Source organism: Diceros bicornis, chromosome 19 (assembly GCF_020826845.1).
Source record: "Diceros bicornis minor isolate mBicDic1 chromosome 19, mDicBic1.mat.cur, whole genome shotgun sequence".
NCBI classification, from domain to species: domain Eukaryota; kingdom Metazoa; phylum Chordata; class Mammalia; order Perissodactyla; family Rhinocerotidae; genus Diceros; species Diceros bicornis.
This window is the reverse complement of record NC_080758.1, coordinates 40,417,125-40,973,483: the sequence shown is the minus strand read 5'-3', so window position 1 is coordinate 40,973,483 and position 556,359 is coordinate 40,417,125. Positions and strand designations below refer to the sequence as shown.

The 556,359-nt window shown below is 39.2% G+C and overlaps 4 protein-coding genes and 2 long non-coding RNA genes across 23 annotated transcripts; 4 read left to right on the top strand and 2 right to left on the bottom strand.

Annotated features, from left to right (window-relative positions):
- Positions 1 to 24,555: 24,555 nt before the first annotated feature.
- On the bottom strand, positions 24,556 to 58,406 carry NDUFAF5 (NADH:ubiquinone oxidoreductase complex assembly factor 5). 4 transcript variants are annotated; one of them, XM_058563245.1, is made up of 11 exons: positions 58,162 to 58,405; positions 55,902 to 55,942; positions 52,876 to 52,939; positions 48,585 to 48,632; positions 47,300 to 47,403; positions 43,759 to 43,798; positions 40,601 to 40,798; positions 33,424 to 33,484; positions 25,264 to 25,347; positions 24,831 to 24,913; positions 24,556 to 24,671 (listed from the first exon to the last, which is right to left on the bottom strand). In XM_058563245.1, the coding sequence occupies exons 1-11, from the start codon at positions 58,381 to 58,383 to the stop codon at positions 24,579 to 24,581; spliced, it is 1,038 nt and encodes a 345-aa protein (XP_058419228.1). In that variant the 5' UTR covers positions 58,384 to 58,405; the 3' UTR covers positions 24,556 to 24,578. The 4 variants fall into 4 exon arrangements, 3 of the variants coding, with proteins under 3 accessions (XP_058419228.1, XP_058419230.1, XP_058419229.1); XR_009222959.1 differs by lacking the exons at positions 24,556 to 24,671; positions 24,831 to 24,913 and adding an exon at positions 27,981 to 28,077 and having other exon boundaries at positions 25,285 to 25,347; positions 58,162 to 58,406; XM_058563246.1 differs by lacking the exons at positions 24,556 to 24,671; positions 24,831 to 24,913 and having other exon boundaries at positions 25,322 to 25,358; positions 58,162 to 58,406.
- A 37-nt stretch (positions 58,407 to 58,443) lies between these two features.
- On the top strand, positions 58,444 to 120,322 carry ESF1 (ESF1 nucleolar pre-rRNA processing protein homolog). Its single transcript, XM_058563243.1, has 14 exons — positions 58,444 to 58,643; positions 59,960 to 60,644; positions 64,458 to 64,864; positions 65,465 to 65,578; positions 67,400 to 67,500; positions 68,508 to 68,660; positions 70,821 to 70,935; positions 72,836 to 72,983; positions 77,937 to 78,095; positions 102,301 to 102,422; positions 110,997 to 111,084; positions 115,207 to 115,283; positions 117,163 to 117,309; positions 119,478 to 120,322. Exons 2-14 carry the CDS (start codon positions 60,002 to 60,004, stop codon positions 119,769 to 119,771), a joined length of 2,568 nt encoding a protein of 855 aa, XP_058419226.1. The 5' UTR covers positions 58,444 to 58,643; positions 59,960 to 60,001; the 3' UTR covers positions 119,772 to 120,322.
- Positions 120,323 to 152,368: 32,046 nt separating this feature from the next.
- LOC131418683 (uncharacterized) lies at positions 152,369 to 182,217 on the top strand. Its single transcript, XR_009222958.1, has 3 exons — positions 152,369 to 152,795; positions 176,322 to 176,485; positions 182,132 to 182,217. It is a non-coding gene; the product is annotated as an uncharacterized LOC131418683 (long non-coding RNA).
- A 6,102-nt stretch (positions 182,218 to 188,319) lies between these two features.
- On the top strand, positions 188,320 to 443,792 carry TASP1 (taspase 1). 15 transcript variants are annotated; one of them, XM_058563229.1, is made up of 15 exons: positions 188,320 to 188,369; positions 198,098 to 198,316; positions 201,680 to 201,747; positions 203,486 to 203,554; positions 225,553 to 225,673; positions 232,913 to 232,997; positions 239,207 to 239,286; positions 248,515 to 248,621; positions 271,600 to 271,719; positions 277,354 to 277,432; positions 310,587 to 310,697; positions 348,266 to 348,376; positions 365,614 to 365,687; positions 395,045 to 395,102; positions 398,874 to 399,113. In XM_058563229.1, the coding sequence occupies exons 2-15, from the start codon at positions 198,172 to 198,174 to the stop codon at positions 399,107 to 399,109; spliced, it is 1,464 nt and encodes a 487-aa protein (XP_058419212.1). In that variant the 5' UTR covers positions 188,320 to 188,369; positions 198,098 to 198,171; the 3' UTR covers positions 399,110 to 399,113. The 15 variants fall into 15 exon arrangements, with proteins under 15 accessions (XP_058419212.1, XP_058419213.1, XP_058419210.1 ...); XM_058563227.1 differs by lacking the exon at positions 188,320 to 188,369 and adding an exon at positions 188,405 to 188,981; XM_058563237.1 differs by lacking the exons at positions 188,320 to 188,369; positions 395,045 to 395,102; positions 398,874 to 399,113 and adding exons at positions 188,410 to 188,981; positions 415,534 to 415,619; positions 415,939 to 416,109.
- Positions 443,793 to 469,005: 25,213 nt separating this feature from the next.
- Positions 469,006 to 544,493, bottom strand: ISM1 (isthmin 1). The gene is made up of 6 exons (XM_058563226.1): positions 544,322 to 544,493; positions 496,660 to 496,899; positions 487,509 to 487,773; positions 479,621 to 479,764; positions 476,819 to 476,908; positions 469,006 to 471,437 (listed from the first exon to the last, which is right to left on the bottom strand). The coding sequence occupies exons 1-6, from the start codon at positions 544,457 to 544,459 to the stop codon at positions 470,920 to 470,922; spliced, it is 1,395 nt and encodes a 464-aa protein (XP_058419209.1). The 5' UTR covers positions 544,460 to 544,493; the 3' UTR covers positions 469,006 to 470,919.
- A 3,391-nt stretch (positions 544,494 to 547,884) lies between these two features.
- LOC131418159 (uncharacterized) lies at positions 547,885 to 552,597 on the top strand. Its single transcript, XR_009222862.1, has 3 exons — positions 547,885 to 548,210; positions 551,298 to 551,402; positions 552,098 to 552,597. It is a non-coding gene; the product is annotated as an uncharacterized LOC131418159 (long non-coding RNA).
- Positions 552,598 to 556,359: the final 3,762 nt, after the last annotated feature.

Genomic DNA, 556,359 nt, shown 5'->3' with positions numbered 1-556,359 from the left:
AATAATGTGATCCCATAATAATAGATAATGAAGCCAGAATTTGAGTCCAGATCTGACTCCAGAATATGTTCTTTCCTCTAAATTGCTGCTCCAGTTATCTCTTGTTGCTTAACAAACTAGTCCAAACCTTAGTGGCTTAAAACAATCATTTTATTATATCTCAGGAATTTGGGCAGGGTGTGGCTATGTGATTCTTCTGTTCCACATGGCATCGACAGAGGTCACTCGTTGGTGTTCAGCTGGTGGACGGGCTGTTCTAGAGAGTCCAAGACAGTTATATTCACATCCTGCCACCTTGGCAGGGATGGCTGAAAGGCTGGGCTCTGCTGTGAGTGTTGATCAGAATGCCTACATGTCACATGTGACTTCTTTAACACAGCAGACAGAGTAAAGGGACTTTTTACACAGCAGCTCAGGATTCCCAGAAAGAGTGTTCACAGAGACCCAGACAGAAGCCACAGGTTTCCTAAGACCTAGCCTAGAAAGTTCTAGAATATTACTTCTGCCACATTCTATTGGTCAAGCATAGTCTCCACCTCTCATGGGAGGAGTAGCAAAGAATCTGAAGCCATATTTAACCAACTACAAATACACTATTTAAAAATCTACCAAGGGTTACATAATTTCCAGTACAGAAATTGGCAGGAGAAAAATGCAGCCCAGACATTGAGCTGCTTATTTTGGAAGACAAGGACTGGGCAGACTAGGTCTCTTTGTCTTGGCTTTCTTTGTCCTTACTCTCTTTGTCTTCCCATCTTTCAGACTGAGGAAATCTAGAGGTGTCTAATGGTAATTGGAGGGAGGAAAAGATGTCCTCTCTTTCTCAGCCAAGCACACTCATGCACACACACAGCTGAAGAATGCTCAATCCTTTCTCTGCTCTGAGCTCAAGTGACATGCGCGAAGAAGTGCAGAGTCCCAAGATGATCGGGACTGTCTCCTGGAGCATCCTAGGTGCAGGCTCCACCCTGTGTCTCAGGACTCACACCTGACATGCACTCATCAGGCAAGAGACATAACCCAGACCCTCTCTGCTCCTGCTCACCCTTATTCATTTTCCCTTCTCAAGCCCGAGTCCCTGTAAGCCCATCTCCTCTGCCTCACCTTCTGGAACTAGTCCTCTTGTTGAGACATGGCCTTCAGCATGGGTTGTTGTCAGCACCTTCTGTCCTACAGTTCTGCTGCTAGATGGGAGGAAACAGAAAACTTCACAGCCTTGGATAGGGACTGGGGAAAGCAGCCCTCATTGTGGACTGGCCTCTAGATTGGAATGTATTAACAAGTCAGACATCTCTTTTGCACTATGACGGTCATTCTTCTGCTAATGTTATCTCCTAAACCTTATTATGCAAAAAGTGTATCTGCTCCTTCCCAGCTCTAATATCAAAGTCACCCTCCTATTACTTTAGCATTGGGAGGTGCCAGGCTCCAGTAATGAAGTGTGGGGAAAACCCTTACAAACCATCCTACTATTCAGGTCAGGCTCCAAGAGTTACTTATCGGAGACTTCTGTCTAGAAAACTAATGGTTTTTAATTTAATTTTACATTATATTTTATCCTATTTTAAAACATATGATTACAAAACCCAGAAGTCCCATTTTTCCACACATCTTCACAAATACTGGCCATGAAAACTATCTTTACTTTGTTCCATGTTCAGCAACCTCAATGAGCTTTACCTGAAAATTCCTCCAAGTTCTTCCAGGTTCTCCCAGGTTCTCCCTGCACTTTGTACTGTTTCCCATATCATTTAGCAAAGAGAATACATTGACCCACAGCAAATGCACCGAGAGTCTCCAAAGAGATTTACTCCTAATAGAACCAAAGAGAAAGGTAAGGGAAAGCAGAGATGGGCTGTAACAGTATTCCGTCCTCATCTTCACAATAACAGGCAATTTGGACCAGGACAATGGCTCCTAAGCAATCTGAGGTCATTGTCATGTTAAGAAAATAGGAAGACTTGTGTTCCTGCAACTGCTGCGGGGCCACTGTGAGGTCTGGCCTCAGCAAACCTGCCAACTGAATTAGATGACTGCCCCAGCCAGCGCAGAGGTGGCTCTGACTTGGCAAGCATACGGGTCACAGGATGGATCTGAGTTAGGCCAAGTAATTTACACATTATACAAAGACCTGAAACCAAGCAGAAAGGGGATCGATGCTATGGGAAGGAAAGGGCCCAGCTTCACGAAGCCCCACATAGGTTTCAAGTCTAAGTGATGTGATTGTCTCAGTTTAGGTTCCCTCAGAAGTGGTCCATGAGACAAAGATTTGAGTGTAAGTAGTTTATTTGGTAGGGATCTCAGGAAACATATTTAGGGAGTGAGGAAGTGAGATAGGGCAGGGAAGGAAGCCAGTGCACGGTGGTTATCAAGCCTCTGGAGCTCAGTCCCACTGGGGAGCTAAGCAGCCTGTGGAGAGCATGCAACTCATAGTTCCACCCAAGGGACAAGGGAGCTGGGTATTTATTCACAACTCCCAGCAGTACCTGGTTGAGGGGTGCTTTAAGGGGGGCATTAACTCTCTGCACTTCCAACCCTCCATGGAGGCAGGTGGAGCCCGCAGAGAGAGCCAGGGGCAAACAGGTGTGGGTGCTGGCAGTTGGCAGCCTTGCCTGACAACAATGGCAAGGCCTGCAGGGAGGGAGCAGGGCACCAACAGCACCTGCCGCGGTGATTAGGAGCTGCTTTCTGGACCCTCCCACCCTTCCGTTCTATAAGGTACTGAGCACTTACAATGTCCCAAGCACTCTGCCAAGAAACTGAGACATAAAAAGGAGAGCTACGTGGTCCCTGCCCTCAGGAAGCTTGCAACGTGTAGTGTAGAGGAGAGAAGACCCCATCATTAGGGCACCCACCATGGGCCAGGCATTTTCCTACAGTTATCTCACTTCATCCTCCCAGACAATGTGAGATGGGATTCTTCTTCCATTTTATAGACACACTGTGCAATGACCTGATTACTTCATCAGAACAGTATAACCATTAGCAGAGGATATTTAAAAGTAGAATCAGAGGCCGGCCCCATGGCATAGCAGTTAAGTGCACGCACTCCGCTGCTGGCAGCCCGGCTTCAGATCCCGGGCACGCACCAACGCATCGCTTGTCAGGCCATGCTGTGGGGGTGTCCCACATAAAGTGGAGGAAGATGGGCACGGATGTTAACTCAGGGCCAGTCTTCCTCAGCAAAAATAAGGAGGATTGGCATGGATGTTAGCTCAGGGCTGATCTTCCTCACAAAAACAAAAATAAATAAAAATAAAAGTAGAATTATAGTGTTATGATTCTAGCTGATGAACAGCTTTTGTCTCTAAAAGAAATGCAGATGCTAGCAGAGTAAATGGATTGAAGCAGTACGTTGAAAGAACTGAATGCAGTAAGTAGGCTGTGGTTCACCTGCCTGCTTCAGCCTGGGACCCCTGAGTGAAGGGGAAGAGAGTGTGGGAAATGGTCAGCTTCTGCTGTTTCTTCTCCTTCCACCATTCTACCTGCCGTTAGATCCTCCAAGGTCGGGGCGTAGGGTGGCGAGAGGTATAGCTTAAGGAATAGGAAAGGTTTTACTAAACCAGCACAGAAGTAATCCTGCACAGACGCCCGCTGAGCATGGAAGTTTACCACATCGACTGCCATGGAGCACTTTTGTGGCTTTCTTGGGGATTCCCTTGCTGGGAACCTTCTGTCTTTCTTTGGGGTCTCCTGAAAGCAGAGCCTAAGAGAAGGATTTGGGTATAGGTAGTTCATTTGGTAGGTGATCCCAGGACTCAGAAGTGAGGGAGTGGGAAGGATGAAAAGGCATAAAAAATGTGCATTGTTGAGGTGACTACTATAGGCAAAGGGGGCTCTATTCTACCAAGATCTGAAAAGTTTACAAAATACCTCCCAGAATTGTCTTTCTGAAAGACGAGAGGCTAGGGCACTTGCCCATCAGCTAACTTTCTCCATTATTTGAGAATTGCCCCAGGGTGCATTAACTATCCCTTCACCCTTTCTAGGCTGCTTCTCAGAGGCTTTGGGGAAGTCTCTGGAGATGAAAAAAGACCTGGGCCTTGCCTTAATGTTGGGCACGGTTAGCAGGAGTCTGAGGTTGCAGGGAGGGACCCTTCACACAGCTGCAGCTGAAATCAGAAGTGAGCAGTAAAACCATCTGCTTCATGAGTGAGGCCTCCTGAGCCCCAAGGCCCTGGTCATCCATCAGTCTACCCAACAGACTCTCTGGTGGGACTCCCTACCTGTGGCAGGCTGAATAATGGCCCCCAAAAGATGTCCATGTCCTAATCCCTGGAACATGTGAATGTTACCTTATATGTCAAAAGAAGACTTTGCAGAAGTGATTCAGTTAAGGATCTTGAGATGAGGAGAGTGTCTTGAATTATCAAGGTGGGCCTTAAGTGCAATCACAAGTGTCCTTATAGGAGAGAGGCAGAAGGAGATTTGACACAGACCAAAGAGGAGGAGGCAATGTGACCATAGAGGCAGAGATTGGCGTGATATGGCCACAAGCCAAAGAATGCCTGCAGCCACCAGGAGCTGGAAGAGGCAAGGGACAGATTCTCCCCAGAGGCCATGGAGGGAGTGTGGTCCAGCCAACACCTTGATGTCAGACTTCTGGCCTCCCGAACTGTGAGGGAATAAATACCTGGTGTTTTAAGTCATCAATTTTGGGTATTTTTTACAGTGGTCCTAGGAAACTAACACAGTACCCTCTCTCTAGGTAGCTCTAGGCTGGCTCCTTTCCTGGTGTCCTTTATCTGGTCCATAAGAAACACACATTCTTGCCCCTGCTCTTGGTGGAAGTGCAGCCAGCTAGGAGGGTAGCCCAGTTTCTCTCGCTCTCTCTTTGTTATCAGCCACATACACAGGTTCTTTACCCACCACACAAGAGGGGCCAAATAAAACCGGAACGCCAGGCTTATGGCAAGGAAAGGGTTTTTATTTCCAGTGATGTCAGCCAGGAAACAAGAGTCAGCCCTCAAACTCATCTGGTCTCCCCAACAGATGGGAGGCAAGGGGTTTTAAAGGTTGCAAGGAATGTGGCTGCTTGTAGGGAGGGGGAGCCTGTGGCCTTGCTGGTGGGCGCTTTCCCACCAGCCTGCGTTTGGCCTTGCGAGGCAGCTTGCAGGGAGGAGGAGGGCGAGATGAGGGAATCTGCAGGTGCGTGTCCATGGTTGTCTGCCTCCGTGGTGGAGGGTGGATTCTGGGGCCAGGAAGCCGAGGAGTTGGGGTCTAGGAAGCTTAACTTCTGGATATTCTCTGGACATCAGTTTCCCTGTAATAAAACTTCAAAGGACCCGGAACTAGCCAAAACTTCACTGTGAGCCCACCTGGGCTTTTAACAATTTGCAACTTCTATTTGCCTTGTGAAGCTCAGGGATACAAAGGTTTAAAAAAAAAGCCTATATTTACATATGAATCTAACTTAGAGAAGCAGGGAAAGGGGCTGAGTGCTTTTGGTTTTAACACCATATATGCTGGGTTTAATGTAGGGGAAGTGAGATCAGGGCCTGCATCGTCCTGCTCTCATTCTCTCTCTCTCCTCAGGCAGGTAGCTGAAGCCTCTCCCCATTTGGCATGTGTCACAAGTTCTCCAAGAGGCTCCCTTAGAGCCCCTCTCCTTTGGTTGAAGTTGAGGAGAGAGAGCTTCCTCTTTCCCTCCCCCACAGGAAATGCAACAGCAATCAGAAAACTCTGTGCAAGAAAATTTTGCCTCCACCTTTCTACTTCAACCCTTAAATACCCCAGCCCCCGCACTCATCCCTTCGCAAGTCCAACTCAGGACATCCAGCCCTTCGGTTTAAAAATCTGGCTCCTTTTGTTAATTCTCAGCCTTTGAGCCTCAGCACAAGTCTAGGCACAAAGAGTACTGTTTTATCACCCAGAAATCCCTGACAATTTCATTACTGAGAAGTATGCTCTTGGCTGGGAAGAAGTGAACGGCTCCAGCCCTAGATGTGCTAGGAACTAGCACAGCCTCTGTCAAGTTACTTCACCTTTCCAGCTTTGCCAGTTTCCTTCTTAGGAAAATGAGAGGGTTGGACCAGTCTACAATTCCAAAGCCACCAAACTGTCAGTGGTGTCAGTGGTGTGTACAGGTGCAACTTCAGAGCTACAGTGGGACCCCTACCTGTGGTAAATTAGACAGAAAGGCTCCTTCAGCCAGAAACTGATGTTTGTGCCCTGCCTAAAGGTCTATAGTGTACGTTTGTAATGGGTTCATAAAAATAGCGTTTGCCAGCTCTACACCCCAGCCACAAAAAAACACCTAAGGCATCAGAAAGGGAACTTAATCTTTTAAAAATTTAGAACCATTAGCAAAAAAAAAAGAGAAGTGGGGGAGAGGTGGAGACATGAGTCTTGGATTTCACATTAAACTTTGCTCCACGTGGGGCTACAGGTTTTCCCACCATTTCTGTCTTCCCTTCATTCCTTACTCTGCCAGAACTAATTCCTTCTCCCATGGAGTATCTTGCTTGTATATGATTAATATAGAAAAACTATTCATCTCCTTTAAGACACATCCTTTTTATAAGAAAAGGTACCAACCTATAGCAAAAATAAATATGTCATTCTAACAATAGCTTGTTATTAACAAGAAAAAAATCATAAAACTAAAAATAGTGATTCCACTAGAGCTAACTTAAGAGAAAATAGTCATGTACTGAATATGCATTTCCAGAGGTAGAATATACCTGAAGCTTTAAAGTTCCCCCAAACTCTTGAGTTTCAAAAGCTTCTCTTCTCAGGGTCTGCTTCTGGGGAAACAAACTAAAACAATCCGACAAAGGTATTGTCACATTTCCCAGATAAGGACATCCTGGCTCAGAGAGCAGATAAGCAACTTGCCCAAGGTCACACTGCCAGTTAGGCGAAAGATTTAGGATTCAAACTTAGAGCCAACCCCAAAGCAAGTGCTCTTTCTTCTATTCTATCCTCCCTCTCATGTTATCTTATTGTCAAATATAGCTTTCAATGTGATACCTATTATTTTTCATTTTTCCCATTGAAAATATTAAAGTAGACAAAAGTTAAAATCTATATAAGCTTCTTTTGAAAAATCCTTTTTTCTATCATGTTTCAAAAGCATCATGAGGAAAACTTTGCCAACATACAATAATCCAAAAGGCATCATCAATCTTGCCATGTGATTCATTGACAACTCAAAATGGAAGATGAAATCTTGATTGTGATCAATTAATACCATTGACCAATACTATTGTGATTGTTCTCTGAGCTACACCAACTTTCCACACTGATTTTCTCTCCCGTTATCTCCCCCTTCCCCACTCTATGTGAATATGCTTTCCAAAGATTGCTCCCTTTTCCAGATGGACAGGGTCTATAGTAGATACCATCAGTGCCTCACCCATGTCCCCTCAGCCCAGTTCTGAGATCACCTGCATCTTCCACAGGCAGTCCCCTGCCATCTATGGCTTCCTTCCTTAAACATCTGCATTCCTCTGCCTGAGAAGGCCCTCTGGCTGCAGGAGCACACAGGGCAGGCCAGAAGCGCCAGGGAGTTAATGTTCCCAGGAGCAACCCTCAACCAATGAGGAACAGAAGTCCTCTAGTTTCCTTGCCCCTTAGTGGGCTGATTTGGAGTATTTGCTATAGAGTCTCTCAGAAGGTATCCAGCAGGATTGAGCCCCACTTGTCTACTGTAGTGCCTGCTCATTAACATATTTTGTATTGGCTTTCCTCCCTTCCACTTTTCTACTCCCTTACCTTCCCACTCCCTCTCCAAATAAACTACTTGCACTCAAATATTTGTCTTAGGGTGTGCTTTTGGGGGAATCCAAACCAAGAAAGAGTCTAAGGAAAGATCACGTTAAAAATTTCAGAAGACACAGAAATAGTAACCAAGCTGGGAATAAAATCAATATCTATTCATAAACTCACTACATTTTACACTCTGCGGGAGCAGGGACCATTTTTTTTATTTGTTTACCATTGTATCTTTAGCACCTAGCACCATGCCTACACACAGCTGGTCTCAAATACTTTTTGAATGAATGAATGAATGAATGAACAAATGGATGAGAATTCCTAGCTCTCTCCTAAGGTTCTTCAAACTTTAAGATGACAAGTTACCCTAATTAATGCCAAAGAAAGGACTGGGATTATAAAAGAGGACTCTAAACTGATATAATAATTAAACAATCATCTATAAGATTTGAATAAATGGAAACATATATCTTGTGTTTGAATAGGAAGATGCCAAAATATAGAAATGTTAATTTTCCCTAAATTAATCTTTAAATATAATACATTCTTAATAAAAATACCAACAGAATGCTTTTTAAACTAGGCAAGTTACTTCCAAAGTTCATAAGGAGAAGTAAACACAGATGAATAGCAAGGACAACTCTGGAAAAGGAGAGAAAATGAAGGAGAAGTAGCTATACTAGCCACTAAAATATAAAGCTATGATCATTAAGCCATTTGAATCAGACAGAACAGAACAGAGCATCCTGAAATGACTCAAATACATAAAGTTAAATTGGCGATTCAAATCAATGTAGAAATGACAGATTATTCAGAATTGTATGTAATACAGGGTAGCCCATGGGAAAAAATAAATCCAAATCCCTACCTCATAACTTATGTGAAAATAAATCCCAGATAGGCAAAGGTTTAAATGTAGTAAATGAACCTGTAAAAGTATTAGAAGATAACATGTGGGCTTTTGTTCGTTTTTTGCTTTTACAGTCTAGGATGGGAAGTCCCATTTTGATATGGTTGGACAAGTACTCACATACAATTCATCTAGGTTCTGCTAAAGGTCTCTTCCTTTGGAACTATGGATTCCTTAGCTCTAGGAGAGAGCAGACTGTGGCCAACCCATCTTCCTGATATGCTGTACATCAGGACTCAGAGGAAATGGGCACAGTGCTGAGAATTTCAGCACTTGCTAGGGAACTAGAGTCCTCAAAAAATGAAGGAAGCAAAAGCAAAGGTTTATCTGTACTTGAGCATGTAGACTTAATTAGCCCAGGAAAGGTGTTTCCTGGAAGAGCTATTAACATAAGATCTAAAAGTTTCTCAAAAGAGCAGTGACAACTTTCTGGCGCTGTTTCTGGCTTCTCCCCTTAATGGCCTTTTCACTATTTTAGTCCATAAAGGATGCCATTAAATTGAAACTTCATTAAATTGACTAAGAAAGGAGGAGGCTAAATTATTAGGCCACCAGGTACTGACCATCCTGATCATCATGGTAAGCATTCCCCCTCAGTCAAGTCTGCATCATTACATTTGCATTATTTAAAAATGATCAGATAAAAATAACCAAAGTGTGGGAAAACACTCTCGTATGCTGAAGCTGGAGTGGGTGGTTTGGGAATTTATATTAATTCTACCTTTTGACATTTATACAAAATAATAACTAAATATATGCATAAAATTAGTTATAAGGATGCTTTTTCCATAGTGTTACTAATAATGACAAAGACTCAAGTAATGGACTGGTTAAATAAATTGTCATGCATCTAGGCAAGACAACATAGAGTGATTTCAAATGATGCCATATATGAATATTTATTCACATGGAAATATCATGTTCTGTTGTGATGTGGAAAAAAATATTTCAAAATAGTTTGTAAAGTTTGGGCCCATTTTGTAAGAAATTTGAAGTATGTATTTACATAATGTAACATATTAGCAAAATCTGCAAGAACACACATGAAAATGGATGTTAACAGTGATTATCTCTGTGAAGGGACTGGGAGAATGGATTTTTTAAAAATGTGATCCAACTATATGCTGTCTACAAGAAACACACTTTAGATTCAAAGATACAAATAGGTTTAAGGTAAAAGGTTGGAAGAAGATATATCATGCAAACAGTGACCGAAAGGGAGCAAGAGTGGCCATACTAATACCAGACAAAATAAACTTTAAGACAAAAATTGTTGTTAGAGAGAAATAAGGACATTTTATAATGAAAAAAGGGCCAATTTACCAGGAAGACAATCGTAAAAATACATGCGCCTAGCAACAGAATCCCAAAATACATGAAGCAAAAACTGACAAAATTGAAGGGAGAAATAGAAAATTCAACAATAAAAGTTGTTCAATAGTGGATAGAATAACTAGGTAGAAGATCACAAGGAAATAGAAGATGTGAACAATAGTATAAACCAACTAGACATAACAGATATCCATAGAACATTTCACCCAGCAACATCAGAATTCATTGTGTGGAAAACAGTCTGGCAGTTTCTCAAAAAGTTCAACATAGTTACTATGTGACCTAGCAATTCCACTTAGTATACACCAAAGGGAACTGAAAACATATGTTTCCACAAATACCTGTACACGAATTGTTCATAGCAGCATTATCCTTAATAGCCAAAAAATGGAAACAACACAAATGTCCATCAACTATGACTGGATTAAAAAAATATGGTATATTCATACGGTGGAACATTATTCAGCAGTAAAAAGGAACAAAGTACTAAGATCTGCACAACATACCTGAAGCTTAAACGTAGTACGCTAAGCGAAAGAAGGCAGTCACAAATGGCCATATATTGTATGATTCCACATATATGAAATACCCAGAATAGGAAAATTCATAGAGACAGAAAGTAGATTAGTTATTGCCAGGCCTGAGGAAAGGGAGGGACTGGAGAGTGACTGCTGATGAGTACAGTGTTTCTTTTGGAGATGATGAAAATGTTCTAACATTAGATATTGGTAATGGTTATACAACTCTGTGAAAATACTAAAAACCACTGAATTGCTCACTTTAAAAGGGCAAATTTTATGAATAACTCAATAAAGCTGTTATAAAAATAAATAAATGGACACAAATATGATGAAATCTTAACAGTTGTTAAGGTGAGGTTTGGGGATATGAATGTTATTTTATTCTTTAAACTTTATTGTAACTTATAAATATCCCAAAATTAAAAGAAAAGACATGCTGGAACAATTCACTATTTAGAAAAAAAATTAGGTTATTCCCTCCCCTCCTCTAGCATAGGCAGTTGGTGCTCATCAATAAATGTTTCATGTGCTCTTCTAACTTTCCCAGCTGCCCTGGTGGCTATGTTGAGCCCATGTGACAAGTTCTGGCCAATGAACTGTGAACAGATATAATGTCTGTCACTTCTAGGCTGAGGCAATCAAAAGCACAGATGGTGGGAGCATGGATCCCTGAGTCACTGATAGAGATTCTCTTCCCCAATCCAACAGATTTGGCCTGAAAGAGAAATAAACTTTTGTTGTGCAAGCCAGTGGTAGTTCAGAGTTTATCTGTAACTGCTGCCTAGCCTAGACTAGTCTAACTAAATAAATAACAGACAGATTAAACCATTTGTATAAAACTACTAAAAAATAGCCTAAAAAAATAAAAACAATCTAAAAAAATAATGTTTAAGATTCCAGCATGAGGAAGTAATTTTTAAGGACCAGAGTAATGCGAGTTATCACAAAGGAAAAGCTGTACAGATATGAGTAGAAAATAAAATTCTGATACATTAAGAAAGCCACACTATACAAAATGATAGAAATATGGAAAAATGTCTAATAAATGTGACAGATAGTTAAGGTCCTTAATGTTTAAAATAAACTACGAAATAGAAAAAATGGGCAAAGGATGTGAAAATGCAAATAATAAATTTAAAATATAACCAATATCTATTTCTGCTACTATTTGCAGGGACTATATGTTATACATTATATCATTCATCCTCACAGTGATTCTATAAAGGAGGTACTATTATCACGTCCATTTAAAAAAGAGGTAACTCAGGCTAGTGAAGCATTTTTCAAGACTCAAAATCACACAGGTAGTAAGTGTATGTGAACCTGGATTGTATCAAATGCCAAAGCTAGCCACTGTCCTTCCACAGGAAACCATGCGAGCTCACACTTAATTATCAAAGCAACATTAAGGAACACAACGATGATATATTATTATTCGCTTATCAAATTGGCAAGGATCTAAAAAATAATTACAACCAATATAGAGAGAGTGTGATAAGACATTCATTCACTCACTCTTCATTCATTTGTAATTTTTGAACATTCAGTAGTTACTGAACACCTACTAGGAGTCATGTACTTTCCAGGTTCTGGGGATATAACAACGAGCAAAACAGACCAAAATTCCTCCCTCCTGGAGCTATCCTACCAAGCTAGAGTATGTACATCGGTACAACTTTTCTAGGGTGCAATTTTGCAATAATTAGCAAGAACCCTAAATACGTTCATGCATTTAAATCTAGTAATTCCATTCCCAGTAATTTAGTCTTTCATCATATAGTTCTTTATGATGGGGAAAAGAAGAAGGAAAAGACAGTCCTACAAATAGAGATCTTCGAAAAATGTACATTCACATGATGAAATATTATGTTGCCCTTAAAAATTATGCATTTTTAAAGAATGACAAGAGAATGTTCACAGTATATTATGTGAAAAAGGCAGGATGCCAAATTATATACAGTATCATTTCATTTTTATTACCGAGGTAGATAGCAATTAGTAAAATACTGTAGAGATATATATTGAGATTTTAACGGTGATTGATAGGATTACAGGGTTTTAAGAATTATTTCCCCAAATTTCCACATTGAACATGTATAACCTTTATAATGATGGTGGGGGCTAATTAGGAAAAATGTTTTTTAAAAAGTCTTAGCCATCTTTCAAGGGCCAGCTCAAATGGGAAGGAAGAATTTGTGCTACTCTCCCTGTACACTATTTTCTTCTCACTCTTTACATTCTCCCTGAGCAATTTCATCTAGCACTCCCCATCCTCTCCCCAACCACCAAGCCAGTCAATCAATCATGAAGTCCTATTGATTACCACCTCTTAGATCTCTCTCATCCTTCCATTTCAATCCACACCCATTGCCCACATCCCTGTCCCCAATGCCTCCACCTATCACCTGGACTCACCAGCTCTTACCATTAGCACAGCATCCTTCTGCAGTCAACAACCTGCCTAACCAGAAACGGCAGCCCTGCACACTCCCCATTCCACATTCTAGGCTCCAAAATGATTTGCAGGTCCTGGAAAGTCCTACGCTCTCATTTGTCACCTGGGCTTTTGCATATGCTGTGCCTTCTGCCAAGTACACTTTCCCATGCCCCCCCACCCCCCATCTAATACAACTTGATTTCCAGTCCTCAGCTTCCAAGTCCAGGAAGACCTCTCTAACTTCCAGGCCTGGATTAGACGCCTCTCCTATGAGTACCGCCTGGGATTCCCAGACAGACTCTTCCACAGGACACTGCCAGAGGGGTTATGAAAAATGTGGGCCAGTCACCCTTCTCTTTGCTGTCCTGCCTGGGAGTCTCCACAGCATCACTGCTAATGATGCTGTACTGTACTAAAGAGCAGGAGTAAGTAAAAGGGAACTAGAACATAGGAAATAAATCTGTGCACTAAATATGATACAATGGAAAGCACCCAAGTGAAATCCTTCCCAAGGATGAGGAGGGTCCCGTCGTGGACACAGCCTGGTTCCTAGCCCTATCCACATGTCTGCCCTCCTCCAGAAAAGAGCCTCTTTAAGCTGCCATGTGTCACACTGGGCCCATGGAGCCCTTTAGAGGCTGCAGCTGCTTCCTACAGAGACTAGCCTTTCTCGGGATCCACAAGCCAACAAGACATTTCTCCCAATTCAAGTCCAACCCACAGGCCACTCCAGAGTGGCTTTCTGCACACCACACTCAGCAAAGCAGTTTGGGCAGGTCTTTGGCCATCAAACCCCAGACCCCATTTAGGTCTCTTCACTAGTGTCTATGGCAAATATGCCTCTTTATTTTCAGAGATGAAGTCTAAAGCAGTGATTCTCAAATTTTAATTTGCTTAAGAATCACCTGGAGAGCTGTTTTTCAAAAAAGAATTCCTGGGTCCCACCACAAGAATTCCAGTTGTCTAGATCTGCAGACCCTATTTTCAAACTCTATATGCAACGCATGGATCCTATTTTCCTAAGGTATTCATAATTTGCAACTCTAACCACCTTCAAAATGAACTTAGCACTCTGGGTAATAATTTAAAAGGGTAATAGTTCTTTTGTATCTTCTCTCCTCACTTCCCGCCCCCACACCCTCACCCCCACCTTTAAAATTCTGCCTCTTTGGACTATTAGAAATAAGAAATGGGACCATTACTGAGCCATCTATCTCTTAGTGACCATTTCCTTGATAACACTCAAGTTTTGAAATTACCATTTGTAAAGATCTAAGTTCTTAGCCAAGGAACTCTCTTTCCCAGATGATCTAAGGGTGGAGGGCAGAAGGTTTACCCTTCTGCTATCACCCAAAAGCGGGGTTCATCTGCCCGCCACAAGACATGCCAATAGTCAAGAGGCAAGGTGGCAGAGAGAAAGGACTTTTTATTACAGCTTGCTAGCAAGAGGAAAGATGGGCAACTATTGTCTGAAAAAAAACCATCTTACAGAACAAAGATTACAGGCCAGTTACATAGGGGGCTGGTCTCCAGGTGAGGGAGGCATCTGATCTCCAGGTGGGGGCAGACATCTGGTCTTATTTCCTGACAGTCTTTTGTTTAACTGGATATGCATCAGAGAACAGAGCAACGCCCTATACCCAGATCTTTCAGTTGTCACTGATGATGGCTATCAGCATAGACTCTCTGCCCAGGAGTCATCACATTCCTAAGGAACTCAAGAGAACAAAGTTATCAACTTATAGCAGCTGGGAGGGGCCATAAAATCTACAGAGTATGTCTGGGCTAGTTAGTCAGGGGTCATTCAAAGTTACAATAAGGTTTCTTTTCTACAATATGGCTTCCCTCATGTCAACCTTGCGTTGAGCTGGTATCACTTCTAGCACTCATTCATTCATTTATTCATTTATTCATTTATTCACCATACGTTTCCCAAGAGCTTACTCAGTGCAAGCCACTTGTCACTGCATATAATTGCCCTTTATTAAATAAGTAAAAATTTCGATGTGTAAGCACTTAGGACAGTGCCTGGTCCAGGGTAAGCACTCTGGGTTATCTATTACTATCTTACTTCATTAATTCTAAAATACATCCTTTTCCAAATTTTAACATTTCCAAAATCAGGATACAACTCACAACAAACGGCACTTAGAATTGAAGAAATCTCATATTATTTGTTGTTGTTCCACTCCACTGGACTGGAGTCCCCTTAATGGCTGGGGCTCCTTCATCATCACACTCTAGCACCTGGCCTGCTGCCTGGGACCTAGTAGGGGCTCAATGAATTGGTGGAATGAATGAAAAAATGAACAAAGCCTTCCCTGATCTTCACCTACCCCCACCCCAACTGCCCACCACACACGGACTGCATCATCTGTCTCCTGAAATCCCAAGGTGCTGTGGTAAGATCTCTTTTCTGGCATTTCTCATATTCTACCTTGAACTATAGTTGAGTGCCTATGTTACTCTACACCACTGAAATGAAGGCAGGGTCCCTGCCTTATTTATCTGAGGATCACCATAGACTATTTTGTACAGTGCCTTCACAAAAGTGTCTCAAAGTGCTTTCAGTTGCAAGAAAATACACAATGTCAGCTTCACTGTGGTCTCCAGTCAGCCCAGCTGTGAGCTCTGTGAGGGCAGTGATTAGGTCCTTCTCATCTCTAGGTATCCAGTGCATTGTATATAGTAGGTGCTCAATAAGTCCTGAATGATGAACTTGGCCACACCCACCTTTCTTCACCCCCAATCCAGTGACACACTCTCCCTCTCCAACACAAGCACATCATGAAGTGCATTACAATTCATATGTTTTTATAACCAACACAGCTGCAGAAGTCCTTCAAAATTACTGACAGAAGGGAGGTTAAAATGGGGACCTGTCTGTGATTCACAGTTTTCTCTCCTCAGGAAAGCTGGTGCTCTGGAGCAGGATCTACAGATGTTTAAAACTCCTGATGCCAAATTAAATCAGAATCTCTAGGGGTGGGAGCCAAACAGTAGTATTTTTTTCAGTTCTCACCGTGCAGCCCAGGTTGAGGTCAACTGATCTTGCAACACAGAAATTTGTTCCAAACAAATTCAATGTAAGAGGTGACTGTGGGTATTGCAAAGGACTCAATACCGAAGGCCCTTGGAAAGGAGAGGTGCACCCAGGGTCCTCGACAACACTGACTTGCCACACCTTTCACGACTCTACCTCCTATGTAGGGGAGGTGCGGCTAGCAGGCCTCGGCTCTGCTGGGGCTGCGCAAATGACGTCAAACCTGCCATAGGTCACTGGACAAGACTCTGGAACATCTACGTTCCAAGCCTGTCTCTCCATGACTAGCTAATGACCTCAGGCATATCAGTCCCTCTGTGGGACTCAGTTTCCTCAACTGAAAAACAAGAAAGATTTCTCTAATGTCTTATAGCTCAAAAGTTTTTTAATTACAATCTAGCCTGTCAGGTGAAAAATTAGGGTCTATAACAGAAAAATAGTTTTAAATCTTTCCATGTGTGGCAAGAATAGAATTATTTTTTAGGCTGTGAGATTTATTTTAATTCTTAGCTCTTTTTTTTTTTTTGACAGCCGATTATTTCACCCAGCATTTGTGCCTGTGTTTCGATACGGAAACACTTTTTGTGGTTTGTGCTTGTGTAAAGTGAGTTAACCTAGCTTGTATTTCATTAATCAAAAAATAATTTCTAGGTAGAGATAACATGCCTCTAAAAAAAGAAATGTACAATCTTCACCTAATAGAGCATTAGAACAAATCTCTTATATTTGAGATTTGGATTTTGCCATAGAAGCAAAACAGCTGTCTGAGGTCATGTGATTTATTCTTTTTAAAAAAGAGACAGTGACTTTAAGCAGTATCTGCTTATTAATAAATCTTCTTGTGTGAGCAAGAGGGAATTTTATGTAGGACAAATGGTAAGCTAGCATCACAACAGCAGTCAATAATTTATTCTTGAAATCGTCTCTAAATTCATTCTGTCTAGAATAACAATAGTTAACATTATCAAGCTTATTATATGACAGGTACTGTTCTAACCAGATGCATTGTTAACTCATTTGATCTTCATAACTACCTTCCTGGGAGGATACTGTATAATCATCCCTCTTTTACAGAAAAGGAAACTGACGTCAAGTAACCTATCCAAGGCCACACAGCCAGGACGACCAGGTCCAGAGTCCATGCTCTTAATCTCTGCACTGGACTGCCTTGAGAAAGTTCATAAATAATTTTGCAGGTGAGTAGATTCTGATAACTGAATGTAGGTTTTCCTGGAACTATTCAAAGTATTTAACAAGGTTCTACAATGCCTAGCATTGTGCTGGGCTAATGTTTCCCAAAACAAGTTCAAGGTCTTGCAAGGTTCTCCTTGATAAAAGGGTTATTGGGTCATTGAGCCTGGAAGACACCATAAAATATAGTGTCCTCTGGGAGATTCACAATCACATGAGCATATTAAAGGTTCTGAGAAGTTTTACAGGAAAGATAGCCACTTAATTTTGTCTGACCCAGCTTTCCCAACCATATTTACCTCTGGAAACTCTTCCTCTCCCCCTGCTCCAACTGCTACCTTCTTTTGCAACACCTATTAACATTCTTTATGTTAAGAGCCGTTGCACCAGACATGTAAAGCATCTTACGAGCTTAGCTTTCCAAGCCTAAGAAATAATAAGTGTGATGCTTATTCTCTGCTAGGCATTGAACTAATGCTTCTAAGAATGGCTCATTCCACAGCAGTTGAGTAACTTACAAAAGCTCGTTAGTGATGGAAAGGGGATTCAAGGGCAGGTCTGATTTCAGAACTCATGCTAATCACTCTACCAGGCCACCCTGGTATCTAAGTGACAGCTGGACATCTTGCCTGGACTTGAGACCTACCATTCCACAGTGTAACATCCAGTCAGCTCTGCTGCAGGCTCTGCTTTGACCTCACATCATGGTTTAGTCTTATTCTCTAGGACAAAGCTCTTCCCTGTCTCTCAGTCCTAGCAATTGTATTCCCGCCTCCTGTTATCCACGTCCAATTGTTTTGCTTGATACCTAGATTCCACTAGAACAAGAATCTAGCCTTGAATCCCAATCAAGTGGCTGATCTTTGGAATTCTAAGCTGAATGTGCCCAATGCCAAGTGCCTGTCTTTCCAGTCTCCTGCAGTTTGTCATGCTCACAGGGATCCCCTCATTGTCTGTCTGGCAGTGACTCCATCTGGGCCTTCCCTGTGGCTGATGGAACCCTGGTTATAGCAGTGCCAATTCTCGAGCAGCTGAACATTTAGCTGAACAGGCAGAACTCATGGACAGAAAACAATGTATAAAGTGCTAAAGGAAATGGAACTGACAAAAGTTCAAGATGGCCTGGGACAAGAAAGCAGGATGAACTTGAGCTGGATTTAAAGGATGACTGAGCTTTGAGTGGAAGGGATCCAGAAGAGTTTGGAGGGCAGGCAGCTCCACAGGGACAGATTAAAGCACAGGGCTGACCATGTGTTGGAGATAGTGGATGGAATCACGTGCCTGGTTCCAATATGCTAGTTGGGGCGTACAATGGTTATTCTGGGGGGGACATGGAGGGAAAGAGTGGTAGCTCACAAAAGGCTTTGATCTCCAAAAGGCGGCAGCATAATAAAATTGTTAATTGTACTAGCTTTGTCACATATGAGACTGAAGTCACATACTGGCTCTGCCATTTATGTAACCTTGGAGAAGTCACAACCTCCCTAAGCCTGTTTCTTCATCTGAAAAATGGGAACAATACTACCAGTATCTACCTCTTAGGGAGCTGGGAGGATGAAATGAGAATTAAGAATCCATATCAAAGGCTTAGCACACTGTCTGCCAAGAACGAAAATATACACTGAGCTTTAAAGGAGGGTTTCACCAACCCATGAAACCTTAGCACAGGTTAAATGAAGCTGCCTTTGTTGAGAAGTTCAGCTGGCTTCTCAAGAAATGATGCAGACAATCTGACCTAGAGTTTGTAAATGATCTATTTCATATCTATTCCTTCACTTGGTCCTCCACAGTGCTACCACTTGAAACCTGAGTATTTCCTGTTCTGGTGTGACTTGTACTCAGGATCTTGTCAGCTGGATAAATAACTGGCAACTTTCTGCAAGATTTGGGAAAACTTCCCAAATGCTGACTGCTTGACGACTATGAGAAAATGTCATCTTCCATGGAAAATGTAGAAGGTAGTCCATGTTGAATACGTAAAGGTCTGGAGCCCTTCTCTGTGGCCCAGGAACTTACAGCAATAATGCATTCTGGACCACTTTTAAGACTAGAGAACTCAAGGTAAATCCCCCTGTGTGTGCCTTCTCAAACCCTATCCTCAAATGAAATGCAAGTTAACTTTGAAAAAAAAATAGAAGTTCCAAAATATCAACATGGAGTCTGAGAAATTGTAAAGACAGGAGGGCAATTCTGTACACTTCTGTCTTGGGACCCAGGTCCTAGGATGAGGCTGAAGGCTCCTAAGATCCTCCTGCCCAATGCTCACAGCTGTTTTCCCACCATAAGATGGTGGAGGGATGTCCCATGCTCCTCTCAGTGACAGGGGCTCCCTATGGCCATGATTCTCAACCAATGGGAAAAAGCCCCTCAGAAACTTGGAAGACAGGCCTGTGGCCCCCTTTAGACTCACTGAGTACCAAATCTGTAATGTTACAGATGAAAATCCTGAGATCAGAGACATGGAGTTTTCCCGAGTGTTAGGAACCAGCAGGGCCAGGACTGAACCCAGACCACCTGACTCCCAGTCCCTGCCCTTCCCTCCACTTCATTTCCTTTTGGCAAGGACTGGCAAGTCCTCCTTTGGAATTCTCCTCCCCCAGTCTCCGATTCCTAATCTAAGTACAGACTCCAAACATTTAGACCTGGAACTGCTCCTTATTATTCTTTCACAGGGCTGGCTCTGACAGAGCTAGCAATGGGCATCCTAGGCACATGCATAAGGTTCTCGTACAAAGAGTTCGGTGGCCGGACTCCACCCGCCACTTTGAAAGTGTAGGCAGTTGACCTTTGCCCCCTTTCAGCATAGCAAGACAGGATTAACTCTGGCTTTTAAAAAGCCCTTAACTATTTCCACAGCATTGTGCTCATCTGAGAGCCTAGGAACAAGCACCCAGTGTCAACAGTCCATCCTGATAACAAGCTGTCTGCAACTTAACAGCTAAGGCAGAAGGGAACTGACCAAGGAAACCATATGCAGCTGTTTAGCTCAGTGAATTCTCAAGGTCAGAGTCTTCTCAAATTCTCTGGTTTCATTTTGTACTAGCTCCAGTCAGGCTTCCAGAAAATGGATCCTACTATTCCTAGGAAATGAAATTTAAGGACTACTAAATGTACCTTGAGAGGTTAGTTCTATTTCAAGATACCACGGACTCAAACCTCACGGAAGGGTATCTCAGGTCCAGTTTTCCCTGAGAAAAAATGTAATATGGTAGTTTATGTTGATTTTACATAATTTCAAATAAGCAGGCTATGTTCTAGACCTAAAGTAACAACTCAGCACACCCTGGGCACCAATTTTTCCCAAAGAGAGCATATTAGTTATCTATTGCTATGTTAAGAAATCACTCCAAACATGGTATCTTCAATGACAAACATTTATTATCTCACAGTTTCTGTGTGTCAGAAATTTGGCAGTGGCTTAGCTGGGTGGTTCTGGCTCAGGGTCTCTCATGAGGTTGCTGTCAAGGTGTCAGCTGGAACCACATTCATCTGAAAGCTAGACTGGGGTTGGAGGATCTGCTTCCAGGATGGCTCCCTCACACAGCTGCTAGCAGCTCCTCCCTCAGGATAGGGCAGCTAGCTTTCCCAGAGCAAGGGATCCCAGAAAGAGCAAGGAGGAAGCAATGCCTTTTATTATCTTCTCTCAGAAGTGACACACCGTCACTTCTATATTCTATTTGTTGGAAGGAAATCACTAAATTCAGCCCAAACTCAAAAGGAGGGGAATGATGCTCCACCTATTAGAAAGAAGTACATCAAAGAATTTGTGGATAGGTTTTAAAACCACCACAGATATGAAAGCATTATTTCCTTATTTGTTAACAACAACTTACCAGTGCTCACTGTACCTTTCATTATTTTCAAATTAATTTTTTTCAATCAGCAAGATAAATATCTATCAAGTACCTAGGTAGAGAATTAAAGTAGCCCAATTTCTAGAAGGGTAGGTCCAACTATAAGTCTCCTGAAGAAAAACTTCACATTATTAATGACAACAAAAATAACGAAACACCCCTCCAACCTCCTGCCAAAAAAAAAGCTCAAAACGTTTCTTCTTAGGGAAGAGAGGCTGAAACAATAACTTATGAAGGAATAAAATAATAATTACTCCACCAAGCACCCTTCTTTTTCCCAAATATCTATTAATATTCATTCTTTCCCACACAGAAGCCAATCTATGGTAAATACTTTTATTCCATCCTTACTTAAGGGATATATACTGAGTATAAAAACTGTACGTCTTCAATACAGGCCATACTGTAATTGTTTCCACCTAGTGGATAAAAATGGTACTAAAAGGGTTTGAAAAACAAAACTTGCTTCACAGATACTTCATGAGTTACATATTCTCTAAGTGTAACTTTGCACAATCATATCACATACTTGATGTCTATGGGTAGCTTCCATCTCAACAAATCCTGCAGAAATTCTTTCCATAAAGCAAATAATCTTTGTTGTATAAATATAAATTTTCATGTATACTGCTACCTCTGGAATTCTCCAGGCCAACAACCTAGAATACTGCTAAGAAACAGAAAATAATCCAAAAAGTCTTCCAGCAGCCAACAGATGTCCCAGCGTCTACACACTGAAGCTCTGTTAGACTGACAAGGAAGAGCAGAGAAGAACTGGAAGCCTGGCACATGGACCTCAATGAGGATTTGTTAAGGGAACCAGTAAAGCCCACGCATTTCACTCCAAAGGAGAGTCCTTCTCCCAGAACTTCATTCCTCTTTCCTACCTTATACACTAGTCCTGGAAAGCTTCCAATCTGAATTCTAATCTTACAGCAGATCACAAGGGGCAAGAAGAACTGACTCAAGGAAGTTCATTTTTGTCAAGCCGTTGAGACTGACAACTGACAGCAAATAAGAAAGTGTTGGAAAACAGATATAAAACAAACCATATCACTCTTGGGGCCAGTCAGTGTAGGAACAACCAGTGTAGTACCACTTGAGTTTATGACAATAACTGTGGGGTTATAAAGAAATGGTTATGTTCCATACACTGTTTAAGAATGTAACATATTTTAAGAATATTTTTGATAAGAAATTTTTTAAAGTTTTGTTGCTTAAAAGAATGAGATCTTAATCATTTGGAAAACACGGTTATTCAAAAAAATGAATTTCCTGAGGGTTCCAAACAATTAAAGCTTGATAGATATTTTAAGCAGATATTAACTAAAAAAATAATTTTATTATTGTCACTCACATTAAAATAAATAATTTTACTAATGTCATCAGTTAAACAATAAGTGACCTCAATTAGTTGTGTTAATTTTTCTAGCCTTATTTTTTTAAACCAATGGAGCTTATTTTTGAGATAGCCCAGGGTAGATTCCTCCCCAGCCCCACCAAATCATCCATATATTCACTGTTGGCATGAAATAAACAAAAGTAATATCCTTGGTAAGAAACTTCCAAATTTACAGAAAGATAAAAAATGAAAAGTACAAGTCTCCCTTCTAGTTTCTGCCCACCTCCTGCACCCGAGAGACATTCAAACACCATGACAGATGCAGATACGCCCAGTTCCTCAGTCCCTTTCCTGAGCAATAACCACTTAACAATTTTGTATACATTCTTCAAAAACAAATATTAATGCACATAAACACGTGTACTTTAAGAAATATAAACATCAAGGAATTTATCCGTTCCTCAGTCACCAGTTTGTACTTTAACACATACGTTTTTTTGGTGTCGTTCTCTTCTCCCTTCAAATTCTGAAAATTAAGTTAAAAAAAACTTCCCCAAATTCTATTTCCTAAGTATTCTTTTCCTTTGTGTTAAAAACAAAGACAAAACAAAACAAAAAGCTACCAAGAGTATCCCAATTTCTAATACTGATGAATTTCCTAACTGAAGAGAGCGAGAGTAGTAATTTCTTTTTCTCCTATAAAACTTTGTTTTTTCACTGTAACTTAGTCTTTCAAAGGGTATGTTTTTTACATAATTTAATTCAATTCAAAATGTAATTGAATATCTACTATGTGCAAAGTACGATGCTATGTACAGGGTAGACACAGCCCCTACCCAGGAAGAGCTTGGTGCTCGTAGGGTAGAGGGAGGGAAGGTAGGCGGGAGAGAGAGAAGCAAATATGATAATAACTTACTTAAGGCTGAAGAGGAGGCTGGGGCCCTTCCAGGTTAAATGAAAAGGGCAGCAAATAGCCAGCCACTGACTGGTGAAACAGACCTGGCACTCACTCTTGTGTGCTTCCCGGCTTCCTCCCTGCTTCCTCACCACCACCTTCTTCCCACCTGCTCTAAGCTGTCTGACCGTAACTGCTTCCAAATAACTTTGATCACTACTAGATGATAATGGGACAGTGGACTTGGATTAGAATAACAGTGCCAAAGGCCTGAAATGACAAAGAAAAGCCAAACAAACAGCACTTTTCATCATTGTGAGATTACCTTTACACATGATTTTGCCTCTGTAATTCTTTAAAACGTTTTCTTCCTAAGGCAGGGTGTGGGTGTAAAACCATGGGAGTCCCACTCAGACCATGGAGGTAAAAAAGAAATAGGATTAGGGGCTGGCCTGGTGGCATAGTGGTTAAGTTTGCATGCTCCACTCTGGCAGCCCAGGGTTCGCAGGTTCGGATCCCAGGTGCGGACCTATACACCGCTCATCAAGCCAAGCTGTGGTGGTGTCCCCAATACAAAATAGAAGAAGATGGGCACAGATGTGAGCTCAGGGCCAATCTTCCTCCAGCAAAAAGAAGATTGGCAACAAATGTTAGCTCATGGCTAATCTCCCTCACCAAAAAAAAAAAGAAATAAGATTAGAATTCAGATGCTTTAAAAAAAAAAGGTGAGGAAAGATTCAATAAAGAGGCACTCTTCTAAAGTACAAAACTACATAATAGCTCTGGGGAGGTACATCATCCTCTGTCTCTTCATGACAAAGACGACAGTGTGACAAATAATTTTGGCTTAAGTATCTTAAAGTAATCATTATAACAAGTCTATGTTTTTATTCTAAATGAGCCAGAACTCTAGAGAATCTACCAATTTGTCCTCATCTCCATGGCTATGGTCCTGTCACAGAAATAACAAAAGATTAGAAGGAGAAAAAGGTACAAAATGTTAGCATGAGTAATGTTTTTCCATCCACTCAAGCATTTATATATGTGAACATATTCGTGGATTTTTCAGAGAAATATCTTCTTGCTTTTGGGCTGAATCTGCAAATAAGGCACTCAAATCACTAGATAACAGTATCCATATGAAAATAGAAACCAAACCACATGACACTGAAATGGTTACTAAATATAGATGTAGTACTAGGTTATTCTAATTATTAGAAACGTCTGCTGGTAAATAGCTTATATAAGCTTCTTGCTTCAAAATATAATAATTTTAGATGTGAGAGTCACCCATCTCTGATGAAAATTCTGGACTACATTAACACTGAATAAAATATTTATTGTGATTTTTTCTCCTGTGACATAAGATTGCTTATTTTTCCTAGCTCTCCAAATGACACAGTTGCCGAACCTCTTTCAGCTGGTCTTGCCTGAAAATGATAAAGATTAAAGATATTAGAAATAAGTAAATATACAGCTCTAATTAAACCCCTTAATGATGTCATATTAACAAAAAATCCCCCACCCTGAGTAAATAAACAATAAAAAGTAAATGGAAACATGAGAGAAAACTGACTTAATAATGTTACCTGTGAATCATGGTATTTCCAGCCTATCATGTAATAGATCTGGTATGTGGCAGGTACTGAACCATCCTCATTTTTGTACATTTCTATAAAGACAAATAATAGTTAAAGTCTGAAAAAATCCAAGTAGGAAAAAAAATCTGCTCAATAAAAGTCACCTTCTTCAAAGAGAATTGGGTATTAGGATACTTGTAGGATCCTGAGAATGCCTCACATGACAAATCCTCAACACTTAGAAGATGACAGTCAGGAAATAGTAAGAGCTGTTTGGGAAAAGGATATGGAGCTACAGGATCTGTGTTTTGAAAGGAAAGACAAGAAATATGATGGTGCCTTAATAGAAAAGTAAAAAGCTCTAGCAGTTTGAAGGGATAAACATGACGGGGCACAAGGTCCTGAGTGACGCTGAGGTGGAGAGAACGGGCAGCTCCCTTACCTCTGTACACTGCTGCGGCCGCCAGCATCGTGTCTCGGTGCAGCAGGGCTTTCCTATTCCAAGCACAGTTACTCTCCCCCATACCTAAAAATACACTACAGGCAGTTTCAGATAATTCAGCAAATACCCTGAGCAGCTCAATAGCACAGATTTAACTCATCTCATCCAACAGTATACCCGTCTTCATGCTCTAATAGTCATGTAAAATAACCTAAATAATCTCATTTTGCTCTCAGATTGTAGCTAGGCTTCTTAGTGATTCTAAGGCAAAACTGCTTGAAGCTTCTGGATATTAAGGCAAGTGAAGAAGTCAAATTTCAGGAGGCAAGCCCCATGAGTACACTTTACTTGCCAACAAGGGTCTAAATTAGGAAGTCAACTGAGCAAAAGCAAGGCAACTCACCCTCCAGGGGAGTCATCGGGAGATGGCAAGTTACTTTCCAAGGATGCCACATTTCATGCCTTTTTTAGCCGCTCTTTGAAGGAAGACAGGACGCTGCTACAATGTCTCACTCCTTCTAAGCCATAAATGTAAGCATGATTGTGAAACTTGAAACAGGGCTTTGAGACTCATTAGATAGTACCAAAACTACGATGTGTGTCAGATTTTACAATATTTTACTTATCCCAGATTAGGAAAGAATTATGTGCATTCTTTTCAGGGGCACTTTTCTTTTTTTTTTTTTTGTGAGGAAGATCAGCCCTGAGCTAACATCCATGCCAATCCTCCTCTTTTTCCTGAGGAAGACCGGCTGTGAGCTAACATCTATTGCCAGTCCTCTTCCTCTTTTTTTCCTTTTTCTCCCCAAAGCCCCAGTAGATAGTTGTATGTCATAGCTGCACATCCTTCTAGTTGCTGTATGTGGGACGCCGCCTCAGCATGGCCGGACAAGCGGTGCGTGGGTGCGTGCCCGGGATCTGAACCCTGGCCGCCAGTAGTGGAGCTCACGCACTTAACTGCTAAGCCACGGGGCCGGCCCCACAGGGGCACTTTTCTTAATGTTTGAAAATTTATTTTTAGATTTCTTTCCTTCAAGCTGATAGCTAAAAGCTAGGTTAACTTTATTTTATTGTTCATTAAAAATTAATGTTGTATATTTGATTTTTCTTTATGCACATATTTAAAATTACTTTGAAAGGCCACACTTTAAGCTAGTCTGCGAAATTAAAAGAATTTCTAAAGTAAAATCTTTTATATTTATTCTCTATATACTATATGATCAAAAATCAGTTTCTTAGTTTTGTTTTTCTACTTTCACAAAATAAACAAATAAACTTCCAATATCAGTGTTCTTCAGTAGTTTAAAAATAATAATCTCCCAAGTTTTTAATGGCCTTATTAGAAACAATCAACAAATTAGCTGCAATAAGTAAACCTTGTGTTTTTTTCTTTTTCGTGAGGAAGATTAGCCCTGAGCTAATATCCGTTGCCAATCTCCCTCTTTTTGCTGAGGAAGATTGGCCCTGGGCTAACATCCATGCCCATCTTTCTCTGCCACATATGTAGGACGCCTGCCACAGCACGGCTTGATGAGTGGTGTATAGGTCCACGCCTGGGATCGGAACCTGAGAAGCCCAGGCCACCGAAGCAGAGCATGCGAACTTAACCACTATGCCACCAGGCCAGCCCTAAGTAAATCTTTTTCTTCTCTCCAATCCCAAAAGGTTCCTACTATTCCCTAAAATAATGCATCTCTGATACTAAAAGTAATGTCTTGCATCCTGTGAGTATAACAGCCCCAATTCAAGAAGAACAATAGACATACAAACTAGTAGATTAATCATCATGAAGAAAAAGGAGGATCTCATTCTTGCTGTCATGAGCAGCTAGACGATCTTAGACTAATCACTCTAGGTCTGCAAGGTGGCCAGGCTAGATGATCTCTAAAGGCTTCTAATGCTAACATTTTAGACCCACTACGTAATCTAATTTAAAAACATTCTCCTACATAGTATCAACTATATGAAGAGACCAGAGGTAAACTGGGACTCATATTAGAAGAGTTTATTGCTGATGATGGCTGTGGTGTTTTCATTTCCTAACTTAACTTCCCTTGCTGCGACTTGCACATTTAGATAGAGGCAACACCAGTGGAAAACAGGTTTAATTTTTTAAATGTAAATACTTAATGCACTAGAAATTTTAAAATGCCTTCTAAATAACTAGTATTAGGATTCACCAATTAAGATTATTAGGCATAATGCTCTTACTGAAGGTCTGACCGAGGCATAATGCTCTTTCTGATACAGAAATTCAATAGTACCACTGTATAGCACAGTTAGTAACTCTGCTGCTAGGGAGAGCAAGAGAAGCACACAGCATACGGAACTTCCCTTCTCCTTGCAGAAGGAAGCAGTGTAATGTGGTGCAAAGAGTCTAGACTTTGGGATCATAATCCCAGTTCTGATCCTTACGTAACCTGGGGCAAAGTCGTTCAACCTCTATTAAACTCAGTTTTATCATCTTCAAAACAGAATGATAATACTTCGTAATGTAACATGGTAGAGCTTTCCTGAAGACCACGTGGGAAACACATTCAGGGACTTCTGACCAGCTCTGGGCTTTGGGATAACACAAAAATCTGGGAAGCAGCTAATTATTTAAGACTCTCACAGTGTTTTTAAGGTTAAGTTCAACTGCTTATAAAAAAGTCTAATTTATTATGGTTTACTAGGAACAATACTGAGTATTGTCTAAAAAAAATAACTGAACTTACCTTAAAACTACTGTGAAAGCCTTGAAAACTTTTCATGCATTCGTCGGCTGATATGCAACTTGTTTTGTAAAATTAGGTCAACATTCTGGACTTTTTTCTGTGAATTAATAATAATGGCAGCTTAAATGAGAAACACCACAACCATCATGAAAAAAATGTAACACAATGTGAAATACCAAAACCAAGTTGAAGGTAGCATCATCTTCTATCTGCAAAGCACCACACCTGGAAGTCTCCCAAGCTCCTCCCCTCCTCCATTCATCCCCGACCACTCTTCTTCCCATCTCAGCTGCCTCAGACCTTTTCACAGGAGAATGGCTGAGATTTCAGGACCTGAGTCAGGCTGCTACAGTAGGCTTAAATCTTGGCTCTACCACTTTCTAAATACATCACCTTGAGCAAGTTACTTCTCTCTGTGCCTCAATTTCCTCATGCATAACAAGAGAGGTTAACTACGCTGGCTCTAGTCTTCCCTTCCTCATAAAATATGCCTCATAAACAATCCTGGAGGATGAACTCTCTAATACAGTAATCTGATAGTCTCTTCTCTGTGCAAAATTCTTCCAACACCCTGCAAGGCTCACCTGATAAAATCTAGAAGCCTCTGATGGACTATCCTGCATCATCTTCCATCAGCTCCCCAATCTACATGTTCAAGCAACACTGAATTACTGTACAGTCCTTAATTAGGAAAGCGAAGGAAGTGTGTATCCTCTTACATCTCTATCATTTTACACAGGCCGTTTCCTCAGCCTGGAATGCAACATCCCACCCCCCCAAACTCGCACCCACCCCTTCAATCTCCTGGCAAACTCATTTTAGCTTAGGTGCTGCCTCTTCTGCAAAAGCATCCCTGACCCTCTAAGCAGATTTAGAGGCTTTTTCTCTTGTGTATCTCCCTGTGCTTATAAAACAATGATCTCATTTTACAGTTAAATGTGTATGCCTGTCTATCTCTGTGTGTGTCTTTTTCTCTACTAGAGCATAAGCTCCCTGAGATCAGGAACTATGTATTTCCATCACTGGCTCAGTGGTTGGCACATGGTAGATGCTCAATAAATGGTAAGTGAATGAATATAAAATCAACCAGTTAAGGTTTATGTTTACTTAGTTAAATATTACTTTTACAAATTAACTTTAGATAATTCCTCTTAATCCTCCTAAGGATAAGAAACATCAAAGACTAAAATGCATGGTTTGAGTAAAAGGTTTTACAGTAAAAATTTAAGAGAAGCACTGGCAAAGCATCTTAAAGGTAAATATTAGGCAACTGTTCCTCAAAATAATGACCTATTTAAAACCTTTAGGGGAAGAGGAGGTTATCAACTGGGAAGGGGCATGAGGCACCCTTCTGGGGGCTGGAACTGTTCTATACCTCAGTTTGGATAGTGGTTAAAAATGCAAGCAGCTGTACACTTAAGATTAGTGCATTCTCCTGCACAGCTATGCCAATTTCACTGTAAAAAACACACACAGATCAAGTACGCAGTATAAGACTCTGGATTCAAATCATAACTCCAGATCTAGTGTGACCATGGACTAGATACTTAACATCTCGATGTTACAATTTGCTAATCTATAAAATTAGGATATTAGAAAACCTCACAGAATCGCACCTAGCACAGAGTAAGTACTATACTTTTAAATTAGTGGGCAGTAACCCTTTCCAAATATAGGTCTAATTTCTAGTCTCTTTCTCTCTTCTTTCTTGAAATGAATCATGAGCACAGCATTTATTTTACAGCAGAACAAATAAATGCTGTATTTGAAAAACATTTTTATCACTAGAGTCTGACAAATCACCAGCCCACGACCATGTCTCAAGCCTTCGGGTGAAGGGGCTCCATGATTCTATCAGGGGGAGCCAAGAGCTCGGGGCAGTGCTGGGGAGGGAGAATGTGGTTTATTATTGGTCCCCTGTCATCTTGGGCATGCAGGCTAAGGCTCCCAATCCCTGTATTAAATTATAATGAATGAAGAGTAACTACAATAGTAAGTTTTCAGCTACACATCTCTCCCCTTGCAAAGGTGACAGAAGCACTGTACTCAGAGGAGGCTGGATGACGGGTAAAATGGACCTGTTACAAATGAGTAGCTACAAGAAACAGCAGAGTCAGTTAAGAAAGTGCCAGAGGAGGAGTCAAGAAGGCAAGAGTTTAGCATCTAATTCTTCCACTAACAGACAAGTGTTCTCTTTGGGCCTAATTTTTCTCACTTGTAATACAGAGATAAAGTAGTTACTAGAGGGCTATTGAGAGAAGCAAGTGCAACAATGCTCAGGAAAAACTATAAATCCGTAAATAAATACAAAGTATTTACTTTTATAATCCTCTTGCTTTAAACCATCTTATAATTTTTCAGGATCCAGATTAAGGCTCCCCTAGGTAAGCGCAGTTCTGGCTTCATAGAACATACCTTTTATCCGTTCAGCTTCCCCCATTCATCAAAATTGTCTACACCATTTGTGTAATAAAAAAATACACCTCACAAATTCTCATGAGGCAAGTTGTGGCTCTCCTTTGAGAAAAATCACTTCTCCAGTAGCCCTCTCAGTGGTAGATGCTTATTTTTGCATATGTCACCTCTTTTGGGGATGGGAGGTAGGGTTTGTGTCCTTGTTGCTCCTCAAAGCCTTTTCCAGGCCATTACTTCTCACTCTACTAAAAACCCTTGCCCTGCTGGGACCCATACCATTTGGCCAGAACCCCCTCTCTCTCCTGCTTGCTACAGACATCAGGCTCCCAGTCCCTCCCCTCATTCATCAAAGGGTTTGGCACCTGGCTCAGTTTCCCTGTGTACCCCAAGTCCTGCCACCACCCTGGATAACTTCAATGTTAATAACCATCAAGTACCACAGCCTCTAATATTTTTTAGTCTTCTCACCACTAATGGACTTCTCCATCACTCCACCTCTGCTATCACACCGGTAACATGTCCTGGACCAAGTTATCACTTGTTAACTGCTTTACTTCCAAAATCATCAATTCAAACGTCCCACTTTCTGACCATATCCTCCTGTCCTTCGAGCATGTTCAGGCATTTTAACCATGATCATTCTCTGACCACCTTGGGATCGCTTGTGCACATCGCCTCTACTTTCTCCCAAGCCATTAGCTCATTCTTTTTTTTTTTTTCTATTTCCCTTTTCTTCCAGCTTAGATTCTTTGGGCTATTATTTCAATTACACTCTTGGAATTATCTTTTGCCTTTGTCTTTTTGTCACTTTCAACTAGCAAAGCCCCAACCCAAACTAACCCAACTATCTGTTCTGTGCCTGGTCCTGAGGTGCCAACTATTGTTGGAGAAAGTCACACATGTGTCTGACCAACTTCAAAGGCACCCTTCAAATTTTATAACTTTCCCTGATTAATTCACCTTTCTATTCTCTACAATGACTATTTCAAATCATCTCCACTCCATTCGTTAACCTCTGACCTTTTCATTCTCAGTATATGATACTACTTTCTGTTTGACAAAGAAAATAGATCCATTAGATGGGAACTTCCTGCTATCAAATATAAACACCTATGTCCACTGGCACTATTCCTCCTTCCTTCCTTCTATAAGTCTGCCCTCCCTTTATCTAAGGTCAATGCCTCCCCCAGGTCTTTCTGTCTCATCTCCTTCCACCTTCTCAGGTAACTGACACCATCAAGTATCTCTTCTCTCCTTTCTAGAGTCAATTCTATGGAAGCACTTAGATTCTTCCAATCAGCAGGTAAATAAGTCTTAAGACAAAACAAAATAAAAACTTCACCCCATCTCCTATTCCTCTCCTCCCCTCTGACACCTGCAACCTTTCTGTCTCTCACCTCTTCACAAGTCAAACTTCTTGAGAGAATAATACATATTTGCTGTCTCCAGCCCCTCACCTTCTACTTAATCTTCATCCTACTCCCATTACTTCTACTCCCATAACTCCAACAAAAGAGCTCTCACCACAGTCACCAACAATCTTCTTGTTCCTCAATCTAATGGACTTTCTTCTCAGTACGTATCTCGCTTCTCAGCAGCATTTGATGCTTGTTTTGAACTTTTTAGGTTCCCTTTGTTTTGAACTCTATCTCTTAGTTTAGGCAATTCTATACTTTTTGTTTGTTTCTGCCTAATACCTTGCTGTCTATTCTTTCTCATACTCTTTGCAGGCTCATCCTTCTTTTATGCAGTCACTATATGTTAGGTTCCTAAAGGCTCAATACCAGGCCGCTTTCTCTTCTCACTCCATGCTCTCTCTCTAGGCAATTGCTTCAAATACTACCTATTCACAAGTGAATCACAATTTATTAACCAGGCCAGTCGCCTCCTCTAAGCTACATATCCACACGCCCAACCATCTACTTGACATCTTCCTCTTAGATATTACAAAAGCACTTCAAACCCAACATACCCAAATATGAACTCAAGAGCTATTCCTCGTCTTCTTCTACTGTTTCCTCATCAATGAAGGGCACCATCTATCTGGTTATGTGACCTAGAAACTCAGCAGTTATGTTTGAAATGTCTTTCTCTTACATCAGCCCACATGTAATCTATCAGCAAGAACTATCAAATTTACCTTCTAAATATCCCTAGAATGCATTCACTTCTCTCCATCTCCTCTGCCACCACCTTAGTCCAAACCACCATCATTTCTCACAGAGCTTTACTGCAATAAGTCTTCCTACTAATCTGCCAATCCATTCTTTTCAAAATACAAATCTGATATCTGAACCCCCTTCTGTCTCCCCACTAAAATATCTCAAAGGGCATTTTAAGATAAAGACAAACAGTCTTAACAAGGTCTATACAACTCTACTGCATGATCTCTGGTCCCCATTTACCTAACAATTTAATCACTTAACTCTTCTTTTTACTCCTTTGTAGTCTAGCCAAAATGCCCTTCTTTCAGTTTCTGCCATGCTCTTTCTTGCAACAGCGCCTTTGCACATGCTCCTCTCCTTGCCTGGGACTCACTTCCCTCCCCTCTTCTCCTAGTTACCTCATCTTCATTTTCTTAGAGCACAATCATCACTTCCTCGGACAAGACATCGTTGACTCTCTCAGACCAGGACCTATCCCCTTGACAAACCTCAATCCTAAACTAACCCAACTACCTGCTTTCTTGTGCCTGGACCTGAGCTGCCAACTGTTCCTGGAGGAAGTCACTGATGAGTTCGACCATCTTCAAATGCACCCTTCAAGAGAATCCTGCCATCCTTTTATAGGCAGTCATAGCACCAGGTACCTCTACTTTACAGCACTTATCACAATTCTAATTTAACATTTATCTTTGTGGCAGCTGCCTGATGTCTGCCTCACCCATTTTATATTAGAAGCTCTATGAAGACAGTCTGCTTTCTCCTTACCCAGTGTATCCCTAGTGCTTAGCCCCAGTGCCTGCGAGAGTCAGCTCTCAAATTTATGACTCTCAAATGGAGTCTAAAAGTCCTTTAAAGTGCCTTACCTTGTAAATCTTCCATCAATTCAAACATTCCAGGATAGTTAACTTGAATTTCATCAGTGTCCTATTTACAAAGAAAAAGGAATATTCATTTCATAATCATCACAAAAAATCCAAATTTGAAAAGAGGCCATAGAGATTACTAGACCAGTCTCTCATGATAAAGGAATCTTCTTTACAATATTCTTCACAGATGTCATCTGGCTTATGCTTGATTTGATTATGATTATTTGATTTGATTATGAAGATTTCAAACTGCAGAATAAATATTTGCCATTCTAAGAGAAATCTTCCTAAAACTCCATCAACTGGTTCTAGTTTCTCCTTGGGAACAGCATAGACTAAGTCTATTCTGTACCCTGCAAACCACTACCCTCTTCGTCAAGTCTTTGAAAACTCTTCCAGAACACCATAATTTTTCTAGGGAGAGGGGTTAATTTCTGCACAAAATTTATAGATCCTTACACGTTCTGACTACATTTCTCTGTACCTTGTCAATATCAATCTCTCTTAAAATGTGGCACCCAGAATCAAGCCAAATAGCGTCATCTCCCAAGATGTTTTCATTCTACTTCTAGTAATGCAGCAATATTGCATTGGCTCATTTAGGAGGTGGGCACATTGCTGGCACATACATAGTTTATTTCTCAAATGAACTATTGGGCAATGATGTCCCATCTCTTTTGAAGTTTGATACAGGAGTTTACTGTGGGTAGAGTGGCAGAGACCAGTGATGTTCCCCAAATATCCAGGTGCTCCTCGACACTTCCCAGCCCCAAACAGACATTACTTCTGGCCAAAAAAAGGGGGTGGGGGGAGCAAGGTAGTAAACAGCTAATGAGCCTTTTCCAGGCTGTCTCTTCTGCTGTGGTGACCTTAGAGGATGCAAAGGCCAGATGGCACAACTACAAGATGGAGATGGGCTGCCCAACCAGCGTGGAGCTGGGATATGATAAAATTTTGTGTTAAGCACTAAGATATAGGAATTTGTTTATATTGGAAACTAGCCCTAAATGCAGGACACCTACTTTTTTTTCAAGTTTGCTATCAAAAAGCTGCATGTATCTCAAACTTCATCTTCTCTGCACTAACCACTTTTGAAGTGTCTAGATCTTTTTATGTTCTGTAACTTTATCTAATGTATTAACTATTCCTCCCAATTTTACACTTTAATGTTGCACAGAATCAAGCACAAAGCCCAAAAGACAACTTATGAAAAACACCAATTCTAATTCCCAAAGAAATGCAAAACAAAATTACCAGTTACCTTCTTTTTTTTTTCAACCTTAATGATACAAAACAAAAGTATAAGCAGGAACTCTCATACATTGTTGATGGGGCATGTAAATTGATGTTACCTTTTGGAGAGTAATTTGACTTTATTATCATCAAAATTTGAAATGCATAGATTCTTTAACCCAGCAATTCCATTGCTAGAAATTGGCCTGACAGATGCGCCAAAATTATGTGAAAGGAAATTCATTGCAGCATTGTTTGAAAGAGTAAAAAGAAACCAAAAAACAGACTGGAAACAATCTAAATGTCTATTAATAGAAACTGGTTAAAGTGTATCTATTCAATGAAATACTATACAGTTGTTAAAAAAGAATGTGCTATGAGGCCAGCCCCGTGGTGTAGTGGTTAAGTTCGCGTGCTCTGTCTGCTTCAGCAGCCCGGGGTTCGCCGGTACGGATCCTGGGCATGAATCTACGCATTGCTCATCAAGCCATGCTGAGGCAGCGTCCCACACAGAGCAACTAGAAGGATGTACAACTATGACATACAACTATCTACTGGGGCTTTGGGGAGAAAAAAGGAAAAAAGGAGGAAGATTGGCAACAAATGTTAGCTCAGGGCCAATCTTCCCCCCCCCCCAAAAAAAATAAAGAATGTGGTAGATAAAAGTTTGTAGGGGAAGATTTCCAAGATATATATTGACTAAAAAAACCCAAAAGAGTGCATACAGAAAAGCAAAAGAGTGCATATATTATTGCATATGTTGGTTTAAATGATATAACTGTATTCTGGTCAATGAGGAAAAATTGTTCTGAAAAGATGTACAAGACAGCTAACAAAGGTCATCTTTGGGGAGAGGGAAGGGGTGTCAGAAGTCAGGAGGAGGAGACTTCTTTCACTTTACCTGCTCTATTTATCTCATTCTATCCTTTTTTTTTCACTTTTTTTTTTTAAATATATACATGGATCAGGTTGTGTGTGCACTTTCTAATAAGATCATCTCTGGGCAGTACATTTCTTCTATATATTTTTCTACATTAAAAAACTATTTTTAAAAAGGGGTCCTAAGATTAAAAACAATCAGTCATTCATTGGTCTTAGCAACATATTGTCAAGCACCATGTCTGACTGGGCAAAAGAAATAATAGAAAAAATAACAAATGGGACTACATCAAACTAAAAAGCCTCTGCACAGCAAAGCAAACCATCAACAAAACTAAAAGACAACCTAACAATTGGGAGAAGATATTTGCAAACCAAACATCTGATAAGGGGTTAATATCCAAAATATATAAAGAACTCATACATCTCAACAACAGAAAAACTAAAAACTCAATTAAAAAATGGGCAAAAGACCTGAACAGACATTTCTCCAAAGAAGATACATAGATGGCCAATAGGCACATGAAAAGATGTTCAACATCATTAACTATCAGGGAAATGCAAATCAAAACTACAATGAGATATCACCTTTCACCTGTCAGAATGGCTATAATTAACAAGACAGGAAACAACAAGTGCTGGAGAGGATGTGGAGAGAAGGGAACTCTCATACACTGCTGGTGGGAGTGCAAACTGGTGCAGCCACTATGGAAAATAGTATGGAGAGTCCTCAAAAAATTAAGGATAGAACTACCATACGATCCAGCTATTCCATTGCTGGGTATTTATCCAAAGAACATGAAAACACCAATGTGTAAAGATACATGTACCCCTGTGTCCACTACAGCATTATTCACAATGGCGTAGACTTGGAAGCAACCTAAGTGCCCATCAAGGGATGAGTGGATAAAGAAGATGTGGTATGTATACACAGTGGAATACTACTGAGTGGAATACCACTCAGCCATAAGAAATGATGAAATCCAGCCATTTGTGAGAACATGGATGGACATTGAGGGTTATGCTTATTATGCTAAGCAAAATAAGTCAGAGGGAGAAGGTCAAATACCATATGATCACTCATAAGTAGAAGATAAAAACAATAACAAACAAACACATAAAGACAGAGATTGGATTGGTGGTTGCCAGAGGGGACGAGGGGAGGGAGGAGGGTGAAAGGGATGATTAGGCACATGTGTGTGGTGATGGATTGTAAGTAATATTTGGGCGGTGAACATGATGTAATCTATGCAAAAAGAGAAGTATAATGATGTACACCTGAAATTTATACAATGTTATAAACCAATGTGATAGCAATAAAATAAAAAAACAACAAAAAAAGTCATTAAAAACAATAAGTCATTGCTTAATCAGTCATTAAGCAATATCCTTTGAAAAAAATTCTTCAATGAAACCAACTAAAAGCACATCTCAATCAAAAGAGTACCACAATAGCTTTGTCAAAAGCCTTATTCAAATTAAGATGAACTATATCTGCCATTTTCTCCTAAAATACTATACTGGCAGCTCTATTCTACAAGAAATGAGCTTCATTTAGAATGCCAACTAACTGAAAATAATTCACTAAGAGGGTCATATAAATGTAAATATATGATATTAATTTGACTTGATTTGACTTTAAAAATAAAAATCCATTGCAGTATAATGTACGCAACATAAACCTGTATAATTGATTATATAAAAGCTTTTTTGGATGGGGTTTTTAGAAAATGAATTAGGATACAATATTAATACAGCACTTTAGAGACAGCATATATGTCTCAAGGAACAAATTTGTACAGCTTTATTATTAAATCAGTAACTCTCTAATTTCATACACTATAAAGAAGATTCTACATCAATATTTTTGTATTATATTAATGTTTGAGTCATTCAGTTCATTTTTGGAGAAGAATATGGAAGGTATCCTGAATTAATAGATTTCCCAATTAACACAAATGTAGGCTTTTAAATACTATAATGTCAGGTTAAACATTTTAGTAGAAATGTTTTCAGAACACACAACCCACTTTACAAGCTTAAAAAACCACATGTGGCTAACATAATTTAACTTTCTTTTGATGACTCAGGATAGAAGTCCCATCTTTTTCCTAATGGGCAATATTTTGAGTCCCCTAATACTGTTGACTAACCTGTATGACCTGGCACAAATTCTTTAACATCACCCCATGAACATCTGCACTACACTTCTCTGTGTCACTCGTGACCCCTACATCCCTCCTACACTTTTTAGCAGCTTTTTAGCGACATTCTCAATCAGAAATTCTTTCTTTTTCACTTCGGTTTGTAACATAGCAACATGGGAGACAGGTCTTAAGAGGGCGGACTGTAAAGATAATCTTTTCCTTATTATGAGTAAAATAAATATTAGAGATTAATGCTTTAAACCAATGGTTTCTGGTCTATTTTCAGTCATAGTCCTCTCTCAAGATCTAATGAAAACTATGGGTCCTTTCCTCCACATACAAAAAACAAAAACCAAGTTTGCATACAACGTCCCAGTGTCATTGGACTCTCTACAGTCTAGTGACAGGTCCTCTATAAATCCAAGAACATCAGGCAAGGACTTCTATCTGTCTGTTCACTGTTATATCCCAAATATCTAGAAGGCAGATATTTGGAAGGTACTGGATAAATGTTTCTTATAAGATTGAATAAATAAATGAAAACAGAACAGAAGGATATTTGTTTCAGTATTGTTTCTATTGGCAAAAAAAACTGGAACAAACCTAAATGTTCTTCATGAAGGAAATAGTTAAATAAAACCATGGTACTTTCATACTAGGGAATAATATGCATAAAGTAAGAAGAAAGGCAACTATATCCACATTGATTTAGACAACTCTCTCAATACTGTTAAGAATGAAAAATAAATTTTTGAAATACATACATATGTATGTGTGTCCATATATGGTATGGTAAAGTATTTCTTGTTTTAAAAAATCTGGAACATTACACACCAAAGTGATAACAGTAGCTACCTCCAGGGCAGCAGTTCTCAAAAGTGTGGTTTGGAGAGTCCTGGGGTCCCCGGGACCATTTTGGGGATCCACAAAGTCAAAACTATCTCTTTTGAGTTTTTTACCTCTCATTCTCTCATGAGTATACAACGGGATTTTTCAGAAGTTATGTGATGTGGGATATTGCAATAGATGTGAGCGCAGAAGCAGACATGAGAATCTTGCTCTCTTATTACGCCATACACTAAAGAAATTTGTAAAAATGTAAAGCAATGACATTCTTCTCTCTCAATTTCTTTTTTTGAAAATACAGTTTTCACAAAAAATAGGTTATTTATGTTAACATGTAATAGGTGTATTATTGTTAGTTTTAAATGAATAAATACTACAATTCAGTTTTAATTTCTAATATGGTTAATATTGATAGATACAAAGCACATAAGCAAAAGCCCTTTAAGATCTTCAATAATTTTAAATGTGTAGAGGGCTTCTGAGACCAAAGTTTTGAGAACTGTTGCTCTCAGGAGGGAGCTAAGACTTTTGGGATTATGGGGGAATGACAAACTTTCACTTTACCTGTATAATTTAATGTTTACAACCAAAATATATTTGTGTAATTACTTATATAATTAAAATACATTAAAAAAATACAGTGACTCCTCAACATACAATTGTCTGTGTTAACAGTGTTTATTTAATTACAAAGTAGAACACTCATGTGAAACAGAGTTCTCCCATTTCTAGCTGCCCAACATCTCAGAATGCCGTTTCTATTGACTCAGGCCATTTAAAAGTTTACAAAAGGTCAACCCCAGACACATTTGTGAAATCTTAAGAGTTGTCATCAGTTCCTAGCCCACTGTCTCTCTTCCCTTCCCTGGAAGCCCCTTTCCAACATTAAAGGCCCTAGGGGTCTATGCCCTTTGCTTTCTATCAAAACATGGAAGGATATGACAATCCATCTTTGGTCAGTTGATTTTATGAAGTATATTCACACTAAATCACCTTAAACAGTTATTTTCATTTAAAGCCTATCATCTCTAATTATGCAATGAGAAGCTTTCTTCATCACGAAATTTCTATTTCCGCTAATCAGGTTTAGAAATGTTTCTAGGCTTGAGGGGTTTGGAAAATCATAGCAAGTCTACTCAACCAATCTCTGAAGGCAGTAATGACATCTCTCAGAACGACTCTGCTACTGAAGGGAGTTGGAAGGGGGCAATCATTGTCTCTCCAGATAACTCCCTGTTGGAAGCCTTGGCCTGCAAAGTGCTAAGACAGAGGGAGAGGGAGAGGAAGGCAGAAGCTAATATTCATCAAGCATCTATCATGGTCCAGGCACTTCACACCCTTTATCTTATTTAATATTAATAGACACCTGAGGTGAGTGACATTTGCATTTTTGTTTAAATGAATGCTCAGAGACGTAAAGTATATTCCCCCAAGTCCCCTAGCTATCAAAAGGGCAAGGTAAGGATCCAAATTATACCTGTCAGACACCAATGTCCTGTACTATCACTGTACCATGCTGACTCCATGTTTCCTCTGCCCCGCTGCCCTGATGGCCTATGGGTCCTCTTTCCAGCTCTCTCTAGCCATAACAGAGTGTGGCCCCCTGTTCTACCTTTTCTAACTTTGATCTAACCCTAGGCCTCGCAAATACATATTCTCTCATTTCTGTCTCATATGGCACTATTTCAATTGAGGGCTGGAGGCAAAGATAGTGCTGTTAATGCTCCTGCACATCCCCTTTTCCCTATCATCTGGAATGCTCTAACTCTCATATTACACCTAACTCTGGATTTGAAGATTCTGATGGAGTAGTATGTCTTAGAAAATAGCCTCCTTTTTAACTGTCCATTTTTGGGGGGGCTACTTATTCAGGTAACAACTAAAAATTTTACATGCCTACTTTGTGTGAGTCAAGATGTGTTTATACAAACTAAATTAAAAAAGAGAGAGAGAGAAAGTGCCCAAACCTTTCCATAACACCATCAATACCCCGAGTTTTCTATCTTTCAAATGAGAAGTTGTTTCTGAACTGTGTAATTAATGGGTTACTTGATTCTCTTGATAATTACCACAGTCAGTGTATTAAAGCCAGCTCTCCCGAGCAAATGTCCCAGGTCATTGACAGCAGTGAAAGGAGAAACGTGTGGAGAAAATCCTCCTTCTCTTTCCGTTTCTGCTAACTGTAATGAACACCGAAGTTCATAGAGTGTGTCACCTCCAAACATTGCACCAATAAACACTCCATCTGGTTTTAAAACATAATGAATCTGTAATAAATACAAGACAACAAAACTATTCAAAATTTTATATATAAAAATGTTAAAAGGATAAATACATGGTGTCTCAATCAATATTTTAGGATTACCATTCTTATTTTGTCAAATAAATAATCAGATAATTTAATAAATAACATCTAAGGCAACAAACTGTCAGAAAGTTGATGCAGGATAATATTATTGTAAAGATACAATACATTCATTGATACGGTTAGTATATATAAAATATGTTTTATGTTTTCAAATTTTCTAATAATAGACAACTTTTATAATCAGAAAAATACTGCAAGAAAAAATTTTAAAGTATGGGAGACTGCAAAAATCATAATCTCTGTATCTGTGCCCTTTGAAATGTCACTTTGTAACAATTCCCATCAAGAGATGGAGTCTAGGGCCGGCCCTGTGGCTTGGTGGTTAAGTGCGTGCGCTGCAATGCTGGTGGCCTGGGTTCGGATCCCGGGTGCGCATCGAGGCACCGCTTCTCCGTCCATCCTGGGGCCGAGTCCCACATGCAGCGGCTGGAATGATGTGCAGCTATGACATACAACTATCTACTGGGGCTTTGGGGGGAAAAATAAAATAAATAAAAAAAAAAAAAAAAAAAAAAAAGAGATGGAGTCTACTTCCCCTCTCTTTGAATCTGGGCTAGACTTGTGCCTTGCTTTGGCCAAAGAATGCGGTGCAAGTGACAGCGTGTCAGTGTCAAGCCAAGGTCTCAAACAGCCTTGCATGCTTCCACCTGCTCTCTTGGAGCCCTGTCAGGCCACCATGTTGTGAACAAGCCTGAGCTAGCCTGGTGAAGGATGAGGGACACAAGGAGCAGAGATCAGCCAGGCATCCCAGCTGAGGCCATCCTTGACCAGCCAGCTCCAAGACAATCTAGCAGCGGATCACAGCACATGGGTGAGCCAAGCCAGGCCCAGAAGAATTTCCTAAGTCTTGTGCAAATTCCCAACTCACAAAATCGTGAGCTAAGTAAATTGACATTTTAAACCACTAAGTTGGGGTGGCTTATGATGCAGAAAAAGCTAATTTATAGAGAAACCATTATAATTCATAACATTAACCTAGTAACACATTAGTTTTCTTCAAGGAGAACTTATTTTCCAGCTTTAAAACAAAAAAAAATTTTAATTGATAACTTTAGCAAAATAGTGGCCAGAGTGAATTCCAGAACCACAAATGTTTGTTCACTGACTCTCTTAGACTACAATCTGTAACTAGTTTGACTCTGACTGTTCTCGACAATGAGGAAAGTTACAGGAAAAAGTGGATTCTAAAGTAAACCAGAACCCAAATCACAGCAGGCTCTTCTAATCAAAGTATCCAGCTTGAATTTATACTTAATATATTATGAAGCAATTACAAAACAGCATATATGCAAACCAGCTGTAAAATCTTTCGTTTCTTCCCTTCTGCCCCTCTAGTGTTACTTCCTTCTCTTGTCATCAAACTCTAATATAATAGGTACCTAAGATTTAGTCCTCAACTCTCTGCAGCTTCTCTCTACCTCAGAGAGCTTATCGATTCCCCTGGATTTCGCAAGGATGACTTTCCAATCTCTATCTTTAGCCTGGACATCTTCCCAGAATTCTAAACTCCTCTTCAATTGCCTACGTCATGGACATTTGTCTCTTGGCAAATTCAGCCCCCAACACATCCAACCCACACACAACACTTATTCTCAAACCAACTCCTCTTTCCAAGTTCTATATTTGTAAACTACTATTTTCTATTCTCTTTACCTTTTCTATTCCCTTTACCATTCTTTCTTCAACTTTTACTAATTATTCTCCCAGGCATCCAGACTCAAAACTTTAAGGTGAGCTCTGACTCCTCCCTTTCTTTGATCTTCAGATCTAACCAGCCACCAAACTGCTGATTCTTCCTTTGCAGAGTCCTAACTACCTCTCTCTTCCCTTTAACTCCTACCATTGCCACCTAGGTTTAGTTTATCTCATGCCTGGACCACTGAAAACAGTCTCTCTTCAATTTAACTAACTTTTCCCAGAATCAGTTTTCCAAGCAGCAAAATGAAGATATCTTGCAGGGTTATTTAACACATATATAAAACAGAGCACAGTGATTGGCAAGTAGTACATGCTTAAGATATGATAGTTATTACCCTGCCCACTAGCTTTTTAATCATGTCACTTCCCTCTTCAAAATTCTCTAGTGGCTCTGAATTGCATCAAGAATAAACTCCCAATTCCTTAATCTGTAACCCAAGTCCTCCTAAATCTGGTCCTGGCATACCTCACCTCCCAGCACTATGCTAATTCTCCAACAGGCTTCCTCTTTGTCCTTTCATGCTCCTGAGGCTCCTGTACCACCCCACCTAGCCTGTGACTCTGCCTTCCTGGGATGCCTTCCCACTCCAAACCCAACCTGCCTTCTAAGGCCCCAAACTTCCTCTTGAAGCTTTCCTAGACCATTCCAAGCCACGGTGATCTACTCCCCTCCTCTGAACACAATGCTTTTTACCCCCCCTCACCTGTCTTATCACCTGATAAAAGTCAACCAATGAACATTTACCTAGCACTAAGTATAAGGCATGGGGAAGATACAAATATAAACAAATAAATTCTTACCCACAAAAAATTTATAGGCAATTAAGGAAGGAAAAAAACATATAGAAAATGTCACGATATCAATATTATTTTGTACGGGTTACTAAAGTTTTCATAAATATTTAAAACATCTCCATTATTAGATTTCTTGAATTCCCAGGAAGGGGGGAGTCACTCATTGTACTTCGTAATATGCCAAAGGGCACCAAGTGTACCTAGCCCTCAGAAGATAATAAATACTTCATTTGCTTCCATTTTCTATTGTCAGAACTATAAAACAGAAACACCTGTAACTTTCTGTGTAAAAACTGAAACAAATTCTAATAAGTTTCTAATAAATAAAATAACACAGGCTATTAGAATCAACATTAAGTTTCTTACCTGTTCAAGCGCTCTAGGAAGGTCATTCACCCAGTGCAAACTAAAATATGAAAACACATGTTTGTTTTAGCTTAATGTGTTTAATTAATTACTATAATTACCACTAGCATAATGATAAGCTACAAAAAAGGTGTTAATTTTGAAGCCTGAAATTACATATCAAAATTCACTGACTGTTTTCATACAAATTTTAAAATAAAAAATATTCCTAAGGGAAAACCTTCCTTCTGTCACACTAGAAAATGTGACAGTATAGGGGCAGGCCCAGTGGCATAGCAGTTAAGTTCGTGCGTTCTGCTTCGGCAGGCCGTGGTTCGCCGGTTCGGATCCTGGGTGTGGACCTGCTCAGTGCTCATCACGCCATGCTGAGGCGGCATCCCTTATAGAAGAGCTACAACTCTACAACTATGATACACAACTATGTACTGGGGTTTTGGAGAGAAAAAAGGAAAAAAGAGGAAGATTGGCAACAGATGTTAGCACAGGGTAAACCTTCCTCAAAAAAAAAAAAAATGTGACCGTATATCACTTTGCTGATATAATTATCTGTCCAATTATTCTTCATTGAACAACTTAAAAGTCAATTTTTCCAAAGAAGACATACAAATGGCCAACAGGTACATGAAAAGATGTTCAACATCACTAATCATTAGGGAAATGCAAATCAAAACCACAACGCGATATCACCTTATACCTATTAGGATATCTATTATCAAAAAGACAGGAGATAACAAATGCTGGTGAGGATGTGGAGAAAAGGGATCCCTTATGCACTGCTGATGGGCATATAAACTGTTATAGCCACTATGGAAAACTGTATAGAGGTTCCTCAAAAAATTGAAAATTGAACTACCACTTGATCCAGCAATCCCACTTCTGGGTATATATCCAATGGAAATGAAAACACTATCTCAAAGAGATATCTGCATCCTCATGTTCACTGTAGCATTATTCACAATAGCCAAGACATGGAAACAACCTAGGTGTCTATCAATGGATGAATGGATAAAGAAGATGTGGTATATATCTACAATGGAATATTATTCGGCCATAAAAAAGGAAGGAAATCCTGCCTTTTGTGACAACATGGATCAACCCTGAGGACATTATGTTACATGAAATAAGTCAGACAAAGAAAGACAAATAATTGCATGTTCTCACTTATATGCAAAATCTAAAAAAGCTGAATTCATAGAAAGAGAGAGCAGAATGGTGGTTGCCAGGGGCTGGGAGTGGGGGAAATGGTGAGATGTTGGTCAAAGGATAAAATTCTCGGCTATAAGATAAATAAGATTTGGGGATCTAATGCACAGCATGATGATTATAATTAACAATACTGTATCATATACTTGAAAGTTTTTAAAAGAGTAGATATTAAATGTTATCACCACACACATATACAAAAAATCGTAATTAGTGAAGGGATGGAGATGTTAACTAACCTTACTGTGGTGATCATTTTGCAATATATACATGAGTATAATCATTACATTGTACACCTTAAACTTACATATGCTATGTATCAATAATATCTCAACAAAGCTGAGAAAAAAAATAAAGTAAAAGTCATTCCTATCTGATATCTCAGGTAAACAGTGCTATTCTGAGACTTTATTCAAAGAAAGTAGTAAAAATAGGCACCTGATGACATGTTCAAAGGAGCTCATTAATTAAATCAAACAATTAAGCTAGAGATATACACTAGTATTCTAACTCCTACTTTCCTGGAAAAAAATAAAATCCATCAGCACACCTATAACTTTCCTAACACAAATAGTATTATTCATCAAAAAATTAACTCGATGAGTTTTTTGACAAATAACATTCCATATTTTTTAAGATCATAAAAAAACACAAAAACCATGGGGCCAGCCCCATGGCCTAGTGGTTAAGCTCGTTGCACTCCACTTCAGCTGCCTGGGTTCGGTTCCTGGGTGCAGACCTACACCACTCACTGGCAGCCATGCTGTGGCGGCGACCCACATATAAAATAGAGGAAGACTGGCACAGACATTAGTTCAGGGCGAATCTTACTCAAGCAAAAAGAGGAAGATTGGCAACGGATGTTAGCTCATGGCGAATCTTCCTCAGTAAAAAACAAAAAACAAAAAGCAGAGCTCCATATACTTAAAATTTAATTTAAGGAACTGCTTGCATTGTCTTTTGACCTTATTGACCCTGTCCCAGTGCATGGTGATACACAAGAATATGATGGCAAGAATCATAGTCTCAGTCTCTATAGAGTCTGCTTACACCTTCCTGGTAGAGTTGGCATCCTCTAATGCTGACTTCCAAGGCAGCACTGAATACCCATTTCAAACCATATTGTGTTAAGTTCAAATTTATCTTTAATAATGCTTTCTAACAATTATTAGATACTTTAAAATTAAGGAGGTCATATTATAAGCTCTATCATACTTATGGAGGAACTGAAGGCAACAGAATTAGTTACTTGCAAATAGCAAGCAGATGAGCTAAACTGAAAACTCAGGTTTTGACTCCCTGCCCAGAGCTCTTTCCCTTAGACCAAGGCTCTGTAATGTTTTCCATTTCATGAGAGAATCTGAATACTTTTCTTATTTTGTTTAGCACACCTCAAACAGCAGGGAAGAAATTACAAACTCACTAAAGAAAGCAGCAAGGGTGACTAACTCTCCCAGTTTGCCTGGGACTGAGGGGTTTCCTGGGACACAGGCCTTTCAGTGCTAATGCTGATAAAGACTTGAGCAAACCGTTATGACTGGTCACCCTAAAAACAGCTATGGAAAGGGCTGTACTGACATGGAGAGCACGTTAAATCTTTGAAAGAAAATTTATCTGACTATAACAATAAGATAGAAGAAATAAGGTACAACATAGAATATTTATTTTCTCTATTAGAATATTTATTTTCTCTATTAGATGCTGAGTTCTTTGAGGACAGGATCCCTGTCTGAATTCATTTTTGTACTCCCCTAAAGCACCTAGCTCAGTGCCTTGCATATTATAATCTATCCAATATTTATTCCACTTGTAACGCATGCTTGTATGACAAATGTGGAGGGACATGGTAGGAAGCACAAAGGGAAAAAAGTAACTTTGAGGACTACATTTCTCTGTAGAAAAAGAATTAAAGCTGAAAGAAATACTAGCTTTTCCTTATTTGGCAGAATGAGTTTATAAGGGTGCTCTAACATTTGAATATTAGAGCCAGTATACTCTTTCAAACTCCTGCCCCCATCAATATCAATTCCAGGATACTAAGCTACACTGGAGAGGAAAACCCTTCTATCACAGATGAGCTTTAGCAAATTGAGGAAAGTCAGGGAAAAAAAAGTTGAGGTACTATATCATATTATCTCCACTAGGGAGCATATAATCCAAAATTCTCTAGCAGAGAAATCTTAAAGCTTACACACCAAGATAACTGGGTTTGTGACTTATAAAAAAAAAGTTAAGAATTTACTCCATTACCTATTTTCTTTACCTTATAATATCAAAACTTTATAGCATAAATTATCTATTTATAACATATGTTTTAAAGTAGAAATAGATTACCAACCTTAAACTGCTAACCACCAGGTCAAACGTATTTTCTCGGAAGGGAAGGAATTCTTCATCAGCTAAAACACGGACAGTAGGAATTTCTGTTTCTAAGGTATTTTTCTAATGGTTAAAAAATAAAAGTTCAAAAATACATTTATACAGAATCTCAATTACTAATGCAATCATTGTTAAATTTAAGTCAATGTTATGTTTACTTGGCAGTTTCTAACCCTTCAAAAAAAAGGAGCCACATAGAACCTCAAAAAATATTTCTGAAATGATACTAAAGACCAGCCAGAAAAATTGGCTAGCTGGTTGGAAAAACATAAACAGGATACCTATCTCACACCAAAACACATCTCAAAAGGCTGAAAGTTTCAGTGGAAATAATTGAAGCCATAAAAGTACTAGATGAAAATATGGGTGAACATTTTTATATTCTTAAATAAAAACACCTAAGTAAACATGACTTAAAAGCGAGAAACTGTAATGGAAAAGATTGATATACTTGACAAAAAACTAATCAAAAACTTCTAAAAAGCAATAAACAATATAAACAACACACTGGGGAAAATATTTATAACATATATGATGAAAGATTAATATCCCTAACAAACAAGCTCTTACAAACCAAAGAGCCAAAGAGAAGGAGAAAAAGGTGCTTTCATGTAATATTGTTGTTCAATCTTTCTAAGGGCAGTCTGGAGATGCATGTCAAAAATTAAAGATGAACATCAATGAATCCATAAATTCCACAACTAGGAGTTTATTCGCAGGGAGAAAAATAAATCAAACATACAGAGTTTCTTTATATAAGGATGTTCATCACAGTGTTGGTTATTGAGAAACTAGAAATATAACTGTTCTTCGATAGAAATTCAGCTAAATAAACCATGGAATATTCATATATTAAAATATTATATAGCCCTTTAAAAAGATGGTATGCGTGTGTATACGTTATCATTCATTGATATAAAAGAATGATATTCTGTGAAAAACGTGGCACGTTAGCATAATACCATTTGTATAAAATTGTGTGTTGGGGAGATAGCTATACATCTGCAAAGGTGGAGACCAAAATGTCACCAGTAGTTGCCTCTGAGTGGTGGGACTAAGGGTGATATTTTCTTTCTCCTTTGTATTTCCTATATTGTCTAATTCTTCTTTATATATATTATATTTATAATCAGGGAAAAACACAAACAATAAAGCTATTTCCATTTTGAAGGAAATCAAAATAAAGAAGAACTAAAAATTAAACCAGGAGATCAGAAACCAAAAGTGTTAAAAAAGCTACCTACCAAAGCATTTTCTGCAATGTCTGCTTGGAAAAACTTTCCAACAGTTTCCTGCAATGAAATACAGTTGATCAGACAATACAAAAACCCACTAATAAGTAAAACAAAACAACTGTTGAAACTGCTAAAGGAGAAAGTGATAATTATAAATTAATTTTCAGCTTTGTAAGGGTATTTTTCTGCATAAAATCAGTATGGTATGCAATTACTTTTAATAACACATATTAAGTTACACAGATTTAAATATATGCAACTAATCCTATATGTAATATATTTATATTTAATAAAATAGAGAACACAGGTGTGAATAATCAGCATTCTTAATTTACTTCAGGGTTAAGGCTTACATGTTAACTTTTCCATGGTATAATATGCTGAGAGCCAGTCCGCACTCTTGTGCCACAAAAGACCTGGAAAGGTTTTCCCACCTTTTAGTTGTTCCTTCAAAGAGTTTACAAAGAATAAAGACAGATTTAATAAACACAGTTACTTACCCGGGGCCTAACTGGTTTCATCTTCCCTGTTTCACCTATTCTCTCTTCCTTCCAAGAGGAAAGAGTGCTGCGCTATTTCTTTCCCAGGTTAACACCTTCCAGCATGCTCTCTATTATCCAGGATCCTGCTCCATCACCATCTCTACCTGTGTTCCATCTCTGTCTTCTATGTCTCTTTCCCTCTCACCTTAAAATAGGAATAAGCCCTCCAATCTTGAAAAATCTCCTCACCTGTAACCATCTTCTAGTTGTTTTGTTTGCAGCAGACAACTCTACTTCTCACTAATGTTTTTCTCCCCAATTCTTGGTAATCTATTTCCACTTTCACTGCTTTACTAAAACTATTTATAAAGATTACTAATAAAGTCATCACAAACCACAACAGTCTAACTTCACTTGACCTCTTTGAAGCACAGCACTATTGAGTTGACGGTCGGCTAGAAACTTTTTCAGTATTTTCTTTCAATACCTTCCCTGTTAGAGAAACCAACCCTTTCCACTTCACTTACACCTCCTTCTTAAAGAACTTCCCTGCTCACAACTCGGAAAGGGTACTGTACCATTTCCTGAGTACCCTACCATTGCCTGGACACCGCTGATTACCTGAGGGCAACTGGTGTGCAGGTAAATGTTTAACTAGAGGCTCTCAAAAAAAAAGGTGCCCTGAGTTGTAGTGTTTGCCAATTTCCGTGGTGTAACCACTACAGCAATGGCGGATTTCACGCCACCAATATGATGTTGCTAAACGTAGAGTTGGGAAGAGATGTGCACAATTGGCTCTCATGAGCCAGCTCCAGCATGCCAGCAGGAGGGGTGAAAAATAGGCCAATCCAAACTATCTATCCCTGTCTTTCACCTGAAAATTTAAATAAGAGATTGAGCGACAGGGGCAGAGGTTCCTGGAGTTGGAAGAGCACGGAGACTCTGGGGTGTAGGCAGTGGTGTGCTGGTAAATGTTAAATAGCTGGTTCTTGGTGGGGGACTGCTTTGAAGCATTTGTCAACTTTCATGGAGTAAATACTCTGCCATGGCTGATTTCAAGTTATCAACACTACATCACTGAACACAGAGTTGGGAAGAGACACTAACAATCAGCTTTCATGGGCTGATATAAGGTAGCCTTAGCACACCACTGGGTGTAGGGTACTCATATTGGGGCCACATGCATTGGTGAATACCAGGGATAGTCTGCAGAGAGAAAAAAGAAAAGAAGGCAACCATGCAGGATCTATGTAATCCCAGAGAGCATGTGAACAGGAGGGCCTTCATTCTGATGTTTCAAAGTCCCCATCCCTTGTGAGGCCTGGCTGTACTTCCAGATCCTTGAGTGACATAAGAGCCTCTAAGTAATAAATGTCCTTGTATTTAAACTGGCTTCAGGGGACTTCTGCTTCTTACAATCAAAAGATACTATATTAAAGCATTTTCCATCCTGCTTTCTATTCCCAGCATCTTTGTTGGCTCCTCCTCATTTTTCCACCCCTAAATACAATTGTGGAAGGTTCTTTTCTATATTCTTGCCCCAGACAGCTTACCTATTCCCATAGCTTCAGCTGCCACCTCTGATAGAGGCTTCCCAATAAGAACAATAGCTTCCACTTTGCCAGACCTATCTTGTCTTAATCCTTTTGCCAACCTTTGGAGATAGGTATTACTGCTCGCATTTTACAGAAACTGAGGTCTGAAGAAGTTGGGCAACTGGTCCAAGGGTATAGAGACAGCAAGTGACTGAGCTGAATTTTGAATCCCTATCCATCCAACTTCAGTCAATGCTCTTAACCTCAACATTCCAATTCCATTTCCGTATTTCCAATGACCTGCCAGACATTAACGGTCATATATTCCACTGTCACCTCAAACTCAACATATCTAAAATATGAATACCCCTTGCTCCTTGCCACACCACATCCCCTTTTTCCAGTCACTGAAGTAATAACTTCAAAGTTATCATGCATTTATTCATGCAATATTCATTTAATAAATCTTCATTGTGTGTTCTAGGTACTGGGAACTTAGTGGTGAACAAAAATAAGCAAGTCTATGGAGCTTATATTCCAGTAAGAGAAGACAGACACCAAATAAACAAACATACAGCAGGTACAAATGAGTGCTATGGAAACAAATAAAGCAACTAGCCAGTCGAGAGTGGGAGCCCTATTTTATAGAATAGTCCGGGAAGGGATCTTTGATGATGGGTCATTTAAGCAAAAATCTGCGAGGTGAGGCAGTAAGCCACACACAGATCTTGGGGAAGAGCATACAGAACAAATGCAATGCAAAGCTCCAGCCAGTATGAGAGTCAGCAAGGACCCGGGGCTGCTGAAAAGCAGGGAATGAGGGGAAGGAGATAAGGTCAGAGACATCATGGGGAGCCAGATCACTGAGGGCCTTACGGATTAGGACTCTGGATTATTATTGAATTAGATGAGAAGCCAATAGTTCTGAGCAGAGGACTGATGTGTCAATGAACTGATGTGTTTTAAAAGGATTCCTTCGCTGTGAGAATGAACTGTCGGGGCAAGAATAGAACTAGGGAGGCCAATAAGGAGGCTACTGCAATATGGACCAATATGGTAATAGTGAAAGTAGTAAGAAGTGGTAGAATTATGGATATATTTTGAAATCCAAATAAGATTTGCTGATGGATTTGATCTGGGAGGGGAAGACACAAGAGGAATCAATGAATAAGTTTTTTGGCCTAAGCAACCAGAAGAACGGATTTACTCTGACCACCATATCTGATCAGTCATCAAGTTCTATGGATTCTTCTACGTCTCTTTCATACATCCCTTCCTTTATATGTTGCTGCCTCCACATGGGTGGCAGGCCTTTATCTCTCATGCCTGCACCACCTTTAACAAAGCCTCCTAATTGGTCTGTATCTTTATCCTCTCTCTTTTTCAACTCTTCTTGCATACTATCCCCAAATTAATCTTCCTTAAACATCACTATGTCACACCCTACAGCATTCAGCAAGCAACTCTGTGCCTTTCCTCCTGCCATCCCCTTATTTCCAATGTCTATGAAACACCAATCCAGTTTCTTTCAAATCTCAGGTCAGATTCTGCACCCTTTCAGAAGCCTTTGACCACATGAACCCCTACCGATTTTTCCTTTCCCTTAACTCCTGTTGCAGTTTAATGACTGTACCATTTCTGTGGCATTTACTGTGATCAATAACAGTGTTTTAGGAGACTCACACACCCCTCTCCTCCTGCCCTGGCCCAAGTGTATGTTTTTTCTAAGAAGATTTTAAATAGAAAGCCCACTTTAATCTGTGTCCATCACAATGTAGTATATATAGAGACTAAAACAATAAATGGTTTTCATCGTCTGAACTAGAAAATGCAAAATAAAATGGTATAAGCATTAACAAAGGCTACTTATTTTTAATCAAACAGAAAGATTTCTAACTAACTGATGCAATTAATATTTTTCCTAGCTAAAAAATTAGCTTAATCACATTTTTCAAATGAATGTCAATCTGATTTTATTGTGAATCATCAAAAACATGTGAACAAAGTGAGAACTAAGAGCACTGTATCTTATATAGATTTAAAGAAACTATCAGTAGGAATCACTGTATAATATGGATTCAAAGGAAAGAAAAATCACTTTAAGAAAAAAATACTTAAGAAGGGACACAAAACAGCCACTGGTTCAACCACTCAAAAAAAGCTTAGCAATTCTCATATAATCAAAACCTAAATATGATACAAACTTAATTGATTAAGAAAGTCTTTCCTTAAAGTTAGTCAATTTTATTTCTCAAAGTAGGTTAAGTCATCAAATAAATATACCTTATTCAAATGTTGTGCTATGTAACCTCTTCCAGAACCAACATCCAAAGCAAGGGGGAAATCTCTAAAAAATACACACAGAAGTTATGTTTTGTCTTTAATAATACAGTCCATAATATAATTATTAAGAACTATTTTTTTAAGTAAAAACATTTTAGTGAACACAACTTGCAAAAAGTTATATCATCTGCTTTTTCTGCCTTGTCTTACAGCTGTATCTACCAGACAGAGCAAGTCTGCCTCGTGTCTATTCATTCACAAGACCTCACAGTCAAGCAGCTTTCCATAAGATTGCTCTATGACATGAATTCAAAGAACAGATTTAGTGGGGGTATTTTAATTTGATAATATATCCAGATAAAGAACAAAAAGAAGCTAATGTCAATTAACATGAAAATATTCATCACATTCAGGAACTTACTAATTATCTCTATTTCTCATATTTATTGAGGCAGCAGATGATTTAGAAATCATCATGTGAAATATCATGAAATATTAATATGTTAAACTAAAAACAAAACAAAACATCAACTAAATAACAGCTAACTTTCCCGAAATCTTACCAGGTTCAAAGCAGTGTGCTAAGCGTTCAGAGTAAAGTAGGTCAACCCAATGTCACTCAACCAATAACTGGCAGTCAGAACTTGAATTTAGTCAGTTTGAATCCTAAACAAGGACTATTGTCCCCTATGCTATGCTGTCTCCTCTAAATATACCATGTCACACTAAATCAGTACACACATCTAATTATAGGCTATAGGTTTAAGAAAAATTTGTAACAAGAAAATTTTAAATTTTATCCACTAATAACATTTTTCCTATTGAAACCGAGTCCTTTTTCAATTTTTTTTTTCTTGAGGAAGATTGGCCCTGAGCTAACATCTGTTGTCAGTCTTCCTTTTTTTTCCTTCTTTTTCCTCCCCAAAGCCCCCAGTACATAGCTGTATATCCCAGTTGTAGGTCCTTCTACTTCTATGTGGGATGCCACCTCAGCATGGCTTGATGAGTGGCGAGTAGGTATGCGCCCAGGATGGGAACCGGCGAACCCAGGCCGCGAAAGCAGAACACGCAAACTTAACCGCTGTGCCACCAGGCCCGCCTCCCTATTTCAATTTCTGTTAAAACCTTTGTCAAAAGTATACGACACCAGTACACAGTTGGAGAACTGCCGGTGAGAAACAACCACTTATTTACCTGCCCTCTATCTTGATTGTGAACACAGGCAGTGTGACATGGTGAAGTACACAGGCTTTGGAATCAGAAAAACATGAGTTAGAATTCTGCGGCTACAATTTATTGGCTCTGACCATACATGGTGATTTAATCTTACTGGATCTCAGTTTCCCCAACTATAAAATGGAAAAGTTACTACCTCCCTCAGGGTTGTTGAGAGAATTTTATGAAATAATGCATGTAAAGTATTTAGCACAGTATAAACACTCAGCAAAAGTTAGTTATGAGTTATTATTATCACTGATTGTAACAGTATTAAGTGAGTCTCAGACATCACAAATATGACATTTAATAATCTGTGGGATTAGTTTTAAAAAATCAACAAAAGATCAGTGTTGACAACATAAACTACTCTGTCTAAGGAAAGAACATTAGTGCAAGAACACTTAGACTGGTTTTTTTAATAATTTAATTCTAAAGAGTTAATGTTAGTTTAGGACGTGCTTTTAGCCATAATCACAGGTCTCTCTATAGACCTGTGTTTTGCTTAGTACTATGACATAAAAAGACTATGAAATCCAAACTGATTTGGAAAATTTAATGTTTCATTTATTAAATCGAAAATGGCCTAAAATCCAAGCAAATGAATGACTATAGTATAGAGAATTAGCTATTTTTCAGATCTTTAAAATAATGAAACTAATAAAACAGATGGAATGGGGTGATTATTTGCAACACTGAAGGGTTTTTTTTACCTTATGAAATTAATTCATCCCAAGACTCTTTAAGTGGCAAGGATATATCTAAAATATGACTGAGTTTGTGATTTTACAAAATTCCCTTTTTTATAGACAAATGTAAAAAAGTCATCCTACGTTGGTCTAATTTAATGGATGTTTTTCAGACAAAAGAGCACAAAAAGTGATTTGCTAACAAAATAGAGCAATTCTATGGCAAACTCATTATTTAACTGTGGTTCCTGCCATGTAGCTACAAACTGAATCTGTAAAGCTTTTGTTATGTTTAATATAGAGCAACAAATCCATCAAGGTTTTAATAATACTCGATGAAAGTGTTCTTTTCTCAAATCTGCCTCTATATAATTGTCAGAGAACTCTCATTGCTGTTAACAATATTTAAGATAATATGGCCAAAGTCTCACATAACCTGATTGGGGAAGAAATCTAGGTAGACTCTCTCCCTCATTTAGATGGTAAAAGATTCTGTTAATTTTAGTTAAACTTTTAAAGCTAGGTTTAATAATTCTTAAAAATTCATATGTAGTCAATTCTTTATTTCCATTTTTGGAGCAATCTTTCCATTACTGGCTTTTGGTCAAATCAAGTGGATCAGTCATTCAGGCTCAGAGAGAAACTATGAGTTGTGTTTCCATTCATTCTTTTTTTAGGCAACAATAAAGAAAAGATCACTTGCTCTCCCACCCATAAAAAAGTAGAGAGTGATTAAAATCACTAATCCTGGGGCCGGCCTGGTGGCGCAAGCGGTTAAGTGCGCGCACTCCGCTGCGGCGGCCTGGGGTTGACCGGTTCGGATCCCGGGCGCACACCTACACACTGCTTGACAAGCCATGCTGTGGTGGCGTCCCACATAAAGTGGAGGAAGATGGGCACGGATGTTAGTCCAGGGCCAGTCTTCCTCAGCAGAAAAAGAGGAGGATTGGCAGATCTTAGCATAGGGCTGATCTCCTCACCAAAACAAAACAAAAAAATCCCTAATCCTGATAATAAATTCCTCCAGATTCTGCCATTCCAGATTATCAAGCTTTCAGCACCCAATCTCTTGAGTCTGCAGTCAAAAGTTAATTTTATTTTATTATGATAATCATCACTTACCTGGCTACGTCATATACACGGTCGGCAATCCGACTTCCAACCTGAAGGATCACAGGAGGCCATGATGGATAGAAGTTAAGAGGAGTAGGTTTACCAGAGAAGTAACACTCTTCCCAGTATTCAACAATCCATAGGTTACTTATGTTTTAACATGTTGATAAGTACTTCCCTTTATCCCCGTTTCAGTTTGACCACAGCAACTTTCTTTACAAATTGTGAATAGAAACATAATAAATTTAAAATATCCCAGGAAACAAATTGAGGCAAATTACTTCAGAAGTCAGTTTAATGAATTCAAGACTAAACATTCTTTATACACACATATTTTTTGGCCTTTACATTCCATGTGCTATAAGATCGCAAGGATGAAAAGCAACAGGAGCATAACAGGCACATTATTGCCCACAGATATTAGGGTGAGGTATATGAGACTGAAAAATTATTTAGTTAGCTGGGGTTTATTACAGATGAATGTATAAGTTGTCACAATAAAAATTCTATTATTTGATGACTACTAACAAATTTTGTGGAACTCCTAAATGAGTAAACAATTTTTCTGAGCAACATTTGCAAATTAGAAAAAGTCAGCCAAATCTGAAGAAACCGCACTTCCCACCTCCCCTCCCCAATCCCATCCCAATCTAAAAGATATCATAAGGTAGTTGCCTCTTTTTGCTGGGCTAGCTTCATTTGGCAGGAATAAATATGTAGGAGCCAAATATTCCCCACATTCCACTTATTCCCTCATAAACACCCCAGAGTTTCCATTAGGACTTGAAAGTTTAGAACATATGTGTATTTGCTTTTTGGGGGAGGGAGCAAAGGGAAGAGGTACAGCAGAAGTCTTTTCCCAGAGAAGTCCACTTTGTACATCGTTCCTAATATGAATCTTTTTTTAATTATAAAAAGAACTCTCAAATACTGTATCTCATTTATTCCAGTCCTGCACACTGGCAAGGCCTCAGTCAAGTTGTAATCTAGGAGCGTTTCTTGGAGAAGGGTGGCTAGGAACACACATCTTCTAAGTACATGCCATTAGGAACCTTGAGGACAAACACTGTCAATCATCTGATCAGGTCAGGGCTTGCAAAGAGCTCTGCCCAGAAAAGGAGCTCAATGAACGTCTGTTGCATTGGCTTGAAAGAGCTCATTATACTCGACTTCGATATTGCTCCATCCCTGAAGAAACATTTACTTAGGCCTGAGCTCCGTGCTGCATGTCCAAAGAGTAGATACTCTCAGTCTCTAGTCCACCTGGGCAGAAAGGAAGAGGTCTTTCAAACCAGCACAAATCAGAGATCTTAATTTCTCTTAATTAATCTTCCTAAAATATAAACCAGATCCTATCACTCCACTGTTTAAAACCATTCCACAGCCTCACATTCCTCTAGAGCAGTGCTGGCCAATAGAAAAACAATGAGAGCCATTCGAGTAATTCTAAATTTTCTAATAGCCACTTTAAAAAAGTGAAAAGAAACAGGAGAAATTAATTTTAACATATTTTATTTAACCCAATATATCAAAAATATAATTTCAACATGTAATCAAGATAAAAATTAGTGAAATATTTTACATCCTTTTTTCATACTAAGTCACTGAAATACAGTGTATTTTACATTTACAGCACATCTCAATTAGACTACCCACACTTCAAGTACTGACAAGCCATATGTGGCCAGAGATTACCGTACTCAATGGACAACGCAGATAGAGAAGAAAATCCAAAGTCCTTACTCTCTAAGGCCCTAATAACCTGGGCCCTCCCTGACCTCTCTCCCACTCTTTCCTTCACTGGAGGCCTCAGGGACTCTGCACTTGTCCTTCCCTTTGCCTATAAGGCTTTCCCCCCGAGATCTCAGCTTGGCCAATTCCTCAACACGTCGTCTGCCGGAGCGCCCTTCCCTGATCATCGCAGTCACTACACGACTTCACTTCACTACCTCACTTTCTTTCTTTAGCTGAAATTACATTTCTTGTTCACTGTCTTGCCTCCCGCAAGAATGAAACTTCATGAGGGCAACGGTCTTAATGTTGCTCTGGACATACCCGTAACTCAAGCAATATCTGCCGAGTGAGTGAATGAATGAATAGAACCTTACAATATCCGAGCCCAGCCCTTCAGTGATTACAGTAGAGGCCCAGACAGCCAGGGTGCCTGCTCAAGGTCACACAGCGAGATGGGGTCGGTCGGGGCCCGGCCGGAGCTGCTGGACCCGAAGCCAAGGCGGCGCCGCCCTCCCCCGCTGCCCCGCAGACTCACCTCCTCCTTCAGGTAGTCAAACTTCATTGGCTCGGGCTGCCGGGCCGCCCAGTTCTTCTGTTTCCTCTTCAAAACGCGGTCAAAGATATTTAGGGCTCTGAGCGAGGCACTGCCCGGCGGAGAGACACCAGTGGCGACCTCCCTGAGGCCGAGGTTCTTGGCCGGGACCCCCGCCGCCGGAGGTCGCCGCCACAGGAGCCAGAGCCGGGTCAGCCTCAGCATCTCCACCGGCTACCCCACTCGCCGGCGCGCTTATCGTGCGCATGCGTGGCCGCGGCTCTGGCGACTACTCTAGAGCTCTTCTCAGAGAGAAAGGGGAAGTAGTTTGGCCTAGTTCACTTGCCATTACGGCGGAGCGTCACGCGGAGGATTGTGGGTGTGGATCTCACATGAGGCTCTGAGAGGGCTCCCGGGAGGTGACTGGTCTTGCTGTCAGGAAGGACTGTGGAGCGGACAGAACAGACTTCTTGGGATTCGAGAGGGTGCGCCTTTTCTGCTTGCCTTTTCCGCCTTCATTCTTCAGACTTCCTTGGTCCTCCTAGTGTTCTGTCGAGGGACCTCAGCCCGATAGCCGCGCCCTGAGGTTTGGGAATTGGAAAGGAGACCTTCGTTCCGGGGGCTACCCTAGCGTGCCCCGCGTTAGGGGTGGGTAGAAGGGGAGGGTGGGCTCCGGAGATCAGCGCGGACGTTGGAGATGGGGTCAGGTCGCCTTCTGTTCTCCGAGTATCTGACGTTTGTCCAGTGCTTTCGTTCTAAACATTTATTTGCGTTACCTCTAATAGTTGGATGAGATGCTTCCTATTTCGTAAGACTGGTCAGAGGGTTAAATGCTTTAATACATCTAAAACTCATAGCGCTGTACCCAGCACGTAGTAAAAGCTCGCCGTTATTAATACTAATATTATTTTTGAGTGTGTAAGTGGATTATTGAAACCTTTGATTTTCTTGGTGTTTTTTTCAAATTTAAGGAAAAAAAATATAGCTTTATAGGCAAGCCTTTCTTTTGAGACAAAGCACCACTACCCTGTTTGATCAGTTCCTTTTTGCTCTTAATAATCAGTGACTTTTGGTTCTTTGCAAAAATCAAATCTAGAGATGCCAAACCATTAGTGACTGTTTTCAAGGAAACAACACTAATTATACACACACACACACACATTCTAATATGTTTTGGGGGGAATCAGCCCATTTGGGCCTTAGTCACTGGTAGAATAAGAAATTATAGAAAGAAGTGACATTTGTTAAAAAGAGTGAGACTTTACTTGGTTCTTAAAGGATGGTCGGATTTAGAGAGGGAACTTTGTGACCTAAACCTGAATTGATTTTGGTCTCTTTAGTTAGGAAACTAACCTTGTAGAACTAAAGGCTGTTTAAAGTAGCATAAGGTAAGATTAACAGAGAGAATGGGGCCAGAATGTGAAGAAACAAATGAGACCAACTGAGGCCTGGGAATCTTTTGATTACATCAGCTTTTAACTTGTATACAAATAGAAATATAGAAATTTTAAGTGAGTGCAATTGGCTAGTAAGCGTTTGCCCCCCTCCATAAAGCCCTGGAATTCTGCTTGGTTTCCTCTTAAGTTTATTTCTCCAAATGGTCTGTAATCAAAAGAGGAGATTCTGATAGTTTTTGGTTTTCTGCATGTGACTCAGAATAAGTTTGGAAAATGAAATTAGCCTTGTTACCTTTATTTAATTTACATTTAATTTAGAATATGTTGTGAATTAATATTTTTTCCTGAAGCATCTTATTGTATTACTAACCCTTCATTATTGTAACATTTGTTCTGTTTTTTAGTATTTGATTTCTTCAAGCATTTGTCCCGTCAGACATTTAAAAATGGCATCCAAACAAGAAATAATGAGTGACCAGCGGTTTAGGCGGGTTACAAAGGACCCAAGATTTTGGGAAATGCCAGAAAAGGATCGAAAAGTCAAAATTGACAAGAGATTTCGAGCAATGTTTCATGACAAAAAGTTCAAGTTGAATTATGCTGTGGATAAAAGAGGACGCCCCATCAACCACAGCACTACAGAGGACTTGAAACGTTTTTATGACCTTTCGGATTCTGATTCAGATCTGTCTGATGAAGATAACAAAGTGTTGAACCAAAAGAAAATGAAGAAGAAAAAACCCCAAATTAAAACCAAAATAGAATCAAAAAATCTAGTTGAAGAGAAAAAGAAAGAAACCAAAAAAATTAATCAAGAGGATTCTGGAAATGAAAATAATTTAGATAACTCTGACAGAATTCAGAAAATGAAACACTCATGCAAATCTAAGAAGGTAGATTCAAAAATAAGTCCCAAGAAAGATAACGAAGAATTTACACAAAAAAGTACAAAAGGGAAAAAAGACGTTGTTCAACATAGTACAGATTCGTGTCCCAAGGGAAAAGTAAGGACAGTAGACTCGGGCACCTCCAAAATTGTGAAATCTCTCAAGGGCAAGTATGCTGAAACAGGAAGAGAAACGCAGTCAGGTTGGTTGGAAAGAATTAGGGATTCTTTGGCATTTCATTATTTTTATACTGATCTTTTAAAAAAGTAAACATATATAATAAATATTTTCAGAGGATAATAGGAATGGTCAAATGTTTATTTGGAAGTAAAGAGGTATTAAAGAAAAAATACCATATAATAATTATTAATTTGGTGCTATAATGATCAGAACAGAAACAAATAAAACCTTGAGTCTTGAGGCTAAACAATGATTTTGATTTGTGTGGGCACTAATGAGAGTTATATTCTCTAACCAGATAAAGTGTTATATGTTCTCATATGATAAGAAGATATATATCTGAAGAAGGTAAGTAGAGTTGGGTACCCATTCATTCCTTCATTCATTCAACTACTTTTAGTGACTGATATGTGGCAGATAGAACATAAGTAAGACATGGTCGCCCATGTCAGAGCTACTGCTTGCTTATATGATGCCTCAGCAAATTAGAAAGAGATATGCCCCTCTGGACACACACAGCTCCCAGAGCTCACAGTTTGGTGAGGGATAGCACCTTTGAGTGAAGCAACATGTTCTTTTCCCCTGAGCAGACACAGCGCCCCTGCACGATACATGGCTTGGTGAGTGGAGTTTGACCTTCATTTCAACTCTTCTTGCCCCTCTTGCATATCCTCTTTTGCAGGTAAAAGTCTGCTAAACTCTATGCAGTGGCACTGGTCTAAAGCGGCACTGTCCAATAGAAATATATAATTTTGAATTTTCTGATAGAGACATTAAAATTAAAAAGAAACATGAAATTAATTTTATTAATTCATTTTATTTAACCCAATATATCAAAAAATATTTCAATATGTAATCAACATAAAAAATTCAATGGGATATTTTACATTCTACTTTCATACTAATCTCAGGTTGGAGGAGCCACATGTAGCTGCTGGCTAGCATATTGGACAGTGCAGATCAAAAGTGGAAGAAATTAGTCAGAACCATAATACCAAGTAGAATAATAGTAAGTAAGATAAAAGTTGTTTAGCAAAGGGCTATGTAAATTCGGAGGAAGAGGTCACTTGGGATATAGTAATTAGAGAAAAATTCATAGGTGACACTGTTTTGGTTGGGGTTTGGAAAAATTAAATTTGGGGACCTGAGCATTCTATGTGGAAAGAACTTTTTGAGCAAAAATATGGTTAGGTATGTTCAGAAGAGATCAGTATTCCCGTTTGATTAGATAATAAGGTCTCTGAAGGGGTGAGTGGATAATACAGCTAGAAATGATTATTTGGAACTAAGTAAGAAACATCTGATACTAGTTCATGTTTACTAAGCTTATTAAAATTTTGTTTTACCTCTAGCTGCAGGAAATTTTGAGTGTTGGTGTTGCTGATCATTAATGTTGTAACTGAAAATTGGTGTTGTTCAGATAAGCCAGACAAAGGCTGACTCTGATTACAGGACCCAGTGAGGGTAGGCATCAGGAAAAGGCAGAGAGAGGTCTTGACAGGCCAAGATCACATTGAGAAGGTAGAAAGTATCAGGCAGTGGACAGAATTCTAGATAGCAGGCACTAGGGGGTCAGGGGTGGGGTCCGATTTCATTTGTAGTGGAACCAGACAGCAAACTAAGGTATAAGGAGAAGGGATAGGAGTCTGGTTACTGAAATTGAGGAATAAGATCAGAATGGGAACAGCGGCAAGGTTGGTTTGATGCTGAGTTTGTGAGGTAAGTTAGTCTAGCATCTTTTAAATTTCACTTGATTTAGGGCACTACATTAATATATCCATGTAATCCTTTGGATTGATTTTACAGAACCTTTTTACATATCCTTTTTCATTTGATTTTCTCAACAACCTCAAGAAATTAGGATGTATTAGTCAGGGATCAAGGTTAAAGTGATTTATGTGGGGATACACAGAGCTGTGCCTGTAGCTTGAGTCTTTGAATCTTTCTGTCCCACCATGTTTCTTGCAGTAATGTACATCGGTTTCATAGTCTAGAAAAGGCATCATCTGTAGGTAGGGATTAAGTGACTCCATATACAACCATCTTTTGTTCACTATTCATTCATCAGTTATCATTCCATCAACTACTGTGTACAAAGGGCTTTTTGAGTGCTGTAAAGTAAAGGTAATGTGAGGAGTTGCCGTTTGGTATTGTGTCATTTTTAAATGTTGATGCCCGGCACTTGGACTCCTAAGAGGTTATTTTAAGTAATTGGACATGTGTGCAAAAGATGTGCATTGTAGCATTGTTTTTAAAAGTTGAAAAAAGGCAACATAAATCATTAGACGATTGATTAAGTTATGATGTATCCATACATGTCTATGATATATGAAGTTTTAAAAATAGGTTGCAAAATAGCGTAAATGGTATGACTAGCCGCTTAAAAAAATTAGTAGATAATTTGCACCAACATGGATGGACCTGGAGGGTATTATGTTAAGTGAAATATGCCAGAAAGAGAAAGACAAACAGTGCCTGAGTTCACTCATATGTGGAAGGTAAACCAACACACAGACAGATAGAACTGTTTGGTGGTTACCAGGGGCTGTGGGGGTGGGGGGTGGGCACAGGGGGTGGAGGGATGCACTTATATGGTGACTGACAAACAATAATGTACAACAAAAATTTCACAATAAAAAAAAATTAGTAGGTATATCATAGAAAACAGATTTAGGTAGTTAACGTACCAAAATAACCATCCAGTTATCTCAGAATAAAAAATTACTAGTCATCTTTATTTTCTTCACTAAACCATATTTTCTTAATTTTTTGCAATGAACATTCGTTACTTTTGTAATTAGGGGGAAAATGATAAAGCATTTTTTTTAAGTAGTTGGATAAGTAGTAGGTTTTACAGTCACTACTAGAGCAGTACCATCTTGGACATGGAGGTAACCCAAATTATCTAGCATATGGCTTTGTGCATGGTGGGTTCTGAGCAAATATTTACTGAATGAATAAATACGCTAATATTTACTCAATGATGTCAAAAATATTAAAATACTAGATCTCTTTAAATCTCCCATGTATCAATTTATTATACAACTCAAAGTGTGATATGTGTACCATTGTCATATGTGAAGTGATACTCAAACTTTGTTATATTAGTAGTTATGTATTTATTTCAACATCTTAGGAAAATATGTAACCACTGCATCACATCTGTGACCTCAGGGCTACTATTTAGAATAAAGCTAATTTCTTTAATTAAAAAAAAATTCAATTTAATGAAAAACATCAGTCATATGCAAAAATCATGAAAATGGTATGATAATGACTGATGCATGGGAAACATTGCAATACTTGATAAAGCTTAGTCTCCAAGGTGTTATTTCTGAGCATGTTGCTTAAAAGTAAAATCTGATGCTTACCTCATAGTAACTTTCTTTCACTGTTGCAATGGTGTTTTTCTGATCCCATACACAGAACTTACGGTAATGCCTTTTTTTTTGGCTTTTTCACATCTACTGGCTAGTTATTTTGTGTTACTCCCCACTCTCTTGTGGTACTAAAGTAAAAGTCCATTTCCTTCTTTTACTTCTAACAAAACTCCTTTTCATTTAGTTTTAGGTCAAATGGCATCTTTGTGAAGCCTCCCTTATTGTAAATCTCTCTCTATAGGCAAATTTAGATGTTTCTCTCTCTGGTGCTTTAGAACATAGCTTCATAAGTCAGTAAACAATTTTTTTTGTTTTTGAACCCACCAAGAACATGGAATCATGTTACAAATCATCTCCTTTTCCCTTTCCCTAGCTCAATGCTTTGTACATAGTAGATACTCGATAAATATTTGGTCAGTGAATGACTGTTTCTCCCTTCTTTAACCTTTTTGCAGTGGTTCCACTCATAATGGCAAGAGACAGTTATGAAAACTCAACGGGTGGTAAGATGTTTGACAAAGATGCTCTGGAGGAAGATTCAGAAAGTGCTAGTGAAATAGGAGATGATGAAGAATCTGAAGATGGAATTACAGGCATTGACATAGCTTCAGCTGATGATGATGATGATGACGACGATGATGATGATGACGACGATGATGATGGCAATGAAAACGATGAGGAGGAGGATGAAGATAGTGAGGATGATGATGAAAGTGATAGTGGCCCTGATCTTGCGAGGGGCAAAGGAAATATAGAAACTAGTTCTGAAGATGAAGAAGATATGGCAGATTTACTTCCAGAGGAATCTGGTTTTGTGCATGCTTGGAGAGAATTAGATAAAGATGCTCCTCGGGCTAATGAGGTGGTCTTTTGAATAAATAAGATTATTTGTGAAGAGCATGGTACAAGTAGCTTTTATGGATGGGAGGATTGATGTTATTAAGTGGGAAAAGCTTTATTGGTGAATAGTATTCTTGATGATTATTCTGGTTAAAACTTCTTGATACGGAATATATCTGTATAAATTAGATGTTTGTCTAAGCAGATAAGGAATAATTAAATAATTAAAAGTCACATGAAATTTTTGGAAAATGTTTGCTTTAGCTAGTAGTTTATATTTCAGTTCCTATTGCACCTATTAGAAGTGCTACAGGGTAACATACTCAACTTCCATGTTCATGTATGGGTGACAGTAGCTTAACAAACTTGGTAATTAAAAAATCAGCTCATCGTCTTGTTCTGTTTTAGGAACTAAGAACCTAGGAGAAAGTGCTTATCTGTAGACAGTTTTACTATTGTGTGACTCATCTGAAGTTCTCTTTTACATGTTGAAACTAGATAAATACTATATTGATTATTTCAGAATTTAGGGGAAAGAAGGCATTACATTTTTGGTATCTTTATTTTGCAGGCATTGGGAATGATATAGATCATGTAATATTTAATTTTTCTCATTTCTTAGATTACACGTCGATTAGCAGTTTGCAACATGGACTGGGATAGATTAAAGGCAAAAGATTTGCTGGCTCTGTTCAATTCATTTAAACCTAAAGGAGGTGTTATATTTTCTGTAAAGGTAAGAGTTGGTTTCATTTTGAAGTTAATCTTTCTAAGCATTTTCAGTTAAATCTCATTTTTTTTAAGTCATAGTTTTCCTTTTAAGGAAAATATTATTCTGGAAGTTGTCCGATACAGTAAGTACAAAACTGATATAACCGGTATGAAATAAAGGAAGAGGTAAAATTATTATTATTAATGTGTTATATGATTGTGTATAATTTAAAAACCCAAGGCAATCAATTGAACAGCTATTATAATATAAGCTCAGTAAAGGATTGGGGTATAGATAAACATTTCTTTTAAAATTGCATTCTTCATTACCAATATTAAAAATTAAGGAAAAAATCCTATTTTTATTAGCAGCAGAAACATATAAAATCCTTGGAAATTACCTTAAGTACATGTAACCTATATGAAGTAAACTATAACACTTAATAGTTTGAAAAACTTAAATACATTTTGAGATACCTTATTTCTAGAGAGCCAGCATAGTGATTAAGAATCTAGGCTTTACAGTATGACAGACCTACATTCAGATCTTGATTCTGATACATGCTGTGTGATCTTGGGCATTTTATTAATCTCTCAAGTGTGTTTTCTCATCTGACAAGTGGATATAACAATAGTATTTCCTAGGGTAGTTGTAAGGATTAAATGAAAAGGAGCTCACACTTAATATTGAGTGCAATGCCTGAAACAGCTCTAAATTATTATTTTTCTGTTTAAGTGTTGAAAGATGTCATTCTGCAGTTTTAGTGTAGTTTCAATCAAAATCTCAGTTCAAGGGAAAGTTAAGAAAAAGGATACCAGTAATCATCTAAACGAATAAACAAATGAGAATGACTAATAAATTTTTGAGAAATCGTACCACTTTAAATCATACCAGTTACAATGTCTAAACATTTTATAATGCTGCTAGAGTTAACAGGTTTGGCTAAAAATAGGGAGACAAATTAATGGAATGGAATAGGTAAATAGAAGAGTTTATATGATAATTTAGATCAAGGTAAGCTTGATCTAAATTATCCATGCATATAATAGGTTATGCAAGTCAATAATAATAGGTTTGGATAACCTATTATATGCAAGTCAAATTAGTAACGAAAACTCGGATCCACTAGTTGATAGATTGCATATTTTGAACAACTCAAAAAATCATGTGTTACTTAACAAATGTGTATTAAGCCCAGTAGTATCAAAACAATGCAGATTAATGGAGTTATATTTTTTGACTCTCAAAAGTAGCCAAGATACAAAAATACCAAATCCTGGTGAGGGTGAATCCTTTTTCTTATACCAAGACTGTATCCAATCTATGTGATAATGTTATCATCAGTTCTTTTTTGTTTAAAGAATTTCTTTAGAAGAAAGCATTGGATAAAGGATATGCTTTAGAGATAAGTTGGGTATTACAAAATTGTTTTTCTTGATTACTTATGTTTTATGATTTCTGTAATCATTTTTGTGTACTTCATGTAAACTATTTAATCCAGTCATTTTTCAAGTGTGATTACATTGAGTTCCTTGAGTTTAGGATCTTGTTTCACTTTTCTTAATTTTTCCCTTGGATCCCAGAACCGTCTTGTCCCAGATGATGTATAGAGGAAATGTTCTACTTTTGTTCCCAAGTTCCACATCTGTTACTTGCCAGCAAAATGGCTATTTTTAAGGAGATTCCTCAGGATGCTTTAGCTTCCTATAGTAGGTTTGGAAGTGAGTCATCTTTGCTGTTTTCATTGAGTCCACTTGTAACTCTTAGAATTCTGACTTTGACAGGTCTGGATATTGTAAGAAAAGGAAAGTATAAATTATGTTGATCTTATTTTTTTGTGTTTAGATATATCCTTCGGAGTTTGGAAAGGAGAGGATGAAGGAAGAGCAAGTTCAAGGACCAGTAGAGTTATTAAGCATTCCTGAGGATGCCCCTGAAAAGGACTGGTATTAAGTCACTACAGAAAATAAAACTAAACCTCCTAAGTTCATGTCACTAATTCAGGGTTCCGGTCACTTTAATAGTTAGGACTAAAGTTTATACTGTGTCATTTATGGTTAAAGCAGGTTGTAAAGCAGATTAAAGTCTGTCAGAAGTGGCACACTATTCCAACAACATGTTGTGTGTATATTTCTACATTCGTGAAAATAATTATTGCAGTTTTGAAAAACATTTCATGATTAAACTGATTTACAGTTCTCAGTCTCATTGTTCTGAATTAGTAAGTTTTACTTTTTTTCTGAGATGTTGCTTTCCGTATAAGTGGCATTGAAACTCTATTTGCCTTCAAATTATGTAATTTTTCTTATTTGAGGATTAAATAGAAAAAAGAATGATAAAAAGTTCTTTATCATCATAATGTAGTATAGAAAAAAATCAAAGTGGTTTTTAAGCCACTAGATGGAGCTGTGTGTGCACTTAATAAAAATGATGGTTAAATAGATGGGTGGCAGAAGAGAGCCGATGAAGACTCTCAAAGAATATGTATGTAAGTGAAATTAAACTTACAACCATTTAGACTTGACAACACATAAATTTGGAATAAACGTTTTACAAGATCAGGAATTTCTTTGTAATTAGAGCTAATGCTTTGCTATCTTATTTTACAATACAGTGATCCTCTGTGGGGGTTTTACTTGAGAAGGCTGTATATGGTAGCAATCAAATAAAAAATTCTAAGAATTAACATCATAGGCAAGCACATGTAATTCTTACACTCTCCTTTTCTAGATACCAAATTCCAATCAAAATACCTGGTCTGTACCTTGTCAAAATAATAAATTGAGCTTAAGTATTTAATGTTCATAAAGGCAAAGTCATGAAGGAAAGATGGATTAGAATGAAGGCCAGGTTGTAATATATTTTTCTTAAAACAATTACCTTTGTTTTTTAAAGGGAGATAGGTATTTATGTTCCCGTATAAGTAAGCTTAGTGGGTTTTTTTCCCTTTCAGGACCTCTAGAGAAAAATTGAGAGATTATCAATTCAAACGACTGAAGTACTATTATGCGGTAGTGGACTGTGATTCTCTTGAAACAGCCAGTAAAATTTATGAGGATTGTGACGGCCTGGAATTTGAAAGTAGTTGTTCGTTCATAGATTTAAGGTAATCCAGCGTGTGTCTTACCAATTTAATCTTGTAGCATAACATGATTATAAGAAGTAAAATATTTGAACTGGTAGTGTTTTCTGTTGTTTCACATTGTAAAAGAAGATTCTTTGCTTTTGGGTGAGCTTTGTCCTGTGGAACATCACTCTTAAGAAAGAAAACTGGAATGAGAAAATGCTAAAGTATTGTGTGTGAATCACCCACATTTATTTCCCTTCAAACGTATCGGCTGTGTTCTTAGGATGATGGGTTATATGTAATGATATTTCTTTGCAACTCTCTTTTAGAACTAGGAACCAGGTGAAGTAACTTTAAAAAAAGCATTGAGATGGTGGCAAAGGAATTTGCTGTTAAACTGGTACCTCTAGATCTGTGCTGTCCAGTATGGTAGCCATTAGTCATATCGGGCTATTTAAATTCATTCAGTTAAAAATTTTTAAAATTTAATATTCATTTGCTTGGTCACGTTAGACACATATCAGATACTTAATGGCCACATGTTGGACAGAGCAGATACAGAACATTGCCATCATCACAGAAAGTTCTGTTGGACAACTGCTCTCAGTGCTGCTCAGTGAATGGATGGTGTTGCTGGTATTGTCTTTAGACTTGGGCATTGTTTTCACCACATGCTCAGGCTTCACTGACCCAGAGCTGAAAAACCGTAGATGGTTGTGAATGTCCGTTCTAAGGAAATGGGAAGGTGAACTACTTTATGTTTTTATCATTAGCCTAGTACTTTTGAACCCAGTAAACCATTCTACTGTGACACTTTCGATTGATACCACTTCTTTGTATCCAGGGTTTTTAGAGACTTTGTTCCCAAAATGAAATATTTCAGAAAAAAAAAATGCATCATTTCATAATCACTATGGCTTTCATACTTCAAAGGCATTCTGACTGGTGGAAAAATACAAATAAAAATTTTTGAATTGATAATTTGGAGTAAGATTTTAGCCTGCTTAAGTATATAGCAAGAAGGGCATATCTCATCAGACAAGCTATTTTCTTTTCTGTTAACAACTTCAATAGGAGGTGCATGTTTTGAGTATTTAAATAGTGGTTTGCAAACATTTGTTAGAAGGTCAGACTCTTTGGGTATCATGAATTCATGTTAACGTGTTCTCTTCAGGATCATTTTGTTCTTTCTGTTTCCTTTTTGTGACATTGCCATGTGATGATAGAATAAGCTCTGGCAGTGCCTAGAAAATAACATCAATGACCATGGAAAAAATTTACATTCCCTGTTTTATTGTGTCATACACAACATCAAAAAAGAAAATTGAGTTTTCTGCTGCCACCCAATTATCTAGGGAAAACTTTTTTCATCTGCCCCAAGATGTAAAAGTATACATATTAATAGCATTTAAAAATATTGATCTCAGATATTTATTTTTCTTCTACTAAGTCTGTGCAAAAGTGTGGCTGGAGGACGATATTATGTAGACCTAATGAACCTTAATTATCCATTCCTCCCCCCCAAAACTCATTTTTGATAGAATATACAGCATATGCTTTTTGTGTGTGTGGAAATAAAATCTTTTATATGAATTACAAACCTAAATATGGAAAAAATCATGAATTATTTAACTCTTTACCTCCCTCCCCCATTCCTTAGCTTGCTGCCTAAGAATTGTCGGACAATTACAGTGGCAAATTTACATTTAATAGCTATTTGTGAAAAAAAATTGTAAGATAATATTAAGATTTTTTTAGTCTTGAAAAATCAACCTTAAGCTTTTCCTTATTTTCAGTGACACCTCATGTGTATGATACTGTATGTTCAGAACACTTACCCATTAATAATTCTGTTTGATCTTCAGAATATCCTGTAGCAAGGCAATGACTGTGCTATCAGGAGTCTAGGTCTTTTTGAAACATGAGGGACCCATGTTTGTTTGCACCTGACTTATATTAACTGACTCCTAATGCAGGGTTCACTCATATTTAATGGAATTACAGATTTGTAGCTTATGAATTTCAGAAATTTTGTTCCAAGATTATTTCTAACATTGTTTACTTCATCTACATGTGTGTTCTGTAGGAACTTTCATGTTCTATATGTATAAACTACAACTAATTAGAAGAGAATCTAAGCTCTAGTTGTTTATCACTATGGCATATGTTTAAATAAATTTATTTTTTTTTGTTTCTTAGGTTTATACCAGATGATCTTACTTTTGATGATGAGCCCAAGGACGTAGCCTCAGAAGTGGATTTAACAGCATATAAACCAAAATATTTCACATCTGCCGCAATGGGAACATCAACGGTATGTCTTAACTTTTAAAAATGTGTGGCTGGACTCTATTGCTTTAAGAAAAGCCTTTGTGTATTATTTACTTATAGCATCTTTACAAATGGAAAGTATTCAAAGTTTTAATGCACAGGTACAAATAGAAACGAGACACAAGTGTATTTGCATTTTATCTACCACATCTGTTTGAACCTATTTTCTGTTTTTTGTTATGCCTTTAAGCCTGGGTCAGTTACCTGCGAATATTTTTTTTCTCTTTTCTTTTTTTCATACATTTGTATTCGAGTAGATTCTTTAATAAGTAATGTGTCAGTTATTAACATCCTAGGGAGTAGGGGGAAGTAGGTAACATTACCTCAAATCACAGTTAAAACAAAACCAGTGGAAGTTTAAAATAGGAACACATTTTTTCTGCAGATGTAATCCAAAATTGTAAAAACAATTGAAGTAGAATAATCCAGGACTACCAGATGTCACATTAATGCTTAATAAAAACCGAAAGATTTCTATTGAATTATTTTGTTACTTAGCTGCCTACCTTCTTTCTTCTCTTCCCTCCCGTAAACTTTCTCCCACAGCTGGACTCTGCAGCAGCCATACAGGCTTCCCACTGCCTTTCCTGTGACAAACCCCTGTGCTCTTCTGAGGACGGGCTGGTGGCAGAGAGAGCTGCTTTATCTGTCAGCTGCATGCTGTGGTGGGCACTGTGGCCTTGATTAGTTACTGTGTATAGTAAAACCCCACCATTATACAATAAGTGAAATCTAAAAGATTCAGTCACATAAAATGTAGTAGGATCATGTTATTTTTAAGACTGAAAATGACCAGGGCAAGCCTGTCCAGCAAGCCAGTCTGAAGTTCCTAGGATCTGACTGTATCATCCACATCTGTCGCAGTTCCAGCAGTGGTTTTGTGGTCATCAGCTCAGGCTTAATTATCAGAATAAGGAGAGTTCTGAATCCTGTGACTAGCTGGAACTTCTAAGACAATGGCAGCTATTTTAAGGATCCCATGGTTAATTGGTGCCCATTTTGTTGTCCTGGTCTGGGAAGATTAGCCTGAGGAAAAAAAACAAGGATGTGAGACCCACCCTGTGATGAAGATAAAACCTCTCACAGGACCATCTGAGAATGGGGGCTGCATAGATGGCAGGAGCCAATCACCAGACCCATCATGTTATAGATGAATTCCTGTATCATGGGGTTTACTGTACTTCCCAACCAATAGATGCCTTTCTCATCACTGGCTCTTAATCTTTTTTGGAAAATAGACCCCACTGAAATTGTGTTGAAAGCTTTATCGAGAGATTTCACATACTTTGTAGACCTTCTGAAATACCTAGAACTCCAGGTGAAAAACGTGTTTTCATTGATTCATCATAATGTTAGCTTTGTCACTAGTACATTTTCTTTATTTCTTTTCACCACAATTAATTCACACACTGATGAATTTTTACTCCCAGTAATAGAGTGTGTTACATATAGCAGAGAGTTAGGAGGAGGAAAGTACAGGTTAATAGAAATGGTTCCCTTTCCACAAATAGAATACTTTTTTGTTTTTGGTGAGGAAGATTGGCCCTGAGCTAACGTTTGTGTCCAGCTTCCTCTATTTTGTATGTGGGATGCCACCACAGCATGGCTTGATGAGCAGTGTGTAGGTCCACCCCCAGGATCCAGACCCGTGAACCCTGGGCCACCGAAGCAGAGCACATGAACTTAACCACTATACCACCCGGCCAGCCCCCACAAATAGAATACTTTTTATTAAGTATGTCATTTATTATTTGTGTTAGCATGTCTTAACTTTTTTAGCTTACTGTTAAATATCCAAGTTAACAATAAATATTCTTTAACAAGTTTGGGTTGCTGACATTTCCATTTTTATTTGTGGTTTTTTTGTTATTCATTGGTGAAAGGTGGAGATCACTTGGGATGAAACTGATCATGAAAGAATTACTACACTCAATAGGAAGTTTAAAAAGGAAGAGCTTTTGGACATGGATTTTCAAGCCTACTTAGCTTCCTCTAGTGAAGATGAAGAGGAGATAGAAGAGGAGCTACAAGGTACTTGTTAATCTTTGGTGTTCTACATTTGTAAGCATTCACATACCTAAACTAGACTTGTTATTGGAAATATGTCTTTAGCAGTAGCTTAAAAGGAAATATCAAACTAAAGCTTAAACTGTCTGCAGGGCGTATTCACATGTACGGTATGATGTACACCTGTAGATAGTAATTAAAATTTTTTTATTTAAAAGTATTTTCTTAGCCTGAATTTCTTTAACCGTAAACATTTTCTTTAAAACCCTGACCTACCAAAAGAAGCCTGGCCTTTTAGACTTGTCATGATTTACATAGTTATGCAATCTTTTAATAAACTAGTAAAATGCTTTATTGCCCCTCTTTTTTAAACTAAGAGCTTCTTTTGGATTGATTGAATATTTTTTACATTCCATTTTTCTCCTTGACTAGTTTAGAAAGTAGACTCTGTTTCTGTTCATTTAATGATTATCCTAGAAATTATGACTTGTGTCCTTAACTTATTATAGTCTAATAGTAATAAATATTTTTACCTTCCTGAAAGACAGTACAAGGAATCTTAAGACAACTTTATGCTTTCCTGTGTATTGTAATTCTATTTTTTTTTAAATCCCACAGGATGTTACTATTACTGTTTTATACTGCTTTTGTTTAAATTTACTCACATTTTCCCCACTTCTTTTCCTCCTTATTCTTTTCTATACCTCATAACTTCTGTCTGGGATCATTTTCCTTCTGCCTTAAGTATAGCCTTGATAATTTCCGATATATCTACTGGTGTCAAATTCTCTTGGGTTTTAGTTTAGTCTAAAAATGTCCTTAGTTTGTCTTCATTTGTGAAGATATTTTCACTGGTAAAAAATTCTAGGTGGACAGTCCTCCCCACTCCCACAAACGTGAAAATATTCTGCTGTCTTCTGGCTTCATTGTTGTTTTTGAGAAGTCAGCTGTCTCTAGCTTTTCTCAGTCTTTTGAAGGTTGTCTGGATTTTTTTCTTTGACTAATTTTAAAGCGTTCTCCTTCTTTTTGTCTTTCTGCAATTTTACTATGAACTAAGAGTAGATTTCTTTTTATTTACTGTGTTTGGAGTTTGTTGGGTTTCTTGAATTTGTGGCATGGTATCTTTCATCAGTTTGGGAATATTCTCAACCAATGTCTATTCAGATATTTCTTCTCCCCTCTCCTTCTGGGTCTCCAATTAAATATATGTTAGATTTTTTTACTGTACCTTCCATGTTACTATTCTATATTTTTAATCTAGTCTCTCTATGCTGCATTCTGGATATTTTTTTCTGACCTATCTTCCGGTCACTAATTCTCTTTGACGTATTGAATCTACTGATAGACCTATCCATTGAGTTTTTATTTTGGTTATTGTATTTTTTACTTCTAAAAGTCCCATTTGGCTATTTTTCAAATCAGCAATATCACTTTTTATAGTTTTCTGCTCATTGCAGATATTTTCAATGCTTTCTTTTATTTCTATAAATAGAGTAAGCATGTTTTTGTGGTCTGTGTTTGATAATTTCAGTATATCATTTTTTTTCAGGTTGATTTCTATTACTTTACAAGATATTTCTCTTTTGTTTCTGTGCCTGGTTAACTGTGTGTGCTGGTTTGATATTTGAGGTGAGAATATCTTATCAGAGAGAACTTTCATTTACTCTGGCTGTTCTGGGACCACATTACTTTAAGTTTTAAGGCTTGAGGTTCCCTGGACTGTGTGGGTGATGCAAGTCTGTGTGAGGGTTGGTTCACTTCTGGTTGACCCTTGCCCTGAGACTACATCCTTCTGGGTCCCTGCTTAATGTGGGGGTACTAGTTGAAATCTCCCCTCTATGGTTCTTTAACTTTTGTCCTCTTGGCCCTGCCAGGCTGCCAAAACAATAGTTTAGTCTCACAGCTCTTTTTTTTTGGATCAGTAAGTGCTCTGAACGCAAAATAGGTCATGAATGCTGGAGTCATCTCTCTGGTGCTTTCCTTTTGATTTTGACTTGGTAATTCTTCACTAATTTGTCAGTTCTTTAAAGTTTCCGTTTCTTTTTTCTTTTTAAAACTCCTTTGAAGCTTTTTAAAAGATTTTTAAAATATTTCATCCAATTTAATGTCCTCAGTGAAAGGACATTATTGGTCTGAAGTACCTAGGTTGCCAGTAATGGAAGCCAGAAGTTCTCAGATTATCTTTGTTTAAGAAAAAAATTTTTTTGATGATTTTAACAATCGGTGTATTTTAAAATTGTATATGCTTTTGCTTAAAATAACTCATTTTTTAAAAAGAGAGCCAAAACACCCCTTTTCCCCTATACTGGATCTGGCTCTATTTGGAAATTTTGTTGATTGTAATTTCTTATCAGTTTTTGGTTGATGCTGTCTCCCTGATATCTTCACATCTTCGTTCTTCTTATCTAATAGAAGAATTCCCAATTATGCAAAATTGTAAGAGGTTTAGTGCTGACAGCAAATGAAAAACCATAAATGTGAAACATAGGTATAAGTATTTTAAATTAGCAGGAATGAATATTCTTACTTTTATTTATAGCTTAACATTTTTTATACCTGGCGTTTTGGTTTTCCTTTTGCATGTATATTGTTTCTATAACCTAAATGTCAAATTAAATAAATCCTTAAATGCTTCTTCAGTGTTATCAATGACCATTAAACCTTAACTCCCTTAGATCCTATGGTTGGCCTATCACCATTTCTTTTAGACTACTGAAAATATTGCTTCATTTTTCTAAGTGTTTCATAAACTACTCTTGAACTGTGTTCCATGCATGGAACAGAAAATCACGTTTAATCATTCCAGTTTATTTGTTCAGACATCTAATATTAATAAAACCACATAATTTCTTAGGTATTCAGTAGTCTTTGAAAAAAGTATATAATTTGCAATGCTAGTTATGTTGGACACAAAAGCCTTCACATTTTTTTAAGGCCCCAGTGGCTGTTGCTTGTTAATTTTGGCATTCCAGACAATTGAGTGACCATTTTATTTCTAGTGTACACAGAACAGTCAAGTCCTTTCTCAAATAGCCTTTACATCTTTTCCTCCCATAGATATACTAATTTATCTACATTTTCTTTTTATTTATATGCCTATATGGTGATGTAGCACCTTTCTAAAAAATCTAATTAGTTTTTCTACACTAGCAGCTCTAAGATAAAGGAAAAAAGAGAACATTCCATGTACACTTGTGAAGATTGGGTACAAGTTTTTCAAGTGAGTTTCTTTGATTAGTTTGGGAGAACTAAACTAGATTTAAAAGTGACATTATTGACATCTGGGCAGCTAATATTGTGAAAAAAGAAGTATTAATTTATCAGCGTATTCTTGTTAAGGTCTTGGGCTCTCCTAGTTTCAAATCCTGATTTTACCACATAGTGAAGTTACATAGGTTAAGTTCCCTTAGCCCCCATGCCTTTCTTTCCATAGCTATAAAATGAGGATCGTAATAGTACCTGGCTCATGGTTGCAAAGATTAATTTCATAAAATGCTTAACATACTACCTCATATTATATATTTTTACTTCTAAAACTTTAAGAATTAGTGGCTTTTGTTTGAAATATACTACTCGTTAAGTTTAAAAGCATGCATTTTTCTTCAATATTTTGATTAGTTGCAGGCTTACTTTAATCTGTAATTTAATACCTCTGATAGATACATAGTATATTTGAGTGCCTTAGACTTACTAGATGTTCCTAGTGTCGTTTTTAAAAGATCATAGCAGGGCTTCTTACTGTTAGGATTACTTTTTTTCATTCCTTATATAGTATTAAAGCCTTCACAAAGTATTGCCCTTGAATTGGGAAAAAACAGGCCTACATGAGTTATCCCACACTTAAGAGCTTTGCAAAGTAAAATTTTAGTACTGGAAAAAATCAATTTAAAGTAGTCCATCAGAGACTTACCACTAAAATTTCAACCTGGAAGGGGCTTGCTTCTAATTATGTTTTCAGAAGTAAGCTTTTAATAGAAAGAAATATATTACCATTTTGTTAATGTGTTCCTGATGTTTTATCTATTGAATTACAGGATACATGACAGAATTCCATCCAATATTATTATTGTGGCACAAAGCACAAACAGGAAAAAAATGAATTTCAGCTGTTTGAATGAAAATGTAAAAGTATGATAGGATGGAAAGAATGTCCTGGACTGTTTTTCATTCATTAAAAAAAAAACACTATAAAAACATTTACTTAACCATTTTTTTTCCATCTCACCTTTTTTAGGATGTAAGGACAGTCTGTTAACATTGATGTTTCACAGCTAAATGCTTAATAATGTTAGACATTTTTAGTGACCAGTTAGCCATAGCTCATAGAAGAGAGGGTCTTCATTATGCTGCTTCTAAATTTTCCTTTACTCGGGACATTTAGTCAATTCAATAAGTTTGTATGTTTTGCATTAAAACCCAGGTTCTTAATTTATGTTTTTGCTTTGGAGAACTATAGTGGAAATATAAAGCAAACAAACTTTTAACATATTAGTTTTCTTTGGTATTTGTTGCCCATGAATTTTATTCTGTTCCTTTGTATTTTAATTATTTTTATAAGATTAGGAAATGGAAATGTGAATATTTTTCCACACGGGGAAATTAGTTGCATTAATTTCTAATTTATTCATTTTTATTCTTAGTGTGTTAATGAGATCCTGAGGGTAAGTGTGTATGCCCACCATCAAATGGAAAAGATTCATTATTCTTCATTTCAGATTACAAGTAACTTTCTTTATCTGTCTCTTCAGCGTGAACAGCTAAATCCATGTACCAAATGCATCTCAACAACAGAATTATTTTGAAATGTGAATTAAAATAAGAAGAGAAATTAAGAAGTTTAATTCTGATTTTGATATTCTATTGTTGCATTATGTCTGACAGCATCTTTTAGAAGGGTGCTGTAGTGACTGTGAGATTTAAATACTAGAGTTAGACGTGAATTATTTCTGTGTTAAATAAAATTGATTTTTTTGTTAGATGATGGAGTCAATGTAGAAGAAGATGGGAAAACAAAGAAAAGTCAGAGGGATGATGAAGAACAAATTGCTAAATACAGGCAGCTCTTGCAAGTTATTCAAGAAAAGGAAACGAAAGGCAAAGAAAATGATATGGAAATGGAAATTAAGTGGGTTCCAGGTAAGAATTAGATACTAACTAAATGTTTGCTTGTTTTTCTTCATTTCAGGATATCGAATGCGTTTTAGATATGAAGGAAAAGAATATTAACTCTTTTTTGGAAACATAAACTTAAAAAATCTTATTTTCCAGAAATGTTTGGTGAGGAAGTTAGCCTGGCATTTGCGTACATCATTTAATACACTTACGGACTAGTGTTGTAGACTCTTGCCAGCTTGTTCTTGATTGGTTTCTTTGATTTACTAACTGCAAATTATTCCTGTCCGTTTATGAAAGTAGACCTTTCCCTAAGTTTGAGTCTAGAATTTTCAGGATATAGAAACTTGAATCTTGATGTGTTCTAAAATCATTAAACGTTTCAAAATATATACTTCATAAGTGGACTTTGCTCCTGTAACTCCTCCTAGACCTTAATTAGTGAGGTTTGACTAACTCAAAATATGTAATACATAGTTGTCCATCTCAATTTTGCTGTGAATAGTCAAAGTAGAGACTAAGGTTCCACAATTTTTTTAGAGTAGTACAATACTAATTAAAACCCTATCAAAGCTAAACAGATAAAAGCTAGGATAAATGCAGATTGTTTTCTAGCATATACATTTTTCCAACAATCCTAGGCAGATCAGCATGTATGTTTTCAACCAATATTGTTTTTGCATGTACGTTTTCAACTATATTGTTAGAATTGTTCAGCAAAAGAGCACAAAGCCTGCTTTAAGTTGAGCCTCTTTGTCAGTATGTTTTACAATAAGGCGATATAACCATACCACTCAGGGATGTTTGTGAAGAAATTTTTTACTTAAGGTCCTTGCCTTTATGATTCCAAGGAATGTTGAATTCTATTTATAAAGTCAAATATGTTGTGATTGTAGCTTAATTCTAATCTTAGAATGAGCTTATTGAGTGAAGATATTTTAAATGAACATATTTAAACTGAGGTATTCAGTTGACTGTTTGAGAAAGCAGATTTAAAACAAACTTGATTGAGAAGTTTTATGGCAGATACTTCAGAGTTATGTTGAGTGGACTAGGTCTAACCTTTGTCTTGATTAAATACAGTTATGTAGAGCAAATACCAAAAAGTGATATTTACACTTATGTCTATAAGTGGGAGATTTAAGCAGTTTTCCTGGAGTAAACCTCACTTGGTCATGGTGTATTATCCTTTTCATATATTTGTAGGCTCAATTTAGTAATGTTTTTTAAAGATTTTTACACCTGTATTAGGAATATTTGTCTATAGTTGTTGTTTATTGCATTATCTTTAGTTTTTGGTATCAGAGTAATGCTAACCTCATGAAGTGAATTGGGAACTCTTCCCTCTTCTATTTAGCAGTACATTTTTTTTTTTTTTTGTGAGGAAGATCAGCCCTGAGCTAACATCCATGCCAATCCTCCTCTTTTTTGCTGAGGAAGACTGGCCCTGGGCTAACATCTGTGCCCATCTTCCTCCACTTTATATGGGACGCTGCCACAGCATGGCCTGACAGTTGGTGCATCAGTGTGTGCCCGGGATCCGCTCCCAGGCTGCCAGCAGCAGAGCACGTGCACTTAACTGCTACGCCACGGGGCTGGCCCCTAGCAGTACATTTGTATCTTGGCTTTTTAATTTGTTGATGTAATATTAATGTAACATAAAATCTTTTAGAAATGTAAAATGAAAAATTATCATCTGTAACTCCACTACCCTAATTCAGCCACTGAGTGATTAGGTAGATAGTGGTTTATCATTTCTCTATTGTTGAATATTTAATCATATTTCTAATCTTTCACTACAGTAGACCTATGGCATTGGAAAGAAATGTGACCTAAGGCCGTTAACAATCCCAAACCCATAAATATCAGTACTTTCTTTTTTTTTAATTAATTAATTAATTTAATTTTTTTGGTGAGGAAGATTAGCCCTGAGCTAACATCCGTTGCCAGTCCTCCTCTTTTTGCTGAAGAACACTGGCCCTGGACTGACATCTGTGCCCATCTTCCTCTGCTTTATATGTGGGACACCTGCCACAGCATGGCTTGATAAGCGGTGCATAGGTCTGTGCCTGGGATCCGAACTGGCAAACCCGGGCCGCCAAGGCAGAGTGTATGAACTTAACCACTATGCCACTGGGCTGGCCCCTCCGTACTTTCTTATATCTCTTCACTTTCATCACCAGCCAAGTAATTGTCTTGCTATTTTAGGACCTTTTACTTTTAAAAACAATTTTTAACAAAGAGCCCCCCACCCACCCACCCCCATTTTAGAAATGTGTCTCTGCATGTAAGAACTAGTAGAGAGCAGTCAGACCACAAAGAGAAGCTTATACTGGCAGTCAGCCTCATTCACTAGTCAGTTATGTGACTTGCTCATTCACATAGCAACTTTACATGTGCTGTGGATCAACCTGTGGTTCTCTTACAAGCTGTTAAAACTACCATTGTCAAAACCTCAAATGTTAAAAATCTCAGATGCCAAGCATCTAGGATGTTATAAATAATCTATAGCTTTTTCCATATTTTAAATTATTTTTATAGGATAACTTTCCAGAAATGGAATTACTAGGAAAGGGCACGAACAGTTTTTGTGTCTTGAGATTATTGCCAAATTGCTTTCCAAAACGGTTGTACCCACTTATAATCCCTTCAACAGTGAGCAAAAGTAGCAGTTTTATGGAATTATCCTCAACATTGGGATATATTTTTTATTGTTAATTGAATGGAGGAAAATTGGTATCTAATATATAATGCATTTTTACAAAGGTCTTTAACCCTAGTGTTTTTGAAGGCCTCGATGGGATATTGGTTACCTGTGAATCCTTGGTGTGTATGTGCATGCTAGTGCACACGTGTGTGTGTATGTATAAATGTATAGGGTCTTTTACATGCTAGATATGTTAAATGAAATAAATGAGCTAATCTTCCAGGACCTCAGTTAGTTGTTCGGAAAGTAGGACTAATAATACCTTTTTTGCTGAATTTGAGATATTTATAAAGGTACCTTATAAGCTAGATTACTATTCATGTCGTATTTGTATTTAGGTGGATTTGTGTCTTAAGAAATGTGTGTTCCCAGTAAAAATTACCCTAAATCTCGGGACTCTTGTGATGTTATACTTCAGTAAACCACAGAGGGTCAGTATGAGATTATTTTGTATCATTAGTCAGTTTTTCTGTGGCTTGAATTTCCAGAATATTAAGCTCTTCAGAAAAATAAGTACTCTTCATCACTAACACTTGTTGGAGTATGGTTTGGTTTAGTTTTGTTTTTAAAGGAATTTTAGTTTAGACTATTTAAACTTCCTATCGTTTTACATTGAATTATACAGTACAGTAACATCAAGATTTTAATTCCTTAAGGGTAAAGTGTTAAGGGAGACAGATAACAGATACATGGGTGTAACAACTAGAATGAACTACTTTTTCTATTTATTTTCTAGTTCCTCATGGAATGTGATAATACAGCCTTATTAATTAGGATTATAAATAAGTAAAAATGTTGAATTGTAAGATTTTTAAAGAAAATTGTAATTCATTATTTTCGTGTATGTGGAGTAATATTTCCTTTCTCAATGTGTTGCTAAAAAAGTATCCTGCCTGACTCACTTTGAAGAGTAGATAAGGTGATGCATATAAATAGCATGTTGGGCCTTCATCAATGAATGTACCTTATTAGGGAATTTTTTAATATACATATAAATGAAGCATAATCAGTTTTATCTCTTACATGTTAAATAACCTCCCATATATTAATAATTTATCTATGTAATAATTTTTTGTTGTAGATAATGTAAGCTGTATGTAAATAATATCTTTGAAATTCCATCCAGAATATGAACAAAAAATGACATGTTTCTTTGTTTATAATCTTAAGAGAGATTAGATATGATAAAAGTCCTCTGGTTTAATAGATGCTAGTAAGAAGGATATCTGGTCTTTTTTCTACTCACCATCCTGCGGTACCCCAGCTTTCCTTCAAATACTTATTGAGCATTGACTATATGCCAGGAACTATTCTAGACACCGTGTGAACAAAACATACAAATCCTTGACCTCATAAATCTTATATTCTGGTGAAGGGGAGACAAATGAGTCTCTAGTAAGAAAAATATTTGAGCCAAGACCGGTAGAGGTCAGGGAGTGAGCCATGCAGATAAGAGTGTGAGAGCAGAGGAAATAGCAAATGAGTGGCCTTGAAACTGTAGCTTATCTATTGTGTTTGAAGAATAGCAAAGAGAACAGTGTGACTGGAGTGAGTGAGTGGAAGAAATAAAATAGATGAGCTCAGAGAGGTAACATTGGGCCAGATCATGAAGGTCTTGTTGGCCGTTTTAGGGACTTGAACTTCTTCTCTAAGTGAGATGAGAAGCCAGTGGAGAATTTGAGCAGAAGAGAAACAAGATTGACTTATTTTTCAACAGGATCACTCTAGCTGCTGCCTTGAGAGTAGATTAAAGTGGGAGGCAAGGACAAAATTGGGGAGATCAGTCAAGAGGCTATTGCAGTAATCCTGAGATAATGAAGATTGTGGGTGAAACAGGTTTGCAAGGGAACCTCAAGAATTCTCTTTTGTTCACATAAGTTTAAGATGCCTATTAGGTATCAAAATAGACATGCCAAGGAAACATTTGTTTAAACAATTTAAAGTTCAGGGATGAGATCAGGTCTGGAGAGAGAAATTTGGGCATCTTCATTGCGTAGATCTCTGAAAGTGAAGAACACCAATGGAGTGACTATAGATAGAGAAGAAAAGAGGTTCAAAAACTGATCCCTGGAGCACTCCAGCATTTAGAGGTTGAGGAGGTGAGCAAGGACCATCCAAAAGTAGCTGGGAAGAAACTCTGAGAAACACAGGAAGAATTTCAGGGTTGCGGGATATCCAGACAGCCGAGTGAAGAAAGCATTTCAATGAGAAGATGGGTCGATAAAATACAAACTAAGAATGACTGTTAGATTTGGCAACAGGGAGATCATCAGTGATATTGAACAGTTTTGATGGAACAGGGAATATGAGATAAAAGTGGGTTCAAGAGAGAATGAGGAGTGGAATTGGAAACAGCAAATACAAACAACTCCTTTTTCTAAAATATTTGACGTAGAAAGTTGCAGGCATCATGACACTTCATCCCTAAAAATACTTCAGTATGTAATTTTCAAAAACATAGACGTCTTCTACATATGCACAATGCCATTATCACACTAAGGGATCTTAATATTGACACCATAATAGTCAAATTTTTCACTTGTTCCGGTAACATTCTTTATAGTTTTTTCTTGGTCCAGGATCAGTCAGTTTTAAAGTGTCTAGAATAGTTGGCTTATAGAATACCCACAGTCTGGATTGTCTGATTATTTCCTCACAATTAATTCAGGTAAAAAGTTTTTGGCAAGATTTCTCCATGAATGATGTTGTATACTTCCCATTGCTTCACATCAGGAGGCACGTAGTGTCAGGATGTCCTATTATTTGTGCTGTTAACTTTGCTCACTCAGTTTAGGTGGTGTCCAACTCATTTTTCCATTGTAAAGGCACATTTTTTGCTTTGTAATTGGTAAGTAATTTGTGAGATGTGTGAATATCCTATTCCCTAACATTTTACCTGGTGGTGTTAGCATTCATTGATGATCCTTGCTTGAGTCACTTATTATACTGTTGGATGCAAAATGCTGATTTTCTATTTCTGTCATTCCTTCTACATTTATTAGTTAGCATTCTGACTAATGCTAGTAGAGCTCCCTCCCCACCCCTTTTTAAAGTTACTGTGGACTCATGGATTGACAGATCTTGAGGAGTTTTCATATAATGGGTCACAGAGGAATGGGAAAGAAACTGGAGGGGAAGTGAGATCAAGAGAGCATTTTTCTTTCACATGGGAAAACAGCATGCCATATGCTTCTGGGAATGATCCACCAGAGACAAGAAAAAATGATGATGCAGAGAACTATGTTCTAAAGTAGGCAGAAGGCGTTGGAACATTTTTGCACAAGTGGAGGATTTGGTCTTTGGTAGATGTACATGGACATTTCATCCATTGTAACAGGAGAGAAGAAGGCAAGGAATATGGTCACAGAGGCTAATGGGTAGAAATGGTGCTGGGAGCTTGTGGTAGTCTTCTGTTTTCTTTTATTTCTTAGTGAAGTAGGAAGTAAGGTCATCAGCTGAGAGTAGGAATAAGGGAGGAGGCAGAGGTTTGAAAAAAGAGAAGATATAAAATAGTTGTCTAAGAGATTGGCGAAGAGGGAAATTTAAGAGTATTCCTGAGCAACAATAGGGGTGCAGTTCAAGTTCATGATCATGTAAAGTAAGATGAGTCAACATAATTATGTTTTTCTTTAGCTGCATTTAATGGTATGGTACAAGCATGGAGTAAGGAGACAGTTGGATTAAACCAGACTAGAAGATTTGTCAACCAAGTATGACCAGGCAAGAGAGGGGCAAGGGGATTGAGGTTATATGCAAGGGAGTGATTGTAATGATGGGCCATGGTATCTATGTTGGATTAGAAGGGAAATGAGAGTATGTTGGGGGTAAGGGATGGGGAAAAGGTGAGAATATTGGTGAATTGTAGGTCCCTATGAGACAGAAGAATTATTAGCCTTGGGGTACTAGAGAGAATAAAATGGAAAGATTGGAGCTAGCAGTTGAAGAGTAGGATACTTGAAATTAAGATTATGGTGCAATTGCAATTTTTGGTAATGACATGATCGAGTTATGATCCTGGGAGTGAGGTGGAGTGTAGAATGGGTGGAGAAAAGGAGGTTAGTGAACTGTGGGGCCCAGGATGTTGGAAGGGTCATATGTGTTACTATTGAAATCACCAAGAATAATAACAGGGCTAGTATTGGAGTGAGTGTCAGTGAGCCAAGAGCTTAGCTCTTCAAGAAATGAGAAGAGAGACTGCAGTCATTAGATATCTGCAATAAGGAGGGCTAGTAGGTGGTGTATTCTGATAACATGATATTCAAAGTTGGGGGCCTTGGGGAGGAGGGCCAGCCAGTGGACTGGAGTTGGCAGTGAGTAGCAAGAGGGACAGACTATGGGAGAGAAAAATTCACCACCTAAAAGGCATACAGGGGAAACAGTGTCCCCAGAGGAGAACCAGGTTTCAGTGAGACTCAAATTAGCAGGTGAATGGATAAAGAGGATTTTGTTAATGATTATTAATGACTGATTATTACTGACTAATGTGTAGAAAGGCTTCACTGTTGAGGAAGGGTGGGAAATGGGAATGTTCAGCACCTTTCTAGGAAAGGGAATGATTTGGAAGTTGTAGACTTCTTGTGACAGATTTGCGTAGAGACAAAGGGCATAGTAAGGTTAGTACTGACACATTTAAAGCTGTAATAGTGGTGAAATTGTGACTGTCTTGGGGGAGATTTTGTTAGGAGCACCCGGTGCTGTAGAATACTTACTCTTTTGAAGGAGGCATGGAAGCCAGAGGAGAAGAAGCAAGGACTCTTCTTGCTGTCTCATGCTGAAAAAGGAGTCCTTTCTTGACTCCCACTGTCAGGCAGGAGGTGGGTGTGCAGCTCTTCCTTACTCTGCTTACTCTTTCCTTTACTCTTTACAGTTGTATTCTACTTTTTTTCTGGTGTCTGCTCTTTATCTTTTGTCCTTCCGTTTTCCCCACCTTTATTTGATCTCCATTCCTCTAAGTGTCCCACTGTTCAGAAGCTTAAACACAGAGACATCAATGACACGTATCCATGGCCGTTGTATTATTCATTCTTTATTCAGAATTAAATGTTTTTGAATCAGTTGGGCATTCATTTTTCTAGGCAGCCGTGTTTCAAACATTTTAATTTTCAGACATTCTCAAAACCTGTTCACTATTTACTTTTGGCTATATCTCTTTTTCCTTTTTTTTTTTTTTTTGTGAGGAAGATCAGCCCTGAGCTAACATCCTCCTCTTTTTTTTTTTTTTTGGTGAGGAAGACCGGCTCTGAGCTAACATCTATTGCCAATCCTCCTCCTTTTTTTTTTTTCCCCAAAGCCCCAGTAGGTAGTTGTATGTCATAGTTGCACATCCTTCTAGTTGCTGTATGTGGGACACGGCCTCAGCATGGCCAGAGAAGTGGTGTGTTGGTGCACACCCAGGATCCGAACCGGAGCGGCCAGTAGCGGAGCGCGCACCCTTAACCGCTAAGCCACGGGGCCGGCCCCTCTTTTTCCATTTTTTGCCAAAGTATCTATTGTTTGAAATATATTCACAAAAATGTTTTTTTGGTCAGAACTTTGAAAATAACCGGATGTTTAAAATTTTGAGTTGAGTGTAGAAGAGAGTATTAAATGGAAAGCCTGAACTTAAAATAAGCTAAAAGAATTTGCATTTTGCTTCATATTTTCCTGACAGAGAGGAAACAGCTCACAATGCCCTCTCGTAACTTGTACACAGCTAGTAAGTGGCTAGAATTTTAAAAACTTAACGTGTGCGCTCCTTTCTTGAATCATCTAGTTAACAGGGTGACTGCAAGAGCTTTTGTAAGGTAATAAGCTGAAGCTTTACCGTGCAAAAAAAAAATTTGAATCATTTGTGGAATGTGTAATAAAAATGTGAAGCAGCTAGGGTTATCTAAAAATGTTACCAGCACATTTTCTCCATACAGTTACCAGTAAATTTCTCGGAACTTCCTGGATTATTTTAAAGATTATTTTCTTTCTTAATAGTATTAAGATTTAATTTAAAAAAAAGTTATTCCAAGAAGCTTTACAAAAAGATCTAAAGCAAATACTGAGGAGGTTTTTATACCAGTAGTAGTTTCAGAAAGTGTTAAAATTCTATACTTTATGAAGTTTCAGGTTAATTGGTCTGCTGTTTTAGGATCCCACTTAAATATGTAAATCGATAAGGGCCTCTGGTTGCAAGCATCTAGGATGATTCTGTTAATGTGGTTCTTCCCTCTCTGCACATGTTATCACGTCACTTGTACTGTTTGCATCTGTAGCCACTATTTCCAGACAGTAGTCCTTTTTTTTACTTTGCCTAAGATTTACAATCTGCCTGAAGTCAGTTCAAGAAGAGAGAGCTTGTTTCATGTATTGTTTTCCCACAGCCCACAGCTATGCTGATTTGTTTGAAGTTGGGAGTTCTTTGGTCTTTAAAGCAGAACTTTTGCCATTCTATTTGAGGGTGTCCCGCGTCATCATTCTACATACTAACTGCCTGACTAGCAAACTATCATTTTTCTCACACGTGTTCCACATGTTATTTTGAGAGTATTCACTCAGACTGCTTACTTTCAACAGTTTCATTATTGCTGTTCTTTGTTTTTTCTAAAGCTGAAAAGTCATATAACCTTAAGTTTACTACTTTAATACATTCATTATTTTCCCAATTTTTTTGTGTGATAAAATACACATAACATACAATTTACCATCTTAACCATTTTTAAGTGAACAGTTCAGTGATATTACATACATTCATATTTTGTACAACCATCAACACTATCCATCTCAACAACCCTTTTCATCTTTGCAAAACTGAGCCTCTATATCCATTAAACAATAACTTTTCATTCTCCGTCCCCCCTACCCCTGGCAACCACCATTCTACTTTCTGCCTCTATGACTTTGACTACTCTAAGTACTTCATATGAGTGGAATCATACAGTATTTGTCTTTTTGTGACTGGCTTATTTCAGTTAGCATTATATCCTCAAGGTTCATCTATGTTGTAGCATATATCAGAATCTGCTCCTTTTTTAAGGCTGAATAGCATTCCATTGTGTGTGTGTGTGTGTGTGTGTACCACATTTTGCTTATCCACTTATCCATTGGTGGACACTTGGTTGCTTCCGTGTTTTAGCTATAACACATTCATTTTTACACATTATCTTCTACAAGTACACGTAGTTGAATATATTATATCCCCATTTTGCGTTCTTTTTGGTTTTATTTCTCATACTTATTTTTATATGTTTCTAAATAATCTTTATAATCATAATGCCTACATCAGATTCCATTGTGTTTCCGATTTTTAAGTTATGAATTACTTCCCTGATGTTATGTTTTAGGCTCTTTCTAATGTTTTGCTATTGTAGATAACATAATAACTTTATGTTGAATTTTCTTAGGGATGAATTCCTAAAAGTGGAATATCTTCATGTCTCTTGTCATATATCTTAAATGGTTCTATTAATTCATGGTGCTAACTGGGGAACACTTTATTTTTTAATTTATGAAGGTTCCTCAGAAATGCTTATAAAATGATACGTAAAATCAGATCTAGTTTCTGCAATAGGTTCAAGTTTTGAAGCCACGTAAAGTATGGGGTCATAAGTACTTTCTGTAGATCTTTGGCTTTGTGCAAAACTTATCCCATTGTGGGACCATATGCCATATGTCTGTGCTCTGAAAGATTTACCAGCCTTTCTCAGTGCCTTTTTCGTTAGACCATTGTAGACAATTGCTTACTGACTATAATGCACTGATAATTTTCAGCTTCGAGGTCCAAGGTAAAACCATTAAAAATGTCTGTGTGTTGAGTTCGTGGCTAGGCAGGCTGAATCTGCTGGTTTCAGGTGGGAAGGACTCGGTGTTATTCATTACACATTGACACGTTTGCCTGATTTAATCTTCTAGGGGAAGAGAGTGTAAGGGTACTTTTCTTCCTTATGATAATCTTCACTAAGGATGGGTGGGATAGCTTTCATCAAATGAGCTATCAAGAGATATCCTTAGCTTAATCTAATCTACAGTGACATGGAAAACTTTTATCTGTAAAATTATTTGGCATAAACTTGAAAATCTGATCTTGCATGTACCAATAATTGGACTCGGGTGAGTTCCCTTTGGTGTTTGGAATAATGTGCCTTAGTGGTAAATTGAAGCATATAACTTTAAAGGCATATGAATTGCTAAGAATTGGCTTGCATGAATTAGGGAAGTCTGTCTGCATAGGACTTAACCAGCTTTTCCTAAACATTGTCAGTTCGGGTTGTCATAAAATATATTTCATTTTAGATTCCCATTACTCCTTCTTTTTGTAGAAGCATAGAGAGGTTTTAAAATATTTTTGAAAGTAATTTATTTGGATGCATAATTTTAACCCAAAAGAATTATATCCTTTAGAGGAAGAAGGGGAAATTTACACCTACTGAAGGCCTATGGTGTATCAGGAACTGTGCTAGGTACTTCACAGACAATATTACATTAAATTCTTCCAGTGATTCTTTAAAGTGGTTGTTACCCCCATTTTGTAGAAGAGAAAACTGAGGCACAGACTTGCTCAAGATCACAAAGCTAGGAATAGAAGAACTGTAATTCAAACCTTGATCTGTCTGACTTCACGACCCATTAAAATTTTTGAAGAGTATCCCCTGGGTTGCTAAGTAAATATGGGGCCCAACCTGTTCATTTAGTGCTCTTCTCAATCTGCTTGTGTTTACTATTGTGTGCACAAAGATACCCAAGACCCTCAGTGAATTTTATTTGAGAATTGGAGGACGTTTTATTTAAAGGGTAATAATAATAAATGCTTACCTAGGATGACCCAATGTATGTTGTCATAGACTTGTCAGGGTGTGGGAACATTGTGTTCTGCAGCAAGGGTCACATGTGTGACAACATCTGAGAAAACTGTCTTCTGATGAATAAGCTGTTCTGAAAGTTTAAAAAAAAAGGCAAAGCAAGGCTTTTGAGTATTTGCTGTTGAACATTGCAGGCTTCTAGATGTGCATGTTATTAGTTGGTATTCCAAGAATCTGGTTATCTTCTTGGACCCAAAGAGTGCTTGACCTGTCATAGATTTCCTTAATAGGTTTTGTTTTCAGAGAATCCCTAAAAATAGAAACAGTGCTTGCTTATGAGACAAGCCATGGAAATACTGAAGTCCTAGATTTTCATGTTACTTTCATTCTTTATTACTCTTATTCTATAATTTTTTTAAATGTTGCAATAGAGGACGTTGCCAATGAAATAAACTCTGAGTTAATTACAAATACTAGAAAAGTTGAAAGAGTAAACCTTAAATGATAACTCTGTTTTAGAGATTCTCAACCAATATACCGCCAGTGGATTACAGATTTGCCAAAGTGTTGATCCCTTTAGCCCCTAGGCCAACCAGAGCCCCCAGGTTGGTATCCTTCTCTGGTTTCTTCCTCCATTTGCTCCAGTGTACTGTGCAAATATTATCATTTTTAATGTCTACCATTTTATGAAAAAGGCCGGGAAGGCACTGCTTTCCTAATAGTTATTTTGGAAGTCTTTTTAGAAATAGTCAGAATATATAGTTTACTGATCTATAAATCCACCCCAGTAAATGGGGAAGAAAATGCTTAGATTGCAGCAAGAAAAATCTAGTTTGAAAAGTTCTTAAATATTGAAATGCTAGGGAGTTGAAGTGTTTTTCGTTTCCTTTCATTTTTATAAAATTTTTTTCTTTAATTGACTTAGAAATGCCATTGGTTGTACCCTAGCCTCAAAATATCCTTGCATAGTAATAGCTTAAGTAGTCAAAAACTCTCCCAGCGAGGAAAACAATTAGGCACCCCTGAGTTTCAAGCCACCAATTTACAGGTTGATTTTCAAATACAGTCTGTAGATTGGGACCTGCTTATAATGAGATTTGAGATTGTATTAGTAGTTTACTGTGATCATGGAAAGAGCGTAGAGGGCTTGCATCAGAAAATGGGATAAGTACCTATTGTTTTGATGGAGATTAACTGACAAAAGGCAGGTGAAAGTGAGTTTAGCATACAGTTGTCGAAGAGTAAACATTCACTACCCTTTTTTTCCCCTATGTTTCATTGTGGGGAGATAAAGATAGATACAAAAGGTAAACACAATATATATATGCAGTTTAAAGAACAATAATAAAATGAACACCTGTGTACCCAGCTTAAGAAAGAACGTTACTAATGTCTGCAGTCCTCTATGAGACTCCCCACTTCCACCCGCTTCCTTCCACTACCAGAGCAAACTATGACACTACATTTCTTATTAATCATTCCCTTTTTCTACTGTAATGGTTTTACCATATATGCATGCCTAAACAGTCTGTATCTAGTTTTTTTAAATTGGAACTTTATAAAAGCATCCTCTGTGTATTCTTCTGTCACTTGCTTTTTGCTGTTAACATTCTATTTTTGAGAGTTATCCATATCCATATGTGAAGATGTAGTCCATTAATTTTCACTGCTACGTGGAATTCCATTAGAGATATATCACAATGTATCTATTCTGTTGCCAGTTATTGTAGTTTATTGCTGTTATAAACCATGCCTTTGTGAATATTCTTGGACTTGTCACCTGGGTATATATAGAATTTCTTGGATATATGTAGAATTCCTTGGTTGTGGAGCATGCTCACGGAAACTATGACTAGGTCATGCTGAATTGTTTTCCCAGGTTCTTGTACTATTTTCCTCTAACAGTAGTGTGCGTTTCCATAGCTCTTTATCCTCACTGTTAATTAATATTGTCAGGCTTTTCAGTTTTTGCCAGTTGAGTATCTAAATAAAGGTTTCTCATTTTGGTTTTAATTTGTGTGTTATTCTCAAATATTTGTTGAGTTCCTGCCATGTGTGCCAGACTGTTCTTTTCTCTGGAGATTTAGCACTGAACAAAATGGACAAAGGTCCAGGCCTTCATGGGCCCTACATTTTAGTATGTGGGTTGGGGAAGGGGAGAGAAAGGGAGTTAGTAAACAAATGGGTAAAATAATCAAGTGGTGATTAAGGGCTATGCAAACAAAAGGATAAAGCCTGGATGGGGAATAGGAAGTTCAAGGGTAGGATTGGGTAGCAATTTAAATAGAACAGTCAAAGAAGGCTTCATCGAGAAAGTGACATTTGCACAAAGACCTAATGAAAAGGACTGTGCACCCTACATGTTATCTTGGGAAAGAGCATTTCAAGTAGAGGAAACAATAAAGGCAAAAGTCCTGAGGGGGAAGCATGTCTGATTTGTCCAGGAATAATAAGGAGGCGGATGTGGCTGGAGCAGAATGAGCCAGGGAATGGAGAGTAGTAGAAGATGAGGGCAGAGAGGTGGCCAGATCACAAAGGGTTTTGTAGACCTCTGGATGGACTTTAGCTTTTACTCTAAATTAAATGGGAAATGAAAGTGATATGACCTAACTTAAGTTTTCAAAGGGCTGCTCAGGCGTTAGCCTAATTACTAGTGATGAAAAACATTTCTTCATGTTTTCTCATCTGTGAAATGCCTATTCGTGTCTTTTGACCATTTTTATGTAGTGTTCTTTGTCTTTGTTTTACTGATTCATAGGAGTTCTTCAGAATATTCTGGGCTGGGTCTTTTATCAGTCATATGTTTTGCAGATATCTTCTAGTTTGTGAGTTGTCTTTTTACTCTATAGTGTCTCTTGAATGCAAACGGTATAGTCAAATTTATTAAACTTGTCTTTTTATTCTTGTCTACCTCTGGTTCACGTAATTAGATTAATTATAATCCTTGGATTGGGACACTCTCATCATTGGTCCAGCATGACCCCTTTCATTTATTTATTTTTAATAACTAAAAAGTGAACCCACTACAAAAGCTAGAACTGTGCAATAACTTACATTTATCCATTTGGTCTCCCCTGCTTCTCTATACCTGAGATAACCATCATCCAGATTTCGGTATTCACTCTTTTGCTTTCCATTGTATATATTTTCATCTCATTTATAATTCCAAATGTAATTCATTATATTCCTAGAAAGTGTGGGTGCATAAAAAGGAATGAAGTATTGATATATGCTACAAAGTGGATGAACCTTGAAAATATTATGCTAAGTGAAAGAGGCCAGTCACAAAAGACCACATATTTTATATGAAATATCCAGAACAGGGAAATCTAAAGAAACAGGAGGTAGTTGCAGTGGGGGTGGGGGGTGTTTTGGAGTGTCCTGTGTGGGGGAGAGAGAGAGGATTTCTTTTTGAGGAGACAAAAATATTGTAAAATTGACTGTGGTGATGGTTGCCTACATCTGTAAATATACTAAAAACCATTGAATTGTATACTTTAAATGAGTGAGTTGTATGGTGTATGAACTGTATCTCATTAAAGCTGTTAATTTTGTTAACATTGTGGGTGGGTGGGTTTGTTTTAGATATTTTTAAATCTTTTGGGACTTTTTTTTTCCCTCAACATTATATTGCTAAGATTTATCCGTATTTTGTGTGGCTGTAGCTGATTCATTTGACTGCTATATACCACAATTTATATACCCATTCTCCTGTTGGATACACATTTGGGTTGTTCTTAGGTGTTTGCTATGGTGAATCATGCTGTTACGAACATTTCTTTATGTCTCCTGGTATGTGTTTAGGTTTTTCTGGGTATTTATCAAAGAGTGTAATTACTAGGTCATAGGGTATGTGAATGTTTACCTTTACAAGATGAAATACTAAATTCTTTTCCAATATGATGGTAGTAGTTTACATTCCCCCAGCAGTGCTTGATTTGCATTTCTCTTATCACTAATGAGATTGAACATCTCATCATATATTTATTGGCCATATATGTTTCCTCCTCAGTAATAATACTCATAGATGTCTTTTGGCCATTTTTGTGTTTTATTGTTTGTGCTTTTTCTGCTGACTTTTAGGAGTTCTTTATTTATCTTTGATACTACTCCTTTATCTTTTATAGGATAGCAAATTTCTTCTTCTACTCTCCCCCCCGCCCCCAAACACCCCCACACACTTTCTTGGAGGTCTTGTCTAATGAACAAATTTTTTGATTTTAATATTTTCAGATTAATCTTTTCTTTTGTAAGTTAGTGCTTTCTGTGTTTTATCTAAGAAATCCTTTTCTGTACAGATGAGACCGATGTTCACCTTTATTTTCTACTAAAGGTAGAAAGGTTTAAGATTTTTGACATTTAAATCTTTGATCCATCAGGAGTTGATTTTTTAATATGATATAAGGTAGAGATCCAGTTTCATCTTCTTCTACATGGAAAATCTTTTTTATCCTGTTCCATTTATTGAATAATCTCTCCTTTGCCCCAGTAATCTGACATGTCACCTCTGTCATGTACCAGAGTTTCAGAACTGCATGGATCTGTTGCTTTGCTCTCTGTTTTATTGCTTGGTTAGTCCGCCTGTCCTTGTACCAGTATCACACTTCTTTTTTTTTTTTTTTTTTGTGAGGAAGATCAGCCCTGAGCTAACATCCATGCTAATCCTCCTCTTTTTTGCTGAGAAAGACTGGCTCTGAGCTAACATCTATTGCCAATCCTCCTCCTTTTTCCCCCAAAGCCCCAGTAGATAGTTGTATGTCATAGTTGCACATCCTTCTAGTTGCTGTATGTGGGACGCGGCCTCAGCATGGCTGGAGAAGCGGTGCCTCCGTGTGCGCTTGGGATCCGAACCCGGGCCGCCGGTAGCGGAGCGCGCGCACTTAACCGCTAAGCCACGGGGCCGGCCCAGTATCACACTTCTTAAAACTGGATGAAGAGCACTAATGACTCCACACACACGCCTGCCGCCCGCCAGGCCATTTGATATGAGAGTTCTGTGAAGAAAACAAACACCACCCCACCAACAACAAACCACCTGAAAGGGCTGCGGTGTGCAGTATCCTCAGGGGAGAGCCAGGTTTCAATCAGAGCAAGAAGATGAAGAAAATGTTCAGAGATAGAATAATTGAGTTTTTACTGATGATGTACTGTACATTCCAGAGGATTTAGTGGTAGAGAGTTGGAGGGATAGGGAGATAGTGGTAAAGAGTGGATATACAGTTAACTTCTGAGGATAAGAACATGGGAGACTAGGGGGAACCTGATTAGGAGCATTTTGGTGGTGACTAGAATGAATAGGGATAAAAGACACAAAGAGATTATTCCTGGTAGGTTTGAGGCAGATTTTGGCCGTGAGGCAGTGAGTGTTGAGGATTAGGAAGGGAAGGTATCTGCTGTTGGCATGGATGCACCAAGCCAGTCCCCCTCTTAACCCGTTTCTGAGGAGAGGCAAATTTGCTATGAGCTCACAAGTCTTCCCATTGACTCCTGTTGATAGAGTTACATGTGAGGAAGCCAGTGTAACTAAAGAACGCACTATGGTAATCCCAGGGCTCCGGGGCCCATTTTTGAACCCTGTCAGGAAAGAATTGGCCTTACTCCACAGTGTTGTCTTTTGTCCCTGGTTTTTTAAATACTTTAGTGTTCTAGAATTTCACTATGATGTATCTAGGTCATTTTTTGCTCGTTAGCTTTAATCTTGCTTAGTAGTCATTGGATATCCAGAATCCTGGAGATTAGTGTCTTTCGTCAGTTCTGAAAACTTCTCAGCCATTTTGTCTTAAAATGTTACCTTTTCTTCATCTTCTCTGTTTTCTCCTTCTGGAAGTCCTGTTTGATATGTGTGGTACCTTCTCATTCTGTATCTAATAACTGATATTTTCCATACTTTTGAATCTATGCAGCGTGCTGGGTAACTTCTTCAGTTCTGTCTTTCAGTTCGTTCATTTTTTCTTTACCTCTGTGTATTCTGCTGTTTAACTTGTTCATTGACTTTTTTCATTTCAGTGATGTTTTTTATTTCAGAAAATTTTTCTTTTCCAAATCTGTCTCATACTTTTGATAATCTTATCTTTTAATTTCCTCTTTTGTTTTTTTAAATGTGTTGGTTTTATATTCTGTATCTGACAATTCCAAAATATATAGTCTTTATATAACCTATATAGTCTGACTTGTATTATTTTGTCTGTGCCTACTCTGGTTCATATTGCATTTTGATTGTAATCTCATTGTTCTTGGATATTCTTTTTACCTATGGAATTCTCAGAGGCCTGGGTCAAAAGTGCCCTTTTTAGAGAGTATTTCCCAGGTGCCTAAAGGCACTTCTAATCCAAGACCAATTGTAACCAAATTTTTGGATTGCAGCGTTTGGGGCCACAATGATAATGTGAATTCCAGCCACAAACCCATGGAGTTGTGGGCTTGTGATTATAAATTCTCTGGATAAATGTATTTTTACTTCCCTTGTTCTGCCCGTAGCCAAAACCCAAACAGGCATGTATTCCCTCTGAGTTTTCGGAGGAGGAGCAGTACCCACTGACAGCACCCTTAAGGATCCTGGCTTCATGGTAGTAGTCTCTGATGGGACTTCCCATCATGATCAGGTTACAGACTTTATCCCCTTTCTCCTTGGCTAGCAGCCTCTTAAAATCCTAGGTCCGTACTAGACCGTAGGAGATTAGTATCTATCCCCAAGCTCCCTGCTTCTGAGCTAGTTAACATTTCTATTTGAACTTTCTTGTTGTGACTGGACTCTGAAAAATTCACTTGGTTTTCTTACGTCTTAGCCATTCATTTAAAAGTTTTCATTTGGGGCCGGCCCCGTGGCGCAAGCGGTTAAGTGCGCGCGCTCCGCTGCGGTGGCCCAGGGTTCGCCAGTTCGGATCCCAGGCGCGCACCAATGTGCTGCTTGGCAAGCCATGCTGTGGCAGCATCCCATATAAAAAAAGTGGAGGAATATGGGCATGGATGTTAACCCAGGGCCAGTCTTCCTCAACAAAAAAAAGAGGAGGATTGGCAGATGTTAGCTCAGGGCTGGTCTTCCTCACAAAAATAAATAAATAAATAAAAGTTTTCATTTATTTTCTACCTTGTCTGTAAACATTATTTGTAAAAAATAACAATAGAACAAGTAGTTCTTCAGTTTCTTTACCATAAATTAAATAGCAGAATGGCTTCACCAGACTTGGCCAGAATTTTAGTCTGTCATGTTAAGATAGCTTGATATTATGTACATTGTTATTACAAAGCACGTGAAAGGCAAAGAAAACATACAAATAAAATACAGACAAATATAGGAAACAATAGCTCCCTAATGAGGCCCAAATGTCTTATATTGAAGTCAGCTTTTTAAGAACATTTGATTCTAAGAAGCTTGATTCACGGTAGACTGAGTATACTTGAAAATGGAAGGCATCATTTTAAGGGATAGTAAGAGGAGATTTAGAAGAGGTTTAGAATATGATAAGCTCAAATTCAAGACAAATGTAAGACAGTTGCTACCCACTGAAATAGCTTTTAGACAATCAACAACAACAAAAACCATTAACAGTTATTCATTCAACACATACTTGGGGATATCTTCTGTGACTACCTCATTGAATGTTTTGGGAGATACAGAATTAAATGCTATATGAGAAGCAGTTCCCAATCTAAGTAGCTTACCCAAACCCCTTTATCCTTATTATCTTTATTATAGCTGTCTGTGTTGTTTCCATATAGTAGATATAACAGTATTCTAACAGTATTAAGTGCATACAAAGAGTATTTGTTGTTTCTGGCTGATTAGTAATTTTTGCTGTTTACTATTGTTCCCAAAGGCTAGCTGTTATTTTACTTGTTAATTTCATGCACTGTTGCTCCCTATTCATAAGATTGGGAACAAATTTGACTCATTTATCTCTTCCTTTGCACTTTCATTCAACAGACATTTACTAGGTAAGCACTATATGCCAGGCCCTCCACTAGCCACTAGGGTTACCTTGTGGGAAAAAAAAGAAAAAAACAAGCTATGGCCTCTACCCTCATGGAGCTTGCAACCTAGTGAAGGATATAGCCGTTACTAATAATTAAAAAAAAAAAAATCACAAATAAATACAAAGTTCCAACTCTGATATATGATGCAGAATAAAAGAGTATAGTACTTTAAGGGTTTACAAGACAGGGATTTACAGAAGCTCAAATAAGAAATTATGAACCAAATTCTGAACACTGTTCTAAACAAGTTCTTACTCTGAACAAGTCTTGAACCAAGTTCAAAACACTTCAAATCTTCATCTTTCTCATTGCAAAGATTGATAGTTTGGCTTATCATATGCTTTAAGGATACCCTGTATATGTACTCACTTGGTTACCATGGAGAAAAAAATGCCACTGGTAAAGATTCCCATAGCTTATATGGACCAAATATTCCTGTGACCTCTATTATATAAGTAAATGTGACCTTCCCTCTCCCCACACCCTTGGGGATAACTAGCCAGTTTGAAGTGGTGCCTTTGATGTCAGTGTTCCTCGGGACGTGGTTGGTGGTTTTCCTCTAAAAACCTTTATACCCAGAATGAATTCCAAGTTGGGAGTTTGGCTAGTGGTGGTGGTTAGTTTATATTTTAAAAGCTACCTTTGGAATTGAGTGTTGCACAGTCTGATTTAAACATACAACCATAAATAAAGATTGAGCTGTAAGTGTTCATAAATATTCTCAGTGAATCTTAAGTCCTCATTTAAATAAAAAGTGCCAGTTTCAGCCTATATCAGAAATCTTGAAACGTGCATTTTGTTTTTATAAACAAAACCAATACCTAGTTATTTTAAGTTATTCATGTCCTGTCTCTTGAAGACTTTTCAATTATTTCAAATGAGTAAGGTCAGGAGGAATGTATATTCTTGTTTTAGTGGATTTTGAAAGGATATTTAAAAATATTTTCGTATGTATGCAAACTGCCAAAATAATTCTGAGTGGATTGCGCTTAAATTATTATTGTCATAATTGAGTCGTCTGTGTTCATGGCTGGCTTTAAAAGAATTTTTTACCTCTTATTTGTGGGATTATTCATGTTATTTTTAACTAATTTGGCAGTCCTTGACTATATGCTTAAAACCTTTTAAAACAAATTCGTGCAAAACTGAAAACAGTTATAATGCAGTCGTTTTTTAGTCACATAGTGGCTGCTCTCAAATAAGGCTAAAACTGTCTGAAGAATGTTCTTGTACGTATGCCAAGAGGCTTCTGGGATGGGCATATTTTTAAGAACTTAGAACATAACTATGATCCATGGCAAGAGGTTTAAATGACCTCATGATGACAAGGAGAACAAAGCATTTTTAAGTTATCATGGTGGTGTGTTAATTCATTGCAATATGTTTGTCGTTCTACTATTTTGGTGTATTAAGTGAGAGAGCCAGGCAAAAAATTACAGACTGTATTTAACTGAATATATAATTTCTTTATTGTTATAAACAAACTAAATACCAGAAAAATATAAAATATTTCCTGAGAATAAATATTTCATGAATTATTCTAGAGCTGTAGGTCCTTTAAAAAAATACACATGAACCACTTGGGGATAAGGCCGTTTATTTAGATCCTAAAGTTTTGATTCATTTTCTGTTGGAGAGAATATGTTCCAGACATGAAAGATGAAACAGTTGGCTTGAAATAAGAATCCCTCCTTCAAGATAGATCAATTAAGTGTTTATTAAGTACTTGCTATGTGTCTGACACTATGCTAAATATTATAAAATACAAAAGAAGGTGACTTTAGCTGCCTTTGGTCTAGCTGGAAGAAAAGGCATACTCAGATGAAACTTTTAAAGTGGAAAAGACATATAATCAGGTATCAAATAAAATAACATCATTTATATGATACAAATAATGAAATAGCCCTTCTTTTCAGAAATGTCTTCTAATTGTTGTCTAGAACAGCAACTCTCAACTAGGGATGATTTTGCTCCCCAAGATGACATTTGGCAATGTCTGGAGACATTTTTGATTTTCATTACTGGGGCTACTAGCTTCTAGTGGATAGGCCAGAGTTATTGCCAAACATCCTACAATGCACAGGATAGTCCTTCACAACAAAGAATTATCCAGTCCAAAATGACAGTAATGCTGAAATGAGAAACTCTGATGTAGAACCTACAAATGTCAATGCTGATCAGTTTTGAAGTTTGGGGAGATGGACTTCTGTGTTCCACTCGACCTCTACAGCCTCTGTAAATGTTCTTTGGTAGAGATGAACATTGGCTATCCATAAACTCTCTGAACATTGTATGCAAGATTTTCCAGTACAGTGTTTCAGGGAGAGATTCCATAGTTTTTATCAATTCTCAAGGTATCCAAGTTCCCAAAAAAGATTGACTCAATCACATGTGGAGTAGACATTCATAGAGACTGAGACACATCAAACCAATATTCTAGTCACCTGAAAGAGACAACAACACAGAACCTTTCTTAGCATAGTGCTAGGCTAGAAGTAGAGTTTAAGTTTCAAGGATCAAAATTAGAGAATATTTGTTGGTAAAAAATATATATATATATTAATTTAATATTTTGAAGTCTTAATAAAATCTTTCTTAATGCATGAGGAAATTATAGTAGAATACCTTAAATATTATTATTTAAACTTCATACCTAATAATACAATACTGTGCATTTAGAATTTGAGACTGGACTGATTGTGTGCCAACCCACAGGCATCATATATAAATTGTTTTCTTTTGTTATTTGAAATCAAGTTGTTTTGTCAAGATTTGCTGCTTTCTCCCAAATGAAGATCCCAGTTTATATTTCCTAGGTGCTGTGTATCTGTTGATGCAGTCAGAGATCTGGACATGGTTTTATACAGTTCACATTTCTCCTGAAAACTGTTTAATAAAGTGAATTGTGTTTTTCTTAAAAGAAGGATTTTTAAATTGAGAATTGTGTTTCTGATTTGGCATCCAATAAATCAGAGATCCTACCCTGTCATAAAAACAAATCTATATAACCTTGAGTATGCATATAATTTAATACTTTTCTAAGTCACAGAAATTTAGAGATTAAGTCTTGGCTTAAAAACCAAGGAAGGGACCTTAGAGATCATCTATTCCAGCTGTTTCATACTTGTCTTTGGGGCTCAAAACCCAAAACACTACTTTTAGTTGTTTTGTGTATTTGGACTTCTACCAAATATTTTCTTTGAGGGAAAAGTGTATGTGGGAGGGAGGAGTTGCATGCTTCTGATCTAGACCAACCTTATTTCTTAGATGAGGAACCTGAGGCCCAAAGCTTTTGATTTTATTCATGAGCTATACATTTCTTTATTCTAGGTCAATCCAGCATTTTAGATATATCTGATAATAGTATAGAGGATACCCAGGAGTTCACATTCCAGCTGTGCAGCTTCCTAGCTGCATGTTCTTAGGCAAGTTATTGAATATTTTCAGTCTCAGTATACTCATCAGGGAGAAGGGGAATTATTACATTCTTAGGATTGTTTTCACTTTCTTAGAATTGAGAATGTATCTGGGGAGATGATGTGGACCAACCATCATGTCTCTCTTAAAAAGTATTTTAGACTGTTCCGTTAATTATTGTTTGTTTTAAATGGATTTTGTGTCATCTAAATAGTGAGACCCTGGGGCTGGCCCGGTGGCGCAAGGGGTTAAGTATGCGCACTGCTTCGCTGCAGCGACCCGGGGTTCACGGGTTCAGATCCCGGGCACACAACGACACACCGCTTGTCAAGCCATGCTGTGGCGGCGTCCCATATAAAGTGGAGGAAGATGGGCACGGATGTTAGCCCAGGGCCAGTCTTCCTCAGCAAAAACAAAAGGAGGATTGGCATCGAATGTTAGCTTAGGGCTGATCTTCCTCACAAAAATAAATAAATAGTGAGGCCCCCTCCTCCCTAAACCCATCTATGACCTCCAAAAAATAAAACAAACGTCTTTATTATCAAAAGGGACAGCATAGTAGTCACATTTCCTTTCCTTTGGCAGTAAAAAGGGTCTTCATGGACTGATAGATCAGCCTTGGGGCTTTATCTTTCCCCTTCTCACCCTACTCCAGTTATTGCATAAGCCACATTAGAAACATGAATCAGAAACTGCAAAATATGTGGAACAAGGACCTTTTGAGATAAAGTACAAGAGCAAATAACAGCTGAAAGAGCTAAACCATAGAAAGTGGAATCTGAACTTGGTGGTCCTTTTGATCTTAAAGATGTGGCCTCACAGAGTGCTTGAGGAGAGATTATGAGAATTCATTCCTTCTGGTATATTTCAACAGGGATTGCCTTGCTAATCAGTTTTTGTTAGTCGCCTATAGTTTCCAGGAAATAAAGGCTTGGGCGACAGAAGCAAGTAGAGATAATTATGTTACAGACTACTTACCTTTTGCTACCAAAAATTAATTAATAGTTCTATTCTGAGAAGATTTTGTTCCAGAATTTTTCTTAGAGGCTCAAAGCCATTAAATTAAGTATATAGAAATGAAGCTTGAGTCTAAATAAAGGATTTTTCTTTAGTGGCTTGACTGTATAACAAGTTGCTGGATTTGTTTGTTTATTTTGGTTTGGTTTGTTGTTGTTGTTTGTTATTAGGAAATAGCTTTGATGTAAGTTGATTCTGCGTTACTTTGTGATCTTGGAGTATTACAAAATTCAGTGTTACATTTTATCTTGTTATGCTATTAAATACGTGTAAATTACTTTTTTTTGGTAAATTACATTTTTAAGTTAATAAAGATATAACATTTAAAATTATTTGTGTTTTTCCTCAGGTCTTAAAGAAAGTGCAGAAGAAATGGTCAAAAACAAATTGGAAGGAAAGGATAAACTGACCCCTTGGGAACAATTTTTAGAGAAGAAGAAAGAGAAAAAAAGACTGAAAAAGAAACAGAAGGTCTCATTGATCATTATGACCAAGTATTTATTGAACAACAACCATGTATCAGAAGGTTCCAAGTGCTTGCCATGCATTATCTCATAATGTAACCAATCACTGGAGTAAGCCTTGTTATCATCGCAGTTTTAAGAAAGGGGAAAGGGAGAACCTAATAGGTTAAGTGTTTTCTGCAAGACTACATAATGATGTACAAAGCCTGGTATAACCCCAGAGCCACTTTAACCACTGTTCTCTAATATTTTACATGCTGTGTAAATAAAATACATAGTTTAGTTGATATCTAGATAGTTTGATTCTGTTCTGTGTTTTGAGGAAGAGAGGTACACACAGACTTTTCTACTTGAGGATATATACATGTGGAAGTTTGTTTTTTTTTTTGTGAGGAAGACCGGCTCTGAGCTAACATCTATTGCCAATCCTCCTCCTTTTTTTCCCCCAAAGCCCCAGTAGATAGTTGTATGTCATAGCTGCACATCCTTCTAGTTGCTGTATGTGGGACGCAGCCTCAGCATGGCCAGAGAAGCAGTGCGTCGGTGCCCGCCCGGGATCCGAACCCGGGCCGCCGGTAGTGGAGCGCGTGCACTTAACTGCTAAGCCACGGGGCTGGCCCCATATGAAAGTTTTTTAAATGAATGAAATTTTTCTGTACATTCCTATTTATCAACTTGCATTTTTCATTTTTCAATATTATCATGTGGATGTTTTAACATCTTATTGTCATTAAATCCCTTTATTAAGAATATTTCCTCTGTGCTGATATGTTGTCTGTGAAAAATCTGGTTTGACTCCCATCATTCAGGGATAACGTCTTTTCCAGAGTTAGAGTCCTTAGTAATAGCTGAGACTACGTACAGTTTTTGCCACTAAAAACACTCTGTCTTGTCACTGAAATGCAGCATTCTGGCAGTATAGTCATTGCCTTAAGATGATATCACTAATCACAGAATCTTACAACTTGAGAAATCCTAAATGATTATTTCTAGTCCCACCCTGGTGTTTTATAGTTGTAGAAAAGTAAGTGATTTGTCTGAGAATACACAGTTTGTTAATGTGTTCTTTCTACTGTGCTATATTATTTCTGTCTCTACTGTGCAAGCTTGTGCTTTTGGTATAGCTGTGACTTTCAGTGTTAGTAAAGATAGAGGGCTACAAAGTTGAATGATGCGATGGAATGATTTTTGTATTCCTATTATAGTGAGTATTTCTGGAAATGGTTAGTAAAATGAGGGAATGGAGTAAGAGTCCTGTCCCCATTGATATGCTACCTCTCTTATTCCCTAAAATATAAAACTAAGTAGGCAGCAAAATATCTTTTAAATGGAATAATTCTACAAGTGATTAAGCCATCAGTTTATTGGAAGACTTACAAGTGGGTCTTTATGGGGTCAATAAAGTAGTTGCTCGTTTCTGAGACCATAGCAGCTATTCTCTTTGATTTTCATTTGCTAGACGCTTTGAGCTTTTCTTGTGCTTTTACTTTTTCCCTTCATTAGGCTAAGACTGGACTCGTTTTATCAGTAACATTAAAAATGCATCTGTTGACTGCTCAGTTTGTTCTAGATTCAGTGCTCTGAGTCTAGTTCTTAACAGGATACTAATATCAAAATAAGTATTCTTTAGGGCTTGATGGGTCTTCTTCAGCACGCAGTGTGATGTTTAGCAGTATGCATTCTAAATGTTTTTCTTGAAGTGATTTAGAAATGTTTTAGATTCTTGGGGATAAACTCAATCTGTGTAGTCTAACCTTAGTTCATATATCTACTATTTTATTGATTTTAATTTTTTTATTGATGTTTTAATAGTTTATAACATTGTGAAATTTTGGGTTGTACATTTTTGTTTGTCCATCACCATATATATGTCTCCCTTCATCCATTGTGCCCACCCCTCACCCCCATTGCCCCTGGTAACCACAATCCAGTTTTCTCTGTCCATGTATTGGTTTACATTCCACATATGAGTGAGATCATACGGTGTTTGTTTTTCTTTTTCTGGCTTACTTAACATAATACCCTCCAGGCCCATCCATGTTGTTGCAAATGGGACGATTTTATCTGTTTTTATGGCTGAGTAGTAGTCCATTGTACGTATATACCACATCTTCTTGATCCAGTTGTCAGTCAAGGGACACTTGGGTTGCTTCCACTTCTTGGCTATAATGAATAATGCTGCAATGAACATAGGGGTGCATAAGCCTCTTTGGATTGTTGATTTCAGGTTCGTTGGATAGATTCCCAGTAGTGGGATAGCTGGATCATAGGGCATCTCTATTTTTAATTCTTTGAGGAATCTCCGTACCATTTTCCATAGAGGCTGCACCAGTTTGCAGTCCCATCAGCTGTGTATGAGGGTTCTATTTCTCCACATTCTCTCCAACATTTGTTGTTTTTTTGTCTTGCATATTATAGCCATTCTAATGGGCATGAGGCGATATCTTAGTGTTGTTTTGATTTGCATTTCCCTGATGATTAGTAACGTTGAACATCTTTTCATGTGCCTATTGGCCATCTGTATATCTTCTTTGGAGAAGTGTCTGTTCATTTCCTCTGCCCATTTTTTGATCGGGTTGTTTGTTTTTTTGTTATTCAGTTGTGTGAGTTCTTTATATATTATGGAGATCAACCCCTTGTCAGATGTATGTTTTGCAAATATTCTCTCCCAGCTGGTGGGTTGTCTGTTCATCTTGATTCTGGTTTCGTTTGTCTTGTAGAAGCTCTTTAATCTGAAAATTAAAATTAAAATTAAAGTCCCACTTGCTTATTTTTTCTTTAGTTTCCCTAGTCTGGGTAGGCATGGCATCCAAAAAGATTCCTTTATGACCAATGTCAAATAGTGTGTTTCCTATATTTTCTTCTATGAGTTTTATAGTTTCAGGTCTCACCTTCAGGTCTTTGATCCATTTTGAGTTAATTTTTGTGAATAGCGATAGCAGATGGTCCACTTTCATTCTTTTGCATGTGGCTGTCCAGTTTTCCCAACACCATTTATTGAAGAGACTTTCCTTTCTCCATTGTATGTTCTTAGCTCCTTTGTCGAAAATTAGCTATCCGTGTATGTGTGGTTTTATTTCTGGGCTTTCAGTTCTTTTCCATTGATCTGTGTGTCTGTTTTTGTACCAGTACTATTCTGTTTTGATTACTGTTGCTTTGTAGTATGTTTTGAAGTCAGGGATTGTGATGCCTCCAGCTTTGTTCTTTTTTCTTAGGATTGCTTTAGCTATTCGGGGTCTTTTGTTGCCGCATATGAATTTTAGTATTCTTTTTTCTATTTCCGTGAAGAATGTCATTGGGATTCTGATTGGGATTGCATTGAATCTGTAGATTGCTTTAGGTAATATAGACATTTTAACTATGTTTATTCTTCCAATCCGTGTGCATGGGTTATCTTTCCATTTCTTTATGTCATCATCGATTTCTTTCAATAATGTCTTGTAGTTTTCATTGTATAGGTCTTTCACCTCCTTGGTAAGATTTATTCCTAGATATTATATTCTTTTTGATGCAATTGTAAATGGTATTAGCGTTTTGAGCTCTCTTTCTCTTAGTTCGTTATTAGCATACAGAAATGCAGCTGAGTTTTGTAGATTGATTTTGTACCCTGCGAATTTGCTGTAGTTGATTATTTCTAATAGTTTTCCAACGGATTCTTTAGGGTTTTCTATATATAAAATCATGTCATCTGCAAATAGTGAGAGTTTCACTTCTTCGTTGCCTACTTGGATTCCTTTTATTCCTTTTTCTTGCCTAATTGCTCTGGCCAAAACCTCCAGTACTATGTTGAACAGGAGTGGTGAGAGTGGGCAGCCCTGCCTTATTCCTGTTCTCAAAGGAGTGGCTTTCAGTCTTTCCCCGTTAAGTATGACGTTGGCTGTGGGTTTGTCATAAATAGCCTTTATTATGTTGAGGTACTTTCCTTCTATACCCATTTTGTTGAGAGTTTTTATCATAAATGGATGTTGTATCTTGTCAAATGCCTTCTCTGTGTCTATTGAGATGACCATGTGGTTTTAATTCTTTGTTTTGTTGATGTGGTATATCACGTTGATTGATTTGCGGATGTTGAACCATCCCTGCATCCCTGGTATAAATTCCACTTGATCATGGTGTATGATCTTTTTAATGTATTGCTGCATTCGGTTTGCCAATATTTTGTTGAGGATTTTTGCATCTATGCTCATCAGCGATATTGGCCTGTAATTTTCCTTCTTTGTATTGTCTTTGTCTGGTTTTGGTATTAGAGCGATGTAGGCCTCGTAGAATGATTTAGGAAGTATTCCATCTTCCTCTATTTTTTGGAATAGTTCGAGAAGGATGGGTATTAAATCTTCTTTGAATGTTTGGTAAAATTCACCAGGGAAGCCATCTGGTCCTGGACTTTTATTTTTTGGGAGGTTTTTGATTACTATTTCAATCTCTTTACTTGTGATTGGTCTATTCAGATTCTCCATTTCTTCTTGGTTCAGTTTTGGGAGGTTGTATGAGTCTAAGAATTTATCCATTTCTTCTAGATTGTCCAATTTGTTGACATATAATTTCTCATAGTATTCTCTTATAATCCTCTGTATTTCCGTGGTATCCATTGTAATTTCTCCTCTTTGATTTCTAATTTTATTTACTTGAGCCTTTTCTCTCTTTTTCTTAGTAAGTCTGGCTAAGGGGTTGTCAATTTTGTTTATCTTCTCAAGGAACCAACTCTTTGTTTCATTAATCCTTTCTAGTGTTTTTTTGGTCTCAATTTCATTTATTTCTGCTCTGATTTTTATTATTTCTCACCTTCTGCTGACTTTGGGCTTCGTTTGTTCTTCTTTTTCTAGTTCTGTTAGGTGTAATTTAAGGTTGCTTATTTGGGCTTTTTCTTGTTGGTTAAGGTGGGCTTGTATTGCTATGAGTTTCCCTCTCAGGACCGCTTTTGCTGCATCCCATGTGGTTTGGTATGGCATATTTTCATTTTCGTTTGTTTCCAGATAGTGTTTGATTTCTCCTTTAATTTCATCAATGATCCATTGGTTGTTCAGTAGCATGTTGTTTAATCTCCACATTTTTGTCACTTTGCCAATTTTTTTTTGTGGTTGATTTCCAGTTTCATAGCATTATGGTCTGAAAAGATGCTTGTTATGATTTCAATCTTGTTAAATTTATTGAGGCTTGCTTTGTTTCCCAACATACGGTCTATCCTTGAGAATGTTCCATGCGTGCTTGACAAGAATGTGTAGTCAGCAGTTTTTGGATGGAGTGCTCTGTATATGTCTACTAGGTCCATCTCTTCCAGTTTTTCATTCAAGTCTACTATTTCTTTATTGACTTTTTGTCTGGATGATCTATCCATTGATGTAAGTGGGGTATTATGATCCCCTACTATTATTGTGTTGTTGTTAATGTCTCCTTTTAGGTTTGTTAATAGTTGCTTTATGTACATTGGTGCTCCTATGTTGGGTGCGTATATATTTATAAGTGATATGTCTTCTTGGTGGAGTGTCCCTTTTATCATTATATATTTCCCTTCTTTGTCTCTCTTAACCTATTTTATCTTGAAGTCTACTTTGTCTGATATGAGTATGGCAGCACCTGTTTTTTTTTGTTTGCCATTAGCTTGGAATATTCTCTTCCATCCTTTCACTCTGAGCTTGTGCTTGTCTTTAGAGCTAAGATGTGTTTCCTGGAGGCAGCATATTGTTGGGTCTTGCTTTTTAATCCATCCTGCCACTCTGTATGTTTTGATTGGAGAGTTCAGTCCATTTACATTTAGGGTAATTATTGATATATGAGGGCTTAATGTTGCTGTTTTGTCACTTATTTTCCGGTTCTTTTGCGGTTCCTTTGTTTCTTGTCCCATTTGTTTTGGACTGCCAATTCAGTTTGGTGGTTCTGTCTTATGACTCTTCTGGTTTTCTCTTTGTTTATCATATGTGATTTTGTTTTGATTATTTGTTTAGTGGTTACCTTGAGGTTTGTATAAAAAATCTTGTGTATGAGATAGTCCACTATCTGACGGCCTCCTATTTCCTTATACTAAGTCAATTCAATCACTTTCCTCTTCCCCTTCTAAGTCGTTCTTGTTATACCTTATTCTATCTTGTGTTGTGGGTGTGTGTTTACAGTGATGAGGTTAAATTTATTTTTGGTGAATTCCTTCCTTTGATCTTTGATTTTGGTATTTAAGTGGTTGCTAACCTATACCGGTAAAGATCTACTATTTTTCTGAGTTTGTCTACGTATTTTTCTCCTTGCTCCAAGCTTTGTATTCCTTTTCTCTTCTTTTTTTCAGGCCTGAGGGCCTTCTTGAGTATTTCTTGTAGTGGGGGTCTCGTGGCCATGAACTCCCTTAGCTTTTGTTTATCTGGGAAAGTTAATATTTCTCCATCATATTTGAAGGATATTTTTGCTGGATAGAGTATTCTTGGCTGAAAGTTTTTGTCTTTCAGAATTTTGAATATATCATTCCAGTCTCTCCTAGCCTGTAAAGCTTCTGTTGAGAAATCCGCTGAGAGCCTGATGGGAGTTCCTTTGTACATTATTTTTTGTTTTTGTCTAGCTGCCCTTAATATTGTTTCTTTGTCATTGACTTTGGCTAGCCTTACCACTACATGTTATGGAGTGGGCCTTTGCCTGTTAATGTATTTAGGTGGCCTATTGGCTTCACTTACTGGTATTTCCTGCTCCTTCCCCAGATTTGGGAAGTTCTCAGCTATTATTTCCTTGAATAGGCTCTCTGTTCCTCTTTCCCTCTCTTCTCCCTCAGGAATACCTATAATTCTTATGTTACATTTCCTAATAGAGTCAGATATTTCTTGGAGACTTTCTTCATTTCTTTTTAGTCTTAGTTTTCTCTCCTCTTCCATCTGGAGCATATCTGTATTCCTGTCCTCTATAATGCTAATTCTTTCCTCCATATTGTCAGCTCTGTTCTTTAAAGATTCCAGATTCTCCTTTATCTCCTCCATTGTGTTCTTCATCTCCATCAGCACTGATTGGTTTTTCTTTATGATTTCAATCTCTTTTGTGAAGAAACTCCTAATGTCATTGAATTGTTTGTCTGTGTTGTCTCGTATTTCGTTGAGTTTTTTTATGATAGCTATTTTGAAATCTCTGTCATTTAGGTTATGGATTTGTCTGTCTTCAGGGTTGGTTTCTGGGTGCTTGTCATTTTGTTTCTGGTCTGGTGATTTCATGTACATTTGCATTGTGGTTCCTGTATTGGCTTTGTTTTTCCTCATCCTGGAAATATCTGGTTGCAATTTCCACCCGCTGCCACTGTGTGGGGGTAAAAGGCTGTGTAATCTGAGCCCTCTGCGCTCTCTGCCTTGGCTGTTACCTGCGATCTGCTGGCAGCTTGGTCTGGTCTGGTCACCAGAGCTGCAGTGTCCGGCTTGTGGGGAAGGGGGCCTCTCTCTTTTGCCCGCTGGGTCCCTGGCGTGGGGGGCTTCTTGCTCACCCCTCGTTATCCGCTCTCCTGGGGTGCTCAGATGTTGATGGTACCCCGTAGCAGTTCTGAGTCCTCTGTGTTGGAATTTCCCACTGGCTGAGAGAGCTAGAAGAGCTACGGTTTCCCTGCAGAGGGCCGCCCCTCCCCCTTCTTTGGGAGCCACGTGTACCAGGATCGCTGATCTGATGGTGAGGGAGAGGAGTTCTCCTTACCTCTCCCCACTTCCTCTGGGGGCCCAGCACATTCCACTCTCAGATGTGTGGCAGTATGGATCTTTCCCACCTTGCTTTTCACTGTCTAGGATTCCATTGTTGGTCTATGACTGTTCCTTTTGTTGTATCTTATCGGGGGAAGAGTTTATGGGAAAGCTCACTCCGCCATGACGCTGACGTCACTCTTGATTTGATTTTTTAATTTAAATATACTAAGTTAGTAGACAGTCCCTTCAAATTTGATTAGGGAACATTTAACTAACAGATTTGCTTAAAAACAGCCCAAGAATTTTCAGGGGTGGATTATACATAAAACAAGATAATTGTTGCAATTGGGTGATAAGACCAGGGGGTTCATAGTGCTGTCCTTACTGCTTTTGTATATGTTTGAATTTTCATTAAAAAATAATTTTCTTTAATTAACCAGCAAATAAATTATTTTAAATAATAATTTAAAATATAGTCCACAATGCACTACTTTAAGCTAGGGATAGTCACTGCCATTTTTCAATTTTGTGAGGGATAAGGCCACCTCTCTTGGCTGATCACCTATCTAAAAGTATTCTCCTTTGAATGTCTGTATCACTTTATGTCTCTTCCAGCACTTTGTTTGTTGAATTATTATTACTCTTGTATATGTTTATATGTCTAACTTCCTTTAATAGACTAAAATTTTTGAAGACAGAAACCTTGTATATTAACTTTCATTTCTCCCAAAAGCTCTACATACTTTTCTGGATTTATTAAGTATTCCATAAATATTTGTTGAACAAAAGAATAACTCAGATGGAAGTTGTTTTATAAACAGATCCATTTAAAAAACTGGTTTAATTTTAGATTGAACTACATGATTTAAAAGAAATCATATGATTTTCCTTCACATACATCTATTATGGTCCTTGTAATAAACTGTATGTATTTTATATTTAATTTTAAGGCTCTTGCTGAAGAGGCCAGTGAAGAGGAACTTCCCTCTGATGTTGATTTGAATGACCCATACTTTGCTGAAGAAGTTAAAAAAATAGGTAAGCCAGCCCATATTTGTAGTTTTCAATGGAATATAAAGAAAAAAGGTGACGTGAGTAGAAACAATATGAACTACTCATTTTTTAAAAATTCCTAGAATTTGTATAGCTCCCTTAGTGGCTTATGAGCAGGTCTGTCATATGGGGCATAACTGTTGATCAGATTAAGAAGGGTCAGCATACCCCCCATTCATACAGGGAGTAATTTCATTGTATGAGGCTTTTGGTAACATGATTAATTTAACAGTTTGCTGTGGATTCTTTTCCAGAAAATATCCTTATAGACAGATTTACTATAAAGGGATGAGAGAAAAAGGAATAGTCATCTTCTTGTGTGCTTTCACTGCTTTTTCATAACACATCCCCTCTAGGTCTCTCTCTGCAAAGCCTATGAAAAAATGAAAGAGTGAAATAAATTTGTTTATGTTTGTCTGCATATGTGTATATACATTTTTAAAAATTTTTTACATGGTGTTATAGTATAAAAGCTTTTCTGCTCAAATATAGAAAAGCATCTGTGTTTCATTTTATCCCTTTTGCATTTATCCTGGTTCATTATAGCTGAAAGCCAGGTTCCTCCCTTTTTTCTTTGAATCTCTCAACTCTCTGGTACCTGATTTCCTATATCCAGGGACCCTTGTTTCCATTGCATATGCACCACTCATTCTTTCCTGAATGCTTTCGTTCTGACCTTTCTGTTATGTATAAATGTGTGTGGTAAGGTTCAGGCCATACTTGGACAAGTCAGTGCAGAGACGACTGTAAGCATTTTCCATTTGTTCTCATGCGTTTTGTCTTCCTCTGATCTGAATACCACACACATGAACCCCAAAAGACTTGCTCTTGGAGCAACTCCAAGCTGGCATTGTAAAGAGAAGGATTTTATAAAGTTTCCGTGCTTCTTGTCCCTCGTGACTAGTGGGCCAGAATAGTTCTCAACAGGAAAGTCAAAATTGCTCAAAATTATTTCCTGATTGTTTCAGCCTTTTAGCACTGACATTTTATTGATGAAAAGGAGATCAAGATGAATAAAATCTATTATAGGATGTGAGATTCTTAGGAATTGGAAAGGGAAGTGGAAACTTACTATATTCTGCTTTTTATCATACCTGAGCAGTCATTTCTAGAAGATGATGGATTTTAGCCTTATCCTCTGATTTCAGGAAACCAAGTTTATAGTGGAGAAATGCAAAGCATTATAGTTTCCTTGTTCTCATTCCAAAGTGCTTCATTTGGCATGTAAAATCTGGTCAGATTGTGGAATTATGGGTAGGATTCAAAGAATAAGTTAAATGATTTGATGGCTTGGGGTAGCTTGTTTCTTGGAATCAGCACTTTGCAATTGTGAATAAGCTTTCTCTAAAGTTAGTATCAGAAGCTCCAAGGGAAACTATAAATAAAATTTGCTTTCTTTGAATATACTTTTGGTTTCAGAATACTTCCTAGGAGTAACTATTTATATCTGGGCTTAAGTTGTTTTTTTTTTTTAAGGAAAAATAGAAACAGAAAGGCTGAGAATTTTTTTACATAAAATTTAGGACCAAAAAGTGGTGTCTTGCCATGTTTGTTTATTCATTCTATCAATAAATATTTTTGAGTGCCTACAGGTACTGTATACTCTGCTAGGCTAGAGGTACAACAGTAATAATGCATGCAAAGTTACATCCCTTGAACAAGAGTCTATGGTTTTAGGAAAGACATGTTAAATAGGTAAACAAATAAAAATATTAGGAGAATATGGTCAGTGTTTTAAAGGAAATAAATAGAGTAATATAAGGGATATAACTGGGAGGAAGAAGAATAGCTTACTTTACATAGGGTAAGCAAAGAAGACTTCTCTGAGGTGGTGACATTTGAGCTGAGACCTGAAGAATGAGAATGAATCAGCATAAAGAGCTGGGGAAAGAGCACTGCAAACGAGGGAAAAGTGGTTAGAAAGGCTATGAGGTGAGAAAGAACTAATCCTATTGGAGAAATTGAAAGACACTAATGTGGCTGGAGAATGGTCAGAGAGGGAGTTTGGTATGAGACACAGGACCAATCCTACAGGGCTTTGTTGTCATGGAAACAAATTTGGATTTTACTCTACTGACAGTGGGAAGGCACGTAGGGTCTTTAAGCAAGCATGTGACATGATATGGTATATATTTTAACATATTACTCTGGTGTCCATGAAGGGAACAAAGTGAAGAAAAGCATTGATGAGAGATGGGAGACCAGGCTTTGCAGAGATCTAGACAAAAGATGGTGGTTGGTTTAGATGGCATGCCAGTAATGGAATTAGAAAGAGAAAAGTGAATGGGATTCAAGATATATTTTGGAGATAGACTTGCTGATTTATTTGAATGAGGAAGAAATTCAGCCTGACTCCTAGATTTTTCGTTTGAGTCTCTGGATGAATGCCCTTCCATTTACTAAGTTAGCGAGGAATGTAGAAATGATAGGTTTGGGTGAGATGTAAGGTCAATAAGTCCATTTTGGGTATAATCACTTTGAGATGTCAGTTAGATATCCCAATGGAAATATTAGTCCAGGAGATCAGCTGAGAAGTCAGAGTGCAAGTATAGACTTAGGAATCAGTAGCATATAAGTAGTATTTCAAACCATGGGACTAGAGGTAGAAAGCATTGTTAAGAGAGGATTGGGCTCTGAGGTCAGTTAAAGCCTATATAAGGTACTATTACTCTGTCATACTGGAGAAGGTACTACCTGGAAGGTAGGGGGAAAGCTTAAGAAACTGAGAAGGAGCAGCTGTGCAAAAAGAGGTAAAGCATTAGTGTTTGGAAGGGTGTATAGTTCAAGTCCCATAGTTGAGCAGGACAGAGACATTTTAAGCCAGATGGACTTGGGTACATTTATAACACCTTTACCCTAGGCAATCCCATGGAGCTAAACTTACACACTCTTCAAAATATGGAGGATTTGGGTTCATTGATTGATGCCAGACCTGGTGTTTGGCTCGGATTAGGAGCCAAATGAGTACTAGAAATCTTTTCTAATTTTTCCTTCTGTTTTTTCCCCCTACACTATAAATTTGCTATAATTTTTCTTTCTATTTTTTTCTAAATTACAAACTTGGTATCAAATGAGAGTTTCAAAAATATAATCTACTTCTAGAATAAATTATTTTTTTCCTTTTAGAAGCCATGTTTACCATGACTAGTATTCCCTTATAATAGAGCTCGAAAGTTAACTGAAGATTAGATTTGTCTTCAGAGAAGGAAAGAGGGTTTTGTTAAACTTGTACTTACAGGTAATTACTGTTAAATTGTTAATTGTAAAGATGAATTTTTCATTTTGCTGATGCGTTTTTTATATACAGAGTTTTAAGAGTTTACATTTGGGGTTTCTTTTCTTTGTGATTTCTTCTATTGTTCTTATGCTAACAAAATATTTGTTCTAGTTAAGATCAGGTAGCTATTCCCCTGTATTCTCTCATAGGGTTTTTTTTTTCTTAATGTTTAACTCTTTAATCCATCTGCATTTTATTTTATTGTACATTATGAGGTAAGGCTATAACTTGATTTTATTTTCTACAGTAAAACAAATTGCCCAGCACCAGTTATTGAATAATCCCTTCTTTTACCAGTGATGTCTGATGCTACAATTTATTGTATATACCAAGCCACACCTACTTTTCTCATTGTATAGTACAGTATTTTTTGGTTATTTTCACTTTGTAGTACATTTGACTACACTGTGTCACTAGTATATCAAATATATCTTGTAAATCTCTGTAAAAATTTCCTTGAATGGACTTTTATTTAGAATTTCATTAAATGTATATATTTTTTCATGAATGGATGTTGAATTTTATCAAGTGCTTATTCTATATCTATTGAAATGATCTTATAGTTTTTGTTTTTTAGTTGATGATGTAATTATACATTACTTGCAAAAGAAATTCCTTCTTTACAATATTCAGTCCCCCATCCACATGTTTTGTATTTATTCCATTCATAACCATAGTCATCTCTCAGTAAAATTTTTTTTACTTCTTTAGTTTCTGTACATTTATTGATAAGATTATTCCTAGATATCTTGCATTTTTGTCCTAGTGTAAGCAGATTGTTGCGATAGTGTTGTAATTTTTAACCCACCTATGTTGGTTTGTTGCACCAGGAGTAAAGAAAAGATCAATGAAGTCTGCAAAAGATGGCACATCTCCTGAGGAAGAAACTGAAATAGAAAGACAAAGGGTAAAACACAATAATTGATATGTACAATTTAAATTAAGTTGCCCACGTGAGTTTCTAGTGTCCTTAGTAAAAAGATAACTGATATTTGCAATGAAATTTATAAACTGTAAAACACATAATTAAATATTTTAGCAGCGTAGTTTTTATTTTTTCATTTTTTATTTATTTATTTATTTTTTTGTGTGTGAGGAAGATCGGCCCTGCGCTAACATCTGCCAATCCTCCTCTTTTTTTGCTGAGGAAGACTGGCCCTGGGCTAACATCCATGCCCATCTTCCTCTACTTTATATGGGACACCACCACAGCATGCCTTGCCAAGCAGTGCGTCGGTGCGCGCCCGGGATCTGAACCAGCAAACCCCGGGGCCGCCGCAGTGGAGTGCGCACACGTAACCACTTGCGCCACCGGGCCGGCCCCCATAGTTTTTAAATATCATCTTTTTACCAAACATTTCTCCAACTAGTACAAAGTTAAAATTTACCACAAATCCAAGACTTGTCCCTTTGTGATTAAGAGCAAAATGTGTCGTTATTAAAAACCCTTACTGAATAACTGAGACAAAAAATACTACTATTCAAACCTCAAAATAATATTTCCGTAGTTTGAATTCAATTTGAATCTGTCCTGTGATACAGACTTTGCTTTTATGGCTTATCAAATGCTAATTTCTCCCTTTTTATTATTGCTAACAACATAAATTTAATGTACAAAATTAAAGTCTTTCTTGGAAATGCAGTGAACTTTATGCTTCAGTGGCTCCAAAGATCCGTGGCACAGAGTAATATGTATTTTTGCTGAGTCAGGAATTGGAGTCAACAACATCCCTATGGCTGATGTTCACATACATGACTGAGTGGTCACCTAAACTGTGCATCTTAGTGTACCTTTTCTATTCTCCATTTATTGCATATGCAGTAATACTCATAGAGTTAAGGAGTACAAAGAAAATCTTTCAGTTGTGGAAAATGGCTCTGAAAAGAAAACCAATTGCAGGTGCCAGTGATAGAAATGAAAGGAAATAAAGCAGTCTAGAGTGGGTAATACAGGAAGGCTCACACAAGTCTAGCAGCATGCTCTATGTTTTCTCTAGTATATATGGTTGCTTACTGATTCTTGAGGGTTCACGTTTAATCCCATGGTCAGTAGAAAATATCTGTTTAGTGGAAACAGGCATTATATTAGATTTCATAAGCAAATATTAAGATCCTGCCTTCATAGAAGTATATCAATATTGGAAAAATAAAGGCAGAAAAAGAAAAAAGATATTCCCTGTTGTTAAAGTACATGTTTTGAAAGTCTAGTTTGTATCACAAAATACATGTTTATTAGATTCAGTGTCATTGCTCAAAAAGACCAAATTGAAATTGAGAAATTTTTATTTGGGGGATTTGAAGACTTATTCCTACAGCCTACTAACCAGTTATACTAAGTGAAATGTGGTCTGGTTTTTAAATACAGTCACGTGTTGCTAAGGCAATTTCGTCATTGTGGAAACATCATAGAGTGTACTTATACAAACTTAGATGGTATAGCCTACTACACACCTAGGCTCTATGGTACTAATCTTATGGAACCACCATCATATATGTGGTCCATGTTGACCAAAATGTTGTTATACAGTGTATGACTGTGTAAGCTTTCATCCCTCTCCTGCTCTCAGTGACGTAGCTTCTAAAAATTTTACGTTATTGCCGTATGAAGCTCTCTGGGTTTCTTTATGAGTTTCGGTAATCCACAGTCAGTTTACGGATGACAGATGTTATCCCGGAGCATTAGTGACTAGGTTTTCCTTTCCTAGAGGGGTTATCTGTGCCCCCCATACTCCTGTTTGGGGGGGAAAAACACTGTTGTATATTTGACCTTTTTTTCCTCTCCGCAGGCTGAAATGACTTTGCTCATGATGGATGAGGAGGACGAGAGCAAGAAACACTTCAATTACAACAAGATTGTGGAGCACCAGAATCTGAGCAAAAAGAAGAAAAAACAGCTTATGAAGAAGAAGGAATTATTAGAGGATGACTTTGAGGTAACCAGGGACAAAAGTCATTAGCTTCTTAAAGCTGGTCTTGACACTAAAGTCAACTCTGGAGATAAAAAGTGAGCATAGTTGTGGTCAGCCTGGTGACATAGTGGTTAAGTTCAGACGCTCCACTTCAACAGCCCGGGGTTCACAGGTTCAGGTTCCAGGCGTGGACTTACGCACCGCTTATCAAGCCATGCTGTGGCAGGCGTCCCACTTATAATGTAGGGGGAGGTGGGCATGGATGTTAGCCCAGGGCCGATCTTCCTCAGCAAAAAGAGGATTGGCAACAGATGTTAGCTCAGGGCTAATCTTCCTCACCCAAAAAAAAAAAAAAAAATGAACATAGTCAAAGTTAGCCTTGAAATGTCTCAGGAAAGGACCCACAGTGGAGACAAAGCTACCATCTTTTAACCTAACACAGCCACTTCATCCCCCATGATGGATCAAATTACTGTTTCTTTGGTTAAGGACCAGGTGAAGTAGTTGGCTTGTATTTTGGTAGCTGTGTTGCACCAAAAATATGTAGCTTTTTATGTTAGAATCACATCCAGTGTGATGCTCACACTGAAAAAGATATATACATAATTAAGCCTGACTGAGAGATAGCAGGTTCACGTCACATCGTGTGACACTCTCACTGTCTACAGTGGGCGGTACAGTAGGATGTGCTTTTTTATTTACTGTGTTCCTCATTTCCGTTGCTTCCTCTTTTCCCTCTTCTTGCTGAATGCTTATTTCTGATGGCCACAAAATCCCTCTGCATGAGTTTGAGTCCTCTATAGGAAACCTACAAACAGCTGTCAAGAGCTGCTTAATTACTCCCAACTGTTAGCATGAAAGAATAGACCCAGAAAAACATGGGGGAAATTTTGAATTTGTTTAAAGAGTGGAGAGGAGAGCTGGCCCCCTGGCATAGTGGTTAAGTGCGCACGCTCTGCTGCTGGCGGCACATGTTCGGATCCCGGACGCGCACCGATGCACCGCTTGTCAAGCCGTGCTGTGGCAGCGTCCCATATGAAAAAAACTGGAGGAAGATGGGTACGGATGTTAGCCCAGGGCCACTCTTCCTCAGCAAAAAGAGGAGGGTTGGCATGGATGTTTGCTCAGGGCTGATCTTCCTCACAAAAAAAAAGATTGGAGAAGAATATACAGATAACTTCTAAATAGGACATAGAGGGATGTTGAGACCACTCTCTAATTGCAGTTTCTGTAAGTAGTTCTGTGTATGTTGCTGTTCCAATGAAGTTTTTGGTGTATTGGTTTTCTTATGAAAAGTTAAAAGCAAAGAATAATTTGTAGTCAAATCTTCTATTATGAGAACTGTCTTCACACATTAATAATCATGCATGAAAACAATTTTCATCAGTGTTTTGGTGGTGGTGGTGGTAGTATCACATCTGTTGCCTTACTATAACTAAGTAACTCTACAGGTGATCTCCAGGTGGACTCATCTTTCCCATGGGAATGCTGGGTGGCAATGAGTCATGCTCCTTTTCTTGCCGGTCTCTTTTGTGCCTGGCAACACTCAAAAGCCTGGCTGGAGTTAAGGGTACACTCTTAAGTGTGGAACCACAATGTTTTTGTCGAAAGATAGAAGATAAGTTTGGAGCTTGTGTCTGATCAGGTCTTGGTGTCAGGGGTGCCATCTTTCCCATAGTGGTCTTTAAATCTTTTCATCTATGAATCACCCTCGGTAGCTACTCATTTTGGCACCAAGGTTGAAAAATTTTTTAAGGTATTTAGAATGCGGTGAGTTTGCATAAAACTCCAGCGGGAGATAGCATCACTGGCTTAATTATCCCAGCCAGAAACAGACTTCACACTGGAAGGATGGGGAAGCCTGCCTTGGGAACCACTCCTGCGGTTACTCAATCTAACTGGCCAGCGTAGTTACAGGTGACTGTATATATAGACCACTGTAGTTCCTTTATGAGGAGATTGTCATTGTGTGATAAGAACAGTGTGCCCTGCACATTGTGATCCAAGAGTAGGCCTTAAAACTTCATTGAAGATCTGTGGGAAAACAGTTTTCTAATGAATCAATGCAGAATGCTCACATTTGTATTTTATATAATCAACAACTCACTGACTTTAATAATTTGGCCCCATTTCTGGGCCTTTGTGTTTACTAATTTATTTTATTTATTTATGTTTTCCTTTTGGATTTGCAGGTAAACGTTAAGGATACACGGTTTCAAGCAATGTATACTTCCCACTTGTTCAATTTGGATCCTTCAGATCCTAATTTCAAGAAAACAAAAGCTATGGAAAAAATCCTTGAGGAGAAAGCCCGGCAGAGAGAGCAAAAAGAACAAGAACTCACTCAGGCAATAAAGAAAAAAGAGAGTGAAATTCAAAAGGAATCACAAAAGAAGTCCATTGATCCTGCCTTGTCAATGTTGATTAAATCTGTAAAAAACAAAACAGAGCAGTTTCAAGCAAGAAAAAAACAAAAAGTCAAATAGCTGTATGTTTCTTTTTGGATTGAGAATGTGATCTCCTAAAATATACAGAACTGGTAAAAGTGATATTTAGTGGGAACAAAGCTACCTTTCAAGAATATGAGTAAAATCTTACTCTGACTATTGTAAAATTTCTCTCCATGTATAACAGATCTAATTGGGGGTGATTGACAGATTTGTACTGTATATTTCCACAGATTAATTGTAATTAATTCAATTAATCCAAATTATAGGATTTATAAAATTTTTATATTTTATGAAATTCAGTTCATAATAGTAGAATATTACTCTGTTTGCTTTTTTTAAAGACTCTTTACAATTCTATGTAAAAAAATAGAGCATGCCCAGTCTTAAGTCTGAAAAAGATTTAGAAAATATGTATATGCAATACATTAATTTCTCTGGAAGCAGGAGGCAGATTTAGATATCTATTTAAATAATTTATTTTTCTAGCTGTAATGGATGGAAGCCAATAACTTTGTTTGTTGTTTGGTCATGTTTATTATAGTTTATGAAGTTAATTTGTAAATAAAAGTGCAAAATATTTTTATCATTTTGTATAGCACTGATTTCCTTTTATGCACCTCAAACTACTCTCTGGAAAAATATCTGAAAAATTGACTAACTATTTAAGAGGACGACTCCATGAAGAGGCAGTTTCAGGTTTGCACTGCTCATAATTGTGTTTGAAATGTTCATGAGCTCTGCAATGATTTTTCAACTTGTGGTAACAAATTCTTCTGCCTGCCCTTCAGATTTTTGGAATACTTAGAAGGGTGGACATGCTGCTTTAGAATTTAAGGAACCTTAATTCTTTCTAAAATTCAATTAAACCGCACCTTTGAGGCCTTAATACTCCTAGATCTCATCTAGATGGTCTAGGTTTTATAAAGTATTAACTGACCACTTAGAGAAGAGAATTAGGTGTGCTGTATAAATAAATGAAAATAAAAACCAAAATGGTCACTTGGAACAAATGATAAATGTGGTAGCTTCTGAAAGGCAGTAGAAGTTTGGCCAAGTTTGTGGTTAATAGTAAACTTGACATTTTTGGTACAAAAATTCAAGTCTACCAAAGTAGTATATTTTTTTAATAATAAAAGGATGTGAAACTCGATATCAGGGTAATGAGGCTGTATCAACAGTCTCTGAAAAGGGAAGGAAAAAAGAGGACATTTAAATTGTTCATTATAACAGAGAAAAGTGCAGGGAATTGTGTTTTTATCATAAAGCACTGACACTGTTGCAGTGTCCTGTTGATCCATCTATGAACTTCCCAGTATTTATCTGCTCATCACTGAAAGATCATGAATCTTAATATGTTTATGAATATAGTCTATAAACAGTTGTATAATTATATTTCATTTATGCAAGGAAAAAACTTGTCTCCTTTAAACTGTTTAATTATAGTGTAGAGATTACTCACTTTGTTTTAAGATGTCTGTGAAATTTAGCACATTTGGTTTATGGTTGGTTTTGTTTGGGTTTTTGTTTTTGAGCCCTTTGTTTTTAAGTCACTATTTAATTGTAAATCTCATTTTATAGTCAGGCACATAATTGATTATAGCAGATAAATTGAGCATGTAAGTGACGTACAGCCCTGGCACGTTTTCTCAAACAGTTGATATTTTTTAGGTAGGAAAAAAAATGAGAATGGCATTATCAGATACTGCATTAAATAAACATTCTACACCAAGAATGTTAGACCCTCAATAAATAATTGCTGGTAGTAAAACTCAGGATAAAAAAATGGCCACTGTCACAATTCAGCAAACAATGTGACGATAGTTTGAGTGACTAAGTTTACTTTTTTTTTTGTTAGTGAGGTCATAATAAGTTTATAACATTCTGAAATTTCAGTTTTACATTATCATTTGTCAGTCACCACATATCTGTGCCCCTTTACCCGTTATGTCCACCCCTCAACCCCCTGCCCCTCTGGTAACCACTAATCTGTTCTCTTTGTCCATGTATTTGTTTATCTTCCTCATATGGGTGAAATCATACAGTGTTTGTCATTCTCTGTCTGGCTTATTTCGCTTAACATGATACTATCAAGGTCTATCCATGTTGTCGCAAATGGGACAATTTTGTCTTTTTTTATGGCTAATAGTCTATTGTGTATATATATATATATACCACATCTTCTTTATCCAATCATCAGTCAATGGGCACTTGGGTTGCTTCCACTTCTTGGCTATTGTGAATAATGCTGCAATGAACATAGGGATGCATAGATCTCTTTGTATTGTTGATTTCATGTTCTTTGGGTAAATACCCAGTAGTGGGATAGCTGGATCGTATGGTATTACTATTTTTAATTTTTAGAGAAATCTCCATACTGTTTTACATAGTGGCTGCATCAGTTTGCATTCCCACCATCAGTGTATAAGGATGCCTTTTTCTCCACATCCTCTCCAACATTTGTTATTTTTTGTCTTGGTAATTATAGCCATCCTGACAGGTGTAAGGTGATATCTCATTATAATTTTGATTTGCATTTCCCTGATGATTAGTGATATTGATTTCCCGTTTACAGTCGCAACATGTGCCTGTTGGCCATCTGTATATCTTCTTTGGAAAAATGTTCATATCCTCTGCCCATTTTTTGATCGAGGTGTTTTTTTGTTGTTGAGTTGTATGAGTTCTTTATATATTTTGGAGATGAACCCCTTGTCGGATATATGATTTGCAAATATTTTCTCCCAGTTGCTGGGTTGTCCTTTTGTTTGTTCCTCTTGGTTTCCTTTACCTAGCAGAAGCTCTTTACTCTGATGAAGTCCCATTTGTTTATTTTTTTCTTTTGTTTCCCTTGCCTGAGTACACATGGTCTTCAAAAAGATGCTTCTCAGACCAGTGTCAAAGTGTGTACTGCCTATATTTTCTTTCAGGAGTTTTGTGGTTTCATGTCTTACCTTCAAGTCTTTAATCCATTTTGAGTTAATTTTTGTGTATGATGAAGGATAATGGTCTACTTTCATTCTTTTGCATGTGGCTGTCCAATTTTCCCAACACCATTTATTGAAGAGCCTTTCCTTTCTCCATTGCATGTTCTTGGCTCCTTTGTCAAAGATTAGCTGTCCATAGATGTGTGGTTTTGCTTCTTGGCTTTCATTTCTGTTCCATTGATCTGTGTGTCTGTTTTTGTACCAGTACCGTGCTGTTTTGATTGCTATAGCTTTGTAGTATATTTTAAAGTCCAGGGTTGTGATGCCTCCAGCTTTGTTCTTTTTTCTCGGGATTGCTTTAGCTATTCAGGGTCTTTTGTTGCCCCATATGAATTTTAGGATTCTTTGTTCTATTTCAGTGAAGAATGTCATTGGGATTCTGACTAGAATTGCATTGAATCTGTAGATTGCTTTAGGTAGTATGGACATTTTAACTATGTTTATTCTTCCAATCCATAAGCATGGAATATCTTTCCATTTCTTTATGTTGTCTTTGATTTCTTTCAGTAATGTCTTATGGTTTTCATTGTATAGGTCTTTCACCTCCTTGGTTAAATTTATTCTTAGATATTTTATTCTTTTTGTTGTGACTGTAAATGGGATTATATTCTTGAGTCCTCTTTCTGTTAGTTAAAATACAACTGATTTTTATAAGTTGATTTTGTACCCTGCAACTTTTCTGTAGCTGTTGATTATTTCTAATAGTTTTCTGATGGATTCTTTAGGGCTTTCTATATAGAGAACCATGTCGTCTGTAAAAAGCAAGAGTTTCACTTCTTCCTTGCCAGTTTGGATACCTTTTATTTCTTTTTCTTGCCTAATTGCTATGGCCCAAACATCCAGTACTATGTTGAATAACAGTGGGGAGAGTGGGCACCTTTGTCTTGTTCCTGTTATCAGAGGGATGACTCAGTTTTTTCCCCATTGAGTATGATGTTGGCTGTGGGTTTGTCTTATATGGCCTTTATTATGTTGAGGTACTTTCAGTTTTTATTGAGAGTTTTTAGCATAAATGGATGTTGGATCTTGTCCAGTGCTTTCTGTGCATCTATTAAGATGATCATGTGGTATTTATTCCTCATTTTGTTAATGCGGTGTATCACATTGATTGATTTGCAGATGTTGAACCATCCCTGTGTCGCTGGTATAAATCCCACTTGATCATGTTATATGATCCTCTTGATGCATTGCTGTATTCAGTTTGCCAATATTTTGTTGAGGATTTTTGCGTCTATGTTCATCAACGATATTGGCCTGTGATTTCTTCTAGATTGCCCAATTCATTGGCATATAGTTTTTCATAGTATTCTCTAATAATCCTTTGTATTTCTGTGGTATCCATTGCAATTTCTCCTCTTCCATTTCTAATTTTATTTATTTGAGGCTTCTCTCCTTTTTTCTTAGTGGGTCTGGCTAAGGGTTTGTCAATTTTGTTTATCTTCTCAAAGAACTAGCTCTTAGTTTCATTGATCCTTTCTACTGGTTTTTGTTTTTTGTGTTTTTTTTGGTTTCAATTTCATTTATTTCTGCTCTAATTTTTATTATTTCCCTCCTTCTGCTGACTTTGGGCTTTGTTCTTTTCTAGTTCTGTTAGGAGTAGTTTAAGATGACTTGAGATTTTTCTTGTTTGTGAAGGTGAGCCTGTATTGCTATGAATTTCCTTCTTAGGACCGCTTTTGCTGCGTGCCATGTGAGTTGGTATGCTGTATTTTCATTTTCATTTGTCTCCAGATATTGTTTGATTTCCTCTTTAATTTCTTCATTGATCCATTGGTTGTTCAGCAGCATGTTGTTTAGTCTCCAATATTTGTGACTTTCCCAGCTTTTTTCTTGTAGTTGATTTCTAGTTTCATAGCATTATGGTTGGAAAATATGCTTGATATTATTTCAATCTTAAATTTATTGAGGCTTGCTGTGTTTCCCAGTATATGGTCTATCTTTGAGAATGTTCCACGTGCAGTAGAGATGAATGTATACTCTGCTGTTTTTGGATGAAGTGTTCTATATGTATCTGTTAAGTACATCTGGTCTAGTTTATTGTTTAATTCCACTATTTCCTTGTTGACTTTTTGTCTGTATGATCTATCCATTGATGTAAGTGGGGCGTTGAGGTCCCCTACTCTTTTTGTGTTTCTGCTAATTTCTCCTTTTACGTCTGTTAATAGTTGCTTTATATACTTTGGTGCTCCTGTGTTAGGTACATATATATTTATAAGTGTTATGTCCTCTTGGTGGAGTGTCCTTTTATCATTATATACTGCGCCTCTTTGCCTCTCATTGCCTTTTTTATCTTGAAGTCTACTTTGACATAAGTATGGCAACAACTGCTTTCTTTTGTTTGCCGTTAGCTTAGAGTATCATCTTCCATCCTTTCACTCTGAGCCTGAGTTTGTCTTTTGAGCTGATATGTGTTTCCTGGAAGCAGCATATTGTTGGGTCTTCTTTTTTAATCCATCCAGCCACTCTGTCTTTGGAGTGGAGGATTCAATCCGTTTACATTTAGAACCGTTATTGATATATGACTGCTTAATGCTGTCATTTTATCTCTTGTTTTCCAGTTCTGTGTTTCCCTTTTTTGTCATCCTGTGTATTTCTGACTACCAGTTCAGTTTGGTGTTTCTCTATGATGGTTTTCTCACTTTTCTCTTTATCATTTGTGTCTGTTCTGATTTTTTGTTTGGTGGTTACTGTGAGATTGTATAAAAGATCTGGTAGATGAGATAGTCCATTTTCGGATAACTTCTTATTTCCTTAGTCTAAGCCAGTTTCATCCCTTTCCTCTTCCCCATCTAAGTTACTTTTGTCACAACTTACTCCATTTTGTGTTGTGACTTTGTAATTATAATGAAGTGATTATAGTTATTTTTGATGCTTTCCTTCCCTTTATCTTTAATGTTATAATTAAGTGTTTGCTCACCTGTTCTGATAGAGAGCTGCAATTTTCTGGTTTTGTCTATCTGTTTATCTCCTTGCTCAAGGCTTTGTAAACCCTTTTTATTTTCAGGTATGAAGGCCTTGATCATTTCTTGTGTGGGGGTCTTGTGGCAATGAACTGCGCCAGCTTTTGTTTATCTGGGAAAGTTTTTATTTTTCCATCGTATCTGAAGGATAGTTCCAGTGGATAGAGTATTCTTGGCTGAAAGCTTTTGTCTTTCAGAATTTTGAATATGGCATTTTACTCTCTCCTAGCCTGTAAGGTATCTGTTGAGAAATCCACTGAAAGCCTGATAGGGGTTCCTTTGTAGGTTATTTTCTTCTGCCTCGCTGCCCTTAATATTTTTTATTTGTCGTTGACTTTTGCCAGTTTTACTAATATTTGCCTTGGAGAAGGTCTTTTTACATTGATGCAATTAGGAGTTCTATTAGCTTCATTTACATATAATTCCAGCTCTTTCCCCAGGTTTGGGATATTCTCAGCTATTATTCCTTTGAACAAGCATTCTGCTCCTTTCTCCCACTCTTCTCCCTCTGGAATACCTATAAGCCTTATGTTGCATTTCCTGATTGAGTTGGATACTTCTAGAATTTCTTCATTTCTTTTTAGTCTTAATTCTCTCTCCTCCATCTGCAGCATTTCTGTATTTCTGTCCTCTAAATTACTAATTCTGTCCTCCATAATATCAGCTCTGTTTTTTAAGGATTGCAGATTTTTCTTTATTTCATTCATTGTGTTTTTCTTTTTTGTTGTTGTTGTTGTTTTTGTTTGAGGAAGATCGGCCCTGAGCTAACATCTGCCAATCCTCCTCTTTTTTTTTGCTGAGGAAGACTGGCTCTGGGCTAACATCCATGCCCATCTTCCTCTACTTTATATGGGATGCCACCACAGCATGGCTTGACAAGTGGTGTGTCAGTGCACGCCTGGGATCCGAACAAGCGAACCCCAGGCTGCCACAGCAGAGCACACGCACTTAACCGCTTGCGCCACCGGGCTGGCCCCGCATTCATTGTTTTTCATCTCCAACATTTCTGATTTTTTTTTTTTATATAGCTTCAGTTTCTTTTATGAAGATTCCCTCTGTTCATTAATTTTATTTCTGAGATCATTGAACTGTCTTTCTGAGTTGTTGAGTTTCTTTGTGATAACTATTTTGGATTCTCTGTCACTTAGATTGTAAATTTCTGTGACTTCAGGATTGATTTCTGGGTACCTGTCATTTTCCTTCTGGTCTGGAGTGTTGATATATTTCTTCAGCTATTTGATAGGGTGGACTTTTGCTGTCACATAGTGGTAGTATCTGGTAGCAGATTCCACGTACCACCACTGGGCGGGGGCAGGAGCTGTGTTTTCTGAGCCTGCTGCTACCCCTGGCAGATGTGCTGTCCATTGGGAGCTGTGCTAACAGGGCCTGTCTGCATTTGCCCACTGGCTACTGCTGCTTTACACATGTAGGCACACAGGTGCTCTTGCAGGGGTCCCCTACTCTGGCTCACCGGCTGAGCTGGTGCACCTGGCGGCGGGGGGTCACTTTCTTTCATGTGTGTGATCCCAGGCACTCCTGTTTGCATTCAGTGTCTGCCCTCCTGGGCTTCTCAGCATGATGAAGACACCCCCGCAATTGCTTAGCATCCTTGGTGCGGAGTGTTCCCATGGGCTGGGAGGCAACTCCGAGAATGAAGGCATTCCTGCAGAGGGCTGTCCTTTCGCCCTCTCCTCTCAGAGCCACACGCTGGCCGCCATGCGATGTCCCACACCCTAGATCGCTGTTGCTCAGGAGGGAGAGGAGATCCACTTACCTCCTTCCACTGCCTCCTGGGGGGTCCAGCACCCCCACCTTCAGACTTATGGCTGTGTGGATCTCTCAGACATCTATTGTGTTGTGTGAATGTCCTCTCTTTGTTTATAAATGTCCTTTTCATTGCATCTTAAGGGGTAGAGACTAAAGGAAGAGCTCACTCTGCCATGATGCTGATGTCAGTCTCTCAAGGTTACATTTATTTTGACTTTTGTTGGTGGTGGTGGTAGTGGTGGTATCATTGATACCAAAACCAGACAAAGACAATACAAATAAAGAAAACTACAGGGCCGGCCCCGTGGCTTAGCGGTTAATTGCGCGCACTCTGCTGCTGGTGGCCTGGGTTCGGGTCCCGGGTGCGCACCGACGCACCGCTTCTCTGGCCATGCTGAGGCTGCGTCCCACATGCAGCGGCTAGAAGAATGTGCAACTATGACACGCAACTATCTACTGGGGCTTTGGGGGGAAAATAAATAAAATAAAAATCTTTAAAAAAAAAAAAGAAAACTACAGACTGATATTATTGTTATTCATATAGAAATGTGATTAAATTTAGGCATAAAAATCCTGAACAAAATATTAGCAAGTTGAACCCAATAATGTATAAAAAGAATTATACACTATGACCATTGGGTTTTAATTCGAGGTATGCAAAGCTAGTTCACTCAGAATCACTTAATGTATCCTCTTTATCAATAGGCTAAAGAAGAAAAATTATGTGATAAAATCAATTGATGAGAAAAAGTATTTGACAAAATCTAGCATTCATTCATGATAAAAACAAGTTTGGAATAGAGAAGAAATAGCTAACTTGGTAAAGAGCATCTACAAAAACCTACAGTTAACATACTAGTGAAGACTGAATGCTTTCTTCCTAAGATTGAGAAGAAGGCAAAACTATCTGTTTTAACCCTGTCTTTTATTTTCTTTATTCTGATGCTTTCACCACTGTGGTCTTGCTGACACTAGAGAGACTGCCCCTCCCAGGGCTATCCAATTCCTAGAGACAGTAAATCACTTGCAGGCAGGCATGCCTTTCAAATGCAAACCAACCAATCTAGAGTCCATAACCCCAACCACCTCCTTTATTGGGCTTTCACACTCTGGGCCACTATCCCCCTGCCCTAATCACCCTAAGTCCAGGCACCAGACAACTAGGGACAGCCCCAATACCCTAGAGCCTACTGAAATTCAAACTAGCCGATCCTAAACCTGCTTACAATGCCTTGCCCACCCTTTCCCAAGGAAACCACAATAAAGCTTCTTGCCCACGTTTTCTCCTGCTCTCTCTGCCTCCTGACCAACCCCATTGCTTCCCTGTGTGACCCCACTCTGTGGCATGCTATGCCTCCTCTTTCTAGGGAACTGTGAGTATAAAAAACTTCTTCCCTCATGGCAGTCATTTCCATGTCTGCATATCTTACCATATCTGATTAAAACAAATCCAAGTTACCCTTAAAACAATGTCTGTTCTTACTCAACACAATACTGGAAGTTCTAGCCCCTGCAATAAAGCTAGAAAATTAAAAAACATACAGATCAGAAAGGAAGAAATAAAACTTCCTATTTGCAGATGACATGATTGTCTACATAGAAAATCCCAGGGAATCAACAACAACAAAACCAAACTCAAGCTAATAAGTTCAGCAAGAGCACAGGATACAATGTCATCACACAAGAAAAAAATCACATTTCTATATACTAACAATGCAGATGTGGAAACTGAAATTAAAAACACAATTTTTTTTATTTTACAAAGAAAATAAAATACTTAGGTAAAAACTTACCAAAACATATATAGAATTTATATGCTGAAAATTACAAAATGCTGGTGAAAGAAATCAAAGAAGACTTAAATAAATGAAGAGATATTCTATATGCATGAATTGGAAGACTCAACATAGTAAAGATGTCAGTTTTTCCCCAAATTGATCTATAGGTTTAATGGAATTTCAACAAAATCTCAGCAAAGTTTTTTTGTAGACATAGACAAACTTATTCTAAAATTTGCAGTGAGGGGCCAGCCTGGTGGCATAGCGGTTAAGTTTGTGTGCTCTGCTTTGGTGGCCCGAGGTTCACAGGTTCAGATCCTGGATGCAGACCTATGCATGACTTATCAAACCATGCTGTGGCAGAGTCCCATATAATAAGTAGAGCAAGGTGGGCACGGATGTTAGCAAAAAAGAGGAGGATTGGCAACAGATGTTAGCTCAGGGCTAATCTTCCTCAAAAAAACAAAATTGTAATGAAGGGTACAGGCTCTAGAATAGTTAAAACAATCTTAACAAAGAATAAAGTGGGAAGAACCACTACCCTATATTAAGGCTTACTATATAGCTACTACATCAAGACAGTGTGGTATTGGCAGAGAGACAGACACAGATTAGTGGAACTGAACAGAGAATGCAGATAGACCACCTGAATTTTGACAAAAGTGCAAAAACAATTTAATGGAGGAAATATAGCCAGCAAAAAAAAATTAATATTGACCTAAATCTCACACTATGAAAAAAAATTAATTCAAAATGGATCATGGACTTAAATGTAAATGTAAAACCTTTTAGAAAAAACATAGGAGAAGTTCTTCAGGATCCAGGATTAGGGAAAGAGTTCTTTGATTTAACCCCAAAAGAGTGATCGATAAAAGGAAAAATTGATAAATCCTCAAAAAAATTTTTGCTCTGTGAAAGGCCTTCCTTAGAGAATGAAAGTCTAAGCTACAAACTTGAAGAAGATATGTGTAAACCACATATCCAACAGAGGAATAATATCTAGAATATACAAATAATTCTCAGAACTCTACAGTAAAAAAAAAAAGTTTCATTAGAAAACAGGCAAAAGACGTGAACAGACATTTCACTGAAGAGAATATACAGATGGCAAATAAGCTTGTGAAAAGATGTTCAACTGCATTAGCCATTAGGGAAATGCAAATTAAAGCCATAATGCGATATCACTAGATACCCATCAGAATGTGTAAAAAAGAAATAGTGACAACACCAAATGCTGGAAGAAATGCAGAAAAACTGGATTACTGGTGGAAATGTAAAATGTTATAGCCACTCTGGAAAACAGTTTGGCAGTTTCTTCTAAAACTAAACATGAAATTACCATACAATTGAGGAATTTCACTCGAGCATTTTACCCTGGAGAAGTGGATATGTATGTTCATACAAAAACTTGTACATGAGTGTTCATAGCAGTTTCATTTGCAATAAACAAAAACTGGAGATAACTCAGATGTCCTTCAATGGGTAAATAAGCAAACTGTGTTATATCCATACCATGGAGTACTATGGAGCAATAAAAAGGACTGCAGTATTCATATATGGAATAACTTGGATAGATCTCCAGAGAATAGCACTGAGTGAAAAAAGCCAATCCCAAAGGGTTACATACTATATAATTCCATTTATATAACATTCTTGAAATGACAAAATTACAGAAATGGAGGACAAATTAGTGGTTACCAGAGGTTAAAGAAGGAGAGTGATGTGAAAAAAAGCGAGTATGGTTATAAATAGGCAACATGAGGGATCCTTATGGTGATGGAAGTGTTCTGTATTATAAATGGTGGTGGATATATTCACCTACACATGTGATAAAATTATATAGAACTAAATACACACAGATGAGTACAAGTGAAACAGGAAATCCATAATAAGATCAAATGGATTGTATCAATGTTGGTATCCTGGTTGTGATATTGTACAATAGTTTCATAAGATGTTATCATTGAGGGGAAACTGGGTAAAGGGTACACAAGATCCCTGTACTATTTCTTACAACTGCAAGTGAATCTACAATTATCTTGAAATAAAACATTTAAGTAAAAATCAATTGGCAATTTTTGTTTTAGTCTATTTCTGGACTCTCTATTCCATTAATCCAAGTGTCTGTCCTCTTGCCACACCACACTATCTTCATTACTGTAACTTTATAAGTCTTCCAACTTTGTTCTTTCTCAAAATTGTTTTGGCTATTCTAGTTCCTTTGCATTTCGATATAAATTTTAAAATTATTTTCTTGATACCTATGAGAAATCCTGCTGGGATTTTGTTTAGAATAGTACTGAATCTGTAAAGTAATCTGTGAAGAAATGGCGTCTTAATAATACTGAATCTTTCCAAATCATAAACATGGCATATCTCTTCATTTGTTTAGGTCTTTGACTACTTTTATCAGTGTCTTGTAGTTTTCAATATACATATCCTACAGGTGTTCTTTTAGATTTATACCTAAGTATTTCATTATTTTTTGTGCTATTGTAAATGGTACTTTTTTATTTCAATTTCCAATTGTTCATTACTAGAATACAGAAATACAACAGATTTTTATCTTGTGTCCTACAACTTTGCTTAAACTCTTTCTGTTCATTAATTCTAGAACCTTTTTGTGGATTGAGATTATTCTCCACAGACCATCTTGTCATCTATGAATAGAGACAGTTTAATTTCTTCCTTTTTGATCTGTGTATCTTTCCTTTCTTTTTCTTGTTTTAGTACACTTGTTAGAATGTCAGTGCAATGTCAAATAGGGGTAGTGATAGCCAACTTTGTTGCCTCGTTCTCCATCTTAGGAGAGGAGCGTTGATTCAGTCTTTCACCATTAAGTATGATGTTATCTGAAGATGCCCTTCATCACGTAAAGAAAGTTCTTTTCTATTCCTAGTTTTCTGTGAGTTTTTTTTTTTTTTTTTGGTGAGGAGATCAGCCTTGAGCTAACATCTGCCAATCCTCCTCTTCTTTTTTTTTTTTTGCTGAAGAAGACGGCCCTGGGCTAACATCGGTGCCCATCTTCCTCCACTTTACATGGGACGCCGCCACAGCATGGCCTACCAAGCAGTGCGTCGGTGCGCGCCCGGGATCCGAACCAGCGAACCCCGGGCCGCCGCAGCGGAGCGCACGCACTTAACCGCTTGCGCCACCGGGCCGGCCCCTTCTGTGAGTTTTTAATCATGAAAAGCTGTTGAATTTTTTCAAATGCCTTTTCAGTAACTATTGACTTGATGTGTGGCTTTTCTTCTTTAGTCTTTTAATATGGTGAGTTACATTCATTGGTTTTGAAATGTAGAACCAGCCTTGTATTCCTGGAATAAACTCCACTTGTGATGTATTATTCTTTTTATATATTGTTGATTTTGATTTGCTGATATTTTGTTGTGGATTTTGAGATGTTTTTGGATATTGCTCAGTAGTTTTCTTGTAATATTTTTGTCTGCTTTAGATATCAGGGTAAACCTAGCCTCCTAAGATAGATGAGTGCTCCTTCCTCTTCTATTTTTCTGGATAACATTGTGTAGAATTTGTATTATTTCTTTCTTAAGTGTTTGGTAGAATTTGCCAATGAAACCATCTGGGCCTACAGTTTTCTTTGTAGGCAGGTTTTAAACTATGGGTTCAATTTCTTTAGTAGATATAGGACTATTCAGGTTATTTATTTCTTCTTGAGCAAATGTTGGTAGTTTTTGTCTTTCAAAGAATTGGTCTAGGGCCGGCCCCGTGGCTTAGCGGTTCAGTGCGGGCGCTCTGCTGCTGGTGGCCAGGGTTCGGATCCCAGGCGTGCACCGACGCACCGCTTGGGCATGCTGGGGCTGCGTCCCACGTGCAGCGGCTGGAAGGATGTGCGGCTGTGACATGCAACTGTCTACTGGGGATTTGGGGAAAAAAGGGGAGGAGGATTGGCAATAGATGTTGGCTCAGAGCCTGTCTTCCTCAGGAAAAAAAAAAAAGAGAGAATTGGTCTATATCATGTAAGTTGTTGAATTTTTAGGCATAATAATTTTTGTAGTATTCCCTTATCGTCCTTTTAATGTCTGAAGGGTCTGTGATGTCATCCCCTTTTTCATTCCTAATATTGGTGATATGTGTCTCTGCCATTTATTTTTGGTTAATATGGATAAAGGTTTATCAATTTTGTTGGTCTTTTCAAAGAATCAGGTTTTGATTTCATTCATTTTTCTCTATTGCTTTTTCATGTCCAACTCTTTGTGGAAGTGCTCTCCTAGATCTCCAGAAGGCAGTTTCCAAGAAAGTCACATTATTATGGCACCTCAGCAAACTTCTCCACCATTCAGTAGGCCAGAGCCACTCCTCCTCTAATGATGTCTAGACCTCAGTCCTGAGGGAAGAAGAGGCTCTTCCAGATTTGCTCCTTATTTGAGTGCTCTGCCTCAGCCCTAGAGATAGGGGCTGTTCCCTATATTTACAATTCCTGTATTTGTTAGAGTTCTCTTTTTCCCTTACTTACCCCTGATCTATCAATCCTGTTACTCTCATACCCTGTTACAATGAATAATTATTTAAACTTTCCTTGGTCAAATTATTGTTTCTTTCTCATGATTGGATTCTGGCTGATACTCAAGGATACAAAGATAGTCTCTTCACCTGAACTGCACTGGATCCTGAATGATCCTCCTATTCCTAAATCTATATTTCAATATTCATGAGGCCTGGCTGTATTCCCCTTCCAGATCATGAAGTTTTCCTTCAGGCCTGACTGTTCTGGTTATCCATTGCTTTGCAACAAACCACCCCAAAACTTTTCAGCTTAAAACAGCTACAATAATTTATTGTCTCAAAAATAGTCAATTTGCATAGGGCTCAGTAGGGAAGGCTCACATCTTCTCCACACGGCATCAGCTGGGGTGATTATCCTGAAGACTGGAGGATTTGCTTCCAAGATGGTTCCTTCATATGGCTTGCAAGTTACTGCCAGCTGTTGACTGGGAGCATGGTGGCTGGGTCCCAAAGATGAGCCAGATGGAGACTGTATAACTTTTTATGATCTAGACTCAGATGTCACATAGTCCCACTTCTGCCATCCACACTTTATTAGTTGAGACAGTTAAAATGGTATTCCCAGGTGGGGGAAGATAAACTTCAGCTCCTTGAGGGAGGAAGTGGCAAAGTTCTGGAAGAGTATGCATGTGCAGAAATATTGTTCCAGCCATTTTTGGAAAATGAGATTTGTCATACAGCCCATTTAATGAAAATCATACCCCCCACCTTTAAAAAAAATGTATATTACAATTACAGTAAGTGCTCCATTATTTAAGATCACCTGAATGAATCTTTATTCTTTGCAACCATAAGAGTATAAGTCATACCCCAGATCAGCAGAGAAAACTCTCCACCAGCAGTTGGACCATAGTAGATAGGACCATAAAGCAGGTCAGACCAGGAGAAAGATTGTGCATGATACCCCAAGGAACTTTAAGTGACTATGGATGAGACTAACGGTTGTTCTTCAATATCTGTCCTCTCTATCTTCCATTGTAATAGAACCCTTTAGTTGAACATAGGGCTTTCCATAATAAGACTATTTTACCCATGCTTTTTTGCAGCCTGATGTGGAAGCAAATGAAAGCTTCAAGGGACCTTCCTTTGAAGTCATCAGACTACTATTTTGCCTCTTACCTTCTTCCATTCTTTCACTCTACTGCCTGGAATACAGATGTATTGGCTAAAGTTCCAAAAGCCATTTTGGATGTCGAGGACAAAAGCCACATTGCATTATCTAGGGATAATGGATGGTAAGCTGGAAGGAGCCAGGATGCCTGAGGACTTTACGGAGCATAGCCACAGTATCATCCAGGGATTGTCTTTTTTGAGACATCTATGTGACAGAAAAATAAAATACTACGTTGTTCAGGGTATTATTTTCTCAAGTCTGTTACTTGCTGCTCTACCTATATCCTAACTAATACAAAGACAAATATAGTGACATTGGGCTATAATCTTTATAGGCTATTTTGCCCTATTTTGAGACTATTGCAGATCATTTCTCCACATTGTTAAGGAAACTCTTGATGTTACATTATGGCCAGAGTGCTTGCAACTTGAAAGTTCCAAAATAGGATGCTCAGTAATGTCAGTTTCCCAGATTTCTGGATATGGATGTGAGTCAAGAGAGGTGAGACAAATTCCCTCAGAAGGCAACTGGGACCCTTTGTTTTACAAGCCCCACTGACATTAGAGTCACAAACTCTATATTCAGCATCTCTGGGTTCACATTATCACTTCCTCAAAGAGTTTATGAAGGAGCAGTTGCCAAGAGCAAGCCAGAATGAGGCCCATGGGAAAATGAAAAAGTGTGAACAAGTGTCTGCGCTTAGCCTTAAGCATGGGTTCTGTGTTACCCAAATTTTGCCAAAATGTGGAGATGAAAACTCCATGCTGTATGACAGTGCCAAAGCAAATAGACTAACAAATTATATTGTGTTAGGGAAAGTTGTGAGAAATGCCAGCTTTGGGGTTATGAGCTGTTTTCATGAATTTTTGAAATTAAATTGAGTCATTATCCTTCATCACTACACATGCTTTTGTCTTGAATAGCCTGTCATGAGTTTTTTAACCCCTTTTACTAAAATCTGAAATTAATTAGCAGTCTTTTCTCTTATACCAGTAAAAAATAATAAACTCTATCATTTCAAAAAGTTCATCTGATGAGCAAGACAGGAAATGACCAATAAAGTGCATTAATTTTTTTTTAATTTTTGGGAAAAACTATTGAACTAAACTAAGAATTAGTTACGAAAGACCTTTAAGTTAGAAGTGGAATAACTCTAAAAGATAGAAGTTTAATCCGACAGTAGCCCTTTACTTGACTAAAGAAAAACTCTGATTTGATGACATATGTTCCTCTGTTTGGATCTATTATCTAGACTTGTTGTAGGACAATTTTAGGGTTCTTTTGGAGAGCCCAAACAGTATCAGAAACCACCTAGAAATCATTGTGTTCCTTCAGATTTCTTTGGATTCAAGTGAACCTCCATTCCCCTCTCCATTGCCTTAGGAATGTTGCAAGTAACATAGACCAACTCAAACTAGCTTAAGCAAAAAGTTTAAAAGACCTCAGGGAGGATATTTATTATAAGGACACTGTGGGATCTCATAGCACAGAATCCAAAGGCAAGAAAGTAACCAGTTCTCAGGAAGAGACTGGGAGCGGGAACTAGGGTGTTCTCAGAAACTCTCCTTCACTCATCTCTGTTTTCTTCTGTTCATCTTGTTTTACTCATATTGCTGCCAACAGGCCTCTTTCCTTAGTCCAATGAGCAAGTAGAATAAGATGATCTCATTGGAGTTTCCACATTTTAAGTTACAGGCCCATTTTTTAATTTTATTAAAAAAAGAAGTTTTTGTCTTATATTTAAGATTCAGGAATGAATTTTGAATTTTTCATCATGATACCATTAAAATAAAGATAAATTAAGCATTTATATGATCATATACAGTGCGATATTAAGAACAGCTTAGGGGCTGGCCCAGTGGCTTAGTGGTTAGGTTCGCACACTCTGCTTTGTTGGCCCAGGGTTTGCAGGTTTGGATCCCGGGCATGGATCTACACACCGCTCATCAAGCCATGCTGTGGCACCATCCCATATACAAAGTAGAGGAAGACTGACACAGATGTTAGCTCAGCGACCATCTTCCTCAAGTGAAAAGAGGAAGATTGGCAACAGATGCTAGTTCAGGGCCAATCTTCCTCACCAAAAACATCCCCCTCCCCCGCAAAAAAAAGAACAGCTTAGTATATTACTTGTGAATATTATATATCAACCAGTACAATTTAAAAAACAATTTTTACTATTATTTTGTGAATTATATAATAATCTAAAAGATGTGCCAAGCATTTGAAACAACTAAATGACAAATGATCCTTAATTTCTATAAAAAGAGAAGTAAAATATTAAATCTATTGGCAAAAGAATTTTTATCTTCTCCAAATGAACAATGACTTTCATGTTAAAATCTGGGAAAATGTATTCACTTGGAAGCTTTTTTTCTTTGATCTTTGTTTGGATGGCAAGTTCTTAACAGATATTCAACATTCGTAAAGGAGGAACTCCTACATCTGATCTTATTTTTCCCTGAGCTAAGAGGAACTTAGACATATCTTTTCAACAATGTACTCACATACGCTTGTGTATGATAGACTGTCTGGAAGTATGCACGAGAAACTGGTGACAGGGATTGCCTCTAGGGGATGAGAAAGGAGGGACTTGGTTTTGCCTACATACCCTTGTATATGGCTTTGTTTTACTGTATATCACTTTAAAAATTCTTTACATAGTCCTATCTCTAATAAAGAGACATGTAATAATGATTCTGCACTGGACCTTTTTGCTATACAGGGCATTATTGGAACAGTGGTAGAACCTGAATGGCCTGAAGATTTACTGATAGTGATATATCAGTGTTAATTTCCTGATCTTGATGGCTGAATTTTGGTTATATAGGAGAATGTCTTTGTATGAAGGAAATAAACACTAAATGGTTTAAGAGTGATGAGGTGTCATGTTGGCAGCTTCCTCTCATATGGTTTAGGGACAACCAAATATCTTTGTACTGTCTTTCAACTTTTCTATAAGTTTGAGATTGTTTTTAATTTAATTCAAATTTAATTTTTAAAGTTATTTTATAATTAGTATAAGCTCCAAATTTCCAGAGACACAATGTGATTGGCCAAGGTTAAGGCCCAGCTTGTGTTACCTGATCACCCATCGGCTATAGTGAACAGGAGCCAGGAGGCGGTTCTCTCAACAGGTTCTAAAACAGAGAGTGGGGAAGCTCCAGTAGACGTGCACTGCACTGACAGTAGACTGTATCATGGTTCACTGGTTTTATACTGTTGGATTTTTGTAACCCATCAGTATTTATTAACTTATTAGCTCTCTATCTCTTTTCCTCTTTGAGGAATGGGGGAGGACTGGGGATTAGATATATGAAACACAGTAAGAATCCAAGAGTAGCTTCAAAGAAGTATCCAATGTGGAACTCCAGGCTGTAGATGCACTGTAATGACCTCTGCTCTCCTGGTGACAATCTAATTGCAATGATTGCAGATGATGTTTTACCACATTCTCTGCCCTGGACAAGAACTAACCTTGACAGTGGACCATTTTAGAGTACTACAAAAAAGAGAAAGTCATAAATGTTTCTTCGTTAATTCATAGTCCTTAGGTATCCATAGGTTGCACGTCTGTCCCACCTTGAGTTTTCTTGGAAGGTTCTCTTCTTCTCTGTCTAGGAGTGTTGGACACCACTGCATAGCAGGCGTTTTCCTGCTCTTGGCTTTTAAGGGAAACTTTCCAGGAAACCCTAATCTTCACTTGCCATGTTTCATCATGACTGAAATATGTTTAAAATCATCTAATATAATCAAGTGTGGCCACTTAAAACTACACAAGAAATTTCCTTTACAAGATGGAAAGATCCAAATATGTTCTGAAGTGTCTCTTTCCCCCAAATTATCATCTACTATGGAAGTTTTCAGGCAGCGTCTGGCATTTATATATGTTCTCTTCTCTCTCAGAGGGATCGGAAAAGGAAAGGTAGTGGGTACTTTTGTACCATCCTCACAAACAAGTCTTTGTCTTTCAGAGGCCACTGAAGTAGTAGTCCTGGTCACCCTATTTCTGGGCTTCCATCTTTTGGGCACATGGCAGTGAACTTTCCCATAACTTTTTAAGTTATATACGGCCATATGACTTTCTTTGGTCAATACAAATGTAAGCAGAAGAGACGTGTGTCACTTCCACACAGAAACGTCAAGAGACTATAGAGAATTCACTACATTCTCTTCCCCCTTCCCAGGTCACTCTGGTAGCCAGAGGAACAGCCGGCCCACATGGTTCGTGTAGTGTGAGTAAAAATAAACCTTGTTTTAAGCCACTGAGACTGGAAGTTGTTTGTTTCTGCAGCATAACCTAGGCCATCCTATCAGACAGATTCCCAATCTTGGCCATTCTGGGCTCAGTGTCCTTCCTCATCCTGGTCTTCCATGTGGATCTACAAGGAAAGCCTCTCCCTCCTCTGAGAACTTGATTAATGTTAAAAATTACATATTATTTATTATTATCATTTATATGAATTTATTTTTCTTATGATGGCCTATTTGTGAGATATCTACCACTATCACATCAGTTTGTATCCCTCCTATTGGGACAACTTTGCTTGTGACTCAGAGTGAGGGGCTACATTGTGCTATGGTGGGCAGATATTGGGATGTGCTTCCCCAATTCTGTGTCATTGCAGTACAGTAGCCAAGCTTTGGCAAAATAGGACTTTGACTATGTCAGCATTCAGCTTTAGCATCCAAGACAAATAATGGAGTCCCCACAGAGATTGGTATGTAGGAACTAGCATAGTGGTTAAGAGCATAGAATTTGGAGTCAGGAAATTTGGTTTTGAATCCCAGCTCTGCCACTTACTACTAACAAGTGATTTGGGGCCAATGATTTAACCTCTTCACGTCTGATTTTTCATCTTTAATACAGTATTACTAATAGTACCTTGGTTTTAAGGATTAAATGCTCAACAAGCCCTTGGAACATTGCGTGGCACACAATGATTGTACAGGAAGTCTTACTTCCTGTTATTCGTCTTATTATTACTATCACATTTCAGAAAATAATTGCCATCCCCCTCCCCCACGCCCACCCCCACCCATTCCATTTTAGCATAAGTTTGGCAAATCCTTTCTTGGAGTTGCCCTTGACTGTGAGCATGGTTTTGCCATTGATCATTCCTCTGAAGATAATTTTATATGAATCCAAATGTGAAACTGTTGGTCAAACTCACTTAAGATCTTAACTTGGTATTGTGGAATGGTACAGAATAAGAAAAAAAGAAACTTTATTTACATTTTAGATCTAGAAGCTAGTAATATAGACTAGATAATGGCCAAGGCCTCCACCACTGCAGAAATGAGTATTTTGGAAGTGTGTCAAAAGTAGATTTCCCCAGCTCCTTAGTATCCATAATTTTGCTGGTGAGGTCTGAAGGCTAGGAAAACAGATTGCTGTGGATGGAAGGCTCTTTCAAAGACTTACTGTGATTGGTTGTTCTAAGATCTTCTGTCTTTCCACTTTGACTGCCTTGAGAGAGTCTCTCCTGGCCTTCTCCTATCTTCAGATTATGGTGATTCCCTCCATCTCATCCTTGGGCAAAGCTTGGCCTCATTTCTGGGTCAGTTAAGGTTCATGGGTTGCAAGCAAATGAAGAGATTTATTGGCAAGATGACGCACAGCTCATGGATTCAAAGGAAGAGCTAAACAACTTGATGAATGACAGGACCCAGATGCCTCTAAGAATCTCAGTAGCTTGGGGACCTCCTCTCAAGGATGCCACTTCTAGCTGTCTCAGAAATAACTGTCTTACATCTTGGCAACTCTATTCAAGTGGCAATTTCCTTGGACAGAAAATGTGATTGGTCCAGCTTTGGTCAGATGATTCCATCTACCCCACTCCCTTGGACCTTACCCCTCACTGGTTGGGGTGGAGGGCAGGGTGGGTGGAGTTTGGGTCTATTTCCAGAAGAGGAGAAGGCAGAGTGGCTGAACAGACCTATCCAATAGCCACTGCTTTCTTATCTTTTCTTTCTTTCTCTCTCTCTCTCTTTCTCTGAGAAGCAAAAAAGCATGAGTGGTTAGCAAAACCAAAGGAAAAAGAAAACAGAAATGTCCTCTTCGTTGTTCTTGATTAAACCTCACCAAAGCTACTGTCTAGATCACTAATGCAACTCAGGGAAGTAGTGTGACCAGAGGTGCTTAGGGAAGCAGAGGCAACTTGAAAAAATTCCCAACCTCTAGAGCTATTGTGTGACAATGAGACAGCTCGCATGATCCGCACAGTATGCCGGAGTCTACAGCAGCTCCACGCTCTTGTCCTAAGCCCAGCCTCATTATTAGGAGTGATTACTGAAAGTGTAAGTCAGACATGCGGGGATATAAAATTACAGGCTGAAACCACGAGAGGTTTTGATTTTTGAAATGATTGAAAGAGATGAGACAAACAGAGATGAACAGTCCCACGTGATTTCTATTACGCTTGCCTGCTAAAATTAAACATATTGTTTCCAATTAATTGTGACAGTTGGCTTTTGTCTTCCTTTTATATATTTGGGGATTCCAAAAATAACCTCACTAAGCAACACTGAGACATATTTTAAATAACCAAGGTGGCTGAAGAACAAAATGACTGGCTGTGGTGTGTCCCTTTGGAGTGTGTCTTGGAAGTCTGTACCAGGTTTAAGCCCCAGCGCAGATTCTAACCCTTTTCTTCTGTATCTTTGGCAAAGAGGGAGGAATGAACAGAGTAGAAAGGAGAGAAGATGAGAAATGAAGCAATTTATTAGCTGCTAATCCTAAAGATAGAAACTGGAGATGGGGAGAGGGAGATGGTCATTGAATCTTAGGGTGAGCATAAAGTAAGAGACAGATTTGCCAGTCACTTTTTGTATCAAAGTCCCAGCAAGAAACAGAATTTATCCCAGATAGCTCAAATGCGGAGGCTGTAGTGCACCTACTCACCAGGGAACAATCAAAGGGCAGGAAAGCACTCAGAGCAAAGCAACAGTGGGGAGCTGTTACCTCCCTATTGCAAAGGTTGGGGGGAGGCAGTGGAGTTACAAGAGCTGGAGAGAGATGGAACCACACAGCAGGGACTCCCTGGTGGAACTGTTGGTGTGGAGGCAAGCCTCATTCCAGCATTTGTGGAACCTAGGCAGTCATATACAGTAAACATGTAACATCCAGCTATTTGGGGAAAAAAAAAGCGCCCTGATTTGTAGTGTTTGCTATAAACTTTTCCCCACTATAAATACTCCCACCATGACAATTTCAAGCTACCAATTGGATGTCACTGAACATGGAGTTGGGAAGAGATGCATACAATCAGTTATTGAGATCCAGTATGTGCTGGCTTCAGCACCCCACTGGACTGGGGTGAGAGTGCAAATGGAGGCCCATATATGTCTAAATATTTAAAAGTTACAAAGCAAGATTACTCACTGTGCACGTTCTATTCTCTCTCTTAGTTTGATAATCATAGTAAATATTATGGTGCATCACCTAGGTCCCGTGTATTAGTCAGGATTCTCCAGAGAAACAGAGCCAACAGGATGTGTGTGTATATGTATATGTTTGTGTGTATATATATGTGTGTGTATATATGTATATATATACACAGGGAGTTTTATTTTAAGGAATTGGTTCATGTGATTACGGAGGCTGGCAAGTTGAAAAAAATCTGTAGGGAGGCTGTCAAGCTGGAGACCCAGGGAACAACCAATGTTGCAACTCAAGTCTAAAGACCATCTGCTGGCAGAATTCCCTCTTGCTCCAGGAGGTCAGTTTTTGTTCTATTCAGGCCTTCAACTAATGTGGTGAGGCCCACCCACACTACAGAGGACAATCTGCTTTACTCAAAGTCCACTGATTTAAATGTTAACCTCATCCCAAAACACCCTCACAGAAATATCCAAAACAATGGTTGATCAAATATGTGGGTACTGTGGCCCAGCCAAGTTGACACATAAAATTAAATATCATACCCTGCAAGATGGAGGCACTTGTTCCTCAGCTGCTGGGAGGTTGAGGTGCTGACAGCTCACAGCTGAGTCCTTCTCCAGGCAATGCCCTCTGCTGAAAGCAGCTGCTTTGTCCAAGGTCACACCGCCCCCCTCTCCCACCCGGGGCATGTCGAGGTATAAAGGCCAGGACCCTTTGCCTCAAATTGGGACAATACTAAAGGGCCACCTCTGATACAGAGCTCCCTGTGGGATCAGTTGAGGTGTTTGTTGTGACTGCATCCCAGTGCAACTTCCCTTTCTGCCCTATTCTACTTCCCCTACAGTTGTCCCCTGACAGTACTCCCCATTAAACTTCCTGCATTCAAATCTCCATTGCAGAGTCTATTTCCCCTGACATTGGGGTCAGCAAACTATAGCCTGCAGGCCAAATCCAGCCCACTGCCTATTTTTGTAAGAAAAGTTTTATTGGAACACAGCTATGCCCATTCATTTATGTATTGTCTATGGCTGCTTTCACACTCCACTCAATAATAGCTGAGTAGTTGCAACAGAAACTATCTGGCCCACAACGCCTGAAATATTTATTATCTGGCTCTTAACAAAAAATTTTCCAAACTCCTGCCTCAAAACAGCAAATATACCTCTATAACCACAAAATTGAAAAATATGTGTAAACTTGTGGTTTTTATATAATTGAAAACCAAAAAAATATTAAAGACAACTAAATTTAATTATTACATATGGTTGGTCTTGGGTATGGCCAGCAGGATTTGGATAAGTAATAAATGAAGACAAAATAAATTCACAAATTTATTCCATATATATATATTCTATTCTATTCATATATTCCATAAAATTAATTTTTATCTTAATTTCAGCAAAATTACTATGTTTTATATCTAGATTTCACATTATTCATGTTTTGTTGATAGTAAAGATTGAAGGATTAAAACTAAAATATAATTGTACTTAAAGTACTCAATATTACAATAAATTTTCATAAAACTTACAAGGTAAATGTAAAAAATAAAAATTTTAGGGACCAGCCCAGTGGTGTAGTGGTTAAGTTCATGCACTCCGTTTCAGCGGCCCAGGGTTCTCAAGTTCAGATCCCGGGCATGGACTTATGCACTGCTTATCAAGTCACGCTGTGACAGGTGTCCCACATATAAAGTAGAGGAAGATGGGCATGGCTGTTAGCCCAGGGCCAAACTTCCTCAGCAAAAAGAGGAGGTTTGGCAACAGATGTTAGCTCAGGGCTACTCTTCCTCACAAAATAAATAAATAAATAAATAAATAAATACATTAAAAAAATATTTTTAATATTTTGCTTCAAAAACTGTTTTTATTCTGTTGAAGTAACCAGATTAGGCCCAAGATGGAGTTGCTCATGCTAAGCCCATGTGAGCAAACCAAAACTTAACCCAGTTCCTATGCTCAGCTCTCCATGTAAAGGAAAGCCTAGATCAACCAATCCACTTGCCTGCTCAGCACAAATTATCTGATCTGGCTCCAAGACTTCCCTTTGCTCCATAGAAGGAAAGTAATCCTGCTTTAATCAATCAGAAAATGCCCAGTATAACCTCCTTGTTCCTGCTCACTTTGCTCTATAAAAATCTTTTGCCTCATACAGTTCTTTGGAGCTCCTTTCTATCTGTTAGATTGGATGCTGCCCAATTCAGGAATCACTGAGCAAAGCCAATAAGATCTTTAAAATTTACTCAGTGGAATTTTATTCTTCAACAGTTTTAGGATATTCAAAATGTATTAAAATTTTAAAAATAAACAAATTACTAATTAATTTCAAACTGAAATCAAAACTATATAAAGGTCATATTTGTATTTACTTTTTTTAATTTAATAAAACCTTTAAAAATATTTTTATGACATAAATCTGTTCACAGTTTTAGCATTTGATGTCCATCCAATTGCTAAATGTAAAGAATTGGTATCATGCTTCACTCAAGTGACATCTAGGCTGCGTAGACACAACATGTCATATGCCTCAGCCACCATGTGAAACTGCTGTAAATACCACACTAAATTGTGAGTACTTCTGGAGCATTAGTTGGAACACCCAAAGAGAAGCAAGAAAATGGATCCCGAGTACTACTAGAAAACAACACTTCATTATTCAAAAACCTAGTGCATTCCTGCAGAGGGGAAAGATTTCACAAGTTAATTAAGGTGTCTTTTCTCTTATCTAAAGGCTCTGCCCTCAAATCCTCCCACACTCCAAGCATTGCCTGCACTAAAGGTAGAGCTCTCTCTCAAGTGACAGACGGTGCCCATGTGTCCTTTAATAAGTTTTTGTTTTTTGTGTGTGTGTGATATGTGGTGATTTCTAAAGTATCAGGCCCAGGGCTGGCCCCTGTTGCCTGGGTCTAAGGGCAATACTACCAGTGGCTCGCATTGGCAAAACCCAATAAGGAGCAGCTACAAGGAGCTCTGGTCAGCAAGGGTCAGACTCCCAGCACAGAGCAGGGAAGGGAAGGGTGGAGAATGGATGGGAGTGAGGAGTGGGTGGGGGGTGTGTACAAACACAGAATGGCCTTACTTCTATTTGCCTTGTAGAGCTAGTCTGTGGGTCAGTGGAAATTGTCATATATCGCATCTCTGGAATACGTGGTGAAGGTCACTGACCTCATCCTATTTTATGCTTCTGTAGAAACTCTCTCTCATCACAAGAGAGTTGAGCATTTAGGTTACGTGCCGCTTCAATTCACTCCCAATCAAAGACTTGGACTTTTATTCATAGCAGAGTTAACGCAAAGGGCAACCAAAGCCCTCATCCTGAGGTTGAGTGATGAGTGGTTTTTATTATTCTTTCTTTTACCATACAATAAAATCACAAATTACAACTTTTGGGATACGAAAATAAAAACCTTTTCATGGACACAAGAGTATGTTGATTTACGAAACAGTGGTGACCTGGTTAAATCTTGCAGATTTGCCAAACTGGTCTGAGAATTTCTCAAGTCTTTCTAGAAGTGTGCCTCCCCCAACTGGAAGTAGTTTCTCTACCTTGTGTGTGTGGAGGACAAGGAAAAGAATATTACTTCACTAGCCCACCATCAAACAAACATTCTTTTCTACTCAAATGGTATTCATTCTCTGAAGGGGAGGAAAATACTAATATTTATTATCTACCAAGTGATTCATGGGAATTTATTTTTATTGAGTGTCTACCAAGTAAATTAATATTTATTGAGTGTCTACAAAGTATGTCCTGGGAGAGAGAAATAAAATCAATCAGCCAGGACTGAGGGTCATATAGACTCAGACCAAAGCCATCGTTTGGGGTTAACTGGTGACATACTGGCTATTAAGCAATTAGAGAGAGTCAGGCCTCAAAGAGAAATGAGATGAAACAGACAGGCAGAAAGATACGGAGATGAGCCACCATGCAACTCTGGAGACAGAGAGAAAGTGGCTGCCAAGTTATATTTCCTGCAATTGAGGTCCTCGAGTTTCCCTGGTATCCTTACATAAATCCATATTTACTTGAGTTAGCTTGGGGAGATTTCTGTTCCTTCTTACTCATTGTTTTCTGAGACAGCCAAATGGTGTCAGTTCTTAACAAATTTGGTGGTACTTTTACCCATGACATGGGATGTGGGTTTATTGAAAACACTTCATTTTCACCAAAAAAAAATCAGTCTAGAAACAGATAAAGCTTTCCATTTAATTCAATTCTCATTCACTCTCCTTGGGTTCTGTACAACTAATCTAAATTCTTATAGTTTTCAGATGCTAAAATAATAGTGAATAAAGCTGCAGAGTTAAATACCTACCTATTTCCACTTTGGGGCTATGACAAATAGTACAGCTATAAACATTCTTGACTTGTCTATAGTGGCCACACACAACCGTTTCTGCTCAGGACATATCAAGAGAGGATATGCTGGGTTCCTGGAGTTACATAGTCATAGTTACATGCCCCAGAACAATGGGAAGTGATGAAAGCTGTCCTTTTAATGGACAGCTTAGCTTCACAAGCCTCGTCGGACTCTTGAGAGAGTCACGTGGCTACCTAAGGACAGGATTTAGGCTGATGCAGAAAAGATACAACTTTTTAATTTTTAAATTGTAAAACAACTTCACCAGGAAAAGGGGTTCAGTAACCCCAGAACTGAGCTCTTCCTAGAACCACCTAGGCCTCATGCTACTTCACTGTACATCACAACATCCAAAATTCACTATAAGCAGGTCCTATTGTATTTACTTCTTCTGCTTGGAAAATTTAGAGCTGGGCGGTTGGCTCCCAATGTCTCTTTCATTGTTTGATTTAGCATCAGGCTTTGCTCTGGAGAGCAGAGACTACTTTTCATAATTTATACCTTTCCTGAGCTTTTTGGGTCAAAGATCATAAGCTGGGAGTTGGCAACACAGCTCTAGAAATACCATCTCCATTAGGATTGTTGTGCTTACTGTTGGATTGTATTTTTGTGCTTGGTTCTAGTTTAACATCCAAGGGTGCATTAGGCAGGATAAACTGTTCACAGAGTATCTCTAGAGGCACTGACATTTTTTTCCATCTGAATATTTTTCCTTCTGTATAGTAGCATTCATTCTGCCCTAAAAGACATCCAGCTATTGCCCAAGAGAGCACGGGCCACTGATTTTTAATAACTCTGAAAAACAAGTAAAGTAAGCATTTTTCTTCCCATTTCACCAGGGGGGAAACCTGAGACTCAGAGAAATTACATAACTTTCCTTAAATCACACAAACAGTTCATAGCAGAAGTGATATTAGAAGTTAGGACAACTCTCTCTGTCTACTAAACCAAATTCAAACATGCTGGGTCCTGATTATCTCACCAAGCTATGTCACTGAGAGCAACCATTTTGCCTAAATCAATCATATTCATTTTACATTTATTAAGTCCTGAACATGTGCAATGTACTGAGAACCATTTCAATAATCATTCAATATGAGCCAAACCATCGAAGTGGTCATGTTCATGGACACAGTGATATTCTATTCCTCCCCACGACCAGTTTCATTAGCGTCAGATGGCTCATAGTCATCTGACTAGATATGGTGGAGCTCTATTTAACAAATCAGCAAAATTTTTCTCAAAAGTGTTTTAGAAAAATATTCCTTAAAAGTCTTTAGGAAAGTTACCTTTGAAAGTCCTTCCAAAATATGCCACATTGGAGAGTGACATCCTCAATAAGTGCTGCTCGGTCAGTTCTTCCTCCAACCATTTGGTTCCTTTTGTTGAGTACTGGGTAAACCAGTGGTTGGCATAGGGCCGTCTTTTACAAAATGTATACTAGAATCATATTATGTTTGTTGAGATGCTCACACCATGGGGGGAAAGACTTCTGGGGGCTGAGGGAAGAGCTGCTGACATCTGCCATTCCAATGGAGAGTGGAATGGTGGGCAGAGCCACCCAAACAATTTAAGCTGTTATTGTCCTCTTGTGTAAGCTAAGCGTCCCATGATGCAACCCCACTGTGTTCAATCTCTCCCCTGAAACTTAGGCCACCATTAGTTTTTCTCTCTTCACTATTCTAGTCTAGATATCTTAGTTAACATTCTTTGGCTGTAAGTATCAGAAGGCAATGTAGATTAAAAAGGAAGACTTATAAAAATGCGGAGGTGTCTGGCCAAACCAGAAGATGCATATGATGAACATTCATTGGTTCCCTACCCAGCGTGCAGTTCCGTCCTGCCCACTTGCTGATAGTCTCAGGTTTCTGCTTGAGGATCTGTATGGGTCTGGGGGCGCTGACTCCAGTTCTAACTCTAGGGGTGGGACACGTGACCTATACTCATCCAATCAACATAGTCCTCTCCCACTTCCCACACACCCCCCTGGCCACAGTGATTAATGCAGAGATGAGCATGTGACCTATCTCGGTCCAATGAGCATGACTCATGGGACTTTAGTGGGAATTCTGGATCTCTTTTGGATGAAAGAAAGAAAGCACATAGCTCTGAGGGCTTGTAGCAACCATCTTGGCCTCGTTCATTATAGAGAAGAGATACAAAAAAGTCTAGTCCTTGGGGATATTACTGGTCTACTTGATCAAGTCTCATGACTGTCATTTCAGTCATATAAGCCAAGAAAATCTCTCTCTCTCTCTCCCTTCCTTTCTCTTTCTCTTTTTATCTCTCTCTCCCCTGTCCCCTCTCTTTCTGCTCCTCCCCCTCCTTTTTGTCCTCTCCTCTCCTTTCCTCTCTCCTTTTACTCTTCAGACCACGTTCACTGACCATATGGCCAAACATGGTTCCCCAAAATGACTGATAGTTCCCAGATTCACCTCAGTTCAAGTGAACAGGCCAGACTAGATTAGAATGTCTTGCACCAATATCACATTTCTGGAAAGTAGGGATTTGATTGGCTCAATCCACAATAGCCCTGAGGGAAGAGTAACAGAGTGGAGAGATTCGAGAGGCAGAAGGAGATACAAACTCTATTCAACAACTCCATCACATCAGTTACTCTGAGGGAAACTGGACAGAACTCAGATTAAATTTGTATCCTAATAAACCAGATGAGTCAACGACTCCAAGATCAAAATGAACTAAAGGTGATGAAATATTTTTTTAAGTGAAAGAGAAGTTGTCAGCAGATAAATTCTCCAATTACTTGTTTTTTTCCAACAAAAATCAGATGAAACTATGTCCTTTTGAAGAAGTGTATGCGGTGCAAGATTTCATCAAGTAAACCAGGGACAATTCCTAGAAGACTTTTGAAAAGAAAATACTAAAATTCCTGTGACCACAAGAGATGAAAGATAGATGGAGGAAGCAAATGGTGAAAGAAGAAAAAAAGAAACATTTGTGTTTCGGGACTTCTGTTCAGATGTGTTGCTAAAAATGATTACCCATTGATTTAGGAAAGATCTGGTTTTTAAAATTATAGTTCTTTCACAAATAAAGTGCTATGAACTTCTTTAAATCTGGCACACACAAAGAGCTTCAGGTTCAAGACTCTGTGTTATGATTATCTCGTTGTGGTGGCAGACACAGTTCAGGAATGTTCTGTGCTTAGCTGAGCTCATTCGTCTAGTGCAGAAATATTTCAGATTCTTATTCATTTCAAGTTTCTTGGGGACAGGAGAGCTTTGAGCTTCAGAAAATTTTACTTGGCTTTGTTTCAAAAATATATTCTTAATGAGCAGAATTTCTCTCATAGATCCAAAAGACTGCATTTTGAAAGATATTTTAAAGTTTTGTAGCAGTCAGGATTCTTTCAAGTCTACAGAAAACCAACCCAATCCAGTTCAAGCACAAAAGAGAATCTATTCATATATCTGAGAAGTCTAAGCTTGGGTATGCTTCAGGCACGAATTTATATTTTGTCATCAATAGACATTAACAAACATCAAGATTTCAGGTGTTCTAATACATGTACACGCATGTTCATAACAGCACTATTCACAATTGCCAAAATGTGGAAATAGCCCAAAGATCTATCACCAGATAAATAGATAAATAGTCATATATCTATGCAATGGAATATTATTTAGCTATAAAAAGGAATGAAGTACTGATACATGCCACATAGATGAACTTGGAAAACATTATGCTAAATGAAGTAAGCCAGACAAAAAAGGGCAAATATTGAATGATTCCATTTATGTGAAATGCCAAAATAGGCAAATTCATAGAGACAGAAAAGGATTGCCAGAGACTGGGGAAAGTAGGAGATGAGAAGTAGCTGCTGAATAGGTGTAGGCTTTCCTTTTGAGATGATTAAATGTTTTGAACTAGATAGAGGTGGTGGTTGCACAACATTATCAAAGAATTAAATGCCACTGAATTATTCACTTTAAAATGGTTAGTTTTATATTGTGTGACTCTCACTTCAATAAAAATGAAAAGTAAAGGAAAAGAAAACCTATTAAAAGTATTTTAGGTTTTTGTCCTTAAAAAATAGGTTTTTAATAGCTAAAAAATACTGCCAACTGTGATCATAGTTATAGTAGTGTTCTGATAGTTGGCTTGTCTCTTTTTTAAATTTTAATTTTGAAACAATTTCAGATAGCATAAGGTTGCAAGAATAGTAAAAAGAACTTCCACATACACTTCACCCATATTCCCCAATTGTTAAAATTTCATCTTATTTGCAAACTCATGAAAAGAGAGAGTAAAATGATGGTTGCCAGGGCCTAAGGAGTGGGGGACATGAGATGTTGGTCAAAGGGTACAAACTTCCAGCTATAAGAAGAATAAGTTCTGGGGATCTAAGGTACAGCCTGGTGATTATAGTTAATAGTACTGTGTCAGATACTTCAAAGTTGCTAAAAGAGTAGATCTCAAATGTTCTGTCACAAAAAAGAAATTGTAACATGTGACGTGATGGAGGTGTTAACTAACGCTATGGTGGTAATCGTTTTGCAATAGATACATGTATCAAATCAACACATCGTACACCTTAATTTACACAATGTCAATTACATCTCAGCAAAGCTAGAAAAGAAAATAAAAATAAGGGCCAGCCCCGTGTCTTAGCGGTTAAGTGCACGCGCTCTGCTGCTGGCGGCCCGGGTTCGGATCCCGGGCGCGCACCGACGCACTGCTTCTCCGGCCATGCTGAGGCCGCGTCCCACATACAGCAACTAGAAGGATGTGCAACTATGACATACAACTATCTACTGGGGCTTTGGGGAGAAAAACGAGGAGGATTGGCAATAGATGTTAGCTCAGAGCCGGTCTTCCTCAGCAAAAAGAGGAGGATTGGCATGGATGTTAGCTCAGGGCTGATCTTCCTCACAAAAAAAAAAAAAAAGAAAGAAAGAAAAATAAATTTTACTACATTTGCTTAATTATTTTCTATCTTTCTATCATCTGTCTACCTATCTAGTATGTGTGTATGTTTATACACATATTTGTTTTTGTTTTTGTTTTTTGGGAAGATTGGCCCTACGCTAACATCTGTTCCCAATCTTCCTTTTTGTTTCTTTTTTCTCCCCAAAACTCCAGTACATAGTTGTGTGTCATAGTTGTACAGTTGTAGCTCTTCTATGTGGGACACCACCTCAGCATGGCTTGATGAGCAGTGAGTATGTCTGCACCCAGGATCCAAAGTGGTGAACCCTGGGCTGATGAAGCAGAACGCTTCACCGCTATGCCACTGGGCCGGCCCCTATTGGTATTACTATTTATTTTTAAGGAGGCCTGCAACTCTGATAGTCTATGATTCTCTGAATAATGGTGGAAATTGAGGTAGAGGAGCAAACAGGTCTGAGGACATCCATAAATGATAACCCAAAGGCCACTGCCTTGTGTTAAGTGAACCCTAGATGCTGTGGTTTTGGGTGGATTGGAGGAGGGGTGAGAAGGTTGTGGTGAGAGAAGAAGTTCCTGACCATCTGGAATAACTTTGCAAGTGATGGATCACTGCCAAGATGAGTGCTGGGGACCACCAGCACAGGAAACAGAGGACGTGATGGCCCCAGTCCAGTTCCCTAAGTACGGGAACCTGCTAATCAAGCCACCAGCCCCATCTGCCTGTATTTCTGGTTCTTCTTTGGATTGTGTTTGCTGTCCTTTGCTTTTGAAGATGACACCACCAGTAATGCTCCCCAGCTGGGAGAGCAGGTGTCACCAATAATACCAGCAGGGCCCAGCAGTCTTCCCACACTAGAAACATATGGTGTTTCCTCTTTGTTTTGGGACTGTGGTTACCACTCACAGTCTTGTGTTAGGTGCAGTTAGTTTTTAGACTTGTGGATTGGGTCATTAAGAGGCATCTCATTTCTCACCCTCCCATGTGCAAGAGCCACTCTAAGCCACAATAAATACTTTTCCACCCAACACAGTTCTGTGAGACTCTCAGTCCTCATGTGGGAACATATACTAGCTTCATTCACATTAACACTGTTTATCTAATTGATTCTATAACGGCACACATCCTTTCAGGTGTTTTTAAAGCAAGACTGTGTATTTAGATGGTTTTTTTATCCTTTTATCTGCAGAATCCATTGAAGAGGACATTTTTGGAGAGATCTTTAAAATAAATGCAATTGTGATAGAATAAAATGAAGAACTTAACAACATTGCTTCAATGTAAGAGGTGTTATCACAGCTTTTATGCTTGTAAATGTGCATGGATGACTTGAGTTTAAACCACTCAGCCAATCAAAATTCAGCAACGTCCTCCTCACAGGCAAATCACACAGAGAGTTGAGCTTACCAGGCATAACTTTCTTCATTTTGGCTCCCCTAGAAGCAGACCCTGAGACTGAAATCTGAGTGCCAGTAGTCCATTTGGGATGAGATCCCAGGAAACACTGGTGGGAGAGTAGGGAAGGGAGACAGGGAAGGGAAAGAAGCCAACAAAGGGCGAGTTTGTTGATAGACAGGTTACCACTGAGGACAACTAAAGCTTAACCCTACTGAGGTACATTTGGGGACAGGACAGAAGGATCACTTCAGAGTGGTCCCTCCCAAGGGCTGAGGGAACTGGGGTATTTATATACCAGTTATTATTTGAGGGCTGCTCAGGAGCCTGTCTGACTGTAAGTAAAGTGAGGCAGAGCCTGGTCTAGCTAAGAAGCCTTCAGGCAAAGGGATTGAAATGCTGGTAATTGGAATTTAGGTGGGCCTGTATTATGACAGAAATGCTCAGGAGAATGTGACAGTATCTGCTACCTATGAAGTAGGCATAGTTTTACCATTTTGCTACTTCGGGAAACAAGTTTAGAGACATTTAGTGACTTTCCCAACTTCACATGGTATACCAGGTTCTTCTAACTACAAATTCCTTTATTGAAAACCCAACTCAAACTGGCACAAACAAAATAGAGAACATATTGACTCATGTAACTAAGAAGCTCAGGGTAGGTCTTCAGGGTAACTAGGAAGCTCAGGGTAGGTCTTCAGGTTCAGCTGGATCCAGAAACTCAGACCATGACACTAGCACCATACTCTGGCCATTGTCTTTTGTGTATATTTATTCATTAAATATTTATTTCCAGAGGCTAAACCAAAGAAGTAGTTGACAGGGCACTTTATGAACAACGTAACTCAACTGAGAAAGTAAATTACTTATGGACAAATTATAAGTTAATTTAAAATAATTAAATGTGTGTTAGTAAGTAAATAAATAATAATAAAATAATATGAGTGTATATGTGTTTACAAATTGGGGAAGTGTGACAAGCTCAGAAATTTGAATGACTCTATCCAAAAAGCAGCAAATTTTGAAAAAAAAACCCAGACAAGCCACGTATCTTATTTCCTACTCAAGTTTCACCTGAGACCTCACAACTCTAGTGCCCTCTGTGGTGTTTCAGCAACAGCTCGGCAGTTCAAGGTCTCATTCACAGGATTTCCAGTGGCGCCCAGGTACATGGATGGTGTGTCATATGATCTATCTTGGACTGTGGCTACTCCAGTTCAGCAGACTCAATAGCTATTTCAGTATGCCACCACCTTACATTCTCTGTTCATCCACCCCAGAAAGGGGGTATGGTCCTTACACTGCCCTAAGGCGCTGATGACAGGGCCCAAAAAATAGAGACTAGGCTAGTAGGATTCAGAAGCTAACTGGAGAGTGTTTCCTGGCGGTGAATCCAACACAAAACAGCTGGAGTGGCCGATTCTGAAAAACCCTGAACAGAAGAAGAACAAGTTGTCAAGTTAGTTCTCAGGAAAGTGGAAGGAGGTACCACCAGGACATCAGGAAATAGGGAACCCAGGAGCACAGAAGAAACAAGAGTGAGATGAAGGAGTGTTTTGCAGGTTGGATTCCCTGGGAAGCAGACTCGGAGATGGAGTTTGGTGTGTAGGATGTTTATTGGGGGGTGTTCTTGGGATCAATGCCTGAGGAAAGGACGAGAAAGAAGCAGGAGTGGACAGAGGGAGGACAGAAGTCGAGCTGCAAAATGAGGCTAATGACAGTCTCGGCCAGTCCGTGGGAAGCTCGGAAGCTAGAATGGGTCTTCAGAGTTGTCCTGCATCAAGCTGAGATGGTCAGCCTTTGTGCTCCAGCATTGATTAGTCATTAGATGGGAGCTGCCCCTGGAAGGGGGTAGCCTTGGATGAGTCAGCTTCCTGCAGCAGAGGCTATCCCTGCGGCATGAATGACTCAAAAGTACATCTTCCAATATACAGATGGCCAATGGGCATATGAAAAGATGTTCAATATCACTAATCATCACGGAAACGCAAATCAAAACAGCACTAACATATCACCTCACACCCGTTAGAATGGCTATAATCACCAAGACAAAAAACAACAACTATTGGAGAGGATGTGGAGAAACAGGAACCCTCATACACAGCTGGTGGGAATGCAAACTGGTGCAGTCTCTATGGAAAACGGTATGGCGATTCCTCAAAGAATTAAAAATAGAAATACCCTGTGATCCAGCTATCCCACTACTGGGAATCTATCCAACGAACCTGAAATCAACAATCCAAAGAGGCTTATGCACCCCTATGTTCATTGCAGCATTATTCACTATAGCCAAGAAGTAGAAGCAACCTAAATGTCCCTCGACTGATGACTGGATCAAGAAGATGTGGTATATATATACAATGGAATACTACTCAGCCATAAAAGAAGATAAAATCGTCCCATTTGCAAGAACATGGATGGGCTTGGAGGGTATTATGTTAAGTGAAATAAGCCAGAAAGAGAAAGACAAACACTATATGATCTCACTCATATGTGGAATATAAACCAACACATGGACAGAGAAAACTGTATTGCGGTTACCAGGGGCAAAGTGGGTAGGGAACGTGCACAAGGGATGAAGGGAGACATATATATGGTGATGGACAAACAAAAATGTACAACCCAAAATTTCACAATGTTATAAACTACTAAAACAACAATTTAAAAAAAAAAGTGCATCTTCTAAGCTTCAGATCTCTGCATTCTACTCCGACCTTGACATCTCTTTCTCATCTCAAAATGGGTGAAGAGATTGAGAACCAGGAGTGGGAATGCAGAGAGCAAGATGATGATGATGGTTGCAGAAAAGCCACAGAAGATAGAGGCTAGGGTACCAAAGCTTGTGTCACCCCTTTCAAAATTTTACCAAGGGCTGACCTTTTTTCTAGAAATGGCTCCATGAAGAGTGGAGCCCAGATCTTCAAACTTTCCTGTGACCTCCACTCTTCCACCCAACAGTGCCCCCATTCATGCGCTCCTCACATTTCACACAGTTGTGTGGATGGTTTTTACTTTTGCTTTGAAAGTTGGTCTTCTTCCTCTTCTTTTATTACATAGTTCAGTGTTTATGAAAAGACCTTTAGGAATTAATACAAGGCCAATGTAATTTAAAGATCTCAGAGCCAAAAGACTTTGGAAGAACCAATTTCAGGCCTTCAAAGCATAGATGGCAGCCAACGGCTTCAGCTATTGAGATTTGCTTGGGCAGGAAAACTCTGGAATATGGAATGAGAATTTCCTCTTCTTTCTCTCCCTCTTCTGTTTGTAAATTGTTCCATAGGTCAAATATTGAAGTGGAGGAAATCAAATTTGATCCCCCAAACTATGATTTATCTCCAAAAATTTAGAGGATGGAAAAACAAAGAGAAAAACTTCAGAAGAATGAGATTGTACATTTGTGGTACTGGCAAGAGTATGGGATTGGAAGCCAAGAGACTTGGGTTTCTGGTCCTGATTCTGCCACTGAAAGTAGCTGTATGACCTTGAACAAAGCACTGACGTTTTCTTGGCCTCTTCTATAAAGGGAAGGGGTCTGGGTATGGTTATCTGTAAATCCCCCCCTCCACCCACTTCTGTCTTTTCTTTTTTAACTTGTAAAACAGTTTTAATCTTGGTTCTCCTTCATCCCATTAAGTTTACTCAGTGGAGCTGGGTTGTTTTCTGTCCCTGGTTGAAAACTCCTGGAGCAGCCGGAATGACTTTTCTGATAACTTGTAAGTAATACAGTTTCCCTGTCTAACTTTCCCTTTAATGCTGAGATTTTATTATTTACACAACTGTGAGTAACAATAGTACACATTGCCGAGTTATGTTAAGTCAGCAATGTGCTTCCACATACAGTAATTTATTTGATCCTCAATGTTAACAGGCCTATGAGGTAGGCTAGGCAGATAGTAAGTTTTCCTATTTTGCTGCATGGAAGGACGTTTAGAGACATTTAGTTACATAGTGTATGAGGGTTCTTTCAGTCACAGGTTTTTCCTGAAAACTCAATTCAAACTGGCCCAATCAAAAATGAGAGCTTCTTGGCTCATCTAATTGCAAAGCCCAGGAGTAGGTCTTCAGGTTCAGCTGGAATCAGGAGCTCAAACTATGGCATTAGCACTTCGTCTCTTTTCCATAATTTCGTCACTCTCTTCTGTGTATATTTTTCATTAAATTAACAAATATTTATTGAACACCTGCTATGTGTTAATCATTGTTGTAGGCACAAGGGATACAGTGAACAAAGCACTGTATTTAGAACAGTGACTAACACACAGCTATGTTCAATAAATATTTATGGAATTTACATTCTTATGTTCATGGAAGAAGAGGGCATAAACAAACAAATAAATAATGTGTGTTATGTCAGATGGTGATAAAGACTATGAAGATGACTAAATCAAGAGAAGGTAAGAGTGAGGAGATGTGTGTCTACTCTTTATATAGTGTGGTCAGAAAAGCATCTGTGATAAGGTAATTTTTAAAAATATTTTAGTATGGAAATTTTCAAACACAAAAGGAGAGAAAATAGTATGGACCCATCACCCAGTTTCACCAGTTAACAACATTTTTCTAATCATGTTCCACCTATCCCCCTTCCACCTCCTTGCACATCACACACACACACACAGACACACACACACAATCACAATCATACATAGAGAGCCAATCCAAGACACCATACCATTCGATCCGTAGGTATGTAGTCATGACAGACGAGAACATTTTTAGCACAATCTACAAGACCATTTTTGCACCTAGAAGAGTTAACAATAGAATCTTTAGTATCAACGAATACTCAATGATAAGGTGATATATGAAGGAGGTGAGGAAACAAATCACCAGCTATCTAGGGGAAGAACTTTGCAGGCTCTGGTCCAAGGGCTGTGCAGGGGGACTTGCCTAGCATGTTTAAGGAACAACATGGAAGCCAGAGTGGTTGGAACAAAGGAAGCAAGGGGGTGAGTGGGAGGAGAGAGATGAGAGGTTAACTGGGAGTTGGACCTCAGAGAGCATCAAGCAAGGTAAAGACTTTGCTGAGTCAGACAGCAGATTTCAAGAAGGTTTCAAATAATTGGAGTGATATGGTTAGACTTTTGGTTGAATGGATCACTCTGGCTGTTTTGTGGAGAATGAACTCTAGGTGTCAGGTTAGAAGGGAAGGAACTTGGAGACACTATTGCAATAATCCAAGCAGGAGATGATGATAGATTGGAACAGACTAGTGGAGGAAATGAGAAGTGATTGGATTTTGGATATCCTGGGAGGGTAGAGCAGAAAGCTCGTTTCCTGATGGATCAGATGTGTGATGTGAGAGGAAGAGAGGAATCAAGAATGACTCCATGGTTTCCACTCTAGGAAACTGGGTCAATGGTGGAGCCATTTACAAGATAGAGAAGAACATGGGAAAAGTATGTCTGAGATGTGTGGATACCAAGAGTTGCTTTTGGACATGCAAAGTTGCAATGCCTATTCAACATGTAAGTGGAGATGTCAAGCAATCCATTGGATACACACGTCTGGCCTTTAAGAGAGAGGTCCAGGGGGCCAGCCCGGTGGCATAGTAGTTAAGTTCGCATGCTCTGCTTTGGCGGCCCAGCGTTCGCAGGTTCAGATCTCGGGCGTGGACCTATGCACCACTTATCAAGCCATGCTGTGGCAGGCGTCCCACATGTAAAGTAGAGGACTATGGGCATGGATGTTACTCCAGGGCCAATCTTCCTCAGCAGAAAGAGGATTGGCAACAGATGTTAGCTCAGGGCTAATCTTCTTCACCAAAAAAAAAAGGAGAGAGAGAGAGAGAGGTCCAGGCTGGAGCCCACAGTGTGGGGTGTACTGGTTCAATATATGCTCTTCGATTTTGTTGCCTTAGGGTCCTCACAGACTCAATTCCAGTGAAAGAGAAAATGCTTATTTTCTGGTCATTGAAGCAGAAATCTGTGATTTTATCTTATTTCCCTTGGAACTTTATCATTAATCACTGTGGCCAGGGGAAAGGGAAGCTCTGATTGGCCAGGTGTGTGTCCTAAAATTCCCCCATTCAGCTAGGGTGGGCCCAGCGTATGGACTGAGAGTGAGAAATGTTGATTCCTCAGAGGACTATGATGAGAAGAAGGTTGAAGGGAATGCTGGGAGGCAGAAACCATGAAAAATCGTAGATTTTTCTACGAAATCGTAGATATGGGACTCAAAACAAGAGATCCACACTTTTGTAACTAAATTTTAACAGAAAAACCCACAAAATAGGTTAACAGGTGACCCTAAGAAAAGAAAGAAATCATCCAAGCAAGAAATCAAATGCTTGTGCCTAATTCCATGCTTTGGGGCTCCACATTGGGAGATTAAAATTAAACAGTTCCCAGCTATCTATTGCAATGTAACAAAGCACCCCAAAACGTAGTGGCTTAAAACAACAAACATTTTATTCTCTTTACGGTTCTATAGTTTGACTGGCCTCACCTGGGCATTTATGCTTCTGGTCTTGCTGGGTTACAGTCAGATGGTGGCTGAGGCTGGAGTCGTCTGGAAACTCTGGGATGCTGGGGCAGCTGGGTCTCTTTCCCTTTCCATATGGTCACGAGGCCTCTCCTCTTCACACGGCCTCTCCACATGGTCTCTCCAGCAAGGTAGCCAGACTTCTTAAACGGCAGCTCAAGGATCCCAAAGGTAAGTGTTCCAAGAGGGAGAAAGTAGAAATCACCAGTCCTCTTAAAGGCCAGGCCTGCAGTGTGATTTCTGCTCATTCTATTGACTGACACAAATCCCAGACCAGCTCAGATTCAATGCAGGAACAAACGGGCCAACACAAGGGCACAGATACCAGGAGTGGTTCACTGGGGGCCATTCTTAGAGACCAGCTACCAAAACTCTATCACATAAAACCCAAGATTTTTGGTTTAGGCCAGCCTTGTCCAAAATGTTTCTATCACATACTAACCTCACAAAATGTTCATGAAAGAAAAAATTATTGCCATGTCAATTAATTCAGAAAATGCTACACACTATAAACAATTTTAGAATATCATGCTGTCCATTAAAAATTAAGGACTCACAGAAATTTTGCACTAGAAAAACTCATGTGACATTGTTTCATCTAGAGTCTTATCCTCGATTACTCCAAAAAGCAGAGCCTGAAACAAGGGTTTGTATGGAAGTAGTTTTTTGTTTTGTTCTGTTTTGTTTTGGTCAAGCGATCTTGAGGAACAGGAAGAGTGGAAGAGGGAAAGAAAAAACGCCAGTCCAAAGCCAGTTCATGTGTCTAGGACTGCACATGCGTCAGAAGCACTCAACAGGTTACTGCAGGCATCTCAGACTGCAGTGGCAAAGAAGCCCTGGGACAGAAAGCAATGGAAACGTTGGAGATTGTGATGAGGCACTTGCACACAGTGGGCTTGGCACAACAATGGCTGGAGTGAAACAGTGGGCTGAGAAGATGTGAGTTGAGGCATGAGGTATTTTTGATATAAGTAATATTTCTCAAAATTGTCTGCCTAAGGACCCCATTTTTCGTATGGATAATGGTGCCTGCCATTATTCCATGTTGCCAGTGTTGTGCAGAACACACTTGTGAGTGCATTGGTCTAAATAGCCACTGAAGACAATGTTATACTGAAGCGATAAAAACCGCCATCTCTCAGTTATCATGCCTGGTTTCTTATAGACTATGTTCTTTCTGACATTCTGGCTGAGTCTATCTTAGCGTTGATTGAGCATCCATTAAAACATACCTGCACAAAATCTCCTTTCCCCCATATACACCCTCTGCTGCCTTTCTACCACTAGGGATTCTGGTTTGTGGTGGATATAAGTTAATCGCCTATATAGCACCCATTTCTCTTAACAGCACCCCACATGTGAATCGGGTGACAGTGGTCCTGCTCTCAGCCCAAATGTGAGCTATGATTGGTTTAAGGCAATCAGTGAATTTCATAGTCTAGCCCTAGTGAATGGGTTAGAGACAACTCTCATTGATTTTCTGGATGTGGATGAGGGAGAATGTTACCCTAGTTGTTATTGGTAGCTGCTTTGTGACCACAGTCAGAGCCAGTCTTGGGAAGAAGCCAACAGTGTGAGAGGTAGAGTTAAGGTAAAAAGACTCTGGAGGGCCTGGGTCAGCCCTTGCCTGAAGTTCATCTTACCTCTAGATTTCTGTTTCATGTCCCAATAAATCTCCCTGGCTTAAACCAGTTTCAGTTTGATTTTCTGTTATTTGTAACTGATTACACTCTACTTGATTGCTTCTTTGAAAAGGATGACCAAATTTCGGACTCAATTAACCATATAAGCTTTATGAGATTAATTGCATGAGGCCTCATTTTTCAGGAGGTCCCTAAACTGTAGAAGAATTAAGTATTTATTTGGCATGATTTCACCATTTTTTCCCCCAGACACATTTGCTCACAAGAGTAAAACCCTAATACCTTTCCAGAATTTTGGTTGGAGGAGTATGAAAGGGAGAGGCCATTCTTTAAGAACAGATTTCCCAATTTGAGGGGCATTCTATAAAATAACTGGCCCCAAATAACTGACTCTTCAAAAGTGTCAAGGTCATGAAAGATGAAGAAAGATTGAGTAACAGTTCCAAATTAAAGAAGACTAAGGAGACATGATAACTGAGTGCAACATGTGATCCTGGATTGGATCTTGGACCGAAAAAAAAGGAGATTAGTGAGACAATTAGCAAAATTTGAATAAGGTCTGTAAATTAGTTAATAGTATTGAATCAATATTAATTATCTGATTTTGATAAGTGGTCTGTTGTTATGTGAGTTGTCAACATTTGGGGAAGCTGGATGAAGGATATACAAGCACCTTTATAATATTTTTGAAGTGTTTTTGAAAGTTGGAAATTATTTCAAAATGAAAAGTTAAAATTTTTTTTAATTAAAAAAATAAAGAACAGGATTGGAGTGGCACTTTGTTAATGCATTGGTTAGAATTTCCATTGCCATGACATTTCATGAATACAGAGAGCAAGTGAGTCTACAAAACTGCCTGGAAATCCATGGATTTGCAAGACTCGGAATTCACCGCTCTACCCTGGAAGATGCCAAGCTGAAGGCAAATCTATTTCTTTTATGATGCCTTATTGAGGTCTCTGACCTGGGCTTGGAAGAATGCAAAAAATGTTTTGATTTGAGAGTAAGATAGACATCAATCCAGAAAATTTTGAAAGCAGGCAATGGTTCAAATAAGACTTTCAGTTCAGATTGGAGAGCGAAAGGATTTGACAGAGAAATGCAGAGGAGGCTCATCTGAGTGGGCTGTTTTGGCACCCGTGAGTGAGTTGGAAGCCAGCATTTAGAATGGGTGAGCCTGGAAAATAGATTTGGTGGAAAAAGAGGATGATTCACTCACCAATAATAATAGCAATAAATACTGATGACAAGGAACTTTTAATTAGCAAATGGAAAATAAGCCCAAGACACATATGCTGAGTCCCTTAGAAGTGAGGTCAGAACAAATTCTTTTCAAAAACGGGAACATTTGTAGTAGCTCCTGGCCCTGGAATCTATTGATCTTTTTTTTTTTTTGCAATGTGGAAGATATTCTCCTCTCTTTCAAAGGAAATCTAATTACTTTCCCTCTGAGTTAATTTGAAGATTACTCTGAAATGTATCAGAAAATCACTGTGCAGCGTACTTTTTCCTTTCTCCAAATACAAAGAAATATCTTAAGTTTTATTTTTCAGAATCATTAACTATGATTCTGATTCATATTCTGCAATTGGAAAAGGAGGCCAGGACCAAATTCTAAGAGGTGAGCTCAATCAAAAACCTTAATTTGGAAACAGGTTTGGAGGACTTTCTGTCCTAGAAAGGGGCGTTGACTGGGGTAGAGGGGATGGCACCTCAGGGCATTCAGGAGGAGAGAGGTTAAAGTTCTGCATGTGATGCCTCTACTTGAACTTCTACCTCAGAGGTGGGCCACCCTATGTTAAATATGATCATCTCTGATTTTACCTTTTTTCTATCTTCTGACAACAAATTCCCTAAACTTTCCTCTTCTATATCCTTTGTTCTCCCTCTTCTTCCTTTCTCTTCTTCTCTTGTCTCCTTACTTCTTCTCCAGTCCATGACCACAGTCTTCTTTGCCATCATCTATAGAATTTCATTTTGCATGATTCTAGGGAACAAAATGTTGGGAATAGAAAAAAGTGACAGCCAATAAGTGTTAAAAGCTTTCCTCCCATTGAGGCTCTCTGGACCCTCCAACTCCAACTTCAGGTTCCATCCAGGGTTTAGTGTAACCTTACAAAAACATTATCATTTGTATAATTTCCCTTGAGGGCCAATGCTGATGTCCAACCTTGCTTAAATCAAAGTACCACTTATCAACCTTGTTGGTAATCCTTTTTTTTTATACCCTAGAGGGCCTGGGTTGATTGCATTTTTGCTCCCCATCCTTCACTGCTTCTAATAGTGTTTATATATTGATGTCTTTTGCCTTGTGACTTTCCAGTGCCTCCCAGCAGAAGGGACAGAGTATACACCCCATCCCATTGTCTTTGAGCTTGGCCATGTGACTTGCTTTGGCCAATGGAATGTTAACAAATATCATACAAGCAGAGGTTTTAGATGTGCTTGTGTCATTTGGCTTGGACTCTCATGCTTTTGCCATCTCCATGAGCATGTTCTAGGAAGCTGCTGTTTCTAGAATGAGGGATGTGTGGAGCAGTCCTGAATCTGACCCGCAGTTTGGAGCCAAGACCAGTCAACTCACAATCTGAAGCAGAACATCCCCAGCCAACTTGCACATCAATGATTGTGAAAAATAAATTTTCATTTTTATAACCCTTGTTACACAGCATTATTTCAATAATAGCTGATTGATACAGGGGCTTGTTTTCCCAGTAATGAACACATTCTACAGCTTTACCTCTAAAATTTGTCATTGTGTGAATTTTGGTGGGGGGCAAGTCCCCCTAGCCATTCCCCTTCCCAATAGCAATAAAACAGTCATGTATGACTATGTATGATAATGTATGATTGGCTGACTCAGCCAATCAGATGCTGTCCTCCTCCCAGAACCTTGAATCTGGAGCAAGTGATGCAGATAAGAAGGGACAGATTAGAATTAATTTCTTTGGTGGTGGCAGAGTGAGAGGGACATCATAACAAGACGCTTCCTGCAGTAAGATTTTGGTTGCAATTTTGCAAGCCTAGCTTCCTTTGGTTGTTGCTCGTTTTTTAGCCTTCCTATCAATTCTGTGAACAACTGACTAATTTCTCTTCTGCTTCAGTTAGTCATATTCATTTTTGTTGTTTGCAACCAAAATTCCCGACTGGCACAAATAGCTCACCTGAAAAACAGTCATTTGAGAACACAAAAGCCTTGTAAATTTATTTCTAAAGCTCTAAAATCTCTGGAGCCATGGGAGCTTTTTTTCTGCCTGAAAACTGTACATTAATATTTCTATGAAACTATACCAACTTACACCAAAATGAGTTAATCATAAAATCAGTTTTCATAATTTTGGAAAAATCTTTCTTTCTCTATACCTACATTAGCATTGTATTTCTAGAAAAGATCAGATTTTTCAACACAAAGAGTCTGGCATGCCTTCATAAGCGGGGCTTTGACTTAAGCAAGGGGCGGAACCAGGTTAGAAATCAGCATCGGGCCTCAAGGGAATGATACAAATGATGATGTTTTTATAAAAAGCTTCCTCAAAAAATTAAATATAGAACTACTATATGATCTAGCAATTCTAATTTCTGGTTTTCAAAGGAAACAAAATCACCACGTTGAAGAGATATCTGCACTCCCGTGTTCATTACAGCATTTTTTTTTACAATGGCCAAGACATGAAAACAATCTGTGTCCAACAACAGATGAATGTATAAAGAAATTTGGTATATATTTGGTATATATACATAGACACATATACTCATACACACACACAAACACAATGGAATACTATTCAGCCATAAAAAAGAAGGAAATCTTACCATTTGCAATGACATGAATAGATCTTGAGGGCGTTATGCTAAGTGAAAATGTCAGACAGAGAAAGACAAATACTGTATGATCTCACTTATATTTGGAAACTAAAAAAAATACAAAACAAACTTATAGAAAAAGAGATCATATTTGTGGTTACTGGAGGCAGGGAGTGAGGAGTGGGGGAATTGGATGAAGGTGGTCAAAATATACAAACTTCCAGTTATAAGATAAATAAGTTCTGGGAATGTAATACACAGCATGATGACTATAGTTAACACTGCTGTGTGGTATATTTGAAAGTTGCTAAGAGAGTAAATCCTGCAAGTTCTCATCACAAGGAAAAAAATTTTTTTTCTTTTATATCTATGTGAAATGATGGATGTTAACTAGACTTGTTGTGGTAATCATTTCACAACATATGTAAGTCAAGGCATTGTGCTGTGCACCTTAAACTTATGCAGTTCTATATGTAAAAAAAACAAAATTAAGATTCAAAGATTTAGATTCCTGGCTTCCTCTCTGTAAGCCTCAGTTTCTTCATGTATAAAATAGGCATAATAAATTGGATACGAAAAGGTTTCTAAAGTCCAGACAGCTATACAGAGGAAAGCTGCTGCTGTTACGTTCTGCCTATATATTGCTATACTCATTGCCTCAAAGAGAAAAAAGGAAAAAACTTTATGGAAAGATTGATTGCCAGTGGCCGTTTCTGGCAAGTGATGAACATTGCAATAAGAACAAAAAAAAAATAAAATACTTAGGCTTCTCGAACTTTTTGGCTTGGCCCCCAGCTGGTCATGATTCCAAATGCTGGCCGGCAAAACAACACCATCACATTTAGTTAGGCTCTTTTGAGATGTTATGGAACACGCACTGGAAAGAGTAGGCCGGGGACGTGATGCACCTGGGACTCCCAAGAATGCTGCAGAAGCTCAGCCAGGAGGCCGCTGAGGCCTTCCAATCATGTAAAGGGAGTGATTATTTGAACCAAGCGTTTCTACTTGGCTTGGACATCAGAAAAATGGCCCGACTAGTATGGAAGTGAAGGTAGTGTGCCTGCAAACTTAGACTTATCCTGAGTGACTTCTCCTCGGAAGCACTGCCAGGCTCTTGGTAACCTATATAGCCTGAGACAGAGACTGGCTACGTTAGCTGTTTCGTCTTCTTGACTACATCTTTCCTAAATAAACCCTCCTATGTAACTACTTTAATGAATGAATCTGTTACTACAGATTAATCAGTGAACTCTTATTTAGAGTCAATAACCTTCCTGATATACCAGTGGTTCCCAAAGTGTGGTCCCCAAACCAGCAGCATCAGCATTACCTGGGAACTAAGAAATGCAAATTCTCAGGTTCCATCCTGGAACCATGGAATCAGAAACTCTGAGGGTGAGGCCCAGCAATCTGTGTTTTTACAGGCCCTCTAGGAGATTCTGACTCACACTAAATTCTTGGGAACCACTGCCCTGTACCATCGCCTTTGGCCTCTTCAAGAACATAGTTCCAACAGTTCTTCCCTCTGCTCCGACATCATCAATTTCTCCCTCTCCATTGGATCATTCCCATTAGCGCACTATTCATGCTGTTATTTTTCCCATTGTAAAACAACCATTCTCTTGACCTTCACTTCTCTTGCTATAGCTTCATTCTTTGCTTCACTTTGGTTTTGATAAACAAAACTCCTCAAAAGAACTGTCTACGTTTTCATCCCAGTCTCCTTTAAACTTACTCAAATTAGACTTTGCCATGAGCACTCCAAGAAACTGCTCTGGTCAAGGTTAATCAATGACCTCCATGCTGCTAAATTTAATGGACAATTCCCAGTCTGCAACTTACCTGAGCACTCCCTCTTCCTGGGAACACTTCCTCACTTGGCTTTCAGGTTCTCGCACTCTACTGGTTTTCCACCTACCGCACCGACTCCTCTTTCTCAGCCTTCTTTGTGGGTTCTTCTTCATCTTCCTGGGCCTCTTAATTCTGAATGCCATAGAGCTCAGTTTCTGACCACTTCTCTTGTACATCTACCTTAGGTGATCTCATTTTTATTCTCATGACTTCAAATATGAACTATATGTTTATGACTCTCAAATATATATTTTCAACCCAGGAATGTGCCCTGAACTCTAGACTCTTATATCCCACTGCCAAGCTGATAGAAACACCTGGATATCTATTAGATATGTGAAAGTTAACATATCCCAACTTGACCTTCTGATTTTCCCTTACCCTACCGAGTCTTTCTTCCATAGTCTTCCACATTTAAATGATTGAAAATCCATCCTTTTCTTTCTCCCATAACACACATGCAGTCTAACACGAAATCCTGTTGGCTCTAACCTTCAAAATATGACCAGAATCTGACTACTTCTTACCACATCCAGTGCCACCACCCTGGCCCCAGCTGCCGTGATCCCCCACCTAGACTACTAACATTGCCTCATGAATAGTATCTCTGCTCTTCCATTGCTCCACTACAGTCAGTTCTCAGGAACTAGAAGAATCCATCTAAAACATAATAAGATCATGTCAGTCTTGGTCTTAAAGCCATGTAGTGGCTCTGGTGATATTTTGCCCTATAATAAGAAATATGTATTTGGTCTTCATCCTGTTCCTAGCATAAAGCGCCTAGAACGCTTGGAATTTTCCAAGTGATGAGAGCAGTAAAGATGCCTTTTTTTATGTTAATGAGGGAACTTTTGAAAGCATCTAAGGATGAGACCTGATTGCCAAGGGAATCAACCACGCGATTAGATGGTTGGAACTTTTAGTCACATTCCCCAACCTCACTAGAGGGAAGAGGAGCTGGAGATTGAGTTCAATCACCAATGGCCAGTGATTTAATCAATCATGTGTATGTAAAGCGGCCTTCATAAAAATCCAAAAGGACAGGGTTTGGAGAGCTTTTGAGCTGGTGAACTCTTACAGATTTGGGAGAGTGGTGTGCTCAGAGAGGGCGTGGAAGCTCCTCGTCCTTTCTCTATACCTTGTCCTATGCATCTCTTCTATCTGGCTGTTCCTGAGTTATATCCTTTTATAATAAACCAGTAATCTAGTAAGTAAAATGTTTCTCTGAGTTCTGTGAACCACTGTAGCAAATTAATTGAACCTAAGGGGGGGGTTGTTGGAACCTTTGATTTATAGCCAGTGAGTCAGAAGCACAGGTGACAAGCTAGACTTGTAATTGGCATCTGAAGCGGGGAGCAGCCTTGTTGGACTGAGCCCTTAACCTGTGGGACCTGACACTACCTCTAGTAGATAGTGTCAGAATTGAGTTGAACTGTAGGACATCCAGCTGGTGTCAGACAATTGCTTGGTGTGGGGAAAAAACTCACACATTGTAATTGGATGCAGATTCATAGCTCCCTACTTCATTCAAAGTCAAAGTCCTCCCCCTCAGTTGCCTCTGCCTCATCCCCTAACTCTCTCTGCCCTTGCTCCGGCTCCAGCTACACTGACCTTGCTGCTCCTGAATCCTCCAGGCTTGCTCTTGCATTATACTCATTGAACTGGTTGCTTCCTTTGTCTGAAATGGCTGGGTCCCTCAACTTCTTTAGGTCTATTCATAAATGTCACTTTTTAAAGTGAAGTTTACCTTACCCACCCTATTTAAATTGCAGCACCCCTACTCCATCTTACATATCCTGCTCTTTTTTTTCTCATTGCATTTAACATCTTACCTATCTAGTTTACTGCCTGCCTCACTGCACCAGAATAAAAGTTTCACAAGGAGAGAGAGCTTTGTCATGGATGAATCCCCAGCTCATAGAGCAGTTCCTGGCACATAGTTGGCACTCAATAAATATTAGTTAATTTTCAATTGAATGAATAAATTAATAAATTAATGTGTGAGTAAATGCATGTGGAGTTATTTGGGGTCTCAGTGATACTAATGTCATCAACTCTGTGTCTTTGTTCTTAATGTATCTTGTCTGGAGGAGCTGGCAATTTTCCTCCAGTTGTGATAAACTCATATGGATTTCATTTTTTATTGCTATCATCACAGAACATCATATCTCCCAAATCTCAAATTGAACAGAATATAAAAATGGAAGGGGAAGCAGAAAAAGAGGCTGGAGATCCCAAACTGCAAATTGCAAAGGGAACTAACAATTCTAAGCTTGAAAATATTCACTGCTGCTCGTGTTGGTTTTGTACTGAGGGGAGAAGAAAGTGATGGCACTTGAAACATGACTGCAGTCTGAATTCAGTCTACTGAGGGTCGGGAAAAATACAGAAGACCCTGGTGACAGCCAAAAGAATGGCAGGACATTTCAAATACAGGTCATGGGAGTCCAAACTGAGTAAATAACAAATGAATTATGACTCTGGCACACGAGAAAGTTTGGCGGTTTCTTCAGAAGCAGCAATGAACCTGGAAAGCAGATGGCATATCAGTTTCCTATTCTTGCTGTAACAAATTACCGCAAACTTAGTAGCTTCAAACAACACAAATTTATAATCTTGCAGTTTTGTACTAAGAAATGAGTCTCACTGGGCTAAAATCAGGTGTCAGCAGGGCTATGTTCCCTGCTGGAAGCTCTTTTTCTTTTTCACCTTTTCTAGCTTCTGGGGGCTGCTCACTTTCTTTGGCTCACGGTCCCCCTTCCATCTTCAAAGCCAGCAATGACCATTCAAGTCTTTCTCACATAGCATTACTCTGACACTGATGCTTCTGATTCTTTCTTCCACATTTAAGGGTCCTCTGATTACATCATGCCACCTGGGGGATCTAGGATAATCTCCTTATTTTAAAATCAGCTGATTAGCAACCTTAATTCCAACTGCAATTTTAATTCCCCTTATTTGCCTTGTACAATAACATATTCAAAGGTTCCAGATTGGTACATAGACTCTTTGGGGAGGCCATTATTCTGCCTACCATAGATGGTATCTAAATCACAATAGTTTTTCTCTTTGTTTGTTTAGAAATGGGTTCTAGAAAAAAACAGGACCAGCCCAGACAGCCTCTGTTTCTCACAGGCAATTCAGTTTCTCACTGGCAATTCAAAGTGTTGAGCACCCAGGGGCTATGCAAAAAAAGAACACTACTGATTAGAAACTAGGAAGTATCCATGGCTGAAACTCAATAAATATTTCTTGGATGGATAATTAACAAGTAAAGTGGGATTAGAGGTTCTTTTGCTTAGAGGTGCAGCTTCCCATAGGAGTATTTAGGATCTCTTAGGAAAAATAAGACCACTTCCTACAATTTCCTATCTGTCATTATGTTTTATATTTGTAAATGTTAGGGATAAGTAATAGAGACTAGAAGGAAATTATATTAATAATCAAATAATAATGTTTCAGAGTTTCTCAGTGAATGCTCTTGGACTTGAGTAAATCTATGGATATTATTCTACTGGCTTACTTTCCTTTGGTATAGATGATTTACATAACTTTCCAATTGATTTTCTTTAGGTTTCTCCCTCTCCTAGCTTCCACGAGTGTTGGTTAATAACGTGTGAATGAACACTGAAATGTGAGAAGGAATTCATGCATTTGTCATTGGTATCACCCTCCTCTGGACTTTCACACTGGCCCTGACGGAAGATAACGTGGGCCCTGGGTCAGAGGACTCTGTCATTTCCACTTACCTAGAGATCCACTTCTCCATGCCTAAACCATGCCCAGCAAATAGTAGGCCTTCAATAAATATTTACGGATTAATAGATTGGGTTAATCATTTACAAGATGAGTGGATTGGATCAGGTGAACTTCTTCTCAGGTTTTACATGGGGTTCTTCAGAAGCAGGCCCTGAGACAAGGATTTGAGTGCAAGTAATATGTTAAGAGAGGACTTCCAAGAGAAACAGGTAAAAGCGTGAGGAAGACAGGATGGCTAAGAAGCAAAGCAAAGGAGTGATTTTGGGTTGAGCCCCAGCCTTCCCCCGGGGAGGCTCCAGCGTCAAAATTATACCTCAGAGTTTGTACTTTCTTGAGGCAAGGGAGATGGGCTTTTATGTTCTGATACCAGTCACTTGTTGGTCAAAGGCCACCCCAGGGGGAGGTGAACCCCTGGGCACTGGGCAAAGTGGGCAAAGGGGCCTCAGAAGCCCAAGGGATGGCCTCTGAAGAGAGTCAAGGGGTGCTGGCTATTAAAAACAAAAATACAGAAGCCAAGGGAGGGGCCCAGAAATGGTCAGAGAGATCCGAGGATATCTAAGCGGAGCCCCAACAGCATTCACCACAGCTTCCTCCAGCTCTACCATTGCAGAAATATTGCTGTAAGGTGACAATGTGTTCATGTTTGTGTGTGCAACCATTCACATTTTGCAAATTCTGAGAGACACTCCTGTACTTGAAACACATTTGTCTTAATAAATATGGCTTCGCTCTCAGGAAATAAAGTTTTTCAGTGGTAAATCTGGAAATTTAATGACCATGGTATATATAATTTCTGCATTTAAAAAATTCCATTTGTTGTTTCTAGGGATATTTTGGACTTTTCTAGTCCAATTCTACTATACTTGTATATAGGACTAGAAAAATGCAGTTGACCACACGCTGGATCCAAACATCCTCCTGATCAGTTATGGTATTAATTAGATTTAATATTGATGTTTTGGACAGTATTCATGGCATGGTTATAAAACCATAAAAATAAAACTTGAAGCATACGTTCTCTGGCTCATTTCTGAACAAATACCTCAACAATCAAAGAAAAGATTACTGAAAATAAAAGAAATTGAAGAGGCCCATCTCCTCATGATCCTGAAACCAGTGAGGGCAGAATGGTCCCTTGGAAGATTAAGACATTTCACTTATAAAGCTTTATGTTAATCTGGTTTCCACTAAGATCAGGTCAAAAAGGCACTTGAAAGCAATACAAAGTGTTGGTTTTGGATCATTTTAATGTTAAAACACATATTTAAGCCATTTACACAAGATAAACTAACAATTTTTTTGGCCAAGGGCCGGCCAATTACTATGTTAAAAGAGCAGCACAAGAAACCATGAGTTGGTCGGGATGTAATTTGAGCCTGTTCTTTGAACCAGCAAAATTGTGAAAGACCAAAATGTTCCTGTTTAGGACCAGCTTGTTTCTGTAGGCAATGGGGCTTCTGTGTGTCAAAACTACTCTGGGAGCTGCTTATCCTTGTCTGGAAAGTGACTGGCAGGGTCACTGAGATACTGTTTGGCCAACGGAGTTACAAACAGGACGTAATAGCTCACCTAGAAATTGCAATTATTAAATATAGCACATGTACTTCCAGTCATAATGAAGATGTTGTTGATGATGATGAGGAGGAGGAGATGAAGGATACTTTGCCAAGCTTCCTTCTGTTGCTAGAGCACTCTGGGGCCTTTGTACTTGCTCTTCATTCTGCCTGAATCTTGTTGCTCTGGATCTTGACATGGTTGGTTCCCTTCTTTACCGCGGTGTAATCCAAAAGTCACCTCTAGGAGGCATTCCTAAAGCTGATCTAATACTATTTTCCCTGACACACAGGCATGCGCTAGGTCATTACTCTACTTTATTTTCTTCATAACACTCATCACTAACAAAGTTATCTCGTCCACTTACGTTTTTCCCTATTTGCTCTGGGTCCCCTCTAGGCTCACCACTCTCATTTATGGAGGCCTTGGACTCACGGTCCAGCCCCCTTCCTTTCCCATTCCTGGTTCCATCCTTTATCATGAGGGGCCCCCATCCATGCATGTGAACAAGCCCATCTAAGCTTTATCCAACACACCACCACACCTATAAAGGCTGAGGCACAGCACAACAGAAAGAGAATTGGTTGCAACTTACTTTGAAATTCATTTTAAAAAATTAGATAGGTTTATGCGTGGATAGAGAAATGGCTAGATATGTGATAAAGCAAGTACAGTTAAGTGTAAATGGTAGAATCTAGGTGGTAGATATACAGGTGCTTTTGTTTTATTTTTGAAGTTTTCTGTATGTTTGAAAATTCTCATTATACTAAGTCAGAAAAAACATAAAAAATACAAGAACTGATTTGGAAGTTAGGAGATCTACGAGTAGGTCCCAGCTCTGCTACTCATTGGCCATGTCATCTTGGACAAATCCTAAGCACTGTGAGAATTAGTTTCCTTATATTAATAAAGTTAGTTTGACTGTGTATTAGGTTGGAAATGATGGAAAGCCATCTCAAACTAGCTATGACAGAGAAAGAGAGTGATTGATTGGCACACATAACTGGGAGGGAGGGCGCTTCAAACCAGGCCATTTGAAATTATTCCCCATCTCTTGCCTCTGCTTCTCTTCATGTGTTGGCTTAGTTTTTCCAACTTCAGATGGACTTTCTCCACACGACGGGGAAAGGGAATGGCCACAGATTGTACCTCTTTCCAATTTAGTAACCCCACATGTAAAAGAGGACCCTCTCTCCAAAATTCCATAATTTAAGATTCCAGGGAAGAATTTGGATGGGCCTGGAATGAATCATAAGCCTAGACTTACAGCCCGGGAGTGGTGTGTGATTAGCTGGGCCTGGATCACACCCTCAGACTTGGGCCAGGCTGCCAGGGCACTGTGACTGAAGACCCAGCAAAGCCATATAAAATAGGAGTGGGGCTCAGTCCCCAGAGTCCAATGGACATTGTCACTGGGGAAAAATATAAGGAATGATGGAAAGAGAAGAGAAAACAGATGCCTACTACAGCCTGGGCTCTCTAAGGAATCTTCTAGTGCTAATATTTCATAAGTGCTGATTAGATTGCTATGTACATAATAGATGCTCAGAAAATGTTTGTTGAATGAAAGAATATGTAAAAAAGCCATGAAAATGACAAATTATTTCAAATGTTAGTAACGGGAAAGTTCTTTAGAGATTAGCTAGTTTAACTCCTTCATTTAACAGATAAAGGAAAATGAGGCCCAAAGAAGTTAAGTGAGATTCCCAAGGACGTGTGGTTACATCTAGAACTCAAGCATTCTGATCTTCCACACTGGCTTTCCATCTCTCTTGAAAGCATTCTTATTTCAAACAGATTCCCTTTGCTCTGAACTCTCAACAGATTAAGCATCAGTTAATACCACCCAGTCATCCTAGTAGCAAAGAAAATAGAGGCTCAAAATTACAAAGAAAAGGAAAAGAACAAAATCCACCTTCGTTTAATTGTCATTCTAATGAGTTAAGCCTGGATTCAACACAGGCAGTCTCTCCTAACAGAGAAGAAGACAGATCTCTTGGCTGCCCCCACAGTCAGCTTGTGGATAAGTGTGTTTATACAGCTGGATTGGTCCAGAAGCAGCCAGGGCTGAAAACAGTCAAGTGAGCAGGCTGATGGCAGGCGACAGCTGAGAGCATCTGTTTCCCATTAGAGACACTAGGCTGCAATAGTGCTGTCCTCTAATCCTTAGGCCCAGCTTTCCTAGGGTGTGGGTGTGTTCCCAGGTCTCAAGGTGCTGACAGCCAATTCACTTGCTAACACATCCTAAGGGTACTCGTGAGTTAGGAGGCCCTAGTCTGAGATTTGGAGATAAAGCTCAGAGTTCAGATCAGGTGGGTGAAGTTATTTACGTTCAGCTTCTAAAGCACACTTTAATTCTGTAGTAAAAACTGTCAGAAAGAACAGGTCATCCTCTTCCCTTCCTTTCCTTCCTTCTCTCCTTCATTCCCTCCCTCCCTCCTTCCTTCTCTCCTTCCTTCCTCCCTTCCTTCCTTCCTTCCTTCCTTCCTTCCTTCCTTCCTTCCTTCCTTCCTTCCTCCTTTTTAGTTAAGCAAGAAGGAAGAGAATGCTACTCTTAATTTTTGTAGAAAAGCAGAATTATGCTGCTCCTAACTTCTCTACAAAAGTTAGACACATTGGCCAGCATCTTGAAAAATATCTTGGGTCCTGTCTGCAAAATAAGCTTCATGGAAATGAATATTAGACTTTGATGGTAACCAAAAGATACGACTGGATGAAGGATGCCAGTCTTAGTTTGCGTTACCCTGAATACAGACCGTGAGATAGACCTTAGGTGCAGGAAGTTTTTTGGGAGGTGGCTGTAAGAAGCAGAAATGAGGGACTATGAAGAATAATGCAGGAATGAAGGAGAAACCAATGTAAGGATGCTTCATCAGTTGCTGCTGTAGGCAACCCAGGACTTAGTACCCTGAGAACTCAGAGAAGTTCACAGGATGCCTTTCAGAAATGGCCTGAAGGATAGAAGACTGGAGCATTTAAACCTTTCTTTGGTCAAGGGTTGACCCTGGGGGATGTTAATACCCAAGCACTTCCAGGCCGTGCTTGAGCATTAAGGCTGAGCAAGACACTGCGGCTTTGGAAATGGCCCTGGGCCAGGAAGCAGAAAGAAAAGGAAGCTGACAGTGCAAGCTGGAACTGCCTGCCAGAGATGAAACCAGAGGCAGCCAAGAGGATGTAGTAGGGACACCAGAGGCATCTGCTAACAAAGTGTGAGCAGCCAGAATAAACCCAGATAAACTACAGATGAATTGGTGATTGGAATATGGAATTCTATTATACTATCCTCTTTACTTTTGTATATCTTTGAAAACTTCCATAATAAGAAGTAAAAAAAAAAAAAATATATGGCTTAAAATACAAGTTTCTTTCCTTCAATGTCATCTTCACACTTAAGAGAGACATTGGAATAGATACTAAATAACCTAATTTTTTTCCAAATAGTACTATCAACTACACTCTCCTTGTAGAGATGGTAAAGGATGGAGAAATGTTATTGGTTTTAAACTATATAAAATGTTAGTAATTCCAAACAAATGATATGCTTTAAAGTTGCTAAAACTGCATTGAATTCGCAGAAATAGACAATATAGCATAAGCAGATATTAAGAAAAGAAAATTATAGGGAACGGGAAGACTCTGACTGGTCCTCTTATTTTAGGCAAAGTTACACTCAAAGTATCCTGGACAATGAGCATCTGTTGTTTGTGCAGCCTAGCATCCATGTCCCCTGCCCTTGGAAAAGTTCTTCAATTTCCTTTCCCCATTTTATACAGTTTTAGTGAGATTATAAGTTCAAGGATCTTGCCCTCTCGTGGACAAAGTGTGAACACATGACCCAATTTATGTCATAAAATTTTTTCACCCTGAAATTTGAATCTTAACAGAGTAGACACAGGTACCAGAAATAGATGAAGTTGATTCATCCTGTGGTTGTACCTGGAAAGCTTGTCCTTTAGTACTTGCTAGGTAGCTAGAACTTCTCTGCTTCCTATCTTTCCTAGGAGTTTTCCCATTGCCTATGTGAGCTATCCCGTCCTTTTGACAAATTTAATTTTTTGGTTAACTTAGTTAAAGGGAGTCTTGGTCACATGCAACCATTGAACTCTTACTGAGTGTGGCAGTTTGTCTTCAAGAGTGCCACCACCAATTCTTTCCCTCTCTACCGACATGTGTCATTCCACCCATCCACAGGTGGAGAGAGTGTCATACTCCTTTAAATCTTATCCGGCCTTTGACTGGCCTTCCTATGGTGTAAGTGGCACTCTGCTTGTTCTGGGCCTAATTTAAGAGGACTGGCAGTGTCTATTTCCTTTTTCTTAGAATGCTCATGCTGGGGGAAGTCAGCTGCCACATAAGAAGTCCAACTACACTGTGACCTTCATGCTGTGAGGAAGCCCAAGTCACATGGAGAGGCTGCATGGAGAGACAGAGATTCCCAGCTATTGCCCAGCTGTTCCAGCTATGCCAGCCCAGGCATCAGACATGTGAGTGAAGAAACCTTCAAGTGACTCTAGCCCTGCTGCCATATAACTACACCTTCATGAGAGACCCCAAGTAAAAACTGCTCAGCCGAGCCCAGTCCACCCTAGAACTGATTGTAAAGAATATGTGCCTGAGTATAGCAAAAGAAAGGTACTAGAATGGTCATAGAAGTACTATTTGTAATAACCCTGTATTAGTTTCCTAGGACTGCCATAATAAAGAATTACAAACTGGGTGGTTTAAAACAAGAGAAATCTAATATCTTATAGTTCTAGAGGCTAGAAGTTCAAAATCAAGGTGTTAGCAGGGCCATGCTCACTCTAAGACTCTGGGTAGGATCCTTCCTTGCTTCTGGTAGTGTCCTTCAATCCTTAGCCTTCCTTGGCTTGGACCATGAGACTCCAGTCTCTGCTCCTGTGATCACGTAGATTCTCTTTTTATGTGTCTGTCTGTGTCCAAATTTCCTTCTTCTTAAAAGGACACCAGTCATATTGGATTAATGTCCCACCCCAATGACCTCATTTTAACTTGATTGCATCTGCAAAGATCCCATTTCCAAATAAGGCCACATTCACAGGAACCAGCAGTTAGTATTTCAACGTATCTTTTTGGGGGACACAATTCAACCCATAACAAGCCCCAAACTGGAAAGCACCCAAATGTCCATCAACAATGAAATAGATAGGGGCTGGCCCAGTGGCGGTGGCATAGTGGTTAAGTTCACGTGCTCTGCTTCAGCGGCCCAGGGTTCACAGGTTCCGATCCCAGGCATGGACCTATGCACCACTCGTCAAGCCACGCTGAGGCGGCATCCCATATACAAAAATAAAGGAAGATTGGCAAGGATGTTAGCTCAGGGCCAATCTTCCTCAGGCAAAAAGAGGAAGATTGGCAACAGATGTTAGTTCAGGGCCAATCTTCCTCATCCAAAAAAAAAAACAATGAAATAGATAAATAAATATTCACACAATGAAACACCACAGAGCAATGAGAATAAACATACCATATGGACTAATCTCAAAGCGTGATCTTGATGGACATAATAGGGTTCATACTATAAATTCCCTTTACATAAAGTTCAAAGACAGACAAAATGGATGTCTAATGTTAGAAGTCAGGATTACCCTGGGGAGAGGTCACGACTTCTTTTACTTGGTCTGAGTGGTTACACAGCATGTTCATTTTGTACAGTCATCAATCTGTACTTTTGTGTGTGTGTGTGAGGAAGATTAGCCCTGAGCTAACATCTGTTGCCAATCCTCCTCTTTTTGCTGAGGAAGATTGGCCCTGGGCTAACATCTATGCCCATCTCCCTCTGTTTTATTTATGCGTGGGATGCCTGCCACAGCATGGCTTGATAAACGGTGCGTATGTCCATGCCCAGGGTCCAAACCTGCAAACCCTGGGCCACCGAAGCAGAGTGCACGAACTTAACCACTATGCCACCAGGCCAGCCCCATCAATCTGTACTTTATGTTTAACATCAATAAAATGTTTTTTAAAAAATCCTCTGTCCTCGTGGAGCTGACCTTGCAGGGAAGATGGTCAATAATCAAAATAAATAGGGAAAAATTTCAGAGGGTTAGCTGGGGCTATGTGCTACTGACAGAGATAAAGCAGGGAGGGGACCGGAGAGGATTAGAAGGGGGATGTGATGATCCAGCAATCTCATTCCTGGGTATTTATCCAAAGAATGGAAATCAGGATCTCAAAGAGATAGCTGCAATCCTATGTTCTTTGCAGCATTATTCACAATTAACCAAGATATGGTAACAACCCAAACATCCATCGACAGATGAATGGATGAAGAAAATATGGTATATACATACAAGAGAACATTATTCAGCCCTTAAAAAAGGAAGGAATTCCTGCCTTTTGCGAAAACATGGATGAACCTAGAGGACATTATGTTAAATGAAATAAGCCAGTCACAGAAAGACAAATACTGCATGATTCTACTTACATGAGGTGTTAAAATAGTTAAACTCATAGAATCAGAGAATAGAATGGTGGTTTCCAGGGGCTGGGGAGAGGGGGGAATGGAGAGTTGTTGTTCAACGAATATGTTACAGTTACACAAAATGAGTAAGTTCTAGAAATCTGCTATACAACATAGGGCCTATAGTTAACTACACGATGTTGTGCACTTAAAAACTTGTTGAAAATGTTGATCTCTTGTTAAGTGTTCTTACTACTAAAAAAAAAAGGACATAAGAAATCTTTTGGAGACGATGGATATGTTTATTACCTTGATTGTGGGGATGGTAACACAGATGTATGCATATGTCCAAACTCATCAAAATGTATACATTAAATATGTGCAGGGGCTGGCCCAGTGGCGCAGCAGTTAAGTGCGTGTGCTCCGCTGTGGCGGCCCGAGGGTTCGCCAGCTCAGATCCTGGGCGCGCACCGATGGACCACTTGTCAAGCCATGCTGTGGCAGCGTCCCATATAATAAAGTAGAGGAAGATGGGCACGGATGTTAGCCCAGGGCCAGTCTTTCTCAGCAAAAAGAGGAGGATTGGCATCGGATGTTAGCTCAGGGCTGATCTTCCTCACAAAATAAATAAATAAATAAATACATATGTGCAACTTTTTGTATATTAAGTATACCACAATAAAGCTGAAAAAAATAAAATAGAGTGGTCAGACAAAGGCAGTTGAGAAGCTGACACTCGTTTGGTTCAGCAAGTCTCATTTAATCTTCACAACAAGCTTATGAGAGAGGGAGGTACTATTACATACTAAAATAAAAAGGTAGGTAAATGCAGAGAAAGGTGCTAAATTAAACAACCACAAACAGGTAGGACAGTTTGCTGCTCAGGAAACACATTTATGTTGCCCTATGAATGAGGGATGATGACATAGCTAGCCAGATCCTTGGCAGACAGACAGATGGACAGATAGACAGACAACAAGAGTGAAAACAAAGATGGCGACTGGGCCTCCTAAAACGTTGCCAGTTTTTGTCAGCACTCAGAGGACAATGTGTTTATTGTCATCAGGGCTTTAAATGGGAGCCCAGTAATCTCTGGTTTACTTATCTTTTTTATTTTTTGTAAGGAAGACCAGCCCTGAGCTAACATCCAATGCCAATCCTCCTCTTTTTGCTGAGGAAGATTGGCCCTCAGCCAACATCCATGCCCATCTTCCTCTACTTTTATATGGGATGCCGCCACATGGCTTGACAAGCGGTGTGTTGGTCCACGCCCAGGATCCGAACCTGCAAACCCCAGGCGGCGGAAGTGGAGGGCGTGAACCTAACCACTACGCCACTGGGCTGGCCCCTCTGGTTTATTTATCTTGCTCAAAGTTTTAAAAATTATGGAAGAAAAAAGGAATTTCCAGGAAGGATAGGTAGTAGATTATATAATTGAAAGAAAAATTAAAGAAGCAGGTTCAGAAAAAGACAAGCATTGGGGTAGCAAGAGGGAATCAAGCAGCATTGGCTGGACAGGTACTAACCGCTTTCACACTTCCTGTTATTCCAGTCAAGATTCAAATTCTAGGCAAGCAGCACCTTTGGCTTAGCTTGCGTCACTTGTCCACCCCTTGGCCAGGCAAAGGTGGAGCATCGTGACTGGCTGTCCCCCTAACACTGGATACAATGGGGGAGGAATAGTACCCTGAAGTGAAGCGGGGTGCCCTTACCAGAATAACGAGGAATCCACGCTGGGCAGGTCAAACGACCACTGTCTACCACAGGTTTGTTTGCAAGGTTGTTGCAGTCCATGTATCACTGAAACTTTCTTTCATCCACATGGTAGGCAAAATTCTAAGATTACCCCCAAGATTTCCACCCCCTGGTGTACACGCCCAGCACTATCCTTTCCCTTTGAGTGTGGGCAGGAACTGTGAAAATGACAGGATATCATTCCTAAAAGTTGGTTACTAGTCATTGGTTTTGTGTTAATCAAAAGGGAGATCACCCTGGGGGCTCTGACCTAATCAGGTGGGTCCTTTAGAAGGTAGAAAAGTCAGAGAGGCTTGACCTTGTGGTCTTGCTGACCTTTAATAAGATGAAAACTGCTGTGAGTTCCATAGCTGCAAGGAACTGAATTTGGCCAACCACTGAAATGAGCTTGGAGACGAATCTGGGCATCAGATTGCACGTTGACTAACACCTTGACTGCAGCCTTGTGAGACCTGAGCAGAGGCCTACACACCTGACTGACAGAAACTGTGAGATATTAAATTTGTGTTGTTTTAATCAGCTACATTTGTGGTAATTTGTTACACAGCTGTTGGAAATGAATACACTTCACTACCCGTATGACACTATGTTTCTGACACATCTGTTAAAGTAATAGTGTTTTCCAGGAATAGCAAATGGAGGGAAGCTCCCAGAGAACCAAGACAGAGGGGGCTTATCTAGGGCACAAGGATCAAGATGCAGCAGACATTAACACTTGAGATAAGGCAAGCAATTCCTCAGCTGGCTTTTGCTTTGGGAGAGGGAGGAATAGGGAGATGGAGGTAACCAGATTTTTCCTGAAGAAGATTTACTAGTAGAGACCTTTCTTTCATAGTTAACATTTTGATTAGATAGATAACTGTTCTTTCTTAATATCTCAGTAGGACCTGAGAGCTTCTGCACCCAATGCAGGTTGGAAGTTTGAAAAATTAGGTCTGAAGGAAGGTTAGATGGAATTTTCTTGCTTTGACTTAAGCTACTAGAGGATGGCAAGGGTGATGTCTGGGTGGGTGTCCAAGAAAAGGTGTGCAGAACAGCTTCGGGAGGTGATTGTTACAAGTAGCTAAATTCTAGCAACGCAGCAGGTAACAGCATTGTCCAAGAAATGGAAGGGAGCCCATCTATGCATTTTTTAAACCTTAACATCTTTCCTTTTATTCCTGCTTGTTCCAGTTTATATTGCTGTGTAAAAAGCAACTCCACATTTAATGACATAAAACAACAACCGTTTTATTAGGCTTATAGATTCTGTGGGTCAGGAATTCAGACAGGGCACACTGGGGATTGTTTGCGTCTGCTCCTCAAAGCCTGGGCCAAACTTTCTGGCACTATGTAACAAGGACCCCTCTTCTCCAGCTTCCAATAACATCTTCCTTAGCTCCCTTTGAGCCCTCACTGCAGCCTCCTAAAGGCCTTTTAAGACTTCTGCTAACATTCTCCTTTAGGATCCCTCCCACTCTTGCTGCTTCACCTAGTCCCAAAGCCAATGCCACATGGTTTACTTTTGCTATGTTATTTTGTTGTTTTGTTATGATATTCATCCTACTTCCAAGTAACAAAATTTGTTCCAGTTACTATTGCCACGTAATAAGCTGTTACTATTACTTGTAATACACTTTCCCTCCCACCCCTCGAAGTCAGTGGTAGAAAAATAAAGGAAAAAAAAGCCTCAAGTTACCTATGGGTGGGGGGAGTGCAAAAGAGAGAGAGGGGAGATGACTGGTCAGTGAGGATAAGGTGGGCAAAGTGGAGGCATTGAAGTTGTCCAGAACCATGAGGTCATCCTCCCAGCCATGGCTGGCTTTCTGTGGGTTTTCACAGTTAGGGCCATGGCAGGATACGCTCAGTATCAGATCTGGTAAACTGTGGCACCATTGTTGGAGCCTGTGATCGAGTACTGACAGTAGTGTAAACATAGTGATGGAAAACAAAACCTATTTTATTATGCTTATAGGTTCTGTGGATCAAGATTTGGAAAGGGCAAGTGCAGACGGCTTGTCTCTGCTCCTGATATATGCAGCCTAAGCTGGGAAGACTCAAAGGCTGGAAGTTAATTTATGGCTGGGGACTGGAATCTTCTGAAGCCCCATTCACTTACATGTCTGGCCACAGGTGCTGGCTGTGGCTGGGACCTTATCTGGGGCTGTTGGTCCAACATCTATACAGTCATGTGCCACATAACGACATTTTGGTCAATGAAAGACTGCATATATGACAGTAGTCCCATGAGATTAGTACCATATAGCCTTGGTGTGTACCAGGCTATACCATCTAGGTTTGTGTAAGTATACTCTATGATGTATGCACAATGATGCAATCGCCTAATGACATTTCTCAGAATATACCCCATCGTTAAGCCACCAATGACTGTACATGGTCTTCCCATGTAGCTGTTTGAGGTTCCCAAAAGCATGGTGGCTGGGATCCAAGAGCAAGCATTCCAAGAGAGAATCATCAAGAAGTTGCATTGCTTTTGTGACCTTTCCTCAGAAGTCACCTGGAGTCACTTCTGCTATAGCCACAAGCTAGCCCACATTCAAGGGGAGAGAACATAGACACATCTCTAGATGGGAGGAGTATCAAAGTCACATCATAAGAAGAGCATGTGAGGTGGACAATATTGTTGCAGCCATTTTGCAAAAATAATCTGCCACACTGTCACATAACAAAGGCAGTAAGATGACCTATTACAAATGTAGAGCATTCTGTGGTTACTGGTGATATGCCAAATCCTTTACAATAAAAAGCAAATAGCACAGATATCAGAGAGTTAGAGACTAAGTCTGTAGAGATAAAGAGAATTCTGTAAACCTGTCATGAGAATCTTAAGCTCAGAACTTGGGAACCTCAAAGTCAACATCCATTTCTTCTTGAATAATTCTTCCAGAACTATTTTTTTCCTCTTGAAGTATATCTTTTATAAATGTTTTGGTTCATGGTAAGTTTTCTCAGTTTTGGTTTATCTGAAAATATCCTCATTACATTCTCATTCTTGAATGCTTATTTAGCTGGGTAAACAATTTTAGGTTGATGTTTCTTCAGTACTTTGAAAATATTTTATCAGTAATTTGAAAATACTATTTACCATCTTCTACCTTCAATTGTTACACTGAGACATCTTCATTCAGTCTAATCATTTCTTTGTAGGTATTCTCTCTCTGGTTGCTTTTAAGATATTTTTTTCTTTGGTCTTATGAAATTTCAGTATAATGTGTCTGGGTTTGGATTCTTTTTCTTTATCCAGTTTGAGATTCATGAGATTCCTGAATCTGAGAGTTTCTGTTTTTCATCAATTCTGGATAATTCTTTGCCATTATATCTTAGAATATTTCCTCTCCCCTGTTCAGTTCATCCTTTTATGTTCCTGGAATTCTAATGATATGTATATTAGACATTCTATCCCTATCATTCTATCTTCCATGTCTATTAACGTCTCACCCATACTTTCCATCTCTGTCTCTCTGATCCTCATTCTGGGTAATTTCTTTATATCTACCTTCCAGTTTGCTTAATTCTTTCTTAAGCAGTGTCTAAGTGATGTTAACCCATCTAGTTTGTATATTTTTCAATGCTTAATTTTGTATTTCTAGATTTTTTATTTAATTTTTCAAGTCTACCAGATTATTTTTTGGTACTTCCTTATTCTTTGCTCATGTTTTCTACTCCTTCATTTATTTTTAAAAACATATTTATTTTATATTCTTTATCCAATGACTTCAAAATCTGAAGCCTATGAGATTAAAGTCTGCCGTCTACTGTTTCTGTTCTTACTGAAGGTGATTTGTGCTTTTCTGCTTCTCATCTTATGGGCTATAAAAACCTAAATCTTAGACTCTTGCTATCTGTAAATGCCCTCAGGAGAGATGGACCTTCAGCAATGGCTTCCCACTCTGGATTTCTCCCTTGTTTTTTGGCTTCTGGGGATTTCCTTTTATGTAAGTAAAAGGACACTTGCTCTATTTTTTTCAACAATTCTAAATGTTCTGTAGTTATTAATGTAAATGAAATAAAAAGCATTTCACCCCCCAACTCAATCCAATCTCACTTCCATTTACAGTTTGGTACATAACCTTCTAACCCTTTTCCATACATACAGTATATGTATGTATATGTAAATATAAATAAATAAATATACCCACATGGAGACACATATAAAAATATTATTTTGCATTTTTCTTTAGTTAACCATATGCTTTGAACGTCTTTCCATCTTAATATATTTAAAAAAATAGTTGCATCATCACACAGTTCGCATTTTCTATAACTTAACTAGTCCATATTGATAGAAATTCAAGTTGTTTCCACTTTTTTTTTCCTACTACACAAGCAATGCTGCCATAAACCTCTTTGAACAGAGACTGGCTTGTAGAAACCATTTGATAAATATGTGTTGCATGAATATATATCTTTGTGCACATATGGAAGTACTGTAGGTGGACTCCTAAAAGTGGATCTTCTGGGTCAAAGGTTAAGTACATCTAAAATTTTGATAGATGATCATCAAATTGCCCTTCAACAATTTGTGCAAATCTGTATTCCTCCAACAACGTACAAGAGGGATTGCTGTCCCAGTCCGCACTAACACCGGATAGTATCAGTCTTAAAATTTTAGATAAATAGATAGAAGAGGACTTCTGTCTATTTTAACTGGCAATTAAAATTATCTTGGTCTTTTAAGTGAGGTGGAACATCTTTTCATAAATTGCACGTGTACTTGTGTGGGGGAAGAAAGGCGAGAGAGGGAGAGAGAGAAAGGGAGAGAATTGCTCACTTATATTGTTGGCTGATTATTCCCCTGAGTTCTTAAAGATTTAAAGAAGCTTTATATATCACACATATTAACTCATTTGGTGATGCAGTGGCTAAGATTTGGTGCTCTCATCACTGAGGCCGGAGTTCATTTTCTGGTCAGGGAACCACAAGACCCACCTGTCAGTTGTCATATATTGTGGCTTCATGTTAGTGTGATGTTGAAAGCTACGCCATTGGTATTTCAAATATCAGCAGGGTCACCCACGGTGGACAGGTTTCAGTGAAGCTTCCAGACTAAGACAGATTAGGAAGAACCTGGCCACCCACTTTAGAAAAAAATTGGGGGGACCGGCCTGGTGGCGCAGCAGTTAAGTGTGCGTGCTCCACTTTGGCGGCCCAGGGTTTGGAGGTTCGGATCCTGGGTGCACACCGACGCACTGCTTGTCAAGCCATGCTGTGGTGGCATCCTATATAAAGTAGAGGAAGAAGGGCATGGATGTTAGCTCAGGGCCAATCTTTCTCACCAAAAAAAAAAAAGAAAAAGAAAAAATTGACCATGAAAACCCTATGAATAGCAGGGAGCATTGTCTGATACAGTGCCGGAAGATGAGAGGATGGTGCAAAAAGGCTGGGCAGGGTTCAGCTCTGCTGTACACAGGGGCACTAGGATTGGGAATTCAATCCTAGTGGGACTCAATGGAACTAACAATAAAATGAACTCATTTAAAAATATAAAGGTTACAAATGTTTTATCCTACTTTATCGCTGATCTTTTAGCTTCATTTCTGCTGATTTTTGCTGTATAGAAGTTTTGAATTTTCATGGCAATAAATTTTGTCCACTTTTTTCTTTATGGCTTCTGGGTTTTATGTCATGCTTAAGAAATGTCATACTGACTTTTCCGGTATACACATCCGATTATTGTCACTACTCTGTTCAAAATTACACAGTAGCTGCCCACAGACGACGGGCTAAAATCAAAACTCCACAGAATGGCATAAGGCCTTCGTGATTTATTCCTCACTCAGTAGCCAGCCCTCCTTGCCATTTTATGCCCCACTAGAAACGAGCTACTTAGAGTTCCCAGAATTCAGTCTTTTACAAGTCTATGTGTTTTTTATAGGTTGTTTTCTCTGCTTGAAATGTTTGTGTCTTTTCTTGACTCTCCCTTCCCTGTTCTTGTGCTTTCTCAAATACTTTCCTATGTTACCTCTTTTATAGTCATAGTACTAATTGCTTACTCATTGCACTTATTACAAGGCTGATATCCTAAATATTTTACATGCATTACATCAATTATCCTCAAACAATACCATGAAGTCGGTATTATTTCCTTCTTCCAGATGAGGAACATGAAGTTAGGAAAGGCTAAGTAACTTTCTCACTATTAGGCATCTAGTAAGTGGTACATCCAGGAGATAGACTCAGGTTTATTTGATTTCAAAGTCTTCCAAATAACTACTATCCTATACAGACTAAATTTATAATACTTGTATTAGCGATTCTGTAGCTTTTTTGTTTTATATATGTACACTTGTGACTGGTACAGCTGCTTCTCGGTGGTCCTACCTTGGGGGCTGGGTGTGCTTAGCTTCTGGGATTGCCTGGTTGCTGACTCCTCTGATCTCCCAATCCTCCCTTCAAGCCTTCACTTCTCCAGCACCTCTCATGTATAATGTGTAAGGTCTAATTATTTGGTGAATACACGAATGCCCATATTATACAGAATTCACCTCCCAATTATACAGTACTAATTTACTTTCCAAATTTTAATAACAGTTACTCCAAGAGCAAACTGGTATTAAAAACTTGCGTGACATTTATTTGAGAAAGAAATTTGATTCTTTGTGTATTTTATAGTAACAAGCCTGCACTTAATGGGAGTTTTATTTCTTTTTAAACTAACATTTACTGATTACTTATTATGAGCCTGATACTTTTCTAAGTACTTCACATATATTATTAGCTTATTTATTCCAAACAATATTCTGTGAGAGATACTATTATCATTCTCAATTTACAAATTTACAATTTACAATTTACAAATGGGGAAACTGAGAAAGATGTAAATTGTTCAAGGTGACACAACTGGTAAGTGGTAAGGCTGAGATATGAATCCAGATTCTCCTGGTTCCAGAATCCTTGCTCTTAACCACTACACTACCACTGTCTATCTTGATTTAAACACTGTTTTTTTTCCTTATTCAAACCACTTATTTTTATATAGGTCCCCACATTCCCTCTTAAATCTAAAATTCTGTTTTTATAGATAACTTTCACAATAGATCTTTTTTACCCTTTTATTTTTGTTCATTGAGAAGAACATTAGCAGAAAAATACATTGGATAATACAAAGCTATTAAAACGGATTTGGGATTACTAGCAGTTGAGAAATCTTTCCCGTCCAATTAACACATTTTTATCTAGGAATCCCAGAGCAGGAATCAGTTCTGGGGTCTCATTCCCATACTAGCCCCAAACTGCCTCCCTGGCTCTTATTCTTGATTGCTGGAGGCACAAATTCTTGGTTGCTCCCCTCTCTTCTAAGGAGCTCCTTCCATCACCGCACCCCACCTCTACAACTAGGCCAAAGAGAAGGTCCTTCTAGTTCAACGGTTCTCAAATTTTAGGTGCACCAGAATCGCTTGGAGGGCTTGTTAAAACAGATTGTTGGGTCCCAAACCCAAAGTTTCTGATTTGGTAAATCTGGAGTGAGGCCTAAGAATTTGAATTTCTAGTAAGAGTCCAGGTGATGCTGAAGCTGCTGGCCTGGGGACCATACTTTGAGAACTATTGCTTTACTCCTTTCAGTCTCTGCTTCCCAAGGCAGATTTAAAGGTGGTTATATGTTAAAGAATTCATGTTAACAGTTACAAGGAAACATTAAAGGGATTACATAATGTTACTGAGTCTTGGTCTCAGATGATAGACGGTAAAAGAAAGGTCACCTACACTTTCCTTCTCCCGAGGGCAAGGCTGGCCCCCACCTCCTACATGCCACCAGGCAGAACCCTAGTTTTCCCTACTGTATAGGAGGGCTGCAAGGATTGAATGAAATTAAGCTCTTAAGCGACACCTCAATAAACGATGGTTACTTTCATTTCGTTTCGTATCATATTGCCATTCGGCTACCCACTCCGATCAGAGGGTCACATCCTTCCGGCTCATTAACGGGGGGTGGGGGTGGGGGTGAGGCGAGATAGGCAACGGCGCCTGCGCAACTCCAAACGAGGCTCCAGGTGGAGGCCGCGCGGCACCTCTGCGGCCAGGTGGACCACTCCAGAACAGCGGGCGGAGACAGAGCAGCGCGTGGGCGTCTGCTTCCGGCCACGTGGTCTCACGTACGACCAATGGGAAAGTTTGACGTCATCCCCGCTTCCTCACCCTGGCAACGGGCGGGTGACTACTTCCGGTGCTGTGAGGGCTCCGGGCTGACGTGGGTGAGTGTCCGTCTTTCTCACGCTGTCCGCGCCGTTGCCGCTGTGGCGCCGCTTCGGCTCTTCGGGTCGCGTACGCTCGGTGGGACCTCCTCTCTCGGGCCGGGAGCGGGCGGCTCGCAGGATGCTGCTTGCCTGGGCGGTGCTGAAGGAGGGGACCTGGGACGTTTCTCGTCCTCTAGTCTCGGTCGCGCGTGGGGCCCCCTTCCCAGCCTTAGCTCGAGCTTGGCGGTCTCATTCCCTTTCCGGGGAAGGGACTGTCTCTGTGTGTGGGCTCCTCACACTCCTTCCATCCACTTCGCAGTTGGGGGCTGCGCGTTTCTCCGAGTCCGAGGCTTCTAGAGACCCGAGGGTGTGCGCGCTAGTGCTGCGTGTCGGATTGGGGCCAGAGCAGCCCCGTGGTGTGGTAGAGGGCTGGTTAGAGTCCCGCGGGACTTGAGCATTTGCTGCTCAGGGGAGGAGAAAGAGGAGGAGAGGACCAAGAAGATGAAGAAGGAGCAGCTGGAGAGGAGGGTGGCAAACGGGAGCTGGAGGGGCCCTGAAACCAGAGGGCGTCGTCTTTCCGGAAGGAGGGAGTTCAGCTTGCCTCGCCTCTGTAGGGGAGAGGAGTGAAAGGTATTTTGGGGACCATGTGACTGAGATAGTTGAATACTAAGCTAAGGAATTTTTATACACTGGGAGTTTAATAATTTCCTTTCTTGTTTGTTTTAAATAAAGCTTTTCCCTTTATTATTTTTATTTTCACTCTAAATAAAGTGCATGCTTATTAAAGAATATCTGGAAAATGCAGGAATATTTAAAGAAAGATCATCTATAGTTCCACCAACGTAGCATTTTGATCTCTTTCTAATTTTTTATAGCATATTATTAACCTACTTATAATCATAGTGTGTATGTATAAAAATATGAATATAGCATAATTTTCGTACTTTGCATCCATTGCATGGATAGATTTTTTTTGAGATATAATTCACATACCATAAAATCCACTCTTTTAAATTGTAAATTTCAGTGGTTTTTAGTATATTCGCAAAGTTGTATACCTATTACCACTATCTAATTCCAGAATATTTTCATCACCTCCAAAAGAAACTCTGTACCCATTATTGTCACTCTCCATTAGATCTCCCCTCCCCGGCTCCCCCTGCCCCTGGCAACCGCTAATCTACTCTCTGCATCTGTGAACTTATTTCCTATTCTGGATATTTTATGTAAATAGAATCATATAATATGTGGCCTTTTGTGTCTCCTTTCTTTCACTTAATGTTTTCAAGGTTCATCCATGTTGCATTATGTATCAGCACTACATTCCTTTTTAGGGCTGAATAATATTCTATTATGAATATGCCACATTTTGTTTATCCATCATCAGTTGATGGACATTTGGGTTGTTTCCACTTTTTGACTATTATGAATAATTCTGCTATAAACATCCAGGTACAAATTTTTGTGTGGACTTATGTTTTCACTTCTCTTAGATATATACCTAGGAGCGGAATTGCTAGGTGGTATGGTAACTGTTTAACTTTTTGAGGAACTGCCAGATGTTTTCCATAGTGGCCTGCACCAGCAAGATATGAGGGTTCTGATTTCTCCATATCTTTGCTAACACTTATTATCTATCTCTTTGATTATAGCCATACTATTGGTTGTGAAATGGTGTCTCATTGTGGTTTTGATTTGCATTTCCTTGATGGCTGATAATGCTGAACATCTTTTCCTGTGCTTGTTGGCCCTTTTTATATCTTTGGAGAATGTCCAGTCAGTTCCTTTGCCCATTATTAAATTGATTTTTAAAAAATTTTAAAGTTATATGATTCTTTATGTAGTTTGGATACAAGTCCCTTATCAGATATATGATTTGCTATATTTTTTCAATTTTCTCCCATTTTGTGGGATTTCTTTTCACTTTCTTGATGGTGTTCTTTGAAGTACAAAAGTTTGAAATTTTGATGAAGTCCAATTTATCTATATTTTCTTTGGTTGCTTGAGCTTTTGGTGTCATATCTAAAGCCATTACCAAATCCAAGATCATGAAGATTTACTATGTTTTTTCCTAAGAGTTTTATAGGTTTAGCTCTTACTTTTAGGTCTTGGTTTATGTGGAGTTAATTTTTCTATGTGGTATGAGGAGTCCAACTTCATTCTTTTGCATGTAGCTATACAGTTTTCCTAGTGTCATTTGTTGAAAAGACTGTTCTTTCCCCCATTGAATGGCCTTGGCACCCTTGACAAAAACTAATTGACCATAAATATATAGGTTATCATTTTCTTAACTTTTTCCTCTGTGTTGGACATTTAGGTTGCTCCCAGATTTTTGTTTTTCTAAATTACCCTTTATTAAACACAGCCTAAAAGGCATAAAACCTTTTCTGTATTTAAAGTTATTTTGATAGAAAGTGTTCTCAGAAGTGGAATTACTGGGTCAAAGATGAAATAAGTATGTTTTAGAGCTCATTTAATGAGGCATTAAACCTTTAATGTCTTGATATTAAGAGCAACAAAATGCTTCTTTATTCATCAGTTGCTATAGCTTAAGGGCTGGGTTTCTGTAAAAGCCTTTTGCTGTAAGATGGATGGATTCAATGACTTCCTTCCTCCTTCAACTGCTTCTAAAAGACCAAGTAAATCTGGAGCGAAAAACTTCAACACCAGGGGTAAACAGGACATATGGTAGTGTTCTAAATGGTTTAAAAGAAAAAAAATAGTGTCATCACATGCAGTAGGAAAATAAAACAATCTTTGAGAGAAATGAGGTCAAGATTTAGACCTTAAATTGGTGCCATGAAAGTCCCTGGAGTAAAAACATTGTTTTATTCTGAGTTTCTCTTCCGGCCTCGATAATCAAGTTAATTTACATTCATCTTGGCCTCAGAGATGGCTAACTTAAATCTTCTCTTTTTAGTAGATAGTACCCAGTAAAAAAAAAATTCAAATAGAAAAGGTTATTAGGGGAAAATCAAGTTTCCTTTTCATTCTTGCCGCTCAGTCTCCCAGTTCTCCTTAAAGGTATCCATGGTACTGTTAACTTGTGTCTGTATAGACTAGTGCATACATAGAGTCTTTCTGGAGAAATAGTGTATACCAAATTGTACATTGTAAGACTCTTGATACTTACTAACAAATTCCTTTTCAAAATGGTTACATCAGTTTATGGTGACAGTACAGTGCTAATTAGAAAGATTTCATGTTTATTTGTATTCCTTTGAAAATTTTTTCCTTAGTATTGGATATCTAGTTTATATTTTCTCTTTTATGTATTGTCTGCTGATGTCTTTTGGCATACTATTTGTCTTCATTGGAATTGTCCTTTATGAGATTTATTTTGGCAGCCTTTTGTAGGTGGTTGTTTTAAGGTAGTCTGGATTTGGGGAGAAAATTTAAAAAGCCTTTTGTAACATTTACACTAAGAGGTATGTGAGCTGAACAAGGGTCAAGGCAGTAGGGAAAAGGAAGTTAAATGCTTGAGGGACAAATCTATAGGATTTGGAAACTGTGTGTAGTCCAAGATGACTTTAAGGTGAATTAGAAGAGGATGGTGCTATTAAGAAAAATAAGGAGTAATGTGGAAAGAACTAGATTTCTGGGGAAAGATGAGTGTTTTAGATGGGCTAAGAGTGAGGAGGATCCAGGTTGAGCTGTCCAGGAGACTTGTGGCTAGAGCTCAAGAGACAGAAGATAAAGAGTTAGGAATCATCTGATTTACTGAGAGGATAGTTTTGAAAGGTTGGCAGTGGATGAAATTGCTGAAGGAGAAATTTGAGAATAGGCCCATGGACAGGCTGTCTGGGATTCATGTAAGAGGACAAAGTTGGGAGGGGTGAGAGGGGCCATGAAGAGCTAGGGGAGTAGATTGGCATGCTTCCCAAGGAGAGCAGGGGATCTGGAGAATCAAAGGTTGCAAGCAAAAGATTAAGAAAAGGGGATTAGCTTTGGTAACTTGGAAAAGATACATCTTATGGGTAAAGATACAATTTATGCGAAGCAGGAAGTTTTTTTTCCCCCCAACTTTATTAAGATATACTTCATTTATCATATAATTTACCCACTTAAAGTGTACAGTTCAGTGGTATTTAGTATATTCAGAATTGTGCAACCATCACCACAATTAATTTTAGAACATTTTTATTGCTCCCAAAAGAAACCTTGCCCCCATTAGCAGTCACTCCCCATTTCCCCTCCATCCTTCCAGTCCTAGGCAACCACTAATCTATTTTCTGTGTCTTTCGATTTGCCTGCTCTTGACCTTTCATGTAAATGGAAACATACAATATTGCCTTTTGTGTCTGACTTGTTTCATTGTTTTTAAGTTTCATTCATGCCATAGTATGTATCAGTACTTCATTCCTTTATATGGCTAAATAATACTGCATTGTATGCATACACAGTAGTCCCCCCTTATCAGCAGTTTTGTTTTCCGCAGTTTCAGTTACCCCATGGTCAACTGCAGGGTCTGAGAATATCAAATGGAAAATTCCAGAAATAAACAATTTGTAGGTTTTAAATTACCTGCAGTTCTGAGTAGCGTGATGAAACCTTGAGCCATCCCTCTCCGTCCCAACCAGATCGTGAATCATCCATTTGTCCTGCATATACATGCTGTGTACACTGCCTGCCTGTTAGCCATTAGTAGCTGCCTTGGTTATCAGATCTACTGTCACATCACGGTGTCATAGTGCTTGTGTTCAGGTAGCCCTTATTTTACTTAGTAATGGCCCCAAAGTGCAAGAGTAGTGATGCTGGCAATTTGGATATGTCAAAGGGAAGCTGTAAAGTGCTTCCTTTAAGTGAAAAGGTGAACATTCTTGACTTAATAAGGAAAAAAAAAATTGTATGCTGGGGTTGCTGAGATCTATGGTAAGAAGGAACCTTCTATCCATGAAATTGTGAAGAAGGAAAAGGAACTTCATGCTGGCCTTGTTGTTGCACCTCAAATATGTATGTATAGGAAAAAACATAGTATATATAGGGTTCAGAACTGTCCGTGGGTTCAGGTATCCACTGGGGGTCTTGGAATGTATCCCCCTCGAATGAGGAGGGACTGCTGTACCACATTTTCTTTAACCATCATCAGTTCATGGGTGTTTGAGTTGTTTCTGCTTTCTGACTCTTATGAATAATTCTGCTATAAACGTCCATGTCCAAGTTTTTGTGTGGACATGTTCTCAGTTCTCTTGGGTATACAGGCATACCTCGTTTTACTGTACTTTGCCGATGTGTTTTTTACAAGACCCTCCACCAACAAAAGGATTACAACTCAATGAAGGCTCAGATGATAGTTAGCATTTTTAGCAGTAAAGTATTTTTAAATTAAGGTGTGTACATTTTTTAAAGATGTATTGCTATTTCACACTTAATAGACTACAGTATAGTATAAACATAACTTTTATATACATTGGGAAACCAACAGATTTGTGTGACTCACTTTATTGTGATATCCACTTTATTGTGGTGGTCTGGAACCAAATCCACAATATCTTTGAGGTATGTCCTGTATACCCAGGAGTGGAATTGCTGGATCATATGCTAACTTTGTGTTTAACTCTTCAGGCAACTGTTGCAGAGGATGGACAAGTTGCCAGTGAAATGAATTTTAATATCATCCCTGGTAGGAAATTGCAGAATGTCCATATTCAAACATATTATTCAGAAATAAATGATCTATACAGTTGTTTTCTGTTGTGTAAATATAGGACATGCTTATGCATCTCTTTTCATTGGAAACCTTTTGTGTTGAGTGTTACCTCAAAGCTTAGATGAAGTGTTAGATGTTTTTCTTGTGGATCAATGTACTGATGTATAGTATACTTCGTCAATTTCAAAAGATGATTTGTAATAATGACTACAAATGTGATAAAAATATCACAGGGATATTTGATGTTAATCTGCAGTGATGATTTATTTTTTTACTTCTTAGTCTTAACTACAGAGATCAAATACTGTGATTTTTTTTTTTTTTTTAATTTGGATTACTTGTAGTTTGTACAGACCCAGAAGTTCAAGATCCAGAAAAACAAAAACAAAAAAGACCTCTTGGGCCAGTATTGTTGATTGGCCATGTTTTTGTCTGTTCCTTCCCTAGGTGGAATGAGTGTTGAGAAGCTTCAGAATGTGGCGTTTCCCCTCTTACTGCAGTTTTTAAGTAGGATCTCATAGGCTTCCCTTATTTTAGAACTTGGATTTAGCTAGTTACCTTGTGTTCCCATAAATAAATAAATGAATAAATAAATTTATTTGTAAGTAATACATTCAGATTCTTTAAAATTGAAAAGTACCAAATGGTGAACAGTGAAATTTCCATCCCACCTTTGTCTATCGTTCATCCAAATCTTCTTCTGGTGACCAGTTATACTATTTTTTGGTTTATTCTTCCAGATTTGTACTTCACATATATATTTAGCTGTATTATTTTTTCCCTTTCCTCAAAATATGGTACTGCATGTATTTCTATATTGTGCCTTTTATACTTACCAAAATATGTTCAAGAATAGTCATTCCATATTTGTATATCAAGAATGTTCTCATTTTTTTCCAGTGGCTGCTTTTATTTTTAACTACGTCTATCAAGACATATTGTTGGTCCATTTATTTCCTATTACAGACAGTCCTTTAGCGTATATTTGTAATTTTGATCATTTTGCCAAGTTGCCCTTGTTGAGTTGTATTAATTTATGCTGTTACCAGCAATATATGAGAACTCCTGTTTCTCTATACTCTTAAAACATGATGTTATCTTACCATTGTTTAACTTGGATTGGCAAACATCAAAAAGTATTTGAATGTAGTTTTATTTTGCATTTTTCTTTTGGGTGAGGTTTAGTATCTTTTGATCTGTTTAAACTGTTATACAATTTTTCCGTAAACTAGGATTTGCTCATTTGGCGTTTCTTTTCTGGTCTTTTTTTAGTCATTTGTTGGAACTCTTTATTTATTAGGTAAGTCAGACCTTTAATCGGTTCTGAGTTAAACAAAAACTGATGTTGGGGTAGAAGTTGCTTCATTTCTAATTCAGTTAGAAACATTCTGGTAATCATGGAGAGTTGGAAGCCAGAGTTGTACATTTGATAGCCTGTCTGCTTGAGTTCCTTTCCCAGTTCAGCAGAACTTTGGGGCCGGCTTTTTGGAGGAGTTTATTGACGTGACATGGTTTGCTAAATAAATATATTTCAGATAGTCTCTGAGGAATGGTAGATTGCTCAAGAAATAGCATATTAATTCATGTTCCACATTTTATTTTATTCAGACAAACTTGAGAAGCAGTGTTTTTAAATCTCTCCTATACATTAAAATGCCTATTACATCAAACCTTATTCATTATAAAATGTAGATGTTCTAATTTCTTATTTATGAAAAAGTGCATCTAATGGCAGTGAGTCAGAGTAGCTTGAAGTTTAATAACCTATGCTGCTTAGATGTGTTTTCATTTTAACTGAAACTCTTAATTTTCCAAAGCCTGAATTTTTATTCAACTTGTGTTTGTGGGACTAGTGGGCCGAAGCTCATTTCATGGCTGGGTCAGACATAATGGCCTGTATAGGCTGGCACGTGAACCACTAATTATTTAAATCCCACTTTGTCAACTGACACGTGAATAAATAGTAACCTAACTCAGAAAAATAACCAAAGTCAAATAAAGGTAATTGAGGCAGATCCTTGTGAAGTCATTGGAAGAAAATCTATCTTTAGAAAGAGAGCCACCACCACAAATCAAAAATAAAAACAGGCATTTTAACTCACTGTTATTTAATCAGTATCAGCACTCTTTTGTATTAAAAAATTTTTTTCTACATTTATGAATATATTAAACATTTTAATATAATAGCATATATATATTTTTGATGTAAGCCTATTTGTCCTTTGAATGAAATGTTATATAATAAAAGTTAAATGGACTCTCTTTAACCAGGAGTTAAAGGAAGTTAAAATACCATATTGCAGTGCCTCTCAGACCATCTCTGGTGTCAAGGACCAATTTAAAAAAATTTTCAATCCATTGCTGGCCATTTCTTTTGTAAAATACAAAAAAAAACCAAAACTGAAATATTGAACTGTGAATGAAAGATAAAAATAAGAGCTCAAATTTTTATTAGATTTGATAGATAACATTGTTTCAAAAATTAATTATAAACAAAACATGAGGAAATAGAAAAGAATTACAAAAACTATATACATTGTTGAAAATGTGCATATAAAGCAATTAATATATTAATAAAATAATAATCTCTTGCAGACTGGTAACAAACACTGGTCTGCAGACCACACTTTGAGTAACACTGATTTTTTTAGACTAGGCAGCTAAGTCACTCTTTATGTTACTGTTTATGTTTTCTATTGGAAAAGAAAGACTTGTGCCTCTCCCCATTTCTCAATTTAGAATAAGGTACAGATTTTTACCTAACAGTGTGCATCTTAGGTGTTCAAGTAGTTTCAAGCACCTGACTCTTGGATTTTCTTTAAATCTCTGTATGTCAATTTTTAAATGATCCATTTTTCCTTGATCTGGAATGTATTCTGCTATCATTATTGTTACTAAGCCAAGATTGCTATAAGCTTATGAGCTTGTAAGAAAAATTAGAAACTTTATGGTATAAGTTGCTAGTAATTTGTTATATTAAATTTTATATTTTGTCATTTATCTGTTGAGAATCTCAGAAATAAAGCTTTCATGAAAATTAACAAGTATTTGGGCTGGCCCTGTGGCTTAGTGGTTAAGTGTGCATGCTCCGCTACTGGCGGCCCGGGTTCGGATCCTGGGCGTGCACCTACGCACCGCTTGTCCGGCCATGCTGAGACCGTGTCCCACATACAGCAACTAGAAGGATGTGCAGCTATGACATACAACTATCTACTGGGGCTTTGGGGGAAAAAAAGGAGGAGGATTGGCAATAGATGTTAGCTCAGAGCCGGTCTTCCTCAGCAAAAAGAGGAGGATTAGCATGGATGTTAGCTCAGGGCTGATCTTCCTCACAAAAAAAAAAAAAGAAAATTAACAAGTATTTGCACAAGTGTTATTTTAATTTCTTGGTTGTCATATAATTTTGTTAGCATTTGTGTTTTACAATTGAGCTGTGGAACATTAAACAGTTTTTCTTAAGAGGTTCTTCACAGGCAGATGTGAATCTGTATGTTGCTTCATTTCTTTAAGTAAGCAGCAATCTGTAGATCTTATGTTCTCACCACACACACAAAATTGTAATTATATAAGGTAATGGATGTGTTAACTAACCTTGTTATGGTAATCATTTTGTAGCATATATGTGAACCAAATCATCACGTTGTATACCTTAAACTTACACAGTGTTATATATCAATTATATCTCAATAAAGCTGGAAAAAAGAAGTAAGCAACAGTCTATGCTTTATATCAAGGCTCAGTCATGTTGCCAGCACCGCCTGTGACTCTAGAATGTCCCAGAGATTATTAACATTTGGTTTGGAGGGAGTAGAAAGTGATATATTGAGGTTTTCTTCAACATAGATAAAATGAAAGATAAAATATTTTTGGACTCTGTATGAAGTCTTTTTACAACAGTTCTTTTGTTTATATGACTTCAAGCAAGTACTGTTAGTGGACAAAGAACTTTAAATTCTAACCTTTTTATATTCTTTGTATTACCCAGTTAAATAACTTTAAAATTAGGTTTTTTGAAAGTTATCCTTGCATGATTTGTGTAAGTTATGTGTGTGTTAGTGGAAAGAAATGCATACCATCTTTGCCTGTTTTCCTTTAGGGTAATTCCTCTCCTGTAATTACTTTTGGATGGAAGTATGCACTTTTCCCAATAGAAGATGGTAATCTCGGAGAATGACCATGGAGAAGGGGATGAGTTCTGGAGAAGGGGGGCCTTCCAGATCATCTCAAGTTTCGGCTATTAAAATAACAGCCAAAGAGCTGGAAACAAAGCCGTCTCATAAAGAGAAGCCAGGAGGCTTTGTGTTGGTGCATGCAGGTAAGCCCTAAGTGGGTGAGTCAGAAGATGAAAATAATGTTGGCTTTTTTTTTTCTTGCCTTGAAGTACGTTGAGAATTGAATTTCACCTTTTGAGCAGGCAAACTGCCAGAGGGGAGTTGGAACCAAAGAGATTGACTTCTATATAGTGAGGGTCTCCCTTATTCCAACTTGGAAGATCTTACAACGACAGCTCTTCTATGCCTTCTTCAATCCTCTATGCTATTATTTACTTTTACCCCATATAATAGATATATTTAGGTAGTGTTAAAACCATACAAGGTAATCTTTTAAATAAACTCTGGTTTATGTTTTTAAAAATAATACTGCTGAAAAAATTTTGTTAACCCTATATTTGACTATGGCCATCTTAGAGTATAATTACACAGCCTTAGAGCTAGTTCGCCTTCTTAGTATTATAAATGAAGAACCTTAAAACCAGAGCCACATGGCTAGTTCATGCTAGAGCCAGGTTGAGATAACCCTTAGTGGACCCTTAAGTCCCAGTCTAGTGCTTTTGGCAACACATCAGTCTGTAATCTCTACTTCAGAGGACTTCGAGGACAGATGCAGTGAAGTTCAACCCCTGGGTCCCCCATCATTGAAGGGTCTTGGGTTTCAGAGCAGTGCAGCTCTGCCCAGATCTACTCAGCAGGCTTTTTTTTTCCCTTTGGTCATTTTTATTTGCCTGCGTTCAGAATCTCAAGTTCATGACCTCTGTGAAGGAAGAAGGAATGGCTGGGTCTCCTTTTAACTCTTCTCAGACAGTCAAGCAGGATGGGAGCAAAAATAGCTTTGATATGGGGTAAGGAGTGAAATTATTTCTTCCTGTCAAACTGGTGTTCTGCCTGGTGATTAACTTTTGGCTATGTCTAGACTGGACAACTTGGGAAGTCTTGTGGAATCTAATCCAGAAGAATCTAAAAGAAAAAAAAAGGTTCAGTATCCTTTTCTTTCAAATAATTTTTCAAAGAAATGAGGTAAATTTATAGACATAACCAGTTAGAAGTAGACCTGGGGCTAGAACTCCTGTCTTGAGACTCCTAGTCCAGTGTTCTTTCTGCTACACCATGTTGATGGTGCATCTTTCATGGTACCTAGTGAGTTGTTTTATTCAGAATGAATATTTCAAAAACATACAAGAAATGTCTGAAATTTGTAACAAACAAAAACATAGAGCTTTTGACTTGTTGGCAAGCATTGCTTTCTATGACTGTCATGGCCTCTTTCAGACACACACTTGATGGTAATGGCTCTTCGATAAAGTTGGTGCTGGGGGTCTGCAGTAATAGGAGGAAATCTAGGTTCTGGCATGAAATAGTGTGGATTAAGGGTGACCTCCCCCTTCTAAATTATTGGCGGGTCAGACAGAGTGATTGATTATGCAGAAGTATATATCTTGCACATTAAACGGACAAAATTTCAATTCCTCATTCAATGTAGAGATTTTAAAGCTGTTTTTATTTTTTTCGCACTAGAGATTTGCCCAAATTTTACTCGAGTAGTTGATTCTTGATTTTTCCCAAATCTGTATACTACCTATACTGTATACCTAATATTAAAAAACTAAACACTTTCTTACCTTAAAATTTTAAAGATGAAACCTGTCTTTACTTAAATGTCTGTATCACTTCCATGAAGAAAAAATAACTTTAAACATAGTGCAAACAAAACAATGTATTTAAATTTTAGCTAGATCCTGTTGCATGTCAGTGGCTTAGATCCTAAGCCTACCTTTTCTTTGATAAATAGAGGAATTAGCAAGTGTTAATCAGATAGTAAAGATATACTGGAGCCATGCTGAGACTTTTTCTCTATTCCAAGCAGAGGAATTTATATGTTAATGCTATTAACTCTGTTATCCGTAAGCTACAGTTATATATTTGGCAATACTGTCCTATGCTCTGGGAAACACTGCTGAAAGATTGCCGTTCCCCAACCCCCCCATGCCCGGACATCTAATATCTAAGACAACAGACCTGAGATCACCTGTTAGAGAACCATGAAGAGAGGCCTATTAAATATTGGCACAGGTTCCATGAATTTTCAGAGTTTTCTTCAGAAACAGGATTAGAATTTGGGTGTATTATGGATTCCTGTTGCTTGGGCGTCTTTTCTGCCCTCTTGGGGCCCTTAACAATAGCTTCGTGTGCCAGTTCTTTCTCTGCCTTGAGGATAGGTGTGTTAAGTTTGTGTCAGAGTCTGCAGTCCCACAGGAGGAGCCCTGAGGCTTAGAGATGTAGTTCTTAACCTTTGTTTTGGACTCCTATGGGGCCTTGATGGGAAGTGGTGGTTCAGAACTCTGTTATAGAACTTCCATCAGAAGCCTGATCATCACAAGAGTTTAAGGACTCTTGTATTGGTTGCTTTCTTATTTAGATTATTCTCAAATCTCTAACTAAGCAAGTATTAATCCTTTTAGGGAAACAAATTTCAGAGCCATTCTCTTGAGGAAGTTGCTGGGTGTTTATTAAGAGACAGGGACCACCAGGATTTCCTTTTTTGTTTGTTTTTGTGAGGAAGATCAGCCCTGAGCTAACATCCGATGCCAATCCTCCTCTTTTTGCTGAGGAAGGTTGGCCCTGGGCTAACATCCATGCCCATCTTCCTCTGCTTTATATGGGACGCTGCCACAACATGGCTTGACAAGTGATGTGTCGGTGCGCGCCTGGGATCCGAACCTGTGAACCCTGGGCCACCACAGCAGAGCATGCGCATTTAACCGCTGCGCCACCGGGCCAGCCCCAAGGATTTCTAATAGTCAGTCCTGAATATACCTTCACTGAGGTTTAAGACACCCTTAGCTACATTCCAGGAGGTGAGAGGGTGTAAAGGTTTGGGTGGAGTGGTGGTATTGGTGGTGGTTTTGGACAGGTTGGATGTAACACCCCTCAACTTCAAATGTTATTTAGACACTACCTAGTTTTCTGAAGTTACTCTTAAGAATTCTGGATTCTGAATAGTAATTTCCCAAATGGCAGTGGCTTTCTAAAGGTCAACAGAGAGGAACTTTAAGGAACTCTGTCCCTGACACTGCCAGGGTTATCAACTCCGGACCAAAAAAACTCCTGACTTTGGAGAGAGGTTTTCAAGAGGAGAGGTGACGTTGATAAAGCCTCTTTGTGGACATGAGCTGTTTCTAGTGCCTCTTGCAGGAAAATAGCTTTTGAAAGAGGAGATAAGGCATGGTATTAAAAAGGCTTATGGTGGAGAAAGAAGCTGTTAGATTTTAAAACTCCGTACAGTTAGGACAGTAGTTTTATTGTCACTAGGAGAGCATCTGTATATGGACTATTTACGTAGTATAAGCAATGTCTGTGATATTTTAATGGTAACTAACAATTGGTTTTTTTTTCTACTACAGGTGCAGGTTATCATTCTGAATCCAAAGCCAAGGAATATAAACATGTATGCAAACGAGCTTGTCAGAAGGTATGAAGAGAATGTATATGATGGAAACATTTCAGTTTTGACCATAAAGCAGCTTTACCTTGAAATTCAAAATTTTAAAGTTTGATTTATAAGACAGTCGTTGGTGTCGACCACAAAATTATTTTGCTTTTATTTGTGAGGTCTTTTGTTTTGTTTTGTTTTGTGTTTTTTCTTCTCCAAATGATGCTTAGATCTTTCCCTTACTTTCCCAGATTAAAGTCTGTATTTTTGGAATTGTGGGCACACAATCATGTATTTTTAAATCTTTGCGAAGGTATTGAGCTCTATGGAAAGGGTAGGGAAAACAACTTAAAGGTGGCCAATGTATCTTTCTATGAAGGGAAAAAAAAAATAATAAAAAGTTAAAATGGGTGCTTTTCTTAGGGAGATTATCTGGTACTTTTTCCTTCTATTTTTCATCACGTAGTTTGTATCATGGCAAATTCATTGTCATTCTTGAGTTTGGCTTTGCCCTTGTACTCAGTTGTGCTTTTTTTCTCTTTGGTTTTTGAGGTTTTGCTAAATTGTTGAATACTTAATGTGGAGGCAGGAGTTGACCCAGAAGAAATATTATTTGTTTTTATTTTGATCTCGACTATATACTCTTGTAGGCAAACCTTTCATTACTTTTTATGCAAATATAATGTTAATTAGATATTCTATATCAAGTAAATATGGTTCTCTCTCAGCTCTTTTCATATATCTTTACATACCATTTAAAAGAAAGGTTATACTTTATTAGAGATCTGAGCTTTTCTTATGAATGAAATTCCATAAATAAAGAAGAATATTTTGTATTAGGGATTTTACTGTTTTTTAAAAATTTGTAATAAAGCTAAAAGTTCTAAGCTGTTTTATATTTTTTATCTTTGTTTTCAAAGTGTGAAATCTTTTTATTATCTGAAAAGAAGTACGTTTTACTTTTATAGAAGTATAGTCCTAGAAACTTAATACGTTTGGAGTGCATAATCAGCTTCCTCACTTTATACAATGAAGGAACTTCTTAAAACTTTAATGAGAAAAACAGTTTTTAGTTTTTGAGCTTTCTCTTTGTTGCCTAAATTGGAGCTTTAATAGTTCATTTAGAAATCAGTTTTCCTTCTCTTTTTTTCCTGTCTTAATTTAACCCAAGAAGCAAGGTGATTTTATAGACCTTTACTCTCTGTAGTTTATATTACAAAAGGATATGATTTGTTTATCTCAATATGAAATACATTAGTATCAAAAATGCTGTTACCACTTGTATGTGTCCATTCTGAAATGCCTCTGTGACTGAGAGTCACTGTTTTTTATAGTTAGGGGTGGGGAGAGTAGTAACAGTGAAGGAGACAGCGTTAGCTTAGTCTGAGATTCAATTATTTATATAAAATATGAATTAGCAGGATATTTGAACCAAACTGAATTCATATACTTTCTTTGGCTATTTTCAATTGCCCTATGATGAATAAAGCCCTTTCGCTTACTAAATTCCCTGCACTTTGCATTTAGTGAATAGATTTTATTCATTGTTTTAATTTGAATAATAGTAAGGGAGCTATATCATCAGATATCCTGAATGTAAACGCTTGTTTGTTTTAAATCTAAGTAGTTTATGTCTTGAAGTATGGAATGGAACTAGTGATCAGTTTTTATTAACTCTAAATGTCTCCCACACTTCTGTAAGCCTTTGGAAAGTTTCTGGGTATGTTTGAGAAGCTGTAGTTTTTACAATGAATAATCTGTCCCCTTGGTCTCATAGGCAATTGAAAAGCTACAGGCTGGTGCTCTTGCAACAGATGCAGTGACTGCAGCTCTGGTGGAACTGGAGGTATTTCTTTTTTCTATTTATGTTTTATTTAAAATAGTTGTGAGTTTATGTTTGTTATTCTTCAATGATGTGAAACTGTTGAGTTAGTCAAACATCAATTATATGGCCAGTGTTTCCCAACAATATTAACAAAGTTATGAAGAAGCCTGTGATATTGTTAGGCTTTTTTCATTGAAGACTTCTCTGAGTAATAGAAAAATTGGTTAAATTCCTTTTCCCCCTATTTTGTGAAATTCATGAATATGAAAGTTACTGGTGATTGGATACTTAAATTTCCTCAATATTTTCAGTAGGAAAATTTCTTAAGTTAACTCTCCCCAAAAGGAATATATGTTCCATTGTTTAGAAAACAAAAAATTCTGCTGTGTAGAAATGTCTATAAAGAGGAAGGGGAAGTTTCCTCACAAACCTAACAGTTAGATATATATTCTGAAGCTATGTTTGGTGAAGTATGTCTTCTCCAGTGTGATTGTTAGGTGGTCTCCAGTTAACTGCAGACATTGAGGAATTCCGTGGGGAGGCTCTCAAATTCGTAATTCTTTGTATTCCAAGGGATCTCTCAGTTCTCTTATTCTAGAACCTTAAGGATGAGTTTGTGCTACGGATATTGAGGCTTTCAGAAGACTCACTTCTGCTGCTCAAACTTAGAGAAGATAGATTTGTGTCAGTCAGTTTTAGAGGATTATAGTGAACAAATAGTTTTCTGGTTGAAAAGACTACTTGGGGAATCAAATAAGACATGAAGGTAAAACAGTGATGAGTTTGAGGGAGGAGGTGATAGAGTTGTTTAGGCTTTCATATTGGGGCACCTACCCTGTCATGCTAGGCCTTGTTTTTCCCTGTGAAAATTGCCCAGGAGTTTACCAAAAGTCCTAACTGTGTTTTCTGTGTATTCCCCTGCTTAATTGTGGAGTTACTCTTTTGATTATACTTTGTAGATTTTAATATCCCCTGTTAATGCCTGTATCTTGGTCCTAGTGCAGTCAAGGAAGGTGAACATATATGATGGGCGCCGGTTCTATTGTAGTTTGGTCCCTGAGCTCTGACTTAGGATATGTGGTCCTTTCCTATCGTGACTGATACCAGCTTTACCAATCATTAGTCATGTGTCCCTGGGCACCTCACAGCCTCCCCTTGACTCAGTTTCCCCATTTATAATATGGGGATAGTAATTCCTGCTTCATAGAGTTCTGAAGATTAACTGAGTTAACTTATGACAATCACTTAGAACAGTGTGTGGCACATGGTAAGCACTCCTTAAATGTTAGCTGTTATTACTATTATGAGGTGCTTTGGAGATGATATATATGAGGTGAATATTTATGGTAATTATTAATGACATGTTTTACAATGTCAAGGAAAGGTTAATTATATATTGTGGATAAAAGGAGAAAAGTGATGCAAGAAAGCAGATTGATGTCCTTATCACCAAATCTTACCTTTACTCAAAGAACGCACATAAGGAAAGCTTCATCCAACTTAATTCCATTGTTAATTGCAAATTACCCTCCACTGTGCAGAAGATGATGTTCTGTGATTACCAGTGCATGGAGTCAGTGTGGGTCTAGGGAAAGAAGGTTAATGAGTAGCTGGGGGATATACTATAATGGCTACCATGAATACAAAATTGAGTAACATTAAGTGTTTCTTTTTCTCTTCATCCTAGAATATAACTTTAAAAAAGTTAAAATTTAATTTAATTTTTAATTAATTTTTCATCTTAGAATAACTTTAATAATCATGTTGAATGTTTCATTATATTTTCCCCCAGTGATGAATCAATCTTACCTTTAAAGAGTTTGCATATTTATATTTAAAAATGATTAAAAACACACTTTGGACTAGTGAGTTTTATAATTCTGAGTAAATGAGTAAGGGAGCTTTATAATTTTGAATGATGACCTGTGTTTTTTAAGAGTATGGATTTGAAGTTCTTTTTTGAACAAACTTGTTCTAGTATCTTTGATTGGACTATGTTATATGGATGGTGGTAGCATAGGATACTGGCCTGAGTGAGTTTAGTGTACTTTCCCCCCTTTAATTGTTAAATTTTGGGAAGAATTTCAATTAATTATGTTTAAAATTTTATTTTTATGTGGAATCTTTGATTGAAATATATTTTAATTGTTTAAAGGCTCGGGCTACACTAAACTGGAAAAATTTTCCTAAATCTTAAGAATTATGTTGGAAGTCATGCTTATACTGCCCCAGTATAAGCTAAGAGTTTTAGTCACCTTGCATTATTGTGATTCACCACCTTTAAAGAGGGTGAGGTTTTAAATAAAGAGTTCAGTTGAAGAATTATTGTAATAGTTTGGTTCAGTGGAAAGATATAAGAAAATCAGCTTCTAATATATTCTGTACTTAGAAAAATATAAGGGACAATGTTGAGTCCTTTCAGCCTACTGAAAAGTCCCATAGAATCTGATATATTTATACATACACTATGTTATGTTTAATTTGAGAGTAACTACTTATCTTTAGTTTTGATCAATCTATTCAGTAGAGCTAAGTTTTGTCCTAATTATTAAATAGATATGGACAATCATCATACCTTTTCTTTTTGGCTTTGGGATATACTTTTTGACTTAAAAAACCTGTACTTTTTAAACTTGCCTGTTACATTATTAGTTAGGCAGATACTAAAATTGGTTTGACTTCCTTGAACACTTTACTAGTTGTGGATTGAAATGACTGAAATGACTTAATGGCCCTTATTGGCTAGAAAGGATATCTGGCTTTATATTTTAAAAAATACGAAAATTTGCACTTACCCAAACAGTGAAAAATACACTTGACACCATAAAGGAGGAAGAGACAAGGTGAAAGAGAAATTTACACCCACACACACATGCACGCATGCACACGCTCACCCGCACACACACTTATGCAGACCAACTAGACACATCATTTTTGAGCTTTTCTTGGAAACTATTTCTGTGTGTGTAGTTTCAATTTTTTTTTTGTCTACCGCTATAGACAAGTTGTGTCATCCTAAGACTACCACTTCTGGACACAAGGGGAGTATTTCCTTCATTTAAATAAGGGGGGAATGTGCAGCTATGACATACAACTATCTACTGGGGCTTTGGGGGGAAAATAAATAAATAAAATCTTTAAAAATAAATAAATAAATAAATAAATAAGGAGGGGAGGTGAGTGCACAAGTTCCTGCTTATTAAACCCACCAGCTTTTCCCTTGGCCTCTCCCATTTGAGGGATGTTTTGCAGTGTGGAAATGAAAATGATATGACTCCAAAGTGAATTTTGTTTATCTTCAACATGTGGGGAAGGAAATGGAAAGGTTAGTTTATAGATCATATTTTAATAATTTGTTAAATTGATTTGGTCTCGTTGTTTCATTTCGCCATTTATAGCTTTTTTGACATTATCCTTATAACTGGTGGGAAAGTGACTTCTATCCATTGGGTAGTTCAACTCTGATTTCACTCATAGTAGAGAAGATAAATATTGTGAAACAATTTGATCTTCATACCTGGAGCTATACATTTGGAAGACAGTTGTTTTCATGGCTGCTTTTGAAATAGTTTTAGTTTAGGTAGTGACAGTGGATTTTACATTCTGGACTATAGTTTTGCACATTTCACATGGTACAGCTTCAATATAAATTTTCTTTGAGGAAATTGGGTATAGAGCTGGATGAGTCATGATGCCATTGCTAAGGTAGAAAGTGTTTCATGGATTCTGATAGAAAATGAACTCTTTGTAAAATGCATAGTAAAGTTCCCTTTGCACATCAATATTTTTCTAAAAAAAGTATGTACTAAGACCTGGTTTTAAAAGCTCTAATAAGGAATAATAGGTGAAATGTGAATGACAGACTTTTGAGAGGTTATTTGTAGTCTCGTGTGAGAAAATTGATGAATCTGGCTGAGATTTTCAAGATCGTGGTGTAGCTTTTGAGAGATTTGGTCAATTCATTTTGGAAACTAGTCATTTTGGTAGGTAGAATACTGTGTGTATAGCTTTTAAATTTCATGTAGTGAAAGGCAACTTGCACAGGCTCCTTTGTTAAAAGTGTTTTGTTGGACTTATTCTAAGTGGACCCTTCAGTGCTTCTGTTGACTCGATTCATCCTTTAAGGCTTCATATGGTCAAGAAAGATGGTAGGTAATTCCTGGTTCAAACTAGTTTATTGACCAAATGCTTTAGCATATAAAGGGCAGATTATATTGGGCACACATTTTTATATCTGTCTGCTAAAATCAGTCCATTATCTTTGGATCTCTGTATAATCCAATGTAATGCTTGCTTATGAATTCTAGAAAAATCCTTTACAAAGTAACTTCTTATCCAGATGGCTGATAGTTTGGGGTGAGAGAAAAAAAGTAGGTATTTGCATTATTATATATTCATATTATTATATATCATATTGTTAGACATTTATCTGTATCTCTACATCCTCTTATACCCAGAGCCAGCTCTGCCTGCATTTCTTTAAAGCAGGTATCTCCAGTGTCATCACTATTGAATAGTCTGTTGTTGGTGGACCACAGACCAGGCCTCTGTGCAGCTGTAGGATTAGGTCACACCCCCTTCCCTTGGCTATATACCTTGGCTGGAATTGTCCATGTGCCTCAGCGGGAGAGAGAGCACCTAAGTCCTGCCAGTCCTTGAAATGCTTAGCAGTCATGGAGATGGTGTGGCTTGCTGCTGGCATATGGGCATATCTAGGATGGAAGGGAACATTGGGAAGGGCTGATATACCTCCCTTTCTCTCACCAAACCTGTAGCAAGTTCCCTTGTGGGGTTTCTTTGTGAGTTGATGCTTAACCACACCCTGCTCCCTACCCTACTTCAGTGTTTGGTTTTTATTGCAAAAAACTAGGGGCATCTGCTTTGCAATCATTTCTGTTTATTTGGGAGGTTAAAAAAATTATTTAAATAAATGAGCATCTCCATTCTTCTGCACATGTTTTGTTTTGCAGAAATCATCTTTTCTTAAGCAGATGGTAGCTGAGTATTTCAGTGGTTTCTTGCTTCCTCCACCTCTTTCTTCCCACATAGTGCTGAACACATTGGAAAGACAGCTTGATGCATTTATAGAGCTCACATATACACAAGTGCCCATTAACCATAATGTGACTGTTGAATCTAATTTTAGACCTACCATCCTCCAAAGTGTCATTGTTTTCTTCCATTGATAATATCTTTTATTCTCTGTAATTGGGGGAGGGGGGGGAAGTCCTGTTTTTATGTATGTGAAGCAAGGAGTTTTACCTTTTTTCCCTTTGTAGTACTTAAAAGGTTTTCATTGCATGAAATTTGAGTTTTGACTTTAGATGCTTTTTTTTACTTTTTTTTTTTTTCAACTTGGTATCGTTGATTATTTCAGTCAGACCCAATTTGCCTGTCTGTTTATCAGTATCTCCAGTGGTGCTTCAGTAGTTCTGTGTAATCCAGCTGTTTATAGAGTCTTTATGTTTCTCTGCATTTTTTGTTTTATTTTTTGAGGTGTACACACACAGTTACACTTCATGGAGTTGCATCCAGCCAAGTATCCATGTTCTTCTTGTGAAGAGGCAGAGAAAATCACCTCTCCCAAGAATTTCCACCTTCTGACCAAGGGAAATGTGTCCTGAAGAGCTGTACGCAGATGGGAGGCAACTTGTTTGCTTGTTCTGCTGCTAGAGCATTGATTTAATTAGAAGACAGGCTGTGGGTGGCCATGTGCAGACAAAGAAGCACCAGACAGAGCCCAGTTAGCCTGGGACAGTAAAAGTAAGTTACGCTTTTTTTAAAACACTTTTTAAGGTACTGATCCTGATTCTTGCCTTTAGTACTAAGGGGCAACTTGTAACTTACTGTTTGTGTTTACACATTAGGTACATCTGCTCTTTTTCTAAGACCCTAGAAATTAAACGTGCCCTCGAGCACAAAGTACCTGCTTAATGGAAAAGCAGTGATCTTTTTTTTCCTTTTAATTTTTTCTTGAATAAAAAGAAAACTGGATCAATTATTACATTCTAGATTAATTTTACACTGCATCGAAATCATGTATTAGTTTTTGACCAAGTTGAGACATTTAAGTACAGAGCTTGTTATGTTTTACTTTGTACTGATGGGAACATGAAAAATTGTTCACCTTTTTCTAGCCATTTCTTGATGAGCTGTGTGGACCTTATCAGATGTAGTCTTGGCTGAATCTGGTAGAAGATATGGTCCAAGACCAGACTTAGCAGTTCGTGAGAAGCATGTGGCTTTGTGTGTGAGCCCTTATTTTGCTCTGGGAGTTGTTACTCTCTGAGAATGTACTACATTTTGGAATTCAGTTTTGAGCTACTTAAAGCTACATTTGGTAGTGTGGTGGAGTTGGTGGTAATCCTGTGTTTTGGTTATGTGGAAGCAATTTAGACTTTTGGATTGAGTGTAAAATGTCTTCCTGTCCTATATTAATAGAGATATTAGCTTCATTGGCTCTTTATGGTGTTATGATTATTTTTATTTATTTATTTTTTTGATGAGGAAGATTAGCCCTGAGCTAACATCTGTTGCCAAGCCTCCTCTTTTTGCTGAGGAAGATTGGCCCTGAGCTAACATCTGTGCCAATCTCCCTCTATTTTATATGTGGGATGCCTGCCACAGCATGGCTTAGATAAGTGGTGTGTAGGTCTGCGCCCAGGATCCGAACCTGTGATCCCTGGGCCACTGAAGCAGAGCGTGCAAACTTAACTGCTATGCCACCGGCTGGCCCCTAGTGTTATGATTATTGAATCTTTGTGTGTGTGTGTGTGTGTGTGTGTGTGTGTGTGTTTGGATCTATATCATTTGGGGTATCAATTTTATAACCTAACATCTACTGTTTTTTGTTTTTTTTTTTGCTTTTTGTAATGAAGGAGCTAGGCTAAGAAGATTTTTCTGTGTTCAGCAAAATCACAGACTGATATCATGAAGGTCAAACTGAAAGACTGCCTACTGGTTTTAAATTTTTGTCCATCTCTCAAACCCAGGCCTTTATTCAGAATCTGGAAAGGAATGAGGAAGAAACTTAAGTTATATAATTTTTAGGAATTCCAATCAAGATCATATCCTACGTCCTGTTCCAAAGCAGAACAAAACATTACTTCACTTTTTTTTTCATTCATTCTCTCTACCTATTATTAGTGTGGCAGGCTTTACCTAAGTGTTAGAATAATCAAGGATTGCATCTCATTGTAGCAGAGCAAACAGCTTAAAATTGAATCCTATGCATCCCAGTTGACAAAAGTTCTTTGGCCATTCCCACTGCCAGGGAGTTTTTACTGGCAGTCCTTCTCACACAGAGTCCAGCCCTCCTGCATGGTGTACACCTTTCCTGACAGTTCATGATGTGCATATACCATAACACAGGGCATCAACACTATAACACTTATTAGGCTTCTCAGAAAATTCAGAGTGAGGAACTTATTTATGTTTTTCTCTCTTGGAATATGTGCAGATGAACATTTTCTAGTGGGTTGGAAGTCTTTTTAATAAAAAGAAGCATAGTTATAAGTTACTACGTATAAGTTAGTAATACCCGTCTCTCCCCCTCAATTCTGACCATGTCCTTACTTCACTTTTGATAGAAGGGTGGTTTAAGTTATTATAATTCCATGGTCTGTTAGGTTCTTTTTGAGTGATATTTCCATATTATTGTTAACATGGTTAAAAGCTGTAATTATTTAGGTTGAAGGGAAGTATAAGTGGATGCCAAATTTGGCTTTACTAGAGAAACAGCTACATTTGTCTTTTCAATTGTAGTTCATGTGGAAAAGACAATTTCAGGTACCGCGTGTGCTAACCTCTTCCTGGACATCATAAAGAATCCAACTAAAACAAAGTTTAAAACTATTTCAGATGTGCAAGTCTATTGAAGCCAATATTTTGTTTTAGAGATTTGTGTTACGTTGGACAAGTAACTCTTTGTACTGCAATTCTGTGGCTTTCAATTAAAAAAGAACATTAAAATAAACTGCTGTGATGTCATTTTTCTGCTTAATTATGTTATATTTTTATTTGCAAATTAGGCATATTAATAGTAGAAAGGAGGTGAGTACAGATGTGCAGTGCTTTTTTATTAAAATATTTAGTAATATTTTATTAAAATATTAAAATAGAGAAAAATATGGTTCTATTTTTTGACAGATTATTCTGTGCCCGATCAACAAGTACTCTAATGAACAAATATCAATATTTGTTGCGTTTATTCTGACATTTTCAGAAGAGCTTGGATGCTTCAAGAAGATCATAAAAAGTCTTAGTTCCTAATACATATGCTGTTGTGTGTGAGAGTTCTTTTTTTTTTAACATAAAGTGTGTGTCTTTTGTGTAATTGAACAGTTAAAAAAATGAACTGTCACACATACTAAACCAGGTACTCAACATTATATTTGACTCAAGTGTTCACAGAGTGTGATGCAAACAAATGTTCTCTCAACTTACGTCCAGGATAGCTAAAATATTACTTTAACACATGTTAAAAGCAGAGCACTGTAGCTATTTGGCTAGATATAATTCCAGGCTGTCTAATTTGAGTAATTTCCTCAGGCATTCCAACTTTGATCAACCACAGCAAGAACTTTTAGCATGTCTGTAAAGCAGCCAGTGCATCTGCAAATATGTCCTGAGGTAGAGAGAAAAGAGAGAATGCCAAAAAAGAAAGAATACTTTCTGTTGTTAGGGAGCAGTTACAGAATGAAAATGGAAAATTTTTTGTTTCCCTAGGAACTCTTTTTAGATAATTGAGCATCTGATGTCTAAGTATGTCCTGTGGTTCTGTATTAATGAATGAAAGATACTTCATTTGGGCCTAGTAAAAATATTTTTTGGCTAACTCTGGTGAAACTTATTGGTTAAAGTCTATTGATTCTTAAACCTCCCAGTCTTTATTAATATAATATTAATTGGCTAAAAACATAAACAATAGTATGTATCTCAGTAAGGCATGCTTGTTTATGATTGGCTAGTATTTTGGTGAAAATATTCTTATATAATCCTGTTTTAGAGAATAACTTGAAGAACAGGCAGCATCACTACAGAAATAATCTCATGTACCTTTGTTTTCAACACATGCATGAAAATAGGCTTTGTGGGTTTTATTTTCAGTGACCTGAAAATAAATTTGCAAATGTCTCCTGGTTTCTATACACAAGCATTAACTAAGAATATTTATAATGGTAAATCTCACTCTGCTATGTGGAGGCTGCATGCATCCCGTATTTTTGGACACAGCATGCTCATAACACGTGGATATAACTTCCTTGGAGATCTTTTAAGGTGTAGTTAACAAGTACTTGCAAAGTGGTTGTTAAATTGTATGATCTGTCTAGCTGCTTACCTTGTTTTCTGTAGTCCCGTGATAACAGATACTGTGATCTCTAATTAGCTCCAGTTGTGGAAATTCTGCTTTTTAGGTCAATATTGTACCAAACGTTAGGAAGAATCCATAATCTTCTTGTGATTTCCATGTTGTAGATCTCTACTGTCCATATTATCCATTTAGTCAGTCATGGAAAACAAGGTTAACAGAGTTAAATAAAATTTATTAGTAGTAATAAAAGGTTTTATCATAGTTTCACCTTTTTTTAATTGAGGATTTTTTCAGAACTGGACAAAGGGTAGTGTAATTGACACTCTTTAAGCCCATCCCCTGTATCCTAAAAGAGGTGCAGAGAGATGGTGAATGGGCATGTTGGGGGTGGAAGGGCAGGATGGAAGACAGAAGAGCAAGGCCTGGATAGGCTAATTATGGTTTTCATAGGCCTGGTACTTGAGTGGATTTCTGAATTGGTTACCTTGTTACTGTTTCTTTGTTTACCCAGTAATTTTTCTTTCTATAAATGTTGTCCATCTGAATGCCATAATTTCTTCAAAATTTAATACTTGTTTAATTTCCCATGGCTATTGCCTTGATCTTGAAATCACGAGAGTTCATACTGAGAACATAAGAGTCAACTTGCACAAAAACTGTGTGGGATCTGGTAACTAATTTATATATAGATTCTCATTATCCTTTAATTATTTTACCTGATTATCTCTTTGTCATTTTTTGCATGTTACCTAAACATTGATATTCCCTCCTCCCATGTAACTATGTAAGTTTTAAGTGCGTGAGTTATTTTCTTTTTGTTTTTTGTTTTGCTCCAAAGAGAATACTGTGTTATCTCTTATCATTTTGATAATGGCAATTAACCACTGGATAAAGTTATAGGCGAAACTGTCTATATTATGGTGATCAAAGTAGTCTTGAGAAAAATACCATATTTCATCGTTCTTCTTGTGAATTCTGTGTAGAAAGCTTATCTGACTCATTGTGGAGAAGCAAAAAGTATTATAAATTCTAATTGTCATAATTAGAAGATATGTGGCATTTTTGACCACTAACCTGGCTCTTCTTAGTAAAGTGTGTTGACACATGGTAGTTAGACTACAGCGCAGTGTAGTGGCTAAGTCTGTATTTATCATTCTTCTTGTTTAAGTAGTAAGAAGTAGGAATATTCAGTATTTTGAATATTCAACTAAGCATGAAAATGAAATCAAAGTTTGTGGTAAGGACTGGCATTTGTGTCCAAGAGCTACTTTGCTCAAAATTTGTATTGTGTGGAAAACTGAAGACTTACCGAAGTTCAGATTCTGCATCTGGAGAAGCTTGAGACCTTATTAACCTTTACAAAGTGATGTAGGCCAGGGGTTGCAGAAGAGACAGTTCACAGATGTGTGTTAATTCGCCCATAGACTAGTTCTTAAAAATTGGAATTTGTTGCCAATATTTGAAAATCAGGAGACTCATAGAAATGTGAATTTCTAACTTCTCTTGGAAAAAAAAAGATCTGGCTGCATGGAGCATGTATTCTCTCAGGGATGCAGTCTGCTAGGGCTGAGTGACAGCTACCCTTTTGAATATAGGAGGCTGTGTAACTAAAACTATATTTCCGTTCAAGGTATAGCCAAAAATAAGGCTTGGACAGGTATGCCAACACATGTCTTATTGGAAGGGCTGAGAAAATGAATTGATGGTTTAATTGGTATCAGTTTATGGCTCTAGAGATTACAAATTGTTGCAACAGGGATTTCTACCAAAAGTAAGAGTAAAACTAGAATGAGCTTTGATTTGATTTTTTAAAATTGGAATTGAACTAAAGTATTAACTTGTTATTTTGAAAATGAATTTCAGTCAAACTAAAGACTTTTCAAAAAATTTCCCATTGAAGCAATTTGAACCAGAACCAAAGTATATCACTCCAAAGAGTTTTGAGCTGGAGCTAAAGCAGATCAAAATACTCTGTGACCCAACGAAGCTTGAACTAAATTGTTCCTTTATTTACTTTTGGTCCCAGGAGTAAAATATTATTTTCACTGTTTGTGGTGAAGAATGTACCAGAAATGACCATAAGTACAAGCATATTGCACTGACAATGTTTTTAAACATTGTCTTGCTAACCTCCTAAAGGATATTTAGCTTCCAACATCATTTATCTTATCTTGATTCCACTACTACTTAATGGAAAACATACTAAGAAAAATTATGGATTTGTGCATAATATTTGTGGCTGCATCTGTGATGATTACCCAGAAAGCTTTGTTCTTTTACCCATGAATCTCATATTTTATTAATCTTTTTCCAATTCATCTGATTTTTCTCCAGTTAAAATTGAATCCTGGTTCCCAGAGTGGTTAGCTTTTGTAGCTTCTCATGGCTCATTTGTGCTTTCTTACTCTCCACCTCCTTCGTGCTGTTGCACGAAGGATAGATGCCTTTACAAGCCTCAAGATGGGGTTCGCGGAAAAAATGAAGTTAAGCAGCTTATGGAGTTCATTTAGGTTGGGGTTTCTCAAGGTGAGGGGCCATGGTCCAGCTGGATCAAAATCACTTGAGGTAGCTTGTTCAAAAAAATGAAGATTCCCTATCTTGACCTCACATGACCTAAATCAGAATCTTTGAGGATGGGAATATGGAAATTTTCATTTTCTGATTTTTTTAAAAAAACTTTTTGAGATAATTATAGACTTACATGCAGTTGTAAGAAATAATACAGAGAGATCCCTTGGATCCTTTATCTCACAATGGTAACAGTTTTTAAAAAAATTTGCAATTAATCTTTTATTTTCAAACTTTTACATTATAGTTTCAAAACTTTTTTATTGAAGTGTAGTATACATGTAGAAAAGTATATGCATTTATCATAAGGGGACAGCTCCTTGAACTTTTCAGAGTGAACATAGCCCCGTTCAGGAAACAGAACATTTGCAGTCCTCTTAGAAGACCCCTCATGCCCGCTTCCAGGCACTCCAGGGTAAATTTGGTGCTCAAACAAATACTTGTACAGGAATCTTCACAGCAACAGTATTCACAATAGCAAAAAGGTGGAAACAACTCAAATGTCCATCCATGGAATCATGCAATATGTATTCTTTTGCATCTGCTTTTTTTTGTTTGTTAATTGAGGTGAAATTCCATAGAACACAAAATTAATCTTTTTAAAGCAAATCATTCAGTAGTATTTAAACATTCATAATGTTGTGCCACCTCTACCTCTGTCTTGTTCCAAAATATTTTTATCTCCCCAAAGGGAACTCTATACCCATTAAGCAGTTGCTCTTCATTCCTTCCTCCCTCAACTCATGGCAACGACCAGTCTGTCTCTATGGCTTAACCTTCTGGGTATTTCATATAAATGGAATCATAACAATATGTGACCTTTTGTGTTTGGCTTCTTTCACTTAGCATGATGTTTTTAAGATTCATCCGCATGTATCAGTACTTCATTTTTTTTATGTGGAATATTATTCAAGATTATTCATGTATATACCACAATTTATCTGTTCATCCATGGATGGACATTTGAGTTGTTTCCACCTTTTTGCTATTGTGAATACTGCTTCTGTGAACATTCCTGTACAAGTATTTGTTTGAGCACCAAATTGCTGGGTCATATGCTAATTCTGTATTTAACTTTTTGTGAAACCAGCAAACTATTTCCACAGCAGCTGAACCATTTTACATTATCAACAGCAATGTACAAGGGTTATAATTTCTCCACATTCTTGCCAGCACTTGTTATTTTTTGTTTTTGTGGTTATAGCCATCCTCATGGGTGTGAACTGGTACCTCATTGTGGTTGCAATTTTCATTTGTCTAATGACTACAGATGTTGAACATCTTTTCATGTGCTTGTTGACCATTTGTATATTTTCTTCAGAGAAATGTCTATTGAAGTCTATTCAAGTCCTTTGCCCATTTTTTAATTGGTTCATTTTTTGGTTGTTATTGAATGTTGTAGGAGTTCTTCATATATTCTGGATACCATACTACTATTGCATTTCTCTGTAAGTCTGAAATTATGTCAAAATAAACACTTAAAAAGAAAAATAAATTGTAACTACCCCTGTGGTCTAATTGTCTTCCTCTTCTAGCCCTTTGACCATGCCTGCCCAGTACTCCCTACCTCCTACCCTGTTTCATTTTTCTCTACCATATTTACTTCTATCCCCTATGCCATCTGATTAATTTCTTATTGTCTGTCTCCCGTAGCTAGGATTGAGGCTCCACGTGGGCAAGGATATTATTCTATTTTGTTCACTGCTATATCTCCATGGTTTAGGTCAAGGATTAACAAACTATGGTCTAAAAGCCAAGTCTAGACTACTACCTGTTTTTGAATGGGCCACAGACTAAGAATGGGTTTTACTTTTCTAAATGGTTGAAAAAAGTCAAAAGAAGAATAGTATTTCATGATACCAGAAAATTATATGAAATACAAATTTCAATGTTTATAAATGAAGTTTTATTGGAACACAGTCATGCTCATTCGTTTGTGTATTTTCTCTGGCTGCTTTCGTGCTACAGAGGCAATGTTGAGTAGTTGTAGAATTGTCTTTGTGGCCTGCAAAGCCTGAACTATATAACATATCTGGCTCTTTACAGAAAAGATTTGCCTGGCATGTAGGTGTCCAATAAATATTTTTTGAATGAATGAATCTTAACCTACACTACTGCAGAGGAATCTAAATTGGAAATCTGCCAACAATCCAGTTCTTGAAAATTTGAGTTTCATTGGCTGCTAAACAAAAAAATCCCCAAATGATTTTTTGGTAATACATTTTCATTGGCCTCCCTTCATCCTGTAAATAATGAAAATTGATGATGACATACCAGGGAATTTGTAATTCTTAGGATAGTGTCAGGTAAGATAGATGGATTGCGCAGGTTTTACCAGTGTTAGTTTGAAAGAGACTATAACAACATGGAGTATAAAAACATCCTGTTTTTATTGCTCTATTTAAAAAAGTTTCAAGAATTAGTTTGTTTTAAAAGCTGTTTTTTTCCCCTTTCTCATCAGCTTTAGATTAATAAAGCCACGAGCTTATTAATGAAGGCAGTAATTAAAATAATTTTGGTATTTAGCACACTTAATTTTGATTAAGAAACTATATTATCACATAATTTCATTCATCTAGTGATGTTTTTGTTGAATTTGCATTTGAATAACAGGGTATGAATACTAATATATTAGTAATTTCCTATAGATGTCTAACTTCTCCTTAAAGGAAGATTGGAAATTGGACAAACATAAATCACTTTATATAAAAATGATTTTATGGTATGCCAGTCTCGTTTTTGTACAACATTTGAAAACTAAATTGTTTGCATCTGTAAGAGCTGTTAAAGAGGTCTCATAATAGATCCCTAGAGGTACAGTATACTCCATAGCCTTGCAAACAGTTCTTATTTTATTTTATGCTTTCAGCAAAGGACATTAAATGGGTAATACAGGTTGTGGTTTATAGTGAAAGAGTAATGCTTTGCAGATCTTTTGCTTGGCTTGGTGTTTCCAAATTTCATTAAGAGGGAAGGGTTTCCATGTCTTGGTGGGGGTGTAGCTCCTGACTTGCCTCTTGGCTTTCCCGCCATGTCTTTGCTGAGTTAAGCAGTCAAAGAGATCTTGCTTTGTTTAAAGCTTTGTTTCCTCTGAAAGTCATGAATAAGCTTAAAAAATATTTTGCCTTTAAAATTTCCTCTCTTGGAAACGGAAAATACTATTGCCTGAATTTATTTCATTGAAAAGATTAAATTAACACTAATTTTCCTGGCATTTCTCTAAAGGAGTAACCTGTAAGAATAAGTATCAGCTTTCTTAAGGGGTTATAGTTCACAATGATCAATTAGTCTACTTATATCTAGTTGTAATTAACTCCTGTTCATTCATTCTGCAAATATTTATTGAGTACCTACTGTGTGCCAAGCATTACTTTAGACTTTGGGATACAACGCTGAAACTTGTGGGGTTTACATTCTATGGGGAGAATTAGGTAAACAAAATTATGTATGATATCACGTAGTAAAAAGTGTCATAAAAAAGAATAAAATAGTAAGAGAAAAGAGAATAGTTGGCGAAAGTTGGGGAAATACTAAATGAGTAAGAGGAGGGCCCTCTGATATGTCATTTGAGCAGAGACATGAACCAAATATGGGGGAAAGCCATCCAAAGATGTTGAGAAAGAGAGCTTTTGGTTAGAGGGAAAAGTACTCCATTGTCCCTTCTTATCTCATTTCATTCTTTATAATACATTTCACCATGGGCCATCAGCTCAGTTGTTTATACATATGTATACATGTATGTTTCTGTGCATACACACACAATCTTTTATTTATTGACTCTCTACCCTACTAGAATCACTAAGCTCAGCATTTCAAAGGAATGCATGAACAAATGTGAAGGCGCTGAGGTGGGAGTGTTCTTGGTGTGCTCAGGGAATTGCAAGGAGGTCCATGGGGCTGGTGCATAGTAGGGGAGAGGGAAAGTAGGAGGGAATAAGTTGGGAGAGCTAGAGAGAGGCCAGGTCATGTAGGGCCTTGTAAATCTTGGCAATTAGCACTTTGGACTTGATTCTAAGTATGATGGAAAACCATTGTAGGTTTTTGAACAGGGGAGTGACAGGGTCTGACAGATTTTTAAAAGATTGCTGGCTACCGATTGGATGTAATGATTACTAGTTGTATAAAATGATTCAGGTCAGAAAATCAACAACAAATGACCACTTAAAAAGGTTATGTATATTATTTATAAGGGGAAAGTTAGTATATAGGATGATCAGTTTATACCAAGTGATAGGTACACTTTTTGGTCAGCTTTATTGAAGTATAATTTGTATACAACAAAAACTCACCAATTTTAAGTGTACAATTTGATGAGTTTTGACAAATGTGTACGATCATGTAACCACCAATACTATCATGATATATAACATTTCATTCAACCCAAATATTCCCTCATATGCCTGTCTGCAGTCGAACCCCTCCTCTCAGAGCCTTTGGCAACCACTATCTGCTTTTTATCACAATTTGGCCTTTTCTAGAATTTGGTATAAATAGAATCATATAATATGTGATCTTTTGTGACTGGCTTCTTTTACTTAGCGTAATGCATTTGAGATTCATCCATTTGTTGGATATATTAGGGGTTTGTTCCTTCTTTGCTGAGTAGTATTTCATTGTATTGATATATCACAATTTGTTTATCCATTTATCAGTTGATGGGTATTTGAGTTGTTTCCAGTATTTGGCTGTTCTCATTAAAGCTGATAGGAACATTTGAATACAAGTCTTTATGGGCACATATGCTTTCATTTTTCTTGGGTAAATACTTAGAAGTAAATTGCTGGATCTGTGGTAAGTGTATGCTTAACTTGAAAGAAAACTGCCAAACTATTTGCCATTTTCATTCTCACTAGCAATGTATGCGGGTTGCAGTTGTTCCACGTTCTTGCCAATACTCAGCATTGTTAGTACTCGGTGTTGTTAGTCTTTTTAATTTTAGCCATTTTAGTGGTTATGTAGTGGTATCTTGTGGTTTTAATTTGCATTTCCCTCATAACTAATGATGTTATGCATCTTTTCATCTGTTATTTGCAGTATTTACATAAAATTGTTTGCCCATTAAAAACGTTGGATTGTTTGTCTTACTGAGTTGTATGGATTTTTTATATATTTTGGATGCAAGTCCTTTACCTTTATGTTTTGTAAAATTTTTCTCCCAGGCTGTGGCTTGATTTTTTTTAAATAAAATTTTTATTTTAGAACAGTTTTAGATATACAGAAAAATTGAGAAGATAGTACAGGGAATTCCTATATACCCAGCATTTGATTTCCCCTATTATTAACATTTTACATTAGTCTGGAACATTTTTCACAAGTAATGAACCTATATGACACATTATTAAATAAAGTCCATACTTCATTCAGATTTCCTTATTTTTTACCTACTGTAAAGCCCTTTTTCTATTCCAAAGTGTTTTTCACCTAAGATGATTATATTTTTCATCTTCTAGAAGTTCAATTTATTTATTTTTTTAATAGATTCCTTTTCTTTCCTCCTTGTCCTCGTGTTTTCTTATACCTATTTGAACATACAGGGTATGTTTATGAAAGCTAGTTTAACATTGTTAGCTAACATAAGAATTATTTGCTAATTCTATCATCTGTGTCATTTCCGGGTCTGTTTTCATTGTTTCATCATTTCTTCTTGTTATAGGCCATATTTTTCTGCTGATTTGCCTGTCTGGTCTTGTTTGGTTTTATACTAAATGTTGTGAATTTACATTTTTGGGAGTTGGATATTGTATTTCTTTAAATATTGTAGGACTTTGTTCTGGGACACTGTTGTTAGTTTAAATGTTTGATCCTTTTGAGGCTAACTTTAAAACCTTGTTAGTGCAGGTCGTAGAGTGGTCTTGTTTCTAGGGCTAATTTGTCCCAACGCTTGAGGCATTACCTCCTGAGACTTTCCCTGATGTCCTCACTCTGGCTGATGGGAACATGACCTGTTCCCATCTCTGTGTGAGCTCCAGAAATTGTTCAGCTTACTGTTTTCCAGAGGTTCTTTCTTTGGCCTTGGTAGTTTCCTCACAAGTATGTGTGGACTAATACTTATTTAAGGACTCAAGGTGCCTATGGGTCTCTGGAGCTCTCTGTGTGTAGCTCTCTCCTCTTTATACCCTGTGCTGCATATTCTAGCCTTTCTGGCCTCCTTGAATTCATAACTTTGTCTTCTCAACTCTGGAAGAACATTGGTTCCTTTTTGGGTTTCTCTTCCCTGTACTGTGGCTTGGAAAATATCTCTTAGGAATTAAGTTGAAGCACCTGACTTGTGTCTCTTCTCTCAGGATCACAGTCCTGGGCTGGCTATTGAGTGAAGTCTGTTTCATATATTTTGTCTGATTTTCTAGTTAGGAGGACAAATATCCTTATTATGCCTTCATAGTCAGAAGCAGAAGTTCAGTAGATACACTTTTGAAGTTCGAAATGTATTTTGAAGTAGGAGAAATATTTTTGAAAAAAAATTGCTTCTTGGCTATCCTTTGGTTTTCTTATATATATATATATATATATATATTTTTTTTTTTTTTTGCTGAGGAAGATTTGCCCTGAGCTAACATCCTTGCCAATCTTCCTTTTTTTTCACCTGAGGAAGATTAGCCCTGAGCCAGTATGTGTGCCAGTCTTCCTCTACATTTTATATGTGGTACACGACCACTGCATGGCTGGTGAGTAGAGTAGGTCCACGTCTGGGATCTGAACCCATGAACCTGGGCCACCGAGTGGAGTGCGTGGAACTTTAACCACTCGGCTATGGGGCCGGACCCTCTTATGTGTTTTTAAAATGTCAAATTTAAACCATCATGCAAGAGTCATTTTTAGAATAGCTTATTAGTTTGTTCAGTTTGTGATTTCTAACTTGATATTATGTTGAAATTAATTTTGTAGAGCTAATGATTAGCTGATATATCCCATTTCAAAGATTGTTGAGATAGTGTATATACTATTGTGATCTAGTATGTGTATTTTGGGAATTACTAAATATGGATGCTTTACATTTTTCTCACATTTCACTTCCTTTCTTGCATACTTTGAAGGATTTACGTGATTAGGGAAGGGAGGTTATGGAGTGTAAAAAAAACCTCTTGTAATATGGTGGTAATTTACTTGTACTTACAATCTCTCTGTTCTGTGCTATAGAGACTTCTGACCTGGATTTTTATACTTTTTATTTTTATTTATTTATTTTTTTAATAATTTTATTTATTTATTTTTTTTCCCCCAAAGCCCCAGTAGATAGTTGTATGTCATAGCTGCACATCCTTCTAGTTGCTGTATGTGAGACGCGGCCTCAGCATGGCTGGAGAAGCGGTGCGTTGGTGCGTGCCCGGATCCGAACCCCGGGCCGCCAGCAGTGGAGCGCGTGCACTTAACCGCTAAGCCACGGGGCCGGCCCTATACTTTTTAATATATGAAATAAACCAGGGCAAGAATTCAGTCTTCATCTCTTTTCTTTTTTTATTTATTTTTTTGTGAGAAAGATCAGCCCTGAGCTAACATCCATGCCAGTCCTCCTCTTTTTGCTGAGGAAGACTAGCCCTGGGCTAGCATCCGTGCCTATCTTCCTCCACTTTATATGGGGCATTGCCACAGCATGGCCTGACAAGCGGTGCATCGGTGCGCGCCCGGGATCCGAACCTGGGCCGCCAGCAGCGGAACGCGGGCACTTAACCACTAAGCCACGGGGCCGGCCCCAAGTCTTCATCTCTTTTAAGCCATAATCTTTCTTTAATGTAATCTCTTTCCCAAGATTTAGTTGTGAACTTGATTTAGCCAGAATATTCACTGAGAAGGCCTTTTTCCAACTCATTATGCCTAATTATGCACGCTCTTCCCTCCATTTTATAAAATGCCTTTTTAAATTAATAGTTTTATTTATCTCCCAAGTTTGAAAATTCTGGTCCTTTTCTTTTTCTTTCTTCTTTTCTTTTCCTACTGCTATAATTCCACACTAAAAGGTCAATATTTCAAGCCTACATTGTAAAATAGCCTCCAATTTGTTCTCTCTGATTTCAGTCTCCTCCGCTTTCTTTTCATACAATATATGAATGTCAGTTTATGTTTCCTTATACCCATCTTGACTTTCTCTTGTACAGAAAGCTTGACTGGCGTATCACTGTTTTCCAAATCAAGTCCAGGCTCTGATGAGTGGCATGGGGCAGCTCTCCGTAATTGGCTCCAGCCAGCCCTTTGGGCTGAATGTGTCTTCTGTGACTCTGACACTTTCCCACTGCCTACATGTTGCTCACATCATATCCACCAACTGGAATTTTCTAGCCTCCTGACTAGTTTTTGCTCTTGTTTTATATCCTTCAAGAAGCCTGTTAACTTCTCCATCTCATAGTGGGCCATTTCCTTTTGAGTCCTCAAAGTATTTATTGTCTGTATCACTCATTTTTCTATTTAATTATACAACCCTTTTGTTATTTTCCACCCTTTGATCGTATTTTTAAAATTCTGTGGACAATTAGATTGTCTAACTGCATTAGGACAAAAGTCCTGGTCTCAAATCCCTGACCCCTGTGCTCAGGTTATAGGGACATATTAAGAAGGTCTTAATGTTGCAGTCAGTTTTCCTTGGGTCTGGCAGAAATCCACGAAACTAGGGACGTTGGTAGGTGATTTTGGGCATTTAGTGATCTTTAGGTTGATCCAGAATTGCCCTGGTTTCCTAGGTAATATTGGTCTTACCTTAGAACAGAGTTAATTTTCCGGATTGACTGAGACTTCTGACTCAGATATTCTCTTGCATATGGGTATTTAGTATCCCAGCACCATTTCTGGAAAAGATTATCCTTTCTTTATTGAGTTGTTTTGGCATCCTTGTTGAATTGACCATAAAGGTAAGGCTTATTTCTGGACTCTCAATTCTATTGCATCAATCTATAGGTTCATCCTTAGTTATATGTCTATATCACACTGTCTTGATTACTGTAGTTTTGTAGTAAGTTATAAAACCTGGAAGTGTGAGCCCTCCAATTTTGTTTTTCTTTTCAAGATTGTTTTGGCTATTCTGAGTCCCTTGCGTTGCCATATAAATTTTAGGATTAGTTTGTCAATTTCTGCAAAAAAAGGCAGCTAGGATTTGATAAGGGATTGTGTTGAATCAGATTAATTTGGGGAGTATTGCCATCTTGAAGATATTAAGCCTTCTGATCTATGTACATAGATGTCCTTTCATTTATTTAGGTCCTCTTTAATTTTTTTTTCAACGTTTTGTAGTTTTCAGTGTGCAAGTCGTACACTTCTTTTGTTAAATTTATTCCTAAGTATTTTATTCTTTTTGATGTTATTGTAAATTGAATTGTTTTCTTAATTTCATTTTTGGATTGTTCATTGCTAATGTCTAGAAATACAGTTGATTTTTATATATTGATCTTGTGTTTTGCAACCCTGTTGAACTCATCAGTTCTAATAGTTTTTTAGTGGAGTCTTTAGGATTTTTTGTATACAGCAAGATCATGACATCTTCAAATAGAGATAATTTTACTTCTTTCTTTCCTGTGTAGATGCATTTTATTTCTTTTACTTGCCTAATTGTCCTGTCCAGAATATCCAGCATAATGTTGGATAGAAGTGGTGAGAGTCAACATTGCTGTATTGTGCCTGATCTTAGGGGAAAACATTCAGTCTTTCATGATTATTTGTAATGTTAGCTCTGGACTTTTTATAGCTGCTCTTTATCATGTTAAGGAAATTCCCTTCTATTTCTAGTTTTTTGAGTGTTTTTCTTATGAAAGAGTTTTGGATTTTTTCAAATGCTCTTTCTGTGTCTATTGATACGATCACTTTTTTTGTCCTTTATTTTATTAACATGGTTTGTTACATTGATTTTCAGATAGTAAACCAAATTTGCTTTCCTGAGATCTCTTTTGTTCCTGGTGTATAATCCTTTTATGTTTTGCTGAATTTGGTTTGCTAATATTTCCTTGAGGATTTTTGTGTCAATATTCACAAGGTATAATGGTCTGTAGGTTTTTTTCCTCGTAATGTCTTTGTTTTCCTTTGGAATCACAGTAGTATTGTTATCATACAATGAGTTGGAAAGTGTTGTTTCTAGTTTTGGGAACGGTTTATGAAGGATTGACATTAAATTTTCTTTAAGACTAATGGTATTTTAATTTTTGTTTTTATCTTTTAGGATTCTCCTTTTACAAATGCAGGAATGGGATCTAATCTAAATCTCTTGGGTGAAATTGAGTGTGATGCCAGCATAATGGATGGAAAATCCTTAAATTTTGGAGCTGTTGGAGCACTTAGTGGTATGTGGACATTATAATGCACTATCTGTATTTGCAAAACTATGAATATTACCATTTCATGCCTCCTAAAGACTTAGTCCAATCTTTTCCACCATTTTTGCTTGGAATAGTTGAAAACAAACATTTTTTGTTTTACCAAATTTAAAACATGAAATCTTAGATACAAATAATTTTAAAACAGTGAAATGACTTATGTCCAAGTCTTTGGTAGAGTTTGGTCATTTTCCTCCATCCGCTCAAGAGGTACAGACAGTTAAAATGTGAGTTAGCATGTTCAGGTACTTTTTCAATTATTTGAAATACACAAATAGTATATTTTTATTGTTAAAAAATTCAAATAATATAAATAAAATTTACCTTTGATGTTGCAAATCTTTCCTTCCCATCCTTCTCTCCTTGGGAGGTTTAACCAGTAAAATACAGTGCACATTATCTATATTTTTATGCAATAGAAACATAGTTTTGCACATTTTTTAAAAAATAAATGTATATATTATTATGAAACTTTCTTTTTTTCCTTAAGTACGATGTCTTGGGGACTTTTTCCATGTCAGTACATATAAGATATGTGTAATGCTTTACAATTCATTTATTAAAGCAAAATATACATGAAAAGCACAGATTTCAAGTGTAAAGCTTCATGAATTTTTAGATGTATATAGTTATGTAAAACACCACCTAGATCAAGACATAAAACATTTTCATGTGAAACTATAGAACATTTCCATAATCCCAGAAGGGTTCTTTATGCCTTTTCCTAGTCCATACCTCTTGTACCCTACTCCTACCCCACCTTTCCCCTAATCCTGACTTTAGGCATCATAGATAAATTTGCCTGTTCCTGAAATTCATATAAATGGAATTATACATCTCTGTGTCTGGTTTCTATTGCTTAGCATTATGCCTGTGTGATTGATAAATGTTTTGTGTCTCAGTAGTTTTTTCCTTTTTATTATTTAGTAGTATTTTATTGCATAAATGTATAATAACTTATTTATATATTCTCCTTAGTGGACGTTTGAATAGTTTCTAGTTTTTGACTGTTGTGAAAAAGCTCCAGTGAATATTCTTTTATGTGTCTTTTGGTAGGCATATGTACTTATTTATCTTGGGTATAAACCTAGGATTTGGAATGATAAGTTTAGGTGTGTATGTGCTTTGCTTTAGTAGATAACTGCCAGACAGTTTTCAAAAACAGTTGTTACAAGCCTTACTCCCACCAGCAGTGTATGAGCATTTCACTTACTCTATATCCTTGCCAATGTTTGGTATTGTTATTCTTTTTAAAATTCAGTCACTTTGATATGTGTGCAGTGGTATTATTGTTTTAATTTGAGTTTCCATGGTGTCTAATGCTACTGAGAACCTTTTGTTCACAACCTTTTGTTGTGCAGCGTGTGTTCAAGTCTTTTGCTTTTTTTTTTTGCTTTAGGAAGATTCACCCTGAGCTAACGTCTGTTGCCAATCCTCCTCTTTTTCTGCTTAAGGAAGATTAGCCCTGAGCTAACATCTGTGCCAGTCTTCCTCTATTTTGTATGTGGGTCGCTGCCACAGGATGGCTGACGAATGGTGTAGGTCCGTGCCCAGGATCTGAACCCGTGAACCTGGGCTGTCGAAGCAGGGTGTGCTGAACTTAACCACTGTGCCATGGGGCGGCTCCACTTTTGCATATTTTTTATTGGATTATCTTTATTATTGATTTGTTAGAGTACTTTATATATTTTAGATACATACCTGTGTCAGATACGTGTATTGTGAATATCTCCTCCCAGTCCGTGACTCACCTTTTCACTCTCTTAATGCTGTCTTTTGATAAACTGAAGTTTTTAATTCCAGTGAACTGTAAGTTACCAACGCTTTATTTTATAGTTAATTCCTTTTGTATTTTGTTTAAGAAATCTTTGCCTACCCAAAGTTATGAAGATACTCTCCATCGTTTTCTTTTAGTAGTTCTATTGTTTTTTACCCTTCACATTTAGCTCTGTTATCAGGCTCAGATTAATTTTAGTATACGTGAGATAGAAGCCGACATTAATTTTTTTCCTCTTTTGAGTATCCAAATGGTTCGTTGCCATTGTCAATGGAAGGAACAAATCTTTCCTCACAGAATTGTGTTGGCAAATCAGGTGACCGTATGTGTAATTGTTTCTGTACCCTCTATTCTAGTTCATTGATCTATTTATTGCCAGTGCCACACTGTTTTGATTACTGTAGCTTTATATTCTTTATATTTAAGAATATAAATTTTTATATTCTTGATATCTGGTAATATAAGACTTCCAACTTCCTTTTTTTAAAGATTATATTGGCTATTCTAGGTCTTCTGCATTTTCATAAAATTTTTAGAATCAACTTCTTAATGTACATAGTAAAACCCTGCTGGGATTTTGATTGGTATTGCATTGAATGCATAGAACCATTTGTGGATAATTGATGTCTTAATATTGAGTCTTCCAGTCCATGAACATGTATATATATATTATTCATTTTTTTCTCAGCACTGTTTTATGGTTTTCAGTATAAATATCTTGTATATATTTTATTAGATTTATTCTAGATGTCTAGTATTTTTTGATGCTATTGTAAAGTATATTTATTTAAAATGTCAATATCTAATTGTTTTATTGTATTTAGAAACAGTTGAGTTTTATATAGTGGCCTTGTATTCACTGGCCTTGATAAATTAACTTATTAATTCTAGCATTAAAAAAATAGATTTCCTTGGAATTTCTATATACACAATCATATCACCTGTGAATAGTGGCAGTTTTGCTTTTTCCTTTCCAGTATTTAAATTTTTCATTTTTTCTTGCATTATTATACTGGCTATGACATCTAGTGCAGTGTTCAATATAAGTGGTGATAGTGTACGTCCTTGCTTTGTTCCTGACTTTAGAGGGAGAGGATTAAATATTTCACCATTCTGTATGCTGTTAGCTGTAGGATTTTCAGATACTCTTTATCAGATTGAGGAATTTCTCTTCTAATTTTAGATTGCTGATAGTTTTTATTATAAATGGGTATTGAATATCATTAAGTACTGTGGTTTTATTATAAGTGGGTATTGAATATCATTAAGTGCTTTTCTGCATCCATTGAGATATGGGTTTTTCTCTTTTATTTTGTTAAATATGATGAAATTTCTGCATAATTTTTGAGTGTTCCCTTCTTGGCATAAAGTCTTCTTGGTTGTAAGTTTTTATCTTTTTATATTCTCTTGGATTGGATTTGCTGATGTTTAAGATTTTTACATCTATGTTCATGTAATAGATTGGCTTTGATTTTCCTTTCTTACAATATTCTTTTCAGGTTTTGGAATCATGTTATGGCTGGCCTCATAAAATGAGGATTTTTTTTCTCTGTTTTTTTTCCCTCCCCAAAGCCCCAGTACATAGTTGTATATTCTAGTTGTAAGTCCTTCTAGTTCTTCTATGTGAGCCGTTGCCACAGCATGGCAACTGACTGATGGGTGGTGTGGTTCCATGACCGGAAAATGAACCCGGGCCACCAAAGCAGTGAGAGCACCGAACTTGAACCACTAGACCATCAGGGCTGGCTCTTTTCTCTATGTTTTGAAAGAGTTTGTATATGATTGGAATGATTTCTTTTTAATTGTTTGCAAGAATGTATTAGTTATTCTAAATTAGTGGAGCTTTCTTTGTGGGACTTTTAAAAAATGGGATTCAGTTTCTCTGATGGTTATAAGATTATCTGTATTTTCTTTTTCTCATGTGTGTTTTTCAAAGAATTTGTCTTTTTCATATGAGTTGTCAAATTTATTTGCCTAAAGACTTTTTAGTTAGCTTTTTTTTTTTTTGATTTCTTGTTTAATTTCACTGTGTTCAGAGAACAAACTCTGTATGATTTCAATCCCATGGAGCTTTTTGAGACTCTATGGCCTAGGTTATGGTGTGTTTTCATAAATGTTCCATGTGAACTTTTAAAGAGTATGTAGTCTGCACTTGTTGGGTGCATGTTCTATATATGTCACTTAGGTCTATTTGGTTATTCATTTGTTCCAATCTTCTATATCCTTTCTGATTTTTGTGATAGGTAAGAAAGAGTATTTCAGTTAGTTTTAATTTCTTTTATTATGAAATTTTATTGGTATTTAATGAAATGTCGTATGTTTAAAGGCCATTAGCATTTCTTTGTGAACTGACTGTTCGTACCTCTTGTGTTGCTTGCCTTTTTTTTTTTTTTTTGGTGAGGAAGATCGGCCCTGAGCTAACATCTGCCCATCCTCCTCTTTTTTCTGAGGAAGACTGGCCTTGGGCTAACATCCACGCTCATTTTCCTCCACTTGATATGGGACACCACCACAGCATGGCCTGACAAGTGGTGCGTGGGTGCGCGCCTGGGATCCGAACCAGTGAACCCTGGGCTGCCGCAGCGGAGCGCGCACTTAATCGCTTGCGCCACCTGGCCAGCCCCTGTTGCTTGCCTTTTAACTCTATTTATAATGTGCTTTATTATATTGGAATTTAAAATTTTTATCTGTCAAACTTATTACTTTCTTTTTTGCGGCTTTTCTATTTTGCATTTCTTAAGATTTCTTTCTCTTGTGATTGTAAGTATAGTCACCTATATTTTCTTCTAATATGCATATAATTATTTTTCATTTGACTCTTGAACGCATTGTTTGTTTTGTCTGAAATGACCAACAAATTGTCCTACATAATTTATTGAATAACAACAATAATAACTACCATTTATTGGGTGACTATTATGTGCTATTTATTGTTCTCCAGTAGTTTATATATATTAAATAATTTAGTTCTCATAATAACCTTATGAGGTCAGTACTTTTATCCCCTTTCTACAGATGAGGAAACTGAGACACAGGAGAGATTTAGTAATTTGTCCAAGGTTACTATATCAACCTGGGTCCAACTCAAGAGAGAGTAACCATGCAGTAGTTTAAATAGGAGAAATTTAATATAAAGAATTATTAAACAGTGATAGGAGAGTAACTATATAAAGATGGAAAGAGAACTCAAAGTGTGTCTTAAGGCAGAGGCAGAATACCCAAGTAAGGATAAACTTGGAAGGGGGTTCAGACCTTGTTGAAGAAAGTGTGGTTACATCCCACTGTTTGGCAGAGAAGTTATTGGGTCACCCATGCCACAGTCACTGTGAGAGCAGGAACAATCCTGGGGGACACAGGCGAGCTCATGCTGGTAGGTGGGCACACAGAGGTCAGGAAGCCATGGGAATTAAACCTCTGTTGTACAGGGTAAAGATTGGGCTTTTGGCTCACTAGAGAGCTATCCCCATGGGACACTTTGCCATGTGTGCCTGGGGACTGAGGAGAAGGTGTGGGGATCAGTGACTTGAGCTAGCCACAGTACTGTTATTTCTGGGGCTTTCAGCTGTGCTGCCGTGGCCTGAATCAGGAGCTGGGGAAAACATGTGGTGGCCAAGTGCTGGAGAAAGCTGCACCCTGCAGGCACTTAGTATTGGAGAATACCATGTGGGCCAACTAGTGGAGAAAAACTGGTACTCTCTAGGAGCCTGGCTTGTATAAGTCACACTTTTTTCCTCCTGTAGTGTGTCTCCAGTGCCCTCTACTGACAAAGCTTACCAGTGTGTCAGCTGGCAAAGGAAACATATTTAAAAGGCCCATATCCATTTTCACAGATCAGGCAACAAAGGGTGAATTTGTAACTGAGAGGCAATAAATTGATAGCAGGTACAGTTATAAAAGTCTGATTCCCATCACTCTGTGTTCTTTCTACTTCTCATATGTAGTCTATCCTTTTCCTACTCATTTGAAATACTATCTATATTATGCATTAGATATCTAAGTTTACATATGTCTGTGTCTGAACTTTAGCTTTATTCTATTCTACTGATATATTTGTCTATTTTATATCCAAACCACACTGTTTTAATCGAATAGCTTTTAATAAGAAATGGTATCTTGTAGGGTGAATACCTCCTCATTGTTTTCCGAAGTTTTCTCTTCCTGATGAATTTAAGAGTCAGCTTGTCATACATAATAGAAATCCTTTTGAAGTTTTGATGGAGAATATATAGATTTGAATTAATGTTAATTTGGCAATTATTTGGCAATGATACAGTATTGAATCATTGAATACTAAATATACAGAAATGTATTTTAAGAGTTAGTACAGAGATCTGAGCTTTTCCTTCCTTTGCTATGTCAACTTTTTTTGTGTGTGTGACAGAAGTTTTTTGTATTTAGCTAAATATCTAGTTAGTTTTGTTTTAAGTCAGTCTGGTGACCTTAATTTGAGTTTTAATAGTCTCTATTTCCTACTGCTAATTTCTTTTTGTATTAATAGTGTCCTGAGAGGCATCCATAGGTTAGTGGTTAAGGCCATGGTCTCTGGCATTAGCTGCCTCTGTTAAAATCTCAGTGCTGTGATCTTGTGCAGGTAACAACCCTCTGTGCAGATGTTGCCTCAGTACTCAGATAGGGTTCATAAGTGTACTTATGTGATAGACTTGAGGGATCGATTAGATAATCTCATACATTTAAGGGTTTGGCACTGGACCTGACACATAGATACTAAGTTACTGTCAGTCTTTTATCATCATCATCATCGTCATATTTATCGTTGTCATTGTCATCACAACAGTGTTTTTCACACTAATATTTACTGTCCTATTGTTCCTCCCAGATAAGCACCCTCTTCTCACTTTTCACATTCTGTTTTCCTTCCTGGAAACAATCTGAACCATATTTTAGGTTATAATCTCGTACGTACTTGGCTTCTTCTCCCTACCCTTACCCAATTTGTAGAATTTTCTCTTTATTCTGTCACTCTTGCAGGTGAGATTTGAAATTTTTGGCAATTAATTTTTCTCCCCAAGGTAAATTTGAAGCTGTTTGTAATCATGTTTATTTTTTAAAGAATATTCATGGTTTTGATAGGAGATGCCACATTTTCAGTTCATTTTTTCTGTTCTATTCTGAAATCTATTAAAAAGGAAACTACTTTAAACATGTATTATTTCAAATTCAGTCTTTGCTACTGTAGCACATAAGACATGAGAATGTATGTTTTATATTTGTTCTTTTCTCACATCTACTAGGTATTCATATATTTGTTGATTTGATCTGTATTGTTCCTGATAATTGTTTTCATTAGTATAAATAAAAGAAGACTTTTCCAAGATATTTAAAAGTTATTTTATTGAAATAGTCACAAAACTGAGTGGGAAACTTTAAGACATTTTCTGACTTCATTTTATGCCAATTTTATTTTATAGGAATCAAGAACCCAGTCTCTGTTGCGAACAGACTCCTGTGTGAAGGGCAGAAGGGCAAGCTCTCGGCCGGCCGAATTCCTCCCTGGTAACCACTTTGCTCTGCCTGACTTTTCCTGGGTCTTTGGTCTTGGGTGCATGCAGTGTTTGAAGGCTATTTTTATCTACAGAAGGCTGATGCTGTTGGTTAGACACCAACAGTAGCTTGCCTTTGAGAGGAAGACACACTCTGTTCTGTGATCTTGGAACATTTTATGTACTTGATAGGACTCTGAGTGGAATAGAATATTATGGGTTAAAGCAGAAAAGAGATCAGAGTTAATTTTTGGTTTTATAGTTGATTATAGAGATGTTTTTGCTATTACTAAGTGCTAAACTGGGGTCTTCTTATTATGAAACTTTAAAAGTATCCTACACATTTGAGTCCAGAGTCTGAACTAATTTTTAATTTTGGGAAGTTCTTAGAATAAAAGTAATTTTTCTCTTCTGGAAAAACACATTGTGATGCTCACATTAGTAAGATTACATCTTTTCTCCAGCATGAATGTACAATTTTCATTAAAAAAAATTTTTTTAACTTCTCAAATATTTGTAAAAGTAGAGAGAACATTGTAAAGAGCCCTCGTGAACTTGTCATCCAGCTCCAATTATTAACAGTGTTTTTGCCCTTCATCTATCACACGCATCTGTCTTTTTTCCTGTGGTATTTTAAAGCAAATCCTTGAAATCATATTTCAGCCTTAGTTTTATACATTTCTCTATATTTGCATGAATATAACTACGCTCATCTTAGCGCCTAACAATATTAACAAATATGCCTCAATACTGTCTCATATTCAGTATGTGTTTAGCATGCCTGGCCATGAAGTTTGTTTTAATGTTCTGTGTTGAAAGTTGTGACAACAGTACTATAGGAATCACTTTATTTGACTGTTATGATTTGAAGTCATAGAAAATAAATTAATATAGTTTTGAAACATCTTGAGACCTTTTACCTAAATATATTCAAGATATCCTTTTAATCATATACTTCTCAGGTATTTAATTGTGCTACTGGAGTGGTAAATTATAAAAAATTTTCAAAGAAATATTAACTTTTAACATTATATGTTTTCAATAAAGCAAGGATAAGGAAAAGCAAATCTGATTTCTTGAAATCATTTCTAATATGGTTTGGTTGATATCAGTAAGTTTACTTATAACTCTGAAAGTAGGAAAAGTGATTAAAAGATTCTTACATATACTTTTCTCATAATTTATGTTAAACCCATGCTATTTTGTTTAACTGGTATGAAGTCTACCAACCCAAAATTTACTAAGTGTTTGTTTAGTACGTACACAAAGTCCTACTGTCCGTACCTTTTTAGGGGAATAATAGGTGCAAAGAGATTTTCTCTGGATTTATATTCTCCTCAATGTCGATTTAAATGTGACTGTTTTCTTTCACTCGTATTTGCTGTTGTATGTAAAGCATAATTGACCCTAACTAAACCAATTTAGAAGACATGTGCCCAGTAGGGAGGAAACAATGCAATTGTTTTAGTTGGCAAGAAAAATAACATAAACCCTGTGAAAAGTATTCTAAAGTTCACCTATAAACCCACCATAATTCCATTCTTACCACTCCTCATGGCATTTACCAAGCTGATTCTCAAATTTATATGGAGGAACAAGTGTACAACAACAGCCAAGACAATTTTGAAACAGGTCAAAGAGTTGGACTTAGCTATCATGATACTTTATAATACTACAGTAATTAAAACAGGTTGATTTAGGTATGGGGATATATAAAAAGATCAGTAGGACAGAACTGAAAGTCCAGAAGTCCAGTATGTAAGTAAGTTTAGTCTATGATAATGATGTCATCTCAAAGCATTGTGGAGAAAAAGGGTGGTGTAGTAAATAAATTGTGTTGGGGCGATTGTCTACCTAGTGGAAAAACATTAATTTATATTACTATGTCACACCATTAAAAAAAATAAAGTTCAAATATGAAAGTAAAAAAGCATAGTATAAAATTTTTAGGAAAAAATATGAGAGATTATGTTTATGACTGTGGGGTAGCAAAGACCTTATTAAGATTAAAAAACAAGGCTAAATATTGAAACATACGAAAGTGAAAATGTAGAACTGTTATACAACCGAAGATACTATGATCTGCATTAAAAGACAGTATGGGGGCCAGCCCCGTGGCGTAGTGGTTAAGTGCGCGCGCTCCACTGCTGGTGGCCCGGATTCGGATCCTGGGCGTGCACCGACTCACCGCTTGTCAGGCCATGCTGTTGGTGGCGTCCCACATAAAGTGGAGGAAGATCGGCACGGATGTTAGCTCAGGGCCAGTCTTCCTCAGCAAAAAGAGGAGGACTGGCAGATGTTAGCTCAGGGCTGATCCTCCTCACACACACACACAAAAAAGACAGTATGGCCTTTGGAACTGAGAAATATTATTTGCAGCATAGGTAGCAGACAAAAGATTAGTATTCATAGTGTTTAAGAACAATAAAATATCAGTAAGAAAAAGACAACCTAAATTGTAAAAATTGGTAAATGATGCAAATAGGCAATTTATAGAAAAGAAAATATTGATTGTGTATATATACATGAAAAGGTGCCCAATAATAATATTAATCAAGGACTTGTGAATTAAAGTGACAAGACAATATTTTCACCTTAAGTAGCAGAATTAATAAAGACTAATAACATCCAGTATTGTTGACAGTATGTAAAAACAGTTTCTTTGTTCTACTAGTGGTGGGAACGTAAATTGGTATAGCCAGTTGAGAGAAATTTTGATATTATTTATTAATGTAAAAAATGGAAAATGCACATGCTGTGTGCTGCAGCAATTGTATCTTAAGACAGAACACCTTCATGTGTACACAGGAAGGGTTGTGCAGCACAAGAAGGTTACAGCAACGTTTCTTGTGGTTTATAAAACTGAAAACAACGTAAATGTTCATCAAAGGCTAAACAAACTGTTTTCTAGTCATTAAATACTCTGCAGCATTCAAAAAAGGAAGCATTTATATATAGTAACATGGATAAATGTCTACATTGTAGAGTAAAAAAATCAAGTTGTTGAACGATAGGTTCAGTTTAACTTATGTTTTCTTAAAAAATTACAAAATATGTGATGAATACCTGTTTCCCATCACTCAGGTTAGGAAATAAAACATTACTAAGAGATTTGAAGCTGCCTAGTTGTGCGCTTTCTAATGGCATCCTTGTCCTTCCTGCTGTCCCACACCCTTTCCCTGACCCCATCTCTGCCCCTGCCCCTAGGTAACAGTTGTCATCCAACGCCAATCCTCCTCTTTTTTGCTGAGGAAGATTGGCCCTGAGCTAACATCCATTCTCATCTTCCTCTACTTTATATGGGACACTGCCACAGCATGGCTTGACAAGCGGTGTGTCGGTGCACGCCCAGGCTCAGAACCAGTGAACCCCGGGCCGCCAAAGCGGAGTGCGTGCACTTAACCGCTGCACCACCGGGCAGGCCCCGAATTTAAGCTTTTCTTATTCCCATATATTCCTTCATGGTATTACAACATATACAATACCCTAATTGTCCAAGGCTACATGTATATGTACATAGATGTACAAAATGGGTCTGAAGAGAAGGTTACCAAAGTCACTGTGATTACTTCTGGGAAAGAGGAAGGAGGGAACAAGATGAGGCAATTGTCAAAGGGGACATGTGCAATATTTTTATATTTTACAAAGAGAAAATACATGGGAGAGAGTAATGTCAACCTCTCCATTAAAATGATATCATATAGTGATGCTACCCTTGTCTGGAACTAGCTCTGTGATTTTCTCACCTACATAGTTCTTCCTCTTTATTCTTTGTTTTCAAAATTGTTTTGACTGTTTTAGGCATTTTGCATTTCCATATGAATTTTAGAATTAGCCTGTCAATTTCTATAAATAGCCCACTGGAATTTTAATTAGTATTGCAACATATCCATTTGTTAAAATCTCAAACCGCTCTGAACAGTGTTTTATAGTTTTCAGTGTACAGGTCTTGCACAGCTTTTATCAAATTTATACTTAAGTATTTCATTCTTTTGATGCTATGATGAATTGCATTTTAAAAAATGTTAATTTCCAAGTGTTCATTACCAAGAACATAGAGAAATATGATTGATTTTATTATATCAATATTCTATCCTGGGAATTTCCTAAAAGCTTTCTCCTTGGAGAGTCAGAAGACTGTTTGAGAAAAATTTCACTTGGTACTGCATTTAATGTTCTGGAAAATTATTTATTTTTTTGGACATGCTACTATAGTTTTTAGTAAAAGCTCATGTAGCTTTACAGCATTTTTGTGTGTGTGTGTGAGGAAGATCAGCCCTGAGCTAACATCTGTCGCCAATCTCCTCTTTGCTGAGGAAGACTGGCCCTGGGCTAACATCCCTGCCCATCTTCCTCCACTTTATATGGGACGCCGCCACAGCATGGCTTGACAAGTGGTGCGTTGGTGCGCGCCTGGGATCCGAACACCGGGCCGCCGAAGCAGAGCACGCGTATTTAACCACTACATCACCGGGCCGACCCCCTTTACAGCATTTTAAAATGACTTCAGAAGCAGTTTTTGTGTGATAATGAACTACTAGACAAGTAATTTTTGATAGTAAGGAAAGGTCAGATATTCAGTATTCTTATTTGTAAGATGGCATTCAAATATTCACCTTCCTGTACGTATTGTAAAATGCCTGAAGTGTTTTTAAAAACTTGCATAGCAGACAATGGCAAATTGATTTTATTTAGAATCAAACCTATGAATGATTAAGAAATGAAAAATAAAGCTAAGAAAAAGAATATTTTTTAAAATGCCACTGATTCCGGATACTGGGATTGAACCCAAAATGACCAATGGGCGTTCTGAGAATACTAGATTCAGCTCCAAACTTCTGTCCTGGTCGTTTAATTTACTACTTCAGCATCTCTTTTACATCTTTGCATGAAGAGAAATTATTTCTTATATCAAATTCTTTTTCTAGAAGAACAAAGTGCTAAAAAATGGCATCAGGACAGCTCAACTTGCATCCAAATTTCTATTTCCGTTATTCTTCCATTTGAACTTTATGTGACAGCCTTTCTTTGCAGTGGTCTTCATTTGATACAAGAATAGGAGAAGCTGTTTTCTCTTTTCAGAATCCTTTAGAATTTTTGAAATATAGAAGTTTGAAGAAGTAAAGTTGTTTCTTCTTATTGGCCCTTTCTCCTCTTTTTTCAACGCTCCCTCCATCCCCACCTTTATGTATGTTGGAAAACAGTTATTGGGCTTAACCGTTTAGTTTCTCATTGGAACGATTTGGATATGTTTCTGAGTGTCTACTTGGATTTTGTTTTGCCAGTCTGTCACTGGTCTTCTTATTAACAATTGAATCTAAAGACTTCAATATGTATTACTTTGAGTTTTTAGTGTTGGAATGATTAGAACAGAAACAAAAAATAGGGAGCAGGAAAGTAATGATTAGGCACAAGTTCAAGGAATCCATTACTAGCTGGCTGAGATCTTTACGAAGTTGGCTATGGAAGGAGATGAAGTGATTGATTATTATGGTAACTGCTTGCTATTACTGTGTTGGGAATTGAGTGGTTAATTATCCTGCGTGCTATTTGAAATCTTTGAAAATAAGTCTTTTACAGTTAGCTAACAGTATCCTTTTATTCACTTTGTTATGTTAAATCTTCCAGTTGAGGGCTTAAAAAATTACTTTTGGGACACACCACGGTACTTTACTTACTACACTAAAAGTGGTTCTGAGGATCATGAATGTATTTTTGTTGCGTCAAGGTTTAGAAATGTAATCACATCTCATTGTGTTTGGGCATCTCTAGATGTACTCGCTCATTTTGGGTAGATCCACGTGTTCTACTAGGCAAGAATACCAAATCTGAAGACATTTACTTAGACTTCAACTCTTCAACTGATTAACTAGATCTTGTTCTGACGTAAACTGACAACCATGTTGATCCAAAAATCTTAATATTTTCCACTAGGAAATCAATTATTTTTCCTTCTTCTTATGCTGGATTTGCCAATTTTTACTTGTTAGTTATTGCAAATGAAATTGTACCATTTCCAATTGTAAAATTTCTAACTGGGGGAAAGATTTAAAAGAATTTTTCGGCCCATATAGCCATATTATAATTTTGAGGTAAATCTAGAGTTATATCTATTTGCAATACTTTTTTCAATTGCCTTACTATAATTAATTATATTACTTTATTAAATATGTAGGAAAAGATGACACTGAATTTTTAAAAGAATAATTTTTCTGTTGTTAGCTTTTTAGTTGGAGAAGGAGCCTACAGATGGGCAGTAGATCATGGAATACCCTCTTGCCCTCCTAACATCATGACCACAAGTGAGTAAAAACCTTCCAAAGTTAAGCTATATTAGCATGTATACCTGAAAGTGTTACGTTGCTTTTGATCCATATAGTACCAACATTTAAGAAAGAAAACTTACATGTTGAAATATTTATAGTTAAAAGGTACATAGAAAGTTACTTGATTTTAAGCCACCTTTATATTCCTGAGGTCCTCCCTTGTTTTCTCATGCTTTTATGGAAGTATTGCTAATGGATCCAAAATGTTACTTAAAATAATTACTAATAATAAAATCATAATACTACTCCCTCAGAGAGAGGGAAGAAAACAGAGGTCAGCATTTAACTGTCCTTGAGCTGAAGAAGGCCTTCTTGGGTAGCAAGTGCAAGAGAAGGAAAAACGAAAGTGTGACTACAGAAGAGTTAAGACTGAAAAAACGCTTATCATAAATATGACAAAGGGATACATATCCTTAATCTATGAAGAGGTTTATCAAATTAAAAATCACACAAATACGTGTAATACCCCAATAGAAAAATGGTCAAAAGTCACAAATAGATAATATAACATAGCTAATAGGGAAATTCAAATTAAAATTAGTACGTGTTAAATTGGTTCCCTCTTAATTTGTGGAAGAGTTAAAAAATATTATATTACCGCTGGTAAGTGTGGTGAAATGAACATAATGTATTGTACATACAAATGTAAATTGGTAGAAAAATTGGGGAACAGCTAAATAGTATAGATCAAAAGCCTTAAACTTATTCTGCTTCTAGGAGCTTGTCATTAGAGATATAGACAAAGATTTATATAGAAGGGTGCTCATTATTAAGAATAGCAAAAAAATTTGAAAAAATCTTATGTTCAACACAGAGGAATATGAGTAAATAAATTATCGTAATCTTATAATGAAATATTATGAAATAACTAGAAATTGTTATCAAGACTGATATCTAATAATGATAAAATCTAATGACTGAAAAAAGTGAAAAATGAGTTATAAATATGTATATATGTGTATATGTCTGTTTTATATGTCTATTTAAAAAGTCATGGCTACATATTTATAAAAAGACAAATATTAGCAACATAAACTTTTTTTTTTTTTTTTTTTTGGTGAGGAAGAGTGGCCCTGAGCTAACATCTGTTGCCAATCTTCCTCTTTTTGCTTGAGGAAGATTGTTGCTGAGCTAATATCTGTGCCAGTCGTCCTCTATTTTGTATGTGGGACACTACCACAGCATGGCTTGATGAGTGGTGTGTAGGTCTGTGCCCAGGATTCAAACCTGCAAACCCCAGACCACTGAAGTGGAGCGCGTGAACTTAACCACTATGCCACCGGGCTGGCCCCTATATACTACTTTTTTTAAGTTAAATTTTTATTTTTTATCAAAGTAATCTATGAATATAATTTAAATAATCAAATGAAAAAGGAGAAATCATTAACTCCAAGGAAACCAAGTTGTATAAAAAAGAAATGATTATCTATCATAGCAAGTATAAATAAGGATCAGCTCTTAATAATAATAATAATAATAATATATTCAAGATGAATATTTATGTAGCTGAAAGTTTTAATATAGGGTGGCTGGAGGGAAGAGAAATCTATGTATGGCAGGGATGCAGGGAGTATCAGAGTTCTAAATTCTCATAGTCCTCATCACTAATTCTGCCTTAAAATCTTCCCAATGGAACTTATTGTCGAGTTCTTATATCAGGCAAACAAATCAGATCATTTGCCAATTCCATTTTGTTTTTCCTTGGAGCCACGCCACCTGGCATCTTGAAGTCTAGAGTGGGTACTCACTAGGCCTGCTGTGTAGCTGTCATCCCTGGTCTTTACCTCACCATCTCTTTGGGATTCCCTTTTCCTCTCTCCAATATCAAATTCTGTATTTTCTGAATCTCATGTGTTTTTCTTTCTTGTTTTACTCCCTCATTTGGAACGTGTAAGACTGGAAATTGGTTTCCCTTAGGTTTTTGAAGATACTGCTCTCTTCTAATTTCCAGTCTTGCTGTTATGTGATCTGTTGACATTTTGATTCCCAGTTCTTTGTGGTGTATTTTTCTCTTTGGAAGGAAGTTCTTAATTCCCACGTTCTCATTGTCACAATGAAGCATCTTGGGATGGATCTTTTTGTATTCGTTACGCTGAGTACTCATTTTGGACTTTCAATCTGGAAATTCATGTACCTGAGTTTTGGGGACATTAAAAAAATCGAGTAATACTCTCTTTTCCTACCTTTCCTCTATTTTGTTTTTCTAATTTCTGTGAATTAGATGTTTGATCTTGTGCTCCAATCCTTTGTATCTTTTTCAAAAATTATTTTTTGTCCTTTTAAAAATCTCTATCTTTTGTCCTACTGTCTGGGAAATTTCTTCAGTTTTATCTCCCAAACCTTATACCTCTAATGAATTTATAATTTTGGTTTTCATATTTTTAATTTCTAGAGATTCATCTGTGATTAATACTTTTAAAACATGGTGTCCTTTTTTTGTTTCATGAACTCAGTATTTTCACTTATCTCTGTTAGGATATTGTGGTTTACGATTTGTTCTTATCTACTGTTTCTGCTGCTTCTGTCTTACTTTTTGTTTGTTTCAGACCTTAATACATGTTAGCAAATTTTGACTATGTAGTGACCCTCTGCTGTTTTCATATTTGTGAGTGAGGCACTTAACAGCCATTTGGAAGCCTTGTGTGTGAGGGCGGGTCTGGTGGACATCAGGGGGAGTGGTATGATCAGGCGTTTTCATTGGGGGAACTCCCACGTGTTCCCCCAACAAAACCAAATGTCTACGCGTTTTTCTTTAGGATTAGTCAGAGGGAAATCTTCTCAGCTTTGGCAGGGCAGCAGCCAGTACTCTGGTGCATAACAAGGGAAGGGGCTGGAGGTCTCGCCTTTCCTTTTTCAGACTTTTATGTAAAACTCTGTTTTAAGTAGATCCCTGATTCCTGCCCCCAGCTCTGCTTGATGTCCACTGATTTGGGGCCCATCTAGTTCAGCCTCTCCAAAGAGTTAACCTCATGTTTTTTGCAAGCATGAGGAGGGGATTTGGGCATCTACATGTTCTTTATTGGCATTTTCTGCCAATTTTCCTGTTTTTAGTGCCAACCTGGCTTTCAGAGAGACCAGGTACCTTTTATTCTGAGCTTTTCTGATGTTTCTTTGGCCGGAGTTAGTTTGCTTTGTGACGGCTTGGCTACCAGGCATCAGGGTTCATCCTCCTCTGCTCAATTAGTTACTGTTTGTCCATTTGCTTTTATTTTCTAAAATTGTGTTGATATTGCTCTTCTTCTTATCATCATCCTTTGTGTATTTCAGTCATTTTTACCCCTTAAATTTCTCTTTGGTAAAGTTATAGTAGGGTGTGGAGATGGACTGCCAATTTTACTTCAGAACATTTATATAACATATTATATACATAGGACTTCTTTTTTGTTCTTCAGTAAAGGTTTTTATTTTTAAATTTTTATTTATTTATTTTTTTCCCCCAAAGCCCCGGTAGATAGTTGTATGTCATAGTTGCACATCCTTCTAGTTGCTGTATGTGGGACGCGGCCTCAGCATGGCCGGAGAAGCGGTGCGTCGGTGCGCGCCCGGGATCCGAACCCGGGCCGCCAGCAGCGGAGCGCGCGCACTTAACCACTAAGCCACCGGGCCGGCCCATGTTCTTCAGTAAAGTTTTATGAAATTTTATAATTGTCTTTTATTTTAGTTTTCCACATTTCATGATTAGGTTATTATTAGATATTTTGAAGTTTTGTTTGGTATGGTTATATAAATAATATCTATTTTTCCTTTTCCTTTTTTTTTTTTTTTTTGGTGAGGAAGATTAGCCCTGAGCTAACATCTGTTGCCAATCCTCCTCTTTTTGCTGAGGAAGATTGGCCCTGGGTTAATATCCATGCTCATCTTTCTCTACTTTGTATGTGGGATGCCTGCTACAGCATGGCTTGGTAAGCGATGCATAGGTCCGCACCCAAGATCTGAACCTGCGAACCCTGGGTCACTGAAGTGGACTGTGCGAACTTGACCACTACGCCACCAGTCTGGCCCCTTCATTTTGCTTTTGTAACCTCTTTATTGTGAACTATAGTACACATACCTCATGTAGGTGGACAATTGTGTTGGTTTCAGGTTAGGGTTATAACAAACAGCTGCTAAAAATTTTCTTGGACATGTATTTTGTATCAGAAAACTTTCTCTAGATAGATGCATTGTAGTAGAATTGCTGGATCAGAGTGTCTGCCTGTCTTCGTCTTTACCAGATGATGCCAAAGTGTTTTTCAAAATGATTTTTACCAATGAATATAATCGTTTTATATGTATATATGTATGTATGCTGTGTATGTATATATATGTGTATACGGATATATGCATATGTATATATTTGTATCCAGCTACCTTGTTAAACTGTTACAGTCATTCTTATAATTTATCTGTGGATTCTTGTGATTTCTTTAAACTCAGAATCATATCATTTGTGAAAAATGATAGTTTTGTTTCCTTGCTTATAATCTTTATACCGTTTTCCTTACCTTTTCACACTGGCAAAGGATCATCAGTATAGAGTTTAATAAAAGTGATGATAGTAGACATTAATTTTAAGTATGACGCTTTTGATTAAAAATTTGTAGCTATAGTTTATTATATTTAGGGAAGTTTTTTTTTGCAAGATTTTTGAAAATCGTAAATGAATCTTTAATTTTATCAGATACTTTTTTATCTATTAATAGGCTATTAATTTGTATCTCTTAGAAGCAACACATGTATATTAAAATTTTCTAGGGAAGAATCTTTGTATTTTAAATTAAGTAGTACAGTAGGTCCACTTACATTTAATGTAATTACTCATATATTTAGATTTGAATCTACTCTTTTTGTGTGTGTGATAATTAAATCTACTCTCACTTTTTGCTTTCTGTTTATCTCACATGATCTATGTCTCCTTTTATTCCATTTCTTGCCTTTTCTAGGATTATTTTCTATTATTACCTTTTCCATTCTATTCATACATTAGTTTTACCTTCTCTTGCCATTCTCTAGGACTTAACCTAGAGATTTCAACATGCGTACTTGACTTATGAAATTCTATTAGAAAATAGTACTTTTTTATCACTTCTCAGACAATTCAAGGACCATAGAATACTTGAATGAACTGCATTTAACATCTTCCCAACTTTTGTTTTCATATTTTAAGCTCTATATTTATTTAGAACACTGTGAAACATTAATTATTGTTTTATTACAGTTGATTTCATTTAGATTTGCCTAAATATATACTTTCCTTTGCACTTAATACCCTCCCTCCCACCTTTTTTTGTCTTTGAGCTTTCACTTTGTGTTATTTTCCCTGTTTCTGAAGAATACCCTTTAGTATTTTCCTTAGTACAGGTCTTGCTGGTGATGAATTTGCTCATTCTTGTTTATCTGAAACTATTTTTATTTCACTGTCATTTTTGAACAAGATTTTCACTGGATATAGTGTTCTAGGTCAGGAGATATTTCCTTTCAGCACACTGAAGATAATCATTCCACTTCTTGGGCTTCCATTGTCGCTGTTGAAAAATCTGCTATCATTCTAACTGCCACTTATTCTAAAGTAACCTGTCTTTTTTCCCCTCTTGCTGTTTTTAGATTTTTCTCTGTTATTATTCTTACTCTCTTTTATTTAATGTTTCTTATTATGGACTTTTATGATTTTAATTTAATTTATGGATATTCTTTGGAATTATTAAATCTGTGGATTACTGGCTTTTATCATTTTGGAAAAATTCTTATCCAATTAAAAAAATTACCTTTATTCTGTTCTTTTATCCTTCACCTTCTGAAATTCTAATTAAACATATATTAGACCTTCTCACATTATCTTCCCTGTTTCTTAACCTTTCTTCTGTGTTTTCCATCTTTTATCTCTTTCAGCTACATTCTACATAATATTTTTTTCATCCATCTTCCAATATACTAATTCTTTTTTCTATATCCTATCAGCTACCAAATACATAGTTCGAGATTTTAGTTTTGGTTATTTGCTTTTTTATTTCTAGAAGTTCTGTCTCTTTTTTTTAATAAGCTCTATTTTTTTTTATTTTATAGTGTGAAATATAGATATTTTTATGTTTGTTGTCTATTCTTTAATCATTACAAGCATACTTGTTTTATCATTTGTTTGTGATAATTCCAGTATCTGAAATCCGCATTGGAACTTGATTTTCCTGCTTCTCATTCCTTGTACCTCGTTTCCTTTGTGCCTGGTTATCTTTGACTGTGAGCCTGTCATTGCCCTTGAATAATTGTTTGTGTAGATTCACCCATGGCCTAAGATAAAGGTGTCTTTCTCCAGATCACTTTTTTTTTTGCTCTTACTTTTGCCAAGTGTGTGTGCACGGTGTATGGGAAAAACACTCCTATGTTTCTCCTTTACTCTCACACTACTGTCACACTCAGAACTTTCTGTAACACTTCTGAGACCCGATGTGTGGATTTTTCATACCAAGCAATTCTCCGACACCACCTGGGTGTCGTACAATTCAATCCAATTCTAATTCTAAACAGAGTTAGTGCAGACACCACAGGTTAAGTGTTCTGTCCCATAAGACTGCCTCTCTCCCACTTTAGGTGCCAATTGCAAGTCCAGGTTGTCACCTGTGCTTCTGACTGGCTATAAATCGGAGAACCCCCTCCTTGGGTTTGATTAATTTTCTAGAGTTACTCACGGCACTCAGAGGAACGTTTTACTTACTATATTACCAATTATTACGAAAGGATATTAAAGAATATGAATGAATAGCCCGATGAAGTGATACATAGGGCGAGGTCTGGAAGGGTCCTAAGCACAGGAGCTTCTGTCCTCATGGAGTTGGAATGCATCACCATCCCAGCATGTTAGATGTGTTCAGTTACCTGAAAGCTCTCCAAACCTTGTACTTTTAGGATATTTATGGAGGCTTCATCATGTAGACATGTTCAGTCATTAACTCAATCTCCAGTCCCTCTCTCCTTCCCAGACGGTGGGGATGGCGCTGAAAGTTCCAAGCTTCTAATCATGGCTTGGTCTTCCTGGTGACCATCTCCCATCCTGAAGCTATCCAGGAGCCCAGGAGCCCACCAAGAGTCGCCTCAATAGAACAGAAGACACTTCTATCACCCAGGAAATTCCAAGGGATTTAGAAGCTCTGTGTCAGGAACTGGGGTCAAAGACCAAATATTAGAACAAAAGATACTCATAGTGCTCTTATCATTTAGGAAATGACAAGGATTTTTAAGAGCTCTATGCCAGGAACCAGGGGCAGAGACCTATATATATTTTTTTTCTATTATTTCACACAGTGTTAATTAGAATCTTCCTTAAACTTAGTTGAAAGCTTAATGTTCCCTGACCTACCCAGGCTACATGTTTGCAATTCTATGCAAGGGCCCCAGTCAACCCAAAACTTCTCACGGATAGTATTTTCTCTTTTCTCTGCCCCCTCCCCCCACTGCCACATTCCTCCTATCCACCCCTCCTTCCTCCTTCTTGTTGTTGTTCTTTTTTCCTGTTGTGCTATGATCTAAGACAATCTGGTCTGAATACACTTGATATTGGGATAGAGGGTGGGGTGGACTTGCATAGTTCCAGATCAACCTTTCTGTGAGGGTATTATTAGCCCTTTCAATCCCCAGCTTATTGTGGGAAGTGTCTCCTATAAAACTCCCCACCTTTAATGGGCTGTGGGCTTGACTTCTGGCTCTCCTTGATGCCATTTAACCAAACTCAAGTGTTCTAGTGTTCGCAAATGCTCATGGTGCAATAATAATAATAGCTTTAGTCCTCAGTTTACCCCTGCAGTTTAGCTTGGTATTTTGTAAGTTTCTTAATGCTTTTAAGAGGGTGATTTTCATATTGTATCCAACATTTCTAGTAATGTTCAGAGGGAGAATTACTCTGAATAATTTAGTCCGCCATTATCAGAAAACTTTGGTAGTCTTTTCAGTGTTACATTCCAGTTTGTAATTTCTCTTATCAGCTGAATCTAATTGGCTGTTTAAATATGTATATCAAGTTTTAAAATTTCAATTATTATATATATTTTTTTTTGGTGAGTAAGATTGGTCCTGAGCTGACATCTATTGCCAGTCTTCCTCTTTTTGCTTGAGGAAGAGGGTTCCTGAGCTAACATCTGTGCCAATCTTCCTCCATTTTTGTATGTGGGATGCTGCCACAGCGTGTCTTGATGAGCAGTGCATAGGTCCGTGCCCGGGATCCGAACCCGCGAACCCCGGGCTGCTGAAGTGGAACACGTGAACTTGACCACTATGCCACCAGGCTGTCCTCTCAATTATTATATTTTTTTATTTTTAGGGCTCTATTTGGTTCTTTTTCAAGTCTGCCTGGTCATTTTATCATCTTTTGTTCCTTATATTTTCAATATCTTCCTTTTATTTTTATGAGTATAAACATATTCTATATTCTGTATCTGAATATTCCAGTATCTGAGGTCTTTGCAGGTCAGTTTATGTTTTTGGCTGACTTTTGTTCTTGATGGTCTATTTCTCATGTGTTTTATGAATTTTGTTTAAACTATGGACTCATGTTAACTGGAACATAGGAATTCTCTGAGGTCTGGTAAGTTAAGGTGTATTTTTCCAGGGAGTATTTGCATTTGTGTTTGATGGGTTTTTGAAGCACTGCCACACTGAGATCATTTTTGGTTTTGTTTTTTTCAGGCCACACAGGTAATATGAATTTTCCTCTAAACCTCTCTGAATGCCCTTCTTGGGCATGAATTTTCTAGAGAGACTTTTTCTCCCTTACATTTATAGCTAAGGCTAAAACTTGTAAGTTTCATGTTTCTTTGTGTATGGTTGCTTTTTCTAGTTTTCCTTTCACTGGGCATATCCCCCTTTGGGGTTCCTTACTTTTTTTGTGGATAATCTCCAATATGTTTTCTCATGCTACATTGTCTCCAGGTTTTACCTTTTGTCCCTTATGCACAGAGACCTTCAAAACCAAAATTGGCAGGGGCGTGCATTAGCAGATGCCCCTGGCTAGCATTTACCTTCGGGACTCACCTGTCTCTCTGGATTTGATGTTTTTCTTAATTTTTTAACATTAGGTTATTTCTCTCATCCTCCTACCACCTCTGTGTACATTGAAAAGACTTTTTTTTAACCCTTTCTCCAACTTAAGGATTTTATCCTGAGAAGGCTCTTCAGGTATCTCGTCTGTCCCATTGTTCTAATGTTTTTCACAGGTTATTTTTAATATTTCTTTTATAGGATTCAGTTTAGCTGCATTTAAAAGAAACAAGAGGAAACTAGAGCTGGCAGAAAGGGTGGAAACAGATTTCATTCAACTAAAGAAAAGAAGACAATCAAGTGAAAAGGTCAGGAGGTGTTTGAAATATTAATCATTAATGTATCATAATGATGGCTTTAATCTGCATTCAGATATATAAGCTTTAGAATAGTACTATCCAGTAGAAATGTAATGCATGCCACATATGTACTTTTAAGTTTTCCAGTGGCTACATTTAAAAAAATAAAAAGAAACCAGTGAAATTGATTTTAATAATTATTTTATTTAAACCAGTGAATCCAACATATAACTTCAAAAATGTAACCAATGAAAACATTATTGGTGAGCTATTTTACTTTCTTTTCTTTTGTATTAAGTCTTCAAAACCAGTGTGTATTTTACACTTACAGCACATCTCAATTATAACACTAAATTTTCATTGGAAATATTTGATCTGTATTTATATTTCATAAAATTAATAGTTGGAAAAGTAGGTTTACATAACAAGTTATTCCAAACATACTTAAGACTTCGCAATAATTGAATTGAATATCTATTTTAAAATTAAAATTTAATAACATTAAAAACTCAGTGGCTCATTTGCCCTGCCACATTTTAAATGCTCAATAGCTACATGTGGCTCATGGGCACTGTTTTGGTCTTTGCAGCTCTGGATAGTGATTCTTAACATGGCTTTTCGGAGGGTAGAGTGTGTTATAAGGAAATGTATGTATTGAATTCATGTAGGGTTTTTATATACTGTAATTGCATGTCTCTGTTTCTTGTTCTTATACATTCTTTGTTTGCATTTCACATATTAGTATGCCATCGTGAGTCCATGTGTGGCATTTCTTAGGTGTTTTTGGGAGATAGAAAGGAGTTGAAAACCACAACTTTCTTGCTCAGTTTATGGCTTGGGGGTCCATTAGCACATAGTTCGTGATGGGTGTCTCACGTCACAGTTATTTGATGTACCTTGGCATCCCATTAATATTCTTTATTGATTAGTTCTTCTATAACTGCTTATATAATGGTTTATGTTTTCTTTTTTCATAGTTTTGTATGTTTTACTCATATTTAAATGCATAATAAATCATCTTTCATAGTGATAGATATTTTCCAAGTATGTTGCCACATAAGACAATTAATCAGATATTTTGGTCCAAACTTCTCATTTTTCTGCCAGACAAGAGTGGGAATTTAGGAGGCAAATGAACAAATTAATAAGTAGATCTTGGTGAAAGTGGATAGTAGTATGGTTCTATATCTCAGGTTTCTTCATTCTGTGTGATATCTGAATGAGCAAATTTAGGACTTTTGTCCTTTTAAAAAGTTGTGATAAAATTTGCATACAGAGCAATTTAATCACTTTTATAAATGTATACAACCATGTAACCCATACACCTATGTAGATGTAGAACATTTCCAGTTCTTTTGTGCTTCCTTCCAGCCAATCTCCACCTTTTATTGGCAACCACTGCTTTGATTTGTATCACCATAGATGTTTTGTCTTGCTCTTGAACTTTATTGGAATCATATGAAATGTATTCTTTTCTGTTTGGTTTCTTTCATAAAATGTTTTTGAGATATTGTGTTACTGGTTCATTCTTTTTTATTACTGAGTGATATTCTCTAGTATGAATATACTATAATTTGTTTATCCATTCTCCTGTTGATGGATATTTGGTTTGTTTCTAGTTTTGTTTTTTTTTTTAATTAAAGTTTTCTTTCTTTTTTTTTTGTGAGAAAGATCTGCCCTGAGCTAACATCTGCCAATCCTCCGCTTTTTTTTTTTTTTTGCTGAGGAAGACCGGCCCTGGGCTAACATCCATGCCCATCTTCCTCTACTTTATATGGGACGCCGCCACAGCATGGCTCGACAAGCGGTGTGTTGGTGTGCGCCCAGGATCCGAACCGGCGAACCCCGGGCCGCCGCAGCGGAGCGCGTGCACTTAACCACTTGCGCCACCAGGCCGGCCCTTCTAGTTTTTTTTTATTATTATGAATGAAGCTGCTATGAACATTCATGTACAGATTTTTTCATGGATATCAGTTTAGGATTTTTATGCATAGAAATATCAGTTGATCTCATAGAGAATGTCTTCAGCTGGTCTTATTCAGAAGGTTCATTTTTTTATTTAGAAAATATTTATTAAGCAGCTACTCTTAATATGGAGCTATGTAGTAAGAAAATAATGGTGAACAAGATGGAGGAGATTTATGCTCTAATGCAACTTTACATTTAGTGAATAGAAACAGAAACATATAAGCATATAATTAAGTAAAATAGTTACTGTGTTTGGTAACTGTTATGCAGGAAAAAACAGAAGATGATATGATATAGAGTAATTTAAATGTGTGAGATAGAAGGAAGACTCAAAGGAAGACTCCTTTGGTTAGGGTGATCAACACAGACCTCTCCGATGGTGCATAACATTTGAGGCGACATCTGAAAAATAAGAAGTGAGTTTTATGAAGAGTCAGTGGAAGAGTGTTCCAGGCAGAATGAACTACATGTGCAGTGGCTCTAGTGGGGATTTGACATATTGGAGGAATGGGGAAGAGGGTCATTGTGCCTAAGGAGAGTGGGAAAGAGGAGAAGGGTGTGATATGAAGCTGGAGAGCGAGGTAGGTGCTAGCTCCTTTAGGATCTGGTAGATCGTGGCAAGGAATTTCAATTTTATTTCTTGAATAGTGAGTAGCCATTTAAGAGTTAAAAGCAGAGAAGCAATGCTATCTCATTTACATTTTACAGAGTTCTCTTGGGCTGCTATGTGGAGAATGGATTGAAGCGGGAGGCAAGAATAGAAGTGAGGAGATTAGTTAGGAAGTTATTACAGTTGGGAGATGATGGCAACTTGGACTGAGAGTGATAGAGATGGAGATGGAGAGAAGTAAATACATCTAGGATATATTTTGAGAGTTCCTGGAAAGACAGGAATTACTGATGCCTTAGATATTGGTAAAGAAGAGAGAGGAATTAAAAATTTTTAGTTTTAGCAGTTGGATGTTGCCATTTACTGATGTGAGGAGGGCTGGAGAAGGTATGGCTTCATGGTGATAGAAGTGGGAAGTGGAAATCAAGAACTTTCTTAGGCCATATCCCCTTAATGGACTCAGATTAACCAATACTTTCCACTGCTTTCCATTTTTACCGTAAAACATATTACCTGATGTCCACTGTAGCACCCTAAACACCCAAAGCTAATAGACAACCTTTTAGTGTGCCATGTTTCTCTGCTCCTTTCAGTTGAATTTTATGCCACCAATAGCCTCTTTATGCTCGTTGTTTTTATCATTGTAATCACATAATTCATTTAGTCTCATATAAACTGGTGAATATTGAGTTTAAAAAGAGAGTTATCTATTTGAAAACTAGGAGAATTGTTTGTTGGAAAACTAATTTGAAAAATTAGTTTATAAAGTTGGTTTGTAAAAAATTGCTGTAGAATTATGTATGGGAAAGCCAGCTGTAAAAGGTTGAGAAAAGTCATAAAAATTCATAAACATTCTGCATTCAGAGTGAATTGTTAGTGTCTTTATGTTCTTATTCTATTTTAGATAAAATGAAACTTGAAATCATAGGACAATTCAATGTGTTATAGTTTATGAAATAAAGATAATATGGAACATTTATTTGTGGTCCCACATTCAAAGAAAAGGCTTTGGTCTTCATTCGTATGAAAAGATTGGCTACTGAATGAACCTTTGTGTTTTATTTATTTATTTTTTTTAAGTTTATTTTTTTATTTTTCCCCCAAAGCCCCAGTAGATAGTTGTATGTCATAGTTGCACATCCTTCTAGTTGCTGTATGTGGGACACGGCCTCAGCATGGCCGGAGAAGCGGTGCGTTGGTGCATGCCCGGGATCCGAACCCAGGCCGCCAGCAGCGGAGCGCACGCACTTAACTGCTAAGCCACGGGGCCGGCCCAACCTTTGTGTTTTAAATGAAATAAAATGTTTAAGGTGTGTGTTCTTTCTTTCTTTCTTTATTTTAAAAAATGATTCTCTGCTTCACCTAGAGAATTTTCAACTTTTGAAAATTTCAGCCAACCACTTATCCTGGTTAAGAGGATTTCCAATAAAAAGTTTGATATGACAGGAGGAAAGATTAACTGTGGAGTTGGTTATATGAGTCTGAAGCTTATAGTCAGGTTGGGAAGGAGATTCCCATTTGGAAATTATTGGTATTAAAAGAAATATAAATACATGTGACTAGATGAGCTAACTTAGGGGTGAAGTAGGTAGAGGTCTGAAAACTGAACCCAGGGCCAGTTCAACATGTACAAGTTAGGGGGAGGAGAAACCAGCAAAGGAGGAAAAAGGAGCAACCAGTGAGGCAGCGGTACCACCAGGAGAATGTCTAGGAAGCCAAGAGAGGAGTGTTTCAGTCAGTCACCACCTGGGTGCTGCTGAGTAAACAGCTAGGAGGACAGAGGACTGGCTGTTGGATTTAGCACCTGGAGACTGTGGACCTGGGTAAGGACAATTTCTGTGACATAGTGGATTGTGGACCAGTGTGGAGTGGGCTGATCAGGGAGAATAAGGGTGGAGATAACTCTTGAGAAGTTTTTGCTGTGGAGTGGTGAGAGAGAGATATGGGGTCAAGAGATGTACCATTGTCAGTTAGGTTCTGTGAATTCAGTGAGTAATTTAACATAAGAAGGCTGAGTTTCCCTATTTTGAAATGAAAATAGTGATAGTCTGCTCCTGAGGCAGGGCTGTTATAAGCAACAAAAGTGATAATGGATGTTCAAGTGTTTTGTGACTATCATTGGCATAGTCAGACACCGTAGTCTTTGCTATTTTGGCCTTCATCTTTAAAGTCACTCAGCCTAAAAAAAGGAAGCTGCCCAAGTTAGTTACCCTGGATGGAATCTGGTAGTGGAGAAAGGGAGGGTGATAAAGGACGTAGGTAGTGGTAGGTGGAGAGGTTGAATTCAGGCATGATTCAAATGGATTATTTTAGACATCTTAAATGGCAGGAAATATTTTTAACATTCGGTATATATGAACTTTAATTTTCATATTAGGTCATTATGGACATAGGTTATTAGGTAGGTAATTTACAGTGTATAGTGTAAATGGAGAAAGTTTTTTATCATCTCCTTCCATACAATTTTTTTTTTTAATAATTTTTCCCCCAAAGCCCCAGTAGATAGTTGTATGTCATAGCTGCACATCCTTCTAGTTGCTGTATGTGGGATGCGGCCTCAGCATGGCCAGAGAAGTGGTGCAGCGGTGCGCGCCCGGGATCTGAACCCGGGCCGCCAACAGTGGAGCGTGCATGCTTAACCGCTAAGCCACGGGGCCAGCCCTCCTTCCATACAATTAACATGTTCCTTGTTACTACAAACCAATATTGGGTTAAGCAGCTAATCTACACATAAAACAAATAAAAATACATTTTGTCTTGATTTTCAGGATATATGGATTTTAAGATATAATATTAAAAGTGAGGAATATAAATTCTTAGCAATTGTCCTTGCTTAGTAATTGACATCTCTTTCATGCATGCTCATTTTTTTGTGACTTAGGGGAAAGGCATGCTGGAGAAAGAAGAGATTACTGTTTAACTGTAGTATTGTGTAATATAAAAATAGTAGTAGTTTATTCTGTTCCACTCTCCTGTCTGGGTGGACCCAACTCTTCTCGATTTTTCTTTTATCCCTTTCTTTCCCTTACGATGTACAGACAGTACATTTTGCATGGTAATGCTGGACCATAAAAATGACTGTGCAAACTGAAACTGTGCAAAGGGGTCTTAATGGCAAAAAATTACACCTGTTCAATGACCTTTAAACATTTTTGTCAAAACATTAAAAACTCTTACTGTTGGTTACAAATGTATAGAGAAATGAAAAAAAGTAAGTGAAAGCTAATATTTATTTAGTACACAAATTTAAAACATTAATAGAAGCATTAAGAATTAAAGTGTTTTATTAAAAAGAACTTATCAAGAGTAGTTTGAATAGTGCTTGTCTTGTCCTATAACTTATGATATGGAGTGAGCATCTTTTTAATGTCATGGTGAGTTGTCAAACTCATTTTTAATTTTGGGTCAGCTTTCAACATTTTATCCTATCCATGTTATAAAATATCTTCCAGAGTTTCTTTAGTGTCAAGTTTTTTGCCATCTCACCTCCTCTGGGACATCTTCATCCTTTGTGTCACAACTGTGTTCTTTATTTATATTGATAACTTTGTCTTCACTAAGTTCCTCTGACTAGGAGATAGAGTGTCCTAGATCTAGAGTCTGTTGAATGGTAGCAGTGTCGAACATTCCCATGGTCAACTATTTCTTCTTTAACTTCATTTATTTTTTATTAGAATTTCACTTTCAACATTATCACTTTTTGTTTCTTTGTTTCACTTTCATCTTTGTTGGCCAGTTCGCTCTTTTGATTATCAATTTTTGTAAAATGTCGTGTGAATTTATTACTGGAAGACAGGGAGGCAACACAGCTACACGCTTTGCTGTCTGTGCGCAGTGACCCATCACTGACAGACTTTGAAAGAAATGACATGATTGGTCACTGACCATGAAGAGCATCTGATGTTTATGTAGTGATCTGTGAACTGAAGAACTAGCAATGAAGTTTGTAGCTTAATTACCCACAGTTACTATACCATGGTAACTGAAATTTGAACTAAATTGTTGAGTGACTGGTATTATTCACCTAAACTGTGGTAACTGAAATTCCTGTATGTTGGAACTAGGCAAAGCAAGAACTGTGTTTCTGAAGGAAACCTGTTCTCTGAAGGAACCTGAACTGTTTGTCCTACAGAGTTTCCTTCATTCTGAGTTTGATGATCACATGTCCGTGATGCAGTTCAGCATGTTTCTCTGTCCTTTGTAATTCCTACACATTGGCATCTGGATCTCCCATGACAGTATTGCCATGGACTCTTCCTTGTTAGAATATTTATCAATAATTCTTGTGGTATATGTGATGAAGTGATGACATATTTTAAATTTATTTTCTGCTTTGTTTTGATACACAAAGAAAAAGGTAGTTGTGTTGGTATTAATCTCTGTCATATTTGAAGAGGTTATGAAGAGGAATGAAGAGGTTAATTTATTGGCCAGTCACTGTTCTTGGCTTATGCCACAGGACTGACTGAGTTGCTACAGGACTTTGAAAGAGTTGCTACAAAGAGAAGTTGCTCACATTGGGAAAACAAACAGACTCAGTACACACCATAATCTAGATTTCATAAATATCAGTTTCAAACAGCTAGCCCCTGGATATTACTGGAAGAGACTCTTTTATTCTTAGAGTATTAAAAGAGGTTGGGGGTATTGTTTGATCTCAACATTTTTGATGTTTCAAGCCTTTTTTTCCTCTTCATTTTTCACAAGCATATTGTCGAAATAGTTTCCATGTCTTTTTCTTTAATAACAGATTTTACAGTTGAATGTACATAGAATTCTTTGCCTCCTCCTACCACTTTTACGGAGTAATTTTTCAATTAATTTCATTGGCTTTTACGTAAAGCAGTACTTGTGTAGGGTAGTGAAATGAAAGATAATCAGACCTTTTCCATTGTGTGAATATCTTTCATTCTTCAATTTCTAATGAACAAGTTTAGAAAATTTTGCAATGCTTTATACAATGTTGTGTGTTCAAAACCACTCTAAAGAGATGCTACAACTTTTAATTTTGTGTTCTTTAGCCACCACATAGGGACATCAAGTTGGCCACATGTTTCAGAAAGGAAATGTTGGGCCTTGCTTTGTGCGCTTCATATAAATATATTCCATTCTTTTGAAGTACGTTGTGGGTAACATTTTTCTCTTTTATCCACCATCTTGAAATTATTATGTAAACGCTTAACTGTATCATACTAAATCACTGTATTTTTTGGGTGAGAGGTAGGTTAAGATCAAAGAAAATAAATGCACAAAAACAACATGTTTTCCTCAGATTGTTCTATTTGTACTTGTGTACATATCTATGCATTATGTGTGTAGGGAAAGGAGTAATTAATCTTTTGTAGAATTTACTTGATTTGGAATTTTGTGTTTCTCAGGAAGATGGTTATTGCGTAGAAATATGAGTAAACAGAAGTAAGAAACTTCTTTGAGTTCTCTTTTACGTAAAGAAATGTACTTTATATATTTAAGTTTTTTCATAAAACTGAAAATTCATCCTGTGAAGTGATTATCTTTTGTTTGAAATTATTTCTTTGAATTGTAAGTGATATATTAAAAATTACGTTTACCTCACCTCAGTCTATCTTGATTATTGAATAAGCCTATAGAGTTTACACGGAAATCAGGAGGTAGGTCAATAACTTAATTAAATATATTACTAGATTACCACTACCACATGCATTTCTGTAGGTTATGGAGCCTGATGATCAGCATTCCTTTGTAGTATAACTTGATGGGGAATCTTTAAATGTCTGAGGTTTGCAGTACTTTATGTCAATTCATCAATTATCTCAATCCAGAACTTTCAACCCTTGCTAGCTGGACAATTGCAGCAGTTTTTTTCCTGTTTCAGGAAAAGCTTCTAAGTTCTCTACCTTCTCTAGCTAGTAGGTTGGGTTTCTTCCCAAGTTTTCCTTAAACTCATACCAAAGCTATGCCTTAAATCTATACTGAGTCTTAAAGTTATAAATGAGATAAGATTGAGGCAAGAAGTCAGTGTTAACAAATCTTAACTGCTGTTTTTATTTTGTAATGGAAGCAACCTGTGGTTTTCAGACATCAGATATTGTCAGCCTTGTAAATTCTCCCTCAATTTTTAGTATTCAACAGCTCTGTAGAGCCTCCTTTAAATTTTAATGTTTAACAATCAATGGGGGGGAAAAAGAGCATTTCTTCTTTATCATTGGAGTAGTCCTGGCTGATTTTGTATATAATGTAGAAATCACCATATTATAGCTTTCCTAACAGGAAATACCTCCAGTGAATGGAATATCACTGAGACAACAGATAGAAGCCTTCCTATCTGGGAATTGGCTCAGACCACGATGTTAAGAGCATCCAGTTCTAAATCAGAACTTTTAAATATGTGCTCCTATGATATCATAATGCACTAATGACCTGAGTTCACCTGTCACATAGTGATGCTGATACATATGTAGCTAATAAGACCAGCAGAATTAACCAATACATGAAAAGACAAATGTATATGTATGCACACACACACACACACACACGTGCGTGTACACACACAGATCAAGGGTGTTTTAAGATCAGAAGACCAGAACTAGTGTTTAATTAGGTTGAAGAAAAACTGTCTGTGAGTTTTAAAGGGCTTGATTGGCTAACTCTTCTCTAATCAGCCTAGAAGATTTTGCATAAATAGTCAGATGTCAGGAACTATTTAGAATTCAAGACCCGAGGCTGGGATTACTTGAGGAGTGGAAGGAGCAGGGCAGGCTCAGAGATGGAGTCTTGTGGACCTGGAGTTCTAGTCTAGGTCTGCTCTTAACTTGCCCAGAGACCTTGGGTAAACATAGAGCCACTCTAGACTTTAGTTTCCTCAGCAGTAAAGTCAGCATGCTGGACCGGATAATTACCATGGTTCTTTCCAGCTTGATAATTCTCCATATATTTTCACTGGCAAATGGAGTTTGTCCAAACCCCACTGATCCTCTCATTAAGAGATTCTTTATTCTAGTGTATCATAAACCTGACTGACCATTAGATTCATCTGGGGAGTTTTAAAACTGCAGATTCCTAAGCTCTACTCTCAATATACTGAATCAAAATCTGCAGGGATTAGTAGGGTATTGGACCATCATTTGAGAATCATTGCTTTGTTCTGACTAATATGTCACATTGGCTCTAGAAAAAGCACATGCTTAGTAATCATTGTTTAATGAACAAAGAACATTCTAGAGGAGTTGGGAATTACATGATTGCATTCTGTTAATAATTTAATGTCCACTCTCATTCATTTAGCTCTCTTCCAGGTAGACTAGAGCTCCTTTCTCCTTGCTCCAGAGTTTGTCTCCAGGTCATTGTCATTGTCCACAAGTCACCCGACACATAGCACTTATTTAATGAAACTTTGAATGGATAATCTAAATTTATATTTCCATCCCTGTTTTCCTGCTTCAGACTGTTTCACTTGCTTATTACACATTTTCACTTCTTTGACTCCTTATATCCTAACTTCGCATGTCTAGAATCAAGCTTCATCACTCTCTCCTGGATCACTGCAATAGCATTCTAACCTGTTTGCCCAAAACTGCTGTTGCCCCTTCCAGTCAGTTCTATACCCAGCATGCACAGAATCATTGAAAAGTGCAATTTGATTTTGTCATGCCTCCCTGTAAACTCTTTAGTCACTTCCAGCTGCTCTTAAGAATATTAAGTATAGGCTCCTTAACAGAGCCCACAGGATTCTATAGGAACAGGCACCTTTCTTTCCAACCTTTTGCTCTCTTATACTCATTCTGAGTCACATTGTCAAGATTCTTCCTGAGTCGGGCCTTTGTTCTTAGGATTCCAGATCTCAGGAATATTGCCTCTGCCCTTCCCACATCTCATTTTGAGCTGTCATGCTGCTCCAGCTGCCTCTCTATTACTGTGGTGGTTTGATGTTTTTCTCTTCTACTGGAGTGCAGAGTCCAGCAGGACAGGGATTATATCTGTTATAGTTAGCATGGTTTCTCAGCTTGGCATACCGTAAGTGCTAAATAAACGTTTGTTTAATGAATACCTGCACTGTTGTTATTATTTTTTGCTTGTTTCTTTTTGATATATTTACCACCATCAAGTCCGTATCTTTTTAGCCTTGATGGCTGGACGGTTGCAATATTTTTATAACTGGCTTCTAACTTTTCTCCATTCCTCTTTAATCCTGTGCATTATCCCAAGATATATTTCCTTAAAAATACCTGCATTGGTCTTGTTGTTCTCCTGGGAGAGACTTTAATAGAATCTTTACTGTCTTGTAGATTAAAACCCAAACTTTTTAGACTGACTTTATGAACCCTCTTGAATCCTGGACCCAACATACTTTTCCATTATTTCTCTTTTGGAATAATCTTTTTCTCTTGCCAAATACACTTCTCTATTCAATTTTTCATGAATTTGCGGAAAGTTCTCACTTCTAAGTTTTTGTTCATGTCTCATTCCCTTCATGGAATAAGTAATACTTAATAATGAAATACCTGCCACTTCTCTGCCTACTGAAATTCTAATCCAAGTCCTCCTTTAAGAACCAGCTCAAATGCCACCCAAATCAGAACAAATTTCTTTCTTCGACTTAGTACGTGTAATGGACATTCACTAAATGCTTGTTGAATTGAATTATCTACTTTACACATTTGCTATTTTGAGATTAGTGTGTGGTTATTTTATCTTATTTATGTAGGCTCATGGAGGTATGGGCATTTTGTTTTTTTATCCTTATCACAGTGCTTAGAAACAATGCCTTTACTCAATTAACATTACTAACTTCAGCATCTACAATCGGTGATTCTAATATTATTTTGAGGGGAAAAACATATGTTATTTTCTTTAGTTGTAAGTCTTATGGTCTTTCAAGGTAAGTGTGAATCTATTATTTAAATGCTTCAAGCATACATTGGTCCAAAACTATGTTTCACTTTTAACAATAAGCTTGTATCTGGGGATATAATGAAAGAAGAGAGTTAGGTTATCTGAAATACTCCTAATAATATTATTGTACCTTTCAATATTGTAGAGATCTAAAGATACTATGTAAGTAAGTGAGGGAAATGATTGTCAGGAAACAGCCCACAATCTCAACCCACCATTCCAAAGAGGTGAGTTAGGAAGTGCCCACAAGGGGGCGTGCCCATCTAGAGAAACTTGACCAAGTGCCTTTTCCTGTTATGCAGGTAAAAGTGCCTGTTTTACAAATGCACTTCTGGACCATGTCTTTTTTTCTAGGAAAAATAATAGACCCTCACTGCAACGAGAATTACTATCCATTTTCTAGTACCTAGTTTTTTTGGTGTGTGATTTACCAAGGAGACATTGAAGACAGAATGGAAATGCGGATTGCCTTGCAAACTAAGACAAGTTTATGAAGCTTGTGATTGTGCTTTTTTTCCCCTTGTGTTGAGAGTATTTTCATTTTACTAGCATTGTCATCTCTTCTGTGCTCCTGTTGGGTCAGTTGCTCAAGGGATAGATAGTGCTCTATTTTCATTGCTCCATTGACCAGCAGGTCACCTTGAAGAGTGCACAGGCTTTGGGTGATTTTCCACCAGAGGTCATGGCCTCATGGGATCTTCAGTTTTTCTTTCCAGTACCTTTCCAGTACCATTGACTTCAACAGTATCACCAGTAAACATTTATTGAGTGCTCTTTATGTGCAGGTTTTTAAGTAGATTTTTGGGAGTAAATAAAGCATATGGCATCTAGGCCCTGACTGTTGTATTTGGTTCAGGGGAATTAAACAGTAAAGGGAAATCACACCATTTGATATGCACTAGAAGAATGAAGCCGTCAAGAGAACTACAGGAATTAGCAGGATGGAAAAATCACTCTAAGCTAGCTAAGTTTCTCATAGTAAGCTTTATGGAAGAGGTGGAATTTAAGCTGGGTTTTGGATAAGGGGTAGGATTTAGGTATCTGGGTGGAGAGAAAAAGAAAGTTCTAGGTTTAGAAGCCTGTGAGTGGATAAGCTTGGTTGCATCACAATGTTTCTGCAGGACAGTGGTTTCAAACTCAAATGCCTCTGAGAGCCAGGCAGGTAGCCTAAGTGTGTGAGACAATCTAGAGAGGTGGAGTGCTTGGTGATACATGTTCCATTTTAAGGTATTCAAAAAACAAATTTTGTAACACCAAAAATACACTTTTGCTGGTCAAACTCTGGTTTTGGCAGCTTGTAATCTCCACGAGGAGCGTGATGGTTGATAAGATTCAGCTGTCTACAGAATTTAGCAAAGTAAAATAGGCCATAGAGGAATTAAGTCCACGGCCAGAGTCCTCTCTGAGCGTCCGTCTACTTTTATTTGTGCTAACTGTACTTAGGAGCAAATGAGGAGAATATTTTGGAATATGTATGAATGGGGCCCATCCTGGTGGCTCTTTGCATTACAGGCTTTTGAGTATTGGAAGTCTCTGAAAACATCATTGAGGTTAATTTGAATGGCATTAGAATTTCTAGGATATAGTACTATCATAATTAGTTTAGATGGTATTTTATATCCTAGAAGATACTTAGCTCCTTTCCTACTCTTTGTAATTCTTTCATTTATCTTTACTTTCTAATAAGATTTTAATCTACTGAGGAAAAAAAGAGAGAAAGTATGTGGGCTTTTTTTGGTTCTTTCTTTGCTTTTTAATATGCTATTCTTTAGTTGTTATAGATTTATGATTTTCAATAATAATTTCAATTTTTCTGGGTATACTCATAATTATATAGTCAGATATTGCTGTGCTTTAAAAAACTCATATCAAATAAAGTAACTTATTACTGTGTTATTAAAGTCAGTGTCAAATATTGTTCTTCATTCTGGAGAAGGTTGAAATTAAATCCAGGTTAAATGACCCTTCCCAATCGTCATCGTGTTTCATTGGCAGGAATAGACTCCAGATTGTCCAAGTTACCTTCTGGTCCTTTATCTTTTGTACCCCACTGCTTTAAGACTCAGTTCAAAGGCCAATGGAGCTCTGCTATTTAAAAGAAAAAGTGTAATTTTATCCAGAGAAGGTAAATGTATGCCCTGAAATGAAAGAAAGACCAGAGGTCCAGATCACGGCCAGGTGTTCCTGGAAGGAGCCAAATTGGATAACTAAATTGAAAAAGGTTGCCTGCTCTTGTTAAAGAGACTTTGTTGCTGTCTATAATTAGCAAGGTCTTAGCTCATTTATTTATGTGTTTTTTAACCTGCTCAGGTAATGAAGTTCATAGCCTATTAGTGTGTGTGTGCGCTGGTAGCATGTTGTGCTATCTCTGTCATTGAAGTACTGTGATACACGTGCCTCTATGAAGTGAAACTGCCAAATAATGTTGACTCCTTCTTTCTCCCTTGAACATGTTTGCCAGATGGAGATGACTGATTTTACGATAGTGAAGGATGACCAGCTCTCCAGTGGAAAAAGCAAAGTTAAAGCTAAAGTATAATATGGATATTAATTATTTAGAGCTTTTAGGAAAGCAAATTGGAATTAAAGAAACCAAATTGGTTAGTTAAAAATGAGAAGAATGTGTCTGGTGCCAGATGACCTAAGAGGATGAGAGAGCAGTAAAGAAGTGTTACCAAAAGAAAACATTGAGTGGAGTAGTGTGTGACCAACATCAAGACATACCATTTCTTTATAGATAAAGTGAGAGGCTTAATGTTTGATGGTAAGAGCCTTAGAATTTTGTTTTGAGCAGTAGACCAAAGGGCATGCAAAACCTCCTGAAGTACGGATCACTCCCACATTGTGAGAAGTGAGTCTGGACTTTAACTTGGTTAGTATGGAGACCAGCCAAAGATTTCATAGCAGTTGTTTAACGACATGCTTATGGGACAGAACCCATTTAGGAATGATGTGCAAAAGCATTACATTTAGGGAAGACCTAAATATGAAATTATCAGAAAGAAATGTGTGAGGTTATAGGAAAACTACTTTAGATAGGCTGAGTCTGGATCATGCATATAAATTGAGCAGGATACAGTTTCAGAGGTCAGGAAGAAGAAGTTTGAATTATTGGTGAGGTTCAATTAAAAAAATTAATTTCATAATACTTTGTTAGTTGCTGCTTACAGGTGGATGAGGGGCAAGACAAGCCGCAAAAGATCCTAGAACGAGCCAGTATGTAAAGAGTCTTCTGAAGAAGGAGGAATGACATGTTTTAGGTTGTGCCTTTAGGTGCAAGGGCCTCCTGTGTGGTTGGGAAGCCATTCAGGAGACCGTCTCTGGAGTTACTTGAGGCCACAGGACTTGAAGAAGCACAGTATTTTGATGTGGGGCAGGGGTGAAGTAGAGAGCAATATTTGCACTGGTTGAAGTGTGAGTGAGTCAGGAATGCCAGTATCTGCTCTTACTCCAGAGGGCTAAGGCTCATGTTGGAGGTGAAGGCAGGAGAGCTTGGCCTTTGCTGAGATTTAGGTGATACACAGAGAAAATTATTCCCTGTTAGATTTAATTCATTCATGTCATCCATTCAACAAGTTGTTTTGTCACAGAACCAAATTTGCCTTTTTTCCTATCTTTTTATTTATTTATTTTTTCTTATTACCTTTCTTGGTCTCATTAATGTTTATTTCTCTTTGATTTTTCAACTTATCTCTATTTTCTCTCTTTCTGTTGAGTTTATCTTGTTCTATTTCTAACTTGTTCAGTTGGACACTTAGCTTATTAATTTTTTGTTCTTTTCTAATATCAGTATTTTGGGTATAAATTGCCTTCGAAGTACCACTTTTGCTATATCCCACAAGTTTTGAAATGTAGTATTTTTATCATGCATTATTAGGTATTTTTGTTTCCATTTAGATTTCTTATTTGATCCATAAGTTATTTAGAAGTGTTTGTTTCTTTTTTGATTCCCAAATTTTATTTACCTTTATTGACTCCCAGCTTAATTGTATTATAGTCAGAGAGTGTGTTCTATTTGATATTGTTTCTCGAAATTTGTTGTGATTTAGTTTATAGTTTAATGTATGATCAATTTTTGTAAATATTTATATGTGCCTGAAAAGGATATTTCCCCTCTAATTGTTGTGAATGCCCATCTAATCAAGCTTTTTAATGTGCTGTTCAGATCTTTTATTTCTTACTGATTTTTTTTTTTTGTCATTTGCCTTATTCATAGTTGAGAGAAATGTGTTGAAGTATCTCACTATGAGGTATGGTTTGTTGATTTCTCCTTATTGCTCTGTTTTTGCTTTACATACATTTGAGGCTGTTTTTCTTAGGTGCATACAAATTTAGAAGTGTTATACCTCCTTAATGAATCTAAACTTTGAGTATTTCTCATGTAGAGACCCTTCATCTCTATTAACACTTTTTGTCTTAAAACTTATTTTTCTTGATGATAAGAAAACTACGTTGTTCGGATTGGTGCCTGCTTGGTATCGCTCTCTTTTTTTTTCCTGTTCTTTTACTTTAAACTTTTCCATATTCTTATGCTTTAGGTGTATCCCTTATAAATAACATAGAGCTAGATTTTAAAACCCAATCTGACCTTCTAATAACACATTATTATTATTTTTAAAGACAATATTAGTTTTGATTTCATGCAGCTTTGCCATTTTATTTGCTTACCCGGTCCTTGTTTCATGTCTGATTGTCCTTCTTGCATTATTGTCTTAGTCCCTTTGGGCTGCTGTAACAAAATACCATAGATGGGTGGCTTATAAACAGCAGAAATTTATTTCTCGCAGTTCTGGAGGCTGGAAGTCCAACATCAAGGCGCAGGCACATTCGGTATCTGGCGAGTGCCCACTTCCTAGGTGGCCATCTTTTTGCTGTAATCTCATATGGCAGAAGGGGCAAGGGAGCTTCTAAGGCCTCTTTTGGAAGGGCACTAATCCCTTCATGAGGGCTCTACCTTCATCACCTAATCATCTTCCAATGCCCCACCTGCTAATGTCATCACCTTGCAGGTTAGGATTTCAACATGTGAATTTTGGAAGGACACAAACATTCAGACTATAGCAATTATTTTCCTTCTTCTTGAAGTATATCATTTGTTTATTCATTCATACATTTAACAAATATTTATTGACTGCCTAAGAGGCATCAAGTGCTTTTCTGGGTGCTTAGCATATGGTAATCAATAAAACATGCAAAGATTACTACCTTTGTGGAGCTTCCAATCTTGTGGGGGGAAAAATTGGCAAGTTAAATAATACAAAAATAAACTGTACATTTTAGAAGATGATGAGATGTTATGGAAAAAAGATAAAGTAGAGCCAAAAAAGGGAGATTAGGTGTGGTCACGAGTAGGTGGTGGGGAGGAAGCAGAAGGTGCTCAGGATGCAGTATTAAATAGAATGGCCCTTCAGGACTTCATTAAGTGCGGGTCTCTTGGTGGTAAACTGATTTTATTTGTTTGTTTATAAATGTCTTGTTTATTTTTGTTCCTAAATGGTAATTTTGTTAGGTACCCACTTCTGGATTTATAGTTACTTTTCTCTGAGTCCCTTGAAGATATCATACCTGACTTCTGACTTCCAATGGGCTTCTGGGAATTCTGCTGTCATTCCATTCTAGGTGATCTTTCCTTCTATCTGACTCCTTCCCTTTCTCTCTGGCTTCCTGGAGATCTGGATTCTTATTTTTCATCAATTCTGGGAAATTTGAACCATTTTCTCTTCTTTATTCTGTCTATTCTTTCCAGTTGGACGCACATTAGATTTTCTCTCATTTGTATTTTTTACCATCTCTTTCATATTTTCCATCACCTTCTCTTCCCTGCTTGCAATTGCAATCAAATGTATATTAAATTTTACATAAGTATAAATGTGTTATGCTATTAGGAAAAAGTTCGAAAATTTGTTGGTGACCTGGTGTTTTGAATTCTTGTTTGAAGATAAATATATCAGCTGTTGATTTTTTTAAGGTAAAACTTAGCATACAGCGAAGTACACACAGCTTAAGTGTATAATTCGAATTTTGACATGTGTATACAACTATGTAGTTCATACCCCTATCAAGATAAAAAACATTTCCATTACTACAGAAAGTTTCCTCCTGCCACTTCCTAGTCAACGCATCCCTCCCAAGACAACCACTTTTCTGGTTCTTTGCCACCACAGGGTAGTTTTACCTGTTCTAAGACTTCATCTAAATGGAATCATATATTATATATTTTGTCATATCCAGCTTCTGTTACTCAGCATACGTCTGAAAGATTATCCATGTTTTTGTACGTATCACTAGTTCCTTTTTATTGCTGAGTAGTCGTCCACTGTTGCCTATATCACAATTTGTGTGCCCATTCCTCTGTTGATAGACATTTGCAATGTTTCCAGATTTTGGCTGTTGTAATTAAAGGTGCTATGAACATTCTTGACAAGTCTTTTGTTGTGTTTATTTTTATTTCTCTTGGGTAAATATTTAGTGGTTTAATTGCTGGGTCTTATCTAGGTGTATATTTAATTTAGAGTTTTAAGATTTTGATTTAGAAATTTAAGATTGTGATTAATATTTATTCCAGAAAAATATGAAGCCAAATTAGATATATTCATCATATTTTTAAATGGATTTTTGAAGTCATTGAGGTGTGTTCTACAAGTATTTTAAGCAGATCAATACAATTTAATGGTCTAGTTAATATCATCTTAAGGAGCTTGTCAGAATTATCATCATTCTTAAATTCCTTAATTTTTATTTCAACTCCAGTGTATTTTAGGTTTACTACCCCTAACCAGTGGTTCATTATGAGTATAAATTAAATAATATTAATTAAACAACATATGAATAAGAATAAAAATGATTTAAAGCTGTATAAAACTGCCATTGTGGTGGTTTTTACTATTCAACTGTGTAATAACCTAAGTCATGAGCATGTTCATCTGGTCTCTACCATCACTTGTACATTCTCACTCAATATCCACACTGAGGCTCTAAAACTGTTCCATTTTGAAGAGAAAAAAATCCCATAATTCATTATTTGAAAGATTATTTAGAAAAGCAAGATTAAAACCATTGCCTTTTCCACTGTTAATGTTGCAAACCCAAGAACACTGTATAGGAATTCTGCCAGTTGGAAAACATTGTCCTTTGCTATCTTTGAGGGTTTGGAATTTTTAGGTAATCCTCTGGAACTTTGTTATGGTATGAATTTATAATTAAAGCTATAATCCAGATATATTAAAGCTCCTTAAAAGCATGGTTAACCCACTTTATTTTTATTTTGAGCTAAAAATGTTTCTGTTAACTTTTGTTGAGTGATTTAGGGAGTAAATAACAAATATTTTTATATAATACAAATTTTTCTCTGTTGTAAATATGTTTGGCACTAATTTGTATAGTGTTGCAAAGACGTTTAATGCATACTTATTAGACAGAGAAATTAAAGGATTATTTAAGAAGAGGCATCTTGACTCTAGTTTACAAGAAACATCATTTATAGTACTGGTCATCAGAAGGGTGATTTTCTAAAGAGGGAAGAGAAAGGTCATTGGGTGTTCTTATATCCAAATTTTCCTTGGTTTCAACCAAGCCAGATACATGAGAATAGATAATTCTAGCTAAATCATACTTTGTTTATACCACCTGATATACTCCGAGCTCATAGTGGTCCCACTGTAGGGGACTGGTTTGTAGGAGATAGAAGTGGAACCAGATCTAGGTCTCCTGTTGCTAGATCTATCATTCCATGTTTAGGATTCTCAGAGATGGTAAAACTTTATGCTGGCATTGCTGTACTGTCATGGAGGGCATAAGTCATCTACGTTTTCTCAAATGGAAGCTCATGCCAATTATAATGCTGCTCCTAAGCCTAACAAAGGTGTATTGGGAAGGTTTGGTATATTTTCAAAAAAATGTATTTCTATCTGTATTATTGTTTTAGGATAATTCCACCATACACCAGTTTCAGGATGCACTTATACATTTGAGATATTTATTCTTGTATTTTAGCAATTTGATATTTGAGTAATTCTGTACAGAAGAATGACAAAGTTAATGAGATAAGTAACTGGTAGATGGTGTCTCTTGGCAGATTTCAGAGTTAAAGGGCAGGGTAGAGGCTTAATTTTCTGGTGGAAAGTATCTAAACTTTTTTTTAAGAGATTTATTCCTTTTAAAGTAGTTTATGTGTGTTACTTAATTTAATTCTAACAATAACTGTGTAATGGCCATCTCCAGTTTGGAGAAGAGAAAAATAAAATCTTTTGATATTAAGCCCGACAGTGATTACTAGTTTATTGGTAACTTCAAGAAAGTTTCATTTCAGTGTTTTCCATAATACATGCAATCTCTATGCCAACTTTATATACATTTGTTTCTTCTGAGGGGAACTATAGTTACTACAATTGCCTTTTAGTCACAATTTTATCAAAAAAGTAATGCAAATAGCATGTTTCAGTCAAGGACAATAGGTACGTGTGTGTATATGTGTGGTGCATGTACTTTTAAGTATTTATGGAGTGTAAGAATATAATAGTAGCTCTATATAGTAACAGTCATTGTGTGATTTTTAACCTTTCTAAGATTTCATTTCTGTACAAATGAGCTCTGTGAAATTATTATGGCCAAAATACCAATGTTTGTCTTTGACTCTGTTTATCTACACTTCATAAAAATACTTAAATATTACTTCATCATCCTTAAATTTGCTTTTCAGTATGTGAAATCTATGAACTAATTCTTGAATATTTGTGAAGTAATTTTGATTTTGCAGGTGTTGTAAGCCCTTAGGGATATTTAGCTTAATTTGGAACAGGATTCTCTATTTTTCCTTGATTTTTCATTTTTGAAAACAAGTTACAGTAAATCCATTTATGTATAATCCTTTTGTATCTTTCTACAGTAGTTTGGTTAGGCATAAGAGTTCTCATAGTTCATGATATCCTGATTGAAATGATAAGAGAATTTTTTTGCAGATATGTATATCATTGTGTATATGTTATATATCCCCTAGGTAAAAGTTCTATTTTATAGAATGCTTGGATAGGATCAGCAGTCGTAGTTAATATAAAAGAACTAATAAAGACTACCACTTCTTGAATTTTTTGTTGTTATTGAGGAAAGTTATTTCTAAAAGAACCAGTATAAGATCAATACTTTAAAATACTTTGCAGTGTGTTTATGGTGGTATGATCATGGTGATATGCTGCCAGTTGATAGTTGAGTAAGATAGAACTTAAATCTTTTATGTTGACATAATGTTAGTCTTAGGTGGTTTAAGTTTCTCCTTCAGCAGATTTGTGCCTATAAAATTATTTGCCTCAGAATGAGTAGAGCAGAAGTTTGGCGGGTAAGGATCCTGTGGGATGCTATCAGATCTGTTTCTCAAAGTTGGGTTCGTGGACCAGCAACATCAGCATCAACATTACTGGGAGGTTATTAGATGTACGATCTTGACCAATCCCAGATTACTCCATCAGAATCTGCATTTAAACAGATTCTCCAGATGATTTGTATGCACATTAAAGTTTGAGAAGCACTCCTGTAGAAGACATAGGTCTTGCATCTGGACAAGGAACAAACACTTCTCTATCTGAGGTTGCAAGGATATAAAGATTTAGAAATTATTTCTTAGAATAACAACACAAATGTTTGCTTTGAAAGTACATTTCTCTTTAGGATTATCTATCTTTTCTGGAATAAAATGTGTCTAATGCATTTCTTTACTTTGATACTTTCATCTTATCTACCAAAGAATATAAACTTCACTTCGTCCATACCAAGTGAGCAAACCTGGTTGTTAAGTCTTCTGTAAGACAGTGGCATCGTCTGGATTTGCATAAAATTGAATCTTGAGAAAAGGAGATGGGAGACTGAGGCCCTGACATTAGAATGGCATCGCATGTATCATCACTTATGGGGCTTGTTTTTGTGAGTCAGGGATGCAGACATGGTTTATTTCCTCCCAATTAAAGAATAAGTATGTCCTGAATGTCTGCTGTGTGCAAAATGAAACAGAGTGGATCAGACTTTTCCTCAGAGAGTTTACAGTCAGGTTAGAGAACTAGCCTTGGAAGTCAGGCAACCTGCCACCAGCAGAACTGTGGTATTCTGGGATATGGCCATGTGGATCCATTGGCTAGACTATTAGCTATGGTTAAAAGGGAGAGTAGGAATAGCACTCATTTCGGTCAGTTACACCTTTTCTATCAGAGTAAGTATTGTCATAGTATATCCATGTATTTAAGGAAAATTAGAATTTAGAGCAAGAACCAAAGAAATGTAAATGTCTAGACGTACCTTCTCTAACAGACTTAATGTACTATTTGTTGTGACGAACTCTGCCTCTGAATTTTTCAGTTTGCTTAAAGGAAAAATCTTTTGTTTGCGTTCTGTTTCCAATATTTCAAAACTCCCTCAGTGTTGCTCAGCTTCTGAGGTGGCCTTGGGAGCTCATTGACCTTTCTGGGGACTGCCTTAGTGTGGCATTTCAAAAATTTCTTAGCCAGGGATCCCTCAGTATAAATGAAAAAGTCTTGCTCAGTAGTATGAGCATTTAAACCACACAGGAGGGAAAGCTGCTCTTGTTGAATCTGGGGTTGTGCCTGGCTCTTTTATGCATACTTGGATGTAGGGGTGCGGGTGGGAGTCTTGAGTTCTGGGGCACAGTTTGAAAACCAGTGACCTAGTGTAAGACACTACCGTGACTACTATTAACCTAAAGACTTATAGTAGCCCCTGTTTTTAATATATAAAAAAGAGATATTTTTTCATGAAACTTTTTTCCTGCCTCCTTTAATTCTGATTTTTATCCAGTAGTGTAAAGTTTGTCTGTCTTGAACAGGTGACCTAAAAATCTTCGAGGTAGAAGACAGCCACTTGTAGTTACTACATGTGAAATACCTTAAGTATATGGGATCTGGGACAAGACACAGAAATACAAAAATGGCTCCTGGGAACGTACAGTTTTCTGCCATACAATCAGCAAGCATATTATTAACATAGCAGAGAAGGGAACTTGCCATAAAGTTTCTCATAAGCAAGGAACTGTAAAAGAAAATTATAGCATAGTATACTTCAAGATTGTAAATGCCATTCTCTTCATTTATTGTGCTGAATATATTACTTACTTTTAGAAATTTGTATATAATATTTTAAAAAATACTAATAACAGCATTTATTGGTTCACTGTGCCACAAATCTTTTCCCCTACAAATTCTCAATCATGAACTTAATTCTTGAGATTAAGGAGGTACCGCAATATACTGTAATTTATAATAAATTGTTTTTTTCTCCCTTAGGCGTGTTAGGCTTATAATTAGAGAAAAGCAGTGAGACACCTTTTGTTCAGGATTTTTCAGTGGAGAATACATTTTGACTTGAACAGGGTTTTAGTCATAACCTGGCAATATATAACCTTAGGAAATTGCTAAATGTTCCACTTAAGGATTAGCTCAGATTTTGTTATGTCGTGATTGTACCAAAAAGTGCTATATAGTCATATCACATTGTCACACACCATGCTTAGTGATTGCTCATGCCACTTTTACTCTGTAGGAGAATGACTCAGGCACTTTGGACACAGTGGGTGCTGTGGTTGTGGACCACGAAGGGAATGTTGCTGCTGCTGTCTCCAGTGGAGGCTTGGCCTTGAAACATCCAGGGAGAGTTGGACAGGTAAGTAATTTTTGGATTTTTAAACTATCTTTTCAAGTTAAAACATGGAATTTTCTAGCTCACAATTTTTTAAGTCATTTTTCAAGAGAGACATTTTTTTCTTTATAAAAAATAAATGACAGCATTGTTCTTTAATATTTATGTAGTATAAATCATCAATCAAATACCTTTTCAAGATTCTTAAAAAAAAAACTCCCCTATCTCATAGTAATAGGGTTTTTTCTGGTCTTTGTAATTGGTAATCCTATGTTTTGCTACTTTGTACAGGTGAGCTACTGGCCTGGGCACTTAGTAGACGTTTAATAAATGTATGTTGATTTCCATTTTCTTTCTTTGCTAATGTCATTCTCTTGAGGAACAAGCACTCTCTGACTGTATTGCTGCTTGCTTTTTAGGTGGGAAAATGAGTTTAGAGTTACATTTTGTATTTCTTCATTCAAGGAACAGTAACATTTTGACCCTCTAAATCCTTCCTCTGATTAAGCATTTCAGCTGTTTTGTAGACTAACGAGTATTTCAGGTCACCAACACATGATACCACTCAAGAAATCTAGATATAAGGAGAGTCTAATTTATGTGCAAGTGGCTTCCTCCCAGTTCACTCTCACATCACCCACCCCCCCATTCTCTAGCATTTAGTTCAGTCCTGAGAATGAAATTTAACAATCCATTTGATTTAGTAAGCTTTCTGAGTATAAACCAATTTGGCACATTACTTATGGGCTTAATAAATATTTGTTGAGTGAAAATATGAATTGGACACCCTTATGGGGTCTGTTAAAGTAGTTGCAAGGGGTGGGTTTAAGCTCACTATTTGGATCTTGTGTTACATATGGAGCACTGCTTGGCATGCTCTGTGCTCTTTCTCTCTTGTGTTTGAAGAAGAGTTGGTGTCATAGTTGCTTTGGACACGGTGGTTAGCAAATGCTTGGAGCAGAGTGATCTGATTCATGGAGGACGTTTTTGTAAAGCCCCAAGTGATGTTCCCTGATCTGTCCTTTGTTGTGGACAAGCCCCTTTTAGTCTTGTGGAGGGAAAGGGAAGGGAAGAATAATTAATTTTGTGCTACTCTTTGCCTACTGTACAAGGGGATTTATAGGGAATGATTACTCAACATGTGTGCAATGCTTTGAACTCATTATAAAAAGCCTTTGTCTGGTCATGGTATTTTTCCACATTATAGAGCCCTGTGTATTTGTCAAGTTTGGAATAAGAAAACCAAGCTTGGCATATCAGATTTGGATGCCTTAGTGGAGAAGGAAAGAGAAAAGCCAGCAGAGCCGCCTTCATTGCATTGCAATTCCCATGACTTTCTCACTGTTTTTTGTTTGTTTGGGTTAGCAAAATAGCAACAACAGAACCAAGGATAGTTCTGGACTATGTTAGCAGGATATTACATTGAATAATCTTGAAGCCATTCTTCCACTGCACGTGGGACTTTCCTGGAAGAAGAAATACTTATCTAAAACTTACATGTTGATTTGCCCCACTTGGCTAGTTAATGAATATACAATTTGTGAGAGCTGAAAAATCAGGAAAGGGTGTGGAGGAGAGGAGTAAGGTGCTTACAGGAAAATACAGTTGCTTAATTGGATTATATTGCTTGGATAGAGGAGATGTAATTAGCCTGGAAATATATAAGCATCAGATGAGAGGTAAAGAATCGTTCTTCTTGACAATCAGTATAGCATGAAACAAAATACACAAGCAAATTATTAAAGAAAGCAAAGGTGGGCTGGCCCCGTCGCCTGGTGGTTAAGTTCGGCACACTCTGCTTTAGTGGCCCAGGTTCGGTTCCCAGATGTGGACCTATGCCACTCATCAGCACAAAATAGAGGAAGATTGGCACAGATGTTAGCTCAGGGCAAATCTTCCTCAGCAAAAAAAATAAATAAATAAAGATAAAAGAAAAAGCAAAGTATTTTTTTTTAATGTGCTAAAACTAGTTACTTTTAAATACATTTTATTTATTTATTTTTTGTGAGGAAATCTATTGCCAATCCTCTTCCCCTTTTTTCCCCTTTTCTCCCCAAAGCCCCAGTAGATAGTTGTACGTCATAGTTGCACATCCCTCTAGTTGCTGTACGTGGGACGCCGCCTCAGCATGGCTGGACAAGCGGTACGTCGGTGCGCGCCCGGATCCGAACCCGGGCCTCCAGTAGCGGAGGGTGCACACTTAACTGCTAAGCCACGGGGCCGGCCCCCTAAATACATTTTAAATGCACAAATGAACTATTTAAAAATTTTAGCATATTACTGTGCTCTAGATATATAATAATAATTCAGATGGTGAAATGGCAATTTGAATTAAAACTTATTTGCTTCTTTAGCTTACTGTAGTAATTAGAATTTACAACTAGGACACAAGAAAGGAATTATTATATTCCACCTCCCCCAACCAAACCCCGCCCTACCCACATACAAATAGGCAGTTGAGTTTAGTGGTTAGGAGTATAGACTTTGGATTCAGGTAAACCTTTATTCTAATCCCATCTCCCCATTTACTAGTTCCCTTACTATGGACAAGTGATTCAATGTCTTTAAGCTGTACTTTCCACAACTGTAAAATGGGGATAAATGGCTACCTTATAAAGTTCTAGAAGATTAAATGATAAAATATATTTAAATTGCTCATCATAGTCCTTTGTAACAACAGGTATAGCTACTGTTTATTAATCACTTGCTATGTGCAACAGGTGTGTTAATGCACATGATCCTATAACACTAAGAGGTAGGTGTTTTTATTATCCTCATTTTATAAAAGAGGAAACTAAGACCCAGAGATTAAATAATAATAATATCATTTATATGACCTACTTTTACTGCATGATATAATAGCTTTAATAAAATTTATTACTAAAAAGCAATCTTTTTTGGTTGTTGTTTTTGCTTTTTAAGGAGTGCTTATGGTTGTATATATATATATATATATATATATGTATATATATATATACATATATATATATATATATTTTTTTTTTTGTGAGGAAGATCAACCCTGAGCTAACATCCATGCCAATCCTCCTCTTTTTGCTGAGGAACACTGGCCCCAGGCTAACATCTGTGCCCATCTTCCTCCACTTTATATGGGATGTCGCCACAGCACAGCCTGACAAGTGGTGCACCGGTGTGCGCCCGGGATCCGAATCTGGGCCACCAGCAGCAGAGCGTGCACTTAACTGCTGCGCCACGGGGCCAGCCCCCAAGGTTGTTATATTTTATCCAAAAAAGTAGATAAGAGAGGGACAATCTCTGATTCTTTTATCTTACCTATCACTTTTCAGCCCAACCAATTTCAGAAGTTTAAGAAAGAAGACTTTAGGTCATGGAATTGAGGAGAGGTAACATAAAGGGAATTTGCTTAGAGAGAAGATATAGGAGTGAGAATAAATGTTCTTTCTTTTCTAGAAGGAGATGATTTCCACTGGGTTTCTAAGAGGTATCCTTGTGGCCTTATTTAGTATTTTTTGGGTACAGCCTCCTGGTCAAGATAATTCTGGGGAAGGGAAAGGAAAGTGGGCTAATGTCCAGGGTTTTCAAAGAAGGAAGAACGGGCCCTTCTACTGAGGTCGTGTGTTCTGTGAGGCTTTAGCTAACCCAGCACCTGTCCCAGATAGTACTAGTTGAATGGCTTATCCTACAAGTCTTCAAGTTTTATTCTGAAATCCATATGCTGAATCACTTCTGTAGGGCTTTCAGTTGTCACTCTGACCCAGCAGTCTAGTGTGTTTTAGAAGCATGGTATTTTCAAAGGCAATAATAGATTTGCTACTGTCTGCTTTATTGAGAGTGTTGTTTTCAGTTCTTGGTTCTACTTTTAAGAGGGCTTTTGTCACTGATAGCTGGGGATGTTGACGATGGATCACATGAACACCAGAGACCTCATCTCCAATAATCCTGGACTCTGGATTATTTCTCAAGGAGGGTGATTTAGGGGAGTGGGGTAGGTGTGTGGATCTCAGAGTCTTCAGGAACAGTTCACAAATCTAGGATTCTCTGAGTGAGAAAAGAGTAATCAGGGCACTAGGATAGCTGTTTTCAAAAATTTGGAGGACTTTAGGGGGAGATTAAAGTAGTTCCAGAGGATAGAACAAAACTAGTGGGTGGAAGTTATGATAAAGCAGGTATTCTTTAAAGCAGTCTAAGGAAGAACTTTTAACCAATAAGAAGTGTCCAAAAGGGGAATATGTTCCCCCATAAGGTAGTGAGGTTCTTAGTATCAGAAGTGCCTGGGTATTTCATGGACATTCCTGCTCTGGGTAGAATATTGCAGCAAATGAGTTCTGAAGTCCTTGTGAAAAAGAATAGAATATCACAGAAAGCTAAAGCCTATCTGATCACCATTCCCGGTACGTGTTAGCTTCTTCCCCTAGTCCTCAGAAGTGAGCTCCTAGGAAATATCAATACTAATTTATGGGAGTATCTTTTTCCTCCATAACTCATGCTGAATACTGAATGTATTGTTGTGGTTGCCTTTTTTTTTTTCACTCGATGATATGTTTTGGAGATCTTTCTGTATTAATTTCTAAAAATCTTTTTTGTTTTAATTCAGTTATTTTTTTTTAACCTTTGCAGTGAATTCCACATATTGCTATGCCAACATTTAGCCATTTCTTTACTGATTGGCATTTATGTTGTTTTCAGTTTTTCATTCTTACCAAACATGGCAATGAACATTCTTGAGCATGCCTCCTTGTATTTCTCTATGATAGCTATCTAAGAGTTTTCCTAATTCTGCTTCTAACTAAGGAGTGGAAAAGTTATCAGTTGTGATCCCCTTCCCAAAGGCAGAGAAGTCATTGTGGATATTGAAGAGATGAATCCAGACGTTCTGGGTGGCATTATTGGAAGCAAAATAGGAATGATTCTCATATTTTTTTTATTAAACCATAGTAGCTTATTGTGTTCCTTATTGGTTTCGTTATATAAATCTGCTCCACCACCTCACAAAGTGATTAGCTTGAATGGACCTTTTTGCCTCCTTTATTTACATCTGGCAAAATCTAGTACAGTGGTGAGCATGTAGTGGGCTCTTTGGTACACAACTGTTTGCAGTTCCTATTGGGCCACCCAAGGAAGGTTTGGAAAAGGCCCTCCTAAAGCATGGTTTCCTAGAGTCTGGCGGGAGGACCACCTGCATCCCAGTCCCCGGGACCCTGGTTAATACTGCCAATTCCTGTGCCAAACCGCAGACCACTGACTCAGAGTATCTGGGAACCAACGTTCCTATCGTCAAGGTCCCCAAGCAGTTTGACACACATCCAGTTTGAGAACCGCTATTTCAAGGCAGCCACAATGATTTCAAGGGTCCAGAAGAGCAGCTAGCTGACAAACTACAATAGGGGGAAGGTTTTTCAAGGAAGGAAAAGAATTGCTGATGAGACTTAAGAAACTTGCTTTTGCTATTTCCTGAAAATGTTTAGATTAGTACAATAGCTGAAAATATAGTTTTGATAGTCTTAGAACCATTGTTTGGGTAGGTCTTAGGCAACCTCTGATATTATCGCCCAGTTGATATACGTCATTATTAAACCAGGCTTTATTAGAAGGGTCTGATTTTGTTTTCTGTTGAAAGCTAGTAATTACATATAATATTTGTGAAATATTATATTTATCTGATTTCTTTTTTCCCAGGCTGCTCTTTATGGATGTGGCTGCTGGGCTGAAAATACTGGAGCTCATAATCCCTATTCCACAGCTGTGAGTACCTCAGGTATTTGCTGCTTTCATGACCATTTTTCATAAGCTTCTCATTTTTCTTCAGCCTTATAGGTCATTTAATGGTTGAAAACAATATTTTTATGTAAACATATAGCATGTGATATGACACTGCATAGACAAGAGCATTGATGCATAAAAGATCTTTGATATTAAGGAGCTTTTAAGGATTGTTTCACAATCCTCATATCCTCAGCTTTATCCGGAGGGTAGATGAATATGGTTGCCTTTCTATCCTTTCTCTCTTTAATTTCTTGCCACATTTGTTTCTGTCCCACCATAACAACAAACCACCCAATCCGTTAGCCCTCTTCTTCTGCTTACTCTTGACTCTTTCTGTGATCTTTGATGCAGGTGGCTCTTTTCTTTCTGTCTGTAGCACAGATCCTGAAACTCTCTTGGTTTGTCCTGCTTCTCTGACCTGCTCTGTCTTGATTTTCTTCACAGACTGTTCCCATTGCTAACGACCCCAGGTTTGGGCCTCTGGTGGCTTTTCTTCATCTCACTATTTACTGTTTCTTGGTGATGTGGTATTATTGCTGTTCTCATAATTTCAACAGTTCTCCCTTAGGCTGTTGGCTTCCATGTCTATCTTTATTCTGGACTTTTCTCTTGAGGTCCACATAAGTCCTTTCTGACTTCCTGTTGGACATGTCCCCATGGGTGTTATGTATACATATCAGATCCAGCAGGCTCAACCAAACACTTTATTCCTTATTCTCAACCCTTGGCCGTCTTTCTCCTTTATTCTCTGTCTCTTTGATTGCCATCACTAGCCTATTCTTTGCTCAGACTTGAAATCTTGGTACCATTCTCATATTTGTCACTTTTTTCCATTTCTACTGACTCTGTTCTTTCAGATCCATATTCTCCTGCCTGCCTGTTGTAGCAGGCTTTTGACCTAGATCTATTTCTTGCGTCTGTGGAAAAATATGATTGTGAGCCACTGGCTTATCAGGTAAAATCTAAACATGAATTAATATTGAATCTAAACCATACTGATATAATTGGCAAAAAATTGTTTTTTAGTCTTTCATTTTTGAAGAGGTGAGCATAATGTAATAATATGAGTTAATTTTTAATTTAATATTGGTAGCACATGAAGGTCTTTACACATAATATTTAGGAATTAGCTTGTGCATATATTTAAGTATGGCACTATGTCTATGGAAAATTGTGGCATTTGAGCAAACCTAAGTCTAAAATAGATAATTCACTATTTGATTTTTATTTTCACAAGGAAGTATTAGTATAATGTGTTGTGTCAATTTTATTTTATTTTATTTTATTTTTGCTGGGAAAAATTCACCCTGAGCTAACATCTGTTGCCAATCTTCCTCTATCTTTTTTTTTTCCTCCCCAAAGCCCCAGTACATAGTTTTATATTCTGGTTGTAAGTCCTTCTAGTTCTGGTATGTGAGCTGCCACTATAGCATGGCTACTGACAGACAAGTGGTGTGGTTCCATGCCCAGGAAGCGAACCTGGGCCGCCGAAGCAGAGTGCACCAAACTTTAACCACTAGGCCATAAGGGCTGGCTCTCTCGATTTTATTTTTGATCAATGTGTTGTTCAGTGAGTTGGTTTGTTGTTGTTTAAATGTTGCTCTCATGTCTCGATATTAGGAGACCTGGATTCTACTTTAAGCTGAAATCCTGAGAGCTTGCCTGACTCTGTCACTTTGGAAAAGAAATTCAATCTCCTTGGGATTGTCCACCCTCTTCCTTTTTTTAGTTGGTGATGTGGAAGTTGGAAATAAGAACACACTTCATGGATTTGATTCTATTAAGTAGAATGCAGTGAATGGGTAAAGGTAAAATTGTAAAATTAAGGTCTTTTCCCCTTCCCCTTGGATATTTCCTCCTTTGCCCATCTTGTGTCAATTGAAGATAGTTTCATATGAGTAAAGATAACTTTAGGTTTCCAGTTTATGACATCGAGTGTAACTTTTTAACTTGGATGCTTAGCTTATCATCTTACATCCTTCCCAAGTTAAAGGGGTAACATCATCAGCCCTCTGAACCTGAGAATAATAAGGCAAGTCTCCAGTTCCTTCCATCTGTGGGACTTTGTGTAATTGCTTCACCCTTGTTTCTCCTGGGGCTGTTGCTTTGAGGTTGACCATGGAAACACATGGCAGAGTTGGGTGACCAAGTCGGAAGAAAGGTGGAGCATGGAATCTTGCAGTTGTTTGGCCAAAATAAAAACGACTTGTGCCTTAGGCTGTTGCAGAAAATCCAGAGACCTGGCCTACATTTTAGGTTTATAGTTCTTGGAAGGTGATAATTGAAAGGCAGAGGGAAGATGGTTGGTAATGGTTAGAGTAGGGCTCTCCTAAGGCCAGACAGGCAATTTGGTCATTAGCCTCAGGGATAAACTCCAGCATCTTGTTCTCATCTCTGGGTGGGGAGGAATGAGTGGGGAGTGCGGAAGAGGGTAGGGTGGGAAAAGCTGACCTTGCAAACTCTGACTAATGTTCTCGCATCATGAAAATTTGCCTAGCTAGGGAGGGAGCAGAGTATATACCTGGGTTCTTGCTCAGACTCTTCCATTCACTGGCTGTAACCCTGGCAAGGGGCTATTTGTATAACAGGAATAATATTTACCTTAATATCTGTGAGGATTGAATGAATTGGCATATGGAAGGCACTTAGCACACTTCTCGGCCCAGAGTAATGGCTGAATACTTAACTGTATTTCATTGTATCTAAGCCACCATCTTTTATAAGACACACCGTTTAAAAAAAAAATTAGTTGATTCATATTTTTTTATTGTGGTAAGAACACTTAACATGAGATCTACCTTCTTAACAAATTTGCAGATCTCTGGAACTTATTCATCTTGCATAACTGAAACTTTATGAATTTTGAATAGCAACCCCTCATTTCCCTTTTTTCTAGCCCCTGGCAGTCACCATTCTACTCTCTGATTCTATGAATATGGGTACCTCATATCAGTGGAATCATGCAGTATCTGTTCTTCTGTGACTGGCTTATTTTGCTTAGCATAGTGTCTTCAAGGTTCATCCATATTGTCATATATGGCAGGATTTCCTTCTTTTTTAAGGCTGAATAATATTCCATTATATATATAGACCACATTTTTCTTTATTTACTCATGCTTCAAAGGACAATTAAGTTGTTTCTACATCTTGACTGTTGTGCATAATGATGCAGTGAATATGGGGGTGCAGATATCTCTTCGAGATCCTCATTTCAATTCTTTTGGATAAAATGCCCAGAAGTGGAATTGCTAGATCATATGATAGTCCTATTTTCAATTTTTTGAGGAACCTCCATACTGTTTTCCATAGCAGTGTACCATTTTACACTCCCACCAACAGCGTACAAGTGTTTGAATATCTCCACATCCTCACCAACACTTGTTATCTCTTGTCTATTGGGTAATAGCCGTTCTAACAGATGTGAGGTAATCTCATTGTAGTTTGATTTGCATTTCCTTGATGGTTAGTGATGTTGAACACCTTTTCATGTACGTGGTAGCCATTTGTATGTCTTCTTTGGAGAAATGTCTGTTCAAATCCTTTGTCCATGTTTTAATCTTGCTATTTCTTTTTTTCCTCTTGAGTTGTAGGAGTTCTTTATATATATAGGCCCCTTATGAGATACATGGTTTGCAAATATTTTCTCCCATTCTGTAGATTGCCTTTTCTTTTTCTTTTTGGTGGGGAAGATTGGCCCTGAGCGAATATCTGTTGCCAATCCTCCTCTTTTTGCTTGAGGAAGATTGTCGCTGAGCTAGCATCTGTGCCAGTCTTCCACTATTTTGTATGTGGGATGCCACCACAGTATGGCTTGATGAACAGTGTGTAGGTCAGCACCCGGGATCTGTACCTGCGAACCCCAGGATGCCGAAGCAGAGTGCATGAACTTAACCACTGTGTCACTGGGCTAGCCCCTAGATTGCCTTTTCATTTGTTGATCATTTCCTTTGCTGTACAGAAGCTCTTTAGTTTGATGTAGTCTCACTTGTCAATTTTTGCTTTTGTTGCTTATACATTTAGTGTCATATCCGAGAGTAAAATATACCAATATAAGATACATACACTAAGGGAAATAAAAGACTGCCAATTATAGTGTGACACACTGCTTTCTCATCACTTACAACATGGTTGTTACTTCACGAGAAAATTTAGAATTTGGAGGTATTCCTCCAACAGGAAATATTTGCTTCACTGATAACAATGTCATGCCCATTGCTGTTTCCATGCCTTCCTATGTATACAATCACTTTTTGTTTCAATTCTGTATCATACTGTAATCCTTTTGAACACATCTCAATGGCAATTAAACTCAACACATGTAGTTCCAACATGGCACATAACTCAACCGAAGCGTCAGTGAAATGGGAACAGCTTATCTAGAGGCAGTGGTAGCTGCATCACAACTGCAGCATAATGGTAACATAAGTTCTTGAGGAAAGCAGGCCTGTGGGTGTATTTGTGTCTCCTGAGTGCCTGGTACAGGGCCTGGCACGTAGTAAGCGCTTAATAGACAAATTAGAGTTAAGAAATGTGTATGTATAGACAACAATATTGTATTATAATCATCAAAGTTGCTAAGAGACTAGAACTTAATTATCCCAGCCACTAAAAAGAAAGGATAATTACGTAATATGATAGACGTGCTAATTATCGCTACAATGGTAATCATATTACAATATATAAATGTATCAAATTAACATGTACACCTTAAATTTATACGATGTTGTTTGTCAAATGTATTTCAATAAAAAAAAAGAAATGCATATGTGATTCCTTTCCCTTCTAGAAGGATGCTTGCTTTTTTCAAAAAATTATTTACCATGGAATTTCTTTAAATAGCATTTTAAAATTTGATTTAATTTGCCCAAATCAGAATCACACATAATTTTTAAGTAACACATCAGATGCGTAATGTAAGATACATCTGTGGTCTCTCTCTCTCGCTATGGAAAGGAAGAGCAGATTGAGGATTAGAAGATCAGAAGGAAGAAGAATGCAGGAGGTTAAGTTTATGATCTGGTTGACCTTAACATTGGTCTTCTGTTACTTGTATGTGCAGTCTGGTTTTTTCTTAAAGAGAAATAGTGAGTCCAGAGTTTATATGGCAGCTGACTGGAGATCAGGAAACATAGGCTTCAGTCTCCCTTTCTTAAAGTGTTCTGGCATGAAGAAAGATCTGCTGCCTTGTTTCTGGTATGAGGCCCAGTGATTTCTGGTTTTGTGGGTTCTTTGATTTTCTAGGTCTTGGCTTTAGGTAGTCCTAGAAACCTGAGGGTGATGAGGGTGTGGCCATTACTTGCCAGGAGTAGGTTCTAAGGTAGATGAGATAAAAAACACAAAGAATGAGACCAGGCTTTTGCCTTAATTTTTCTGAGGTAGTAATTGGAGTCTCTTCCTCAAGGGCTGGGAAGTATGTCACTCCTTCCAGGTTCTTCAACCTGATGATCAGCCACAGATCTTCCTTTGTCTCTCTGTGGGAGATTGTCTAATGAGTCTGTGCTGCAAAATTCCTTCCCTGGGACCTTTGTCAGCAGGGCACAAGGCAGCCCTCCCTCCAAGAGTGGAGCCACGTGACAGAAGAGCCAGTGGGAGACCATTGCTGAGATATCTACGTGTGCCACATGATCATGTTCTCTGGGGGCCCAGCAGGGATGGAGAGGCAGGCAGGAATCCAGGCTTCTGCTTCCTTTTTTTTTTTTTTTTGTGAGGAAGATTAGCCCTGAGCTAACATCCAATGCCAAGCCTCCTCTTTTTTGCTGAGGAAGATTGGCCCTGGGCTAACATCCCTGCCCATCTTCCTCTACTTTATATGGGACACTGGCACAGCATGGCTCGACAAGCAGTGTGTTGGTCCGCGCCTGGGATTCGAACCTGCAATCCCAGGCCATTGAAGCGGAGTGTGGGAACTTAACTGCTATGCCACCAGGCCGGCCCCGCTTCTGCTTCCTTTTTTTTAAGAGTGGCATTATTTCTCTTTAGTACTCTCTATATATCACAAGCACATTTGGTGGCTTAGTCTCTTGATTGTTGTCCTGAACAAAAGCCCTGTTCTACTCGGGACTCTGTGTGCAGGTCACCTCAGGGTTCACCCTCCATTCCAACTCTCTTCCCTGTTTTTTGGCAACCTTTCCAGGTAAAACTTTGAGGAGTTGTCTGTACTTTAGATTCATTATTTTTCTTAGTTCTCTCCTCTCATTTAGTTATAAATCTCCTTCAGTCAGGCCTTCTCCACCACTCCACCAATCTGCTCTTGTGCAGATTAACAGTCACCTCCAAAATCCAGTGATCATTGCTTAGTCCTGTAAGCAGCATATGACACAGTTGCTTGAATGACTTCTGGAAATACTATTCTTGACAGACTTCCAGAGAACAACACTCTCCCAGTCTTCTTCCCACTTCACTGGCTGCTCCTTCTCAGTCGCCTTTGTTTATGTTTCTCATCTCCCTGACCTCTCACTGTTGGAGTGCCCTGAGGCCTAGTCCTTGAACTTTTCTGTCTCTTTATATACCCACTCCCTTGGTGTTCTCGTCCAGTCTGATGGCTAAGTACTGTATTCATGCTGATGACTCCCACATTTTTATCTTCAGCATGGGCCTCTCCTCAGAACTCAGTTATATATATAACTGCTTGTTCAAAGTCCGCACTCATATGTCTAATAGGCGTCTCAAATTTAGCATGTCCAAATATGAACTCTTGATATTGCCCTTGCCTCCCCCACCTGCTTTTCTTGCAGTCTTTTCCACACAGCTAATGGCAGCTCCGGCCTCCCAGTGGCTCAGGCCAAAATCTTGTAGTTATGCTTGACGCTCTTTTCTTTTATATCTCACCCACATCCAATCCAACAACAAATCCTGTCTACTCTCCTCTCTAAATATATTTAAAATCTGACCCCTTTTCTTGGCACAGCATGGCTCTTAGCACCTCCACTGCTATCAGCAGATTCAAAGTGCTGTCATATCTAATCTGGATTATTGCAGTAGCCCCCTCCTGGCCCCTTGTTTTTTGCTCTTTTTCCCCTTTATTCAGTTCTCAAAACTGGAGTTGGTGTTCAAACCTGTCAAATCATGTGTCATATCTCCTCTTTGAACTGTCCAACTTGCTTCCCAACTTGCTCAAAGGAAAAGCCAAAGTCCTTACAAAGGGCCTATGAGGCCTTATACGAGATGCTCTCCACCTTCTCCTCTGACCTCAGCTCTTGCTTTTCTTCCCTTGCTTAGTCGCTTTCGGCTACGTTGGCTGCTGTGCTGTACTTCAAACATGCTGGGCACACTCCCACCTTAGGACCTTTGCCTGAGTCGCTTCCTTTCCCTTTAGCTCTCTACCCTCAGTATCTTAAGCCCCTGTCTCCAACCTCATCAGCTCTTTATTCGGATAATTCACCTTCTCACTGAGATCTTCCCTGACCACTCGATTTAATATGTAAATCTTCCCTCCGCTAACATTCCCTCTCCCCATTCCATGTTTTATTTTTTCCCAAAGTACATATCATTGTCTAAAATTTTGTATCTTTTATCAATTTATTTTATCTTTATTTTCTACCCTACTCTACTATGAAACTCCATGAGTGTTGGGATTTTCATGAGCTTTCTTCACTGATGTGGGACTGATGCTCATCAAATATAACCTCTGATATTTGTCAAATGAACTGATGTGAATGAACAAATAAATACACTGGAGTGCTGTCTTAGTCAGCTTAGTCAGCTCAGGTGGCTTAGGCTGTGTGGCATAAACAACAGACATTTATTTCTCACAGTTCTAGAGGCTGGGGAATCCGAGATCATGGTTCTTGGTGAGGGTTCTCTTTCTGGCTTGCAGATGGCCACCTTTTGCTATGTCCTCACATGGCAGAGAGAGAGAGAGCTCTGATCTCTCTTCCTCTGCTTATAAGGACTAATTCCATCGTGGGGTCCCCACCCTCATGACCTCATCTAACCCCAATTATCTCCCAAAAGATACCATCACATTGGGGGTTAGGGCTTCAACATATGAATTTGTCGGGGGTGGGGCACAAACATTCAGTCCATAACAGGTAGAGTGAGCTAGGTCAAGCCCAGATGAGTGAAGACCCAGAGGAAGGTAAGCAAAGAGTTGGGAGTGGTGTATTCTGATGAGAACAGAGGATACCTGAGGAAGAGGAGTGCGTGCAAGGTATGTGGAGCTTAATTTGGATGTGGTGATCTCTAGATGGCCTTGACTAAGTATTTAAATTTTCTTTTGTACAAAGCGGGGACCCTTTTGAGGAGACAGATGCTCATTCTTTTGGAAGACAGGTGAAGGCAGATAGGTCTTTGATCTCTGAGGTTGCTCTGGACAATGAGAGGCAGAACTGGTCAAGGAGCTAAATATATTGCTGTGCGTTCTAGTAGGGTGGAATCCAGACTCTCTAGCCTACTCTGGTTCCTTTATCTGCCGTATTAAGCAGTACTGTTTCTCACTTACATGGCTAACACTGTTGCTTCTCAGAAGCTTTTTGTCCTTATGAAATAGTAAACTTTCATAATTTTGTCACACTCGGCAAGATTCTTAGAGGGCTTAGGGTAAGGAGCAGCCAGTTAAGCTGAAATAATTTGGGATATAATATGTAGGGTTGGGAATAATACCATGAGAAATCTTTTTGTGAATTATGATTTCTAGATGTGAGCATAGATAAAACCCTAACATTTGTAAACATCATCTTAAAAGCACTTGAATCTTTGAACTCTTTGGTTAGTTGGAGCAAGGAAGAAATAATTGTTCATTTACAGGTAACAGAATATATAAACTATGAGCACATTTCCAAGAATTAAAGTAATTATCTGAGATGGGAATTCTATTCTAAGAGTGTTGCTTACTCTGATTAGGTCACTTGATATCTGATGAACTATTAAATATTATTTCCTGCTTTTTACATAACTAAAGTCACTGATGGTTCAAAATAAAGTGGAATTCTGAATTATGCTAGGTCATTTCCTAGGAAACCAGTTCAGTGTGACAGCTTTGGTTATCATGTATCTTAGAGGTTTTAAATGAGTGTATTTTTTCCTGATTGTGAAATAACACATGGTTATTGAAGAGAATTGGAAAATGAAACTGGTAATTTTGCCATCCTGTGATAGTGTGTTAATATTTTTGGTAGATAAAACAAAAACAACAGTACTATTTAGCTTCTATTATGCCTTGTTGTTTAATATTGTATAATGGACATTTTTATGTATCGTTAAATATTCTTCAAAAAATTTTAAAGGATGTGAAGGATGTCTTTTCATGCATACATGAGTTCAGGTATTTTATGTAAGATGATTTGTAATTGCCCTTATGCTATAAAATATCAGCTATTTTAGAGGCTCTTATTCTGTGCTCTAGTCTGCATATGATAAAGGAGAAGTAAAGACAGTCCCTGTCCTCAAAGGGTGTGAAATCTATGGCCTTACTTGATAATATAGGGAAGTTTCTTTCTGAAATAGAAGTATGTTGAAATATTGGCTATACCAAGGCTTGCTAGCCCTGAATGAGGCTCTGCTGCATCCATTTACCTAAGGAATGTGCACTACAGTGCCTCCCAAAGGGTCACTTGCAGGCACCTCGGTGCACCTGATGGCTTGACTAGTGTTGTAGCCATTAGTACATCTCCCTCCCTGCCACACACCCTCTCCCCACAGTCCCACCAAAACCAGTTGCCTTTAAGCTTAGCACCACGCATCCTACTCATATACTCACTGAAATGTCTCCAGCCTCCCAGGAGAGCTCAGGACATCATGAAGAAAAGTAGGTCTTTCTCTGAAAGAGATTGTAGACTTGGGTTATGGTGGGTCAAGTGAGCCCCCAAATGTTTTGATGTTTGTACTTTCTCAGTTTTTTTTTTTTTGCCAGCTATTTATTTTGCGTTGCTTTGTTGTTGTTTTGTGAAAGAATAGATATCTAATGTTAAAACACAAGGTGAAGAAATAGTAGAAACAGAAGCATAAGATCAAGTGATGGGTTAAAATGCCAGTGCTATGATCCTTAATGTAATTCTCCCTTTGATTGTTCTCACTTGAAAGAATGCCTTTTCCTTCCTATTGTCAAGTACTACCTGCTGTCAGTTGGAAAGGGAGTAAGTTGAGCAACTTGTCAAAGACTTTCTAAGCTCCTTTCATATGGTTCGCAGAAACAGAGCTGGATATTCATTTTTTCTTTCATTCAACAGGAGTCCCTTTCATGTTTGAAAATTGAAAACGCGTGTTTTTCATTGTGGAGTGAGGATGTGTGTGCCCTCTGGCACACCTGTTTCTAATTTCCTGACTTGAAAGCATAACCCATCAAAAGGAGCAGAAAAACAATTTCTTTCTGACACGCTGCTTCATGTTCCTTACTGGACTGAAGGCCTTCGTGGCTTTGCCATCTTGGTTCCCTCTGTAGAAGGTTCTTGTTAGAGGCAGAGTTCACTCAGTACAAGCAGTGCCTTTTATGGCACAGGGCCGGTTTGATATTATTTTGTGGTGGTGGTGGTGCTTCTTTTCAGCTCAGGAAATTTACTTGAAATAAGATTTACTTAAAAAAATACACAGAAAGGTCTTAAAATTTTTTAAATATTAAATTGAGCTGGGCAGTATATGTTGGAAGGGTATATGTAAGCTGATCAGTGAGCTGATTGGCTAGGAATAGGGTTTGGTTGAGCATACGAATGTTTAAATTCCAGAGCACTGTTTAACATAAATCAAATATTTCCAACGCATTACTTTGGATTTGTGTGTACTTTAAAGTCTTGCCAGCTTAAATGACTGTGAGGCACAATATGTTGACTTTGAGTTTTGTAAATTGATAATTTGTTGCTATGAAAGTTGTACATGGTATAACTCATCACTTTCTGAAGGTACTTAGTATGTCTGATGTTGGCAAGCTGTTATGAAAAAAATGATGCCCAGGGAATTCAGGGCTTTAGCTCTCAGAGGCTTGAAGTCTGGATCTTTGGTTCCTCTTAAGGTTTTCCTGGTCATTTTCAGTGTTTCTTTAGACACAAACTTTGGTTTAGGCCTCTTTCTGAGAGTTATTTGGGATAATAAGCTTAATGGTGTATCTTCAGAAACAGTTTCTAAGGCTATTTTTTTTTAATACCTACTCTTTTCACACTTTGATGTATGAATCACCTGTTAAAATGCTGATTATGATCCAGTGGGTCTAGGAGGGGCCTGGGATTCTGCATTTTTCACCAGTTCCTAGGTGATGCCAGTGCTGCTGGTCCACAGATCATACGTTAAGTAGCAAGACAACATTTCAGTGAGCAAGGTGGTGCTGTCGCCTAGCTGTGTCTTGCCAATAACACTCATCCCATACAATTTACCAATCTCTTCTCTCATTGTGTTTTGGTGGATCTAAAGCTAAGGAGATCTAGTGTATATCCTTGACCCTAGGTATCCCTGAGAGCATTAACAGATAGTGTAACAAGTGACATATGGGCCTATATGGATAGGGACCACTGAGATGTGATTATTTTGCTGGCAGAAATGATATTTACGTTTCCAGACTCTTCTAGGATACATTTCGCCCTGATACACATTAGCCAAGGTTCTTGTTACAAACAGAAGTGGTTAAAAAAAAACTGCTAACTCTAAAAGGTGCTGATAGAGGGGTTAGAAAGACATAATGCTGAATCATATGTGTTTTATTTTAACTGGCTCTGTCCATGGTGGCTGGTTAATTTGGGCAAAAGAATTTTATTGGTGAATCATGGAGAAAAAGTGGAGGCACATAAATATAAAATGTAGAAACAGTTAGCATTTTTATTAACTTGTTATTGAATACATGTCATGGTTCTCATTAGTGAATCACAGCATGATCGACCCCACAGTATAATATGTCATGACCAAAGGATACCTTACATTTTTATTTTCAGAATTTTGTTCATGTAGTGATAAAACATATTTATTTGTGTGTTGTATTTGTCTTTTGACTTTGATGAAGAAATTTTTAACAAGCACTTGCTAGTAGAAAGCACTGATAGACATTTTTTAAAAATCTGAGTTAGATATTGGAGAATTAGAGATTTCATTAAAATTCCACAGTAGTGTTGTAGGTCTGTACATACCCCCATTGAATGGAAGAGCAGGTGCGCTCTGGAGGCCGTTTGGGGTGTGGGATAGCATGGGCTTGGGAACCAGACTTGGGTTTGAATTGTAATGGAAGGAGCAGGTTGGAAGGATGTATCTACCTTTCCCAAGATCGGGACATCTTTCTTTATGAAGGAGAGACATACAGATATTCTAATTATCATTGATGTTATCATTTTGTCCCATTATATCTCCTAGTATTGGAAATCAGTGTTCTAAGTATGTTTTGTGATGCTGAGGAGTTCTGTTTTCTCCATCTCTTTCTTTCTATTCTAGCTCCTAATGAGAATGTTTTCCTGGATCTTCATAATTTCCTGGTAAATTATATGTGTTGTAATCTATCATATTAGTCATTGTTTACTAATATTAATGATAGAATAATGAATTCCTGTTTAGAATCCCTTCACTCCTTATCTATCTGGTAAAGCCTAATTCATCCTTCAAGATTGAGCTCAAATGTATTCTCTCTTCTGCAAGCAACCTCCATCCCACCCTCCCTGCAGATTTACTCCCTCTGTGGTCAGTGGTGCCATAATGTAGCACTTATACCATTTGTATGGTTGTTGCTGAGGAAGAAGCTGGTGGTTTAAAGATATAGTTGATAATAGATATCTGTTGAATTTGATTCAGTAAACCTTTACATATTTCAAAGCACTGTCAAACAAATTCTGACTGGCAAAATAACTTACTTGTTCCACATTGGTAAACCAGAGCTAGTGCTCCTGCTTGTTTAAGAGGTTTAGATATTCATGCTAGAGGCTCTGTTCTGTTAAAGAGAATAGTGGCTTAATTTTAGTTTAGTTTAGTTTTCATAAAATCCTTTACAGTCTTCACACCTTTCCATTACTGTAGTAATTAGAGTACTTTGGGCTGCAGGTAACAGAAATCACAGCTCAAACTGGTTTCAACAATAACGAATGATATGATTTCATGTACGAGGAAGTTCAGAGGTGGGTGGACTCCAGGGTTGGTTGGTTCAGGGGCTCCATTGATGACATCAAGGACCCACTTCTCCACCTCTCTTGCTTGCTCTGCTGTCATCAGTGTTGGCTTCTTCCTCAGGCTAATGGCAGAATGGCTACTGCACTGCCAGAAAAACTCATCATATAAAAATCTCTAAAGGAAGAAAAAAACAATCTCTTTTTGTGGCCCTTTTCTAGGAGTGATGAACACTTTCCTCAGAAGCTCCCCAGTAGACTTCTCACATTTTATTGATGGGCTCATGTTGGGTCACATGCCCATTCCTGAGCTAATCACAGACAGAGGGGTGTTACCCATGAACCAGTCATGGGCACATGACATGCCTATGGGTCATGTACATGACTTTGGGTGGGGGGAGTAGAAAGCAGAACAAAATCAGGATTCTGTTAGGAGAGGAGAATGAAATAGATGTTGTGCATGTAACCACCAGTATCCTATTAAACTTGACACTTGCCATCATTTTGTGATCAATAATAAGGATAACAGTAGTTACCATTTGTTGAGCATTTGCTATGGTCAAGCACTTGTGCTAGGTACTTTTTATATAGTGATTCTTATTTTCAAATGAGAAATCTGAGGTTCAGAAAGGTCAAACAGTGTCTGAGTGCCTAAAGAATTTAAAAAATCTTCACTCAGTGACAGTAGAGAAATGTGAAAAAGATAAGGCGCTAGGGACCAGCCTGGTGGCATAGTGGTTAAGTTTGTGTGTTCCACTTCGGCGGCCTGGGGTTCGCGGGTTCGGATCCTGGGTGTGGACCTACGCACCGCTCATCAAGCCGTGCTGGGGCGGCGTCCCACATAGAGCAACTAGAAGGATGTACAACTATGACATACAACTATCTACTGGGGCTTTGGGGAGAAAAAAGGAAAAAAGGAGGAAGATTGGCAACAGATGTTAGCTCAGGGCCAATCTTCCTCAAAAAAAAAAAAAGATTATGGCCATTTTTTAAAAAAAAAGAAAAGGGGCTAAACTGAAATATAATCAACTATTGTACTAAAAATGTTACAAGTTAGGTATTTAGAGAGTTAAAAACATGTAGTTAGGTATTTAGAGAGTTAAAAACATGTAGTTGTCATTTAAATCTGTTTACCAAAGCCACACCTCTTGCCATTATTTTTGGCTAACAGAGAGCTGGTTGTGGAAAATGGATGTTTTTGTTTTGAAAAATCAAATGCAATAGATAAAAAAAAAAAACATACCACCACAAGGTTTGTTTATATCTTCATTTCACTCAAATTGAATAGATGAAATGGGATCTGGCCTTTTTCATATTGTTTATGTTCTGCTTTGCTTCTTAGTTCTGGGGCAGGATTCCTGATTCTGTTTGAATTTGTTTTCCTCTCAAGTATCATTTGCAAGATTATTGTGGAAATTAATAAAGAGAAAGTATTTCTATTCAGTAAGCATTGTAATTGTCCTAATATGTCATAATACAATGCTATTTTATTAGCATTGTAAAATAACCTTTCAAACACGTTCCCTTAACCTCAATCTACTTTTTTTTTTTTTTTTTTTGGTCCAGAGGGAGGGAAAATGCTTTACAAGTAAGTAACCACTGTAATATTTAAAATGAAGGATCATTTGAGGGTCTCACTCCTTTTCATCTCTTTTAATATGAGGGCAAAGTTAGATGCTTGATCTATGTTTCATTTATGTGTAATAAAAAGGCCTATGTAAATAAAGTACATGAAATCAAAGTGACTAAAGTTTTTTTTGCTCAATGAAACTATTACATAAATGGCATCATTATGTGTGTGTGCACACATGCGCATGGACAGGGATTGCACAGAGGACTGAAAATGATGTTATAGCCTCTGATGTGTACCTTCTGATTTTTGTTTCAACCATTATATTGCAGCATATTAGGTGCTTAATTAGGTGCAGTTAGTCTAAACCAGCAGTCTGTAACTATTTGGTTACCTATTGCTGTTTAAGAAATCAGCCCTAGGCCTTCTTGCTTACAAGAACTACCATTTTCTTATTTCTTATAATTTTGTGTGTTAATTGGGTCTCAACTGTACAGTTCTCTTGCTAGTTATGCTTGAGGTTTTTCATGTGGCTGCAGTCAAATGGCTTAACTAGATGTCCATGATGGCTTCATCATATAGGTGGTGCCTTGTTGGGGACAACCAGAAGGTTGGGCTCAACTGGCGTGCTGAAATGCCTCACTGTCTTTCCATGTACTATCAGGGCTTCTCCTTCCCTAATGTGGCTTCTGTAGCAAGGTAGTTGGATTTCTTACATGGTAGCTCAGGACTCTCAAAGTACAAAAGCGAAACCTGTCAGGGCTCCTTAGGGCTTACGCTTGGGATAGCATTGTGTTTGTTAAAGTGAATCACAGAGCCAATTCAGATTCTGTGTCGCAGAGGATCACAAGGGCATGAATACTGGGCAGCTTTGTTAATTGGAGACTATCTTTGGAGACGAGGTACCATAATAACTATTTTTTTGAAGTAACCATTCTCTCTTTGAGAATCTAGAAACTATGCATTCTCTCCCTAGAAACATGCATGTATGTGAACAGTTACCTGCATAAATGTACACACAATTCTAGTAAAATTTCATGGAATTCTTAGATGTGGGTTGTCCAGTTTAAGTACTCCTGGTTTAACTCATAAAGGTCAGGAATTTACTAACTCCTAAGTTAGTGATTTAAATAGTAACTTAATAATTTTAAAATAGCTGCATAAAATTCTATTCTGTGGTTGTTTTAGTCTCTTAGAATGACAATTGGGTTATTTCCTGAGTTTTGGGTTTTTTTTTTTGCTGTGTTAATAACAGTGATTTTCTTGTACATAGCTTTTGTATGCTTGTCTATTTCCTTACCATAAATTCCTGAAAATGTACTTTATAACTCAAAAGGAATGGACAGTTTCAAGGATTTTGGTAGATATTGACTAATTATATCTTTTTTTCTTATTAAAAACTAGGTGTTTTTAAATTGCATTATTGGATATATTAAAAGAATATATTATATATGTAAGTTACGAAACGTAAAAATAAAATTAAATTCCTTGAACTTATCATCAGCTTAACATGAACATTAGTAATAGTATTATATCTCCTCCTACCCTTTCCCAAATCCCTGCCTCTCCTCCAGAAATAACCATTATCCTTTTGTGTATCATTTCCTTGCTTAAAAAAACCAGTTGAATCACATATGTATGCATCCCTAAACAACATAATATTTAGTTTTATGGTTTTTATTGAGCTATAGGAACATGGTATCATACCGTATATAGTCCTCTGTGACTTGCTTTCACAAATATTATATTTTCATAGTATTTGTCCATATAGTTGCTCTGTAACTCTAGTACATTTATTTCAACTTTTGTGTAATACTCCATTGTATGACTATATCCCAGAATTCTGTGATTTCTTCTGCATTTATTAGTTGTAGTTCTTCTAAAAAGGAAACCTTTTTCTCATTATCTATTTGGCTACCCAGAGGTACAGTTTATACCGGAAAGATGCTCAACTCTTTTTATTTATATATCAATTTTCAAAATAATGAGATGATAACCAGGCAATTTCCTAAGATGCTCTGTTAAGTTTTCTTTTATTTAATTTATTTGTGTTTTTTATCTACATTTGTCTATTTGCCCATGTGTAAAATTTTCAATTTATAGATTTTTATGTATATGATGTATTTCAATCTATTACATTCATTATTATTTTTTTCCCTGTATTTGGAAGCTCTAACATTTGGAAGTATTCTAAATACAACTCTGTATTTAGAACTTATTAGGTACATACACATTTAGGATTGTTATGTCTTCTTGATAAATTGACACTTTTATCATTATAAAATATCCTTTTTTAATCTCTAGATAATCCTCTTTGTTTTGATGTTTACTTTGTTTGACATTAATATAGTCATACCAGCTTTCTTATGCTTAGTGATCATTTTCCATTCATTTTACTTTTAGCTTATCTTTATATTAAAGTACGTTTCTTACAGACAAACTGGGCCCTTCCACTTTTTAAATTAATCCAGATTGATAATCTGAGGCTTTACATGGAGTGTTTAGTCCATTTACATTTAATGTAATTATTGACACAATTGGGCTAACTCTACCATTGGGCTAACTCTACCATCGTGCTTTTCGTTTTCTATTTGTTCGTTCTTTTCTTTGTTTGTTCTTTTCCTGTTTTCCTCTGGGTTGAATATTTTTTAGTATTTCATTTTTTCTCCTCTATTAATATTTTGTTATATTTCTATGTATTAAGGTTTTTGTGGTTGCTCTAGAGATTAAAATATGCATCATTAATTTACTGTAGTCTACTTTAAAATAATATGTTATTTCACAAACAATGTAAGATCCTTTAACAGTATAAATCCATCCTTCTCACCTTTTGAACTCTTGGCATCTATTTTAATTTCCATATTATGTTATAAACCCTGCAGTACATCATCATTATTATTTTTGCTTTAAACAGTTATGTTTTAAAGAAATTTGTACACACACACATGCACACACATTTAATAGCTTTTTAAAATTTCTTAAAAAATTTACCCAACTAGTTCCTCTTTCTGGTACTCTTTATTCCTAATAGCACATTTCTCCTGGTATTATTTCCCTTTAGCCTAAAGAATGCTCTTTAGTGTTTTTAAAGTTCAGATCTGCTGGTCATGAGACTTCTCATTTTTGTTTATCTGAAATGTCTTTATTTCCCTTTTATTTTCGAAGGATATTTTCTATGCATAGAGAATTCTATATTGACTGTTTTTTTTCCTTGGGTAATTAAAAAATGTTATTCTCTTGTCTTTTTCACTTACATTGTTTCTGGTGAGAAGTTTTACAGTTGTCCCCTTGGTGTGATATGTCTTTTTTTTTATGTCTGTTTTTAATATTTTATCTTTGGTTTTTAGCAGTTTGCCTATGATATCCCTAAGTGTGATATTCTTTGTATTTATCCTTCTTAGGCTTTGCTGAGCTTCTTGGGCTGTCGGATTGATGTCACTTGTCAAGTTTGGAAGATTCTCAGCCATTGTATCTTTAAATATTTCTTCTGCCCTGTTCTCTCTTCTACTTCTGGGACTGCCATTATATGCATTTGGTATTGTCCTACAGACCTGGGGCGCTTTGTTCCATTTTTACTCATTCTTTTCCTCTTTGTATTTCAGTTTGGATAATTTCTCATGACTATTATTAAGTTCACTGATCATTTCTTTTGCTATCTCCTTTTTGCTCTTAAGCCCATTGAATGCATTTTCATTTTTGATACTATATTTTTTATTTCAAGTATTTCCATTTGGTTCATATTTGAAGATTTTCTCTGCTGAGATTTCCCATATTTTCATGAAAATTTCCCACCTTTTCGAGTAGATAGTTACATAAAATAATTATTCTAGTTATTTTAAAGTTCTTATCTGATAATTCCAACATCTGGGCCATTAGTAGTCTGCTTCTGCTGACTGTTTCTTCTCTTGTTTATAGGTCACATTTCTTGCTTTTTTAAATATCTCTTAATTATTGATTATATGCTAGACATTGTGTTTGGAACACAGACAAAACTGAAGAAAATATTTGATACTAAAAAGGAACACACTCCTTTTTATGTACATCTAGTGTAGAGGATTGAGTCAGACTCATTTGTAATTGAGTTGGGTCTGGGTGTGCTTGCAGCAGTAGATACAGTTCACTCCTGGCTTCAGATATTTTGATGGTGGCGTCAGGATTTACTGTTCAGCAGAGCTTGGAATCTGAACACCAGCAAAACTCCAGATGTCTCTTTATATATTTATTTCCCAACTCTCAACTTTTAGAGTCATGGGGAAACACCTCTCTCTCCCTCTCTGTCTTTGTCTTTCCCTCTCCCTTCTCTCTTTTACAGCTGGCTGTTAGCTTATTGGTTCACTAGGGAGATTTTAGCCCCCACCCCTATTTCTGCACCTGTGAGATCTTCTTCCATCTTGCTGCTCTGCCCTCGTGCTTTGGAGGACTGCTGCAGTGTGCTTAGGCAAGACCCAGTGTGTCTCTGAGGGATTTCTCTTAGCTCTCTTGCCGTTTTCCCATTGTTGAGTGGCTATTGCCTTGTACTAGATGATGACTCTATGCATCCAGGTTGGCAGAAGAGGCTCTCTTTTAGCTTTCCTGTTCTCTTCCTAGCCTTCAGCATGCTGCTGTTTTGCACTTAGGGAGCACCTATGTGCCTGAGGATGTGGATGTCTTTCAGCTCTCGCCCTGCCGCAGGTCTTTGGAGCTCTTGGTGAAGACTTGCAGGAAAGAGTCAGTGAATGGACTCAGACTTGCTCAGTGACTGGGGCTTCTCTGGATTCTATTTCATGTCAGCCCACATATTGTCATCTAAAGTTTGTTAAAGTTCAAGTACTTTCTCCTTAGTCTTATCTATAGTATTTCTCCTTTTCCTGGGGGATAAAAGGGCCACTGGCCTCTTCTCTTATGGGAAAGGCTTATCCCTTTGGGAATTTAATTTATTGAGATATCTATGCATCATCATCTCTCTGAGTTTTTAAAAAACTGTAGTGTTGTAGCTTATCTGGCTTACTCTTGTTGTTAGGGTGGGAATGATGGACTCTTGCCAATTTCTCCAGCCTACCTAGACATGGAAATTCAAGGGATCAGTTTTGGTGGCTTGCAAGACATATTAAAGAGTTTAGAACTATTTTTCTTTTTGCTGGTAAAATTGTTCCATCTTTTGCCAATGAAAGCCCCTTTAAGTTGGCATCTGTGGTCTTTGACATGACTATCTTTGATAGTTTCCTTGCTTTTAGGTAGAACAAGACTCCTCTTGGATCCCACTTTAAATAGAGCCAGAACCAGTCATTTCTCCAAGGATCCCTATTTCTTTTTAACAGGAAGTGGTATGATTCTAACATGATAATCTAATTTCAGTGTTTTCACTGCAATTTCCTTGTTAACCTCTAGGTAATGATAATGTCACTATTGCCTTTGTCACATTAAGTTTATGGTTCCAGCAATAAGTATTTTTATTGGAAATCAAAGTGAAAGTTTAACCTACTGGTTTATAACAATATACTTGTAGATTTTTTAAAATAAAACGATAGCTGTGTGGGTACTTAGTTTGAGGTTTGTAGACCCCATGGAATCCATACATGAATTTTCGTGGAGCATTCTGTGAATTTCCTGAGGCCATTTAATTTTAGGCAAAGATGTATCTTTTTTCTCATGACCTAGGAAAAATTAGGAAGCACCATCTTAAGTAACTTTGAATAAAATTGTAAATAAATTTCTTGGCTAAAATAAAAAGTTAAAGTAAAACAAGTGAGTAGATTTGCTTCTTTTCCTAGCATTATTTCTTAATAATAGTGTCAAATGAAAACCTTGAAAAGTGCCAAATTTTATATTTGTCTATTTGCCTTTTGCTACAAGTCTCATTTGAACTGACTTACCTATTTTGCTTTTTCTTTCTTTTATTTGCTTATATGATAGTTCTGCTAGTTGGTGGTAAGGTGGCTTTGGGACCATTTCTTCATTGTTATTCCTTAAATTCTACTCTGATATATACAAATGAATATGATTACCATTTTCCCCTTCTACCTTCAGAACTTCTGTGTCTTTCTCCAATCTCAGAACCACCCTTGACACTATGTTGAATAGAGAAAGGGGTAAGCAATAACTGGTGAGCAGATTTAAAACCTTTTCTCCGTCATACTTCATGAGGCCCCTAAATACTGAATGTTGCTTTTAAACTCTGAGTACAGCTTTAAAACTGATGAAATGATTTATATTGCTTCTCCTTTGTACAGAGGAATGTACTGAGAAATAACATCAACTCAAACTTCCTTTTTCAGTTTTTAAAGAGGCCTTGGCCATTCAAATCACACCCATAAATCACTTCTAAATTTTGTCATTAAGAAAATTATTAATTAAGTGTTTAATATATATGGCTGGCTTAATAGTTATAGGTTAAATTTATGGTATAGTATAACTGTCCTGCTTATGTTCTTTCTATTTGTGGGCTTTATACTAAATATATAATCAATATATACTGAAATATTTATTTTATATTACATTACATTATTGTAGATGTTTATAACTGTCTTGGCTTTTTTAACTCATGAAATGCCCATTATGGCCTTGATGCAGAATGAAATCTCCAATTTTAACATTATTCCTTTGGGAGTTGCTTAGTGACTATTTCTAGGATGTTGTGGTTAAAATTGGGAGCTATCTACAGTCCTAAGTGTTGGTATCAGAATTTGTTGTGCTGCTTATCTCTAGGTAATTATTACTTTGATCTTGACCATGGATTCAGGTTTTTGAGGCTTTTGTTTCCTTTGCTTGTCTCTCCTATATTTGTATCATGACATTATCCTGATTTCTGCAGTAGTGGACTGTCATGAAATAAGCATGTTACTTGGAGACACAAGACTTGGATCTTAGTTCTTCATCAGTTCACTTTTCTTATATGTCAAATGGAGGTGACAGTACCTTCCTTACAAGTTAATTGTAAAGCCCTAATGAGATGATATTTATGAAAGCCCCAGATACACAGTAGATGATCAGTTAATGGTGAATCAATGAGTTAATGACCGTTTCTCTTCCCCCTTAAAAAATAAACTTCTTGATAGTTGAGTTTAATCAAAATACACTATTTCATTAACAGCTTTTTAAAAGGGTTTTCTCATAAGTGGTCTGTCCATTGCAAGGCTCTTAACTAAATTTTAACCAGAAAGTTATTCAAGTTCTAAAAGTATATAAAACTTTATGAAATTTTGTCCTGTGAGGAATTTAAAACCATTTAAGCTAAGCCATTTAGTTTTTCCAATGAGGAAATTGAGGAACGGAGATCTTAAGTGCCTCATTTCAAGTTCTGCAGCTGAAGGTGGTTCCCCTCATCTGTGGTTCCTCTCTCTAACAAACAGGACTTTGGATAGAAGATGTACAGGAGCATCAACTGAACATTACAGATAGTGCTGCTTCTTTCATGGCTACTGTCCTAATGAAGTTCTGAAGTGTAGATAAGTCTAATGTTTATGCATGTAGTATGTATTTATACATGTAGTATGTTTCCCAGACAAATGCAATAGTAGTGGTAGGATATTAGGAACTCCATCATAGCTAAGAACACCACTTCTACTGGGAGTGGTTGCCTCTGATGTTTTTCCCTGTTGGGACCATTTGTCCTTGATGCCCTAATTAGAGTGTTGTAATTGAAATAACAAAATTGAGAAAATTTAGAGCAGAAAGCAAGATCGTGTTTCATCATCTGTATTCACACTTAAAATGAATATTGGGTAAATTCCCACACTGAGATGTGACTTTGACAAAGAGAGGGGCAAGGGAAAGAGGGGGTGACTCAAGCTTTGGGAGGGGGCCATCTGTATTGTTAACCACAAACTCGCTAACATGACAGATTGGGTAAAGGATTTTCACTACTCATTTTCTTTGAAGCTTTTTTATTTGTTTGTATGTTTTAGTTTCTTTGAAATAGGTTTTAATCTCTGAAAGTATTTGCATTCACAAAACTGGAACCCTTCCCATTTACGCAGCTATTTCTTGTTCAGACAGTTGAATTTTTTTGTGGTTTGGTTATACCGTCTCAATAAAAGTGATAATATTGATAATAACGAATAAATATCAAGCATTTAGTAATGTAGCATATACCCAGCACTGTGCTCTAGATGAGACATTTTTCTATGTTTAATTGTAACTATTCTAATATATTTTTCAGTATTTTAAATAATTATGAAATACTAAAGCATATATCAATCACATCCTTGTTTGTAAGAGATGAGATCTTTAGGAGATAATCATAAAATTGAGGTTTTTTGATTATTTATTATTTATCAAAAAATTTGGAAAAGGCTGAGTTGTTTTGATAGATTATTATAAATATTCAAAGTGTTATGGATTAGAGAGAACTGAATATTAGGGAAACACTAAATGTGTGTTGGTCACGCTAACCTTTGGACTTGACTAGATTAGAGATCTTCACTACTTATTCCATCTCTTTCTAAAGCTCCTGATGTTTTCTTCTTGTATATAATAGGTTCCAGGTTTGATAACCATGGGGACACTGTGAAGACTGAAATCATGTGTGTTCTATCACTTTTAAGGCAGCCCTCTCTTTAATTTCACAAGACAGGCTTGAAAACCAGAAGTAACCCAACTTCAAAATTGGCAGTAAATTCTCTGACAGGGAAAAGGTGACGTACTGTGTAATAAATTCCTTTGTTGAAAGAGAGATGTTGCAATACTGGAAACTGAAGTACCAAATGTTTCCTTTTAAATTTGGAAAGGCCTTTCCTCATTACTTATCTGTCCCTATGGACTTCTAACAGGGAGGTGTTGAAAGATTTTTCAGATGCCCACTAGCCTCAGTGAGAGTGAATGCCAGCATTTATAAGATGACATAAATACTTCAAAATCATCAGTAATCCTTGGAGATGTGGGGTGTGCCCCTGGTACTGAATGTGAGCTTTTGTTGCTGCTGATCCTGTACTCTTAGGTGCAGGCTGCCTGGGAATGTGAGTTATGTCTCTCTTGTGAATGCAACTTCACTTTGCCCCTCTGGGGTCTCTTTATATCAGAACTGAGGTTAGAGTGGTTTGCAGAAATAGAGTCTCCCAAAGGAGAGAAAGATCTGTGAGATTGGGAGTCATACTTAAAAATCCTAATCTCATTTTGAGGTCCTGTACAGGAATTATATCATAATCTTCCACCATTTAAATACTATGTTTAAACACTACATTAAAAATTTGACACATAAGAGCCTTTTAATTTTCATTTTGTAATAAATTGGCTCATACCACCAATGCTGCCACCACTAAATGAGACAAAGATAAAAAAGATTAAAAGGTTATCAAAGACAAAAGATTAAAAATTATCTTGAAATGCAATGAAAATGTATCTTAAATATCAGCCAAGTGTTAGTAAATTTTTGTGTTTCTCTATCCTTATTGCAAATGCTTTTCAGTTTGTTACTTACCTTTTGGAACTAAAATATGATTTGACAATGTGATTTTATTGGGCTATTACATTACATAATTTTAATTATCTTAATTTGAAGGATGCGTCTCATCTATCACTAGAGCTGAAGTGAAAATACCGAATGTGTGATGAAGGTCAGATGAAATAAAACACCTGTAGACTTTTAATTCACGTTCATTCAGTGAAGTGCGTGGGACCGAATCCCGCTATGAGACACCCTGCCTTGCCCTTTACTATTTTGCCTTAAGAGAAAGTATTGCAGGTGCAGGAGTGTGACATTCCAGTTGGGCAATAAACCTGTTGGGAAAAAAGAAAAAGGTATTTGTACAGAAGGAAAAATAATGAACAAAAATCATTCATAATCCATAATCCTTGGATAACCACAGTTAAAATATTTCCTGCCAGACTAAGAGAAATCTTTATATTATTTGTTTTGATAATGAAAGGTTTATCCAGGTGATCATTGTTACCATTTGTGAGGGGTCAGCTTGCTTTGAAGCAGTAGCCTTTAGAATTGCAAATGCAAGACTAAACTCCTTTTTAACTCTATTCTAGGCTCTCAGTGATGATTGTCAGGCTAGCTGGGAATTACCTTATCCTGGTAAAAGGAAAATACACAGAATAGGATGGGGAGAAACTAGAAAATGATCTTCCTTATGGCGGTCATTATCCTCATTGTAGTATTTATTAAGTGCTTACTAAATGCCCAACCTCATGTTAAATGTTTTATGTGCATTGTCTCATTTTGTCCTTACAACAAGTCTATGAGGTAGTTGCTACTTCCATATGCCATTTTACAGCTGAGGAAACTTGAGGCTTAAATAAAGAGTTCCAGAGTCACTCAGCTGGATTCAAACGTGAGTCTGACTGCAAAATTGAAAATATTAACCCCTACTCTATAGGGCCTTATGGCTTTAAGGTAAGGGTGTGTGTGTGTGTGTGTGTGTGTGTGTGTGTGTGTGTGTGTGTGTGAGAGAGAGAGAGAGAAAGAGAGAGAGAATGAGAGAATTGAATAAATAGAATGCACAAGCTATTCTCCTCTAAACAAGACCCTGCTGCTTGACCCAGAAATCTCAAATTTCTCCTTGAGTAAAGATACGAAAGTTCCTTTGTGATGTAGACCAGTGTATTCACTAGAGAAATGATGGCATTGTTGGAAATATCTAGATGAGGGGAAAAGTAAAGATACTCTATTAACTCTTCTAGCTTAATCGGAGTTGGCCAACTTTTTTGAATTCTAAGCAAACCCACAAACAGGCATTCTAAAGATGGCCTCCCTGAAGTGAGTTCATATGGCTGAGGAAAGTGATCATGCTTTACATGGATAAAAGGCGCTCCTAAATATGTAAGACTCCATTTTTCAGGCAACATAGAGGATTTGTTTTAGTCAAATTACTCTCATTTATTCAAGCAAATTAAAAAGAAATTTGGTTGTTGGTAGCAATTAAATATATCATGGATTTTCCAAAATAATTCAGTTAAAATAAATGTTGTCAGACCAAATGATCTTTTTTATGTATTGCAGCTAATGGTGTCTGATAAATACATCTGTATTAACTTATCAGAAATTATATGTGACTCAACACAAAGTTGTATGTTTGAGTTGGAGGAATTTTTAGCTAGAAGTTGTCTTCTTTCAGTATAAAGTTTTCTGAGCCATTTTCTTTCACCAGCAGTAGCTCTCTATATAGATTAAGAATGCATTTGGCCCCAAATGTCCATTGATAGATGAATGGATAAACAAAATGTGGTATATACATACAATGGGTTATTAGTCTTAAAAAGGAAGGAAATACTGACACATGCTACAATATGGATGAGCCTTGAGGACACTATGTTAAGTGAAATTAAGTCAGTCGCAAAAAGACAAAAGTGTATCATTCCACTTATATGAATTACCTAGAGTAGTCAAATTCATGGAGATGGAAAGTAGGATGGTGATTGCCAGGGTTCCAGGGAGAGGGGAAATGGGGAGTTGTTGTTGAATGGGTATAGAATTCCAGTTTGGGAAAATGAAGAAGTTCTGGAGATGGATGGTGGTGATGGTTGTACAGCAATGTGAACGTGGTAAATGCCATTGAATTGTACAGTTAAAAAAATGGTTAAATGGTAAATTTTATGTTATATATATTTTACCAAAAGAAAAAAAAATGTTTTTGAGCTTAAAAAAGAGAACTCGATTACAGTGGCTTAAACAGATAGTTTTTGTTTTGTTTTGTTTTAAATCTCATGTAACAAGAAGCCTGGGAGGAGACTGGAGCTGGTCGGGCTACCCAGCAATGCTGTCTGGTACCCAAGTCTGTCCTTTCTCTCTTACATTCCTCAGTAGGTAGGCCTTCCTGCTCATGCATGTCACCCCATGGTCACAAGATGGCTGCTGCACCTCGTTCAGCTTTGCAGTTGCAGGCATGGAAAGTTGGGTTTAGTCAAATGTGGCAGAGACATTTAATATAGTGCTCCCTGAATATCCATATCCTCCTCCATATTTCACAGCCTCATTGCAGTTGCCTGAGACTGTGGGTATTTCTGGCCAATGGACTGGAGTGGAAATAATATGTTTGACTTCCAGGCTAAAGCTGTAAAGTGGCCCTGGGTAGTCCTCTCACTCTTGTGGAGGGGATATGATCCAGGAGTTGCGGTTACAGATGATGGAGCTTCCATCAGCCTCGATTTGTCCCTGAGTGACTGTATAGAGCACATTTCCTGGTGACCCATGTACAACCTAGAACATTAATGAGAGTTATATTTTTGTTGTGTTAAGCCACTGAGATTTGGGGTTGTTTGTTTTTGCAGCCTCGAGTAGTTAGTCTGACTGATACTTCACGGTGGGTTTTTGCCAGACAAGTTCAATGAAATGAGGGAAACCTGGAGGCTTTCAGGAGTAAGAGAATGGATATAAGTTGATGAAGCATGGAATTTTAGTTAGGTAAGGAAGGAAGTGAGGACCTAAGGGGAGTGAGAGATAGTTAAAAAGCAACAGAATTAGTGGATGACAGGTTTTCGGTGAGGTGGAGGGAATGTTGGAATCCGAGTGCTCAAGAGGTGAGCTGGGAAGATAAGATGGATGGGATGATTGCAATTTATACTATGGAAGAGTTAACGTTATTAATAATGACATATTCATGGGAGTAAATTTATGAGGTAGTGGGGATATTTGAAGAGAGGATATCAGAGAATCTAGAAGCCAGGATATTGGGAAAATCATCTAGGTAAATATTAAAATCAGCAGGAATTATGACACGGAGTAGTGCTGGGCAGAGTAGAAGTAAGCTGGGAGCTAAAATCTCAGAGGAGTGAATTTGTCTTTATATGTCTGAAACTGTTTATATTTACCCTCACTCTAGAAGGGTAGTTTAACTGATTCTAGATTGACAAGTTTTTTTCTGTTTATTGCCTCAGCATGTTTAAGATATTAGTCTTCAGGCCTCTTTTGTTGCTTGGGAATATGTAACTTATCAGTTAAATTTTTAAATTTCCTTGAAGATGATCCTCCTTTTCTTTTATGATCAATTTTTAGTATTGTCTCTTAGTCTTTGGTCCAGAGTTTCACTATGGTATACATGAGGATGGATTTGTTTTTATTCATCTTCTTTGGAACGTTGTTTATATCTTCAGTTTAAAGATTTCCTTATAGCTTAAATTCTGGAAACTTTTGTTCATTATCTCCTCAAATATTAGTGCCCCTTCCCCATTCTTTCTCTTTTCTCTTCCAAAATGCCTATTAATATGTTGGAAAGTCTCATTTTACACTCCAGGCTTCTTGTCTCCTCATTTTCCTTCTCTTTATTGTTCTAGGCTGCTTTTTAGTTTTTTTCCACGGATATATCTTCTAGTTCTCTCTCTTGCATTGAGTCTTAAACATTTTTTTTTAATTTGAAAAGTTTAATTTAGTTCCTTGAAAAATCTGCACGCCTCACTCTGCCCCCTACTTTCAGATTGCCCTGTTTTTAAAAATTATATCTCTTCTTTTTTATCTTTGTAATACAGATTGTTCTATTACAGGGATAATGAAACTGACTTGTGGGCCACGTCTGGCCCGTGGCCTGTATGGCTCATGGACTAAGAATGATTTTTAAATTTTTAAAAGGTTATTACAAAAATAAAGGAAGAAGAATATTAGACAGAGATCATATGTAGCCTGCAAAACCTAAAATACTTACTTTTTTTTTTTTACTGAAAATGTTTGTCAACCTCTCTTCTGTTATCACCACTTCTTGGTTTGATAATCCTGTTTTTTGCATCTGTTCATTCCACCTTATAAGTGTGTGTGTGTGTGTGTGTGTATGGTTTGTAATTTTTTATTGTGGATTAATCATCAGTGTGGGTTTTGAAAAGTTGAGGATCCCCGCAAAAGAAGAAATGTATTATAATTCTGAAGGCTTTGGGTGTAGGGCATACTGGAGTCTCAGCAACAGGAGGCACACTGGGGAAGAGTGAGCTGAGACTGGGCTAAGGGTTGGGATTAAAAAGAGATGACCTGGCCATAGAGACTGACTCTCAACAGGCTGTGGAAATGTCCAAGCTTTCTGCCGAGTCCAGGGTTCTCATCTAAATCCCTTAGGTTGGTTTATAGGATACACAGTTAGGGCACTGGCATCTGGACTGGCCAGAATGACAGTTGAGTGTGTACTCAGTAGCCAAACAGGTCCCCAGCACCTTTGGGGAGATCAGACAATATATGGCAGCACCTCTGTCAACTACTGTGTACTCGGCCTAGCACCAAGTAGGTGCTCAATAACAATCTGGTGAGTGAATGAATAGGGGAAGAAATGAATATTAAGTCCACATTTTGGGGACTGGTAAGTACCGGGCAGTTATCTGCTGCCATTCTTTGCCCTAGACTACTAACCAGATAGGAAGAATCTGGAGAGATACCTCTAGTAGTTGTTTTGTAGATTCTGTTGAGATTTTCTACATAAAATTATATCATCTGCAAATAGGAGTAGTTTTGCTTCTTCTTTTCTGATCTTTATGCCTTTTATTTCTTTTTCTTGCCTTATTGAATGGCTTGAACCTCCAGTGTTATTGAATAGAAGTAATAAAAGCAGACATCATTGTCTTATTCCTTTTTTTTTTTTTTTTTGGTAATTTTATTTATTTATTTATTTTTTTCCCCCAAAGCCCCAGTAGATAGTTGTATGTCATAGTTGCACATCCTTCTAGTTGCTGTATGTGGCACGCGGCCTCAGCATGGCCAGAGAAGCGGTGCGTCGGTGCGCGCCCGGGATCCGAACCCGGGCCACCAGCAGCGGAGCACGCGCACTTAACCGCTAAGCCACGGGGCGGCCCATTGTCTTATTCCTTATCTTAGGGAGAAACAATTCACTTTTTCACCATGATGGTAACGGTAGTATTTTTGCATATAGTCTTTATTTCTGGAAATTGATAGTTGAATTTAGAGGCTTGATCAGATTCAGGTGTAATTTTTTTTTTTGGTGTGGGGCAAGACTACAAAGGTATAATTTTATTGGGAGACACGTAATATCTGGTTGTATCTTTTTTGTGATATTAATAGCCATTGATGATTGTTGCCCATATCAGTTATTACCTTATAGGTTACAAATGGTTATATTCTAATTCTGTTAATTTCTTCTTCATTTATTAGCTGGGGTACTTCTATGGAGAAAATTTTCTTTCATAAACTATTTGGTTACCCTCTGTACGATTCCTGTAGGAATTGATTGTTTTCTTTCATTTATCAGTTTTCACAATAGTGAATTGGTTCCATAGCATCTTCCAAAGGTGACAAATGCTTTTTAAAACATAAGTTATGAATTCACTTATGTGTTTCACTCCATTCAGTTGTCATTCTTATTGATGCTAAGTAAATGTGTAGTTTTCTAAGTTCTTTTAGAACTTGGTATTTATCACTTTTCCTCTAAGGTTGTTGTTAGGTCTTCATTCTATGTATAATCCATGTTTTCTGCTAAGATCTGAGAATATAAATACACTCTTGCTTGCATGAGTAAGGACAAAGGAAGATGTAATGAAAGGCTTATTTCTAATATCTGTAAATAAAGAATGGAACTCTTTGCCTTTGAATCACACTTCAGCTATATGGCAGCGTATTCTAAGAAACCTTGGAATTTTGTAGGTAAAACCACAGATGTCAAGCTTTTCTTTGATTGGGACCTGTAGGAGAACAAGCTTTTGGTGTCAAGGTTCTTAGATCAGAGGTAATATATGTCAGAATGATATTTGTCAGAATAGAAGTCATAATTTTAAAAGTTTCTTGAAAAAATCAATCATTGGAAAACCTGTATATTCCTGTATAACAACAGAGGAAAAAATCTCTCTGACACATATTGTGTATTTTTTATGTAATGTTAACTTCATGTGGTTTAGCAGTTTGACTTGAGGCATGTGTACATAACCTTCTGAACACTCATTTAGCTTATAATATGCCAGTTTCCTAACAATTATTATTGTTCTAAAGTATAACATTTCACCATTTCACTGTTTGACATCAAATATGTACACAAAGGGAATTAAAATTTGTGGAGTTTCATGAGCTTACCACAGTATCTCTACATAGTAAGTGTCAAAAATGGTCTCTTTTCTATTAGCTTTATTGTTGTTTTTCTCTGATTATAAAAATAATATTGTAAAAATTTAACAAAATAGTGATCGCTGTAATCCTCCCCACGAAGTTATATATTAAATTACATATCTATATCTTCCTCTAAGTGTAGATACTCACAAAGAGATATTTAGATCTTGAAGAATATTTACATTTACACTTTATCAAAAAAATACAGGGAAATTATTTCTGGCAAAACATCAGGTAATTTAAAAAAAATTGAAACTTTTTGAACGGTTTGTATTTTTGGCAAAGAGTGTATGTTTTTTGTATGTGTAACATAATATACACATATGTGTTTATGCATATGTGCATGTATATATGGGGGGCAGAGGAAGGGTGGGAGAGAGGAGGGTGGGAAGAGGTGTACATATGAAGAGAAAATTTCTGAAATGAAAGGCACCAACATTGTTTAACAATTACAGATAGTATTTTTTAGGGAGATTTGTTGTTAGTGCCTGAAGCCTGTGATAATACATACTAGCCAGACAGAGAACTGTATATCATATCAGTTTGTGTTGATTTGTTTCATGAATTAAAGAATTTTTAGGCATTATTTAAAAGAGATTGTTTCATTTGATAATCTTAGTCCACATTTTCGGCACTCTTTTTGATTGCTAAGAACCTTCCCTCTCCATTTACCGGTATAGTGTGTGTGTGTGTGTGCGTGCACATATCTGTGCACAGATTAATGACATGAAAAAAATGTTACTTTGTTCCTGGTCCTGTTGGGGAATCTGAGTGGATCCTGGAGATGCTCCTTCTTTTGTTGTGATTTTTTTGACAGTAGAGCTGTCATACTTTTCCATTAGTCTCAGTAGATGCTTAGATTATTTGATACCCTTTACCTGTTACATGAATTAATGGAGAACTTCATTTTCTAATAAACTAACAGAATACCTTTGGCAGGAATCTTTTTTTTAAGAGATGGGAAGCAGAAGTTCAATTAGGGGAAGAATCATTTTTAGTGGAAAATAGTTTTGTATAAAAGATACCTTGTAAAGGTCTTCTGTATCTTCTGTTCTCATTTGGCTAAGACGACACTGACATTTTAATTAAATTGATTTTTTGGGCGGGCCCCGTGGCTTAGCGGTTAAGTGCCCGCGCTCTGCTACTGGCGCCCCGGGGTTGGGATCTCGGGCGCGCACCAACGCAATGCTTCTCCGGCCATGCTGAGGCTGCGTCCCACATACAGCAACTAGAAGGATGTGCAATTATGACATACAACTATCTACTGGGGCTTTGGGGGAAAAAAAAAAGGAGGAGGATTGGCAATAGATGTTAGCTCAGAGCCGGTCTTCCTCAGGAAAAAGAGGAGGATTAGCATGGGTCTTAGCTCAGGGCTGATCTTCCTCACACACACACAAAAAAATTGAATTAATTAAATTGATTTTATATATATAAAGCATTTCATATATATAAAGCATTTTATATATATAAAGCATTTCAAGTGGCATTTAGTATTTTAAAAATAGACTTACCCCTCCACTGTTTGTCAAAGTAACTTTTTTATATTTTGTATTTCTAAGAAAAAATCAGGCTCTTCCTTCAGAAATTTTTTTTTTTTTTTTTTTTTTTGGTGAGGAAGATCAGCCCTGAGCTAACATCCATGGCAATCCTCCTCTTTTTGCCGAGGAAGACTGGCCCTGAGCTAACATCCGTGCTGATCTTCCTCCACTTTATGTGGGACACCCCCCAGCATGGCCTGACAAGTGGTACGTCTGTGCGCACCTGAGATCTGAACCCAGGCCACCAGCAGCAGAGCGCATGCACTTAACTGCTACGCCACGGGGCCAGCCCCCAGAAATCTTTTATTTGAACTTATCAGAGGCAAATTAAATTTCCTTTGCCTCCACCTTTCCTGGCAGTTTCTACTTTTAACAGGCAGAAACTGTAATGGAATTCTAGGCAGTGCCTCCCACCACCACCATACCTGCCCTGTCTTAGTGTGTCTGATGGTCCAAGTTCACCTCAGGGGGTTTAAAATGCACTCTTTCTTCAGAGCTACAGAGAGTATTCACTCTTGGAAGCTATGTAGATTACTATTATAAGGTGAGAAAGGTGCTGTTTTATCAAATCCACTTTACAGCTGTTGATGTGTGGTGGGCATTGCAGTGAAAAGTAGGTGGGAGAGATTCAGGTTGCCCTTGGCTGCCTAGATTTCTCGTATGCTCCCAGCTGTGTGGGGTGCCCGAGAGAAAATGGAAGACTAGACCAATTGAATATAAACAAATAATTATAAAACAGAATTTTTTGTAGTTACCCAACAATGGAAATGAGACAGAACTCTAGGAAATTCCTAGGTAGAGAATCTAAATTACTGTATTTTGTAAATAATTCCTATGAAAAGGGGATTTTCTTTTATTTTTCTTTGTTTCCTTTTGAGATAAGACAGTCAAGTGTTTCTTTAGTTTTTGCTGAATCGCGTTACTAACATTACTAGATTGCTCATAGAAATCATTTCATCCATCACTGAATTGTTCTCCAGCACAACTACTTCTTAAGTGGTGCATAAGGGTGTTTTAATGCTAGTAAGACAAGAAGGATGTTGAGTACTGCTTTTCCTAAGCCGTTCTTGGTTTCCTTGGATTTCTAGGATGTGGGGAGCATCTTGTGCGCACCATACTGGCTAGAGAATGTTCACATGCTTTACAAGCTGAAGATGCTCACCAAGCTCTGTTGGAGACTATGCAAAACAAGTTTATCAGTAAGTATAACATAAAGAAAATTATTTCCTTCTAAATATAGATCGTTTCACTGAGATGTAAGCTCCATGAGTCAGATACCACATTTGTATCGCTAGACCTGAGTCCAGGGCCTAGTGTAGACTTAGACTCTCAATTAATATTGGCTGAGAAAAGAAATTCCATCAAAATAGCTACTACAGCATGAAATTTGCCGTATAACTAATCTAACGCCCAAGCTGTGAGACATTGTTTAGGATTAGAGTGATATACAGTGGGATAAAATTCTACTAAAACAAAATTCAAGGGACAACCTCCTTTAAAAGTTTTTTGTATTACAATTTGACTCTTTTTTTAAACATCAGTGTTGTTTTCATGAATCCAGTGCTGCCACATACAGTTGTATAAGGTTGAGTTGATATCCTACCTGGGCTCCATTTGCCAAGCCATGTAACCTGATGTGAGGCTGCATCCGCTTGGAGGAAGGGATGCCTTTTTCTAATCTGTGGAAAGGTTTTGTATAGCCTAGCAGTAGTCCTATATATAACTGTTACTTTGGGTTAAAACTATTTGACTTAGTCTGGTTTTCCCATCTTCTAACATTGAGCTTACCACTATGGGAAAGACTTGTGAAGTTGTATAAAAAATATAAAGCATAGTTAAAAATAGGTTAAGATAATAAGCCATGAACACATAAGGAAAGAGTATCATAAGGTTAATCTAGGGAGTATCTCCGCTTAGGGAATTATACAGGATATAATAAGGTGCTAATATAATATGGTGAGGACAACATAGACAAAAATGTAGGAAGCAATCACCCCCAAAAGGACTCATGTGTGACAGGCTCTTAGAACTGGCCCCGGAAGTGTTACCTCACAAACTTGGGGTTCTCTGCCTGATGCGAATAAACAAGCCAATTAATTATGGCATCAGCCTTCGGGGGGAGATATCAGCTTTTATTCTGTGAGATTGATCTTCAGGGAGACAGGGGGCATGTGCCCTCAGATCTGTCTTCCTGAGTCAGGACTTGGAGCGAAATTTAAGAGGTTAGGGAGAACAGGCTGGCACGTGGAAACACTGGTGGGACAAGTTTTGATTGGTGGGCTTCAAGCATTTATGGTAAGGTTTTAAACATTTATGACAGGGTTCTAAACATTTATGATGGGGTTCTAAATATTTTTGATGAGGTGTGGAAGGAATTTTAACATCGGATCCTCCTGAATGAGGGACCCCTAGCTTCTGATAGGAGTCTGACATTCAAGTTCCAGCCATGTCCTGGTCCTTGGGTTCCGTGGGGAGGATGATCTTTGGTTCCAGGGTCGTTTCAGGTCACGATTTCTTCTTTTGCACATGCCCTGACTACGTGAGTACAGTTTTTCTGAAAGACAATTATTATTATTTTTTTTGTAAGGAAGATCGGCCCTGAGCTAACATCTGCCAATCCTCCTCTTTTTGCTGAGGAAGACTGGCCCTGGGCTAACATCCATGCCCATCTTCCTCCACTTTATATGGGACGCCGCCACAGCATGGCTTGACAAGCAGTGCGTTGGTGCGTGCCCGGGATCTGAACCCGTGAAACCCAGGCCGCCGCAGCAGAGCACGCGCACTTAACCGCTTGCACCATTGGGCCGGCCCCCTGAAAGACAATTCTTAATCACTCCGTTGATAAGAGATGGGGTCCGTTGAACTGGTCCTGGAGGGCCTCTGGTTACAGAAGGCTCTGGGATAAGGCTCTCGGATAAGTGCGAAAAGAAGGGGGAGAAAGGAGCATGAGCACAAACATGACAATGGAATTAGGCATGGCGAGGGCTAGACGTCTGCATGACTCTTACTTGGAGGGAAGTCTTCCTGATGTGCAGTGGAGCTGGATCGGCCAGGTGAGGCCAGGTCATAGAACACCTTAAAATCTCAGTGTAGGAGTTCATATTTGATCTGATCTGATCTGAGAGAACCCTTGCATGTTCTAAAATTGACCAATAAAATAGCGTTTGGGGGGAAGGTTAATAGAGTAGATCTGGGCTTGTCCAAGACCATCTCTATAGGAGAGAGACATTAGGGGCTGGGAATGGTCCAGGTGATGGAGAGGAAATGGTGATTTTGGGGGAGGTATCAATGGAGAAAGTGGAAATAGTGATAGATTCTGAGACTAGCAGGATGTAGCCCTCTGGATCCAATCAAGAAATAGAAACCATACATTAGGTTAATCAGGGGAAGTTTAATATAAAGAATTGTTAACTATGATGAAAAAGTAACTATAAGACATAAGGAAACTCTGTGTGGTATTCTGGAGCTGAGAGAGAGTGTCCAAGGAAGGACGTACTTGGAAGGGGCTCAGACCTTATTGGAGGTGTGGTTCGGCCACGAGGTAGCAGAGAAGTTCACTGGTTTGGCCAGGCTGGGAATGGTCTGGAGTTGCTGGGCAAACAATAGGCCACTCTCTGGAGTGCAGACAGGGAACAGATAATCGGCACCTGGTGGCTGGGTACGCAGTGGGAGCCTGGCACCAGCGGGGGGTTAGGGAGGTTAGAGAAAAATGGGGAAAAAGTGGGGATGCAGAGGACACAGAGGTCTTCAGAACACACAGGTCACACACAAGGGGCTTGCAGAGGGAATGACTACTTGGTGTGTGACCTTCTGGGCCGCAGGGCCCTTGCCAAGGGAGTGCTGACAAGCAGCTGCGTGCAGCCACTGTGGCCTCTGGTTTCCAGGTCGAGAGGGCTGGTTGGACAGGTTATATACCAGGCTCAGCCTGCAAGGTCATGGACGGACTGTGTTCTGGGCCTGTGGCTGGGGCAGACCTTGCCAGATGTTCTCACGCCTACACTGCCTCTCCTCTCCAGCCATGGTGGAAATTGCAAGAAGGGAGCCTCTTGTAACTTTTTTTATGTTCTCTAACTCAGTTTAATTCCTGGCTCCTTGCCTGTGTTCTGCTAGTCTCCTCTATGTAAGCCTAGTCTCTTTTTACATGGCACTTTATATTTGTTTGCCCTCCTTCCCTCTCCACTGGGTAGCATCTGGATTCCAGGGAGCTTCTGTGTCATTGTGAGAGGGACCAGTCTGGTTCATGGTCACCCTCTTCCCACTGTTGGCTTCTTCTGAGATAAGCAAGCCCTATCTCAGAAGAAGTCCACCTACCTATGTGTTACAGGCCTCTCTCACTGTTGAATTCATTATGATGTCCATGGGTTTGTTATAGCCTCCAGCTTCCTCAGTATACACAGCATCCACTGACAGCAGATGCTAGTGGTAGTGGAACCAGGTGGTCTGAAACTTGGAATAAGCAGTGGGATTGTCAAGTCCTCATGGCCCACGTCTATCAGGCTACTTTTTCTACTTTATTCCTAGAGCATCTTACTGGGCTGAGGGCAGCATGGGAATGGGGAACTTCCCTACCTGGCTTTCTGTCTCTCTAGGCCTCATCTGTTCTAGAATCCTGCAGATCTAGCTAGGGCTTTTTTTAATCCCCTCTTTTTCCTCCGCTCTCACCAGCTTGGGAAGGGGGACAGAAACCCATATGAGTGTCCGATTCTTTTCTTCTAGTTTCCTCACAAATGTCCAGGTGTCTAGTCACTCTCCTACCGCAGCCCTACATTTAGGGTGCTCTGGGGACCTGGCTTAGCAAGGGTTCCTCCAAACTATTTATTTTGCCAAAATTTAGGCTTTACCTGCTCAAAACATATTTCATCCCAAAGCTGTCTCTACTTAGAATTTATGAAAGTCCACTTAGAAGTTCAGAGGATAAAACTTATATCAAATAGATAAGCATGCAACTGAGGAGATAAATGGAGGGTTCCAGGGGTGAGGGTAAAACTGAATTTCTTTCTTTCTCAGAATTATAAGTATTTTTGTTCAGGCCTTTTTAGTAAGTATCATGCCCTGTTAGGGAAGATTTTTAAGGCAGAGAGAAAGAAAAACAGATTATGGGCAGGAAAGAACTGGATTTATTTATCTGTAGGAAGAACAGAGTGAATAAGTGTAGGAAAAAAAAATTCAATATGAAGAGATTTTGTACAGTTGCTTTCTTACAGTTATTTGAACTGAGGTTATGAAGACATAAATAATGGTATTAACTATATGTATGCTAATAAGAATTGCCCGATGGCAAAATGTGAGCTGAGGAATGAGTTAGGAACAGGACTTTGAGGTCTGCCTCTAGTGATTTTTTAGAAAAAGGTTGATTGCATTCATGTTACTACATCCTCAAATATATCAGAACCAGACTTAGGTCTTATTGTTCTTTTGTTTTAATAATTACCATTGTTGAATGCTGTTTTTAAGGGAAACCAATTTCTTGGCTGTAATAGCATATGTAATTTATATAATTTGCTATTAGTTGTCCAGCTGTACTAGATCCCTTCTCAGAACATTAGTGGAAAGGAATAGTAGGAGGTGAAAACTAGATGCTCAGGAGAAGTTAACTTCCTGAGGACCCTGTGGTGGATGTGTAATTATGGCACATGGTAACTTTCTGCTTGTTGAGAACAACTTGAAGCTCTTTACCGAATATAAAACCACATGAGATTCAGTAGCTAGTTTTAACTCTCCAGATTTGGATCCATGCTAAGGAGTTCCTAAACTCCACTTCTTTCTCTTCTGTTGCTTGTACTCTCCTTTTGTATAGCTCTTTAGAACTACTCAAAGAGTTGGACTGCAGTGTTTCGTTTTGCCACTGGATCCTCTGACCTCTAATGCCTATTGAACCCCATCTTAAAAATTCCAGACTCTGGGGCTGGCCCCGTGGCACAAGCGGTTAAGTGCGCGTGCTCCGCTGTGGTTACCCGGGGTTCACCGGTTCGGTTCCTGGGCGCGCACCGATGCACTGCTTGTCAAGCCATGCTGTGGCGGCATCCCATATAAAGTGGAGGAAGATGGGCACGGATGTTAGCCCAAGGCCAGTCTTCCTCAGCAAAAAAAAGTGGGGGATTGGCAGATGTTAGCACAGGGCTGATCTCCTCACAAAAAAAAAAAAAAAAAAAAAAAATTTCAGACTCGTGGAAAGGAGTAAGAAACTTCAGAGTTCACCTAATCGACCCTGCTCATTTAATAGTTGAAGAAACTTAGTTTACAAGAGTTCAGTGACTTGCCCAAAGTCACCTGGTTAGCCAGTGGGTGTTCGTTCTGCAAGATCACACTGACTTTTTTTTTTTAAGTAAAATGAATGTGAAATATAGAAAAACAATATCCTGGGCTTTAGGACAACTGGGTTCTGCTCTCAGCTCTGTGTCTGACTCACTGGATGTAGCAAGTTACTTAAGCTGTTTTACTCAAAAAACAAAGAAAAAACCCGAGAATGTTAGACCAGAGACAGTATCTCAGTTTCTTCACCATGCTAAGTTCTGTGAGTCTGTGCTGGATTTAACTTGTAAATATGAAGTTCTTTTTAATCAGATGATGTGGAAATGGGATTAGAAAATGAAAATTTTCAGGAACCACAGATGATATTTACAAAGTAGTTAGAATGAAAGAAATTGAATGTACCAGAGGCCTGGACTAAGAGCGAGGAAGTTGGGTTCTTTCCTCTTTTAACGCACTGGTGGTGAAATGAGTTGTCTGTTTTAGGATGAGTCTCTTTGTTCTCAGTTTCCTCATGTGTAAAATGAGAGGGCAGAGCTGGATGGTCTTAAAGTCCCTTCTACCTCCAAAATTCTGTTTGATCCTTGGTTTAGTTCACAGGCCAATCTGCACTATTTATGTGAAAGTACAGTTATAAATCAAATTAGTTTTTAATTGAAACTATAAATTAAAACTGTTAATGGTGGATCTCAGGTTCCTATTTGAAATGACTTCGTTGAAATCCTTTCTGGCAATGACTGAGGTAAGCTTGCAACCACTTTCTTGGTTTTGTGGAAAGACATCACAATATTTTTCCTTTCTTACTTTGTTTTTTCTTTAAAAAAAGATATGCATAAGTAATATATCTAGATATTCTCATTGTGGTGTATGCATAGAAAAATTTTATATAATCATTAAGACAGATACCCCATTTCCATTTACTCTGTCCCCTTTTTCTTTCCAGAACCATTGCTGACAATTTGATATGTCTCTGTATAGTCTCCTTCTGTCTATGTCTGTCTCACTCACCATTTTAAACAATTATATAGAAGAGGTTTCTAATATATTGTTTTGCAACATATTTTTCACTTAACATATCTTGGTTCTCGTATGTCAGTATATAGAGATTTATAGCTGATATTCCGTGATTCCATAATTTATTCATTCCCCTATTGAGAGAGATTCAAGTTGTCTGTGATATTTGCCTACATTATTTTACCATGTGTGAATGCCTATTTCTCTAGATTCTGATTGAGCCTTTTGTATGATGCCGCTTTTTCTCCTTATGTAGCATATCAATTATACTTCTTTTTTAAAAAATTTCTTTAGTGGTTGCCATAGAGTTTGCAATATACATTTACAACTAATCTATTCAAATAATAATATGCCACTTCACGGGTAGTGCAAGTACCATATAATAACAAAATATTCCTAATTCCTCCGTCTCATCCCTTATGTCATTGCTGTCATTCATTTTATGCATATGTAAGCACACACACACATAAAATTGAATACATTGTTGCTGTTATTATTTTGGGCAAATTATATGTTAGATCAGTTAAGAATAATGCAAAATAAAAGCTTATTTACCTCCACTTATTCCTTCTCTCATGCTCTTTCTTTCTTTATGTAGAGTTGTGTTTCTGGCTTATATGAATTTCCTTCTCTCTGAAGATTTTCTTTTAACATTTCGTGCAAGACAGGTCTACTGGCAACAGATTCCTTCAATATTTATTGGTCTGAGAAAGTCTTTATTTCTCCTTCACTTCTGAAAGATAATTTTGCAGGCTACAGAATTCAAGTTTGGTGGGTTTTTTTCTCTTGACATTTTAAATATCTTGTTTAACTCTCTTCTTGGTTCCATGATTTCTGAGGAGAAGTCAGATGTAATTCTTATCTTTGCTTCTCTATAGCTAAGGTGTTTTTTCTTCCTCTGGCTTCTTTCAAGATTTATTTTTTATTTTTTATTTTCTGCACTTTGAATGTGATTTGTCTGGCTCAAGTTTTTTGGGCTTTTATCTTGCCTAGTGTTCTCTGAGCTTCCTGGATCTGTAGTTTGGTGTCTGACATTAGTTTGGAGAAACTTGCAGTCATTATTGCTTCAAGTATTTCTTCTGTTCCTTTCTCTCTCCTCCTTTTGGTATCCCCATTATGTTTATGTTACATGTTTTGTAGTTGTCCTGCAGTTCTTGAATATTCTGTTCAGGTTTTTTTTTTTTTCCAGTTGTTTTTCTCTTTGCTTTTTCAGTTTTAGAGGTTTCTATTAAGATATCCTCAAGCTCAGAGATTCTTTTCTCAGCCATGTCCAGTCTACGAATGAGCCCATCAAAGGCATTCTTCATTTCTATTACAGTGTTTTTGATTTCTAGCATTTCTTTTTCATTCTTTCTTAGAATTTCCATCTCTCTGCTTACATTATCCATCTGTTCTTGCATGTTGTTTACTTTTTCCATTAGAGCCCTAGGAGTACTAATCATAGTGGTTTTAAAATTCCTATCTAATAATTCCAACATTCCTGTCATATCTGAATCTGGTTTTTGATGCTCTGTCTCTTCAAACTGTGTTTTTTGCCTTTTAGTATGCCTTGTAAGTTTTTCTTGATAGCTGGACATGATGTACTGAGTAAAAGGAACTGTGGTAAATAGGCCTTACTAATATGGTGGTGAGGTGTGGGGGAGGGGAAGCATTCTACAGTCCTATGATTAGGCCTCAGTTTTTTAGTGAGCCTGTGCCTCTGGACTGTGAACTTCTCAAGTGCCTCTTAGTTTTTCGTGCCCACCCCCTTCCCTCACGTGGAAGGTTAGAACTGGCTGGAGTTGAGTATTTCTGAAAGAGGTTAAGCTCTGATAAAACCCCAGTAGGTTAGGCTCTGGTAAAATAGTTTCTCCTGAGGGCAGGCCTGTAAACAAGAACAGAATACTCTGTGGTATTTAAAATGGTTCCTTTTCCTCTCCCCCTACTGGAAGCACAAGGGAACTTTTCTCCGATCTTTACTCTGAGAGCCTGGTAGAGCTCCAAGAAGTAAAACTCAGAGAAGTCTGCACTGAGACTCCAGCAATTCTTCAGTTACAGTTCTAGTTTTCCTCCCTGGCACTCGTGGAGGTTTCTGCTCATGGATTAGTGCTCTGGTAAATTGTGATTCTCTGTATCTGACTCTCTGTCTCTCTAATTTTGGGGGCAGTTGTTTACTTTGTTTACCTTCTCTGACACATCTGTTTGTTCAGCTTTTTACTTGTTAGAATGGAGTGGTAAGCCCCTTACATGGTAGACTGGAAACTGGAAGTTCTCTCCACAACTCTTTATTAATGGTTATTTATCAAATTTTTAAAAATATCTAAAATCATGGATTAAAAAAATGCTTTCCAGTTTTAATTTGTCTTTTCCTAATAAGTGAGGTTGAGCAATTTTTCACATATAATTTGGCCTTTTGTATTAATCTGTGAATTATCTGCTCATAGCTTTGACCATTTTTCTGTTGTACTGTTTAGGTGATTTTCTTTTAATTGGCATTTAATTTTTTTTAATGGCAAAAGTACCTTAACTGAAAGATTCTAAAATGGCATAGCAATAACCATCTATGCAGATTTTAAAATAACCCTGTCTTTTTTTGAGTGATGGCATGTTTGATATCTGTGACCTTCTGCAGTAATAAGGGATTTTTAACAAACTAATGTTACACTTATGGTTAAATAATTTGTTTTAATGTATTTTTCTAAAGTAGTAACTTATTAAAGATTTTTTCTTTTTTTTTACAATTTGAAACGAACTCAAATTATCTTGGATTTTTATTTTTGATAAATGAGACTTTAATGTGATAGAATGAATAGAGTAAAATTGAAAGACATTTTGAAGATTGAAATGTTTTTGTTTCCACTTGCATTACCATCATGCCAAGATCCAGAGCTTTGGTTTGACTTAATATAGGAAGCATAAAAGAGAATAACCAATTTGTGCTTTTTTTTAAAAACCACCGTTCGTGTAACATACAAAACCCATAAAAATGGGTACCGTAAAAATAGTGCCTTAATAATACTTTATGCTAACCATCTGATTATAGACTGAACACTTAGTTAAGTAGGGAAAAGAAATAAATAGATTTCCTTTTTAGTTGTGCTTTTTAAATGATTACACCCACACATATAAAAGCACTTACGATTCAGATGTGACTTTTCCTATTCATGGTTATTTTTGAACAAACTTGGTTTCATGAATTATTCTTTTTTCATGCAAACTGTGGCTACACATGTGGTATATGAACTTCAGGGTGGCATTATAGCTTCCTGCCCAGTTCTCAACAAGTAATGTCACAGTACATTTTTTAGTTGGTTCTGCTCACTACTAATAGTTGATAAAATTTTATCTGTAAAAGTCAAATTTCTCTTTTCTTCTCTTTGAATTTCTAAGTTATTAGTGTTATCAACCTACAGTCTATGTGACTATTGTTGAAAAATTCTGTGTGGTCTATAGTATTATGATTAAAAAAAGGTAGTTTTTGCTCTATGTTCCTTTATCTTATTCCTTAGAAGAGTGTTCTTATACTGTTATTGACATCATAGGGTTATTGTCAAATGCAAAATGCCGTCAGCTATTGAGGTTGAAGGGAGTCTCCTCTTGTGATTTTCTGCCAAATTGAGAAGTTATATTCAATAAATATTTTCTTTTAATGACCAAATTCTTAGCTAAAACTATGATAATCCATGAGCATTAGTTTTTGTAGGAAGAACAAAAGTACATTGTCATTACGCATTTTAACCTCTTATCTGAGATTGTCAATTATGTTTCATGAATTTCTTTATAATTTAGAAAATTTTAAAAATATACTGTTTTCTTCACTAGTGGATTTTTGGATTTTTAGAAGACTTTTCTTCATATCCTTTATTTACATTTTTCTTTTTCAAACAGTAAAACCTTTTTCCTTGGCAGCTGTCTGGAACTTGAGGGACTCATAAGAGAGCTTATGATTTTTTATCTATTAAAAAATCAAAGATGCTTCTCCTTCATTATTATAAACACTGTGATATTTAGTCTTTGTACTCACATGTCCAAATTGCAAAATAAGGAAAAAAATAAATTAGGCATCCCCCAAAGCATTATTCATTACTAATTCTTGAGCCCTGGGCTTTTATACTTTCAAAATTTTTAACATCTTTTAAATTAACAAATATTCTTTGAAAACAATGTCTGTACTTTGCTGACTACTGTGAGAGATGTGCAGATAAATAAAACAAAAAAGCCTTGCTAACAAGGAACTTGTGTTCTAGGAGAAGGAAAAAGGCAAATGTACAATAAATCAATGTACAATAAATAAAATTTAAGATGCAGTAAGTGCCATGCTAAAGTTCAGGAAATATAGGCTTCCGTTCCTGGCAATTTTATGAAATGGAGATCCTGGAACCTTTTGACTGCAAGTAATCTAACAATACTGGACAGAATACTAATAGCAAAAATCACACTTTCAAATGAAGTGTGACAGGGGCTTGACAGAAGCCCCCAGGGGCTTGACAGAAATAAATGAAAATCCTTCCTGAAGGAATACTCTTTCAACTCAGATCTCAAAGAAGTCCTCAAATATGAAATCCCAAATGAAACCTTAAAGTAAAGTAAAACATACATAAAGGAGGGTTACCATGAGAGAGAGTATGTATGTCCACAGAAACTTTAGCCAGACTACCAAAGACTTTAGATGTTAGAATCACTAGGTAGAAAATTTGAAATAAGTATGTTTTAGACATTAATTTTTTAAAAAAATTGGTATCATTTTGGAAAAATATTTGTCATTATCATGAAAAGTGGAACATGTATGTGCCCCACAGCCCAGGAATTCTAGTCCTAGATATGTACATGTATACCAGATGATATGCACAAGAACATTTACAGCATTGCTTTTCTTGACAGCAAAAAATGGAAACAACTCTCATGTCCACCAGTAGGAGAATACTGTGTGGCAGTGAATGCATTACAGGTACACATCAATATGGATGAACCTTAAATTCATAATACTAAGTTAAAAAATGCAGTTTGCAAAGGACTGCAGTCAGTATACCACCATTAATATAATTTTGCAAAACCAAACACTATTTGATTATACATGCACATGTGGTAAAACTATAAAAGAAAGCAAGAAGTAATTCAGGGGAATGGTTTCCTTTGGGAGAGAGGAACTGGGAAGTCTTAACAGTATTGGTAGTGTTAGAGTTTTCTAGTTATTGAATGGATTAATGTGTGTTTATTCTATTAGTATACTTGATAAATTATGTTAGTTATATCCTTTTTATGTTTTATGAAAAACTTCATGATTAAACTCTTAATATGATAAAGTAGGAAAGGCAGAAGAGTTCAAAAGACAACAGAGGAAGAGGTGTCGTATATGGTAGACCAAGGAAAGTGTCATGAATGAGGTGCCTTCAGGAGGGAAAATCTTGGATTTGTTTTGTGAACAGCAAATGATCTGATTTAACAAGTGGACAGAGTATATTAAGAGTGGTGTAATTACAAGTGAAAAAACAAGACAGAACAAAAGTTGGAGAACCACATAAGGCTTTGGCAATAGAGTGTTATGCTAGGATGTGGGATAGATTGGAGGAGGGAGACCCTGTAGGTGAAGCTACTAATTTGAAGGCCATGGCAATTAGAGAAGCTGAATTAGAGTGGACAGCAAAGAGAGTGAGATACCAGAGACTCTCAAAGAGAGAATCTTTGGGGCTTGATGGCTGATTGAATGTGACAGATGCGGTGAAAGAGGCATCAAAATAACTAGAGTTTTGATTCTGACGGACTTGGAATTACAGGCCAGTAACAGATTATAAGAATGTCATGTATGGAACACTGAGCATGTAGAGAGAATGGGATTGATTTTGACCATTTTGGCATAGAGGTGTTTGTACATAAGACAGTCAGTTGGATATGTGCGGCTGGAGCCTGAGAGGGCAGTTGGGACTTTGGGCTTGTCCTCATGATTTGTGGTGTCTTCCACAGAGTGGATGATCCAACTAAGGAGGCCAGATCTGCTTGTATGTCATCTCCTCAAAGAGGTCTTTCCTAACCACCTTACCTAAAATTCTTACTCCTCTTGCTACCTTCCTACTCTGGTTTATGTTTCTTCTTAGTTCTTCTTGATTTATTCTATACATATTTGTTTATTATTGTTTATCTCTCTTCAGCAGGGTATAAACTCTATAAAAGCAGAGATTTTGACTGTTATTTTTCCCCCATTGTTATATCCCCAGCAGGTAGTACAGTGTCTAGCAAATAGAATATTTAGGAATGAATGAATGAGAATAGAGTTGAAAGGGAAAACCTTAGAGGATGTCTGCCTTCAGGTGAGTGGAAAGAGTATCCTGTGAAGGAGATAGAAAAGAGAGAGAGAATGGATACAACCAAGGAGGACACTGATCTGGAAGCCTGAGGCAGAAGGAATTTTTTCTGCATAACCAAGGGATTTCCATGTGTTTAGAGATGTACATAAATATCAGGGAAAAGCTTTTGAATTTAGGTGTTAGGAGGGTGTGAAACACTTTTCAATCTTGTACAGTGACAGGGTAAGAAAAAAACAACCCCACTGAGCAGCTGGGAAAGAAAGAGGACCAGAAATGATGAAGAGGGTCTTTGAGCCAAGGTCTTTGGTGACAAGCTAGATGGGTTAGAGTTCGATAGATGACTGGCATCCACAACTTTGCATTTAAACCGTGTAGTAATACACAAACTTATTGAAGACTAATACTTTGGTTTTTATCTTTTTTCTTCTTTAACTGGAGTACGTCTCATAGAGGGTCACAAAGTTGCAAAATAAATCATGTTTTTCTTCCCATGTGACATAAGATACATATGTAGAATCCCAGAATATTTTTAAGTGTATAGAAGTTTTACAAATCAGAATAAATTTAAATGAGTGGGTAGAATGGAGACAGAAGGAAAAAAGAGAAGATAGCAAGTGACTACAAGAATCACAGTCATTTTAGAAATGAACGTGGTTTTCTGAGGGCCTTCGAGAATGTTCTTTAAGAATGTTTTTTGCTGCTGGCAAAATCGAGTGCTTTTTGTTTGTCTCTTTCTGGGGAGTTGTTGTGGTGAGCTCTGAAATGCCTCTTAAAGTGAACTCTTTTTTTAATAGAGGCTTAAGAAATAATCATATGTCTTATTTAAAACAAGATGCTGAAATCTTGTGCGGGAAAGCTAGGAGGTTCGAGAACAGAAAGAGTGGTTAGTTAGATAATACTCTGTGGAATTGTTGAAAATATTACAAATTTGAGACTTTTTTTGGCTAAAACGATAGGTTAAAAATCACATTTATTGACCTGGGCAATCATCATTTGAAAATAAATAGTTCATCTGCTTGTTAAATGGAGTAACACCTAAATTTGATTTTTCAGTGCATGTTGAGTGTAAGAAACAGAATCATCACAATTTCCAAGAAACTCAGAAGTTACCTTCTGTGACATGGCTAATGCATTGTTCCTAAAGGAGAATCTTGGGATAAAACTGACAGCCTGTTCTGGGCAGCCTCAATCATTTTTCTCTCTTCCTCTAGTCTTACAAATAAGAAAAAAGAAAAACTTGTTATTGTTTTAAATTACTAACAGAATTGATTAGCAGCAGACTAACAAGATGGATTTATCAGAATAAGTGGAAATGAGTAGCCAGCAGCAGAAGTGTGACTTTATAGGGCTTTGTGCATTCACAGCTGAAGTTGGTTTTCTCCTTGTGGCCTAGGTTTCCTGTTTACACAAGAGCTCTAGCCTTCTGGATCCTGGAAATCCCATGTATTTTGGACACTTGAAATTTTTTAAATAGCAGAGGATGATTGTGTCAATAGCAGATGTGTTCTTACTCACTCAGGCCTTTGGGGAAACAAAGAAAAAACCATTTAAATTAGCTACCAAATTTTTTTTTTTTTTTGGTGAGGAAGAGTGGCCCTGAGCTAACATCTCTTGCCAATCCTCCTCTTTTTGCTGAGGAAGATTGGCCCTGAGCTAACATTTGTGCCCATCTTCCTCCACTTTGTGAGACACCACCACAGCATGGCTTGATGAGTGGTGCATTGGTCCGCACCCAGGATTTGAACCTGCGAACTCTGGGCCGCCAAAGCAGAGCATGCGAACTTAACCACTATGCCGCTGGCCCGACCCCTTAGCTACCAAATTTTGATAACTGGAAATAATCTGGTAATATTATTTGGTTGGAAATCAAATAACAAGTGCAATACTAAAAAAGAGGGAAAAAACATAAAAACAACTCTGTGAACAGTGTCATGTTACTTTAAAAAGAACCATAGTTTTGGCTGGTCTATTTGATTTCAAAGGGGGCCAGATTTAGGGACCTTGCGCTTGATTCTAAAGGTTAGTGCCATCACAGAATTGGGAGCTGCTGTGCTATTTGCAATAGGCACTTTATTTTGAATTTATGTTAAAAGATGTTCATGAAGTATTAAGCTGTAAGTAAAACCACACCAGGAATTTGTTTCATCCTGTACAGGAAAAGAAAAGAAAGAAAGAAAGAAAAACAAAGATCTTTGTTTCCATATTAGCAAATTTTTTTTTTTTCCTAAGGGTACTGATTAGGTGATCAAAAAGCTTTTTTGTCTGTTTCTTTAGTTTGTGAGCATATGGAAGAAACCACTAATATTAGTTACAGTAAACTCGGAGCACATAATTATAATGTTGCAAGAAGGAAAGGAAAATTAAATCATATGAAGCTGAAGGCTGAGTTGTGCAGTATATTGACTGATTAGTTTGAATAGGGCTTAAGTTACACTTGGTGGATGTGGGTAAATAAATCAATCCATAATTGTTATAATGCTCATAATAGGTTTTAGAATTGCTTTTATGGTTATAAAGTGGCTTCCCTTCATTGTAATTTATTTAAAGCCATCAGAAATTTGAGAGTAACCATGATTTTTGAGCTTGTGAAAACCACATATTCATGAGGAAAGAACAGAGTGTATGTAAACAACATTATTCTTAACTTTTTATGAATGTGGTAAAATTCAGTCCATTCATTAGCATTAATTGTGGGCAGCTTTATGCTGAGTGCTTCTCACATAGTCCATCTGAAGCTCAATGACACTGGTGATTTTCTGCTATTTTACTTGACTTATGAGTGAATCTTCAGTTTCAAATTGAGTAAGCTCAGAGTATCTTTTCTCTTTTAAATAGCAGATTTATATTTATTTAAAACACTTAAATCAAGTAGCAGGCCTCACTATTTGAATTTTTGATTAGGAATTCTGTAATTGTATTTGTTGGGTAAATTTTGAATGTGTTTACTCTAAGTCTGTGTGTGTGTACATGTGCGTGCCTTTTAGAGGTTGCGTTTTTTTTTTTTTTTCTTGGTGAGGAGGTGAGCCCTGAGCTAACATCTGGGCCAGTCTTCTACTTTGTATCTGGGACGCCACCACAGCATGGCTTGACACGTGGTGTGTAGGTCCGCGCCCAGGATCCGAACCTGTGAACGCCAGTGAAGCAGAGCATGCGAACCCAACCACTATACCACCAGGCCAGCCCCTAGAGGTGTTTTTTTTAAGGTCAAAAATAATCCTGCCTGTCTGCCTTTCTTTCTTTTCTTTTCATCCTGTAAAATATAATGTTCCAAAGAGCTTCTTGTTGTATTCTGTAACTGTTTAAGTACAAAGATGCAAAAGAAGTGGTTGTTTTATAAATATAGAAACCTATGTTTAAAGAATCCAACCCAAAAACCAATTGACCGACAACCAATAGAAATGATACAAGTGAAAATTAACTCCCTTTGGTTGAAATGATTTTGAAGCAACAGCACTTTAAACAAAAACAGTTGGGAGTGATTAGCCTTCGATTTTTTTTGTGTGTGTGTGAGGAAGATCGGCCCTGAGCTAACATCTGCCAATCCTCCTCTTTTTGCTGAGGAAGACTGGCCCTGGGCTAACATCCATGCCCATCTTCCTCCACTTTATATGGGATGCCGCCACAGCATGGCTCGACGAGCGGTGCGTCGGTGCACGCCTGAGATCCGAACCGGCGAACCCCAGGCCGCCGCAGTGGAGCACGTGCACTTGACCAATTGCGCCACCAGGCCGGCCCCTAGCCTTTGATTTTTTTAAAAAATACTTTTTAAGAAGTGGAGAAATTTAAATAAATTAAATGATAATTAATACTTATTATTCCTAAATATTACTAATAGTCTTATTAATTAGAAATATTATTAATAGTCTTAGACATGATAATATTATTGTGGTTAAGTAAGAAAATATCCTTGTTCTTAGGAGGTGTCTTCTGCAGTATTGAGGATGAAGGCTTATAGTATTTGAAACTTAAATTCAAATGGCTCAGAAAAAATGTGTATGTGTCCCATGCTTTTTCACTGTAGGCTGAGGGTGACTTTAATTTTTTATTTTTGGATTTATGAAAAGCCCTTAGTATTTGCAGTTCTCAGCTTATGCATCCAATCTAAAATCCATCATATAATCACATTTGAAAATATTCTTTAAGCAGGCAGTAAAGAATGTAAACTGTCAGGGGTCACGCTTTATCACCTCTACATGCCAACTTTTGCACTGTATCAGATATTTGTGGCACATACTGTGGGCTGGCTTGTCCGGTAGTTGTTTTCAACCTACTTTGTCCTTGCATACCTCTATTACATAGACTGTAAAAACTAAATAGTCATGTTTTAAGACTCCCTTGCAGCTAGGAATAACCGTACAGTATGGATCAAGCCGATGAGACATAAGCAAGAGTCTGCTTGGGGGTTTCGGGGAGAGCCTTTTGTTTTAGTGATAAAAAGGACTAACATCACCCCTTTTCCCTTCTTCTTTTCCTGAATTTGGATGTGATGACTGGATTAAGAGCAACCATCTTGTAGCCATGAGAGAATAGACAGGAGACTTACAGAAATCATGGCCTTGACACTGTAGATCTGCTGCCGCAAATGCAAATGCCGCTTTCCTCCAGATTGCTTGTTAGATGTGAAAAGTAAACTCCAATTTGTTTAAGTCATAGTAGGTCTGGGTTTCTGTTAGTTGTTGCTATGCACTCCTAAATTGTTCCTTGTGTATCCTCAGTGAATACTTGTAAAATGGAAAGTATGTTGAAAATCTGGCCACTCATTTATTTTCAAACTGTATTTTACCTTTTAAAATTAAAAAAAAAATTTTTTTTTGTTGTGAGGACGATCAATCCCTGAGCTAACGTCTGATGCCAATCCTCCTCTTTTGGCTAAGGAAGACTGGCCCTGGGCTACCATCCGTTCCCATCTTCCTCTACTTTATATGGGACACTACCACAGCATGGCTTGACAAGCGGTGCGTCAGTGTGTGCCCGGGATCCGAACCGGCAAACCCCGGGCCACCGCAGGGGAGCATGCGCACTTAACCGCTATGCCACCAGGCCGGCCCCTCAAACTGTATTTTACGTGTGTGTGTGTGTACACCTACATACATACATACATGCTTACATACATAAATGGGCTAGATGCTTTTGTTTGAATGCCATTGGTCACTGCATCTTCTGTTTTTGCTAATAGAACCATGAGTTTGCTCAAATATTGGAAGGCCATGTGCTTCGTGGTCCCCAGCATGAAGTTAGTAGGGAGGGCAGAGTGATTATTATATTCTAGCTACCATACTACCCTATTCCATACTACCCTTTGTTAACACAGCTATTGTGTTAGACTATTAAACTTAGAGTTGATTATTCTGGCAGTCAAGTGCATCAACCTCTGTGCTTGATTATTGGAGATCTGTATGATCTGCTGGTATGTTTGTCCTTCCATAAGGTTTTATGCTGTATTATACTATCGGTCTATTATTTATTTGATGCAAAGGGAATATCATCACATGGTACAAGATTCAAAAGATACAAAAGGATAAACAGAGAGAAATCTCTCCCACACTCTGTCCTTTGGCCATCTCAGCTCCTCTTTATAGAGGCAACCAAGGTAATTAGTTTCTTTGTATTCATCCAGAGATATCCCATACATTTATGTGTGGTGTGGTGTGTGTGTTCTTTTCTTGCCTTTTACACAAATGGTAGTGATTTATATACCAGTTCTTCACTTTGCTTTTTTCATTGAATATATTTAGGCAATCTTATCTGAATTAGTTCATAAAGCGTGTCTTTATTCTTCTTAACAGTGGTATAGTATTACATTGTATGGATATGCCATAATTTTATTATCCACTCTCCTTTTAGTGGACGTTTAAGTTGTTTCAATCTTTTGCTATTACAGACAGATACCACAGCAAATGACCATGTGTGTGTCAGTTCATCCAAGGCATTTACTGTTTGAAACAATATGTATTTAGTTACCTTAAAAACTTTTATTTTGGTTCTTAAAGAGTAGCAGAGTGAGGAGGTGTGACCAGAACAGGGATGGAGATAGAATGAGGCAAGTAATATTTGAGGGGAACGTTATGGGTCTGTTAGTAGTCCCAGGGAGGTGCTGCACAGGAGTTCCTGTCTTTGTCGTCTAGGAATATTGTGATCGGAGACCTCTGTGCATGGTTACAGATATTTTAAAGATTTTGTAGGTTTGGGTCAAGTAGGAAAGAATCTCTTTCCTATTTGCTTTTATATCAGTTGCATTTATTCACTTATCATCATAATCCTACATAATTATATAGCACTTTATACTTTTCAAAGATTTTTCAAATACCCACTTCAGTCCATCTTTTAAGACTTAAAGCTAATGTTGGATGAGTCATCTCCTTTTGGTAAATGATTGGAAAACTCAGAACCAAAAGTCATGTATCAATCTAGTGACCTGCATCTAGTTAGTCAGAGAGCTAAACCTACAACCTACTTCTAATTTTCTAGGGTAGGCACAAAAAAATTACTTATGTATGTGTGTGCACACACTTCAGTACTGCTCATCCCACGTCTTCTGATATCAGAGCCCTTTTTCACTGTGAGGAACCATTCAGATCCCATTTGGGTGGGGCTGCCCCATCTTCCAGGCCACAGGGGTGAGTGTGTAACCCAGTCTAAGCCAATCAGAATAGTCATTCTTCTGGCTACAGGGGTTGTTTCAAGGATGAGCACGGTACTCAAGTCCGGCCAATCAGAATCCTCCCTTGGGCTGTTCTCCCAAAGCTATGTGGAGGAACCATCTCTTTCTATTTAGATTGTGAGTGATAGCGCTGACTTAGGGGCTGTCAGCAATGTAGATTCAACCATGTCTGAAGCTAGATAAAATCCCCACAGCTCCTAGTTATTTGAGCCTGGAAAATGATCTTTTTTTGGATAGGAACAAGGCTTGTCTAATTCACGTGCTGTCTACTTTGGATGCCATAAGCATATTGTGTCTTTTATTCTATCTTTGAGAGGGGAGTGGCATGAGAGAAAGACTACTGAAGTAGAAGTCACAGGATAAGTTCAAGTCTTTGTTCTGCCACTTGCTGGCTTTTAGGATCTTGGATGATTCATTTTCTGTCTTTAAAAGCTACTCATAGTGGCTTAACCAAAGATTTATTTTCTCTCTATAAAAACCTCTCTTTAAAAGCCGCTTATCATGGCTTAACCAGAGATTAATTTTTCCTCTCGTAAGAAGACGTCCAAAGGACCTGTACGCTAGCTCCCTAATGTCTTCGATATTTCTGCTTCCTCCTCTCCTCCTACTCTGCTATCCTTAGGATGTGGCTCTCACCACTCCCTGGGCATCACATTTGCATTTCATATAGGAAAAGGGGAAAGGGTAAAGAGCAAAAGGAGTGTGCCACCTGTCAACCCTCTTTAAAGGGCTTGTCCTAAAAGGCCCTCCACGTGACTTTTCTCTGTGTCTTATTGGCCAGAACTGTGTCCCATGGTCACCTCTAGCAACAGAGAGGCTGAGAAATATAGTTTCTTAGCTGGGCACATTGTTGGCCCCTCAACAAAAGTGGGCTTCTTTTAGTTAGAAAGAAGGAGAGAATGGATACTAGGTAAGCATCTACAGTCTGCCACAGGGGTTGGATTAGATGATCCTTGGTCTAGATGGCCCTTTCTAGCTCTAGAGGTTATGAACTCTGTTTAATAAATTCTAGGAGAATTGGTGATTAAGGCTTTAATGCTCAGTGCAGCAGAATAACCTAGATCAGGGTTTGGCAAACTATGGTCCACAGGTCAAATCCTGCTAGCCACCTGATTTTGTAAATAAAATTTTATTAAAACACAGCCACACTCATTTGTTTACATACTGTCTGTGACTGCTTTTACATTACAATGACAGAGTTGAGTAGTTGTGACATAGACCTGATGGCCTGCAAAGTTGAAAATGTTTACTATCTGGCCCTTTACAGAAAGAGTTTGCCAGTCCCTGGCCTGGATGATCCAGAACAGCCCTTTTATCTTGGTGGTTCCCAAAACATGCATTTGTTCATTCATTCAATAAGTATTTGAGCATATACTACGTCTCAGGCATTAGACCAGGCACTGGGGGTATAGCAATGAATGAAACAAAGTCCATGTCCTCATGGAACTTATGTTTTACTAAGTCAGGTAGACAATGAATAAATAGGTAAACCTTGTAGTCTATCATATAGTAATAAGAGCTACAGAGAAAAATGAAATAGGAAAGGTTGATAGAAAGTATAGGAAAAGAGCTGGCAGCTTTTGAGCATGGTCAAGGAAGGCCTCCCTTAGAAAGTGACATTTGAAAAAAATACAAAGATGAGGGACAGAGCCATGTGGCCACTGGAGGGAGGAACATTCCAGAACAGCATGTGTAAAGGAGGTAGCAATGTGTCTGGAGAGGCTGAGGAATAGCAGAAAGACCAGTGTGGCTGGAGCAGAGTGAGCAGGGGGGAGACTGGTTAGGGATAAGCTCAAAGAGGTAGTGAGGACAATCATGTAGGGACTTACAAGACATTGTAAGATGGGAGCCATGGAGAGTTTTGAGACTAGGAATAACATGACCTGACTTACATGTTAACACGGTCATTCTGGCATAGAGTGCTGACAATAGACTATGAGGGGCAAGAGTGAAACCTGGGAGACCAGTTGGTTGCTCCCAGGCTATATCAGGCAAGAGATAATAGTGGCTTGGACTAGAGTGATAGTGGTGGAAGCGAAAGAAGTGGTTGGATTCTGGCTAGTGTTTGAAGGTAGAGCTGACATGATTTGCTAGTCAATTGACGTAGGATGAGAGGTAAAGAGAGTAAAAGATGACGTGGGTTTTGGCCTAGGCAACTGAAAGAATGAAGTTTCTGTTGACTGATGTGGAGAAGCCTTAAGAAAGATTAAGTCTCAGGGAAAGATCAGGAATTCCAGGTGATGCTTACTAAGTGTGCAAGTGGAAATGTTAATTAGGCAATTGCATGTTAGAGTCTCTAGTTTAGGGGGAAGGCCTGGGCTAAAATAAAGTTGAGAATTAAGAGTGTGCAGATGATATTTTAAAGTGATGGACTATATGAGATCACGGAGAAATAAATGTAGATAAAAGATGATGTTGAAGGGCTCTTGAACATTTCAAAATTAAAGTCAAGGAGATGAAGAAGAACCAGCAGTGCGAGTAAGGAGGAGTAGCTGGTGCTCTTCCTGGAGAAAATCTAGGAGCTTGTGAAGTTCTGGAAGTCAAGTAAAGAAAGTACTTCAAGCAGCAGAGTGACCAGCAGGTCAAACACTGCTGCCAAATCATCAGTAAGACGAGGATCAGGGGATTGATCTTCAACTTTAGCACCCTATGGAGGTTGTGGGTTACCTTGCAAAGAGAGTTTGGATGGATTGATGGGGATAAAAATCCCAATCTGAGTGGGTAAGGGAAGAGAATGAGAGGAGAGAAAAAGGAGATAGTAAGTACAGACGAATCTTTCAAGGAATCTTTCATTTCTTAAAAGGGAAAAGAGAAGGAGGAATAGCTGGAGAGGGAAGTGGGGTTTTTTGTCTGTATAGGAGACAAACATATGTTTGTTTTTCTGTATAGGAGAAATTAAGAGCAAATGATCTAGGAGAATGATCCAGGAGAGAGAAACTTGAATGCTGTGTGTGTTTGGGGAGGGACAAAGGTGGGGGACGAATCACTGTTGTGAGGTCCTTGAGTGAGTGAGAGGGAATGGACTTAGTGAATGGGCAGAGCTGTTGACCTTGGAGGAACATGAGCCGTTCATCGGTAGTAACTGGAAGGAAGACAAGAGTCCATGTGGATGAATCAAGATGTGGTGGGAGCTTGTGGAGTTTCTCTCTGATTGCTTCTGTTTTTCTCAGGGGATTGGGAAGCAAGGTCAGCTGCAGAGTTAGGATGGAGGAGGAGATATTGGGAAGTGGAGGAGAAATGAGAAAGTATAGGTCAGTACTGGGAAATGTATGATGATTACTGGGCAGCGTTAAGGGCCCAAATTGAGGTTAGTGATCATGAATTTAAAAAGAGAGTGCTTAGCATGGTAGTACGAATTTTCTCCAAATTTAGCTTTTGGGTGCAGGCATGGAGTAGGATTTAATTATGGTTGGAGTTTTGCCAGAGGAGTATGATGGACAAGAGTAGGCCAGTATAGCTGACAGATTCTGCTGGGAATTAATTATAATGATGGAGCATGGATGTTAGCCCTCTTAAGGACCACAGTGAGGACTTGAGGGGGGTGAGGGATAGGTTGAAGAATTGTTGGAGTCTGGGCTCTAGAGGGTGCACACTGGAAATTTAGGGGTAGTGGTTAGTGAGATGCTTGCTTGATAGTCACAAGAACTAGGGTATGATAAGGGGACTGAGTGGCTGACATAGAGTAGAGGATAAAATTCTTGGGAGAGAAGAGATCAAGGAATTGAGAGGGCAGGAAGTTGGAAGGATAATCTCCATACCATGAAATCACTAGGAATATGCAGGATGGATGTCAGAAACAATGATCTAGGACTATAAATCTTTGAGGAGTGATGGGGAGTGACCTCTGGGGGCCAGTAGATGAAATGCCACATGGACAAGTCTGATGACAGGAAACAAATCTGGTTAAGGGTCTGTGGGCAGCCCTGAGGAGGAAGGAAGACACTACCTCGCTTCAGGCACGACATGAATATTTTATTGTTTCCACAAAACTCATTTACATTAGCGTAAATTTCAAACCTTATGTACTCCTAATAAGTGTAGAAATGCCAACTGTTTGTCACAATTAAAATAGAAAGAAAAATGCACAGTTTTCTGAACCCACAAGCACTTAACATTGTATGTTGGCAAGTTGACCTACACGTCCCCAAATCTGCTGTTTTTTACTGAGCTGTGGCATTAACTGACGTGAACATGAAACAGCCACAGGGCTCAGGAGTCCTGGGATAGAGCCCAGCCTGATGGGTACAGAAAGTAAGTGATTCTTCTTTTCTTTAGCCCAGAAATTGATGGATAAACTTAAGTATGAAAATGAAAAATCTGAATTACTGGCACTCCTCTGTTTCCTTCAGGGTGTTCACCATCAAAACAACATTGTTCACTCAACTATCTGCATAGATCTTGCTCTTGTTAAAAATGGCTCTGAAATATGTGTGCTGTTTTGAAACTTTTTTTTTTTTAAATGAGACTTATTTTAATTTTATTTATTTATTTCCCCCAAAGCCCCAGTAGATAGTTGTATGTCATAGTTGCACATCCTTCTAGTTGCTGTATGTGGGACGCGGCCTCAGCATGGCTGGAGAAGCGGTGCGTCAGTGCGCGCCCGGGATCTGAACCCTGGCCTCCAGCATCGGAGCGTGCGCACTTAACTGCTAAGCAACAGGGCCGGCCCTGAAACGTTTTGGATTGATTGCTTTTTTTAATGTTAACCTTTCTGGTTGCACATTAGATTAACGTTTTATGCACCACCACTACCTGACTATATTTAGTTCTCTCTTGGTGGAGATGCATAATTGAAAATGTACAAATGAAAACATCTCTCTATCCTGTCTTCAAATTTAGAATTTTTTATGAGTCTCGCAGTGGTGCTTCACTTGATTTCTATATTGTCAGACAATTTTGATGGGGGAGGATCTTTATGCTCTTTAGTAATTATCCCCTTCTGGAAGACAGGTCCAAAATAGACCATGCTTATGCAGAATTCCCCAAATTCTTAAAGAGTGACATTTTACTGCATATCTCAGCTTATTAACATAACTTTCTTTATGAAATTGTGAGTGTGTGTGTCTGTGTATCTGGATAAACTTGCTAATCAGTAGATGGAGTTCCCAAAATTCTTTTATTTATTTATTTATTTTTATTTAATTTTTTTTTATTGCAGTAACGCTGGTTTATAACATTGTATAAATTTCAGGTATACATCATTATACTTCTATTTCTGCATGGGTTACATCATGTTCTCATGTTCACCACCCAAATACTAATTATAATCCATCACTACACACATGTGCCTAATCATCTCTTTTGCCCTCCTCCCTCCCCACTTCTCCTCTGGTAACCACCAATCCAATCTGTCTCTATATGTTTGTTTGTTGTTGTTATTATCTACTACTTAATGAGTGAGATCATACGGTATTTGACCTTCTCCCTCTGACTTATTTCCCTTTGCATAATACCCTCAATGTCCATCCATGTTGTCACAAATGGCTGGATTTCATCGTTTCTTATGGCTGAGTAGTATTCCATGTGTATATATACCACATCTTCTTTATCCATTCGTCTCTTGATGGGCAATTAGTTTGCTTCCAAGTCTTGGCCATTGTGAATAATGCTGCAGTGAACACAGGGGTGCATGTATCTTTACACATTGGTGTTTTCAAGTTCCTTGGATAAATACCCAGCAGTGGAATAGCTGGATCATATGGTAGTTCTATCCTTAATTTTTTGAGAAATCTCCCTACTGTTTTCCATAGTGGCTGCAGCAGTTTGCACTCCTACCAGCAGTGTATGAGAGTTTCCTTCTCTCCACATCCTCTCCAACACTTGTTGTTTCCTGTCTTGTTAATTATAGCCATTCTGATGGGCATGAGGTGATATCTCATTGTAGTTTTGATTTGCATTTCCCTGGTAGTTAATGATGTTGAACATCTTTTCGTGTGCCTGTTGGTCATCTGTATATCTTCTTTGGAAAAATGTCTGTTCAGGTCTTTTGCCCATTTTTTAATTGGGTTGTTAGTTTTTTTTTGTTGTTGAGATGCATGAGTTCTTTATATATTTTGGATGTTAACCCCTTATCAGATATATGGTTTGCAAATATCTTCTCCCAATTGTTAGGTTGTCTTTTCATTTTGTTGATGGTTTCCTTTGCTGTGCAGAAGCTTTTTAGTTTGATGTAGTCCCATTTGTTTATTTTTTCTGTTGTTTCTCTTGCCCGGTCAGACATGGTGCTTGAAAATATGTTGCTAAGACCGATGTCAAAGAGCGTACTGCCTATGTTTTCTTCTAGAAGTTTCATAGTTTCAGGTCTTACATTCAGGTCTTTCTTAAGAATAGCATTTTAGCTTTATCCAAGATTATTAATGGCTATTTATGAAGTTGTGATAGTTTTATATGTTTATCTATGCATATTTATACATAAAAAATTATGTAAAACATTTTTCTTCATTTAATTTTAGATTGATTAAACTCTTTAAGTAGATCTGCAACATGGTTTTCTAGTTTTATTTTTTTCTTACAAAAATTCTATAAAATAAAAGTTGTTTTTGAGCATAAAGCGTTATTTATTGATTGATAATTTCCTAAAGCCATCCTATTATATATACACCATCCTGCTTTTCAAATTTTATTTACCTTAATCATGGGGTTTTTCATAACATATATAACTCACAGAACCTCATTTTCAATTTTTATCCCTCTTCTCATATGTTATGGACAAAAAGATAAGTTTTCCTTGTGGGTTATATTGCTCGTTTTTTCCTACTAGGTACCTACTTTTGTTTTTGGCCTTTTTCTCATTGTAAGCTTTTAAATTTTATTTTATTTTATTTCTCCTTAGAGATGCTTGAGTTTGGCTGTCTGTGGCCCATCCTTCTGTAAATTAAAATAAATGTGACTGACAAATCAATTTGGTCTTTCAATGCCATTGATGCCATATGAATTCTAATAGAGATACTTTTACAAATATAAATGAAAGAAAAGAGTTAAAATTTTTTGGTTACCTTTGCTTTCTGTCTGTTCTGTAACATGAAGAGCTCACTCTCGAAAAATGTTTTTAAAAATTTAAAAATTCACGGCTCTCATTTTTGTCTATCGGACGGTCTTTAAGTCATTTATAGTTTACTTCTCCAGTTCCTTTTTTCATTTTATTTATTAGACATAGTAAAAGATTACCCACAGCCCAAGAGTTCTAGGCATGTGTAGACTGTAAAAATCCACAATTAAATCAAACATGGCATCTAAAATTCCACAACGAACTTGAAAAAAAAGTTCAGGGCTTTATTTAGTAAAGAATGACAAGTGGGAAAATAGCTGAAAGATCCTCTCCGGCACCCCAAGGGTAACAAGTTAGAACTCTGCTGCATTAGAACAGGGTGGGAGTTCCAGAGATGACCAAGGCCCTGATGGATGGACAAAGGGAAGAAAGTCGGAGCCTTGGACTAGGGAAAGAATTTCACAGGAAATGGTAGACCTTGCTGTGCCCAGTATTCTCTGACAACTGTCCTCGGGCACTGCAGTCAGTTTTACATGATGATGAGAGGACATGTAAACAACCTGATTGAAATGACGGGTGGAGGTCAGTGACCCCTTACACACATTCCAGTATGACACATGGGCGTTCTGATGGAGAGCAGTGACCCAAATGCTCTCCCCGGTGGAGCACCTGCCTTCAGTCCCCAGTGCAATTTCTTCCTGTCCCACTTCTACTCTAAGCAGCATCTGCTGCAGCATGTGCTCAGCATGATGGGGAGGGATATGATCTGTTTAGCCGCATCCCTGGGCCCAGGGGAAGGGAGGTCATCAAGGGGACATGGGGGTCTCTCTCCACACTCACTGAGGAACTCTCACCTGGGCTACCACAGAAGCATCCTCAGCAAGTCTTCTTGCCTTTTCTCTTGACAGTTATCCCCAATCCTGTCTATTCTCCTCATAGCAGCCTGTTTCAGTTTCTTCTCTACCGCTTTGATGGTCCTCTGCTGTATAGAGGATAAAATGCAGACATTACCTCATGGCCTCGATGATGTGATTCCTGCCTGTCCCCTCAACTTTATGCCTAGTCATTAGGCATGAAGTTGCTCATTATGCTGGCCATCTTGGTCTTCTTTTTGTTTTTCTAAATTCCCAGGTTCTTTCCATACTTCAGAACCTTGTCTTGTGCTGTTTCCTCAGTCTGGAATGTTCCTTTTTCCAATCTTCACCCGGTTCATTTCTCTTCATCTTTTAGTCTAAATTAAAATGCCACCTGCTCAGAAAGACCTGTCAACAGTGAGTACTGCCCACCCCCATTAGTCTCCATCCCTGCCCCTCGTTTGTTTTCTTAGTGGAACGGTCATAATTGTAAATGGTGTGTGTGTATTTGCTTGTTTGGCCATCTCCCTCATCAGAAGTAACCTCTCTGGGAGCTAGGACCAAGTGTATCTTGTTTGCCTATATAATCCCAGCAACTGCAATGGGGTCAAGTATGTAATTAATAGGTACTCAGTAAATGGTTATAGAACAAATGTAAGGAAAAGTAACAGTGATATTCATACACTCTTATAGATGATGGGTCACCTTTTTGTTGTCTCCCCTCCCCTTTGAGTATAGCCTTTTTTATTTTTCTTAACCCAGTTTATGTATGTGTCACTCTTAGTGGGAAGGGAATGCTTACACAGCTCTTACTGTGGGAGTTCCGGGTCTAGCAGTGCTTGCTTGACTTTTGGAAACAACTAAAAATATTGTTGGAATTCTGTTAGAAAGTTAAGTCCCTGGTTAATGTGACCACTTCATCACCTTGCGAAGCAGAAGATCTTGGAGATAATACTACCTTACTGACTTTCTTGATCACCGATTACTATCTCTTATAGCTGTCATCTCATCTTTCTCTTTTGCCACAAAATCCCTCAGGTCTGTTTCTTCCTCTGCTGTTTCCATTTGAGCAAGTTGACCAGTTCTGGACCACTGGTTCCTTGTTATTCCCCTTTGATCTTTTCATTTTAGTCAGTTTGGTTTGTTTCTTTTCTTGTCATTTCTCTGACTGTATAGTCCTAGACATTCTCTACACCATTGTCCCTTGGATCTCCAGACTCTGCTCCTGTCCTTTCTCTTCTTGGCTCCTCTCATTAATCCTTAATTTTTTGATTTGATAAAACTGCCCTATGTCTAGACCCAGTTGTCTCTTTTCCCAGTGTTGCCTACGCTGAGGACAGCGTGCCTCCACACATCCACAGCCAAGCAGCCTTTTATCCTTTCTCTAGATCCAGATCATCTAGCGGATATTAACTACCTGCCATATTCTGAGCATTCTTCACTCTTTTTTATGACCTTTCTCAAGGTTCACCTTGTCCAAATAATCAAAAGCTGTGATTGCTCATTCTGGTGCTTACTTGGTGCCATGATATTGGTCCAAGTTCAACCCATTGTCCAAGGGCAGGTTTTCCCTCTTTCCTCCACCCTGAGGCCTTTCCCTGATAAAGTGAGTATGCCCTTCTCAAGTCCTAAAACACTTAACATGAGACCCACTATTGGGCCATTCATTCATTTGTGTAACAAGTATTTATTGATCACCTGTCATGTGTCAGATACTATTCTAGGTAGTGGGTGGTGAATAAAACGTTCTAGTTGCCCATACATTCTAGTGGGACACATGTACTTATTTACAGTATGTGTATAGTGTAAATATTTGTATACATGAATCTGTATATATAAACATTTAATATATATTATTATATGCTGTTCTCTAGCTTTTATCTAAGTCAATTGTGCCTCACCCAATGGGGTTATAAGTTTTTCAGAAACAATTTTTTTTTTTATTGTTTGCATACCACACTGCTTGGGAGAATGCTGAGTACAGAACAGGTATTTAATAAGTTCAATGACTTTACTAAAAATGGAGTACATAGAAAAGTACATCCAAGTGTGATACAAAACCCCGTATATTATTGCATTGATACATTGTCTAATTGCAGTCTAGCCCTCTGTGTAAAGGGTGTCCCCTTGTTATGGGTTCAGGATATGTTAACTCACTATATATGGATACAGGACAGCTTCATTTAAAGTTCACAATGTAAACAGTGCAGTGTTTCTAGACCTAGAGCTGTAAGCTCAAGTGCTGATAGAAAATTTGCATTTATAATTATCTAACTGTATGCCTTCTCAATACAATAATAAATGTAAAAAATATTGAAGCATCCAGAAACTTAACAGGAATCACAATATCAGCAACCACCATTTACTAAGGAAAAACACACTCTTGTGTGTCTCCTCTACTCTCAGTACTTCACTTCTGATGCTTGTGGTCACCAAATGTATGGGAGGTTTTCCCACACCAAGCAATTCACTGATTCTCTGGATACCAGCTGAGTGTCCTACAATTGAACTCACTTCTGACACTACTTACCTGGAGATAAAGTGTCAGATCCCACAGGGTAAGGGCTCAGTTCCACAAGATTGCACCCCTCCTTACTCCAGATGCCAGACGCAAGTCCAGGTTGTCATCTGTGCTTCTGACCTATGGCTATAAATCAGCGATTCTCAAGACCCTCTCCTTGGGTTCAATTAATTTGCTAGAGTGGCGCAGAGAACTCAGGAAAACAGTTTACTTACTAGATTACTGGTTTGTCATAAGAGGATACAACTCAGGAACAGCCAGATGGAAGAGATGCATGGGGCAAGGTATGTGGGAAGGGGCTCGCTCTTCTATGCCTTCTCTGGGCTTACAGTCTTCTGTTTTCACCAACCCAGAAGCTCTCTAAACCCTGTCTTTTTGGGTTTTTATTGAGACTTCATTACATAGGCATGATTGATGAATCATTGGCCATTGGTGATTATTCAACCTCTAACCTCTCTCTCCCTGCCCTGAGGTTGAAGGTATGGGGCTGAAAGTTCCAACCCTATAATCACTTGGTTGATTCACCTGGCAATCAACTCCCCATCCTTAGATTGCCTAGAGATTTTCCAAAAGTCACTTTCTTTACATGAACTCAAGTGTAGTTGAAAGAGTTTTGCTATGAATAACAAAAGACACTCTTTGCACTTTTATCGCTCTGGAGCTATTTCAGGAACTGGGAACAAAACTAAATATTATAACAAAAGATGCCCCTATGGCTCTCATATAGGAAATTACAAGGGTTTTAGGAGCTGTGTGCCAAGAACTATGGACAAAGAACAAAATATATATTTCTTATTGTATCACAATATCGCATCATTTTATCAGGCTTTCCAGAGACTATGTGAAGTCATTTTTGCCACAATAAGATAGATAAATTTATTTATTTACTTAAAAGCAAAGTTCAGGAGAGCACACAAAGTAATTGCTACATTAAACTGACTCTAAATTTGAATTAAAATCATGTTGGGAAGCCTCAATATCATGTACTTCTGCACAGTGAGCAGGATCTGACCTTACAAAGTAAAAGTGAAAAAAGTTTGTTCACAGGGCAAAAAGGTGTATGTGAGGAAACACCTCAGAGAAGGAACAACTCATTGAGCAGCATCGAGCAGCTCAAAACAACAAGCAGCAACAGCTGGGTATATAATGTTCCTAGAGGTCTGATGTGCTTTGAGAGCCTCTGTGCAGTGATTGGTGGAGACAGTCTGGTGCACTCCCAGGTGCTTATCTGCATTATTTGATTTGATTGACTTTGTTTACTAAGTTGAGGTAAACAATACCAGCATAATCCTCCTGAAGCAAATGGCATTGTTCATGAGCATTGATGCCTTGGACTATGTTATAAATACCATAAGATAATTAGCACAAATGGAATCTAGGATTCAATGAACACTAACTTTATCCACCTAGAAAAGTTTTTTTTCATGTTTCAAACACTTTCATATACTTAAGATTGATTAGTTGACCTAAGAATTTGCCAATCCACAGTGTTTTCACTTCACAGACAACTTGCTGTCCAACTTCTCTTTGAACTGAGGGGTTTTGTTTTTGTCCTGTTTTGTGTGAGTAGGTTGAGGGTTGCTGAGAATGATTTTCTTAATTTGGTTATATTATGGATCGTGCCTGTAGCCTGTAGTGAATCAGATAAGATGGATCAGAAGAATAAAAACTTACCATGAGGAAAAAAAAATAATTTGTTGTTTTTTCATACTAAGTTTATATTCAGAAGACCTTCTATAAAGGCACTTACTTGATCCTGTTAAGTTAGATAGTGGTGTGCTGACAAATTTTGATTTAGGAGTACCATGGCACGTTTCCTTGTCAAAAAATCCACATGGCCCCAGCATTTGGATGTGTTGACCTTAAACAAATAGAAGCCAGTTATTTCTCCAGCAAAAATGGATTTATTCGGGATCAGCAAAAAATTGCAATTCGGGGTCTGCAACCATGGCAAGCCACATACAAGTCCTTGAGCAGCAAGGGAGGAGAAACACTATTATAGAGGGAAAGAGGAAGTTGGGAGGGCTATTGTACATAAAGAGTCCATTGGAGGAATTGAGAATTTGTTGTGTAGTGGCTTTTCGTTGGCTGAGTTGTGACAATATCTCGTTGGCTGAGCTTCCTTCCTGTTGGGTTCTGCTAAGGATGTAAGGTGTGAGAGCTCCCCCTTTTGGCCTCCTGACTCCAATTTAATGAGGTTTCTGTTTATTAATTTTCACAGAGGTGTCAAGAATATAACTGACTCCATCTTCAGGCTTTCTGGGAAAAATTTATCAGGACAGCCTGACTCTTAAGCAAAATCAAAATTAATTTTATTAAATTATTTCCATATGAAAATTCCAGTGAGAGTGGGATGCAACAGTACTAAGCAAACCTGTTTTTAAGATCATCTGGAAAAAATTACAGGCAAGTGACAAAGAATATTGTGAAAATAATGAATAATGAGAGGAAACTGGCCCAGTCAGAATATACTGTAAAGCTATAATAATTAAGGCCATTCAGTATCTGTACGGGAATAGTTTCGTCAGTGGAGCAGGGTAATCTAGGTATAGATACAAATACATATGACAATGTAATATGTAATAAAAATACATTTCAAATCAGTGAGTAAGAGATGAATTTTCCAACAAATTTATGTTAGGCAATTTGCTGACCATTTAGGAAACAATAATAATAAAGCAGCATCTCCACTGCAGTCCTTACACCAAAATTAATTCCAGATGGACTGAAGTTTTAAGTGTAAAAAGTGAAATTATAAAAGTACTAATGGAAAACATGGACAATTTATTTTCATAATTTTGGATTACAGAAGGCCTTTCTAGTAAAACTCCCAACACGGAAGCCATAAAGGAAAAAGATTGATAAATTTGACCACATAAGCATTAAACACGTCTCTATTACAAAACAAGTCATAGAAAAAAATCAAAAGATATATAACAAACTGGGGGAAAATATTTGCACATATGACGCATATGGCAATATTCACACATGTGACAAGGGCTTATTACTTTAATATGTAAGGAGTTTAGTAAATTAGTAAGAAAAAACCCAAGAGCCCAGTAGAGAAATGGATGAAGGAAATTTTCACTTTGGGATTATGTTTGATTGATGTGACAGAAATCCAGCTATAGGAGCTTAACAAAATGAGGGCTTTCCTTTTCTCACGGAAGAAGTCTGAAAGCAATCCAAAGCTGGCACAGTGGCTCCACAGTGCATCAGGGGTCTAGACTCTCTTCTTGTTTGGCTGTCTTTAGTGGGTGACTTTATTCTTCATGGCCACAAGATGGCTGTTCCACCTCTAGGCACTACATCAGAGGCAAATGGCAGCAGCCAATAAGATGCATGCTAGTCCAGTCTGCCCTTTAACCAGCTCTCCTAGAAACTCAACCATTTGGGCTGCCAACTACAAATGAGTTTGGGAAGCTGGGCACATTTCTGCCCCAAACAAAATTAGAAGTTTGTACAAAAGAAAGGGAGAATGGTTAAGCAATGCTTAATGGGTAGTTGTGTATACCACAGATATGAAGGCAACTCACAGATAAAAAAACACTTGACTTGTAAAATATAGATATTTAACTTTATTCATAATTAAATGCAAATCAAGACAGCAGTGAGATACTATTTTTCATGTAGTATCAAATTAGTAATAATTAAAGAGTTTGCTAATACCTAGTTTTGCTAAGGTTATGGGGAAATGGGCACTCTCAAACACTGTTTCTTGTGGGTATAAATCTTTTTAGAAGGCAATTTGGGAATCTGTAGCAAAAAATTTAAATGAGTATGCTGATTGAGTCATCGACTCTACATTTAGAAATGTATCCTATAAATATGTTCATACATGTATGAAAGGTAAGTGTATCCAGATGTTCACTGCAGCATTACTGCTAATGGCAAAAAACAAACAAACTAGAAACCACCTAAATGCCCATCACTAGGAAACTAGTTAAAGAAGTGATGGTATATCTGTCCAAGAGTACATTTGTTGTTAAAAAGAATGAGCTAAATTTGTGTGTGCTGATATGGAAGGATCTCCTAGTTAAATTATTGAATTCAAAAAGCCGGATACAGAATAGTTTATGTATCATGGTCCCATTGAGTGAAAAATTGAAAAAGGATGTGTGTATAAAGTATGGATACTTGTAGAAAGGATATACAAAGAACTCTTTTTTTTTTTTGCTGAGGAAGATTTGCCCTAAGCTAATGTCTGTTGCCAATCTTCCTCTATTTTGTATGTGAGCCACCATCGCAGTATGGCCACTCATAGACCAGTGGTGTGTAGGATACTGTAGTAGCCCCAGTTGCTTGAAGAGTCCTGGCACAGAGAGTGTATTTATTAAATTAATTAATTTAGAGATTTGAGTGACTAGAGCATGGAGGCGAAATTGGAGCCTACTACAGTGTTTCCAGAACAATGACAGTACACTGAGGGTCTTGTCAGTGGGAGTGAAGGGGCGGAGGCAGGCGTAAGTGCAATCATAGGGAGAACTGACAGGATTTTACATGGTTGGAAGTATTGTCTTTGAGAGGGAAGAGGTAGAGGGCTTTGAGCTTGGATAAGCTCTAAGGAACGCAGAAGTTCCCAGATTTGGTGGGGGAGAGGAGCAATTCTAGAGGTGCCAAGAGTTTGAGTGCTGGTGGCGTGGAGCTATCCAGCAGGCAGTTGGAATGTAAGCTTATCCAGAGTTTCCCATTCCCTGAAAGGCATTGCTGCAAAGCAAGCAAGGACCATGGACTCAGAGAGTCATGGGAAGAAGCCACATTCCCTACTCAACTGTGGCACGGCTGTGACAAATCATTGAATGTCTCTGAACCTCAGGTTCTTCATCTATAAAATGGTAATAAAACACCTCCGTTCTGAAAATTAAACTACAGAACATGAGAGCATGGAACCATGGCCTGTTGCAGGGTAGTTTCTCAATGACTGTGAATTCCTGTCTCCTTTCCCCCTTCTCTAAGAGGCTGAGGATTAAAAAATTTATTCTAGTTCTGCAGTTTAAATTTGTGTTGTTTTTCTTTGCAAAGCAATGCATGTACATGGTTTAAAATGGCAAACAATAGCCCCAGGCTTATAATGAAGATGAGTAGTTCCCTGTCCCCTGGCAACCCTCATGCCCCCGGTTCCCCACCCCCCACAGTTTCCTCTCCCCTGAGGCTACTACTTTTAACTCTTCTTAGCTATTTCTCTTAGAACTTACAGCTATAATTCAACATAACATGCTTATACTACTATTTCTTGAATTTTCAATTTTAGATATTATTTGGATATCAAATTTAGATATTATCTTCTTCACACTAGGGAAGGCGAGGATTTCATTCCCGTATACTTGCAACCCCAAACCTACACATACCCACAGGGCCTTTCCTCCTCATAATGTATTATGTCCCTATTTTTAGTTCATCAGTATCACGAGTTGATATTTTTGACTCTAGCTTTTGACATCTGAGCTATGCTGTGTACTGTGATTCTATTTCCTTTCTTTAAAAATTATGTCTTCTGGAGTTAATATTTGCATCACAATTTGGGGAGGTTTTTTTTGGTGGGGGGTACCAATCACTCTTTCATTCTCAAACTTCCCTCAAAATCTGAAACATTTCCTCGCAATAATTTCATATCCATCATGTATTCTGTAAGTTTAATTCTTTTTCTCCTTGGAAATACCTTTCCGGCCTCCTCTGGCTTCCTGCTCCACTGTTGGCTCTCCACCCCTGCTACGTAGCCATGTGTCATCCGGTAATCCCAGTGTTTTCTCTTATTTTGGATCCCCTATTCCCAGATCTTATTTTCTTTCTCATTATTTACCTTCCTCCTTTGTTTTGCAAAGGCACATTCATCCTACAGCTTACTGAGAAAGAGTACATGGGAGGTAAAGTCTTGAGACTTTATAGAGCTTTATTCTACTTTCACATTTGATTGACATTTTGGCCAAGTATAGAATTCTAGGTTAGAAATAATTTTCCCTGAGCATTTGGAAGACAGTACCTCCTAATCTTCAAGTTTCCAGTGTTGTTGTTGACAAATCTGATGCCATTATGACCTCCTTGCTTTCCATGTGATCTTTTTTTCCCATTTGGAAATTTTTAGAACTTGCTCTCTTTCCTCAGTATTTTGATATTTCATAGTGATAGTCTTCATGGCACTCTTTTTTTTCATGAGTTGTGCTGGGAGGTTGATGAGCCCTTTCAGTCTGTGCCCTCATCCTTCAGTGCTTGGAAATGTTTTTAATTATTTCTTTGAAATTTCCTCCCTTTTATTTCTTCTATTCTCTCTTTTTGAAGCTCCTATTATTAAGATATTGGGTCTTCTGGCCTGTTTTTCTGATTTTTAAATTTTTTTCCCTCATTTTCCATCTCTCTCTTTTTTTTTAACTTCCACTGAATGCATTTGTCTAAGTTTTTTCTTTATTTTGGTCTCTGTGTTTCCTAGAGGCCTAACTGAAATAACTAGTGATCCTAGGTTGTCTGTACTCTTTTACCAGTTAAGGACCAAGAAGCTGAACTGAAAACCTTCTGTGTATGAGTCACACTTGTCATCTGGAAGGTCTCTCAAGTGGGTCTTTACTCTTAGCTGGTTGGGTCATTGGAAGGGAATTATCCAGTCTCTTACTTGGAAGATATCAGCCTAACTTATTGCATCCTGAGAGCCTGTGGGTGAAGGGACCATGGTTATTTCACTGTTTAGCATAAAGACTTTCACTTCAGCCCCTGTTCTCTGTGTGGAGCCTCCCTCTTGCCCTGGGCTGAGCCTGATACCCCCAAGTCTCAAGTCCCTCTGGTTCAGCCTCCCTAGAGAGTAAGTATCCTGGCTTCTTCAGGGTCAAGGAGGAGTAACTTCCTCTGTAGGTAGGAATCTGGGGTCTAGATCAGAGGTTGGCAAACTTTTTCTGTAAAGGGCCGGAGAATAAAGATTTTAGACTTTGTGGCTTCTGTCACATATTCTTCTTCTCCTCTTCCTTCTTCTTTTTTTCTTTTTTTAATAACCATTTAAAATGTAAAATAAATGTTCTTAGCTTACAGACAGTACAAAAACAGGCTGCGGACCAGACAGGTCATAGTTTACTGACATCTGGTCTAGAGGATCCTTTTGGACATTCTAAACCAACCATCTTCATTTCAGCCCCACCCTGCACCCAGCCTTCAGAAGAACTTGAAACCTCCAGTTTCTGATCCTTTTTGGGTTTTATGACAAATCTGGGTGGTTTCTTATAGATGCCCCCCAACTCCAAACAACCTTCCCCCTGACCCCCTCCTGTGGAAGCTTAAGTTTCAGCTTTCGTGGGTCTGCTAGGTGAGGAACTACTTGTCCATCTTCTTTCCATTTTCTAAAAGTTCAATTTTTTTTCTTGTCTGCCTGTCCTTATTGGGCCATGCCTTTTTTCTTCCTTTCCTCTCAGTTTACTGGGATTTGAGGAAGGAGTGGAGATAAATGCATGTGTTTAATCTACTGAGTTTCACCAGAAGCTCCCCCCAAATCCAGTTTGGTTGGTTTTTATCTTTACTACTTTCTTTGATAGTGCTTGAGTTAATTTTGCATTTGTTCTCCACGTGCTCACTTGCTGTGCCAGATGTTCGAAGAAGATGTCCTTGGGGAGGAAAAATGAGGGGTTTTAAAATGTAGTGTTCTTGAAATGCTTACAATGGTTCAGTGTGTGAGATCTCAAAGAGGCCCAGTCGTTTCTAACCACCAGATTCTCATAATAGAAATACAGTTTCACCCTTATTTGTGTAAACCATCAGGAGCATTTTTAAATGTTTGTAATAAAGTTTGTGGTTTATTGTTTAAAATTGAATTTAAGGTAGTAAATTAAAGCTTTTGGTGGCGTGCCCCTGACAGCAGGAAGAGCTTGGTAAGTGATCTCTAAGAGCTGATCAAAGGGAGTTGCTGAGCATTTTTTCCGGTATTTGTGTTTTGGTCCTTTAATCTGGTGGTGTTTCCAATTCCATTTTGAATACAGTAATGCACACTCCACCCCTACTCAAGTCTTTTTGGCAGCATCTGGCACTGTCTTTGCCAAATGGCCCCTGTTTGGGCAGAAGCCTGCCTTTGCTATCAAGCCCTGTACAAGGTATGCACAGTGTGATTGGCAGAAAATAGGCATCTTTCAAGATCTTATTCATGCCATATTTTTGTGCTAGTAATCAAATGAAAATTGAAAATGAAAAAGTAAAATTAATTGAAAGTGACTGGTCCTTTCTGCCTAGGTTCACCTTTCCTGGCCAGTGAAGATGGAGTGCTTGGAGGAGTCATTGTTCTCCGATCCTGCAGATGTTCTGCAGAACCTGACTCCTCCCAAAATAAGCAGACACTTCTAGGTAAGTTGGACATAGACATTACGTGTGTGTCTGTGGGTCTTTCTCTTTCATTTTTTCAAGACATGGTAAGATTTACATACTTATAATCAATAATTTTAAGCTATATGTGGGCCAGGATGCTGTGTTGCTATCTAAACATCTCTATTATACAGATCTTTTTACATAGGTAAACGTATAAAAGATGAATATTTATTTCTGAGTATATGCTTAGAGCATATTTTTCAAAGGTCCTAGGCTTAGAACCTAGGACCTTTACTAATGCCCAATATTAAGAACATTGGACCATGTATTTATCCACTGCCTGATTCCACAAAGCGTTTGAGATGACCTATAACAACATACACAGTAACATAGAAAGAAGCTTCTTCATGTTCCCCTCCAAAAAAGGAATCAGAACCATGTGAAGAGCTACTGGCCTAGAAGTTTGTCCTGGCTCCATTGCTTGTTAGCTATGACTCCTTCATGCATCAGTCTTATTTTTCCATGCCACATCCTTGTCTGTAAAATAAAGATGCCTGACCTGCCCTCCTCATAAAGCTGTGGTGAGGAAGGGTCAAATGAGTGTTTTTCAGATTTGCAGATGTCCATCCAGATGTGTGGTTTTGTGTCTAGCCGAGCGCACCAGTGGAGATGGAAGCCGGCCTGCCCTCCATTTGCCAAAGCACAAACTTGTGGGGCTGTCTCTGCCCACAAGGGTGCCTTTTTCTAATTCATTCATAAATGAATTAAAAAAAATTCTGCATAAAGGTCACATAAGCTAGCAGAGGGTCTTGTATGTTGTTTTTTTAATTGACTTTTTAATTGAAGTATACATTCATTCAGAAAAATACACAAATCATAATTGCAACTGCTTGATGAGTTATTACAAACTGAACCCACCCATGTAACCAGCATCCAGATAAAAAACAGAACTTTACCACAACTCCAAAAGCCCCCATGTAACCCCACCGAGTCTCTACCTCCTCCAAAGTTAACCACTATCCTGACTTGTAACACCATGATTAGGTTTGCTTGGTTTCATATTTTATGTAAATGGAATCACAGAATATGTACTATTTATGTCTAATGTTTTCAGTCAACATTAAGCCTGTTAGATTCATCCATGTTACATGTGGCAGTAGTTTGTTCATTTTCCTTGCTGTGTAGTATTCCATTGTATGGATACACCACTGTGTATTTATCCATTCTTCTCTAAGTATCTTTTTATATAAGCACTATAGGTCATCCACAGGAGCTGTGGTAGTTCAACTCTTTGTAAAAATTTCCTTACATCAAGTGTGATTGGTGCCTGATCTGTATTGAATGATTGTTGTGAATTGCTATAGTACAAATCCCTTTGTACCCTGAGGTTCAATGAGTCTGTAAAATAGAAGATTGGGCATTTCTTATGAATGTAAAAAGTATTTTTTCTATAGAAGCCCAAAGAGCTTTCATAACATGTCTCCTCTCATTCCTCAAAGAAGAAAAAGAGCATTTTCATATAAAAGGCCTCTTTCTCCACCTCGACTGTGACTACCAAACCTCATTGTTTTTCTTGCTATGTTCTCTCACTATACTTGGTACCCAGGTTTCTCCTGGAAAGTGTTATTTTAAATGGCCATCTTTTGTTAAACCAAGGCAAATAGCAGTTTGCTTCTTTGGTATCTTAATCACTGTTGACTCTTTTGACTATCTTCCACAGTTAAATAGTGGACTTTGTTTGTAAAATATGCAAAGGGTATACTTGGGTTCCATAAAAACTCAGAATAAGAAGGAGGGCAGTTATTAAAACTGCTTCATGGACTGTTCCTAGGATGAAGTGTCAGTTCTTTACTGAGCACAGACTCTTGCCCATTTGAGTTAATCCTGAAAATTGTAAGGTTTTTTTGGTTGTCCTTTCATTTTTGGTTGTCTAGTATAGAAATGCATATTTAAGGATAAGTCATAGAATTTTAGCTCATGTAAAATAGTTTTTATCACTGAGTTAGTAATTTATAAACTGATTCCTACTCTCTATCTCAAGAAGAAGAATGAAATGTAAAGTGTCAATTTATGATTTCATAGTGAAATTTGTTAGTTAACTACAGGGATTGATGTTTGTGAAGTTTATTTACTAAAACCTGGTGAACATGGGCTAGTATCAACTTATAGATGCTACCAACTACATGGATTTTTACATTTTCACTTTTCAAAAGTTATGTATGTTCAGTATGTGGTAAGAAAGCAAACACAATACAGAAGGGCAGGAAAGGAGATGTAAAAGTCACCTTGGCCACTCTGATGCCAGAGCCACCAGTCTCTGGTTCTGGTTCTTCTCATGGGAAATACCTTCACTATAGAATGTGCTCATGCTTCTATTCCTTGATTAGTCAGTAACTTGTGACTCCTTTTTGGGAAAAAAGTAAGAATGTAGCTCACATCACTCTCACTCCTCTTTCCTCTGGACTTTTGTTAGAATTCTATTCTAACTTGTAATCATATATTGTAATTTTATTGCAACTTTAACACACTATTTCTTGATTCATCAACTTTATATAATTTCTATCAACCATCCCTCACCCCTTCAACTGTGTAAGTTTTGGAAAGTTCCTGCACTCTTCTTTTCCTCCCTCACTCCTAACCCTCACCTCAATCTCTAGCATCCATACCATTATTGTCATGATTATTAACATTTGCATTCTGTGCTATAGCTAACTTGTCTTCTTTGATTAGAGATTGATTCCAAACAGTGACAGTTAGTAACCAGCATTGACAGTATCAAGTTTGTGTAAATGTTATTCACTGCAGATCCAGCAGTGGAAGATTGGACAAAGGGAGGTGTCTGTCATAAACCTCTGCCTGTAAAAAGAGAATATTTCAAACATCAAGTTCAAGTGAATTCTCCTGTGCTGTACCCCATCGATTGCTCCAAATCAGGCCGCAACTTAATTTGCTTTGTGTTTGGACCGTGACTTCCCATTTATTGCTTTATAAAACTCTCATGAGGGTATAACTTCATAAACTCATGGCTCCTTAATACGTAGTAATATATAGTAACCAGGAACTCTCAGACATCTTTCTTTCCTACACATCCAAATAAAACAATTCCCAAAATTAAAAAAAAAAAAACAGTTCACTGCTGTATATTGTTCAATCACTTTTTCGTCCCGAGAATAGTATAATCAAAACAATCTCTAACTTCAGCTTTTTCTGTGTCCACTCTTTTCTGAAAATCATAAATAGTGTTTCTATTACACCACAAAAACAGTTTCAGTCAAATCCCACTGCCACTTGGTGGAGTTTCCAGGAAGCCATTACTGAGCCTCTCCTCTTGGCAAATACATCAATTACAAGAGCCCCAGTGGGCCACTTCAAGGGTCAGATGACTCAAATATAGAGCACTTCCAAGGTTTGTTCTTTGTTTACTGATTCATGAACAGAGTTGGAGAATCTCAGGGATAAAGGAACTTTCAAAGTCCTCTGTGTGACCTTGTTACTTGTGCTTGGTCCATAAATTGCTTGCAAGAGGTGGAGCTTAATTCCTTTCCCCTTGCCTCACTTCCAAGAATATGGCAGAGTGACAGTGTGTGACTTCTGGGGTAGGTTAAAAAAGGCGTTGGGGCTTCTTTCTTGCTTTCTCTGTTGGATCGCTCACTCTGGGAAAGACCACCTGCCATGTCGTGAGGACACTCAAGCAGTACTGTGGAGAGGCCCATGTAGCAAAAAACTGTGACCTCCTTCCAACAGCCAGGCAGGTACTGGAGCTTCCTGCTGACAGCCTCAGCTCTGAGTGAGCCTTCGGATGACTGCAGCTCTGGGCAGATTTTTTGACTGAAATCTCCTGAGAGACTCTGAGCAAGAACCACCCAACAAAGCCACTCCTGAATTCCTCCCCTACAGAAACTGAGAAAATAAATGTTTGTTGTTTTAAATCACTACATTTTGGAGTAATTTACACAGCAATAGATAATTAATAAACTTTTAAAATTCTCTCACTGCCAAATGGCCCTCTAGTTTGTCTAAAGAACTACACTGAGAAATCAAAGTGCTCTTTTGAATCTTTAGGCAGCCCAGACTGTCAGACTTTAACTTGTATCATTGGATCTTGATTCCCTTCATTGAGATCCTCTGGGACAAATGTGATCAGTGTCCTCCTACTTTGCAGTCCCTAATCACTCTTTTCCAGACTGTCCTCTTAGGCTCCCCACCTCTGTTCATCTCCCACCTCCGCACTGCCACCACACTTCTCTCTCTATAACATATTTTTAGCTGGCACAGAGAACCTAAGTACGGGCTCAAAAACAGGGGCAGTCAGGAGAGAAGCAGACTGCTGTGAAGCAGGGAGGACAAAAATGAGAACCTGACCTAATTGTGGCTTAGAGAGCCACACCAATCCCAGGGTCAGAGGGATAGTGGTCAAAACAAGAACCACATAAGTATATGTAGTTAGTTTACTATATGTCTAAGCTAAATGTTGAATAACTTTCTATATATGTTAAAATAAAAGCAAAACGTGTATCTCTTACTATCACTCCCATGCTCCCTACTTTTAATTCTTCAGTGAGGACATACACACACACACACACTCACACACTCCTGCCTCTGCCAGTCTTTTCCCTAGAAGGTAGGTGGGAACTACATAACTTGATGGGAAAAACCCTCCCCTGATCTAATGCCAGAACACGCTTTCAGGGTCATTTCCAGCTAGTCCTTCTTTTCCTCCACTCATCTTCAACGCCCCAAGTTCTGGCCACTCCAGATTGCTTGGTCTTCTTCCAGAGGGTCATGTTTTTTCCCTAGTAACTTTCACATGCTTATTACCGGTGCTTGGAATGCCCCCAGCCAATTACATTCTGTCTTTAAGACCCAGGACAAGTAGGAATCTTCTTGGAATCCTTTGGAAGCCCTTCTTCCAGTGATTTGTTTCTTCCTTGTGCTCTTTTTGCAACATGCAATTGGCATCCCTTGTAACACTCACCATGACACATCCTAGACATATGTTAAAGTGTCTGCCCCTCCCCCTAGGCCAGCACTTCTTAACCTTTTTTCTGAACCCAATTATTTGAAAGGAGTAGATCACAGGTCTTTGAGCCCTAGTGACTCACATGGAGGGTACAGGGATTTGGAATATCTTTCCATGTATTAGGAGATTCCACTGCCTCTGAGAATCACAGCACCAGATTGAGAATCATTTGAGGGCAAGGACTGTGTCATATCCAACTTTGTACCCACCCTCCATAGTAGACTCCCAGTAGTTATTCGATGAATGAATTTAAGTGCCAAATGGAATTTCCTTATTGATTATTTAGCAGAAATTTTTAAAGAAATTGACCACTCTTCCAGAAAAATGTAACGTCACATAAAATGTCCTCACATGCTCTTAAAACCAAACAGTATGGATCGGAAATGTTGGATAATGACAGGTGTCCAGGAACCAGAAGATTTGGAGACAGTTTAAAATACATCACAGAAGACAGCCTCTGCAAACAGCCTTGTAAAGGGACAACTTGGACATGAATGTGTTTGCAACACCCATCCCACCACCTCTCACCCCCCAGATCATGAGATGTTGGCAAAGCCCAGCCTACAAATCACTGCTTTAATGCAAAGCAAATGCTTGTCCCTGGAATGAAACAGCTGAAAAGAATTAATTTTCTCTCTGCTTTTAGAGGGAAAAAAACAGTATATTTTTACCTGCTAAAGTACAATTACATGTGCTTTCCAGGCCTCTATAGAAGTGCTTTATTGAGGCTGGTATATATAGTATGATTCTTGTGTAATTGTGTAAACAAAGGCACATCAAGTCTTCCAGTGGAAAAAATGAGTGCTTCCCAATTTTAAGCTTGTGATTCGATACAGGTAATTAGAATATATGCAAATATGTGGCATTAAACAGCCAATCTCATTATATGGGTGCATTTCTTCCCTTGTTGCCTGTGCTCAGTGTGCTGATGGGAGCCCGACAGACCCTGTGAAGTTCAGGGGTTCTTGCCTTAGGGTGATTAGTACAAAGCAGTGAGTATGGGGATCAATGAGAAACAGACTCCGTATCTTTAAGGAAAATCTTAAGCAATTCAGGATAGGAGGCATAGGGGCTCTTTGGGGTAAAAAGGCTGTGTGTTCAGCCAGTGGCCTTTGTGCCAAGGCTGTGTTGGAGTCTTGCATCCTAAATAGATTTGAGGCCCACAGTTCAGCCAGTGCCTGATCATCTGATGACCACACATGGAAATTGTTACTTTCCCATTAAGTTGCCCTCACCTTACTCAGAGAATAACCAGATTCTTAGCTATCCAGCAATATGTTCATGATGCTGATAATTAAGTTTTGTGCCTGATATTGCTTCTAATTGTCCAGCTATCCCTTTTTCTCTCTATTTTTTGTTTTTACTGTGAAATGTTTTATATATTTTAAATGAAGAATGTAATAAATTTGTAACTTATAAAAGATAATAATAAAGTGAACACCTGTGGACCTACCACCCACCCTAAGAAATTGCCCATTACCCATATATTTGAAGCCCCCTTGTGGGCCTGTCTGAACTTTATATAAGTGGTATATCAAATGAGTTCTTCTGTGGGAATTTTTGCAGTTTCTTACATAATTACCTGAAAGGATAATGAGTCCCTTTATCATTTTAGACTTAGCTCTATCAAATCAAACTGTTCTTCAGTTGCCAATTAGAAGTTAAATGTGGTGTTTTCTCCCCCTTTCAGAACAAAGTTCTTTATCAAGTACTCCTTTTGTCACTATTACCAAAACATGCTATGGTTTAAAAATAAAAAATGTTAGATTGAATTGATGCTTCCTGGAACAGTAAAAAGATAAAAGGTCATTTTACTGTTAAGTTAAAATTCCAAACCGCCTTTTGGTTTTACTGGCATTAAAAATTTGGCGAGCACGTATAAACACATGCACTTCAAAGGAGCTTCATTCTCGGGGCCCCAGCAATATCACTTATTTCCATTTCATGGCAAACGCCACCATGAGCACTTATGACTAGGCATTCTGCTGGGCTCACAGGATCATAAAAATAACCCTCAAGGAGAAGGCAAATTAGCTGTTAGGCTGGTAGTGGGAAAAGAGGTACTTATGTATGTTTATCTGATGTTAATAACTTGTCTTAAAACTATAAGTAAAACTTTCTTCTATAAGAGGGTCCAGTGTCATAGTTGGAAGCTTATTTCTTTCTTGCCTCAGCAATGCTTTGGGATTGTTACATCTTAACTGTACTTTTAAGAGATAGGCTGGCATTTTGGTTCTTTTTTAAGGATCAGATGGAAAGAAGCAAATTAAGCAATTTATTTTTAGATGGTAAGTGAATAAGGCAGACATGATATTCAAACTTTTCAACAACTGAGTTGCATTAATCTGTTGCGATAGTGCTCTGAGATTTATATTTTTTGGAATTGGTTTTCATTTTTAAAACACAAAGATGTTGGTTACAAGTAGCTGTACTCTTTGCTTGCTTTTTAAAAGAACTTTTCTTCCTTAAATATCACTAATACACTTTAAAAAAATTGGAAATATATTTTCATCTGTAATTTTCTTCTCCATCATGAAACGTATAGTTCTAGCTATAATCTAACCTTGTAGTATTTTTTGTTTTTTTGGCCACAAGGTTTTTCCATCTAAAATAAAGAATACAAAGATTTATGCATAGAATTCTAGGGATTATATAATTCTTATTACTTTGGTTCTCCTAAAACTCTCAGAAAAACATTTTGACAAATTTTATAGTCAATTTTCATCTGCTCATAAGGTAATAGAGATCACCCTAGCATGAAATAAATCCTAAAAAATATTTGTTGAATGAATGAAATCATGTTTTCAATAAAACTTGTTTCACTGAATGTTCTTCTGTTTAGCAGAGAACTTCCAGGTCCCAGCCAGTGGCTCCCTATTTCTGGTAGTTTCTAATACAATAAAATGATAAAACAGGAAGAGAATTGAAATGTCCTTCGGGGCCTGTATTCCTATTTGACCCACATCCCTTTCTTCCTTTTCAGTCAGCATCCTTCTTTAGTCTTGAACAAATCTGAGTGAGGCTTGGGAAGAGAGAATCATTATTTCTTGGCTTAGTGTAACTGGGGTTCTATCGAACTCCATCCCCATCACTCCAAGACAGTTCAGTGGTGAACGTTTTTCAGGGAAGCTAGCCAACTCAAAGCTACTTCATGGCCATAATGGGACATGCATTATATGAATATTAAGGATTCTTTGTCAGGACAGTAAAGCATCCTTGTATGGACCCCCTACTGGGTTATAAAGAACCTGACAACCAGGGGGAAGAAATCTACAGAGATAAGGGGAGACTGTTCTGTTTCCAGTTCCTCATTCTTGCCATTTTAAACATGAATTTATCTTTATTCAATAAGGAGTAACATAAACACTGTGCAAAATGTCCTAGGGTAAGCCATTCGACCTAAGTCTAAGGAGTGGCAGCTGACTTGGCAACTGCCCAGTCCAAGACAGTTCTGATTTTAAAGTTCTGTTTTTCTTGCAAGGAAGACTGGGATGTGAAGCCAGGCAGAGAGGTTTTAAATGGGTGCAGGAGCCAGTGCAGCTGGGGGTTGTTAACAACAATTGGAGAACAACATTTTTTTTAAAAAAAAGGATGGCTGGGGGCTTCTCTCTGGTCAGAAAAGAGAATCCGTCTGGATAGAAAAAACTTGCCCGCAACCCTGGTAAAGAAACTTTGACTTAATTTAAACAGGATAACATATATATGAATCATTTTGAAAGAGAAAGAGTTATCCTGGGGGGATTATCATGCAATGGGTAGCTCGTAGCTCTAATATTAACTGCTGAAGGTGGTGATTTAAATGTCCCTAGGAGGCAAAGCCTTGCATAGGGACTAAAAGCTGTCTCATTATAGCGGAGGGCCACTAAGACTGAAGGAGAACCACCATTATACCCATAGGTGAATTCATTTGTTCCAAAGCATTAAATACAACTTTCTAGAAAGGCTGGCCTCTGAGATTATGTACAAATCCATTCCAAATGTCCCTGTAATGCCATTAACTTGTTATTCTTGAGGAGCTCATGTACAGCACATCCCCATCTAACCCATTCACCAGCACAGGAACAGAATCAGTAGTGTTGATGTTTTTTCACGTCACACTTGTATGGTGTGATGTGTTGTGAAGTCACTTGGTGGAGCAGAATCCTGCCAAATCTCTGTGTCCATCTTTCACGTGTTAAACCATTCAGGAATTTATTTCAGCATGGCTTTGGCTCTTAATGTTTTCTGATAAAGATCTTTTCATGATCTGGACATTTCCAGTAGCCTAACAGATCCTGAGCTTTGGCTTTCTAAAAAACAAAAGCTGGGGCCAGCCTGGTGGTGTAGTCGTTAAGTTCACGTGCTCCACTTCGGCAGCCTGGGGTTTGCCGGTTCGGATCCTGGGCATGGACTCAGGCACTGTCCCACATAGAGCAACTGGAAGGATGTACAACTATCTGTTGGGGCTTTGGGGAGAAACAAGGAGGAAGATTGGCAACAGATGTTTAGCTCAGGGCCAATCTTCCTCAAAAAAAAAAAAAAAAGAAAAAGGTCAGTATTCTCAAACTGACTTTAAAAAAATAAATAAATAACAAAAGCCTTTTCAAATCAGTAGTTGAGGTGTTAGCAGTTAGTGGCTACTACCAAAGGAGCATGGTCGTTATCAGGAGGCTAGGAGCTTCTCTAAATGGAAATAAGCTTGAGCTTGACCACACCAAACACTATTGTAGACAGCACTTTCATGGGCTCAGATATGAAAAGGCCATTCATTTACCTTGCATGTTCCTTGAATTCATGGTCCCCTATATGATAAATACACATGGAAAAATCCCGAAACAGTCATGCATTGCTTAATGATGGGGATACATTCTGAGAAATGCATCATTAGGCAATTTTGTTGGTTGTGCAAACATCATAGAGTGTGCTGAAGGGGAACAAAATTTGCCACCCTAAAATATATCTCTTTAATATGAGGATTATTTTAGGCTGATTTTTTTTTGCTGAGGGAGATTCACCTTGAGCTAATATCTGTTGCCAGTCTTCCTCTTTTTGTTGAGGAAGATTCACCCTGAGCTAACATCTGTTGCTTGTCTTCCTCTATTTTGTATGTGAGCCACCATCACAGCATGGCCACTGATAAACGAATTGGTGAAGGTCCACGCCCAGGAACCAAACCCGAGCCACCAAAGTGGAGCATGCCAAACCTAACCACTAGGCTGCCAGGGCTGGCCCTAGGGTGATTATTTTTAAGAAACAAAAGACTATAGAAAGTTTTTCTTGTTACCTCCCCATTAACTGCCTAAAAGGATTCAGATAAAAGTATCTGTCTCAGGAGGTGAGCTGTCACCTTGGTGTAATGAACTAGATAGGGGGAAGCTAGAAGGCCTTTCTTGGGCTCCCATCTGTGTTCTGTTTCTGTGTGGCAAAACACTTGTTTTCCAAACATTTACTCGTTTTCACCTACCTGTGAATTGCCTTCCTTCTCTTTGAAGTCCTTAACTCTCCCCACCACCAACATCTTCTTTTATCCTTAGGTGAGGGTGGTATTTAAGGTGGTGGCTTCAGCCATTTTGGTGAGTTAGTTTTCCTGGGTTTCTCCTATGTGTACATGTTATTAAACTTTGTTTTTGTCCTGTTAATCTGTCTCATGTCAATTTAATTCTTAGACCAGCCAGAAGAACCTAGAATGGTAGAGGAAAATTTCTTCCTCTCCTACAGTACTTACACAAACCTAGATGGTATAGCCTACTACACACCTAGGCTATGTGGTACTAATCTTATGGGACCACCATCAAATATGCTATCTGTTGTTGACTGAAACGTTGGTATGCAGCACATGATGGTACTATGATATAGCATTTTCCCGGTTTGCCGTATTAGTATTAGAATCAATTTTTTAATACCGTTACCATAAATTTCAATTTTTAGTATATGGAACAATTTCAGATTTAGTCCCTAAAATCAAGAAACAAATTACAGACGTCTAGATATCACTGATGGTAAGAAAATGCTGCTCTTTTACTGAAATATTAATTTTTCCTCTGTAACTGTATTTCAACAAACTTTGTACTACTCTTTGCTGGGTTTTAATTATAAATTGGGACTTAATTAAATAGTTTTGAAGTTTTTTTGTGAGATAAACTTTACCCTTGAAACAAATAAATGTTTTCTACTCTATTTTAAATAACTTATAATGGTTTTGGCATTTTTTATTTCTAATGGAAATAAATGTTTGTTTTGTTTGTTTTGATTGCTCTTTGAACATAACAGGTTTTGCCCTAAATATATGTGCCCTGTGTAAATTTAAGTAAGGACTTATTCATGTCCCTTCATAAGATTTGGTCATGTTTTAGGTGGTCATGAGACATGAAACAGTTTGAACACATTAGATCAGTTTCACATCATAATAAAGCATTTTCATGAAGGACAATTAAAAATATATGATAATATTACATCAAATTTCAGTAGTTCAGAAGGTCATAATCTAAACAGGGAAGAAATTAATTCTTCATAGATAATTTAGATTAACAGGGTAATTGAGATTCCTAGGGGCATTTTAAAAAAATAGGAGATAAATGAAAACAGGACAAAATTCAGAAGTTTCAGAAGGTATTTGTGGTGAAAAATAGGTTGTCCTCCACACAACTCCCTTAATCAATCAGTTCCCTCTGTAGTAGCAACTACTACTGTCAGTTCCTCAGATATGCTTCCAGAGATCCTGTATATTTACCAACATATTCATCCATGGTGCCCTTTTATGTTCTTTCACAACAATGGCAGCACCATCCTTATACATCTTTCTCCACTTTGCCTTTTGTTTTAGATAAACTATGTATCTTGCAGATTAGTGTTCTTTCAAACTGTAGCATGTCCAATGAGGCCTCAAGTCAACTTAGTGAGGCACAAGCAGAATCTTTTAAAGGCAGTGGATAGAATATAAAGAACCCAATAGAATAGACCAGTGCACTTTGAGTAAAAGCATATTATTTCGTGAAATTTCAAGCTGCTACACTTTTTTTTTGTTTGTTTTTGTGAGGAAGATCAGCCCTGAGCTAACATCTATGCCAGTCCTGCTCTTTTTGCTGAGGAAGACCAGCTCTGAGCTAACATCCATTGCCAGTCCTCCTCCTTTTTTCCCCCAAAGCCCCAGTAGATAGTTACATGTCATAGTTGCACATCCTTCTAGTTGCTGTATGTGGGACGCCACCTCAGCATGGCCAAAGAAGTGGTGTGTTGGTGTGTGCCCAGGATCTGAACCCGGGCCACCAACAGCGGAGCACGCGTACTTACCTGCTAAGCCACGGGGCCGGCCCCCGTGAAATTTCAGTTATAAAGAAATGTGTGTACTAAGTGACAATGTGTGGGACTTTTTTGTTTTGGTTTGGTTTTGCTGTGGCTCATGGTCAAAAAGTTTAAAAAACACTTAGTCTAGGTGGTTTCATATCACCCATGTAGAGCTTCCTCCTTTGTTTTTAATTATTGCATAGTATTCAATGGTACAGAGCATCATAGTTATTCATATATACTCCCCCAACAGGCAATTAAGCTATTTCCAGTTTCTTCCTAATTAAAACTACTTCAATGAATGTCTTTGTAAATATGTTATTTCATACATATAAAGGCTTATCTGTAGAATAAATGCCTAGAAGTAGAATTACTAGATCAAAGGATGTGTCATTTTGATAAATACAGTCAATCCTCATTATTTGCAGGTTCTATATTTGTTAATTTTTCTACTTGCTGGAATTTATTTGTAATCTCAAAATCAGTACTCCTGGCACTTTCATAGTCATTTGTGGGCATGCACAGAGTGGTGAAAAATTTGAGTTGTCTGACACGCACATTCCCAACTGAGGTGAACAAGGCAATGCCCTGCTTTCCTGTCTCAGCTCTCATACTATAAACAAGTGTCCTTTTTATGTTCTATTTAGTGCCACATTTTTCATATTTTTGTTGCTTTTGCTGTGTAAAATGGCCCCCAAGCATAGTGCTGAAGTGCTGTCTCCTGTTCCTAAGTGCAAAGGAGGTTGTGGTGTCTTGTGGAGAAAACATGCGTGTTCGATAAGCCTAATTCAGGCAAGAGTTATAATGCTGTTGGCCGTGAGTTCAAAGTTAATGAATCAACAATACTGTTCATCCAGCAAAAGGAAGAGGAAATGCACCAATCTGTACATGAGGCTACTCCAGGGACCGCTAAAGTAACATCTATGGTGTGTAATGAAGCTATGGAAAAGCTGGAAAAGTACCTAAACTTGTGAGTTCGTGAAATGGTGACCAATGAAAAGAGCTTAGGGGACAGCATTTTTGTGAGGCTGAAAGCCAAAGACATTCATGGGCAGGTTATCCAGGGTCAGGAAAATGTTCAACTCTTCTTGGCTAGTGTTTTATTGTAAAGAAATACTGCATATAATTCTTTATAAGAAATATGTAGTAAATAAGATGGCTTTAAACAGAAACACACATAGAATAAGATTACTTACTGATTGAAAATATTGTGACCAGAGGCTCGCAGGAACCTACCCTATATTACTTCTAGGAGCAGTGGCTCAGTATTTGCTAATTCAGTATTCATGGTGACCTTATAGAACATAACTACCACAAATTACAAGAATGTATTTCCAAATGGCCATATTCTGACCATCATTATATGAGAGTGCTTTTTTCTCCACCCCCAGCTAACGTAATGTTGTTTCAAACCTTTTGCTATCTGGTAACCTGATAGTTGAATAATGGTATCTTGTGGTTTTAATTTGCATTTCTTTTAGTATGAGAAATGTAGAACATCTTTTTATGTTTTAGAGCCATTCATATTCTCTTTTGTTCATATCCTTAAGCTTTCTCTTGGATATTTGTCTTTTTCTTATTGATTTGTACCAGACCTTTATATATTAAGAAAATTAGTCCTTTTTCTGTTCTATGAATTGTGAATATTTCCCCCAGTTTTTCATTCATCTCTTGCCTTTTTTCCTCACATGGCAAAAGAAAATACTATAAACGTTTTTTAATATAGTCAAATGTATTGATCTTGTCTTTTATAGCCTCTGGGTTTTGTTATAGTTTTAAAGGCTTTTCTTAAGAAATATTTAAGAGCTGTGTTTGTGTTTGATGTTTTATGGTCCTTTGGTGTTTGTAAGGAATTTAATCCTCTTAACATGTAATACTAATTATAAATCCTTCTGAAAAAGCTGAGTAAATTTCAGAGTAATAGAACAATGGAAGATCACAGGTTTTAGAATCCAAAAGTCCAATTTTAATTCCAGTTTGTGCACTTAACTAAAATAACCTAAATCCTGTTACTTACCATCTCTGAGCCTCAGGCTCCCCATCCAGGCTTTGCTGAGTTCTACTGTGAAAGACAGTGCCTGGCACATGATAGATTCTCAATGTCAGTTCCTCCCTTTCCTGCTCCCTTAAAGTCCTCCACCAAGAAATAATTTAAGTTAACTTGAGTTGATATGCATTAGAAGAAATAAAATAGGGTTTCTTTTCAAAAGCATTCTGTAATTTAAATTGTAGACAGTTTCTGCTGAATTTCTCAAGCTAGCCTGAACCACTGATTACTATCTACTGATTTGAATTGTTGGTATTAAAAATAATGTTAGTGTAATGCACCTCTTTTTTGGTTTGTGAAGAGCGAAGACTGAATTTCTAGACATAGAGTTCCTTTCTTTAAGAACTTCTAAACGCTACATCTAGAAACTTTATTGAAAACCCTTCCATATAAAAACATTTAATGTAGTCAATCAGTGCACCCAATTTATCCTGTTTTGTAAGTCTAAATTTTTTACATGTTACATTTCCTTAAAGCAAGCTACATTTTTGGAGAGAATAATCCAGTTTAAAATCATCAAAATCATGTCTTTAAAAAAATTAAAGTGCAATTATTTTATCCTTCACTTTCATGATTGCATTGACTATATTTCCATGTATTTTTCTTGGCTAATTCTTGAACAGTTGCCACCTTAACATTTGGGGCATAAGGAGAAGTCACAATTTTAGAAACGCCTTAACTTTGTATTTAAATACAATTGCATTATCATTACTCTAGGGAAATTCTGTAAGACTTGAGTGCCTTTGCTCTATTAGGCAATTTAGAATATCCCAGATCTTACTCTGGACTTCAAGATTTTTAAAGTTCAAAGCAGATGTGTGAGGAAGAAAAAACATCTGGTGAAGAGAACTTGCTTCATTGCGTGACGCTGTTTTCCTGCACTCTTCAGCGGAGCGTCTGTTGAGCAGGTTGGCAGGTTTGATAATTAATTAATGATGAAGGAATGAGCCATATATCTGAGGAACTCAGTTTTGCCCCTTATTGTGTCTTTCTTCCACACATGTCTGGCAAAGCCTTCAGAGTCCAGGATCACTGATCCCACAGTTGTGTCTTAACTCAAACACTTGTCTTCAGGCTTAATTAGGTCGAAGATATAAACAGATGGATGGCCTGGGACCCAGAGGGTTTAGTGGTGAGCAAGGCAGTTTTATTATTAGGGACTTTTGAAATTTTTGTTTGAGAAGTGCATCAAACCTTAAAAAATGCCTTTTAAAAAACTTAGAATTTTGAAAGTATGTACTTGAGTGTGACAGAGTTTTGTGTGTATCTCTGTATGTTTGTGAATTTTTCTTTTTGTAACTTTTTATTTAGGTATAATTTCAAACTTAGAGAAAAGTTAGTACAAGGGGCACCCATGATTCCTTTACCAGATTCACCTATTTTTTTCATTTTCCCCGTTTGTTTTTCTATCCTTATTTCCTCCCTCCCTCCTTCCCTTTACTCACACACACACCCGCGCACACACACACACATACACAAACGTACATTTTTTTCCTGAACTATTTGAGAGCAAGATGGAGGTATCAGGCGTCTTTGCTCCTAATACTTCAGTGTGTATTTCTTAAGAAGAAGGTCATTCTTCTAAATAATCACAGTACAGTTATCAAAATCATAAAATTGAATATTGATACAACACTGTTGTCTAATCTATAGTGCCTTTTCACGCTCTCTCGGTTGTCTCAATAATGTCCCTTATAAATATCCCACCTCCCCCAATCCAGGATCCAACCCAGGATGACACATTGCATTTAGTTGTCATGTTTCCTTTGTCCCTTTAAATGAAAATAGTTTCTGAACTTTCTTTGTATGTTTTGACTTTGACATTTTTGAAGAGTTCAAACCAGTGATTTAGTAGTGTTCCTATATTGGGTTTGTATGGTCTTTCCTCATGCAGTCCTGGTTCTGCAATTTCGGCAAGAACACCACAGAAGTGCTGGTGAGTCTCAGGGTGTTTTGTTAGGAGGCATATAGTGTCAATTTGTCCCTTAATTGGTGATGTTAGCTTCAATCATTTGATTAAAGTGGAGTCCATCAGGTTTCTCCACAGGGAATTTACATTTCCCCCCTTTATGTTTAATAAGAATTTTGTGGAGAGATACTTTGAGACTATGAAAATAGCCTGTTCCTCTTCAAATTTTCATCTACTATTTTAGCAACCATGATGGTTTTCTAACTCCATTATTTCTTTTATATTTATTAGTTGGCATTCTGCTGCAAGGAAGAGCTTTCTCTTCTCCCCCGCTTATTTATTCATTTGCTTATTTGCATTAGTATGGGTTCTTATTTTGTTCGGTGGTAATAATTCTTTACAATCATTGTTTATTTTGATACTTAGATTGACATAGATTTGGCCAGTGGGAGCCCCTCCAGGCGGAACCCTGGGTCCTTTTGATAAGTCCTCATCATTATTTCGACACTTCCTTACTTTCTGGCACAAGATGTTCCAGATTCGTTTTGTATTTTCTCTGCCCCAGCCCTGGAATCAACATTTCTCCAAGGAATCCTGGTCCCTTTTCATGGAGAATGGTTTTTAGAAACTAAGACGTGTGTGTGTGTGTGTGTGTGTGTGTGTGTGTGTGTGTGTGTGTTAAAGGAAACTACGTTATGGAATATTACATTTAGTAAATCATTGTGTACCGTATGCATGAGTGTGTGTGCATGCATGTGCGTGTGTTTAATGTTACGAGTTTCAAACAGAAGAGCATTTATTTTTACATGTAATAATCATAAGTTGTGACAAGAAAGAAATACATTTTTCATTTCACAGTAAATGGCATTACACAGTTTTGAGTACTAAATCATGTTGACATTTATGAAGGAGCAAATGGAAAGTAGGGAACTGAGTGTGTTAAATATAAAGCTATCTTTAACTGTTCTATTAAAAAGCAAAGATTTATTTTCCATCTGTGATCTGAATGTGCCTATTTGTGTTCTCTTCCACGGCAGTGGAATTTCTGTGGAGCCACACGACGGAGAGCATGTGTGTTGGTTATATGTCAGCCCAGGATGGGAAAGCCAAGGTAAGCAGGAAAACTGGGGCATAAGCTGAAAACCTTGCAGCCATTGCATGAACCTCAAACCAGCTGAGTTGATATGATGGAATTTTTTCAGCCTCTCTTGGGCATTAGCTCTGTGATCTTTATGAGAATCTGATTAAGAACGGTTAATGAGCCCAAAGAAAAACAGCAGATCTTTTTTGCTTTTGATGACGGAAGTGGGGGAGATTAGGAAAAAACTTTTTTTTTATCTTGTTCTTCTTCATCCATTGCGAATAACTGGAAAAGAGGAAACTGGGGATTGGAAAGAGAAAATGGGAGTGAAGCTGATGAGCTGACAGGGCTGGGTGATTTTGCAAGACATGTTGGAATAGATAAAGGATACCGAGGCAAAGAAAGCTGAGCGACTGGACAACATCCTGCATGTATAAGGGCAGAGGTGGCCAATGTGCTTGCACCTATGACCTGGCTTGTGCTGTGGTCTGTTCTGCCATGCCTTGGCATGGTGTCCTCATGGGCAGAGTCAAAGGTCTGTGCCCTATGTGCCATGTGTCTGTGGCACATGTCCCTCAGTGAGTCACAGCAGTCACACAGACATTGGCGCAGCACCTCTTGAGTTGCTTGGCTTCTCCGGACTCATGGTGGGTGAGCCTGGCAGTAAGAAACATAATTTGTGGATTTTATTTTATACTAGCCTCGTGTTCTTGTTCATAAAATTTTTAGAAACAGCTGTGGCATTTGATGTTTACGTGGCATTAAAGTACCTCAACTGCAAAGCTGTGAAGTTGGGCAGTCTCTTTTTTAAAGGACATGATTTATTTTGCACATTTGGAAATATATGTAAAGAAATTTCTGATAGAAACTGTCTGATATAGATTGAATCATTAACAAATTAATGATACATGTAATAAAGAATAGTTTATTGCTTATTTGTCATATAACACCCATCCAGACAGACCACTGTATATTATCTGGCAAGCCAATAGCGTTAGAGGGCTTCTGTGTGTACAGTGTACAAAAGCATTTTCTCAGACGAGGATTGGCTTACGTTTGTGAAAATATTACTGAGCTCCCCCTCCCCTCTGTCTCACCTCACCTAAAAAAATTCAGATTGTATTAGTAGACTTATTTTGTAAGAGAATGCATAAAGATTGCTTTGCTCGTACATAAAGAAGAGAATTATAATTGCCCATTTTAAAGGTGATTTATGGGTTTAGAGCAACACTGTCTAACAGAATTTTCTGTAATGATGGACATGGTTTATATTTATATTTATATTTTGTTGGTCAACAGGGTAGCTACTAGCCACATGTGGCTATCGAACACTTGAAATGTGGCTAGCATGCCCAAGGAACAAAATTTTAAATTTTACTTAGTTTAAATAGCCACATGTAACTAGTGGCTACTGTATTGAACAGCACAGGTTTAAAGAATGAGTGGAAAGTCAAATAAATATTTTCAGAACATTCTTTTCTCCCCATGATAAAACAGTTCCCAAATATAAAATAAGTCTGATAAGCCACAAGAATCCTTGCACAGGAATGGCTTGGAGCCATTTAATTTTCTCTCACTTCTTACATGTTGACTCTGAGCTAAAATTACTTTTTAACAGAAGAACATGTATGAGGTGGACTTCAGTACTGAAGCCAGTGTGGTATGGTACAGTCATGTTATTACGTCCTTTGTGGGGAAATGTTCTTGTTATCCCTGCTGGTGGCCTGTGGAAGACACCTTACTATTTAACATGAAATATGGGTGGTAAAGAGAGTAGAGAGTCCTTTACTGAGCCCAAAGATGTTTGGCCTCCAGTTGCAGTGCTTGACATCTGGTGGACTTGGTTTTCATATTGCTGGTAAATTCTCCAGCTGGTAGTTTTGATTGGGCCAACAGATACAGCTGCTCCTCTTGCCTCACTTGTAAATTATGTTTTTGACCTTTGTTGCAGAGAGTTAATCCCTATCCCTTTCTTCCTCCTTTGAGCCTGTGGCTGCAAATGCTTTTCAAAAAAAAAACAAAACCCAGAACCGTAATGCTTTGGCTGCTGAATTCTATTGATTAAAAAACCATCTCTTCTGTCATAAAGGCTGGAATTTTATTGTATTGGAAGGAAGACAAAGTTATAGATGAAAAGCTGGGCTCAAAAGAGAAAGCAGGCTATAGCAAATTTCACACTTTAATAGAGTAAGCCTTTGGTCTACCCTGGTTTCCTGACTTCTATGAAAGAATTGTTGAATTAGTGGCATACCTGTTCAGCATGATGACTAGTTTGTGAAACATCCTCTCACATATGTTGAGAACCATGGTAACAAAATGAGAAATGAAGCATCTTTAAAAACTTAAAAAAAAAAAAAAAGCAACCTTTTTTATTAATTTAAAAGCTATTTCTAAAAAGTTTTTTTTTTCTTTTTTTTATAATTTGCCCTGCTTTCCAAAAATTACCTTCTTTCTGCTTGTTACCAGACTCAGAAACTAAAACCACCTGGCCATTTGAACATTTTATATGTTAGCTATGTTTAATCCAGTTAAGGCCTTAAATTAAAGCTCATCTCAAAATCATACTGCTTAGAAAAGACTGGATAATAATCAATATCATTGTGTAACCAGAATCTATATATAATTTGAATAAATAAAGGTAGGTTATTTTACATGTTTCTTTCTTTTTTTTATTGAACATTCTTGCAATTGTATCATTTAATTTAGTTTCTAAACCCTTCTGTAGCATAAGTTAAATAGATTTTATTGAACCAATATTAGCACATTGATACCAGTTGGATTTAAAAATCAGATTGCCCATATTCTACCCAGATAGCAGTTAATGAACAATTTTTAATAAACACCCAGTGTGCATGGACTACTGTAATAAAAACAGATGTTAAAACTGGCATGGAACTTCTTCAAGTATAACTGAAACTTAGGTTTCTTTTACTATGTAGAGATCACTTTCTCTAACAATAGTGAAAATGCTGTTACGAAAACTCATCTTTGAGGAGGAGCAGGCTATTTTATGGTCTTGAAGTGTCTCCCCACAGATTTCCTATTAGTCTCAGGGAAAAATCATAAGTATGTAATGGAGAAACCAGGCAACAACTTGACCATGTGATCAAAATTAATGTCACCAGTGAGGGGCAGATAGACATCATGGGCCTCTGGATGTGATAACCTGAGAAAGACACAACATCACTTTTGTAGTATTCCATCTGGAAGTGTACAACCTGAATCTAATCACAAGGAAACACCAGACAAATCTAAAATGAAGAACATTCTATGAAGAAAGAAAAAAGGGACTATATTCTTTAAAAATGTCAATGTCAGAAATGAGAAAGACTGTGAAAATGTTCCAGATTAAACAATGCTAAAGAGTCGTAGCAGCTAAATACAATAATTGATCCTATGCAGGAGGGGAGAAAATGCTGTAAATGCATTATTAGGTCAATTTACAAAATTGGAATATGGATAGTCAAAAGTGTTGTGTTATTGTTAAATTTATTTGTTATAACTGTACTGTGGTATGTAAGGAAATATCCTTACTCTTAGGAAGTACAAACTGAAGTATCTGGGGGTACAGGGCCTTATATATTAATATCTATAATATCTCAGTGGTTCAGAAAAAAATATTATGTGGATGGGTGGATGGATAGAAAGACAGCAAATTACAAAGGAAATGGAGCAAAATGTTAACTATAGGTGAACCTGGGTAAAGAATGTATGGGTGTCCCTTGAATTATTCTGTAATTTTGAAATTATTTTCAAATAAAAAGTTTAAAAAATATCACTTTTGGATATTATGGCACATTATTTCTTTGGGCCTTGCAGTTGAAATGATGTAGCTCAAAGAAATATCACTCTTGGTTTATAACCAAGTTTGCGTTGGGAGAATGATTACATTCCCCCAAACTATTGCCTTTTTTTCATTTTGAGTTCCTGACTGGATTGACCAAAAGATATTCAGATAATAATACCTCTTAAAAATATTATACAGAATCTCTCTAGTAGTAAGTCTATTGCTTTCCAGCTAGAGTCTGGATCTAAGAGAGGTTAAGCTTTTTCATTATCAAGGTATCAAGGTGCTGTCAAGACAAGCTTAGGATGTCTTCTGGGATATTACCCAGCTTTTTGTTTATATGTTGTCATTTACTCAGTTCGTGATGTTCTTCTGCCCAGTGTACCAAGCCCGGTGTCATACTCTGACACACGGTAGTGAAACAAGATAGATACTGCACATGCCATTATCTCCCTAATCTAGGGCACTGGATGGTGACTCAGTGATGTTTACATTTTGTTCTTAATGTTCTTTCTTTTTTATGTAAAGTCTTTTTTGCTGTCAAGTCTTCCAAATAGGAAGCCTCATGAAGTCATGCCAGGATTTCTCTTCTTGGCACTTTTGATTAGTTCTTTGGGCCGTGCAGTTGAAGTGAACAAATATTGGAATGGTTGTGATGCCAGGAAGTTGGAGCCTGGGTTCCCCCTCCACAATTTGCACTCTGTGAGACTTGGTATGATCACTCTGTCTCTTTGGATCTCAGAGGCCTCATCTGTAAAATGAGAATAAGAAAACCTTACTCTGCCTTAAGTCCCTCCTCGGATAGGGTATGATAGGAACAGGGAAGCAATCTGTCTGAATGCAGATGAATGGACCCCATTAAGTCCTTGATGTTGCTTCCAATTTGCAAAATTCTAAATTCTACGTTCCAGATTACATAAGCAGATATGTTACCATTTAATTTACTTTAGAATTTTTGTGATCCCAATGTAGTGTCTACCCTATTTTGTTTTTATTTTTATGAAGATAGTTTCTAGGACTTTAAAAAAAATCTCAATAAATGTCTGTTTAGAAGAGAGAGCACAGGGATGAGATTTTTGAGAGCTTTTTACTAGGCTTAACTTACCTCTCAAATAAAGCTGTAGGAGGAAGACTTAAATATAAAACATGAGGTGCACAAGAGGGAGTTATCAAAAGAAGTGAGAAAGAGACTTCCACTTCCAATTAGGATAAAGAGACTGTCGCTCCTTAGTGAGAATGAGCTGGAAAAACTACAAAATCATAGATTTTAAAAATCATCCAAAAAACTGAATATGCTAGAAAAACCTAAATGAATGAAATTCCAGAAAGAGACAAGCCTTTCCTAGGAGAGAAAAACCTCTGACTGCTTCATTCCTGGCAGAGCAGCAGGCAGAGGAGTAAAACTAACATGGAAGAGTATAAAGAGAAACTAGCCAAACTTTTAGTGAACTATTTATGGCCACGTGAGTGGGTGTGACAGATTAAAATCCTGAGAAGCCCCAGTCACAGAGTGAGTCTTGCTGGAAGAACTGGAACACCACCAGTTCTTCACTATGAAGCCTTCACCAAGTGAGCACACCAAAGGCTTGGAGCAGGACAAAGAACTGAGAGTGATTCATCAAGGTGCACAGGATTTTCACCAAGTACATGGCAATGGCCAAAGAAAGACCGGAAGCAGAGCAGGAGAGCTGAGAGACAGATGTATAGTGAGGTATAGTGGCTCTGTATCAAGTGCAAGGCAGTTGCAACGGAAAGCTGGGGTAAAGCAAAGAAATGAGAATAAACCTCCCTCACATCCCAAGGTGTGCAGGACGTTCATCAAGGGTTAGGCAGCCTACTACTGAAGGCTCGTGCCAGGGCAACAGGCTGAAGAAATATGCCATGGCACAGAGAGCTGGAGGAGGTTATCAAGAGCAAAGAGAACACCTAAGCAACCCAGAAAGCTGGTGGCTGGGCTGTAAACAAAGAGAAATCTCCCATGGTTAGAATGCTGGCAGCAGGATTATGAAACATAGAGAAGTCTTCAGAGTCTTACCAGGGCTCAGATCCCAGACCTTGCTTAAGGGAAATTACTGATCTAGACCTTGCGATATTAGCCAATAGTGAACTGAATCTAAAACTACCACAAAGCCCAGAACCAGCTCAACTAGAGATTAGATTGACTGAGTCCTAACCTGGAGGAAGGAGTGTTCTGTTTTCTTAGGGTAAATATTATTTATTTTAAGTATAATTTACTATTCTTTTACATGCAATGTCTGTCATACAATAAAAATTATGAATCCTCTGAAGAAATAAGAAAATGTGATTTGTACTTAAGAGAAAAATTAGTTAATGGATGCTTACTCACAGATGACCCAGATATTGGAATTAGCGGAGAATGACAATAAAATAATTATGATAACTATAAAAAGAAACAACAAAATGGAAATGGCATAACTGAAACATACAATATCAGAAACAAAGAATTTATTTGGTGGGCTTAACAGGAGACTGGGTTGAAAATATGACTAATGAACTTGAGAACCAGTCAGTAGACATTATCCAAACTGAAGCACAAAGAGGAAAATGAATTTAAGAAATTAAAGAGAGTGTCTGTGACCTGTGGAACTATGACAAATGGTCTAAAATATGTGTATTTGGAATTATATAGCTGTAAGGATCTTACAGCCAGACAGCCAGCTCTAGTGGTCTGTGGTTAAGATTCAGCGCTTTCACCACTGCGACCTGGGTTGTTGCCTGGTCACGGAACCACACCACCCGTCTGTCTGTGTGTTCATTTTCATACTGTGGCAACTGTGTGTTGCTGTGATGCTGAAAGCTATGCCACTAATATTTCAAATACCAGCAGGGTCACCCACGGTGGACAGGTTTCAGTGGAGCTTCCAGACTAAGACTAGGAAGAAGAACCTAGCCACCCACTTCTGAAAAAATTGGCCATGAAAACCCTATGAATAGCAGCAGAGCATTGTCTCATATAGTGCTGGAAGGTGAGAGGATGGTGCAAAAAGACCAGGCAGGGTTCCTCTCCGCTGTACACAGGGTCATAGGAGTCAGAGTCAACTAACACTAACAAACAACAACAAAGGTTTTTACATTGTTTATGATATAGTATGTTAGTATTTGAATGTAGTTTACGAAAGTTAAGGATGCTTATTTAATCTCTAGAGTAACATTTAAATATAACAAAAAAGTTAAAAGTAAAAAATATAATAATTGATATGGTTGAGTTTGTCTTTTTATATTTATTTTCTATTTGTCTCATATGTTCTTTGTTCTTCTAATAAGTTGTTTTCACACTTAATTAAGTGTGACTAAACTAAACTTTCCGTTTAAAAGGCACAGATTTTCAGCCTGAAAAAAAAACCCAGAAGACCCAACTATATAATATTTATAAGAATGCACATTAAATATAAAGACTCAGACAAAATTGATGGTAAAAGTATGGAAAAATATTTATCATGCAGAGGGCCTAGAATTGCAAAAATCAGCTTTGAAAAAGAAGATCAAATTTAGAGGACTTACCTAATTTTGAGACTCACCATAAAGTTATCAAGGCAGTGTTCAAGGCAGTGTTCCCTGACAGAAGAGACACGCCTAAACCCAATATATCAGAAGCTTTGAGATCAGCAAGAATGCCATCTCCCTCTTCTGCAAGTTTACAGCATTCTAAGGGAGGTAAATCAACAGATTTGCTGATTTGGCAGGGTCCACCAGACGCTACAGAATTTATAAAAACATTGCCTCAGAAATACAGTTGGAAACTTGTGTCTCAAGAAGAAATTGAAAGTGTCCAGTGTAGAGGTCCAGAATAGTCATTGGCAATGTGGCTATTGTTTGTCATAAGATAAAAGAATTGTCTTTACAATAAGGGACTTCCAGAATGACAAACGAGAAAGTATACAATCAACAACTTTAATAAAATAGTCTATAAGAAAATGAAAGAAAATTTAGACGGACACTTGTATCTTCTAATTTATATATCTTGGTCAGCTTCTTCACAAGCTTACCTAATTGTTTATGTACTTTATACTTATTAAAGTATTTTTTAAAATGTTAGCCTATTTATTTACTCTTGATTATGCAGTATTACCAATGTTGAACTATTAAAAGCACACAATGTCTGGTAAACCATCATAGGTTTCCCATAATTTCACTTTTCTTTTAGTCTGTTTAGAGATGGAAAGAATTTTATTAGGCAGAATTGCTGCTTTAGGGAAGTGATTTTTCTTAAATTGGATGAGGATCAGTGAAATAATTACCCCATTATTTATTCTTAATCCTCTAACACTTTTTCATTCACAAGGTTATTGGAATATAACTGGCTAAGTAGGTGTATCCTCTCTAAAGGACAACAATATAGCCAATATAAAACAGGTGACTTTGTGGTATTGAGGCTGAGAGATAACACAAAAAATATTCAGAAAAATTGTCAAAGATTATGAGATGGAAAATAAATTCAGAGGTCCAAATTGATATAGCATAGGAATAAATGTTTGACTAGAAATTACTATTTATTATGTTTTGAGGGATATTAAAAGTCTTGTTCTTTGGTCTGTTTTACCACTTTGGTTGTGAGTAGGTATGCAAATCCTGGTGACCATTAACTTTTTCAAACTTAAAGTCTGAAAGCCTCAAAAAATCAACCCTAGATATTTACCTAATTAAAGCAGTTTATAAAACTTTAATAAAGTCTTCCTGTGCCAACGGTTTGTGTCATTGTGAAAATAAAGCCTCATAACACTAAATAAATTCTTTTTTATACCTTTTTTAAAAAAAGCTTAAAACATTACACTAAATGAAGAAAGCCAGATACAGAAGACTACTTGGTGAATTATTACATTTATACAAAATTCAAGAACTGGCAAAAACTAAAGGACAGCTATAGAAATCTGAAAGTGATTGCTTCAAGAAAACGGCATGAAGGAATTTTGAATGTAATAGAAATGTTCTATATGGAAATTTTTCTGTTTAGGTTTTGGTTTCGTGGATGTATGAATGGTCAGAAGTCGTCAAACCTTATGCATTAACATCTATGCATTTTATTGTATCAAAAGCAAACCTTTATTTTTAAAAAATCTTTGAAAAGACATTCACAAGATCATCTATAAAGAGGCAATGTGGTGTGATAAGATTAAGAGAATGGGCTTTGGAGTTAGCCAGACTTGGGTTTCGATCCTGGAGCCCGTGCTTTATAACCTGGGGCAGGTTACAACTCTGACCCTTGGTTTCCTTATTTTTAAAGTGGGAATACTACTGATGCTTTCATAACATTGTGAATATTAATTGAATAATGTAACTGAAGTGCATGTAATAGAGCTAGATAAATCATGATAGGTGATGGTCATGGTAGTAGTGGGAGGAAGAGGTGATGGTAGAAGTTGTAGAGAATCTCTCGGGGCCATCACATCGCACAGCTCCACAGCCTCATTTACACTGTCATTGTGGTCCCAAAGGTGCCCTTTACATTGCCTATGACAAGAGCTATACCTCCTGGATTTTCACCCTGCTCCTCTGGTGGAGGTGGTAGTGGTTATTACATTTTGACAAAGCTTAACTCCAACTTGTGAATATAAACCAATTGACAAGTGAATTTAGAGATCCCAGAAGAACAAAAAATTGTTTGAAGCTACAAGAATAGACACACGCACACCCCAACCCTGCAATTCAAGCCAGTGTGGTGGCAATGGAGCCCCTTCGAAAAGCTGTCTGTCTGACTAGAGGTCTATCAGCTTGACAGCTTCACAAACTTAGGTTTTTTTATTAAATCGAAGATTTGCCTGCAGCTTTTCTGTTAAGCTCACGTAACTGAATAATTTTTCTTTTAAAGGTAAGATTGAAAAATATTACTTACTAGCTACTGTTGAATTTTTCTTATGTGAACCTTTAAGATGCAGGCAGTCTTCTTGGATTACACTGAGCGCTAGACAGCAGAACACCTATAGATATATTGACCATGAAGTCCTTAAAAGAATTTCATGATAGTGGCCAGTGGCATTCAGTAGTTGGATGGATTTATTGGACCATATGGATTTATTAGACCATATTTTAGATTTATGAAGTACCACCTAGACACAAGTTAGCCTTAATCTAAACCAAATTTTAACTGCTTTTGATAATCTAGTGCCCATATTACCCAACAACTGAAGGAGTCTGATCCCTGGCAGAAAGCCAACTGCCTCAGGATGGTAGGTTATGCACCACCAACAAGCTGTGTCCTAAGAAAACATCCCAGACAGCTAAATTTGGCAAGTGCTCTTGTGGAACACAAGGAAAAGTGGCTAATAAATGATTTTACTTGTACCTTTTAAGTTTGCCCAGAATTTCAATTATAGAAAACTGTCTTTCTTTTCCATGCTCTTAGGACTGCCAGGAGGATCCTGTGGGATCTGTTTAGAAGGTCCTTTAGACAAACAGAGGAAGATTGTAGAAGACTGAATATATGAAAAACAAACTTTAAGACAGAAGTTTCCTCAGCCTTGAGTTTATTTCTAAAAGTAGTTGGTAATTTTATTTTTGCCTAATTAGTCTTACAGCATCAGTTTCTTTCAAATGATTCATTCAGCATTGCTCCAAAGCGATAAATAGAATAAACGCAAAGAAGGAATTCACCGTGTTGGCAAGAGCATAAATCTTCTCAGAGGAATTAGCCATATTTATCCAAATAAATCTCATTTTTATCATGGCGTAGGGTTAGATCTTTGCAAAGATAAATATGTCTATTACTTGGACTTGTAGACACTCCATGTTAGTTGAAATGAGGTGGATAAGTCTTTGTTGTTATAGCAACCTGAAAAATAATGAAAACATTAATTTGTCTACCTTTTCATACTTACATAGTCATCAGTCTGTGTAGTTCAGGTGTAAACTTAACATTAGTGTGTCATCTTGTTACCTTCTAGTACCCAACATTTTAGGCAAATATGTACCTTCCCAATGTAGACACATGCCTGCTGTTTGCCCATAGGACTCATAACCATGACATTGAACTGAGACAAGTATCCTTCAGAGCGATTGACCTTATTACCCACAGTGAGTGAGTAATGATTACGGAATGGTATTTTCTTTCTTTTGGTTAGAAAGCAGTGGACAAATGATAAAAGGAATCTTTTTGCATTTTTTAATCCTAAAACAAACAAGGCCATAATCTTGGTCATGTCATTCTTATTTCATGTTAGCTTCCTAACTTGAAACAAAGTATTGGTTTCTATTATTGTAAATATCCAGGATCACCCATTGATTTTATGTTGTAGGAACTTTTATTACATTATTTTATTAAACAGGTGAGTGACAGGAGCTGAATCTACCAGGCATGCAGTATATGTGGAGGTGCTAATGGCCACCCAGTGCCTAGCACGTGTAGGCAATCCATAGATACACCTTTAATAAATGACTGCATGTTGAGGTTTAGGGTACAACAATGAGTCCATATGGTTGTTTGGACACAACGTTTTATCCCCACTGTCCCTTGTCCCCAGTAGCCTCCAGATCTGAGATCAAAAGTTGGATTCATCAGCAGATCAGCTTTTTTTAAAAATTGAAAATGTTTACATAAAAATTTTTGAATTTACATGAAATACAAATTTTGCATTAAAATTTTATACTTAAACATTTTAAGTTTTACATAAAAATATAATTTTTTTCTTCCTGATTTTCTTTTTCCTATAAGAGCAGAAGGTTTGGCAACACTGGGACCCACTTCCTACGTGACAGCGATTGGTTGGAATCAAGTGGTAGCCACCGTGTTTGGTGGGGCCTGGGCACTCCACTTTGACAGTCGTACACCTGGCCTACTTCACCCACAGGCATTTGAGACTGACCCATGTTGTAGATTTTGAATGCTAAGCAAAGTGTATCTGCTAGAATACATTTTCATTCCAGTACCATTCATTAAATAATATAGTTTCTGTCTTTTTAAAGCCTTCATCTTGGAGTGTCCATTCTGTCGAATCCTAAGGATTAAAATTCTTTTATGATACTTACAATGTATGACTTTTATGTTTTGTAAGTAAAGCACTGCTGTAAATTGGTGAAAATTTAACATTTTGGTAATAACTAATTGAGACATTTGGATATGGTTGAGCTACTCTCTATTTACATTCCTTTCAAATACTTCTGGATGCAATAAGTGGTAGGTACTGATGATTTACTTCTATGCTCTTGAGCTGTCATCACTGTACAGTACATGTTTGGACTACACTGTCTGCTGCAGTGTTGAAGGAGTAAAAAGAAACTTAATTTAGAATGAGGATTGTATTAACACTTTGCTATTAGGAGATGCTCAGAGTGCTTAGAAACAGCTTTTTCTTTACTTGAAATAGAAAATTAATGTTATGTTAAATGTGCCTCCTGTAACAGATGAAAACCCAATAATACATTGATTTCTTCCCTTGGTAGCCCTTGTGGACATTATGGTAAAATTTTGAACAGTTAGAACCTGCCAACTATATTGCTCCATTTAAATGTTTATGATGTGTATTTTTAGGACAAAAATGGGAGATCTTGGCAAAGCAAGGTCTTAATAGGCAATTAGTAATAAGGCCCAAAAGCCTTTAAATAAAACATACTTTCATCCCAAATTCCTACGAACTTCCAAAGCCATATGGTCAGACAGGAAGACCTGGTCTTAAGGTGATGACCCCTTAAGTACGACAAGTTCCTGAGTCTAGCAATTTAGGTTTTTGTTCAGTAGGCCATATTTGGGGCAAAAAAGAAATAAATACAATTTATAAGATTTTTACCGTCAAAGATGACAAAAATGCGCTTCTCCTTAACCTCACCTAACCATTATTAGAGCTAATCAGGGATTTATTACAGTAGCTAATAATGACTGAGAAAGAAGCTTTAATACTTTGCCTTTGAGATTTTAGCTATTTAGAACACTCAGTTTACCTAGGAGTAGAATTTTGATAAGACACAGCAGCTCATTTTTTAAAATGAATTATTTATTAAACAAATACTATTGAGTACCTATTGTGTTCAGGTACTTTCCTGGGGACATAATAGTGAACAAAGAAGCCAAGAATTCCTGTAGTCATGGGCTTACATGCTGGTGGGGAAATAATAAGTAAGGCATATACTATTTTTGTGATAAGTGCTAAAAAGAGATCTGAAGCTGGGGAGGGTTTTAGGACATATGAGGGTTCTAATGTTAGATAGGTCTCACTGAGAAGGTAACATTTGAGTAAAGTCCTGAAAGATTTATGGGAGCAAGGCGAGAACATGCCAAGCATAGAGAACAGCAAGTGCAAATCCCTCAGGTAGAAGTGCTCCTGGTTTGTTGGAGGGACAGTGAGAAGGCCAGTGGGTCAGAGTAAGCGATAGGGACCAGATCATATAGGTTTTTAGTGGTCATTGTCAGGATTTGGGCTTTTCCTCTGAGTTGGGAGCCATTGGAGGTTGGTGAGCAGAGGAGTGACATGATCTGACTTACATTTTAAGAGGCAACTCCAGCTGCTGAAAGGGAGGCAGAGTGGAAGGTTGTTGTCACTCATGTGAGTGATGATAATGACTTTGACTAGAGTGTTAGCCTTAAGGTGGTGTGAAGCAGTTGGCTTCTGGGTATATTTTAAGATACAACCAACAAGATTTGCTGATGGATTGGATGGAGGTGTGAAGGAAATAAGAGAAGGCAATGCTGATTCCTAAGATTTTGGCCTGAACAGCTGGAAAAATGGAGTCGCCATTTACTAGGGGGAGGAAGAAGGTGAGGGGACGGAAGAAGACTTGAGGGGAAGTAGAAAGAGCTCAGCTTTGGACGTGTTAATTTTGAGATGCCTGTTACTCATGAAATGGAGATTCCCAGCAGGTGGTTGGTTATATGTGTCTGGAGAGAAGACTAAGCTGGAGATGTATATTTGAGAATCTCAGCATTTAAATGCTTTTTAAAATTACAAGACTAGATGATATCACCAAGAGAGTGAAAACAGGCAGGAGAAAAGAGTCCTGAGGAATTCCTGTGTTTATAAATTGGGGAGATGAGGCGGAACCAGCAAAGGAGACTGAGAAATGGTTATTGGAGAGGTTATTGGAGAACCAGGTGAATGTGGTGTCTTACAAACCAAGGAAAGAAGGTATTTCAAGGAGAAGAGAGTGATCAACTTTATCAGATGCATGAAATTAGCTCTGAGGACAGACCATTGGATTTAACATTGAAGCCATTGCTTACCTTGATAAGAGCAGTTTCAGTGGAGTGTCAAGGCAAAAACTTGATTGTAGAGGATTTAAAGAGAGAATAGAAGGAAAGAATTTGAGGTAACAAGTATAGACAAGTGTTTTAAAGAACTTTGCTGTAAATGGAAGTAAAGAAATGGAGTGATAACTGAAGGAAGAGGTATATGGAGAGTTATTATTCCTTTCCCTTTCCCCAGTGCAACCAGATGCTTCACTTTATGTACGAAACACTTCACAGATATTTTTCTGTAACATAAGTGGAGGAAAAATAGTCCAACTATTGAGTCTTGGGGTACCCCAACATTTAGTGGTTGGAGAGGTGAGGAAGGACCAGCAAAGGAAACTGAGGTTTCAGCATAGAATAAAATAAAAGGGAAGTTTTGCACACCTTTTGTGGTAGTTCTGAGTGCAGCTGGAATTAAAGGATGGCATTCGCTGACATTTGGGTTGAGCTGGCTTAAAGAATCGTGCAAGTTTTTTTACTGAAGGATGTCTGAACCTTTAACGTGCTCACGTGCCTGTCTAGCTCTAAGAAGAGTGGGCTGGGGCCAAGCTGTAAGGTTGCAGCATTTCCCTGACATTTGACCAGGCTCCTTTTTTTCAGAGCGTCACCTGGGACCCAGCAGGAGTCAGCTTGGGAAATGCTGCTATCTAGGTCTCAATGCCTTAACAGTTCTTTGGTGTTGCATGGGTCAGATCAATAAGAAGTTAGGAAGCAGATGGTTTTGACAAGGAGAATTTTCTTCAAAGAGTTTGTTGGTGGTTTTTATTTTTACTCCTCCCAAATTCCTCACTGACAGATCAATTGAAATTCTCAGGAAATAGTCCATTACACAAATAGTAGTTTCACTCCTTATAATAGTTTAAACGTTAGCCTTTCATTTCTTTTCAGATACAAGATGCTCTTTTCAAGCTATAGTAACATCCATGTTGTCTGGCAGCTTACCAACCAGAAGATTGCAACTGACATTTTGGGTTTTCACCCAGTACAAATCATCAGGATGTTGAGACTTCCCTACCAGGGTCTCTAAGAAGAGGTTACTGGGCTGTGTTTACCGAGGAAATGGTGACCCAGAGCCTCTCCTTCCAGAACTGAGGGTAAACCCCCAGCCTCCGGGTGGGGATTGGGGGCGACTGCAGTCCAATTGGCCGAAAGCAAACCACGTAGCCATTCTGAGCCTTGCTTTTTTTCACCTGAAATATAGGTATAGTAAACATCCTTCTACCGACAGGGTATTTTGAGGAGATCTCGCCGATGCAAAAGCGGCCTGCAGGGCTCAGCTAGATCCTCTCCTCTTAGCCCAGCACCTTCTGCCACCATTAGCCACTCAGAGAAGAAATATCTGAGATAGTAGGTTACTTATATAAGGTCACACAGCTACAGAGAGGTGGAGCTAAGATTCAGAGCAGACAATCTGAACTCCAGAGCCCAAGCTTCTAAACACTTAGTTGTCTGGAGAGGCCTAAGCTGGAGATGTATATTTGGGAATCTCAGCATAAAAATGCTTTTATACAACTACAAGTCTGCTTGAGATCACCAAAGGAGTGAACACGGATGGAAAAAAAAGAGTCCTAAGTCCTAGGGAACTCCCATTTGTGTAAGTTGGGGAGATGAGGAGGAACCCGCAAAGGAGACCGAGAAGTTGTGGCTGTGGAGGAGAACCAGGGGAGTGCAATGTCCTGGAAACCAAGAAAAGAAGATGTTTCAAGGAGAAGAGGCTGATCAATTTGATGAGATGCTGTTGCTGGGTCTTGTGTGGACCTTATGGTTATTTGTTCATTCTTTTTTGGCAATGCTAGGAGTGGAATGGGGACACAGAGTCTAGAACAGTAAGAGAAGGACATAGATTAATTTCTCAATAGATTACGTTGCTGCATTACACACTCACTAAATCACTCTGCTACATAATTGAGAAAATACAGGAAAATGACAGGAAGAAAAAAAATTAAATCCTGGCCCTGAAGGAATCCTTGAAATGTAGTGAGCTACCCCACATTAGCTACTGTTGACATTTTGGTATGTTTTCTTCTGTTTTTGCAACTGTGAATTTTTTTTTACACAATTGTGATCATATGTAATACAAGGAGTGGCATATATGGATTTATTCCTGTTTTAAATTAATTTGTAATATAAAAATAGTACACGTTCCTCTTAGAATATTTGAAAAAGAAGAGTAAAGAAAATTTTAAAAATCAGAGTAAAGAGTATAAAAGGTCTCTGCAATGTCACTGCGCACCATTCCCATTATGGTATCAGATATGTATTTCCATATAGTCTGCATGACCTGTCTACTGACCTTTCTCCCTGCCTGCCTACTTACTTATCTAAGAGGTAGCCTAGGGACAGGCTTTGTTCCTGCAGAGGTGGAGGTGCAAATCCTAGGGGTGGGGGTGGGGGCTGGGGTGAAAGTCCACCCTCCTGGGCCCCACCCTCAGATGCTCTGATGTAGTGGTCTCGGAGGTGGTCCTAAAACCACCCTCTAAGAACACTACTCTTAATGTTAGGCTGGGTCTAAGGAGAAGGTGATGCAAAGTCCTAGGACCAATTGGAATTTTAAGTAGTTCTTAGAAGGGCTATTAAAAAAAATCTATAACCTTAATTCTAGGAGAATTTAGACATTTGGGTTTTTTGAACAAAAGAAATTTAAACAACTTTAGAGGACCTTTCTAATGCAAAACTATATAGAATATTAAAAGCAGAAAGAACCCTGAATAAAAGTGAGTCACGTTTTTCACTTTTACCTACAAAGATGCTGATGCCCAGAGAGCTAGTGACTATCCAGTCCTTCAGCAGCAGAGTTAAGGCTCAAACTCAGTTCTCTGAGTTCCAGAATCGTCCTGAAATTTGTTGGTAAAATTTGTGGCGATAGCTTTTCTGAGCACGCCCTGTTTCACCCTGAAATACTACTTAGTCATAAGCCTCCTGCAGTGAAAGGTGTGTCTCTTAACAGAGCTAGATTTAGAATCCTTTATGGTAAGGCTTTGTGGGAGTAAAGAGAGCCCTCAATTTGGTGTGCAAAGGCTTTCATTCAAGTCTCAGTTTTTCCACTCCCTCTGTGACCATAAGCAAACCACGTAACCATTCTGAGCCTTGCTTTTTTCCACCTGAAAAATAGGTATAGTATACATCTTTCTACTGACAGGGTATTTTGAGGAGATCTCGCCGATGCAAAAGCATTATGGAAACTAAAGCATTATGCACATATAGGGGTTTATTTTTATTAAGATTTCACAAGGAACTACTTTCTGCATCCTACAAAGACATAATTGCCTTCAGAGCAAGATCCATGTGTGTTTGATTCTTCTGTTCCCTCATAATAAATGCAGAATAAATATTTGCTGAATAGTGGAGAGCTTTTATCACCTTTAGCAAAATAGAATATTCATGATAATTGTCCATGTGAGTGGTGCTATAATAGGTACTGTGGGGCTTGCCATATTTATGTGGATGCCTTCCTGAGGCTTGTAAGCTAAAAATAGGAGAGCAGTCTTGTCTGATGTTGCCTCTGAAGTGTGGTGTTGTCTGCATGGTAAAAGAAGTAACAAAAGTTGCCGTGAGACTGGAACAACATGCTGTTCTCATCAGACAGCATTTTAATCTTATTTTAAGGCTCCTTGGACATGATATTTATATGTGAGAACAATAGAACTTTTCCCTTTATGTAGCCTTATTCAGTACTAACAATGAAATTTACCATAATGCTGTTCTTGTGTTTTGTCCACATTTGCCAATGGATCTTTTATGGCATCCTTGTTTTAAACGTGGAAAATGAGGTAGAGGCAACATACAATAAAATGACTAACATATGGCATTAATTCTTCATCCTGTTGATATTTCTGATTTGTTAGGTTGAACTTAGGAATTATACCTTCAAATTGCTCTGACCTATTTATTACTTTTAGTTTAAGACAATGATGGAATAGAAGTAAAATAATTGTTTTTGGATTCATTAATAATGTACCCCAAAGCTAAATGAAGTCAGCCTCAGAGAGCATTAAACGTTTTGAGAGGCTACTCCAGAGACCATCTAACCAGAGTCCTCATCTGATAGCTCTGAGACTTTCCCTGACTTTCCTGATATCATATAGGCTTAGGAAATGAGCACCCAGATCTGCTGACCTGCAGTTAAATGAGTTTTTATTCTATAAAATATACACATTACTCTGGACTATATTAAGCAGGTTCATGTGAAACTGTCAACTAGTTAAGTACATCTGCTTTCAGGATGAAGTCTGAAGACCAAACTCTCCTTTTAGAGCAGTAAATTATATTCCAAGGTTTAGTGCCACACATGAAGAATGCTCAGAATATACTTATTCACAAGTTGTGTCTCCTTGAAAGACAGCTCTTTGAAGCAGTGGGCAGGGAACTTCTGGGAAAACGATGGAATTGGGGGAGGTGTCTCCTGACTCAGCTCATTAAGGGAAAAAAAAACACCATAATAGAAACAAAGCAATAAAAACCAACCAGACACACTTCCTCAGCCCTTCTCTCTGGAATTGGTCATTTAAGGTCTATCACATTTGTGCCAGTAAGAGAAAGTGGAGAGTGAGTATTATCACATCAGGTAAGAATTCACCACGTAAGGACATAAGATGTGCTCAGCCAACAGTGCCACCTCACCATACCAAATGTACATGCCCCTAGTAGCACAGTGGTAAATACAGAAGACAAGCTCAGCCTGCAGCTAATGGATCTTTAGTCTACAAAATATACACATTATTCCATATTATATTAAGAAAGTTCATGTGACACTGATAGTAGATGGAAAAATACGATACCTATGACTCAACAATTTGAAAAATAAGGCAGAGTTAACAGAAGGGAAAATGGTAGGGAAAAAGAATACTTATCTCTTCAAATACTCATGATAATGTTGTAAAATTCAGCTGGAGGCACTCATGTCTCACTAGGCTGGAGTCCTGCTTTCCAGAAGGGAAAATGTCCATGTAAATAAGGTTGCCCTAGTATTTTCCATGTTCCTCCTAGTGCTGAATTTGTCCAAATTTCATTAATAGGCATAACACCACAGACACACAAGGCACGCAGCCCCTTCTTGACCTCTATCTAGGTTGCTGATGTCTCTGATGATCTCTCTCTGAAAGAGGGTAATATGATGTGCGCAATTGCTGTGTAAGATGAATGAGCAGATAATGTCAGATCATACTGTGTCAGTCTTGCGAAATATGTAGGCTTTTATTTTCGGCGTTTTAAGGTCCATGACTTCACTATTATTTCGATTGTTTAATTTATACAAATCTCTTCAAAAATTTATAACTTACAAAATATAATAAAAAACTATAAAATATAAAATTGAGAAATATAAAATGACTAATATGCAGTTTGTTCTCTTTCATTACCCAACTCTTATTTAAAAAAAAAATCTTTTATTAACAAATGTACTGAGCCCCTAACCATGTGCCAGGCTATCTTTTAGGTACTGAGGGAAAAGCAATGAATAAACAGATAACACTCCCTGTCCTCATGGAGCTTTTGTCCCAGTGGGGGAGACAAGCAATGAATAAGATAAAAGAGCAAAATAGATGGGTGGTTAGATGGTGGTAAAGGTCTATGAAACACTGAGGCAGAGAGGGTGGTGGTGGTGAAATTCAGGTGAGTGGCCAGTGTAAACCTTCCTGGAAAGGTGGATTTTGGATTTTGGGCAGAAGTGAGCAAGTGAGCCACACGAACATTGGATGGAAGAGCTTCCTGGGCAGTGAGGAGGCAAGTGGAGAGGGAGAGGAACAGCAAAGGGGAGAGTAGGAGGATTTCAGCTCAGAGAACTAATGGAGACCAGAACATACGAGGGGAACATTTTTTGGATTTTACTCCATATCACTTTAAGATCTGTATCTATTATGGACTGAATTGTGTCCCTCCCAAATTGATATCTTGAAGCCCTAACCCCCAATGTGACTATTTAGAGACTATATTTGGAGCTAGGGCCTTTAAAGAGGTGATTACCGTTAAATGAGGTCATAAGGGTGGGGCCCTAATCCAATAGGACTAATATCCTTATAACAGGAAGAGACACCAGGGATGGGCACGCACAGAGAAAAGGCCATCTGTAAGCCAAGGAAAGAGGCCACAGAAGAAACCAAACATACTGAGACCCTAATCTTGGACTTCCAGCCTCCAGAACCATGAGAAAATAAATTTATGTTGTTTAAGCCGCCTAGCCTGTGGTATTTTGTTATGGAAGCCCTAGCAGACCAATACACTATCCTAACACCCAATTATCTTTGACAAGAGAACTTGCTGCTAAGTGGTCAAATTGATCTTGAGCAAATTTTACTGTATTAGTTGACAGCAGTACTTATTTTGTGTCAATCCAAAAGGATCTAACTCATCCTACAGGTACTGTATTTGACTTGAAACTGATGAGCCTACAGATTATTCATCCAAAGCACAGCTAGCACATCCAGCCAGCCAGATACACAGTTGCTCTTGCATCTGCAATTTAAATGTAGCTCTTACAATTCTTTTATTTCTGTCTCTTTTATGCTGTCTCTTTTTTAAAACATAGAATTGGCCTTTGGCTGGTATGAATGAAGAAGTAAGACGCCATACCTTCTCATTCTATCCCTTTTTTCCCCCCAAACCATGCTCCCTCTTTAATCTCTCACCATCCTCTAACAAAACTCCTTTCTTAACATCACAAAGAATGTTGGGAGGAAAAAATGATTGGCTGCTTTTGGAAGTTTATTATTCTGAACCCTGTGTTTAAAGATAAACTAAGGCATATTCAAAATTTTAAGAGTTTATTTGAGCAAAAATCCATTTGAATTGGGCAGCACTGAACCAGAAGTGGAGCCAACAGGAGCAAGGGGAAAGACCTGTATAGAGAAAGTGCAGAAGCAAAGAAAGGAAATTATTTGATTGGCTATAGCTTAAAATCTAGTTGGCTGTTTGTGACTGGTTCGGGCTGCCACCCACTGAACCCAATGGATTAATCATAACCCCACCAAAAGAGGATCGCCAGATGTCAGATGTCTTCTGAACACAATGATATGAAGAACGCACTTGTGGAAAATTCTTGCCAAGAAAGCCCTTCTTAAGGAGGTAGCTGCTTGGGGCTGGCCTGGTGGCGTAGCGGTTAAGTTCGTGTGCTCCGCTTCCGTGGCCCGGGGTTTGTAGGTTTGGATCCCAGGCAGGTGGACCTACTCACCGCTTGGCAAGCCATGCTGTGGCGGCATCCCATATAAAGTAGAGGAAGATGGGCATGGATGTTAGCCCAGGGCCAGTCTTCCTCAGCAAAAAGAGAAGGATTGGCAGCGGATGTTAGCTCAGGGCTGATCTTCCTCACAAAAAAAAAATGGTAGCTGCTTCACTACCTTCACTACCACTTCGCTCAGGTGAGGGAATGCAAGGGTTGCCAGATTTTTCAAGAGAAGCTAGAAATCAAGATGCTTTTTGTGCAACTTCCCCATTTTAAAATATTCTTCTATTAATTTTTTAAAAGTTGGAAACACTGTATGGCCCAAACCAAACAAACTTGTCAGTTCTCCCTTACTCGGGCCCAACACATCATTTTTGTGTACTGCTGCCCTCCAGTTCTATTTGCGTTCCAGTGCTGTGGCCTCTGCAAAGTCTTCCTCAGCTCCTTGATCCACATCATCCTCTCCCTCTATTGACTTCTTATGGCATTTGTGGTTGGGTATCTGTGATGTTGTGATTTATAATAAGAAGTATACATTTGGTTTTCCTCTATGGTTCCTGACTCACAGCTCCCAAAACCCTTTGAATTTCCTAATAAGAGCCATGGAATCATCTTTTGTTATAATATTCAGTCCTTTGTCCTCAGTTCTTGAGCCATAAAGGTGAAATGGGTGTTTAGTTATTCATAACAAGCCATCTTCAACCACACCTGAGTTTATGTTAATAAGGTGACTTTTGGAAAGCACATAGGTAACCTGAGGATGTGGACTGGTTGCCAGGGAAACCAACCATGTGACTAGAGGGTTGGCGCTTTCAGCCCCATACCTCCAGGGAGTGTAAGGAGACTGGAGATTGAGTTCAGTCACCAATGGCCAGTGATTTAATCAATTATGCCTTATGTAATGAAGCCTCCAAAAAATCCATGAACTGCAGTTTGGAGAGCTTCCAAGTTGGTGTACATGTGGAGGTGCTGGGGGAGAGGGCATGAAAGTTCTGTGTCCCTTCCCACATACCTTGTGCATCTCTTCCTTCTGGCTGGTCCTGAGTTATATCCTTTTATAATAAACCAGTTATCTAGTAAGTAAAACTGTTTTCCTGAGTTCTTTGAGCCATTCTAGCAAATTAATCAAACCCAAGGAGGGGATGGTTGGAACCTCCGATTTATAGCCGGTTAGTCATAAGCATAGGTGACTACCTGAACTTGTGATTGGCATCTGGAGTGGGGGAGGAGGGAGTTCAATCTTGTAAGACTGAGCCCTTAACCTGTGCAATCTGATGCTATCTCTAGGGAAATAGTGTCACAATTGAGTTCGGTTGTAGGACACCTGAGTGTCAGTGTCCAAAGATTTGAGTTAACTGCTTGGTGGTCTTGGAAAACAAGCACTGGAGTATTCTACCCTTATACTGCATGGTCATGTGTTTTTGTAAATGGTTTTCTAATCATTTCATATGGCTGTACTTGTCTTCCCAACAGTGTTACCTGTTCTTAGAAGAGAATTTGCCAGTATTCTACCACTGTGGTTTTCTCTGTAGCAAGTATGTTTGTTTTGAACCTTAGAAGATTAGTGTTACTGCAAGCTTGTACATACAAAACCCTTAGCAATTAGTAAATACTCAGCAATTGTTAGTTATTTTATCAAGAGCAGCAAAACAGCAGCATCAAAAATACTGGCCTAAAAATGTCCATTTTCTTCAACCTTACCTTTTAGCATGCAGCTAATTTTTCATTAAAATATCTCATTCTATTTTTACAAACTATAAAACTTTAAAAATAGAATTTCCCAATTCTGGGATATCCAATAATCTGCAATAGAGATTGTGGTATATAATGTTTTGTTCTATGGCTATGTGTGTTTTTGAATAATAATAATCTAACATTTATTGACATGTGCTTTCATTGCATGCAATATCTCATGTAGTGCTTATCAACCTCTTAATAAATGCTACTATTATACCCATTGTGGAGATGGGTGCATGAGAAGTTAAGTAACCAGCAGAGGTTACACAGCTAGTAAGTGCAAAGGCCTGAATTGAATGATTACTGGTTAAGATAACACTAGCTGCTGTAAAAAGCAAACTCCAAAGTGTATAGTTGCTCAAACAAAATAAGAAGTGTGTTTTTCATTCACATAAAATCCAAATCAGGGTTTTTGATTGGCAGAAGGCTCTTCTCCAAGTTGTGATTCAGGGTTCCAGGCTCCTTACATCATATAGGCCTCAAGATCATCAGAGAAAGAGCATGCAGAATGGTGCATAAGAAGATTTTCTGCCAGGCCTTATAGTGGCACATATCACTTTAGTCTCTTGGCCTGGTTTCAGCCACATAGTCACACCCAACTGCAAAGGAGCCTGGGAAATGCAGTCCAGTAGTGCATCTAGGAAGAAAAGGAAATGGCCCAGAACCCAAGGTGCTCTGATTCTGTAACCGATGCACATAGCCCTTATGATAAACTGCCTAAATTAGCTTTAGAATTAGACAAAATATGTTGTATGCTACATGCACTTTTTAAGCCACTGGTTGATAAAAACACCTCAGCTCTGTTTTGAAATGCTATTTCTTAAGTCTCTCCATGGTGGAGTGTTTTCCCAATGTTATTTGTTCTATTTGTAAATGCCTGTACGCTTTGACTATAGTATCTTGCTTCAGGCTCTATTTTTTTTTTTTTGTAAGGAGGACTGGCTCTGTGCTAACATCCGTTGCCAATCCTCCTCTTTCTGAGGAAGATTAGCCCTGAGCTAACATCTGTGCCCATCTTCCTCTGTTTTATATGTGGGATGCCGCCACAGCATGGCTTGATGAGCGGTGCCTAGATCTGCGCCCGGGATTCAAACCTGTGAACCCTGGGCCACCGAAGCGGAGCACACGAACTTAACCACTACGCCACTGGGCCAGCCCCCAGGCTCTGTTTTTTGAAAAACAGAAAACCAAACCCTCAGAATTATGAAACCAATGAATAAAGTATTTCCAAGAGCTTTTTTTGGACTGTATCTGTCTAGATTTTATTTTCCTGACCCCACTAAAGGAGGATAATAACTTGTTTAAGAGAATCTTCTCTTAACTCTTGTGGCAGATCTCGAGAAACTCTCCTGAGAGTGGAAAGATGGATTAAAATATAACCACTAAATAAAGGCTTTGAGACTTTTAAAATTAAATCGTGTGCTTGTAGTTTTCCTAGAAACCACAAAAAAGCAGTCACTAAGGTGGTCTTAAAAGATTTAAGACGTGAGTATGAATGATAGGAATTGTCAGCTACTACTTAGATTGTGATTAAGATGTCAAACAATTATATAATTTCTATATTGTTTTATTCTTTAACTTTCTCATTTAAAAATTTTCAGGCTAAATATGTTATTATACAATGTATTTGGTTTTATAAAGAGTCATAGGCCTAAGAATATTGGCTCTGAATAGTCAGTTTCATTTACAAATTGATAGTTCTTCAAGGAGTTTTAACCTCAAGGATCTGTCTCTGCCTCAGGGAATTAGCAAGAAAGCAGAGAATTATATAACAACAAGGCCATTGGGTTCTTTCAGTGTGGAGCTGTTAGCATCTGAGAAGTCTAAAGCTCCATCTCCATTCTAACAACACAGTCACTTGGAAAGTGCAAACATTTAGTTGGTCTATACTTTTAAAAAAATCTATTTAAAAAGAATCTTTACTATGACAAACTAGTTTGACTTTTTAACCAAACTGAACAGTCACACTAGTTGAAACACTTGAGATTCTTTGTGTGTTCAAAAACAGCCTAGGAGGGTATATTTTAGTCACTTCTCCACTCAGTGAGCATTTCAGAGTGTGCCTTCTGTGTCAAACCTTTAACGGGTGCGGGGAATACAGAGGTGTGTGTAAGACAAGCTCCTGTCTCCAACTGGCTTTCAGTTATAGAGACCTAAAAACTCAAACAAACTGAAACCAAGACAGTTACATCACAGGACAAGAAATGCTCAGATGGTGCTATAGGATCTAGAAGCAGAGCTTCTAGACTGAGTAAGGGATCCAGTGAGGAAGTCTTTCCTTAAGAAAGGACCAGAAAAGGGTATTAGAGACATGGAATCATGGTTAGAGAGGTATATGTGTGGGGCATGCAGCAGCAAGTAGAGGGAGATAATCCAAAATGGATCAGTCTCCTGCTTTTTCATCTATCATTTTCATGTGTTATTTCTCATTAGTTCTAAATTCCAGTAAAAGTAAATTGCTATTTAAATGGTTTTAAAGACACTTTAAGTTCTTATGCTTGTAGTATACCTGAGAGTCTGCATAGTCATTAGACAATATAAAATACTTTATTGCACTTTTAAATACTGACATACAAGTTCATTGTAGAAAGTGGTCTATTTTTAGCCTCAAGAGGAATTTAAACCCACTTCTCTAAAAGAACTTTTAGAGATAAACACTCAAATAAAAGATTCTCTTAAACAGCTCCCGCTGTTTATAATATGATTTGATGCTCCCTTGAAATCTCCACAGAAAGTTTCAAATACATCTTGGCTCAAACTTTTTCAGACCAAGATCACTTATTTTCTCATGAGTTGGAAGATCATTTTGTTAGGTGAAACTGGTGAAGTATTGACATTTGGATGGTTAACCATTTTATTCCTCTCAACACCAAGATCACGCCAATGTGTTTTGTAATTGCAAAATCCCCCTTTAGACTAGATGATGATTTAGGGAAGGGGTAATCCTGAGAAGTTAATCTTAACAACTAGTTTGTCTAGTCGAGCATTTCTGTCTTATGTAAACAGCTCAATTTATACAAATCTCAAATGTATTTTTGAAGTATTTTGCCCATGTACTGTTAATAAGTATCTCAAGGCCATTGTTATCTTTTCCAGTCTTTTTTTCTTTTCCTTCCTAACTCTCCTTGACACTTTGTGGTGTAGCTCAGTTTATTTAGATGTTCTTCTATTGTAAACTTGGTGGAGGTGGGAGTGTTAAAGATAATTTTGGATTGTCCGTCTTTGTTTTTGTAATTCTCAAGGGATTGCTATCAAGCCCCCTCATCCATGGGACGGTATTTCTTCCTTCTAGTTCTGGGTCTTTTCCATGGTCAGCAGGAAATCAGTTGCTTTAAGACTGACATCCCCCTGGTCAAGTTGCAGGCCATCAGCTTGGATATGTGATCACTCTTTGATCTTTTAACAATTAATTTATTCTTCGTTGCCTCTGTTGCCAGGACCACCAGGTCTGCCAGGAGGTCCCATTGGATTCTCCCTGAATATTTGGGAAACATGAGGATGGATTTTCCTGTGAGCTTCTCTTTTAGGTATAGATATTTTAACTAACATGATTAGAAAATTTCAACCCAATTGTGACCAGAACCCAGTGGTGTTAATGTTTCTCTTTGGGGGTCTACATCATGGATTCATTCCTAGCTAACCCCTTCTCTTAAAGCCATCTAATCGAGAACTATTCTGGACCAGGTAGGAAAGTGTCATTTCTGCTTTATTCTTTTTTTTTTCAATTGTGGAAAAATATACATAACATAAAATTCACCATTTTAACCATTTTTGGATGTATAGCTCAGTGGCATTTAGTACACTCACATTGTTGTGCAACCATCACCACTATCCATTTCCAGAACTCAAACTGAAACTCTGTACCCGTTAAACAATGACTCCCCATTCCTACCTCCGCCAGCCACTAGCAACCACCATTCTACTTTCTGTCTCTCTGAATTTGACTACCAGGTACCTCATATAAGTACAATCATACAACGTTTGTCCTTTTGTGTTGCTTATTTCATTTAGCATAATGTCTTCAAATTTGTAGCATGTGTCAGATTGTCATTCCTTTCTAAAGCTGGATAATATTCCATCGTAAGTATATACCACATTTTTTTGATCTGTTCACCCGTTGGTGGACATTTGGGTTGCTTCCACCTTTTTGGCTATTGTGAACAACGCTGCTGTGAACATTGGTGTACAAATATCTTTTTGAGTCCCTGCTTTCACTTGTTTTGGATATATACCCAGAAGTGGAATTGTGGGGTCACATGATAATTCTGTGTTTAATTTTTTGGGGAACCGTCATACTGTTTTCCACTGTAGTTCTGTTTTATTCTTGATCCCTGTCATAGCTGCGTGCCTGAGTTCGTGACTGAAGAGAGTGAGATTAGGGATAAAATTGACTGAGGGGCTTCTACTTTCTCAGGGACATTTTTTGTTTGGGAGACTTTTTAAAAAAAAAAAAAATGGGGCCGGCCCCGTGGCTTAGCGGTTAAGTGCACACGCTCCACTACTGGCGGCCTGTGTTCGGATCCTGGGCGCGCACCAACGCACCGCTTCTCTGGCCATGCTGAGGCCGCGTCCCACATACAGCAACTAGAAAGATGTGCAACTATGACATACAGCTATCTACTGGTGCATTGGGGGAAAAAAAAGGAGGAGGATTGGCAATAGATGTTCGCTCAGAGCCGGTCTTCCTCAGCAAAAAGAGGAGGATTAGCACGGATGTTAGCTCAGGGCTGATCTTCCTCACAAAAAAAAAAAAAAAAAAGATGAATGATGCCTGGGGAAAAAGTTCTTTCACCTCGTGTTAGTGAATTCCTGAAAGAGTGAAAGTCACCCCATCAACACTGAGCCCTGGGAATTGTGGGATTTGAAATATTTGTGCCTGATGTGACAAGGGCTGCTAGGTAGTAGAATCAAACAACACATCCCCCTCCATCTCCTCCCACAGGGTTAATGAGGCATCACAAGAAACAAAAGATCCACAAATTTATCTTACTGTGGACTTCTCAGATATAATATATCCAAGTGATGAGACCCAAGTTTGGCCCTCAGATGCAATAATAAGGCCAGATTCTGGGACACAGTTCCCAGAGGCATGAGCGTGGTGAGTGAACTCACTGATACTCGCATCCCTGGAGATACCACAGAGACTGCCTCGCCCAGCTCTCCACCCCACAATCAATGGACCTCACCCCTGTAGGTTACAGGTTGCTTCCTGCCTTGCACAAAGAAAAATTAAGTACCCAGAGAACATTTTCTATCCTCTAAAACTTTGCAAATTGTTGAGTTCTGTGAGCTACTCTAATAGGACATGTGCAGTGAGACTCAAGAATAGTGTCTACCCTTAAACTACAAACCAAGTAGTTTACCTGTTAATCCATCTCAACGTATGCTTCCCTCATGTTTGGTTGCATGAGAGGAGGTCACTCCCACCCTAGGCTTGGCCATCTCACCAGCTATGTCTAACAACTTCACTCTGGGGCTTGAACTCAACTCGGTTCAGTCCTTAGGAAAAACTTTAGAAAAGCAGACTTAGAGAGGATTAGCTGAAGGCTCTGCAGTCCCTCTGTTCTTCTTAGCAACTTCTGACATTTATTTATCCCCGGATTATGCCAAACCATCAAAAAAAAGGAATTCCTGGCTGACGTGGTCCTTCCTGACCCCTTGTGGAACACCTTTTACTTTCTTACACCCAGGGCTAGCCTCCTTTGAGTAATATTGTTAACACTCAGCCCTACACAACTCCTTGTTGTACAACTGATGTTTTCAATCATCGACTGTGTGCACTAGGTAGTAGGTACTGTGTATGAAGCCCTACAAGAGAAATGCCTCCCCAGACTCAGTGCCAGGAACAGTTGTTCTCCTTCGAGCAATTGGCTTGTTGTGATCCTGTGCACCACATAAACCACCTATCCAGTCGTGGCTGCTAGGAAGCTCAGGGGGCAGCAGTCTGCCTCTAGCACGGGTATAAAACTCAGGCTAGATTTTGTGTGTTAACCTTAACGCTTGTCTTTAACTTATTTTGTAAGTTCTTATTTTTCTGTTTTCTCATTACCTCACTTACTTTAGATTATTGAATTATCTGAATTTTTGTAAACTATTTAAATCCTTTAAGGAATAAATCGGGTATAAACATGAGTCAGGTATTCTTAGTTGCTTTGAGTGTTTAGAGGAAAAAATGTATATAAATTATTAGTTTTCAGATAACTGGAATATGCTCAATATAGTTGGCATTAAAACCATTATTGTTCTAAAATATGACTAAACGGTAAGTTCTGTGCTCTCAGGGGCCCTGGCTATCTTGGTGCCTCTGTATTTCCAGGTGCTAGTGCTGTGCTTGGTCTGTAGCAGATGCTCAGTTCATATTCCCTGAGATTTGAACAAACAGGATTTCTCGGCACCCAAAGTTTACTATCAGCAAGGTCTGTAGATACTCAGAAGCAAAGAGAAGCTGTGACACTCTGGCGTTTCCTCCACTTTGTCACATGTGAGGGGACACAGCTGACACTTCTAACGTTCTCCTGCCTTCCTCTCTGCAGACTCACATTTCAAGACTCCCTCCCGGTGCGGTGGCAGGACAGTCCGTGGCAATCGAAGGTGGGGTTTGCCGCCTGGAGAGCCCAGTGAAATGACCCTTCAGGCTGAGCGTGAAGCGTCTGAGAGGCATTCCAGAACCTGAGCTTTTGGGGTTTTTAACTGAAGTTGGATGTTTTATCTTCCTCATTTTATAATTCCTATTGCAGCCTCGTGCACTGCTCACGACACTAGTGCTGCTGTAGTTAGTGCTTAGTGACACGCGGGCCTTTGGCGGGTGAGCGGGACTGAGTGAGTGTGTGTGTGTTTGTGTGTGTATTTGTGTGTGCAGCGCGTGTGCTTGCTTCTCCCATGATGAAACAGAAACTCCTCCTTATCATGTAACCTAAGACCAGGAATGATTAAATCATCTTTGCAAAATGTGTGCTTTAACTGTTTAGAAGTGAAGCCTAAACATTGCAGGAAATATTTTTGATTTCATAAAGAGGTACCAACTGTCGTTGATGTAATGTGTGTGAACTGAAGAGTAAATCTACTTGTTTAAATGATTTGACAGTGGTAGTGCTCCATTTAATAACAGTAATAAGTAATAAAGTGTTTTTATTTGTTAACCAGTTTAAGTGGATCCTGTGGTAACTTAAACTGTTGTTCTCATCCCGCATATGGGGCAGTTTTCTTTAACAAAGAATGGTTTCAGTGAAACAATCTAGCAGAGAATTAAGGTCAGAACCTTTTTAAATAATAATCTTATTGATAAAGTTTGTACTTCTTTCCTCAAGCTTTTCTAAGCTTAAGTACTGCATAGCTTGGAGCTGTATGTACTATATTATGAAAGAATATGTAAAGAGAACATACAGTAATGCACAGTCCTTAATTTGTGTATAATGGAATGTTATTTACAATGTAACACTGTAAATAAGAAAGCAAAATTTATGGGAAAATTCAATATTATCTTTGTTTCTTGTTTAAATATATTTTTAAGATAAAGGCACAAAACTAAAAGAAGCGTATTACTGGGTATAGTATATGACTCCTCTTCTCAGACTAATAAATTATCTTTTGAATCCTAGATTGGAGAGCCATTTTTTATTTTGTTTGTAAAAAGTTACTTCTTCCAGAAATCATACCTTTAACCTTCTTCCTGTGATTCTGATGGTTCAAAATCCAGTATTATCTATGTGCAGTTAGGTTGGACACTAGCAAGATGAAAGTTGAGCTTAGTACATGATTGAATGATCAATATAGAAATCCCTAAAATTTCCATTGCAATTTGATAAAAATAACAAAGGGAAGGAATAAGAATACTTTGCTTTGAAAAATTGTAGTGGCAGCTGAGAGCTCAATGGTTTCAGTTGATAAATTGCTCCTAGATATTATATTTAGTGATCCTGGAGCCACATAAGAAAACCAAGACTTTCCTTTTGATTTTATATGTAAGAAGTGGCTATCAAAAAGATACTAAATATAGACTCGCTCAGGGGGAGGAAGTTCCCTGCACCATATAATCATGGCTTTGGGCGGTAACTGATAAAGCCCCAAATGAAATTATACACTTGACATCGATGTATGGCCAAATTATAAAGGAAAGACAACCAAAATGGAGTGAGTGTAAATATGCATGATTTGGGAGTTGCTGATTTATATTCCTTGTACAAGCAATTACACTTGTCTCACTGTGTTCTCATAGACAGGTTGGTGCCGTGGTATCTGTTTCTCATTCTTAATGAGGCTGAGAACTTAGTAAGAGATGTGCTGGCTGGTGGGGAGCCTTTGGCTTCAAAAGCTTTCAAAGACCTGTTACCTGTTGGCAGGGTCTTTTCAGGAACTGGACTGGATCATGTAAAACTATCAGGACACTTTGGAGTCTGAAAATCATCTGACCTATTTCACCAGGAATGCCATTTCTTTCATCTCCTTTTGACTTTATTCCATTCATATTTAAAAGTTTGGGCTTGTTAAAGACCCCTTTTATGAAGAGTTTAAAAGCTAGTCAGTATAAAAGAGCACAGCCCCTCCAAGAACAGTTTAAGACTTTATTCTCCAATTTCTAATTTTTTTTTTTAATTTTAGGAATATTGTGAAACCAGGCAGAAAAAAAGTGATACTCAGAATCATGGAGGCAAAAATGTAATGGGTAGTATAAGTTCTTTAATTATAAGGTCAGATGTTAAAAGAACAGGTACTGGAACCAAAGGATATCGACAGATATAAAATCAGTCACATTTCACACAAAAGTAGAAAAGGTAGAAAGAAACACATAATAATCTCATTTCCTAGTAGGGCTCATATCACTTATATTCTGAAGCTATATTTTAAAATGACCACTTTGTGTGTGTGTGTGTGTGTGTGTGTGTGTGAGTGTGTGTGAGGAAGACTGGCTCTGAGCTAACATCCATTGCCAATCCTCTTTTTGCTGAGGAAGATTAGCTCTGAGCTAACATCTATGCCCGTCTTCCTCTATTTTGTATATGGGATGCTGCCACAGCATGGCCTGATGAGCGGTGCATAGGTCCATGCCCAGCATCCGAACCCGCGAGCCCTGGGCTGCCGAAGCAGAGTGCGCGAACTTAACCACTATGCCACCGGACCGGCCCCTAAAGTGCCCACTTTTAATGTGGATGATCTTAACTGTATGCCTATATTCTGTTCTCTTTTTAAGGCCCGAGCATTGGATGTTTGGTTTTCTTGAGTATAGTTCAGCCTGGTCTGGAATCCTCAAGGCCATCACTGTGATCCTGCTCTGGGTTTAGAAACATGGCATCTTCCAGACTTGGTGAGGAGGCGGAGAGCATGTGTCCTGCCTTAAGGAACCTGGAGCACCTGTGCTGACTGACACACATGGGAGCCTTGTCTAGGCTTTGTCCTCCTCCTTGTCAGCCCTGCACTTCTGCCTGCCTCCTGTGTGTCTGCCTATGACAGGCCCTTTCTCCTCTTTTAACTGCTGCTCCTAAATGTGAACTTGAACTCGGGTATCAATGTCTGTTAGAGCTGTGTACAAAGTATATATAAACAAGTCCTAAATGCTAGCATGAGGTGCTTGTCTCTGAGCAAAATGGATGAGTTTTAGTTTATGGATATAAGGACATCTTTTTTGGCTGCTCAAAAGCCTTTTGTGCCTAATTCCTCGTTTTCTCCCATGTTTCAGAGTGGTGGTGTATACCAGTTACCTGCGGATAAGCAGGGTTACTTTGTTTTGAAGTGCTGGATGGAGGGAGGGAAGGAGGAAAGAAGAGAAGATTTAGAAAAGCACTAGGATTATTCTTGAATCTTGAGATTATATTTAATTTTTGTGGAATCTCTTTTTAAAAATCTGGTCATTGTTATTATAAAAGTAATCCATGCTTATTACAAAAAATACGAAAATAGATAAGGAAAAGAAAGAAAAAATTTAACTCATAACCCCACTCTCCTAGAGACAACAGTTGATAATACTTTAGCTTGTATCCTTATAGACTCTTTTTATGCATAAATTTTCTGTGTGTTTTTAACACAAAAATGGGGTTATATTGAACCCCCAAAATGGGGTTATATAACTTGCAGTTTTCACTTAATAATATCAGAAAGATGTCCAGACCTATAGGGGGTTGCACAATACCTCATTTACTATTTCCCCATGCATTGCTGGTTTAGCTAATGCTGTTCCTGTATATACATATGTTTTATCCTAAAACTTTTGTAGAAATCCATCACAGTACTGACAGCACAGTCAGCCTCCATTTTCTCAGGCCACAGGTCCATACAGTGGGCACTGTGGCAAGGCTAGGCCAATGAAAGCCAGTTTGGCTGGTATCCTAGAGCAGACCATTCTCATCGCCCATGGCTCCTCCATTTCAGAGTGCCCCAGACAACTTTTGAAGGCTAATATCTACACATCTGTGCCTGAGGACTTGTTCTGGAACCATGGAAAGCTGCTCTGTCCCTGCACACAGCAGGCCAGAAGTGCCAGGAAATCAGCACTCCCCAGAAGCAGCTCTCAGCAAGTGATGGACACAAGGTGGAGTATAAATGTACTAGCTCACTTGCTCCTTGGGTGGGATAATTCGGAGGCACTTGTTTCACAGTGTTTTTGAGAGATTTCCCATAGGAATTAAGCTTCAGTTGCTTATTAATACCACTTAAGTGTTATCTTTCTTCCCTTCCCTGTCCCCTTCTTGACTCCCCTACCTGCGTTTCCTGGAATCGTCTCCCAAATGAACTAATTGCACTGGACTCCTTGTCTCGGAGTTGCTTCTGGGGGACTTGAAACTGAGAAGCATTCCATTCCATGTACTCTTGGCCATGAGGCCTTGGTGGGCCTTTATACCTTCTCCTTCGGAGAAGGTGGACTCACTGATCTGCTTGTACACCCCACTGGGGTCTCTTTTCCTGCTGTGTGCTCCTGGTGAACAATTTACATCCATAACAGCTGATGAACATTCTCCAAGTGATAAGGCTGGATGTGCCACAAAAGTGGAAATTTAAAACTAAGTCAGTGTTGATAGGCACCAGACTGATGGAGACAGGCGAACACTTTTAAGGAGGCGGTAAATGAATAGAAGGTGAAGAGCAGCAGTCCGTCAAGGATTTCTGGTCACCTTAGAGGAAATGACCTGGAATTGCATTAACAGTAGTTGGAAGAAACTATAGCCAAAGGCATATTATGACTTAAAGAGATTTGAAAAGACTGAAACAGTGGTTGCCAGTGTCCCCATGTCATGAACACATCTCCATGATGGCATGCTATGACAACGGCATTGGACACCCATTTCCAGAATGCCATCTCTCAAGCTTTCTCAAAGCCATCGCTATGGATATCCATAACATAATTTTATGGTTAAACAGAAGAAATGAAACCTCCTGACATTTTTCTTTTCTTAAAAAATTATTTTAACGAGGTCATATTGATTTATAACATGGTGTAATTTCAGGTGTACGTTATTATATATTAGTTTCTGTACAGACTGCATCATGCTCACCACCAATAGTCTAGTTTTTATCCGTCAGCATTATGTGCCCCTTTACCGCTTTCACCCTCCCCCCAACCCCCTTCCCTTGTGGTAACCACTAATCTGTTCTCTTCATCCATGTGTTTATCTTCCACATATGAGTGAAATCATATGGTGTTTGTCTTTCTCTGTCTCGCTTATTTTGCTTAACATAATACCCTCAAGGTCCATCCATGTTGTTGCAAATGGGACGATTTTGTCTTTTTTTTTTTTTTATGGCTGAGTAGTGTTCCATTGTATTTATACACCACATCTTTATTCATTTATCAGTTGATTGACACATGGGTTGCTTCCACATCTTGGCCATTGTGAATAATGCTGCAATGAACATAGGGGTGCATAAATCTCTTTGTATTGTTGATTTGAGGTTCTTTAGATAAATGGGTAGCTGGATCATATTGTATTTCTATTTTTAATTTTTTGAGAATTCTCCATACTGTTTTCCATAGTGGCTGCACCAGTGTGCATTCCCACCAGCAGTGTATGCGCGTTCCCTTTTCTCCACATCCTCTCCAACATTTGTTGTTTTTGGTTTTGTTAATTTATAGCCATTCTGACAAGAGGAAGTGATATCTCATTGTAGTTTTGATTTGCATTTGCCTAGTAATTAGTCATGTTGAACATCTTTTCATGTACCTGTTGGCCATCTGTATCTTCTTTAGAAAAATGTCTGTTCATATCCTCTGCCCGTTTTTTGATCAGGTTGTTTGTTTTTTGTTGTTGAGTTGTATGAGTTCTTTATATATTTTGGAAATTAACCCCTTGTTGGATATATGATTTGCAAATATTTTCTCCCAGTTGGTGGATTGTCTTTTTATTTTGTTCATGGTTTCCTTTATCTTGCAGAAGGTCTTTAGTCTGATGAAGTCCAATTTGTTTATTTTTTCTTTTGTTCTCTTGCCTGTGTAGACATGGTATTCGAAAAGATGCTGCTAAGACTGATGTCAAAGAGTGTTCTGCCTTATTTTCTTCTAGGAGTTTTACGGTGTGAGGTCTTACATTCAGGTCTTCAATCTATTTTGAGTTAATTTTTGTGTATGGTGTAAGATAATGGTCTACTTTCATTCTTATGCATGTAGCTGTCTGGTTTTCCCAACACCATTTATTGAAGACATTTCCTTCCTCCATTGTGTGTTCTTGGCTCCTTAGTCAAAGATTAGCTGTCCATAGATGTGTGGTTTTATTTCTGGGCTTTCAATTCTGTTCCATTGATCTGTGTGTCTGTTTTTGTCCCAGTACCGTGCTGTTTTGATTACTATAGCTTTGTAGTGTATTTTGAAGTCAGAGATTGTGATGCCTCCAGCTTTGTTCTTTTTTCTCAGGATTCCTTTGGCTATTCAGGGTCTTTTGTTGTTCCATATAAATTTTAGGATTCTTTGGTCTGTTTCGATGAAGAATGTCATTGGGATTCTGAATGTCATTGGGATTGCACTGAATCTGTAGATTGCTTTAGGTAATATGGACATTTTAACTATGTTTATTCTTCCAATCCATGAGCATGGAATATCTTTCCATTTCTTTATGTCTTCTTTGATTTCTTTCAATACTGTCTTATAGTTTTCAATGTATAGGTCTTTCACCTCCTTGGTTAAATTTATACTTAGATATTTTATTCTTTTTGTTGCAATTGTAAATGGGATTGTATTCTTGACTTGTCTTTCTGCTAGTTCGTTATTAGTGTATGGAAATGCAAGTGGTTTTTGTAAGCTGTTTTTGTACCCTACAACTTTGCTGTAGTTGTTGATTATTTCTAATAGTTTTCTGGTGGATTCTTTAGGGTTTTGTATATGTAGAATCATGCTGTCCGCAAACAGTGAGTTTTATTTCTTCCTTTCCAATTTGAATACCTTTTATTTCTTTTTCTTGCCTGCTTGCTCTGGCCAAAACCTCCGTTACTATGTTGAATAGGAGTGGCAAGAGTGGGCACCCTCGTCTTATTCCTGTTCTCAGAGGGATGGCTTTCGGTTTTTCACCATGAAGTCTGATGTTGGCTGTGGGTTTGTCATCTATGGCCGTTATTATGTTGAGGTACTTTCCTTCTATACCTATTTCATTCAGAGTTTTTATCATAAATGGATGTTGGATCTTGTCAGATGCTTTCTCTGCATCTATTGAGATGATCATGTGATTTTTATTCTTCATTTTATTAATGTGGTGTATTACGTTGATTGATTTGCGAATGTTAAACCATCCCTGCATACCTGGAATAAATCCCACTTGATCATAGTGTATAATCTTTTTAATGTATTATTGTGTGCGATTTGCTAGTATTTTGTTAAAGTGTTATTTCACATTTATTAATTTGTGGATGTTGAACCATGCCTGCATCCCTGGTATAAATCCCACTTGATCAAGGTGTATGATCCTTTTAATGTATTGCTGTATTCAGTTTGCCAATATTTTCTTGAGGATTTTTGCATCTATGTTCATCAGTGATATTGGCTTGCAATTTTCCTTTTTTGTGTTGTTCTTGTCTGGTTTTGGTTTCACGGTAATGTGGCCTCATGGAATGAGTTAGGAAGCGTTCCATTGTCTGCAGTTTTTCAGAATAGTTTGAGAAGGAGAGATATTAAATCTTCTTTGAATGTTTGGTAGAATTCTCCAGAGAAGCCATCTGGTCATGGACTTTTGTCTTTTGGAAGATTTTTGATTACTGTTTCAATCTCTTTACTTGTGATTGGTCTATTCAGATTCTCTATTTCTTCTTGATTCAGTTTTGAGAGATTGTATGAGTCTAAGAATTTATCTATTTCTTCTAGATTGTCCAATTTGTTGGCATATAGTTTTTCATAGTATTCTCTTTAATCCTTTGTATTTCTGTGGTATCCATTGTAATTTCTCCTCTTTCATTTTTAATTTTATTTATTTGAGCCTTCTCTCTTTTTTTCTCAGTGAGTCTACCTAAGGGTTTGTCAATTTTGTTTATAGTCTCAGAGAACCAGCTGTTAGTTTTATTGATCCTTTCTATTGGTTTTTTAGTCTCTATTTCATTTATTTCTGCCTTAATTTTTATTGTTTCCCTCCTCCTGCTGACTTTGGGCTTTGTTCTTCTTTGTCTAGTTTTGTTAGATATAGTTTAAGATGACTTATTTGAGATTTTTCTTGTTTTTTGGTGTAGGCCTGTATTGCTATAAATTTCTCTCTTAGTACTGCTTTTGCTGCATCCTGTAAGAGTTGGTGCATTGTGTTTTAATTTTCATTTGTCTCCAGATATTTTTAATTTCTCCTTTGATTTCTTCATTGATCCAGTTGTTGTTCAGTATCATGTTGGTTAGTCTCCACATATTTGTGACTTTCCTAGCTTTTTTATTGTAGTTGGTTACTAGTTTCATAGCATTGTGGTCAGAAAAGATGCTTCATGTGATTTCAATCTTCTTAAGTTTATTGAGGCTTGCCTTGTTTCCCAACATGTGGTCTATCTTTGAGAATGTTCCATGTACACTTGAGAAGAATGTGTATTCTGCTGGTTTTGGATGGAATGTTCTCTATATATTTATTAAGTCCATCTGGTCGAGTGTTTCATTTAAGGTTGCTGTTTTCTTATTGACTTTCTGTCTGGATGATCTATCCATTGATGTGAGTGGAGTGTTGAGGTCCCCTACTATTATCGTGTTGCTGTCAATTTCTCCCTTTAGGTGTGTTAATAGTTGCTTTATATACTTTGGTGCTCCTGTGTTAGGTGCATACATATTCCTAAGCGTTATGTCCTCTTAGTGGAGTATCCTTTTTATTATTATATACTGCCCTTCTTTGTCTCTCATTGTCTTTTTTATCTTGAAGTCTGCTTTGTCTGATGTATGTATGGCAACACCTGCTTTCTTTTGCTTGCCATTTGCTTGGAGTATAATCTTCCATCCCTTCACTCTGAGGCTAAGTTTGTCTTTAGGGCTGAGATATGTTTCCTGGAGGCAGCATATTGTTAGGTCTTGTTTTTTAATCCATCCAACTACTCTGTGTCTTTTGATTGGAGAATTCAATCCATTTACATTTAGAGTGATTATTGATAAATGAGGGCTTAATACTGCCATTTTATCTCTTCTTTTCCGATTGTTCTATATTTCCATTATTTCCTTTCCCTTGTATTTCTGACTGTCATTTCAATTTAGTGGTTTTCTGTGATGGTTTTCTCTTTATTTGTGATTTGTGGCTCTACTCTGATTTTTTGTTTAGTGGTTACCATGAGGTTTATATAAAAGATCTCATAGATGAGATAGTCAAAATAGTCCATTCTCTGATAGCCTTTTATTTCCATTAGCCTAAGCAGATTCCATCCTTTTCCTCTTCCCCTTCTGAGTTATTATTGTCACAAATTATTCTTTTTTGGGTTGTGAGTTTGTGACTAAATTGAAGTATTTATAGTTATTTTTGATGCTTCCCTTCCCTTTATCTTTTATGTTATAATTAAGTGTTTGCTAACTTGTTCTGATAGAGAGCTGCAATTTCCTGATTTTGTCTCTCTGTTTATCTCCTTGCTCAAAGCTCTGTAAACCTTTGCCTTTTTGTTTCAGGTCGGAGGGCTTCCTTCATCATTTCTTGTAATGGAAGTCTAGTGGCGATGAACTCCCTCAGCTTTTGTTTATCTGGGAAAGCTTTTGTTTCTCTTTTGTATCTGAAGGATAGTTTTGCTGGATAGAGTATTCTTGGCTGAAAGTTTTTGTCTTTCAGTATTTTGAACATATCATTCCATTCTCTCCTACCCTGTAAGTTTTCTGCTGAGAAATCCACTAAAAGCCTGATAGGGGTTCCTTTGTTGGTTATTTTCTTCTGCCTTGCTGCCCTTAATATTTTTTTCTTTGTCATTGACTTTTGCCAGTTTTACTATTATATGCCTTGGAGAAGGTTTTTTTTTTTTTTTTTATTGATGTTTTAATGGTTTCTAACATTGTGAAATTTTGGGTTGTACATTTTTGTTTGTCCATCACCATATATATGACTCCCTTCACCCCTTGTGCCCACCCCCTACCCCCACTGCCCCTGGTAACCACAGTCCAGTTTTCTCTGTCCATGTGTTGGTTTATATTCCACATATGAGTGAGATCATACAGTGTTTGTCTTTCTCTTTCTGGCTTATTTCACTTAACATAATACGCTCCAGGCCCATCCATGTTGTTGCAAATGGGACGATTTTGTCTTTTTTTATGGCTGAGTAGTATTCCATTATATATATATACCACATTTTCTTAATCCAGCCGTCAGTCGAGGGACACTTAGGTTGCTTCCACTTCTTGGCTATGGTGAATAATGCTGCAATGAACATAGGGGTGCATAAGCCTCTTTGGATTGTTGATTTCAGGTGCGTTGGATAGATTCCCAGTAGTGGGATGGCTGGGTCATAGGGCATCTCTATTTTTAATTCTTTGAGGAATCTCCATACCATTTTCCATAGAGGCTGCACCAGTTTGCATTCCCACCAGCTATGTATGAGGGTTCCTGTTTCTCCACATCCTCTCCAACATTTGTTGTTTTTTGTCTTGGTGACTATAGCCATTCTAACAGGCATGAGGTGGTATCTTAGTGTTGTTTTGATTTGCATTTCCCTGATGATTAGTGATGTTGAGCATCTTTTCATGTGCCTATTGGCCATCTGTATATCTTCCTTGGAGAAGTGTCTGTTCATTTCCTCTGCCCATTTTTTGATCGGGTTCTTTGTTTTTTTGTTGTTCAATTGTGTGAGTTCTTTATATATTATTTTTGCATTGATGTAATTGAGAGTTCTATTGGCTTCATGTACTTGGAAGTCCACTTCTTTCCCCAGGTTTGGGAAATTCTCAGCTATTATTTCTTTGAACAAGCTCCCTGCTCCTTTCTCCCTCTCTTCTCTCTCTGGAATACTGATAATCCTTATTTTTCTTTTCCTGATTGAGTTGGATATTTCTCAAAGAATTTCTTCATTTTTTAAAAATATTAATTCTTTCTCCTTCACCTGAAGCATTTCTATATTTCTATCCTCTAATTCACTAATTCTGTCCTCCATAACATCAGCTCTATTTTTTATGGTTTCTAGATTATTTTTTTATCTCATTGATTGAGTTCTCCATATATAGAATTTCTGTATAGTTTTTCTTAAGGGCTTCAATCTCTTTGGTGAAGTATTCCTTCTGCTCATTAATTTTATTCCTGAGCTCATTGAACTGTCTTTCTGAGTTTTCTTGCAACTCATTGAGTTTCTTTATAACAACTGTTTTGCATTCTCTTTCATTTAGTTTGTAAACTACTGTGACTTCAGGATTGGTTTCTGGAGAGTTGTCATTTTTCTTCTGCTCTGAAGTGTTACTGTAGTTCTTCATGGTAATAAGATACTGTAGTTCTTCATGAATTGATCCTTTGCTGGCACATTTGTGGTAGTATTAGGTCGCAGATTCCGCCTGCCACCACTGGGTGGGTTGGGAGGCAGAAGCTGTGTTTTCTGATCTTGCCCCGTCTGCTGCTAATTGTACCACTGGGGCTGCTCTGTGTTTGCACAGGCTGACTGCAGCTGCTCAGCAGGTTGTGCTCACATGGGCAGGGCCTCTGTGCTCAGCTGGCAGATCACTCTTGTATGGGTGGGTGGGGCCCCTGCACTCAGCAGGGGACCAGCTGTGCTGCTGCACTAGGTGAGAGGGGCTCTTTCTTGCGGGTGGTTCAACTAAGCTCCTGCCCTTGTTGGGTGGGGCACTTTCGTGGGGACTGAGCTGCCACCGTTTGGTGGGGAACATTCCTGTGGGCAGGGCCGCCATGGCATTATGGGTGCATCCATGGGCTGGACTACCACTCTGAATGTGTTCACTTGCTGCTCCGCCTCCACTTACAGTCATGCTGGCTGCTGTGTGAGGATCTGCAAACTGGATTGTTGCTGCCAGGGAGGGGGAGGGGTCTGCTCACGTAGTTCCACTGCTTCCCAGGGATCCAGTCCACCCACCTTCAGATATACTGCTGCATTGATCTCTCAGGTGTCCTGTTGTGCTATGTAGGGAATATCCTCTGTTGGTTAATGAGTGTCCATTTGGTTGTAAGTTAGAGGGGAGAGACAAAGGAAACTCACTCTGCCATAATGCTGACATCACTCCCAGCATTTTTCTTAAAATGTTTAAGTCAAATATTCAACTTTGTTCTGACATCAACCCTATAATTGCTCAACAAAGTGAATCTCTGTGCTGTGAAGCCCAGTGTCCTTTGTCCAAATTAAGGTTAAAGTGGTTAGTTATGGGGTATAGGACCGACAAAGGGACTATGCATGGAAGCCACTCCTCCCTCCCAGGAACACTGATCCAAGTAAAGGGTGAGCTCAGAAGACATGAGCCCCTGTGAGTATGATTAATTTGTTTTACTTTGGATGTATTCTAAACCTTCCCCCAAAGCTAATTAAGCAGTGGAAGGAGGAGTGGGTGGGTAAAAGTAGTGGGCTATACACGTGAGAGTAAGTGAGTGGGAGATTGGCAACATAAAAGTAATCCTTTGCCATTAATATTTGTTCTGGGACAGTAAGAATTCTTAATGAATATGCTTCCTTTCCCCAACACTTAATTTGGATTCGAGTTCACAAGGTATTAGTCCAGATGTCTATCATCAGAGACCCACAGACAGACCAAATTGACCAGGCAGTTTTTCTTTTCCACATGTTGCTGTCTCTGAAGTGTATGGCCACAGGAAGGATTAAATCTAAAACTGGCAAGGGCTTCCCTCCAAGTCTCCCTGCTGTGCATTTAGCTTCCAGAAGCCAATCAGCCAAGCCCAAGGTGATTCGTCATGACCAGTTGTGGAAAGCAAGCATGGCGGTTTCTCCTTTACATGGTAGAGTTGCCAGAGCTCTGAAACCACAATGGCAAAGGCAGAAATATTGAGTGAGGGTTTCTCTGGTTGAACTGCCATAGGGATTTCTATGATTGTCAATAGAGCTTCAGAAGCTGGAGAGAAAAAACTCTATATATTCCTTTAACCTCTGTAGTTGCTATTATGTTGCAGATCCAAAGAGTTGCTCCTAAAATGGCCTTTCCTGGCCTTGGAAAATCCAGCAATATGTAAGAGATAGGTCTTGTTCTTCTAATATATGAAGAAAAACATGCGTTCTTTTCCGCTTAGAAGTAGTAAGATTTTAATCTGTCCACCCAAGTTTTTTCCCTCAAACCTGTTAACTAGCAGTCTTCTCCACCTGGTTATTCTGGGTGCTTAGGCCAAAATTCTTGGGGTCATTTGTTTTATGTATCTATTACTGCATAACAAACTGCCCCAAACCTTAGCTTAAACAACAACTATTTTATTTGCTCACAATTCTGTAAAGTAGGCTTGACTTCGTTCAATGGTTTTCTGCTGCTCTTGTTGCTGGTCGAAAGTGTGCTACATTCGGCTAGAGGGTGAGTTGGGGGCCGGGCTGGCTGAGTGTCCTTTCTTTGTGCAGGCTCATGGCTTCTCCAGCTGCACGTGGCCTGTCTACATGGTCTTTCCATGCTGCCTTTCTCGCAAGATGTGGTGGCTCAAGGTTTCCAGGGGCACAAAAGCAGAAGCTACCAGGCCTTTTTAAGGTTAGGTCCAGAATCAGCCCAGCATCACTTTTGCCACATTTATTGCTTAAATCAAGTCACCTGGCTCAGCCAAGATTCCAGAGGAAGGGACTGCGTAAGGGCATGAATCCAGAGGCAAGGCTCATTGGGAGCCACCAATCTGCCATCCTTGAATCTACTTACTCTCCTATTTTACAACCAACCCATCAACAAATGCTATTGGCCCTCCTTTAAAGTATATCCTGAGTCCAACCACTTCTCACCGTCTCCACTGCTACCATCCTGGTCGTCCCATACCTGAGTTATTACAATAGGATCCTCAGTGGTCTGCCTGCATTCACTCTTGCCACACAGTTACTTGTGCACCTGGCAGCCAGAAGGAGTCCGATCGTGGCACTCCTCTGCTCAAAACCTTCCAGTACACCTTGTCCCAGAGTCCTCACAAGACCCTGGGATCGGCTCCCAGTCATTCTCTGACCCACTTCCTGTCATTCCCCTCACTCCCTCTGCTACAGCCATCCTGGCCTCCTTGCTGTTCTTTGAGCAGCCCAGACATCTTCCTGTCTCAGAACCACTGCACATGCTTTAACCTCTCTTTGGAAATCACTTTCCAGATGGATCCACATGGCTTGTTCCTCCCTCATCTCCTTCAACTTTTTGCTCAAATGTTACCTTCTTGATGAGCACCATCCTCACCACATTCTCCTCAGCACTCTGCATCCCCTTTCTGCTTTATTTTTTTCCTCTAGCACTTATCACTTTCTAATATACCATAACTGACATATTTGTTGGTTTATGTGTTTCCCTCCATTTGAAACTAAGCTTCCTGAACACAGGGATTTTTGTGTCTTTCATGCCATACTTCTAGCACCTAGACAGTGCCTGGCACATAATACGTCCTCAATAAGTATTTGTTTAATGAATAAATGAAAGTTCCTCATGGTGACATGGAAGAGACAGTGTAGAGCAGTATGTTAGTTCTCTATTGCTGCCATAACAGCAGCTTAAAAAACACAAATTTTTTATCTCATAATTCAGTAAGTCAGAAATCCTTGCCTGGTTTCTCTGCTCAAGCTCCCACAGGCCAAAATCAAGGTGTTGGCGGGGCTGCATTCCTTTTTGATGGTGCTAGGGGAGAATTTGTTTTCAGCTCATTCAGGTTGTTGGCAGGATTCAGTTCCATGAGGTTGTAAGAATAAGATGCCCATTTCCTTGCTGGCTATTGGCTGGGGAAAAGTAAATTTAACAAACCTACAAATATATAGTTGCTCTCTCTTCTTATTTCAGCTCCTTTAATTGACATAAAATTATATTAAGTAATAATTATAATGATGTATCGTTACATTTGTAACATCTATAGGTGCAATATGTTTGTCAATTATAGCACAAAAAAGGGAGAATAGTGAATAGAGCTGTATATGAGTAACATTTCTATTTCTTGCAGGAATTATGTAAATATAAATGTAAAGTCCATTCTGATAAATTAAAATACATATGGTAAGCCCTAGAGCGACTACTAAGAAAATAACTAAATAAATAACAAAAAAAAAATCATTAAAGGAATTAAATTACATTGGAAATATTCCGTTAATGCAAAATAAAGCAGTGAAGGAGGAATAGAGGAACAAAATTGATAAAAATAAAATACGAAACATATGGAAAAAAGTTAAATAGCAGATATAAATCTAACTATATCAAAAATATTTGATATTGTATTAGGGTTCTCCAGAGAAATAGAACCAATAGGATGTGTGTGTATAGACAGAGGATTTTTCATAAGGAATTAGCTCACGCAATTATGGAGCCTGGCAAACCAAATCTGCATAGTAGGGCCATAGGCTTGAAGACACAGGAGAGTCAATGGTGCAGATGAAGTCTGAAGGAAGTCTCCTGGAGAATTCCCTCTTGCTCAGAGAGGTCAGTCTCTTTTTTTCCTTCAGAATCTCAATTGAATGGATGAGGTCCACCCATATTATGGTGGCCAGTCTGCTTTACTCAGTGTTCACTAATTTAAATGTTAATCTCATCCAAAATACCCTCCAAGTTGACAGATAAAGTTAACCATACAGATGTGAATAGATTAAACAATCCAATAAAAAGGCTGAGATTACAGACTGGATTAAAAAATAAATTCCAAGCTGTCTACAGGAGACACACTTTAGATTCAAATATACAAATAGGTTGAAAGTGAAAAGATGGAGCAAGATATATCATGAAACCATAAGAAAGCTGGAGTGGCTATACTAATATCAGACAAATAGACTTGAAAACACAATGTATTACTAGCGACAAAAAGAGGCATTTTATAATGACAAAATGATCAATCCATCAGGAATTTATAACAATTATATATGCATGTAACAGCACAGCCCCAAAATACATGAAGCAAAGGCTTACACAATTGAGAGGAGGAATAGACAATTCAACAAGGATAGTCAGAGACTTTAATACCTCACTTTAAATATTGGATAGAATGACTAGGCAGAAGATCAATAAGAAAATAAAAGACTTGAACAATACCATACACAAGGTATACCTAACAGACATCTATAGAACACTCTGCCCAACAGCAGCAGAATACACATTCTTCTCAAGTGCACATGAAGCATTCTCCAGGATGGACCTTATGCTGCGCCATAACACAAGCCTCAATAAATTTAAAAGGATTGAAATCATACAAAGTATATTCTCTGATCACAATAGAATAACATTAGAAATTACTAACTGAAAGAAATTGGGGGAATTCACCAATATGTGGAAAATAAACAGTGCACCACTAAATAACCAATGAGTCAAAGAGAAAGGTAGAAAATACATTGAAATGAATTAAAATGAAGACACAACATACCAGAATTTATGGGATGCAGCTGTAAAGCAGTGCTTAAAGGGAAATTTATAACTAAATGCCTACATTAAAAAATAAGAAAGAGAGGCTGGCCCGGTGGCATAGCAGTTAAGTTCACATGCTCTGCCCAGGGTTCGCCAGATCAGATCCTGGGCATGCACCTGTGCACTGCTCATCAAGCCAAGCTGAAGCAGCATCCCACATACAGCAACTAGAAGGATGTACAAGTATGACATACAACTATCTGTTGGGGCTTTAAGGAGAAAAAGGGAAAACAGGAGGAAGATTGGCAATAGATGTTAGCTCAGGGCCAATCTTCCTCAAAAAAAAAGAAGGGCCAGCCCGGTGGGATAGTGGTTACATTCGCATGCTCCGCTTTGGCGGCCTGGGGTTCACAGGTTTGGATCACAGACATGGACCTACACACTGCTTATTAAGCCATGCTGTGGCAGGCGTCCTACATATAAAAGAGGAAGATGGGCACAGATGTTAGCCCAGGGCCAGTTTTCCTCAGCAAAAAGAGGAGGATTGGCAATGAATGTTAGCTCAGAGCTAATCTTCCTCACTGAAAAAAAAAAATAATAATAAAGATTTCAAATCAACAACCAAACATTTTACTTTAAGACACTGGAAAAATGAGAACAAACTAAACCAAAGCAAGTAGAAGGAAATAGGCTTAGAGTGGGAATTAATTAAATAGAGACTAGAAAGATGATAGAGAAAATCAATGAAACCAAAGTTAGTTCTTCAAAAAGATCAGTAAAATTAAACAACTATTAGCTAGACGGACCAATAAAAAAGAGGGAAGACTTGAATTAATAAAATCATAAATAAAACAAGGGACAGTGCCACTGAAATTACAGAAATAAAAGGAATATAAAGGGAATGCCATGAACAACAATATGCCAATAAATCAGATAACTTAGATGAAATTAACAAATGCCTGGAAAGAGGCAAACTACCACAACTGACTCAAGAAGAAATGGCAAATCTGAATAAGACCTATAACAAGTAAAGAGATTAAATTAGTAATCAAAAAACTTCTCAGGAAGCAAGTTAAGTACTAGATAGTTATATTGGTTAATTGTAACAACATTTAAAGAAGAATTAATACCAATTCTTCAGAAACTTTTCCAAAAAGTAGAATAGGAGGGAACACTTCCCAACTTATTCTATGAGATATAGCCACTTTGGGACAGTCAGGCAGTTCCTCAAACCGTTAAACATTGAATTTTTCCCTCATAGGTATATACCCAGGAAAAATGAAAACATGTCCACACAAAAACTTGTACACAAATGTTCATGGCAGCATTATACATAATAGGCAAAACGTGGAAACAATCCTAATGTCCATCAACTGATAAATTAAAAAAATGAAGCATGTCCATAGAATGGATATTATTTGGCAATAAAAAGTAATAAATGATGATAAATTCTACAACAGGGATGAACTTTGAAAACATTACACTATGTGAAAGAAGCAAGTCACAAAGGGCCATATGTTGTATGATTCCATTTATTTAAAATGTCCAGTATAGGTAAATCTATAGAGACAGTCTGTAGATTAGTTATTTCCTAGGGCTGGGAGGGGTGAGGGGAGTTGAGGGGTGATGACTGAGGAGTGTGGGGGTTTTTTTGGATTAATGAAGATGTGCTAAAACTGGTTGTGGTGTTGAATGCACAACTCTGTGAATATAGTAAAAGCCATTGAATTGTACACTTTAAATGGATGAATTCTGTGATATGTGAATTATATCTCAATAAAGTTGTGAAAAAATAGAACATAATTTAGAGATACATATTGGAAGAGAATACCATGTCCTGTCAAATTTTTCACTTTTCCTGGTTGATCATTCCCAGTTTCTCCAAACATTTTTATGTGTATCTTTAAAAATTAAGATGTCTATTTTTTTTAACATAACCACAGTAACCTAGCCACATTATTACATCTAAAATTTTAACAATAATTGTTTCATATCATTGAAAGTCCATTAAAGTTAAAATTTCCAATTGCATTATGTGTTAGATTGCTATGGCTGCCATAACAAAGTATTACAAACTGGTTCGCTTAAGCAACAGAAATTTATTTTCTCACAGTTCTGGAGGCTAGAAATCTGAGATTAAGGTTTTGGCTGGCTGATTTCTTCTGAGGCCTCTCACCTAGGCTTAAAGATGGCCATTTTCTCTCTCTATCTTCACGTGGTCTTTCCTCCGTTCCTGTCTGTGTCCTAATCTCCTCTTCTTATAAGGACGCCAGTCATATTTGATTAGGGTCCACTCATATGACCTCATTTTACCTTAATTACCTTTTTTAAAGGCCCTATCTCCAAATATAGTTACATTCTGAGGTACTGAGGGTTACAAATTCAACGTATGAGTTTGGGGGAGACACAATTCAAACCATAACAAATTACAAATGTTTTAAAAAACATTTGCTTGTTTGAATGAGGACCCCTTGTAAATAAAAAAAAATCACACTTCCCTAGTGTTAACATAAATTATTTTAAAATAATTCCACTTAAAAATATACAAACATAAAACTAGGTATAAACTTATGTGTATAGCTCTTTTACAATCATAAATCCAAGTAGATTTCCAATGAATACAACAAAGTCCAAAATCAATGAAGTTTATATTAACAATGGTATAATATAATGGTTATATTACATTGTTTTTTGTTATTGTTTTACCTTAAATCAAAATTTGATTTAATTTTAGTTATAGTGTTATTCAGTTCTACAATTTCCATGTGTTTCTTTTTGTATCTTAAATTTCTTTGCTGAGATTTTCTATTTTTTGTTTGTTTGTTTCAAGCATGTTCATAATTACTTGTTGAAGCATTTTTATAATGGCTGCTTTAAAATCTTTGTCAGGTAATCCTAACATCTTGGTGTTGGCATCTGTTGATCGTCTTTTGTCATTCAAGTTGAGATCTTCCTGGTTCTTGATATGAGTGGCACTTGATTGAAACCTGAATATTTTGGGTATTATGTTATAAGTCTCTGAATCTTATTTAAATTTTGTATTTTAGCAGGCCTCCTCTGACACTGCTCTGTTGGGAGAAGGGGAATGCTCCCTTTTTACTTGCCAGATGGAAGTGGAAAAGCGTGGGTTCCCCACTTGGCTGCATTGACACCCATGGGGGAGCGGCTCCTCACTACTTCTTGGTGGGGGTGACAGTTCAGGCTCCTACCAGGCCTTTGCTGACACCGTGCCTCCTGGGAGGGGAAAGGGCTCTTTACCTCCTGGAGGAGCTAAAAGTCTCTAATCTTCGCTTGGCCTTCTCTGGCACCACTTGGCAGAGCGGGTGTTGGGATGCCTGTTACAGCCTGATGAGGGTAGAAGTCTAGGCTCTCCCTTTGACTTTCACTGGAGCAAGTGGGGTTGAGGCCGCAGGTTCTTTTCCTCTGATGTTTGGCTGGAGTAGAGAAGTTATTGTTTAAAAATTTGCTGTTTTGCTAGGCTACTCATCTCCTGGTGCATTGGCCTGGGAGAGCAGACATTTTCTTGGGGCTCTTTTTGTCTGTGCCCATTGGCATTTCTGGGTTCCTGGCTTCTCCGGTATCCAGTCTGGACTACAAGAGGCAAAATGACAATTCGGGGAGCTTATCGCCGCCATGTTGTTCCTCAGGAACCATGGTCCCCAACGGATCTGCCTTCTTTTCTCCACCTTTCAAACTTTTCTTATGCTTGTTTTATATATAATGCCCCATGTCTTTAGCTGTGCTTAGTGGAGGGAATAGGGGAAAGTACTTCTGCTCCATCTCTCCAGAAGCAGAAGTTTTGATTTTATTATAGAAGCATTTATTTGGAAATTGAATATTTCACTAGTTGACCTGAATCTCTGATTTTGAACTCTATAGCCATCATCTGAATTATCAACATGATTGGCATTACACTTCCTTTTGGATAATAAATTTGTTTTTAACTATATATCCACTATTTTTCTCAGACAATCCACTTAATGGACACCCTGGGAAATTGTGATGGAGCGGTTTCATGAAAAATTCCTAGTTGAGAGTTGACTACTACATTTACTGGTGAGAAAGGCTGTCTACACATAGACTGATCCATGCACCACTTCTGTTCAACCTTGAACATAGAGATAATACCACGTAGGCTATTATTTTTGTTCAACATACCTTATTACTGATCATGACTCAGTTCCCCTGCTTTCTCTTTTCCAGCTAGCTGAAATCTTCATTTGGTATCAACTTTACTACAACTTCAAATACAAATGCAAGTGAAATAGCCTACATGAATTAATTACAAGGTGACGCTGAATATGTTTATATTAAGTTATTTTAGTTTGTCTTCAAAATGAAAATTTTTAAAATTTCAAAATTCATTAAATTCATGGGTTCTGGAAGCTACTTCTGTAGACTCACAGGAGCCCACAAACTCCGGTTTGAAAAAACTTAGAGGTGGACTATTTCCACGTCTAACTGGTTAATGAAAAGAATTCCTAATGTACTGCAAGCTAACCTGCAGGTGGCTGTTAAATATTGGGGGACAGGGGTTGGGGCAGGGGACAAGCAGGCACCATCTGACCAGTGGAGTAATGATGATGACAATAGGTTCATTCTTTGCAGGTCTGTATCATTCACTGACAATCCACCTCCATATCCCTGGATACTACCATTTCCAGTGTGATCCAGCTGATTTGCTACTACCATAATCTGCATCTCTGTGCCTGAGGTTTCTCTCCAAAATCACAAAAGACTGCTCTGCCTGCAGCAGGCCAGAAGTGCCAGGGAATTAATACTTTCTGGGGTATTTGTGTATAAATACCCCAACTCCTTCACCTCTGAAGTTGGATATTACTGAGTCTTGTGTTTGTACCATTTCCCAGAATTTCCCTTTAGTATTTCCAGTTTCCCACAGTGGTGACTTCCTTGCTAACGCGTCTTTTATTGGCTGCCTTCCATTCTGCATCTCATATCCCCACTATCAGTATTTCCTGTACCTCCCAAATAAAGTCCTTGTGCTCAGAGCCTTATCTCAGGGTTTACTTCTGGGAGAAAAGCACTTTGTAAAGTGCTTTTCCTTATGATATCTCATTTGACCCATACAACAATTCTGGAAGGTAGGAAGTTATATTTATCAAGACCCACAATGGAATATGAGCCCCACATTCTGTTTTGTTTTCTTATGTATCCCAAGAACAGCACTTGGTACATTACATGCTCAATAAATGACTGATGAATAAAGGGAGAAACTGATGCTCCAGTAAGTAATTTGATCACGTTGGCAGTGAGTGAGCCAGGACTTGAATGCTGGTCTTTTGACTCCAAGCACAGTGCCCTCTCCGTTATACACCCAAGTTCCTTTTCCTAACCCTGTTGTCTCAGATCATGGTTTGAAGAGGAAGATGATTTAAATATGCCGGTATCATCAGCCAGCTCTTAACCATAGCCATGTCAATGTTTTCAGGGTTAGTGGAATTGAAAGATCTGTGAAAATTAATATTAAAGATATTTATGGCACAAATTGCCAAGTCTGCTTGTTTATATCACACCGTCATTTGGGGTCACATTTTTCCATGATGGCCATCTGGAGCGGCAGGCCCTCATAAAATAGAGGCAGCTAGTCTTTTTCAGCTCCAAGTAAGTCAAAAACTTCCTAGCCCAGCTTGTTTTTATGTTGTTCTCATCAGCAGTGTGAACATCTAAAAGTCACATTGCTTGGAGGAAACTTGTTCTTGAACATTCTAATTTGGGCTTAAAAAGAATTATTTCATACCTCCTTTAAGGATTCTAATGAGTTCTATAATAAATGGACACTTGTAGATAAAACCATATTCAGGAGTATGAACAAAGAAATAACATTGCAGTTAGCTATTAAATTAGATACTAACTCATTAATCAATTTTTACTTAAATCATGCATCTTCTCTCAAATGAATGGTTATTCTGTAAAGCCATTTGGATTCCCAAGCGCTGCTTTCCCTAAACTCCTTAAAGTCATCAGGCACATTAAAGGATATCCAATTTCATTGGTCTGAGCTGAGTGATTGCAATTCATCAAGGCATGAAAAGTCTGTCCAGTCTTGTGGAATATCATTAAATGGTTCAAGGACATTTCTAATCTTAATGATGGCCAAGGGGGAGCAACTATTATGATGATGAATGGGAATGAATATCTGGAGAAAGTTCAAGGCATGTTATACTTACAAAGACTAATACATGTTGTTTATCTAAATCATCCAACTGATTAAAGAAACACACAGAGCCCAAGACAGTTAAAAGAAGAGAACCAAATAGGGTTTGACCTACCCTGGTATATTTATCGCTGACCATGTCATGCATGTAAAATGTATTGCTCCACCAAGATGCAGTGTATATAAATCGGGAGGGTCTTTTGAGGCTGATGTTGAGTAATATACCCTGGCCAGTTTATTGCCTGGCTAAATATTTATATAAAATGAGTTCATTGATGGTGGGGAAGCCTCCATAAAAGGAGTCTTTCAATGTTACTAACTGATTAGCTACAACGCCCAAGGCTTAGCAAGAGCTGGGTGGTGGTAACTTTGGTACTTCCGCTCCTAAAACCAATTCCTGAGCTGCTCAATGTTTTTAATCCCTAACCTGAGTTAGACATTTTCGTGTGTGTAGCCAAGTAAGGCAATACCCTCTTGGTTCTAAGAGCAGTACAGAGTCTGCAAGGAAAGGGGAAATGCTTTTTGGTAACATACCTAGAAGAATGCTCTTTGGAGCCATCTGTTGTTGGGAGAACATGTCTGTTAAATCCATACTGTTTTTAGTATGGGGCAGTCAATGCTGAGTTTATGGGGGAAGACTCATTTCATATCATAAAGTCTGGAGAATAAATCTCTTATGCAGGAGACTTGTTTTGGGCTGACCTTTCCCTGGGTAGGAGGAGGAAAAAAATCAACCACATAGGTGGCTGGGAGGATGTTGGGCCATGGTCCAAAGACTTAATCACAGTAAATATCTTTTTCAGTAGGTAGGGGGTGGTAGGCTGTTGGACTGAAATAGTGTGGCCAATTGCTTAAAGGACTGTTTAAATATAAGAAGCTCTTATCTTTCAATAATAATTTAATAAGAATAAGAATAAAAATTAAAGACTCTTCACTTTAACTCTGAGACACTTCATGCTTCTGGTTTTCTTCATAGTTCCTTGGTTTCTCCTTCTCAGTATCCTTTCACGGTTTCTCTTCTCTTTCTGACTTCTGAACATTGGTGGTCTCAGGGCTTGGTTCTAAGCCCTCTTATCTCCATAGATGACCTTATCGAGTCTAATGGCTTTAAATATCATGCCTCCCAAATTTCTAGCCTGAACTGCACCTGAACTCCAGACTACTGACTTGACATCTCCACTGTGACACCTAATAAATCATTTTCATAATATGTTCAAAACAGAACCCTTAGTTTCTATCTCCACATCTCCTGACCCCAGCCTGCTCCTCCACCAGAATTCACCATTTCAGTTGTTGTTGTTCTCGTTTACTCAGTTGCTCATGTAAAAAATCTAAAAGTTGTCTTTAAGTCCTCTCTTTTCCTCATCTCCATGAAATATAGTCTGAACTCCAGCATGAGGAGCAGGCTGACTTAGAAGGATGCATTCTAATTTGGTCTTGGAAGATGCAGTAGGCAGGGCATCTGATGAACAGCAAACTACTCCAGGTCACTTCAAATTCTTTTTTCTTTCAGTGGGCATATGCATTTCAGTGGAGATGCCAAATTGGCCCATCTCAGGAGTCAGATATGTAGACTTCAAATCATGGGTCTTTGTTTTCAAAACTAGGAGTTTCAATCCAGCTCATTTAGGCCATGGGCCGGAGCACAGGGCAAGCTGCTATATGTCAGGTGGACCTTTGCTATCTGTCCATCTTTGGTCACTGGCACAAAAGATATGAGGAAAACTGACAAGACCAAATCAGCATCTGCCCCTCCCCCGATGGCATGGTGCCATTCATCACCATTTCTTGGCATCTTTCCTTCCCTAAGGAATTGTGTCTCCTCTCTAACCTCATTTTACTCCTCAGCTCAGTGCTGTTGAGAAGACATGACCTGTCCTCCATAGGCTCTCAGACTAGCATTTTCATATTTCTTACATCATTTGTCACAATCAAACATTTTAAAATGAAAAAATGTTTCTTTATTTAAATGATGATGAAAGATATTTCTTTTTTATTATTGGAACTACAAAAGCAATGCATTGATATACTACAAATTTTAAAATAAAAAGAAAATCAAATTCCCTTATAATCTCATCATTGAGAAATAATCACAGCAGTTCACATTTTAAAATGTTTTCTTTCCATCTTTTATCAGTGAATTTATATTTGGAAGAAAAAATTATACCAAATCTGATCTGGAATTGAACATTTTTTGTGAGTTATTATACGCAAATCTCCTCACAGGAAGAAATTGGCATTTCTGATAAATTGCATCAGCAATTTTCTGATGGATTCTGATGGGATTGAGACCATGTTTGAGAAACCAGTTACTCATTCTCCCAGTTGACTCTCAGCTCACTGTCAGTAAAGATTCTAAAGATTTTTAACTAGACATTTTTTTCTTTTTGTATCCAGTCTAACAATGATTATCTAACCATTTCTTTTCCCATGAACTGTCCCCACTAAGAGGAAATCTTTGGATTAGCCTGCTGCAGTTCTTTTCCCTGCAGCAAGATTGTCATAAAACTTTGACTTTTAACCAAATTATCTAAAAGGTTTTAAAAAGTTCCCATAAATGGGAACTTACTGTTTTGTAATAAGCATAAATTATTTTAATGCCAATTATATCCTCCCTAAACTCTCTGCCTCAAAAATGTGAATGCCCTTTTCATGAGAGATACCTCTGGTGGATCCTATTTTGAGAAGTTTCAGAGAATGTTTGCTGGAAATGATGTAGGCAGTACACACCCTGAGAACCAGCACCTTGCTATGTTGTACTGTTACCCCAGGGAAAGAGCTGAATGCCAACTGCTAGGTCAGTAAGTATGGGCATTAATGGGTATAAGTCACAGCATCACCAGAAGCACCATGACCAAATCATAGTAGAATCCTCATAGCTAGCACTTACATAGCTCTGAGTATGTGCCAAAGCACTTTATACATATTAACATGGTTTAATACATAGTTTGATCCTCACAGGAACCCTATGAGGTAGGAACTATCATTCTTCCTATGTTTCAAATGGAGAAACTGAGGTACAGAGAGATTCTGTGACTTACTTAAGGTCAAATAGATAGTGGCAGAGCCAGAATTTGAATCCAGCTATTTGAGCTCCAGTGTCCCCAAACACTGATTCCCTTGAATTACTACCACAATTTATTCATCCATTCTGTTAGTGAGCACTGGGTTGTTTTCAATTTGGGGCTATTAAGAGTAGTGCTGCTAAGGATATTCATGTCTAAGTCTTTGTGTGGGTGTATGTTTTCATTTCTCTTGGGTAGATACCTAGCAGTGAAAATTCTGGGTTATATGGTATTTTTACATTTATGTAAGAACATAAGTATAAGAAATTGTGGCTGTTTTCCAGAGTGGCTGATCTTCCATTTTTATCGTGGGGTTACCAGGGGTTTAAAGGACTCCAGGGAAAAGGGAGTTAAACAGTGAGAAACATGGATATGTTGTCTTTTCTCTCTGGTTCTCTTTTTATTTGAAACATATTTCTCTTTCTTGTTCATTTCTGTGAAAGAGAAGTAGCCAGAAGAAACAAAATAGTTATCTGATCCTGAAGATAAAGGAAGACAGTGATAATGAGTCCCTAGCCTAAGAGAGGTGAATTGTTCCTTCAGCCTGGCAAGTCTTCCTTCTCCATTTTCAGACTTTTACCTGGAGATTACTCATTCCTCCTGTCTCAGCCCCAGTGCCCTAATCCATTGCAGATTTCTCACAGTAGGCCTAGTAAATGTTTCTTTGTCACTGCACACCCTTCCTTCACAGCACTTAGCACAGTTTACAGGCATTTATATTTGGGGAATTAGTTAATTAGTTTCTTTCTTCCTTATTTTATGGAATGAGGAGCCAAGCCTATTTATATCCCCTGGCTCATAGTAGAACTCAAAAAAACATTTGAATGAATGAAAGAACTGGAAAAGGGGCTAACAGAACAAGACTGCCAAGCCAACAGTTGTGACTCTACAAATATAGTTGAGAATCTGCCTGTGTTTGTCAACCACCAACTCCCCAAAAAGACCACAGCAGGACTCTGTTGATCAAGCAAAGCTGTTTATTACTTACTGCAATAAGGGAAAACACCACCTTGACAAAGTCTTAAGTAGTAGCTTATAATTTTATCTATTTATTTATTTTTCCCCCCAAAGTCCCAGCAGATAGTTGCATGTCATAGTTGCACATCCTTCTAGTTGCTGTATGTGGGATGCGGCTTCAGCATGGCCGGAGAAGCGGTATGTCGGTGCGCGCCCGGGATCCTATCCCGGGCCGCCAGCAGCGGAGCGTGTGCACTTACCCGCTAAGCCACCGGGCCAGCCCTTAAGTAGTAGCTTAGAAGGGAAAGGTCAAGGGCAGATATGTATAGGATTTTAGATCTGGTTTCCAGTGGCTTAAGGCAGGCCTTTCAATATGGGGATTCCAAGTGGGCAAAGTTCATGATTTAATAGTTTGAGACTGATGAACATAGAAAAGTAAGGGTTCTAGAGCAACTGGTGCTTTAATAAGCAAGAAGGTCTGCCCCATGGAGCAACCTGTTGACCTGAGAAAGGGGGCTGGTTGAGTAGTCCATTGTTTTAAAATAAATAGATTTTCAGGAAGTTCCTGGAGCAAATATTAAAGTTATTTACTGAGCAAGAATTTTCTGGAACGAATAGTAAGTTCATGTTGATATAGGCTTAGTTCTGTTAGTTAAGTTATGAGGCTGCTGGCAGCTCCTCAATCCCAAAACCAAGCTCCCTAAGATTGAGTATGGAAAGGCAGATTACTTCTCTGACCTTTGTATGCTGAATGAAGAGACTGTGCTTTACAACAATTGCTCATATTGTTGATTGTTAAATCTGGGAAAATCTGTAGGCATGAATGGGATACTAACCGCTGCATTCTCACCTCTTGATTTTAAGCCATAAAACCTCTTGTTATATAAAATAGTAACATCTCAACAGCAAGTCCTAGAATCAGGATATGGATTTGTGATGCTTCTCTCTTTTTGTCTTTCCTCTGACTTTTCTTTATTTTTTGATTTATAATTGCTTTATGAGACAAAGCTTTAGCTTCCTGGTCAAAAATCCAGTGGGAATGAAGAGTGAGAGGAAGTACCAACAGCATGTTAGTATAATAGCAGATGATTCTAGTGAGGTCTCATCATTTGGGAAGCAGTAGTGGTAGAGTTACAAGCAAGTTTGCACATGGTATCAACATAGCTATTTTGCTGCCAATGTGAGGAACAGTGAGCTCTCCATAGGACTCTTTGGGGATGGGAGATCTCCTCGACCAAGATAAGTAGGACTGGGAGCTTAGGAGGAAGGAGAGCAGAAAGAGTTGTACAGAGGCAGTTAAGTACAGCTAAATTAAGTTGCCATTCCCTGCTCCCCCCCTCCATCAGATCCCTAGTTACATCATGAACCATTCACCAGGTTGAAATGGAAGACAGAGCCAGTCCATAAAGCATTCCAAAGGCGCCATCACCGCCACATAATTTGCAGACAAGGCTTGACACACCAGTGTTTGAGGAAGCACTCTGGGGCTTGTGCAATTCTACAGTCACATGTATGGCGGGTAGGATGTAGGAAACTTTCTAGCCGTGGAAAGTAAACATCTCACCTCCAGAAGGGCACAGTCCTGCGAACACCAGAAAACAAAGACTTAGTATTGTGAGCTGAGCCGAGAATTTCCCGACAGGGAGGGTGGAGCTTGGGCACAGCTTTCCTTCTTCTCCCTTGTGGAATATCATCACATCATTTGGGGGCAGTGTGTACAGATGGGAGCCTTTAGAAAGTTGGTTGTGCTACAATTTATGGCTCCCCTCAGCAAGTAAATCTTTGCTCGCTGATCTATAGCCCAGCAACCATAATTCCTCTCTCTCTTTTTAAAAGTTTTTTTTCATAAGATATATGGACATAATTTAAAAATTAAATAATAAACTCCCAAATAGCAGGGGCCTTACCCATTCCTACCCCCAAGTCCTGCTGCCCAAGACCCACTTTCATCTCTTTCAACTGTTTCTTCTGGTATTTATCTCCATTTGCTTATACTCTTTCTGGATTTATTCATCTTAGATCCTCTGTGTTGACTTCCTAGTGTGTTAAATAAGACACAATACCTTTACACACTCCCTCCCCTTTTCCTTTATTCTCATAATTCTCTATTCTCATAATTACACTGCAATTTTTAGCTAAATAAATCAATTGTCACTGTTCATATTATTATGATTTGTAAATACGATTTACCCCAGAACCACGTAGGGAATTGTGATTTTTTTTCCTGTACAATGCTTTATTTTGTTGTTGTTTTTCACTTGCAGAGTTTTCTGGGTCTTGCTTTAATTTTTTTCATCAGATCTGTCAATGCCCATTGATAGCTTTTCCAAAAGCTTGAACATATCAGATGATTTATTTGTTTTACTTTTTTTCTTGGAAGACTCCCTGCCAGACCCCTCTGTTCTCCTGTTTTGATGCAATCTTTAGGGCTGCTGAACAGTTGTTATCCTGGAATTTTTCTTCGCCATCACCGTGTGACCTCCCTTTTTGGATGCCCTGTTTCTGGATTCCCATGTCTTCCACTTTCTTGGCTTACTCTCTCTGTTTCTAGGATTATCTTCTTTAGTGATTTTCTAAGAAAGAGCACATGGGAGGTGATTATTTTTCAGTTCAGGGATGTGTGTGAAATGTCTTTATTCTCCCTCTTACAATTATTTATAATTTGGCTGCATACTGATTCCTTATTGAAACTCTATTTCTTCATTGTCTTCTAGCACACATATTGCTGTGTCTAGTCTAATGAAAATTTCATTTCCAATCCTTTGTAAGTGAAAATCCCTCCCTTTCTCTGGTGTAGTTTTTAGGATCTCTTTATTTTGATGAGCCTCAGAGTACTGGTCACTCAGCGGATGCTTTCAATCTCAAGGCATGATCTTCAATTATGGAATTTTTCCTTCATTATTTCTTTGATAATCTCCTTCACTTTCCTTTCTCTAAGTTTCTGGAATAACTATTATTTGGATCTTGGATTTCCTAGATTGATTCCCTAAGACTCTTATCTTATCACTCTTAACAAAAAAATTTCTTTTTGTTCTATTTCTTGAGAGGTTTCATCTACTTTATTTTCCAAAACTTCTACTGATTTTTAAAAATTTTAGTCATCTTATTTTAAATTTATTAGAGTTCTTTCTTATTATTTGATCCATTAGTTTTCTGTTCATAGTTTTCTGTTGTCTCATGGATGCAACATCTTCTCTTTTCAATATAAGAAAATTAGTAGGATTTTTGGAGTTTTCTTCTCATCCCTATGTTATCTCTGTGTCCTTCAATCTCTTTTTTTCTTATTTCTTTGTTTTGGTTTCTGTCTTTTCTGTTAAGAGTGTTAACCTTAAAAATAAAATAGCCAGTTATTTTACCAGCAAAATGAGTTTATTTGGGAATAACTGAGGAATTGCAGTTCAGGAAATGCAAACTATGGTGAACCACAGGGAAGTCCGAAGAGACAAAGGGCAGGTCAGCTTTTATGAGGTTTGGGGAGGAAATTGGGGAAGGTTGTTTTGAACAAAAAATTTCATTGGAGGAGGATGAGAATTCAGTGGTGGCTTTTCATTGGCTGCAAGTGGCAGACAGTATGTTGTTACTGAAGTATGTGGGAATCTTCTTTCTTCCTGCTGACTATGCAAGTTGAGACAAGTCGTAGGTGTGTGAGAGCTCCCCCTTCAGGGCTTCCCAACTCCATTTTAAATGAGATTTCCTTTACTTATTTTCACAGGAGACATTGTCTGGTGGTCTTGGCTCTCTGTTTCTATTTATAGTGAAGTACCTAAAATATGGTGGGAAGCTTTATGTGCAAGAGGGGCTTCACAGTAGAATCAGGCAGTAGGCCAGCTGCTCTGTGGGAGGACTCCCAAATGTCAGAACCTGAGCAATCAATTTCCCCACTGAAGAGTCTTCTTACCCTCTCACCAGGGCCTTATGCCTAACTATTGGAGCAACAGGGGGTGCATAACTCACTTCCTGGAGGTGTGGATGCTTGAGCTGGCTGTGAAAGTTACCCAAACTGCTGAATGTGTGCCACTGGCGGTGCATGAGGTGATTTTAGGGCACAAATGGCCAAACATTTTTCCTTACAACATATATGTATTTACTTGCCTTAGTGTGTGTTGGCAAAAATATAACTAGCACCCAAACCCGTGATGTAACAAACTAAGTAAATGATAGTGAATCAAGTTAGAAGCATTAAGGTAAATAATAGTAGAAGAGGGATACAAACATGGCAAAAAAATTATGAAGGAGGTACACAAATGATTGATGTTTGGGAAACACTGTAATAAAGAAAAGGAAGGCATCTTTTATTACATTAAGAGAGAGTAGAAAGGGGACTCCATGTGGAATTGACAGCCAAAGCAAAGGGATAGAGATGTGTGCTGGAGAAATTACAAGTCTCTCTGTGTGTCTAGAGAGTGGTGAGAGGTGGTCAGGAGCTGGATTATAAAGAACCATGTATTTTCTTAAGTGCTATTTTAAAACGCTGGTTCGATGGCTCTGCAGTGTCTGAGAGGCAGCGTGGTTACTCATTGTGGCTGAGCCAAGTAAAGTCAACAAGTAATGGTTTGCCGTTGAATTATTTACAGCAATTAAAAAAGAACATAGACTGGCTTTCTGCTGCCACACAGGAAGCTATTGGTGTGTCTCCTGCCCCCTTACCCCTGCAGCACAGATGTCCATCACCTCATTGGATGTAGGATGCTGAGAGAATGTAAATTTATTTTAATCCAAGTCTCAGAAAACGTTAACCAGGAAGGTAAATCTGCTATAAAATCTAAGGTAATGTAGTCTCAATGAGTATATATGTAATACGTTTGGAACTTCTCATTACTCCTGTTTTCTGCATCTGCACGGGTTGGATAAGCTCTGGAACATAACATAGAAATTCCAGTTCTGTAACTGCACTGCCCAAGACAGTAGCTACTGGCCATATGTGACTACTTAAAGTTAAAATAATTAAACAAAATGAAAAATTCAGTTTCTCAGTCACACTAGCCACATTTCAAGTGCTTTCTAATCACATGTGACTAGTGGCTACTGTATTGGATATCACAGATAGAGAACATTTTCGTTACCAAAATTTCTATCATATAACACTGTGCTATGGTTACACAAAGCTTACTTTTGAATAAAAAAATTTTCAAACATGGATGACCTTGAGGGTGTGATACTAAGAGAAATAAGTCAGACAGAGAGAGAGAAATACTGTATGATTTCACTCATGTGTGGAAGATAAACAAACACATAGATAAGATTAACTATTATAAAACTGAAATCAACTTTCCTAGATGTTCTCAAGGATTTCTAACTTCATACTCAGCAACAGCCTTAAATAAGTTATTCCAAATAGTTACTTGGCGGTAAAATGTTGCATCTTTAGTACTAGTAATGATAAAATGAAACTGGAACCAGACATCCTTGTGGTCCAGAGGCCTCCTCAGGGGCTTCTGATAATGGAATAGAAAAACATCAGTCCCAGGAATGAGACAGCCTGTGGAGTCCAGGAGGAAGGGGGCTGGCATTTCTGCTTCCTCAAAAAGCCCTGGAACCAAACCACAGCTGGTGTCTTCCAGACACAGAGGTTCCATCATTTGTTTATAGGAAAATGGTCCTCCCACCACTGGCTGACCCCCCAAGGATTTTTCAAACAGATTAGCCCACACAAATGACAGGCTGAAGTTAACTGTACCACTCTAATTGTGGACTGTCAAAAATACCAACATGCTGGTGGTGGCAAGATGTGGGTGTTTTGCACATCAGAGTTGCTGACTTTTGTATGATGCACTTGATCTGCTGTGGGTCCAGAATTATCTTAGGGAATAAGAAGGAAGGTAAGAGAAATATTCCTCTTGGGCTGCCTTAGCTCACATGCTGTGTGTCATTAATCTGGCAACAAAACAGGAAGTAGCATAGATGGCCAGAGCCAAAAATAAAGCCCAGGAGCCATGTCCGGAAGTCCTCAGGACAAGATGAAAGGAGGCTTTTAATTAGGACTGACCAGCCATAATAAACCTATGGGGGACAGAACTACGTGCTCCCTGGCATGCACTACATCACCTATACAGTGGTGTCAGTAGCTAAAAAGTCACATAATTTGAGTGAAAAGAAAAAAAATTAGTCAACATGAAATCCATTGGGTCCTTAGGGGTGGGTTGACTTGTCAAGTTTCTTCAATAGTGACGCATGGCTATGAGTGGACTCTATCACTCCAATCTCTCTGCCTCTCAGGCACTATTTCCATTCTAGGGGGGTTTCCAAGGAGTGCCCAGAGCTGTCTGTAGGAACTAGATTTTGATTTTCTTCAATAAATACTCACCTGTGACCACACCCCAACTTTTGACGTGCTACAGCCGCTTTATCTTTTTTTTTCTATTTTTTCCCAGCTTTACTGAGATATGATTGGTATGTAACATTGTTTAAGGTATACAACACGATGGTTTGATACATGTCTATATTGTGAAATGATTACCATAAGACATTTAAGTGTTCTTGATGATGTTGAAGCAGGTCCCATCCATTCCTCAACAATTACACAGCACCTACCATGTGCTAGATTGGTCTAGAAGCTCAGAATACAAAGTTATACAAAATTTAGACATCCCTGCCTCAAGAAGCTCATAGTCTTAGCTACCCTTTTTCCGAAGCCATGTTATTCCTTCCTTCATTCATTTGACAAATCCTAGTTGTGGTACAGCCCATTTATGTTAAAATTTAAAGTAATTTTTATTTTTTTCTTTATTACTAAAGCAATATACAGATATTGCAGAAAAATGAGAAAATATAGAAAGTAGAAGACAAATTGCTGTCAGTTCTTCTATATATATCTTTAAGACCAGGGCTTCTTCTTTGGGGCCGAGTGATGTTTGTTGTGGAGGACTGCCTTGTGCATTGTGGGGTGTTTGGCAACATTTCTGGCCCCTACATACTACCCACTAGATGCCAGTGGCAACTCCCTGCCTATTCCCCCTGCGTATTGGAACAACTGAAAGTGACTCCAGACACTGCTGAATGTCTCCTAGGGGGCAAATAACCACTGCCTTAGGTCATTCTGGGTTCAGGGTGAGGTCTGTTGACTGAATTCTGTCATTCACGCTTTTCCCCTACAGGAGTCTAGATGACACTTGTAAATACAGCGAATTGAGCCAAATGGAAGAAAAGTTATCAACTTTATTAATCACTCAAGTTGAGGCAACTGGTCCTCAGGTGTGCCTGATTGGTTTCACTCATTCAAAGCAATCTGAGAAGCTGGAACCAGAAAGAAGAGGCCTCGTTGGGCCTGTCTGAGGCAGGAAATGAACCTATGGAGGAGCATGTCTGTTGAGAGGCCAGGAAAGGCGGAGGTTTTGTTTCAGGGTTTTGAGGCAGAATGCCCTCCACCTACTTGTGTGCCCATATGGCCAACTAAGATAAACCACTCTCCCTAGGTTGGAGGGTTGGCTCCACAGCTGGGCACACCTCCTCAGCACCTCTGAGAAAGCCATGGAGTTAGAGGGAGCTCCTGTTTTATGAGTCAAGGCAGGAATGTGGGGAGCAGGCAAAGAAGGGATCCCTCACGTGGAGTTGTTTTCTGTGAATATATAAACACATATACAAATTTTAAACAAAAATAGTATCATACTGTTTTGTAAACCTTTTTTCAGTCATGATATCGACACTTCTCATGTTAAATTATTTAAGACAATTCTAAATGGCTGCATATTACTTGCTTGTATATAATGCATTTTGCTAATTCCCTTTTGGCTTTTGTTGTTTTCAAATTTCTTCTATTATGAACACACTTGAGCATCTAAGAGGTTCAGGACTGCACATTCGTCCCTGATTATTGCCTAAGTAAAATTATTAGACCTGGAATCATTTGTTCAAATGGCATGTATTGCAATGCCCTCCTGGAAGGGGGCCCCAAATTATACGTAGCTTGAGGAGCTAAGATAGCTAGGGCATAAATGAAGGAAGGGCACCTTGACAGGTGCACTGCATATTTTTCTGGCTTCTCTGAAGCCCAGGCTGAAGTCTGGGGCCCCCGGTTTCAAAGGCTTGAGCCCTGATGTGGGTTTTGCTGTCCCCCAGCAGCTGTCAGCTCCCAGGTCCCAGGGAAGACTCTTGTCTCCCATCCCTGGGCACACAGCTCCTGGCACACCATAGTGCTTTGTCGCTGGCACCACCCTGTGAACAGAACCACTCTCCTCTTCTGGATTTGGCGTTCCTGAGAAGGTTAGGTGTATTTTCATTGGCCGTGGAATCAACAGGAGAGGTCTACATGTATTGTAAATATTTTTAATTTTCTGTATATTATGATGTTCTGACATCTCAGAAAAATCTTTCTGGCTGGGGAGAGACTGCCCTTCCCTGAGCTAGCCAGTTGTTAGGGGTAGCAAAGGACCCAGCCAGGAAGATGCCCTTGATATGCAAAGTAACCAATCCAGAGCAGAGCTCCTGTATCTGGCCCGTGTACCCGAGGAAGCAGTATTCCTCTGCCTTGATCATCCCAGGGCCAGCTTCCAGGCAACTGGGGACCACCCCCATAGCCCAAAGCCTGCTGAAATTATTCAAACTAGCCAGTCCTAAACTGTTTACCCTGCCCTGCCTTGCCTTTCCCACAGAAACCCCAATAAAGGCATGGCCTAAGCACTCTCCTCACTCCCGTCCTCTGCCTCCTGCCCACCTGGTGTCTTTGCCATGTGGTCCTGCATGGCCTCCTGTCTCTAGGATCTGTGAGTATAATAAACTTCATTTTTTCCTGAGCCCCTCTTCTCTCCTTTTGTGGCCACACCTGCTGACTATCTCATTAAAAAATATAAAACAGGATGCAGTGGTACACGACGAATCGGCAGGATTTATGCAGCTGATTCCCAAGGCTCCCAGGCTTGAGCTGCGGGGATTAGTTGTCACTTGAGTGCTTTTGCAATCTTTACCAAGAATCTAGGCATTGATATCTTTATTTTCATGTTTCCAGCCTGAGGACCCCAAAAGGAAGAGTTGCTAGAATTTACCTAGAAGTTCTTAGAAACGCAGCCTTTAACCAGGGTAGATTTTAAACACTAGTACCAGTTAAATACTATCTAGAAGTCAAAAGCTCATTTTGTTCCTGGAGACTTTGTATCTTTTTTCTTCATTTCTCTCTTCCCCAAGTTAAACATGACCCCAAAAAGTGCCATCTGAGTTGTGAAGCAAGAGACAGCCAGATTGCCAAGGCTAGTATTTGTGTTTGGAAACATGGCCCCTGGCGAATGGGCAGTAGCCCTTGAGCTGCCTCCAAGGTTTCTCTTGGAGCCAGTGTGTTGGCCAAACAGTCCTGCTCTTCATTCATTTTTTACGGTTTGGGAGGGAGCTGAGTGATTTCAAGGGAAATGTCTGACTGGGCCTTGAGCAGCCTGTGGCAGTGATGGGGGTCAGTCCCCTGGGGTCCTATTCAACATCTCCAGCTGCCCCCCTTCAACCTCAGGCCAAGTTTTGGAAAACCCGTGGGGTTTAGGGAAACTGGAGCCAATGGGGTTGGCTCGGCTAACAAACTCCCAGTGTTTCAGCCACTCTGAATCCAGTGCCAAGGTCCATCCTCCAGAGACACTGACGGCTCTGTTCTGTAAGGCACCAGTCTTGCGTCACTCAAGTGGGAAAAGGTGCCTGCTAGACCTCCCTCCTGCCAAACATAACCTGCCAGGGAGCAGGGCCAGAGCCCTGACATTGGAGACCTGCAGAGGTGTTCAACTCAGGGAGGTAATTCATTTTTCTCCCGGCGCCCTGTGAAGGTCAAGGACGCCTTAGAGTCTCTCGGGGAAGGACTGAGGGGTGCAGTGTCAGCCCTTACACCGTGCCTCCTGAGCTCCATTGACCTCACTCTGCCCTCGGTGGGTTCCAGTGCCCAAAGGCCTCACAGGTCAGAAAGTGCAGCCAAAGTGGAGAAGAAGTCAACCAGCAAAATTCCTGACATTCTGATTACTGCTATTAAAAAAAAACCTATATGCATACAAATAAGGACTAAACAGAAATAAAAATAAAAATTTTAACTCTGATTTCTTTCTTTTTCTGTAATGTAGTTATATTGTCTCTATAATAAAAAAATGGAAAAGAAACAACTCTAAAATTTTCACCAGTCTTTCAAAGGTAGAATCAGGGCAGGTTAATGTTCCAGGCACTCAGCCTGGTGAATGTGTGCAAACACGCATGAGCTTGGGGACGTGTGGGTGGACTGGGAGGGGTGGGGGTAGTTTGACTGGACATGCTCACCTGTGTGAGGCCTCATTTCCTTACATGGAATTGAGAGCAGTAGAATCCTGGAAGACTTAGGGCCTCTGCTATGCCTCAAGCCAAAGAAATCTTGGAGGCTGCTCAGGCTGTTTCCTGGGCCTGCCATGACTTATTAATCATGTCAGCCTCTGAGTGAGCCTGGAGTGGAGTGAACACAGGGCCAGCAAGATGGAGAGGGACCAGCATAGTGAATGAGGGACATGAGGCACGTGGACAAGACAAGGCCCTAGGGAGACAGGAGAAAAACAAGGATCCTGGAGAACTTGACCTCAAGGGAAGTCCTCTCTAACACTTGGTATGAACCTCATGGGCTAACCTCACATTTTCTTACCAGGAGATTGGATGTTACCAAGTGTAGCCAGTAGATCATTGAGAGAATAAAGGTTTCATTCCAGAAAATCTCCCCCAGGCACAGAGATCACTACTGGCAGATCTTTCTGCTAAATCTGGAGAATCTCTGGTTTTAAGTGAAAAATCTCTGCCCCATCCCTTCTCTCCCAACTTCCCTTCCCATTATGTAGACACCCACCCCTTCTCCTTGCCTTCATTTACTTAAATTAATTGTACCCTTCTACCAGGATCTGAAGTCTGATTCTAAATATTGTGTTGAAGGAAACATTGGGCTTGGAAGTGTGTGTATGTGTGTGTGTGTGTGAATATTCTAGACACTGTGAACTGGAGGGCATCCCCAAGGCCTGGAGGTCAGTACCAAGGGTACTTCCTTGCCTTCTAGGTCATACTTCTCCCCTCAGGATGAGATTCCTGCTGGTGTCACACAACCAAAAAGTCCATTGAATATCAGAAAAGAGAATACTCTTTAAAAAACAAAGAAAGATGGAATCAGTCTGGGGTGGAGCAGTTGAGAAAAGGGAGGAGTAGGATGTCTGTAAGCAGAAGGGCTAAAAGTGAGAACATTCCTAAGTGGGATAATGATGTGAAAACGCAGAAGCTAGTGGCCAAGGAGGAGCAAGGGCAAGGCTAGCCTGGCTCTAGTGGCGGCTCTTGGAAATGGGGCTGCCCAGTTAGGTCTGGGAATCTTTCTTCCTGCAGGCTGGCTGCAGCCATCTGCTGGGAGACCTGGAGCAGATGCTCAGCAAATGGGAGCCACAGGTGAAAGAAAAGGTGTGAAGTGGAAGGAGGTGGAAGTGCCGTTCACTAAGGCCTGAGGGGAGCGAGAAAGTCTGATGGGGGAGCCCTGTATCTCAGGACAGGGCTGGGCCATCTTTAGATTAGGAGGCCTTTCCACCTGACTAAGTGGCGCAGGAACCACAGTTGCATGGCCCAGATCCTCTGCCCCAGGCAATGGTGCTGGAGCCAACAGGGTGAAGTGCATAGAAAGAAAGTAGATGGATTTCTTTTGTTTGTCCCCTAGTCCAGGTATGGTTTGGGGAGTCTCCTTGGCTTTTGGATTCGGAAACTTTCACGTAGATGAGAACTGAATTTAGCATTGTCTGTCAGAAAACAAGTACTGGGGGAATGAAGCCCAACAGGGCCATTTTCCAAGAGCCGAACTGTGCCTCCCTCAGGCACTGCTGAGCCTCTGCTTTCTCAGGAGAGAGGTGGGTGAGTTGGCCACCGTGTGTTTTGGTGGAGGTTCTGGCCTCCCCATTCTGGCCTCCAGGCATATCTGATACTGGCCTCCTGCCGGACCTCATCTAATACGTGCATGTGGGTGGAGAGGGTTGGAATTTCTCATTTTGCCCACTCATGCAGGAATGCCACCAAGCAGGACTCTGCCTGAGGTAAGAGACACCAGTGAAGGGATATTTGCCCCCACTGGCCTGGACCCTTCCCTGACCCTTCAGTATCTCAGCTGTGTTGCAATAGTTCCTCAGGAGAAGGCTCCATTCTCAGAGGCTCTGCCAGGAAAGCACATGAGAGCAATTTTTCACTCTTCTTGAGACATTGCTTCCTGCATCTCTGCCAGCCACGTCCTCTAGGTTCTCCTTGTCCAGGCCCCAGATGGTGAGAAGTGACCCGAGCTGGCTGGGCACCCACCTCCAACACACACACGCCATCAGGAGGCACCCTGTCAGGAGAATGTGACCCCTCCTCATCTCCATCCAAAGGGGCCTCATGCATGATTTCATCACACAGGGCATTCCAAGGCCCTCTGCAACCTTTCATGTCACTTGTGCAATCTCCAAACTTGAAAGCAGAGAAAGCGTGAGCCAGATATTGTCATCCGAGGGCCGGGAGTTCCACAAATTCATCAGGCTGGGAGTGTCTCCGATTAGCTGGTGAGGTGAACTCACCCTGTCACCCCTGGCAGGGCTGGGTAACACTGGTCATGCTCTTGACTTGCACAACGCTGACTGTCAGGCTGCCCCAAGCACTTCAGAAGGAAGACCGTCTTCTTATTTTGGAAGGGTGGCCTCCAGTGCCATAAGGGCCTGTAGCAGTCTCTGCTGACTCTGTCCCCACCAATTTCTAGGGCCTCTGACCACAAAGCTATACTCCATCACAGCCCATCTTAATACATGTGGCAGACAGAACTGAATCTTCTGCTCTCTGAAAGAAACATCCTGGAAATAGCTAAAAGTCAAAACAAACACAAAACAAACAACCCATCCAGACCTGCAATCTATGCCCTGCTGCAAAAACAGATTCTGTCTGGGTTTTTGGGCAGAGAAGATTCGGGAAGGCTGGCTCCGGAAATGTGTGTGGCTACATGTGTGGCTCCGGAAAACTGGCTGAGTATTGTAATTTATTGCTAAAATGACCACAAATTCTTCCTAACTCTGCAGTATCTCTCACCAAGGGGTGGAGTCTATTTCTTCACCTGCTTAATGTGGGATGGCCTGTGACTTGTTTTGACTAATATAATGTGGCAGAAGCGAGCATGTGACAGTTATGAGCCTGGGCCTCAAGGGGTGTTGCACACTTTCTCTCATTCTCTTGTGACCACATGTGACCAAGCCCAAGCTAGCCTACTGGAGGATGAGAGACATGTGGCTGGTCACCCTACTGCCTGACCAACAGCCGTCTAACCACCAGATATGTGATTGTGGCCATTCTAGAGCAGCCAGCCACCAGCGGATCCTGCATTTGATCACAGACACATGAGAGAGTCTAGCCAAGCCAGCCCAGAGGAGAAGACCATCCAATCCATCCATAGAATTTTGAAAAATAATAAATGGTGGTGGTCTTAAGCCACTAAATTTTGGGGTGATTTGTTATGTAGCAAAAGCTGATGATACATCAACTAAGTCCATCATCAGGAGAAGGATGGGAAGAGAAAGAGACTTCATAGGAGGAAGTTGTCACAGCTGTTTTCTCAACCTTCGCATACATACATCATTTCCTTTGCTTTATCATCAACCCTAATTTTACAGGCAAAGTTCAGGACAGGTAAGTTACTCAGACTCATACACAAAGTGGAAGATTGGAGACTCAGACCCAGGCCTTCTGACCTGTCTAGTGTTCTGTAGAGTTCTAGTCCCCCCCAAAAAAATCACAATGGGTGTTCACAATATTTGAAAGTGCCAAATAGGTGCCATAGTTGCGCAGTACTGCCTAGTGGATTAAGCCCCTAGCCTTAGAGTCAGATAGATCAGGGTTCAAATCCTGGCTTTACCCTTCCTAAGAGGCATGATCTTAGGCATGTGGATTAACTTCTTGGAAAAGGAAGATAAAAGTACTCTGTTTCTAGAGGACTAGGAACAGTTAGTGTGCTTATTGATAACTCTGGTTCCATGATGACATTTTAGCAAGTGTCTTAGTCAGCTTGGGCTGTTATAACAAAATGCCCCATAAAGAGGGTGTTTTAAACAACAATCACTTATTTCTCACAGTTCTGGAGGTTGGAAGTCTGAGATAAGGGTACGAGCATGGTTGCGTTTTGGTGAGGACCCTCTTACTGGTTTGTAGATGCCTATCTTCTCATTGAGTCCTCACACGGCTGGCTAGCTCTCTGGCTTCTTCTTATAAGGGTACTAATTGCATTCATGAGGGCTCTACCCTCATGACCTAATTACCTCCCAAAGGCCCCACCTCCAAATATCATCACATTGGGATTAGGGTTTCAACGTATGAATTTGACGGGGATGCAAACATTCAGTCCGTTGCAGGAAGCAATTCCTATCTTTAGCACAATTATGAGTCCTGGAGCCACCAGGCTCTGTCTGGGTGACCTGCTTAGGCAGTGAACCTTGCTCTGAACTTGGTTGACATCTCAGCTGGCTTTTAGAATTGACCTCAGGTGTGTTCCAGTTTACTCAGCCTCCAAGCTGTAGGTTTTAGTATTTGCTAGCACTCACTGGAGGAGACTGAGCCTGTAATATGACTGAAAGAGGGAAGTATTTGGAATCATAGTACTTGAATTTAAACCCCAATTACTTTGTGGGAGATTTAAATCTCTTCTGTACTTCAGTTTTCTTACATTCTTTTCTTTTTTTTTTTTTCCTGGTTTTGTTGAGATATGATTGACATATAACACTGTATTAGTTTAAGATGTACAACATGACTTGATATTTGTATTTGCAAAATGATTGCCGCAATGAGTTTAGTTAACATCCAGCACCTCACACAGTTACAATCTTTTTTCTTGTGATGAGAACTTTTAAGATTTACTCTCATAGCAACTTTCAAATATTCAATGCAGTAGTGTTAACTACAGTTGCAGTTTTCTTACTTTCAAAATGGGGATAAGAGAATGAGATAATGAAAGCTAAGGTGCCATAAGAATATCAGTTATTATTATTATTATTATTACCAGAGTAAAGTTATTACTGAAGTTAATTTAAATGGCAAATTTTAAAAGTTTCAGGTCAAACAAAAAGACATGTATTCTACCTCCTTCAAAAGCAAAAGCCCTTAGAACACCTAGTGTACCAGTATGAATTTTTTCTAGGTGATTGGGCGGATCAGTTTGGATTACTGCACACAACAGAAAACGTGATTAGCAGTGGCTTAAATAAACAGGCAGTTATTTTCTCATTTGATAAGAAGTCTGGAAGTGGGAAATTGCTGGCATTGGTTCAGTTGCTCAATGATGCCCGGATGTCCACTCTATCGCCCTTGACATATTGGCTTTCACCTTCGTGCTTACTGTCTTATGGTCCCAAAATAGCTGCTGTAGCTGCAAATCAAGGGAGGAAGATGGGAGAATTGAGAGTTTACCCAGAAACTCCCTTATGAGGTTTTTAAAAAGTTTCTATTTCGGTCTCATTGACTAGAAGTGTGTCATATGACCACCCAAGCTGCAAGGGAGGCTGGATAATATTTACCGTTTGCAGACTCCTTAGTAGAGAGAGCCACGTGAGGAAATGCTCATGAATGTGTTGGCCCAGCTAACCAACAGTGATCCCACAGGGGAAATTTGAATCTTTAATTTTTTTTTCTTTTTTGCTTGCTTGTACTTCCTAATGTTTTGGTAATAGACATATTTTGTGTTTTTATAATATGAAAGAAACTGATTAAAGGCCACTGTTTTAAAAGTAATCAAATAAAAGACCTCAACCTACTGTTTTCCTATTGAGCATGATCTGGGAACAGTTTGATTATACATATATTGCCTGGCTGTTGTGTCTCCTTCTCTCATCTCCCAAACCAAGCAGAAGATTCATGTGTAACACTTGTGAAGGTTGACAAACTGTCGCCTGTGACTTTGGGGAAATAAGGACCGTGTCTAATTGAGTTATTCTGTATTATACCCTCTGCAGATCACTTTTTAGACTGTTGTTATCTACCAAAAGGTCACATATAAGGAAGGAACAAAGTCTGGAGACACATGGAAACAAGTTCAAAAGCAGTAATGGCCAAATGTCAAACTTTAGTAGAGATGAGAATTGCAGGGGAAGTTTATAATCAAAATTCTGTTCTCTGAGTCTAGGAGAACAATCACTGTTACTGACAAAGTGGCTGGTAAACAAGTAAAGAAGGTGACAAATGATGGCACCAGGAGATGTTGCAATCTGTAACATGTTGCAGATTAGCTGGTGGTGTCCTCGCTAATGAGGCCAGGTTTAGGGAGGGGGAAAAATGTGGCTTGATTTAGAGCCGATGATATCATGTGTCTAGTCACTGGAGATCAAAAGAAAGCTTGCCTGTAAAACATTGCTAATGAAATTGGAGCAAAGGGTAAGCTCTTCTCTTGGATGTGTCAAAGGGAAGTTTTGCTCTGCACCAAGCCAGTGAGATGGGAGTCATAATTTGTTCTTTCGGATGTGGTTGTGGCCACGTGACCTCAGGTTCAACTCCACCAGCTATGAACTCTGCAGATTTATCAGTTGTGTGTATCAGTCTTTTTAACATCTGACGATTTGGGGACCAAATAGTTCTTTTCTTTTCCAATCATGTATGACTAAAGACTGCAGGTACTTTTTTTTTGTATTTTCTTAGAAAGTGGCTGTTGCGTGTGTGTGTGTGTGTGTGTGTGTGTGTGCGCGCGTGTTGGTGATGCTGGTGGGAAGAGTGTGGAGAAGCAATTAACTTTCATATTCTCACTCTGTAAGACCAGATTTTGAACAGCCCACCTGTGAGACTTAGTATCTTTTTCCTGAAACTGGAAACTAATACGTGGAGAGTGAATTGATCTACATCTTCCTTGGATAACTTTGAGGAATGCTGAGGACACTATAAATTTAGGCAAGTCCAAGAAGTGAATGTCACATTCTTTGCAGTTTGGAATTAGCATGAAAGAGGACAAAACATCCTTAGCATAAAACCCCATCGACAGAAAATTCTACCATATTCTGGAGCTCGGAAGAACTTCATCATGGTAGAACTTATTATTCTGTGTAAGAGCAAATTCTTTCTTAAATACAGTGGAAACCACTGGCCTTGCTTAGCTCCCTTCCATTAAGTTCCATGTGCCCGAATTTCCACAGATTTCCTATTTATAACACCACAGAGGTGCTGAAGAGCTGTCAGAGCCACACTCAAAACTTAACTGAAGCACTCACGTTTCCTTTCCTTCTGGCCTCTAGTTACTGAAAACATTTGCTGAAAATTGCTGTCCCACTCAAGAACTGTCAAAGGTAATTGTGTTGCACAAAAGTTACCGAGAAGCATGAAATAATATGGTTACCACCTGGAGACCAAGTTAATAGAACCTGTCTGATGAGCCGCAAGCCTGCCACATGTGAACACACCAGTTTCTGTCTGAAAACCACGACAGCATAAATTTGTGAGGAAGACGTGTATCAGAGGCCTCTTAGTGGCAATTTACGATACAAATCCCTATGTAAAGGGCAGTTGTCAGGTCACCAAATCCAGTGAGGTCTGAGGATCTGGAGGTGTTGGCGAGGGGGAAGATGGGGGAGAATTAAGCACGTTGGGAATGTGGACCTGTGTGAAGCAAGTAGCAGTACTTACTTCAAAAACCAAGGTCTAGACTTGGCTATTCTCACAGCTGGCAATGACCTTGGTGTCTAAGAAAATGAAAATCAGAGACTCAGAGGTGGTGGGGCTAGAGAGTCTATCTGAGTTATCCACCCCCTTTTTGCCTCTGCCTCAAACTACACTAGTCCAGATGAGCAGGAATCTCTTTTCCTCTTAAAACTCCCCAGAGAAGGAAATCTTCTTTACTTTTGGGAACGATTTTCAGGGTCTCACATCTTCATTGAGATGGTTTTGAACTTCAAAGACCCCAAGAAACTCTCCAAAAATGGATGCTCTATTCATATGGCAAAAACTCCACTAAACCCCTAAATCCACTCTTGGATTCCCTTGGAAGCATCTAGTTCTGTCTGAAACTGTCTTTTTGGGTCAGAAATTGTGGCTGTCTGGATGTGACTCCAATGCCCAATGTCAGCACCCTAATCTATTAGTCAAGGTGTGGCTCAGAAAAGATGCATTGGAACCAGGAGTTTCCAGCTGTGGGATCCGGGGTCCACATTGGAACCATCTTGACATCGTTATAAAATCAACCAATGTTAGGAGTACCTGCTCATTTTATCTTTGGCAATATTCACAGTTGAGCTTTTGAGGCACAGAAAAAAAAAAAAATCCTCCCTTCCCAAGCAGGGATCTCTAAATTGAAACCAGGGATAGCTACATAATTCGTGGGGCCCAGTGTAAAGTGAAAATGTGGGGCCTTTTTTCTCAAAAAAGCAGGAAAAAAGTTTTTTCTTTCCTTTGTGACCTCTCTCTCTCAACCTCGCGTGGTACTTTTTATTTGCTGTTTTAATGTCACACTCCCCCAGGCATGGGGATACTTGCAGGGTGAATGTAGACCTTCACAGGAAACCAGAGACCAGCCTGGCAACAAAGTATGTGGGGTGTGCCTACCCAACCCCAGTCCTCCCTGCACCTGCATCAGGCCCACCAGGGACAGAGGCAGCGATCCTCTCTTGGTGGAGGTCAGGGAGCAGGTACCAAGAACCCACGCCAGGGAGATGAGGCAGTGGCGGGAAGCAGCACTGCGCGTGTACCAACGTCCTATCGGACCTCACTCGCAAAACTCATATTCAAAGATAAAATTATTAAGATTTGAAAAATGGTGACCACAGTATTAAACCCCAGTGCGAGGCCCCCTTCTGAGTAGGTGGCCCTGTGAGACTTCACTGGTGGCACACCCATGAAGCCAGTCCTGGTTGGAACTCATTCTCTCTCAGGATTGTGAAAGCATAACATATCTCAATGGCCATCTGGAGTCTTACTGCTGGAATCTTCTTATCTGATGACTTTTTAATTCCCGTTCTTTTCTATGTAACCTGTTTTTAATTCCTGGAAGCTTTTAGGATCTTCCCTTTAACCTCAGTATTGAGAAATTTCCCACTTGTGCACCTTGGTGTAAATTTTGCACCATTTATTGTCTGGAGCCCTCAGAGAACCCTTTTAGTCTGGAAACCCATGTGTTTCTACTGCGGGATGTTGTCATGCATTGTTTCTTTGATAATTTTCTCTCCCTCTTTTGTTCTGTTCTCTCTTTCTGCAACTCCTGTTGGCGGATGTTGGCTCAATCCTCTAATTTTCTTTCCTTTCTTTTCCTAATTTCTATCTCCTTGATCTTTGTCTCTTCTCTCTGGGAATTTTCCTCAACTTTGTCAACTTTCTATTAAGTTAAAAAAAATTTCCATAATCATATTTTTTATTTTCAAGAGCTCTTTTTTTCCTCTTTAATTGTTCATTTTTCAAAGCAAGCTGTTCTTACTTGGATGCAATGTGTTTTCTTATCTATTTCAGAATACTAATAATATTCATTAGTATGTTAATTCTGTTCCTTTATTTCTTTTTAATCTTATTGTTTCACATTGGAGACTTTTCACAAATATCTGGTGATATGTTTATGTTGTGTAATAAAAAATATTTGGTCGTTGTCCCTATTTCCTGGTACAGAGCTCCTAAAACCCTTGGAATCTCCAAAGTGAGAACTGTCTTTGGTGTGCTAATGAGATGACCTTTGGCTGGGGGGTTCCTGGGTAGCTTCAGGATGGTAACTAATCTCCAGAAAGATCAAGCCATGATTAGAGGGTTGGGACTCTCTGCTCCGCCCCCCAACCTCAGGGGAGGGGGAAGGGGCTGGAGATTGAGTTCAATCACCAATGGCCAATGATTTAATCGATTGTGTCCATGTAAGGAAAATTCCATAAAAACTGCTAAACCACAGGGTTCAGAGTGCTTCTGGCTAGGTGAACACTTGAAGGTGCTGGGAGGGTGGTATGCCCGGAGATGGCATGGGAGCTCTGTGACCCTCCCCCTGTACTTTGCCCTATGCTTCTCTTCCATTTGGCTCTTCCTGAGTTGTATCCTCTATAGTAAACCAGTAATAGTAAGTAAATTGCTTTCCTGAGTTCTATGAGTCATTCCAGCAGATGATTGAACCTGAGGAGGGGGTTGTGGGAGCCCAAAATTTATCGCCAGTCAGTCAGAAGTATGGGTGGCCTGAGACTTGTGATTGGCCTCTACAGTGGGGCAGTCTTGTGGGACTGAGCCCTTTAACTTGTGGGATCTGATACTAACTCCAGGTAGACAGTGTCAGAACTGAATTGAATTGTTGGACACCCAGTTGTTGTCAGAGAAATAGTGTTGGAAAAGACACCATGTATTTGGTGTCAGTCTATATTCAAAAGTGAGGCACTACGATTGGATGCACTAATACCATGATGGGGAAACTTCACCGTAGGATAATTGGGAAGTGAATCATCAAATAAATGAAGAATTCCCAAATGTCATTAACCATAGGTCTTTTCTCTCTATAGTTTAGAGAGGAACCTGAATCTCGTGCCAGGGTGTGTGTGTGTGTGTATGTGTGTCTGCACGTGCATGGGTAAGAGGCGCTCTGGAAGCAGAGTGGGGAAGGGAGATTGGGGAGTCCACAGTATGAAATGTAGACTTTTATTTCACCGACGTTTCATCTCTGCATTTCTCTAGGCCTGCTCCCTGAGTCCATTTACTCTGAAGCATAAACCTTCAACGTTCTGCCAAGAAGCAAGGAAAGGGTTGTTGCATTGATGCACACAATGGAAGAGGAGACTTGATCGGCTCAAACACGCTATGGGCAGACTTCCAGCAAATGCCCTTTTTCACAATGGGCTTACTCTCACCTTCCTTCTGGAATTTTCATTGCTTATAAACACTGAACAACTCAGCATTTCTTCAGGGTGAAGCAGCTCTGGCCTCCTGAGTCTGCAAGCAATTGGCTTTCCCCTTTCTTCATTCTGCCAAAGTAATTACCATTCCTTCATCCATTTCTCTCCTTCCAAAAATTTGTTGAAAGCATGTATGGCAAATTGTCTCTCAATTCTCTTTGACCTTGTTGATTAATTTGTTTTTTAAAATTCCTTGGCTTTCATTTTAATGAGATTTGGGTAGGAAGAAGAGATAGTCATGGTCAATTCCACTATTTTTAACTAGAAGTTTCCTTTAGAAATCTTAATCTTTATTGGCGTCTAAACCCCTGCACTTTACTCTTAGGTGAATCCTTGCTGTTTACTAAGTGAAACAGTAAACAATCTAGAGAAATAGTAAATTTCAGTCTATTTCTCATAGCCTATGTATACTTATTTAAATACAATTCCAATAATCTCGGTTATTTAGTTTTCTAGTTTTTGGTAGATTAGAGGCAGAATTTTAGTGGAAAGTTAGATCCAATGTGGCTAGAGTCAGATATCCTAATAGTATCAAGAAGAATAGCTGGCAGACCAAAAGGTGAAAGAGAACTTATAATAACAAGTTCAAAGAACACATAATATTGCAACAGTTTATATTGGTACAAACAGTCCAACACATTTCAAAATGCCTTGCTGCGTTACAGTGTAATACTGATGCCAGCCTCCTATCACAAAACCTTCTACGGCTCCCCAGTGTCTGTAGATATAAGTTTAATGTTCTCTCACTGGGCCATCTGTTGCCAAACATATGGTCTGTGGTTCCAGTGAAACACCCTGCTCTATTTCACACCTATGAATTCCCGTTTCAGAACTGTGAATTTCTTAGCATGGCACACCCTTTCTTGCCATCACAAGCCGTCCTTCAAGACCCATTTGAATTCCCATGATGTTCTCTCTCTCCCTTCTCTTCTGTGTCCCCATGGTACTCCTTTAGATTTATATAATAGCACTTGTCATGTTTTGTGAGGAATTTTGAACTTACATGTCTGCCTTACCTCTCCAATCAGATCATAAACACCAGATAGCAGGGGCCATTGTAATGAACCAAATGTGTTCCCCTAAAACTCATTTGTTGAAACTCTAATCCCAATGTAATGATATTTGGAGGTGGGGCCTTTGGCAGGTAATTAGGTCACGAGAGTGGAACCCTCATGAATGGGATTAGTGCCCTCATAAGAAGAGGCCAGAGAGCTAGCTAGCCCTCTTTCCACCATGTGAAGATACAAGAAATTGGCAGTCTGCAAATCAGGAAGAGGGCCCTCATCAAGAACCCAACCATGCTGGCACCCTGATCTCAGACTTCCAGCCTCCAGAACTGTGAGAAATAAATTTCTGATGTTTGTAAGTCACCCAGACTATGGTATATTTGTTATAGCAGCCCAAACTGACTAAGACAGCCATTACTCTTGGCATAATGCCTTGCCTGTAAATGCTCCTGAATAAATGTTTGTTGAATCCAATTGAAAGCATGATAACTGATGTTTGACATGATAATCCTTAGTCCTTCAGGAAAGATGGAATAGGAATCTGTACAGAAGGCAGGGCCAGCCTGGTGGTGAAGTGGTTAAGTTCACGTGCTCCCCTCCAGCAGCCCGGGGTTCGCAGGTTTCGATCCTGGGGGCAGACCTATGCACCGCTTATCAAGCCAGGCTGTGGCAGGCATCCCACAAATAAAGTAGAGGAAGATGGGCACGGATGTTAGCCCAGGGCCAATCTTTCTCAGCAAAAAGAAGAAGGTTGGCAATGGATGTTAGCTCGGGGCTAATCTTCCTCATCAAAAAAAAAAAAGAAGAAGGTAAATGTGTGATGCATTTTAAAAAGATTTCAAAAACAATTTAAAAAGAAAGAAAAAAGAAGAAAAATAATGTTCTATAAATGGAATCATAGAGTATGTGACATTTTGAGATTGGCTTTTTGCCTCAAGATAATACCCTTAAAAAATAAAAATGAAATGAAATAAATTTTTATAATATATAAAGGGCATATTACTTTTAATTTATCATAAAATTTATTGCTTGTTGATAGAACAATGAGGCACTATTTTTCACATGGACAACAATCCTTTTATCCCACCAAGCTGTTTAAGTTTGAACATTATAGCTTACATATGAAATGTCAACTATGTCTTTTTAAAAGGAGGCAGGGGTAAAGCGTTGTGGCAGGTGGGAAAAAAATATGAATATTTTTATTTCAGTATGTTTTGGAGAGCAACTATGTGTTTCTTGACATAACTGACCTGTTCCCAGAATATTTGGGATCAACCCTATCTTGCTCTTCACTCATGGTGTAATTTCCAAGGTGCTTTTATCTTCGCTTTGGATTGATCTTTGATTAGGTGTGACTCCTAACACATTTGCTTTAAATTTTTCTCCCCTCCCCTGACAAGTGGTTAATGATCTCAAAATGCCACACTGCATTCTCAGGATTTCCCAGGAAGTCAAGTGTGGGTAGAACAATAAAACAAATAAAAAATGCAGAATCACCTTATTGGTGATCTCTACAAGTACGTGCCAGGCCAACTTCGTGGGTATGTGACTTGGGCGGTTGTGTGGGTTGTGCTCAGAAGGGCCTTTTGCTTGGTTGAATGCTCTGCTGTTGCTATCCTGACACTCTTAATGATTTTATCTTTTAACTTGTGTTGTGTAAGTGAAGTCTGATGGGGCCATGGGGCACGCATGTGAGCAGATGAGATATGTACAATATGTGGGTCTGCTTTCCATTGGCAGACAGTGTTTGCGATGGCCCATGAACACAGAACTCTGGTGGACTCTTGATGCATGGGAGACCAGCAAGACTCAAAGCATGTATGTCTACAACATACAAAGCAAGCTGTAGCGCTGACAGCCCTGGGAGGCCACACTTTCCATTCAAACCAGAACTTGCCTCCAGTACAGCAAGAAGAAAATGGCATTGTAAGAAACATGAATGACCAAGAAACCTTATCATATCCTATATTAGCTAATTGTGTATGCTGAGAATGACACAGAAGGAAGGAGAAAGATAGGATAATGTATAGCTCCTTTTCCTTTCAGTCCTTCCTAACTCATTAGCAAGCCCAAAATAGAGACTATTGGTAGAATGTAAGTCTATGAAGAAGTAAAATTACAACATTTGAGTTAGTTTTTGCAGTATTTTCACAGTTCTGATAAAAACGAAATACATATGCATGTACGAACTATGAAATACAAATTACGTCATTTTGGTGATTCCTCACACAGTTAAATGCTCTTCTATTTGTACTTAAAATTGCATAATATAAAGGTGAATGGTAAAATTTATGCTAATAACTTAAAAATTTAATTTAATTTTCTTAGAATGACATTAAACAGTAAATAAAAAACACCATGACAAGTCAAGAGGGAAACCATGGAAAAGAGAGGAAAGCTTTGTATTTTAGCATCTTTAACGGCACTTTTTTCCTGCTTTTTGAACAAGGGCCTTGCATTTTCATTTTGCACTGGGCTCCACAAATTACGTAATTGGCCCTGCATGCAAGTAAGGAGTTTGTGACCGACAAAATCACAGGCTAGCACATTTTTGAAGTAAGTAACCTCTATTTCAACAACTACAAAGAATATTGTCAGAAATTGTCCAGGATGGGATAAAACTTTTTGTGATCTGCTGGGACACAGTCAATGAGTGCCCAATGATGGCCATGGCCCAAGGGAAAAGTCACATTGAGAATTACCTGAGGATCAGCCCACTCATGGTCATGAAACCTGTTCCAGCCTCATTACATTCAGGAAGTCACCCAGCCCATTTGCACCCTGACACAAACTAACCCCAGTTGAAGACCAGTGACCATTCATTCCACAAATATATATTGGTCATAGAATATTGCACAGTGAACAAGACAGTCACAGCTCTTGTCCTTGTGGAATTCACAGACCAGTGTCATGGAATATAACAAATAAAGAAAGGATAAAGTAAAAAAATACTGAAAAGCAATATGGAGTTTCCTGTTTACAGGAATTTGTATTAGTCATCAGGACTTTTCTGTTGCAAGTGACAAAAAAACCCTCACCTCAAACTGACTTAAGCAAAAATAAAAAAAAAGTGTTATAAGTTCATATAACTCAAATCACATGGAGTATGAGTGGCACAGAGGTGATTCTCCAAAAGAAAGCAGAGGCAATTTTATCAGAAGAGGGAGACTGGATACTCCACTACGGAATCATTAAAGAAATCTTTTTTCCCCCATATCTTCTTTTTTTTCCCCTCCCCAAAGCCCCAGTACATAGTTGTATATTCTAGTTGTAAGTCCTTCTAGTTCTTTTATGTGAGCCGCTGCCACAGCATGGCTACTGACCGACGAGTGGTGTGGTTCCATGCTTGGGAACAAAACCCAGGCCACCAAAGTGGAGCATGCCAAACTTTAACCACTAGGCCATCAGGGCTGGCTCTAAGTAGATCTTTTGATGTTGTAAATAATGACCCTTGGTTCTATTGGGATATACATATACTTCAAAATGTTGGCATGATGGCTTTTCTTAAAGCATGAAACTCCTGAATGTTCTTGTTATTTTGGGCTGTGTCTTAAATCAGGGGGACAGCACCACTGGTTTGTTGGGAATGTCTACCTGAGACATGGGTAAAATGTCTTAGAATACTAAAAATGTTAAATAACCCAGAAGAAGGCAGGAAAGTGGAAACAGAGGATAGGAGGATAGAGGAAACAGAAGAATGAGGAAACAGAGGGAATAAACATAGAGAATTACAGGACATTTTAAACTGAACAAAAATGAAAATACAATGTATCAAATTGTGGGATGCAAATGAAGCAGTTCTTAGAGGGAAATTTAAAGCATTAAATGCATTAAATGCTTAGACTATGAAATAAGAAAGGTCTCAACTCAATATAAGCTTCAAGCTTAAGAAACTAGAGATGACAGAGAGCAAAACAAACTCAAAGCAAGCAGAAGAAAGAAAGTCATATAGATATGAGCAGAAATTAATGAAATTGAAAACAGAAAAACAATAGAGAAAATTTATCAAACCAAAAGCTGATTCTTTGAAAAGATTAATAAAATTTATAAACTCTAGCAAGACCGATAAAGGGAAAAAAAGAAAGAAGACAAAAATTACCAATGTCAGAAATAAAAGCGGGGATATTAATACAGACCGTACAAATATTAAAAAGATAATAAGGGAGCACTATGAACAACTCAGTGCACATATATTCTACAATGTATATGCAATGAAGCAGTTTCTCAAAAACCATAAACTATCAAACTCACCCAAGATAAAATAGATATCTGAATAGTCCTATAACTAGTAAATAAATTGAATCCATAGTTTAAAAGTTTCCACTAAAGAAAATTCCAGGCTTGGATCTTTTCACTGGCAGATTCTGCTGATTATTTTAAGAAGACGTAACACTAATTTTATATAATCTCCTCCAGAAAATAAAAGAAGAGGCAACACTTCCAACCCTATTTTATGAGGCCATTATTATCCTGATCCAAAAATCAAAGACTACAAGAAATGAAAACTACAGACCAATATCTCTCATGAACATAGACGCAAAAACCCCTAACAAAATATTAGAAAATCAAATTTAACAATGTATAAGACCAACTGGGGCTTATCTAGCAAATGCAAGGCTGATTCAATATTCAAAAGTTAGTTGATGTAACCCAGTATATTAAGAGCTGAAAGAAGAAAAACCACATGATCACATCAATAGATACAGAAAAAGCATTTCACAAAATTTAACATCCATTCGTGATAAAAAATTCTGAACAAACGAGTAAAATGAACATCTCCAACTTGAGAATATTTTATAAAAATCTTACAGCTAACATCATATTTAATAAAGACTGAGTGTTTTCCCTCTAAGATTGGGAACAAGGCAAGGATGTCTACTCTTATTATTTGTATTCTATATAGTACTGGAAGTCTCAGCCATTGCAATAGCAAGAACAAGAAATAAGAGGCACTCAGATTGGAAAGAAAAAAATAAAACTGTCCCTGTTTGCAGATGACATAATTGTCTACGTAGGAAATCCCAAGGACCCTTTAAGGAAAAGCTCATAGGACTAATAGTGTAACAAGATTACAGGATATAAGATAAACACAGATCAATTGTTTTTCTATATAGTAGCAATGACCTACTGAAACCGAAATAAAAAAAAAAAAGTGTGGTTATTGTATTAGTTTGCCAGGTCTGCCAAAACAAAGTACACAGATTGGGTGGCTTCAACAACAGAAATTTATTTTCTCACAATTATGGCGACTAGAAGTCTGAGATCAAGGTTTTGGCAGAGTTGGTTTCTTCTGAGGCCTTTCAGCTGGCTTGGAGATGGTGATCTCCCTGTGTCATGGTCTTCTTTCTGTGTGTGTGTCTGTGTCCTAATCTCCTCTTCCTATAAGGATACCAGTCATAGTGGATTAGGGCCCACACTAATAACCTCATTTTAACTTAATTACCTCTTTAAAGACCATATCTCCACATACAGTCACATTTTGAGGTACTAGGGGTTAGGGCTTCAACATATGAGTGCTGAGGGGACACGATTCACCCCATAGCGATTATCAACAATAGCTCCCCAAACTGAAATACCTAATTTATAAATCTAAAAACCATGTGCAGAATCTACTTGCCAAAGATTTCAAAATGTTATGAAAGAAATCAAAAATGTCCTAAATAAATGGGGAGACATACCATGTTGGAAGATCGTAAGATTAAACATAGTAAAATGTCAATTCTGCCCAAATTGACCTATAGATTTAATGAAATTTCAATCAAAATGCCATCAGGATTTTTTGTAGATAAGGACAAGCTGATTCTAAAATTAACATGGAAAATTAAAGGAATTAGAGTAGCCAAAACAGTTTTGAAAAAGATTAAAGTTGGTGACCTCAACTTGATTTAAAGACTTACCTTAAAGCTATAGTAATCAAGATAATGAGGTATTGGGGAAGGGATAGACTTATAGATCAATAAAACAGAATAGAGCATCCAGAAAAAGACCCACACATGTAAAATCAACTGATTTTTGACAAAGGTGGAAAGATAATTAAAAGGAGAAAGGATAGTTTTTTCAACAAATGGTGTTGGAATAATTACACATTCTATGCAAAAAAGTAAACCTTGACCTGAACCTCACACTTTATAAAAAAATTAACTCAAAATGAATCACGGGTCTAAATACAAAATGTAAAACTATATAAAATTTTTTAAAGAAAACAAAAGAGAAAATCTTTCTGACCTGAGGTTTGACAAAGACATCTTAGATGTGACACCAAAAGCACAATAGATAAAAGAAAAATGTTGATAAATTGAAATTCATCAAAATTAATAACTTTTGCTTTGCAAAAGATGCTCTTAAGAAAATGAAAAAAAAAACTACATTCTGAGATAAAATATTTCAAAATCACATATCTGATAAACAACCTGTATTCAGAGTATATCAAGGACTTTCAAAACTCAACAGTAACAAAACAAACAACTCAATTTAAAAAATGGGCAAAAGACTTGAACAGATATTCCAGTAAAGAGCATATATGGAAGACAAATAAAACACATGAAAAGAAGTTCAACATCATAAACTATTAAGAAAATTCAAACTAAGAACATAATGAGGTATTACTATACACCTATTAAAATGGCTAAAATAAAAAATACTGACAATACCAAGAGTTGGTGAGGATGTGTAGCAACTGGAATGCTCATACATTGCTGGTGGGAATGCAAAATGGTGTAGTCTAGCCACTCTGGAAAATCATTTGGTAGTTTCTTAAAAAGTCCAACATATATTTACCATATGACCCAGCTGTCCCACTCCAAGATATTTACCCTAGAGAAATGAAATCTTATGTGCTCACAAAAACCTGTATGTAATGGTGTATAGCAGCTATTTTCATAATTGCTCAAAACTAGGAACAACTTAAATGTTCTTTAATGAGTGATGGATAAAAAAACTGTGGTATAGTCGTACAATGGAGTACTACTCAGCAATAAAAAAGAATGAACCACCAATGTGCACACAACAACTTGGATGAATCTCAAAGGTATTATGCCCAGTGAAAGAAGCCAGTTGCAAAAAGTAGCATACTGTATGTTTCTATTTACATGACATTTCAAAAAGACAAAACAATAGCGATCAGCGGTTCCCAGGGGTCAGTAGGGTCGGGGTGGAGGATGTGACTACAGCAAGGAGTAAGAGAGAGTTTTTTGAGGGTTGATGAAACTGTTTTTTTAATCCATAAAGAAGGCTCCGTTTCAAACTGCTGGGGTTGAAGAACAAAGTTTTCTTTGCTTAAGTGTTAAATACTCTTCTTTTAAAATTTCTTTTAATAATCAGCTCTATGGTAATTCATGGCGTGTATAAGAAAAATCACGCCCAAATTGATGAACCCAGTTTATCAAATGGGAATTGTGAATGAATGCATATTACCCACATTTTGGTGTTTGATGTAAGTGGGATTCATTGCAGAGCTGATCCTTTTGGATCTGGCTTTCTCCTGAAAGGAGTTTTGTCTTCTGAAGCAGCAGTGGGGTTTCGTCCATGGTCAAGTCTCTGAGGACAATTTCAAACGACTATTCCAGGAAACAGCTTAGGGAGGAGTGAATTATATTATAACCCCCTTATTACCTTTCTTGTAGCAGAAATTGTGAGCCCTCTCATGACATCTAATCACAACTCTCTTCTGCCTTGTTTGGGCGTCAAAGCGACAGGTTTCTCCCGATTTTATTTATGGAGACAGTTACCAGAAGAGCAAGCAAGCAAGAGCTCTAGACAAATACATCTTAAGCACGAGGGTTGCGCGTGTTGGGGATTTTCTTTCCCAGGACAGATGTGCAACCTCGCTTTTCAGAAGGGACTTGAGACCTCTAACCCCTTGCTAAGAACAAAAGATAATAGTCTCAGTTGTGGTATCACATGTGTTTCCCATGAGAAGGGAAACTCTCCAGGGTCACCCCCCATTTGTCGGGCTGTCCTGTGGGCACCCCCTGGTGGTCACGTAGGTGGCCTGTCTCTCTGTTCCTTGCATCCAGAAGCTCCCTGGCTGGAGTACTTGTAGAAAACAAAGAGAAACATGATTTGTTTCTTTGGAGAGGCAAGAAAGAAATAGCTGACCACCAAGAAGAAGGAGAATATGAGAAATAAAGTATTTTCTGACCAAATGGTGTTAAAATGTGGTCATCAGAGCTAGGAGTCCTTGTGTTTTTCTTCAGCTGCATGAACAGGTCTCTTTGCCCCTACGTGCTTTAGTTTTCTCATCTGGAAAATAAGAAACTTAAACTAGGTTATTTCTAAGGGTGCTTCAGCTTTAAACTTACCTGTCATCTCATATGTATATTTAGTAAGTGTGTTCTGCTGAGGGGCGGGAAGCTGTTTCTGCCACCTGACTTGGCACCAGCCCTGAGAAGAGATCAGTGTCTGGGAAATTGAAGAAAATGTGAAGATGTCTTGTAGACATCTCTTTGACCTCCATCATCCAGCCCTTTCTACCTGTGGCAGTGCAAGTAGTCTACCTGAATATATGAAATAGATGATTGCGATCAGGGCAAAATTAAAGCCAATTGAAACTTAGTTTAGTTTCTTTCAAAAGGCTCTCATCCAATCATGATTAAAACCCACTGGTCTTCAGAGAGACGTAAGGATGTAAGTTTATTTATTTATTTATTTATTTTAATTTATTTTATTGCAATAACATTGGTTTATAACACTATGTAAATTTCAGGTGTACATCATTATATTTCGATTTCTGCATAGGTTACATCATGTTCACCACTCAAAGACAAATTACAATCCATCACCACACACGTGCCTAATCATCCCTTTCGCCCTTCTCCCTCCCCCTATCCCCTCTGGTAACCACCAATCCAATCTGTGTTTCTATGTGATTGTTTGTTGTCGTTTTTTATCTTCTACTTATGAGTGAGATCATACGGTATTTTACTTTGTCCCTCTGACTTATTTCGCTTGGCATAATACCCTCAAGGTCCATCCATGTTGTCACAAATGCCTGGATTTCGTCGTTTCTTATGGCTGAGTAGTATTCCATTGTGTATATATACCACATCTTCTTTATCCATTTGTCCCTTGATGGGCACCTAGGTTGCTTCCAAGTCTTGGCTACTGTGAGTAATGCTGCAATGAACATAGGGGTGCATGTATCTTTATGCATTTGTGTTTTCATGTTCTTTGGATAAATACCCAGCAGTGGAATAGCTGGATCCTATGGTAGTTCTATTCTTAATTTTTTTTTTTAGAGAGAGAGTGATTTTTTTTTTTTGGGGAATATTTGCCCTGAGCTAACCTCTGTTGCCAATCTTCCTCCTTTTTTTCCCCAAAGCCCCAGTAGATAGTTGCATGTCATAGTTGTACATGCTTCTAGTTGCTCTGTGTGGGATGCCACCTCAGCATGGCTTGATGAGCGGTGAGCAGGTCCACGCCCAGGGTCCGACCGGCAAACCCTGGGCTGCTGAAGGGGAGCACGTGAACTTAACTGCTATGCCACCAGGCTGGCCCCTCTATTCTTAATTTTTTGAGGAATCTCCATACTGTTTTCCATAGTGGCTGCAGCAGTTTGCACTCCCACCAGCAGTGTATGAGAATTCTCTTCTCTCTACATCCTCTCTAACACTTGTTTCCTGTCTTGCTAATTATAGCCATTCTAACGGTTGTGAGGTGATATCTCATTGTAGTTTTTATTTGCATTTCCCTGATAGTTAATGGTGTTGAACATCTTGTTATGTGCCTGTTGGCCATCTGTATATCTTCTTTGAAGAAATATCTGTTCAGATCTTCTGCCCGTTTTTTAATTGGGTTGTTAGTTTTTTTGTTGTTGAGATATATGAGTTCTTTATATATTTTGGATATTAACCTCTTATCAGATATATGGTTTGCAAATATCTTTTCCCAGTTGTTGGGTTGTCTTTTCATTTTGTCGATGATTTCCTTTGCTGTGCAGAAGTTTTTTAGTTTGATGTAGTCCCATTTGTTTATTTTTTCTATTGTTTCCCTTGCCTGGTCAGACATGGTACTTGAGAATATGTTGCTAAGACCTACGTTGAAGAGTGTACTGCTTTGTTTTCTTCTAGAAGTTTCATGGTTTCAGGTCTTACATTCACCTCTTTAATCCATTTTGAGTTAATTTTTGTGTATGGTGTAAGATAAGGGTCTACTTTCATTCTTTTGCATATTGCCGTCCAGTTTTCCCAACACCATTTATTGAAGAGACTTTCCTTTCTCCATTGTATGTTCTCGGCTCCCTGGTCAAAAATTAGCTGTCCATAGATATGTGGGTTTATTTTTGGGCTCTCGATTCTGTTCCATTGATCTGTCTGTCTGTTGTTGTGCCAGTACCATGCTGTTTTGGTTACTATAGCTTTGTAGTATATTTTGAAATCAGGGAGTGTGATACCTCCAGTTTCGTTCTTTTTTCTCAGGATTTCTTTGGCTATTTTGGGCCTTTTGTTGTTCCATATAAATTTTAGGATACTTAGTTCTATTTCTGTGAAAAATGTTGTTGGGACTTTGATAAGGATTGCATTGAATCTATAGATTGCTTTAGGTAGTATGGACATTTTACCTATCTTAATTCTTCCAATCCAAGAGCATGGAATATCTTTCCATTTCTTTGTATCTTCTTCAATTTCTTTCAACAATGTTTTGTAGTTTTTAGTGTACAGATCTTTCACCTCTGGTTAAGTTTATTCCTCGGTATTTTATTCTTTTCATTGCGATTGTAAATGGGATTGTATTCTTAATTTCTCTAAATAATCCACCAAAAAACTTTTAGAAATAATAAATTAATATGGCAAAGTTGCAGGATACAAAATCAACATACAAAAATCACTTGTGTTTCTATACACTAACAACGAAGTAGCAGAAAGGATGTAAGTTTAAATCCTATGCTCTTGCTAAAAATGTAGACAAGACCCTCTTACCATACCTTTGGGTCCTGCTCATCATTTTAAGGCTTCATAAGCCCTGAAGCTAGAAGCTGTGTTTTAAAAATACACCTCACATTTAGTGTGCTTATGGATAAGGAGGCAGTTGATCCCTACAATGTCCTGTGTAGTTTTAAGCGAGTCACTTAATTGCTCTCACCTTCTGTTTCCCTACCTGTGAGTTGGGCCATGAAAGAGAATGGGGACATCCTTTATAAAGGGCCACACAAGCATTAATGAGTGTTATTAAAGTTGATTTCTCAGGCAGATCCCAGAGTTGGTACCTGAAAGTTGCAATGTTTCCTACAGAACATCAGGCAAATTACTTCAAGTATTTCTTGGCTTATAATTATAATTCTTTCTTAGTGCAAGTTGTTGTCTTTTTTAGAAAGAAGACACATTTTTAGAGAAAAACACATCCTAAAAGTGACAAACTGACTACATAGAAACCCAGAAAGACTCTTAAGAGATAATGCATTTCTCATCGATTTGGCTTTAAAAAATATATTTTGTTTGGAGGAGAGGATAGAAAAAGGTTTGTCCATTCTGCCATAAGGATGCCTCCATTTCACCATGCCGGAGTTGATGAACAAGGTCTTCTTTCAAGGTGAATGTTAAATACTCTCCTCTTAAAAATTTCTTTTAATAATCAACTCCAGGAGCAGTCCACGGCATGCATAAGAAAAGTCAGATGCAAATTGATGATCATCAAATGGGAGTTATAAGGTACTTATAAAGATTAAATAAGATTTTATATATATATATACATATATATATATATATATATTTTTTTTTTTTTGATGAGGAAGATTGGCAAGCTCAGGGCCGACCTTCCTCCTTTTGCTCGAGGAAGATTGTCCCTGAGCTAACATCTATGCCAATAGTCCTCTATTTTTTTGTGTGTGTGTGTGAGGAAGATCAGCCCTGAGCTAACATCCATGCTAATCCTCCTCTTATTTTGCTGAGGAAGACCGGCTCTGAGCTAACATCTATTGCCAATCCTCCTCCTTTTTTTTTCCCCAAAGCCCCAGTAGATAGTTGTATGTCATAGTTGCTCATCCTTCTAGTTGCTGTATGTGGGACGTGGCCTCAGCATGGCCGGACAAGCGGTGCGTCAGTGCGAGCCCAGGATCCGAACCCGGGCCACCAGTAGCAGAGCGTGTGCACTTAACTGCTAAGCCACGGGGCCGGCCCAGTAGTCCTCTATTTTGTATGTGGGATGCCACCCCAACATGGCTTGACGAGTGGTGTGTAGGTCCACACCTGGGATCTGAACCCTGGAACCCTGGGCCACTGAAGCAGAGCACGCAAACCTAACCATTATGCCGCCGGGCCAGCCCCAGATAATATATATTTTAAACGCCTAATGAAGTAAATGACCAAGAAGTCTTAGCTTCTTATGAATAGTATGGTATTGAGGGAGCCATCTGTGTTTTTGGAAGAAAAGGATGCAAGGATGCCAGCTGCATGGGGAAAGAAACGGTGCTAAGCTTTCTCTATGGTAACATATTGGAGGGGGGACCCTGGTTATATAGTTTTTTCATCCAGGAAGACAACCTCTTTCTACCTTTGTAGTGTGATTCCAAGTGCCCTGTCCTGTTCCCTTTGAGCCAATGTATTTCTGAGAAGTGACCTCCCTCCCTTTGAACCAGGCCCCAGTCTCCTCAGCACCTGTCTTTTCTGCAAGGGCTCAGGCTTTGTGTGTCTCCTCTTCACACAAACACACCCCACCCGACTCTGCCCACCATTTCATCCTCTTGACCAAGGAAGATTTGGGGACTGTAGCTCTGCTCCCTTGGCCTCTATTCCACATCATGGTCCAATTGCTCCTCCTTACTGCCTGCTTTTCCTCAGAGTGGCCCTTACACAATGCCGGGCAGGTTGGGGAAAATGCTAGTGACAAGTGAGTGTGTACTCCTTTGATCCTAGGGGAATGGTGGTGGTGGAGAATGTACACAGAGAAATGAAAATGACGGTGCCTTTCCCCAGAGCGCACACTAGTTGCTCTGGGAAGCCAGGGAGGACTGTGGGTTCGCCAAGCGTTTTCTGCCTTGCTTTATCAAACGTTGTCTCTTCCTGCAATAATCCTGGGGACTCTTTTCATCCCAGGGTTTCATTCCAAATGGAATGTTAAGAGGGTTCAGATGCTGAGAGACAGGTCGGGGCAGTGGGGGTGGGGAGAGGTGTGAGCTTGTCCAGATCTGTGGCTTTGCCAGGACTGTTTTTAAGTTGACACAGGGCTAAAGAAAAAGCCCCTTGCTTTGATCTTAGGGACTTCCTGGGTAGACTGTCTGATTAGATAAAGATCACGTATCCACCTCCCCCATCCTTTAGGAAGTAATCTAAGCTTTGCAGCCGTTCCTTGTCCTGCACTCCTGTCTCCTTCTCAAAGTCTGTCTCTCTGTCTCATTGAGTCCTTCTCTGGGTCTTGGGTTTTTCTTTCTGTTTGAGCAGGAAAAGGAGCCTGAGAAAATAAGGCACTTCTTCCCCCTTTAATTCTTAAGTTGTTTAGAAACAAAGGGAAATCTTGTTCTGAGAGCCTCATATGGACCTCGTCTGGTCCTAGGCATCAAAGGGGATTGGTCTCTGTTTGCAACATGGTCAGCGGCTGGGATGCTACGAAGCAAGCGAGTTGGCAGGTGGCGGGTTTGGAGAGAGAAATACAGTCAGTCCCTGCGCTGGATTCATCAGCCAAGACAACAGGCTGTGAGATATATGGGGGGGGCTCTCTTCTCTTAGAGCAACCTGTAACTCTTTAACCCAGATCCCACACCCAGGAGCTGCACCACCAACTGTCTTTGACACTGATGAACTGACTTGCTCTTGGGAGTGGGGCAATTGTAAGAAACGCTTGAACCTAAAGAGCTGCCGGTTGAAAATCATCTAGGCCAGACCACGGCTTTCCAGCTTTCTTCAGGAGAATCTCTGCATGACATTAAAAAATAAGACTTTGCAAAAGGGGACTTGCACTTTTAATATTTTATTTTATTTAATCCCCTGTGCTGATCACTGTTCTAAGTGATACGCGCACAAACCATTTACATAATAGAAATGTTAACTTATTAAATCTTCATGACAACCCTATGAGCAACACAACAATTTGCTAACCACACTTTACAGATGAGAAAACTAAGGCACAGAGACATGAAGTGTCTTGCTCCAGGTCACACAGCTAGCATGTGGCAGATTAAGGATTCAAACCTAGGCAGTCTAGCCCAAGAATGTGACTCTGCTGCCTGCCAACCCCGCGCCCCGCTCCCCACCCCCGACACACACACACTTAGAAATTCACTATGAAAATACACATGGAAAGAAAAGTTATGAATTTATGAATTCAATAATATTTTAAAATATTTACATACACGTGAAAAATAGTCACATATTTATATGGGAAGCAGCTGAATGTAGCAGTTTATTCATCAGTTTCACGAACATTTCTCTGAGAGCCAGCTGTGTGTGCCAGGCCCTAGCCGGGTGCTGGGGATTGAATGGTGACTTAAACACACCAGGTCCCCATGTTTAACCTGAGGCTTCAAAGCAACAGATCCAAGAGACCAAGGATTGCGTTTACACGGCAATGCTACTGAGGGTTTTAGATGCTGTGAGGCCAGGGTTCTGGAACTTCCTGGAATAGAGCATTTCTCTCCTTGGGTCCAAGCAGCAGTGGTCACTTACCTAGAGAGGACAAGCCATGCTTGAGGCAGCGTGCTGTAGCCGGGCTCTGCCTAGTCTGACCACACACTTTGACAATTATCACAGTCAGGATTCGCATGGTTTAGGCCTCTGTGGAAGAAACTACTCATTTTCTCTCCAGTATCTTCTTTATTTGTCATCAAATCCTTATTTGTTAGCTGGGACTCATGGCTTCCCCGGATAAAGATGATATTCCTTTCCTCTATGCAAAGAGAAATGGTGTTGGCAACTTTTGGGAAGTTCCTTTACACTCCTTCCTCTTTTTTGCTGACTGGAATATGAATGTGATGGCTGGAGCTTGGGCAGTCATCTTAGACCACAGAGTGGAAACTGCTTGAAGAGAACTGTGCAGCAATGAGATTGAAGGAAGCTGGATCCCATACCTATCTGGGACTATTTACCTCTAGACTTATTTTTCACATGAGAGAAATGCACTTTTATCTTATTTAAGCCATGGTTACCTTGTTTTTCTCTAACCTAATGTAGCTAAACCTAATCCTAATTGATAAAGCATCTCTCTTAAATAATATGTGATGTGGTTTTACTCATTTGAATCTTTCTGAAGCTACTTCATATCTGTCCAATATTCTTCCTCTGCCTTTAAATTAACCAGAGTTAAGGTCTCCTGTTCTCAGCCTTGAGCCCCAATGGGTACCATCTGTCTCTAAGTTCTGCCCTTGGGTTTGCAATCACAGGATGACACCAATGCTTTTAGGGTTAAAATACCTCCTCAAACGCAAAGCTCAGATACCACACAGAACTCTGCCAATGAAGTCTGAACTCTCTTGGGAATTTGGAAAGTATTTTTGTTTGAGGCATACTGTACCATCCTCTCCATGGATTCGTCTTAGTTCCTGGAAAAAAGACAACATCCTGTGCTTTTCTAGGGCCCATGAGCCCCTCAGCGGTGCTGGGGGTGGGAGTAGGGGCTCTCACTGCAGGGCGTGGTCAGTGGGGCCAGTGGTCCCAGTTATTGGTTACTTCCCACAGGAACGGGAGCCCAGGGCCCCTATCTCTGCAGCTCCACGCGCTAACTTCAGGAACCCGGGTCATCTCCTCAAAGCAGGCTGGGCTGGTTCTCTAGCCCCCAGTCCTTAGGTGGGGTTTTCAGAACTGCCAGTGTGTTCTTCCCTCCGTGTGGTGCCAGTGCTGCTGGCTGCCTCCCTGCTCACCAGAGGAGCCCTGGACAGTCCCTGTGGGACCCGCGCTGGTCAGAGAGCCCCCTGCCTTGACCCAGACTCCAGCCACACCACCTGCCAGCGGCCCTGCTGGGGCCGTAGTCCCGTGGATGACAGGACGCCATGCCCCTCCTGGGCCTCTCTCATGTCCTGTGTGTGTGTGTGTGTGTGTGTATGTGTGTGTGTGTGTGTGGTGGGGGGGGGCGCTTAACTTGCAGTAATCTTTTTCCTGTAGCCAAAACTTAACCCCTTCCTGTCTTGAGGCATCATAGCAACCTGAGAACTCTAGAAAACAACTGTCTTTTTTTTTTTTGACAAGTAAATGAGGTAGAAAGTGGGATTTTTTTTTCAAGCTGCCATTTTGCTTTTCTTTTTTCCCTTTAGTTCTTTCTTTTCTCTAGTCTGTGCCTTGTCTAGGGATAGCTCTCTTCTCCCACTCTCCTAGTGACTGTTCCCTGTTAGGATTAAGTGAGGCTGCTTCCTCAACCCTTGGCCTCTGGGAGACTCCGACAGGCCCCTGGTGCACCTGAGCTCTGTCTTCCATGACTTCTAGTTTCTGACTAGAAGCAGAAACACCTGGCACGCCAGGCTCACATCTGGTTCATCCAGCGGAAGCCAAAAGTTGCTCATAGTCTAGTTGTTCTTCCCCTGATTGGTTTCCTGAAATTGGACTTTTCAGAGGAGCAGAAATCTGTGGGAGAAATCTGATGGCAGACTTGAATGCTGAGTGGTCAGCTTCCGCAGTGGGCTGGGCCGCAATAAAGACCATGGGGGTCAGGGTAAATCCCATGTGGTTTTGATACCGAACCTCTCAATCTCAAGTTCGTGTGCCCCACGCCCAGCAAGCCAAACACTGAGACATCGGCACTTGGAGATGGAGAAAGATTTATTTGAATTGGCCAAAACGAGGAGGTGGGAGCCTGGGTTTGCTCCCATCCCCCTCCCCAAGAACGGAAAGCAGGGGGGTTTACAGAGCTGAGGGGCTTGGCAGGAGGGGCTTCAGAGAAACAAAGGGGTCACTCCCGACATGCCCTTGGGCCGTCTGACTTCTGGGCTTCCATGGCTGCAGAGGGTCAGCCAGCCCTCAGTGACTGCAACCTCCCCGAAGGCATTCTCTTTCTTCTGCAAAACAAGCTCACAAGTCCTCTGGAAAACAAAACAAGCTCACAACTCCTCAAGACCCCAGAGTCACCCCTCAAGTTAAACAGGAAAACAGCAAATTGGTTTAATATCTACAGTGCCCCTCAGGTACCCGGCTTCAGTTTCAGAGGGCCCACCTGAATTGGAAGGTGCTCAGATGAGAATCAAATCTCACTCCCTCACACCCACCCAGATGCTGGTTTGGTGGAGGCAAGGTGGGGCAGAGGGGACAGAAGTAAGCAGAGATACCATCTCCACGTTGCAAGCACAAACGGTGAAAGAAATATGGATATGGAGCCAGACATACCCAGGTTTAAATATGGATGCATTCGTGTGGTCGTGGGCAAGTCTTTCCATTCCCTCAGCCTTGGGGTCCTCACCTATGACGTTTTTAAAAGATGATTAAGTGAGACGATTCCCCAGTCCAGTGTCCAGCACAAAGGAGATGCTTAGTAAGCAGGCGTTTCAGCCTGAGATAGCAGCGAGTGGCCCAGACCTGGTGTTTTTGTGGCTCCTGCTTCCTCTGCAGCGTTGGGGGCAGGACTGCAGGGGGTGGTGAGTGGGAACTATGACGTAGCAAGGCTGTGGGCCTGGCTCCAGGTCTCCCTCCAGTCGATGCTGATTCCCAGGTTCCCAGTCCAGCACTCTGTTTATCCCAGACTGTGCACGTGCGAGAGAAAGGGAGAAGTCAGTGAGAGGCAGTGGGTGCTTCTCCTGGAGGAACCAACGCAGCTGGGAGGAGTAGCTTCAGCACCTGGGAGCAGCTGAAGACTGAGGGCCCAAGGTCCATATTAACTATTGTTAACCAACCGGGGCTGGCCACGTCCTCCTCTGTGTGTGGACTCATAATGTGCCAAGGGGCGTTAGAATCACCACCTTGTAGGATGCCTTCTAACCTCATGACATCATTTATTTTTCCTTCTCAGTTTTGTTTATTTTTAGTACTTAGTTTAAAATATATCACACATACAGAAAATAATGTAACAATTGTATGTTATCCAATACTCAGATTTAACCAGTATTAGCATTTTGCCATATATATTTTTTTAGGCTTCTTTTTTTAAAAAAAGAAATAAAATAGTACCTCTAAAGTTTCTCTCCTTCTCCACCCACTCACTGTCAGCCATCCCCAGAGGTAACTATTATCTTGAAGTTGGTGGTTAGCCTTCCCATGCATAATTTAGTACTTTTATTACCTATATCAGTGTCCAGACATAATACAGTATTGTTTTGAGAGTTTTTAAATTACTGAAATTGTATAATACTTTACATATCCATTTGCAATTTGCTTTTTTACACATTGTATTTTCATGACACATTTGTGACAATATGCATGGCTCTGGATCATTTATTTTAACAGCTAGATAGTATGAATATAACATAGTTTATCTGTCCATTCCTCTGTTGGTGGACAATTTAATTTATTTCCAATTTTTGATAATACAAAAAAGAACCTCAGGAGTGAAATTGGTGAATTCTGCTACATGACAGCTTCAACTTTATTAGGTATAGTCAAATTGTTCTCCAATTTACAAGTAGTGGTGATAAAGAGTTTCTGTTTTCTCACTGTCTTGCCAACACTTGGTATTATCAAACTTGTTTTCCTAAATAAAATGTGGCAACGTTAGCTTTTAAATTACAACCACCATAATTAATCACGCCCTCATCTGGTCCCACTGCACCTATCACACTGTATTATAGTCATCTGAGTTAGTCACCCCTACTGAGCCATTCATTTATGACAGGGTTCGTGTCGGTTCCTTTTTGTGTCTCCAGTACCTAGCATGGTGAATGGTGACAGGCACACGGTTGGTGCACAGTACACACGTGCTGACTTAAACATAAAGAAGAAAGAGATCCAAGAACAGAACAGCCAGGGAAGACTTAGTGAGGGGGTACAACCAAGATTGGTCAAAGAACTGGAAACTTCAAACACTCCTGGATAGAGTTAACCAATATAATCACTTTGGAAAACTCTTGGGCTATATCTACTAACGCTGTGCATGCCCTGTGACCTGCTAATTTCCAAAGGAACTATTGTGTATATAAGCACCAAAACACACACCCTGGACTGTTCATAGCAGCACTATTTGTAAAAGTTCTAAACTGGCAGCCACCCAAATGCCTACCCATGGTAGAACGGTTAAATAGAAATGTGCAATTCTAGACAGTGACGAGAATGAATGATCCACACCTGCAAGCAGCAATATGGGAGAATCTCACAATATGATATTGAGCAAAAGATGCCAGACCTCAGGGAGCATAGGCTGTATAATTCCATTTACTTGAAGTTCAAAATCCAGCAAAACTAGCCTAGTGTAGAAGTCGTGCTATTGATTACTTTTAGTAGGAAGTGTGTACTGATTGGAAGGAAGCCCAGGAGTGCTGGTAATGTTTATTTCTTTATTTTGCATCGAGGTAAAATTTATATACGATGAAATTCAATTTTTTTTGTGAGGAAGGTTAGCCCTGAGCTAATACCTGTTGCCAATCTCTCTCTTTTCCGCTCGGGAAGATTGGCCCTGAGCTAACATCTGTGCCCATCTTCCTCCATTTTTATATCATCTGGGATGTCTGCCATCGCATGGCTTGATAAGCGGTGCATAGGTCCGCACCCGAGATCCGAACCCCCAAACCCCAGGCCGCTGAAGTGGAGCAGAGAACCGGGTGGGTCTCTGAAATTCAGTTTTTTTAAGTGCACAATTCAATGAGTTTTTAGAAATGCATACAGTTCTGTAGCCACAACGATAATCAAGATATAGAACATTTCTGGCACTGGCCCAGTGGTATAGTGGTTAAGTTCGCGTGCTCTGCATCAGCGGCCCAGGGTTCACAGGTTTGGATCCCAGGCATGGACCTACACACCGCTAATCAAGCCATGCTGTGGTGGTGTCCTACATACAAAAAATAGAGGAAGATTGGCAACAGATGTTAGCTCAGGGTCAATCTTCTTCACCAAAAAAAAAAAAAACCAAAAAAGATATGGAACATTTCTATCACCCCAGAGAGCTCTCTTGTGAACCTTATGTTCTATTTCTTGACCTTGGTCATGGGTGTTGGTTACATGGGCGTGTTCACTTCTTGAAAATTCATTGTTCCGCACACTTACGACACGTGCATTTTTCTGAATGTTTTATGTCAATAAAATGTTTGAAGAGTATTTTTAAAAAAGATTGTCCCAAAGAATGGCAATTGGCTACAAGATGGCCAACTGGGTGGTAGAAAGGCTGGAAAGGAGCAGTGAGGAAGGTGATTGGAACGGTGCAGTGTAGAAATCTCGGAGAAGAGCCTGCACTTTTACCTCAAGCTTCAGTTTTCTACATTTGCTGCTGGTGAGTGATGTGATCCAGCCTTCATCTTCCTAGAACTGGATTCCTGCTTTCCCCTTTTTTTTTCTTGCCTGTAATAGCAGGAGGGAGTGCTCAAGAATGGCTCAGTGGCGGGGTATTTCCTGAGACATGGAGAAGGTGGCCTCAGCCTCCACTCAGTAGAGTTCCCAGGTAAGGACCCTAAAATATTCTTGACAGAAAGTTCTGGCCTCCATAGCAATCAGCACAGAACCCCTTGCTTGCTTTTGACTGGAGGAATCCTGATCATGTGGCTCTGAGGTGTGAGACTTTTAGAAATCTCTTCCTGGTCTTGACTGGGCAGGACCAGTCATCCCTGAGAGGGGATTTGAAGGCTCCTTGGGGACAGGTGCATCAGTGATGTAAATCTCTCCAGTCTTCCCCTGTGTAAAGACCTCACTTTAGTTATGTTGACAACAGGGCCAGTGAGTTACTTTAGAGGCCCCAAAAAGGATTTTGCCTTGGGAGACCCTGGCTTTTTTCTTTGCCTTTCTCCGTTTGCTGAGCTCTCCAAGGTGAAAAAAACAAAAAACAAAACAAGCTGAATGTAGAGAGGTATAAAGGAGGGTATGGTTAGACAAAGCGAAACTGCGCATCTAGTGGTGTAAAATCTTAAAGTGGTGCTTGTTAAGATCTGCTCTCATTCCCTTTCACTAAGGCATTAAAGACGTACTTCATTTAGACTGCTCCCTTCCGTGGCAAATAAACCTACTATTTAACCATGACCTTTATGAAAATAAACTTAGCTGCATAGAAAAAAATTCTTTTTTCTTTTTTAAAAGTCAGGCTTGAAAGTTTTATATCCTTTGAGTCATATTCTTGAAGCATTTGGCTGGTTAATTCAAGAAATGTTACTTTCCCAATTCAAACATGACATTTTGAAAATCATCCATGAATTACATGCCTCAAGAATGAAAGGCTTTTCTGTACCATTTAAAAGATTTTTTTTTTCATTTTGAGGGCAATCATGAATATCTACAAGGGCACGTTTATTACTCCCAGAACAGATAGAAAATTAGCAAAGTCATAAAATTCTTACCCAGTTTTGCTATTGCAGCTGTGTCTCAACCCAGTCCTCTGCCAATTCCCCTGCCACTAAAATGGTTAAGGATGATATTATTTTTGCCATTACAGGCAAGGCACTGGTCTTTGTATGTTGGCTTTCCAAATCTCTACAAGGAGAACTAAAAAAAAAAAAGAAAAAAGAAGGATCTGTATCTAAGCTTTGTTCTTCTAGTGGGGTTCAACAAAGAGTTGCTAGTCCCATAAATTTGTTCCTGAAAAGTCTTTCCTTCTGATCCTGGAAAACGTCCCTCTTCTTCTAATCCCATACGGTAAACCAAAACTAAACCTCAGAAAAGCAACTGGCTGTAAGCTTTCTGCCTTAATTTACACTACTGTATTCAGGGTCTGTACACATGGATGTATGTTTCTCTATGTACCCACCCAGTAATTACTGAGCCAAGCCTTTAATTTGTCTGAAATCATGCAGGCATAATGGTGACAACCCACACATTTTTCCATTGGAAATTGTAAATGGATGACAGAGAGAAGCCGCCCCTCCACTCCCCACACACACTTCCTGGAAAGCTTTTTCATGACTCTTTGTATGTCAGACCAGAATCAGTGCTCATGGGGTGTCGGTCACTGTTGTTCAGTTGATTAGAGCAGTGCTTCTCAAAGTGTGGTCTACAGAGCGGGACTGGTCTGTAGTCAGCACAGAGATGGATTCAAAAATTAAGAAAATGTGTTCAGGAAGTTTTAGAGATATTTGGCAGAATCATTGTCTGTCTGTTGATCTAATCATAAAAACTGGCAGTTTATATTTATTTTGTGAAAAATAAATGGTATTGAAATCTTGTAGAGCTCCTCACTTTGGCTAGAATGAGCTTGAATTTTCTTTTTTGGTAGAGCTATCACCAACAGCAAAACCTCGCCTCCATGTAAGCATGATGACAATAATATTATAAACTTATATTTCAAAAACACTAGGTAAGCACTAAAGCATGAAGTGATGTCTTGGTTTGAAGCCACTCCCCGCCCTGCCCCGAAACATATCCAGAGAAAAGGATCTGAGCAAGTAGCTTATTTGGGAGATGATTCCAGCGAGCAACAGTTGGGAAGTGGGGAAGAAAGATAGGGAAGGGAAGGAGGCCAATAAATGATGTGTTAGCAAGTAGGTTATCAATGTGGGTGACGGGAGCTCAGTCCCACTGGGAGCTCTGGGAATGGTGTAAAATATGCTTCAGAATTTGCCCCACTTGAGGGATGAGAGAGATGGGTATTCATCTACCAAGTTCCTGTCAGTCAACTGTTAAGTGCTGCTGGGGGGCACTGTTAACTCCCTGGCACTTCAGTCTGCCTCTGTGCAAGCTGAATGGGCTCCAGTGGCCAGAGAAAGTCATCAGGCAAAGACCTGCAGGAGCTGCCAGTTGAAAGTTGGGCTGGTCTGTACAGATGCAGAAAGTGCCAAAGGGACATGTGGGACATCAAAAGCATCTGCCAGTGGGTAGGTAGGACAGGTGGTCTTATCCCAATTTACAGATAGGAAACTGAGGTCCACTTTAGCAATATAATACAATGTGGAAGATGGCAATGGGGTGAGAAGGATCTCTCCCTTTAGTTACCTCCTTTGGGCCCAGCCAGAGCCCCTTCCACCAGCTTTCTTTCCTGCTGTGTGTAATCAGGTAGATGGTGGTCTGCCTGTGTGGCAGAGACTGACTGGGTGCTCACACAGCCCATCTCTGCTTCCGGGCCCACAACTGGACTCCATTTCCCAGCCTCCCTTGCAGAAGAGTGTGGCATGTAGCAGATCTGCGGAGATTGAGTGGAAATGATGTACAGTACTTCCCTGACCAAACTACGCAAAACTTTATGCATATTCTCCCTGCTCTTTATTTTACTCTTTAAGCAGTCTGGAATAGAGAAGACCCCCAGGGCATCCTAAAGAGTCATGCCTTGAAGATGGCAGAGCCACAACATGGAAGGAGCCTGGGTCCCTGGGTCATGACTTAGAGGAGAACCACTTGACCAGAAACATACTCTTTAGATGTTTATTGTGTTAAGCAATTGCAATTTTGAAGATTATCTGTTACAGCAACTAGCATTACCTTAAATAATGCAACATACACGTGTGATCAAATAATTTATTTTTCTTTATATCACTTACCATTATCTCAGATTGTGTACTTAATTTATTATCTGTCTACCCTCCAACAGGAAGACTTGGATTTGTACACTGCTGTATCTCTGGCATCTGGAACAATGCCTGGCAACTAGTACATGCTCAATAAATAATTGTCCAGTGACTAAACACCAGTGCCCAACCTTCATTGCACATGGTACATGACAAGCCCTGTGCTAAGAGCTTCATATCTCTTATCTTATTTCATTCTCACAACAACTGTATGTGGAAACTGGAATGCATAGAGCCTGATTAAATTATCCATTGGTACCCAGCAGGCAAGTGAGGGAGCCAGGATTGGAATCCAGGCAGTCTGACTCAACCCTCAAACTCTTAAGCCCTCTGCACATTGCCCAAAGACATCTGCCAGGTGTAGCGCTAGGAGCTGGGGGTGTAGGAAAGCATGAGACACAGCACCTGTCCCTGAGATCCACCCAACAGGCAACAGTTAGCACGGAGCTTGTGTTCAGTGGGGAAAACAGTCTCTGTTCTCATCCGTGGAGTAGGCTATCTTCTAGAAATGTCAGGCTCTGCTACTCACTCAGCCTGAGCAAGGGCTCAGCTACAAGATTAAACTCCTCTTACGGAATATGAGAGAACTGAGCAAAATACATAGAGATAAAGCTAGAACCTCTGTCACCAATGTGAGATACCATAAAGGTTGGTGCAGGGACATTTGGCAGATTTGAACAATTTGAGAAAAGGCAGAGTGAGTTGGAGCAAAAACCCTGATCCTGTGTGTTTGGAAGAGTTAGGAAGAGAGTAGAGTAAGGGGTAAGGTTAAGAACGTGGACTTGGTGATCAGGCCGAACTGGCTTCAACCAGCTCTGCCATTTACGGAGCATTATGATCTTGGACAAGCTAGCTAACCTTGCTGGGGCTTCTTTTTCCTCGTCTGAAGTGCATGTAATGTGCCTGGCTCCCACGGTAAAGTGATTAGCACAGAGGCACAAAGCATGTGCTCAGGAGAGCGTGGCTGGTATAGTACCTGTTCTTTGACCTTTGACTCCCGGTCTTAGGATGAGGAAATCTACCCTCTTGGCCACTGAGCTACAAAGACAGACAGGCGTGGGAGACTAATCATGGCAGATGCTTGACCTGGGGCTGAAGAGAAAGGTCAGCTCTTCCGGATTTCTCCCTCCCCCTTCCCATGTGCAGCCACTAGAGGGCCTTGGGCATCTATTTGCCACTATCGGCTTGCTCAGATGTGGCATCCAAGAGGCCCGGTGGATTACTAGAAAAGGGACTCTCTTTCCAGGAAGAGGCAAAGGAGCAAAGCATCCCACGAGAGGCGTTTGCAGAGCAGCTGCTGAGGGGTCCTATTTACAGGGGCTGCAGGCGAAGTGCAGACAGCTGACTCTGCTGCGGGCAAAGTCAGCCCTTGAGCACGTGATCTACTTTCCATGGGGGACTTCCCTAGGGTTATCCTGGGGCCGGCTTGGGGCCCTGTGGTGAATGAGGTAAGGGTCTCCTTGTTGTACTGGATACCGTGGGAAGAGGGGTCTGGATTTCTGAGGATCACTCATTGGCCCCCTAGAGCTTTGTGACTGAAAATTAGCTCATCCTGATAGAGGCAGATTACAGTTCAGTGAATTTCCAAAGGTGTGGCACCATCCTGATGATGTACAGGAGACTAGGGGTGTTCTTAGTAGGCAAAGAACCCAGGAGCCCTCCTCTGCTGCCAATTCACCCCTTCTTCCAACTATCAGTTCATTACGTCAGCAAGGTCTGCTATGAAAAGGCAAATAGCACATTGAAAACATTGCTCCCATCACTCATTCTCACTGTAGTAGGAAAGAGTTCTGTTCCTTTTAATCTTCCATACTAAATCCTTAAGAAAAACACCTTAGACATGGCTTCATAACTTGCCACTCTTGTCCCTCTGCTCATCACTCCAAACATCTCAGTTTTCAGAAAACACCAAGCTCTTTTCTAATTCCTTGCCTTTGTCCATACAGTTTTCTTGCTCCAAATGCATTCACTCCTCCATTAGACCCAGCAGGTACTTCCCTAATCCTGCCTCTATTTTCCCACAGTACTTTACACTTGCCCTTAATAGAACACTTATAAGAGGGTGTTATTGTTGTACATTTTTGTCTCTTTTCATCACTCAACTGAGCTTCTCATGTGCTTTATCTCCAGCTCTGCTTGAATTCCTGTCCTGACAGGGAACTCACCACCTCAAAGGCAATGCATTCCATTGCAACCAACTCTCTTTGCAAAAATAGTTTTCCTGTTACTAGAAACCAAATCCACTTCCCTGATATATGGACCTACTGATTCTCTCCCTATCAGTTGCCTAAAATTCCTTCAGATGTGAATAAGGCTGCTCATTCCATAATTAGAAATAGATCTTAAATATAAATATCCTGAGAGTGGGCAATACATGGATAATTCATTCTAAAGTGTAAATGACTGATAAGAGCTTTTCCATATGAACAAGATTTTATTAAGAGAACCTAAAGGTGGGGTCGGGAATACCAAAGTAACCAGGAATATAAGGACACCAAAAATTTGATATAGTAGAAAGAGCACTGGGCTAGGAAATGAAAGATGGATCCAATGTAATTTATTTTTGCTGAGCTTTGGTTTCCTCATCTGGAAAAGAAATAATTTGCATGATGAGTAGTTCTACTTATTACTATAATTGCAGAATTTTGTCTAGAAGCAGTCCTGCTCACCTGGGCTGTCTTAAAGCCTTTGCTCTGGCTTGGCTTTCTTAGCTCTTTCTTAGATCTGGGTGGGCAAAAAGTCACACATGTGTCATGAGCTTCAGCCTCCGGGGGGCTGGGTTGATGTTCTTGGTGCCAAAGATGCTATGACTTACACCACCCACCATCACATCAATTAATGAGCCTTTTATTTGAACCTTCCTCTCCCCTGCCTTGAAGCCCTGCTTTACCAGGGCTATTTATGGTATCTGTATCATAAATACTTGCAGGTAACACATTTACTGCAGGTAACACATTTTATTATGATTTTATTATATATTCTCTTTTCCTGGAGTTTTGCAAGTAAAGGTTGCATAAGAACCAACTCTTTATTTGTCCTAAGTTCCACGCTACAGAACCAGGTCACATTATAATTGCTTGATGCACAAGACTCAATGACTCAATAAATACTTTACAAAAATAATGTAGTTTTTTTCCTTTTTTAAAACATAAAAAAATTAGGATTTCCTAGACTTAAGTCCCCCTCCTCTTTTTATATTTATTTACTAGGAATATATTGGTGGAGAAAAAATTGTTAAAATGGCATTAAAATAAAATAGATAAAATGAGGTCCATATTCTTTTTCCATTTCTTTTGCTTTTTTCTTTGGAAAAGTGCTACTCCCTGTTTTTATGTCTGACCTTCCTGCAGCCTTCTGAACCTACTAAGGCATGAGCAGAAATTCTGCTGTTCTGAAGCCTTTTACTGGAATCATAGCATTATGCTAATACTGGCCTTTTATTTTAAAGCCTATTTAAAACCAGGCCTCAGATTTTCTCCTAAGATACCCATTTGTCCCGCACCCGCTACCCAGTCGGAGGCAAGGGCATTTTGGAAGCAGAGACTTCAACAAGGTGCCTCATGACTAAATAACATTTGGTTTAAGGTGGGTGTTTTCTTGTTTTGAAACATTTCCATTGAGTTATTTATCTTGAAAGAAGTCATTACAAAATTCCCTTTCTCTTACACCTCCCTAAGCCCCTTTCTGAACTCTCACAGAAGCAATTAAATAGTTTCACGGCAACTCCAGAGAAAAGGTTACGTATAAGTCACATTCATATTAAATAAGTTATATATAAAAACTGCTTATAAGGTTTACAACTTGAGTCTTTTTCCCCCTTGGTTCCTCTCAGAAATACTGGATCTGGGGTGTGAACTGAATCCCACTGCTGTGGCTTCCAGGTTCTTCTTCTGGCTTCTTTGTCCTCATCCTCCTGCCGAGATCATCCCTAGGAGGCGTTCCAAGGAGGTCTGTGGGCATTGTAGATGGCAAAGGTGGCTTCAGATGGCAGTCACCCGGGCCTGGCGCACACCCCCAGTGTAATTTATGAAAAATACTCATGTGGTATATACAAATGTACATGAATGCAGATAAGAGGGACTCTGCTCCAGGCGGCAGCTCAGTGCAGTCCATTTGTGTCACAAACAACAGAGGTGGCGTCTCTTTAATACTCCCTGGCCTCTTGGAACTGCTTGATGTAATCTTCATCCGAGGGGCTCTCCGTGCATTTCTGTCCGTTGTTGGGAGGCCGGGCCTCGTTATACCTGCTCCAGTCGCCCTTGCAGAGAATCCAGGGCAGGACGTCCACTTTGTAGTGGAGCTCCGCGGAGAACTCGGTGCTGATGAGGTTAGGCGTCCCTGCCCCTTTGCCCCTGGTGATGAGCTGCATGTTGTCGCCATAGCAACAGTGCTGGGCGGCCAGCGTGGTGCTCTCCAGGGACAGCATGGAGCGGATGCAGTACCGGGCGGTGGGCTTGTAGATTTCCAGCTTCTCCTTGGGCCCACTGGCGTCCTTCCAGCGGAAGTCCTTGCGCTTGATGCGGTCGAAAATGTCGGCCGTGCTGTAGGCCACCTCAGTGGGGTAGGAGCAGGGGCAGCTGGGCAGATCATTGATCACCTTGTGCATGTACTTCTTTAAGAACTCGCTTTTGCAGCTCATCCATCGCTCACAGCTGTCTGTGTCTGAAAAAGGCCACAGAGAAACCCTCTCACCACATGCAAAACCTGCCGCTGCGTGACGTTGAAGTCAACCCCTCCTCTCCCAGAGTCAACCCCTGCAGCCCCTGGAACCTCGAGGCCATGGAACATGCTCACCTCCCTTGAACTTGGGAACTTTGTTCACAAGGCTCTCCAGGCCCTTCAACTCCTCAATTTATATTATGAAAAACTTTCAGCCACACAGAAAAGTAGAGAGAATATACTTATACAATGACTGCCTGTTTGCCATCACCTAGACTTTACCATCATTATATTTGTTTCATTAAAAATTTTTTTTTGGTAAATATGTGATATTATTTCCCTTAAATTTTAGTAGGCATCTACAGAAAAAAGGAGGATAATTAAACTGTATTTTCTATGGTTTCCTAGATAACCATAACCCCATTATCACCCATAACAAAATTAACAATAATTCAGAGGGCCATTTTGAATCTTCTCTCTAAATACTTAGTGGTGAGTGGTAGAAAATGCCTCAAAGGAATCCTGGTAGGACTAAGTTTTATTTCTGCCACTCACTGACTGGTTTAAACTAGGGCTGGTGGCCTAACCTCTTAATCTTGGGCATGAAACAGTAACCATCATTGTATGCAAATCCGTATGATAAGATGCCTCCAAGAGGAAGATGCTGCTGGCCCCTGCTTTTAGAGAACTTAACATTTAGGCCAGAGGCTACTGAACTGTGGGCTTCGAGCCAGAACCTGCCCCCAGAGGTGTTATGTTTGGCTTTTACAGTATTAAAAAATATTGCCAACATTTAAGAATCAGGTGATTCCACTTATTCACGTAGATTCCTGGTTTCCACCATGTTTATGCTGGTCCTGCATTGCCCCTGTGAACAGGCAAACAGTGACCACTTCTTGATCAGGAAAGGAGAGCCCCAATTCACCACAGTCCCTGCCTGACTGCTTCACTCATGGGTGTTTCCTCTTGGTCTCTTAGTCAGCAGAGTCTGGGACCCCTGGTTTAGTGACGGTCTTAGTTTGTGTTTTCCCAGACCCTGAGACAAAGATTCCAGTGAAAATGGCTGTTTGGGAGGTGACTCTGGGAAACACCAGCAGGGGAGCAGAGAGGTGGTTCAGAGAGGGAGGGCAGCTTTATAGGGTGTGGATCAAACAAGTAACCACTGCAATGAACTGGAGCTTAATCCCACTGGGACCTGGGAAATTGCACAGAGAACATCTCAGTTATCCCATCCAGCGACAGGGTCAAACTTTACCCAAGCCCTGTTAGCCTGGGAAACAGCCAAGGTTAAGACTTCCTCCCACCCTTGTACATTCTGGAAAACCACTTACTGCAGAACCATCCTTCTCCATATGACTTAGATAAGATGCATGGATGCCCTCTTGTTTGCCTGTGACAAAGCCAGACATGGACCCTCCAAATTCCTTTTCTTTGCCTCAGAAATGATTAGTTAAACTGCCTGTCCCTACTGATCAATTGGAACAAAATGCATATTAACTAAACTTTGGTTAATCTTTTCTCCTTCCTTCAAGTCCCTGAACTTTGCCCGACCCTCAGCCTGAGCCAGCACACAGCCCCTCCTTAAGGGTCCCTCCCGGAAAATATGTTCTTGGGGTAGAACATTCTCTGATCTCCTATGTGATCTCGCCGCCCTTTAATCCCTCTGGGTTCTGTCTAGCCTTATGCACCGCTCTATAAAAGAAACTCTTTTGCCAAACCCTTGAGATGCTTGCAGGCCTGTGGTACAGCATTCGCTCTGTAGTCCCTTTCCCCCTTGCAATAGTCCTTTGAATAAAGTCTTTGAATAAAGATTTGTTTTTTATTTGGTGGGGATCATCAGTGATAGGGGGCTGTTCCTGGACTTCCAGCCCACCATGCATTCATGGGCTGGTGGGCTCTGGGGGCCAGAGAAAGCCCTCAGGCAAAGAACCACAGGGGCTGCCACTTGGAGGTCAGGCTGGGGTGTAGGGACATGGTGTGGGCAGAGGTGGGTTACCTATAGAGTCTGCCTGGTAATCTGCAATGGGTAAGATGAGGCATATCTAAGGAAGCCAACCATGGTAGAATGTGGGGGTGCATTAAGGAGGGCAAAGGCCAAAAGCCCCATGGGTGTTCATGACAACGCAATGTCATTTCTATCAGTGCAGGTCAAGGGGGTGCGTCAGGGAGCATACAACACTGTGCTGGTCCTGAGGCTCAGCAGGGCTGCCTGGTGGCCACAGGTGTCCTGGTCAGAGCTCCTACAAGAAAACCTGCTGTGGGCACTTTGCTTACTGGTGGCCTCCAGCTGTAGCAGCTTTGGATCTGCTGTGGTGTTCACATAAGGTTATGTTCCTCCAGGGCTGCTCTCGGCTGATGACTGAGCATGGTGGGGCTGCTGCCCAACGAGGGGCTCCTCCAACAGGCAGCCTTTGCTGAGGGTGCCCTGTTGGCATGGCTGAGACTTTCTCAGAGCTGCACTCAGGCTCTGCCTTCCCAGGCCTCCTTCCTTCCATCTCTCCCTTTGCAGGGGTCAGGCCTGCACCTTGGTCTGAAAGCTCTCCCTGCCTACTCCAGCTGCCTTTCCCTTTATCCTTCCCAGGGATTTCCCCAATAAATCTCTTGAATATCCAATCCCGACTTGGTATCTGCTTCTCGGAGGACCCAAACTGACATAGACTATACTAGCAGAGACGGAGGAAGGCGAGGGGAGGGCGTTCCAGGTGAGCATTAATTGTGCAAACCAAGGTTGAGCAGAAGTCTGGTGGGGTTGTCTGGGGTTGGGAACATGTTCAGTTACACTGGAGCAGAGGATATAGGAAAGTAAGGTTGCAGTGTCAGATCATGGAGGTCTTCAATGCAGTTTATTTAGGCTTATTCAGAGGGCACTAGGGAACTACTGAAGGTTTTTGAGGGATAGTGAGCTATCAACTGAGCTCTACAGTAAGAAAATGAATTCAGTGCTGATATCAATTGTCAGAGTCCAGGTGAGATACTCTGGGAGGGAACAGCAGGTGGGATCAAGAGTAGTCAAAGAGTTCGAGCTGCCAGGCCTTGGTGGGCTTGGGGGTGAAGGGACAAAGACATCAGAAGTGACTCCAGCTCTGACCCAGGTGCCTGAGAGGCTGGTGGTGTTGTGAGTGGAAATCAAGTGGTCAGGATGTGGGCAGCTTGGAGGTGGGCTCAGGTTTCTCTTCAGTGAAATGAGGAAGAGAGAGATGGGGCATCTCTCAGGAGGTCAGATAGGCCTGGCCTAAAATGAAATGTGGGATTTTGTGCAAGAGTGCCTGGGACTGAATCTCAACTCAACCATTTAGTAGCTCTGTGACCTTGAGCAACGTATTCTCCCTCACTGTGCTTCAGTTTTCTCCCCTCTAAATTGAGGATGAAGATAGCATCTGTCTCATACAGTGCGATGAGGATTAAACTAGCGGGAACGCAGAGGGTACACAGAACAGGGTCCAGGGTGTCGCCAGTGGGGATATGCTCAGGCTCCTTTCGGCTGTGAGTTCTATGATTCCACCCCTGCGAGCCTCTGACTGAGCAGTTGCTGAGAGAATGGAGGTTCCATCCTGGGAAGTGTGTGTCTGCAAAGGCAGTGGGGGTCTCCCTCAGAGGGCAGGGTGTTCAAAAACAAAATTCAGTGAGGCCCCGGAAAATGGCTTTGTATTTTCCCTCCAGAGTGGAAGGTCATCATAGTTCATGTGCCTATAGGACATCAGTATGGTGGACATGTTCTAAATGCTTTACAAATATCAACTCATTTAATTTTACAATAACTCTATAAGGTAGGCACTATTGTCTCATAGCATTTTACAGATCAGAAAACTGAGGCAGTATTAGGTTAAGAAACTTGAAGCTTGTACAAGTCAAACTTTTCTCATCTCTGCTGGGCATCTTCTGTTTGTCCTTCTGTCTCCTCATTTCATGTTTTTCCTTGCCATGAAAGGTTGTCCTATGTGGACTGTGTCGACGGGCTCCTTGAGCCCTGACTTCTAGTTGGGTTGAGCCAATGGGAGGACCTGGCCAGAGCCCAGAGGGAGGGAGGAGCGTGAGGTCAGGGTATTTGTTCCCTTGGCTCCTTCCTCACTGTTGCAGGTTGGCTACATCCTTCTGAGAGCCAGGAGTGCTGTCAGGCAGCCCTCTCCACACAGCTACCTTGTGGGTTCTGGTAACCACCCCTTCCCCTAGTCCCTTCAGGCCAATGGGTGGTAAGGGCTCCCCACTGTTGCCAGCCCCAGGGTTCTGTACAATCCCTTCTTGGTTTCCATCCACCCTGCTCATACCTTCGCAAACAGCCTCTCATCAAATGCTTCTCAATTACTGGATTTGAGCATGCCATGTTTGTTCCTGCCAGGAACCTGAGTGATACACCATTTCTACTCATCCCTGTGTGGCCTTAGCCACACACCGGGTGTCACTTTGTGCAACTGGATCCATTCTCTGCAAAGGGCAAATAACTGCCTGCCTGCGGGGTGTGATACGGGGAGGCCTGAGAAGCTCTCTGCCCCAACAGACCTCTTTTGCTGCTCTACTATTTTATGAAAAATTTCCACATTTAGTGTTTAATTTTTATTTTTTTGTTTTTTTTTAAGGATCAAATGCATTGTGTTTGCAGAAGGCTTCTACTAAAGACAGTCTGATTGTGTGCGTGAAGGACTGAGATAGAAGCCCTGGGTAACGTGGAATTTCCAGACTACCTCCAGTCTGGCTGAGGAGGCAGAGCAGAAGTGAAGAAGCTAAGAAAGAATTTTGGGGTGGCAAAAAGAAATGGGGCAGGAGGAGTTTTACCTTTCAGCGATATAGAATTACATCCAGAAACACATGAAGCTATTTTTAAAAAGCAAACTCTCGTCTAATACCTGAGTAGTCACTTTCAATTTTGTTTGGTCCATGTTTATTGTATTTGCTCTAGCACTTTCCAGCAGATGAGTAGCAGGGTGTCCCAAAGGTTTACAAAAAATTATGTGGTGGAGGGAGGCAGGCATAATATTGAAAGTTCTCTTTTTCCCTCCCTCCTTCTCTTTGCTGCAAACTGAGATCCCCATTTCTTGACTTCATGGGGACACTCAATCAAGGCAGTGAGAAGAAATTCTATGCAGCTTGAGGCCCTACTATGCACTGATCTCATGCTAAGGGAAGAGTGGTCCCTGCCTACTTGTTGTGGAAGCTGTGTAGCTAGCAGGGCGGACACAGAGGGCTGCTCAGCTCAGGCTGGTGCAGGCACAAGACTGCTCTCTCTTGCTTGCAGTATATACGGTGAGCAAGAAATATGCTGAGGGAATTGGACCCCATAGGAGGAAAGCGAAACATTTAAATGGATCCAAGGATGCCATTGCAAAGGCAAAAGGAATATCCAAAACACTAAGTCAATATTTGGATAAAAATGAAAAAAGTCTTCTTACCAACTTCAAACAGTTTGGTGGCATTAAACTCCTCACTTCCTGCAAGCAGACTCACTTCGGTGGCAGCTGTCCTGAAGGTGTCTTCAATTCCTAAACACAGACAGGAGCTCATTTTTCCCTAGTTATATGGAAAAAGTTACCCCCTACTCCCGCAAATAAAAAAACAAATACACCTGAACACAGCCTTTTTTGTATTCATTACCACTCATGGGAAGAACCTTGCCAACAGAGGAAACAGTAAAAAGCAGGTAGTGGAGCATAAAATAAATTAAAACCCCAGATACCATTTGCAGCATGAAATCAGATACAAATGCACCTGAACGAGTCCTAAGGAACTCATTCACTGGGCCCAGGAATGGGGTTTTGTTCTGTGGGGCACACATGTCAGGATGGCTGTCTGTCTGGTGGTGTGAGAGTGGTAAACTAAACTAGAGGCAGCAGAGTGTAGTGGTCAATACCAGTCTTAAGGACTAACTGGGTTCAAATTATTACTAGCTGTGTGACCTTGGGCAAGCCACTTAACCTTTGTGTGCCTCAGTTTCCACATCTGTAAAATGGGGAGAACTAAATGACCCACCTCCTAGGGTTGAATGGATTCAATGAGTTACGTGTAAAGAAAGTCCTTAGAGTAGTAAGTGGTAAGTGTTAGCTGATACTTTTTCCTTGAATATTCGTCTAGCTTATTTTGAGGATGCAGCAGTCCACAGCTAAAGACTAGATACCTCAGATCCTAGGACTTTGAGCACTGCTGATGATGCTTCAAAAAGAATAAGCTGGGCTTGTCATTACTTGCTCTGAAGAAGTGAACCCAGCTTACCTCAAACTTCCTAGCTCGCCTGTCCTCCCCAAACAACCACCCCCACCCTTTACAAACAGGAATCCTGTGCAAGCTGAGGCAGTCAGAAGATGCAGCAGCGGTACAACGGGGACCATTTGTTGGAGAGCCCTGTCCGCCCTGCTTGGCATGACTTGACTGCCTTTAAGGGGCTCTCTCTGCTTTTGTGTGAGGCCCCTAAAACTTATTTGTAGGCTCAACCTCGGGGACATACTTTTACAGTGTAATCATTGCCAGGCCAGGGAGACTGCCTGCCCCATGATTGTTTCCAGTAAGGCCGAAAATCAGCAAAAGGAAATTTTTCCTGTTGCAAGGGATCCTTGAAAAGCTGGAAAAGCCAGGAACAGAGAGGCAGAAAGGATGAAAGGAAGAGAAAGTCAGATGAAAAGAAAATGTACGAGAAGGGCTGCTGGTCACACTGCTCCCAGTGGTGAGAGACAACGAGAAGGAAACATTCAAAATGGTGGCAGAGAAGAGCCTTCCCCCAACAAATTATCTAAGTTTACTACTTGGCATCTGGATGCCAGCTCTGGAAGAGAAAACAACAGGCAAGTCCTCAAGCCCTGAAATTAAATGCTGTCTGTATCCATGTGTGGCTGAGCCCGATACCCGTCCCCCTGGTGGTGGTGGAATAGTTTGATGGTTAAAACATGGACTCTGGGATTAGACTGCCTGGATGCAAATCCCAGATTGACCACTTGCTGCCTGCGTGACTCTAGGCAAGTTAACCCTGTGCTTTAGTTTCCACAGCTGCCAAGTGAGTACAATAATAAATACCTGTTTCATGAGGCTATTATGAAGATTAAACTAAATAATACATATAAAGACCTTAGAAATTAGCTTGGTATTTAAATCCTCAAAAAAAAAAATCCTATTCTTCACCATCTTTATTATCATCTTTTTCATTTTTTTCTTCAATATCTTCATCTTCATCTTATTCATATTTATCTTCATTTTCTTTTGCTTCTTCTTATCTCCATCATCATCTTCTTCTTCAACTTCTCCTCTTCTTCATTTTCTTCCTATCCTCCTCCTCTTCCTCCTTCTCATATTATTATTATTTACTGGTTTATTTCTACCCATCCAAATCCCATCCTACGAGACTTCCAGCTCAGCTTCATTCTGATGAGCATGCACGAGATTAGGAAAAGCATCTTGCTGGTGGTTCCACTCTTTGAAATCCATCTGCATGGCTGACAGGGAGCCAGAACTGCCACTTCTTACATTTATTTTCCGCACACGCCCCTTTGCTAACATATACATGCCCGATCTCATCCTTTCTCTCTCCTCAGAAACCCCTTTGCTCTTCTACCACTTTTTTGTTCCAAATCTCAGCCTTATGGTTTGAGAACAGAGTTTCTGGGGGTAGAAAAATGTGTGGGCCATACAAAAACAGGCTGCAGTTGGACAACACTGCTACAGTCACAATTATTTTTCTTCTCCAATATGGCCTCTCACCAAGTTTGCAATTAGTTTACTTTTCAAAACACTGACAGTGCATTTTAAAGCAACAATTAACTGCCAAGTTGCCCCCATTTGCTCCCTTGGGGGCATTCAGCACTTCTCTGGCAGTACAGATGGGGCTAACTGCCTGGTTTTTCTGTAGATGGCTGCCGAGCCTCTCATCCTGGCTTTCTTGTCAGACCATGAATGTCTGTTTTCACGTGTCTCTTCAAGGCACAACAAATCTCACATCAAAGGCCCCAGTTAACCACAGTCCCTCCTTTAAATTAAGTAAGTACACCATGGCATTGTCTTCTAGGTCACGGCTATTGCAATTGTGCTTAAGACTCAGAAAATCCCTCTTTTCATCCTTTAAGCTCGTTAACTGTCTCTTGTTGTCTCAGTGTAGTCAGAATTCTTATTAGGAAGATGGTTGTCTTTTAAAAAGTCAATTTCTATAAGTTTTTAAATACAAATTAAAAGCTTCCCCTTGAACTTGGAGCCACATCGCTGCGCAAACCCACCTGGGCAGTTTGGACGGTCACACGTCCTAGACTCTGTGGCAGTGCATGCGTAGCCACAAGACCTTGTCCGTTTCTGGTTGCCGTTCCCACAGGTGACGCTGCAAACAGACCAGAGACTCCAGTCGCCCTCACCGTCTGTGGAATCTGGAAGGAATCCAGGGAGACAGTCACCAACCTCGGCCCAAGAGTCCCCAGATCACCCCCCACCTCCATCAAGCAACCTGCCAATTGTCCACTTCCATTGTTCTCACTGTTGGAGGGAACCAGATGCCAGCTGGAGTCAAAAGGCTTATGGCTCCAGGGTTCATTTTAGCAATTAGCTTTGTGAACACAGGGACTCTGTCTGAGATTTTCAGCATCTAGTGATCAGCACATGGCCAGGACCTGACCCAAGAAGGTGCCAAGTATGTGCTTATTGAGAATGCATACATTTGCAGAGCATGGGATCATGGAATAATACAGTAGGTAGTTTCCAAAGACTACCATCATCAGTTCCTTCCCTCCCTGTGCATTCATTCATTGAGAGGAGAGGGGGGGAGAGAGAGAGAGAGAGGGAGAGAAAGAGTCAATCTATTTCCCCTTTCCTTGAATCTGGGCTGGCTTTGGCCTTAAGAGGCCTCGCAACTTCTGACTTTTGCTCTGGGGAATCCAGTCACTGTGAAAGAAGCTGAGGCTAAACCTGTGAGTTATGAGACACCACATGGAAAGAGAGGAGCTACATGAAGGGCCACCAAGACATTATACATGTGAGTGAAGCCTTTTTCCAGCTCTTCTGCCCTTCTCAGTGCATAGCTGAATGCAGCAGATGCCATCAGGAGTAGAGGAGCTGCCCAGGGGGCCCTAGCCTGAACTCCTGAGCCATAGAATCATGAGAAATAATAAACTTCTGTTGTTTTAAGCCACCAAGTTTTGGGATGGTTTGTTACGCAGCAGTAGATAATTGATACACAATGATAAAGCTAGAAATGGTCCTTTGAGGTCATTACTCAACATTCATCCAATGAGTATTTACTGAGGCCCCATTATATGCCAGGCACAATTCTAAGTATGTGGGATACATCATTAAATAAAACTTTCAAAGACCCCTGCCCTGGGGGAACTAATATTTTAGTGAGAAGAGTCAGATAATACTCAATAAACACAAAAAATGAGTAAATTATGCAGTATATTAGAAGTTGATGAGTGGTATGGAAAAAGGAGAATCAGGCCAGGCTCGGGGGGCCTGGGAGTGTGAGAGATGTGAGAGAGGATGGTATATTATCTAGACTAACTTCCTTTCTTTAAAAGTAAGGAAACTAAGCCCTGGAGTGGTTGAGTGACTTATCCAAGGTCATAAAGGTAACAGAAAGGAAAGCTTGGGCTCTAGTGCTAAGCCCTTCGTCTCTAAAGCTGACTCTTTCTGCCGCATCTCCATTCTGTAATAATTTCTCCTGGTTTATCCAAATCTTCCTGCAGCCTTGGGGCCTCTGCTGGTGCCAAGTACAGAGCTACAGGCATGTGCCTTGCAGAGAAGGGGTCCTGTCTGTTCATAACAGGTCGTGGTGATTGTTATTACATAGGCCAAGCAAGAATGTAGTCCACACATGTTTCTACCTGAACTGCGGGCCCCGTGCCAGCCTCCCAGGCTGTTGTTTACATGGCATTCACTCTGAACACTCTTCAGGCAAACACAGGGCCGCTGAGTCTCCTCAGCCCATTAAGCAGAGTCGAGAGGATTCAGAGTGTGTCCTCTTCCCTAACCCAGAGCGGAGAGTTTGCTCACAACTTGCCTGCCCCCAGGGGCTCCATCCATCTCTCCCCCCTCCCAAAAAGGAATTTTTCCAAACTTTGATTTTCTTCTAAGAAATGGTTTTCCAATCACACGGCCAAACAGATGTTTGAAACTACTGCCTCGTGTAAGGGAGTTGGGCCTGCTTCCCCAGTGTCAGCCTTCTTCATCTCTCCCATCTCGCACTAGGCATCAACACAGTAGAACTGGAGAGACATGCTGCTTCCAGAGAGAGAGAAACCACTGAGGTTGGAGCCATTGCTGCTCCCCCCAAGACCTCTGTGGTCTGGTATCTCGTGGTAATCTCTCAGAGAACAACAGAGATGTGCCTGGAACACTCACATAACTGCACTCTCATCAGCAGGGGCATCCAGGTGCAGCGGGTTATACAGATGTGAACACATTCAACCACATCCTGCATGCACCACCGAGGCCAGATTTTGTTAAAGGGAACAACAACAACAACAAGTCACAAGTAAAGATTGTAATGTCTTTAGACTCATAAAAAGGGGGCAGTGGGTCAGCCAGAAAAGGCTTATTAAATCACAGAGGTAGAGTTCGTGTCACCTGAGTGGCGGGTACCTGCATAAAACATAGTCCAATGATGCCAAGTGGTGTCTTGGTTGACTCAGCAGAAGCAATGGGGCCTCAACCATCTAGAAATCTCTTGCAACCTATCCTCCCTGTTACAGTAATATGGAGAGCTAATTTTGGGAAATACCATCCCTAAACTTTAAGATGTTAGCATTAAATGCACCATGAGGCTTATATTGGAATCTCTGCATGAGGTATTTCTTGTTTTGGTTTCTTGGATCTAAATTATTGAATGCTAATTCTGTGTCTAATTATGCAAAAAATGACTTCCATAATTCTTCTCCCCATATCCACTGCTTTGGTGATGACCGTCTCACACTGACCCCAGCCCGGGCCATGGGACTTATTTGGCCAATAGGAAAATAGCAAATATTATGCAGACAGAGGCTGGAAAAGCGCTTGTGCATTAGGGCTTGCCTTCTTGCTGTAGGAAACTCTTCCATCGCCATGTGAAGAGCCTGGGCTAGTGTCCTGGAGGATGAGAGACTAGGTGGAGAGAGGTCCTGGCCATCTCAGCACCCTCGGCTGTCAGGCTGGGACCATATCATTGTGAGAGAAACCATGCTAGACCATGCAGCCCCAGCCAAGCCAGCCCAGAACAGTCCAGACAACCTGCAGACTTTTGAGAGAGAACATATTTGTTCTTTTAAAGATTTTATTTATTTATTTTTTCCTCCAAAGCCCCAGTAGATAGTTGTGTGTCAATATTTGTTCTTTTAAGCCACTAAATTTTGGGGGTGGTTTCTTTTTTTTTTTTTTTTAATTTATTTTTTCCCCCAAAGCCCCAGTAGATTGTTGTATGTCATAGCTGCACATCCTTCTAGTTGCTGTATGTGGGACGCGGCCTCAGCATGGCCGGAGAAGCGGTGCATCGGTGCGCACCCGGGATCTGAACCTGGGCCACCAGCGGCAGAGTGCACGCACTTAACCACTAAGCCACGGGGCCGGCCCTGGGGGTGGTTTCCTAAGCAGCAAAAGCTAACCGTTACAAATACACTATAAAATTCTCCCTAAAATACACTCTTAGATGGCTAGCAGATTCTGGAACCAGGAAGGATTTACTATCGCAGTGAGTAGCTTGCTCCACGTCTTTATTTTAAATGCTCACAAAGCATTTATTTTCTAAACATTTTTTTTATATTGGTCCCCCAAAGTCAGGCACAAACATTTAGATAGCCATGTGGCTAATCATTTCTATTGGGCCAGCAACGGAATGAAGCAGCCTCGTAGGAAAAACAGTGTACATGAGCTCATGGCCCGGAAGCCTCTATAGCACACTGCCTCAGACGAACATCCCAGCAAAGACTCTCCTCTTGGAGATTTCTATTTGTTCAATGTGTTCACAGGACAGAAAGGGAATTTCTGACTGTGGGACAAGGCTTTGAGGGCAGTATTCCTTTCTGTTACAATAAAACAAGGCTGTTCTCATTTGCTCATCTATATGGAGCATCACTCAAGCAGAAAACAAACGTGAGCAGCAGTAATTGCAAAGATGACAACAAAGACAGTGAACAACAGTCCTTGTAAACATTTATATGGTGCTTTGACAGCCCCTATCTGTGACATCAAAGAGCTCAGTGAGGGAAGAAAACAATCCACAGTGCAGTGGGCTAAGAGCTGGGGTTCAAGGATGTCATTTGAAATTTTACAGTAGTTATTACTCAGTTTCAGGGCCACTGGCAAGCCTCTACCACTAATCCTAGATGATAGTGGCTACCAATTACTGAGGGCTTGCTTTAACCAGCTGCTCCATCTAAACACAGAGACTTAACTCCTATAATAATCCTGCAAGGTAGGTAGAAAAATCCTCCTTTTATGGATAAGGAAACTGAGGCTCAGAGAGGTTAAGGTACCTGCCTAAGGTCAAAGCTCAAACTTGGCAGAGCTGGGATTAGATCTGAGGTCTCTCTTCTCCTGCCCTATCCTGTTCTATATCCTGGTATTCCAGCAGCTTTGATTCTGGCCTAAGTCGGCCTCCTTTCATTAAGACACTCACTTATGTGGCCATAATTCAAAATTACAAAGAAAAATCCTTGAAAAAAATCACTGTGAAATGTTCTATTAAAGTAGGACCATGACCAGTTAGAGAACTGCAAAGAACTGAGTCCCTACCCAGATTATAAGCAGTGCCCATCTGATTTCATCATGCAGGTTATTCAGAACAATTTTGGGAAGAGTATACTACTGTTTGACAGAAAAATATTTATTTGGACTCTTTTTTGCCCTGGATGATACCTTAAGTATCTACACAGAAGTATTTATTTATTTATTTTTTGTGAGGAAGATCAGCCCTGAGCTAACATCTGTGCTAATCCTCCTCTCTTTGCTGAGGAAGATCGGCTCTGAGCTAACATCTATTGCCAATCCTCCTTTTTTTTTCCCCCAAAGGCCCAGTAGATAGTTGTATGTCATACTTGCACATCCTTCTAGTTGCTGTATGTGGGACGTGGCCTCAGCATGGTCGGACAAGTGGTGCGTCAGTGCGCGCCGGGGATCTGAACCTGGGCCGCCAGTAGCGGAGCGCGCACACTTAACCGCTAAGCCACAGGGCCGGCCCCTACACAGAATTATTTAAAATGCAGTATGTCGGGCGGCCCCGTGGCTTAGCGGTTAAGTGCGCGCGCTCCGCTCCTGGTGGCCCGGGTTCGGATCCCGGGCGCGCACCAACGCACCGCTTGTCCGGCCATGCTGAGGCCGCGTCCCACATACAGCAACTAGCAGGATGTGCAACTATGACATACAACTATCTACTGGGGCTTTGGAGAAGGAAAAAAGGAGGAGGATTGGCAATAGATGTTAGCTCAGAGCCGGTCTTCCTCAGCAAAAAGAGGAGGATTAGCATGGATGTTAGCTCAGGGCTGATCTCCCTCACAAAAAAAAAAAAAAAAAAAAAAAATGCAGTGTGTCAAACACAGTCCAAAGTTGAGCCAATTCATGGTCACATTATGTGTTTATTGGGTCTAACTATCTTCTGTTGTGTATTTTATAATTTATTCTAAAGATACAATTATATTCTATTTATTTCACCTAGGATTTTTTTAAATACTCTTTGGCCATAAACATTTAAATTCTTATTAAAAATCCTACCTTAAAAAATCTGAGATCTATATCCTCCACAAAGACTAGTTCCTGTGGCAATTTGAGCCCGTTTCAGACAAGGCAGCCAGCACTTAGGCACAGTGACTTGAGCTGCTTTACCATTGCATGAACCTCACCTTCCTGGGCTGTATGTTCTCCCCCTGTGTCCTCCACAGCACCCAACATAGGGATAAATACTCAGAAATTGCTCAAGAGTTGGTTCATTGAAATAAAGGAGGTCTCAGCTCATCTGATGCTATATGGAATTCTGGAAATCACATGTTCCTTGTAAGCCAGTGTGAGAAGCAGTAATCATTACTCATTTCGCAAATGCTACTGAACATCTACAACATGCTTAGAATCTTGCTACTCAAAGTGTGGTCCGAGGACCAGCAGTGTCAGCTTCACCAGGGCTCCTGCCCCTTTCTTACATCTACTGCATCAGAAGCTGCATTTTAACAAGACCCTCAGGAGATCTGTGTGCACATTAAAGTCTGAGAAGCACTGCCTTAGAGATATCATAAGGGACAAGATCGTCTTTATAAAGTAGCAATCCTGACACATCTAGTCCAATGATGGGAAGTTACTAAGAGAGACTCCAACATTAAGTTCAGCACCAGACTTTTCCTCCCATTCCTATCTTCCAATCTGTGTCCATTTCTACAACCACTCTACTTTCCTAAAAGATGTGCTATTTTTTTCCCCAGAGAGGCAGAATAACATAGTGGTTAAGAGAACAGTGTCTGGACCCAGACTGTCTGAGATGAATCCTAGGTCTTGACTCTTGAGGTCAAGTTGTTTAAATTCTCTAGGCTTCAGTTTTCCCATCTGTAAAGTGAGGTACCTGCCTCAGAGAGTTGCATAAATGAGCTAATATAGATGAGATGCCATGAAGAGGAACTGGTGTGTGGTAAGTGCTATATAAAGATTGGCTACTATTCCCAGTCCTTCTTCTTGGAAAGTAGATAAATTAGACTTCCTCTGGGCTAGATGGGGTATGAGAGCTCTCTTTCTGCTCCTCTAGCATTTGATGTGTATCTCTACCATAACACTATTTTGCTCTATCAGTTAATTTTTCTCCTTTTGTCCACAGATAAGTGAGATTCTCTTTAGGGAAGGACTGTGTCTTACTCATTTTTGGATTCCCAGCATCTAGCACAGTGCTAGACACAAGACATGCTCTTAATAAAGACATGTCTGTTGAACAACTGAATGATGTGGCTGAAAAAAAATTATCTTACTGTTTTGGAAGTTGCCTAGAATGATCTATTAGTGGGCAGAGATGACTCTCCAATATACAACTGGTCTTTCTGCTGAAAAACGGGGTAAGGGGTAAGGGTGAGAGTGCAAATGGTGCAAGACAAGTCATCCTTATCATATAGTGTTTGCTCTTAAGTCTGCTTATAGTGAAGCCACAAGAACATCATGATGATGGATGCATTTGTAAGATATCAAATATTCTTATAATACAAGGCACACTGCCTGTTCCCCCATGAAGGCTGGCCAGATGCTTGACAAATCTGTTTCCTCTTCTCCTTGGATACACAGAAAACATTTCCCAGCCTCCCTTGCATATATATGGGGTCATATGATCAAGTCTTGCCAATAGAATTTGAGCAGATGTGTTGTGTCATCTCCAGGTGGAGGCGGTTAAGAGCGAGTGTGCCTTTTCCAGGCTCTGTCTCTCTACTTGGCTGCCAGCCAGATGCAGAGCATCCAGTGGATAACTCTCAGGCCCTAACAGTTGGTGGAGCTTCAAGATGGAAGAAGCCTGGGTCCCTGAATGACGGAGTGGAGCTGATTTCCCTCCTAGCCTGTCTCCCATCTCAACTGAAGTGAGAAATGAACTTTTATTATTTTAAGTCATTGAATTTAGAATTTGTTTGTTACCTCACCTACCCTACTCTAAAAACATGGGAAACTATATGTCCCAACTTGGGGTCTTGAAATTTATTTGGAGGGGAGGCCTAACTTTGACAATTCGTGACACACATGTTTATGTGGATTCCCAAGGGCCACTCCACTCCCAAGTAAATATAACATTATTGCCTGGTCAAAGAAAGCAGCTGGACATACCTCTTATACTAAATTGATTTTTAGGATGAATTTTTATAGTTAAATGTACAGGGAAGTTAATTTGGTGATTTCTTCATTTTTAGGAAAAAAAACTAAAATTGGGGGGGGGAGGCAGAGCCTCAAAGACCACTAACTAAAAAAAATTATCTCCTAGGATAATTGGTATGATTTTAAAATTATAGTCTTTCCAGAAAAACATGGCCACCAGTGCCTCCTTGGGGCTTCTGTGGAAGAGTCTTTATGAGGTATGCCTCATAGAAGACCAAAAGCCGCATACTGTAAACTGAGTTTTGCTTGGCTCCATGTCCGTTAGGTCTCATCATCCTCATTTATTCTCCCCATCAATTTTATATTACTGGGTGGTAAACTCACCATATTCTGGCTGCTCTTTGGTTTCAAAAGTCCGGTGACCTGGGGCCGGACGGTCCCACCCCCTGGGGGCGTTGAGGAAGTTGCTGTCATCTGAGGTACTGTCGTACTTGTAGTCTTGGTCCCCGCTGTTGGCCCTCGCCAGGGACAAGGACCTCTGCCACCAGGCCCGCCAGTCAGGGGATGGGACTGACCAGCTGGGCTTATTCTCCGGAGGCTGATCTTTATCTGCTTCAGAGTCAGGACCGTCCACCACCTCTATGGTGACCTGAAGAATTCAGAACAGGCCAGGGTCAATGAGGAGTCAAAAGCCTCCAAGCCGGGTGACCCTTGGAAGAAAGTCTGAGAGAGCAGAGGCAGACGATGGATGCGTCCCTCACGCAGGAAAGCTGAGACTGCATGGTGATACGGAATGGAAAACATCCAGGGACGGCCCAAGTCAACCCCACGACTGGATAGAACTGACGTACACAGGCCGGGCCTCGGGTTGGGAGGAGACAGTTTATCACTAGGGTGCCTGATTTGCTGACGACTACATTGCTGGGAAGTCTTTAATTCAAGGAGTAAACATGTACTATATATGTTCCTGAAGTGACACAAGAATAACTATAATAAAACTGAACACTTATTGAGTACTAGCTCTGTACCAGGTGCTGTTCTAAATGCTCTACATGTATTAATTTATTTAATCCTCATAACAACCTTACAAGGTTGGTACTATTGATTGGCCCCTGTGGTTGATTATCTGCAAAGATGGCCCTGGCAATTCCTCCCATCCCTGTATGTGTGTGCCACACCTCCCATCAAGAGGTGGAGTTTATTTCCCCTCCCTTTCAATATGGGCTGGCCTTGTGACTCATTTGGCTAGTAGAATATGGTAGGAGTGACAATGTGACAAGCCTTGCCAGGTCTTATAGCTTCCATTTTCATTTTCTTGGAATCTGCATACCATTATGTAAGGAAGCCCAGCCTAGACGACTGCACACATAGAGACCACATGAAGTGGGAGACCACACAAAGGAGAACTGAGGCTCCTCAGCCCATGGCTAGCTCCACAGCCTCAGTCATGTGAGTGGGGCCATCTTGTATCCTCCAGCTCAGTTGGGTCACCCCAGCCAATACCATGTGAAGCAGAGACGAGCTCTCCTGGCTGAGCCCTGATCAAATTCCTGACCCATAGGACTGTGAGCAATCCAACGATCATTGCTTCAAGCTATTAAGTTTTGGGGTGGTTGCTAAACAGCAACAGATAGCTATTTACAGAAAGGGAAAACTGGCACACTGAGAAATTAACAACTTGCCTGAGGTCACACAGCTAGTAAGTGGCAGACATGGATAGTCTGGCTGGAGAGCCCATGCTTTTACCAGCTTTGCTACACTGCCTCTCAAAAAGTAAGTAACAGAATTACCATCCTCTCATACAACTGAAGGAGCAAAGAGGCCACAGATGCTGGGGGTGGGGGTTGGAGGTGGAGGCTGGATGCCACAGGATGTATAGAGATGTGAGCACAAAGTCCTTAAGATCCAGGCTTTCACAGCTATGATTTTCACTCATCCCGTAGTCCAGAATCAGTGCGCACACTCCTCAACCGACCCTCAGGGTCAGAGCAGATAGTCTCAGAGCCAAGGTTAGAACTTGCTCTTGGATTTCCAGAGCCTAGTTTTAAAGTCACAGGGCTGGAAGAATGCAGTTTCTTGGCTCCAAGAGACAATCAACGTAGAGAAACTTGTTTAAAAAATATAATAAAAGACTCATTGGGTTCCTTTGGCCATCGCATAGCTCTTGCAACACCCACTGGATGAGTTATGTGCAAATGAATCGGAAACATACATTCCAAGTAATCAGCGCAAGATGTACTGGACAGATGCATTTCCAGTTTTGCCCTAACCCGACATCTGAGAGAGTTACTGGGATGCTCTGCCAAATTGCACTGGGGTGCGCCCATCCCTGAGACAAACAGCCCCTTCCTTTTGTGTTAGAAATGGGGAGGTCTGAGTTCTACCTGCTTTGACATTCAAAGGGAGCTGCCCACCTGATGGTGGGCCTGGGCTGTGGTCTTGTGTCATCCAGACAAAAGGTCAAGAGTGTGGTCTTCAATCCCAGAGTAAACTCGGGCTGCAGCAAGCCAAGGGCATCTTTTCCTCTGGTGTGGGATGCCTAGATGGGCACCATTGGCTTTATTCCATGCCACCACCATTACTCCCGTCTTGTAAGCATCCGTTGCAAATTTATAAACAATTATGGAACTTTTAGTAACCCCCAAAAAGAAAAAATGGAAGAGAAGAAAGGAAAACATCATATGTCTTGTATCATTGCTGTTTGCTGGAACGGATGGTTGCTGGAGAGTGATGGTGACCAGGACCCACACACAACCCTGGAAGGACAAGTGCAGAAGGACTGCGCAGCTAGGCAGCATAGAACCAAGCTGGGCAGTGACAGGGCAATGCTAGCTTTTGGAGACATAACCTTTCTCCTCTGCAGTCCTGTCCCCCTCTGGCTGCAGCAGAACAACAGCCGCAACAATCGTCTGTAAGGCTATTAAGGGTCTTGGAGGGGAGAAGCTGCCAAGAGCCAGGCAAGCCTGCAATTATGGTAATGAAATCAGTCTCTGGGTAGAAGATAAGGGGGAACATGCCCAACAGTTTGGTATTCCATTTGTATTCAGACTGGAGTCAAAGGGATTGCCTAAACAAAACATGCCCTGCAATTTCTCCAAGCTGGGAATAAAAACAATTTCATATTTTAAGCTATTACCGTCAATACGATTATATATTTTTTTCCAAACTGCTGCTCAGATCCAAACAAAACAGATTTGTTGCCTGGCCAGGCAATGAGTAGCAAAATACAAATTTATGCCAAAAACTATATCGATGACTAAATCTCAACAGCTTAGAGTTTTCTTTTTTTCCTTTAATTTCTAGCCACTGCCCCAACTGAATTAAAAACACAAAACAAAAAAACACACAAACCTTAGGATCCACCCTTCCCTGCAGTTAATAATATGGAAACCTCATACTGATATCAGAAGAAGAAATCTAATCTTGAACCTGAAATTTCATAGGCATTCAATTAAAAGGACTTAATAAGCATGATCAATGACTTCTCGAATGGTGGGGATTAGTTTTATATTCCCTGTTGCTCTTATTGTATTTACATGTTCTTTAGCATCAAAGAATCTGTTTATAAAGATGTCCTGAACAATAATCGATGTGACGAGCTGAAGGTGTGGGAGTGAGCGCAGCAGATTTCCAAGCTGATAAAAACTCTAGATCTTACCGTCCTTTCTCAACCTTAATGCATATAATTGAAGTGTTTTAGTATATTTGTTTCTTCTGGGCTTTTCCACACCATAAATCAAGACAGTAAAAGAAAGAGAACTCTTTCAAAAGACCCAAGTCCAACTTCTGGCAGAATCTCGTCAGCTCTAAAAAAGAGAGAGCAAAATAGTTCCATTTTGGGGAATTCTGTCCAAAATTGGGAAATGAGGATAAGATGCTATGAAACATTACCAGCTTCTTTCCTCCTCTTGATAGTTAAAACATTTATTACAAACAAATTCTTTACTCTTGCTCTGAAAAGCACTTTCCATAGGAAAACTAACACAATTCTCAGTCTAACTGCTAATAAACTAGTGACACTGAGAATACAGAAGCCTTGATCTTCTGAACTCAAGAGAATGTTCTAGATTCTTCTAGCTTGTTGGTCTTCTAAGCCTTGAGAGAGCTATGGCGACTAGGTAGGCATAGGTTGGTATTTCCCAGAGAGGAAAATGAGCCCTGAGAGGTGAAGTGATTTCCTCAGGAGTACAGAACATCCAGGGACAGGAAGACAGTCTCCAGTGAAGGGTTTTAGGCCCCAGATTAGGTACCCCTCCCTCCTTGACAATTGCTGCAGAAAGAACACAAAACGGACTAGGAAGACATATAATCCCCTCCTCTCAGACCCACTGATGCTCTAAAAACAACTCTGGCAACCCAGCTAATGGTGGTTAATGCTTTGAGACTTGCAGCATGCTTGCCCAAACATTACTGCTCATTCTACACAAATTAGACCGAAATGTCAGGCATAGAAACTGGCTTGGAGAATTCAAGTTCCCTAGGTGAGTAGCAACGAAGGTGTAGAGCTGGTTTCAAAACTTGGTCTTCTGATTCCCAGTTATTTTATACACGTTTCCTTTGTCATCTTCAGCCCCCTTGTCATCACCAACCAGCATCTACCAGTTTGGGGAATCTTACCATATACCTGGCCCTGTGGTAAGTGCTTCACACAGATGGTCTCATTTAATCCTCATGACAACTCTATGTGTACGTAGTATAGTAGGTACTCATCGGTAGTATTATCATTCCCATTTTATAGGCAAGGAAACTGAGATATAGAGAGGTTGAGTAACCTGCATGAAGCCATAGAGGCCAAGCCTGGCAGACTAAATGATGGCGCCAGATCCCAAATGCAGCTCAGTGGACTCTGTAGCTCATATTCTGGACAGTAGTACCCCCTGAGAATCTGAACAATACAGGCTTGACCCATGGGCATGTGGGTCCATGTCTTGGGCACAGAAATTTCTTGGTTTTTACTTGGCCAGATCTGCCATTCCAAAAGTAATTTCGAGCAAAAGGAGAAGGGAAAATGAGAAGTAGAAGCACGTCCAACATTTGTGGCCAACTCGTCTGATTGTATCTTGTGGTACTCAAGAGGCCTATCGCCATGTAAATAAGTCGGTGCAAGGAAAAAAAGGCCTTTAGATGACTATTTTTAAGTCTCCCTCAATGTAAGAAAAGAAATCAGTCTATTGGTTGAAATGAATACTAATCTCAGCTTGATCCAGAAAAGAGAAATATTTGGTTATGAATAGCTACTGTGGTAATGAATTGATGCAGTAAGCCTAATAATGAGTTTATTTTAGAGATTTTTGTCTTTGCTATCTGATCGTCAGCACAGACCAAAAACCCAGCCAAGGATACTAAAGTTCACGTCTAACTTGTCCTGGGGGATTTACTTTCTTTCCTGAAGGATTTATTTATTTATTTATTTAAACAAAACCCAACTTCTAGTCTTGTTTTAAATTTAATATGGAGATTGGGTTCAGGAGTTTGAGGCTATTTCTTTCTATTTTTCCCACTGTTGTTGTTTTTTCCCACTTACTTCCATAGCCTGAAACCAGTCTTAAAATGGAGAACCTGCTCCACTGGGGACAGAGGCCACCTGGCTCAGAGGGGTTAAAAAAAATCTCTAAAAAGCAGGGTTTTTAAAAGGATTTCCCTTCCCAAAAGTCAAGAGGGATGTGTCGCCTTGCATGGCTCAGCAATGTCACTTGGGAAAGGTGTGGGCTGTTTGGTAGGAGGGACAGCGGACCCCAGGCTTGGAGCGTGGGAAACACTCCCAGACACTGGAGGGGTTGAGGAGGGAGTTCAGAGAGAGGGGTATCAAATTCCTGTTCAGCTCCCTGGCTTCAGTTAGAGATAACTAGGTGGGGACGAGGGGCAGGTTGCCAGGGGAGGGGGCAGATGAGGCCAGGGGCCCTGGCAGCGGAAGCCAACCCACTGATGCGCCCTTCACCTGTCTACACTCGGCTTCCCAGGGAGAGAAAATGCTTTGAGGGCCCGCGGTGATCAGTGGGGCTGCCTGCTTGGCTGAATCGCCCCGTGTCAAACCAGTGGATTTCAACAAAGGAGCAGTGCTGCAAGGAAGGGGCAAGAGCTGCCAACACGGAAACCATAAACCCCTTTTAGAAAGCACCTCATCTTTTAAAGGACCACCAGGGAACTGGTTTACTCAAGTGCAGTGGTGCATAGGCTGCAGTGGCCTGTGCTGTGTCTGTGTGTGCCTGTGTACGCGCGTGCCCGCACACACTGACAAGTAGACCTAGGGCTGGGGCTCCCAGGGGTAGCAGCTGCTTCATTCTCTCTTTGAACATCTTCCTGAGTGACCAACATTAACTTTTTGTGGTCTTCCAGAAAGAGAAGGCCAGAAATGCAGCTCCATTTTCTTTTCATTAGGGCCGACAGGTTATCAGATCAATAAAACATAAGCCACCCTGCCCCTCCGTACTGGAAAGTTAGCAGACACAGGGACTGTATAAAGCACGAGTGGAGTGACCCGACCAGGCAGTGGGCAAAGACATGGCATTGTCCTGGTCTTTTTAGGTTTTTGACTTTAATGGTATCTAGATTGGAGCTTTTTTTGGTTTCTAACCCCTTCTGCCAGTGACCCTGATATTTGGAGCTGTGGGGAAACCTATACTCTTGGGAGTAATGGTGATCTTTGCTGTTCAAAGGGTAACTCAAGAAAGATATGAGGCCCTCATAGGAGTGGCCCTGTCCCTCTTGCCGCTCTGCGTAACGAAGCATCCCTTTCGGAAGCAGCACCTGGAGGCGAACTTCTTGTTCCCGCTGGGGTGACGGTAAGAGAAAGTGAAAATGAAGCACTGATTGTTACTTTTCACCTGTTATAAGTTTATATAAACAGGTAGCTTCGGGTCTCAGAGGGGACGAGTGCACACAATTTCCACTTGTACCATCTCCACGGCCATACCTTTGTGACAGCACATGAGGAAGCTGCATTTTATAAAAGTCCAAGAGGCTCTGCCAGAGAGAACCATGTGTGGCCTTGTCATAACGCACCCTCCGTTTATTCTCCGCTTCCTCCTTTCATTCTAGTTCTCTCCTCACCCATCAACTCCAATAGGCCCTCACCCCTCGGGAAGCCCAGTGAAACTGTTCTGAAGCATTCTTTACTTCCCATCTGGCTAAACAACACAGCTTATGATGATGAAAAATGAATTGCAGTCTTGGCTGCTCTACTGAGCTCAGGCACAGATCCATCACATGGGCTGCAGAGGGGTTAGCACTTCATGGGTGCCCTCTTTTTTGGAAAAGTAATCTGGGTTTCCCAGATCTGTGGATCCCAACCACATTTGCACTACTGTTCTTCCCTGACATTTAGGTACTATTTCAAAAACGCTCAAGTGGGCTCTGGGGATTTTCTGACTGATGGTTTTAAATGGGAGAGAGAAAGGGGATCCTGAGAAATTCTGCTTGAAATTTGGTTCTTAGGTGGAGCCCTATGCACTTAGTAACTTTCCAGTGAGGGACCACTCTCCCTGTAGCCTTCCTCCCCTGCATCCAGGTGTTTTCTTGAAACTTTACATTAGTAATTCTTAAATCTATTACAGTAATAGCTCAGTCCTTAGCATTAAGCCCCACAGTGACATTTCCTACCTCGGGAAAAATGTGAGCCACAGCAAGCCTTACAACTGTTTTGGGCATGGCCTAAGCACACTTGAGGTGAGGGCAGTCTGGTCTAGGAACCATGAAATCTATAAACAAGGAAAAATCACTTCCTGTGGATGCAGGCATGATGGGGAGCCATGTTGAGCAACAGTAAGGAGAGGTCCACACCTTTTTTGCCAATTGGCACCCACCCCCAAGTGGATCTTTTGTTCTTTATCAGAGAGTCGTGGCCAGTTCCTGAAGAGAGGGTAGTGAAGCAAAAGGTCTGTTTTCCATTTAATCAATTAGAACAATACAAGACCTACCAGAAATATTAACTGGTACGTGCAGTGATTTCTGCACAGCGGTTGTCAAAGAGTGACCTCCAAAACATTTTTTACTTCTGTACCCTCAACACTGCCCCACCCTACTTGTTCCCATCTATTCAGATCTCCCCACCGTGGAACACAACATTTTTTCCTCCTCTGTCTCCATGATCCCTCTGGTACAGTGTTTGATGGTACCTGGGATCTTCACACCTATGTCATTTCCTGGAGGGAGAAGGCCTTGCATTTCTTAATTTCCCATAACCTAACACAGCATTTTATACACAGCCGGGGCTGGTCAATGTATTCCAGTAGAGGTGCATTCTCAATGACACTCGTTAGTCACCATGACACTGGTATTATGAGCAAAACAAGTCTGGCCAAGGAAATTTGATCTAGAATGGTGTCATGCAGAGAGCATTAGTCTTGAGAGAGACAGTTAACTTAATTAAAGCTCAATTGCTCTGAGGTCAGGTTCAGGAACTTTCTGCCATGTAAGCTAATTGGAATTTGACGCAGAGAGGAAGAATAAGAAAAAGCTGCCCCTCCCCAAATGAAAAGAATTGAGAACAAAGCTTAAAAGTATGGAAGCAGACAAATGAGGACAGGGGCTAGGTTGCCCGGGGCAAGCCTCCGTTAGCCACCATGCAGACCATCTCTGGGAAGAAACAGAGGGAGGTACAAGCAAAATTCAAAATTAGGATTTTGTCTCTGAAACACAAATTGGTGGGGTGAGTATTCTTGGGGGCCTGAGAGCCTGGATTTGAGCACCCAACAACAGTTTCCTGGTCATGTGACTTTGGGCAAACCAAACAGTAACTCCCTGAGTAGCTGCAGCATTATTGATAATACTGGAAAAGTGACATGTGCTCCCATTGCCTTCATGAGGATGTTGGGAGAGTCAAATCGGATGAAGATTTGCTTTGTAAAGGATTCTGTGCTATTTCAGTGTAGATGAGTGTGATTATTTTCAAGCCCAGGCATCTCTTCCCCTAACTGCCCATTTCCTTCCGCTTCGTCCCATTTCATCTTAGTGGTATGTATTCATCTCTGCCTTAGGAACTTCTGTTCTCACCTCCCTTTCTCTTAGCACATTTTTTTAATCAGTCATTGACACTTTAGACCAACTGAAGTGTTGTCAACTCCTAAGGGAATTTCTGGTGTCCAAGGCAAGCTGGAGAGGCATTTAAGAGAGAGTACCTTCCAGAGCACTTTTGAAATCATACTATGATTTGCCTAGTCTACTCATGTGTTAGATTGGTCCTTACCTATAGCTACCATATTTCATCAATTTCAAGGCATATTATTTTGCTTTTTGTTTTTACATTTTAACATGTCTGAAATCAGAATGTATCTTATAATCATTGGTGGGTCATATACTTTAATTAGCAGTATTTTCTTTTTTTAGTGGCTTATAAAATAATGGTGCATCTCACAATCAAGGGTGGTATCTAGACGAAACACAACACTGTTCTTATAGCAATAACATGATCACAAGCAGGATTCATTAAGAGGTGAGAAGAAAAGTGAGATAAGACAGCAGTTGCTCTGGAATCAGATCAGGAAACAAAGAGATGAACTGTTTCATTTTCTTCCACCTGTCAGCTGCCAAGCATTACCTGGATATTTGGATTCTGCCCATTGATATCAGCTTTGGAAAGGTCTGGAAAGTTTGGTAGATCAAGGAGAAAGGATCTGGGGCCATCTCTTTGCAATGAAGGGTGCCCATCCTCTTGCTGGAATCGCTGTCTGGGGAAGGGTTGGTGTGCAGCCTGGTGGTCCAGATGCTCCCCTGGTACTTCTTTGGAGAGAGGAAAGCTGGTTTCTGATGCAGAGTCACTTTCCAGGTTGAGGTTATTCTAAAACAAACAAACAAATAAATAGGAGATGCATGATTTAAAAACGTTACCCTTAAGAGTCCATTAAATTCAGGAGCAAAGAGAATTCCAGTGGCTGGAATTAAGCCAGGATGGTATTCCCAGCTCATTTTCATTCCCCATGGTTTAGTTTTTCCATCCTCAAAGGGCCAAATCATCAGGAAACTTTTCCCAGCCTGCTGCTTGGGAATTTTCTGAGGGCTAATGAGTTACGGTATATTTCTTAAACATCAAAGCACATCAACACAAAAGTGCCATTTGGAAGGAGAATAGGTGCGCATTTAGAACTGGAGTCAAATTCTGGTTTCCTTCTCATAGCGTCAATTGATTAACCACTCTGTCTTTAGTTATAGCCTCAGTGTCCAGAGTTTGTTTCTTTGGTGTGGGCCATGGAACAAAAGATCTGACCAAACTGGATAAAATACTTGAGCCAAATCATTGATTATATCCGTCCATCCATCCATCCACCCATCCACCCATCCAACCACCTATCCGTCCATCCATCCATCCATCCATCCATCCATCCATCCATCCATCCATCCAACAAGTGTCAACCACATGCTAGACACAGGAGATACAGCCATGAACAGGAGAGACATGGGCCTTATTCTTTTGGATTGTACATGTAGTTGGGGAGAATAAATGATAAAAACATAGATAAATAAAATCAGATGAGAGTGTGGTGATTGCTAAGAAGAGAAGGAAGAAAATGATAGAGTGGCCAGGGACAAATTAGATAGGTAGCGAGGGAAAACCCCTCTGAGAAGGTGATACTTGAGGTGAGATCTGAACACCTGCAACAATCTGGGGGAAGAACATTCTAGCAGAGGGAACAGCAAATAAGACAGTCCTGAGGTAGGTATGAACTTGGCTCATTTGAGGAACAGAAAGAAAGTCAGTGAAGCTGGTGGAGTGAAGGAGGGAAGAACAGCATGAGATGAGGATGAAGATATGGGGTAGCCAAAGAAAAAGTGACAAAAGGGCATTCTGAAATTTAATGCCTTTATTCTGAAAAAGAGAAGTGCAAGTCTGTTGTTTTTCCCAGCTAGTAAAAAATGTCTCTATTTATTTGTCACTAGGGGAAAATTTTTCCAGTGACTGAAGAGTGTAGAAGTTGCTAGACTTCTTTCCCAAGCCGGCCCTTCTTCTCCTCTCATTCTCCCTGGACCTCTTGTTGGAGGCTTCCTCCATCCCTTCAGGGATGGCATTTTCATGTTTACTGGTGGAGGAAGATGTAGAGATAGAATTTCACCAGCGTTTGGGTCAGTGGTTAATGTTCTTGTTATTCTTGCGCATGTTTTGGGGTTTTGGAGTGTATATTCCAGCACACTGTCTCCACAGGCACTCTCTGCCCCCTACCAGAGTGCCTTTGACCCAGCTTAGGGTTACATCTGGTATCAAAACACCCCTGACTCTGAGTACCCAAGGTCAAGAATGGCCTGAGGATGAAACACATGCAGCAGATAAATATCTTCTTAGAGAGCTAACCTGAGGAAATGGATTTGTCTGTATCTCTAAACAGAAACGGGGCTGAGGAATAAACTCATTGGGGCAGAGACCATCTTTGTGAAGGTTCCAAGAGGCCAAGAAGAGGGCTGAAATAGACAACATATCTGCTGTCTCGTCTTTAAAACAAGCAGTTACAGAGGGGGAAGCTGGCTGCTCCTCATCATGTTTTTGCTTGTCCTTCCTTTTTGCTCAGGAGATGTGGCTGGGGGCAGCGTCTTTGTCCACCTTTCCAGCCATCTCTCTGCCATGCTTTTTGTCCCTGGCACATCTTCATAGAGGGAGTTGCCCTGGCATTCCTAGGCATTGCTCAACTCAACAGAGGCCAAATGTATTATGCTGGGATTGAGAACAGCACATGGAGAAAGAGAGAGAGAGAGAGAGAGAGAGAGAGAGAGAGAGAGAGAGAGAGAGAGAGAGAAACATGCTAAGTCTTTCCTCAACATAAGACCTCTTTATCATAACCCAAGGAGAGAGAACTGAATGCAATTGTTCCCTTGCTTTTCTCCCTGGATCCTCAACCCTAAAACCCCCAATAGTTGACTTCTCATGGGGAATTTCCTGCACAGGATTTGAGAATGTAAGTCTCAGAAGGGGCCCAGGATTTTCTTGCCAATATCTTGAGGGATCCCCTGCATATCCAGCCCTAACTTCATTATAGCGACTGGGACATATTTAACTGGCTTAAAAATGGAGTTCTCTTTCTTTTTCCCTGTGATGAAGTGCTCTTTCTACTACTAAAACTTATATTTTAGAAGAGATAGGAAATGTATTTTTTCTTCTATTTGGCATTTTGCTTCAATGGCTGAAAAAACAAGGACGGAATCTGATTGGTTTCTTGATCTGACTCTGGAATTTTTCCTGGAAGGAGAAATACTACCACAGAGTGATTCTGGCTTAGTGACCAAGAAAACCCCTAAACTCTCTGTGGCTCAATGATCCTCCATGCAAAACAGAGCAGATAAGGAGGAGAATCCTGTACTGTCCCAGCAGGATGGTCAAGAGAACTCAGGTTGGGTTGTATCTACACATGAAAAGAGAAGCGTAGAGTTAGGGCAATTGGCTGGACAATTCAAGCCACAAGCGCCTCTGCCGGGAATAGACTGGGGCTAAAGTATGTTTTGGCTTGGATTATGCACATAAATTGTGGCATTTCTCCATCTTTCCCCAATCATCTCCCCTCCCTGGCCCCCACAAGCTCAGTGTTTATAAAGCATTTGGAAGATGGGAAGTAATATAGAAATGCTAATCATGGTCTCTGAATATCTGAATTACTTTTGCATCGCAACCGAAACATATTTATCTAGAAACCTTGGGTCCCTGCAACAGCATGCCCCCAAACCGTTCAGAAACTGGAAACCCTAAGACAGGGGAAAAGTGTCTTACAATGGCTCATATAAAATGAAACTCCACTTTATTCAATCAATAACAAGACTTAGAAGTAGCCATTATTTCAGTAATCTAGATTTTAATTCTGGGGCAGGAGACAACAGGATGGATTTGCTGACAGTTTAGGAAAAAGCCTTTTCTTCATCTTTTCTCAAGGACACACTGCACATCTTCCTTGCAGAGGCTGAATCAAAGGTCTTAGTTGATGGACATCACTCCATCTATATCACCAAGCTCACTCACTGAGTGTCCCACTTCAATTATTCTAGCAGAGTGAAGAGTCTCAGGAAGGGTGGATCTCAAAATGAAGAGATCCAAAATTTAAATAGTTTGTGTTTTATTCAGAAAAGCAAACACCCTTTTCTGAGATGTTAGCTTAGGAAAGTCTAGGAATTGAAGAAAAGAAATGTCACTATTCTTTCCAAGGTGCTGCAGGATTAATTTTGCCTAAATTTAAGTGACATGAGGGGGCCTGCTCAGTTTGGGAAAATATTTCTTTACCTAAAATGTGTCTTTGGGTTGACCTTCAATCTATGACAATGCTGCAGCTCCAGCAGCAATGTTCTCTCTGCAACTCTAATTTGAACAGCTGTAACTACCAATAAAAAGAGACACAGAAAAAGTAGAGCTATTATATGGTTTATATACATGCACTGTTGAACTGTTGAGGCAGGTGACCTACAGTGGCCAAATTATCCAGCTACTGTTTGATGCTCCCCAACTCTGTGCATAGCTCTTGTCCCTCCATTATTTTATAACTTGTTCTTATCTAAAATAGGAATAAAGTAATAATAAAATGTTAATAATAATAAAATAGGCTCCATGTTCATACAGCCTGATATTTTGCCTTAGATGGCTGTATTGTGGCATACCTTGCAATTGCCTACCCAATATCCATTCCCCTCTTTTTCTTACTCAGTGTTTATTTCAGGTGCCTGGCAATGTGCCTGGCTAAAACTACATTTCCCAGCATCCACTGCAGCTAGGGACCACCATGTGACACAGTTCTGCCCAAAGAGATATAACTGGAAGGTGATGGATGGCACTATGGAATAGGAAGCAGAATCAGTCCACCTTTTGTCTTTCTCTCTTCCATTTTCGTCTGCCTGAAAGGTGGCTACAAGTGCTTAAAGTGGAATGAGGCAGCTGTGAGGCATGAGGATGAAGGCTGTACTCTAAAGGCTGCTGAATGGAAAGATGGAGGGGCCTGGGTCCCTGATAGCATTGTAGAGCCATCATACCAGTCCTGGAATGGTGACCTCTGAATTTCTTTTACCGTTTTCATGAACATTAATGTTAACATTGACAATGCTGCAGCACCAGTAGTAATGTTCCCTGTTGTGACTAATTTTAGAGTTGTGACTACCAATAAAAAGGGAAAAGCCAGTTTAGCTGAGTGACTCAAAGTTGGGTTCTCTGTTCTTTGCAACGGAACACAATCCCCAGCTGATGGAGGCACTGATAGGCATTTAGTGAATCATCATGGTGAACTTCACAATGGCGGCCAGGCTACAGATGCTCAGCTCTGCTGCTAACTTTCCTAATATCCTATTCCAAATCTGCCATCTACACTCTTCTCCAAGATTTACAGAATCTTCTCACTGTTTCAGCATCTATACACTACATTTCTCAAATCTATTACTCACTGTGTAATATAATATTTCCTTTAATTTGTCTTAAAATATTAGCATTAAATTTCAAGGAGTTTGCCCTCACTAAAAGGCACCAGAGCTCCTTGGACAAATGGCTGATTCCAGAGCTTGGGCAGGGAAGTATAGGTGAGGTTGGGATACTTTGCTGTGCCAGAAAGCAAGGAAGATCTCAGTGATTAACAGTGTCCTCTCAAAAGAACACAGGAGCCAGCTTGAAGGGCCCCATTGCACAAAGATTAGACAATATGGGTGTGAAAACACAAGTTTGTAGTTGACTGATGTACATTGAATCTACGAAAATCCATGAGCCTACAATGATGCTCACAAAAGAAAGCCAGAAAAACCATTGTCACCATTTTGGGTAGGAATTATAAAACTCCTTACTTCGAACATGGTATTAAAAAGAAAGAAAGGTTATCCTGAGGAAATAATGTTTGAGCTGAGATCAAAAAGGCAAGTAAAAATCAAGCAGGTGAAGAGAACAGAGCAGTGGGGGAGGTGGGCCAGCGAACACTACAATCCTGACAAAGGAAATGTCTGGTGCAGACTCCCTGAGGCCTGGCAGGGCCCGGTATGGAGACCCAGAGGATATCAGGGCTGGAATGGAGTGGGTGTTAGGATCGGGGCCACTCTGCTGTTTCAGTGAGAGAGAACTGCGTTAAATAATATAAATGCCAGGTCTAACACACACATCTCCACCCATTAGCCTTTGGTCTGAAAGCTTTCTATCAGAGTGTGTTTTGACTTTTCTACTAGGCCACACTTCCTTGGTGGCATTCTCTGGGTCATCTGGAGGCTTGCTGAAGCTGTATGGTGCTGGGATCTGCTCCCTCCTTCCTCACTCTCATCAGCTTGCCCTGAATGCCCCTGGAAAAGCTCTGCCAAGATAAACTAAGAAGAGAAAATCTCTCCTCTACAGACTGGGTACAATTGCTAAGATAAGCCCAGATACTTTATCATTTGCTTTCTTTCTCCCCAGGACATCACTGGCCCAAGGCCATGGATACCCAACCACTGCCTCCAGCCGCATGCATGTTCATTTTGGCTGTCCCTGTGACCAAGATGGATCACCACAGCCGCATCAAGATCAAAGTGGTCACGATGGTCAGAGTTCCAAGATGGTCATTTGGCACAGGCAGAGGAAGAGGGAGGAGTTCTTTGAAGAATTAAGCCACAGGGCAAATTAGGGTGATCATCAGCTCAAGGGGGACAATCAAGGTGTGGAAATGGGCGATGGGTCCACCTTTGGAAAAAGTGTACTAAGCATCTTTGTCCCAGGCTGCAAACAGCCACCTGCCCTATTCCACAAACATCAACCAAAGGCTGGTGTGTGAAAAGCAGGGAGGATCTGGCCCCACTTCCAGAACCTCCAGAAGAGGCACAAACTGGTAACAAATTGTGGCTGGCTAGGACAGTTTTAGTGCTTTTTTGAAAAGGCTGTGGTAACTATTCCCAGATTAACACAACCAGGCAGACTTCTTTGAGGCAGATGGGATGGCAAATTTCTGGAGGGCAAAGAACAGGCCGTATCTACAGTCTCCAACCCCACACCTTCCAATTCCACAAGTTTAGGGCACCCAATAAGTAATAGTTGATGATAATGATGGCTACGGGCCTAGTTAGATTTTATTTTAATTAGGCGCAGACTACAGGCCTCATTACCCGTGATGTGGCTTTTATGTGGGATTCTAAAGAAAAAAAAAATCCAGGAATCTTCTATTGAAGATATTAAAGAAGATATTATTAGCAATGCTTTTGGTCTCATAGACTTTGAACAACAAACAACAGAGATTATAATTAACATCACTGCAGCGTCTCTCCTTAAAATGTACTAACAATATAGCTAATTAGCAATATGTCCTCATTTGGGGCTGGACATCTGCATATTATTATAGACAATGCTTGTTTCCTTTTTCCAGATTAAAGGAAGCCATACTGCACCCAGGCATATGCTCGTGTTCCTTCCACATTAAAACACTCCGTTTTCTTCTACCCATGATAAACACACTTGGGGGCTTTATCTGTGCCGGGCATCAATTTTTGTCTGGAACACTTCCACACATCTAAAAATAAGTTCAAGTATGCCATTGGTGTTATTTCAAAGGGAAGAGCAAAAGTTTCCCTGTTTGGTGAGATAAAAGAATAAAAGGCACACTGATTATCTTTACCTATGATTGGGGAGCAAGCGCTCCTAGGAAGAGAAAACCAGGAGAATGAACAAAATGAGTTTCAGACCATAAAATCAGCTTTCTCAGAGGGGCACACTTGTTCTTACGGCTCAGGAAGATGGCATGGAGACCCTCATTATAGGGTGGCAGTAGGGGGTGGTAGAGGCTGTTCTGTGAAGTGTTGGAAAGAAGTAACCACAAGCCATGGGGAGATCCGTGCACTGTTGAATACACAGATGGTGAGGTTGGCAACCTTCTGCTCTCTCTCCACCTGAGTATGATGGGAATCACTCCCCTCTAGGCAACAGGGACAGAGCGAATATCAATGGCTCTATTTTGTAGGGAGCATGTAAGTGCAATGTCCCTTTAGGAACCTTTCCCAGCAGAGAGGAAATGGCCAGAAACGTGCTTCTATCTTTGCTGTTGGACCCTGAAGACAACCCTTGGAGCTAGTGACACAGGCACATCATGCTTCAAGAATGCAAGAGTGTTGCATCTTGGTTGGGAATGGAGCCTTCTGTTGAAAGCCTGACTAATAGCTGAGGAATCTCTCGTTAGAGTGGCAGAATGTATCTTAAGAATGTTTATTTTAGGGCTTGGGAATGACCCTGCTTATGATCTCAGGAGACGCTTTAGAAGAAGTGAAGAATGGTCACCTCGTTGCACTTGGGCAGGGAGCTGACTCCACAGGGGAAGGGGCCACTAGTGTGGCCCACCCACCCCTGTGCTTTTTTCTTAATTGGAGGCTCTTAGGGCCAGCTGACAAAATAGAAGTCAACACCCCATTGGCTCGTCTCAGATACTTCTGTAAACAGCTTTGATCTTGAAAAAGTGTGGATTATTGGTGATTTTTCAAGTTGTGCTTGCTCCACTGCTGGCAAAGAAAACAGAGTGGTAACTATCCAGGACCCATTTCCTTTATGTCCTGTTAGGCTAAAGAATGAACAGAAATGAAACGGGAATTATTCTTTCAAGTCTAAGAAAACATGTAAGAAGTAGAATACAAGGGTGGAAAGCCAACTTGGCCAAAGAAACTTCCACCCATCATATAAAACATCTCTGCAAATATAAGGGGATGGAGAAATTGTATTTTCCAGAACCCTTCTCAGGAGAATGGTGAATTTGCCTAGAAGGACACTTTGATAAATCTCTTGGGGTGTGAGGCAAACTCTCCTCTGGGCTAAGCTAAGGGAAGGCTTTGTCTACTGAGAGGGGTATTAGAATTTGAAGCCAGAGCTAACTTGCTCAGGGCTACAAAGAACAGGCCAAGGGTGGCCACCAGGGGGCTTCGGTCCCTGCTCTTCGGCCATGTGGAGCTCAACTTCCCCTCTAAGTCAAACTTCGATCAAATATTTAATGTATGGATTATTGGGGACTTTTCAAGTTGTGCTTTCTCCATTACTGGCAAAGAAAACAGAGGGGTAAATATCCAGGACCCATTCTCCAGGACCCAATTTGAAAAGGCACCAAATTATTAACGTGCCTAAATGGCCCAACTAAGTCCTCCCTTGACCAGAGGGGGAGGGGATCCAATGGGACAAAGAGACCCAGGAGGTGAACACTCCCTGCAGTGATTCTGTGTCTCCCCACATGGAATGGGGGGCGTCCAAGGCCCAGGTCAAGCCTGGTGTTCTGCTGTCAGGAGGCAGAACCTGGAAGGCAAGCCAAAGAGCACGGATGGCAGAGTTTCAGAGGCTGGCCTGGGGTCAGGGTGGCCCCAGGGACCCTTGCCCAGCTTATCATTTTAATTAAGGAGATAGATTTCTCTCAACACTCCAAGTCAAAACCCCTCATTGAAACCTACCACAAATTTCTCTACTCCAAGTACCTCTAAAATGTATTTTAAAGAGAACTGGACCTTAACCTTGGAACCCTGGAAAAGGGCTTATCGTCTTGTGGAAGGGGCCTGGGCCAGGAGATATGAGGTCTGGGTCTAGGTCCCAGCATTGCCCCTACCTAGTTTTGTAAGCTCAGGCAAGTTACTGCACCTGTGATAAATTGGTTTGCAAAAATGTCCACAAATTCTCTCTCTGTACATATCCATGATTGGGTAGATGCCTCCCACACTGCCTTTGAGCTTGGCCACGTGACTTACTTTGGCCAATGGACAACAGTAATCAGCGAAAAGTGCTTGCCTATTTTTGCTGCTCTTTGGAATCCTGACACCACTGTGTGAAGAGGCCTGGGCTACCCTGTTGGATGATGAGAGACATGTGGAGCAGAGATAATCCATCCGAGACCAACCAGCTAGCCAATGACCAGTCACTCAAATGGAGACCATCCTAGACCATCCAGCCCCAGCTGCACCAACCCAGACTAGAAAAGCCACCTAGCTGACCCACAGAATCATGAGAAATAATAAATGTTTGTGGTTTCGAGCTAATGAACTCAGAGTGGTTTGTTACACAGCAAAAGCTAACTGATACAGGACCTCAGTTATTTCTTCTGTAAAATGGGCATGGTGAGGTAGGATGGAAACTGCAGAAAACCTCTCAATTCATCCAGTTCTGACATTCTAGGAATGAAATCCTCAGGAGACACTTGTCCTGGGGAAAATATTTTCCAATAATGAAAAAAGAAAACATCCCAAATGCTGAAAACATCAAATTGAGGGTGAGGAGATTAAACAAAAATCTGATGGTTCTAAATGCATACAATGTAAATATTGCCTTCAGGGACTAGAACATTTCCTTCTTTCTCCTCACCTTCCACCTGCTAACTCAAAGCTGGGTGAAATGTGCTGGAAAACAACCCCCTGCCTACTGTTTCTGTCATTTTCACGTGCTGCTTTGTAAACAGCTCCATTGTCAGGTTTTCAAAGATTTGGAGCTGAGACTTAACAGTTCACTCTTGCACTTTCATGATGCACCTGTACAGCTCTGTGGGCTGCCAGAAACTAGCAATGCTCATTTATTAGGGAACCCCTACTGACACTATAAAACAATTATAGAGCTATTGTAGACCAACCACGGCCTGAGGTGAAGAGAAAGCTGTGCGCCACCAGGACCGGTTCCCTTTCCCACCTGCCTATACAGATTGTTCTTATTTGGACTGCTGTTCTGTTCTCCTCCAGGGAAATCGTTTGATCTCTGCTTGGAAAGCTGGCAGCTGATGTGATCATGAGCCCTTGACTGAGCTTGGCTAATCTTTCTTTATAAATAGTTGGGGTGTTGGTTCTATTCGTGGATTCACTCAACAAACACTTATTGGCATCTACTGTGCACCAGGTATTCTGCTGGGGTGACACAGTTCAACAGCACATACCTTGTTAGGACAAATTCTCCAAAACTTGGAAATAAAGCAAAAGGATGACTATAAGTTTATCAGCTCATACTGGGACACAGTACGATGAGCTGTCCAAGATTATTTAATTCTCTGGGAGAATGCACCTTTCTTTCACCTATTATTTACTATTGATTAGGCCCAGACTAAGAGTTACGTGCGCACTTGTAGATTTTCATCCTGTAGAAATACAAATGTTTTTTGTCCGGTAGAAACAATAATTCATTAAAAGTTCTCATTATAAGGAAAAAAAATTGTAACTACGTGAGGTGATGGATGTTAACTAAACTTATTGTGGTAATCATTTCATAGTATCTACATATATCAAGTCATTACGTAATACACCTTAAACTTATATGATGTTATATGTCAATTATATCCCAATAAAACTAGAAAAAAAGAGAAATAATAACTTAAAGCTTACTGTCTTATTGCCCTATAGGACATTAACCAGTTTTGTTTCTAACTTACAAATTTATTTCCTTATGATTTTCCCAACTAATTTTACAAATAGCTGTTCCTCAAGCGCTCTGAACTGGCATTAGCATCTTCCTAGTTCCTTTCATTAATTAGGTTAAATAGATCTTTGCCATGTATTCATTTTATATTTGTATGAGAATCGTGTTTTTAACATTATGAAAATCATATTTGGACAGGCTTTTGTCTTCAAAGATTTCAGACTCCAGTGGGGAAGTTAAGAAATGCTTACACACATATAAAATGCAAGGTAGAAGGTGGGAAATTCTTTAGGAATGGAAGTTCCTGTTCAATGTAAGGAAGTAAAATTATTCAGACTCCTAATTATGACTCTACAACTTACCATATTTAATATTGAACTTCACCATATTATGTAATTTCATTTTCTCTAAAAGACCCCTATCTGGATACTGGTCCAATGCACTAATCAGCTGAAACAAGTATGGAAAACCATGGTTTGTGAGCAGGACTTGGGTTTCTCCTCTTATGAGGGGCCCTGGTGGGAGGGCAGAAGGCCAAGTGCCAGGTGGCAGAGGACATCCAGCCTACTTTCAACCATTTTATTCCCTCCTTGCCCCCATACAATTTCCTACTCTGACCCTAGAGAAACAAAGCACCTAGTAGTTTTGTTCCCCACAAAGACAATTCTCCCAAGAGAACTCATTCAGTTAGCTGAGGTTCAAAGAAAGAGAACAGCAAGCTTCTCAGAGGCTTTCTTTTGGGGGATGGTCATGAAAGGGGGTGCAACAGAGCACATGCGTACATAGTTACTACTCTCCCCAGTATAAATATCATGGTACTAGGGTGTATCAGTCTGAATCTGGGCAGAAAATGGATGGCACTGAGGTACTGGGTGGCCGAGAAGAGCTTAGTAAAGGAACAATTTAGAGATGTCCTGGCAGAGAGGTTGGAAATTACCAAAGATGATACAGTACCCAGGGCCAGTAGAGCCAGGGGGATTGTACACACCCAGGCCTGGGAAGAGGCAAGGAAAGGGAGAGAGAGAGAGTTGTTTGTGTGTGTGTGTGTGTGTGCACGTGTGTGTGTATACAGGGGGCTTACTAAATACTGTAACTTCCCTCTCTTCTTCCTCTCATCTCCTTCCATGTTTTCATTGGCCAAATCCAATCAGAAGCCCGAGAGCAAGGGAGCCCATGGAGGTAACACATACAGATCATGATCTTCAGGGATAAATTAGGATAGAGAGGGTAAACAGAAGATACTGGGCACAGAGAACATGTCTGAGGGAAACCACACTGTCACTCATGCCAGGCACTGGACATTAAATCTAATCTTCACCACATCCATGCGAGGTAGACATGAGCACCCCTATTCCAAGGATGAAGAGATGAGGCGGAGAGGCCCTTGGCTAGCAAGTAGGCCCCACAGCCCTGTTCCTTCCACTGTGCTGTGCTGTCCTAATCTCTCCCCTGGAGGTGTTGCTTGGAGTAAGAGGGTCTGCCACCACCTTGAAGTCCCCATCGGCCCCCAACTGCAGCCCTGTCCAAGGGTAATGGTTCCAGGGGGACTGGCTCAAGAACACTGGCTGGCAGAGCACCGTGGATTCAGTCCTCAACTCTGCTCCCCCACTTTGTTTGGTAGGCGTGTCCTGGACTCAATTGCTCAGGAAAACGTGTACCATCCCAACGCTGCTTGACTTGTGCAGTCTGACGACTTCACAGGGTCAGTTAGATCTGGTCAACAGAAACAGTTGATATAATGAGGACAAAATAAAATGGATGGTGACTAACTGTGAAGGAAGAAGCAGGCATGAAATGGCAACTAGCACTTCATGCAAACGTTACGGGAGCTATTTGGTGGGCCAGATGAGGCAGAGAACAGAGAAAGGAGGTGACAAAGAGCCAGGCCCCAAACGTATATTGCTTTGGATATTAGCGTTTGGGGTCACCACATTCTTCCTCAGACCTGCTAAACATCTGGGGTAAACTTTGGGAGAGATAGAGCCAAAATGGCCATCCTCAGTAGAATGTATAAGTAAAATGTATGCATAACTAGTCATAGACTGAAATACTATGACACACTATCCATGAATTTCACAAATGTAATATTGAACAAAGGAAGCCAGATACAAAAGAACATAAAACTTATTCTATTTATATAAAGTTCAGACGCAGGCAAAAGTAACCAGTGCTGCCACAACTAGGACAGTGGTGACCCTGGGGGCGCTGGAGAATGGGAGGGAGCCCTAGGGAGCTTCTGGGCCGCGGCCATGTTCTGTCTCTTGATCTGGGAGCTGCTTACATGGTGTGTTCACCTTGTGAAAATTCACTGAGCTGTCCTCATATGATTTGTGCTCCCTTTTGTAGGTGTTACTTACATACAGAACTTACATAACTACCAAAAACACAAGAGAAAAGAAAATAGAAAGGGAATCTTAGAGAAATGGCAATTGGCAAGGTCATAGATATTTCCTAAGGATGACAAGCTTCTCTGCTACTGCTATTTTCTGAACAATAAAGGGTGCAGGGAAATACGGCATCTAAAAAGGGGGCTCCACCCTGGGCACAGTATTTCCCCGTGGCTCAATTTTCTCACCTGTAAAATAGGGAGCATCTGTGGTAAAAACCCTTCTTTTCTCCCCTTTATTATTCCATTCTCACATTAGTCTTTCCTAGTACTCACTTGTATATTGTTTTCCTTTCTCTTGAATGTTCCCCCCAGGCCCAGCTCCTGTCTTCCCTAGTCATAACCACATCTCCATCTCCACCACTCGCCACCTTTTTTTTTCTTTTTTTGCTGAGGAAGATTCGCCCTGAGCTACCATCCATTGCCAATCCTCCTCTTTTTTTGCCTGAGGAAGATTAACTCTGATCTAACATCTGTGCCAATCTTCCTCTATTTTTTTTTTGTACGTGGGACACCACCACAGCATGGCTGATGAGTGGAGCAGGTCCACACCCAGGATCCGAACCCAGGCCACTGAAGCGGATCACGCAGAACTTTAACCACTTGGCCACTGGGCCGGGCCCTCCACCACCTTTTCTAAAATGTCTTCTCTGTGCTAGCCTTGTCCAAACACTCCTCAAGCATCATTTCAATCAGTGTCTCCTAAAGCTCTCCCCTAGATGGGTACAATTATCATCACCCCTACTGTACAGATGAGAAAACTGAAGTTACAAAGTGACCCAGCTCCTTAAGGGTCCACTGGGGGCTGACATGACTATGAACCTGGCCGAATGGCAGGGGCTAAAGGCATTCATGTTGGACCAGCTGAGATAAGAAGGCAGCCTGTGTTGGCTGAAGCCTCAGGGAAGAATGTCAAATCTCGTCCAACCAGCCAGTGTGAAGAGAGCGGTCAGGATGCAGAGAGAGGACCTAGCCCACTGGTTAGCAGCCTTCCCAAAGAGGCCCGCCTCTGGGAGGGGGTGTAGCCCGTGCTTTAGTCTTTTGAGTTTTAATGCCATTTTCATCTGCATTATCCCCTATAAAAATACAGCTGGTCTTAAGAATACTGACACCAGACCTGCCCTGCAGGAGTAGGGAACAAGGTGCGTCTCAGGATTCAACTTCCTATCTTTACAGAAACACGGTCCAGGGATCACTGGGGAGGGATGTGGCACACAAGAGGGTGTCTGGCCTGGGCCCAGCCTGGTCCTCTTCCTACTGGACTGGCTGCCTCAGTAGCACTGTCCTGTTGCCTTCCACGGTTTTCCATGACTGAATCACAAAAAGTTAGCCTTTCCCTTTAAAGTTGCAGTCTCCCCAAAAATCTAGACCTCGCTAAACACCCTCTGAGTGAATGAATGGAAGGATGGATAACGAACAGACCAGATTTCAAAGCCCAACAGGCGTAGGCACAGTTGACTCCCTGTGGTTTCATTCAGGGCTGCCGTGTACATTGTGCAATCTGTGCAGGGCACACAAGAGTCTGGTGAGGGGGCAAGTAGGGGTTGAAATTCAGACAGGAGGAAGGGAAGTTGTCTGCCCAGAGGGAGTACTTTGTAGTAACTCATGCAGACGCTAATAGATGCCCTAGTGTCAAACGTCTTTCTATCTCCCCTATCTGCAAAGACTTTCCTTCCCTTATCAATGTAGAAAACCCCTATGCATCCTTTAAAACCCTGTTGAGATATTGCCTTCTCTGTGAAGCCTTCCCTGATCTTCAGCAGAATTAGTCTCTCCTTGCTCTGCATTACTTCTGTACCTTATACATATTTCTTTTATTGTATTTATATAAATTCTTAGACTTTTATTCATTTTTGTCCAGTTTCTGGCTAATAAAGGCACACAAAAAGTGACTGAACTATAAGCTCAACTGCACAAAGGGGTAAATTATATATGTTAACTTCTTCAAGCCCACTCATATCTGCTAATAACCAAAGAGTATTTTGTCCATTTCTGTAATTCCTCTGCCATCATCCAGGCTACCATCTTCTACCTCTCATCTATCTTTCAAGTCTCAGCTTAAATATCACCTCCAGTAAGGGAGGACTTCCCCGATCATCTTATATAAGTAGTGTCCCTCCCCCTAAACAGTTCCCCTCCACCACTCTCTTTTTTCCTTTATAATATTTGTCACAAGACAAAATGATTCTATTTATGGGCTTTCTTCTTTGTTGTTGTCCCCACTAGAGTGTCAGTTCCCCGCAGCAGGGATGATGCCTCTTCTGTCACTTCTATGTTCTCAGCACTTAGCCCAGAACCTGGCACACAGTAGGACCTCATTAAATGCCCTCTGAAAGAATGGATGGATGGATAAATAGATGAATTAATGAATGAATGGACACGTGGGATTTCAAAGCCCGACAGGCATGGGCACAGTTTACTCACCCTACATCTCTGGAACCACAGGTGGGTCCCGGGATGTGGGTGATGAGGAGAAGCTCTGGCAGAGATGGAGAAAGGTCTCCCTGGCCCAGTGCCCTGGCTTGGTGTCCACTTGTGTGGTGACCCCAAGTCCTGTCACAGCATGCCATGGCCCAGTCACCTGCCTCCGAGTGATATCATGAGCAGTGCTGGCTCTTCCCTTTGCCCAGAGGGAGAATGGAGAGACTGCACTGGAGGTACCAATGGCGACAGCCACCTGTGCATGACCAATGCACCATTCAGCACCCAGGGAGCAGCCCTGGTGGAGCAGCATGGACAGCAGGGAACAAGTGGCAGAAAGGAGACTCAGAAGATGAAGTGTAGGGGCCCAGAATTCAATTCTGATTCTGAATATTTGCTGAATCTACTTGCTTCTCTTCAATGTCAAATAAAATTCAAAGATTTCATAAATATGCAATATACATATTTATTTATACATATACTTATGTGTATGTAAGTGTACATAAATATATATTTGTATATATAAATAAATTTATAAGTATATATATGTGTATGGAAACGTACGCCCATATTTACATATATACATATGGATGTGTGTTTTAATTTTAATTTCTGTTTTAATTTTTGACTTAATTTTAAGATATCCTAAGTAGCCCATACCTTCCTAACCAAGCTCACAGAAAAGCTGGTAATAATGCTGTATTATCACTTTAACCTAGTTGTTCTCAAAGTGTGGTTCCCAAACCAGCAGCATCAGCAACATCTGGAAACTTGTTTAAAGTGCTGATTCTCAGGCCCTACCCCCACCCAGCAGAGTTTCCGGGGTGGGGCCCAGTAGCCTGTGTTTTAACAAGCCCTCTCAGTGATTCCGATGCAGGCTAACAACTGAGAACCTCGGCTCTAACCAGGAGAAGAGGAGGAACAGGTAGCTGAGTAGCAGTTAGGAGCTATTACTCTGAGGGTCACTTCAGCAAAGGGAAAGATTCCCAGAAAATGAAGGGCTCTCAGATGGTTGTCGTATTTTTACCTTGGGGAAATGTAATCAGGTAAACAGCCAATGAGCCCCAAGGCATCCAGTCTGGCCTGGGGAGACCCTCTGAGCAGTCACCCACTCCTCAGGGATCCCCCCACAATGAGGACACTGTGAGAGGAAAGACAGAGCTCCTCACCCTCCGGGGTCCCTGGGTGACGAAGCTGCTGCTGAGTCAAGTGACATTAGAGACCAACACACAGGGCGAAAAGATAAAACTCTCAAGACGGAGGGTGAACTGTAGGACGTGACTCACTTTGCCCCAGCATCAGTATATTCTAGCCTTGTCACTCTCGCTTAGGAAGCAAGTGTCCCAGAAGAGGCAGCAAAGGGGTTCTCACTGACTTCTCCTCACTGTGCGTCTGTCTCTGAAGAAGCCAGGAAAGCTCATGGAGAAGGACAGGCTTGGGTCCTGATTGGCTGCTGGATAAACTTTTCTAGCTCAGAGGGCTAGAGAGGGGGTCCTCAGGCAGGTCTATGACAGAGGAGAAATTATTTACCAGTATATGAGAGAAGTGAGAAGAAAGAAGGCGGGAGACAGAGAAGACAGCTGGACAGAGAGTCTCCTTCAGGTGTCACCAAATGCCAAGTGACTATTCCCATGGTTCGAAGATGGCTCCTCTTTAAACCTGAGAGCTCCCTGCTGGCCAAAAAGCCCTCCACCCCTCAACAGCAAACCCATCAGCAAGGATAAATCTGAGACTGTCCAACATCTAACTTGCAGTTTTCCAGGAGATTAAAGCAATGACTCAACGAAGTTGAAGAAGCAAAATCTATTTGTATCCAGCATATACACAGCAGTCACCATCAAAGCCAAATGCTGCTCCTCCAAAGGAAAAAATCCCTGAGCAGCATTCATTCCCCAACTCCTCTGCACACTTGCTCCTTATTCTTCCAGGGAGATCTTCTGGAAACAGAAGCCTGATGGATGCATTCACACCTGGCTGTCTGAAGACTCTGGGTACAGGGTCAACTGCTCCCAGGAATCCAACCCGAGAAAAATGCTCTCTTCAGACAAGCCACACAGGCCTCACCTGGCAGGCCACCAGAGCTTTGCTTTCCTCCAGCAAATTTATACCTTGTTCTGTGAAAATGCCATACGTTTGCTTCAGCTACCTCTCTCCCATTCATTCCCGATGTCTGCAGACAGAAAGACTGGTTTTTAGATAGAGCCAAACCCGTTTTTAACCAAAGCCCTGGGTATTCAGTCACTCACAGCTCCAAACGCTCCCCTTCCTCAGGCGTCTACAGAAAAGGCACACAGTGCGCAGAAAGTTCTCCAACATGGCATGTTATGTAAACTTATGAATGGCTTCTTTCAAAACTCTGACTTTTGAAAGCAGGCTCGAGAAGGTCAGAAGATAGAGTTTGTTAAAAGTGGATTTGCTCGCTCTCTGACCAAAGGAAATAGTTTGTAGCTTTTCAAAAGAGAAGGAAAGCATCTTACGATCCCTCCCTCCCGCATGCCACTGCTGGTTCCTTCACTCCCTCGCGCCTCACTTTCTTTCATGATCTCAGGCCTTGAGCCCAACGAATGGAAGATCCCCGGAATGCCTGCCCCCCCCCCCAAGCAGAATGGCTCCCATTCCAGGTCTTGAACAAAGATTCCACAACGCATGTTTGATCTCTTCACGCTCCATTTTCATTAGTCCTTCACACTCTCCATCACTTGGAAAAATACAAACAGCACGGTTCAGTTTTAAGGTTAAGAACTGACAGTCTCCATAAACATTTTTACAATAAAAACTGACTTATCCACTGCCAGAATTCGGTGTCTGTGGGAGGAGGGTGAGGTGGGCTAGAGGAAAGAGTGGGAAGTGCAAACCTGCAGCATCAGAAGGGAACAAGTGCTGGGCCTTCAACTGCTGGGTGAAAGACACCCCCACAGTAGTGCCGGCAAAGAACTGGATGGATCCGTCTCTGAATAAAGCATCACAGGAAGAGACAGGAAGGGACAGGGACACTGAGGAGCAGGGTAGCTCAGGGATAAAATTCTTGACTTATGGAAAATACAAAGCAATCAATGGTCCTAAGTTAGGAGATTGCCAGATTATGAACATTAAAAGTGGTCTAAGAAGAGGTTATAAAATCATTCTCAGAGGTTTCAAGTAGAGAGAAGCAGAGGGTAAAATAGATGAGGGCGAGGAAGACTTAGAACTTAAGCCCTAAAGCACCTCAAATATTTAACAGCTGAAATCATCTAATTAGCTGAGATGCATTTTGATGGCGGGTGGGCGGACGAGCTTCAGGACCTTTATTCATTTTACTCATTCAATGATTGAGTAATTATGAGAGCCAATTACTCTGTTCCAAGAGCTGAGAATACAATGGTGAGGAGACAGCTATGGTCCTTGCCCTCGTGGAGTTTATAGTCTCCAGCAGGGGTTCCCAAACTTTGTTGCTTGTTCTGATGCCCAGGTCACACCCCAAACCACTTAAATCAGGATGTCTGGGGGTAGGATCCAGGCACCAGTACTTTTCAAAGATCCCTAGAGGATTCCCATGTGCAGCAAAGTTTGGGAACCACTTAGGGTTCTGAACTGTGTTGCCATGATTGGCCCAATCAGTGAGCACCAAAGTCTTGCCCACAGCTCACCTGCACAGCTCCTGCTCTGCTTTCAGAAACTCTAGGTGCCCACAAGGACTTCATCTTAATGTCTTCAGTAAAAGTGCGAAATTCTCTATAAGCTTAATCCACTTTGAGCCCTTGCGAGGGAGTGTCCTAACTAAAAGTACTAGTCACATCCTCAAATGCTGGTAGGATGACCTTCTTCCAAAGCCTAAATCAGGACACACTACCCAGCACCTAATCTGATCACGGTATAATATTTGAAACCCAGGCCATCCCAGAAACCCTAAGCCTCCTGGCTGCCATATCTACAAGGTCATTTCACAGCACGAATCCTGGAAGCAGACTTCCAGTAGGTTTAAATCACCTGATTCCTTTGTTAAGGTAGAAAAAGAGAACTTGCTCCATAAGCCCTCCTCTCCCTCTGTTCTCTCTGAGCTTTTATATCCAATTTCCCTTCAAGCGATCAATGGAAATCCATTATAGACTTTCTTGGACCTACTCCTGGATTTTTATCAATTTAGAAAGGAAACATTACATTAAGTCCTTTTCTGGAAGGCCTCAGGAATTTTCAAAAATGAGAGTAAAAGAAAAGAGAAAGAAAAAAGGAGTCTTCTTTGAAGTTGCAATGCACACGCCAGAAAAAAGAAGAACCCAAAAATAATGGATCCTGAGAGAAATGTTTCAGGAGAAGTACTTCCCCTGCTTCCCATTGTGCGTTCTTAGGGTGAAGTGGTCCCCACTCAAACCACGAGAGCCTGCCAGTTGGCCAACCCAGCGGCATTCCACTACAGAGATTAAAACCAATTTTATGATTGTGGTGCAAATAATAAAGAGCCTGGCAGGGTGTCCTTCCAAAATGAAAGCTCATTTATTTTCCGAGGTGTATAATTTGGTTGTAAATGTTTCCTTTGGGCCAAAACATCCCAGATTGGGTTTCTGCCTGGAACACATCACTGCTCTGCTGGAGAAGAATGGACGCCGTGTGGTCCCACCTCGTCCATCCACTCAGGGCATGGAGGGGTTCAAGTTGGCCCTGCTCTTGCTTCAGATCTGGCAGCAGCAGTCTGCCTGGCAGAACCAAAGATGGAGAGGCAGGAGGCGCTGAGCCTGGACTGGCTGCACCAATTCCCAAGTCCTGGTCCATCTGCGAAACAGGCAGTCTCTTACTTATGCTGGTTTCGGTATCTCCTGGTGGTGCGAAGAGTAGAAGAGCACGAGCAGCCCTGTTCCTTGGGAAACTTGGCTTTTCTTCCAGGTCTTTGTGTTCTTATTTTATTTATCTTTTCCAAAATCATCCTAAAAAATCCATCCAGCAATGACTAATATTTGGATAAAAACAAAGCCAGGCTCTTTCCAGGGCTCATAGGCTGACCACACATACGTGGGGCCAGAATTTAGCCCGTGGTGTTTAGCCAATCTCACCCAAATATAAACAGCTTTTTCTCCTATACAAGCAGCTTAAGAAATAACAGCCCTTCTACCGTTTTCCTGTTTATCAGCTCTCTTTCTTACATCACATACTTTGATCCTGTCTTCCATTTGCATCTCCATGTTAAATTCAAAGCCAGTGCTACGCTTTGTAGATAAAATATATTTATTCCACAAACAGCTGGTAATGCAGAACGGGGAAACATCTTGTGGGATCAAGGGAATGGCATCAAAGTCATCATGTGACATCCCTTCAGGATATCTGAAGTTGTTACTCAACACTGGGATTGAGGTGAAGGAGGGGGAAAGAAGTGGACTGAAAGGGGAAACAAAATTAGTGCAGTTCACCCCAGAGAACACGAGAAGAACACCGGTAAAAATTAGGGTATGGGACCTGGCTCAAGAGGTGAAGTTCAATGGTCTCATTTTTTATCAAGTCACCTGCTGGGAAATGATGAAGCATGCTTTCGCTAAACCTGAGATTGACCTTGAAGAGCAAGTCAGGCAAAATTTTACATAAAAAAATAGCTTCCTATGGAGTATAAGACATCTCACTGCTAAGATGAATGGTCCACCAACTCGTCAAAATTATATCAAATTTTCCAGGTGATCATGGCCCCTCTGAGTCAGTTCGCACACCAGCTATGCAGTTCACACTCAGCTTTTGGATGACAACCTGCTGCTGGACATCAGACTCCTGATCTGATGGAACAACAAGAAATGTTCTTGAAGGAGAACCGAATGAAAAAATGCCAGAGAATAAGGGTTTCTGACAATTCATTTACAAAGAAACATACTAATATGAACTGGGCAGCCATCGGCTCAGTCTCCAAGTCACCCAGTGGTTCTAGCTAATTCCATCAGCACTTTTGGCTGCTGCCATCATCCACATAGCCCACCTGGAACTTGGAAAATCAGGTTCACACAGTATTTGGAAACCACAATACTGACACAGGATGAACAAGTCATAGAGGAAATTCTGACTTTCCTCAGTATCAGAGCCACAAAAGCAAGGGATTCAGACCACGGCTATTGCATGAATGTCACTTTTGCACTGTGGTTAGAGGATTTTATTCTAGACACACACATCACACTGAGATAAAAGAGAAACCAAGATCCGACTTCTTTTTGAAAACCATAATTCTTTCCTACTTCACTACCTTATGTCAATACATCTGAGCCTCTGGGGCTGTAAATCACTTCCTGTCGTGGTCAAGTTTCATCTCCTTTATGAAGCTTTCAATACTTTTCACAGTTCCCAGGTGCAAACATGACTTGGCTGAAAGTCATTTTGAATTCAGAATATTGCCTACAGAGGTCTGGACAGTGGGTTTTGAGAAATAATTATCCCTCATGCCTAAGTCTCCCTTTTAAGTTGCTCCTCCTCCTATACACACACACAAACACACAGACAGACACATATACACATCTACAGACACACACACACACACACACACATATAGACACAGACACACACACACGCCACGTTCCTGACAGAAATGCCTGTGGTTCCAGCCAAGGCATCTGGCAAAGGTGTCCCGGGTCATGAGAACCCTCTTGACCTGTGCAGGCTGCAATCTGCATGATAACTGACTTCATCACACGGCCAGAAGTGAATCAGGGGACAGCACGAGGCACACAAAAGTGACATTTAAAAACACGGTGTTTCCTGATCTGCTTTTTTGGGTAAGTTGAAAAGTTTAATTCACAGAGGAACAAGAATTGCAGTTCCAGGCCCTCCTCCTGCCCCTGACAGTCTTTTATTTATTTGTTTTTAAAAATCTCTGTTCTACTCCCTCCTCTGCCCTGGAATGGTAAAAAATAAAAATAAAAAATCAGAGAGTAGAATATTTATTACCATGCAGGGGTTGTTGAGTGACTGTGAATCGTTCCATTAAAAAATCAGGTCAAGTTAGGCGGGTTTACCTTTAAAAGAAAAAACCAGACATGAATGGAGAAGCCCAAATGGGTCACTTCCTTCTTACAGGCCAGGGCGCTGGGAGACTGAACGATACTTTGGACTTGGGAATTGCATCAGGGCTCTGCCACTGTCTGCTGTCCAGAAATTGGATCTCAGTTTCCTCATCTATAAAATGAAAATAATAATATCCACTCTATCTCTCCAGATGTGGTGAAGGCATTTTGGAAAGTACACTCACGGACATAGCAGGCTTTATTGAACACGTGCTATAAGCGAGGCGCTACACCACATGCCGGGGGGTATAAAAGAGAAGCAAGCTACTATTCCTGCTCTCAAGACCCGTGCTCTGGTTTGGCAGGCAGACAAGGGAGTAGGGATGTCTCATGCTCCCAGGTAATTATATATGAGGAAGAACGTCATCATCGCTTAATGGATGCACATGCTATAGGGTTCAGAAATGAGCCCATTTCCACCTCGACAGTTCACAGAAAAGCTTTTGTGGCTTGTCCAGAATTTTTGTAGCTGGAAAGAGAGAGAAAGGCAGTTTTAGCCAAGGGAACAGCCTGAGCAGAGAGGCAAAAGAGCATGAGGAAGGCGCAAGGACTAGCCAGAGTCCAATTTGGCTGCAAATACAGCCTATAAAACATAGGGCAAGAAAAGTTGATTAATTCCAGATATGCAGTTCCTCGATATCTGTTTTGAGGCAAGGAATAGGGGGAACCATTGGAAGTTCTTAAGCAGAGGAGAGCAATAATCTGTAAGAAGCTTAATCTGAGTATTATATTTTGAATGGACTTGAGAAGAGAGACACTAGAATCGAAATTAAGGAGATCTGGGAAAGTGAGGACCCCAGTCACCACACCAGAGAGTGGAGGGGAATTGTTGCCAGTGGGACAAACTGGAATGGGCAGGTACCTACAGACGTGTGGTGGAGAGTATGGTAGGCGGCTTCTGAAAGGGCCCTCATTGGTCCCATCTCTGGAATTCACACCTTTGTGCAATCCCTTCCTTTGAATGTGGGATGGAGCAAGTAACTTGCTTCTAACAAACAGAATAAGGCAAAAGTGATGGGCTGTCCCTGAGATTAGGTTCCAAAAGACCGTGAAGCCCACTGCCATATTTGAGCTGCCCTATGAAGAGGCCCACACGGCAAGGAGCTTTGGGCATCCTCCAGCTAACAGCCCATGAGAAACTGAATCTCGCCAATAATCAAGCGAGAGAACCTGGAAGCCAGTTGTTCTCCAGCCATGCCTTGAGAAGACTGCGGTCCTGTCTGATAAACTCCACCGTAGCCTGTGAGAGACCCTGGACCAGAGGTGCCCGGATGAGCTGTGCCGGAATTCCTCACCCAGAGAAATTCTAAAATAATACGTCTGTTTTTCAAGCTGCTGAATTTTGGAACAAGAGATAATATAGGGAGGAAGATACTTAACTGACATGGAGATGGTGGGGGACAAATGCTCTTTGAAATTAAAATCCCAGACTCATGGCCCAGCGTTGTGCCTCCTCTTTTTCCTAGGCTTTGTGGGTATTAGAAACTTTTAATAAAAAGAAACTTCTCCACCACCCCTTTCTTTCACTGTTTCCTAGAGCTGATTAAAGAAATATGACTTGATTTTCAATGTCGAGTGACTCAGGGGGGCATTCCAATTGAACACCGGCAGGAAATTAATGCCATACACACCGAGCCAGGCAGATGCTTCTGACTCTGACACGTAGGTGAAACACACCTTTCCTTTTTACACATCTTACCTCTTTTGATTTTGCATTAGCAGTTTGTCTTTAGGAGCCCGGGAAGGGGGACTCAATATAAAATGAGTCATCCCACAAACGCATTAGCGGCACCAAAATACCTGAGTGACAGTTAACAAAAAACTTGGCCAAGGGATTTTTAAGAAACCACATTATCTCTTCATTTATGTTTGAATTACGGTGGTATCTAGCAAAGCTAATACCATGCCTGTGAACTGTGGAATAAACCTCCATGCTAAACCTCTTAAATATGTTTTATATGAAATGTGATTACTTGTAATTAAATTCTTTTCACCGGTCTTCTTGCTGGGAGAAAAACAAATTACAAAACTGCCTTACCACATAACTTGTAGGACTTAAGGACATGTAATGTCCAAATAAGTGACCACACTCGCTTTCTATTAGCTAAGGCTGGGTTTTTTTCATACGACATCTTCCACAGTAGTGGGAAACAAAGCCTCTGTCCTTGAGCTTGACAGCTCGGTGAGACTCGTGGTCAGTTAGTCGTGAGGTCGGCCACCTGCAAATCAGTCAGAGATGAGCTGTTCTGAATCGAGTTTCTAGCTCCCGTAGACCTTTCAACCTTTGAAATTGCAAGCAGACTTCTGTATTTAGTCCAAGATTGAGGCAAATTTTCTCTGTGCTTGAGTTTACCTTGCCTGTCTGTGAGTGAAGAAGATAGCAAAGTACTCTGGGTTTGTCCGTAAGTGTTACCATTCTAAACTGCTAATGGGCTCACTCGCTCTCTCTCTCCCTCTCTCTCTCCCTCTCTCTCTTTCCCTCTCTCTCCCTCTCTCTCTCTCTTTCTCTCACCTGTGGGTGGACCAGCGCCTCCTCCATTGAAGCTGGGGTAATAAAGGAACATTCCCATCTACAAATACCATGTGCACTAAGGCTTATCTCCATTCCACTAAAGCAAACACATTATCTGGATAATTGAGAAAGTAAGGCCATCTTCCCTTCAAATATCTGACTGTTTAACTTTAACTGCAGAAATACTGTGAACCTCTAAGTCCTGTATTCCCTATCAAATGGGTTATAACAATGCCTACCCAAAATATATTTTGCTGATTAGTATCTGCAAATAAATATTCACAGTGCAAATAGATGCTTAGAGATGATGAATATGGCTTGAAATTCTGGGTGTGCTCAATTTCTTCCCTGGGTTTTGGCACTGGGGAAGGACTAAGTTTTTTCTTGACTCATGTCTTGTATTCTGAGAAGTGATGGGCTGCATGGCAGTTAATAGTATTCGGGTGTCAGTTATTGCTCATGCGATGAGAGATACGTAGAGGTGAGGCAGGAAGAAGACAAAGAGATGAGAGCCGAGGCCCAAGTGTGGTACAGAGAAGAGCACACAGAGTCCTGGAAGCATATGCCGCATTGAGTAATAAGGCAGAGAGGGCTAGCTGTCCACTGAAAATATGTGCCCTGCTCCAAAGTGAAGGCAGCCCCCAGCCACGGAATGCATTTCCCAGCTACCTTCCATCAAGCCTTGATCAATATGAGCAGAAGAGATATGTGTCCCTTCTGAGCTTCGACTATTAAAAAGACATCAGAGCCTGGGTCCCTGAATGACTGCATTGAACTGACCACTAAGAAAGCTGAAAGTTAAATGTTGTGCCCAAGGTCACAGCAAGTTAGCGGCAGAGTAGGGACTCAAACTCATGTCTTCTGACTATCAAGGCAGCAGCTCTTTTTGACAATGGAAAAGGAACTTCTGCCTCAAGCCACTGTGGTCATAGTGATTAAAAGTACAGACTCTGGGAGGGCCAGCCCCATGGCCTAGTGGTTAAGTTTGGCATGCTCCACTTCGGTGGCCCAGGTTCAGTTCCCAGGTGCAGACCTACACCACTCATTGGCAGCCATGCTGTGGCAGCTACCCACATACAAAATAGAGGAAGACTGACACAGATGGTAGCTTAGGGTGAAGCTTCCTCAAGCAAAAAGAGGAAGATTGGCAACAGATGTTAGCTCAGTGCCAATCTTCCTCAGCAAACAACAACAACAACAACAACAAAAACCATGGAGTCTGGGATCCAGATAGCCAAGGTTCAAATCCTGCCTCTACCTATACTAACTGTGTGACTTGGACAAGTTAGTTAACCTTATTGTGTAAAATAGGAATAATAATAGTGCCTACCCCATGATGTTGTTTTGAGAATTAAATATGTTAATATTAGTCAAATGGTTAGAAAAGTGTTTGGCCCATAGTAAGTGGGCTACCAGCTTCCACCACTCCACACATGAACACTAAGAGAGCTGATGCCTCAAGCTATGGCTGTCAACCCCACCTTGTGAGACCTAAGTAACCCCTACCCCTCATCTGATGCCTTTACACCAACCTAATTAATCATAGAAACGAGAGCCCAGAGGCCACCATGCCATTGGGTGGTGTCACCTCCATTCAAGAGAAGTTTAGGATCATTCCCATCGTGGTTTCTCTAGCTGCCTTGAGAGATCTTCCATGACTATACGCTGTCCACCCCACACTGCTCTGAATATCACTTAATCGGACTCAACCTGTCCTCCTCCATCCTGCCAAACACTTCTTATACTGGACCTTCTAGGACTTTCACTCCATGATAATCAGTCTCCTCTCATTTTCAACCTCTTCTCTGAATATCCCCTTCAACCTCCTCCTAAGTCTTCCTGGCGCCCATAGCTACTTCCATTTCTTCCTGAAAACCAAAACCAAAAACAAACAAACAAACCCCGCTCCTTTCAGGATGATGGATGTTCCAACTGCTACATGGAGCTTCTGGTCATTCGCCCTCATTCATTGAAAATTTAAGCTTCTGGCTCAGTCTTCTTCACCAATCTCCTGTTATCCTATTTGGTTACTTCAACATCCATGCAGATGGCCTTCCCAGCTCCTTGACCTCCTCACCACCACCAACATTTTCCACCACTGCACCTTAGCTACCCTCTGCCCTAGGCCTTTTGTCAGTACACAAAGACACTTCTTTTGTCTTCTACACAAAGACACTTCTTGTCCTCTTAGCTCATTTCCCCGTTTTTAAACTCATTGAGATCTCCAGTCCACTACCACTCTCCCACCACCCTTCAGCTTTCACTTGCTTTTAATTTCCTTCTTATTCAGCACATGTTCCCTTATTACAACCATTCCTTTGCAACTTCCCTCAACTCTCCTTGCTCTCTTCTCTCCCTCTAATCTATTTCACTGGCAAAACCTCAGTTCTGGTTGAGCCCAGTGATCCAACTTCTCTAGGTTAGTAGCCAAGCAGGTGGGTGATGGGAAAAATAAAATGGCCCAAGTTGAAAAACTTGCCCCATTTTAGATTCATGTTCTCAAATCTCAAATGAGTACTCAGCACTGTGCCCTTGCCTCACAATCTCACCTTCTCCAGTATCCAAGAGGACTATTTCATATCTTCTCTCTCCAGATCTCCTACTCTTCCTCAATGTCCTGATTGCATATTTCATTGAAGGAACAGGAGTCACCATTGGATGGTAATTCTCATGTTCCCACAACTATATCTACACTGCCATCTTCATAGCTTATCTTCTCCCTCTTCCCAACTGTTACATGGAACAATTATCCCTGCTTCTATCAAAGGCCATTTCCCGCACTTATGGTCTTGCCTTCTCGAGGAATTGAATCCTTAGTCCTCCCCTCTCAATCTGGCATCATTAATTTCTCCTTTTCTACTGGCTCAGTCTTATCAGCATCAAAGACGCCCTGGTATCTCTATCTTAAAACAAATGAATCAAAAAAACCCTCCTTCAACCCCATGTCCAGAATGTCTCTCCTTCATGGCAAAACTTCCCTTCTCTATTTCCTTACCTCCCATTTGCTCCTTTACTCAGTTGAGGCTGGCATCTGTTCCCACAATGCCTCTGAAACTGCTCTCATCAAGGCCACCAGCAACGGCCATGCTGCCCAAGTGAAGGGGCACTTCTCTGTCCTCATCTTCTTTGCTCTCATAGCAGCATTCAATACTCTTTCCTTAAGACACTTTCCTCCCTTGGTTTTTGTGACACCACAACTCTTGGTTCTCCTTCTACCGTTTTGGCCCTGACATATCAGTCTCAGTTCCTGGTTCATTTGACCACTTCCCTGCTCATCATCTTCACTGAAACATCCTATAGGCATTTCAAATTCCGTATGTCCAATACAGATCCACAGACATGTACGCCCCCCACCCTTTACCCATAAAACTGTAACTTATCTTTGACTGCTCACTTCTCAACTCTGAAATCTGATCCATTAGCACATCCTGTTGGCTGTGTCTCAGACTTGTGTCTTATATCCGTCCATTCCTCCCTACCGTGGTCCATGTCCCTTCATCTCTTGCCTGGATTAGTTTACTACAAAATCTCCTAATATGTCTGCAACATTCCCTCCCATTCTCCACAAACCAGACAGAGCTGTCATTTAAATTCTCTTTAATGGCTCCTTCCTTGCTGATCTCAGAAAAGCAGCCAGATTCTTTATCGTGACCTTCAAGGCTTTGCCCTCCTACAAGTTCATATACCACTTTCTCTCCCTTATACACTGTTCTCCCTCTCTTTTCTGTCCCTTAGTCAAGCCGAAGTCCTTCCCACCTCAAGGCTTTGGTGCTTGTGATTCTATCTGCCTGACCTGCTCTCGCCCTAGTTCTGTGCAGAGATGGCCCTTTCTTATTCGCCAGCTCAGGACTCGTTTCATTTTTTCACCAAGTTCTTCTTTGGCCACCCTCTTCTAGTAGGTACTCCCAGGTATTCCCTGTCTTTGCTCCCTATTTATGTCCTGCTAAGCACCTATCACAATCTATAATAATTATTTTATAAATTAATTATTTTCAGTCTCCCCTTCTAGAATTTAAGCTTGCTCTGGATTGAATCTCCAGGGTTTAGCACAGTGCCTGCACATGATAGGCACTCAATATGTACGTGCTGAATGAATGAATGGAATCATGGGATGCCTATGATGTGGTCAGGCTGTGCTCTATACCTACATGTACATTACTTCATTTACCTAATTGCAGCCTGGCTGACTCTGAAATAAAAGAGACACAATATCACGTTCATTTAATTTCCTTCCAACTATCTTAACAACTGAAGAGCAACTATAATGTCACAGAGTCTAGGCATTTTAGATGTACATTTGCTCCAATTCTCTTCAGCAAAGCAGAACCATGAAAACTCTTAAAGATGTTCAGAAATGGGGGGAGTGTGCAGCTTCGTGAAAGAGGACTGGCCTGGGAGTCAGTCAACCTGGAAGAAGTAGCATGGTCTTGGGCAAGTCCTTTCATATTTCTCTGGGTTTGGGATTCCTCATCTATGAAAAGAAAAGTTGGGACTCAGTTTTCCAGGTTTCTTGCCAACACCAAATTATAGGATTTGGTGAGTGTCTACAACCTGCCTCTTAAGCAGAGTACCTCATCGTGGTTATGGTGTAGCGCAGAGCTTAGAAGCCCTGCTTTAACCCAGTGAGCAGGGTAGTGACCCACGTGCAGTGACTCCTGTGTACTTGAGCACCTATCACGCACCCATGTATCCTGGTGACACAAAAGGCATTCCACTTAGATTGTTGGGACGAAGACACAGAACCTTCCAGGGGCACGACCATGGCAATTCTCCTGCCACCATCTACCTTTCCTCGGATCTCAAGGGGGAGCCTGCAAATGGTCTCGTGATGTTGCTCCAGGCTGAACACTTGAGATTTTATGGGTGCTGAGTTTTTCTTTCAGAGAGAGCCTGTGTAGCCTACAGATAGCTCCGGCCATCCAGGCAGGCTCCATCTCACTGGCAGGTTTCCACAGTGCTTCTATTTACATCACATCCTAAGTGGCATGAAGAACTCCAATCCAAAGGAACAACAGACACAGACAGGGGCCCTCAAAGTAAAGTAAATTGAGTTAATGGTTTGAGCAATCTTGGACAACCATTCAGAAATCTAGAGAAAAGACATGGCCTCCTTAATTAGAGGGTAGCTCTTTGAAGCTGTGATTCTGTCTCTTTGTTTTCCCCTCTGTTCACATCCCCATCCTTCATTCACATTAGGAAGCTGCTCTTCTTGGCCCCACGGCACACAATTCTTCCCTTATTTGGGGCCATATCATTCTGTAGTTGAGTTTGCTGGGTCTGTCAGGCCCATTTCCCTTCTTTTCTTCCCTCCTTCCCCCATTTATGAGTAAATTTAAGGCCAAGAAATTGACGTTCCTTTTTGGATTATCCCAGAACTTAGCATTGGTCCTAGGCCTTGGAGAATAAGCAGGGAAAGAACCATCGTAGAGGCATGAAACTGAATTGGACTATGCTTCAGAGCACTGAGGCCAGCGGGAGAACTTGGAATAGAAAAGCTGTTAGCCACAGGTACCTTCCAAAGAGCCCGACTCTCATTATTTCCACCTGTTGTTCAATATACGGAGTCATTCTCCTTGGGATTCCACAGCCTCTCTAATATTTCCAGTTTCTTCCAGTCGATGCTTATTCTCATTTATAGATGAGATTTATCTCATTTCATAGGTGTCTTCTGAATTGAGTGTTTTGCCTCCATTAAAATCTCAGCAGGAAAATTGCAGCTGTTTCACACTGATGGTGTGTCTTCCTGCTGTGCCAGTGAGTGGGGCAGAAAGGAAAGGATCTACTCAGTAGTCAGCCTTTTTCCAGCTAAGTGTGGAGTGCAGAACCTTTTCAAGAGTAATGGATTAAACAGAAGTGGAAGCTACAAGCCAGGATGACTTGGCCACTCCTGAAAATGTTTTATCCCCTGTGGGCTGATTCACTGCTGTAATAAGCGATTGCATATTGAAAGGATCATTCTGGATTGTTCGAGTTGTTTTGAGTGAGTTGGTGATTTTGATTGCAGATGCCTCTTCCTCTACCACCTGGGTCAGACTCCAAAGTTAAGTCCAAGGTATCCTTTATGTTATAAGTAATTTTACATGTACACTGCAGAACTGTTTTCCTTCTTAGAAAAGTAATAACGTTCTTCATTTTCTGGTAGTCATAAAAACGACTCCATTCTTTTTTCACCCAGTTCCAGTATCTGCAAATGCTAATAACTCCCTGAGATTTCCGTACCAGGGCTATATGGAGGAATGCCGTCCACGGGGATACTGGAGGACTGCATATAACTGATCCAGGAGCTTAGTTTGGCCTCAGTCCTTAATAAATGTTTACTCCACAAAGAGCAACTCCAAATAAGTTAATGAGTAATGCGATATGAACTTTGCCATTTTGCCTGGTTTCAGTGAGGTGGCCCTCTGGTTTGAAGCAGATCGCCTCTCATTAATGACTTTCCCAAGATCTTGCAGAGCCTAGGGAAAGGGTTGGAGCATAAAAATATAACTCAATTAGTCCAAAAAAGTCAGCATGTTGAATAGAAGGCTCTCAGACCAATGGCTAGACTTCCAGGAGTGTTTGGGCACATGTAACCACAGTGATGGAATGCTCATCTCACAGCACTCCCAAAGGTATTCTTTTTTCACAATTTTAAGTTATTGCTTCTCTTTATTGTACACGATGTCCTATAAAGAAGATATATGTCCACAATTGAGCTTTGAAAGAGGACCATGGGGCCATTTCCATTTAAAGGGAACGAAGTCAAGCAGTAAATTTGCTGGTCACTCTTTTCATATGGACTGTATCTTAGCCAGCAGTTGGTCTTTGATGTCATAACAATAGCACCGGGCCACGGAGGCACAGGAAGATCCCTGTAACACGGAAACTGGTCCACATGCATTAAAATTTGGAAACAAGTCTGCAGGGTAGTACACATCAGGGAACACAGAGAGGGGGCTCCAGGGTTGTGGGTTGCCTTTCCCAGTGAAAAACGGCCATCTCTTCTTCACTATCTACCCTGCCTCCTTCATTTTTCACTATATTTTTAATTGAAGTATGATAAACATACCAAAAAATGCACATATATAACTATACAGCTCAGTGGGATTTCACAAACTGAACATACCTGTGTAACCAACCCTCAGATCAAGATAGAGAACATTACCAGCACCCCAGATAGTCCCCTTGAATTTCCTTCTAGTCACTTCCTTGACGAGGGTAACCAGTGTCCTCCCTTCCAACAGCATAGATTAGTTTTTCCTGGTTATGAACTTTACATAAACAGAATTATCGGGCATGTACTCTTTTGTGCCTGACTTCTTCCCTCAACATTGCATTTGTGAAGTGGTACATGTTGTGTGTAGATGTCGTTTGTTCATTCCCAGTGTGTACACTTACTACTACTATCATCCATTCTACTGTTGATGGGCATTTCTGCCATTTCCAGTTTGGGGCTATTTTAAATAGTGCTTCTATGAGCATTCTTTTTCAGGCCTTTGAGTACACAAATAATACATTACTGTTGGGTATATACCCAGGGTGGGATTGCTGAGTCAGAGAGTATGTATATATTCTGTTTTAGTAGTTACTTTGGAAAAGCAATTTTTCGAAGTGTTTATATTAATTCACATTCCCAATAGGTGCTCCATATTCTCACCAACACTTGGTATCTTTGTTTTTTTTTTTTTAAAAATTTTTATTTTGCCATTCTGGTGGGATAATATAGTGATTTTATGTTTTTAGTGGTCACACATTTTTTCTAAAGTTATATTTTCCTTTCCATTTTAGCTGTCCACCAAGTCAGTGCTCAATTCTGTGACAGTCACTGAGTTAATAAGCTATTAAGATAGTTGGAAATGAGACTGGTCCCAACTCAACATTTGGGGTGCAAAGGAAGAAGAGAGAGGGCATTGTAGAACATACTTGAAATGTGAGACACGGCCTATCAAAAACAATACAAAACAAAGGATAAAATTCACTCGGGATACAGGGCAGTCAGGGACTTGGGCAGTATAACAGTAAAAGATCTGGAACCAGAGTGGAGATATTAGCAATGTAATGCCATAACTAAAAAAAGGAAATACGATACTACTCTAAACTATGGGAAAGATTGTCAAAACTCTGACCACTTGTTCCTCAGAAGACCTTGAGGAGACGGGCTTTGTGACACACTGAGGAACGGGAAAATCTGATTAGTCACAAAGAAGACATTCTTCTGGCCAGCAACAGTAATTAAAAAGCAGGATATACAAGTCACAGAACTTGTGGAACACCTTTCCCAAAGCATGTCCTGTTTCTCTTGCTATGTCTGGGAAAGGAAGGTAGGAAAGGGTGCCCCTTCATCAGGGAAAGTGGCTGCAGGCTTCAATTGTTAAAAGTCTGAGTGATGAATAACATATTTGCAGGTGCAGCTCCATCCCTACCACGGAGCACACGATTTTTAAGCAGAGAAACTGCACAAGGAAGACCATTCAGAAGGAAGACAGAAAGAGATGGACGTGCGTCTCTTGACTCAGAACCAATCTTTGGTGGGTGGAATCCTGTGCTGACAGGGCAATCCATGGCTTTTCCCAGCACTAATTTCTCAGAGGCAGGCACCTCTGGGCCTCACCCTTCTCTTTGGCCCAACTCCAGCCCAGAGTCAGGCTGAGCAGTTCCACCACACAGGCCCAGGCGATGGCCGGTCCCACTGCAAATGTGCAGCATATCCATGCGGCATCTGCTTCCCAGGACGTGGTCGCATGGTGGGCGGGGTGGGCAGGGGACTCTATTTAGCCAGGAAGCCAGCTGCTTCCCCAGTCTCTTCTCTTGAGCTCCTGCTGCTCTTTCCTTTCCTTCTTCCACATGGGAGAAGCAGGCAAGAATAGCCTTTCTAGAAGCATGAGGCAGAATGTGTGTCAGCCACATGGAGCCAGCCTGGATTGTGTTGGTTCTGCAAAGTTTCCCTCCACATGAGGTACTCAGAACAATCAGATGCTAAACTTTGATTTCCCGACATTGCTCTGCCTCAGTTTCTTCAGCTGCAAAATGGAGATAATCCCCATTGGGCTATTATGAGAATTAAAGGAGTAAATACACATAAAGTCCTTGTAGCAGTGCCTGGCACAGAATGTATGCCCAGTGACAGCTTTTGTATCACCTTAATCAGTTTTGAAGATGAAGTTCAAAACTTAGTAGAATTATTCCTCTAGAATGTCTAGTCTTAGGTAAAGAAAATAAAATGCAGAGAGCTGAAGAGACTTGCCCAAGGTCACACAGCTCTGTAATACCAACACCCATGAGTTAAACCATCCCTACGCACCAAGCACAGTCCTTACAACATTATAACCTCCCCGTGATGTAGCTATTATGATCCCATTTTACTGAACAGGACACAGAAGCATAGAGAAGTGTGAGACTTTTGCCTAAGGGCCCACACGAAAGTGAGAAGCAGAAGTGGAACTGAAACAAATCCAAAGCCCATGCCTTTCGCCACTCTCTTGGGCCCTGTGACTTGTTTTGCCTGCTGGGATGCTAACGGGTGTGATCCAAGCAAAGACTGAAGTGTGCTTGTGCATGTGGGCTTGTCTTTCTGCACTTTTTCATCCCTATGAGAGAAATGCGTGGCAGATAGCCTGCTGGTTGCAGAAGAATGGGAGATGCCCTGAAGAAACCCAGACCCAACCCACAGCTTGGAGCCAAGCCAGTCTAGATCTCCCGAACCCCAGCAGACGCACAGCACCCACAGAGGGTGAGAATACATGCTTATTGTTGCAGGCCAGTGACTTTCGGGGTAGTTTGTTATACAGCCTAATTGGGCAATAGCTGAATAATACCTGACCTGTATTGAGTGCTTTCTGGGACTTGCAACTTGCAAGAAAAGCATGCATCTAGACCAGTGTTTCTCAAAGTGTAACATGCATACGATTAACCAGGGGCCCTTGTTAAAATGCAGATCCTGACTCAGGAGTTGTGAGTGGGGCCTGAGATTCTTATTTTCTAACAAGCTCCCAGGAGATGCTGATGCTGCTGTTCCACAGCCCGCACTCTGGCTGCAAAGGCCGAGACGTCATCCCAAGCTTCTCATCTGTATCTCTGAGCCACGGCTGCACATGGCGAATAACAGGGCAGTGGATGGGCCACCTCATGTGTAAGGGGAGGACAGCCTTTGCTTTCCAGTGAGAATCCTGTGTGGGTTTCTAATAATCTGCACTTTCCTAATGTCTAGCATGGCCAGGAGGTCAGCCCATGTTAACGTTTCCTCAGCCCATTTCCTGGGCTAAGGACTAGAAACACCTAATGAGATCTCCCTTTTTTATTTTTGCTCTCTCTACTTCCTGGAATTTGTAGGTTTCCAGCAATAAACCTGGCTTCCAATTCATTTTGGGCTCATGACCAATACCAGATTTCCAAGTCACAATGTAATTGAGTCCCCAGGCAGGAGATACAAAATCTATTTCTGGTTTTCTTAATTTCCAGTCAGGCAGGGCATGGGGATGAGAAGATGAAGGGAGCAGTGGACAGCAGCTTAAGGAGAAAGCTGAGTCTTCTGTTGGGACACTTTTCCAACTCTGTATTCCTGGCCAGCACCTAACTTCCTTCCACCACCACCACCAGGACAACCACCATCATCACCACCATCACCTGGAGAATTGAGCCTCATGAAACTTTTGTACTTCAGGGATCCTGAAAAGATAGGAGAATTCTTTCCAAGGAGACAGTATCTTCTCTCCTTCCTTCAGTTTTTCATAATATATTGTAGATCACAGACCTATGTTTTAACTGTAGGAAAATATTATCCTGGGACTCAACTTCCAAATTGTTTGAAGTTTTCCAAAGGCATCCCTGGGGTTGTTGCAGGTCTTAAACATGTTATGTGAGTGCCTTAAAAAGATTGCCACAATTTCCTAATAAGCTAAACATACACTTACCATATAACCCAGCCATTCTGCTCCTAAGTAGTCAGACAAGAGAAACGAAAGCAATGTTTAAGCAAAGACTTATACCCAAATATTCATAGCATCTTTATTTTAATAGGCCCAAATTGGAAACAACCTAAATACCCTTCAACAGGTAAATGGATAAGCATGTTGTATAGCTATACAATGGAATACTAATTGGCAATAAAAAGTAACAAACTCTTTACGCACAAAACAACATGGATTAATCAAAATCATTATGGTGAACAAAGAAGCCATGTAGTATAATACTGTACATTCTGTATGATTCCACTTATATAAAAGTCTAGGAAACGCAAGAACTAATCTACAGTGACAGAAGGCAGATCAATGGTGGCCTGGAGATGGCTGAAGAATGGGAGAGGAATCACGAGGAAACTTTTGGAGATGGTGGATTTATTCAACATCTTTGATGGTAGTAATGGTTTCACAGGTGTCAAAACTTGTCAGATTGTTCATTTTAAATATGTACAGTTCACTGTATGTCAATTACACCTCAGTAAAGCTGTATTTAAAAAAATAACACAATTGCCACTTTCCCCCTCATTCTCTCCACATCCCTATCTCCAAGGGGTGGCTGGGAGCCAAGCCATGTTTTTTGCTTCATTGGCATTGGCATGAATATTCTATCTGGATGTCTGTGGGAGTAAATTAACACCTGGGTGGGCTATGACATCATTTCCAGCTTCCCTGCATCCTTCATATACATTCTAGCCACTCCTTGTTATTTTTGAAAATAGAGATGTGGTGTTCAGCAGTTAGCGGTCTATGGCATTCGAAGTCTACTTGCCTTTTCCAGGTCACTGCTATTGAACATCCGGGGACTGGGGTGCCCCAAAGTGTGAACCTGGCAGCCCAGGGCTCCAAACTTGAAGACAGACTCTCCTATTCCATTGGCCCTGTAGCACTGTTCCTTCCAGGGCTACGGCAGTTTTCTCTCTTATGAAGGTACATCAGCCACAAACAGTGCTCTATGCAAGATGACTTGGTTTACTAAAATGTGCATGGGTCAGGCCAACAGGAAGAAATGGTAGTTAACCTACTGTTTTCACTTCTACTCAGTTTACAGAAACAACTTTCCAGTGACATATGATGTTCTGTGATTGGGGAGTTGATGTGAAGCTATATTTATTGAGGCACCTTGGCCTCTGCCTTTTTCAGGCATTAGATGACAATCCCACACACCTTTGAGGACTTCATATTGTCACTCATCTTACCACCTAAAATAGCAAACAAGCATGAGATCAGGGTCTCAGGAGAAAAATGACCAGTTACTTCTCTAAACACCTGGAATTTGTAGGCTTTGCCTAGGTCTGACCGTTCCCATCCCACAATTTTGGAATTCCCCTCTTTCCAGCTGCTCTGGGAGGGCATGGAGTAGCCTGTTTCTGTTGCTGCCCACAGCGCATCCCTTTCTGAGGCTAACAGACTTCATCTTTGTTAAGATGGTAAGAAGCAGCAGGTACCTCATGGAAACTCTAACCTGTACCTTTCCTACCATTGCTACCTAGAGAAGTTGTCACTGTCCCCATGACTAACATTTGAGTAGTGCTTCGTTTAGTTTGGGTTCTCCGAGAAGCAAGTCCTGAGGCAAGGAGCAAGCAGTATACCCAGGAAATGACCCTAGGAAACTCTGGTAGGGGAAGGGGAAAGAAGGCAGAGAAGGGAATGAGCAATAGGTTATGCAAGCAAGCCAGTGACCACAGTAGGCAATGAGTGCTTAGTCCCAAGAGGAACGCTGGGCACGAGCATGGTGGCTTTATAAGCCTTGCACTCCACTAACCACTGGACTGATATGCCCCAGAAAAAAACAAATGAAGCTTTGCATCGTGTATGTTCATGGCTTCTTACGAAGGTCTTATGGAAGGGGAAATACAGACAAGGTTTGTATAAAATGCCAAATGTGGGCCGGCCCGGTGGCTTGGCGGTTAGGTGTGCACACTCCGCTACTGGCGGCCCGGGTTCGGATCCCGGGCGCGCACCGACGCGCCGCTTCTCCGGCCATGCTGAGGCCGCGTCCCACATACAGCAACTAGAAGGGTGTGCAACTATGACATACAACTATCTATTGGGGCTTTGGGGAAGAAAAAAGAAGGAGGATTGGCAATAGATGTTAGCTCAGACCCGGTGTTCCTCAGCAAAAAGAGGAGGATTAGCACGGATGTTAGCTCAGGGCTGATCTCCCTCACAAAAAAAAAAAAAAAAAAAAAAATGCCAAATGTGATTTTTTTTTTCAATAACACACTCCATCCCTGTTTCTTTAAACTCACTGCATATAATCCTAGGCACCAAACTGACACCCCATCCCATCCCTAAATAATCTTCTGTCTTTTGGGAGATGAGTACAGACAGAAGGACATCCTTAGTTATCACTGAAGAAAAAGGCTTAATCACCATCCTTTTCTTCATAAACCATAAAACCCTGAGCCAAGGGTTACAGAAGAAAGATGTTCTCAGAAGATGAGAGAGAAACAAGAGAACCACAGAAACCATTAAAACATTGTAAAAGAAGACCAATGAAGACAAGTTAAAGAAACTGAGATAATTGAATCTGGAGAAGACAGAGGAACTATTAAATAATAATCTTCAAGTCCTGTATGAGATATCTCTTGAAAGAGGGCAGTCACCTGCTTATGAATACTGGGAAGAAAAAAGCAAACATGAAATTAAGACACAGCATAAAAGATTTAAAGGATACATCAGAAGCAGAATGGTCACACATTGAAGGTTGTTTAAAAATTACTTGCATGACATATAGAAGATGGTTGTGGGATTCTTTCCCTTGGAGGCTTTAAAACCAAAAATAGATTTTTCTTTACTGAATGGATAGTTCTCAGGACTTCTGTGGGTGTTCCGCAGCCTCAAAGACCAATGTCTTTTAGAACATGGCTGGAAGAGTATGAATGTAGGGGCTGAACAACTAATAGAATTTTCTTCTGATTTGTATACAGTAAAATAAAATTAAGAAATAAAACAATAGTGTTTGGTTCAAGGTGATGAACTGAGCTTTTTTGCTTACTTCTTTTCCCTCTCCAAATTCTACTGCAAAGGCAGACAAAACATAAAAATAAGTCCACCACAGAAGTGGAAAGCTGAGAGGGCGTCACCTACAGAAGAGGGAATGATTTCTGATGGATATGAAATAAATGGTAACCAACTAAAAGTGAAACACTACAGAGCTGAGAAAGTAAAAGAAAAATCTCTAAAAAAGTGAATTTCCCTAGATGTACTCCCATAGTAATATCAAGAACAGAGGCTGTGTCAGTTTCACTACTAGGTATTTAGTCACAAGGAATGAACATATATGTCTCCAGAAAGGCTTGTACAAGAAGTTAACATGGTCTTATTCATAACACCCAAAACATTGGAAACAACCCAAATGTCCATCATTGGGAGAATGGGTAAATAAATTGTGGTACAGTCATACAATGGAATACCACTTAGCAATAAAAAAAGAAAAATCTACTGATATACATACCAACATAAGTGAATCTCAAAAATATTATGTTGAACAAAAGAAGCCAGACACACTCAAAAAATGCATACAGTATGATTCCATCTATATTAACATATGGAACAGGCAAACTAATCCATGGTGATAGAAGTCAGACATTGGTTGCCTCCGCAAGGAATGAATGCCTACAGAGGTGCACTAGAAGACTTTGTGGATGATGGGGATGTTCTATAACCTCATTTTGATAATAGCTACATGGGTATATACAATTGTCAAAATGGAACTGAACCCTTATGATCCATTCATTTTATTGTATGTAAATTATTTATCATTTAAAAAAACTTTAAAAAATGCAAAGAGAGAGAGAAATAAAGCAGGAAGAGGAGGAGGCGGGGAGGAGGAAAGGGAAGAGAAGAGAAGAGGCCACAGAAGTTGGGGAAAAGGGGTGAGCACAGGAAACCGATTAAAGAGTAGAAGAGTTAGCACGGGGGTTGCAAAAGCTGGAAGATTGAGCCAAGACATAAAACCCATTAGAAAAACAGAAAGAGATAAAAAATAGAGAAAAAAATTAAGATACATGGAAGACAGGTCTTGAAATTCCAATATTAGTTTCAAACTCTAATAGGAGTTCCAGAAGGAGAGTACAGAGATATTGGAAACAAGCAAAGAAATTATTAAAAAAATGTTCTCAAACTGAAGACAAACTTTGGGCTTCAGATTAAAACGGTCCACCAAGTGCTGAACAGAACTAACAACTAAAGGCCTCAATCTAAACACAACCTGATGAAATTTCTGAACTTTATGAATAAAGAGAAAAATTCTAAAAGCTTCTAGTTTTTTAGAAAATCACCTACAAAGAAATAGCATCAGACTTTCACTGAAACACGAAATGGTGTAATAAAATTAGATTATATCTTCAAAATTCCGAGAGGAAACAAGAAAGAATAGACCTAACTGCCAAATTCACATTTAAGTGTGAGAACCAAATTAAAATATGTTTAAAAATTTAGGATCTCAGAGAGTTCACCCTTTGATAAAATTTTTCTGAAAGAACTTTTTGAAAATGTATTCCAGCAAAATAAAAGTGAAAACACGAGATTCAAGAAGCAGCGGCAGATGATAAAGAAATAAGTAAATCTATAGGTAAGTCTAAATAATTATTGCTGCTAAGAAATGATTCCTCAGACAGGTGTAATGAAAAAGAAAGAAGGAAAGAAAGAAGAAAAAAAGAAACAGAAATTAAAAAGGAATAATCTAGCATTAAATATTCAGATAATGTGATTAAAATTTGAGAGATAGATAAAAGAGAGAAAAAGCATTTCAAAATCTTTTTTTGAGGGAGTTAGGTTATAAATACCAATTGATTCTCAGCATTGATAGAAAAGTAAGTTCAAATCTGTTTGTTGAAATGTTAAGAGTAACAGAAATAGAACATATAACGTTCAAAATGTGAGGGAAAATGATCAAAATAAATAATATCTAAATACTTATAAAATGTTTAAGAGTCAAGCTCTAATAAAGCACTTAGCATGCATTCAGTGTTTTAATCCTTACAACATTAGGAAATAGTTATTATATGTCTATTTTACAGATAAGGAAATTTAGACATAAAGAGGCTAACTTTCTTGCCAAAGGTCACACAAATAATAAGTTGGAGGGTGGGAGGCTAAATTAAAAAAAATGGAAATTTGAGAACACCAAATAAAATGGAATAAATATCTTCAAATCTATTAGTAATCACAATAAATATAAATGAGTTAAATTAATTGATGTATTGCATGGAAAAAGAAAATTTAGCTATTGGTTATTAATGAGAGACACTTAAATCAAAAAAGGCAGATAAAGTTTGAAAATAAAGGTTGGAAAATGACACCTAACAAACACCAAAAGAAAAAAATAATAAAGCAGGAGTAGCAATATTCTATCAAAATAAAAAGAAATTCAAGACAAAAGTCAATAAAAAGATAAACAATTTCACCTTGATAGAAATATAACCCCCCAAAAGGACATTTTATGTCCTAATACCATGGATTCTAAACAAGTAAAGCAAAATTTATATGGGATAACAAGGAGACACAGACCAATCCACAACATTAGGGTAAGAATGCAACTAAGTTCGTGGTGACCATTTTGTAATGTATTTTTGTTGTTGTTTATAATTTATTTATTTATTTTATTGCGGTAACATTGGTTTATAACATTGTATAAATTTCAGGTCTACATACTTCTATTTCTGCATAGATTACATCATGTTCACTATCCAAATACCTCATAATGTATTTAAATATCAAATCACTATGATGTACACCTAAAACTAATAGGATATTGTATGTCAATTATACTTCAAAAAAAAGTTCTTTGAGTAATCAGCAGATAAGTAGACAAAAAATAAACCAAGACTTGGAGGGTTTTCATAATATAATCAACAATCTTGATTTGATAGGTCTTATAAAGAGATATAAGACTGTACATCATAAATATGCAGTCATGAAATATTTGCAAAATATGCTTATACTATGTACAAACTTTATACTGATAAAGTTGAAATCCAGTTAAAATGTATGATATTCTGGGAAAATATAAATTATCAAAATTGACTAAAAAAAAGCTATATTATCTGAACAGACTATTGACCATGGAATGATGTAGAATGTTAATCAGAGATCTCAACTAAAGAAGTACCAAGCTCAAGAGGACTTTATGAGTGAATTCTAACAATCTCATAAGAAACAGACAATTCTTATTAAAGTGCTAAAATGAAAAACTGAAAAGTTTTACAACTCATGCCATGAAACTATAATGATACCACTACTGAAATGGTTACTGCTAGCTCTCATGCACAACCCAAGAAAGTTGTAAGCATGTGTTGCTAAGTATAGCTTTCCTAGATTCCAGAACTAACAAACTGGAGAATATAACAGCAATAAAATCCTATTCACAATAGCAATCAAACCCTAGAAATTAACTTGTAAAAAGAAATGTGAAAAAAAAATGAAGAAAACTATAAAACTTTACTTGAGAAATAGATACCTATACCATGTCCTGAATGGGAGGATTAAAAATTATAAAATTTTCAATTCTTCTCAGCTAAACCAAAATATATATAAAGCAAATCCCATTAAAAATCTCAATGAATTTTTAAACAAAATAATTATAAAGTCTATTTGAAACAAGACATTTTATAAGAATTTTTAAGAAAATATTTTTTAAAAATGAAAAGAAATTTGCCCTATTAAAACATACTACAAATCTACATTAAATGAAACAGTGTGGTGTTTGTACATGAATAGACAAATGAAGGTCAAGAAACAGACATAGATATGTGAAAATTGTAATATGTGATAAAATTGGTATTTTGTATCAATGACTATAGAATGGAGTATTTAACAAATATAATAGTACAAATGACTATTCACTGGGATAAAACAAAAGTTTTATCTTTATCTTAAACCTTAAACCACAAATAACTTCAAAGTAGATTGTAGTTCTAAACAACAACGAAAAACCTACAAAACTGTTAGAACAAAATATATTTAAAGATTTTGACAATCTTTATTTGAGGAAAACTTTCTTAAGTAAGGCAAGAAAACCAAAAGTCATAGGGAAAGGATTCAGAGTTGATTACATTTAAAAAGGAAAGTTTCTGCATGGCCAAAGGCAGCATAAACAATGTTAAAAGATGAGGGCAGAATGGGTCCAAACATTTACAAAGTATATGAGACAGAAGGTCAATATGGTGGCTATTTTGAAAAGATGGCCACAATAATTCCTCCCACTCTGGTACACCCACACCTTTGCAGTGTTGCTTTGCTTGTCCTCCCATCAAGAGGAGTCTATTTCCTGTCCTCCAGAATCCAATTCCAATAGAATGCAGCTGAAGTGATGCTGTGCAAGTTTGTCAAGAGGACTTGCAACGTCTGCTTTTACTCTTTTGCTGCTCTGAGTCCACCATGTGAAGACATGTGGGCTAGCCTTCTTGAGGATGAAAGACTATGTGGAAAGACAGCCTAGGTGACAGCCAGCACCAAACATCAGACGTATGAGTGAGGTCGTCTTGGACCACTTAGCCCATGTCGAGTAAACACAAGGCTGTAGCCACATGAGTAATCCTAGGCGAGATCAGCAGAAGAACCACCTGGCTGAGTCCAGAGCAGGTTGCTGACACACAAACTCATGAGCAAATAAAATGTTGGTTGTTTTAAGCCACTAAGTTTTGGAGTGCTTTGTTATGTAGCAATAGCTAAGTGGGACAGTTATTCATAATTTATAAAGAATTCCAGGGATAAGAGCAAATGGTCTGCCTGGAAAATGGGCAGGCAAGTCACAAAACAAGAAACACAATGGCTGTTGACTTGAGTCAGAGCTGGAGGAGTCTTGTTGATGGACTGGAACAAGAACTTGGGCTCCACAGTCAGCCTGCCTGGGTCTGAATCCTGGCCCTGCCCCACCACAGCTGCGTGGCCTTGGGCAAGCTACTCAGATCTCTCCAGGCCTCAATTTCCTCATCTGTGAAATGGGTATATAAATGCTATCCATCCCGTGGGGTCATTGTAAGGAACGTTACTTGTATTAAGTACAAATAAATGTTGCTTTTGCTTCTACTGCTATAAATAGCTCAGAAAACTCTTGAATCTGAAGCAGAGAGTACAAGAAGCTAAGCTGTTTTATTGAAGGAAAGAAGAGGGACAAAAGGTACTCATTTCAAGTACTCATAAAGATGGTAGTTAGGAGACAGAGAACAAAGACACTTTACACTTCAGAGTTTGGTTTGCTTTAATGTTATTGTAAAAATAATCGATCTGATGTTTTACAATACTTGCTTAAATCTCACTATCTTAATGAGTTCTAGCTTTATTAGTTAAAATCTAGAAATTCATGGTTCTAAATCTGACTGAGATTTAGTAGAGAGGCACTCATTTGAATTTCAAGTAAAAGAGATACCATTATTATTATTATTGCCCGTGGAGTCTATATTTTGGGATATTCTGTCTTCCAGACTGCTTTTATTTTTTATAATTGTTTTCTTACTATTATCAATCAAAGACATGAAAGAACTAATATGAGTATCTGATCAACATGAGACAAACTTATTTCAAAGAGGAGAAAAGATTTCATTCAAAAGTGAAAAAGGTTGATGTTTCCATGCATTTTTATGCAGGTGTTGCAGACAACTGTACAATTTCTTATTAGATACTTTAAAACACAGCATTGAAAACAGTACAAAGACTAACATCATTATTTGCATGAGCCACATAACCAACAGAGATAGTATGCTCAAAGCATTTTACTGCCACCTCATAACAGCATACCTACAGTACAGGACAGTCACAGAGTCAAAAAATGTATCCCCCAGTACGCTGAAACTACCAAAAAATCATGTTAGATCATGTTTATATGTTTGTGTGTGTATAATGTACCAACGTATGGGTATATGTACATATATATGTTCATATTTGGCACAATGAGACTGTCAAGGTGTGTTTGAAAATGTAAATTGTTAGAAGGCTTTCTTTCTCTTGTAGCCAGCATGATGACTTTACCAAGGTACAAATATTCTTCAAAGACTTTTACACTACTAAATAACAAAAACAAATTAAGCATCTTCTAGCAAGGCAACGTTGGGCAAGTTACCTAACCTCAGTTTTTTATATGAAACAGGGATAACTATCATACCTAATTCATAGGATTTTTGTGAGGATTTAACAAGTGAACATATGTAAAGTGCTAAGTGCAGTGCCTGACACATAAAAAGCGCTTGACAAATCTTAGCTGTTATTGTTGTTATTCTTACTGCTATTTTATTGGGTGTCCTTGAAATGTCAAAGCCACCAGATCTTAAATAAAGGTGTTTCTCTTTAAATGATCCCAAATATACCACAATTTGGGTCAATTACCCACCATTGTGTATTTCTGACTTCAACTTCATATTTTAGAATGTTTTAAGTAGATATAACAACAAAAATAATGTTGTATAAGGATTGATTAACTTTCTGGTTGCAAAGAACGATTTTAGCAGCTTAAGATATCACAGAGCCCTCAAATTTAAATGGAGTTTAAGAAAGGTTAAGAATATCCAGTCAACAGAAAGAATACAGCGTCCATATTTTGTTTTCAAATACACCTGCTACTAGGCTTCACTTTCTGGGGCCTGAAAATGACAGACTAAGGCATGTCTTTTGCAGAGCTCCTCACTCGGCAGAACATACCCTCTCCATTTGAATCGTAATGCCTTTGAGAGTCAGAGGGCCAAAGAAATAACTTTTAGTCAGGAAGAATATAAAACTTTTACAATAACAAATTACAAAAGAGAGTTAAAATTATGAACGAAACTGTTAAACTCATCATTCTGCTTGGGTAAGTGCCTCGAGTGGACAGATTAGCTGAACACTATTACAGGATCAACTGAAGCTGGTGGATTAGCAGCTGCTAGGGACTCAAGATATTCCGAGGAGCGATACTCTTTCTAAATCCCCTATTTCTTCTGCTCTCTTGGGCAGTTCTTCAGCCAAAGGCCCTTCTGAGAATTTAATCCACTTCCCCTCTGCCGTTGCCACTTCCACCAGCTGCTTCTCTCATTACCTTGCTGTTCAGGCGGAAAAGGCCAACCCCAGGTTATTCTAATGATAGCAAACACCTCATAAAGAAATCTGCCAAGTTTACTTTTCCATAGAACATCATTTTTTACAACTTTTCATGAGTCCACGAGGAAAGAAAGCATCATATATAAAATATGACTTCCAGAAATCTTGAAGATATTAAGAATTATTCCTACAGTGTCAGACTGGTGGGTGTACCTCAGTCTATAGAATGGCGGTAACTTCCATTCCCCAAAGGAATCCTGTCAGTCTGTCACTGTACCTGCTTTCCCACAGGAGAAGATAAGAGGGGCCCCACAAAGATAGGACATTTTCAGAAATGGCCCACATTTAAAAGAACTTGAGACTCTGGGATGTGTACTTATCCATTGTTGGTTTTGTATTCGTTTGCAAGGATCAACCTTGCTTTAGTCTATAACACCCTGGCAGAGAGAAAATGTGGTGAAATTAATCAAGAATCTGGAATCTGCGAACTTTGGCAAGTTTCTTAACCTCTCTGTACCTCAGTTTTTGCATCTGTAAAGGGGGGATATTAACAGTATAGTACCTCATTAAATCAATTAAATTCTGTAAAGCACTTAAAACAGTAGCAGGTAGTAAGCACTGCGGAAGTATTTAAATGAATTCTCTCCTTAACCGTGGAGTTTTTCGCAACAAATTACATAAAGATGTAAAAAATAAATTAGCAGGGGCAATGACTGTAAAGACCTTTGAGAACAATGAATAATGCTTATCTCGACATTGCAGAGTAAAGAGTTTTGGAGGGGCTCGTTTTAGGAGCCAGAAAATTCCCGCTGCTTCCTGGGAAAATCCCTGCTGACTTCTACCCATGCCCCGTGTTGACAGTTGTCACACCCCCAGACCCAAGGAAAAGCGCTTTCCAAGGCAGCGGCAGGAAATCCCTACCTGGGCAATCCTTTATTCGGAAAGCAGAATTCACCTTGTGTCTGACGCCCACTACCCGCTCCCCAGTCGCGACCTACTCCCCTGTCTTAGAGCTGAACAGATCATCAGAATCCCATTCCTAAGGCGACCTTCAACAGGGGCAGAACGCTAGGAAGAAGTCTGTGCCGTATGTTTAAAAGCCCCAGGTAATCCCAAACAAGAGACTTGACTCGGCACCCTGTGGGAGGCATGGGGACCGCGTGGGCGAAGAGAGCATGTCTGGCCGTTCTCCTCGACAAATTATTTCCTGACCTTTGGCATTGCTTTCTGAAGGGGCAGGCTCCCTCGGGTTCTTTCTCTCAAACCCAGTTTGGGGATATCATCCTATAGTTCAAGTCTGCTTCCGCTCCCCCTTCCCCCAGAATAACATCACTCAGCGTCTAAAGGGCAACCAAAGACTGGCAGCACCCCAAAGCCAACACAAACATACTCCACGCTTCCTCCGCCCATCCCAAGCCTCGCACCCCCCGGCACGTGACCCGTGACAGACCTGGAGGAGGGGGTCTGCCAGACTTTGAAGCCGGGTCCAGCGTCCAGGCACATGGCCCCGCTCCGCCTCTGCCTGAGACAGGTTTTCCCGGCAAAACTGCTGCCAAAACAGTTGCTCTTTGGTGGGACGGGGGACCCGCCTCCTCGCGTCCGTCAGGCGCTAGCTCAGCACCCCGCCACCCGGGTCCCCGCTGCCACGCGCGCCCCTCGCCGGCGGCGCACTCACCTGCAGCTGGGTCCCGGTGGCGTTGCCCGCGGCCGCGTCGGGCCGGTCCGCGGCTCCCGAACCGCGCAGCACCGTGATGTGCAGCGTGAGCAGCAGCAGCCCCAGCAGTAGCAGCAGCTCGGCCGCCAGGCGCACCATCCTCTTGAGACGCGCGGCTTTAGGACCTGGCGCGGCGGGCGGCGGCGGCGGCGGTGGCGGTGGCGCCGGGGGAGGAGGAGTCGGAGCCCGGGAGCCCGGCAGCGCGGCTCCCGCCTCGGCCACCGCCGGGGCCCCGCTCCCCGGGCCCGCAGGGCTGGCGCTGGGCGCGGCGGGGCGCGCCGGGCCGGGGGAGCAGGAGCCACCGCCGCCGCCGCCGCCGCCTCCGCACCACGGCGGAGCCACGGCGGGGCCGGGGGCGTCCAAGCCGGCTGCTGAGCAAACCCCGGCGCTCCCCGGCGTCGGCGGCGGCGGGGACTGGGGGCTGCCCGGGACCCGGGCCGGGCCGGGGACCACCCTGCGGGCAGGGGGCAGCGGGGGCGGCGGCGGCGGGGCGGGCGCAGCCGAGCCCCCGAGTGCACATGGGCGCCCCAGATGTGGCCGCGGCGCCGCAGCTGGAGCGGGAGCGGCCGCCAGAGGAGCGCGGGGAGGAGGAGGAGGAGGAGAAGGAGGAGGAGGAGGAGAAGGAGGAGGAGGGCTTCAGTGGCGGCCCGGAGTTACCTCCACGCTTGGCTCCCCCGCCCTTGCCGCCCGGAGCCACTCACCCGACGAGCCACCTCCCCTCCTCCCTGCGCTCCTTCGGGCCGCGGGCCGCGCCGCCCTGCCGCCGAGTCCTAGGGTGAGCCGGCTCCAGATGGGGGCCCCGGGTACACGAGGTTTGTCACCGTTTGGAGGTGACCTGGGTGCCCCTTCGGGGTCCGTGTCCGCCTGCCGGGCTGTGCCAAGTGCGCGCCACCGCTGCCGAGGTCGCTGTGGCCGGCGAGGGCAGAGCCCTTGTGCGCACTGAGGCTCGGGACTGTGGGTGGGTGGGGGTGTCTGGGCGAGTTTAGAAACCTTTATTGACACAGTGGAGTTGGGAGTTGTGGTGATGGAGAACGGAGGAGGCGCCGGACAAGCCAGGTGTCTGTCTGCGACTGTGCGCCCCTGCCTGAAGCTGTCGTGCGTGTGAATGAGGGGGGTGATAAAATGTCGTTCCAGAAGAGCCTTGACACTTGCTTCTGGGTGGTGGGCCGCCTCTCTCGGAGCACCGCTGCTTACGCGCCCGCGGCGCCCTGTAGAGCTTGGGAAGGGAGGCGAGTCGAATTCGCTGGGCGTCCGTCTGGTCCAGCGCGCAGGTGTCGCGGCGGGAAGCTGCAGGGGCGGGGTGTCCGCGGCTCAGAAGCACAGAACGTAGGTGGGGCACTGGGGGTAAATCTCAGCTCAGGCAGTCGCGGGTCGGAGGGCTCATCCCGGAGGCGCCGTGCCCGGCGGGGACCTGGGGGCTGCCGTCGCACAGCCTCCGCTCCTGGGCCACCGCCTCATGACCGCGCTGCACCCTCGGGCTCCCGCGCCCTGCTCATGCCTTGCAGGGGGCAGCTGGCGAGTAGAAGGGCTCCCGGGTCGAGCCGAGGGCGCGGGGTCCTCGCCTGGGATGCAAGAGAAAACGGGGTCCAGAGGAGGGTTCAGATCACCGCAGTGGCATCGCGCGTTTCCCTCCCTCTCGATCTTGCCCTGGCTCCAGCCTGCCCAAAGTGGCTCGGAGTGGCGGGCGTGCTGTAAGGCTCGGGTCTTTTATATTGCGCTTCCTCCGCCTCCCAGCCGGTTTCCTCCTTCCCTCCTCTGTGCCCGCCCAGCTCTTCCCTCCCGGCCAGCCGAGCCCCCAGCCTAGGCATTCTCACACATCCATTTCGCAAATTTCCAAGCCCATCTCGCATCCTGGACTCCAATGCCGCCGGGATGGATCCTCCCGATTCTCTCTTGGTGACTGAAATTAAATAAACAAACAAACCTTTCTCGCCGACACGCCCCTCCCCCGCCCCGTGTCTGCCCTCCTCCTCCCGGTCCTACAAAATGAGGAAAGATTCTTAAATCAACCATCCTTCGGAGTTCACATCTTGGCGCAAAGCACCTCAGCCAAGTCTTACTCAAATTAAGACAAGAAACACTTTCATCATTCCGAAAGTTCCTCAGGTCACCGTGGCATTTTGCAGAATTTAAATAGCTGTGGTTAAGGAATGGTGTGCTGGTTGGGTTTATTTGTGTCAGGGCAACGAAAGGCTAGCTGCCCCTTTAGAGTTGCCATGAGCATCTTTAAAGTTCTAACCAGCCATGGAGTCTTATTAATAAATTGGCAGCTTTTTATAAGGCACTCGATATCTTTTCCTTTTCAGTATTTTTGGGGGGTGGGGAGAGAGGAGGGAGGAAGGGGAGATGTTTGGAGGGAGTGCTTGCTTTGGCGTTTTAGGTGGCCGGTCCTGTCAGGCATCTTAGTGCAATCTCCAGCCTCTAAAATGCCAACAATTGTCAGCTGGAGAGATGGGGGAGAATCTGAAACAATAGACCTTTCGTGGTTCAGATGGGAGATCAAAGAGGGTTACCCCAGCAGCTTTCAGATCCCACAAGTATCCTCCTGTGTGTTTTCTAATTAGAATCACTCAGAAAGGAGGGGAGGGCGGGAGAATCAGCACATGGATGGAATATATAAATTAAGATCGCAAACAAGAATCCTGTAGCCAGAGAGAGTTTAAGTCTGGCTCTAACCCCCACTTGTGCCAGATTGTGGTGTGGGCACACAGGGACAAACGACTTTCCTATTGCCTGAGGCAGGCTGGTCTAAATTAGAATCCAGGCGCTGCTGTGTCCTGCATTTTCATCACACACAGTCCCCACATGTGAGCCTCAACTGCTTCTCCTCTCATCTAAAATTAACCTTTTTGGATCCTAAGGAAAAATAACTTTTAAAAAACTCTGGAAAGAAATCCTTGCAGTGAGTGTAAATTCTTGTAAATTGGTAAAGGGAGAGTTGTAGATCAAAGTCGTTGTAAAAATTGTAAATTGAATTTTGGGGACAGAAGTCATTATAAAATGTTGAACAAATGTATGAATGAATCCTATTAAAATCCTTTCACGCTGTGAGATCCAAATTCCAGGTGAGTCTGTGTTCTAGTAAGCACTCATAACTAGTATTGATAAACGTCTGTGCTCTGTGACTGAAGTTGCCAAACAAGGCTGCCAGCAGTGCTCTGCTTTTGAGGAGTTAGGGAAAACTGGATTGCAGTTTTTGTGGAAAAAGAATTACAAATTTAATAGCCCAAACAAATTAAGTTTCAAGCACATTTATGAAATTGTACCAATAATTGATGAAAGTTTGAAAACTCCTGCTTCCTTCTTCAGAGTTCCCAGAGCACCTTAGTCATACCTTTATTATTGATCCCACTATGCCTTAGTAGAATGTGTCTGTTTGCATGTCTGCCTTCCCACCAGACCTGGATCACCTTTGTGGTAGAGCATTCCAGAGCACACCGCCCCACCCCCTCCAGTATCTAGTTTTCTTCTTCTTGAGTTCACAGCTAGGGAACGCCTTCCAGCAACATTGGGTCTAGGTGGGACTGTAAAGAGCTGTTACTTCAAGGTCTGGCCATAAAACATCCCGAGTGATCATCTACACGAATTCTCTCCTTCCTTTCTACAGGGCAAAGGACTCTGGAGTGCAAGGAGCCCACATCTCTGACTTATTGCTCAAAGGAGAGCTATTGGACCAGGAATATCTGTATTTAACCTTTCACAGTGAGAAATAAAACTTTGTTGTTCAAAGCCACGGTGATTTTGGGATGTTTGCTACAACGACTAGTGTTACCCGTCCTTGGACAATCTTCAAGACAGGGACACGTGCCTCATCATCGTTGTATTTCTAGAGCAGAGCACAATGCCAAGAGTGAGTAGTTGCTCAATCAGTGTTTGTTTAATGAATGTAACTAATGTGGTCTTTATATAGACTCAACTTAATAAATTAACTCTCCTTAGAGTGTTCCTCCTATAAGTGACTGACCTGTGAATATTAACTCTTCTGTCTCTTGATTGTACTATTCTCTTATAGACTTTGTCTTTTATTATTGGTCCATTTCTTTTGCAGATAAGCTTATTTGACTGGAATATTTGGAGAAAGTAAGAGAAATTGACAATAAGCCAGAATAGCTATAGTAAATATCATTGAGGAGAACCTTATAGTCTATTATGGTCAGGATTTTATTGTCTTTATTTTTTTTACTAAAAACCGTTGCAAGACAGCAAAGAGTTGTTTTAGTAATCATAAAAAAAAACTTTTTATTATGGAAAATTTTAAATATATACAAAAATAAAGAGAATAGTATAATAAATCCTCACACACCCGTAATCCAGCTTCAACAAAACTCATGGCCAATCTTCTCTCATCTATATTCTCGTCTACTTCCTCCCTCTCGGATTATTTTGAATTAAATCCATAACATCATATCATTTCACTTGTACATATTTCAATATGTATCTCAAACAGGTAAAGGCTCAATTAAAAAAAATTAAACACATGCATACTGTATGTGAGGTGTAAAACAGATTAGAGAAGTCAAAACCAGAGACTTTTCCTGGGTGTAAGAATGATTAGCATTTAGGGATCGTGGTGGAGGCTGTTATGTGTTCACCAAAAAATGTTTCCTCTTCTTTCTGAATATACTGGGAGAATACATTTCCCAATATCCTCTGCATTTAGACACAGCCATGTGACTGAGTTCTGGCCAATAGAATGTAGATGGAAGTGATGTGTGCCACTTCCATATTTAGCCCATAAAAGTTTCCTGTGTGTGATTCTCTCTCTTTTCCCTTGTCTGCTGGCTGGATGTTTCTGCCCTGGGTGACTTTAGAGCAATGATCAGCCTGGATCCCTAGAGCAGAGCCCTCACCCACCCCCAACTCTGCCTAGAACACCCTTGCTGGGCTATTGTGTGATTGAGGAATAACTTTTAAAAATGTGTTAAGCCACTAAAATTTTGGAGTTTGTTACAGGAGCTTTCATTACCCTCGCTAATAGAGGGGGTAATGTTCTGAGAGGGAGGGGTAGCACATCTTTTCTTTTGAGAGCCAGATAGCAAATCTTTTTGTCTTTGTGGGCTACAGGGTCTCTGTCGCAACTATTCAACTCTGCCTTTGTAGTGGGAAAACAGTCAAAGACAATACGTGAACGATGGGTATGGCTGTGTTGTAATAAAACTTTGTGTACACAACCAGCAGCGGGACCACATGACTTAGTTTGCCAGTTCCTGTTCTAAGAGGCTGGCACACCTCACCGCCTCATCTTAGGTGCCATATATGAAGGAATTATAGCAAAGTGGGGTCGGATGGATTCCACTTACGAGCCGTGTAACCTCTTGGACAAGTTATTTTACCTCTCTGAGTCTCAGATTCGTCATCTGTAAATTGGAGCTAAGAGTGCCTACTCCAGGGCTGTTGTGAAGTTCAATATCACTCCCCCACTAGGGCAAGGTGAGTAGTTCTAGGTCTCCCTGTCTAACAGATGAAAGACTCCACAGTGTGTCCGTGAGCTCAGGGAACTTGTCTGTCTTGTTCACTTCCAAATTCACATTGTAGATGCTCCATAAGTATTTGTTCAATGGATGCAACTTTTTTAGAAAACTGCTGAAAACTGTAGCTGAAAGCAGTCTTAGAGGTAAACTCTAAGTCCTCCAGGAAACACAAACAAACAAAAAGCCCAAGTGTTATTCCATTAGAGTCCTTTGAACTGTGAAGGGGTCACAGTGCTCAGAAGTGAGAAAATCACCACTCTCAGAGGTTCAGAGGTGCTCTGAGGGCCTCCACCCCCTAAAGCAACAGCTAGGCTTGTGGGACACCTGGACTTTCAGCAACTTTCCGCTTCCTGATGCTCCAACACACACACACAAAATGTGTTAAGACTGAGGGGTTGCTGTGGCTCTCTCCACTTCACCCTAAGAGCCCCTAAATGTACAAAGAACCCAAGAGACCACTGAGTGTGCGACCTTCTGTGGAGGTCGAGAAACTGCATGCAGAGTGAGGGCTGTCCTTCCCAGGCACAGGCTGGAGTGGTGGGGAAATAGGATTGGCTTCTTGAAAAGGTTCATGATAGTTCTTCCTTATGTGGCAGGCTCCTTTACTGCGTCTCCAGTGCGACATTAAAATATGATGATGTCCTGTCTGTCCACTGACCTCTTCTGCAACAAGCTAGCCCTTGTAGCTCTCATCTGTATTCAAAAGAGACCCCTTTATTGCTTTTACTTGGCCATAATGATTTCTGTGAAAATTCTGGAAAGCAAAATAAAATCTCAGGGACATGTTATAGCTGGAGGAGAAAAGTACTTCATAATTACAAGGGTATATATTATCCATCAGATAAGTTTTTTTTAAACTTCTGACAAATAATTTCTAGGCAGGAAGAGAGCAAGCTATTCAGTCAAAATTGAATTTCAGAGTCTAGATGTTGGAAGGGGCCCTTCGAGTTCATCCAGCTTCCTTTTACAGATGAGGAAACTGAGGCCCAGAGAATTAAATAGACATTTTCAATATTGCAGAGGGACTTAGTGGCAGCATCAGGTTTCCCAGTTCCAAGACCAGTGCTTTTTCTATTTTTCAAGGTAAAACTTTTAAAAATTAAGGTGTGACATACATATGGAAAAGAGTATATCATAAGTGTTTAGCTCAATGGAATTTTTACTACTCAGGTCAAGAAATAGTATATTCTCAGCACCCCAGAAGCCAATTACTCAAATGTTACCGATATTCTGACTTCTATCACCAGACCTTTGAATTGTCTTTAAAAAAATTAACATAAATTGAATTTTACAGTATATTCTATTTGGTATCTGGCTTCTTGTGCTATCTTCTATCCTTCTCTTCAACTTTTTATTTTGAAAAATTCCAAACCTATAGAAAAGTTGCAAGTATAATTGAATGAACACACATACATCCTAGTGGTAGGCTGCACAAATGACCACAGTTTTTCCTCCTCTATATCCAGGCCCTTTACAATGTGACATTGCAGCTTCTCCCATGGCACTGTGAAGGCATCCACCCCTTGACTCCATGCTGGCCTTGTGATTGGCTCTAACAAAATGCAGCACAGGTGAGGTTGTGCCCCTTCTAAGGTTAGGCTTCAAGAAGCCTCATATGGTTCCTCTCTTTTTCTGTGTCTGACTTGAGACTTTGCCACTGCCATGTGAATAAGCTAGGACTAGCCTGCTGGAGGAAAAGAGTCAGGGTCCTAGTCACCGCAGCCAGCAACCAGCTATCCTCAGAAGCAGAGACACCCAATTGACCTGCTGTCGATCACAGATACGTAAGGGAACATGACAGATCACAGGAACCAGCCAGGTGAGCCCAGCCTAGCACAATAATGAGCTAAATAAATGGTTGCTGTTGTGTGGGCGTCTTTCATATAGAAAAAGCTGCTCAATACAACCCTTCACCCCAAATATTTCAGCACGTAAAAGAGATTCTCTTACATCATGACAATATAATTGTGCTCAGGACATTTACCATCGATGCAATAATATCTACTTTACAATCCAAATTCAAAATTTTCTAATTATCCCTACAATATCCTTTATAACTATTTTTTTTTCTATCCAGGATTCAGGTGAGAATCACTTACATTTAGTTGTCATTGTCATGTCTCTTTATGTCTGTCTTGAACAGTCCTCATCTCCTCCCAATCCTCTTTTTCTTTTGGTCTTTCATGTCATTAACATTTTTAAAAAGTCTAGTCCAGTTGATTTTGCAGAATGACCTTCAGTTCATACTTCATGATTGTTTCTCCAGGATTAATTCCAGATTACCCACTTTGGGCAGGAACACTGCCGGGATGATGTTGCGTTCCCCTCGGGGCATCTCATCACAGGGTCCACCATGCCGATTTGCCCAATAGTTGGAGAATCTCTTTCAGGATGCAGAGATCTTGGGTCATTTTCGTGAGGTTAAATGAGAAGAGTTTTTGATGGAGAATATGTTCGTTTGTTATATTTTTTGTATGTGGAAAGAGAAAACATGAGTTCATCTAATGTCCTGGGAACCTACTCCACTTTATTCTAAGTTGTATGTCAACCTTGTCCAACCCCCTCAGGGCAATGGGCTGTAACTATATTAGGGTGTGACTTTCCTCTATAAATCAGTTATTTTTTTGTTTACTCTAATCAAAAGTCATTATCAATTCATTCTTAATAGTTTAGCCTCAAACATTTTTTCTTTGGTAGCAAGCCAGACTTGGTGTAAGACAAAGGAGCAATAAATTTGTTATTAATCACGATTGACTTCAGTGATTTAAAAATAATATATACCATAGCTTTATGATGCATTTTTAAAAAATACAAGGAATCTAAATTTACCTAAGGAAGTTAAAAAGAGCTCAGTCAAATGAAAAAAATCAAGTTGGAAATGTTAACTCTTTTTAACAACTAAAGAGTAGTTGAAATAATCTTTTCAACAGCTCCAGGTGAGGTTATATCTGAAAGAAAACTAAAACTGGCAAATTTGCATTTAGAAGTGAACTTAATGACAGTGGTTCCTCAGCAGAGAAAGATCAAACCTATGCCTCTAAGAAGCCATATCAGAGACGTCTCCACTCAAAATAGCTTTGTGACTGACTGGTTCTCACATCTTTACTAATAAACACAAGATCTCATCACCAATGCTTGTGGCAAGGATTTCACAATGACTGGGGGTGTAGTGCCTCATTTGTGAGCCAGATGTGTCTCAACTGAAATCTGAAGATTCTCACTTGGTAAACTCTAAACAGAATGATGAAAGTTAGATGAGAAAGAGCCTTGTGGAGGAATAAGCATGAAAGAGTTGTTTACACAATTTTGGAGCTCAGATTTGGGGTGGTTGTTATTTTACAAAGGTTGGGATTTTCCTTTATTTACCTGGTGTCTAACTTGGTTCTGAAATTGTAGTTCAATTTTATCCACAAACGACAAACAAAAAGTAGTGTTTTGGAATAAAGATTTTGTTTGTTGGGGATATGAATGCCAAATAATACTTCAAAGGGATGTTTTGGTTACTGACAAAGATTGAAGGATAAACTGTTCTCACACGTTTTTGTGTGTGTATGTGAGGAAACAACGTGCAATGGTGATGTCAGGCACAGCAATATTGAAAAAGTTTTTGTGCATGAATTAGTCAGGGAAAGTAACATTGGCTGCTATAACAATCGACCCCCAAAAGCTCAATGACAATGTAATGAAAGTTTATTTCTTGTTTGTGCTGCAATACTTGAATACTTTGGTATTAGTGTTAAGTCATTGAGTTTTGGGGGGTTGTTATAATTCTGTGTGGAAACGACACCATGCATTCAACATACCTATTTTATTTTCCTCCTAAACATGCAGGAATTGTATATTTCCCAGCTATTCTTGCCGTTGAGTGGGGCCATGTGACTGAGTTCTGGCCCATGGCATGTAACCTGGCCCTTAAAGCTTCCTGAGAAGTCCTCCATATATTCTTTCTCTCTTCCCTTGTCTGCTGGATAAAGGTTCTAGAAAATGCATAGCCACTAGCTGAGAAATGTGTAGAATGATCTCCGCCAAAATACCACACATTTTCACCAGTCTATGAACAAAAGCTTGTAGTGTCATGGATGGATTAGATAGAGCAAGGGTCAACAATTTTTTCCATAAGGGGCTGGATAGTAAACATTTTCAGCTTTGTGGGACAAAGAGAAAACTTAAGGACATTACGTATGTACTTTTATAACCATTTAAAGTATAACTGTTTCAAAATGTAAAAACCATTCTTAGCTCAGGGACCATACAAAAGAGACAGTGGGCCGGATGTGGCCTGTGGGCCACAGTTTGCTGACCCCTGGACAAGAGAAATTCTAAAAGGAAATATTTGGTGCTGCAAAATTTTCTGTTTCTCAGATTCCTTCCTAAGCTGATTTTTGACTTTGGTTGAGATTTTTCAGATGACTATTTGTGGCAAATTATGTGAGAATATAGACTTAATTGAGGTTATAAAGATTATGCAGAATGAAACAAGTTACATTTTTAGGAGATAACATCTAACATAAAAACATTTACTATAACCTGAATAATAAATAGGAAATATTAGGTTACACTTCAAAATATAGTAAACCTATATGTCATTGTAAAAGGGTTCGTTTCTGCAATGTAATGCACACGTTATACCATGCTGATATTTTCTAGGTACTTTCTTTGTAACGACTACTTATTGAGATTCATCTAGTACTTTTATTATGTCAGTTAAGCACTCAGATGTTGTCTTTCTTCTTGCTCTTCCTTCCCTGCGAGGTTACTAGGTTACTTCCTTCTCTGAGAGTTTAGGTTGGTTACTTTTCCTGGTTATTGTACAACCGAATAATAATATTAATTTGAGAACCTGAACTCATGAATAGTCAGGCAGAGCCACGTAAGAGGATGTCTGCTTGGCCTGACCATATCAATCCTGACTCATTAGCTGGTATGGTAAGGCATAAGATTTTATGTATCAATTAGATTAATATAATAAATAAAAGGAGGCATTGCAAAAATGTGGTTTGTAATATAAGATTTTACTAATAAATAGAAGATATTTGTTGTAAATTTTAATCTTTTTTATGAAGCATTTTTGTAACTATAAAAGTGTTATATTTTCACCATTAAAAATATGGAAAATTATGAAAAAGGAATATTGAAATTGTGTGTATTTGTGTTACCTAAAGATGATCACTCTTGACCTTCTGGTATAGTTCTTTCCTCTTTATACACACACATACACACACCAAACACATACATATATATGCACACACAAATATACACAGCCTGCATACTTATTTAGATATTTTACATAGTTTGGGGACATAATTGAAACCATATTGCGTATGGGCATTAAAAATCTTCTAAAAGAAAACTTTTAATGGCTGCAGCATATTATCTTGTATGAATATATCATAATTTACTTAGCCTAACCTCTATTTTTGGACACTTATGTTGTACAAAATTTCCTTAATTAAAATACCGTTAAGAGAGATACTCAACAAAGTAAGTACTTATATCAATTAACAAAAAGATGTGTGTGTGAATATCTGTAGCAGCTTTATTCCTAATAGTCCACAGCTGGAAACAATCCAAATGTGTGTCAATTTTAGAATCGATAAACAATTTTCGATATATCCATATGATGGAGTTTGTTGTTGTTAATGCTAGCAACTCTGTGTACAGCAGAGCAGAGCCCTGCCCGGTCTTTTGCACCATCCTCTCACCTTCTGGCGCTGTATCAGACAGTGCTCCGCTGCTGTTCATAGGGTTTTCATGGCCAATTTTTTCAGAAGTGGGTGGCCAGGTCCTTCTTCCTAGTCTGTCTAGTCTGGCAGCTCCACTGAAACCTGTCCACCCACCCTGCTGGTTATTTGAAATCCCGGTGGCATAGCTTTCAGCATCATAGCAACATGCAGCTGCCACAGTGTGACAACCGACAGATGGGTGGTGTGGTTTCCTGACCAGAAAGGAACCGGGGCTGGGATGGTGAGAGCGCTGAATCTTAACCATTAGCCCACAGGGCTGGCTATACAATGGAATACTAATCAACAGAAAAGAACTAATGGCTGGCTGCTGCATGTAACAATATGGATGATTCTCATAGACATAAGGTTTAATGGAAAAAATAGATACAAAAGAATATATTTTGTATCATTCCATTTGTATGAAATTCAAGAACAGGCATCACTAGTCTAAGGCGGTGAGGGATCAGAATAGTGCCTTGGGAGGGGTGTAGACTGGACTGGGGCATGAGCAAGACTTCAGAGTACTAGAAGTGTTCTATATTTTGATCTGAGTTCTGGTCTATATACACATAAAAATTAATTGAGGTGTACACTTCAGATTTGTGCACTTTATGTAAGTTGTACCTCAATAAACCGAAATAAGAATGAAAATACTCTGTGATACATCTTTGAAGATAGGTTTTGACTACATTTCTTATAAATTCCTTAGTAGAATCTCATATGTTCTAAAAAATGCTATTTTGAATTAAATAGCATATTTTTTTCTAAAAGTCTATTGTCTCTTTTTCTGTTACAGTACTCTTAT

What these genes read in the sequence shown, in the direction of transcription:
- TASP1 (XM_058563229.1), top strand. Translation starts at nt 198,172, where the DNA reads ATGACCATGGAGAAGGGGATGAGTTCTGGAGAAGGGGGGCCTTCCAGA. An exon ending in CAGCTCTGGTGGAACTGGAG is followed by an intron (nt 203,555 to 225,552) that starts GTATTTCTTTTT and finishes TTTATCTTTTAG; the next exon opens with GATTCTCCTTTTACAAATGC. An exon ending in CCCAGGATGGGAAAGCCAAG is followed by an intron (nt 365,688 to 395,044) that starts GTAAGCAGGAAA and finishes TCCTCTCTGCAG; the next exon opens with ACTCACATTTCAAGACTCCC.
- NDUFAF5 (XM_058563245.1), bottom strand. Translation starts at nt 58,383, where the DNA reads ATGCTGAGGCTGACCCGGCTCTGGCTCCTGTGGCGGCGACCTCCGGCG. An exon ending in TTCCTAGAGCGCTTGAACAG is followed by an intron (nt 40,799 to 43,758) that starts GTAAGAAACTTA and finishes TATTTATTACAG; the next exon opens with ATTCATTATGTTTTAAAACC. An exon ending in GCTTTAATACACTGACTGTG is followed by an intron (nt 33,485 to 40,600) that starts GTAATTATCAAG and finishes CTTTGTAAATAG; the next exon opens with GACACTGATGAAATTCAAGT.
- ESF1 (XM_058563243.1), top strand. Translation starts at nt 60,002, where the DNA reads ATGGCATCCAAACAAGAAATAATGAGTGACCAGCGGTTTAGGCGGGTT. An exon ending in GGAAATTAAGTGGGTTCCAG is followed by an intron (nt 78,096 to 102,300) that starts GTAAGAATTAGA and finishes GTTTTTCCTCAG; the next exon opens with GTCTTAAAGAAAGTGCAGAA. An exon ending in TGAAGAAGTTAAAAAAATAG is followed by an intron (nt 111,085 to 115,206) that starts GTAAGCCAGCCC and finishes TTGTTGCACCAG; the next exon opens with GAGTAAAGAAAAGATCAATG.
- ISM1 (XM_058563226.1), bottom strand. Translation starts at nt 544,459, where the DNA reads ATGGTGCGCCTGGCGGCCGAGCTGCTGCTACTGCTGGGGCTGCTGCTG. An exon ending in CAAAGAGCAGCCAGAATATG is followed by an intron (nt 479,765 to 487,508) that starts GTGAGTTTACCA and finishes GATTCCTTCCAG; the next exon opens with ATTCCACAGACGGTGAGGGC. An exon ending in TGACCGTCCAAACTGCCCAG is followed by an intron (nt 476,909 to 479,620) that starts GTGGGTTTGCGC and finishes GTCTGTGTTTAG; the next exon opens with GAATTGAAGACACCTTCAGG.